The sequence below is a fragment of the Squalius cephalus genome, assembly GCF_949319135.1.
Source record: "Squalius cephalus genome assembly, chromosome: 19".
NCBI lineage: Eukaryota > Metazoa > Chordata > Actinopteri > Cypriniformes > Leuciscidae > Squalius > Squalius cephalus.
Window position 1 is genome coordinate 20,816,219 of NC_137140.1, and position 576,647 is coordinate 21,392,865.

Below are 576,647 nucleotides of genomic sequence, written 5' to 3' on the forward strand. Positions count from 1 at the left end.
CAAGGGTATTCTTCTCATACCTCATTGCTCAGGTAAAGATTTGTTGCAGGCTATATGCATAGACCTTTCAGATGTAATCACTTTAATTTAGCCAAAAATGGCTAATGGGGCTAGTCATCGGCTGGCAGTGGGCACTGATGTTTCAGCATTCATTTTCAGTGGAGCGATACATTGTTTTTGTTTTCGTTTTTTCCAGGTGATCTGACAGCCGCACTGTAATATACTGGGCTGGTTCATGTTATCAGAAATCTGACTGGCCGTCAATTTCCCAGCTAATTTATCCCATCTGTTATTCATATGCAGCTGCAGGGGGACTGTGAGGAAGAATGGACGAACAAAATCAATCTGCAGACCCTATCTGCTACACATTTTCACAGATATGATGACAGCAAGTACTGTCATCGCATTTCACAGTGTGCAAATCCAGGGAGGGTCTGTTTGGCTGACATATCAGTTCAAAAGTGACACATCTGTGCCCATGTAATGAAATCTCTTATGTCTGACTGAAATGTAAAGCCCTTGAATGGATCAGATTAACATTGATAGCCATACATTTTGACACAAGGTCTCTAGTATTTCCAATCAGGAGTGTCATTTTAGGTTTTCTGTGCACATTTAGTACATAACCATATTTCAGATCATTTTTAAAATTATGTTCTTGTAATTAAGTTGACGCTTTTCTCTGACCCTCTCCAGTATTGTCCTATTTTTTGCCTCTTGGGCAGGATTCGTCCTACATTCTGCACACAACATCTGTTGTTGTATCCATACTTTGACGTGACCATTTTATCGGGCACACATGGATCGGCATGGCTTTTTCCTCGGAACAACTCGTTTCAAAGTTACTCAGGCCTTCATTAGTCCCTCAATGTCCGTATCATGTGTATACACTACAGGAAATGCTGCCCTTGAGAACCTTCACAAGATCCACTTCAGGCTATTTTTCTCCTTTTCTCAGTTTAGGCGACAGTAAGAACTCCTTTTTTCTCTGTGCCACCACAGCAAAAGAAGTTAACCACCAGGGAATAGCAAGCAGAATTAAAATCTAAAGCAGGAGGAGGGAGTAAGAAGCTTAAAAATCTCCCATAATCCCTTTCCTCTGCTCAGTATTTCAAGGTAATTTTAACATAGTCATTTATCAGATCCTAGGAAGGCAGTTGTCAGATGTTACAGTAGTTTTGTTTTGTTTCAGAATGATGTTGCAGCTTCGAATGATCCAGAGGATACATGTCGAACAGAAGGTGCCCTTTGCCCCAATATGTTGTTGTTAAAGCATGCAGCCCGCAGCCACATGCTTCCGCTCCCCCGGGGGGGTTTCCCATCTTTGTTCACATAAGAATCCTGAATGGAGCTCAAAATAAATACGTTTAAAGGACCACACATACTTTACTATTTGCTTAGACATCAAAATGACAGATTAATGTCAAAAATCTGCCAGCAAATGTCAGCAAATGTTCAGCAAAATAGCCAAATGAGATGAAAGCCAACGTTTTATTCAGAACCGCCTGCACTTGAAATAATCGCTGTTGATTCAGTTTTTTCCCAGCTGTACATTCATCACTGGACTTTAAGGGAAGCAAAGATGTAAAATTAATCCAAACAGGTGTTGAAAATCACAGACAATTATTTTGTCAATGGCTTATTTAGTGATCTCCATTCCTTTGTGGGCCCTTTCAAAATGGAGAGAATCTCATTTCAGAGCCATCAAGAAGAACAGTGGCTTTATTCCCAGTTGATACTGTTACTTGTTAATTGCTGCAAGATTTCTCGCCTAAGAGTTGTTTTTGAGTTGTTAGGAGTCATTGTGTTTGTTGTTTGTGTGATGGCGCTTTGGGAATGACCCTGTTGTGGAGGGAGAGACAAAGAGGCCGTATAATCGCGTGTCAGAATGCTTCATAAACCGCTTAGTTGCGAGACGATGCGTTTAAATATAGATGCAACCAAATGAGGAAAGAAAGGAAAAGATAATGCTGTGTGAATAAGATCTGTATATATTAATTTGGGTTTCTATTGCATTTAAACTTTTTCAACCTCCATATCAGCATCTCCCGCAAGCGGTTTTCTTTGGAAAGTTTGGTACTGCATTTTTTTTTTCATGGCAGGAAAGTAAATATGTAAATACTTTAACACTTTCTCAAGTTTTTGGAGTGTTAAAATTGACTATGCCTAAATTTGCAACACATAAACTGCATCAGTTACATACTTAAAGCGATATGAGAAGTAGGTCACTGACTTTTTCCCCCCCAGAATCAAACAAGCTCTTTTTTTTATGACCTTGCAGAGATTGAGTGCATGCCAAATGCATGTCACAAACTACAGTGAACTCACAAAAGTGAAAGTTTTATAGTGTTTTTCCTCCCTTAAGGAGATGAAGATGGAAACAAAATTCATGAATTTATGTGTGCCATTTATAGCTGTCTGGTTAATATATAGTAAAAAAAAAAAAATGTAAAATGTTTTTTTTAAATATTTATTTATATAACATTTTTAATATTTGATGTTTTTGAATTATTAGTATTATTATTATATATATATATATATATATATATATATATATATATATATATATATATATATATATATATATATATATATATATATATATATAATTGATGTAAAGTTCACATTAAATAAAAAATATGAACAGACATCTTTTCACACAAAATATATTGCTAAAACAAAAGTAATATTTTGTTATGGTGTTGAGCAGCAAAAATATTGGCAACAGCAGTAGAAATCTGCTGCTATTATTCAGACCAGGCCAGCAGAAAAAAAAGTCTTTATTGTTGAGCCCTATTTGATTTGAAGATTCTCTTTTAATCAGTTCAGCCCATCCTCTGAAGGCCTGCTGGTGTATTTGAACTCTGTGCCTGCCAACATCTCCAAATGTGGTCACAGAGAACTGAATTAAGTGTCTCCGCTCCCTTTTGACATTGCGCACATCATCGCCAGTGTCACTGTGTGTCATTAAGTGTCTTGTGTGATTTTTGCAATAGCTTCTGTTGGCTCAGATTCCTCATCCTTTTCCTGAGCGCCCTTCAGTTCAATCAGCACTGCAGCAAGCCAGGCAGCGGCATCATTACCAACACTGGACAAGGAATCAAAAACAACCATTGCACTCGCCTGCTCCCTTCCACTGAGAACCAACACAAAACATACAATTAACCAATTTGTAAGCCACTATCAGAAAATTGTGCCTGTGATATCGGAATGTTTAATTGCGACAATTAAGCAAATTCATTACATTCTGAAGTCAATTTGTTGTTATAGTAACACAGCATTGTGGAATGATATGAAGACTAGTCATTCATGTTATATTAAAGGAAGAAAAGAAGCATAATAATTACTTCAATCGTAAAACTAGAGCAGATTAAATATTTTTTTTGGTCAATTAATTGACAGTCTGCTTGGTCTTTAATGACATATCCTAAGATATCCATATTTCTGGGGTTAATTGAAGGCTTCTTAATATAACAGAATAAAACATGGATAAGTAGAGAAATAGAGGCGCTAAAATCACCAGATACCTAATTAGATGGCTGCGGCTTTAAGAAGAGTTTCTCTACGCCAAGTCACACATCATCTCCTACACAAGACTGCCGAGGAGTGTGGCGTGCCATCGTGGACTGCTATGTCCCATCTCATGAATATGCTAATTTGTTCAGAGGCCACCCCTCTGAGTTAACATACCCCACTTTACATTTAACTTTCACAGCCTGTCAATGTCATCCACACTGACTAGTTTGACCCATGCTGACGGATCCGCGAAAATGACTAAAAACGCTGTATTCTGCTGCCAGGCCATTAGATGGCGATGAATCACTATAGACTGAACACGTAATATGCATGTGCATGACGTCATCCTCTTCAGAGATTAGCGTTTTTGAACCGTTTTCAAGAACTTTCACTTTGAAACCCATTTTCAAAAGTTTGCGTTTTCAGGCACCCAAAACGCCGTTGTTGCGTAAATGGACGGCCAAAACGCATAAAAAGTTTTACGTTTTTAATTGAAAACGGTGTCGTGTAAACAGCCCCTAAATCTGCATTTCTTTTAAGCAAAAATCTTTAAAAAACTAAGAATATACACAACCATTTAAAAGTTTAGGGTAAATATTTTGTTTTTAAATACTTAAAAAAATGTTTAAAAAATGTTTTATTCCACAACAGTATAAGGTGATGGTAAATGTGTTTTCATTGTTACTAAAATGTTCTATACCTTCTGTTAATCAAAGAATCCTAAGAAAAATGATTTGGTTAAACAAAAAAGCAGCATATTTAAAAAAAAAGGTCAAAGACATTAAAGCACTATATTTGCTATTTCCCAATGCTTCTGAAGCCACATGATAGCTTTGAGGAACAGGATGAAATTTATATTGTAAAATTATAGAACATTGTCATTATTCAGTAATTATCTTCACCTATCTTCACCAAATATTTAATTCAAGAAACACTGTGATATGTATCATCATTATACACAGCATTATTTATTTTCTGATGCACAGAGATTATTCTCATGCCACAAGTTCTTCCAATTCCTTTCCACTCTGTCTTTTGCTGTCTCAATCTTTCCAGCTCATTCTGCTCTCTCCATACCGTTTGGAAAGACAACCTTGTTTGCTGAAATGATAGACCTCCAGGGCCTCAATTCTGATTTAAGCTTTTTTTTTATATAGATGATGATGTTTTCATTTCCTCTTTCATTGCTCCACCCTTCCATATGATGTGGTAAAACTCCAGGGTGAGCCCGACATTAATCGAAGATGTGCTGTAATGTAATGTGTTTTTGGAATCAACACAATGATGATCACTCTTCCTGTCCAGCTTGGAAGGAAAGTCCCAGTGGCATCTCTACTTCATTGAAAATCAATCACAAGGGCATGCGGGGCCAAGCATACAGATGAAGGTTGTAAACTTTAGCCCAGATAACATGCAGACATTACGGCAACACAAGGATCTTATGGAAGCCCAGCACGGCTGATCGCTGAAAGTAACACTTTTCTCCTCAGAGAGTTTTTATGTTCATAAAAGTCTTACATCTGCCTTTTTATGCCTTACTTTATGAGAGTAGAATAATGTAGTGGCACACACTGATGTAAGGTCAAGAAAAAAGGCATCAATCTGAATAAATATGCAGGTAACATTGCATAGCATTGGTGTGTTTTTTTTCACTTCACATTGCTAAAAGCTTCACAACCTCTTTGTGTTTTTATGAATATTGTTAATTCATGAGCTATCGTGTGCCTTCCAACCGGACTCACGGGGCCGGTTACTTACATTTGGAAATTGGAAAATGAATTAGAATGCTGAAAACTGAATGTTTCTCGCCCTCAAACTTTTCCCTGTAAAAATAGTAATGAAAGATTGACATTGGCACCTTAACATTAATTTGGCTGGCATGCCAGCACACTGAATTAGCATATTGTAGTTTATTTTGTGGAAATTTCCTTAATGCTTTACTGTTAGGTGCAATATTAAAATGCATTTGTAATGCTTAATCTTTAATGTACTCGGAAATTTGCCCATGTTTCTGACCTAACAGAAACAGCCATTTGAAATTAGGCATTATTTTCTCCTTTGAGAATCTTCTGTAGGAAAATAACCATGACGAAAAATAAAATTATGTCTGAATTGTTCCTTTAAGTCTTTCTGTGCCTCATATTTATGGTGCTCATGTACCACAAAGCACCTTTAGACGTACACATATTTGTTACAATTTTATGTTTATTTTTGTTGCTGCGGTACGGTAGGAAATTATAGGATAGTAGTCTCTTTTCAAGCATTTCTCTAAGAAATCCTGGCTAGGCTCCTAGTTACCAAGCGTTTCAGACTCGATCTTATGAAACTAAAAATATCCACAGCTCAAAGCGCAATGTGGGAGTAAGTTATAAAGCTTTAAAATCACATGCACTCAGAGTGTGGAGTCAGGCTAATTATTGGCAGCAACTCTCATTGCAGTTTTTACGACAGTTCCAAATGTGAAGTCTCGTATGATGCCCCCTGGTCTCATTTTCTACTACTGAACAGTATAACTGTTAATACTTCATTTCCAGTGGTTAGGTCTTAGTGCACTTCAGGGGGGCGGGCAGACTGCTAACATAAATGCTCATCTATTCACTAAAATTACTGTTGTCATCTTGATGTCGTAATAGTGCTGAAAAAAATAATAATAGTACAATAGGAATATGAAAAAGCTTCATGATGATACTGATGGGGCTTTGCTTTGACTGTTTTTTGTGACGTATCACACTTTCACAAGCACCTGTAAGAGCGTTGCGCGAAAGGGGTGTTTGCAAAATATGCTGTATTTTTGTAATTTCGCTAGATGCCACTAGTGTCGCACAAAATGTCCACTATTTGTCTGTATTTCTGATATATAACAACTGCTAAATGTTTAAGTAAAACAAGAAAATGTAAACAACATACAGTATGAATCTTCAGAGAGGAACAGCCTACATCTTTTTCTTTGGAACAAATATTTGTCCTCCGACAAAAGATCTCAGAAGCATTTGGTCTCTATAATGAGGGTTTAACCAGTGTCAGACACAGAGACCCAGTTTATGCGGTACGTGACAGCTCTGAGTCTCTGGAGAAGGCCATGTGAAAGGCACTACAGCTGTGTGCATCTGGGAAAGATGGGGGGCCGACAGGAACAGCTGGCTTGTGCTCATGAAACCTCCACAATGGGAGCCAAAGCTGCCTATACATTTAATATGGCCCTTTGCCTGCTTTCCAAGCTGCCATCAGAGTACCACCGCCACTCAGCTCTTCAGGACACTGTGTTCGGAGACATATGTACAGTTTGATGTTGTAGGCTGATCACATACATGCTATTGATTGCCGTCTGCCATCACATAAGGCCTATGAGCAGCTGGGGTGTGTTACTGTAGCTTAAGCCTTTGCACACTGGCTCCTTTTCCACTTTGTTGAATGCTATTCCTTGACATTCCCAACCTCCTTTAAATACCCCGCTCTCCCACAGAGCCTGACTCCCTATTGCTATGCTGGGGAGCGAGTTCAGTCAGGCTTTTCAAAGGTTCAGTCTACCCTTGGCATTTGAGATTGAATAAACTATAGCTTATCCATCTAAAACAGCGGGTCACTATCTCCCAGGAGCATGACACAGAGTGCTAGAAGAGAAGCAGATAGTTAATCTTTCACCTTCTCTGGAAAAGAATGGAAGCCCATAACCTGATGTACCTACACGATAGCTTCCCCCTATGCGCCATATGTCGTCTATAAGTGTGCTTTCTTCTGAGGGTGGAAGAAACATTGCCAAGGAGAATCATGTCAACAGAATGGAAGAGAAGATTTCCCAGAAGGCTGATAGGATGACATCCCTTGCCCCACTTTTTTTTCTTTGAGTAACAATTGTGTAAAGTATGAGGTATGCAAGTAATTCTCAGGATCCTGGTCTCAACACCCTGATCCAGTTTGCAGTTTAATTTTCGGCTGTGGCTGAGCTCATCTCGACTTCAGTGCCATTATGGTCGATGGATATGGCAGCGGATGGGGGGTTGTGGGTGGATTGATTCTTGACTAATTCACAAGACTGTTTTATCAGTTCAGACACCCTTAACCCCATGTGCATTCCCACCCAAAGGACTGCATTGATGTTTTATTTCATAAAGAATGAAACTAGAGCGCAAAGTGCATTCTGTAGGCAGTGGAAGGTATGACAAGAAGATTTTTTTTCTAAAATAGACCGATTTAGAACATTATTACAGTGCTTGCGAGGAGAGTTTTCTATTGATATTCCTCTTCTATTACAGCAATGTATTGATATTCCTCAAACATAATGACTTGAGATTTGTTCTGAAGTATCATCTGTAGTTAATTTAGCTCCATTTAAGCTTTGTTTTGTAGATAATTTCAGTCTTTGGTGTTATGCCTTACTAGAATATCGACATGTTCTTATAATGATGGACAGACAGTGACAAAATATTGCACCTGCATGAATTACGCAGTGTGTCACAAAATAATTCACCAAAAGCATACATAACAGCTGTGCTATTATATAGTTGTATATTTGTAAGTTTTATACTTTGAAAATCACCCTTTGTTTGCCATTCAAACAGCAATGATGCTATCACAGTTTTTGCAAACCCCTTTTGAAGCAGAAGTACAATTTAGCAAGAGTATTTATTACAGTAATAATATGAAGAGTTCAGATGCAAAAGCCTCAAAGTGCCATCTGGAATTTTCTTCTACAATGATAATTTATCAAGCTTGTATAGTTAAATTCAGTAATTTCACTTAAATGGTAATGAAAATTACCTATTAATTGTCATTTAAGTGAAATTACTGAACTTAAATATATGAGCTTGATAAAAATGATCATTCTAGAAGAAAATTTCAGATGGTACTTAGAGGCTTTTGCATCTGAACTCTTCATATATTTACTTAAGTCCAAACTGAATTAAATGTTTTCAGAAACTTAACTGCATGTTAGTCAAAATTAAAATAAAATGTATTATAGTTTAAATTTATATTGAGTTCAATTACCTGAACTTTAGAGTGCTTTTTTGATCCACTTGATGACTTTTATATAATTTCATACTTCTATTGTCTTTTTTAAATAGGGTTAAAATATACTGCCAGATATACTGACACGCATTTATGGTAAACTATGATTAATAAAATTATACTTTTAAGTACGGTGGCCGAGAAGTGCAAAACAAACCACAATTCTAAAAACAAAACAACAAATTTATAAACGCAATGGAAAGACTAAAAACAAATTAACAAGTTAGAAAGTTTTCCATTGCGTTTATAAATTTGTTGTTTTGTTTTCGGAATTGTGGTTTGTTTTGCACTTCTCAGCCACCGTATTTAAGACTTCAAGTGCACATTCAATTCAGTTAAGCGCACTTCTTTTTCAAAAAGGCGCTTACTTTCATTTGGTCTTCTTTCCATTATACTGAAATAAGACAAAGTAAAACTTAAGTTATCTTTACTGTGGCTCTCAAATTAAATGTGACACCTTTGATGGAGATAATGTTTGGTTGTTAAGCACTTCAGAACCAATAATGTTTGTTGTTATTGATGTTCAACTGGAAATATATTTAATTTCGGTCCATTCATCATGCAAGTTATTATTTGGCTTCAGAGAACTTAAAATATAGCATGTGATTTTTGGAGCTTTTCTACAACCCATGGCCACAATGAACTATCAAAAAAAAAAAAAAATACATGTAAGGTAAAAAAACAAACAAACATTTTAATAAGTAGCTCAGATCTAGCAATTGGCTAAAACAAAAGATGTCACGAAATAAAAGCACTCTTATCAGTTTTATTTTTTCTTTGCTGTTGCTTTATGGCTGTACCAGCACATTGCAGAACATTGATCTGGATGAGATTCATTGTCAGAGTCAGCTATGAAACATTCATCAGTCCAGAGCCAAATTCCAATTCATATGTCACATGAACATATATTGACCCAGATTACCCCTGAGTAACACCAACATGATAACACCCATAATTCCGCATTATTGATCATCCATCGATCTCAGGTAATGCTACCATTAGCCCCTTTCAATTAGACATTTAGTGATTAATTTCAATAATGAAAGCAGCAGACTGTGCATTGATGTAAAGCATATTGACTGTTCTTGCTCTCTCAGGACAGTGAATCTCAGTGTCCTCCTATTATATTACATTTATTCATTCCAGCTTCTGCTTTATATTATTCACATCGCCTGGGTTTGGATCCTTACAAGTGCTGCACATTCTACCCATTAAAAGACGCTTTATCTCAGAGAGATAATGTAGAGGCTTGTGAGTCACACACTCGCAACAAAGAGAGAGACCCTGAGTTCATTCTCTTATCTCGCAGGTGCTCCTCATCCAGCCAGCAGCACTGCACTGTGTGTAAAAAAAAAGTCTCTAAAGACCAACTAAGATTCAGATAATGACTCACAAGTAGTTTTGGCATGTGTTGTTTGCTTCATTATTCATGATGTCAAGTCAAGTCAAGTCAAGACAGATTGTATCAAAGCAGCTTCACAGTGATAACATGAAAATAATACAACAAAGTTTGTTTCTAGAACAAAATTGCATCATTGTCCACCTGAAATAAGGCAGATCAATAATATTGCTGAATATTAAATGTCCCCAACTAAAAAAGCCAAAAGCCAAGGCAACAGTGACAAGGAACCAAAACTCCATCAGGTGACAAGTTAGATTGGATTAGAACATTCACAATATTTATCCAGTTCCATCTGGTTGGAGGTCGGAGTCATCATGCCAGTATGGAGACGGGTTTGTTGAGGTGTCCATGAGGCCTTCACAGAGCTGATGAGGCTGGCACTTCAGGGATTGCGTTGTGGTCGTGTCCAGACGGTTCACCGTCTGATCAGGATACGGCCCGGATCCAGCTGACTTCAGTAAACCTCGGAATAAACGAAAAAAGACTAACATTAGCGCAGATGCCATTCTTCTCTTGTTGTAACGAGTTCATCGTGTGTTATAGGAAGTCTCCCCGGTTCTGGTTGACCTAATCTATGCAGCCTAATAATCATTTAACTGATATTAATAATATAAATGTATAATGTTTTATGTGAATGGCAGGTAAAAGAGATGCTTTTTTTAGTCTAGATTTAAACTGACAGAGTGTGTCTGCTTCCTGGGCAATGTTAGGGAGACTGTTCCAATGTTTAGGTGCTAAATAGGAAAATGATCTACCGCCAGCAGTCGATTTTGATATTCTAGGTATTATCAACTGGCCAGAATTTTGAGATCGCAATAGACGTGAAGGACTATAATGCGTTAAGAGCTCGCTCAAGTACTGGGGAGCTAAACCATTTAGTGCTTTGTAAGTAGTCAGCAATATTTAAAAATGTATGCGATGTTTAATGTGGGAGCCAGTGCAGTTTTGACAGAACAGGGCTAATATGGTCATACTTCCTGGTTCTAGTGAGAACTCGAGCTGCTGCGTTTTGGACCAACTGGAATTTTTTTATTAAGCGTGCAGGACAACCAGCCAGTAGAGCATTACAATAATTTAGCCTTGAGGTCATGAACGCATGAACTAACTGTTCCGCATTTTTCATGTCGTAATTTAGATATGTTTTTAAGATGGAAGAATGCAGTTTTACAGATGCTACAGTAGAAACGTGACTTTCAAAATGAAAGATTGGTATCAAAGAGCACACCCAGGTTCCTAACCGACGACAAAGTACCTTGACACAGCACCCATCAATTGTTAGACAGTATTCTAGGTTATTAAGTGAGGAAGTTTTTTGTCCAATAATTAGAATCTTTTTTTTCAGTTAGGTAGAAGGAAATTACTAGTCATCCAAATTTTTATATCAGCTATGCATTCCATTAATTTTGTGAATTAGTGCATTTCGTTGGGCGCAAAGTAATATAGAGCTGAGTATCATCAGCATAACAGTGAAAAATAATGCCATGCTTTCTAATGATATCTCCCAAGGTCCTAGTACTGAGCCTTGTGGTACGCCATACTGAACTTTTGATCGATATGACATTTCTTTGTTTACTGCTACAAACTGATAACGGTCAGATAAGTATGATTTGAACCATGCTAGTGCAATTCCACTAATGCCAACATCATTTTCGAGTCAATGTTGTGGTCGATGGTATCAAATGCAGCACTAAGATCCAGTAACACTAATAGAGAGATCATTTGTAACTCTAATGAGAGCGGTCTCAGTACTATGGTATGGTCTAAATCACATGGACTGAAAATCCTCACAGATACCATTTCTTGCTAAAAAGGAACATAGTTGTGAGGATACTGCCTTTTCTAGTAATTTTGACAGAAAAGGCAGATTCAAGATCGGCCTATAATTGACTAATTTTCTAGGATCAAGTTGCGTTTTTTTAATAAGAGGTTTAACAACAGCCAGCTTAAAAGTTGTCGGTACATATCCTAGTGACAAAGATGAATTAATGATATTAAGAATTAACTGATCTACCTCATGGTCTCATGACCTCATGATCTACTGAGGCCTGAACTCGTGAACTTCTCTGAGCTCTTTAAAAGTGATAAACCTGAGTGGAATATTTATATTGTTTTATACAGAAATATATAAAATATGACACAACTAAGTGTCTAAGATCTGTCCTTAAAGTCACAGTTTTAAAATAGCAGTTTTATGCATTCTTCTTTGAGGCCGTTTTTACGCTGACAAAACGATCTCTTCAAAATTCAATTTTCTTTCAGGAAAATGGACTATAACATGGATGATTCATCTTGCGCTCACAAAATTATTGTCCAGTAACATTCTCTCTAGAAATAGAAAGTCCCTCCCCCTAAAACAACTTACTTCTGACTACCAGTAACAAGTAACAAATCATGCTCATGGCTTAAAAGGGCTTTATATCTCTAACTTCCTGTTTTAATGGGAAATGTCAACACAGGTAGGAAATCTGAATTCACTATACTGGATCGTTTTGTTGAGCTACCTGCCTTGCCTTAAAAATTAATATTTATGTACATTTTAATAACTCTCACCATCAAGCAATAATATTTATCATCTGGCAGATTAAAGATGTATTTTGATTGTTTTTGCTAGCTTGGAAAATATAGGAAATGCTAGTTGCTCAAAGAGCAATGGGTTTTGTTATGTTCCTCTGCTGAATTCCCTCCAGATCTTCTACTCTCTCCCACTCAAAACAGCCCCCGATACATATTGCTGCCTTAAAAAAAAAAAGACCCTCGGGCCAAGAATGGCAGTTCCTTGAAGAATGAACTCATCTGAACAGCAAGGCAAATACATAAATCAAACGTTAAAAAAATACAGACAAAGTCTACAGGCACTGCAGAAACCGTCTTCGCTGTTTCTAATTTCATTGCCAAATGTGTTTTATGCAGAATACAAATCTTGTGATTTGACTTTTTTGCCATAACTTGACAGCTGTTGGAATTTTTTTTTTAACATATATAGAATCTCTTCCAAACATCTGTTCTTTGGTATTTAGAATGCAGTAAGAGTTTTGACAGACTTGTCTGAGAGAGAAACATGGCTGTGAAAAACTTTAAATCTAACCACACCTGTCCACACACTGTGTGTATATTTGGGAAATTACATCTGTTAAATCTCTATATGAAAGCAGTCAGCAACTGTGCCACTTAGCATTGGTTATTTACCCGTTGACGTCCCCTGAAGTGTTACCTGTACGTTGTTTATTCATGCGATGACAGCGAATTCACGAGGGGAAGTCTGAGTGCTGGTTTACCAGAACAGCAAAAGCTTTAGGCTACATCCTTATCCCATCTCTCAATCCCCTCGCAGCCGCACACAATAACTTATAACTGTAAACGTCCCGGTGAAAATGTGTTCCTGCCGTCCCGGCTCACCATGATATGTGGCAAGACATCGGTTTTTACAGCTCACCTCTGCTCCTGCATCTTAATGAGTTGGCTTCACTGTCAACGGCCAGGCCAAGATTCTCGTGTCAACTCGTCCGAGTCCTGCGAAGTACCTCTCTGCTCTTTAATTTAATCTTCCACCCACTCTCCTCCCCCTCTGGCTTTCTTCAGTTGCGAGCGAGCCAAGGGTGTGTTTAAGTGTTAATTTGTCAACGGCGCTGGGGTGGCGTCAGGTTGGCTGTGTTGGCATTGGTGCGACGGGCACACAGCAGGAACAGATGGAGTTCAGATGTGGCTTCTTAATCGTGCACATAAATGCTGCCATTGTCACTGTCTGAGGACAACTCTTCAAGTTGCATTTGCCTAATTCTGATCACACATTTACAGTAGCTTTTTGCATTGATTTCTTTTTCAATAAGTTTACCTAATTTCTTTCTTTTGGAAATTAATACAAATATTATAATAAAAATATATATTATTTAATTAAATTATATAATTAAATTATAATATATATATATAGACCAATTAAAAAAAAAAAAAGTAAAAACTTTTTATTTCTAAGTTACATATCTATTACACATACATCTGTTACATATTACACATTACACATACATACATACATACATACATACATATATACATATATACATATATATACACACACACAGTGTAGTTCGCAATGTCTATTTGCACGCTGTTGTTGTTTCGTTCAAACATTATGGACCATGGCAAGCAGACTTTGTATAAAAAAGGAGAACTAAAACGAGAATCAATATCAGCGCGGTGTTTTCGAGATGCCTAAAGCTCCCATAGACAGTATATAAACGAGCGCTCCTACATGTAACGTTACTTTATTAAACAGGTGAGCACATTTACATAAAACTAATCAATGTTATATAGTTCAACAATGATAAAACGTTAGAATATGGTCTGTATGTTATTCTAATGTTGATCTAGCTTACTGCTAGTCTCATACAGACAAACTAACACATAAATGTCAACACATTCAAATGCAGTTTAGTGTGCTAGTGTAATGTTAGACCAAGTGAAACAGCGCTGCGTTACCTCACAAGTTTAATTCGTCTAATAAACTGACCTGTGAGTACCGTATTTTCCGGACTATAAGTCGCACTTTTTTTCATAGTTTGGCTGGTCCTGCGACTTATAATCAGGTGCGACTTATATATCAAAATTAATTCAGACTGAGATGAACCAAGAGAAAACATTACCGTCTACAGCCGCGAGAGGGCGCTCTAGTTGACGGAGTTGTTCAGAAGCGACACCAAGGGATGAAGAAAATGATTTGGAATGAGATCGCGGGAGCTTGGTGAACTTGTTTACTGGTAAATTTCTTGTTGGACTCGCTGGCTTATGTTAATTTAGCCTATTCAGCCTCCCAGGTATATGTTCTTTATGCTATTGTGTAGCTGAATAACTGTTAATGTGTTGCGTTAACACACCGGACACCTATTCAGCCTGTTGTTCTGTGTGCTACTGTGTAGTTGAATAACTTGCCTATATTGATTAAATGTCTGTTCTTGGTCTTGGATTTTGTGAAATTAATTTCTAAATAAATGCGACTTATAGTCCAGTGCGACTTATATATGTTTTTTTCCTCTTCATGACGCATTTTTTGACTGATGCAACTTATACTCCGGAGCGACTTATAGTCCGAAAAATACGGTAGTAATTCTGCGTGTAGTTCGGTAGAATGAAATGTCCATATTCCTTTTATATCCGCGGGACTCGCGTCGCGTGTGGAGCTGATAGCTGTCTCTTAGCAATCCCGAACTGCTTCATATCACAGTCATGATAAAAGCATCGATGTATTCAGTCATCCATAAACATTATTAGATCGGTCGGCTTGACGTTGACGACAAGATCCATAATTCTTAGCAAATGTTGCGTCATCAAACTACGCCTTTGTTATTGTAAGGTTAGCGACCCCTAGCGGCGAAAAAAATTCCATAGTGTACGTTTAAATCAAAGAAATATACGCATCTAATGTTGTTTTTGAATGGAAAAAAGGGTAGGCTACATTGTATTAAATTGTTGCGCTTGAGAATTCTTGTGTGTCTAAGGTTAAAGGCAATGGACTCTTGTTAACTGTTTTAATTATTTGGTAACACTCATTTTCAAACACCAATTTTTATTTTTTATTTTTTTAAATACACTTAATCAAATATTCAAATAGTTTCATAGGAACTATTTGTTTGTATATAAAAATATGTATTCATGTTTGGGAAAAACAGGCATAATGACCGTTACAAAATAATAATTTTTAATAATATGAATACATATTTATAAAAATACATTTATTCAATAAATGTATTGTTGCTATTTTATAAAAATGTATATTAAGAGGGATTTAGGGACAGGAACACCCCTTGCCGTAATAAAACAAGTGTAATGTATGCTTTATTGAAGCACCACCATATTCCCTCTCATCTCCAGTCTGCTCTGCCTCTGAGGCTCTGATTGTCAGAATTCCAGAAAATACTCATTGAAGTGAGAGAAGCTTCTCTTTGTCATATAGGGCTCCATATCCGCAATAAAAATGACCAGACCTTGATCAGTTCACACAACGCCTCCATCTACCTCCTTTGATACTGTACACAAGCCCGCAGTGATTTTCCTGCATAGTTTTTAGTTACTTGTACACTTGATTGTTTTCATTGTAACTGCCCTTTTGGGGTTGTAACACCAGCTTTGAACGCTTTAACTTCTCTATTTGAGCCTAATATGGATGTCTAGATCTAGGTTGATATTATAATCAAAATAAATTTGACATCGAAGAGCTTAAGATTTCATCCTCAGGGAGATTCATTGTGATATGCTACAATATATGGATGCCTAATTGCAATGCCCGCCTCAGCACCACACATCCTCCCATGAACACAATAATGCATGATAAATGTACTCCGAGTGCAGATGTGCTGTTTGTGAGCATGTGCCTTGTTTTTCTTCCCTGTGTATTTCTATAGCAACTCGTATTGGGGTGATAATAGTCGAACCTTGAATCTGGAACACCTGGCTTTGAGTTATTTATTGAATCAGCATCTTCTGATCAGCCCACTAGACCTTCATGTTCCCTCTCTCCTCTTCCTCCTCTGAAGGGTCTCATTATTAAACTCTTTGAACCAGCTCTGTAACAAAAGCAGTCATTGCAGAGGCAAAAGCAGAAGGGATATTTTTGCTTGTGCTTTTACCCACTTTGATACATGTAGCTTACTGAAAGACAATCCTACAGCCAATATGGACTTGTAACTACAGTATGTTCAAAAAGACAGCATGACTGCCATTTAACTACTTCATGAGTCATTTTGTAGCCTGGCAAGCTGCACCGTCAAAGTTGTTTCGTCAAAAGCTTACTATATATGTGTGTTTTCTTTGAAATTTTAAGTTGTGCACCTCTCAGTTGTTTTACTTGAATTTGAATGATTTACATACATTTTTGAGGTTTTGTTGGTACTAATATCTTACTCAACACATAGGTAAATGTAGATATTCGATTCATTGCGATTCAAATTCACAAACTCTTCATTTTAAATTCTTTCTCTGCTAATGCTGTAAATTATACATGCTGTTTGGCTGAAGGTGGCTTGTTGCTGAAGAACTTTTCCTCTGACTGGTTTATAACCTGTGAACACAAAACCTTGAACAGCATATCAAGTTTGATCACCCAATTACTGAAACTTTAGTTTAGAACTTTAGAAAACCTTAATTTTGCTTTCAGTGTTTCGGTAAAAATTCATTTCGATGTATTGTTTCAGGAATTGAGCTTCATTAGCTGTGTCCCGAAATCACCCCCATACCCTCAAATAGGTAATTATTTGAGAGCACAGCCATTTGGAGTGGTGTCTGAAACCATAGTAGATGTTATTGAGTGCGCTCACTCAGTCCCACAAAGTGGACTATATAAGTGGAGTAATGTAGGGAATAGTGAATGAGGGTATAGGGGCGATTTTGCCACAGCCATTGCTTGCACTGTATGTTTTTATTCACTAAAAAAGTTCATGCAAGCCATTTATTTGCGAATCGGACTACACTGTTCAAGTTGTTTGTTTCGTGTGCAATGTGTGAAGAAGTGTATGTTCTATTACACACTTTTTTTTTTACTGGTCTGAACAAAAATTGCTTTCTAGTGGGAAACTAGTAGCAGAAAACAGTAACTACTGTATAGCTGACAGTCAGCAGCATACGAGCAAACTAATGCTGAATTAATACAAAACAGCATAAAAGAGAACACTCAAGTGAATACATGGGCGAGCTGATATGCTTGACTTGAAATGCTAGGGACAAGGAAACTTGTTTAAAAGGGGGATAGATGTGTCTGGTGATTCAGTGCAGCTAGCAGATCCTTTTAAAGGGCACCTATTATGATTCTTTTCACAAGATGTAAAATAAGTCTCTGATGTCCCCAGAGTATGTATGTGAGGTTTTAGCTCAAAATACTCAACAGATAATTTTTTACAGCATGTTTAAATTGTAATTTTTTGGGGCTCAGAAAAACGCGCTGTTTTAGTGTGTGCCCTTTAAATGCAAATTAACTGCTGCTGCACGGCACAGGGGGCGGAGCCTCACAAGCTCGCGCTCAGAGTCAGGACAATCTCATCTGATAATATCAGAACAGAAACTCTCAGTTCCGGTGTTCATTTCGATTCTGATTCGGACAATAATGCCCACAGAGCCAGAGAATATATGCTGTATGGACATAGAACAGGTATAGTTTAGTTTAATTATGGTTATAACTTATTTGTCATCTGCTTTTATCCACTAATACAAGCCTGCTGTAGCAAAACCCGTCTGAATGATGATCTAAATATACTGACGAGTTCAGTGAAGTTTATTGTACATCACACAAAAGATGAGCGTTAGTTTTACTCCGGAGAATCTCTGTAAGAGCTGAATAAACATAGTATAAGAAGTGCGCATTAAAGTCTTATCCATAAACTCTCTCTCTCTCTCTCTCTCTCTCCCTTTCATTATCAACAACATACACAGCGAAGTACACAAAACACTCGTTACAACTAACAGTAAACAAATATACACACCTTTTCAGTGGGTGCTAAATAAACTGGTAAAATCTTATATCCGTAAAATGACTTGAAGAGCTGTCATAAAGAGCACGCTCGCACTTTCATTTCTTCCGTGTCCAGTCACGTTAGGCCTGTTGCTCCGGAGAGTGTAAGCTTGATCACAAACACTACAGATCCATCCTTGAGTAACAACGGGAGTAAATGAAGACTGCTATGTTCATTCTTACATCCATCAACAACACACCTCAATCGCTTAGGAGACATTCTTGTCTACAGCTGCTCAAGCGTCGAACAATGGCAGACTCTGTGTCCAGCTCACTCAGGGCGGGTCTAAGCTCAAACTGAAGTGTCACTCAACAGTCGTGGGAGGGGCCTGCTCAATTCTACGTCACATTGCGCCGAATCTGAGAACAGCTCATTCTGAGACAGTGCTTATGATTTATTGAGATTGTAAAAAAAAACACTGGGTGGATTTTTATCATTCTTTTGCTCACACACTGCCAACACACATTTATGTTCAAACACCATGTAAAAGTGAATTTTGCATAATAGGTGCCCTTTAAGGCACATTTAATTGTGCTAGCTGGATTATTTCGGAACAATTTTTGCGACATGCGATGGGGTTGCATGCTGGGTCTTCTGTGTAATCCATCGTTTAGCAGCGTGTTGGCAATTAAAACTAGGAGCAGTGGCATTACTGACCATTTTGAGAAACTAGATCACTTCTAAATTTAACCGAGTCTCAGAGGTCAATTTGCATTAATGTGTAGGGATGCATGGGCGAAAACTGTAAACTCCTTTTAGCTTGCTCAGATTTGAAGGCAGGGATCTCTGAGGTGGAAATAACTGAGGCAGGACATCGGAAAGACCAAGCATGTCTGTCTGGATGTGTGTGGAAGTGTGTAATACATTGAGGGAGGGCACATTCAGCAGACAGCAATGCAGATATGTTTGACTGTGTCTCATTCCGCTCTCTAGTTCCCTATATGATGTCAATTCAGTATACAGTGAACATAAATTTGGAGACTATTAAGGGCCTTGATCCATTAAACACTGGGACAATGATAATTGCAATTGGGCTGTTACACATTAAAACATAGCTGGTATTTATTTTTTCATTTTAGCTGTTAAAAAAAGTACAGCACCGTTATGCAATATGTGCTTGACCTACATTTGTATTTTTATATTTTTTTTTACATGCATAGCTTTCATATTTGTTTAATAAGCTGCAGGACATGCATAAATGAACAAATAAAAATTACGATGAGGTAGAGGTCAGCACGGGCTTTAAACTTAAGCCCGAACCCAGCCCGTACCCGAAATCTTTTAACCCGACCTATATTTTAAGTCCAAGCCCGACCCGAACCCGAGGTCCATTTCTCACAGTAAATACCTTTCTTTTTTTTTGCTTTTTTTTTATATATGCTGTATTTTATGATTGCTTGTAACTATAATAATAAAAAAAAAAATAGGCTACATGTACAAACATCGTTTCACCAAGGCACAGCAGCCCCCTCATCAGTCGCACACAAGAAAAAAAAGAGAAAACGCACGGACTTACTAATTACGAAACTTTGATGTGGTTGAACAGGTGAAACAGTCACAAATTCCTCTGGAACTCAAACATTAAACTTCAAAACAAAGTTGCAAAACTATATCCTTCTCAGTACGAGTTATGAAGGAAGAGAACAGCATTGAGAGTTGATTGTTTCAGCACCATCTTCTGATTGTGGTGTTGTGACTGAAATAGCGTGCACTGGAGCACATGCGCAAAACAGTTTTGTAAAATGATATATGATAAAATAAAAATGATTCATATATCATTTTACAAAACTTTTTTGCGCATGTGCTCCCGTGCACGCTATTTCGGTCACAACACCGCAATCAGAGGAGGACGGCTGAAACTGCGCACGTAGCCTACTTTCTCTCTCGCGTGCTCATATAATTACGATCACAACACAACAAGCAGCCAAGCACACGGCACGCAAACTATATGTATAGCCTATATAGTTTTTCTAAGTTGCAAACCCGAACCCGACCCGAACCCAAGGCTATTCATTAAACATTAACCCGAACCCGGGTAGCAGACCTCTACGATGAGGGTCTTTTTAATCTTGTTATAACAACTGATGAAATCATGCACACTAGTGACAACAAAATAAAATCAGACAGAATAAAAATACTGTCTATACATTTACACTTGTACTCTTATTATTTGAAAGTCTTCAGAAATCATGACATCTCTGGTAAGTTATTTATTTATTTTTAATTTTATGATATTTTGGGATCAGTGCACTGGAATGATTTTGCAAATGGGACAGTCCTAAAAAATGGACAAGTTCACTATTAAACTAGAGAGTAGACTGACACAGGCCCCTTATTTTCGCAAATATTCATGATAGTGGCTGGCTCAGTGTAACTTTTATTGCCTTAATCTTTACTCTTTTTTTTTTTTTGCAAAAGTGTGGTGTCACTAAACAGCATGATTTGACTAAAATGTTCTGTTGAGATTGAGAAGTATGTAATATTTTTCCTCTTTTTATCAGCATAGCGTTGTAAATGCTCTGATTTGTCTGAAATACACTGATTTGTCACACATTTATTTGATTAAAAACTAAAAACTAAAAAAACTAAAAACTAATAAATGTAAAATTAAAATATTACACAGAGGTACTGTTTTCTATTTTGATATATTTTGAAATGTAATTAACTCCTGTGTTGGTAAGAAAATAATCTTGTCATTTAATAAAAGCATTATGGTCTTAGCCTTATTTTCTTCACAGGGTGCCAGAAACAGCATTCAAATTTGCTCATTACAACTGAAACCACAAGATCTGCTGGGAGTTTACAACAATCCAGTGCAGGGAGTGACCTTGTGAGGAAGGACCCGAGTACAGTACTAAATTTAGAATCAGATAAGAGTTCAAAGCAAGACTAATGGCACCAAAACTCTCAGAACACATTGTGGAGCTATGCTAGACGAGAGAAACCTGAGAGGGTATAAATACACAAGAGCGAATGATTAAACAACGTTACACATGACATTGGCGTATCTTGCGGTAGGAAGGCAACAAGACATGTCTGAATTCAGTGCTTGTCATCTGGTCTGTTTTGAATGTAATGTGTGCTTCCTGTGATATCCCACAATCCTGTGCATGCTTGATTGGTGGAATGAATTAACAGTGTCTGAAGAAAGGAGAAAATGTATTTAGAAATGTCAACAGAAAAAAAATCCACTTATGACTCCACTTCAGATGTTTGGAGCATTGTAGCCACTAAATATCCACTTGGTAATTAACACCCACTTGAAATTGTTCTAGATCATTAGACATGATGTTATCGTGCCTAGGAAAGCTTGTCTAGAAGCTGTCTGGTTAAGCATTGACTGACTGAGCAGAAAGGTATCTGGCTTAGGTTTTGGACACAGCCCTGGGCTAAAAAACAAGAAGTTCAAAATAAAGGGCCGACATAAGAAACTCTGGAATGTTACTCTCTCACTTATTGACAGTATGTGTGTTTTAACCTTTCTAGAATTGAGACATCCAATTCATTTTATTGAATTTTGTTTTGGCTGAATCAAAATGCAGGTCTATCAAAATGTGTGTTCATTTCATCATTCAGAAACGTTAGTGTAAAATAGTTAGTTACTTTATAATTATTAACTTGTGTAGCTATCTTTCAGTGTAACTTTGTTACTGTAGTGACTATTTGAAATTGAGTAGGTTGTGGTTAGCTTGTTTTTTGGTTCATACCGTGATCCATGGCCTTCAAGAGGTTTGTTGGATTTTGAGTTTATCCAATGATTGGATCAAGGATTTCATTTGTGACTATGGAAGTTTATTTCTGGCATATCACTGGCATTAGAAAATATGAAAATAAATAAATAATTGATTGGGTAATTCATTATTATTCCAAACATTTTATAGTATACCTCTACCTTTTATAAGTATTAACAATTAAATTAAAACGGTTAAAATATTTTGTTAAAATTCAAGGTTTATTAAAAATTAGATGCTTTAATAAACACAGAATTTTACCAGACTTATAGAGTCATTCAAATATAGCTAAAACATCTTCCCTTTAATGCTGCAATTTCTACAGTGTTGCTGAAAGCCAGTTTTCTCCAGAGTGATCACTTATACTGACCGAACAGTACAGTACATTGGAGACTGTGAAATAAATTGGTTTACATCCTTTTCATCCTGATATCAGCCTTTCAAATCCTTACAGAATCGCATAATGCCAATCCCCTTGACAGAGCATGTGCTTCTCTAATTTCTTTATTTCATTGCTGTCTCACTGGCACATTATAAAAGTGTTCATGATATTAATTTCAAAGCATGCAATCATGATTACCTGACCAGAGAGTATTAGCAGCATCTAAAAACTGGCCTTTTGGCTTTAAGCTATTGGAAACAATGTTTCATAGATTCAACCCATGCTTATGTGATCTTTACACACTGGAATAGCTAGTTATTGCTGCAGAGCAGTCCAGAAGGAAAGCTTTAGAGCTGTTATGTAATTCGATATATACATACAGTACACGCGCACATAGACTGGTAAGATTTTGAAAGAAGTTTCTCGTGCTCAGCAAGACTGCATTTATTTGATTAAAAACTAAAAACTAAAAAAACTAATAAATGTAAAATTATATTATTGCACAGAGGTGCTGTTTTCTATTTTGATATATTTTGAAATGTAATTAACTCCTGTGTTGGTACATCTACAGATGTCAAGTGTAATGCCACATCAACTGAAGTTTAATTCAAAATGCTGTGGTGTTTTGCAGTTGTTGTCAGAGCAATGCGATGTGTCATTCCTAGAATTGTTGGATCAACAAATTAAAGTGCAGCAGAGCATTTACTAGCATGATTTTGAATACATTAATACAAATTATGAGGTGAAACAGCTCAATGCATTTGGGAAAATTAAAATGCCGAGATGAAACAATACACAGACTAATGTTTATGAGAATCACAGTGCATGAAGTCAAGAAAGTCGAGTACGTGCTCCATGTGAGGATCTTTATACCCTCCGGTAACATCTGTACTGGACTTGCTATGGAAGCTGTGTAGTGTTTTTCCATCTGATATTTGAAATCATTTGGGTACATTGCAAGTGAATATACCCCCACATATATCTCTCAAATAAAACATCCATACAGTGTTACAAAGGTGGTCAGCATAGACTGGCCATCAATAATAGACAAATGGACAATTTTGGAAGAAATAAAAACATCTAACTGAGGTCCATTCGGCGCTGTTGTTGGATAGTAGCAGAAACATCTCAGTTCAGCATGTGCAACAGGCAGGGAGTCTTTTTTTTTTTTTTTTTTTTTAGTTTTTCTCCCTTTGCCATCTCTAGTTCATGAATAATCATTGAGAAATGAACTCTTCAGGGTTTTTCAAATGTCTTGCCCTTTTCTCAGACGAGTACAGCACCCAGAGGTAACTGTGCAGATCCTTTGAGTGTGGCTATACTGTCTTTACTCACCTTTTTCTCAAGGATGGTCTTTGCTCCTCCCATTCCTCCCCCCCTCTCTTCCTCACCTCTTCTTTCTACCCTACACAAATCATTGCTTTTTCAGAGGTTCTATAAAATATTTACAATGTGTGGGCAGGCCTCTTTCTTTGGGAATTTGGCGAGGGAAAATAATTTTGAAGGCAATGTCGTAAGAGGAGAAAGAAAGAATGAAAGAAAGAGGCAAAAAAGAAAAGGGAAGATAAGAGCCATGGAAGCCTTTCTAGCATTGTGTTTGGAATTTCAATGGCTCACTTTGGAACAACTCCTGAATATAAATAAATAAGCAGATACGCTGATAAAGATTGCGATCCGTGGTTGTTGTATCTCCATGCTCTCTTCTTAAAGCCTCAGATCTAATCGATTCTCACTCTCTTCGGCTCTAAGGACACACTTCTTTTGTTTTCATTCTTCCATCTATCACACCAGCTTCTTTCCTTCCACTTGAGTTTTTACAGTTACAGTATCATCGAGAATGAGAATATAATTTAATTACAGACCACTATCTGTCAGTAAAATGATTCAATGTAGAGGTGTTTCTTCAGCTATAGGCACTGTTGGCCACACTTATCATGCTTTCATTAGCATGGAGTGGAAATGAATTGATGGAAATTACATTTTAAATATCTTTGTAGAATAAAATGGAAGACTCCTTTGTCTAACACACTACAATTTTTAAAGCTTGCATTTTATGTATATTAAATACACAATTAAATAATATTTTCACATTGTCACTTGTAACATGTAAGCAGGGACGAGGCAGAGAGGGAATACAGATGCAACCACAAGTTTTAATAGACAAACATAAACGCAAAATAATCCAGGAACAAAGGTAAAATCCACAGAGAAGGCAGGAGACTGGAGAACAATGACAGGAATACACAAACAGCAGTAGAAACACTAGACAAGACTTTTCAGGAAATGAATGTGAAAACCAGGCTTATATGGGGTGAGCTAAACAAGGTAATGACATACAGGTGGATGTGATCATGGCTGATTAGTCTGGACAAAGGATTATGGGGAATGGAGTCTGTGGATGTGTGGTGATTGTCCGGGTTGGAGTGTCCTCTGATAGTAATTCCGGGCACTCTCACTGGTGATCGTTACATCACTACAGCTTGATTGTAAATGACACACAATAAAATATTAGTATGATTTAGCTTCATAAAAGGGTACACAAACTCTGCGGGAAAGATTTATGGGCAAAATTGTTGGTTGTGGTGGAAATTATGAGGGATTTTTGAAAAAAAATTTGAAATAATTTTCAACAAAAATATTGAAACGATTTCATGATAGTTTAAAATATGTAATAATTGGTGTTTTTATGATGTATTTTCATATTTTAAGATTGGATGTCTGGGTCTAGGACAATGGATAAGCAATATAATCTGTATAAAAAGTTTAAGACATTTGAATATATCCTCCTTATAACAAATAGTTGAAATCTGTTAGTTTTAATAAAAAGCAACACCTGGGATATGTATCAGAAATATCTTAGTAACGTGTCCACATGGGTGTTCTGGGATGGCTCTAGCCACCCCTAAAATTTGATTAGAAAACTTAGGTTCTCCCCAAATTGATCCCATCTCCCAAATCAGAGGCTGGGCGTTCATACCTAAACCAGATACAGTCTTTTTGGTTTAATTAGAGTGGAAAGCATGTTGTCATTTTTTTCTAAAGCCAACAAATAGCAGTTAATATGCAGCTGGTTGCCATCTGGCTTTAACTTAGCTCCCTTTCTAGTTCATTTAGCACATAACCTTTTCTAAGACAAGCACATTATAAATCAGAGAAGCCACCCTTGAATGCCCCACGTGTAGCCTCAGTAAAATATCTGGACATGCCATTGGTCTTTTCTTTTCATTTATTTGATGAGTAGGTCTTGTTTTAATTTTTATAACCATATCTGTTTTTTTCTAAAGGTGGGAGGGACGATGTACAACACTGGTCGCCATGTATCTCTCCGATTGGACAAAGAGCACCTGGTGAACATCTCGGGTGGACCAATGACGTACAGCAATCGTCTGGAGGAGATCAGGTTGCACTTTGGCAGTGAGGACGGACAGGGCTCTGAGCATCTCCTCAACGGCCAGGCTTTCTCTGGGGAGGTGAGCTTCTGAATCCTGTTAGTCTTGCGTCATGAGTGGGATACAGATCATCTGTAAAGCGCCAGTAGCTGCTAGTATTTGGCAGTCTATTGATCTTTTAAGGTCACAATCTAAGAGCAATGTGTAAAGACAGCAGGCCTCGTAGGTCAACAGCGGGTGTACGCTGAAAGCAAAACTCGATGGCGTAGGTTTTTATGCATCGACAAATAGTTACAAAGTGCCTCAGAGCACGCATTTCATGAAATGTTTAACATGGTTTGCATCAGATTATGATACAGTAATGTTTGCACCCTGCTGAACAATATATCTTAACATACTAAAAAAACAAAATCTATATTTTTGGCAGAAATAGTCCTAACTGTATTGCTGATGACTAACTGTTCTCATTCTCCAATATAAGTAGTCTCCCACTAACAGAGCAATAACAAGGGAAAAAAGCATCTCAATTACACTCGCTGTGTACATTTGACATGCACTGCACTGCGGCCTCCATCATTTGATAAAGTCACCAGTCAGTGAAGTCCTGACATTTCCCTTTGATGGTAATAAGACCAACGATTTGTGTGGCAACAAACTAAGTGTGAGCTTGACAGGCAAATCCTCAGTAATTAATGATTATAATTGCTGCTTCTGCAAACCGCTGATCAATGCTCCAAACCGACACGTTTGTTGACACGTTTCCTGCCTAGAGTTTTCGCTGCAAAGTACGTCACCCGGACCGTTGGTCTGATTGGTTGAAGGACTATCCAATTGCGTACTGAGTCATTTGAACTATGCCCGTTGATCACGCCTCTTGTGCAGTAGAAAATACAGAGCAGACTCCCCAGACTAATGTTCAATCTTAAAAGATTGAGCTTGGTCTGGTGATAGCCAGACTAAATAGATGGCCTTTTCCCAAACTATATCCTACGTGAAAGACTGAATCAATGCAGAACTTTAAATGATCTGGAATAGTGACAGTAAAGGCATTAATATGATCTCGCTTCAGTTCATAATTCCAAAGTACAGCCCGATTGGGCCTTAAGCCACTGCAGTAGACTAATTATTACGATGAAAACTTAAGTTTTATTATGAACAATATTAGTTACTTTTGTGTGGCGTTGGGTTTTCCCCATGAAACAGTTATTATTCAAAAATATTAATTCTGCTTGTAATAGCGAGTGAAAGCATGTTGCATCTGAGGTTTTTCTTAAATAGACCTTTTGAAAATAAAATGAATACATTTTTCCTCAATATAGTTTTAATCGCATAAAGCCAAATGGCATTGTATTGGTTATGAATAAAGTAAACCGATTTGCAAATAACAGGCATCATCCTTGAAAATCTAGATTTTTTGGCTTGTAAGCGCCGCTAGCAGTTGTACACGACAAAGCCGCAGGAATCTCGTGAACAAGCTTGGCTCGCTTGCGTATACCATACAGAAGACTGGAGAGGGTTGACTAAAGGGGCGTTTCAGGGCCGCCTACAAATTCGAAACAAATATTAAAGCATAAACACATTTTTTAACCCATGAACCAAAAATTCGAAAAAACCTCAAGTCTCGTTTTTCCGGTTTCAAGTAGAAAATCTAATTAACAGAAGGTACACAGACCCTGTTTGTTGCCACAATTAAAATTTAAATGAAATTGAACAAGCATTCTCAATGTGTAGCTAGGTTTGTTGCTGTTGTGTACAAAAATACCAGGTGACTAAAAATTCTCAAGAAAATGACATTTATGAAAGAGCCTTCGGGAACACTCTTCTTCATGCTCAGGAATAGCTCGGTTTAAAAACCTGTCTGAGATTGTAAATTAAACCAAATGAGCCCATGTCTGTTCTTGAAAAGAGAATGGAGAAGAAGAATCTTACAACTTAAAATGACAAACATTCATTTTGCATTCAAATGCAGCCAAGATTTTAACCTTTATTTGGATGTCTGTCTCTGTAACATTCAACACGTCTGCCTTCCTCTTCTCTCATTTGTTCTCTAGTAATAAAATATTATGTTTGACTGATGCTCACAGCACCCACAAGGAAGTTGATTTACTGCAGATGCATTGCAACACCTTTGAGTTAATACATGCCTCATTCTCCCAGATCTGATATGGCCAGTCTTACTCACAAGCTGAAAATGAAACACCATTGATGAAATGAGTGTTAAAATATTCAAGGTGTTTCTCAGAAACTTCGCTTAAAAAAAAAACCTGCACAGGTTGTTTCCCTCCATTCTTTATTTCCCCTTGGAAAAAACAAAACAACTTGTTTTGTACTGCATTTTAGAAACTATTAGTTGCATGCAAACAACTGGAAAGCTGTCCACAAAGATTTAATATTTGTCTGTTTCCATTTCACATGCTTCAGTGACTATCAATAAACCTCAGCATTTTAGCCGTCATTTCTAGATTAAAGCGATAGTTCACCCAAAGATTTAAATTCTGTCGTCATTTACTCACTCTCATGTTGTTCGATACAATGAAAGCCAATGAAGTCCAATATGGTTTTGGACCCCACTTACTTTCAGGTTAGTAAATGATGAAAGAAAAAAAAATAAATAAATAAATAAAACTGGGTGAACTTTCCAAATACATCACAATTGCATAAAATAACATTATGCAGTAATACATTTTATTACCACATAGTATTATATTCTAGGCTGAATCCTGGCATAATCTACATTTAATAAGACATGCATGTAAAGCTATGCAGATATAATGTTCTTTCTAAATTAACGTCTCGGATGTTTTTAAAGTTTGCAGATATATAAACAGTCTATTTAATGTTCATGCATTACATTTTTCTGTGTTTCTTTGAACTAATAAATAAACACCATATTTGGTGATTTGCAGAATTGTCTAATAGCCCACACTTCTGTTTTAGATCCCCTTCTCACCCTTTCATTAATTTCTAATTATCAATGGTTGCAAAATAACAAATTACCATCACTGTTCAGTGCTTAGATGCCACCGTATATTTGCTCATTAAAATCCCATTTTCATATGTCCTAAATATAGCAAAGTGCCATCTAAAAAGTGCCGCATAAAATTGGAAACCATCAAACTTCAACCAAAACTAATTTCTCTTTATTGCATAACAGCCCTCTCTGTCCCATCCTACTAAAAAAACATGCTAAAACACTGCATAGCTACCGGTAAAGTTAGCTGAGCTGCAGTCGGTCGGGTTTCACTGGCTACATGCTCCTTCACAGGACATCTTAATGTAGTTAAATAAGGACTGTTCTCCGTCCTCCCAGGCTTTCCGTTTATTTGCTTTGAGCACATCCACTATTGGATGGCGGTTCCAGACGACTGCTTTTCATTTGCCCTGTTAGCGCTGTCCACCCCTCTTTTTGCTATCGACTTGCTGTCTTCATATTTTGCCGATGGTAGGCCTAAGCCAGCTATCAGACAATAAAGAGCTTGTCAGGGGGCCCACCAGAGGCATAAGCCGTCTCCCATCGAAGCAGAGACAGCTCTCCTCTCTCGCTCTGACAGATCCGTCTGTGTGCAAAGATGCACTGAACATTCCTGCTAATGTTCGACACCTCTCCACCATCTGCAGATTTCATAGAACCAACAGATGCAGTGAGATGAGCACCTCAGCTTTTCACACATATAATGCAACTTCTTAGAAACGCTATAATGTCAGCTGACTGTGTATAAATGTTTGGCATTCAATCGCTTCAGACTAGCCTTTAAACTCTCTCTGCTTAAAGAGTTTAGGGAAAGAACTGGCTACCCTCCCCTAAAAAATCTAATCAAATTAACATTCATTCTGTAATCGCGTTCCTCCACACTTGATTAAGTTTATAGACGATCTGTCACTCCCTGGCTCCCCCTTTTGCATATTTCATAATTACTATCAGCCACAGTTTTTAATTTATTTCTTTAATAAACACACAGCAGGCTAAACAGGGCTTGGTAAAGAATTGATCACTTCTGACTAAAAAGATGTACGAAGTTGTTCCCAGAAACGGTCCTAAATTGTTAACAGTGTTCTGTAGTTAAATACGAACTTGGAGGGGACCCTTTTTTTCCATTAGAAAAAGTTATTTTACAATAATTGGTCTTTGCTCAAGGTAATCTCTACATTTGTTGGCTCTGCTAAGTTTTAAAGCTCTTTCACAGGGACAGTGTGCGTTCAAGCGATTCACCGGTGGAAGATTAGCCGTGCTTCACAATGAATTCGAATTTAAATTTGACAGACATGTTCAAACAAAGACCGAAGCAGCTGTTTACCTGTGATTGTGATTCAGAGCCATTTGTGTCAAAAACTTTTGGACTCTCAGCTCATTCAAACTGTCACATATTTATTGGGGGTGAAAATAGGCTGTACGATTAAATCCACACTATGAAAACTGGATTACCATCCAAAGAATTATCAATCAGTAATTATTCCTAATTATGCTTTAATATTTCATAAAAATACTAGGGATGCACCGATACCATTTTTTCCAGAATTGATCCGAATCGATACCAAATATTCTGAGTATCGACCGATACCGATCCGATACCAGCGCAGTTTTTTTTTTTAATCAAGTATAATTTCTATAACTCTGTGTTGAACTGATAATCACTATTTTGTGTGTTAAACACAATCTACTTAATACAGACAACTTCATTATAAAGAAAAACAACAACAACAAAAAAAAAAGATCATAATCTGACATAAATGCTATTATAAACTAGATTAGTGGATAATTCAGCAGTAAAATTTAGTCAATAAGTGTAACACTAAATCTGGTAAAACATTACACATTGCTCTTTTGTATCGTTGTAAAATACATTCATGAAAAACAAGATAACAAAAATCAAAAATATGAATTATTTTATATATAGCCTACTATCAAATTGAGACATTTTTTAAATGTATAGCAGAGCTGTTTAATGAGGTAGCAACATATGATAGATAGGACAGAACAAGAAAGGCTATTAATAATCTTTCATTGCGTCCCTGTATTACGATATGAAAGGCTCCAATACAGTGCGGCACAAAGCACTTATGCGGATCCTGAGCGTAGAATGATGCGCTTGAAGCAACATGAGTCACAGCGCGCAGCGCGTCGAGTCCGCATTGAAAAGTTTAAAGCACAAAGAAAATACATATTAATGCGTAGTGTATTATACAGTATCTATCTATGCAATTGTCTATTCAGCATTTTCTTTTAACAGTTTTAAATTTCAGTTACTGTGCACGTGAAGAACAAATAGTGCTCTGACTTTACTCCAGTATTGTGATCCTAACAGACACCCAGTAGAAAGTAACATGACAGTAGGCTACATGTAACAAGTTTCCTTTTGCTATGTATTGATGCTGACACACTTTTGTCCTTCATAGTGAGCAAATAGAGAAGTAGGGAGGCATTTCTTTCAATGAACAAAGTCAAAACCTTATAATTGCCCATTTTGTCTTTTTTTAATTATACAGGTGCAGCTTATACATTACAACCATGAACTGTACACAAACTACACAGAAGCTGCTAAGAGTCCGAATGGCTTGGTGATAGTGTCTATATTTATGAAGGTGAGTTATGATCATACATTTAACACTCAAAGTGAAAGCACAGAATTCAAGTATTTTAAACTTGAATATTTTCACTGCATTATCTCAGCTGATCTCCATACTACTGGTACTTTCAGTACTTTTTTTTCCCCAGCAAAAATAAATAAATCCAAATCACTATATTTGCTTTGTTCTTGCTGTTATACTCAATTTATTCTGTTTTTATAAGCATCCTTAAAATACATACAATTATTTTAACTTTTTTATTTTTTTATTATTACACGTTTTTACACGTTTCCCACAGGCTGCATTTATTTGATCAAAGATATGGTAAAAAAAAGTAATATTGTGAAATATTACTACAATTTATAATAACTGCTTTTTATTTTAATATATTTTAAAATGCCATTTATTCCTGTGATCAAAGCTGAATTTTCAGCATCATAACTCCAGTCTTCAACATTTCTTCATCTTAAAAATTTGTCAGAACATTTGTGCTGCTTAATATTTTTGTGGAAACCGTGATGCTTTTCTTATGGATTCTTTGATGTATAGAAAGTTCAAAAGAACAGCATTTATTTCTCAATCTGTTGCTCAATTTGAGTCAGCACATTCAATTAATTGATGGATGGTTGGGCGGTTGAAGGAATGAATAGGGGAAGAGAATCAATTAGCCATGCAATTAGACAACAGGCAAACTAAGTGTGCATCTCCCAGTCATTCTGGAAGGACAGGGTTGTGAAATAACTTTCCCGTGCTCTATTAGAGGACTGTGGGGAGACCATTATCTAATGTTTTCCCTCAGGACAAGAATTCAAGCTAAGATAATTAACCCATCCAGTGTCACTCTCAGGCTTAAGGCCTGTTCACACCGGGACGAATTTCGCGCGCGATATTCGCCGACGTTTAACACCTCGTGACTAAACAAAGGGCGCCAATGTGAGTGTGCACACCGGCACGAAAAACGCCACGCGTAAAAGCGTAATTTTTTTTAAAAACGCCTCGGGTTCGTTTTTTTGGTTTGACGCGCCGCGTCAAAAACTATCCGACCAATGAGATTGGCGCTTTTGTTCACGTGTTCTGAAGTTATAGTAAAACACAACTTGGTGGCGCTCAAACACAAAACGGTCTTGCCGAGCACACATACGTAACGGCGAAGAAGATATACACCAAGTAGCGTCTACACTGCCAGGAAGAAATGAGACGAGGAAGATGCAAGGCAAGATGATTGTAGAGCTGCTGGTCTCGTTGGTGTCAGAACATAAAGAACTATATGACAAACGCGACAGCGATTACAAAAATCTTGATAAAAGAGAACTGTTATGGAGTGGTTTCTGTTTTACATTAAGCGCCATCTAATGTCAGGGAATGAATTTGCATGTTCACTCGGCTCATCGTCAGCAAAAATCGCTTATGTGAACACAAAAAACGCGTTGAAAACGCTGGCGAATAACGCACGCCGATATTCGTCCCAGTGTGTAGGGCCTTTAGTCTGCTCTGCCCTGGACGTGATCCGGGTCCACTCACCTCTTCTGTCTGGTGCCTATGCTCACTGACTCACTCTATAGGAATACTACACCATCTCTGCATCAAACCAATATGGGCATTCTCTATATACTAATCAGAAACCGTAAGATATATGTGAATTAATTATATTTTATGAGTACATACAATTATGCATTAGTGTTGGGATCACTCACTATATGCCAAAACTGAACATACAAAAAAAAGAAGAAATGTGTAGGCCTACTGTCCTGTCAAATATAGATATGACAAATTTGACTTTGATTAAGAATGAATTGAGAACACATTCAAACTAACTATCAGCTCTATCTATTGAAGTAAACAGTGTTGTCAAAATAACCATATTTTTGCATATCAAACATGTTTGTTATGCTGGTGTTAGTAGCTAATAACACTTATGTTAAATGAGGGAAATTATTTGAAATCCTCAAATACATTCTTCACAATTTGGATGACGATTGCTGATGGTGTTAACAAAAAGTAAAGAGACAGCAGTGAAACTTTATTAAAGAGGAAATTTTTTCTCATGCTGTCAGGACATAATATACTTTTAAAGAGATTTCATTTAAAGATATGTATATTTTTGTTTATCCTTTTAATTATAAATTCATTTTTATGATTTTTTTTTTTTTTTTGGAAATGATAGTGTTTTAAAATTTTGTATTATCTGTCATATTAAAGTGTTAGTTTAAATATTTGTGGTAATATACTATAGCATTTCTAAAGTTATTGTTACTCAGTAAAACCCTGATAAATGTATATGGGATATGAACCATATATGAAGCCAGCAGAAACGTTACGTGATTATTATCAATTGGTAAAAATAATAATAATAATTGTATACTAACATTGGTATTTTGGCAGAAAATATGGTTCCTATAGTATTTTTGGTAAGGATATATTTCTAGATTTGACTCATAATACAAGAGCTGTTGAATAGTGTTCAGATATACTATACTGCAGTCATTGTCCTCCGCTTATAGTGATCTGACTGAGAACATTGAGACTTCACTCCTATTTTCTCTGTGACGCGAGTCATTCCCAAAGCTATTTTCTGAGGTACCCCATGCTGTGTTCCCTGTTCTGTCATCACACCTCCAGGAGGGACTCCCATATGAGTCTTAATAGTTTGAAGCAAAGAATCCCAAGAAAATGCACCATTTGGAGGGACAGACACAAAATGGAGGAGGCTGAAGAGAGGCCAGCCATTTTGCTTGTGGTATAAACAGCTATTTGTATGGATAGTGAATTTGTTAGCAAATGCAGTATTCTTAGCAAGGCAAAAACATTAATCGTGAGGGATAGCAAAAGCTGTTCTTTTTTTTTTCTTCCTCCAGACGCTGTGCAACCCTAATTATTTCTCGGAAGAGATAATGGCTAGCTGCAGCCCCAGGTTATATCACAGAAAGTCTAGAAATGATGCGCCAAAGATGTTTAAACCTCAATCTTCGCTGTTCACTCAATGAGGAGGTCAAAAGAGAAGCAATTTGTGTTGTAGTCACGAGGCACATTTCTTGTAATCATTCAGATTGAAAGCATTTCAAATTAGCAACTGAAGTGGAGTCAAAGAAAAGCATGGTAACCATGTTTCTTGTTGGCTCCGTTAATGCTCTTAGTTTTTGAAGAACTCATCTGTAGTTTTATTGCAAACACGTCAGTTTGTCATAAATGATTCTATCAGGTGCCATTTAATTACAGAACCCTGTTGGGTTCATCCTGATGCATTTGAATGCAGTAAAAAACTGTTTCAGCACCTTAATGGATCGAGTAAATTTCAAGAGATGTGTGCTAACACCTCAGACTTTTACATTATAAACTGAACGACTGGAAGATTCACTCCCCCTGAGATCTTTGTTTAGAAATATTTGTCATGTTGTCTGCACTTTGGAAATAAAGTTGTCACTAATGCTGTTTCTCTTTACTTTCCCCCTCTCTTGTCCATCACTCTGTCCTTCTCATCTGTTTTCACTGTTCTGCCCTTCCCCTCTTGACATTTGTTCCATTTCAGATATCAGAAACGTCAAATTCATTTCTGAATCGGATGTTGAACAGAGACACCATTACAAGAATAACATATAAGAGTAAGTGGGAAAAATTATTTTGTTGACCATTAACACTACTGTAAATCCAATTTGGTTTTCAAATTCGATCAATGGTACTGACATTTTGCAAGTGATGAAATCAGATTTGTTTGTTCAGGCAGTGTAGTCAATATCAGGTGTATCTTTATCAGTTGCTGGAGTTATGATGTAAGCATCACCATGAGATCTGAGAGTAGATGTCAGTGGGGAAACCTGGAGATTTTGCTTCTGCTTATGTTTATCATGACATCTTGCAGCGGTGCTGACGCATGAGACAGTAAACAACAAAGGCATGTTACGCATTCATGCATACTGTGTCCAACACTGCTGACTCATTTGCTATTCGCTACATAGAGAATATGAAAGAACGAGTTCATTTTAATGTATTCAGCCACAATTTTGTGCAGGGATGCTACATTCATGTCACATCCGTACTTGAAAATTAGATCTGACCATTCAGACTTATACCAATTATAATCCGATTTTAAACCATACAATGCCAATCAAAAGTTTAGAGTTGAAAGAAGCCTCTTATGCTCACCAGACTGTATTTATTTAATCAGAAATACAGAAAACAGTAATATTATGAAATATTAATGCAATTTAAAATAGCTTTCTATTTTAATGTTTTTTAAAGTTTTATTTATTCCTGTGATGGCAAAGCTGAATTTTCAGTATCATTACTCCAGTGTTCAGTGTCACATGATCCTTCAGAAATCATTCTAATATGCTGATTTGCTGCTCAAGAAACATTTATTGGTATGAAAAAAACGTTTTATTATTTTTTTGGAAACCTTGATAAATGTAAGGATTCTTTGAATACAAAGTAAAAAAAAATAAAAAATATTTGAAAGAGAAATCTTTTAAAACAATACAAGTCTTTACTCTGTTACTTTCGATTAATTTAATGCATCCTTGCTGAATAAAAGTATTAATAATAAAAAAAAAACTTGCCACAAACTTTTGAGCAGTAGTGTATTTGTAAACATCTCTTTTTTTGCAATTCAGACTGCAAAAAAATACTCATTTGAGTCAGATCCACCAAAAAAAAACAAAAAAACCTTATGCTGCCCGTCTGAACAAATTTTATTATAAACATAAAATTATATAAACTTGTGAAGTTTACTTAAATAGGGTTTTTATAATAAATTAAAATTATATCAATAAATAATGAATTAAAAAGACATATCCGTCATATGTGATGCACGCAAACACAGCAGTTGAGCTTCTGTAAACTAAAAAACCCTCACTCCCACCTCTGTAATAAACAGAGATGTCAAACCTGTCCAAATTGGTACATGAAATCACAGACGTCGAGTGATCAGAATTGTAATTCAAACGTCGTTTAAATAACTAGTCCCATCTGAACAGGGCTAAAGATACATAATTCCTCATTACTCGTTTGTTGAAATTTGAATCGCAAATGAACAAATCCCAGAAATTCCTTTAGAAAAAACATAAAAATCACGTTGCCTGGTGAAGCATCACGTTATATTTTCACGTTAGAAAATATAAGATGTGTTCTTAGTTTTATGCTGTTCAGCTGTAGCGCGTTCTGAAAGAAAGTGCAAACGGAGAGAAACTCTTCTGATAGGCTGTTTTGTGATTTGATTGTGTTGTGGACAAACAAATAGCTTGTACCTGGAAATTTAGTCATGAGATTCTTTGCCTATTGTTCTAGAAATTGTGATTCATGCTAAAACCTAATGCTAATCATTGATTGACAGCAGCAGTTTAAAGGCACAAGACAAATGTATTCAGCCTCGAAAACTCAGACCACTTTCTAGTTTGGGAATAGTTCATGGCCGACACTGACATGCAGTGTAGTGGAAATGTTCCGTGGCATTATCCTTTAACTCACCAGAGGGACTTTTGAAAAAAGGCCTTCATAATTGAATTAATAGAGATGGGGAAAGAGCGGATGAATAGATAAAATGTTCTGACCCCTGGTGGTTGGTGCGTGTCTCCCAGGCCGCAGCGGCGCATGAACTCAGGGAGGACTCGACAGCAATGCCAGGGGGAGGGCAGAGGAGCGTGGGCTTTGACAGCTGTCAGAGCTCCCCACTGTCTCTCTTGCCTCCCGCTCCGTTCCCCGTTGAATCTTTGAAAACGCACTACTACCAGCCCTCGCTGTGGAGCTAGCACATGTATTTTTCAAACGTATCCCCCTCCTCCACAGCCAAAAGGAATTATTTATGCCACCAAAGCTATCAAAGTTCTGCGCAATGACGCTGGCGGAATTGCAAACATGTAGGGAGATAAGAGATAGAGTGGTAATCAATGGAATGGAGGGAGAATAACGAATGATTTCCTCTATCTGACGTGAGTCGGAACCTATTACTCGTCTGTTGTCAGTGGAAGGTGGGTTCAATATTGCTGTTCCTCATAAATTCAGTGCTGCATTATCTCATGTAGGCCCACTATTGTGAAGTCAAAATAACATGCGCTGTCACCATTCATACAACAAATCAAAGGCAAAGCATAAATACTAAAACGAATTGTTGACAAGCAAAGATTAAGACTTTTTGGTTACCATTGTTGCTTTATGCTTTGCTTTTGTTGTTTGGACAATTTCAAGACATTCTTTTGTTACTTAATATATTGAATTTTAGACTTGGCTGGAAAGTGCACCATTTATATAATTAAAATGACAAATTCATGTTTATGAAATGGCTCTCTAGATGAGTTTTAATCGATAAGATACTTTAGCATGTGTTCCTCCTTTAGCATGTGTTCCTCCTTTGTGTGCGAGTAGATGATGCATACCTTCTCTCGGGGCTAAACATCGAGGAGGTCTATCCAGAGACAGCAAGTTTTATCACTTACGAAGGGTCTATGACAATCCCACCGTGCTACGAGACTGCAACATGGATACTGATGAACAAGCCAATTTACGTCACAAAGATGCAGGTAAATCAACATACACTGTCAAAAAAACAAACAAAAAAAGAGACATTAAAATCGTGTTTGTTAAACTTGAAGGAAAAAATGTAAGAATTTGACTGAATTTCTTTTGCTGCCATACTGTAAAAATTACCTATTTAGATCAAGTCATTCTAAGAATTTGTATGAAGTATTTCAGTTTTAATCAGTTCCGTTCTATGCAAATAGTTCCCAGTATTTTCATGGTTGTTCAATATGCCTAATCTAAATAATATCTAATGTTTTCCATGAGAAATCAGTGTTTTCTTAAAGGGGTCATATAATGCCATTTTTGTACAAGCTAATATGATTCTTTAGGGTCTAAATTAAAAGTCTGTAATATACTTTAATTAAAAATTCTCATTAGTATTGTAAGAAAACTCATTTTACCTGGTCAAAAACAGCTCTGTTTTCAGCACGCCGTTTAAGTGCATGTGTCTTAAAATGATAATGAGCTTTGCTCACCCTGCAAAATAACACAATAACCATAACGCGTTGTTCATTATAAACGTGGGATTATGTATTAAGAATGTCGTACATAGAAAACATGCCGTAATGTACCCTGAGTGTAAACAGCCGCATTCATCGTGAAGCGTGCAAGCAATTTGCAAAGATTAATATAAATATTAATATAAAGGTTAATAAAACATTACACTCACTTCAGTTATTCTGGAGGTGCAGCAGGAACACGAATAGTTGGTACCGATCCTTTTTTCAGGAGCAGCTTCTTAGCAAAACCAGCTTTATAATGTTACTGACCCTCGTTTGTAAAGCAGTCTGGTGTGTGAAATGATTCACGCAAACATGAAAGCATTGACGTTGATCGTGGGGAATATTCCCTTCGAAAACAAAACTCAGCCACTGCGTCTTCAGCGGTTCGGATTTAGGAACATCAAAAGACTGCTGTGTTCCTTATTGCACCCAAGAACAGAACACCACAATCGCTTAGACCAGCGTATCAACAATGACGCGCGGACTATGATGACAGACAGCTCGCTCACGAGCGAGGGCGGGTCTGTGTTGAAACGCTGCTGTCAATCAACAATCGTGGGAGGGGCGTCGATTTTGTGACGTCACAAAATCGAACGGCTTGATTTGAGATGGGGGGAAAACATATAAGCATATAAAAAAACACGATGGATTTTTATCATTTATGATGGTTGTGTACAGGCACTGCCAACACACATTTCAGTACAATCAACTTGTAAAAGTGCATGTACCATTATATGACCCCTTTAAACTCAGCTTAAAACGCCACACAGACCTCAAGACTTGGAACACAACAAAAGTAACAACTACCTGATCATTTTAAGTAAAGGAACAAACTCATCTTGACATCACAAAAGAACAACAGTGTAAATAAAACTGGCAAACAGTCACACAATGCAACATTAATTATTCATGTACAAATGGATGCTGGGAAGAGGGCGAATGAGACCTAACAAGAAAACCATTTTTTCACTGTAAAGCTTATTTAAATAAAAAAAAAGCATTAATTCATGTCATCCATGGCTCTGCTTTATGGTCTTGACTTAAAGCAACAACAAAAAAAGCAGATTATTATAATAGAAAAGCTGCAACAAGATGCATTAGCTGAGTCACTAAAAGTCCTCAGAACTTCAAAATAGCAAGTAAACAAAAATAGAATCAAGTAAATCTTATTTACTTGATCTATGAATCAATTTTTTTAAGGATTCAGCAAACGCCATGCTTCCTAAAGGCAGAATGTGTCACTTTTGACACTGCAGATACACTGTTTTGATGATATGTAATATAATCTGTTCTTGAATGACACTCTCACGTAGCTCCCTAGTTGCTTTTTGATGCGGGTCTGTTGGGATCGGATTGACTGTGATAATTGCGTGACCTGCTATCAGTGAGTCGAAATAAAATGTCTGCTCTGTCTGTGTCATCCTTACAGATGCACTCCATGCGACTGCTAAGTCAGAACCAGCCCTCGCAGATATTCCTCAGCATGAGTGACAATGTGCGCCCAGTACAGCCTCTGAACAACCGCTGTATCCGCACCAACATTAACTTCAGCATGCAGGGCAAGGACTGCCCCAACAACAGGGCACAAAAGCTGCAGTACCGAGGTCAGTGTCTCTGTGCTTCTCTCTGTGATCTCTCAACCCGCTTTGAATTAGACACTAAACTAAAAGCGTTTCTACAGATTACATCACTTCTCCAAAACAACACTGACTACAAAGCAGAGTAACATTGTTGGTCATAATGAACAAGTTCACTAAAGTTATAAGGTAAAAGTTACAGTTTAATTTCCAGGTCACTATTGAAAAGGTGCATCAAAAATAAGTGACTTTTCCTTTATTCTCCTCAGTTTTTACCTCACTTTAAACATTTGTGACATTTTGAAGTGTTTTGTAAAGGCAGTAGCTATGTTTGTTTATTCAAAAGATTTAATTGCAACACCTTCATTACAGTGTTAATTTGTTGACGAATAATGTGTGTCATTTTCCCTGATGAAAATGAGACAATTAACTAAATAAAAATAAAAAATAAAACATTTTGAATGACAAAATCCATTGACATTTTCATTTAAAAATATATATATATATTTTTGGGGAATAGATCCAGTCAGAACTGATGTCCTGCGTAGTAGATGAGCACATTTGAATTGTAACAGCCTTATCAACCCGCCAGGACATAAGATAGCATACACTTGCTGCATGTCTCATAAAACATTCAAAAATGTAAACGCCTGGGAGAAAGAGAAGAGCAGACATTGGAATGAAACTGAAAAAGTGTGACGAGGCGAAAGAGAGCCCAATTCAATCCGGTTTTCTGTATGTCCAGAAAGCCGCCTCTCAGATGTCAACGTACAAGTAATTGTTCTCTCTTTTACGTCTTTCCGTGCTTGAAAAACTTGAGAGTAAAAATGTCCATTTCGGCAAGTATTCATGTAAACACAGTCGATTATGTCTTAAGTGAATGTAAACAGTTGGGAGAATATTGGATGTGTATCAGTGTATTGGATCTGTGCATTCAGCCTTAAAGTTACAGCAATCTAACAAACCTGCTGCTGTCCGTCATGTTAATCAAACAGAAAAAGAAATAGAGAAAATCCCTCAATGCTCTTGACTGAATAACTTTAATAGCTTCAATAAGGATTAATCTATATTCTTGAAATATGAAATGCTTGAAAGAATTCATTTTGCAAGTTGTTCTAAAGAATGCATATATCATTAATTAAAAAGACCATGTTCATGTTTCTTTATGAGAAGTGGTTTTATTAAATTTAAGATTAAAAAAGACATGTTATGTCACAGCAGTTAAATCTGTGTCTATTGCATGTTTAAACCTTAATACCATTAATATTAACAGTCTAATAGATGTTTCTCCAGGATTATATGATGAGATTGGAAATTTTAGAGAAATGCTTAATTGATGCATTACAATTTAACTTAAAGCCATTAGATTTTAGTCTTAAGATGCTGACTAAAACTAAAACAATTCAGATGACTAAAATGTGACTAAAGCTAAAAGGCATTTTAGTCAAAAAAAGACTGACAAACTAAATCAAATTTAGCTGTCAAAATGAACACTACTTCATAAAGCCGTTAGTAGGCAGTAGGCAACCAGATAGCTCAAACAGGTTTAATAATAAGCTAATGTGTGATTCAGGTATGTTTTGTTTTACTCCAAAATATGAGCACATGCACATAAACAAGCATTCTGAAGATATTAGATGAGTGAAATGAATCATTCAGTAGCTTACGAGCAAATATTTACCCTCAAAACAACCGTATAATTACCCATTTCCTTATGTGTCATGTATACAGAAAATGTGTGTTATATATAAAATAAACCTGCCGGTTGCTCTGTCCTCCTGTTGAAAGTGTTCAGATAATTACTGGTAATCTCCTCTTGACCATGCATCATTTATTGACTTAGCTTGTTTAAGAGGTTTAGGAGTCTCAGTAAAGCATAAGTCTGCTCGGAGAGGCATCTTAAGATGTCTGTGTGCTTCTACCAGAATGCCTTAGATATGTTTGCATATTGTTTCAGCACTAAAGCATCATTAACAAGAAAAAGAAAAAGTCTCTTTATTGAGCCTGCTCTCATCTCAAAATTTCACTATGGAGAATTCTCTTGTACTGTTGATACAGCAGTGAACTGATAAATCAGAGTCGTGCGGCACTTATTTGAGAGGTTGAATTTACCACCCCGGCGGGTAAATGAGCAATACAAAAAAAGGTTCCTTCCATTTATTACATTTGAGTTGTTAAAAGATGTAAATATCTTGGAGGAGCATTTAATTAGTGTTGGTTAGGCATCTGAGGTCATGTATCTTAACCAGGAAGACATTTTATTTTGTAGCTCGCACAGTGAAGTGTCTGCAGGCTAATTGAATGTTAAATTTTAGCTTAAGGTGGTGATATTCAGAGTGCAAGAGAAAATTGTCATTCTGGGAAACCACACAATGTTATGGAGTCTTACAGAACAGAAGCTAGAACTAGAAAAATAGCAAGACATTTTGTATGTTGTTTAGTACTGCACAACATATTTACCTATATTCCACAAGACAAAATAACTGAATTTAAACTAACAAAATTTCACATACCTTTAGTTATTAATATTAATCAGTGACTATTTGCAGGACTGTGACAGTTGTGCCTGGATGTTATATTGACTTCAAAAGATATACAGTATCGAAAATATTTTTCAAACACGATGTAAGACGAGATGACACTATTTAAAACTGTTGCATAAAAAATAGGATACAGAGGGTAAAGTGAGATATGCTTTGTATTAAGCGCTTCAAACTAACTCATAATAAAATGCACACATCTTGCCCTGTCAGAGCAATTGAGATGTTTTCCTGGCGCATAACTTGCATCTTACGCTTATATCCTTATTTGTGAATGCCACAAAGAATTTATATTCTGCATTAAGGCTAGTGCTGACAGCAAGCGAGTCTCCGGTAAACTTACCAGACTTCAGTGAACGAACGCATAATAATTATCACTAAAATATACATTTTGCTAAAACATTTATTGTTGGTTATTAAGTATAGTCCAACAGTATGTTGTAAATATATTGGTTTAAAATTCTAACTGTAAGGGGACTATGTAATGGACAATGTTCAGGTTAGTGAATGTGTTCTTACCAGTTAACATTATTTAGTGATTTTAATTTGATTAAAAAGCAATTGTTAAGCCTTTTTTGTTGGGCTGAATTATATTGGAAAAAACAGCGATATTTAGTTTTTCTGCAATATACATGAAAAGATTTCACCAGATGAATTGAATAACTCTATTTGGAAAGAATTAACCATTCTAGAATGATTTGGGTGATTTTGTAGGGGAGTGACTCAGCATAGAAAATTATCAAATTACAAGTATATAGTTAAATACAATGGAACAAAAACAGTGTTTTGTTTTTCAGGTAAGTCTATTATTATGTAAAATAACACTGCAAAGTCTGCACTGTATAAATGAAATATAATTAATCGTTGATAAAGCTACAAAAGTGATTGTCTTTTTCTTTTGTTAGACACACGGCAGCAGGTTTATAGGCTGCTGTCACTTTAAGACTTAATGCACAGATCTATGTATCTATTAGCAGATCTGGGTTTTTTTAACATTCACTTAAGATAGTGTTTACAATAATACTTGTCGAGAAGGGCATTGTGACAATTTTGCATGTACATCTGTTCAAGCACAAAAATGTTCAGAAAGAGTACTGAATTCAGTGTTTGCATTCTGTCTGTGCAGAAAGCACAAGCGTCTTCTTGCGCTTGAATGCTTTAAACTCACTTGAATGTTTAAACTGACAGGACTTGCCTCTATATTGGTTAAACTTTACAAATAATCAGCGAATCACCTACGTTTCGAACCGTTGCATCTGGTCCGTATGGATCACTGATCAACTACGATCCCGGATGCGCTCATCGTGATGTCGATGCTGAAACGATACATAGTTTTTTCAATTAATTTAAAGCATAGTCTAAATAAATATATTTACACTGTATTTGTTTTGAGAGCCCTTAAGGTTTCTTTGCATGCTCAAAACGTATTGAGTTGTTCCTCTGAGTGGCTACATGATATATTGTTAAATATTAATTCTTTCCCCGCCAGCAGTGTTTTTCAAAGTTGCCAGCCACTGGCAGAATTTCTCATTTTCACAAAGTTTTCATGGCCCTCATAATATTTTGTTGTATGCATATCTAAATATAAATGCAACTTATAAAAATAACAGACCCTCTTGCTTTTAAACAACAACAATAATAATAAAAAAAAGGATGCTGCATGCATCCTTTTTTATCAACACTTGAATGTGGGTAAGTTCCATAAAATAAGCAACATTTATAGCAAAAAGCTGAGAAAAACACGTTTTTGTCAGACAAGATCTAGATCGAATTCAGAATTATGATCAAAACAGATGAAGTAGATTGAGTCCATCAACTCCCCTAAAGCTTGCACAGTCCTAGCTCGTCCTGGGCCGACATTTCATTCAGTAACATTAAGCAGTTTTGATTTATATGATGTTTAATGTTGATGATTGCGCTATTTTACATATACATCTACGTACATGTCGATCGTTTAACATATAACAGTGAAAACACAGAAAGCCAGAAATTTCTGGCAATGACAGGGAAGAGTGGTCTCGCAAATGACAGGAATTTCCAACAATGGTGAGAAAAGAGTTAATAATGTTTTATTTGTAAAATGTCTTTCGCAAACCAAGAGTGTCGTGGATTAGGTCCAGAAAAGGCCATTTCACACAATACAGGGCACTTTATATGGGCTATTTGAAAAAAATATGTGATCTTATGATGACTTAAAAATGAAGGGTGGAGAATATCATAATTATTATTTTCCCCCATACAGTGAATGAATGGCTACTGAAATAGAGCCAGCATGCGGACCAGCCCAAGAACACTAACTACGTGGAGGAGAATGAAGAGAAATGCTCATGGATAAGTACAGAATGAAGACTGACAAGTGTCCTGCCAGATAAAGTCATGGCATTGTAAAGAAAAAAAAAAAAAAAACCCAGCAAGAAGAGACTTTGCACTGTTGGCAAAGCGATCCAATTTCATACATCCAATCAAAGCTAGTGACATACAGTTATAACTACACAAATGTTTTGATACCTTTTTTTGGGAAAAGCACTATATATAAAAAAAAATAACATTTATTTCATAGGCTCTTCACAAATGGAACTGAATGTTTTTAGCCTTTGTACATATGGACAACTTGCTACCAATCTTGGAAAAAGGGACATTGAACCACCCTACCAATACAAAAACATCCTTGAAACAACTGCATTCTCAATCTTTATTCTCGCTCACGCTGTGGAGAAGGAGGGAGAGGCAGCCTTGCAAGTGTATTGTCAAGACAAAAAACATCATAAAGAAGACTGTGGGGTGATGTTGTCTGTGGAAAAAAAAAAAGTGTCTTGGCCTTGTAAATATAATTATTCATGCTGAAAATGAATATGTAAAGATACAAATAAACATTCAAAAAAAGTAATATCAGAGGGAAAATAAATGGGGGAAAAAAGTTGAATATTTTACGCTTGGCGCACTTTCTGGAGCAGAGCTGATGCCTTTTTTTCTGTTTCATTGTTTACAATGGTCATACACTGTGTTTGAGTAATGTTATTGGCCCAATAAATGTGTTTGGAAAGTTCATTTCTGTGAATATTTTTCAATGTCTTCACTTTGGTAATTTCTTTTCTTTTACATAAGCATTTGATAACTTTTCAAAAAAAGTTTACATTTAATCAGTGTTTGGTGTGGAGCTGTTTAGAAGTGATTCGTTTTATTTTTGACTGGAATCAGCTGATTTAAAATACCATTTCTGAATCCCATTTTTGTCTGCGAGATGATTTCTAATGAATGTTTAATGAGGCTGATGCCGGTTCGAGGAACACTGCAGTGTTGATTTGCTGTGGACTTCGCTGCCGTCAGCGAGTGAAAGCCACATTGATCCTCCCCACACCACCTTTTAGTTTAATTATATCTCAATCAATGAAGCATACCTCTTGTTTTAACCCTGGTGTGAAGAAAAACACAGCCTGTGATTCTAGTATTTTATCTTGGTACCTCACAGATGGCTAATAAAAAGATAACGAGAGACAGAAAGTTCCAACAGCAAGCACTCATGGTTATTGTGGCCATTTTTCTATCAGGCCTGCAGAGGAAGAAACAGAATTGAACCTTTTGATAGATAAATACTCCCTGTGTTTTACTCCTGACAAATAATCACCCCCGGCCTCAAACGCCTCCCATAGAGTAAATCTCAGTGGAGCACACTCACTTTTCCTCTCTGTGATACCTGCTCCTGCTAAGGACTATAAATATCCCAAAACTGAAAAGGAGGCACTCAGACGTTCAAAGGATATTAATGATATTACATTAATAAAGCAATGAAAAGGTCTCTGGCTCTCAGGGAATTTAAGTGCAGCAGCTGCAGCATGAAATGATGTAATACTTTTATTAAAAGTCCACGGAGACAAAGATGTCCAGATGTTCGAATGCGTAATAAATGTGCTCAGTGCTATGGTCAGACGGCATTTCCTCAACAAACATCTATTCCGAGTCTCGACCCATAACAATCATTTTGAATGTCAATAACGGTCATCTTAAGAAACTTTAGACCTTGCGTAATTTGACAGCCTACAAGAAACCAGTTTGAACGGGGGGGGGAGTTTGTCCCGGTTTAGCCGTGGTAGGTTGAATCACACAAAACCTGTCAATAGCACATCCAAGTCACAAAAATCATGAACAAATATTTTTAATAAATAAATTACATTTTAAATTTAATATAGCTTCAATTTTGGATCATTAAAATGATGTTGACTTTGCCTCCCAATTCGTATTACTTTAATGTGAAACAATTCTAATGCAAAATTCTAAAAATTGTAATGCAAAACATTTATATGATAAAATAATACATTAGCATTTTGTACTGGCTTTTTATGTATATAATTATATGAAAATCCTTCCATTATTATTGCAATATAGTACAATTATATTACAGTAATGAGAATCTAATGTAAATGTAGGCCTAATAATTACCAATGGGATTCACAATAATAATAATAAAATAATAATGCCGTAATGAGAGTGTGTGTGGGAACATTGTCACATTTCAAAACAGGCTTAATTAACTTCATGCAAATGTAATTTATTTTTTTATCTTTTTTTAGTTTTTGAGTTAAATGTGACCTGAACGTGTTTATGAGATTTTCACCCAGTAAGTAGGCCTATGTTTTTCTTCTGTAATTCAGTCGTGATTTTCTTCCTCTATGTGACTCTTGGTGTTTTGTGTGCTCCCTTTCCTTTCCTTTCTTTTTGTTTTTATCTCATCCTAAAAGACATCCAGATTCTCATTGTGATTCCCACAGCCTGCAGGTGACTGGTAAACTCTTTGAAATGTGTCAGTCTTTGAGAGAATGTGCTCTCTCTCATGGTTGCCATTCAGCTTCACCTGAAGACAAACGTTGCTAGTCATCCCTGCTTTGTAATCCAATGAAAACAAGTTTTAGGGTCAAGAAAGTCACAGTCATTCCCCCTCATAAATATGTAAAAGTGTTGCCTGACAATTTCATTTTGGTACTATCCACCTTATTCCTGACGACCTTACTGCGTTTTGAATTATGGGTGGCACTTCTGGTTTGGGGAGCTTCCATTCAAAAGGGGCTGAAATGAATCATTTCAAATCATAAGGTTGCCCTACAAATAAAGCTGATCCGTCAGTTTGACTGGATGAGCTGTCAATTTTCCTTTATGATTTACTTTCAGACATCATGAGAATAACGTTATACTTGATATTTAAACGTGACATGTTATAACAAGAATATCTATGGCAAGAGCTCTTTTCAGTCGCTGCTTTCTTTTCCTCGTGATTATTTTCTTTTTTCCCTTTGCAAGCCGCTGTAAAAGTATGAAAAAGGACAACATATACTGCACATTTGTGGTCTGTTCTTCCGAATTTAATTTACGATACAGTATATACCATTAATAATTCACTGGAATGCACAAAGAATCTCTCGTTATTCTCCTTAAATCCTCACGTCTCTTTCCAGGTTTGTTTTCACAGGTAAATGCAATTAATAATCTGTCAAAATGACAGAAATCACTTTGAAATAGTATCACGTAATGCTGAAGTTAATGAACATTTTTGATTAAGGCAACATAAGTTACATAATACAGATATATATTACTACAGTGATATTTAACCCGTCCATTATTGCTATAGAAAGACTCGCGCTTTTGGGGTTATTTGATCTGTTTAGAAATACCTTGTTGATGCTTTTACACATTTAAATTTATTTTTAATGTTCGATGGTTGAAGGGTGAGTAGATTAAAGGGGTGGTTCAGAATTGTGGACATCGGACCTCATTTACAAGTTAGCCTGTGTGTTATTTATCAGTGGAGACAGTTTTCAAAAATTTTCACCCAGTCCTCCCAGTTGCATAATTTGCCGGTGCTAGGCTAGCGCGGGTCAACGGTATCTGTTAGCCTGCCATTAAACACAGTTTTACCCACTCCACAGTACACCAAAAGCAAATAAATTATAACGCCAGACTATCGATGTAAATGTCTGTTGAGAGAATAATGTTAGAAATCAAACTACTCTTGCATCTCAATGATCGCATTACATTTACAGGAACTAGTTTCTCAGCAGCGGCGGAATTTTACTTTGCTCCGGTTAGTAGTTGTCACATTCACCGTCTGTCTTCATCATCTGAGTGTGCACTACACTTCCCATCATCCTCCTTGGCACACCTGCACTCATTCAGCCATCATCATCATCACCTGCTCTCCCTCGTTAACTAGCCATATATATTCAGCACTCTCCCTTCACTCCTCGTCTGGTCTTGTTGATACATGTCTCACAGACTCACTCTCGCTACTCACCTGAGAACCTTACCTTTATCCGAAACCTGGCTGCTATCATCCGTCTTCAGTCTTCCACCTTGGAGTTTGCAGCTGCCATCTACAAACAGAGACATTGTTATTCTTTAAGTTAAGTTGCTATCTGATTATCTGCTAATTATATACTCACCCATTCTCTCTCTCCGGATCCGTACTTCTGCAAATAAAGTTATATTTCACTTACCATCCTGTCTGTATCGTCTGTGATCCCTGACAGTAGTACTGCGCCGAAAAGTAAACACAGAACATGAAGCGCACTACAGTCGGGACGTCTAGCTAGCTATATGTAGCTATACATTTTCTGCACTGGCACCACCGGTCTCCCGATGTTCTGTCCCGGTTCTCTACGGCATCTCCAGCTGCTGTTGTCTCTACAGACAGACATTCTTTCTATTTCTGCCCTTTTAGCATCCATCTCGATTAGTTATTCGTCTGTGTATTCCGGTTCATACATGTAAGTTACGGTTCGTTGAATAACACACATTCCTCGCCTGCATCGTCTCCAAAGTCCAAAACATTGCCATGGCTTTCAAACGTGGCCTTAGTCCTAGGTCAGGGTATATTCTGGCAAACCGTTTGCCAATCACGTCTAGCAATCGGCAAAGCAAACTGTGGTAATGTTACACGCCATTTACCAACAAGCGATGGGTAATTCGCAAAGCACAATGTTATTTTCTGTTTTCCCAGCACGATACCATAGAACGGCATAAAGTAAGAGGTTTGAGAAGTAAGAGGCGGGGCACCAGTTAAAAAAATTCAAAGTTAAAGTTCACGCAAACAGGTATTAATAGACAAGGTTTAGTCAAATATTGATTGTTTATAGCTGAATTAGTTATATATACAATTATACACAACCTATTTTATTGGTTTATAGCCTACAGCAATCTTATTGGTGTAGATGGTTGAGGCATGAGCATAGCCTACGCGTGTACATGTCTGGTACGAGTTTATGAATGATCTATGACGCTGTTTGGCCGTAGGCCTACTACAGAAATATTAAGTGATAACCATGACGATTTCAGTAACAATCAATTGGATAATGTTTTGATGAACTTACGAATCAAGTTAGATGAAGTTACTGTCAAAATGTATTCGTAATAGAGCTCAATTCACATCGTTTTCGTTTCAAAGCTTTACAATAAGTCATATTGTAAGCTTTATTGAGCAGTTTTATGGCTAGACGATATCATGAAATATGTTGCTGATAAATGATACACTGTTTGAGAGTTAGCCTAGTTGTACTATTAAATTAATTTACCTGATATATCAGTGCCACTTTTAGTGGGCAATGAGCATGACTGCATGAAATTACTGGCATGTCAAAGTCTGATATAGACAATATTTTTCCGCATGCTATGCATAGCTCCGTAATTTTACTTCATTCCCAGCAAACACATTTACATTGTGGCAACGTCTGTAGCACGTTGCATTTCTGCTATGGCAACGTCGCTGTCTACGTGCTCGCAACATTGTAACAACGTAGAATTGTAAGACGCGACAGGGCTGTAGCAACGTTGTTGCGTGACATTCAGCCACTGAGAGACGACGTTCTGACAATATTTTTATATGCTGCTATATCCCCCATTTAGCATTTTGTTAGATAATTATATACTTTTTATCGTTTATTGTTTATCTATATTATTATTTAATGGGGCTATCAACACCTGCAAGTGGACACTTTGAAGAGTAAAAATGACAGAAGGTTTCGTTAATTCAACTTTATTAAAACTGCATATGGTAATCAAATTGCACTTCCAAAAGTAATACATTTGTTAAAAAAAAAAAAAAAAAAAGTAAACGAATATACAAATTTATTTTAAGTATAATAAATAAAACATAAAAAGCAAAAGCAGATCAGGGCCGGGTTTCCCGATAAAGATGTATCTTAGCTCTTAAGAGCGCTTTCTACGTGCAAGGTTACGAACGCTCGCAGCAATTCCACAAGCGTTTCCCAAAAATGCACTTAACATGAACGCGCGAGAACGCGCTCTACGTGCTACTTAAGAGTCACTGTCCATTCGCGAAGTGCTGAAATATAACCTTATATGGAATCGTATTCTGAACGTTTAACCTAATAATTGTCATCTGTTGTGGATTAGCAATCAAGACAAGTCTATATAAAGCACCTACAGGCGGAGGCACTGACAAAATGGCTGAAGAAAAAAAATAAAAAAAAAATAAAAAAGGTTACCTTTCAAAAAGATTAAATTAATGTCCTTTTAGAGGAGATAGAGCGAAACAAAGATGTAATTTTTAACAGATTTAAAGGATTTCTTTTATTTCTTTTTTTGTTCATTCATTTAATTTTGATTAAAATGATTAGATTAAATTATTTCTATTTTTTGTTTTGTTTTCTGACCTTTTTAATTATTTAATTTATACATTAATTTAACCAACAACAAAAAAAGAGTAATAAAGTGTACAATAAAGTACAATCAAAACCTTATATTATAATCACATTGCATTTGAATAAAGTTAAAGGTGTAATCTGCCGGTTGTCCTGCAGGTGTCCTCATAAATCTGTCTTCTTCTTACGATGCACTTGGGGATGTACGATTACTCCAGAGCACTCGTAGTTCTACAAAAATTTTCAAGTGCTACTTAAGTTACGATGCTTTTGGGAAACAGACCATAATATTAAGATCAGTCGTACGATCATTTTTACGATCAACTTAGGCTTACGATGCTTTTGGGAAACACAGCCCTGAACATTTAATGAACAAAACCGGGTCTGTATGGCAGACAGTAGCCGAAAGCCGGACGAGAGGAGCAAAGAAACGAATGAGACTAAATAGCGGAAAAATCAAATGAAAAACTAAACAGTGCAAGCGAGGCTACATTAATCACATTAGAAATTAAAGTTGTAGGTTGTGCTTGATAGCTGAGTCCAGAGTAGTCGATTGTCGAGTTCACTCGCATAGGTTTAGTACGTACGATCATGCGCCCGAACTCGACAATCGACTACTCTGGACTTCAGCCGAAAACAGGATGTAAATACAGGTATGAGCGCTGGCTGAATTAACATCATTTTTATTCATATCTTGCACATCTACTGCAGTCAGATTCACCCGTGTTCACTCTGAAGGAATCACTCACATGACCTGTGCACTTGTAATGACACATCAAGGATGTTAAGAGGCTAAAAGCAGGTTTAAAACTTGCCCCATTGAAGTCAACAGGGTGCACATTTTAAAAAGAGGATAACACGGTGTAGGCAACACCGATTTTTGTCGTTGTTCTCTGTACTGACAGCACTCCAAATGTACACAAAAATGAGCTCAATGTTAAAATTGACCGGAGTTCTCCTTTAAGATATTACATAAGAATGGGGTTGTCATGCTCATGCCAATATCTTATATCGTTGGATTCTTTATTGGATTATAGGCTATATTCTATGTTCCAAATATAATTGTGTTCTACTAATTCAGCTATAAACAATCAATATTTGACTAAACCTTGTCTATTAATACCTGTTTGCGTGAACTTTAACTTTGAATTTTTTTAACTGGTGCCCCGCCTCTTACTTCTCAAACCTCTTACTTTATGCCGTTCTATGGTATCGTGCTGGGAAAACAGAAAATAACATTGTGCTTTGCGAATTACCCATCGCTTGTCGGTAAATGGCGTGTAACGTTACCACAGTTTGCTTTGCCGATTGCTAGACGTGATTGGCAAACGGTTTGCCAGAATATACCCTGACCGTCCTATGTCTTGTTGATTTCTTCATGAAATATACTCTGCTTCTGCTGTAGTGATGAGTGTCAGCGGCAGGGAAATACACTTGCGTGATTGTCATGTTGACCGGCTCTCTCGGTTGCCTAGGTAACTTAATATCACTTCGCCGCTGTTGTAGACTGTGCTAATACAGGGAACAAACTATTGCAATGCGATGAAAGGGTAGTTCGATTTTTAACATTATTCTCTCAACAGACATTTACATCGGTAGTCTGGCGTTATAATTTATTTGCTTTTGGTGTACTGTGGAGTGGGTAAAACTGTGTTTAATGGCAGGCTAACAGATACCGTTGACTCGCGTTAGCCTAGCACCGGCGAACTATGCAACTGGGAGGACTGGGTGAAAATCTTTGAAAACTGTCTCCACTGATAAATAACACACAGGCTAACTTGTAAATGAGGTCCGATGTCCAAAATTCTGAACCACCCCTTTAATGTCATCTCATTGTGACACTTTTTTTAAAGTATTGCATTCATAGAGCGAGCCTTTTCACTGATTGTTTACAGCTTAATGGAAGTTACACCCATAATTCGTGCAAAGCGTCATGGGGCGTAGGAATAAGGTGGATACTAGCATTAGAGTAACTTTTGGCTCTAAAGAGCTTCATGGGCATTTCTTTGCCTCTCTTGCTAATGGTCAAGAAAGTTCAAACAGATTGTTTTCGTGGCCCCTGCCCTTTATTCAGTTGTTAAATCTCTTTTTATCTAACAGTGGCGATCTGTAAGGGAATTTTCCCAGGAAGGCAGATATCTCTTCCTGATATCTTTAAAAAAGTTTTGATTATTAACATTGTGGTGTAACCTTTCCAGTCACCAACCCAACATATCAAGAATTTGTCTACAGCAGGGGTCGGCAACCTATGGCACATTGGCACGCAGAGGGATAATCAACTGCCATGTGACAACAGCTATAGATGTGTACTTCATTTAAATAAAGTCCCTCGAACTTGCATACGGACGTACATTTTGAGGCAAGCCTGTTTTATTGAGATAGGTGCTAAAAATACTATAAAAGTGTGAGAATTCAGATTCAACCAATCGTTCGCAAAACTAGAGGTGCACGCTTCTGTGATTATCCCTCCACATCCCATATGGTTGCCGACCGCTGGTTTACAGCCTATGATCAACATAAACAAGAAAACACCTTTTGTCATAATTTTAGTAACTGTATCCTCTGCTTGTTCTTTATCTTTAAAACTTATGTATGCATATTATAACATTGGTTGTTGTTTTTATTATTATTTTTCCACCTTCTGCATTAAAGGGTTAGTTTACCCAAAAATAACAATTCTGTTATTAATTACTACAATCTGAGAGAATTCGGTCCCTCCATAGACAGCTACGCAACTAGCATTTTGACACTTCAATAAGTTCATAAAGAGATCATAAAACTAACCCATATGAATAGAATTTTCTGAAGAAACAATTGCTTTACAAGATGAACAGATTGAATTTAGGCTTTTATTCATCAGTTGTGGTTAACAGAAACTCAAGCATGTTCACTCGATGTCAGAGAATCAATGAGATTCATTCTCGTGTTACGCAGCATGTTTGAGCTTCCGCAAGAGCCAATGAGGTTTGTTCTCGTGTTACGCAACACGTTTGAGCTTCTGCAATGAGCTTTGTTATTGCCCACCAAGCAGGTTCGGTTGAGCTTCTGTTTATGTTCGCTGATCGATGTTTATATTTGAATAAAAGCCTAAATGTAATCTGTTCATCATGTAAAGTGATCATGTCTCTTCAAAAAATCTGGACTAAACCGCTCTATTCATATGGATCAGTTTTACAATCTCTTTATGAACTTATTGAAGTGTCAACGTGTCAGTTGCGTAGCCGTATTTGGAGGGACAGAAAGCTCTCAGATTTCATCAGTAAGATCTTCATTTGTGCTCTGAAGATGAATGAAAGTCTTACGGGTTTGGAATGACATAAGGGTGAGTAATTAATAACAGAAATTTTATTTTTGGGTGAACTATCCCTTTTAGCCACAAGCAGGCTTGATGACACACTAATGTGATACTGAAAGCTAATTGGTTTGATAGGTTACACCTAACAATGATTTTTTTTTTTTTTTTTGGTCATTGCATCTAGGACTGGAACGACGCATTGACGTAATCGATTGTTTTTTGAGCGTGACAACCCCCTTCTATAACCGAACTGACACCTGTGCATTTTCAGGACTTACAACCACATGCTCGACAAACCCGCGCTGAATGAAAGGAACCGCACTGGACTAGTTGTCTGCCACAGTACCACATCATATAATGTGAGAGCCACACTGAACTGTATAATCATGACGGGTTTAGTTTACTCACAGAGATGGAGAAATGATTTGTGTTCATCCGCAGACCCACCAAAGCTGCAGTGGCTATGAGCTGAGTGGCTCAAACGTACTGTCTGCACTCGGTTACTAATCATTTAAATTCCTTGTTGGTTGTTTAAAATATCTGATGGATGAACTGACACCTCGATTGGACTTGTTTATTTAATAACACGCTGTCAATTGTGATAAAACTTCCCGATGTTATGGACATGGCCATTTTTGATACTGTCGCTGAAAAGTCCTGAATATGTCCCATACTAGCCATTATCATGACATCTGCTCTAGAGTTTTGTTTTTGTTAAACGTAAAAGGGGATTAGGGAGGAACAAAACATGCGTAATCGACGTAATCAATTCGCATCATTCTAATATCTATTCTGATTGGTCAATTTACTAATCAGAGGAGCCTTCATGCAGTGATTAATTCCTCGGCTACTGTGCATAAAAGAAAAAAAATACATCTTTATGCATGAACCGGCCACTGCTTTAAAACCAATCTACAGGGGTTTCACAGTTGAACTAAAATATGCATGGTGATGTTATACTGTGTTATTAGTGTGGTCTGTCTCTGTTGTCCTATTCTTATTCTCCCTTCTTTTTTATTAGCCAACAGATGGAATGCTCCTGCCTGCCAGTATATGTTGAAGAAACCTTTCACAAGAGCATGGCTGCAAATTGTTCTCTCCAGTCCGCTGGGATTTTATTTTCACAGCCCAGCAGACCTCACAATGTATGCTCTCCTGTTTATCTCCTCAACGTATAGAAAAAACAAGATGCCCGTCGGGCTGCATTTCAGAGTTTCTCCTCTCATTTTGGCTTCCTCTGACACTCTCCCCCCTCTCTCCACCCACTTACATCCCTCTGTTTTGTGCGTCTCATTATTTTACCCAGACTGCACCACTCTAGCCAAATCAGTCCACACAAAATGTGATTATTTGGAGATGTACTCCTCTTTAGGCTGATTATAGTTACAAACTTAATTCCCAAGCATTACATATGAGTGCTTTGTCCATGATCTGGAGATCATTGCTCATTGGAGTCCTCGTCGAAGCCGCAATGTCTCTCCAAGAGTGACACAAATCACTTGGAAAGATGCAGCATTAGTCATGAGTTTGAGAAAATGAGATGTAGCTAAATGTAAAGGAGGTCAGTGGTGAGAGAATCATCAGAGTTTCACATCTATGCCAGAATGTACTGTGCCAGTGCCCCTTGAAACATCAAATACTCAGCCTCTAACAAGTTGGCAACCTGGATTAATGAGCGAGGTGCAGATGCTATTATTCTCTACCTCTCTGACCATTTCAGCGCACACAGGCTGAATGATAATATTTTATCCCTCTCTCTTTAAATCCAATTAGCTGAAAGAAAGTGCTTTGTGGCACCACAGTGCATCAATTATTCATTCCAGTTTTTACACCAGATCCATGCGGGTTCCTGCACATATTAAACAGGGGGAAAGTCGCAGCCCTGCCAGATGTGCTGATTCTGGTCATATTCATCTGGAGCCTCTCTAAAGAAACGCAGCCCCAACACGTCAGCTCACCACACGCAGACATTAACATCTACTTCCCAGGAAACGCTGGATCCATAATGCTTACTGGCAACATAGAGCACACATCAGAACCATACTACAGAGTTTGTTGACAAGAGAGTGTGATCTGAATCAAGAGAGGTTATGCAGTCTATTTCACCTCTAGTTCAAATTTGCTACTTCAAATGTTCAAAAAGGGCTGTGCTGGTCAGTGCTGGGTCATTCCTGACATGCAGCACTTTCTGAACTCTGTAACGGTTACAAAATGAATATACTTGCCTGTTACCGTAATTTAAAGGGTAAGTTTGGAGATTTTCAACCAGCTTTGTATTTTTACAATGTTGATAGTATTAGTGTACTTTTCTCCATGTTACCTGGGCTGGGTTTCCCGAAACCTTCTTAAGGCGAGACACGGCAGGCAAAAACATCATTTTTTTATGCAGTGGTCAGTTTTGAGATTTTGGGTTAGTTTACTCCTTCAATATGTGTTCTTTCAAGCTGCTATAAAGAAAACGTTGAAAATATACATTAAGATGTTTATTTTATTACATTTTGTTTACTTGCGGCAGTGAGTTTCTCCCGAATTTACCAGGAAGTTTGCATTCAAACGCGACACGCCGAGCTCCGTCTGTTTACTGAAGTCTGTCATGACCGGTATCATTGTGAAGCTCTGAGTCTCCCGCACAACGCTATGTAACCCAAATATGGGCATTTCCTTTCTATCAGTAACCAATCGTGAATGTCCAAAGGGGGATTTAAAGTTAATGACGATTTCTCATTTAGAGCTATTTAAATCTTTAACTGCCGTTTCCTCAAAATGATTTTTTTGCGTTTTTTTTTGTCATTCTCCAGTAGAAACATCTCAGCCTATGTAGCACCTATGTACACCAAACTTTCCAGTTATACACTTAGCAGTATTCTGAAGATATTTTCAGAGGGATTTGTTAATAAATCATTCCTGGCCTGATTTATGACATTTTAATCAAAAAAATATGTCGAAAATCAATTTTTTATGGCTATGGACAGTATATTTTGATTTCCTAGGTAATGAAAGCATATATCCTGAAATCCCTTTTGTGTAAACAAAATGAAAAAAGAATTTTACACCTGGCTTTATCATATGTTCAGATCTATCTACCGAAAATATATGCAAAATCGTGCATATTTAATTAGATAATGCCTAATTTGCATAATTAAACATACAAATTTCTAAAACTTGTAATACATTTTTTTTATATACTTGTGTAAGTAATCAACTGAGGAAGTTTCATGGTGATATCTATTATTTTAAAATTTTACCCTATTCACCTGTAGTGTCTCGCCTTAACGCCACGTCGTTCTTAAGTTACACCTTAAGCTGTACCTTATCGTTAATATGTGTTTCCCAAAACGTTCTTAGTTAAGTATACCTTCTGTAAGTCATTCGTTCGGAAGGTTGGTCTGGACCACTCTTACCTTTACCTTATCACTGTTGCAGGTCTATATGAAAATAATTCTGAAGTTTTAATACAGACAGACAGTGTTCATTTAGGCTAATTCAAGTGTTTTCATGCAAAGAATAAAACTGTCAATCACACTGATTGTTGTTAGAATTTTAATTATATTATTATTATTATTATTATTATATATTATATTATTAATTTAATAAAAGAGCGCTTTTAAAGGCCAGTGAAAGCATAGGCTACTGTCAGTTAAGTTCTATTCAGACGCTAATTGTTTCTCATGGGCTCGTCCGGTATTTTAAACATTTACAGCGGTAAGTCTGTGATTTTAGTGCCGTCCGAATCCATAATATCAGTGTTTTTTCCCACCCAACCCGCTTAAAAATCCCTGTCCAAATTAGTACCTACTGTTTTTTGACAAACAGGTTGTGTGGTAATTTAATTGCCGTCTGAATCCACATCTCTGAGTTTACAAGAAGAGATTAAAAATTCACTGTTTAAATCCTTTTTGATCACTGCCGAGCACCATACGTAAGATGTACACTTTTATTACTGAAATGCTGGAAAGTATTTCCAAGAACAATATTTCATCGCAGCTCCACCTCAGCAAACAAAACTGGGAAAGAGATGAAAGCACGTACATTTTTTTAAATGGTTATTGTGGCAGCAATATATGTTACAATTTTAAAATATGTAGGCTAGGCTATTATAGTTTGTATTATTTTTTATAATATCCAATAGCCTAATAAATGTAATTTCCACTATTTCTGAAGTGCTTCTTTTATAAAGAACACCACTTTCTAGCATAAAGCAGTGAAACAGCCCCTGCATGAGAGAATAATTGATTCTCGAGTCATCGATATCAACCAATTCAGCACCATCGCCACGGACAGCACCGGGTAACGTCGCACGTAAGAAGGTATATCTTAAGCAGCTTTCTAAGGTATAGTTCGGGGAACACGCCTAGTAATGGTATACCTTTAGTTAAGTTATACCTTACGAGTCTTCGTAGCGCGCTAAGAGACAACGTTATCGGGAAACCCAGCCCTGTACCTTAGGGGTACGCCATATCATACCGTCCACGATTACACCGGTATACATTTTACATAATAAAAAAAAAGTATCATATCGCAATATCAATGATATAGTGACGCAATGACGCATGACGCATTTAAGTTTTCTAGCGCGCACAACAACACCTGTCAGAGTAAGAGCAGGATGTCAGCCTCCGAATACGATTTAGTACCTAAAAAAGGGAGCCACTTCAATAGTATGGAAGTGGTTTGATTACAAGAGGTCAGACCTCCAACAAAGCACAATATTTTGCAAAATATGCAAGAAAACTGTTACCGCTAAAGGTGGAAACACAACATGTACCTATGAAGGTACACGAGGAAGAGATTCTAGCACAGGGATCGAATTTCGGCACGAGATTGTGGGTATTACGCATAATTTATCTCAAACGGTTTGGCCGTAGCGAGGAAACGAATGTATGGCGAGAAAAGAGAAACAGGAAGTGTGTTATAAATTCAGCATACATTAACTGATCTTGATGAAACTTCCGCAGTGTGTTCATTGTAAGAGGCCGATCACATGGATGTAACTATTGTGAGTCAAAGTTATAGCGCCACCAACTGGCAGCAGGAAGTTTGTCATTTTCAAAATGCTTTGAAATCACCCTCTTATTTTTACTCGATTTGCTTCAAACTTTATGTGTATAATGTAGACACACGGCAGATGTAGACCTGGGAAAGGATTATTGATATCTTAGATACTTTAGCATGTAGATTGTATGAGTAGCCTAAATGAATCCACACAGATTATAAAATCAAATCAATCATTTTAAAACTTTCACAAACCGCGTAAGTGTTCAGCGGTGTAGCGTCCTTCTCTCTCTCTCAAAATGGGTTGCACAAGGCAAGTGTCAAGCGCGCTGCAGGCGCTGATACTAGACTCTCGCGTTTCAGGAGTCGGGACATGACGAAATTGTCCCACAACGCTGTGGATCGAGTAGCCCATGGTGGCGGTGGGATTATGGTATGTGCAGGCGTTTGTTGTTGACAATGAACACAGGTGCATTTTATTGATGGCATTTTGAATGCACAGAGATACCATGACGAGATCCTGAGGCCCATTGTTGTGTCATTCTTCCACGACCATCACCTCATGTTGCAGCATGATAATGCACGGCCCCATGTTGCAAGGATCTGTACACAATTCCTGGAAGCTGAAAACATCCCAGTTCTTTCATGGCCAGCATACTCACCGGACATGTCATCCATTGAGCATGTTTGGGATGCTCTGGATCGGCGTATACGACAGCGTGTTCCAGGTCCTGCCAATATCCAGCAACTTCGCACAGCCATTGAAGAGGAGTGGATCAACATTACACAGGCCACAATCAACAACCTGATCAACTCTATGCGAAGGAGATGTGTTGCACTGCATGAGGCAAATGGTGGTCACACCAGATACTGACTGGTTTTCTGACCCCAACCAGCCTATTTATTGTGGCCAGCCTAAGGCACATCTGTGCAATAATCATGCTGTCTAATCAGCATCTTGATATGCCACACCTCTGAGGTGGATGGATTATCTTGGCCAAGGAGAAGTGCTCACTAACACAGATTTAGACAGATTTGTGAATAATATTTGAGAGAAATAGGCCTTTTGTGTACATAGAAAAAGTCTTAGATCTTTGAGTTCAGCTCATGAAAAATTGGGGCAAAAACAAAAGTGTTGCGTTTATAATTTTGTTCAGTGTATTTCTCAGATAAAGTCCGCCAGATGAAGCAAACAATGGCAAGAAAGTAAACAGGAAGGTAAAGGGCAAAATTTGGTTTAAGTTGTTCAGTCAGACAAAACATTTGCAAGAGAATGCAAAGTTTGAGGAATACAAAAGCTTTCGGATTAAAGAAGTCATGAATTGAGAAATCAAATTTTCCTTGATCTTTTGGCATGTAAGAGGTCATTGTAATTAAAACATCCTGTAAGTTTCAGAACTCAAAACTTCCACGTTAGTCCAAAAACAGCTTTTATTGAAACCAAGCTCTGAAAACGACTCTTCGAATTGACACATTACGACGTATTAGAACAATGAAAGACCATCTCTGCAAAATCAAATCAATGCCCACTTCTACAGCATTGTGTCTTTGGCCTCGCCCACTGGTGCGTTAGTCAGAAAAGAAGAGAGATACAGGATCACTGGACTAAAAATAACATTACCTTGCAAAGGATCCTATTGCTAAGATAGGCCTAGTGGTTATTTATTTTTCAACTATGTGTATGTCTCAGTAGAGCATTATTCTTTGGTAAAAGTCATATTTTTTTGCGCAGGATTTGCAAACAGACTTTTACTGTAAGATATGGACCCGACAGTAATGCCACAACATGTAAGTAACTGTGTTACTTCTAATGCCTAATTTGTGATCAGTGATTACTGATATGTAATGATTTGTGTACAGTCAGACGTTCTTTGTCTCAAACCCGTTTATTGCCGTTTATCAGGGGTTAAAGTGATAAAAAAAATCCTGAGCCTGAAATTTTTGTGTGGGGGGGGGCTTCATTGGCACCATTTATTTTCAAGCATGTTAATGGCATATGAATGAAATTTCAAAATTTGAAACATTTATTAGGCTTAAAAAAATATAACAACTTTTAATTTAAGTGAACTTAAAACAATCCTCACTTAAACCCATAATAAATGTCATATTTACCTGTACCTTACCTGTCTAACCGATGTGAATTATATCGAAATTGAATACGTTTATAAAACAGTCCGCACTGCATAAATTATTAATGAAAAATAGATTAATCCTTAAGCGTTGAGCAGTTAGTAATTTTCTCTGTTCCCACTGTTCTTTGGTTAACTTTACTAACAGAGAGAATTGCTGTCACTTTAATACCCGCCGCTGCTGACAGGATCTCACGCATCTCATTCTCTACTCTTTACTTCCATTTAAGATTGTATTTAACTCATCTGACTGTTCTTGTGAAGATACTCAACAAAACTGACATTTTGGCATAAATGTGTGTGTTATGGTTCGTTCAAGCGCGAAAGAGAACTCGATGGCGCGCTGTCGACTGCGATACTGGCGAGCGTCTTTCTGTGTGTGTGTGTTTCAGGAAGACATTCACTGACAGCGCGTTCTCTTTTGTCTTCTCGCGCATTGATAGTTTAAAACATTTGCGTGAAGGAGAGCATGATCATATAACCCAAAGGATGACATAAAGAACGGTGCGATAAATATTTTAACACATTAAAGCTGGACAAAAATTAATCACATGCGTTTACGTTGACAGCACTAACGTTAGGCTACTTGTCATACATTGCTGACAGAAAATGCTGCGGTTTAAAGTGGACTCGTTTTCATGGTAGGCCTACACAGAATGTTTTTTTTTTTTGTAAGCTACACAGAATGTTTAATTAAATATTAAAATTAAATATTTAGCAAAGTCTGAAGTTACCAAGCAGCAGTGTATGTTAACGTTAGCTCAGTTATCAACAGGTGTAGACAGAAAATATGATTATCCTGACCTGAGCTAATTTACTGAATCAACCAACTCACATCTCCTTTCTTTCTTTTCATCCATGATGACATTAAGTCATCTGTTGTTGTTTCTGCCGTTTCATCGCTGCCTGTGCCGCAACCGCTACTTGCTCATTAGAACATTCAGTGAGCTATTTTACTCAGGCTTGGTCCTGCTCCTCCGTGGCAATGACGGCGTGCGGTTAAACATCATAACAAACGAATTTGAGTGGGGGTGGGGGGGACAACGGGATTTTGGAAAGTGTCCCCATAGGAAATTACGCCCGTGGGTAGGACATCATCCCCAAGCTTCATGAACTAGCGCTCCTTTCACAGACAACGCTAACGTGACGTATAAATCTCAATCACACTGTGTTGCCAGGCCCCGTCCTGCTCTGCTTCTGATAGGCTTGTAACGTTAGTAAGAGCTGCGTTCCTTTTATATGATTGGTAGGTGAAATCAATTGACTCGAAAATATTAAACCGCATGCAAGTTCCAAATTTTTTTATTTTATTTTTTCTTCCTCACGGCCGCACGCCGGAGATCCGGCACGGTGCCGGAATACTTTAAGCCCTGCGTTTATGCATCAATAAATCAAACCAGTGACTAAATGGTCAACTTCACATTGTTTCTCTTAGTAGCATGAAAAATATTCTGTTGTTTAAACTCTGATTAAATTAAATAGCCTACAGAAAGCAATTAAAGAGCCCTCTCTTTATAATCGCTGGAACTGTCATTCACACAACACTAGTTTAATAGTGACTGAATTCTGGACTCTTGCCAAAACTCCCATTATACTGAATGACGCCATCTACACTGCACAATGTGTAGTATTTTACATATGCTCTTATTTACATTGTGTTTGCACTGTTAGCTATAAATCATTCGAGATAGCGCAGAAATCGAGTTGCAATGATGAGGTCACTCTATTCATGCGCTCAACAGACATGATGTTATCAGCTACAGTGCCCATCGCTGCAATCATTTTACTGAGGCCATCCTTAAAAATATTCTTGTTTGCCGTAACCCGACCGACCCAGTCAATTTAGGTCCGACCCAATTTATTTATTTATTTTCCTTTTAGTCCGACCGACTTGCCGATTGTAAACTTGCGTTAAGACCGACCGATTTTTTTTTTACTCTTCAAACAACGAATACAAATGCAATAAAATGATATTAATTATATTTTATTGTGAATAAATAGGCCTACATAGGCTACAAACGTAGGCTACGCTCTTTCTTTTAAATAAAAACCCGTGGCGTCATCTATGATTATAAGGGCTGTGTAGGCTGTAGGCCTATGCGAAATGAAAGCGAAATCGCGACACTCAGATCCACGAAAAATATGTTTTAGTAGGCTAATTCTATGAATTACACTGCGCAAACCAAAAGTAGGCTATTATACCCACCGGATGAAGAGGGATCGGCTCTCCACAGAACATAATTTATAGCCTATTCATTTTATTTTATTTTCCGTGTTCGCATTTATGAGGAAGAAACAATGTTACGGACGTGACCGCTGGGAAAGCGGCAATTAAAACTTCACAGAGATCTCAAACAGGCATTTAAAACACCAAATATTAAGAATGGGCATATCAAGCTAAATAAAATTCGATGATTGATCGAAAATTGTATCTCTCCCCCCACATGCTCACCGGCAACGCTCCGACAGTAAATTTCTCTGTAGGCTACTGTCTAATAGGCCTGTGTTAGCCCACAGTCATTAAAAAACGATTTAATTTCATATTCATGTTTAAATAAAATAATATTTATTTTTTAAATTTCATGTTGATTATATGAAAAGTGAATAGCATGAATAAGATAAGATGATCCCGAAAATATCGGAAGACAAATGGAGTGTGGGCAGACATGATTTTAACCACTTCATTAAGTTTGTTTTTGTAGAAAGTCTGTCTTTAAAGTGAATTTCGTTTTGTATTAATTGTATCTTAATTTTGATCAATGTTTCATCAACCAATTTCCTGTATTTAATAAATAAGAGGTAGGCTAAATAAGGCAATATAATCAGGACACGGAGTCGCCGGCGCGTGAACTGGAGCTGGTCTCTTAAATGAACCGAAACTCAGCGTATAAGCTACTTGCCTCACAGACCTGAGACATATATATAGGCCTATATATAAAAAAGCATGAAATGTACACTTTTAAACAAAACAATTCAAAACGAAAGAAAACAGACTTCTCTCTGCTTATGTAGGCTAATGAAATGTGCATTTCTCTCTGGCGCGTTCATAGGCTACTGCGAAGATCGCGTCAGCATCGTCAACTTCATCTTTGACGCAGAAAACACTTGTTTATTAATAAACAATTGAAATGTCTCCTTGATATATTTGACATACTAATAATCATCACTTTTCCCAATTCTGACAGCTTAGGCGCGTTATTGGCAGCGCTCCCGTTACATGAATAGGCCTATAATATTACCGCTATAATATTATTCTTTGGTGTTCAGTTTATACAGGTTTTCTAATTGTTATTTTATATATATATCTTGTATTTTATATATATATATATATATATATATATATATATATATATATATATATATATATATATATATATCTTGGCACGAAATTCTGGAAAACTGTCAGTGAAGTCCCGATGCAAATTTGACCAAAATTGTACATTTTTTTTTTACATCGAATCTCGAAAAAAAAAATATAGACCGACCAACCGACCTTTTTTTTTTTTTTTTTGCTGTTACGGCAAACCAAAATATTTTTAAGGATGGCCTGACTTTGAATCTCGGATCTTTGAATCTCGTTCATCAAAATGAGCGAATCTTTTATCAAGTCATTTCGTTCATTTCAGCAGAATCTAATTAATGTTACATGTTAATAGCCAAATTCCCTAACACATCAACTTACGTGACATTGATCACATTTAGAGCTAAAAAAAAAACAAAAAAAAAAAACAATGCAAAACCAAGGCCAAATTATGAGAAACCGAAATGATGTTGGTACTGAATACAGAATTGATTATTTAATCTCCCGAGTCTTTGGGTTCGAGTCATTCGTTCATCACGTGACAGCCCCATAGGCTGAAGCTATGCATTCTGTACTGGATACAGAAATTATTAGTTTACATCTCGAGTCTTCGGGTTTGAGTCGTTAGTTCTTTTGTCACGTTAAGTATGTTGTTGTTATAGGTATCTTTGCTTTATAAAAGTGATTTTTTCCCCATCACACAGATACATTAGGGCTGGGCGATATATCGCATGAGATTGTTATGCGCATCTCGTCAGTAAAGCCGGTTCCTTGATTAGTAGTAAATCGCCATCACCTGCTTTCAGATGGAGCGGCATTTACAACACAGTGCCGTAGTTAACTGACAAGCTGAGCCATATCGCATTAATTATCGCAGGCGATACGTCCTCGATAATTAATGTGATATGGCTCAGCTTGTCAGTTAACTACGGCACTGTGTTGTAAATGCCGCTCCATCTGAAAGCAGGTGATGGCGATTTACTACTAATCAAGGAACCGGCTTTACTGACGAGATGCGCATAACAATCTCATGCGATATATCGCCCAGCCCTAAGATACATGGTGTGGTAACACACGGTTACCACATTCAATGTTATGGAAAAGAACCATCATGACAGAAATTTTTCAATGTATAAATTCTAAGAAATAAAACAGCTAGAATTTGAGACCAGAAATGCATCATGTTAACTGTAAGAGTTAAAAACTGACTATGTGCTTGTTTGTAAGGAAGTTCGGGAATTATTAACTAATTTCTGTATCCAATACAGCTGTTGTCACGTGACAAAAGAACAAACGACTCAAGAGTCATACCTCGAACACATGGGTGGTGAAATAATCATTTTTCTTTTGGGTACAGACAGCATGGCCTCTATGGGGCTGTCACAGGATGAACGAATGACTCAGACCCAAACCCGAAGACTCGAAAGGTGAACTAATAATTTTTGTTTCCTGTATAAAATCTATAGGATGTTGCGCATGCGCAGTCAACACAAAATTATCAATGTTCCCAAGTCATATTAAAGATTCATTCATAATCGACCCATCACTGGTTCAAATCAGACGGCTAAAATCAGGGTAGAAAATGGTCTTTTATTTCTAAATTATGACCATTTTTGATTAATCATACCAACATTATAAGTGCACCTCAGGAAACATAATTAAATAAAAGATCAAATAAAAACAAGTGCAGTTCATGATCCCTTTAAATGCAAAAGCACTGAAATATATATTTTTCTGTCCTATGTCCCTTTAGGGGCTCCGTACAAACGATTATCAGGATGGAAAATGTAATTGAAAACTGGGGGCTAAAACTATACACTGAATCATTTTGATAAGAGAAAATTGAATAAAATGAAGAAAATTAAAAATATAAATGCAGCTTTACATTCATTCATAATCAGGAGACAAGGCAGATCGTCCACTGAAACTAAAGTTAATTATAATATGCAGACATGCATTATTGTGATAAATTAAAACTAAGTAATATGATTTCTTTAAAAACAGATGTAATGTTCTATCTGATAAATTAAGACAAATGATATGAAATATGTGAAATGAAAATGTACTGTACAATGGAATGAGTGAAAATCTGTAAATTACACGTATTGTATGAAATATAAAATGTATGTTTGCAGAAGTACAGTATAAAAGCCACAGGAATATCACAGACCACAGATGGACTGGCAGCATGACAGTTATAAAGTGAATTCCACAGCACTCAAAAAGAAAGTGTCTTCAGAATCCACTAGCATCGCTTTTAAGATGAATGTGCCCCCAGGAAATGGGCAACCTTTGCCCAGACAGACAAATGAAAAAGTTCTAATGCAGAGGGAGGGTGGTGGAAACATGTCACTTTTGCCTAATTAGGTTTTCACTCCTGCCAACTGCCCCACTTCTAGTCTCACTGGGAAGTTCATAGTAGACTACAAGGTAAGAGCTCAGATCCCTCACCTGGATTTCACACTACAGGAAAATTTGTATTTACAATTTAGGTGGTCACCACATTGATGTCTCTAATCTTAGCAGCACAACATGCATATGACTAAATGAATCTGGGATAAAAGTGAAGAGTCTCTGAGCAATCGATATATTTTTTTCCACATACAGAAAGACATTTGTTTTCCTGTAGTAAACTAATCAAAAGCTATTTTGTCATTTTCCAGGTCTGGAACAGTCTATTCTGTGATTCACACACTGCAGATTGAAATGTCATTGTGCCCATGAACATGAGGATTAACCTCCATCTGACGGTGCACTATATTGTGTGTGTGTGTGTGTGTGTGTGTGTGTGTGTGGCTGTGTGTGTCCAGGTAGAAATCTTTAGATTAAAAAGAACAAACCATAAATAAACATGACATGAGTAAGATTGCTACATGCACATTTCTGAGCATGATACTGCTTTTATACAAGTTCAGTACAGTTGAGTATATAATATTTTCTTACATTATTTGGCCAGTTAATTCTTTTTTTTTCACGCACTCTGTTGCATTGGGTCCCGCGGGAGAGCAGGTCTCTACATCCATCGACAGAACAGCATTTTCTCGACATGTTTCCGTGTTGTTGTTGCCCAGCAACAATGTTGTCTGGGGTTGGGCAAAAGGAGGGACGGTGGGCAGTGTTCAAAATGCTTTTGTTCTTTATATATATATTTTTTTATTTACTCATATTGTTTAATGTTTTCAACTAAAAGAAAACCTTAAGATATAACGTAAGCTTGTATTGCCTAATCGTAAGCATGTTCAGAAATGGTGACAAAAACTTAAATTTAGACTTTCTTGTTAAACGTCATTTAAATATATGAATATTCTATTTTTATGAGCCCAAATATTCGAATACAATATTTTCGAAAATACGTTTTTAAAAGCTTATCTTATATGTGATATAAATAAAAAGTGCTCACAAATGGCTGTTGAGATAGTATTCTCCAACGATACAAGTAGCGTCCTGGACCTAGAAACAGTATTCCTTGCGCCACGACTTGACTTAAGCAGATAGCAGCTTCAATTGGCCAAAAGCCGCCAACTGAATTTACATAAGAAGAGGTCGTCTGACTGACATGCAAAGTGATCAATAACAGTTGGTTTTGTTCAATGTCATGTTTAGGGATGGGAAAATGTCGCTACATTAACAGACCGGCATACAACCACACGTCATTCATTCAAGATTGGCAAAAAAAGTTAAAACAAAGAGCAGTGCAACAATCTACATTAAAACACTTAAGAAATTAGTTGTAGATGTCTGTAAAATGTATTTTCAGAATTTTAATTCATCTTAAACAAATAATCATTTTTGTGCACTTCCATTTCAATCAGATGCTCCCAGTATAAGTACATCTGTTTGGAGCACGTCTCTTCACTTTTTAGTGCCTATAAGCAATTCCGGCTATCAGAATATAATTATTATTTGGCCAGCTACAATGTCAGAGTGGCTTTATTTTCCCACATATGCTGCAGATATTTCATTTTCAGTGAGGTACTTCACCTGTATCTACAATCTTCCAGTATAGATTTGAAAGAACATACAACAAATTCTTTTCTCAGGAATATGCAAACATCTCTTATGTTCAGTGTGTGGGTGTTCGTGGCCATGACTAGCTAAACAGTGACCTCCTGGTCACAATGGTCAGCCTCTTCTGTCACACTGACTATTTACTTAACTATACACAAGCCTAAGTAATGTACAAACAAGTATACATTTGGAAGTTACAATTAGAATATTACAGGTAACAGTTTACACTAATATTCCATTTGATAACAATATTAAACTACACCAGTTAACATGTCCTAAAGCATTTATTAATCTTGGTTAAAGGGTTAATTCACCCAAAAATGAAGATTGTCATCATTTACCCTCATGCCCTCAAGTCCACAAAACTACCACTGACAGTCCACAAAAACTACCAGTTTGACGCTTCAATAAGTTCATAAAGAGATTGTAAAACTAATCCAGATGTTTTGAGCAGTTTAGTCCAATTTATCTGAAGATATATATTTGCTTTATATGATAAACAGATTTAATTAAGGCTTTTGTTCACATATAAACATTGACCTGCTTGACAAAACTCATTGGTTCTTGCGGAAGCTCAAATGTGCTGCGTAACACAAGAATGAATCTCATTGGATGTCGCACATCAAGCAAGCATGATTGAGCGTCCGTTTACCACAACTGATGTGTGTGTTGCGTTCACGCCATGTCGTAATTACCATGAAAAAAGCTCCATGTGCTTTTGAATCACTCTTGGTGTGCTTTGATGTCATACACCAATCGGTCTGCACAACGGTGCTTCAAATCCAACACACCATAAATTTGCAGTGGTCAGGTGGTACATCGGCCACGTGGTACAGCTCTCAGAAAATTACGAGTTTACATGTTGGAATTAGGGGTGGGCGATATCTCGATATTTAAAATATATCGAGATATTATTTAAACACGATATTGATTTTGACATATCGTATATATCGATATATTGTTTATATTTATAAAAATGTCGTTATTTCAAATGTAGGCGCGTTGCTCGTGGCAAGCGCGCTCATAATGAAAGAGACGCCGGCGCGACCACAACATTGCCCAACATCAAATGGCAAACGTAATGCAAGCGGAACGAAACTGCTCGTTATTATGTGGTTGAAGGACCGTTTATCAGTTTGGACCAAAGCAGCGCGAGCCAATCGTGATCATGCGACACTGTTACTACACAGCGCTAATAAGAGATCCAGTAAAGAAAGCATTTGAATTCGCCACAGAAGTAATAACATCGCTGCTAGATCTAGTGAGAAACATTCACATTTCTCCGTTATTAACAGATCAAACAGCGCTGACGTGGAAACCAGGAGAAACATTGTGCCATGAATGAACTATAGTGTCCACAGATCAGCAACATTCACCATGGATTTACTGTAGTAACACTTACTGCAACCATGGAGGTTTGGCAGGAATAGTAGGCTATAATGCCTTCAAGTAACATTACGTCGGTTTTATTTTGACATTATGAATACAATTGCCTCAAATGTTAATCTGAACTAAAATAAACCTTTATTTATAACTACTACATTATTACATTAATTTTTTTCCAAGGAGCTGTTTTGTTTTATATGCTCCTAGAGTCAATTATAGCTCCAGAATTGCTCAAAGTAAAAAAATATCATACTTGATGATGTTAGTTTTAATTATAAAAAAAAAAGAATAAAGAAAATATATTATTTAAAAATGTTGCAGAAGCACTTGTTCCTATGTGAACTGCCTACCTCTTTGCACTTCAATAAAAAAGACTTTGTGGTATTTGGCATATTTGTTTTTGCAGTAGTTTTTGGGGGGTTCTTTTTCCTGTAAAGATAGAGATATATATCGTATATCGAGATATAGCAAAATATATCGAGATATTTTTTTTGCTCCATATCGCCCAGCCCTAGTTGGAATTACAAGTTCTGCAAGCACGTGAATGCTTTTAACAGTACAGTTTTACAGTTTTTACAGAATTTTTATCGTAATTATGACATGCAGTGAATGCAATTTATGTGAATAAAAGCCTAAATTAAATCTGTTCATCATATAAAGTGATCGTGTCTCTTCAGAAAATTTGGACTAAACCGCTCGATTCATATGGATTTGTTTTAGAATCTCTATTTGAAGTGTCAAAGTGGTAGTTGCATAGACTGTCAATGGAGGGACTGAAATCTCTCAGATTTCGTTAAAATACTGTCATTTGTGTTCCGAAGAAGAACGAAAGTCTTACGGGTTTGAAATGATATGAAAGCAAGTAAATGGTGACAATTTTTATTTTTGGATGAACCCTTTAAATGTTAATTTTCAACATTGACTAATTCATCATTAATCAAAAGTTGTATCTGTTCATATTATTTAAATGGACCTCAGCTGACATGAGCTAACAATGAACAATTGTATTTATTAACTAATGTTAACCATGATTAATAAATAATTCATTAACATTATCAATGTAGCAGTACAATTGTTTAACTAATGAGATCTTTTTGTAAAACTACCATAGGCACCAAATCAAAATAACTTTGAAATCGGCTGAGCTTATTTTAAACGCGGTATAAAATATGAACTTTGTAATAACACATGGGCTGCCTAACATTGTGGCTTACTGAGCTGTGTATTTATTTATGCTGCTTACAGTTGTTCTTTACGCACTTCCTCTTAGTCCTGGCCCCCCCGCCAAGAACTTTTGTTCACACTTTAAAAATGCAGAAATGTAAATGCTTATTTATGACCTTGATTTAAAAAAAAAAAAAAGTACTATACTACTATACTGTACAATAATAAACAAATAAGATTCACATCTAGCGACAGTGGCTCTCTTGCAGATGGTTGCTTAGTAACAGCAGAGTAACAAGAGCAAAAGCGAGAGGTACACGCACAAGCCTTGAGACAAGAAATGTTAATTTACATATCTATCTGTTTTTTTTAAACAGACAAATAAATGCACTGCCTTCTGTACACCAGATCTTTCCATAACCATCTGTGTCCAGATACATTATTAGAATTTGTGTGAACAAAACACGTTTATTCTTATATATCTCTAGCAATAATTTTTTTAGGTCAGGTCGACTCATATTGGGTTGTAACCCAGAGACTTTGAAATCCAATGCAGAGTACATTTCTTTGCTTCATTTAATTAATAGTGTGCTCACAATTCATCAGACAAGACAATATTTCAAACAGTGAACGTTACTCATTATGTATCCATTATAAACTGAATGATCATGTCTTAAAGGTCCCATATTGTAACACCTTTCTGAAGTTTTATTTTAGGTTTTGATGTCCTTAAGAATATATATTTGCGGTACGAGTACCAAAAACCATATAAAACACCTGTAATGATGGACATTGCTGAGGGAAATGATATCCGGCCTTATATGTTCGTGACGGACCTGAATCGGCGACGACAGGAGACAAACAACCACCTCCTTACTTTCAGCGTTATTGTAAGAGTATTATAATTACCATTACATAAATGCTGCACGCAGATTTAACATGAACACTAATTTAAACTGTCTGTACACAAACTCAGACTTTTTTGTCAAATTTGATGTAAATCTCCAAAATATGTATGTTAACAGCTAGTAGTTATACACTGATTTTAGTTTCCTGACGGTGGGCAGTGCTCGGGGTGGTGACTGAAGGCGGTGACTGAGTAGTTCTGACAACACATTTATACTAAAGTCACAACGGCTTGTGAAAAGGCACAGCTACTTTATGCAGGCTGTGTGCATTTGTCTCTGGATTGATTGTTTTGAAACTTATATGGTCGTTACATAGCCCCTAGACCTCTCTTATCATGAAAAAAGCCAGGAAATTTCAGTTTTGACAATATGGGACCTTTAATTATTGTGAGAGCAACACTTCACGGAGCAAAACTTCATCCAGGAGTGAGGTGTTATTCAAAGCAAAGGGCAAGCTTTGACACCATACCTGATCTACTAATGAGGCCACAAGCACTGGTTTGAGAATAATACCTTAATCCAAGTGTTTGGAACAGACGCTTTAAGCCAGAGCCCTCTGCTTTTTGAACAAATCTCAGATTGACCTGATGCAGGAATTAAACAATTATAATTCCAGAAAATTCCCTCTGACCCTGCCCCGTCATTACAGTAATTTTACATGGATGAATCATCTAATCAAATAGGAGTATTTAAACTTTAAACGATGTATCGTCAATTATTTAATCACAGTCAGTGAGGTTTGATTTGTGCCTGAACACGCACAGCCACACACTGCGAGAGAGGTCAGAGCACAACGCCAGTCATACTACAGTGCACCTTGAGGAAACGAGGTTAAGCCTGGTGTTCAAGGGCACAATGACATTAAAGCTATCGAAGTAGGCAGCAGGACGGACTGTAAATCTGGACACTGAAGACATCGTTTAAGTTAGTGATGCGTTTCTCTTATTGCACTCCAATAAGCACAAATCCATGTAATAACAGTGCAATCATATATATTATTTCTTTTAACGGGAATAATTCATCCATCCAAATTTGTTTTATTATTTACTTACCCTCATGATGTTTTAAACATCTTCACATATGTCTTTTCTATAAAATAACAATTCATAGTAACCATATAGGCTCAAAATAAATAAAAAAGTCCATGACTCATATACTGTATTCCAAGTCTTCTGAAGTCATACGATAGCAGAAGTTATTCACTGATTATCTTTACTTTTAAGATGCTATTATAGTGAATTGTAGCAGTTTTGGAGTCTGAAAGCCTGTGGACACTTTATGGAAAATATCTGTGGGTAGAACTTTATTTTAGTCTTGTTTCACATGTACATACTATAGTACTTAAGATTAATTACAACTAATGGGAAATAACTAGGTACTTAACCTGAACCAGGGCCCCAGACTGCAACCAATGGTTGCATTTTGCGACCTTTTTTCCTGCCAGTCACAGTGTGTAAATTTTAGAGGTCGCACTTGTGCCACTACCACATTGGCCAGCTGATAAGAGCTGCCATTTCTGTTGCATATGAGAAACATCAAACGGCAAATGAAACGAAAGTGGAATGAAACCGCGCTATTTGTTTGAGCTGTGCGGACCGTTTTTCATCCAACATTAACATGGATTTAATGTAGCAACACTAACTGTAACCATGGTATTGTGGTTACATATAGTCGAATGGAGTTTTACATTATACATCTCAGGATTAGCACTTTCAAAGGGCTTTCAATTGCTTCACACTTTTTCCAGCACTTCAAAGCTCTAAATACTATCCAATTTTAATGTTATTTTTAATGATGATTTGTAAAACTAAAAGTTTAAAGATGTAGGAAAACTAACACTGTGGCAAACAAGCACTTTTATTTAAAAAGACTTGAAATTACCACAATAACCAGTAGATGAAAGCAGAGGAGCACTTATTGACTTACAAGGTGATTATAGTTTTGCATTTTTAAATTAGTTTATTTTAATATCATTTTCAAATTTCCTATGCATTTCAGTTTCATTTGAGTTAGTTTAAGTTTAGTTCTATTTAGGTTTTATATATTTAGTTTCAGTTTTAGTAATTATAGTTTAGCAGAGTTAACAGAACACGTCCAGTGTAGACCAAAAAGACATTTCACTTCAGAAAAGTTTAATGTTTGCACAGTTTATCGGGAGTTATGTGCCTTGCCATTTCGTCTTTGGATCATTCAACACAGGAAACAACACGAGGGAGAATAAATTAAATAACAGCACGAAACAACATGAGGATGAATAAATGACAATAAATAATGATAATTTTAATCCTAGGGTTTGAACTATTCGTGTGTGTGTGTGTGTGTGTGTGTGTGTGTGTGTGTGTGTGTGTGTGTGTGTGTGTGTGTGTGTGTGTGTGTGATGAGCTCAGGTTCTGCAGTCCATTTCTATCCTGCAATGCAATTGGACCTGTGAAAACTCATTTCAAGGTGAGTGTACTCCCACTGCAGCACAGAAAAGAAAACCTTATTCTTTGTCTAAATAAAAGTTGTTTTTTTTTTCGTTTTTTTTTTCGTTTTTTTTTTCTGCCAAGTAAACAGAATAAGCCTGTCTCTGAGTAGGGTTAGTTCGACTCCTCCATTAAAGGTCAATTCTGATCCAAGAGCGGTCCGCATTAACAGCTTTCATTTCAACACAAATCCAGTCAAGCTAACCATGCAGAACATTGTGCTTGAGCTCACAGAGACTCTGCTCTTATTGTGACTAATGTGCCTCAAAAAAGAAACAAATAAAGATGCATTTGCATAAATGCCATTTTGGCCTGTAGTGGGATGCTCTTTGTCCTGTTATTCTAATTCTCTAAAATGATACAGGTTTGCAAAGACCAAACTCACCTGGATAATCTGGCCCAGGTTTAATCCACATGCATTATCCCCTTGCAGCCCATTAGAATATTGATGCTGACCAAAATCCAGGTAAAGTACCACTTCACGAGATTGAGCCAGAGGAATCAAGCTGAAACTAATAAATGGGGATATGATTGAGGAGAGAGGAACGGTCAATTTGAGGAAGGAGTTTGAGGTTTGCCATCAATGTCACAGTTGTTTAGGTCCTACTTCAGCCTACAACAGCACTTGTCTTCATCTCAGGTGATGACAGGAAAGGAATGACGTGAAATGGCACAGGGGAAACGATGTACACATAACAACTGCACTGAGAGTGCCACTGTACCAACTGCCTTTCTATTCATTTGCAAAAAAAAAAAAAAAAAAAAAAAAATACAATTCTTTTCATCACTATACATAAATGATAAAAAAAAGATTATATTAGATATAATGTGTGTGCATGTGCCCGCGCACAGACGTCTAATGAAAGGTGGTGACTGCCCTGGGGGCCCACTAAATCCAGTAGTTGTGATAGGCCTATATATCCCCCTGCTCTTGTGAATCATTATAGAATTACATAATTACAGCATCAGCTTGTGAGAGTTTAATGAAAACCACAAAAACATGCACTTTAATTAAATAAGTCTTCCAAATATATATATATATATATATATATATTTTTTTTTTTTAAATATTTATATATCATAAAAATGATTTAGTCTGATGGTTATTTATTAATTAAGCCCAATTAACCACAAACATCCAACGCAAGTCCCCACCCCACCCCCAGCTAGTGAACAGAACCAATCAGAGTTGAGGCTGCTCCGAGAAAAGTTAGAAAGTAAAAGTTACTGTGGAAGTGAGTCTGACCGAAAATGTCAGGAAAAAAAATCTGGGTACCAGTAACCATGAAAAGAAGGAAAGGGAGGCCAGGAGACTTAATCAGTTTATCAAAACATTCTTAAACAAGACAGGTTAGTGCAGTGTAGAGATGTCAATGTGATGAGATGCCGTGCCCTGATTATTTTGCTGTCCGATTTACTTTCACAGGAATAGGACGCCTAAGCTGCCGCCCAAACGATTACGCACTCAAAGCCCCCATCTTTTTGCGTTATTATGTAGTTTGTATAACATGCAGAAAAATGGATATGGGTGTCACAAGGATTGTTGCTTATGTGATATGTTTAAGATAACAATACTGGTAAGGAAATTCGAATATTTTTCACTGCTCTTGATAGATATATTTATTAGCTTTAATTTAATAAAATATTATGCAGTGGCATATTAATATTCACCAACAATTAAGACAATGAGAAATGTAAGTGTTTTATTTTACATTTGACTGCATTCTTTTTAATTTCTGAATGTTTACCTCAGCCGTAAGACACCAGACTGACTGGAAAGACATTTTCCCTGGTTTTACAGACAAGGCTTAAGATAGTCCCAGACTAAAATGTATGTTTCACAGATCTGTTATGTTTGGACTTTTAGGCCCGGTTTCACAGACAGGGCTTAGATTAAACCAAGATTAGACCTTAGTTCAATTAGAGCATTTAAGTTGCTTTTATAAACGGGTCTTAGAAAAAATCATTACTGGTGTGCATCTTGAGACAAAACAAACATGCATTTTAGCCTGGAACTAGGCCTAAGCCTTGTCTGTGAAAACAGGGGTTAGTTTGTTTATTTTCAGTCACGTGTCTCCTTTGTTCTAGTTTCCCGCCACTCTTTAGTCACAATGGTTACTGCTGATGATTATTCATTCTGTTCAGCTGTGTGTGATTACTTATCCTTGTTTCCATGTGTATTTAAGTTTAAGTGTTTTAAAGTATTTTCAGTGTTTATCTATCTAGTCACATTTACACATGGCGGTTGTGTTCGTTTTCTTGCCTTGTTTTCAATTACCTTCTGAGTGGATTATTAAAGACTTTAAACCTGATTTTCATCGTCATCGTCTGTTTCCTGCAACCATTTGTGACAGCATGTTTGAGGTGTTTTGAAAGCAACATATCTTAAAATATGTCAGTGCCATAGTTTTGTCTCAAGATGCACACCAGTAATGTTTATAAAAGCTGTCTTAATTGAACTAATGGCTCATCCTGGCTTAATCTAAGTCCTGTCTGTGAAACTAGGCCTTTATATTATATTGATGGTAGGTCTACTTAAAAAATAAATAAATAAATAAATAAAGTTTTTTTTATTTTATTAATCTCTTGTCTTTTGTTGTTATTCTATTAGTTTGTTTTGAATGATTGCTTAATCACTTAATGCCATTTTGATAATATTTATAATAACTTATAACTTTAATAACTTTGTATATAAAACAGGCAAAAGAAATGTTGTCCAATAAAAACCTTTATTTGCAATGATTTATTTGTTTATCTGTTTTGTTATTTTGTAAGAAATCCCTATTAGGTTACATGGCACCAGATGTGGGCCTCTATGCCCATATCTTACACCGTATATGATAAGAGTGGAGGGCGGTGGGGGCCCACAATGTTTTTTCAGGGGCCCAGAATTCCCTAGATATGGCCCTGTGTGGTTGTAATATGTATACATATACACATACACATACACATACTGTACACACACACACACACACACACACACATACATATACATATACATATATATATATATATATATATATATATATATATATGTGTATGAAGAGATTGGTTCCAAACCGCGATAAATCCATTTTGATTAATTTGAGTAAAAAATGTGTTTTCTTTACCAAGAGAGTGATCCCAAGATGAAAACCACTATTTTTTTCTGTTTCAAACTTTCACATAGCATCTTTAGGTTATAATAACATAAAAAAAAAAATCAAAGCCAGATTTTGATTTTCAAAGATTTATTATAAAAAAAACTGATTCTTTTTTCCCCAAAATGCAATAAATTCATGACACTTTTTTTTCTAAATGCAATTAATCCATTAAATCAATATAAAAGTTATTTTTCATATTTCAACAGTTGAAAATACACAATAAAGTAAGTTGATCCACATATGATAGCCTCTGAACTTGGTCAATACTAATCTTATATACAGGCACTGGCCTAAAAATACATTCAATCAGCCATCCCTAGGAAATACCTCCTGAACTTTTTTGACGGCGATCAGGTGTAAAATGGCTTGGTCCTGATCGGTTTTCATTAACTTTGAGTAAAACAATTGAAAGTTTTTCAAATGATTCCCTAGGGTCAATGTGTCAGCATGACAGAAGTTTGATGCTGTCGTGTGAGAACAAGCAACAGCCGGCATTTTTCCTCCTCTCGAGTGCCTCATCTTCTTAATCGCGCGTAAATGATTAGATTGGAAAGAAAGGGAGAAAACATGACAAAATAACACGGCGGATATTGCATTTTATGTAAAATTAAAAATGTACTTTTCAATACCGATCAGATACAATACTGATTTTTGCGGGAATTTTTTTTTTTTAAATGGCGTTTAGGAACCATACTCTTCATACACACACACACACATTATATCTAATTATATCTAATATTTTTCATTTATATACATGTATACACTCACCTAAAGGATTATTAGGAACACCTGTTCAATTTCTCATTAATGCAATTATCTAATCAACCAATCACATGGCAGTTGCTTCAATGCATTTAGGGGTGTGGTCCTGGTCAAGACAATCTCCTGAACTCCAAACTGAATGTCAGAATGGGAAAGAAAGGTGATTTAAGCAATTTTGAGCGTGGCATGGTTGTTGGTGCCAGACGGGCCGGTCTGAGTATTTCACAATCTGCTCAGTTACTGGGATTTTCACGCACAGCCATTTCTAGGGTTTACAAAGAATGGTGTGAAAAGGGAAAAACATCCAGAATGCGGCAGTCCTGTGGGCGAAAATGCCTTGTTGATGCTAGAGGTCAGAGGAGAATGGGCCGACTGATTCAAGCTGATAGAAGAGCAACTTTGACTGAAATAACCACTCGTTACAACCGAGGTATGCAGCAAAGCATTTGTGAAGCCACAACACGCACAACCTTGAGGCGGATGGGCTACAACAGCAGAAGACCCCACTGGGTACCACTCATCTCCACTACAAATAGGAAAAAGAGGCTACAATTTGCACAAGCTCACCAAAATTGGACAGTTGAAGACTGGAAAAATGTTGCCTGGTCTGATGAGTCTCGATTTCTGTTGAGACATTCAGATGGTAGAGTCAGAATTTGGCGTAAACAGAATGAGAACATGGATCCATCATGCCTTGTTACCACTGTGCAGGCTGGTGGTGGTGGTGTAATGGTGTGGGGGATGTTTTCTTGGCACACTTTAGGCCCCTTAGTGCCAATTGGGCATCGTTTAAATGCCACGGCCTACCTGAGCATTGTTTCTGACCATGTCCATCCCTTTATGACCACCATGTACCCATCCTCTGATGGCTACTTCCAGCAGGATAATGCACCATGTCACAAAGCTCGAATCATTTCAAATTGGTTTCTTGAACATGACAATGAGTTCACTGTACTAAAATGGCCCCCACAGTCACCAGATCTCAACCCAATAGAGCATCTTTGGGATGTGGTGGAACGGGAGCTTCGTGCCCTGGATGTGCATCCCACAAATCTCCATCAACTGCAAGATGCTATCCTATCAATATGGGCCAACATTTCTAAAGAATGCTTTCAGCACCTTGTTGAATCAATGCCACGTAGAATTAAGGCAGTTCTGAAGGCGAAAGGGGGTCAAACACAGTATTAGTATGGTGTTCTTAATCCTTTAGGTGAGTGTATATATTACACCATAAACTGAAGCTTTCTTATAAAGTAATTAAAAAAACTCAAAACCATATGAAACCAATATGAATTCAAAGAGTACATTTCTAACTTTGCACGTTTTAAACTAGACTTTTAAAGATTTTTCTATCGTAGATATTCATATACATCATTGACCCATATGCCATTTTCTGAAAAGTATAACTAACTTCTGCTGACAAAGTAAAAAATGCAAACTTCATAAAAATGCGGAGAACATGACAACCTACTATCTGCAACACCTCACTTTTCCCTAATATTATTTGGCCTTTAAAGTCTATAGTCAGCAAAAAAAAAAAAGAGAAGTTCCTGAGGATACAAACATCTTTCTTTCAACTATGCTGTGAAATGATACATATTAATTAACTGTTGAGTAAAGGCCCGTTGCTGGCCCATTTTTCAAAGGCCAGACATTTTCCTCAGGTATCTGATAAATATTCAGGCCTTTGTTATACAGCAGAGTGTAGGTCATTCATATTAGGTTGGTCAGAGCTTCAAGTATGGCCACTGGGGCTGGTTACTAAAGCCGCCAAGACTAGTCTTACAAGTTAGTCAACTTTTTTTCTCTCTTTAAGACTGTCCATAACTTTTTTTTTTTTTTGAGTCATTAACAAACAAAAAAAAACATAGATTGGTCTAATTTGATACAGAAAAGTGAGACTGACTGCCCCTTAACTAACTGCTAGTGGGCCATACAAGATATTAAGACACTGTCAACATGTAACATAATGTCTGTGTTTATACAACTGGCTAGTTGTGATATTATAATAGGCTCTCAAATGCTGCAACCAATTACGTGGCAAAACTGAAAACCTGCAAACGTTCCCCTTGAAAACCTTACTCTTTCTGTCAGCCTGTCAAATACTACCAGAAAAATGCCAACCAGTCTACTGCCACATTTACCTGTGTCTAACTTCACGGGCAAGGTTTACTAATTGTTGTTAACAAAAATGCCTTGATCTCCTTTAGACATATTAGCACAAACTCCTTGAGTGTCTCTGTGGACCGCGGCCGCCCTTATAAACGAGAGTCCCAACTAATTGATGCACTAACAAAGCAACTCACTCCCTCTTTATTTTCCCCTATCTGTTGTTCATTGTTGCATACTCAATGTGATGTTTACATGTCTAGGGAGATCCAATTAAAAAGTAGCCAGGGGTAGCAAGGGCAATGCACAAAACATACCAGAGCCACAAATATCTCACATGCAGTGCTGCTTGCACATCTTACCTTCTTAAGTTTCAGATCAAATATGCTTCAAATTTTATTTCAAAGGGCCTCAACAGTATCAGTAAATATAGACAGTATGGATTTCTCCCCTTGGACAAGACAGCCAGTGCAACCTATGGAATGGAGCATGGTCAATCAACTCTAATGTAACATGCTATGTCTCTAACTACTCTACATTAAACTAAAAGCTACCCTGCCTTCTGGGCTTAGACTGCTCTGGGGTGCATTTACTGTACAAATCTGCTGCTTAACCACGTAGTGATGGATCATTAGAAAAAAATAACTAATAATCATGACTGTTTTCAAAAACCGTAGTAATAAGGTAACACCTCCGTTGTTTGAACCACATTAGTTCAACATTATAGGACTGTCGTTAATGATGTCACACTTACTCTTTGCTAATCAATAGTAATGTTCGATTCTTAAATCGTTCTTTTAAGCCGGTAACCGGTCAAGCCTGTTCACAGAATCAAACTTTAGTTCTGGGTTGATGGCGCAAGACGCACATCTGAAGTACCACCTGCAGGCAGAGTTGAAAGTCAGCTTTTCGGTCATATCCAATTCAAAAAGAACGGAACAAGAAAAAGTTTGAACTGGTTCAAACAATCAAGTTATGCGAGTAAACGAACACTACATGATTTTAGCCTGGATTTTCACAGACAGTTTTGTGGAAATCACGGACAAATGCCTGAAATCAGAGGTAAATCAGTGCTCATTCAAGTGAGTGAAGACGCGATCTGACAGAAGTGCCCATGTGTTGCCGATGCCTATGAGATATTTAGCATGCGACTCATCAGCAAGCATGGCTTTCACAAGAAATCATTCTCTCACAGACAACTTGGATCGCAAGCTTCTTGCAGGCTACCATTTTTAACAGGAATAAATCTAGTCTCACACGAAACCTCGTCTCACGTGTGATTTTATGTTATTTTCTGTATCACTTCTCGTGTGTTTGGTTATGAAACGTTTGTCAGCGATTCTTACTATTAAAATGAAGTGTAACGTGTGACCCCATGTCACCAATCCATAGTGTAATGTGCAGACATCAGCAACTAAGGCTATGTTCACACTGTCAGTAGGGTGATCTTCCCAGAATTTCATATCACCATCGTATAACAAACAATGCACGATCTAAATCGCAATCTTCTCCATTTTGAGATGTACTAGCGAGAATATCCAGACTGGAACAAGCCTACTGATTGTTTAATGCAATTCTTTGTGTTAAACAATCAGTTGTCAAAATAGTAATTAAACCCTGAGTTAAACTTTAAAACACTGCTTGTCTTCACTGCATGAATTAAATACACATTGATTCTACAAAAGTTATTCAGTCAAGAGCAGTGAGTGATTTTGTCTTTCTTTTGTTTAACATTGACACAGACAGCAGCAGGTCTCTGCATTAGCCTTAAGACTGAATGCATGGGTCTAATATAATGAAACACATTTAAATTCTTTTCCAACTTCTATCTACTTAAGACATAACAGACTGATTTTATGTAAATACTCACCAAGACGGACATATTTTTGTGTATATTTTGACAGTTTAGGCGAGCACCTGAAACCTCAAGTATACTTTGCTCATCCGTGTTCCACTCTGTCTCAGTGCACAGAGAAAGCGCGTGTTGATCAGTCTCTTTCGCAGTTTAATGAGCTTTTTAATAACTCTTTTTAAATTTTTTTTTTTTTTTTTTTTTAGGCCATATCGCCCAGCCCTACTTTGTTTACTAAGAAAACCCAAGTTAAGATTAATTGATTGGTTTGAGTGTGGTTTTTGAGGCGGCGAAAATCTTAATGGACGTTTCACTCATTTCCTCCACTTCTGCAGTTATTTTTCTCTGTTTGCATTCACTAATTTTCCAAAGTCATCTTGAATGTTGAAATTTTAATACAACTGAAAAATTTGTGAGAACATCACATAAGCTGACTTCATAAATTGATGTTGATTTTCCTAAAATGTTTTAGTCACCATTATGGTGATTAGTGATCCCTTTGGTTGGGCACTTGGAACTTAATTTATACTATTGTAATTCTCTTCCCATTGATGCAGCGATTGCAACAAGAAATCAGTTATTCGGTTTCAAAGGAAGAGAAGTAATATATGTATGTGTATGCATGCATGTACAGTGAGGAAAATAAGTATTTGAACACCCTGCTATTTTGCAAGTTCTCCCACTTAGAAATCATGGAGGGGTCTGAAATTGTCATCGTAGGTGCATGTCCACTGTGAGAGACATAATCTAAAAAAAAAAAATCCAGAAATCACAATGTATGATTTTTTTAACTATTTATTTGTATGATACAGCTGCAAATAAGTATTTGAACACCTGAGAAAATCAATGTTAATATTTGGTACAGTAGCCTTTGTTTGCAATTACAGAGGTCAAACGTTTCCTGTAGTTTTTCACCAGGTTTGCACACACTGCAGGAGGGATTTTGGCCCACTCCTCCACACAGATCTTCTCTAGATCAGTCAGGTTTCTGGGCTGTCACTGAGAAACACGGAGTTTGAGCTCCCTCCAAAGATTCTCTATTGGGTTTAGGTCTGGAGACTGGCTAGGCCACGCCAGAATCTTGATATGCTTAAATATAATTAAATATAATTAGCCTATGTTTTATCCCCAACTTTAAATGCTTTAATTTAGCCTATTTTGTAACAGCGCCACAGTTTAGCGCACGAACACTCGTAGGCTGCACTGCTGCTTCGCGCTCAGTAAGGAATATAGTAATCTCTATGTGTCTGTCTGTCCGTTTGCATTTTGATTATTTCGAGAACCGTTCATCCAGTCGACTTCACAAGGGAGTGCAGTGTCGCATTTGGTGCAATATAGACAGACACGCGAGACGCGACACGTTCAGAATTAATAGTAAACTACAGAACAGCGCGAGCGGGAAGCGGCGCACCTCACGCGAGCAGGGCTTATATTCTCCGAGAACACTGCACTAGTGATATAAAACGCACACAGTCTGTTAACTTAAGCAATACTTTTAAGGTAGTCTAATATTTTTCTGACTAACAAATTACTGACACAGTAAAGGGTAGATTTAAATAAAGAAAAACGAAATTTAAATAAAGAAAAACGAAATTTAAATAAAGAAAAACGAAATTTAAATAAAGAAAAAACGAAATTTAAATAAAGAAAAACGAAATTTAAATAAAGAAAAACGAAATTAAGTTAGCCTAAATTAAAAACGAGATTAATTTAGATTTATAATAACGGGTAAAAAGTCTAATACATTTTGTTTCTATTATTCTATTTTCCACAATGTCAAAGCAACAGCAGCAATACAAGCTCAGACATGCACTGCGGTCCATACAAACTCCGCTGTTCTGCGCTCTAGCCAGAGGAACACTCAGTCGGTTCTATTTCTAGCATGCACGCGTTTTCCGCGTGGCTCGAGCCGCGCCTGAGACGCATGTCTCACGCAGGCAGTGTGCAAACTCCAACCTGTTAACATGGGAGCCAAAATAAAAACAGACACGCCACGCAGCTGAGACTCCCACGCCAGCAGCCAGTGTGTCGCCGGCCTTATTCAAGCGCGAATGAGAACCGTTTCGCGGGGGATCCCAGGTGTCAATAAAAAAAATAAAAAAATAAAAAAAACGTTTATTCGTTGTTGTTTTATAAATGCTCTATGACAATTGTTTAGTAAATGTTCAATCAAAATGCAAAACATTGCGTCTTTTTTTTTTTTTTTTTTTAGTCGACTAATCGTTGCACAGGATCTTGAGATCTTGCATGGAGCCTCAGTCCGAGGGAGATTGACAGTCATGTTTAGCTTCTTCCATTTTCTAATGATTGCTCCAACAGTGGACCTTTTTTCACCAAGCTGCTTGGCAATTTCCCCGTAGCCCTTTCCAGCCTTGTGGAGGTGTACAATTTTGTCTCTAGTGTCTTTGGACAGCTCTTTGGTCTTGGCCATGTTAGTAGTTGGATTCTTACTGATTGTATGGGGTGGACAGGTGTCTTTATGCAGCTAACGACCTCAAACAGGTGCATCTAATTTAGGATAATAAATGGAGTGGAGGTGGACATTTTAAAGGCAGACTAACAGGTCTTTGAGGGTCAGAATTCTAGCTGATAGACAGGTGTTCAAATAGGCCTACTTATTTGCAGCTGTATCATACAAATAAATAGTTAAAAAATCATATATTGTGATTTCTGGATTTTTTTTTTTTAGATTATGTCTCTCACTGTGGACATGCACCTACGATGACAATTTCAGACCCCTCCATGATTTCTAAGTGGGAGAACTTGCAAAATAGCAGGGTGTTCAAATACTTATTTTGAATTAAGGACCTATTAGCCTCCACCATCTTGAGTTTCATGACAGAACTTTGTATTTGTGCCTGACCTGTTTAACTTAAGTAGTGGGCAACTGATTAGAGGTCTGCAAGCCCCGCGGGTCTCGACGGGACCCAACACGCTGAGTCCATTTGGGCCAGGGCCAGGGCCAGGGCCTTTTTTTTTTTTTTTTTACTCAGGTTCATTTAGCTTCTCTCCTTTCATTGTGCCCATAATATTTCCTGCAGAGCGCAGGCTACTGTATGAAATATTATATGGATAATATTATAGCTATTATACATCGCCTGCGCGGTTACACAAGTAATGCGACAACCGTGCAATGCATTAGCATACAGGTGACAGTTGACCATGCAGAGCATTAGGGAGAAGTTGGAGTGTGGGGATTTACTATAAAAGTGCCCAATGCCTCGGGAAAAGCTGCATTTCGGAAGAGTTTTGATTTGATTACCACAACAAACAATGAGCTTGAAGTCATGTTTGAGGCCTATAATAAAAGTTCACCTCTTAATAACGTGCGTGCGTGTGTTTTTGCATGTCTGCAGTAGACGTAAAAATGGTATATGTATATAAGGCATGTAAATCAGGCCAAAAATATGTAAATAAAATCATGAAACAACATTAGAATTATTCCCCATATATATATACAGTGTTTCCCCTACCATTATATAAGGGGGGCGCCCCGCCCTCCCAACGGCCGCCCCGCCCCCCTTGAAGGTCAAGTAAATTTGATTTGATTTTCTTTATAGTGCCAGATTACAATTTGTTATTTTATTAAACAAACTAAATAGCCCTCAAGTAATATGTTATTTATCTTATTTCCACGATGGCATGTCTTTTCTGTCTGTGTTTGCGTGTTTACAATTATCCCAATGAGTGCGCACGCGTGCACACTCACACACAAACAAACAACACTTGCGTCACATACAGATGAGCACTAGCGGACAGAGAGCAGAGCCCAGCAACGGCTCAGGACCTTGTTCAAAATCCTGCTGCGCCACAGAGCGCCATCTACATAGTTTTACATTAAATGTACATTTATTTGTCTCAAATCGTCATTAATGTATACTGACTTCACCCTGTGCTGCAATATAGGCTACATTTAGTTTTACATTCATTTACAGAAATCAGCTACTTGAATGAAAATTGCTAATGTTATCGGATATTCTCGGATATTCAGGTGATATTCTCAATTCATTCAGTTAACAGACAATCTGAGGTAAAGTGAATTCAGACTGCAGACTTAGCAACAATTGTATTTAATTGTACAGTACAATCATAACATAGTACAGGCATTATCTTAATTTCATAATGTCCTTAAACATAACAATATTGCTGGCCATAAACTGGCCATAAACTGATAGCCTAAAGTGTGCGTCCGGTGTGCGATACCTCGAGCTGTCCTAGACGTGGCGAGGCGCTGCGCGTCCGGTGTGCGACCCCCTTAAGTGCTGCGCATCCTGCCCCTGACAAGCATCAAAAGTCCAGTCATCACCGGATGACAGGTTTTGACCCAGCTTGGCTGTCAGAGGGGAAATACTCCCCTTTGGCTGTACAAGACTGATCTTGGTAAGTAACTAAATACATACATAAATAAATGTGACAACAGGGTTCTCATCTAACACATGACGTACCAATTACGTACGGCCTAACTTATTCATAATATATTGTGGTAATTACATGACGGGTAACTGAAACCTGTAATTTCATTAACAATAAAATTTATATTAATGAATTACATGCCGCTTACTATTTACATATGTGTGTTTAAAATGTTTTTAGTCAGGACATTGTAAATCTGATGATTAAATAAGACAAGAGATAGCCTATTTAATACTCTATGCAGGCCGCTCTGTGTTGTACGGGAATGTCCTGCGTACGTGATGACGTTCAGAACAGCGCGTGTTCACAGCAGTGCTGCGTCTGACAGGATTATTCTCTCCAATAAATGCATCATAGAAAAAAAAACTTCACACAAAAAAAAGCCCATTTAAAATTTGTTTATCATATAAATGTATTAACTAACAATGAATGAGCAATATATTTGTTAGTATTTATAAATCTTTTTTAGTTGTTAGTTAAAAAATAAAACTATTTAAGGTCTGGTCCATTAATATTAACAAATACTTCTATAAATTTAACAAAGGTTATTTGCAAAAGTCAATTTTAAAAAGATTTAAATATGTTTATTTTATTTTTTTAAAGAGATATCTTGTTAACATTATTTTACTTTTACAAAGCATTACCCTCCCAGGCAACCAATTTATGTGACATAGATAGATAGATAGATAGATAGATAGATAGATAGATAGATAGATAGATAGATAGATAGATAGATAGATAGATAGATAGATAGACTCCTTTAAGTGTTTGTGTCAATTTTCCCCAACCAACCAACCAACCAACCAAACCCCCCAATGTGGGGGGTCTCTCTCTCTCTCTCTCTATATATATATATATATATATATATATATATAGAGAGAGAGAGAGAGAGAGAGAGAGAGAGAGAGAGAGAGAGAGAGAGAGAGAGAGAGAGTTTTTGTGAGCACTTGTCATTTCCATCAGCTTACAAGTCAACTCTGTCAGCACATAAAACTTGACAGTTGACAACTGGCAGATAGATAACAAAATTGAATATTGTGCTTGGCAGTTTCACATTGTGACCTTATGCTGATAACAGGTTAAATTGCACGTATTTTCCATGTATAAAGAACGTATTTAAAATAATAGGCTACTAAAGAAATTATTTAAATATAAGCCTAGCAATGAATGCCCAGAATATACAGATTTCCTTCAAGTATTTTTATTTTCATGAATTTCTTAATTTTAAACCTAAAGGGGGCTTCTGTGTTTTGTTCCTTCACTCAAGAATCGTGGTTTTAGATTATAAAACCATGGTATTTTGGCGCCTTTTAACTTTTAACATTTACATCATCAATTTCATGGTATGGATCTTCAAAAGAATGCCACAGTAGGCTACTGCATGTACAAGCATGTCCAAGCATGGTAATGCCATGGTACACAACGTTTTTGTGTATTGTTTTTTGTTGAAAAAAAGAACTTACCTCCTGTACTAGGTGTTCGCGTGCTGCACGTGTAGGCCATCTTGGTCGCAAACGACGGGATATCATTGCAGGTTTGGATTCCATTAGTAGCTATAAAGATTCCGTTTCATTCAGTGCTCGTTTTGTTACACGAATCCTGATCTTGTTGGCGGTTTAAACCGCTCCAAACAATGAGAGCTCTCTGAATTCTTCAAAATGAATGGCAAATACAAAAACGAGTCAAGTCAGACCGTTTTGATATGACGTTATGAACGGATCTGATTCAAAAGAGTGATTCAATCACCAGCAGCCATTCGACGTTATTCACCGATAAATTAATAATTATAATTGATTTCAAATCATTAACAATGATGAACTAACAATAAGAATCTATTTAAACTTAACTGTTTCTGTACATTACTGATAATATATGAAGATAAGATAAGATAAGCATGTCACGTGGGCGCAAATGTAATCACGTGCTCACAAGGATTTTACATGTTTTGGTTAGGTAATCTTTGCCTCACAGACATTAAACTAAGAGACAAAAAAAAAACAAGTTTCACATCAGTGAGTTAGTGATTTATCTGTCTGTCCAATGCTATATGGCTTTCCGGCTCATTCTCAATGCACACTAAGCATTCAACTGCTTTAAGCCATGATGTGCTTTGATGTAGAAGTCCACTTTAATAATATAACAGACCTGACTGGGTATTGAACATGTTTTATTCATTTCCTTTTTTTTATTATTTTTTTTATTATAAGGGCATTTCATGCCAGTTATGCAAGTGACATCACAGAGACATTTTTTCTGGACTGCTGTATTTCCTTGTTACTAGTAAGAGCAGTGCAGTGTACAATGATGTACTGTATGCAGTGATGAACCTCCATGAGAGGAATGTGCTAGTAAGAGATCTTATATTGCACTTACACCACCTAAGACTCACAAGTCGACAATGCCCTCGCTGAATGTGATTACATGCTAAATAAATAGATTACTACTAGACAGACTACTTCATACATGTTCAAACTAAAATTAAGGAATATTTGAGATGTTGCAAAGTAATTATGGAAGGAAACAAATAAATACAATTATGGTTTGGTGTGATATGACACAGGCCTAATGTTTATTCTGCAGCTTTGTGAATTAGAAGTCAAAAACAAACATTTTATGGAGCTCTGGATTTTTTGAAAATGCTTCAAACAAATTATTTATTTTTTTGGATGACCATTTCAACCATTTATAAAATAAAAAAAATAAAAAATTATTACCTAATTTACTGCATTGATTTGTTCTCCAACAGCTCCCATATAGTCCTCTGGGACAAAAGTATGACTACTGTAGAAAAATTATTCCTTTATTGAATGTTTTAGTGCTCCTGGGATATGTTTTGGAAGGAATTTTCTTTAACCTTTGTAGAAGAAAAACCTTTGGATTTTACAAAGGGAATTATTCAATCCATTCTGAGTCTTACAAAGTGTGTTTGTACACGTATGTGAGAGGAAGAGGGAGAGAAGAGGAGAGGAGAGGGAGAGAAGGATGGGCGGTCAACCAAAATAAATGGTATAAAATATACAGGAGAAAATGAAGCACCCTCTTTCATTTCCTTCCTGTTGTCTTTGGGGAGAAGGGGAAATAGGCTGCCTCAGTTTCATCTCAGGGTGGCCGGGTTGGCCTGTCAGGTCATCATCATCATGACAAATGCAGGGGAGAAACCAAACAGACAGAGTTAGATCAGTCCACTTTAAGGAAGGCAGGGACACAAGTTGGAACAGACTGTCCACCCATCAGGTTCATGATAGCTTTCTCTGCTGCCATTACTCTCTGTAAGCAGCCTTTCAATCCCACAATCCCTCATCTCATCCATGTTATTTAATGCTGCTGTCCTCATGGGCTGATTTCTTTGTGATTTCAACTACATACATTCTCTTACAGTACATGACATATTTTACCAGTGACGTACAGCAGCAGCAGGGGCAATTTCATGACACTCTTTTTTTTTTTTTTCTATTAAAGTTTTTTTAATTTATTTTTTATGTACCGGTGATGTTCAGTAGCCGGGTCAATTTCGTGAGACACATTTTTATAAAAATCTATTAATTTATTTAACCATTCATAAAACAATGACTTTAATAGACCTCCTCTATGTATGGTAAACATTTCAATTCTGTATTTAAATTAATTTAGAGATTTTTTTTCTTATTTTTTTAGACTTGACTTTGTTCCAGTTTTGATGATGTACAGCAGTGTCGATTTCGTAACACTTATTTTTAACATCTAATAATTTATTAAGCAATGACTTTAATAAACCTCTTCTATTGTAAACATTTAATTTATGTATTTAAATTCATTTATATATTTTTTATTATTTTTAAACTTAAAATTTCCAGCTTTTGATGATCATGATGTACAGTAGCAGAGCCAATTTCATGACTCTTTTTTTTTTTTAAGCAAAATCTATTCATTTATTTAAACATTCACAAAAACAGTGACTTGAATAGACCTCTATGGTAAACATTTCATTTCTGTATTTAAATTCATTTTGATATTTTTTTTTTATCAAATGTCACCTCTTTTAACATAGACATTTATGTCTTTACGAAAGGAGGTTGTGATATTTATTTTAATAGTTGGTTGTTGTTTTTGTATTTAATTTTGTATATGCGAACAGATCATCAAGAACATCATTCCAACAAACGCCTCTCCAATCCAGGCAGTTAATCACTTACGGATTACATTCTGACATTAACCCAGGTCAAAACAAAGCTGTTAAATTATATATATTAAGTGCCCTTTGCACGCTACAATCCGAGATGCCTATACTAGGAGGAAAACAACTGCGCAATCATGTAACAAAGTCAGTCAGCAACCAAGAATTTATTTTATTTTTTTTGCCTTTTTTGTGCATGTGTTTGAATGTGGTCTGGCTATGGCAAGCCGTTTTAACATTTAATCCTTAAAGGAGTCATAACCTAGTATTACCTTGGATACCCACGCTCTATTATAGTCTTTCAGGCCCTTCTAAAAAAGAAAAGTGGAAAAAAAATAACTCCTCTGACCCTTATTTCTGAAGGCATTATTGTCTCGCGAGATCTGATGCGATATTTTGGCTGTCGTGGACGATCATTTTAATAATGCAAATAAGGGGCGCGTTGATTGGTGGCAGGAAGGAGGGGGGTTGACACCGCAGGTAACTTCAGCATATCATTCCAAAATGACATCATGGCGCAAGTTGTGAATGAACCCGACCTGGCCGCGACCTACGGAATTCAACCGCATATGTATGAGCCAGACTCTGAACCTGAGCTGGAAAGGGAAGATGTAGAGTCGATGGAAGGACGTCTACATCAAGATGTCTCTGAATGGTAAAGACAATCATTTTGACTGAGACATATATTATACCTTTTATTTAATGTAGATTACATTAACGGAGATGTAGTCTACTTTTTTTATCAGCTTACAGTGGTTATTGAGATCAACGTTTGCTATCGTGGTGTTTTTGCAGCATGCAGCATAGGTCTGCGGTGTCCATATATGGTATATCCTGCCCCGACTTGACGTCAAGACGTCAAGAAATTAAAATCTCGTATTTGAGTGCGCGTGCACGTGGGCTGGTTTACGAACCCAGGGGTAAACAAACGCTTCACTTTTAAATATCGGCTTCCCGGCCAGTGTATAATCGTTAGGCAATCATAACATACATTGATTCTCGTGGAAAAGTGAAAATTACAGGTCATGACTCCTTTAAAACCTACTAGGATCTTTTTTTCTCATGCTACCAGTACTTATTTTTTAGATACTAGTATATATTCCGTTAATTAGTGCTTATTCTTTAGGTACTAGTGCCTATTCTTTAGATACTAGTACTTTTTTAACATTAAATCATTAAATACTAGTTCTTATTTTTTTAGAGACTGGTACTCATTCATTACTATACCTATTAAATATACATTAGAACTTATTAATCAGATTCTAGAGCGTATTAAATTGGTACTAGTACTTATTCATTAGATACTAGTACCTATTAAGATACTAGGTGTTATTCAGTAGATACTACCTATTAAATAGATACTAGTTCTTATTCATAGATATTAGTACCTATTAAATAGATAGGTGTTATTCATTAGATACTAGTACATTTCGATAGTGACTAGTAACTATTCTTTTGTTACTAGTAACACATTTTAAATTTTTGCCATTGATTTCTATGGGGATCTGTCATTCAGATATCAACTATTCAGTTCTTACTAGTATGTATTCCAATTGTGACTAGTACGTATGTATTAGATACTAGTAGTTATTAATTAGGTACTTGTACTTATTTTTATAGTACCTATTACTAGTTACTAGTACTTGTTAAGTAGATACTAGTACTTAGTCATTAGATACTAGTACCTATTAAATAGACACTAGTACTTATTCATTAGCTACTAGTACTTATTAAATAGATACTAGTTCCTATTAAATAGATACTAGTACTTATTAATTAGCTACTAGTACTTCAATAGATACTAGTACCTATTTATTAGATACTAGTATTTATTCTAAATGTTACTAGTAATATTTTTTATTTTACTACTAAGATTTTTAAATGAACTCTACAGTGGTCATTCTGACTAGTCATAACATAAGACGAGTAAAAAAAACAGTTGTGACTAGCAAGATAAGAAATGTTACTAGTTACAATTAAAAAAGATACTAGTGTCTAATAAATAAGTACCTAACGAATAACTACTAGTATCTGTTTGGTACTAGTATCGAATGAAAAGTTATTGTATACAATAAATAAGAACTAGCATCTAATGAATACTTAGTAGTAATATTTAAAAAGATAGTCAATATTGGAATAATTACTAGTCGTAAATTATTAGATGATATCAAAACAGAATAACTACTATAGTATCTATTAATTTCCAGATATCTTCAACCTCATAAGGAACTAGTAAGAAAATATGAAGAGATATCTTCTTTTAACAGATCATTACATAAACATGAGTATACTCTCAACCATCCAATCAGAGTTCATATGGTAATACAGGCTAAACTAAGGCTACAGAAGATTGATTTTTCGTAAGTAACTGGCTTTGTTGGTTTATCTAGCTAATTGCTAGCATGAACACAAGGAAAGATATATGTTTAATATGACATTTATTGTTTTGAATGTACAGTAGGCTATAATAAAGACTTAACTGCCAATAATAAAATTCAAACAACAGTTAAGTAGATCCAAAAACTGGTTCATACCCACCAGCCAAACAACCACAATACCCAGAGATTGGGATTTTTGGTGAGCATTCATAATTTCTTACAATCAAAAATTTGGAATATTAATCTGCGTCTGAGAATGAGAGTCATGTCAAAATAAGTGTATATATGCACTATTACATATGCCTATTCATTGTATTTTTTTTACTCTAATACCATTAAAAAGGTTAATTTTGTATTGTATTGTTATATTGTATATTACATTGTATATATATATTGTAACAATATTATATTGTTATTATAAAAACGGCCTTCTGCAATTCAGTCCGTTTACTGTGTCATCTCTCTTTGATATGTTGTTGGTTCATTAATATTCAACATATTATTTGCATACTGGTTATTTAAAAAGTAGTATCTAGGTAAGGATATCACTAGTTCTATTTTTTCTTAACAAGTTAGGTATAATTAAATACTAGTCGCAATTGGAATAAGAACTAGTATCTAATAAATGAGAACTAGTATCTAATAAATAAGCACTTGTATCTTTAAAAAGGTACCTAAAGAATAAGCACAATAACGAATAGGCACTAGTACCTAAAAAAGAAGCACTAGTAGCTAATGAATAAGTACTAGTACTTAATGGAATAGATACAAGTATCTAAAAAAATAAGTACTAGTAGCATGAAAATAGATTCTAGTAGGTTTTAAGGATTAAATGTTAAAACAGCTTGCCATAGTCAGGCTGGGTGAAGGGGCGCTCTGCAGGACAGTCTGGGTCTCTGCTACTGCAGCTGCTGCGGTGTGTGTGGACAGATGCAGAGAATGACCTCAGCTAACACACTTCCTCCAGCGCTCCTCAGCATTGTGTGTGTGTGTGTGTGTGTATGTCAGAACAGTGTCTCACTATTGAACCTGGCAGTTAACACAGAAGGAAAACAGGAAAAGGTTTTGAGCAGTGCAGCAGGAGTTTATGAACACAAACAAACACACAAAGATGCTTTACAACTGGAGAAACAATTACTTTCAAGCACAGTGTGTGGCTCGTCCCCAGTGTGAGATGTCTTGTTTCATGTTCTAAAGATTTCTGTTGGTCAGATACAAAGCTGAACATAATGACATGGTTGGTCTTGGTTTGACATATACTGCATGAGGTTTTCTCTCTCTCTCTCTCTCTCTCTCTCTCTCTCTCTCTCTCTCTCTCTCTCTCTCTCTCTCTCTCTCTCTCTCTCTCTCTCTCTCTCTCTCTCTCTCTCTCTCTCTCTCTCTCTCTCTCTCTCTCTCTCTCTCTCTCTCTCTCTCTCTCTCTCTCTCTCTCTCTCTCTCTCTCTCTCTCTCTCTCTCTCTCTCACACACACACACCCACCCACCCACCCTGCACAGTCAGTTATTTGTAAAAGGCAGCAGGATGTTAGCAAAAGTGGAGAGGATCAATCACAGAATGATTATTTTCTGCTAAGGGGGCTCTCTGCAAAAAACCCCTCTCAACAAAAATATAACACACTCAAAATCACAAAGTGTCATCATTCTCCCAATTCTTCCCTGAATGACCTTTTTCTGTTAAGCTCTTCACGTTTTGCATAAGATCTGCTGACTTCTGAAATACCTATTTTTAAAAAACTGATATTCTATAAATCGCAACCTGTCTACATTCTGGCTCATCTATTTTTCAGCAATTAGTTCTTGTTTACTGGCATTTAAAGGAAACGGTGGCACCTTCAGGATTCTCCTCTACTGCTTTATGACAGACTATAGTGACGTTCCAATTCACAGTGTCCTACTGTACATACCTACTGAGCAGTGAATATCTGTAGAATGGCATCAACGACTGCATGTTTTTAAAATAAGTCTGAAAAAGGGTCTAAATATAAATACACACAAGTATACAGTATATCTCATTCTCGACTGTTATGTAGTAACACTTCATGTAGTACTTTTTAATTTTTGTTTTTCTAATTTATAATGAGTTATTATTTGTTGTATTTTTGTTGTTTTCACAATCAAGTATTCAGATTAAAATTCTGAAAACAACACAGCATTGAGAAAATTAGAGAAAAAAATGTTTGGCATGTTGCCATGACTTCATTCAAATTTCTCACCTTGAATAATTGCAATCTCCACTGTGAAAAAAAACCCATAATTATCAGAACACTACCTCATATACAGTGTCATTTTGCCCATGTCTATTTGTGTTCTGACGAATAACCAATGATTAGACATAATAATTGGGTGGAGCTGTATGAGTCAGCAATACTGCATTCTTGATTCTGAAAAAAATATGCATTTATTTATTCTCCTCATGAATAAATATTTGCATTTCTTAGATTAATTAATGGTTACCATTCCAATATTTCAGAGAAAATATATATTTATATAAAATAAATAGACAAAGAAATAAATAAAGGAACCTGCATGAATTTCTTATATGCTGCTTTTTAGGGCTGAAAAGTCTTGCTTGCCATTTTCTCTTTCTTTCTTTCTTTCTTTTTAATATGCAAAAGTGCAGCGTGAACATTGTGCTACACTCCGTGTTCCGACTGCATTAAAAAAGTCACACAGGTTTTTGAATGATATGAAGGTGAGCAAAATATCCAGCCTTTTCATTTTAAAAAGGAACTATTCCTTTAAAGGGGTCATTCACCACTGGCAAAATGGACTTTCAATTAAACTTGGCTGCCTATGTGGTAGAAAGGTGAAAAAAAAAAGAAATTGGTGCCTGACTAGAGAAAACAGAGAATAAGGGCTGTTGTCTTCCCTATTGCCAAAGAGGTATAGGAAAACTTCAACACCCATTATGCACTGGGCATGTTGCCATCCAAGGCCAATTTCAAGGGCTGTTTACACGTTTTCAACAAACTGTGTATGCGCTTTGGCCGTTCATTTACACGACAACAGCGTTTTGGGTGCCTGAAAACGCAAACTTTTAAAAATGGGTTTCAAAGTGCAAGTGTAAACAACACAAACGCCAATCTCTGTCTGAAAATGATGACATGCACGCGTATTTCGTAATCAATCTATTGTGATTCATAGACAGGCCTGGCAGCAGAATACAGCATTTTTAGTCGTTTTCGCGAATCCGTGTGAATGGGGACCGTTTTGAAAATGGTGTCGTCTGAACGTGGAAAACTCAAAGGAAAACCTTCTCTGTTTTAAGCATGTGATGCGATCTGGGAAAACCCATCACATGGTGAAATTCTACCTATTACAGATACTGATACCATATTAAAGCTGGTTTCAAGCCCTTTCCAAATCTGTTTTTATTTCTTTCATCGTTTGTCGGTAACAAAATTTATGGTTATCTGAAGTCAGTTGATCGCAATGATTTTCAGGAATGGAATTTTGAGAAAAACAGGTTTAATTAGCTGACTGTCCAACCTGATCTCACGGGAAAATGTACAAATTCTACGAGGTGGCTAATTCGTACGAATTCATACGACCTTTTTGCAAAATCGTACATATTTTACGAATTGCCCAATTCGTATGAATTCATACGAATGACCTATCCCTGACCCCGCCCCTAAACCTACCCATCACGTGGGTTTAGACAAATCGTACAAATTCGTACGAGTGAGGTCGTACGAATTTGTACGAATTAGCCACCTTTTTATCATTCGTACGAATTTGTACGAATTGGTCGTGAGATAGTGTTGAACTGTCACATCCTGCTAGCAGGATGACTGGCGCGCTTTTTTAATTGTCTTTTTTTCATATCACATATTTTAGTAATCATCATAGATTAGGTATCATTCAAAAGTTTACGAACTCAACATTTATCGTGAAAACCGTTTTGAAATTGGGCGATTGAGAGGGGAACAAGATCTTTTAAGCGAGCAGCTACTTCAGACTCCGTTGTTCTCTTGTGCTCCGCTCCGCATCTCACGATAACTTTGGATAAAAAATTACAAATAAAAAAAACTTGCGTGCCATTGTAGTTTACACAGGACTGGCGAGAAATGCGCATTGATATACCTTTATTCTAGATGTTATATGGTTTATTTTGATAGGTGAACTTCCTTTGTAGTGTTGAGAAGGAGAGCTGTGGGCGATTTTCATTTCTCCGCCGTGCGTGTTCTTAAAGAGAAAGGCACAATCTTTTCAGCTTGCCACTATAAATCGCTATTTTTCTGAAATAAACTAGTGAATTCTGCCAAGATATATTCAGAGATGATAGACAAGATGTTATAGAATATTAATTTAATGAAAACCCAATTCTGACAACAACAAAAAAGTGACATTCAACCTATTTTTAGTCCTTAGGCTACTGAAAACGTACCAGCGCGACATCTGACGGTTTTTCCAGATTGCATCACATATCGTTGTCGTGTAAACGTACCCTAAGTCTGAATAGGCTTGAACAGAGTCAAATGCTGCCTTGCTTGTGTAGGAATTGTAAATAGAATTGGTATTTAATTGTTCCCAGGTGCAAGAATTTGAATAGTAAACATTTAGCGGGAGTGGTTTCCAATGAAGAATCCAGCGCGTTGTAGGGACCCAGACACCAACATAGTATTGGGCCAGACCCGGCCCACATCTGGGCCGTGTGGAAACCACGTGTACCAGATGTGGGCTGACACTATGTTGTGGTCTGGGGAGCAGCTAAAGGCTGCAATGAACTGCAAATACGGAGAGAACAGCGACGGAAAAGCTGAAAAACACCTTGTTTGACACCTTTGTGTCATCCGGAGGAGTTTTGCTGACAAATAAATGGGAATCCGGTAACACGGAGACAGGGTAAACATTGCTAATTTACATATACTACCAAAATTGTAACAATACAAAGCAGGTTGAAAATTGGCCAAGTTGCACTTTAACAAATATTTAGTTGGATGTTATGCATATAACGAATAATAAGGATCAAATATTTCCCAAGTCTACCCTGTTGCTGGAAGGCAAAATAAATAAATAATGTGACCATGATTGCCATAGCCATCTGTTTATTGTGAAGGGCCTGGCTGGCATAATCAGCCTCACAGTGGGAAGTGTGCCCACTTCCCACAAGACACTTCCAAGTGTCTGGTGCAGTGCAGTTACCACGACCAGCCCCCTTAACATTTCATCAGCAGTCATATCTGTTACTGCAATCAGCTCTAGGTTAACACACCTTTGCTGTTCTATATGCTCTCCGAACATTAAAAGAGAAAAGGTGGGGAAGGGAAGATTGTATCACATTCACAGCTTCATGTTCCTGGACTGAGCGAAAGTTCACAGCTGTTATGATTAGTATCAACCTCAACTCAGAGCACCGCCAACGTAATGGGCTACCCTCCAGCCCAATCATTTGAAGAGCAGATAAAGAAGTTGTGCCGTGTTGAACATGCCAGCTCTACTCTCTCACCTCTCCAACGAGTTAAAACATGCTCTTAAAACATGATTTGATATATTTACATCTGCCTTTGCCATCAGCTGTTAAAATTTAAATTAAAGTGATGTGCATATTACATGCATCATCAGGCCTCCCATGACCATGGCATGAACTCCCAATAAAGCCAGCGAGTTAGATCTACTGTTGAAGATTAGGGGAGGCTCAAGTTTTGAAAGCATGCAGCTGCAGCTTTATAGTTTTACTTTTATGCCATCCATGAAAATGATAAATGCTGTACACTTAGGCTACTATTTACAGGTGTTAAAGAGCTACTCACCCTCATGATGTTCCAAACCCATGAGACTTTGATATTTTAAAGATATTTTGAATTAAAACAGAGAGGTTTCTGTCCCTCCATTGCAAGTCCAGGTAACAAAAATGTCATAAAGGCATCATAAAATGAATCTATATTCCAAGTTCTGTCTAGAGATATGATTGCTTTATATGATGAACAGATTTCCTTTGGGCTTTTACTCACATATAAACACATAAATCAAGCGCATCACTTATGGCAAACACGGAAGCTTGCGCATGACACACTAGAACAATATATATATATATATATATATATATATATATATATACTGTGTGATAGTTCTAATAGAGTTCTAATATATATACTGTGTATATATGTGTATATATATATATATATATATATATATATATATATATATATATATATATATATATATATATATATAGTGAGGAAAATAAGTATTTGAACACCCTGCTATTTTGCTAGTTCTCCCACTTAGAAATCATGGAGGGGTCTGAAATTGTCATCGTAGGTGCATGTCCACTGTGAGAGACATAATCTAAAAAAAAAAATCCAGAAATCACAATGTATGATTTTTTAACTATTTATTTGTATGATACAGCTGCAAATAAGTATTTGAACACCTGTCTATCAGCTAAAATTCTGACCCTCAAAGACCTGTTAGTCTGCCTTTAAAATGTCCACCTCCACTCCATTTATTATCCTAAATTAGATGCACCTGTTTGAGGTTGTTAGCTGCATAAAGACACCTGTCCACCCCATACAATCAGTAAGAATCCAACTACTAACATGGCCAAGACCAAAGAGCTGTCCAAAGACACTAGAGACAAAATTGTACACCTCCACAAGGCTGGAAAGGGCTACGGGGAAATTGCCAAGCAGCTTGGTGAAAAAAGGTCCACTGTTGGAGCAATCATTAGAAAATGGAAGAAGCTAAACATGACTGTCAATCTCCCTCGGACTGGGGCTTCATGCAAGATCTCACCTCGTGGGGTCTCAATGATCCTAAGAAAGGTGAGAAATCAGCCCAGAACTACACGGGAGGAGCTGGTCAATGACCTGAAAAGAGCTGGGACAACCGTTTCCAAGGTTACTGTTGGTAATACACTAAGACGTCATGGTTTGAAATCATGCATGGCACGGAAGGTTCCCCTGCTTAAACCAGCACATGTCAAGGCCCGTCTTAAGTTTGCCAATGACCATTTGGATGATCCAGAGGAATCATGGGAGAAAGTCATGTGGTCATATGAGACCAAAATAGAACTTTTTGGTCATAATTCCACTAAACGTGTTTGGAGGAAGAAGAATGATGAGTACCATCCCAAGAACACCATCCCTACTGTGAAGCATGGGGGTGGTAGCATCATGCTTTGGGGGTGTTTTTCTGCACATGGGACAGGGCGACTGCACTGTATTAAGGAGAGGATGACCGGGGCCATGTATTGCGAGATTTTGGGGAACAACCTCCTTCCCTCAGTTAGAGCATTGAAGATGGGTCGAGGCTGGGTCTTCCAACATGACAATGACCCGAAGCACACAGCCAGGATAACCAAGGAGTGGCTCTGTAAGAAGCATATCAAGGTTCTGGCGTGGCCTAGCCAGTCTCCAGACCTAAACCCAATAGAGAATCTTTGGAGGGAGCTCAAACTCCGTGTTTCTCAGCGACAGCCCAGAAACCTGTCTGATCTAGAGAAGATCTGTGTGGAGGAGTGGGCCAAAATCCCTCCTGCAGTGTGTGCAAACCTGGTGAAAAACTACAGGAAACGTTTGACCTCTGTAATTGCAAACAAAGGCTACTGTACCAAATATTAACATTGATTTTCTCAGGTGTTCAAATACTTATTTGCAGCTGTATCATACAAATAAATAGTTAAAAAATCATACATTGTGATTTCTGGATTTTCTTTTTTAGATTATGTCTCTCACAGTGGACATGCACCTACGATGACAATTTCAGACCCCTCCATGATTTCTAAGTGGGAGAACTTGCAAAATAGCAGGGTGTTCAAATACTTATTTTCCTCACTGTATATACTGTGTGTATATTTTATCTCTATTGTATGTTAGCATAACATTTAACTAGATATTTGTTAAAGGAAAAGTTCCGGCCGAGAAATGAAAATTCTGTCATCATTTACTCATCCTCATGTTGATCCAAATCTGTATGACTTTCTTTTGTTTGCACAAAACACAAAAGATGTTTTAAAGAACTGGTTTTGCACAAAGAAACATAAAATGAAAGTCTCTCTCTCTCTCTCACACACACACTTTTTCTGGAGAGCAGAGCCTGTGATTGCAGAGTATCAGTTCTAATAGAGTCACACATAATAAGGACGAGAAATGTGACCCAGCTGCAGCCAAATTGAAGTGGCAATGCACATTTTAAAAGACAATGGTCTAGTATTATTTGCTTTTGCTTTGTTTTGCATCCAGTGCATTGAGTTTGTCGAAAAGAGGTCTCGAAACAATATGTGTCAGGGTTCTGCCCTGACAGCCTTGTCTGTGTTGTCGTGGTTTCATGTTTCTATGTTTGTCTTGTGTTTGAGCACTCTGTCTTTGTCTGTGTTTGCCATGTGCTCCTCATGTCCCGCCTCCTTGTTTCCTGTTACCATGCCCCCTCTTGTTTAGTCAACTTACTAGCTGTGTCCCAATGTGAAGGCTGCATCCTCCGAAGGCCGTATTCGAAGGCTGGTTGCGTCATCGCGACGCGACAAAGGCTACCCTGATTCGAAGGCCCTGTCCCAAATGGCGCACTTCATGCGGACTTTCGGTCTCGTGGACTTGAACTGCGCGTGCTCACTGAGTCTACGAGTCCGTAGGCCGTCCCATTCAGCATTTTACCGCTCTGAAGTGTGCTCAGCAGCGCCCCCCTTTGTACCCTTGAAGCGGTCTTCCACGAAGCCCGCATAGAAGCAGGCTTCACGCACTTTTACTACCCAGGAATCCTTGCGAAAGGCCAATCAGACAACAGATGGGAGGAGATTTCGCTCAAGAAAATATTACGGTTTTTATGACCTAGATGTACATTTTACCAGTTGTAACCTACAGTTTACAAACATTATGGTCATCGAGCAGTGGTTGATGTCTCAAACATAATAATAGCGCGTTGAATAATACGATCGCATTATGATTTATTAAATAAATAGAACCGAATGTCAGGGCTTTACTGAGTCATATATTTACACAATATGAATATTGAAACCTGTAAATTCATCTGAAACTCATGCACATTTTCATTATGTGTTAAAATTGTAATCTTAGTTCAAATGGAACATTATGTATTATTATGTACAACTGTACACATAATTTAAATAAGCATGATGTATTGTCTAATGCCCATCTAGATGGCATGCATAATATCAAAATACAGAACTGTAAAATTAGGCTGTGTAGTTGACATGGAGATAAGATGTCGGAGCGCAAAAATGTGATTTCTCCTGTCCAACAACAACCAGACCGTTATTTCCGGCGTGACGATCGAGTCTGTCCCAAAATACCTCTCAATGCGCCCTCGTGGACTTGCGCCAAGGGCCCTATAGGTCTGCACTACATGACGTCACCAAAGTGTGGACTCTGAGGAAGTCCACAAGTCCGGAGTGTGCCATTTGGGGCAGGGCCGAAAGCGACGCCAAATGCGCCCTTCGTTTCCCCGTGAAAGGAAGGATACTATGGCCCTGTCCCAAATGGAACCCTAAGCACTCGCGGTCTTCCTCTGAGTCCGCACTTTTGTGACATAATGCCGCTTTGACTGTCGGGAAGAAGTCTGCTGTGGAGCCTGCATCAGCGAGGGCTCGGCAAAAGTGCGCATCAAGGGCGCAAATCGACCACATGGGGGCGCTCGCAAGCACCCTTCTGAGATCTAAAAATGACAAATGGGACACACTGCGGTCTCACGGACTTAATGGACACGCGCACGCGGCAGCCATTGTAAGTCCACAAGACCGAAAGTGCACATGAAGTGTGCTGTGCCATTTGGGACAGGGCCATAAATGGACACTTAGTGGCCTATGCTACCCTATTCTACCCAATAAGTCATTGTGCGCCGTTGACGACAGCATTTATTTATTTTTAAAGGTGGCCGAGACTAGAGATCGGTGGTGGACAGCAAATTCTAATTTAAATGTAAGTATTATGTTTTCATTTACTCAAATAGCTAGCGAAACCAGAGTTAAAGTTTATTATAAACTTCATCTTAACTCCTTCGTCATCATTGCGTGGCTTCATTTGTCAGGTAGTTTGAGGCAAAACTTGTGCTAATATTAGTTTAACAACCTATTTGTAATATTTGCACTAGTCTATCTCACTTGTGTATTATAAGAAATATCACTCACCCTATAAAGCCCACAACAATAAGAGAAGCAGTTGATAAGGGAATGGGGTTTCACTTTTATGTGTTTTTGTAGTGTTGTCATGACAGCTATGTGGTTTTAACCAAATTTGAGTATATAGAAATATGATTTCTTAAGTATTTTGTATGCATGTCTTGATGTGTCATATTTTGCAGTGTTAACAATGCACTTAAGATTGCACCCATGTGTTAAGCTTTTTTAGAGCAATTCAGGAGAAAAAAAATACAAAGTAGGAAATTTAATACACACGTCTTTGCTGAAATGTATTGTGCTGTTGTTGTTAACAAGCCATGGTTCATTTGCTCTGCCTTAGGATTTCAAGTGTCCTGGGACAGGTGAGGGTGTGAGTGGAAACTCACTGCTGCAACTTGGCCCTGGTTTGTCCTCATGGATGAGGTGTTGGGACAGAGGCATTGCACCAACCACCCTGTCCTCATTGCCTCAATCCCTGAGGACACACCAGGGCCGAGTTCAGCAGTGGGTGCCCACGGTGAGGAGGAGCCAGCACCAGCACCAGCACGAAGGCAGAGGCGAGGAGAGCACAGGAGGAGAGTAGGGAGAGGATGGACAGGCTGTTTTCTCTTCTTGAGAGAATGATTGAAAATATATATATTTTTTCTACATATTCTTGTTTAACTTTTTTCACTTTTATTTTTTAAAAAGGAAAGAAAAAATCTGTACATTATTTTTATGCAACTTTAAATGTGTAAATAAAAGAGAATGAATTGTTCTGGACATTGTTTATTTTTTTGACAGTCTAATTTCTACTCTACTCTACTTTTTTTTTTTTTCAAATAAAATTCATTTGTTCCACAGGCTACATTAAAGTACTTTTTCCAACTATTAACAACATACGTTAAACATGTCAAAATCAACAAACATTTAAAATAAGAAAAAAATGATGTAGACTTTTATTGAGCAGGGAGACCCTGGAGCTGCTGGACCGGGATGGGCTGCCCCTGGTAAGGCCTCTCTGCTGGTGGGACATCATCTGGGATGCTCTCCAGAGTGTTTGAGTGCATATTTACACTATCCACTAAGTTGTCTACCAACAGGTTTGCAGGGCTGACTCAATCGACGGCTCCCATGTCACTGAGGTTTTTTTTTTCTTTTTCAAAAAGAGTAATTTCTGAAAAAAGTACTTTTAATAACAAGTTTTTAGTATCAAGAGTAAAACTAGAGGTATATATTTTGCAGGGGAAAAAACTCCTTGTCAGGGTTTTTATTATAGTTTTGTATTTATATTATGCTACTACTGCATTTTACTTCTGAATATTTTCAAGGTTGTTACATTATATACTTTTGTGTAGTTTAATGTAAAATCATATGTGAGGGAAAAAAGGTACTTCAGTAGGTTACTTCACATTTGTAAGTGAATATATTTAACGAAATATGCAGTTCCGAAAATTAAAGTAACAAAATGTAGGCCTATTGTCACAATATTAACAAATTGTTGCTAACTACAGCTCCGTCGCATATCAAAGGGCGCATCTGAAGCGCTCGGACCGGTCTAGCCTATGGAGGATTGTTCTTGTCGCCTGGCAACTGTGACAGCTGCCAATGATGAGCGTGAGAAATACTGGACTTTTTATATTCAATTGGGTTTTATATTCAAACAGGGCTAAACCGAAAATACATGATCCGGCAGCGCCGGGGCTGAAACATCCTCAACATGTCCTCCAGTAAAATATAAAACATAAAAATGACAATAGCCAATTCTGGCTCCATAGCTGTTCACTCAGTTAGGCTATATCAAATGAATTATCAGGATGGCAGCTGTCCTCTCGCACTGTTGCTTGGCGCCAGGAGCGGTGATCAGAAACACCTGGTTGCGCAATTAGGAAATCCTATGAAGGCTACATGGTGCGTCCTTCGAGGGAGGCATAGGCTGCATCCTTGAAGTCTTCAGTCCTTCGAAGGATGCAGCCTTCACATTGGGACACAGCTCTTGTCCTCATTTCACTAATTGTGCTCACCTGATCCTCATGTGCTCTGGTCCCTTTATATTGTGCCTCTTTCCTTCATGTCTTTGCTGGTTTGTTTTGTGTATGTACTTTGTGCTCTTGAAATTATCCTAGTTTTTATACTGATTTTTTAATACTATTCCCAGTATCAGATTATCCTTGTTGCTATTTTGTTTTGCTTAGCTTTAACTCTTGTGCTTTATAATCTCGTTTGAGTTTGTTTTAGAATTTTATTTTTAGATATTTTCTTAAGTTCTTATTTTCCCTGGCAAGTGGTAATCTTGCTTCTCTTTAGCAACTCCAGTTTTTTTTATCTTAGATGTTAGTTTTTTTTTTACTTTTTTGCATTAGTTTGCTTTTTATATATTCTCTACTTTTTGTTTCTCTAGTCATTGATCTTATCAGTTATCTTTAGTGTTGCTTTATCTTGTCTGTCTTGTCTTGTATGTTCTTCTGTGTGTGTTCCTGCCCTGTATCCTGAGTTCCCTGGCCACTGATTGTTAACTGCCTAGCAGCCTGACTGGTGCAGCTATCTAACCCCTGTGTCAAGCTTCTGGTTCTGTGAGCCTCTACCTGGTGGCAAGACTGGTGCTACATCTGAGATCTACATCAAGCTACATGTTCCTGACTGGTCTTTCCTTCAGAGCTGCCTCTATTGCACTCACGTCACCACCATCTTACTGACGGTCTCAGTGTTCCTCCTGCCTGTCGCCGTGCCCTACTGTTTAAACTGTGGTTCACGCTTCATTCTCCCTGCTGTCTCAAGTCTTCAGTCTTGTTAATGAAAACCCTTGTCTGCTCATTTGCGTCTGGGTCCTATCTCTTGCAGAACTGTGACAATATTTTAAAAGCATTTTGTTCCTGAAAGGCTATTCCTGGAAAAGCAAAGCTATCCTACAGAGTCTGAATGTTGTAACTGTTTAAGATATGAAGGCTGAGGGGTTATGATCTAATTTGTTGCCATCATATAAATTATCGTAGCTTTGTGACTTCTAATGAACAATCAATGTGCAGAAAGGGCAGTCGATACGTTATTGGATTTGTATGTGGTGCTTTTAATACCCTTTGGATGTTTGTTTGTTTTTTTAGAATCTGCATCTGTTTTGTTTTTTTTTTGTTTGTTTTTTTGTTTTTCTGACAATTACATTATTTCTCATGACTGCATTTTTGTATCTCACAACTGCAAATGTAGGCCTATATATGATGAGACTCATTCTCACAATTTGTATGTACAATTATTTTATTCAATACAATTCGAGGAAGCATGCTTTTGTGATGTTCCTTCTTGAGCTTATTGACTACACTATATGATAAAGTAAATAATTCCTAAGAATTATGAACCATTGACAAAATAGAATGATTTCTGAAGGATCATGTAACACTGAAGATTGGAGTAGTGACTGATACAAATTCAGCTTTGCATCACAGAAATAAATTATATTTTAAAGTTTAAATTATATATGAACGTTTTTTCTGTATTTTTTGATTAAATATATTAAGCATAAGACACTTCTTTCAAAATCATATCAAAATAGTAATTTTCCAAACATTTGTAAACAAGTTGTAGAATGTCAAAAGTGTAACATCAAAATAAAGTGTAACCCTCATAATTGTGCCTTTGTATCCCAAAGTTGTGTTTTTCTCATGACTTATACTTCATATCTCTCAATTGCTATTATTTTTGACAATTTACAATATTTCTCATAATTGTGACTTTGTATTTCACAACTGCATTTTTCCTCATAATCGCGATTTTTATATCTCACAATTGTTACTAGTTTTGACAAATGCAACTTCAATATCACAATATTTAATTTTTCACAGCTGTTATGTAAAATTATTTTATTCAATAATACCACTTTTTGTTGTGTTCCTTCTTGAGCATATAACTTAGATCACAATTTAGATTGGCGTCCAATTCTCACTATTATCTAACTATTAACTACAACTTCCTTAAACTCCTAATTACTGCTTATTAATAGTTAGTAAGGTAGTTGTTAAATTTATTAAGGATGCAGAATATGGTCCTGCAGAATAAGGCACTAATATGTGCTTTAGAAGTACTAATAAACAGCCAATATCCTAGTAATATGCATGTGTAGGAAACTCAGAATCGAAGACCATGGGAGACTTGGTTCTTTCTTCAGCAGGATTCTTTATTGAGAACACGAGCTGTCGTAGCTGCAGTCATCAAGTCTAACTAACGTAACTTTACATGGTATCTTATAGGCATTCAGTGGGCAGTCCTTAAAGGTGCTGACAGTCCTTAAAAGTCTTGACCTTACACACTGCCTTAGAGATGACCACTAAATCTAATCATCTAAAGACAATAGAGGCAATTACCCCCAACTGGAGATAATGGTACCCCCAAATTGTATAACCAACACATGGTCACAAGAACTAAGACTATGTAAACATTCACACATAGTTCAACTCTCAGTAGGAAGATCAAAGACTAACAAAACCCCTTCAATGGAAACTATATTGAATCTAATCAGTAAATGGATACCATCATGTTCACCTTGAATGCCCAATACAGTGTAGTTCACCTTAGTTTTTCATGTGATGTTATGTAAGGAAGTAGGATCAGCAGATCTTAAACATATTCTTAAATTTGTAATCCTACACATGCTAATAAGCAACTATAGTTAATAGACAGAATTGGACCCTAAAAGTATTACCGAAAAAATGTAATCGTTCAGCATCGCATTAAACGTACGCTGTTTTTCAGATTCAATACAGGCTTGTCAGTGCATCAACTTGCATTTTCTTCTAACACATCAGTCTCATCAAACATTTTGCCTTTACACAAAGGTGCTCACTCACTGTGATTGAACCGAAGTCATTACATTACCGCGAAGCATTTGGAAAACGCAGACCTCTGCATGGAGCCCAAGAGCCCGTCAATTCAGTTGTATATGCTTATTTTTCTATCTCAGTCAGCAGTTTACTGAATAAAGCTGCACCCAACTGTCAGAGTAAAGGACAGTTAAGAGAACCTCTCAACACAAACTACAATGATAGATATCTTCTTTTTTCATTTGCTGTTTTTCCCCCCTGGATCAGTCAGGAGGTTTCACCAGCTGAGTTCTATGTCAGCTGTGTTTATCCTTTTCTGTACTGGTCACCGACCAGCTTTAATGTTTCTCTAAAAGGAAACCATCTCTATCATCCTGGGACCCAGGAACAGACTTTTGTCCACTATAGTGGACATTATATATATTTTAGTGAATTTCTCTGACACCATACAGGAAACTACACTGCGACCAAAATGGTCGCATATGCGACCTTTTGAAATGCCATTGCGACCCTAATTTTTAATGGGTCGCAAATGTAGCACTGATTATTTTTGTACCTATGTTTTAGGCAATATGCTATGATTTACTATGAGCATTTATTAAAACAGAAATGTGTATTTTAAGAATACGTTTTATAACGTGCTCTGAGCATTCTACACATCAAGTTGGCTTCAGCCCCGCGACCGTTACTTAGATTAAAAAGTACCGTTGTATCAGTGCTGCGCGAGCTAGCTCTCTCTCACACACACACGGACGCGCGCACACAGAGAGAGAAGATAATTGTAAAATGAAAATTGACAGGCTATAGTTTAAATTTTGTTCTTTTTTTTTCTGTCAAAATGTCAGAAATAATTTTGTATTATCCATCCGTGTTTTTAAAATTCGTTACATGACGGACGTTTTACTGTTAACACAGCCCTCATTATATGTCGGATTCGTCTAACTTATACTTGATATTATTTTTAGAACAAGTGATTCGTTATGCTATTATTGGACTCCTGTCTATTCATTGTCAACTGTTTTCTATAAATATGTTTGTATTGGCTAACATTTATTCAGCTAATGCGTGTCCTGTTTAAAATGTGCAATGTTCAAAGGCAAAGACAGCACGTCACAAATAGAAGCCCTTTTCCCTGTGGTATTTAGTATCATATTTGGATATTGCAATAATAAATTAAGTAGCTTATCTTAATTGTACATAATGTTCCCGTTTTTTTTTTTTTTTTTACTGTTTTCTAGGGGTTTCTTAATTTTTGACAAGTTGACCAGCACACATTATATGCAATGCAATATAATGCATGTGTGTCGTATGTGTGACATATTTTGCACACAGGTGAAGGTGCCCAATATCAGTCATTTCTAAAGTAAAAAAAAAAAAATGTTTTGGAAAATATCTCTTTATTTGATTATCAGTAAATTTGTTTTCTATACAGAGATATCGACATCGGTAAATATCGGTATCGGCCATAACAGCAATATTAATATCGGTTATCGGTATCGGCCACAATTTTCACATCGGTGCATCACTACTTAAGAGTTCAGGAGTCTGCCCATCTGTACCAACCATAGCATGGAAATATGATAATATATTGTAATTATAATTTAAATCAGGCATTTTGGGAGACACAACAAGTGAATATGGAAATAAATGATACATCAATAGATATTATTATTAAAATGTTGCTAATTATTACTCCAATTATTAAACTTCTTTTTTCATTAAATGTTGCTCCAAGAACACATTAATGTGCACATTAGATACAGTGTATAGATACATTGCATTGAATGGGAATATTAATTTATGGCCATTTTACCCACATATTGCATAAAGTAAAATGGTGTATCAATTCATTCCGTTATATCTTTCATAACATAGTTGAGAATCATCTTTATACAAATTTTAGTTAAAATAAATTCTGAAACCCCAAAATGTATTGGTGATTGAAAAATAAATCCCATTGTTTTTGCCTATACATATAATTTCATGTCATTTTATTTTTTAAACAACTGAGTCCTGGTGTCCACTACAGAGGACATAGCATTAGATATTCAAAAAATATTTTTTTTCTGGGTCTCAGAAGGATATGACAATGTGAAAGGGTGGCATTTACCTGCATGTGGTGTGTATAGTTAGATCTGGAGTAGACTGACAGATCCACACTCCTCATCACCACTCCTTTTCATCTTCCTTGTCAGGTCGCCATTTCTCAAAAGGGACTAGTATTTTGAAACCGCTCCCTGTCAACTTAGATGCGAAAAGGAGAAAAGAAATGAAAACACTCATCTATCTTGCTTTCTGTCAGCCTGCCCAGACAACACTGGCCAAACAATGTGTAAAAAGCCGCCAAATTCCTGGTTTCTGTGCAATGTGTGTGCAGCAGCCGCGGGTACTTGCCCGGATGTGTTTTGAATAAGTCTGAGGAGATGAAAGATCCCAGCAGGAGCTTTGAGCACCACAGCCGCCTTCCCAATTAATGCATCAGCAGCCAGCACTTTTGTCCACATTTCCTATCAGCACGTCAATACATTCTTAGCTGTCTTGAAAAAGGACATTTGTGGCTTCCTCAAAGTCTCCAATAACACTGTATGGACAAGTGAAAGCATATTGTCATTGATATGTTTGATTGTTAAACAATAGGTTCCTCTTGAATGTCTCCATTCATCATTTTTTTTAAAGCACAGAACATTCAGTCAATGAGCAGACCATCATAAAACAGTGATTAATCTTTACATACTCGGCTGAATGAGATGAAAAGATGGACTATAACCGAAATGATGAGGCAAAGCAGATGCTATTCCATAAAAAAGGACAGACCGGCCCTCAAAAATGCCAATTTAGGTGAAATTTTATGTCTTTTTAAGGCTTAAACTATATACCTTAAAGACCTGTTCGTTCTTTTGCAATGAAAGCACATTTGGTCTCTTCTCCAAAATGTATGGCATCAATTTATGATCTGAAAAACTCAAAGCCAGAGGTATTCTCAGTGTACATAAGGTTTGGTACACAGTGAAGGAAAAAAAAGATTGCTTCTGAGTCTATAAGATATTATACCAGCACAAAATATAACTGGCAAGACACTTCCATTGTGGTGACCATGGTAACAACTGATCTGTAGTACATCACTGATGCTGCTAACAGGTACACATCATCAAGGGCTGAATGACACCGGTAATGACTGGTCACAGTGTCTCTTATGACAGAAAGGTGAGATGATCCAACAGTTCTTCCTGCTGGTGTTGTGAAAACCAGCTATTTGTGTTCCAGAAGTCTCTGTTTAGACAGTGATGTAGTTAATGGAATTTCATCTTTATCTATATCTGCTGATTGTTTAACAGGGCAGGTAAAAGCAAATTTTGTGTTCCCACTGTCTCATTCAAACATAAATCAGCAAAGTATGTCAGATAATTTACTGCCTGAGGATCCTCTGATTATCTTAAGGCACACATGGCCACTGTTTAACCCGAGGAGGTCTATAACACCTGGAGAGAGCTGTCCATTAAAGGTATAGTGGAGGATTTTCCCGAATTTTAAAAAAGAACCGCCCTCTCCACTTTTTGAAAAAATGCACATGCGTAACACTCTACCTGCTCCCGAGAGGGAACGCCTATTAAACGTGTGCACGAGCTAATCATAGCTTACATTAACTTTTACTAGCAGTGATTTTAAATGGATTTCTCCAAATAGCATGCCAAACTTTACCTGTCAAGTAGAAACTTCGCGACTGAGGCATCAGTGGGAAGCCCAACCTGTGTTTTGAGCGCACGCCATCGTGTGAATCGTGTGCACGAGCACGTACGACGGCCTTACGTAAACATATCACCAGAATGATTGACACCCGGAAAAAGAAAATCCTCCGCTATACCTTTAAGCATTCTCATTCATCTCAATAGCAGGTGATATGGACAGAATTTGTGCCACAGTTATGCGATTCTAAGATTTTGAGAATGCAAAAGGGCTTTTTATGGAGAAATGTTAATCTCACAAAGAATATAGTATTTTGTAAAGTATAAAGTAAATACATATTCATGAGATGAAAATTAAAGCTTTGCCAGAGAAGTGACATGTTAAGCATTTATAGAATAATGTTATATTACATTTTTGTGTATCATCGTGTGGTGTGGTAACTTTTTCGTCAAAGACTGGATTTGAAAGCACGTACATTTACATTTACAGAACATCATAAGATTTTCAACAGCAAACAAGGATCAGAGAGTGAACTGTAGATAGATACATACAGTATAATGACTGGGAACATGTCACAGGTTAGCGCTGAGATGATCCAGACACTTATTTAAGGCTGACTGACAAACACACACAAACACAAGCACACGCACACAAAACAGTTGAGACCTCTATTGTTATATACTGAGCTCTGCCCTAAACTCTATTCCACTGAAGGGGGTGGATTGGAATCCACTGCTGCTTCAATGTATATGTAATGAGTGAATATAATCAAGGTATTAATCAATATTTCTCCTTCTAAATATCAAATGAGTTGAATGACTTTTAGTAGTTTTTACTTTGTTATAGAAGTTAGTGTGATTACTGAAATGTTCTTTTCATGTATTCTTTAATGTCTGTATTTGATATCTGAATGCAGTAACAGTGCTTGCTTATTTAGCCCAACTTCCAGAACTGAAATAGGGACTTGTTTTGTGTTTGAGAAAGGTCTTCAACGTGTTAAAACATATAGGGGTCATTGAAGCCAATAGTTTAAGGGACCATTTCTTTGTTCAAGCCTTACTTTCCAGTTAGACTAAAGTGTAGCTCTCCTTGAGAGAAAGAATGCATTATCTTGATGTTTTGAGAAGACTCCTGTTTAGTGTTTATAGTTATAGCCTGGCCAAATCCAACCTTGGAAAAGCTGTGTGTCGGTGTGTGTGTGTGTTAGTCTTCTTGGTTACAGGTTAAGGAACCACTGGCATTATTGGAGATTGACTGAGTTGTTGTTCTGGACATGCTGGCGCCTGGAAGGTCACGACGTGCCTAACTTCAGGGTCCGAATGTCAGCTGCCTAATCGATGGAGATATGCTTCAGTCTATCTGTATATGTGTGGAAAATTACTATGTTTATCTATTTCTTAGCCAATCAGAAACTGCAACCTGAAGCAAGGATGTAGCTTAGACCTTGGTGTAGGGTATAACTGCTGTGATCTTTGTAACTGTAAGGGGGGCGGCCTACAAACTCCTGTGTGAGTCTTGAAGCATCAGTAAAACTTTTCTTCAATTTATTATAATTCTGACTTCTTTCAAACATCTGGTCCTTGACTCCTAAACTGTTACCCCCTAACACCACCAAGCTTAAACGTAACCAGAAACTGTTAATTAAAACATCATTAGCATGTTTATATTAGAAGAAGTTGTTTTTGGACTTGTATTCTTTATGTGAAAAGTATATACTCTCAGTATTTATATTTATATAAGCCTTGGGTACTTTGAATATAAACTACAGTTACACTATGGATACTGTACAAGAATTAAACATTCATGAGGGCAAATGCATAAAGGCTTTAAAGCTTATACCTCTATGAATTATGGATCAAGCTATCAGTCTTGGGACCCCTGGGGCTCCAATAAGGTCCTGCAGTGGGTCTGTGGACAGATATATAAAACATGATTTCAAAAATATAAACCTATTCTATTTAATTTTTTAAAAGTATCTCTCAGTGTGTGATACATTGTGTACTGTTAAGCATTGTAGAAGTTGTTTGGGGTCTGTAAAGTTTGTCAGTATAAACACTCCTTACACACAGAGTATGCGTGATCGCAAATTCAAAAGTGAAAGTGAAAAGCGAGCAGGAATTCAAAAGAGATTTCAATACACTGCATATTGATAGAGGCTGCCTGCTAATTAAAGGGCCTATACACAGAGTATGCATGATTGTGAAAGGTTTGGGTTGCTAAATGACTGTACTGATGGTCATAAAGTGTATAGGTGGAGATTTATATATTTTTTTATATATTTTTAATTTGACGAAGATGAGCTTTCTTGCTGCTAATATTAACATTCTGAGAGGCAGAGTTTGAATATAAATTGCAGCAGTGTATAAGTCAAATCATAGACAAGAATGATTATCAATGCATGAATCAAACTTTAAACAGACAATTGAGACGGTTTATATGTGGCAAGATACATTTGCATTAACTACTTTCCCACACTTGACTACAGCATCTCACGGGAGATGGATCACGTGTGCTCCTGTGTCTTTACTTCTGTTGGTAGTCACAGAATTTTATCACAACTCATTTGCATAAAGTGTTCTCAACTGCGTTGCATCACTGAACATGCCCACAATGCAATGCCAAAAGTTGATATTTCTCATGTCGCTGGAAATTACTAACTCTCATTGAAAATGAATGACTTCTATTCTATTTGTCACTGCAAATCCCTGAACGCCCCTTAAGGCCCCAATTTACTTCAGCCAAAATCGACAGGCAAAGTCGAAGAACTGCTGTGACATCATTTCAAATAAAATCAGGCCAAAACTAAGTTTGAGTTGGTTTTGGGAGTTCGAAACAGCTTGCCAAAGTGAACTCTCCGGAAAAGTTTGCTACAGCTGGTAAACACCTTTGTACTATCATTAGTCCGTGGTGATTACGTTATAGGTAGGTGTGTGTGGAGGCTCCATCTTCTTTCATGTGGGAATCTTTTCTGGTTCATTTCTCCGGTTCAGCCCGTCAAGGTCTGACGTCCGCAAGTGAAAACATGAACACACTGGAGAGCTGGTTTATAGTATAAAATTAAGTTGTACTTATGAAAAACAGTGTGAGCGTCTTATTTCATTATGTTTAATATTGTAAAGCTGCTTGATTTTAAGCAATCTGTTGTATAAAGTGCTATATAAATAAACATGACTCAACTTTTGCCGAATTGCAGAACTGCAAACATATCCACGTTGCTATGATCAGATTCTTTTCTTATTGTTTATTGAACAATGTTTGCAGTTTTTTAAATGTTGTTGTGTTTATTTTGTTATTGAGAGGAAAGCTTCATCAGCAGTGTTGGCGCCGTCGGATGTTCGCTAACAGTATATCACTGCTCGTGTATTTCGAACTTCCTTTTACCCCTAAGTAAAGAACGAAAAAGAACTTCGCTGTTAGTATATGGGGGCCTTTAAAACTAGTTAAGCAAAAGATTTGTTCTCACACAGAGCGACTTATGCATGTACACTTCTCAACTTGTGTCACACTGTATTATCATGGCCGTGATTTGGCCGTCTGAGACAAATTTTGTGAATCCTAAAAGATTAGGATTATCTAAGCCAATCCTAAACCAAAATCTACATATTCACTGACAGACAATTAATGACCATTGCGAACAAATTTAACCTCAGATGAAAATTCTGTCAGTATCAGAAGTTTTGAGGTGCAGTTTGTGGCTTCTCCTACGACAACCGTCAAATCAAAAACCAATAGGAGTGTAGAACCTGATGACGCAATTAGTGAGACAACAATAAACCACTGCCACACACACACACATCTTCGTTTTTTCCCAGTTTTCTTTTTTAAGCCATGATCAGAATTTCTAGCCACCATTTCTATCCCGTATGTAAATACAACTCACGATGACCTAACATGTCACGGATTGATGATGTACAACTCCGGACGAGTCTTCTTGCACACGTCCGGTTTTAACGCGTCTTGACTGCCGTATGTTAATGACAACTGAGATCCTACAGTGTGACATGGCTTACAGTGGGGATCCTGTTCATACAGTCTGACAAACAACAGTCGTAAAGGACTGTTATGAATCATACAGTGTGCAACCGGCTTTAGTAACTACTACAGAAAAACTCGCCATCATGCATTAAACGATTACGGATCACACGCTACCAGACTTTCAACATGCAGAAACATGTGCTTCGCTGCTAGCAGATGCAAACAATATGTATCAGGGATGGAAATTAGCACCCGCCACCAGCCAAATGCGGGTGATTTTGTGTTGTGGCGGGTAAACTCGCTTCACCTACCGGCCACCGTGGCGGGTAAATAAATATAGCATACTGTTTCACACAGACGGTGGACACTTTTAGAGGAGGCACACCTTCAAAAAAAATGTGGCGTTACATCGCAGGCGTTAAGAGGTCTGCAGAGAAAACATCTTTGCATTGACTTAACATTGAAATCACTCGCACCTGACGCGCTATTCGCGTCCGGTGTGAACGCACCAATGCGATGGTGGAGCGTTTTTAAGATTTCCACTCTGGAGGGTGGTTTCACTTTTTTGCGTTTTTAAGCCCCAAAAACGCCGTCGCCGTCTAAACGAAAGGCACATCTGATAAAATATTTTGACGTTTTCACCCGCGAGCATTCTCGTGTAAACAGGGCCTAATAGTTTCATTGTTGGGACTAAAAACCTAAAACTGGAAGCCATAAAAGACCACGAATCATCCAAATGCCACATCCAGGTAAAAAAGAGAAATATATATAAGAGAGGAAGAGTGTATAAGAGAGAAAGAGAAAATGTCAGTATTTCATTGAGACTTGAGATTAAATAAACTGCTTAAGTATTGTAGATCTTGTAGTATTAATTTTCACATGCAGTTACATATTGTTGGTTAAAAACAAGAAAGTGGCTGGTAAAAACATTGAGTGGCTGGTAGATTTTGAAATCCACCAGCTACAGTGGCCGGTGGACAAAAAAGTTAATTTCCATCCCTGATATGTATTCTAAAGTCATTTCAAAATATCAGACATGTCTGATATTCTCCAACTAGATAGAATCATAATCTGAAGCTAGCCTGTGCCCAAAAATTGGTGCAAAAGTCGTGTAGGGTATTCCAGCTTTCAGATGTTTATGAAACTCTGTCCACTTTGATCTGAACCAGACTGCAAAACCAGAGCATAAAATGTGTTTATATTCTGTTTTACATCCATAACCTTGATAGCAACAAATACAAATCGCAAGAGAAATGCCATACAGATTCTTGCCAATCAACTAGAATGAATGTTTCTAATAGCCCATAAATTGGAAATGATAAATAATAAATGCTGTGAAGAAATCTGATTCATCAATGCGAGGACTCAGCTGATCAACATTCTCATTATCAAGTAATTGGTTTCTCTATTAAGCCATGTGACCTTTTGGTCCTTTCATAAAACAAAGTGTGGATGTAATCCTTCAAAAGCTCTGAGCAAGAATCTACATTCAACTTTTACAAACTGGCTTGGAAAAGAAGAGTTTAACCTTTGTATCACGCCATCAGACTGTACGCCTTAAACGATCCCTTCATTCCAGGATGTCGGCTGTCATTTTGTAATAGTTTTAAAGGGTAAAATTAGCAACTGAATTCCAGAAGGACAACAGCAACATTATCCTCTTTAATAGGAGAGCACCAAGTCTCACTAAGATAATTACATCATTATCTGTCTATCAATCACCATTTGGTGTTGGGAAAATTACATAAATCCCAAAGCTCAGGAAATATGAAGTACATCACCTTCCCTGAATTATTTACCAGCTTGAGCATTTGAATAACACTGAAGCTTGGTGCATGATGAAAAAGCCAGCCTCACTTCATCATGTTCACGGTTCCTATATATGAACTTCTCTGAAGAAAGACATGCACTGTATGAGGCTCTTGATAAAAAGGATCCATTTATTTTCTTTCTTTTTTTTTTCAATGCTCACCTTTCTCACCTTCACAGCGAATAAAAAAAAAAGGATTTACAGAGTGCAGTAAGCTTTTTTATGTGTGTGTGTGTGTGTGTGTGGTTTTAATGGGAATGGAGGTGGAGTACACAGGCTTTCCTCATATTTTGAGTGTTTTACTGTAGCATATTTATCTCAAAGTTAATTTACATTAAATATTCAAACATAAAAAAATAAAAAATGAAATTTTAAAGAGAAAAGGCCCCATTGCAATAAGCAGATTTACTGACCTCAGTGTCTAAGTTCTGTTCATACGATTAATGAAAAAAGTTGTTATTGCGCACACAGAAAAGAGGGTTTTTTGTACTATGAACTTTATTAGGACATGCTATTAATCTTCAAACATGTTTAAAAACATATATTAAAATTGAATTTGAAATAGTTTATAAGTTTAGTGAAAAGCACAGATTTAAGGGATGTAAAATGTACTGGTTTTCAACTGACATGAGATATTTTATATAATATTTCACATTATGTTTTTTTCCTGTATTTCTGATCAAATAAATGCAGCTTTGGTGATATATATTGAGTACATATATATATGTATATACCTATACTGTATATAGAAAACTAACTTCTGTATATATTGTATAATTGCATATTTAATCATTTTTAGATGGCTCACTGAAAGTTGAGCTTTTAAAAACTATGAATAGTTATAATATAATATAATATAATATAATATAATATAATATAATATAATATAATATAATATAATATAATATAATATAATTATTGGTTTATGGGTATTGGTCATAATTTTAATATCAGTGCATTCAAACAGATTCTCAGGCAATATATGTATTTTTCCTTCAACACTAGTTCCCTTTAGTTTGAGACAAATTGAAGATGAAAACAGAAGTAGCATGTAACCTTGGACAGCAAGCTCAGTAAAAGGAGAAATAGTGTGTAAAATCACCAGATTCATTTCCTGTCATAACTTTTCATTCCCAAAGATGCATCATCATCATTCTAGGTCATATCCTGTGCAGCTCAGAGACAACTATCGTCATTCAGACAGGAACTGACCAGCAGGTTAAGGACAGCAGCTGGGAGAAGATATTACTGACACGAATTCGGATTGATCCCGAGACCTATCAGGGACAAGCGATACTCATACTCATGACACACACTGTGGGAAAGTGCACCAACACGTACAAACTTTTTTGGCCGTAAAAGGTCAAGTACAGCTATTGACCAAAGAATCTCAAGCACTAAGCCTTGTGAAGCCTTCAGCGGATTGAGGGGAGTGTGACAGACCTGTGAATTGAGAGACACGATGAATGACACCCTTTGTCTTACCTTCATCTTTTCATCTCACCGCTGGGATCCTGTGAGAATAAAGTGTGTCTTTTGCCGTCGACGGTGGCTGTCAAGCACCTCAATTCTGAGAATCAGTCAGCTGCAGGGAAAAAGGAAATAAAGACAACAATGGATCACGAGAAAAAAACTGAAAAGTGCCTATCACTTCGGGAAGAACCGACAGCTTCCCACTGGTCGTTTTTGTGGAACAAGATCTCCTAGCACGTGAAAGAGATACTCCAAGTGCCGGTGTTGTGCAAAGCCATTTAAATAACAAACAGAGGAGTATTGGCCCTGCCTTGGCTCATTGACCAAATCTCAATATGTGCCATGCACATGAATTCATATTTGTGTGCCTCCTCTTGTCAGAGTGTTTTCAACCTTATATCAAAGACTATTCCCAATTTGTTTCTGCAGATCGAGCAATCTGGCACGGCACTGATTGGAATGTTAATAAAAACGCCCCAGAGGGTGACTTTGTGTAATGAATACTGAGCGGCAGCAGGCAGGACACCGGCTAGGTGTCTAGCACACATTGACACGCGCTCGTACACACACAGACAGCCTCAGGAGACTCCTCCGGGACGCAGTCCATCAAACCACCTTACAGACTCCAGAAGGTGCATGCTTCAAATAAATAAGTAAACATCCCGGATACATCATAAAACACACACACTGACAAGCAGGAAGAACGTCAGACTCGCTCAGCTCCACACAAATAGCCCAATTAGCGATCGCATCAGGTCGCTACGGGAGAGGGATCATGAGGAGGGCGAGAGGTGGGCATTGATTATGGGTCCCTGCAGGACTGAGGCCTGGGATCTGAAGTAAATTGAGCCCTGGCCTGATTCCACGTAGCAGCCTCAAACTCTCAAGCACCCGAGGGAGATCAGAGCCTCCCACAGCGAAACTTGGATTGTGAGGAGAAAGGGAGCGGAAAACAGAGATAATGATCCAATTTCTTAAGGACCATCAAAGGAATTCTCTATCTGGTTTTTCCATGGCCTTTGTAATGTGGACACACTTTGAGGATACTGAATGTGCTTAAGCTGTAGATGAATAGAAAATTCTTTCCAAATTTGTCTGTTACACATTAATCGGCCGTTCACATAGAACTCATTCTTGCATATATAGCCTATAAAAAAACGAGATACAGCTTGAATTATAAAAATAGCACCTCCTCTTACATGTGGCCCAAAAATGACATTTTATACCTCCCTCTCCCAAGCTTCTTCTGATTGGCTTACTGAGTCATACACATTAAGAAATTTTATTAGAGAAATAAGAGTCATCTGAATGGTGTTACACACATGAGACGAAGGCCGAATTCATAATAGTTTTCTATAAACAAATAAATAATAATAATTACATACAGTATGGTGTGGGTCATCCTCAATGTATTTTGCCATGTTGAAATGACGTGACCTGCAGTGTATCACTAAACTATCACTTGGCTGCCATCTCTGTAGATACACTATGCAGTGTTAATTAGTGATGTGACGTGCGAAATTTAGACAATGGAACACACTTGTCATCATGCTTTAGAGACATTGGGTGAATCATTACCTGTACGGCCAATCAGAAAAGGTCTAAAGAAAGACTTAAATAAGAAATGAGCATAAACATCAGTACAGTCACAGATGTTCATCTAGTGCATGTTTACCTGGAAAAGCTATTGAAAAGCAGAGCAGTGAAGGACAAACATGCCACTAAAAGCAGCAAAATGCAACAGCCAAAGGAAAAAAAATGAGATGTTTTTGAAACAAAAACATCAGATGTTTACCACCTATTACCTACATAAGGAAACAGAAGTTTTTGCACATGTAATTTGTGGTCAGGTTATAGCAAGTATACAATCTTCTTTTACATGGTACAAGACCAGAAGAGGTGTGCAATTTGGGTGAAGATTGTGTTCCACCATCGTGGGAGTGTAGAGGTTTTGTGAAGGAGATTCCACACCGTGCTGTGATGTTGCCACCAGGTATCACACTTTTTGACTGACTGAAGGGAATAAGGAGAATCATACATTTTGTAGAGTGTTTAGGTAAGAGCGTGTAGAACGGTAGGTGGTTCTACATGCTACCTTCTGAGCCTAAAATATAATGCTGACAACCAAGAGGGCTGTGACATGGCTTCTCTTAGGCTGATTGAAGACGTGCTGCTGCATTCTGGATCACCTGTAAAGGCTTGATAGTGCTAGCTGGAACGTAAGCTAGTAAAGCATTGCAGTAGTACATAAATCATGCATGTGACTGGATAAGAAAATTTTAAAAGATTTGCACCAAATCAAACTTTGTAGAGCAAATTCATCACTCACTGTATCATCTATATAGTTTCCTAAAACGAGATTTGCAAACCTCTAGTGGTTCATTAGGATGAAAAAGCTAATAATGCTAATAAAGCTTTTTATGAAAAGCTAATAATGAATTAAATCATAAAAATGTAAATTAAAATAAATCTAAATAAAACACTTACTAAAAAAAGATGAAATATTTTGTTTCCCTGCATGACATGTAACCATTAACTAACATCAGAGCTGTGAACATGAAAATGTGTTGTTAAATGATGAAATATATTAAATTAAAATCTCAGAGTACTTAAAGTAAATATTTTAAATCAAAGGCGTTTGGCTGACAAAAAGTTTGGGAATCTCTGATCTATCCAAATAAGGCAACATGAACAGGTTGTGTGACAAACAAAACAATGCAAACAACAACAACCCAGACTACATTAAATATGGGCTCACTTTCACGGAGGGTAAACTTGAGCAGTGAATTACTGGTTGCCGAAAACAAGAAACCATAAAAATTCAAGCAGCATCCAACACTCAAACAACACAGACAAGTCTATATCATGATAATACCTTGAGGTTTGCTATTGGATCACTATGTGATGTTTAATATAAAAGAGTTGAGAAACACCAGTGTGGAATCACCGGTCTATTTAGTGTACAGTCAGTGTGAAGCAATTCTGCCCTCATGTGGCAATCAAAAACTCAGCCAACCAGCTGGAAAAAAAACAATAACAAAATTTCACAGTGAGAGAAGATAACACTATACATATGTGCAATCTAAAAAAAAGCTGGTAGAAGAGGGAAAGGTAGAAAACAAAATCCTGCAATAACAATGCAATGTTTTCTCTCAGAAGTTAAAAAGCTTCTAACTCTGTTTTATTTGACGGTTTTGCATCTCTTTTCACAGAAGAGCTGGATCTTAACACTTGAATCACTTGCGTCTGATTTGCAAATGAACAAAAGAAAGGCAGAAGCAGAGCCAAATAATGATTTATTTTAGAAGCAGGAAACATTGATTGAACGCTGGTGGCAAAGAAACCAATACCACAGTGGCTGGCCTACTCATGCTCTGAAATAGATTGTTAGAATCTTTGACATTCTATCTTGTTGTTTTAGTGAGTGGCTCTGAGTGGATCGTGATTCACCAAGCACCAAGGCGCAACGCATTGAAAATGCAATGGAAGGATAATATCAGACGCTTTGCCTTGTTGGCATATCACTTGCCTGAGGAAATGTGTTATTATGCCACTGTCGTCGGTGGGCCAGCACACTACAGGTGGCATTATTGTGGCACAACTCACGAAATTGGAAGTGCCCTCACTCTGCCGAGAATATGAAACTGTAATTGGAACAAAACAGACTCACAAAACCATAAACAGCACTGCCTGTGGCACTCCATCTTGTGTGGCGGCCGATAAGAAGGTGCATTTGTCCAAGAGATGAGCTGAGTTGAGAATATCCAGGGAAAGACAGTGACGAACAGCCCTGCTTTGCTTTCCACTCTATTGACTGTGAGTGAAGGTGGTCGACGTTAACCTACCGCCACTCCCAATCCTTATTAATCTCCAACAAGAAGCAGGAAGAATCCTGTGTGCACCAGAAATGAGAAACTGCTACTCTGCTGAACAGAAATGCTATACGGGTCTAATCTATCATGTGGAGTAGTCATGACTCGTATATGCACATTGCACATCCAGTAGCTGAAGATAAACAGACCCTTTGCACTTACAGATATTCGTGTTGATGCAAATGGAACATATGCAGAGAGAAACTGCATAACATTTCCTCCAAAACATTTAGGTTAGATGAGTTACATTGTACTTTGTAAGTTGTAATATCCTATAACTGCCTTTTGGAAATGAAAGTCCCATTTAACCGTTCACAAGCCAGTGAAGATGTTAGCACTGCAGACTCTAGGTCATAAAAGCTATTATAGTCTGCATTCAGAGTACACGAAAATTGGATTTCATACTATTCAGCAAAACAATCACTCCAAGGTGATCCCTTTTCAAGCTGCCATAATTCTGCTCATATAATTCCCTTCGGCACAAGCACACACCTACTAGCCATAGTTTGTTATGCCATCCCTTAAACTGTAGAGGAAATACTGCCTTCAGGGACAGGGATGAAGCATGCAGCTCATCTCTTAAGCACATTTAACGGCTCGTTACCCCACCGCTCGTTTCAGGCAACACGACACTCCTTGGTCAGGTGCCATTCTCTAATGTGCTGGAAATGAGCCATGAGCCTCAACAGTCCTTAGACAGTGAGTATGGCGTGCTCAAGGGGCCATTTTGTCCGTTCCGAAAGGCGCGCAGTAGTGCCTTATACAGGAAAAGAGCCAAAACTTATACGGTTGCATTTGCAATTAACAACGCCCTGTTTAGTACTGCTAAAACATGTAAAGATAACATAAAGGGAATTAATTGTACATTAAACATGGGGCTTCAAATGTGGCAAATGAAATACTAATTTTTTTCTGAAATAAACATTTTTGAGAATTTACTGCATTTCCGATTTACATTGAAAAGGCTTCTGCCAGCCAAGGTTATTTGCCATTAGGATTAAAAAAAAAAACTCAAAGAGCGTTCCAGGAAAAGTGAAACCTCTAGTGTAGAGGTACAGAAAGGTTTGGACCACAGGTACTTGAGGAAAACTAGCTCTGATGGAGGTGAAGAAAAATGGTTTGGGTACATTAAGAAACATTTAATAGCAACGATTTACAGTAAAAAAAAGACAAATATAACTTTGAAAATCTGGAAAATTCAGGCTTGAAATTTATAAAATATCTGACCTGTAATAAATACCTCAATGAAGCCAACATTGCACTGAGTCAATATAACACAATTCTTTTGACTCATATGTACAAGGCAGAAGAACCTATACAGCAGAATCAAGGGGCTGCTGGTCATCATGTGACGTCATCATAAGAAACAACCGTTTAGAAAGCTCTGGACCAACTCTGCGGGTTGTAGATGTCACACCCTCTCCGCGATGAATGAGTACATCTGACAGCAGACCAACTTTTTCATGCTCCGATTTGCACCGTGCATATGCCTAAAGTAACAAATATACATAAAAACTCAATCTCAAACATAAAATGATTTACACAAAAATGTGCCATTTGTTAATTTGTTTGCCGATAATGGGTTGCCTCTATGTTGTTAAGACACTTCAGAATTAAAAACAGATTTAACCTGAGCAAGGAGCCGAGGAGACGGGTAGGCACTGAGTATAGCACTGGCCATATCAGGGCTGACACGGTTCAACTGCTGTATTTGTCTCTTCCAAACTTGCAGAAGGCCGTTCCCTGTGCGGTCCACCTTCTGACCCCCTGCCCACTCACTCTCCAAACAAAATGTGAACCCAGTCTTCTCTCGCTCCCGCCTGGGAAGAATAAACATAATCAAAAGTAAGAAATAAACAGCAGTAGCTAAAGATACAGCTGGTTGGAAAGCAATACATTTGGAAACAGTGTCTTCCCACTCACTTGAACGGAGCCTCGGCTACTGCTTTGGTTGACATGGTAATATAATCAGTGAAGTCTTTCCAGGTAGAGAGGAACCGAACCTGCACACCAGTTTGCAGCTGCAAGTCTACCAAAGTCTGATAGACAGGTGAGAGAAGAAAGAGTGATTTGAAGCAGAGGACCTCAAATACAGCCATGAATTTATTTTGCCTGCCAAAGAGGTGGTTCAGCTTACCTCCTCAACCTGCACTCGCGAGACCTCTGGAAGCTGATTGATATCGCCTTTCTTTCTTCGCTTTTTCTGCCCTCCCTGAAGTCCCACATTCTTTTCCTCGCCTAGAACTGCCTCACGGAATTTCTTCTGACATTTTGAACTCTGGGATCTGCAAAAGAGCATTGTTAACGCTAAATTAAGCAATTATAAACGTCATTAGTTTGTCAAAATAAATCATAACATGCATGTACTAATGTAAATTTTAGTTTTATGATTTGTTTGTCTTTAAAGTCATTACTGGTTAACTCTTGGGTAAAACGCACCATAAACATCTTAAAAAAAATGTTTCAGGTTAAATACAACTGACACTCTCAGTACGTCACTCACCTGAAGTACTTCTCTATGTCAATCACGACCAGACTGAGGGTTCTGCCTGGGTTCCTGCTCATAAGTCCTTGGATCCAGGTGGTCAGAGATATGCCGCTCTCGGTCAATACACTGTTGCTTTGCCTCTACGTTAAAAACAGAAAAGCACCACAAAGGACAGAGAGTGTTTACCATTAATTTCCTAGACTCTGGGGGCCTGCCATAATCTACTCTGTGCTGCCACAGTTTCACAATGAACTAAAAATATTTTAAAACTTCTCTTAATAACATAAAAGGTATCTAACAGTGTTTTGCTCCAAATGAACTAAAGCTGTCAAACAAACTAAAATCAAAAGCGCAATATGGCTTTGTGCCCTAATCAAATCGCAAAAGACAGTGATTTAATTAAAAAAAGTATATAGTCCGTTTGCGCTGTGTTTCAAAGCAAAGTACACACTTGATCCAGTGTTTTCTGCTTCTCAGTACTGTTCAGTTCACAAGGAATGACCCTGTCCCAAATGGCACCCTAAACACCCAGTCATTGTCCGCACTTTGTTGACGTAACACCGATTTGACTGTCGAGTAGAAGTCTGCCGCGGAGCTTGCTTCAGTGCGGGCTTGGCAAAAGTGAGCATTGAGGGCGGATATCGACCACAAAGGGATATCTAATGCTCGCAAGCATGTTTCAAAGTTGCAATGACGTTGCTGCATGGTTCAGAAACCTCTCGGATTTTATCAAAAATTTGTGTTCCGAAGATCAACGAAGGTCTTACGGGTTTGGAATGACATGAGGGTGAGTAATTAATGACAGAAATTTCCTTTTTGGGTGAACTAAGCAGAATTTTTTGCCATCCAGTGGTCTAAAAGAGAAAGTCAAATGCGCCTTTTACCCCGGTTCGCCTTTAGCCCCGTTGTACCCTACTATTTTAGTACTATTTAACAGTGCATTCGTTTTACAATACTATTACTGTCATAGGAATAATAATATAAAATTATTAGTATTATTACATTCTAATTGTAATTGGCTTCCTAAAACACAGGTGTGAATGTAATGTAGACTGAGACACTATATCACAACTAAAAAGAGGGTTAAGTCTCATTTAAAGTTCAGGTACAAGTCAATTCACAGACTTTATTCTCATGTTCAGTTTGCACACCGAACATGAGTCGGAGCTCTTAATTTTTAACTCTCCACATTGTGCACCAGATTGATGAATTTAACTTTAAAATGTACACAATTTTCTTCTGGTGGGACTCGTCACCGGACCCAAGAGGAAATGAGATTCACCCCCCAGTCTCACAAAATCCTGTGGGAAAAACTATGCTGTCAAAATTCTGGGACATGCATTTCTCAAAGATTAAGAAACTGGACAATTTAAAGACCTTATGGATAATTTTTACATAATTGAGAGATGATCCCGTAATTGTATTCATTACTCTTAATTGCTCTGAATCTTCTCGAAAAGGTCATAACTGCTGGTTTTTCTGCTGCCCTTTCGGCACAAAGCTCTTTTAATTTCATCTTTAGTTGCCACATCATACAAAAACGGCAAATCCAGCACATCAAAAAATTATTCTATTATGGTTAATTAAGTAATCATAAAGGTCCAATAGGAAATCACACCATGCCATTACCGTGCCGCCGAGCATAATGTGCCTACCTTGCAGTAGTTGTTAATCATGGTCACAAAGTCATCCACTGGAACGTGAATTACAGTATGTGAGTCTGGAATGGACATAATCTCACCAGTCTGCAAACAAAACAAATGAACTATAAAACCAAGTGTAAAATTATTTAGATCAGTGGTCCTCAACCTTTTTGACTCCAATGCCCTTTGTTTGAGACACTCAAAATGCTTCCCGTCTAAGCTAATATATAACTGGGTTTCTGGCACTTCTAATGTGATAAAAACAAAATCTCAAAAATATGACGTCAGTTTAATGCTGTTTAATTAAGATTACAATATGTTAATAAAACTTTTTATATACATTTAAATAACTTTAGAACTTATTGGTGCTCCCCTAGAAGTTTGCCACGGTCCCCTAGTGGGATCCGGCCCCCAGGTTGAGAACCAATGGTTTAGCTGTTCCTAATTTCTGCCCAGATTTGAGATGCCACATAGATGTTTAAGAATCTTCTTTATCTACAAACGTTAGATAAACATCTTATAATGCTATATTCATGTATTTGAAATGTTAAATGTCAGAGATTCAGTATCTGTATGTATGACATTCAACAGGAAATCCTTGGGTGACATATTGCAGATAAGTGATTATTTGGCAATTACATCATCTAAACAAAAATGTTTGCATTTAATTGTTAATACTCATTTCCCTTATTTTTACATTTCAGCCCTGTTTACACCTGGTATTAAGATGAGTTTTGGTCGATCGGATCACATGTAGACGTTTACACCTGGTGTTTTAATCCGTCTCTTTTGTCCACTTTCAACCACTTCTGTCCTGATTTATTTTGAGGGGAGGGTCTATGGCAGGGGTCTCCAACACGTCACTTGCGAGCTACCAGTGCCTGATTGGGGGTAGCTCACCAAGGGGCCGTTCACATATCACGTCTTTTGCGCACTCGAGTACGTTATTTCATTTTTACCAGGCGCAGCGAGATGAAAAAATCTCAACTTTTCAGAATGCCGCAAGCGGCTAAAACTGTAAATATTTTAGCTACTAAAACTGTAAATGTTTTAGCTACTAAAACTTCTTTGTCGTCGTGGAAAGCGCAGTGCATGGTTGCATAGCAACGACAGACGCTACGGGAAATTGGACCGAATTTTACTATTAATAATAAAAGATAAGCTAATGTGCATTGTAAATGTCAGTAATTTATCTTTTTTGACTCATTCTTTTTATAAAAATTATTAAAAAAATTGTCAAAACTTTATTTGAACTTGTACATGTTAGATCATAACATGTTGCAAGACACTCCTTTAAAATCAGGCCATCATTTTTAATGTTATTATTTTAATGTTTATGTAAACAAAAAGAGCATATTGATGCTAATTTTATTTGTTAATTGCTGGTTTTCGACATAAAACTTGGTGAATTGATTTCATTGTGTAGTATTAGTACTTTTTGAACAGGATTCTGTGATAACCGTGATCATTTTGGTCACTATAATCATGAAATGGAATTTTCATGCCATTTCATCTCTAGTTATGATAAACTAAAATCAAATATATTTGTGTTTTTACAGTATAATATGCAAAGTACAATTTTCTATAAAAAAATGTCTCTCTGATTCTGTTCTTTTCTCTGACATTTAAGAGTGACATAGGCCTACAAAAACTATTTTAGGTCTAAAACAGTTTGGATAGTTGTTAATATGAGAGTTATGAGACATTAATTAAGAGATTTAAGTATTGTATTACATGAGTAGCTCTCGGCCACTTTCATTTTTAAAAAGTAGCTCTCAAATGAAAACAGGTTGGAGAACCCTGGTCTATGGGCAGGTAAATGTATGGACTTTTTCAGATCTTGTGGACAAAATAAGCTCACGCAATTTACATGTGAACGTAAACGGGAAAACAGAAAAACACACGGAGATCATCAGCTTTCGTTTCTGCTCTAATAGTTGCAAGACCAGCCGAACGCTGCAAGTGCGTGTTAGAAATCAGGAATGGTGAGAGAATATTGTGATTGGTACGTTTTTCATCTTCAAACCAAATAATCTTCCCATAATGTTCAAGCATTCAGCCAGTAGGTGGAGAGTAGGTGGTCTTTTGGGGCTGTTCGAACACATTCGACCACATTACCACACACTACAAAAGCAATCCGGTCAAATGTGTTTTCAACTACCTCTGGATGTGGTCAAAAGTGGACAAGCTCAAAGCGTTTTTAGACCCCGTTTACACCTGTATTTAGCGCCGTCCACTTGTGATCTGCTGATCGACCAAAACGCATCTTAATACCAGGTGTAAACAGGGCCTTAGTTTACCTTTGCCATTTTATGACACTAACACTGTTAAATGCCATCTTTAAAAAATGTAATACCTGATGAAGTTGCCTGATGCCTGAAACATTTGCTAATAAATATTTTTTGATACTTTATTTTTTGCAAGTATTGATATATTGTGCGGAATTTCCTTGTTTTTTTTTTATAATTTTTTTTATTTTTTGGTCTTCTCTTCTATGCACCTATCTATTACCTGCAGGTGTGCAGTGGTAATTGTTAATTGATTAATTTTAATATTCAGCCATAACAGGAAAATAATTGATTTATTATAATTTTCAGCACTGTCTGCACCTCAAAGCCAATGACAAGGAATATGGGTAAAAGTTGCATTTGTATGTAAGAGGGGCTGTCGTGCCTGTGGGCAGGGTGAGCGTCTAGCCCAGGTGACACTACGAGGAAGAGACTGCTTCTCTATGGCACAGTTGCAGCCCATTGCGTGCAGGGAAGTCAGGAGAGCACCGCCACCTTCCAGCTGCAGCAGGCCTATGGGGGAGAGACAGCTAATCAATACTAATCCATTCAGAAAATGCAGCTTAATACCTCATGCCAATGCTTTTTAACAACCCGGGTAAAGTACCAAAGCGCACCTAACACTGAAAGAAACTGTGACAGCAGAGATGAGCACTGCCACCTACCTGGGTCGACCGTCACCACCATGTGTTTGATGCACTCCTCTGGCCTCAGGGCTTTCACAGCATCAGTCAGAGCTTTCTTCTCCATTCTCAATCTCTCCTTCTCTTCCTGCTGATGCTCTCGCGTTGCTCGTTTCCTCAGGGCTTCCTGTCTGGCAGCCTCCACTTCTGCTGGGGTTTTCTTGCGTTTGGCCAGGTAAGTGCCATTCTCTTCTTCAGGTGAAGGTTCTTTTCTGAGGTATGGTGCAGTGTTGTTTGAGCTACACTGCCTTGTTATATTTCTACAGATCTTGTTATGTTCAACTGGCTGGGCCTCGGGGTTGATATGATGTGCTGGAACATCTAAGAGGTGTGAATATCCATTAGGAGTCACATTGAAAGCTCGAGTCTCCTCTGCAGCTGTGGCTACTGTACCCAGACCACGTTGTTTCTGTTTCAGTCTCACAGCTAAGGGAATGATGGCCTCCTCCTCCTCGCTCTCACTACTGACCATCAACACGTCACTTCTAGCAGCTCCAGTAGAGGCGTGGACCTCTAGAGCTGAAATTGGATCAGCAACAGAAGCCATTTCTGAGTCTGAACTGTCTAAAACCACCAAGTTGGCCTGTCTGGATGTTGACTGTGAGAAATCGAACACAGGCAGCTCTTCTGAATCACTGGAGTCGCTGTCGCTTAGAAGGAATCCAGGTCTACTGATGCAGGTCATGCTGAGCTGTAATCCAAAGATCTGCAGTCTGAAGGAAAGTTCAAATTAAAACACATGCAAGTCTCACCAACACAGATTTTCTGATATAGTTTAGATCTGTACTTGCCCTGCTGATATGTCTACTAGGGGTGTAACGATACACGTATTCGTATTGAACCTTTCGGTATGAGGCTTTTGGTTCAGTATGCATTACAAACCGAAAGGTTCTTTGGACCATTTTTCCTGCTGACCAAAATTTCGTTATTTCAAATGTAGGCACGCGACAAGCGCGCTCTGCAGGCGCGACCACAACATTGCCTAACATCAAATGACAAACATAATGAAAGCGGAACGAAACTGCGCTACCCGTTATTTTGTGCTTCATGGACCGTTTATCAGTTTGGACCAATGCAGCGCGAGCCGATCTTGATCAATCGACACTGTTACCCCTAATTTCCACCAACTGCGGAACTGCTGCGGAGTCAATAGGTTTCCATTAAAGTCAATGTGTGTATTTTCACTGACTGCAGCCCTCCGGAGCAGAAACGGAGCTTCTATTTTTACTAGGGCTGGGTAAAAATACCGATTCATCAATGCATTGCAATTATTTGTTTCTCAATTCAATATCGATTCATCAAATCCTATGAATCGACTCAGCCCGCCGGCCAGTGGCGGCGCTGTGGGCAACACACTAGTGAGAGCGTTCAGCGTTGTACAAGCAAGCGGCAACCTCCCCGTTTCTTACAGCAGAAAAAAAACATGTTTACAGCATGGATCTCTATGTGGCTTTGGTCTATACAGCTAATTTTGCCCTTCATAACAACTGTGAGGAGGGTGAATTTTTTTATAACTCATCCGTTTAGTTGATTAATAACAGAGACATTCTCTGTTAATATTTAAAGTTCTGCATAATTAAGGGTGTAGCCACTTGAGTGACAGATGGATTCCCGCTGATGTCAATGCTAGCCGTTTGTCTGCTGTTACTAGCCGTCACTTCACCTCAGCAAATTTTAGCTGCTGAACTTGCCATCTCTGCAGTGTTTTGTGCTTTTTTTCCGGGATTATTTCATACAATTTAATACACCCATTAATGTTACTTCGCCCACGGCTTAGGATTCCGTCGTTGTCGTCGAGTATCGTTCGAGAGAACAACCAGCGCTGTATTTCAGTTGTTTTCCTCTGTGAACATGCACTAATGGATGTCTGACAATTTCGTTTTTTCCTTTTTGGAGTTTTCAGATTTAAAAACGTCAATAAAGGCTTGTTCGTTCTGCTCTCACGGAACAGATGGATTATAATATTCTTATGTAGATTATATAATATTATAATATTCTTAAATCATGCAGGCGTCGGTGCTTTCTCCGTCCATGCTATAAATGCACATCCATGAATGAGCACGGATTTTCTAGCGCATTTACTTGAACTTCACAGGCAATATATCTATGGTTTAACCCATTTGAGAGGCGGCCAAAATCAGAATTTAAAATGGACTGAATAAGCTCTCTACGAACTTGACGAGCGATGCCGCGCTGACATGTATGCACATAAATCACCACACACACTCTCTCAGAGTAATATTAAGTTACTGTATAACATTAATACATTTTCAACTAACGTTAGCAGAATAGTACAGAATCACGATACACAGTCTCACTTGTAGCCATGTTTTTTAAACTATCAGGGCAAAAATAGGAACTTTTAATTGGCAGTGTTATTTATTGTGTTGACAAAATAGCACTTTGTAATGTTATAATATATGATTGCACTTTTTTTATGAGTATGCACATTTTGTGCGTCTGTTAACATTTATTTTATAACTTGAATGTATAGGAAGAAATAAATATACTTTCTACTACTTACAGTTACATGCACTTTAGAGGTGTTAATAAAGCACCTGTTTGTTACAGTTGTGTTTTATATTCAACACATGTACAATATTGTACTGTTTGTTCTGCTAAATAAACCATGACAGGAAACATACTGGGGTCAATTTGTTCTTAAACATTGGTAATACTGCACACATTATTTAAAAATATACTCAGGTACTTAATTACTTGTGTATTTACTTATTATTGAATCGATATCGAAGCTAATAAATCAATATTGAATCGAATCGAAATCGAATCGAATCGAAATCGAATCGAATTGTGAAATTCCTAACAATACCCAGCCCTAATTTTTACCAGATGCCGGAGAGCTCCGCAGCAATTTAGCACTTATATCGCGTGATCATACGTGAATTCGCGAGATCTTGTGGATCCTCGTGACTTAAGCTGTCAGTCACGGCCGCAGCCGTTCCACAACAAATCCAGACCTGGTGGGTATTGAAGGACGGCGGAGCATGGAGCCGACACGCAGCGGAGCCGTTCCGCAGCCGTTCCGCAGTTGATGGAAATCCGGGGCTAAGCCCCGTTCACACTGCCAGCGGCACGCAGTGACAAAGCGACACGATCCCATTCATTTTAATGGAGCACTGGCGACTTCCGGCAACACGAGCGACAGTGACCATTGGCGACAGAATGTGGGCGTCTCAAGCGATGCGAGACACGTGACAAAAGTTTAGAAATTTTATGCAAATGAGAAGCGATTTTCGCGAGCGACAACCAATAGGAAAGAAGACTTTCAGTGGAACTCAGCTCACGTCACCGTCTCGAGGGCAGGCAAGACAGAAGAGTTCTAGGGCGATTTCACTGTTTTATATGATTTGACTGTAACCACATACATGGATATAATAAAATGATGCATGGAAAAGAAACTGTCGACAGTCTCAGTGAGTTTAATTCACACATTTAGTTCGAGTGTTGTAATTTTATGATGCAAGTTTTGCACTGCTGCTGTTCATTTTACAGTTTCCCCTGCATTATGTTGACTATTAGGGACAAGAAAATTGATTATTTGTCAAATTCGAATGACGTTTTAGTAATTTATGACAGTATGAGTTAATTTGTTGATTGATCGATCATTAATCTAGTAGGCTAAATGATTTAATAAAAACACTCTCCCAACAGCATACTGTTTCTTTTGAGCCTAATTCCTAGTCAAATTAAAATGATATAGTTTTATATCACTTGTAATGGTATTTTGTGGCCAGACGTGCAGTCTACCAATAACATTAGAGCGACAGCACTACGAACGCCCACAAGCAACTTCACAGTACAGAGATAGCGACATGGCGCTGTGAAAGGGGCTTTACTACACAGTGTTACGAGATCCAGTAAAGAAAGCTTCTGAATTCGCCACTGAAGTAAAAACATCGCTGCGAGATCTAGCGAGAAACATTCACATTTCTCCGATATTAACGGATCAAACAGCGCTGACGTGGAAACCAGGAGAAACATTGGGTCTCATTCATGAAACACGAGCAGAACAAATTTGTGTGTAAATCGTGTGTAAAGTGGTTCTGGCGTAAATTTTCGGATTCATTAAAATGTTCGTATTTTCCAAATGTTAGTTGGTACGAAAGAAATCTACACCTGCTCCCAGCCACGTGTAAATAGTGCGTTTAACATCCGAACGTTTTGCTCATTAATAAGGCTACATTTTAATTCACCTTAATCGGGTACATATTTACACAGCATTTTGAAAAATATAGTAATTACATAGCCTACGGTTTTTCTTTATACTTTTATTATGAGAGCCAGTAATAGCATCTGCAAACAGAACACAAGTCAGCAAGTCACAAGTGTTGCAGTAAAGCTTCATGTCGAACCATTTTCTTTTCACTTCTGGGACTGTTCGATTAACAGATGAAACTCCATTAACTGCATCTGTAATATGCTGCCAAGCTTCCTATTTTTTAGGACCTGATACGCCACTGGGTACGCTTGAAAATAAAATGTGGCGTTTTGAATGAACTTCTGATAATAAAAGTTCCATTTCTGCATCTGAGAAATTTCTCTTTTTCATTCGCTTTTGAGAAGACATGTTGAAATCCTTCGTTTGGTGTCATAATATGATGCCCATATATAGTTGTCAGTCGGATTTAATGGGCGGGATTTATGGTAATTGAGAATGAGCGTGCACGCGCGTCCCATTTACGACTGATTGGAATTCATTAACACACACAAACATTTCACTATCACTTCTGACGTTTACGAAGTATTTGTGAATCAGTTTTGTAAATGTAAATCTGAAATAAAATAAACCTTTGTTTATAACTACTACAATATTACATTCATTTTTTTTCAAGGAGCTGTTTTTGTTTTGTATGCTCCTAAGAAGAGTCAAGTATAGCTCAATCATTGCTCATAGTAAAAAATGATCATATTAGGTTTTATTAGGTTTAATAAAAAAATAAATAATAAAAAAAATTTGGCTGTATCGAAAACGTTTCGAACCGTGACACCAGTGTATCGTATGGAATCGAACTGTGAATTTTGTGAACGTTACACCCCTACACAAAATAATATAAATAATAAATAAGTATGTGTGTGTAGTTTTATATTTATTTTATTTGTATTATTACAACATAAAACTATATAAAATATATTTTCTTTTTAGCAACATATTTCATTTGTAACCTTTTTTATTTCACAAATTGTTTATATTACTCAGTCAATAACCTTCAAGTCTTCATATTATATATATATATATATATATATATACACATATATATATATATATATATATATATATATATATTTATTTATATATATATATATATTAATATTTTTATTTTTATATGCAGCTGTAATTTATCTCCAAAACGGATTCACAAATGTACAGACAAAAATGATATATACTGTGAACTGTTCACCAATTTTAACCCATTCTCAAACCACAATCATTCTGAAAGTTTTTGCAACCAAATCTAATCTGTCAGCAAGCTTGGCAACTTGTGATATTTAAACCGGAAGAATTCACAACCATGTTTATTATATCACAGACAATCGAAAAGAAGAGTTGCTACAGACGTTAATAGCCTTCTACCACTGTAAAATCATACTATTAAATTGGGATTTCATTCAAACGGTGTCAGAATATGGCGTTTCGTTTTATCTCGTTACATAGATGGATTGGATAATATCAAGCTAACGCGTTACTACAGTTTAAACATTGTAAAAACAAACACTGTAGTAACTACGGTGTTTTAGTAAGAAAATATGGTTACTTTACCAAACAAATGACATTAATATTTTGTTAAAACAGGGCCCTCCAAAGTGCGGATTTCGCAATATTCAGTCAAAACCAAGAACAGAACTTACGCGTGTGACTCCAGACAACTATATTATTATACATTCGCATACACGAACAGAAAGACTGCAGCAAGTTTCCAACCTAATATAGCAGACCACAAAAATATCAATATACAAATGCTCAAGTAACTCAGCATCCTCTCATACCCTTCTAGTGTAGCAGTAAATATGCACTATTTACAAACTTTACATTTTACTCTCTACTCACGCCAGCCAAACTCTCCAGTTCGCAGCTTCGCGGGTTCTTCTGAAGGATCACGGGAGCGCGCCCGCTGCGTCACACTCACGTCATTCAAGATGGCGGCGCTCGCGTCCTTGATGCTACAGTCCAGAGCCTGTAAGTAGAATGACAATTATTCGTGTTTTTTTTTCTTTTTTTTTTTCGAATTATATCACGTATAATGTAAGTCATGTTTGAATAATAGCTGCTGATGTGGAATAATGTAGCACTTTATATTTTAGCGTTTTGTAATGACTGTGCGAGTTGGTACTAGCATAAGCCACCATTTCCTAACAGCACAGTGAGCATGTCTGAAATGTTGACAGCAGCTTCAACAGATTATAAACTGACTGATCTTACGTCTTATGTTATGTTCATGGCAATTCAGAGCGTTAAGGATTAGGTTGATTTAATGCTGAGAACACAACAAATTCATGGTTATGACGTGAAGAAAAGTTTCAACATCCATGTTGCAGGTTGATTTTTTTTATGTGTCTTTGCAGACATTCTGTTCAGTCAAACACCCACAGTTGTACTGACGAGATTTGCTTCAAAGAAATCAGGAGGAAGCAGCAAAAACCTAGGAGGGAAGAGTGCTGGCCGCAGATACGGTTTCAAGAAACAAGATGGTACTTTTTGACTATTGAACTTGAAATGATATTAGAAACACAGCGATTTTGTGTGCAGTCTTTACTGTAGCTAGGTTTTGTATAAATGTCTTTTTCTGTCCTCCATTATCTTGCATAATTGCACATGTTTTGTCTTTCCTTTTTTAAGGGAACTTTGTACATGCAGGCAACATCCTCGCAACACAACGCAAGGGTCTAATGCGCTGGCAACCTGGAGCTCATGTAAAATATCTTCCTATGAATAGCTGTTATATAGCTATAGCTGTCTGATCATGCGAAGTTATCATGTGTAACTTGATTTGTTGTAATTTTATACAATTTATTAATGTCAGTTTCTGTTGACCAAAACAAATGTTTGATATTTTTGTACTTTTTTTATATTTCATTATTTTGTGCATCACAATTGTTTTACTTTTAACATTTTGCTCAAGTACCTAAAATGTACAAGCATACAATGACAGGGCAAAAGCAGCATATAGCATATTTTATGATGGAAGTCGCTTTGATTCATTTTTGAAAATTATTGTTTTTACATTTATTGTTTTGTTTTTATTAGTTTTATTATAATGTGTTTGTTTTTTTAACATTTCTTGATACGGTAGGTTCCAAAAGTCTAAGATCACAAGTAAAACTTTTTAGCTTTTTTTCTAATTAAATAAAAAGCACAATTTGTTCATTACAAATTATATTATCAGTGTGAACAATTTGATAATGATGTAATTTTACATCATAATGCTGCTTTGTTTTAAAATTTCTTAAAATTCTAAAACTTTATTACCATACAATTATGTAAAATTGGAAATAGCCTTCATTTCCCTTATCTGAAATTATTCTCTCATTGTCTGTCCTCACAGGTTGGTATTGGAACCAACAAAACAATTTATGCCCTAGAGGACGGTATTGTCAGATTCACCAAGGAGGTGTACATTCCTCTACCACGAAGTGCCGAAGCCAGGGATGTGATCCCAAAACTTCCCAAGGGTGCCGTTCTGTACAAAACCTTTATCAATGTCATTCCTACAAAACAGGAGAATAAATTTACTCTTGTGGACATGGTATAAAAAAGACTTTCTTCAGCTTCAGTTTGGTCGGGATTTTTTTTTTTACTGGTAATCCACCCTGGAATATTTTGATACTCTCCACTCAAATGTGTCTGAAAATTAACATGGATAATATTTAATTTATTTTTATTTGTACAGTCACTGTATGTTCTACTCTAATAAACATGTTTACTTAACACCATGTGACTTTATTATGTTCAATACCCTGCACTTTATATCATAAAATACAAATTAATGTATATTACAATCTAGAAATATTTGTTCTCTTTAATAAAATCAGCATTTGTGGAAAGCTACTGGAAACAATGTTAAATGTTATTGTGAACATAAATGTTACATGAACATATGAACATATTTCTGAGTGAAGAAAGATATTGTACAATGAAATGAGAAGAAAGTAGGACTGGACTTTTATCCAACGTGAATTGATTGAATCATGGTTGGAAAAAAGGGTTTGAAATTCAAGAATGAAAAACAAGGAATAAGTTATTACATTTTGATAAAAGATTCAGATTTTTACTTGGAATGATGTGCACAGATAAATTGTTCACAGTAAGACTAGGGTGATGTACTGTGAAAGTAAATACGGCCTGTTTCACATTCAAGTAGATTTTAAAAACACAGAGGACTGTATTAAACTAGATGGGATGGCTCAGTCTTTCAGCAGATCAATATAAAGCTACAAGCACTTGTGGCCTTTAAGATCTGATTTAATGGAGCATTAAACACTGCAAACACTGTCCAGTTACTGAGGTGTTTTAATCTGCTTTATTGACTCTATCCATTCATGTTTCCTAAAATTCTGCACAGCTTTTGCCTTTAAGGATTTAGACTGTCTCTCTCCTCTATAAGACAGACAAGGATATCTTTGTAGCATTTCCCTTTGGGCTCAGGGTGTTGTTCAGGTGTATTAGCAGGATTAGGGGAAGTGAAGGCTGAGAGTATCCTCAGGTTGGTTGAAGCCAAGGAGAAATAAGAAGGATTTTGGTACAGGGTAGGAATAAGCGGCAAATGAGTTTTTCAACTGTGTTGTTACACCATGTAGCTTCACTCTCAAACATCAAGTAGTATGAGAGGATTAAACATGGAGTGTGCTGACACTTTCCAAGGACAACCACTCGAGCAGGTGCCACTTCATAAGCTTCAAGTTCAAAATTCTTTTTATGATGCAGATGTACAAAATGTTCAAGGAACCTTCATTGTTTGGGAACTCATTTCTGTACACTGAAGAATAATAAAGAGGCTCAATGCTAATGAAAAACGATGGGGAATTGATTCAGAAAGCAATCAGAGATTGTGAGCAATGCTCAGCATAATAATCTATCTGGCAGATAATTGTTATTCAGCCCTGAACAACAGCCTGCCACAAATATTTCAGCAGGGTCGAGACACAAATTTTGTGTCAAAGTTTAGGATAAACAGTATAATCACATACATCATGAATCATTTTAAAATTCAACTCACAACTTAACATTTAACATCACTAAATCGTTGTCGATATAGAATTTGTAGGAGATGGAAAACGTGGTTCATTCTGACTGCATCTGAAGGTTTTAATGTCATATTTACATAACAATATTCCCTCTTTTCATTGGCATGCTTATCAGGATAAAGCTGTTTAATTGGGATTCATCACCATTTTGTTTCCTAACACGGAGCCCTCTGGTAAATTTGATTAAAAAAAACCCTTCCTGAACACCACCTTCAATGCAAAGGTCAACCCAATGAGTCCACAGTGATGCTAAAACAGCTGCAAACAACATCAGATACAAAGACAACATTGTAAATTACAATATGATGAGATAGTTCACCCCAAAATCAAAATGATGTGATCTTCCCCTCCCCTTTTTCCATATAAAGAAAGTTAAAGGGATCTAAAGTTGTTTGGCCCCTAGCAATTTTAAAACATCTTCTTTTGTGTTCCCCAAATGAAAGAAAGTCATACAGGCTTGGAACGTCATGAGTTTGGCAATTCTCAATGTAATGTAACATCTAGATCCGGTAAGGTTTGTGGAAAGGTCATTGGAATCCAATCTGATTTTCAATGGCCTTTTTGCTGAAAACTATTAGGTGCTGTTCCATTGTTCACCCCTGAAAGCTACGACCCGGTATTCAGCCGAGGGAGCCTTGCTACGTCTGTCTGCTTCGCTTTGAAAAGAATGACTGTCAACCCCTGCTCTATGTACTCAGTTGCTTAGCAACCGCTGGTGCGTCTCTGAGAAGAGCCCACTTTTTCCTGTTTTCTGCATTTCCTCGCTCTTGTTTTCCGTACAGTTAAACTGGAGTGGAGAATGACGTATGTCCTGAAGGAGAAAAATAAACAGTTGCCCGAAGGTTAGACTGTATTTTCAAGGGTTTTGGGAAGAACTTAAGCAAAATTGCAGACGTTCAATTCCAATGGCAAACAGCATCACTGATGCCTTGTAAAATTCAGGATGAATTTTTATCCTTTAATTTGATTAAATACTTTAATTTTATATATATATATATCTTTGACCTTTATATCTTTGATCTTTATATATATATATATATATATATATATATATATATATATATATATATATATATATATATATATATATATATATATATATATTAATTAGTGTAATAAAGGAGGTGGTGACGCATTTAACCTGGATGAGCGGTTTTAACTGCCTATTCATCAGGCGGGATTATACAGCATGTTAATGAGAACACTGTCCAGTCTTCCTTTTCTGTTTTGTTGCTGTGAGACAAACCAAAAGTCATGCGAATGTTAAAGGGGGGTGGGGTGGGGGTGAAACTATGTGTTGAAACGCACAATGCTAATAAGTCACCAAGCACTAAAAGGACAAGTACAAGAGAAATACAAAAGGAGGTCAGAGAGAGAGAGAGAGAGAGAGAGAGAGAGAGAGAGAGAGAGAGAGAGAGAGAGAGAGAGAGAGAGAGAGAGACTAAAAGGCAGAAGGAAAATTAAAGCAGGGTCTTCGTGGACGGACAGAGTCAGGGCATGAAATGGACCCTCTTGCAGTCTCTCTCATGTATGATTCATTATTACTCACATTTATTATGCTCTACCTGGGGAAGAGATAAAATGGCAAATATTGTGCACCTGACTCTCATTTGGATTCTCTGTGCTTTTACAAGCTGCTTCAGTGGTGAGATGTTTTATCTGCCTTGCTCAGTAATGGATATTATTCTTGCTAATTGTTTGCATTCATAGAGCATTACATTACGTGACTTGTGTTCGCTAGTTGTGGATGCATCTAAAATGAACACAATTTGTCTTTGGAATATTTCATGCTTTCCACTAGAACATTATTGTCCAAAGAGGGCAAAAATTGACCGTGATGGTTTGCGCTGTTACTGGATGCCCATATTTACGTCAGCATGGCTAGAAGCAAGAGGCATCTGTCAAAGAGACGAGAGAGGAGACCTTGCTACAGTGGACAGTGTGAATGTTCAGACCTTCATACAAAATTCATTTCAACTGTAAGATATTTTATATGGTTTTGCAGGCCTGATTTTTCCAACAGAAATATTTAAAAGGGAATCTATAGTACAGTATAGATATATTATTTAGAGATTATAGTCTCAAACATAGAGCATTGCAACTTTTTTAATGGCTGATCCTGTATTTGCTTTTACTCTGTGTAAATTCCAGAGAAGCTCCAGTTGGGGTCTGGTTGAGAAATGGAATGGAACAAGGTCGGTTTGATGATTTAGACACTGAAGACAGTGAGATGAAGGAATGCACCACAATGGCTCTGGACAATGGACAATGGACGTATGAACAATGTGATAAGGGAAATTTCATTATCTGTGAGAAAAAGATATCAGGTAAGCAAGCTAATAAACTGTTTTAACCCACTGATACACATCACATTATCCAAATCATCGTCATAAAGTCTGGGCCAATAATCATCTACACCTTCCCACAACAGTTTTGCACAATCACAGCAACAGTAAAATTTTCATTAGAAAAAAAATTGGTAACACTTTTAAGATCCAGTTCTCGCTATTAACTAGTTGCTTATTAGAATGCATATTATTAAGATATTGGCTGTTTATTTGGTATTTATAAAACACAAATGCATTATTCTGCATGACCATATTTTACATGCTTAATCTACCTATACCTACCTTACTAACTATTAATAAGCCGTAATTAGGAGTTTATTGAGGCAAAAGTTGTAGTTAGTTAGTGAGAGTTGGACCCTAGTCTAAAGTGTGATCAAAAAAGTGTTTTGTTCTTAAAAACCTTAAAGTCACTAAAAACCTGTGGTTTAGCGTATTTATAATTACTGAAAACAGCATGATATGGCTGAAGATAACAGATTATTTTTGGAAATAAAATACTTTTAGTATTACAGTATAGTTTGCTTTTAGTTTAAAGTCAGCATGAAACAGAAGTAGCGGTAGTCTTTTCTTGTGACGTATAGGCTAATTCACACTGCACAGACAAACGCGAACAAAAGCATTTGTTGGATCAGTGTTTCCCGTCGGCATCTGTTGTCGTTGGTTGGGGTTTGTTTTCACCCGACTGAACATAAAATTCTAAATCCAACGGCCAACTTGTTTTTGGTCTTTGTCTGTGAGGTGTGAATTGGCCTTATATCAGAGTGAAATATTTTCTCAAACAAGAAGAAATGTAGGCTGGGACTTTATTTTTTCCATTGGGAATTGATTGGATCGTTGGTTCATTGTGTTTGCTATTGATGTGATCTCATGTGAGTGAAAGGTTGTCCCGCATTTGTATCAGTAAACCATCATCATCAGAAAAGAGATGAGATGTCATTGCAACAGCTAGGGAGGGGAAGTCATTTTGATTAAAGAGGACAAAAAAATAAATAATGATGTGCATGGATAAATCATTTATAATAACACTACAATATTCCATACAAAAGCAAGAATTGTCAATTTTGATTTCATGGGTGACAAAGCACATGACAATTTCAGCAGCATTTGTTTACAGAGTTATTTACAGCTCACATTCAGTTAATCAAAGCCATGCTGCAAAACCTTTGTCAGAACTCATAACTGACAGCATTGTCATCCATTTTCTCTTTAAAGTGTCTTTGCCATCGCTGGGGAGCTACGTGACAGGTGTGCCACTAATGTCAGGAATATACACAGTGTCCCAGATACAACTGCTACCCTCTCCACCAGACCCAGGACCACACATGGTTGAGGTAAAAAAAACAATTAGCTTATTAAATTGTTAATCAAGGACAGTTTAAGCCAATAAATTATGAAGTCAACATTTTTATGCTAATAAAAAAATAAGACTGTTAAAGTTAAAGGTGACTTTTTTGCTCACCAAGGCTGCATTTATTTGACTAAAGATACAGTATAAATAGTAATATTGTTTAAAATTGTTTTTCTATTTTAATATATTTTAAAAATACAGAAAGAAAAAGTTTTATTTGAAATCTTTTGGAACAGTATAAACGTATTTACTGTCATTTTGATCAATTTAATGCAACCTTGCTGAATAAAAGTGATAATGGGTTTCTTAAAAAAGAACTTACAGCAAACTTTTTGACGTTAGTGTAAATGTACAACTGTTCAGTTTTAAAGGGGCTATAATTCAGAAACCCTTGTTATAAGCGACATCTGTGGCCGTTAAAGGGGGGGTGAAATGTTAATCTTGAGTACCTATAGAGTAGTATTGCATCCTTCATATCTCCAAAAAGTCTTTAGTTTTATTAGTTTCTTTATAAAGATAGGCTGTACCGAGTCTTTCCGAAAAAACCCGAGCGTCTGGAGGCGGGCCGTGTGGGCGAAGCCAGAGCCATAGAGAGAATCCGTCGATCTGGGCTTTGTTTATAAAACATTCATCGTCGAAATGCAGGGAACAAACAGTCTACACAACTACACAACAATCTGCATCCACTGTTCCTAACGCTGGGTTCTTTGGGAAGCTTTCCCTCACATCCAAAAACACACTTTGGAGACACTATGCAGCGCTGCCGATGATTTCCTGTTGAAGCGCGTTGATGTGCGCGGTCTCGCTCTCCTCTGGTCGACGTGTGCGCGGCCGCGCTTTTCCGGGAGAAATGCTCATATAAGGAGTTCCACTTTGGTCTACGTCATTAGATCCACGGTCGAAAAAAAACCAGCCGAAACTTGTACCAACCCGGAAGTAAGATTTTCGGCACAGAAATTCTCCGTTATTCGTCCAAAATATTTTTTAAAAACTTTGGCCATGTTATGCATGAGAATCCATCTCTTTAACACTGTAAACAACTCTGAATACATGAAACACCATTGTACCCCCCCTTTAAGTGTCGTTAAACGTCCCGAGTCCTTCACATAAAAATCTGTCTACAGGCTTTTATTGAAAATAGGAAGTCGGGAAAGGTCTCATTTTATTTAATAAGTTTCATTACACGCTGTTCACACATTGGCAATAAAAATTAAAGGCACACTGGCAAAACCAGCAATGCAGGTTTGAGAGGTGGCGCCCCGCCGAATCACGACTTGCTTTACGGCACGACGTCACATACATCAACAACATATGAAGCAGCCTCTATAGAGCTGGTAAGTCCCGCCCCTTCCGCAAAACCCCGCTGGACCTCAAAGTTGAAAAACCGTCAATGCAAGTGAATGGGAGAAAATAATTATTTTCTGGTCCCGTTTGAATTGTGCCATGAATGTGAACATATGTTGTCTGTGAATTTTTTATATAACTTTTCGTGTAAAGAATGATACAATTTAGCGGGTAGAAGTTTGATACGGTTAGACTTTGTGTGAGAGCACTTTGTGGACTACAACTCTCGACGCGTTTGAAACGTCAACACCACTCGCACACGGACTAGCTCACGGATCCCGCTAAACATGGCTGTGTCTTTGGTGCACTTCACCGCCTTCTTTCAGGGAGAGGACAAAATCGTTGAAGTTGGTGAAAACCACGGGTAAGTCAACTTTATGGGGTGATGTCACATTGGCGACATGTAGTCTTTCTCGTTATGTCTTTTCCACAACTGCTAGCCGAAGAATCATACCATATACTGTCAAACTCGTAACATGAAAAGTTATATAAAAAATTCACAGACAACATATGTTCACATTCATGGCACAATTCAAACGGGACCAGAAAATAATTATTTTCTCCCATTCACTTGCATTGACGGTTTTTCAACTTTGAGGTCCAGCGGGGTTTTACGGAAGGGGCGGGACTTACCAGCTCTATGGAGGACACTAGCACGCATTTCAGATGTGAATCATGGCAGAGAAAACTAAGAAAGCGCGGTCGGAAGAGTCAAGGAAAAGAAAACGAGAAACGTATTTACGACAGTAACGTTAAATACAAGTACAAAAACAGAAACTGCATAGTATGCCTTTAATACATGAAAATTCATATTTATAGTCCCTTTAATGTTTTAGGTCACGTAAAATGAATTTCCAAAAAAACAACAACAACAACAACAACCCAAATGATCATTTTATGAACCACACACGTTCATTTTAACATTTGGAAGTTAATACACACCTATTTTGAAATGAAAGGTCTGTGTGCACAGATTATGTTGTTCCCAGGTCTTTGGTTCACCCATGAGGGTCGAGTGGTATCTTTGGATTTGGTGATTCAGCCAAGTGATCAGCTGACCTTTGCTAGAGTGCAAATCTTACGACCGTTCTGCAGCCCGAATCATCACCTTGTACCACCAGGTGAGCAAACTAAGCACTAATGAGAAACACTTTGTTACCAGTTTGTAAAATTATCAGTTCAAAGAGGTACATTTTATGAAACATCTTCTCTCCCAGGCTGTAGTTCTCTCATGAACCCTTTCAGCTGCTGTTCACTGATGCCCATGTGTAACACCACTGGTGGCTGTGTCAGTGGGCAGTACTGGTGTCACCTGCTGGAGATCTGTCTGCCCGTCACCAGCCCGTGCAGTCCTTACCAATCTTTTACCGGGGGACATGTATTCCCTCTGCCCCCCCGATACCCTGCGACGCCACCGTTCTTCCACTTGATGGCAGACATGTCACTGGCACTGCCAGCAAGCACTGACCTCACACACATCAGTGTAGGTGGCAATTTTGAGTTGTTCATCATTTAAAAAAATTATATATTTTTTTAATTATTTTTAATAATAATAATGGTTCCGAAAAGAACATTTTTCCATTACACTGTACTGAACAGCTGGCCTAGCAACAAGACGAGCACTGCAACAATATTATAGTAATATTAGGCTGAAGTCCTTTGAGGTCATATTCACTATCGAACATGCTAGATTCTGTATGAAATTCTTGTTACCGGATACGCCATGAAGGGTTTCCCAAACGGTGGCTCATGAGTTGATAAAAAGCTAAAACATTAAATCAAATGTAAAATATAAAACAGGGGGTGCACAATTCATTGAAATACAACTGAAATTGCAAAATATTTAGTACAATTGTCAAATCAAAGGCTTCAATTCAATTCAATTTGTTTATAGTCTCACTAAATAAGTATATAGTCTGTTACGTATTTCAGAGTGAAGAGCAACACTGTGTTCATTTACACGCGAGTATCTCATGATCCAGTGATTTCAGCATCCTAATGCAGCGAACTCCACTTCTGCATATGCTGTGAGTTCCTAAATCACAAGTGTTAATCAGAGAACCGTGAACAATTTTAATCTCAGGGGGTAGTAAATATTTTACTTCTAAGGGGTTCGGCTCAAGTTTCAATATTTTAGGAAATATCTGTCCGCTAAATGCCGCAGTTAACCAATCAGAATCAAGAATTACAGGGAACCGAAGTAATGCAAATATTGTGCAAAACAATTCATTGTAATTAATCAAAGATACCTATTTTGTTGTATTTGTGCAGGTTATAGTACAAGACAAACATATCACTGTCTATCCTGATGACATTCTGGCATTGCAACACACTAGAAGAGCAGGTGAATTTCTACATTGTGTTGCCGGTACCAGCTCGGCCTGGCGCCAGAGTTACCTCTCCATGCATGGGCCTGAGTGGGGGGGCTGGTTAGAGGGGACTCTTTCTGCCCAACTGGGACAGGGCCAATGGCTAGACGGACTGGTCTGTGACCTACGGGTGATTTATGAGGACACAATGCCGCACTATGGAGTTTCACCAATACCCAACACCTCACAGAGCAACAATCCAATCAAAGCAGAGAGTCCTGTCACAGGGTTGCAAGTTTTGCATCCAAAGCTTGACAAGGACAACCAAATGCATGTTGCAGTCCATATCCCAACTCTCCTTGTCATCCAGATCATGTCAGGTGGAAATGCAACCAGTTCCTGGTCGGACCCTGTGTCTAAGAATGGAGTTCCTTTTGAATCCTCTTGCCCTGCTGCGATGCCCGAGATTGAAGGAGGATGTGTTAGGGCTACTCTTGACACGTGGTTCTCTCATGTGTATGTGGAGCTTTCTAGTCAAGGGGAGCATACACTAAACATCATGGCTTCAAACAGCTTGAACTCCCAGACTCTGAGTGTGAGAATTGTGTCTCATATTCCTGTCACTGGGCTGAGCATCCAGCCTCAGGGCTTCAGCAGAGTTCTAGTGGACATACCACAGGTAGCAATTTCTTATGTGTGTCATTGTGAAAAGTTTGCCAGTAACCTTTTTAGAATTTGATGTGCTAATGGTATTTACATAGTATTTGAAGAAAAGTTTTTTAGAATGTCATAACTAAACTTTAAATGATTTAGGGGGCTTACCTTTTCCTTTTCTTTTTACCCCCTACAGTTGTTTACAGCTTCAGTAGTCACTGGCACATCAGTGAAGTATACTTGGGTTATTGATGACCTGGTTCAGTTTACACACATAGGAGAGTCTTACAGTGTGTTTTTAAAAAAAACAGCAGAATACACACTAAAGGTAAACATGTTAATATTACAGAAATATTAAACCCTTTTGTGAAACTGTGCCTAAAGCAACAATGATTTAGTTTTCAGATCCTTTAAGTAAGTTGTTCTAGTTTAGCTAGTTTCACAAAATAAATACAAAAATAAACAAAGGATTCTTCAAATCAAAATGTTTTACAAAATGTGTTAATATTACAATTAACTGCATGCAGAACTGAAAAATGTGTAAACAAATGCAAAATTATTTGTCAAATTATCTACATTGACATTGGCTTGTCTTTATTGTTTGCCTATTTGGTAAATGTCTCTTGAATTACAAGGGGTTCATGCTTACTGCACTCCATTTTAGGTATTGTAATTGCATAATCCATATTTATCTTTGTTTCAAGTGGAAATAGTTCTAATAGGATGCACAGCCTTTGATGTCAACAACAAATGCATTTTATTATTTGCATCCAGCAATGTTGTTTTCCTGCAGTCAATGACTGAAACTGTGACCCATTTTGAAGTCACGGCCCACCAATTGATAGTCATTGCTTTAGGTTTTGTTATGAATGAATTCATTTTTCTAATTTCTTCAAATCTTTCCTGCTTTCTCTGCTCTAGGTAATGGCAAATAACCCTGTGAGCTCTCAGTTAATTGAGGTGAAGCTCACAGCCGATGTAATGACCCCGTTAGCTGACCTAGCAGTAATTTCCCTGCCAGAGGCCATTGCTGTAAACACCTCAACTGTCTACACAATTCAAGTTAAAGCTGACATCTCTATAGGCGTTACAATCAGGTTAATGCCTCTGAATTATAATTGAGTTAGAATTATGAAATTAAGTTTGACCTCTTCTGAATGTATAATGCTATTATGAAATGATTTATCTCTCCAGATGGGATTTTGGTGATAATACAGCATCTGTCAGTCACACAGTTTCTGCTCCTTTAGAGATGGATGACAGCTATCTTCACCTAAGTGCCAAACATGTCTATATGCAAGACTCTATCAATCATACATTTTCTTTTCCAGGTACTGTAAATATTTTTAATTGAGCATTGTGCAAGTGCACTTTTAAGTGGTTATGCCTTGGGGGAAAAATATTACATTCTAAATTTCAGGATAAACAATTTTTCTTTTTAGGTGACTACACAATGAAAATAAAGGCTTACAACAAATATGACCGAATTGAAGAGACTGTAACCATTAAAATAAGGACTCCAATATCAAGACTGCTGGTGTCATCATCTCCTACTGTCTGTCAAGTCAACCACACCATCCTCTTTGAGGTCTCACTATGGCCCTCTTCATACGGAATACTTTATTTATGGAATTTTGCAGATGACTCTGATAAAGAGAAGCAATATTCCAGTAAAGTCAGGCATGTTTTTAAAAGGCCCGGCACATACAACGTCACCATCAGTGCCAACAACTCCTTGACAGCCTTGACTAACTATACAGCAGTGGAGGTAGTTGAGGCTGTATCGGATCTCCAGTTAAATTACAATGGCTCCATTGAACTGAACTGCACCTTTGAAATCAGTGGCAGAGTGTCTGCAGGCACTCATCTAAAATGGACCTTTGAATTTGGAGATGGTTCGGTACTAAAAGATCTCACTGGAAGCTCAGCCTCTCACATTTACAAGTCTCCTGGAAATTACACCGTTGAGGTTTCTGCTTATAATCATGCAAGTAAAGAACACCGGTTAGTCAATGTGGAAGTCTATCGTTTGCTAATTAGTAAAATTATCCCAACAGGCTGCATTTTGAGTCAAGCAGAGACTGGTTTTGAGGCGTTAGTCAAAGGCTTCGTTCCTTTTTTGACTTTTCACTGGGATTTTGGAGATGACACACCATTGTCTGTTGTTAAAGGAGCCACAACTATCACTCATACTTTTCTGACTTCAGGGACTTACACGGTTGGTGTAAATGCTCATAGCCTTGTGGATTCGATCCATTATGAAACCAGCATATGTGTTGAGGACCAAATAACAGATGTTTCTCTGCATTCAGCCAAGAGTGCTGTAGCGGTGAGTGAAGAAATATGCTTTGATGTTTTTGTGCTTCCAAAAGTACCAGGCTATCTGTTTTGGTGGTATAGCAACATTTCTAGTGATATGGTTCCAGTCAAAGGCCAATCGCACCATTGCTTTGTTCTTCAAGAGGAGGGTTTGTATGAAATTTCAGTGCAGATACAAAACAAAGTCAGCAACAGAACAGCAAAAGCGACCATTTTAGCTCAAAGGCCTGTATCTAATCTATTAATAAAATATGAAGGCAACCATGATCCAATGACTGTGAATCAGTCCTATTACTTTTGGGCTGAGCTTCCTGGTAAAACAGCTTCTTTTCAGTGGAATTTTGGAGATGGCTACAATAAAGAGGGCCAAAATCAGTCACACATTTTTGGTTTTCCTGGGCGGTTTCGTGTGACGGCCACCGCATCTAATGCAATAAGTTCATGTTTGGTATCCATAGAGATTGAGGTGCAGGCACCTCTGTCATCCTTAATGGTTAATACCAATCAGCCAATTGTGGAGGCTGGAAAAGAAACACTGATAATAGCTCAGACTGATGTTCATGAAAATGTTGTGTTTTACTGGACTGTAGATTCTTCATCACCTCCAAAGCCTGGAACGTCCACGTTTATGTATGTGTTTCCTAAAGCAGGGGTGTTTCGGATTAAAGTTGCTGCACAAAATCTTGTCAGTCAATTAGAAACCATAACGCACATTGAGGTTGTAGAGAGAATACATGGAGTTCGAATTCATTGTCAGGAACTGCGGTCTACAAGATATGTCCTGACAAATCAGACTGTACTGTTGACGGCATCAGTGGCACATGGTTCTAACTTGACATATGAGTGGACTGCAAACCAAAGTTGGATTAACAGAACTGCAAGTAATAGCAAACAGTTTCCACTTGTTGCAAACAGCCCTGGTGATATACACATCATCCTGGTGGTATCCAATGCTCTTGGATCAATAGATAGCGAACTTTCACTGAGAGCTGTAGAGCGAGTGTCTGGGTTGAGTATTTCATCACCAATGAATGCTGTAGCTAAAGGAAAGCCAGTGAGGATATCTGTGAGTGTAGCATCTGGAACGGACCTTCACTACTCATGGTTCTTAGACTCTGGGCGCAGTCCTGTAATATCAGATGTGCCTTTTGTTTTGCATGTTTTTAAAGTTATCGGTTTGGTCAAGATCAGAGTATCAGTCTCGAATGTGTTCGGGTCTGATAATGCAACCAAGCAACTAATAATTCAGGAAGACATCTCTAAAGTGGATATTCAGATAAATGGACAATTCAGACCATTTTTTGTAACTTCAAATAGCCATCTGTTATTCCATGGCTCTGCAGGAACAGGTAATGTCCTGCACTGGGAATGGGTTTTAACGTTTCACAGCAACACTGTTACTGTTCTTGCTGACAATCAAACCGTTAGCTATTCTTTCGCGGAAGTTGCAGATCACCGGATCTCACTTAACGCTTCAAACGACATTAGCTGGCAAAACGTTTCATACCCTCTTGTGGTTCAGGACGCCATCCAGGGACTTTTACTTACGGCAAGCAGTGATGTTGTTTGTGAGGACGACATGGTTATTTTCTCACCCTCTATCTCCCAAGGAAGTGAAGTTTCATTTTCTTTGGAGTTTGTTAATGCAAGTTATTCCGTGGATATTCGGCAGAATTTTACAACCTCTTCTCTTTCAGTTGGAGACCATCTGGTGAGAACAAAAGCAAAAAATAATGTCAGTTACCAAACTGCAACAGTGATTGTGAGAGTCGTGGAAAGAATTAAAGGTCTGCATTTGATCGGATGTTGCTCTGCTGTCCTAGAGGCATCCAAAAACATCAGTTTTCAAGCATCCAGTGACTCACGAGCCAATTACCACTGGACTTTCCTATTAAATGGAGTCCAGTCCTCTCGGGAATTCGGGCAAACTGTTCACTTCACACCTTTTACTAATGGATCCCTGTCTGTTACAGTGAAAGCTGATAATGGTTTCTGCTCACAGTCCCTGACCAGTACAGCAACAATACAGAAGTATGTGAAGGAAGTGAAGATTTTTACCTCCCATAATGGAGCTTTTATTGATTATCCGATCACTTTTGTAGCCATGACAGATGGAGGCAGCAACCTTAAATTCATCTGGGATTTCAGTGATGCCAGTGATGGAGCCTTGGTTACAGAATCCAATAGACAAGTCCACAAATTTAATGCTACTGGTGAGTTTGTGGTGAAATTAACAGCTTTCAACAACATAAGTGAGGTCTCCACTAAAAAGTCAATTAAAGTACAAGAGCTGGAGTGTTCCCAGCCAGTAATCTACATTGTAAAAGAACAATATAAAATATTAAAATCCAGACGGAGTTTCTTTGAAGCACGAGTTGACTTTAACGGTTGCTTAACATACAAAGCATCATATTTCTGGGAGATCTTCAGGGGACAAGTTTGCTCGGGAATAGACAAGGTGCCCTTAAATGATTCAGTGGATGTTACAACACCACTTCTTTCTCTGCCAAAGCACACTCTAAAAGTGGGAAACTACTGTCTGGCATTTACCGCTAGACTTCAGGGAACTCCTCTAAAGCAGAACAGGTCCATAAAGCTTACCGTGGTCCACAGTCAACTGGTGCCCGTGATTGAAGGTGGTTCTCACAGGCTCTGGTCAACTCAATATGATCTGATACTGGATGCAATGGAGTCTTTTGATCCAGATTCAGAGGAGAATAATATTGAGTTGTTTCAGTTCCAGTGGAGTTACACTATAGAGGTACAGTAAATTACAAATGCAGTAAATTCTTCATTTACTGCTGGTGAGCACTCGATTGATAATGTATTCTCTGCTTCCAGAACACAACAGCATTGTCTTCAGCCGTTTCCACCCTTCATTATCAAATTCCAGGAAATGGTAGTATGCTGCTTCTTCCTAGAAGTGCACTTCTGCCAGACAGAGTGTACCACTTTACTCTCAACCTTTACAAAAGTGGAAGACAACCTGTCTCTATATCACAGTCGGTGAATGTTCACTTATTTTACTTCACATTGCTTTGAGCATTTCACTAGGAATATATTTGTCATTAATATTCTGTCATCATTTACTCACCCACATGTCGTGCCAAACCAGCCATCACCAGCACTTTTCATCATTTTCAAAAAAAATCCACAGAGCTTCTGCTTTTAGACAAAAAAAAAAAAAAGTTTTATTCTAGTAATTATCTTTTTATCATCACTTGAATGTGGGTAAGTTTTTGCAACATTTTGAACAAAAAAGCTAAGAAAATTGCTGATCACTCAGCCATCATTCTAATCACACCAACAAAACACGATGAAGTCTGCTGGCATCTGTCGGTGCGGTGTGAATTGGCCTAAAAAGTACAAAAAATACATTAATTTTTCCATATTAATTGAGCGGTTTAATCCTAGTCTTCTGAAGAGACAAGATTGCTTTATATGACAGACCGATTTAATTTAGGCTTTTATTCATGTAGCCTATAAAAAATTATCAACACACTTACATAGAGCACATCAAATATGGTAAACATCAAATCTTTAAAGGAAGCCTGCTCGATTAATATGGATTCATTTTACAATGTCTTTGAACTTTTTGATGCATCAACATTTCAGTTGTGTGGACTTTTAGTGAATGGACAAAAATGATGGGAAAAACTATCTTTATTTGCATTTTGAAGATTAATGAAAGTCTTAATGGTGGAATGACATGAGGGTGAGTAAATGATAATAGAATTTTCATTTTTGGGTGAACTATCTCTTTAAGCTATTCAAGGAGCTTTTTGGCCATTTAAAAAACAATATGTCACCCATTAATTAAAAATATGTCAACACAGAACAGAAAACTATGTTTGTCAAATGTAAATTTTTTATTTTTATTCTTTTAAGGTTAAAGTGTACAATGCCGCGTTGCTGCCAGTGACTGTAAAGTGTGTCTCCTGTAATTCACTGTTGTCATTCCACATGAGTCACAGGCGCCATGTTGCCTTGACTGGCCATTGTTCTTCATGTCAAGACACTGTACAGGTATTCAATTCCCAAAGTACCATAGAATAACTTCATATGCCTTCATAAGTCTTAAACACAAATTAGTAATGTTTTAAAACACTTTAACTACAGTACAGGTGGACTGCAGAGAATCAGAGAGGTGAAGCTTTAACACTGAATGAGGTCACTACCTCGAAAGGAAGTCTCTGGAGAGAAATAGTCATTAAACCAGGGGTGCTAATGGAGGGCCAAGAATACACCTTTACTGTCAACGTGTCTGAGCCAGCCTCTGGGCTTTGGGGGTTGGCAAGCATCACCTTAGTCCCCAACCATCCTCCCTATGGGGGTATTTGCACTCTGTCACCAGATGACTCGCTTCATTTCCTGGAAACTATGGTCTCTTACAGTTGCTCAGGTAGTGTCATTTCTCTTTTGCTCTTATTTCTCACCCAAGTAATGGCTCTGCGGATTGCCAAATTCTTTGCTATTTTATTCTCAATGGCAGGGTGGATGGCTGAAGACGGTGACTCAGCTCAGCTGATATTTTCACTGCAGGTGTCACAGTGTGAAGATTTTGGACCATTATGTCCCTTGATTACCCTTTACAGAGGCACTCAGAGTACGTTCGGCTCCCTGGTGCCACTGGGTAGTCCGAATACAGTGGAAAACATATCTGTTGTTCACATGCTGGTGCTCGTAGAGGACAGTATGGGGGCTTCAGTTATTGCAGCGAGGAAGTTAGTCAGACATTGGCAATTATACACTCACCTAAAGGATTATTAGGAACACCATACTAATACTGTGTTTGACCCCCTTTCGCCTTCAGAACTGCCTTAATTCTACGTGGCATTGATTCAACAAGGTGCTGAAAGCATTCTTTAGAAATGTTGGCCCATATTGATAGGATAGCATCTTGCAGTTGATGGAGATTTGTGGGATGCACATCCAGGGCACGAAGCTCCCGTTCCACCACATCCCAAAGATGCTCTATTGGGTTGAGATCTGGTGACTGTGGGGGCCATTTTAGTACAGTGAACTCACTGTCATGTTCAAGAAACCAATTTGAAATGATTCGAGCTTTGTGACATGGTGCATTATCCTGCTGGAAGTAGCCATCAGAGGATGGGTACATGGTGGTCATAAAGGGATGGACATGGTCAGAAACAATGCTCAGGTAGGCCGTGGCATTTAAACGATGCCCAATTGGCACTAAGGGGCCTAAACTGTGCCAAGAAAACATCCCCCACACCATTACACCACCACCACCAGCCTGCACAGTGGTAACAATGCATGATGGATCCATGTTCTCATTCTGTTTACGCCAAATTCTGACTCTACCATCTGAATGTCTCAACAGAAATCGAGACTCATCAGACCAGGCAACATTTTTCCAGTCTTCAACTGTCCAATTTTGGTGAGCTTGTGCAAATTGTAGCCTCTTTTTCCTATTTGTAGTGGAGATGAGTGGTACCCGATGGGGTCTTCTGCTGTTGTAGCCCATCCGCCTCAAGGTTGTGCGTGTTGTGGCTTCACAAATGCTTTGCTGCATACCTCGGTTGTAACGAGTGTTATTTCAGTCAAAGTTGCTCTTCTATCAGCTTGAATCAGTCGGCCCCTTCTCCTCTGACCTCTAGCATCAACAAGGCATTTTCGCCCACAGGACTGCCGCATACTGGATGTTTTTCCCTTTTCACACCATACTTTGTAAACCCTAGGAATGGTTGTGCGTGAAAATCCCAGTAACTGAGCAGATTGTGAAATACTCAGACCGGCCCGTCTGGCACCAACAACCATGCCACGCTCAAAATTGCTTAAATCACCTTTCTTTCCCATTCTGACATTCAGTTTGGAGTTCAGGAGATTGTCTTGACCAGGACCACACCCCTAAATGCATTGAAGCAACTGCCATGTGATTGGTTGATTAGATAATTGAATTAATGAGAAATTGAACAGCTGTTCCTAATAATCCTTTAGGTGAGTGAATATTCAGATAAAATTTGACAACACATCACAGCACCAAAATAATACTGGATATCTTCTGCAGGAACTTGACAGTACTGCTGTGTGACCACTGCACAACGGAGTGGTTGAGGAATAAGAGTCAATCAGAGTTTTGGGCCTTGCTTCAACAAGGAAACCCTCAAGACATTATCCAATATTCTATTGCCCTGACCAGCCAACTCAACCAGGTAACTGAGATGGCCCTGCCAAACCAGCTGTCTGCATGTTTATTAAAAGGTGCACTCAGTGTTTTCCTAATTAAAAACCAGATGGATAAAATGGATAAATCATGCACACTTACATGAAATGAAGATCAGCAACATGTTAAAGTCGACCTGAAATCAAAATTGACCCTATTTACAATTTTACCTGCCCTCTATTCAATATTAACGTTTCACTTGGAAATACGTCACAACACTAGAGAAAAGTCGTTTGCAACTTCCGGTTCACATGGACTTTAAGAGTACTCAGTTTATCTTGTTAATACACCTTTTATTGGACACTTTTGCTCTCGTGGAAAAAAAAAATTATGTCTGGCCGCAGATGGCACATTTGTTGTGTGCCATTCATCACATAACTATCACCTTTTAAATTCCAAATTAGTTATTAATGAATTGATGCTGTTATTTGTGGTAGCAAAGCTGATGCATAAATTGAACTTAGAATGAATGTAATTAATTAAAATAAAATTCAGATAAACTAATATAACTATTACTGTTTTATAAAAGTTTGAAGGTTTTACTGACTTTACAGAGAGTCAAACGGATACAAATTGAAATGTAACGTGTCACAATGTCTCAGTTACTGATAATATTAGCTTTGTGTGTTGTTGCATCCACACCACTAGATGTCAGTCCAACACAACTGCCATAAAAATGACTGAGTGCACCTTCAGTTTCTGTGATGGTGTGTTAGGCTATTAGACATGTGTTTTTAAATCAAAATCATCCACTTCCACAGCTAGCATCCGTAAGTGCTCAAGAGTTGGAGGACAAGATTCAGATCCGTGGAAATGTGATTCAGGCTCTGGCGTCTCTGCCGGTCTCCTCATTACAGGATGCGGCTCTGATCAGCTCAGCTTTGGCCCAGTCTACAGTAAGGCTTTCAACTATTAAAGCTTATGGAACATATAGCATTAATCATAGCTTGACACAAAGCATGTCAGCAACTTTTTGTAGGTCCAACACCGTGACACATGTGGCAAAGGCTCATCACTGAATTGCCTGCTGTGCGTAATGAGGAGAGCTGGGAATACAGAAAGTATTCATGCTGTCTAAGAACAAAGCCTTGTCACAGGTGATGTTACAAATGCAAATGATTTACTAGAAAATGTACTTTCCTGTCTGCAGGTGTTTCCCTCTGAATGGCAGTGCAACGGCTGTCATGCAAAGGTTCTGAAGGTCACGGGGAAGATGATCAAAATGATAAGAGAACAAACAGGACAGGGTGACATCAACCCCACAGACACTGGCAGGAACATTCTGGCTGTTTTAAGTAAAGCAGAATTTATATTCAGCGTGATAATAGAGGTTCCCTCTGAAGTTGTAAATGAACCTTGGCTTAACCATTCTTACATTTTCCCTGCAGGCAGCACACTGACTGCTGATCAGAGGCAGAGGAGCAATTCAGGCCTCAAGCATGTGGATACATCAGAGACAGCTGTATCAGCACTGGAGCAGATTTTAGAGCTCATGCGCTCATTAATGTTGTCGCGGATGAGTGGGGAAGAAGCTCTTTCCCTCGCCGTTCCAAAGATCAGTGTGGTGGGCGTACGGGGTGATCCTACTAAAGACCTTCTGTGCACAGATCCTCTAAGCCACTGCCAGTTTCACATCCCATCAGCACTGAGCTCTCAACTAAAGGAGGAAAAGCAAGAGGTCCTGCAAATCCTTCTGCAAATGGAGGGTGAAGAAAACCCATTCATTCCAGCTGCAGAACCTCCTATTACGACCTCGCTTGCAGCCATGGAGTTCGCTACGCCACAGGGGAAGCCCATTTCGATCGCCAACCTGACACTAGACACTGCGATACAATTTACTTTACACAAAAAAGTACAAGAGACAGAAGATGAGAGGTTACTATGGAAAAATTTTACTCTGCCGCCTAAGGGAAGTGTAAATTTCACAGTCAAAGCAATGGACACAGATCCTCAGACTGGACTCTATGTTGCCCTAAACTTCAGTCTCATCCCAGGTAGTGTACGCCAGCCAATGCATCTTATAAGACTTCAATATAATATAATATAATATTAGGATGCAAAAGTCTGAGACTTAAAAAAGGAAATAATACTTAATACTTTTATTCAGCAAGGATGCATTGATAAAAACTGACAGTAAGTAGGCTACATTTATAATGTTACAAAGGATTTTTATTTCTAATTAATACTGTTCTTTTGAACATTATATTCATCAAAGTATTCTGAAAAATCATGGTTTAAAACAAAATATTTAGCAGCAGCACAACTGGTTTCAACATTGATAATAATAAGAGATTTTAGCACTAAAACAGAATATTAAAATGATTTCTAGAGGATCATGCTTTTTACTATAATTTTGATCAAGGAAATGCAGCCTTAGTGAGTATAAGAGACTTCTTTCAAAAACAAAAGTTTTTGAACTGTAGTGTATATTATATTATATTGCATTGTCTTTAATTTATTTTATGAAATTAATGTAATGGCTAACAGGTCTCAGTGTTAGCAAATGAGGAAGAAAAATAACCTCAAGTAAAACGCAAAAGAGGTATATAATATGTTTGCAATATAAAAATGTTTTAGCAGTATAGAATCTAGAAAGCCTGTGCTTTGTATTGTCGAGCAGGAGCTGGTGAGAAAGTCTCTGGACTAGTATGGATCTATGTAGATGACCAACCAGTTCATCCACTGTCTGAACAAACTCATTCCCAAGAGCTCACCCTCTCTCTCTCAACTGAAAGCCCATCACTGGAGCACACCATCTTCCTTACACCACTGTAAGTTCTTCCTGTTCCTTAAGTTGTTTTTTTTTTCATTGAAAATAGGGAATAGGATTATTGTGTTAGTGTGAACGAAAGTAAATGTGTCTGTAAATTTTACAGCTTGAATGGCTCTGCCAAAGACCTGTTTGTGAGGCTGAACAGTAGCACCAGCAGTGTGGACGTGTCAGTCTCAGTGTGTGTGTTCAGCATGCTGTGCCGGTTCTTCAGTGTTGATGAGAAGCGCTGGAGCAGTGATGGCTTGAGTCCTCTGAACGGCAGCAGCCCCCACACTGCTCACTGCCTCACCCATCACCTCACGATGTTTGGAGCCAGCCTCTTCATCCACCCCGAGGCACTTTTATTGCTGCCACCTGTATGCCATTTCTACTTAAAGATAAAACGTCATTTCACCATTAAGCGTGGGGTCAGTAAGATAAAAATAAAAAAAAGAAGAAGAAATGATTACTTTTATTCAGCAAGGATACATTCAATAAATCAAAAGTGGCAAGACTTGTAACTTTATTTTGATGGTCCCTTTTGAACATTCTGTTGACTATAAGTAACTTTGCAACTAAATGTCAACTAACTCTCATTAGAGTACTGGTAGACTGTCTGCTTAATATCTGATAACACTTTATTGTGATGATCCTCCAACAGACATTCTACTGACTATAAGTAAATTTGCAACTACATGTCAACTTATTCTAACCCTAACCCTACCAGTCTACTAATACCCTACTAACACTCTAATGAGAGTTAGTAGACATGTAGGTGCAACGTAACTTATAGTCAACAGAATGTGTTAAACGGGCTATCAAAATAAAGTGGAAACGACTTTTACATTGTTACAAAAAAAATTATATTTCAAATAAATGCTTTCTATTTTATCAAAAAATTCCACAGCAGAACTGTTTTCAGCATTGATAATAATAAGAAATGTTTCAAATCATATTTTTTTTATCATATTATTTTATTGTCTTTGATCAAATAAATGCAGACTGCTTTCAAAAACATAAGAAAATCTTACAGACTCCAAACTTTTTAACCGCAGTCCATATAATATAGTTATTTTAAATGAATTTGTTTACTGAAATTATTGTAATTGTCAGTGGGTGTCAGTGTTAGCAATAGAAGTGTGCAGAAAAATAGCCTTAAGCAAAACACTAAAAAGTAAATTTTACAGTATATTAAAATAGAAAAATAAGTTATTTTAAATTGTAACGTTTCACAATTTTGTTTTTACTGTATTTTTCCATCCAATAAATGCAGACTTTCAAAAACATTAAATAGTCTTACCGACCCCAAACTTTTAAAGAATTATTAATTTATGTAAAAACTGTAACATCACACATCAGTGATGAACATTATTGGTGTCACCAGTCAGAAGAGCCGGTGAGAAACGTTGTGGCGGGAATAGTTTGTGGAGTCTTGCTGTTAATTCATCTACTGGTTGGTCTTATCGCTCACAAACTGGATCACCTGGAAAGTCTGCGTCTGTGTTGGGTTCCTCTGTGTGGTCAGAAAGGTCGCTACCAGTACCGGGTTCTTGTCAAAACAGGCTGGAAAAGAGGGTCTGGTCAGTAGAACCTTTAATTTACTTGTCTTATTGACCTCATAAAAGTCATCAAACAAGATTTTACCAAATGATAAAATATCTGAATTCATCAGGTACCACTGCACATGTTGGCATTAGCCTGTATGGTCTGAATAAAAGTGGCTCACGTCACCTTCAAAGTGAAGGAGCTTTCCAGAGGAACAGCTTGGATGACTTCCAGATTGAAACGGATGCCAATCTCGGAGAGATCTGGAAAATACGCATCTGGCATGACAACACAGGTCGGTGGTTGTGAACAGCTTCTTTCTTTCTTCTTAAAATACTCACAAACAACTGCTGTGTTTTCCAGGTCTAGACCCATCCTGGTACTTACAACATGTGATAGTCTGGGACATACAGACAGACAACATGTTCTTCTTCCTGGTAGAAGACTGGCTATCTGTGGAGAATGAGAAGAACTCTGGAAGGGTGGAGAAAGTTATTTTAGCATCTTGTAAGTATACACATGCAGCAAAGCATATTTCATATTTGCATTTCATAACCTTTGATCTTTTTAGGTCCTCAGGAGCTGCAGGAGTTTAGGAGGATCCTACATTCCCAGTTACTTTTTGGCTTTCGAGAGCACCATCTGTGGATTTCATTATGGGAACGGCCGGCCCACAGCCGCTTTAGCCGAGCCCAGAGGGTCACCTGCTGCGCCCTCTTATTACATCTCTATCTGGCAGCTGGGGCAGTGTGGTATGGAGCAGTGGGCAGAAAGGGCAGCAGGTAATAGACTTGACCTTCAAAGGGCATGGATAACAGATTGAGCTCGTATAGCTTACACTGTAGGTGTAGGTATTACATCTTGTAAAACAAAGCAATTTCTGTTTTTCTCTAAGCTACAGTCTTTGTTATTGATTTTGATGTCAAAGGAGAATAATATTCATCACCAAACTCAGACAAATTAATACATTTTCTCTCATTCCTCTCAAAACAAATGGGTTATTCGCTTTTGTTACTGTTACGACTGCAGCGTTCCAGTTTCTACCCAGATGGTGATGAATGGAGAGACCATTTTGGTTGGAATGACAGTTGCAGCTTTGACCTTCCCCCTCCAAACCATTCTCAGATTTCTGTTCCAAAAAACCCAGAGCAAGGTATATATGCCAGTCTACATAATCCCTTGTGAAATCATACTGTTCTGACTTTTAATCTACACTACCACGCAAAAGATTTTTGAAATATCTTTTGAAATAAGTGCTCACCAAGGACTTGAGTCCAAGGACAAGTGCATTTATGTGTTCAAAAATGTAGTAAAAACATGAAATAATATTACAGTTTATTAACAAAAACTGTTTTCTATTTGAATATATTTTAAAAATGAAATTTATTCCTGTGATGGCAAAGCTGAATTTTCAGCATCATTACTCCAGTCTTCAGTGTCACATGATCCTTCAGAAATCATTCAAGAAACATTTATTATCATTATCGCAGTTAAAAGCTGTTAAAAGCTTTTTTCATATATGAATAGAAATCTTTTTTAGCATTAGAACTGTTTTTACTATCAGTTTTGATCAATTCAATGCATCCTTGCAGAATGAAAGTATTCATTTCTTTTAAAAAGAAATGTCTTACTGACCTCAAACTTTTGAACTGTATACATTTGTGATGATTCTCACTCATTGTGAAATTGGTGATGGATTGTGTTGTAGGTGACACTGGATGTATCTCTGCCTCCCTCTCCTGTGTGTCATACCGTGGAGATGGATGTTTTCCTCAGTCACCCAGATCTCTCCTGCTCATCTTTTCTGTCATTGCCAACAGGCCCTGACTCTTCCATATATGATGGACTGTCTCCTTTCACTGTGAGAGAAAATCAATCCCCATGATTAAAAGATATCAGAGAGTCATCAAGCAAATTTCCTAAATGAATTAATTTGCAGCATATTCTCTTTGTATCTCCTTGTTTTTTTCCCTTTAAGAACTCACTTCAGAACAAGAAACTAGATTCAGAGTTTTGGAATACTCCCGATCCTGGGAATGACCGGTACCAAGTCTATTCTACATGAATTCTACATGCAGTATTACATTCCTTTAAAAAGTTAACATAAACATAGTGTTATTTTAAACATTTCACAGAGTGGATCAGTGGACATCATGTGACAGTATCTTTGGCCTGCCTGAACTGACAGGAACTACTCACCTTTTTAAGAGAAAAAAAGCCTTTCTACATCTACATTTGTCGACTCCAACATCTGACCACGACATTTTAGAACCAACCAAGTCTTCAGGTTTGAAGAAACAACATCACTCTCTTGAAAATGTCTCACGAAAAAATCCGGGTCTGTCAAACTTCAAAAGACCAAAAAAAAAAAGGAGAAGAAGAAAAACATACATAAAATTTGTGCACAAGTCTTCAAGAAAGAAAGAAAGAAAGACATATAGATTTGAAACAACATGAGAATGAGTAAATGATCACAGAAGTGTATAATTCTAAGGTGATTTATTCCATTATTTTAGAGGAAGATCTTATGACTATATCTGCAGACCTGGATCCCACAAACACGCTTTCCTCAGGGCCAGAAGCATCTGACAGTGGTCATTTGACACCCAACGAGACCACCCTGTCTGACATGTGAGTTCTGCACTGATCGTTTCTCACATTTACCAGGATACATGGTCACATACACATGTATTTCTGTCTTTTTGTCTTCCAGCCAGGACAGCTTGTGTAGTGAGTGGTCTGATCTGAATATGGATACGCCCACATATGAACCCGTCTTTCACAAGTCCTCCTCCTCACTCTCAGTGCTCAGTGAGGCCAGCACATTTCTCCCTAGCCTCCCACCCGACTCTATAAGCACCGTCTCCAACACACGCATTGGTGAGCCCACACCATACACAGTTATGTTTTTTTTTAACATCAAGAAGTCTTGTATGCTCACCAAGGCTCCATTTATTTGATTATTCTCAAAAATACAGTCAAAACAGTAATATTGTAAAATGTTATTACAATTTAAAATAACTGTTTTCTATTTTAATACATTTTAACATGTACTTTATGTCTCTAAAAAATGGTTTAGAAACAATTTTCAGAAACTTTTTTGTAACATTATAAATGTATTTACTGTCACTTTTGATCAATTTAAATGCATCCTTGCTTGATTTATACATCAAATATACACAAAAAATGTTTACGCCTCTATTCAAGATTTACGCATTTCAATTAATAGTAAATTTCCATCCATTTGAATTGAATAATCCTTACATGAATTAAGAATTTTAAAATAGTAAATAAGAAAAAAGCTTAAAATATGTTGGATAAATCTTAAACATGAAATTTAAATATTTTCTTTTTGTTTTTTACATTGATGAATATGAAACACATAAACTAAATGGTCCATTCCCTTGTTCCATTAAGATTTATACAAAATGTTTGATTAAGCTCTAGTTTTTTTTTACTCATTTAAAATTCTTAATTCATAATATGAATGATATGTAGGGAATATTCAATTCAATTAGATGGAATTTTACTATTAATTGAAATTGGTAAATCTTGAAAAATGGCTTAGTACATTGTTTTGTCTGTGTGTGAACCTATGGGCTGTTCTACAGGTGTTGTTCGTGGAGTACCTGGCTTGAATCTTCCATCGTGGGCTCTGCGTGTGCTTCACCTTCTGGTGGCTGTTCTGTTGGGAACATGCCTGGCTCTGGCGGGACTGTATGGGAGCATGTTTTCCAGCACTGTGGTTCTCATGTGGCTGGTTTCTGCCCTGTCAGCTTTCCTCACTTCTGCCTTGCTGTTGGAACCATTTGCAGTCAGCTATAAATCTATTTTGCACAGTGAAAAACTGAAAGATGTGCATTTCTATCAAAATATTCTTTATTTTTTAATCAAAACATCCTTACTTAGTTCATGACGTCAGGTGGTTTTCTGCAGATATGTATTCAGGCACTATATCTGGCTGCTGTGGTGAGACCAGTAGACCCAGAGGTGGAGGAGCGTTTGGCTCAGGAGACAGAAGTCAGAAGGACAGAAGAGCATCTGGAGGATAAGGTTCATCCTCCCTGTGGATACGGCTTGCTGCAGGCTAAAGAGGAAGCATGGAAGCTGAGAAAGCTTAGAGCCTTAATGAGGGTGAGCTCAGACAGATAGATGCACTCAGCACTCATTTAGTCCTCTGAGACCTATAACAGCTGGATTTCTCCTGTATTCTGACCCTAATGCATATTAATATTTATTGGTCTGTTGTTTTATGTTTTATGTTGATAATCAGAGCTGCTTAGTCTATAAGTTCTTCCTGTTGGTGGTTCTGATGGTGAACTACCAGGAACATGTGCAGGAGGCTAACAGCAGACTGCTTCAATCAGCTATAAAACACACGCTGATCTCAGCTTCACCAGGGCAGCCGAGTCTCACTGCATTATCAGGGTGAGCCAGACTATATATATTCACCCGTAATCCTCATGTCCAGTTGAAACTGACCTGTTTTCTTTTTGAAGTGCCAGAGACCCCAGTGATTTGTGTGTATAAATAGATTTATAGTGTTATGGTTTTAGGGAAGAGGAGAGGCTTGAGTCTAATTGAAAGCAGTATTCATTCTACAAACACACAATCAAAGATAATCCAAATGGGGAAAGCAGATGAAAATAATCCACAGAAAGATAAGAATCCAACTGGGGAACAGGAAATACAACAGTTTTATATCCTGGCCTTACCAGAGGATATAAAAGATTGTACATATACTGTCTTTTTTAAAGTCTTTTTAAATTGAAGTTAAAGTCTTTTTAAAATCGACCCAACTCTGTAAACAAATGACATGGTTGCAGTTTAATTGATTCCTTAATTATTTTTTATTTGTTATTTTTTTGGCCCTTGTGTGTGTGTGTGTGTGTTTTATTGTACGTAGGAACTTTTTGTGTTATCTTATCATTTATGTTAGTGATGACCTGCCAGGGGACTACGGATGAAAATTAGCCAGAGGCGGACAGAGTACACAGCTTCATTACTTGAGTAAAAGTACAGATACCCCTTGCTAAATTTTACTCAAGTACAAGTAAAAGTACTACAGTCAGATGTCTACTTAAGTAAAAGTACTGAAGTACTTGTTTTTAAAAGTACTTGAGTATCAAGAGTACAAGAGTACATTTTCTAAATATTGCATTACTACTGCCACAGTGCTTACATTGGTAAACACAGCAAACACTTGAAGCGAAAACTATCATTGGGCCCTGTTTTAACGATCTGAAACGCAAGTATCAAGCATGAAACGCAAGTAACTTTGTGGGCAGGTCTTGGGCGCTGTTGCTATTTTCCCGGCGGGATAAATGACTCTTGCGCCCGACGCAAATCTAAAATGGGTTGGTCTGAAGTAGCTTCATTATTCATAGGTGTGGTTTGGGCGTAACGTGAAATAAACCAATCAGAGCGTCATCTCACATTCCCTTTAAGAGCAGGCGCGCTTGTTCCATGGCGGATTGCTATTATAAAGGCGGATTTGCCAGACGCACACCAGGAGCGGTTCACAGCCGAGGAGACCGACGTTCTCGTCAGGGCCGTAAAAGACAGAGAAGTGACATTGGGGATGGAGAAACACACCCAAATAAGCTTCGGTTAAACAGGCGTATAATAATTTGGGCAAATGTGTAAGCTATATGCTTTTATAATAATCTATCTATCTATCTATTGTAATAATGTATGATTTGCAAAAATGAAAACTGCTGCTGTGTGTAGATGAGAGAATCAAAGTGTATGTGCGTTGTGCACATGCTACATTGATTATGGCCAAGCATGCGCCCTTAAAATAGCATCTGAATAACTTGCGCAACGCGCCACTGACTTTAGACTAGGTTTCTCCTGGTCAGTGGCGGAATTGTTTTCTAAACCTGCAAAATAGCACCAGGGAACGTTTGCGCCGGAACACGCCTCCTCTTTTCGCTGAACCGCCCCCGAGAAGCGAAAGTATATTTTCTAGTTTACCGACGTGTGTCTGTGGAGGGAAAAGTCCGCTGTGCGCGGGTGAGAAATAGGAATGATACATACGTCGGTGTACAAAGTCAATTGCACTGAGTGCAAGATAGGGCCCATTAACTTGTTCAGAAAATGTAAATAGTCTGGCGAGGTGGGGCCACGGGTTGGCACATTCCCGGGATGGACCTGCTGCCTCTTCATCCCTTCTTTCGTCTCTTATCTAAATCTGACCATGGAGTTGACTTTGGAGGAAAGCTGAAGGTGATTGCTGATAGGCTGTCCCAATCAGTGGCGTCTGCGCAATCCAATCACGTTTGAGAGGGAAACAACAAAATGAGGATTTCTGAGATTTTTCTTTTTTCCTTTTTTTTTTTTTTTAGAAGAAGTAACGGGTACTCACGGTTATGGATAGAAATGTAGTGGAGTAAAGAGTACAATATTTGCCTCTCAAATGTACTTGAGTAAAGTCATGAGTACTCCCCAAAAATGATACTCGAGTAAAGTACAGGTCCCTCAAAATTGTACTTAAGTACTGTACTCAAGTAAATGTACTCCGTTACTGTCCGGCTCTGAAATTAGCCTTTGGCTAAATCCGATACAATGCATGAAATGGAAACATTTATGCAAAAAATTGTACATGGTCCCTTTTCAAATAAATAAATAAATAAAATAAACTTAATTAAAGACAACGACCAACAAAAGACAGCTTAAAAACAGGGGTATATACACAACATAACAAGAGATTAAAGGTCCCGTTCTTCGTGATCCCAAGATATTTTATTTAACAGAAGTCGACTACAGTGAACGGCTCGTTTGGACTACATCCCTCTACTTCCTTCTTTAATGACGTCACTAGAACAGTTTTTTGACTAACCTCCGCCCACAGGAATGCTCCCTCAACTCTACTGGCTACTTGCGCACTTCTTATAACTTACTGTGTTTACTCAGCTCTTACAGTGATTTTCTGATGTAAAACTGACGCTTCATCTTTTGTGTGATGTACAATAAACTTTATTAAACTCATTAGTGTTTGATCATCATTCAGACAGCAGACTTGTAGGCTATTAATAAATAATGGATACATACAAGCAGATGACAAATACGTTATAATAACCGTAATTAAACTACTAAACTATACCTGTTTCATCTCTATACAGCACTCTGACTCTGCAGGCATTATTGTCCGACTCGAAATGAACGCCGTTACTGAGAGTTTCTGATATTATCATCATTCCGTGAGATGTTATTGTCCTGAGAGACTGTGCGCGAACTCATGAAGCTCCGCCCCCTGGGTCGTCCAGCAAGCAGCTTATTTGCATTTAAAGGGCACACACTAAAACAGCGCGTTTTTCTGAGCCCCAAAAAATGACAATTTAAACATGCTGTAAAAAATGATCTGTTGGGTATTTTGAGCTGAAACTTCACATACACACTCTGGGGACATCAGAGACTTATTTTACATCTTGTGAAAAGGGGCATAATACGGGACCTTTAACATGGCACAGGTGAGACTTACTTTGAAAACAAATAAGGGAAACTAAGGCTGCATCTGAAAACTTAGGCAGCTGACTTGTTGCCTCACTGCCTTATAGGCAATGACTCTGCAGACAGGAAAGTTTGCACAAAGGCACCTCACGAAACTGATTTCAGATAGACTTCTGAGGCAGCGTTACAGTTTAATGATCTACAGCAAAATAGGGCGAGCTTTGGTGAGAACTAAACAAATATTTAATTACTACAGTAGTCATTTCTTGCTAGAAATTACATCAGAAGTGGAAAACGCTGGTAAAAAAACATACATTTACACACAAATTGACCAGCAACTGCAACTTTCAGATGCCATCTTTCTTTTTCTAGCTGAACTGTCACAGAATGGAAAGCACAGGATTGTGGTATATCAAAGGCAGCTAAGGATACACAGCGAAGGATACATATATGCTACCTTCAAAAATTGATCAGATGAAGGTATCTCAGGAGACAGGAAGTGAAGCTAACATTGGATTCGGACGTGCCTTGATTGCCTTCCTACCCTGAATTGCGTCCTCTGAAGGCAGCATTTTTAAGTTTTCGGATGCAGCCTAAGGAAACCAAGGAGGAAAGGAACAAGGGCAGGAAATAAAAACCAGAAACAGCAAGACAACAATATCAAAATAAAAGTCCTTGAACACACACACACACAAAATAGAATATATATTATATATACACAGTGTGTGTGTGTGTATCTGTGTTGTAGTTTGTCATGAATCAGTGAAAGTATTTTTATTTCAAGATATATTACTTTCTCAGATGGATGAATGCAGAACAGTGGATAGATGAGAGATTGATTTCACACCTACATGAAAACCCTTCTCTTTCTCTAACTGGCCCTGCAAGACTGCAGAAAATTCATTTTCAAGATGGTAAAGACTCTACTTACTTCTATATATATATATATGTATGCATCCTTTTGAGAGTTTGTAAAAAATAAATAGATAAATAAAAAAAACCTAACTTTTGTAGAATTTTATTTTTATTTTTTTATTTTTTACACAGTCTGCAGTCAAAACATCAGAGATCATTTCCACTCTGGTCGACTTCCTTTGATTCTGAATGCTCATGTTTCATCACACACAAACCCTGGACACCAGAGCTCCGCAGCACACAGCAACAACACTCCAGCACTTTCATCGGGGTGAGAGATAGTACAACACAGAGAAAGACTATCAGTGTGTAAATAAGCCTGAACAGCTGTATGGGAGAATATAATAACATTATCATGCATTTGATTCCCGTAAATGATCACAATCTCCTCTTTCAAGGCCAAGGACTAAGAGTGCATCATGTGCATTCAGTCAGACAGAGGAAGTAATGCTTGGGAACAGCAGTGAATCCACACATCAGATCATGTCAGACCTACAGACAGCAAACTGGATGACAACACGGTATGATGTCACTATAGCATAAAATATATTTATTATCTCTACATGTCCAGTCGTGCACTAAGGATTTTTCTGCACACATACTGTAAGTATGGAATTTTTATGCTAACATTAGAATCAGATACTCATCATGCTCATCAGCTCTATGTTTTTTGAGGAACTGTCTTATGTTTTCTGTGACAGGACACAGGCAGTATTGATCGAGTTCACTCAGTATCATAAACAGACGGGCATCTTGGCACCAGTTTCTGTTCTCCTGGATCAAACACACACAGGCAGAATCCTGGCTTTCATCTCTATCCAGCCTTTTCACATCTCTCCATTATCTGGTCCAGACTTACACGTCACATTGACGGTACTGGCTCTCCTTCAAGACTTATTTACAATAGAAACAAATCTTGCAGTTTGAACGGAATCAAGGATTTGTGGTCTTCTCTCTAGATTGTGCTTTTGCTGTTTGGCCTGTGCTTTGTGAGTGCTGAAGTATGGGCCTTGATCATGAAGCCAAGTCAATACCTGAGGCAAGCCTGGTGCTGGTTTCAGCCATTGTTAGCTCTTCTGACACTAGCAGCAGCTGTTCTTCGTCTGTGTTTCCTCTACACGACTGAAGCCTGTGTCTCCAGACATCGCTCCCGGCCCACATTCTTTGCTGACTTTCACAGTGCTGCCATACTGGCCAGGAAATCCAATCAGCTCTCAGCAATCTTATTAACCATCCTGGTTCTAAAGGTAGGCTATTGGTCCTAAAACAAAGGAATTATTTGTCAACATTTTTTCTGGAACTACACTGAACAAAATTATAAACGCAACACTTTTGTTTTCTCCCCCATTTTTCATGAGCTGAACTCAAAGATCTAAGACTTTTTCTATGTACACAAAAGGCCAATTTCTCTCAAATATTGTTCACAAATCTGTCTAAATCTGTGTTAGTGAGCACTTCTCCTTTGCTGAGATAACCAGTCAGTATCTGGTGTGACCACCATTTGCCTCACGCAGTGCAACACATCTCCTTTGCATAGAGTTGATCAGGTTGTTGATTGTGGCCTGTGGAATGTTGGTCCGCTCCTCTTCAATGGCTGTGCGAAGTTGCTGGATATTGGCAGGACCTGGAACACGCTGTCGTATACGCCGATCCAGAGCATCCCAAACATGCTCAATGGGTGACAGTTTGTGCAGAAATTCTTTGGTTATGCAAACCGATTGTTGCAGCAGCTGTCCGGGTGGCTGGTCTCAGACGATCTTGGAGGTGAAGATGCTGGATGTGGAGGTCCTGGGCTGGTGTGGTAACACATGGTCTGCGGTTGTGAGGCCGGTTGGATGTACTGCCAAATTCTCTGAAACGCCTTTGGAGACGGCTTATGGCAGAGAAATGAACATTCAATTTACGGCCAACAGCTCTGGTGGATATTCCTGCAGTCAGCATGCCAATTGGACGCTCCCTCAAAACTTGCGACATCTGTGGCATTGAGCTGTGTGATAAAACTGCACATTTTAGAGTGGCCTTTTATTGTGGCCAGCCTAAGGCACACCTGTGCAATAATCATGCTGTCTAATCAGTCACTTGATATGCCACACCTGTGAGGTGGATGGATTATCTCGGCAAAGGAGAAGTGCTCACTAAAACAGATTTGGACAGATTTGTGAACAATTTTAAGAGATATAAACCTTTTGTGTACATAGAAAAAGTCTTAGATCTTTGAGTTCAGCTGTGGGGGCAAAAACAAAAGTGTTGGGTTTATCATTTTGTTCAGTGTAGATTTGCATTTCCTGAAGGAAATATCAAAACATGCTGCAAAATGGCAGTAAAATCTATTCACTGAATGCATATTATTCATTTATCCATGCATGGGTTTTTTAAATTTTTTATTTTTTATTTTATTCTATATTCAAAATGTCCTAACGGGATCTTCTGGTGAAACGACAGACATTTACAATTGAGTTTTTTATATTCAACCCCAAGCTCATATTAAGATATGTCTCCATCCAATCAACAACCAATGCATGGAACTAAGGGTTACTTACACTTTATTTCCATAACTAGTAATGAACTTTGCAACTACACGTCACCTAACTTTCATTAATTTGCAGCTACATGTCAACTAACTCATTAGATTATTAGTAGACTTAGGGTAAGGATTAGTAGAATAAATTAGTATGTACTTTCAAGGTTACTTATAGTCAGTCTGTTGAGGAACCATCAAAATAAAGTGTTATAAAAAATTCTACTAAGAATATATATTATTCTAGCAGTCAACGAGTACTCTGACTGGTAGTTGACATAGTTGCAAAGTTTTTTTTATAGTTAGCAGAATGTCTAAAGTGGACTATCAAAATAAACCAAGTCCTTGCCCTACTTTTTTCCATAATACATTTTACTCAGATAATTGTCACAATATGGAAGTATACAGTCTATATCAATGGGAGATTTTCAAACTTTAATCTTGAATATCTTGTAACATTTATAAATACAAATATATTTTAGCACACCTACTACGACCTAAGAAATGACCAACAAAGCATGAGTTTGAATGGCGTCTGTAATTTTCGAGTTTAATTAATTGCAGTAATGGGACACTTTGGGTCTTAAAGTGCCTTATATTGTACTAAGTCAAGCTTTATAATCAGTTTCTCTTGGTCAGTCAAGGTGTCGAACAGGTATTGAGTGGTGTGTTTTTACAGATGGTGGGGATCCTGCGGTTTGTTAGGCGATGGATGGTGATAGGACGAGTTATTCGACAGGTTTTCCCTCAGATTTGTGGCGTGGTGTTTCTGCTGCTCCTCCTGTTGCTTCTGTTCTCTCACACAGGCATCATGGTACAATGTTTTTTTTTTTCATTTGACTTTCCATTGTATTTTTGCTCTTAATAATTTTTGCACCTGAAAACGAAGCCCACATCTTTCTCTTTCAGCTCTTCTCGGGTACAGTGGAGGGCTTTAGGACCTTAGGGCAGGCGAGTTCCTCTCTGCTCTGTTTGTTAAAGGGGCACATGGGGTTACGTCGACTTTGTGAGCATCATCCGGTGGTGGGACCCCTCTATTGCCTGTCTGCCATAGGCATTGGATTCTGGGTGCTGGGGCGCCTATGTGCAGCTGTATTGATTCGAACCTACCGAATGGTACAGACAGACATTTACCGACCATCCATGGAGCCGCAGGACTATGAGATGGTACAGTTTCTCATTAAACGACTCAAGCTCTGGATGGGGCTCAGCAAGACCAAAGAGGTACAAATACCATGTCCGACTATTATAAAAATGATTGAATCATTCATCAACTTTAAAAAGTATAACAAATTTCACGTTGACTTAAAATAGAATAAAAAACAGTATAAATAGAAAAGTTACTTTAAACTGTAATAATATTTAACATTATTAATGTTTGTATTTTTTATCAAATAAATGCAGCCTTGCTGAGCATAAGATACTTATGGAAGCTTGTTTTCGCCACAGAATAAAAAATAAAAAAGGTAATGGCGACTTTTTATCCCACAATTCTGACATTTTTTCTCAGATGATATAAAGTTGCAATTGCGAGGTATAAATTCAGACATGCATGATACAAAGTTGCGTGTTAAAAAGTCAGAATTGTGAGATATAAACTTGCAATTCCGAGGAAAAAAGTCAGTCTATTTTTCCTTAGAATTGGACTTTATAACTCGCAATTGTGAGTTTATATCTCACAGTTAAAAAAAATTATTCTGTGGTGGAAACAAGCTTCCATAGATGCTTCTTTCATAACATAAAAATAAAAATTCCATTATTCCATTTTATTTCCTTTGTAGTTTAGACACAAAGTCAAATTTGAGGGAATGGTTCCTCCACCCTCCAGATCCTCCCAGGGCTCTGAAGCCTCCAACTGCTCCGTCCCGCTCAGTCCCATCGGGCCCCGCCAGGCATCCTCTGCCTCCTCTTTGGCCTCCGATTCATCTGTCATTTCAGACAGTTTTGACTTTCACCATTATGTGGACCGCCTGGTGCCATGTGTTGACAGCCTTCTGGCAGGTTTCGACCGCGTCAACCAGCTGACCGAAGAAGTGTATAGCTTTGAGCTCCAACTTCAGCAGATCCAGAGCATAATCTACCAGAGAAGAAAGCAGGCTCAGCAGGTGACCTTTGAGGGACGTGATCCAAACCCTAAGCCGCCAGCACTCCCTCGAAATCCATCTACCTCTGTTTTGGAATGTGACCACACTCCAGGTTCTGTCCAAGGTGTCATTAATACCCTTCCACAACGCCGTGCTACACACTCAGAGTCCTCCATGATGGGGTCTGCTGCTCAGTCAGGTAACAGAATACTTTCTGCACTGGATGGAGGGATGAACAGTCCAAAAAACCTTAGGAAATTGGGCGTCCCAAGACGCAGAGTCTGGAATTCAGTCACCTGCCATTCTGCTGACACTGCTCAGAGGTTGCCTGCATCTCACAGCACTGTGGCCTTGCCTGCGAGACCCCGGAGTGAAGACGGAGACCGAGAGCGTGTATGTGACGGTCTGCCGATTAAGAGACAGGCATGGCACACTGAATAAGTGGCTCAATTGTCATGGCTTTAATTTTGCTTTACTATCTACTACTATTATTTACTTTCATTTTTATCTTTTGACACAGTGAATGCACAGTGTGTTAGTCACAGTCGCTCTTGACTGGTGCTTTTCATCTTAAAGTATTTGTTTCCCTTTGGTTTCACCATGTTCAGGCTCTGTGGAACACGTATCTTGTTGTATATTGAAGAATCTGTTTTATTTTTGTCAATCAAATAACATGGCCATCTTAAAACTGTGGCTTAAACATCAGGATATTTGTGTTTCATTCAAAGAATTTAGTTGAAATTATTAGCAAGATGAATGCATTTTGTGGCATGTTTGAGAAAATAAAACAGACTCTTATAGCGCCTTAAATGATTTGCTGAATATGTAAACTTTAATGAATCAAACCTAATTGCATCATTAATTTTTAATCTATTTTAATTAAACCTTCAATATTTTTTTTACAGAAATTCAGTCTAATAACACTGCAAAATATTATATTCTTAAACAGTTGCAATGCCTAAAACCCTTAAAAGGAGATAAAGATATCCCTTATGCAAAGAAAATATATTTTCTTACATATGAACAATCAATATATTTAATTATTTAACTTATATTGAAAATATACAGAATAATATTTTGTGTTAATATATTACAATATACTGTAATGTATAATACAAAAGGAGTTGACATTTTCATACATTGAAAAATATGTGATGTGACAGTATGTACTTTTATATCCTAATGTATGTCATTTTGTATTCAATAATACACTTCATATAATATAAAGATTTGATAAAATGTGGTACTGTGTGTGTATAAATATATTTGAATGTACTATATAAAGTATATTCACATTTATATGGGATATGTATGTGCAATGTACACGATTATGAGGAAAATATAATATAATATAATATAATTCAGTAAACACTTTTTATCTTATATAACATCACATATCACATGTATAAATGTATTATGTAATATATCACATTATATTTTCCAGTATTTTCTCGTATATTTTTGTTTATAAGGGATAATTGAAAGGAGGTTGAGAAATGGATGTAAGGTAATTTAGAAAGGGATAATTTACGCAAAAATGGCAATCCCGTCATTCACTCACTTTCCTGTTCCAAACCTGAATGATTTTCCCTATTTATTTTTCTATGAAAATGTATTTTGAAGAATGTTGGGAACCAAACAGTTTTGGTTACAATTGAACAACCCTAATGCAACCACTAGATGGCACTAACATCAAGCTAATATAATGAGGAATGTAAACAGTCTGAAATCAGGACTTGGAAGGCAAAGCCTATAAGATCAGCAGCCAGTTGCAACAAACTGCTAAAGCTAAGAAAACTCTAGTGCTAATACCCGTACAATTATTACGAAAGGGTTTTCTCAGCTTAAGGGGTTTATGATGCTAATATGTTCTCACATCAACTTTGAAGCAGAAGAACTTGCCGTGTGCCTTCATTGAAACCTGCAGTACTATTTTTGAATTCAAATAGGCTACTATAGTTTATCCCAACAGATTTCAAAAGTGTCACGGTCGTCTAGGAAACGTCTGTTTTAATGTTTCCTGATCATGCATGCAGCTCAATAGTATCTGGTTTACTTGTATTATAAATCAGCCCTGATGACAGAGATCTTCATGGCGAATGTGAACGCACATTAAATGCGTCTCTAGCGACCCAACGACAGACGCACTGAGCAGATTTAAGAAAGAGCATCAAGAAGAGAACACTCCATACAAAGTCCCTTTTCTCTCTTTCCCTTTCGTGTTATATAAGAGGCATAACCCAGCGCATGCAGGCATGACGTAACCTGACAGTCCGCAGTCTGCCCTTCCTCATGTAAACAGCCTTTGCATCCCTAAAGGCTTGACCCAGTCCCAGGCCCTCCTGCCTCCCGCAGCCTGTCTGCCTCTCAACATACAGTACCTAGAAGTTCCCCCTCATCACAGCCCCCCATTGCGTCCAAACTACTCATTGTCCGGAATATTCCCATTCAGCCATTCATAAACAATCTGAGGGTCAGGAAGTGCTCTTACAGTTGAGACAGGGCTGGTTTTATATGTTTTTTAAGTTTATACGTTTTATTCAAATTAGACTTGTATTTCTATTCGAGAATGCCGAAAAACATTCTTTTTAGCAATCTAGGTGGCCTCTTTCTTATTTTCATCAAATCTCCCACTGAAAGCCCAACTCTAGAACACATTTTACTCTCTGAATGTGGCACACATGTGCTTGTTAAAATAAATCAGTATTTTTGACCAATAAAAATACAAACAAAGAAATGAATAAAGAAAAAGAAAGCAATAAAGCTCACTAAATTTAGTTTTTTGCTCAAGATATATTAGCATAATGCTTTAAAAATAAAAGTTATTTTCCTTCTAAAGTAACTTGTTTTAAGGATGGCCAATTTACTGGAAAACATGACAAAATGACTGATAAAGTGAGGATTTTTTTGCAGAGTAGAGGTAAGTAGAAGATAGAAGGATTTGGAGGCCCTATTTCCCTCTTTCTTTCACTCTCCCTCTGTGCATGTCCTTACTTGACCCTCGTGAGTGAAGCTGAGGAAATGTGGGGGGAGAGAGAGGGAGGTTCTTACATAATGGGTTTATACGTGTGCAGTTATAAACACGTGTGTGTGTGTGTGTGTGTGTGTGTGTGGAGGGGCGGGGGGGGGGATGGGGTGAGAGGGAGAGAGACAGACAGACAGGATGGGGATGTGTCACAGTCAGTTTCTGTGTTACAAGCAAGGCAGTGTAAAAGCAGAGGGTCACGATCAGAGATCATGTCTAATTTTAATTGCTAATAGGACATAGAATGTGATCAGTTGTGGGAAGCTTTTTTACTTCTTATAAACTTGAAATCTATTAAAATTTTATACAATATAAATAAATAAAAATACTGACTGCACCTTTAAATAATTAAACTTTGAAAGATCTAATTTGCTATAAATATGCATAAATAGCAGTGTGATATGGCTGTACATCAGCACGGCTCTGTAGGTTAACACAGCATACTGATACAGACATATTGCACTGCTACTCCTGTGATATTGCTCATTTATACAACAGTTCGACAGCACAAGGGAGTGGTAAATAAATAAGAAAAAACAACGTAATGTGTCTTTAAAAACCCTCTTTTGTGCAGAACAACTTCCTAATCCGCCATGGATTCAAATCTCAAGTTGACAGTTAAACAGTTGAGCCCAAGCCTTCGTAACCCATTCTAAAATGTCAAAATTCACAAGTAGGCTAATATCACGATCCTTTCTCAATACTAAGTATGGCATATTATTTATATCAAATATTATTTAACATATTATGTATATAAAATAATATGTTTTGAACAACAATATTTAAATTAACAATAGCCAAAAGACAATTGGTAATAAACAATGACGTCATTGCGGTGTGGGTGGTCGTGCGCGTTGGGTGCGCAAAACACCATTTCGCTTGGCTCCGCATCCGAAGATGCACGACTTCGAGCCGAATCTGGCCGAGCATGTACGTCTCACCGCACCGGCACCCAGTTTGTGCGTCTTAAATTAGTTGCTTACATTTACAAAATGAGCCTATAGCAGACATAAGCCATTTTAATAAAAATAAAGGTCCATGTTTTATAAAATGTCCACGAAAGTTAATTAAATGTTTAGTGAAATTAGAAAATATGTAAGACATCGTTAATTTAGTTGTATAGCCTACATGCATGTTTTTATATCCACATATTTTGTTCTAACGTCACAAGTAATAATCTCAGGGTTTACTGGATTTTACGATTCTTTTTGTACTGTGGTATTGGTGGTGATGTACTAAAATAAACATTGTCACGTGTGGACCTTTCTTCTTCTCACCGTTGATTCCTGATGGTTAAGAGGACAATTACATGAGTCGCCCCCTGTCGTTTCACAGAATAGTACAACGGCGAGCGCGTCGAGTATAAACGCCTCGTCCGTTAAAGCTACACTGTGTAATTTTTTAAGTTGATTCTTAGCAAAAAAACATTTTGTGCTTTCAAAATGATATGTGCTCAATGTGTAATTACTTCTACCAACTAATCAAGTATTCTCATAAGCGTAGAATCTGCCATTCAGAATACATACGAGCGAGTCGCTTGAATGGCGGCAGCCATGTTGCACCTCCATCTTGAAAATACATTAGAGGGGGAGATTACTTGTGACTGCCAGATTTGAAATAATACGGCCACCGTAGGAGTTAAAACGCCCTCGGAATGGGAGGGGCTAGAAAGTAATATTCAGTTGGTAGTCATAAACAATAGGCTATATGTCGAACGTCGCATGACGAAACCGGAAACCTGGTCTCATCGCATCCGCTTGTCATAGAAAGTGTTAACAGCCGTATGAACTGACGCCAATATCTATGGAATTTTAAGGTAATCAGCTAACCTACCTATCTCACTTTGTTATTGGCGTTTTATTCTATTTAAATATCTAAACGTTAGTGTGAAGATTTTTTTTTTTTTTTACTTTTAAATATCGATCTTCACATGCGAGGGACATTGGTTATGATCATCTTTGCTCGCTCCTTTTAAGTTATCTTGAGTAAAACAGTAAAAAAATGCAAGAAGCACATACAAAAGACCTGAACCGGAAGCGATGCGTTCTGTTTTCCGGTTTCGTAATGCGACGTTCGACATATACCCTATTTCACGCTAGATGGGAGAAAATCCTACACAGTGTAGCTTTAAGGAGGTGCGCGCGCAGTCTGCGGAGACTCGAAAGTATAAACAAGGCTTAAGGCCATACAACGGTTCTTTCTGGTTCTCGAATCTGATTGGCCCTGAACACTATTTGACCAAAAAATATCACAGCTGTCTTATAAAGACCTCAGGGAACTGTCAACTTGTGTAAGTTAAACATGACGGTACGCAAGTCGATGAGATGAATCAATGTAACTCCACAACAACTAGCCTAACGTTACATACATGAATCCACTAACCGTTAGAAACGTCCAGGTGCAGTCTAAAAGATGCAACCTCTTCCTGAGTCTCTCCATAAGGCTGCACTCTACTACTTATTTCTGAAATTTGACTGAAATTCGCGTGTTTTGTTATTGCAGGAGGATCCGAAGCTCGTGTAAAGGATCGGCCGTCTGAACGGAGGCGGGGAGCAGAAGAAGCTAATTTGCATTTAAAGGGACACACAAACAGCGCGTTTTTGCTCACACCAAATCATAAATGATCTGGGGGGTATTTTGATCTGAAATTTCTGAAATCTGAGACCGTAAATTTGTATTACATCTTGTGAAAAGGGGCATAATATGTCACCTTTAAAGCTACTTCAAAAAACAATTTTATTTATTTTTTTGTTTTACTGAGATCACATTTAAATATGAAGATGTGCATGTGAATAGTATGTACCAGCTTATTTATCAAATGATTGCTGGAATGAGAAAAGTGTGATTAAGGCTTCACTCTTAATTACAGCATTAATGTCTTTGATAACATTTATCTAATAGATTTTCCTCTTTTTAAAAACACCTCAGCACTGTATTGGGTCCCATTTTCTATTGTGTCTTTAACTACAATGTACTAACATTTCAATTAATAATTTGATTCAATACTCTTATTGTGTACATGAATGTTTTTACATTATACTTAAATATATATATATAAAATACCGGCTTATTGATTTCTGTAATTACATCTATAATTACACTGTTGACCTTTTCCTTACACCTTAACCCACCCTTACACCTAACCATACCACCAAACCTGTCCTTAACCCTACCCGTATCCCACCTCAATAACAACAAAAGTGTTTTGATACTTTTTTTTCTTCTTTTTATGTAAGGTCATAGTAGAGGCAGAGGCCTGTTAGGTCAGACATAACAACACTGGCTTAACCAATAGCACAAACTTAAGGATTGTTTACCTGATTGTCTGAAAATGTCAGATGAGGAAAGTGATTAAAACTTGTTTGGAAAGTTTAATATTTTTGCAATTCTATGGTGCATGTAAATGTAACTTTCAAAAGAGAGAGAGAGAAAGAAAGAAAGAAAGAAAGAAAGAAAGAAAGAAAGAAAGAAAGAAAGGGGAGAGCACTCTGTTTTATTGCTTGAAGACTTATTAGAGATCTCAAGAATGTTTCTGACTTAAGCAAAAATTTTCTTTCAATCTCCATTTAGTCTCATTCCTAGGAGAAGCAATTGATGTATTTTTTTTTCTTATGGGATATTTGACTGCTGCTGAGTGGAAAAATCCTGCGGAAGCGGAATACGAGGAAGAGTTAGAAAAACATAAGAGCAACAAAGAGATGGGATGAGAGGGGCGGATCCTCAATGTACAGAGTCAGCTGGTGATTGGCTGGGAAGAAAGCTGCCTTTGTGAGGTCACTGCCTCCACAACAGCTTCCACCCACAATGGGACTCAAGCTGTGTGTCCAGTCAGCCAGGACTTTTCTCAGTGAGTAACAAGTATTAGGCTACTAGTGTTTCAGCCAGCAGCATCCTGTTAAGTTCTTTATTTACAAGTTTTCATGAGCAAGAAAGAAAAACTTAAAGGGATAGTTCACCCAAAAATGAAACTTCTGTCACCGTGTCACCTCATGTTGTTCTAAACCTGCATGATTTCTTCTGTGGAACATTAAGAGAGAAATCTCTTAGTGTTTTTTGTCCATACAATGGACAAATTATCTTCTTCCATGTTCCACAGTCCACAGAGGAAAGAAAGTCAACCAGGTTTGAAACTACATGACAGTGAGCAAATGATGACAGAAGTTTAATTTACAGATAAACTATCTCTTTAACTGAATCAATCTGAATGACTGTTGATCTGAATATTGTCCTGTCCACATATTGCTGCTTAAGTATAATGTGATCATAGAGTTAGTTCATAAATGATGCTTAAAGGAGAAGTTCACTTTTAAAATGAAAATTCTGTCATCATATACTCACCCTCATGTTGTTTCAAAGCTGTATGAATTTCTTTCTTCTGCTGAACAGAAAGGAATATATTTAGAAGAATATCAGTAACCAGAGAGTTTTTGGGTCCCAATGACTTCCATAGTAGGAAAAAAATATACTATGGAAGTCATTGGGACCCAAAAACTCTCTGGTTACTGATATTCTTCTAAATATCTTCCTTTCTGTTCAGCATATGAAAGAAATTCATACAGCTTTGAAACAACATGAGGGTGAGTATATAATGACAGAATTTTCATTTTAAAAGTGAACTTCTCCTTTAAATGGTCCTCTTGTTTAACAAAACAGAAATGATAACATATGATATCAGAAGCAAATGGTAACAGAATAAAAAAAAAAAAAAAATGTGTGAACTATCTCTTTAAAGGGGACCTATTATGCCCCTTTTTACAAGATGTAAAATAAGTCTCTGATGTACCCATAGTGTGTATGTGAAGTTTTAGCTCAAACTATGCCACAGATAATTTTTTTTTTAATCATGTTAAAATTGCCACTCTTTGGGGGTGAGCAAAAATGTGTGTCCCTTTAAATGCAAATGAGCTGGTGCTCTTGGCCTCTTTCAAGAAGAGGCCAGAGCTTCAAGAGCTCATGAGCTTGTGTCAGAACAATCTCAGTCACTGAAAATGTAGCGTGTTCAGTTCGAACCGGAGTCGGACAATAATGCCTACAGAGCCAGAGAATATATGCTGCATAGAACAGGTATAGTTTAGTTGAATTACGGTTATAACTTATGTTCTCATTTTGCTTTTATCGACTATTATTAATACAAGCCTGTTGTAGCAGACCCCGACATAATGATGGCCTAAACTTTACTGATGAGTTTATTGTACTTCACGTTCACAGAAAAGATGAAGGTTCCATTTCACTCAAGAAAATCACTGTAAAATCTGAATAAAACACAGTAAAAGAAGTGCGCATTAAAGTCTTATCTATAAACTCTCTCTCCCTTGCATTATCATCAACATACACAGCGAATTGCACAAAAACACTTGTTACAACTAACAGTAAACTAATATATACAGACCGTATGCCTTTTCGGGGGGTGCTTAATAAACTGGTAGACTTTATATCTGTAAACTCCTATGAACTGTAATAAAGTGCGCGCTCTCCCTTTCATTACTGACGTGACTAGTATCGCTTCGGAGACTGCAAGCTGAATCACGAACAGTTGGTACAGATCCTTCCTCAAGTAACAACTATTTAATGAAACCTGTATTTTGTATTGTCCCTTTGTATTGACCCTCGTTCACAAAGCAGTCTGGTGTAAAATGATTCGCACAGACATAAACGAATTTAGGTATATGGTGGCGCATTCCCTATAAATAAAACGAATCCACTGCGTCTTCAGCGGCTCTGATGTCGGGAGTACATGGCGACTGTTATGTTCACTCTTACATCCAACAACAAAACACACAGTTGCTTACGAAACATTCTTGTCGCTACAGCTGCTCTGGCCTAGAGAAAATGGCGGACAGTGTACAACTCACTCAAGACAGGTCTATGCTAATACGACAGAGTCCGTCAGCGTCACTTTGTACAGAATCTGCAAACGGCTTGTTCTTAGACATTGCTTATGATTTATGGGGATTAAAAAAAGATTTGGTGGGTTTTTATCATTATAGGGTGGTTGTGTACACACACATGCATGTAAAAAAAAAAAAAAAAAAGTGAATTTGCATAATAGTTCCCTTTTAAAGGTCCCGTTTTTCGTGTGTTTTTGAAGCTTTGATTGTGCTTACAGTGTGCAATATTTCGCGTGTAAAAAAACACAGTATTTTTCACACAATTTACTTATCTGTATACCGCTGTTTTCACTGTCCTAAGAACGGGCTGATGACTTCCTTGTTCTATGAAGTCCCTCCTTCAGAAATACGTAACGAGTTCTGATTGTGCCAGCGGTTCCTGTGTTGTGATTCGACAGCAGCTTAGCGCATGTTGCCCGGAAAGGTCACGCCTCTTACCATAACGTGGAGATGTATGCGCATAAATTGTAACCATTGATCTCTAAGTACAGCGTCCCTGGGAAGGCCAAACAAAGGTGATTTGACTCCGGGATGAAAATAACAGCGTCTTGACGACATGACGACAAACACACTCTACAAACGCAACTCTTCCGCTTCTCCGTGGGAGCTCAACAAGACCACGCCCCCTTTTTTTGTGTATTCCTGTGGGTGGAGGTTAGTCAAAAAACTGTTCTAGCGACGTCATTAAAGAAGGAAGTAGAGGGATGTAGTCCAATCCGGCCGTTCACTAGTTGTAGGCGACTTCTGTTAAATAAAATATCTCGCTTGGCATTGAACTTTGAGCTTTATAATTTTACAGATATTATTTATACTCTAACAACAACATTACACACTAACTAAAGTTTGAAACATGGGATCACGAAGAACGGGACCTTTAAAAACCCTTCGGTCTAAGTTAAGAGAACCTGAGAATGAGAAAGAAAGATTTCGCCAAGCTGAACATCAAAGCTAAAAAGTACAGACAGTGTTAGGAAAACACTAAATGAGAAACATATTTCAAGACTCTTCTTACAGTACAAACGAGTCAGGACAAAAAGAAAGCTTTATCATGTAGAAAAGTGCACTCAATTCAAGTACGAGCAAAGAAAGAAAGCTTCGCACAAAGAGTGCCCAACAAAACAAAACTTGTTTGTAAAACTGAATAAGTGAGACACACTGACTCACACAACAATGTATTTGATTGTTAATCTGACATCAGTCAGTACAGTTCATAATTCCACTCTCATAGTGATCTGTCATTACTATCCTTCTATACAGTGAGTTGTCAAGACTGTTAAACAGAGAGCATAATATGAAAGAAGTGAGCAGACTTTAAATGAGTCTATGTAAAAATCGGCATCCGCAGAGACTCGCTATGGCTACTGGCTCTCTGACAACCCCAGTCACAAGCCATAACAGTTGCCAAGCCTTTGTGCTGAGGACAAATAATCAGAATTCCCCTTCAACCAAGGGCAGTTACACTCCCTTCGGTCTTGGCACGCGGTGGACATCACAAACCCGGTCCTCGGAGGGATGAGCTGTCATGAAGTGCTTTAGGAGTGTTCCAGCTTTTGCTGAGTGATATCAAAATAACCAATAAGTCAGACTAAATTCTTGTAAATCGAAAGCCCTGCACCTGCGACCTTGGACCAACTCCAGTACGGCCAGAACAGGAAATACAGGAGCTACTGTATAGGATAATAGCAAAAACAGACCAGGGAGTCCGGGATGTAAATTGAGTCACATATTTATTACATAAATATATAGTAAAATAGACCAGCGACAATTACCATAAAAATATCTTCCTTTAAAATCCTGACCATAAACAAAGAGTTTGAAAATCACACATTGACATTGACAAACACGCTGATTGTCTGGACCTGTCGAAAACAGCCCACCACAAGAAAACCTGACATCACACCACCCAAAAATCTAGGACTGACAGGTGCAGGGGGAAGGTGGGGTGGTGAATGTGTGGTCGGTGTGAGAGGAGATCACAGTAGATATTCAGAGGTTTTGTGTGTATTTGTGTTGAGATATTCTGAGTTACACATGTCCATTTGGCCCAGAACTTGCATAAGCTTTCCTGCACCTCCATGCTAGGTGGGAATGAATCATAAAGACTTCCTGAACCTGGTCCAATGAGCTGAAGGTTGAAACATGCTGTGCTAAGACTCTCAGAACTTTATCCGCTGAAATCTGTATTGAGTGCTACTTCACATTTGATACATTTCCTGTACTCCCTTACGTCTTTAGCTGCTTGATAATCCCAATAACCGCTCAAGCAATGTGACTAGATTCCTCAAGGCCCTGTACAATTACAAGAAAGTGTTGCCCGATAACGCTGCATAGGTTAAACAGACTCCCAGCTCTCTCAGCCAATCATCTGCTACCTGGCCTCTGATTGGTCAGGACGCCTGAGTGACTGAGGACTCTACTGTTGTGATGTTTCCCAGTAGAGTTTTTGATCACAGTGAAGCTAGGAAATTCGTGAGTCCTAGAATTATTCGCAATAGCCTTGCTGAAGTTACTTTTCCCCCCAAAATCGTTATTTTTCCAGAACCACAAACGCACCATTTGCACAATGTTTCTGTTAACAGTAAACAGTACAATACAAAAGATCTGCATAAACACAGATTTAAATTTGGATTAATTTTTGCAGAAATGACACCTGGTTTGTAGCTTACCAGCAGGCCCACATATAATTATTTATTAAATAATTTGGCTGTTTTCCCCCCACAGAAAATTAGCAAATTCCACCTGGGCCTACATATAAGGTACATTATTCAAGAGCAGCTGAACATATGGAAACTGTGGCATGTGGCCAGTGGACCACTGAGACGGAAAACTAGCAAAAGCAATACAAACATGACAGCAATAACAGACATGCACATGTATGTTAGAGCCCAAGGGGAGTGTTAGTTGGAATAGAGAAAAAGAAAAGACATGGACCCTTTTGTTTGCACCTGGATCACAAACTAATTTAGCAGAATGTCCAAATGTCCAGAAACACGGCAGAGAGCCTTTTATCAGTAAATCTCATTTATGCGTGCATATTTGAAAATATCCAGTGTGCAAGGAGGGTTATGTCCTGTAAGAACCAGCAGTGGAGAACCTCCACTGAAGTTCAGGAGGAAATGGGGAGGGTCGACTAAAGCACCCTTTGAGGCCTTATAAGCAAACCTGATCAAGCCCGCACTCAAACCACTCAATTTAAAATCTTGCATAAGCATACACATATCCGTTTTATTGCATAATCATTCTTGTGAGGTCATTAAAACGAACTTCCTTATGTTTGACAAGATACATTCCTTGCAGTCATGCATAACCTATTTAACTATCTCCAAGAAATGACTCAACAAACCATGTTCTCAAAGTAAAAAAACAAACAAACAAAAAAACACCCAAACTGCAAAACTCCAGTGCAAAATGTACTTAGAAAGACATTTGGTTTTATGGGTAAAGATATCTGAGAAATCAAGAAGCATATCACTTCAGCCTTCCCTAACCACTTGAAACAATACGCTGGGCCCTGGGGAAAGGTCTGATTGCAGGTCTGATCTGTGTGCACTCAATAAATGGCCATTTTGACACTTGATATTGTCTCTGGAGCCCTCAAGTGAGCTAAATTCACCGCCAAAAGGTTCTCGGAGGCAAATAAAATAAAGAAACAAATAAAAAATAAAATCTTGCATAACTCTGTAGACAGTATGTTTTTTGATTCAGGCCTCAAAGGTGCAAAAAGGCAGGAGAACAGAAAGTCAGAGCAGCAAAGCATGAAGCCTCATAATCAAACAACAAGCCTAAAAAATGTATGAGATTTTGTCTACACCAATCAATACCTACGCTAGCTTATGGCAAAGTCAAGTTATAGTTGACTTCGGGAGAGACTATGTAGAGAAAAAGAAAGAAAATGTAATAGGATAGCAGTAATGGGGATGGATAGGACTTGTTTTCAGAAATGTGATCCAATTTTGACCACGCTGTACCCAAACTTAACACGTCAGAATTTCATTTTCTGCATGGGGCCAATCAAACTTCACTGCGGTGCTTCTGAAAGCAGCTTGTTAATAAAATATATTATAAATGGCTAACAATTTCCTTCAGTGCTGCTGCTGATTGACTTATTTCAGCTTTACATTGTTAAAGCTTATAATAAGGACAGGGAGAACTGAGAGCTCATTCAGATTGATTGCAGTAGTTGGTGCCTGGGCCGCTGAATGTGGAGAGACTTACTCATAAAAGTTAATAATGGAATAGTCCTGAAGTTGACAGGAAAGTGTTAGTGGTTACGTACTCACAAGGTCTGAAATTATATAACATAATATTGTTTTAAAGCTCATTCATGTGCTTGATTGCGGTTTTTGATTTTTTTTCTGTATTCTATATACATCTTTAGAAAAGACTAATCACACAGACTACTAGACTGCCTACTTGTAGCCAGGGAATTCTTAGTAATGTTGCAATATTATTTTAACAGCACCATCCAGTCTAATAGTGACTAAAGCGAAGTTGTCCTATAAAGCATTCAGTTCTGTCATGAACTAGAGTGGTTTATGTCTCATCAGGCACAGAGAAGCTGAATGAAATGAACATGTGGAAGCTTTGGCAGCTGGTCAGTGGAGAGCAGGAAACAGCACTAACATGACAGCAAAACAGATGTGTGTGTAGGTCTGTTAATGCCGATTGAACTGCGAGAAAGTGAACCCTTCTGTATAAGACCTCAGCTGTTGGACACATTTTATTTTATGTAAGCCTACAAGTCTTGAAAGAAAACCTGAGCATGACTGAACCAAAAGCACCTATTGTGAAACCTGACAAGCGTTGCATAAGAATCCCGAGATACCTTTCTTTGCATAATATTAGCATCACAAATGTTTTTGAGTCATTGGCTAAATACATTTGTGTGCAACTAGTGTGCAAACATTCCTTTCTGTCTCTGCATATAGTTTTCTCTAATGGCTTGACAGAATCTTCTCTGTACACAATACCAGCAGCCTATTTAATCTGACTAAACAGAAAATGTTCAAACTAAACTGTCATACTCTGAGGCAAAAGGAAACTTGGATGACATCGCTACCATTTTAGACTTGAAAAACTACTTGAAACAACCACAACCCAGAGAAAGATCTGAATGAAATAACTCCATGGGAACTTGTTCATAATTGCCATAATGAAATGTACCAGGCACATTTTATAATGTTCTATAAACAGTTTTTTAAACTGCCAATATATCTCTCCAAATACATTAGAATAAATTTCCAGTTAGAGTATAATTACATCCTCGCACTCCTTCAGTATGCCAAAAATACCCAATAAAATCAAAAATTCTGAAAAACTAATGAATCGGTTGTACATGTGTGAGCAAGAGTTAGAGAGCAAAAAAATTATAATAGTGGAATAGTTAGCAACAGGGAAATCATTAGTGATTCTATTTAAAGATGGACCTAAAAACAAATTATTGACCTCATTTCCCCGATTGCAATTCTCCACTTCTCCACCTGACACCATATGCTTAGCGTGAACTGAAGTTCTTCAAAGAAATATTAGTTGTAAATATTTGCTTCTATACCACATCAAAAGAGCCTTAAAGCGTGTCCAAGGGATCAGCCAGCAATTCTAGCCACATGGTCACTACAAAAAGCAAACACACACACACACACACACACACACACACACACACACACACACACACACACTCACTCACCCCCACCAGCAGACACATATTCACAGCACAAAAGCATGCACACAGAAAACACACAATGCATAAGTTCAATCCAACATTGCAGTGTCAGGAGCAAAAAATTATGGTTATTATGTCATTAAACAATTATTTTCCATGTAGTCTTTCATGCATGTGATGAGAGATGTTTTCCCCCGAAAGTGCTGTGAAGTTTCACTCCATTAATGTATTGTGTACCTGTAATTTGCTTACATACTTTAAAGGTGCACTTTTATGATTATAAAAACACTTTAAAAATATATATTGAATGTGAGTCACCTCACAGTCTGCCATATTGAGATCACATGACCAGCTACAGTAAATGCTAACCCACCGGTTATCATTCTTAAATACTAGCATGATTTCATCCAAAAAGGACATTAGCGCAACAGAAATAATAATAAAAAAATGACTCAGTGCACCTTTAAGTCAGACAGGGTTGACTGGGTCTGGTTCCACTGCATGCTTGTGTATCAAAACTATGAAATATGAAGGCTCACTGCTTTTTTTACATTTTTTTTTATAGATAAGCAGACATGTATTCTCACCAGGTTTTCATGACCACCTTTGAAGCAGCCCCAAGATAGAGTGCAGGAGAAATGTGTGTGTATGTGGCAGAGATGAACAATAAAGAGAAGACAACAGGACAAGAACACTGAAAGCACACCTTCAACTCAGAGAGCAAAGAATGATGAGCTAACAAAAGGCATGGCTGGATTTTGTCAACATTTATTTAAAAAAAAAGTTTGTTATATTCCTTTTTTTTTTGTGTCTTTTTTATTTCATTGATACCTGAGAGAATCCTTCAATAGCTTTCCTTTCCAGTCTCATTTAAAACAGCTGTGGTGTGGACATCATCCCCGCTCTCTGCTCACACTCTCATGGCTGGGTGCATTTCGGAAATAAGCACTTGAACAAACATATGGTCACAATCTAATCAAATCAAGATACTCACATTCAACTTCAAAAGAAACACAGCAAAACTGAGGGCTTTGACATCACAGTGCTGAGGGCGGCCAATCAAACTCAAATATTCAAATATTTGATGGAGTTTCGCATAAAGCTGAAGTGTGTGATTTCTGCGCCACTACTAGTTTTTTTAACTGCAGGTTTCCAAAACACTCCCCTCTTCTGCTATTGGCTGTGTAAAACTTATAGCCCCGCCTCAAACTCACACTATTGGTTGAGCTGTTGCCAGGCTGGTGAAATATTTGAATAGACCTTCAGAGACAGTGGATGTGTCAAATTCAAAGGCTACATCCTTCGAAGGCCATATTCGAAGGCCGATTGCGTCACCACAGTGCGAAAAAGGCTGTCCCAATTCAAAGAGAAACTGCCGGATTACACTTTTTTAAGTATTGGGTTATGTAAAAAGTAAATGTAAAAAATAAAATAAAAAATAATATATAGATATAATATCATATATATTCCTATATAGATATATGATATAATATATATTCAAATGTTGACATATCTTAGATATAAGATGCGTTTTTTTATATAGTTTATCCTCTTTATTATGTACATAAATGGACCAAGGTGAACATATTTAGACAGGTTTTGAACCCTATTTTGTTTTTAGGCAGTTGAATATAACTTTTCAAAAAGTCCAGTAACATTACTGCCGCTCCTCAACGGCATCTGTCACAGTTGCTAGGCGACAAGAACAGTCCTCTGTTCAATTAAACAACGCTCAGCGACCTTAGAAGAATGCAGCCTTTGAATTGGAACAGCCAGTGTTTATTCTTTTCGGTGAAATCAGCCGACAAAAATGCATACTTATTTCTGTGTTAAGTATTTTCTATAAATGATAGAAAATAAGAAAATGACACTTCAGCTTTAAGACAGTCATTTTCATTTTGAACGTATGAAATGGCGTTTTGCTTTCTAACAGGTAGTACCAATCCACCGAACCATGAGAGCATTTGACGCAAACACATACATGGAAACACAAATGCAGTCTCTCGACAGTGGATGACATCATCGGAGATCAGCGGAAAGTTGAACTAGCGCCCTCATATATGTTGGTGAGGTTTGACAAAGCAGGTCTCAGGCAGCAGTTATGGTCTTCCTAGACAAACCGAATGAGGCTCATGCTGTTGCGGTGGGTGGGAGTGTTTAGAAAGAGACATGTTCTCTAATCAGGGCTCACTGACACACCCATCATGCCATCAGAGGGTTAAGCATTGCATAGACATTCTTACTTCTGGACGTTTTTCATCTTTCTTTGAAGACAACACAAAATTTGGTTTAAAAAAAGGGGCGAAAATAAAACTACACCACCACCAAAGTGAAACAAAACCAGTATCTACTATTCTCCTCTGAGGAATCTGATTGGCAGTGGCGCGGTCAGTTAAGTGCTTCTAGGTACCAGAACATACCCATCTTACGTCTCTACCGGAAATCTGACCTAGCGAACGTACGTCTAGCTATCCTGTCAGAAAGAGCGGTTTGAGTGCGGGGCAGAGGGTTGCGGAGGCACAGGGTTAGATTGTTAATTTTATGGGGCACTTCTTCTTCATACTTGTATTGAACATGCACATTTGCGAGTGCACAAAAGCACACATACAGATGTGTAAAGCATTTACAAAGCTATGCAAGCAGTTTTCCTTTACAAAAACGGTTGGATCAGCCGGTGTTCTGGCCTCGACATCCAGTATGTGGCGGTTGCATATGGTTAACACATAGTGATTTAATCTTTCAATATCTTTTTGTTTTGTATTTACATCCTTGGTTATGGCCAAAAAACTTGTAAAAGTACAAAAAAGAAAAATTAAACAAAACAAAACACAAGTATTGCACCTTGAAGGGCGGGCAATATACGCTCAGTAAGCTGTATGTGTAACATCATTTTGACAGCACTGTCCACTCTTGCTGGTGACCTGAAGTGAGGTTCTAGTTCCCGGGCTCGGTTCCAGCCCAGTCCTGTCAGCTACATTCAATACCATGAAGCACTCTCTGCAGTCGCAGATACACACGTCTCCCTTTCCAGCCTTTCAGCCACACCGCATCCCATCCCATTCACTCCCATTCCGGCCCGTCGCATCAGCGCAGGCGACGCCAATGCATGCAACTGGTGCAAATCTGAAACAGATGGGCTTTCGAGGCCGAAGGAGGGGGCCGTGTGCTTCCGTGATCACATGAACGCTCAAGCGCACATACACTCCATCGTACAGTTCAACACGTGCACTGGACGCACTTTGACACAAGTGCCACGCAGATAAGCTCTCCTCCCAAGTTCATTTAAACTTTGTGTTTGTGTGAGGTATGAGTAGATTGTGTTTCAGTTTTTTTTTTTTTTTTTCAGTTTCTGTTGCATTTCTCATGTTTTTTTTTCTAAGTCTTCTTTCATAAAAAAAAAACAAAACAAAATATAAAAAGAAAATATTCCTGTTTCTTGTTGTAAATTCCTCTTGATAAAAAGACGAAGGACAGATACACAGACAAACAGAGCAGTCGACTTATCATTACAAACTATAGTGAGGTGAAAAAAAGAGGTGAAATTCTCTAGTTTACACTGCACGCATGGTCAAAAAGTGACTAGGGCTGTTGTTTTTCTCTCTTACGTAAAGCAGTTAAGAATCGAAAACAACACACACATTTCAGTTCAAAAACAAAAAGAAAGAAACGAACAGCTCAAGCTCCGAGATTTGAACTCTTTGTTCTGGAGTCATCTTTTTATTTGTTTTCTGGGTTTGTAATTATTTTCTTATATCTTTTTTTTCTACCTTTCTCAAATAAAATTAGAAGGTAAAGCAGCATCAAATCCCTGCGCTCACTCAACCAACCAATCGGAACTGCTGCGGCATCACTCGTATTCCAAGAATTCCATTCCGGCCCTTTACGGAATGCTGACAGTTCCTCTTGTTCTGATTGGCTGCCTTCCTTCGCAACCTCCTTAAAGAGCGACTCCTCATTCTGGCCCTTTCTTTCTGCTGCTCCCCGTTCACATTCATTCGGTGCTGCCATTCTTTGCATGACTTTGGCCACTCCTTTGTCTCACAAAGGAAAGGCCTGTTTCTGTTGGGTGTTTGTCTCATGCCACTTCTGGCTTTGAGAATGTGGGGACAATGGTCTGTTCGTGAATGTGTAAGTGCTCCGTCAGTCGTTACTGAGAAAGAACGAGACCGGGACATTGCTAGACTTAATACTGACTCTGAGGGTGTGCTTAGGAGCACATGGAGGTGTGGCCTCTGTTTGACAGAGAGGTTGAGGGTGTGTCCTTGGAAAACATGCAACTGAGCTGGAGGAGCGGGAGGGCTGGACCCATCATGCCTTAGTGCAAAAACGTAAAAGGTGTCAGGGGTTGAATCGTCTCTGAAGATTTGGCTCTTTCAAAGCTAAGTGCTCTCATTCAACTGCTAGCTTTGCCGCATCCCCTGCCCCACGCTGAAGAAACCAGCTGTCCCCTCGCTCCATTTTGCAAATTACTGCTTGGTATTGAAAAGGAAACAGCGATAGACCCATTTGGTTGAAGCCTGGCCACCTCGGGTCCTTCATCTGTAGTTCTTTCCATGGCTCCTTTTCGTAGTCATCGGTGTGTACGGTTTAGTTCGCCGACTGCTGAAAACTAGCTTCCGTTGTGACGGAAATCAAAGTGACACTTGGTCCCAACATGAAAAAAAAAAAAAAAAAAAAAGAAGCCCATTCAGATTATTTTTTTAACGAGGCTACGATGAGGAATGGCAGGCCCTCCTGTCTACAGTGGTATTTCAACATAACTGAGAAGAAACTGTTTATTTCCTGGCTGTCAGTGTGTGAGAGTACGAGTGTGTGTAGGTGTGTGTAAGTGTGTGTGTGTGGCTGAGGGTAGCTGCCCTGTGTCCAGAGGTGAGGTAGAAACCTGTCAGCACAGAGGCAGTCATGGAGCCACAGCCAGCCGAAGGTGTGCCCACATTTGAGGTAAAATTAAAACAACACAAGGAAAAAAACATCGACAACAGCCAGTCCGCCACGGGCCGTCAGGAGTGTGCGCGAGTGTTTGCACAGACCGGGCAACAGTAGCATCTGAGCGGAACACAGATGGGTTGGACTGAACTCTCAAAGCCCTGCATGGGAGTCCAGAACTACAGCACTGCAGTGCATACAGTAAAATGAGGCATTCGAGTTTTGAGGTGTGTATTTTAGTACGTTTGTGTGTGTATGTGTGCTGGGTCTGGGAGTATGGTAATACTGTCTCCCTCCCGACACCTGTAAAACACAAATCAGCGTGGATCGGAGGTGTAGGGGTGCCTGGATTTCCATCTCTGTGTGACTTTCATGGGACAAAGAGAGGCAAAAGGAGCCCACAAATAAGCCCAGAAAATGGCAAGAACAAAAAAAGTCAGTTCTTGAAAAGTCAGTGAGAGGCACCCCTGAATGAGCACTCAAATGGCGACAGAGAGCATTTGAACGGCCCGTGTCCTACAGAGAAGGGAGGGGGCATATTCTCAAAGGTCCCAAATCATTTTGAGTAGCTTTATTTAAATATAGCACCTGATTTGGTTTAAAAATGTCCTCCCGCTCCATACACAGGCTCAATATCGAAGAGAATCATGAGGTCTATTAGAGAAGCTCCACATTAGCCCAGAGCTTGGTGCAGCTACGGCGTGTGAACATAAGATACCGGCGGTTAATCTCACAAAAATGCTGAGATTTCGATGACTGAAATCAACTGACCACTTCACGACCTGGTGGAGGAATCTACATGCCAGCTGCCATCCAGTCTTAGCAGAGGGCACCTCCAGTGGTGGCGTGACAGTTGTGCAGTCTCTACGTGTACAGATGCATACAAGCTCACTGAAGAATTTGAGTCGCATAGGTACTGCATCTCATAACACACTTATAAGAGTGTGTGTGTGTGTGTGTGTTTGTGTGTATAGATATATATTCTGTCTAAGGTGTTGATAAACCAGTATAAGACATCATGCTGAGACAGAAGGGCCACGCATGGGGAGTTTAGGGGATGAGGGAGGGCTGAGTTTTCTGCCGAAAAGCCAAAAAACCCAAAAAGTTGTTGAATTAACCCCCTCCCCACATGACAGCCTTTCTGAAGATGACCCCTGCCAATGCAGCTGCTGCTGGTGAGTTTGGTGCATGGAGGGGGGTGAGACAGGGAGAGAAACACGGGTTATGAAACGTTCCTGATTCTCATGCCGCGGCTTGCCGGGACGTCACACGTCCTGATCCTCGAAGACCTCCAGGAAAAGTGGGGGGAAGAGTTCAGTGGGGCATTCCACCTTCATGTGCAGGAAGCGGCTGGCGTGGCAGGCTCCGATCATGCGCAGGTCCGTCACCTTCATCAGCAGCTTGGGCCAGAAATGAGGAATGTTGTGCTTGCGATAGTTGATGTAGTGTTCGAACGCTAGGAGGTACATCTCCTGGCACTTCTCGATCTTCTCCACACAGGTCAGGCCTGTTCGATCTGAAGAGACGCAAGGACAATACTCAGTATATGACCAATTTAGCATTGTATCAAAATATTTTATTTAAAAAAAAAAACATCTAGTTAGGTTTCATATACTTTTGAATAGTTCTACCACCACAATATTTACCAAATACCATGTTCCAAAAACTAAAACTATTAAAACTATGCTTTCGGTAACTGAAATTAAGCATAAATAAAAAAACATCTAAATATTAGGTATAAGAAACTTAAAAAAAAAAAAGAAAGAAAGAAAGAAAGAGAACTAAGACACTAAAATAAATAATAAATAAAACAAAAAGCTAATTCAAAAATATTAATAAAATATTACAACAGTATACAAATAGTACTACAATAACACTGCTTACTAGTCAACGTTCTTAAGCATCAAATTCAAAATCCAGATTTTGATTTTAAGTATCTTAAATTAGCAACACTAAATTTTTATGAGGGAATATTACAATATTCCCATGAAGTACTGTGACTGACAAAAAATATAAAAAATGATTGATATTTATTGGTTAGAATAAAATTACTATACTATTATATATATACACATACACACACACACACACACACACACACACACACACACACACACACACATATATATATATATATATATATATATATATATATATATATATATATATATATGACTGATGAATATTGATTTTGCCAAATATATTTGAAAATTATTTTAAATTTATTGCAAAATAAAATGAAAGGCTGACACCAAATTGTAAAAAAAAAAAAAAAAGTTTTTCTATGGAGAAAATGAATGAGGTTTTTACTTCCAGAACCCGCCTGTTACAGGTTTGATGAATTCTCTTGAACATGCTTTATCTAAAGGAGAACTGTTAGGGCTCGATCCTTAGCTTTGATCCCTGAGTTCTATTTCGAGTTTCGAGCATGTTCCCATAGAAGACAGCAAGGTAGCTCACTAGCTTCAGAAACAGAGACTAACGTTGATCTCAAATCCGTTTGGTTGCTTCTTGCTGCTGATCCAGTTTTGAGATTTCTCTCACAAAGAATAATTTAATAATAATATGAGCAGGATTACTGTAATGAAGGTGTCCTCTCTCACCTGAGCTCATGAGCAGGACGGCCTGCAGCAGGGCCACCTCTGTGTCATCCAGGGTGAACTGAGCCAGACTCTTGCCCAAGTCGAAGATGGCGTCAGACACAACGCCCAGCCCTCCATTCTTAAGCTGCTCTCGTTTGACAGCCATCTCCCCGCTCAGGGTCAAGGTCTCGCTTTCAGGGTCGTATCGAACTGCAGCTCGTAGGGACATAATCTCCATACAGCAGCCCTTCAGCAGGATGATCTGATCCTCACAAGGCAGCTACAGAAATTAGAAATCATATGATAATACATAATTACATAACCTAATGGTAACCTAAAACTTGCTGTGGCATTGTCCACAGACCTTGAAAAACACTTATTGAATGAATTTCAAATATTGGTATTGAGTCTGTAAATTGATTTAAAAATGAAATCTTGAATTTATTTTCAGTTCACATGAATTTAGATTTTTTTTAAGGGTGGAAAACCCCCAAAATATATGCCAGTATAGGTTTCAGTATTGAGACACGAGAAAATATTTTAATTAATTATAAATAATGAAAATAATGAAAAACTATACTTGACAACAAAAAATGATGGTGTATTTTAAAGTGGGTGATAAGTAACCTTACTGAGCTTCAAATTCAATTTATTTTATCTTATTTCATATATTTTATTGAGTTTAATAATAAATATTGTGTGTATAATCTTGCAATGATTGAGCTTTTTCAGTTTTTTTCTTTGCTGACTTATTGTATTTGCACAGCACAGAATGAAGTAGTTATAAATATCAAATAGATATATATTTTTTTATTATAGCGTTAAACAGATTTACTTAAATGCATACGTTAATGTGTTAACTTTGACAACTCGCATCTCTCACCCTTAACCAACAAATGATCGATAAAAAATTAGACACTAGAGATCAGCTTTCTGCAGAAAAAGCAGCCAATTATAATTCCTTTGTTGCACACCCTACCGAAGTTAGTGAAAGATAATAATAATAATAAGTGAATCGGCTACTGACATGATGCTTTCCGAGTGAACCACAGACAAGCATAGTAGGCTTTGTCTTCGGTTGTGCGCCTAAACGGTCAAATACATGTTCTTCACAAGTAACATTTACACTGATATATAAAACATTTCACATCCTTTACAAAAGCAACAAGGTTGTGAGTCAGTGTTATTTTACAGTCCGTCTAGGTGTGTATTGTCTGGAAGATATTGTCTCAAAGTCTGGAAAATACAGGAGGCATAACGCTCAAAGTAGAAAATAGACTGAGAGAGGTAGTGGATGACAGGAAATTTATTGTGTAGACAATAATAAATATTCTGCCATAAGGGTGCTGTGTAGTCTACTATGCAAGAATGTTCACACTTGCGGTTAAAGGAGAGATGGTGAATGTTAAATATGGAGAGAATGCTACATAGCTATGATGACTGATGTAATGTGGCAATATAACACACACACACACACACACACACACACACACACACATACACGCACAATTGTACAATTCATCCTAACATGATAGATAGCAAATACATTAAAAAAAATCCACCAATACTGACACATTCCCGATATATATGTTATTGTTTTATCAGCTGAATAATTTGGCAACAGTTACAAATAACCAGAGATGTCCAAAGCCGATCTCAACGGTCAGTATCGGGGCTGATTAAGCATTGGTAACGGCTATCTTAAACTCAATCCCTAATTTTACGTCAGTTGTCGCACAGGTGTCGTGCAGTAGCGGTATGTAACTTCAAATGGATGTGCCAACCGCCAATAAAAGGACAAGAAGTTAAAAAGTGCACGCCTGACGCATGAGAGGTGTGTTCTAGCGAATCACACACGCGTTCCAGCTTTCGTGTTTAGCACGTTTGATGCACACTTTTGTAACGAATCACTCGAAAGTAATTAATTTATTGTTTATTTTTATCTGCCGTCAGACTATCTGAGACATAACGGATTGCTATGGGTCGTGTCTGACAGACTGGCATTCTGACACCGTGAGCTTCATGCTTTCTACACTTATCTCCACTTTTTTTGCAAGTATTCTGCTTATTGTACATATAAAATTCACTGAATAACTTTAGTAACTTTAATAAAAATCTCTTTATATTAATTCATACACTGAAGACTATGCAGTGTTTTATTTTTACATTTGATTTATTCAATTTCTGTATAGTAGGCTTTTATTTTAAAAAGGCTGTTATTTTGTTTGTATCTTTTTTCTATTGTATTTTTCCTATTGTTTGTCATTCTCACTAAGATCAACTATTGATTGTTGATAGTGAAACTGCTCTGAAAGAACAGATTAAGGGGTTGGGTGTCATTTTTTATTTATTTTTATGACGCACTGACAGGGTCACCTTAAAAGTTTTGCTTAGGGCCCCCAGAAGTCTAGGACCGGCACTGACAAAAACACTTCAAACAGTTGTAAAATAAAAACAAAAACAAAACCTAACAGCACTCTCACCTCTGAAAACATGGGCAGTTTTTTGGCAAAGTCAACAACACGTGTGATGGCTGGGGTGATGATCTTGGTAAACTCGCTGAAGGCCTCCAAATCCACTTTGTCACCATCTGATGTGGGGACCACCGGAGACTGTCCGATGTCCTCCGGCTGCAGACACAGACAGATTCACAGAGGGTTCACTTTTTCCATTGAAGAATAAATGAATGAATATACAGATAGACAGTATGAGATGCATGTGCAGGCTCTGGCTTTGCAGTCATGTAGCCTGATAGCCTTGGAAAACCACAGCGTTTAGTATCCTCAGGGTGGATTAGAGGTCAGCCATGTAAAAACTCTGGACAGAACAGCCAAGTAGCCCTGGCATCTGGATCAACATTCTATGTATGCAGTGAGAGGTGTTTTACATGAGTCAGAATAGAGGTAATTATAAGTACTCAAGAGACAGAGCTGCAATTACAGCATTACATGTTGGCAGTTGTAGATATATTTTTTGAATGCGAGACACAGCTATGATTCATGGACTGCATTCAATACCACTGACATGTAAGAATAACAAGTGAATAGATTCTCAGGAATGAAATAAGTGATAGAGAAAGCAAAAAAGGGGTTAAAAAGGGAAGTTATCAAAATAAACAGTATATAATTGTAATTGTATATAATATAACATGTTAGAAATATATATATTTATTTCAAAAACAATATACATATAATACTTTTATTCGCATGGTTGCATTAAATTCATCAAAAGTGACAGTAAAGACATTCATAGTGTAACATTTTTTTTATTTTAATAAAAAATAATAATAATAATTCAAGGAAAAAAATTGTATCATGGTTTCCACAAAAATATTAAGTAGCACAACTATTCTCAACAACATTGATAATAATAATGATAAATGTTTGTTAAGCCCCAAATCAGCATATTAGAATGAATTCTAAAAGATTATGTGAAACTGAAGACTGGAAAAATAATGCTGAAAACTCAGCTTTGCACAGGAACTAATAAAATAGAAAAGAGTTCATATAATTACTGTTTTACTGTATTTCTGATTACAGTCTCTGTATTACAGCCTTGCTAATATATAGTAATTATCCAAATGTTAAAAAAGACCTAATTAATATTCATGCCATTTTGAGATGCACATAAAAACCTGAACACAAAAATGTAAAAACATGTCCGTGTGGTGGACGCCACCCCTTGCGGCACAACAGCGACAGTCCTAAAGACCTCAAACTGTGCAATCACATTGATTTCTTTGGTTCTGATGAAGCAAACAGACCGAAATAAACAAAGACACTGAAATCAAAGACTGCAGAAAAAAAGCGCAGTGCTGGCCTACACACAAACACTATTTTGTTTCATTGTGAGGTTGTAAGAGCAAAAAAGTCTCAGGACACTACAGCTGTGACAGACAAGCTGTTTGAATAATTACTCGTATTAATATTACAGTTTATTAGCGCTAAAGCTGCTAGGAAGCCTTCATGTGACATACAGATCAGAAACTACAGCACAGACCACACAGAGAGGCTAAGTCTAGAAAGTAAATAAATGCAAAAGAATCTGTTCAGTGATTCAGAATGTGCCTCTGAGGTACTTCTGCTGCCGCTTAAGATTTGTGTGTTTGTGTTTACGCTGTCTCAGATGGACGGGACTGTTTTAACTGTGCCACACTGGTGTATTTGTTTAAGTTTTAACAAGCATGAGCCAAAGTTTGTGTATGTCTCTTCTTCCAGGAGGTGGGGGTAGTGCAGGCCCTGGATACGTCCCAAACGCTTGTAAGACCCCAGTGTAAACTATCCCCTCTGCTGGTCCACCCTGGCCTTCTCACTGCTGAGAACTTGGCACTGCGCTTTCTCACTACAGAGATCTTAAGACAGCCCAGTTGGACTACCGACAGGACGGAGTGAGTGTTCCCATGGAGAAAGAGAGCGCAGTTTATCGGGGTCATTCGGGGTCTCGGCCTTGCACTGTTATTGGAGGCATTTCTTGGTAGTAAAGGTTATCCAGGCTCAATTCTTTATGAGCCGTTTTACAGGAGTTCTCAGCCGGCCCGGGGAAGTGGTTTCTCTGTCCCCTGTGGATGATCGTAACAGGGTCTAGTACAAGCCGAATGTTTAGATTGGTGTGCGCCAGGGCTTTGATAGCGCTCTTAACAGCTGGGTGTTCGTTGGGCTGAGAAAACCTACTTTGGTTCTATGATGGAGAGTCTCCAAATCACTCCTTCTCCTAGTAAGACATGTTAAGATACCATGTTTAAGCGAGCCTAAACATTTAAAGAATGTTTGAAGAACTGTTTTTGTCCATACAATTAAAGTCAATGGCGTCCAAAACATTGTCATGGACACAAAAAACAGAGAGAGAGAAAAAAGTCATAAAGCTTTGGAATGACATGAGCTGAGTAAATTACTCTCTTTTCATTCTCTTTAAGATCGACTTGTCTTTCAGGACAGATAACCCACTAGATGTTTGGTAGGCAGCCCATTACACTTTGAGAAATATTCTGTGTCTCTCACCTAAACTCTTCCTTTCCATTTTCTCTTCCTTTATCCTGCCACCTTTCACAGTAGGTAGTATATTGTCTGAGAGAATGAGCGATAAATACCATCTAAACTCTTTCCTTCCTCTTTCCTTCCTTCTTCATAAACGGAGGCGCTTTTACAAAGGCCCTTCATGGTTACATTCCAGTTATACATGTCAGTTGTTTTAGCGCTCGCTGTCGCCTGTTCACAGCTGATATTTGCAGACTGGTATTGTCACTCATTAAATTGATTAGCAAGCAGTGTAAACAAATGCAAATCTGCATTGACAGATAAGGACAGATAAGAGATTTGCATGTTCTGGTGTGATTTGGTCAAAGGTTTAATAGACACAGGCGAATCGTTGTCATTTAGGAATGAGATCGTGTGGGTGTGTTTGAATTGAGATTGCGGTCTTTTAACGATTAACGGTGCAGCTCTAATTTTAGTTACAGTTTAAGTTAACAATGACAACCCTGTTATACAAACAAAACTGAGCTGACACACAAGGAGCTTGCTTACCAGGAACTTGCGTTTCTGTTTCCAGTGAGAGCCCTGTGCATTGGTGTGGCGGTGAGCTTCTGTCACCATACGGATCAGTTCCCACTCTGAGCTGGTGGGTTCTGGACGATTCTGCAGGGTCTTGACCATCTCCTCCTTCTTCCGCTTCTCACGGTTCTCCTCAATCAAGCGTCGTTTCGCAACCCGTTTGGAGTCGTCCAGAACCACTACACCAAATAGAAAAACTGGTTAATTCTCCCACTCTCATGATGCATAAAACACTGTACCATGCATACACTGTGCAATTAAGTTATGGTTCTCTTAATTTGTTTGGTCGAGTTGCTTTTCCAGTAAATCTTTCATTTTAAGGATGTACAGTCACTTTTCCTGGAAAACAAAAATGATTTTGCAGTGCAGAATGGCGGTGACAGAACGAGTAAGAGCATCAGGGAGGGATCAAAGTAGAAACAAGAAACATCCATAAAACATTATAGAGTAGAAAGAGAGAGGGAGTGACAGAGGAAGAAGAAATGTGGTCTGGGCTGAACATGTGCTGTACATATGTGAGATGTAAAGACATACGTAAGGGGAACCCCAGACTGAGCATTTCAGTTTGCATTGGATTAATGTACCTTCGCTGTCAGCATGCATTTGTGTATGGAAGGAGTCGGGCTCCTAGATTCAATACAGTGTGTCCAAATGACTGATGCAGAAGTTCAAATGCTTCTGGTTTGAATTATTTTCCTTATTTAACTTTTTTTTTCATTACAAATTCTATAGAATTTGAATAACTTAGAAAAACTAAGAGATAGAAGAAAACTGCTAATGATCAGTGAAAAGACTGTGTTCAGTGAGTGTTTGCAATCATAGTGATCCTGATGCAAAGCCATGTACTGACTCGTGTTTTTTATTTTATTTGTCTGTATGTGTCTTTTGCATGTTCGATGATTTTGTATGTTATTTGCATGAGTGTGTGAGGTCACTCACGATCCATGGCCATGCCCACGGCGATGCATTTCTTGAAGCGGCACAGCTGGCACTGGTTGCGGGTGATTTTGTCGATAATGCAGCAGCCATCGTATTTACAGGAGTAAGAGGGGTGGAGGTTCTTCTGGATTGTGCGCCTGAAGAATCCCTGGGAGTGAGTTGGATAAAGAGATTATTCAGAGGCGGGGAGTCAGACATTTGTGCGTTATCTGTCACATATGGTGCAGGTGGATACAAAGAGGCTTTTTGTTTCGTTTTGCTGAAAAAATATCTAAATATCCTTTTGAGAAGCAAAAATGTGTATGAGAATAAAACATGTTTTCATAGAATATATGAATTTAGTTGAAAATATGAAAGAGAACATATGTATCTTGTTTTAAGAAGCCTAATGGTTGCATAGATGAATGCTTAAAATAAACTATTTGCCAATGATATCTTACCAACTCTTATATCTTAACGAATAACTGCACAGAGCACGTGCAAGTTGCTGAAATCCCTAATCTGATAGATGTTTAGCTAATGTCTTTTTTTGCAGTAAGGGAATATACAAGCTCTAAGAGCTCTTCAAATCAGACTGTTTAGACAGGAGTCACAAAGACTTGTACAGCACAGTTGTCACTCACAATTCTCTCCCTTCACATACAGAGAGACAGTAGTGGATAAGATGGTTGACAGGGTTTTTTTTAGGCTAGACAGGTTTGATAGTGATAGGAGTCTAAGTTTCACAAATGACGACAGGGTGTATTGTTGAAAAGATGGGACCAGCTCCACACCATGACTCTACGTGAAGTGACAGTCTAGTCTGAATAAATATATGTAGGGCTGAGGTGTCTGTTAACAGATGTCACTGTGCACAAGTGTTCGCAGAGAAGTCCTACCTTACAGCCCTCACAGGTGATGCAGCGGTAGTGGTAGCCTGTAGCTTTGTCTCCACACACCACGCATGGCTCATCCTTCTCCAGATAGCTGGGGATGTACCCTGCCATACAAAATAAAGAAATAAATATATAAAAACAACTCTTAACTGCTAACTGATATCAACTACCAACAAACAAGCACAAACACCAGCACATCAACACCACAAAGCCCATACTGAGAAACCAGAAGTCAGAAACATTTATCTCAATATATACACATACATACATTATACATACATACATAAATAGGTTATGACATGTTTGTATATTGCTTTAACTCATCAAAATAAGCTATTTTTAACCTTTTGTATAAGTCATACAAGAATCAACAAATTTTTAAGTCGATTTAAAGTAATTAGTTGAAACGACTTAAACATTCAAGTTGATTGTACTTAATTTAAGCAAGCAAAACTATAGTAATCAGTGAAGTAATTTTTTTTTTTTTTTTTTTTTTTACAGTGTAGTAATCTTAGTCCAACCAATGGTGTAGTTTGGGGGTGGGAACTGGAAACTGTTAGGAAAATATTTCAAATTCAGATTTCGTATGTAGCTGCGTTACTGAAGAAATGACACACTTCAGCCTTATCTGAGTATCTATTTAAGGCCTAGTCTAGTTAACATGATTGATGAAAGGCCTGAAGAGCCCTGAGTGTCACTTGACAGCAATAAATATCCGCCAGTGTTTCTGGCAGGAAAAACAATCTCTTGCCTTATGCTTAGTCAACTGCCAGAGCCTCTCAGCAAATTTGTGAAGGCTTTCATGAATATGAAACAGGTTATTATTTGAGAAACATGCTATAGCTTATAGTAAAGGGGAAAAGTCAACTGGCCACTATTCACTAAATACAAAGCTGAAAAATATACACTACCATTCAAAAGTTTGGGGTTGTTAAGAATTTTGAAAGAAGACTCTTTTGCTCACCAAGGCTGCATTTATTTGATCTAAAATACAGTAAAACAATAATATTGTGAAATATTATTACAGTTGAAAAGAACTGCTACAGTGAGGAAAATAAGTATTTGAACACCCTGCTATTTTGCAAGTTCTCCCACTTGGAAATCATGGAGGGGTCTGAAATTGTCATCGTAGGTGCATGTCCACTGTGAGAGACATAATCTAAAAAAAAAAATCCAGAAATCACAATATATGATTTTTTAACTATTTATTTGTATGATACAGCTGCAAATAAGTATTTGAACACCTGTCTATCAGCTAGAATTCTGACCCTCAAAGACCTGTTAGTCTGCCTTTAAAATGTCCACCTCCACTCCATTTATTATCCTAAATTAGATGCACCTGTTTGAGGTCGTTAGCTGCATAAAGACACCTGTCTACCCCATACAATCAGTAAGAATCCAACTACTAACATGGCCAAGACCAAAGAGCTGTCCAAAGACACTAGAGACAAAATTGTACACCTCCACAAGGCTGGAAAGGGCTACGGGGAAATTGCCAAGCAGCTTGGTGAAAAAAGGTCCACTGTTGGAGCAATCATTAGAAAATGGAAGAAGCTAAACATGACTGTCAATCTCCCTCGGACTGGGGCTCCATGCAAGATCTCACCTCGTGGGGTCTCAATGATCCTAAGAAAGGTGAGAAATCAGCCCAGAACTACACAGGAGGAGCTGGTCAATGACCTGAAAAGAGCTGGGACCACCGTTTCCAAGGTTACTGTTGGTAATACACTAAGACGTCATGGTTTGAAATCATGCCTGGCACGGAAGGTTCCCCTGCTTAAACCAGCACATGTCAAGGCCCGTCTTAAGTTTGCCAATGACCATTTGGATGATCCAGAGGAGTCATGGGAGAAAGTCATGTGGTCAGATGAGACCAAAATAGAACTTTTTGGTCATAATTCCACTAAACGTGTTTGGAGGAAGAAGAATGATGAGTACCATCCCAAGAACACCATCCCTACTGTGAAGCATGGGGGTGGTAGCATCATGCTTTGGGGGTGTTTTTCTGCACATGGGACAGGGCGACTGCACTGTATTAAGGAGAGGATGACCGGGGCCATGTATTGCGAGATTTTGGGGAACAACCTCCTTCCCTCACTTAGAGCATTGAAGATGGGTCGAGGCTGGGTCTTCCAACATGACAATGACCCGAAGCACACAGCCAGGATAACCAAGGAGTGGCTCTGTAAGAAGCATATCAAGGTTCTGGCGTGGCCTAGCCAGTCTCCAGACCTAAACCCAATAGAGAATCTTTGGAGGGAGCTCAAATTCCGTGTTTCTCAGCGACAGCCCAGAAACCTGTCTGATCTAGAGAAGATCTGTGTGGAGGAGTGGGCCAAAATCCCTCCTGCAGTGTGTGCAAACCTGGTGAAAAACTACAGGAAACGTTTGACCTCTGTAATTGCAAACAAAGGCTACTGTACCAAATATTAACATTGATTTTCTCAGGTGTTCAAATACTTATTTGCAGCTGTATCATACAAATAAATAGTTAAAAAATCATACATTGTGATTTCTGGATTTTCTTTTTTAGATTATGTCTCTCACAGTGGACATGCACCTACGATGACAATTTCAGACCCCTCCATGATTTCTAAGGGGGAGAACTTGCAAAATAGCAGGGTGTTCAAATACTTATTTTCCTCACTGTATCTACTTATGCTCTAGAAATCATTCCAAAATGTTGATTTGGTGCTCAAGTATCATTTCTTATTATGATCAATTTTGAAATCAGCTGTGTTGCGTAATATTTTTGTAGAAACCGTGATACTTTTTTCAGAATTCTTTGGGATTTTGAAACATTATAATTGTCTTTACAGTAACTTTTGATAAATTAAAAGCATCTTTGCTGAATAAAAGTATTGATAAAAAACAACTGACACCAAACTTCTGAACAGGAGTGTATAAACAGCTGAAAGAAGATGCAAAATAATAATAAAAATAACTAATATCACATGTATTATCAACAATTTTTTCCAGGTTTTTACAAAGCTGAAGAGCTTTTTTCCCCAGATACACCATTCTTAAAACTAAAATAGGTGAAAAGAGAATGAAAAATTTTAACTTCTTTCATTAACATTTACAAACATCACCAGCAGGTGGTGCAAAGATGGGGGTAAATAAAAATGCAGACTCATGTAAAATGTAAAAAAAAAAAAGTTTTTTTTTTTAGACTTCTTTTTTAAAAATGTATTCTTTGCACAAAATAAAACACCAGATCATTTTGGAATTGTAAATATGATCACACTGCTCTAGCGTCTTTCTTCCTAAGCACACGTGACAGCATCAGCATTAGAAAACTACAAGGTTAGAGATTGAAGAGGATGTTGGGATAAATCTGGCTTGCTTTATTTTGCTACCGTGGGCATGAGGTGAATAGGGCAGGACCAACTTTATTGAACTTCCTTAACTGAACAGTTACTCCATACACAAACCAATACAAAGCCAATCCTTGCACAGCCCATTAGCCTGGGATTAGGATTGCTTTAACATGAGTTATAATGTCCTGAAGGAGTATCACCAGAACATCACATAACAACAAGTCTATTGAGCTGAACTGATGCTGGAGTTGATGCAAGGAGGATCACGGGGCAACTGAAAACCCTTCTCTCCCTCAGGGTTTCTTGAGTGTTTCTCAGAAATGTGGAGTCAGTGATGTATTCTGGGAGGAATGAGGAGGGGAAAAGATACTGCTGCAGCTCTAGGCAAGAGCATCAGTGTCTTATGTGAGACATCTTACCAGACATGCTCTTCACCGAACACTGGCTGTTCTTTCTCTTCCTTTTCGGGCCATCGAGCCACCTGGAAAAAAAGAGAGAGAGAGAGAGGGTTGGTATTAGTACATGCCACAAAGTTGGCATATGGGAAGTCTTTGCTCTGATTTGATGGCTGCAATTCCCTGTGGTACCACTTTATATTTTTAACTAGCACACTTTCAGCTCCAAGTGCTCCAACAACATGACAACCCTGTCATTTTGATTTGAGAGTGTGGATCAAAATAAAAGAAGTCTGCAGATACAGGCAACCGTCAGAGCTATGGTGCACGTGTTCCTGACGACTATATGACGAGACCAAGCACACTCCTATTCTCTCTTCCCAGAAATTTTCCTTTGTGTGTTATTTAAACATATCTACTAAAAATGATAAAACCTCAAAACACAAAATAATAATAAAAACAAAACAGTAATGTAGTATACAACAACAAAGCAACCGGAAGCTGACGATTCACAATTAAATGTTCTTATATAAAGAGTTTTTTTCCCTAATATTACAAAGTTAAAGGTGAAGCCTGCTACAGTAGCCATGGCCCAAACTCTCGCTATAGGTTGAGCTGGAAAGAGATTAGCTGCTTGTATGAATGATCCATACTCCCAGACTCCTTCTGATGTTACATCAGCCATGCAGTAAGTCCATATCTGACCTATTGACCATGTCTGGCCAAAGGGTCCTTAAAATGTGTTATACAATATAAACTTATAGAATCCTTCTGATAAATCAGACAGACAGTAGTCCATGTTTGACCCACTGAACATATTTCTGGCCAATTAGTCCTTTAACAGTAACTTTGCATACATACTCATGTATACATACTCATTGACTGCTTCTGATGTTATATCAGGCATACAAGTAGTCCATATATGAGTTACTAAACATATTTCAGGCTAAAGAGGACTCGACCTTGAACTTTCTATACATATTGCCTCCTTTTGATGTTAAATCAGCCATACAGAAGTCCATATTTGACCTACTGAATATATTTCTGGCCAAAGAGTCCCCAATATTGAACTTCCTATACATTCTCATTGAGTTCTGGTGAGAGTCCTCGATCATGAACTTTCTATAAATTCTCAATGACTCCTTCTTATGTTACATCAGCCAAGCAGTAGGCCATATCTGACCTATTGAACATATTTTTGGCCAAAGTGTCCTCTAACATTAACTTTCAATACATACTCATTGACTCCTTTTGATGTTTGATCCTTCATTGATATGAAGATTCTGAGCGGACAATTCTCAGTGTTTTGATGCTCCCTGGGAGGCTCAATGTCTACACTTCTGGGGAAGATAAACCCATGAATGGAATACTAATATTAGTCAATGGACAATACGCTGGGTACACAGAGAATGTATTTTTACATGAAAAAATCTTACAGACTTCACATTTAAATCATTACAAACATTTTCACAAAAAAAAAAAAAAAAAAAAAAAAGCCTAGTGATAAAGCGCCAAGAAAGTAATTTTCAATGAGAGTTGCCTGTATGAGTCTCTTTGTTCTGTTGAACACAAAAAAATATATTATAAAGAATGCTGGTAATCAAACAGTTGACGGTAGCCACTGGCTTCCATAGTAGGGAAACAAAATACTATGTAAGTCAATGGCTACCATCAACTGTCTGGTTACCAACATTCTTTAAAATATCTTCCTATGTGTTCAACAGAACAAAGAAACTCATAAAAGTTTGGAACAACTTGAGGGCGAGTAAGTGATGACCAAATTTTCATTTTTGAGTGAACTATACCTTTTATTTAAAAAATAACAATCTTACAATACTACCAATAATGAAACAAAACAAAACTAAAACTAAAACTAAACGAGACCAGTTTTGCCACACCAACAAGAACATTAGGTGACCCAGCAGTAGGAACACACATTACGACTAAAGAGGCATGTACACTGACAGCACTAAAATGACTGAACATCATTAATTATCAATGAGAGCTGGCGATTTCCAGAGTCATGAGAGACTGAGACAGTCGCTGATGTAACAAAACAGAGCAGGGCAAATGAGCAGTGACGCAATGCGGCGACTACCAATGAGAATGAAGACAGTGATCTGCATGATACAGCTGGACATCATGGCTTAACAATAGACGCTCCACGACCTCCAGCGACATATAAGTGTAAACGCCACAGTTTCCCGGTACATCGAGTCCGTCTGTGATTAAAGGGATGGAGTGGCTCAGCTCTACGCTGGGAGAAAGAGAGCAGTTATGTAACCAAGTGCCCAAATAATGCAGGCAAATCTGTTAGAATTCGGTGCTAGTCTCTCAACACCCTTTCAACGCCTTTGCCTCTGCTAACGCTAATGCTAGCCTCTATAAATAAACATCAAAAAGAGTTTGATTTCTACAGGGAGAGTAGTTTTAAAACTCCACATGATACTAATATGAGTTTATACGCACGATCACAAGCTTGATTTAGAGGGGGAAAAGCACCTTTAATGCACAAATCCGTCAAAGGCTTGACATATGAATTTAAACATTAAAAGCTGTAGGGGTTAAAATCTTTCCCCTTACATAAAAGCTTATATTACCCTTACAAAAATACAGTGGTGGGACAGTATCAGATAATACAGTAATAATATAGAATTTTGATCTATAGCCTACTATACTAGTAAACGAGCAACACGTTCATGTACTATGGTATTTATTTACGTGGTATTGTTTGTAAGGCAGGGGTTTTCACAGATTTTGGCACCACCGACCCCGAAATATGATCATCCTTCTGTGAGTGTAGTGTACAGTTAGTGTACTGTAAGATGTATAAACCTGAATAAAAACTAAAAAAAACAACAACACAGTAACTCAATCTCACGATTACAGACCAGTCTTTAGAAAACAGAAAACGTTAATGTTAAATTTTGTTTAATTGAATTATATTTATTTATAAATTAATATTATAATAATTTGTATTTGTATGCATATTCAGTTGTTTTTTTAAACGTTTTTCTCTGAACTTCTTCAGAGGTTGAACTTGCACTTCTAGCACCCCCTTAAATTCCCCTGGGGACTCCCGTACCCCAGTTCTAAGGCACTTTAAGAATCCCATTGAAACTTTGTGTTAGTGTCTCGAGTTTGCCCTTTTCTCATTTGATAGAATCTTCTAGCAATTACCAAGAGAACACAAAACAAGGTTCATGTGATGTGCTCCCTCAAGCCATCGTAATGTCACACACACAAACTCAAAGAAGGCGATCTTTGTTCAAAGCCATGGGGGAAAGATTAAAAAGGGTTCAAAGTCTAATACTGGCTAGTGTGTTTTCCCCCCCGCCACAATGCTTTTGTCATTTGCTGTATTGATTCTGCAGCTGTGGAACGTCATTTATGAATGTCATTTAATATATCTGACTGAGGTTCTGTCAGGACACTGAAGCCTTTAGACTTTGTCTCTCTCGTTCTCTCGCTCGCTCTCAGGATGACAGAAATGTCACTATAAAGCCGCGTTGTCTTCATCACAATCGCTCTGATTTGCTGTCGTGGATGGTTTTACCAATTCAACTGTCAATCATCTGCTGTCCCCGTGGGAACTTGCTCTTCACAAAGAAGACACAAACGTGCAAACACAAGCATTGCAGATTTCACATTTCAGACATTTCAGAGTCTTTTTTGACATGCCCCAGGTAATCAATAACTGAATATAAATTCCACCGTGGCAAATGCAATGGCAAAGATCCTGTGAGAAGATAAACAGATGGGCTGACAGAGACATAGAGAAAGATGATGCAGGAAGGGCTTTTTCCATTTTGACACACAATATGAAAAGAAACCTCAGAGGATGCTGCCGAGTCAGAAATGGATGGGAGGGGTAAATCAAATAAAAAATAAATAACAGCTAAGTTGGCACTTGCTCTCCGCAGAAACATCAATTATTCCAGATCCAAATGGAAGAGCTACACAACTTTCCCATTAAAGGGACAGATGACAACCGCTGTAACATCTGAGAGGACAGGCAGCAGTTTGCACAGTAATATCATAATATCAACCAGGAATGAGTGACTATAGTTTTGCGCACAAAGTGACGACCAGCCGGCTCATAATCGGTCTGAACTGATGCTATTAAAATGGTTTCTCATTAAATACTCGGCTGCAGCGGCATACATGATTCAGAAGTATCAGAAATTGGCACGATGCATCACAGAAGACCCCTGAAAAGAAGTTAGAGCAACATTCTCCACACAGAAGAACCTGAGGGTCCTGAAGTAGATTCCCTAGATCAGGAACAGATCGTTAAGGGTTTCCTACACTTTCTACCAATGAATTATCATGTGTTTTTCACAAATTTTCCAGTCACTCATACTATATTAGTAATATTAATACTACTAAAATACTACTATTACTACTAGTCTATAATAATAATAATAATGATATTAAAAGAATACTAATAATATATTACTACTACTACTACTACTACTAAAGTACTACTAATAGTGAAACCAGTAATGCTAATATTACCAAAATAAATTATATTCATATTATATACTATATAGTAATAATAATAATGATAAAATGATACTATTATTATTAGTCATAATACTAATGATAACACTATAACCAGTATAGCTAATAGGATTTAGAATGCATTTACTGAGATTGCACTTGTTGATGAAACATTTTAGATCTTAGCAATACTTGAAAAAAGCATTCAAAATAGAAATGTTATTAAATAAGATATACTTAATTTCCATAATTTTTCCAGATCTAGATATCACAGCTTTCTAAATTCCTTTTCCATGACCGTGGGAACCTTGTTAACACGTTACGAGAGCAGCATAGCTTGTGGAGCGATACAGGTAGGAGAAGAGTCTCACCTGATAACGCAGTGGGATTGGAGGATGTGCATGGTGAAGACGAAACGCTCCGCTGTTCTTCAGAATTATAACTCTTCACCACATCAACGGAGCGAGACGTATAAACACAACACAGTCTGACTGGATTCTTTTAGATGCCTCTCTTGCATAAGTGCACTCTCTCACTCTCGCAGTCGTTTGGCAACCCTCCCTTTGCCTGCTGTCTCTCCAACACTGAATTTTCACTGACTGTTCTTTATGAATATTTCTAAGAATCCTTCGTGAGTGATTGTCTCTCCCACTCTTAATCCCTCCCGCGGTCTGTGATTGGGTGTTGTGATCCCTCTCGCGAGCGGTAATCCGGGGTTAGGAGCGAGAGACTGTGAGATTGGGCAAGCGACGTGATAAAGCAGGAGAGATGGAGCCTGAGATATGCCAGTGCCCATAAACATGCCAACTGGTTCTGTCACAACCAGTTATTTTCAACTTTATTTACTCTGAACATCTGTGGCGTATTTATATCCAGCGAGGTTTCATTCATCCTCTACGATGAGGAAAACACAGTGCAAGCAGTGACAGTGGCTTAATTCAGGAGAATAATATAAATAAATAAAATGACGGAAGGAGTCTAGGGGAAAATGAACCATCACACTGCACTACCCAATACCCAGAAGTGAAATGTAAGTCTGAGCGCTCAAAACTCAACACTAAATTTAGAAGCACAGTGGTATACCCACTTTTCAAAACTTTGGGGTCAGTAAGTTGTTTTAAATATTAGAGAAATACTACTTTAAAGAAATCTCTTATGGTCATCTAGGCTGCATTTATCTGATCAAAAATTTAAAAAGTAAAAAAAGTATTGTAAGACTGTAAAATATTAATACCAATTTAAAATAACTGGTTTCTATTCCAATATATTTGAAACTGTAATTTATTCCTGTGATGGCAAAGCTGAATTTTCAGCGTCATTACTCCAGTCTTGAGTGTCACATGATCTTATTATTATCAATGCAAAACAGCTGTGGTCCTTAATTAATAAAAAAAAAAAAAAATTACTTGTTTCAGAATTCTTTAATGAATAGAAAAAGTTGTACTGACCTCAAACTTTTGGTATTGTACATGTGTTTGTAAAGACACTTCGAAGAAACATTTCAAAGCCATGTCAGATCAAATAAATCCAAATTATGTTCAATTGTGGAATTAATTATTCCCAGAGCTGAAGTGCTGAAATCGAGGCATTGCTTTTTAAGAATGGTTAGCGGCGTGCGGCGTGATTTGAGTGGCAGGAAGCTGAGAGTCTTAGGATCTGTCAGGTCGCTCTGTCAGAAGTGTTGGAGTCACTCCACCTTGCATTTCCTTCCTTCTCATTGTGTGTTTGCGTTTCTCTCTCTCTCTCTCTCTCTCTCTCTCTCTCTCTCTCTCTCTCCTTTGTGCCAGCTTTATGAGAGTTTATTTTAGACCCTGTCTAAATGTGATCTGGCAGCTCCCAGCTAATATCAGAACAAAAGCCACGTGCACTGTCGCAAAGAAGAAAAGAAGCTGAAGGGATACCGCTAAGAGTATGTAAATGTGCATTCACACTTTTTTTTTTATTTGTCTGGGGGTAGTGAGTAGAAGAGATAAACAGTCCGCCAGCCTGAAGCTCATGTGACTCTAGCTGGAGGGATGGTGGCGCTGTTGTCTAAAGCGGTTCCTTCAATGTGTTCAGGTTAGCATTTGTATTTGTGCCACACTGCACTTGAATCTCTCAGTAGATGGGAACTACAGGGTTATTAATATGAAGTTTAATAATAAAATAATAAATAATAATAATGATATAATAATAATATGAAGTTTAATAATAAAAAAAATAAAATAGGAGAAGACATCCATATAGTGGACTTAAACGGGAAAAATTTAAAAGTATATAAATGTTTTTTTTTTTTTGAAAATGTCAGATTGTTTAGCTAGATAAGACCCTTATTCCTCGGCTGGGATTGTGTAGAGCCCTTTGAAGCTGCATTGAAACTGCAATTTGGTCCGTTGAAGTCCACTATATGGAGAAAAATCCTGGAATGTTTTCCTAAAAAACCTTAATTTCTTTTCGACTGAAGAAAGAAAGACACGAACATCTTGCATGACGTGGGGGTGAGAAAATTATCGGGAAATTAACATTTTGTAAGTCCCCCTGTAGTCAATAATTTTATCCCTTAAAACTCATCTTTGATCACCAAAATTGCATATTTAAATGTTTTTCCCTTTGAAAAATAAAATAAAATAGCTTGAATGTAACTCTACACCCTTGCTTCATTTAGTATATGAATAAATACTATGAATATGCAAATTAGCCCCACCTCAACTCACTCACACCAGCTCTGAGATCCACTCGGTCAACTTTACTGTAGTAAACGCTGCACAATGGCAAGAGGAAGTACTGGTTTAATTCATCCATATATGTTTGAACCAGAAACAGATTCAGAAGAAGAGGAAGAGTGAATTATACAGGCGCATATACAAGTCGATTTATCAGAATCGATTACGTCGGACACATAATTAATATGATTAGCCTTTTGCTTGACTATGTTATCAAACAGCTAATGATGTGTTGCTAATGTTACACAAACCATGTTCCCGTTCACCATCTAATCACCAGACAGCTGCCTTCTAACAATCAGCATTCTTAGAAACACGTTGAACATCATAGAACGTCAGAAAAGCATAGGCTATAGCTCATCATAACATCGTAATATACATTTACATAATTCACCCGCTATATTGCTAAATGCACATGATTTTTCATATCAGCAGAAAAATATACCGGGATAACCCACCTTCTCTTGCGACTCTCAGCAATTTCAAACCGCATTTTTGAGACTGTCTTTGGTTCACTGCAGTTTTAAAGAGAAAATACTCAGCAATGGTGCTGACTTATGAATTTGCACATGGTTTGTCTTAAAGCATATTAAAAACACCACATAGACATATAAACAACATTAAAAACTTGATTTTGAAACTTTAAGGCCTGTTCACACTAAGTACGATAAGTATAAGCTTAACGATAAAGATACAGTTTTAAAAATCATAGCCTATATCAAATATAAAAGAATGGAGCCCACACCACAACTAGAACAATTGTCACAGATAAACAATATCGTTGGAATCACTTTCAGAATGAATTTTTCCTGCTGATGAATGATAAAAACATTGACAGCCAATCAGAATCCATCCTGCTTTAAAGAGCTCGAGCATTTAAAGTGGCAGAAGTCAAAACTGCAGTGCGCGCTTAGATTAAACAGAACGATTATTTTGCAAGTCACTGATTACTATAACCAAACTAATTTCCCCATTTAAAAAATTTAGCAATACAAGGTAATACAATATAAAAGAAAAATAATGTCAGAGCATTTAGTCCGAAGTAGATGTGGGCCAAAATCTTATTTCACTTAATTTTATTTAATTATTTTACCTTTGTAATTAAAAATAAGAACAAAGATGCACATTACAAATAATAAGACAAATACAACGTTAGCTAAAATGTAAGCAGTTTATTTCACTTGTATCTTGAGTAGGTGTATTTAACAGTAGCAAGCTTTCAAGTAAGAAATTGAACAAAATTAATGTTAAAATAAAACACTACATAGATTTATGAATTAGTTATACATTGATTCTTATTAAAGCTACTGGAGTTATTCAGTCAAGAGCAGGAATCGATTTTCTCCTTGTCTCTTGCCGTTTTATTTTACATTAATGACACAAGCGGCAGAAGGTTTTTTTAGGCTGTGGTCACTTTAAGACCGAATGCATGGATCCAGGGCCTAAAATTAACACTCACAAAGCGCTAAATGCGAGTAAAAATGACTCTGGTTTGATCATCAGCCTTTCTGTTGTGTTTGTTTTGTGTCTTAGGCTGCTTTCACACTGGGCTCGTTTGCTGCGGTCCGAGCCCGAGCGCAGTTGTTCCTGGCGCCCCCTCCCGCGTTGGTCTGGTTTCACAACTCAACTTGATTCTATCGAACGCTGGTGCGTTTGCGTGCATCTTACGTCATCGCAAACGTGCATGATAGAAAACAGAACGCCAGTCGATATATTGTTTTTTTATTAATTTGGTGCTATTATGCACAGCTGAGTGAACAACACGTTTACTGTGTGTGTGTGTGTGTGTGTGTGTGTGTGTGTGTGTGTGTGTGTGTGTGTGTGTGTGTGTGTGTGTGAGTGACGCATAAGGTGGTTTTCTGCTGCTTGCAAACGAACTCTTTTGAGGAGACAGTGGATTTCCATTAATTTGTTGTCCTGATTCCACACGCTATGTGCGAATACACTGCAGGCTCACTCTCACTCGCATCCAAGGTAAATCATCAACACTATCATCCCTTACATGCGTTTTATTTAACTAAATACATAATAATCAGCTAAAAACTCATGGACAGGTCACTTTTCCTCCTGAACAAGTGCGCACCCGAGTCCGTGTTGCTTTCACATTAACGCGATCCGCGGCACAGTTCGAGTGCAACCGAACTCAGACCACCTCCTCCAGGTAGTCTTGGGTTCGGTACCCCAGTGCGCACCCGGGTCTGCATGACAGCGTTCACATTAGCGATTTTTCATGCGGACCGTGCCCTGTTCCGAACTAAACTGCCAGTGTGAAAGCACCCTTAGTTGTCAGTTTCTCTCACTCTGCCATCACAGCTGCAACTCATTCTACACACCTGTCTCCCATTTGCATTAATTTTCTTATACTTATGCTTCTCTCTTTCTTTGCTTCTCTTTCAGTGTGTCTTGGTTACCGTCCGTTTCACTACTGTCCAAAAAACTCTTGTTCTAGTTGTGCCTAGCTTACATGCCTTGTCTGTTTCACGAGTTCACACTTACATACAATAAGAGGGGGTAAAGTTTAATGCATATTTGGCGTGCTGTCCAGGGGGAGGGCTCCGAGCTCGGAGTTCGGCCCGAACCCAGAGTACTCCTCTTCTTCTTGCATCTCCTCTTCTGCTCTTGTTTTGGACTATTGCATTGGCTCTACCCCCGGGGCTGTGGATCTGCCTCTGGTTTTGACCCCTGCCTGCACCTTGGATTTCACCTCTGTCCCGCCCTTTGCTTGGTGGCTCAGCTGCCATTTATATTTATATTAGAGGTGGGCATAGATAATTTTTTTTAATCTAGATTAATCTAGATTAATTTTGAAATTAATCTAGATTAATCTAGATTAAAATGGCTCATTTGAATTCTGCCGAAGGCATTCAGAATATGTGTGCTACCCAAATAATGACTATAAAAGTAAGTCTTTGAGAACGGGTTTCTCAAGCCAGGTGGCGCATTAGACCAGGGGCTCATCTCCTGTTTCCAAAATGCATCACAAACTGCTTGAGAAAGCTGTTCTACTCATAGACTGTAAAGGTTACTACTGTACTGTTACCGTACGTAGGCAACATTAGGTAGGCCTATGTTATTATCAACTACTAAAGGCTATCAATTAGGGATGGGCGATATGGCCTAAAATCCATATTGTGATATACATTGCAGCCTCTTGCGATAACGATATTATAATAAAACCATTTCAGAACAGGTTACACAGACCCTGCTAAACAACTGCTAAATGTATTCTTTTTTTTTTTTTCTTTTTTTTTGAAAGGGTGTATGTAGTTTTGAGAACATAGCCTATATTGTGCAAAACTGTAAGTATACAACATAATTTTGCAGATAAATAAAATTTAAGTACACTAGCTGCAGAGACTTAAGTAGGTCTAATGTTTATTATGGCTTGGAGCTTATGAAACCCCAAATTTAAAATTAGAATATTGTCTAACTGATGTCTTTTCAGTTAAAAAGAAACACAACAACGATTCTTAAAATCGGGCGCTTTTAATAAAAAGAGATTATGTGCTACACCACTCACTAAGATATATTGGGAATAATATGCGCGCGCTGGTATTCAGTGATATGTTTCGTTTTGAATTTGAGGTGGTAGAACGGATTAGTCGTGTGTTAACTTACCGAACTGTTACCCCACACAGTCTACATCGGACGGCTTAAATCCGAACCAAGTCCAAATAAGGGTTGCACCGATCTTTTTCACCAGCTTTCACTTTCAGCCGTGTTTACTTAAGATGACGACGAATATGATGCGTTGCAGCCGGGTGTACCTCGCGGCCGTGGGTAGATTGCGTCATCATAGCTTGTGTAGCTTGAGCCAGCTCCCAACGCTCCCAACCCAACTTGGAGAATAGATTAACGGCGATATTTTTTTTATCGCGCGATAAGAGTCTCGCGTTAATTTATTTATATTTGTGTTTTGTTTTTCTTTTTCTTTACTTTTTGGACAATAAATTGAGTGATCTGCTAATCTGCTCTTGGGTCCCTTTTTATCCTAGCACCCATAACAAAAAATTGCCTTTGGCGAGTAAATGAAATGGTGTCAATAACCAGTTGGCTGGTAACATCTTTATGAATTATAACAATGCAATGTTATGAGAACATGAACATTAACAAATGTGAACAACCGGGCCAGTGCTGCATCGTCATGAGAATTAAATCCTTGTCAATTTAAATATTTAAGCACAAAAAGATGTGAAAGGAAACTCAATTTGTTGCTTGCGCGCTGTGTGGGAACAGGGAAGTTTAAACATCCAAAGCACACACCCAGAAGGCCGAGCCTCAGACAGCGTCCGAATACTAAATTGAGCTATTTCATGTTGTCTTGTAGACTGGGTAAACCCAGCCCGATCTGCCGGCGATTTGATTTCGCCCTGCAGCTCAGGCTGGAAACCTGTAACCTGTGTAACCTGGAGAACCCTCTTCTATCCTGCTTCCGTTACAAATTTGCGGGGATCAATCACAAACTGGCTTACCCACCTGGTGCGCTTTTGGCGGATTTAATCCAATCCAATTCCTTTTAACCTCTTGACGATGCTCAATGGCTTCTTTAGTTTAGCAAACAAATCGCTCGAGTGGGTGTAAAAACCACTCACTTTCATGTTTTTTTTTGCACAACCTGCAAAAATCGCTCGATGCTGATAAATGCTACAAACCAACACGTTTGTTGACACGTTTCCTGCCTGGAGTTTTCACTGCAAAGTACGTCCAATAAGTACGTCCAAAAAGACTATCCAATTGCATACACTACAGAGTCATTTGAACTATGCCCGTTGATCACGCCTCTTGTGCAGTAGAAAATACAGAGCAGACTCCCCAGACTAATGTTCAGTCTTAAAAGATTGAGCTTGGTCTGGTGATAGCCAGACTAGTTGTCTTGCACTTGAATGGTAGCCTGACGTCGTCATACTCAGATTCTAGTCAGAATGTGAGTCTGATACTGGTCCATTGAGCTTTGATTATGGGGCGTGTTTCAACCGAACCAGGAAAGAAAATGCCTCTGCACTCAATTGGATAGACCTACAACCAATCAGAGCAACGGAGTAAGTTTTCATTCATGTTTCCGATCGACAAACGCCTTGATCGCGGTTCTCTTTTCCTCTTTTAAAATTAATGCGCTGTCGATATCTTCTATAACAGACGCGATGGCGGAATTTACACATGATGTTTCATAAACAAAGTTCGGCAGGAGCACGTTCACATAATCAATCCAATCAACTTGTCATCAAACACAATGTCTATCAGCATGAGAGGAAGCATATTATTCACTCTGTCAACTCACCTAACATCCCTTGACAGTTTTCAGCATCCCTCCACTCACTCTCGGCTTGTCCTTTCTACAGCCAGGAATACGGGGGGAGTACTTTGGGTTCGGGCCGAATACCGAGCCCGAACCCTCTCCTCAGACAGCACGCCAAATATGCATTTATTCTATCTGAATTATTTGTCATAGATATACAAACTAGATGTGTATATCTATGATTATTTGTAAGCGTGAACTCGTGAAATCTCAATTCTCCAGCGGCAGTCATTTGAATTCAACCCAAGCGCTCGATGACATGGATGATTACGTTACCGTTGCTCATCTGTCCATCATCGCATAAAGCCCGCCCCTGACAATTTGATTGGTCCGAACAATTTTTGTTCGGGCATAATAGCTCCTCAACGAATCGAGTCCAGACCGAACTTCCCCACCTAAAAATTTTGTGGGCGGGCTAAGTTCGGCTGGCATCCAGGCTACTTGAATGGACAAATTCCCACAAAATTATGTCAGAAAATGCCCATCTCAGCAAGTACCCTAGTCGACTTAGTCTTAAGTGAAGGTAAACAGTTGAAAAAGGTATGTATCAGTATATTAGATCAGTGCATTATGACTTAAAGTTACAGCATCCTAATAATCCTACTGGTGTCTGCATTTATAATGTTAATCCAACAACAAAGGACGAAAAAAATAAATAAAAATAATTCACACTGCTTTTGACCGAATAACATTTGTAATTTTAATAAGGATTAATCTATGTTTAATTTGCACAGTGAACACTATGCAGTGTTCTTTTACATTTCATTTCTTTATTACATTTCTGTACCTGAAAACTATTGTTAGACCTTCTTGAAAAGCACCGTTTATTTCATTTGTATCTTTATTCTATTGTATTTATTTGTGCTATTGCTTGTAATTAGATTATTTGGTCGTATTTTATTTTGGATTGTTTACTTGTCTTTAATAATGATTTTAATTCATATGGGTTAGACTAGTAGTTTTAGCTGTGGTATCAAAATTGGAATAGAGAATTGTAATTTTTGGTTTCATGGCCGGTAAAAAAATATTTATGGCTGGTAAATTTTCTTAAGTCACTGGCAAAAAGTTAGTTTTAGGCCCTGCACGGATCTAATACACAGACACACATCTGATTTTCTCCCAAATTTTTACATTCACTAAAGACATAACTGACTGTGTTTATGTAAACCTTGTATGTATTTGAAAGCTAAAGATCAATAAGATACAAAAGAGAACTTATTTTAGTAGTCACACGCTGTTTGACAGGCTTTTAGTGTGCGCGCGTTTCGGTTGTACGCACTCAGAAAAGCTTTTGTCAGAACAGCTTGCGAATAAAAAGCTTAACTGGCAATTTGAAATGTTCTGGTGATTTCTCAATTTCTAAAAACTAAGACTAAAATATATTTTCAAAAAATATGCTGAATGCTGAAAAAAATCTGTCAATTGAGTTTATGCAAATCTAGGAGCTTTTAAAAGTAAACAATGAAGAAGAACATGATGTCAGCCAGAATAGAGTAAAACAATATACAAGCATTCAGTTCTTCTGACCACTGTGGCACACTGACTGAAACAGGCATGTGGAGTTTGTATAAACACAAAAGAGCAATGAGAACGTGCCTGGTTCTTCTCCATACATCTCAAATTTAAAATCATCCCAGACGGCTGTGAAACGCCCTGATACACTTAATTTAACACTAACTAAACAATATGGATGAAGATAGTTCAGAATAAAACTTGGCTGTAATAGTGACAACAAACATCAAATATAACCTAAATAAAGTGATTCTGTTTGGAACATACTCTAATTAGTAATATGAGTTTACATGATATCAAGTTAAGACATTGACATTGGCTCAACCAATGGCGTGAGCTTGGGGAGGAGCTAGAGGAGTGTTTGAAGCCAGTTCTCACTCATTTCTTTTGCGATTTGCTGCTAATGATGCAGAAATTACACAATTAACATTTAAAATATAGAGTAAACAAGAAAAGAAACAGCTGAACCACTACGAACATAAGGTGATTGGGAGGCTGTTAGCAGACGTGGCAAGGAAGCAGGAGAGCAAGTAATGAAAGTTGGAGAAATCAGCTCTATTAAGATGAACAGAGCCATGTGAATGCTGTGCTCCGTGATCAGCTAATCTACTTACAGATGGCCTCGGTGTGATTAAACTGAAGGGCCCTCGTTTAATCGCTTATTGAGTGAACATACTGGGAATCTGACCCCACATTCCTGGGGTCCTGCATATTATATGCGCACACACACGCACACACACACACACACACACACACACACACACACACGCACACACACACACACACACACACACACACACACACGCACACACGCACACACACACACGCACACACACACACACGCACACACACACACGTGTAAACACAGGTCTGCAGCTAACGTCCTGTTGGAGTAATGATGTATGGCCTTGTAAAGAAGCTCCTGTGTTCCTGACGATGCTTCTGTGTAATTAAATGCGAGAACTAATGATTGCGTTGAAAACGCTTGAGGAGGCTGGAACTTTTTCACCTGCTCTCAAGCCTCATAGATTTAATGATGATTAATCTTGAATAACATTTATAGGATAATTAGAGGATAATTCATTAAGCTGGATGTAAACAGATAAAAAGTAAACTTAAATTATCAATTTAGCTTTTAATAACACTAAAATTGTACAGTTACTATTTTTTTATGTTTTTGAAAGAAGCATCTTAAGCTAATCAAGCCTGCATTTATTTGATCAAAAATATAGAAAAACTGTAATATTGTAAAATATTATTACAATTTAAAATAATGGTTTTCTACTTTAATATACTTTAAAATATTATTTATTTCTGTGACACAAAGCTGAATTTTCATCAGAAATGACTCCAGTCTTCAGTGTCAAATTATATATATATATATGAAATGAAAAATATTTATTTCGAACTATTAAAAAAAAGAAAAACACAAATATACAAACGAGTAAAAATATCAGTGTTATTTTGGTTATAGCATTTATTAATTAGCCTTTATGTTTGTATTTTCAATTTTCATTTTTAGTTACAGTAATTTAGTTGTTTCTGTCATTTTTTTTGTTCATTTTTAGTTTTAGTAAGTTTAGTACTTCAATGCAACATTTCTAAATTGCGTTTTAAGTTTTTTCAATTTTAAGATTTAGATTTATATCTAATTCATATTAGTTTGGTGGTACTATAACAGAAAAAGCTGAAGCTACACAGATTAGTCAACCTCCCTAATCATCAACCTCTCTAATTAGCCAATTAGTTGACCATTGTGACACAGTAACAACACACCTCTCCTCAACAAATCATTAGGTATCTGTGGTCAGCGAACTGGAAAAGCAACAAGAGATCTGCTAAATATAGAAATCGCCCAAGGACAGATTACACATTAGACATCCACACACATACACTGAGAAGGAAGACTTGATGTGTTTTGCTAACTGGCAGAAACATTGCTGTTGGCTCTAAAGCTAACACTTTTTTAGAACGTGAGGGGGCAGTCTGTGCCGTCCTGCTGAACCAAAAGCCTACACGGCAGCGTGTGTGTGTGTGTGTGTGTGTGTGTGTGTGTGTGTGTGTGTGTGTGTGTGAATGTTTGCGTGTAAGGTTTGAGTGTGTGCTGACTTTGGACAGTAACGGGCATTCTCTAAGGCTTTAGTTAACTTTCCTGCCAGCTCCAGGCCTTATATAAAATGTGTGTGCAGAGTAGATGTTGAGGTAAAGGCTATTCTCTTAGTGCCTGCCTTTAGACTCAAAAGCACAACGTAGAGCCAGCACCAAAATCACTGTGAGATGTACACACACAAATGGAGCCAGTTACCAAGAAACCTGAATTATGTAGAAGAGTGTGTGCATTGACCAGAAAATTTTAGTTTCCTGAAGCGTCAATACGTGAAACAAAATTCGATAACCACACACAAGAGAAGCAAGGAGCATGGGTAACTTTACAGCCCAGACATACAGACTCGTATGCCGGGTTCAGTATGCCGATTTTGGCACAAATCTGTTTGACGCAGGGTGTCGTGGTGAATCGTAAACGACAATGGGCGTCGGGAAGCAAGAATCAATCGTTTTATCTCATTTTGCGTGTCAGTGGCAGACAAACAACGCCACGTCTGCAACGCTTCACAAAGTCAGTCGCTAGCTCCGCCTTCTCGATGCAACTTCTCGATGTTTACATGCAACCAAATAATCCGTTAGTAATCAGATTGATGCCTCAATCGGACTGAAAAGCCTTCATGTAAACACCTTAATAAATCCGATTGAGCTTGATCCGAATGAAATTTCGATCCGATTGAAAGGGGTGGTTTATTCCTTTTCTAATCCGATCGAGAGAACATGTAAACACTTGATCGGATTGAAAAACGAAACTGAAAGGACTGCGCATGTGCAATGACATTGAAATAGCGTAATGGCGTATGACACGCTGAACGAGCTGTTCGTCCTGTTGAATAAAGTTTCATTTAAAATGAGTGTCCCATCTTTCTAAAATTCTCCTTTCACTCAGTGTCTGTGAAGTGGAGCAGGACAACGTCCCACCAGTCCTTGTTTCAGACTCATCCACAGACGACTGGTTTTGGGTGCGGGGAGGAGCATTTTTACTAGTGGTCGACCGATATATCGCCAAGGCCGATAAGTTTTTGTGATTGGCCGATGTGTTGGAAGCGGGACTTTTATTTTGACGGGCGGCACTGAGAACACCAACGCCAGAAGAGAACGGCAGAGCCTGATCACACAGCGCTCTCACATTCTCCGTCTTCATTAGTTTACGATCTCTGTCAGTCATATCTAATACTTTGTTAGACAGAACTGGTAAACAAAAAGTAAATGGTATGCGAAAAAGTAAATTGTTGCTTTTATATTATTTGTTACAGAAAAGGCAAACAATTAGGCTAAAATACTTATTCATTTACTGTCAACATTCAGCAAATGCGCATCTACATCATTTAAACAAATCTCTGAATATCTAATAAACATTTAATTTCACAAACCTTGCAGATTTAATGGAATCCAGCTGTGATATCTTGTGAAGTGTGCATTGTAGCCTGATAAACGTGTTACTGCGAGTGACGGTCGTGAGTGCGAAGTGAGTGAATGCAAACAGAAGATTAGCTTCACAGGAGACGCGATCGAAAAACTTTAAATCCTTCATTTTAAAATATGCTGTGCTATATCCAGTTGCCCACTGTGTCATATTCATATCGTTTTCACTGTGTGCTGTATGTAATATTAGCATTACCTTGTCTTTATTTGAAAAAATATGATTACCAGTGCGCATATTACCAGATTACTGAGTGCAATGTTACAGTGTTTACTTCCTTTTTATTCACATATTCATATATTTTTAAACAATTACTTTGTGAAAAATACTGTAATAGGATTGCAGATTCAAGAAGTTGCCATCTAAAGTATAAGCATGCTTATTTTAAAGATCTGTTTTCTAATTTATTTAAAATTGATAAAATATTGATTAAAATAAATATAAAGTATATAATAAAAATATCGGCTTTATATCGGCCATCGGCCATCCTGCTCTCTAAGACATCGGCATCGGCCATCAAAAAACCAATATCGGTTGACCACTAATTTTTACTATGCGATAAATTATGATCAGAAATGGATAAATATTAAGTCTGCTGTTTAAAACAAATAAAGAACCAATGTAGGAGAATAGTTATTATGCGCAAACAGCACGAAACTCTGTATATCTGTGCAGACGTCAAAAAATCTATTCCGATTTGAAGCTTGTGACATATAAACGCGCACATTAATCCAATCACATGTTTGTAAACACTACGTTCGGATTCATCAATCGGAATGAATTCAGTCCGACTGAAAAAAAAGTTTTGCATGTAAACATAGCCAGTGACTATCGTAACAAACAAAAATATTGTATAGTCTGAACCTGGCATTATGACAAACATCATAGCTTGATTAATAACTCTGCAATCTGTAATGAGATCAGTTCTTAAGAGGCTCACCGTTTCTCTTCTCCCTCTGATTGGTTTGGGTCTTGCTCCTTGGGCATGTGTTCCATTCACCTTATTTCCATCCAGCGGCCAATCATGTGAGACTGAGGCGGGCCCCACCCTCGAATGCACGCCTGTCATTCGCGGGTTGTGATGAGTCAGACAGTCATCGGACGGCTTTGGAGCGAAGCTCGCAAACCAAGCCCGCCTCACTCTCCTGCCCAGATGCCCAGTGATAATGCAGCAATATATAAGGAGGTCTGCGAAAAAAAGACAGAATCAAAGTTAATCAATCCAGAGCACCGTAAAAACAAACTTAAAGGGGGGGTGAAATGCTATTTCATGCATACTGAGTTTTTTACACTGTTAAAGAGTTGGATTCCCATGCTAAACATGGACAAAGTTTCAAAAATTAAATTGTACGTTTGAAGGAGTATTTCTGTGCCAAAAATTGTCCTTCCGGTTTGTCACAAGTTTCGGAAAGTTTTTTTCGAGTATGGGTATGTGTGACGTCAGATGTAACGGAATTTCCTTATATGGGTCCTAAGGGCACTTCTCCGGTAAGATCGCGGGCGCGCGCGCACTCGTAGACCAGAGCAAGAGAGCGAAAACAGTTCGCCATCAAAGCGCCCTGCCCGGCTTTTGGGAAGCCAATGTCACCAAAGAAGTGTGTTTTTGGTTGCCAGGGCAAGACAACCCTGCACAGATTCCCAAAGAACCTGGCGTTAAGGCACCAGTGGATGGAGTTTGTTTTCCTGAGCATAAACGGAGTTGTGTAGACTGTTTGTTCCCTGCATTTCGACGATGATTGTTTTATAAACAAAGCCCAGATCGACGGATTTGCAGATCGTCTAATGCTTAAGGATCGAGCAGTCACAATGATAAAGGTTCGGTGAGTAAAACTGCTTCTATTGTCTCTGTGTTGTTACTAGCTCGGCGCGTTAGCACAGCTTTAGCTTCGCCCACAGGGCCCGCCTCCAGCCGCTCGTTTTTTTCCGGAAAGACTCGGTACAGCCTATCTTTCTTTTATAAATATAATAAAACTAAAGACTTTTTGGAGATATGAAGGATGCAATACTACTCTATAGGTACTCAAGATTAACAGGAGATTGAGTGAAAATGAGCATTTCACCCCCCCTTTAAGGAGATCTGTGAACAAGAATGGACAAATTATATTTCAATGATTTTACGTTCCACACACACAAAAAAGTGTTTGCTCGTAAAAGTTTTGCATTCCCCTGAGAAACTTTTGGTTTGCTCACAAAACGTTAATGTTTTATTGTGAGCGAAGGCAACATTTCTCAAGGTAAAGCAAGTGTTTTCTAAGCAAACCAAAGGTTTCTCAGGGGCAAGCAAAAAGAAAGTTCTTGTGGAAAGCAAAACTTTTGCATGATAACGCAAAACCACTGAAAGCTTCTCTGGGGAACTCACATGGAAAACACTGAAATATAATTGTTCCTACTCATATCGTTTCCATCCCCATGTATCCTTAGGGTATCCTCATGTATCCTCCCATGTGACATGCTTCCCATGAGCTTTCAACCGTATAACCGGCTCACTGGAGAAAAAACAAGCACTCTTTCCAGGAAACAACTCCGATTAGGTAAGCCTAAAGCCCAAAACCCAGGAGGTCACGTGCAACACTAGGCTGCTGCTCTTTCACTTCTTTGGCAGACACAATGTGTCTCAAAACCTGTGTAAATCGCAAGGCCTCGACTAATCTGGATTAGGAGGAGGGATACTGAGAAAATGATCCACAGGCCACGAGATTGTGATGAGCTTTTCAAAGTGTGGTACGCAGGCTCCCTCTAGTGGTACGCAGAGGAATCACTGAATTTCGCACATACGATCAAACCGGTGTGATCAGTCTTGGCTGGTCCCTGGAGTGTACGATCACACCGATGTGAGTAGAACGGTCAGTGCATCACGTGATCAACTGCTAAATTCAAAATGTACTTTCGCAGTTGACTGCTGCCGCTGAGCCAGAGACGGACGCGCTCAGCGCTGTCATATATCACTATTCAGTGTTTTCAACCACATAATGTTTATTTTAGGTTTCAGACATTTAAATTCATACAAGTACTAAAAAAAAAACAATACATTTAGAGTTTGTAAAATACACACTGCTGTCTATGGAAGCGGCAATAATAATCCTTTCCATTATAATTAGACGACACGTTTTAATCAAATCAGATACACATTGTGTAAGTAACTTTAAAGTTTACTCTATTCTTCTCCCAGTTCCCTGGCCACTTACTTTCATGTATTTCGGGAGAAGTGGAGGAATTCACGTGTTGTAAATCCAACAGATCCGATTTTCTGAACTGCGTCTGCGGCACAAACCAACATGGCGGCGCCCATTGCGCATATACTGTAGCTCAACTAATGAGATCGTTATAAAGGTGTTTAAACATTTTAAAAAAAACACTTCCACTTGCACATATTTGACAATCGGAATATCAGATATTTCATGCTATAGCTAACAAATTTTAATCAAATTAAATAATTGACAGTATTTTGAATAAAAAAGGAAATAAAAGCAGATTCAGCGCTATTGTGGCTGCGGTGTGTCACGTGACAAGCAATGACGCGTCACCATGGAAACAATAAAGTGATTCTAAATAACGGTCGCCTTGAAAAACTCATGAATACACAGCCTGTGTTATTTTTTTATTTATTAATTATACAGTACTTTTTTAACTTAATATTTTAAGCACAGAACAGTTTTTATTTAACTTTTAAGTACAATACATTTTCATAATATAATCTTTAAGTAGGCTACAGTTTTTATTTCACTTTTAGGTGCAATACATTTTAATTTAATCATTATTTAAGTTTTTTATGTACCTGTATGTAAGCAGGACAGTGCAGTGTTAATATTCAAACTGTGTTTTTACAATGTTTAAAGTGGCTGGCAATAATACATATTCTTATTAGAAATAAAACTGCCTAATTTTTTAGCTGTGCATAACTCTAGCTGAATAGTTAAGCCTACTATGCTACTGTATTTTCATATTGGTTATTATGGTGGTACTTGGACAGCCACATATTTCCTGAGGTGGTACTTGGTGTAAAACATTTGAGAACCACTTTTAACTGGTCAGTTGACCGGAAAATGAAAAAAAGTCAGTCTTTAAAGTCTTGCAGTCTTTAACCTGTGTATTTATGCTTAATTGTGAATGCAAACACTACTTTACTCAAATAGCCACTCAAATCTAAACAACCGATTAGACGAAGGATGCCTACGTGCACGAGCAAATTAGGGATTTAGTCAGTACCCAGATTTAGTCTCTGTTTTGTTGTTGTCACAGGTCAATATGGTCAGACTACAAGTCATAGCAGAAACACTGTCCAAAAAAGCCACTGATCCAAGTTGCTTCGAAAAGTAAAAAGTACTTCAAATCTAATTTACAATAGCACTATAAACAGCAATACCAAGAGTGTTAACCTTTGTTTGCTGCTGCAAACTCAGCAGCAAAGCCTTTCCAGCCCAAAAAGTGTTTTGCCCTTTAACAAAGCACTTTACAAGCTTAATTTACCCATTGTGTGCCTTATAAAAAGAAAACTGAACATTTAGCCCACTTTTTGAAAATAAAGACATTCAGCATTCAGTCTAAAATGATTTTTTGCCCATATCGCCCAGCCCAAAGTCTTTCTACAAGTAAAGTTGTCTGGCCTCCTCTACAAAATCTTCAGTGAAAACCGATATATCGAGGCAAATTCACAAAGAGTTCTGCTGACAGATGTGCATGTGTAACTGTATATCAATGTTTCTTTGGTATCTATTATGCTCACAGTTACTAAGCGAACTCCCCAAACACAAACCGACGTGGTACATGCCGTTCAGGCCCTCTGAATCGCTCTATGAATGGGTGGCTCTGGACCAGAGAGGGGAAATAGATCGTTTTCTTGTGTGTGAAAAGAAAAGGATCTGGTGGCTTAAGCTCAAAGCTTGAGAAAGCATGATCACAGAGCCGAGAGGTGCGGGACTCCATGATACTGATACGGTGCTGATACGCTTACATACCGCCGCATCCGACTAGCCTATATTCTGACTGCAGAAGTGCTTGGCGATTCAAGCGCATGGCTAGTGTGTGATGCAACCCTTTGACAATGAAGCCAAGAGGACATTTGTTCTGCATTAGTTAATGCTCAGCTGGCCTATTATCTTTCATCAAGCTAGCCTGTTCGCATATTCACCAGCCTAACACCGTTTCCTAACCAGACGCGATGCGATAAGATTCCAGCGACAAATAATTTGTCCATCCACACTAGACGCGACGCGACGGCGAGATGCGTCAAAATCAATTAAAACCCACAGCAAATCAGAACAGCGTGTGGGTGGAGTCTCGCGGCAAGTGCACAGCACCAGAGAGTAATCTTGACGGCACTCACAAGAAAATGGATAAGTAGGCTACATAATCAAATTCACAAATATTACACTATTTAAACATTATTAAAAATACATAGGCTACTGAGTTACTAAAACAATCTTTGTCAAAGAATACACTTGTTTGTTCACAGATTGAACATTCTTGTTTCCATTTGTTTAATTTCAAGATCTGAGGTGAATTATCCATTGTTGCTTTTACAGCTACAAAGCTGGGAGCACTAAATGATATTCAAAGTCACTCTGCATGCTTTGAACATTAAATACAGCACATAAACAGTACCTGAGATTATCATTGCCACACTTTGTGTTTGTTGTTTCAGCCGCGACGTCGCAGAAAAATAGAAACCGTTTCTAAAATAAAATTGTCGCGTGTCGCCGTCACGGCTGGTTAGGACAAAAACTCTGATTAACATGGAAAATATACATTTTATCGCGCATCGCGTCGCGTGTAGTTAGGACACGGTGTAACGGGCCTTTTCATCAGCCCGTCCAGATGATGTGTGTGTTCACCTCTATTGTGCATAGAGCTAAATGTGTGTGTAAATGTTTCTAAGCTGCTTATTACCAAAACAACGGTGACGCTCAGTGGGATTTCTCCAACTAATCACAAAAAATTTGTCTCCAATGGTTAACACAAAGGATTCAAGAGGATTATGAGTTATGAGAGAGAAGCTGCTCATACGGTACTTTTAATGATGACTCGTGATTGGTGGATGGCTCTTGAAGGGATTAGTTCAATCAAAATTAAAAAGTTTTTTTCTTTTTTCTTTTTTACCCTCATTTCATTTCAAACCTATATTACTTTTTTTTCATGTGTGGAGCAGACAATTAGATGTTTTGAAGAATGTTCAAGCTGCTCTCTTCTATACAATAAAAATGAATGGGGACTGTGGCTGTCAAGCTCTAAAAAGGCATAAAAACATTAAAGTAGTCCTTAATGCACTATTTTCTAGTCTTCAAAAGACATACAATCACTTTGTGTGAGGAACAAAGCAAAATTTAAGTTTTTATTCAACTTGCTTTGAATGGTGAGTTATTTGAGCAAAGTAAAAATAAAAACAAAACAAAAAAACAGTAATTTGTTTGGAAATTTGTATGCAGGTGGTGGGAGAAAAACATTCTGGATTTATACTGCAATAAAATACCCAACTAGCCCCTGTAAATGTTGAAAATACCTTGCATCCCCATAAGAAACAATTATCATCCAAATATAGGGCTTTTGAAAAAGAGTAGCTTGGACATTGTGTTAATGTCCTTTTAGTCAAATGGTTATTCAAGATACACGATTAAATGATATTTGAATCTTAGGTCAACTATATTGCCCTTCAAGTCCCACATTTCATCTTCATCACAAGGCTAAAACGTACACACAGACATTCTCGTCTCTGCTGTAGGAGGTCCACCTCTCCCTCCTGTTCAGTCAAGGTCAAAGTCATAAAGCCCCATACAATCAAACATACGGGATCTATAAATGTAGCTTTACAAGCCAGAGTTCCTGTTAAACATGCAACTAGCTGAGAACAGAGGTGGGAGGGACACCAGGATAAACAGAAAGAGAGGAAGAACACAGCAGATTAAGTTTAATTCAGCATAGGGCCATAAACAGGGAAAAAAGGAGAGGTGGTGTTTGTTAATGATGACTGTTTGTTTTAGTGTGTGTGTGTGTGTGAGTGTGTGTGTGTGTGTGTGTGTCGTAAAAAGTGCAAAGGAAGCCAAAAATGCACAGAGGCCACATAAATTTTAAAGTGGAGCATTGCAGGTATCTTTGACACTGCACCTGTGTACGTAAGACAAATGTGTGCAAGAGTGTATATGTTGTGTGTGTGAAGGAGCAATGCTTGACATATATGTTGACACAGTGCATACATTGGATATAAAAACTGCAGCAGGTGCAGCTGAGTAAGGTTTTCGGACTCATTTTTCTTGCTGTAAGTTAGTCGCTGTGTTCTGCATTCTCAAACGCTGCACTAAAACTTTTTAATTGGCAAGAAGAAAGTGGACTCCGTTTCTCCCTGTTCCTCTGTTTTCCTACTTTCTTCTTGCCCTTAATTGAATGCTTTAAAATGCTGGTTTCAAAGCAGCATGAAAAAGAATAATTAGTTAGTATGTTGCAGACTGAAACGATCTCTACTAATTATCCAATCTCTATCTCTTCTTACCCTGAAGAGGTCAAATATTTTTACAACATACAAATGCACAATTAAATTGCACAATAAGTGGAAAAAAAAAAAAAGAAAAAAAAAAAAAGGTTTGTTAAAAGATAGGCATTCTTATCTGTTGGGGTTTGACAGGTTGTTCAGTGTACTTATGAACAGCTAGTGACAGAGCACTGATGATCCAGGAGATAAAGATTGCGGACTGTGATCTGATATGATCTCAGTGAAGGCCATGGGTTGCAAATGCCATTACACTATTCAGAGTTCACCATAATGAATGTTTCACTAAGAAGACAACGCAAGAAGAAATCCTTATATACCAAATCAACTCACCGTCTTCGAAAAATAACATTTTCTGTCAGAGGGATTGAAAAATTCTACTTTGGTTGATTGCAAATCTCAGCCTAACTAAAAGATCTAATGCTCCGATCAATAGCACAGTCGTGTGAAGATAAAAATGAGGCAACACAATCCTTGTGACTGTTGCAAAGGTATTGAGACCGATAAAGATAAACTTACACTTTTATTTCACTGAGGTCAATTATTTCACTGAGGTAAAAAAAAAAAAAAAACTCACCAAAGCCCCTTTTTGCTTTCATTTGGTGCTTGGTGAGTGTTAATTTTGGACCCTGTCTCACTCACCCTCCCTTCCCAGCGTTTGCTGTATACATTAGGTGGAGTGGGCTGATAAAGTTTCCTGATGGATGGCTGGTTAAACTGCCTCCGTAAGTCACCACACGCCTGATTACTGACTCAGGGTAGTTGACCTTTTTGTAGTTGTTTCTGTTACGTGTCAGGTTTACAAAGAGCAGATGAGAAATGGTTTAGAAATGGACAAAAAGAGAGGATGAAAGAAAAGAGAAAAGTGGTCAACTAGTATTGATCTTTCAGTGGGCAAGGTGGATATATTAAATGAAACAGACGAAATTGAAATACACACCAAATTGTAAAAAAATTACATATAAAAATTATAATAAAATGTTTTAATATATATTATTGCTTTCTTAAGGATAATGTAACACTGAAGACCATAGTAATAGCAGCAGAAAAGGGAGCATTATAGAGAAAAAAAAAGAAAAAATTAACAAATAATTTTATACTATATATTTTTTTTTAGGATTGTACATTGTTTACGTATAATATGGGTGAATTTTAAGTGTATACAAATAATAATAATGATATATATATACAGTGGGGAGAACATGTATTTGATACACTGCCAATTTTGCAGGTTTTCCCCACTTACAAAGCATGTAGAAGTCTGTAATTTTTATCATAGGTACTCTTCAACTGGGAGTGATGGAATCTAAAACAAAAATCCAGAAAATCACATTGTATGATTTTTAAGTAATTAATTTGCATTTTATTGCATGACATAAGTATTTGATACATCAGAAAAGCAGAACTTAATATTTGGTACAGAAACCTTTGTTTGCAATTACAGAGATCATACGTTTTCTGTAGTTTTTGACCAGGTTTGCACACACTGCAGCAGGGATTTTGGCCCACTCCTCCATACAGACCTTCTCCAGATCCAGGTTTCGGGGCTGTCGCTGGGCAATACAGACTTTCAGCTCCCTTCAAAGATTCTCTATTGGGTTCAGGTCTGGAGACTGGCTATAGGCCACTCCAGGACCTTGAGATGCTTCTTACAGAGCCACTCCTTAGTTGCCCTGGCTGTGTGTTTCGGGTCGTTCCCCATCTTCAATGCACTTACTGAGGGAAGGAGGTTGTTGGCCAAGATCTCGTGATACATGGCCCCATCTATCCTCCCCTCAATACGGTGCAGTCGTCCTGTTAATCCATGACGGCGTAGTGTGTTTCTAATGGTTTTCTTTGAGACTGGTCCCAGCTCTCTTCAGGTCATTGACCAGGTCCTGCCGTGTAGTTCTGGGCTGATCCCTCACCTTCTTCATGATAACTGATGCCCCACGAGGTGAGATCTTGCATGGTGCCCCAGACCGAGGGAGATTGACCATCATCTTGAACTTCTTCCATTTTCTAATAATTGTGCCAACAGTTGTTGCCTTCTCACCAAGCTGCTTGCCTATTGTCCTGTAGCCCATCCCAGCCTTGTGCAGGTCTACAATTTTATCCCTGATGTCCTTACACAGCTCTCTGGTCTTGGCCATTGTGGAGAGGTTGGAGTCTGTTTGATTGAGTGTGTGGACAGGTGTCTTTTATACAGGTAACAAGTTCAAACAGGTGCAGTTAATACAGGTAATGAGTGGAGAGCAGGAGGGCATCTTAAAGAAAAACTAACAGGTCTGTGAGAGCCGAAATTCTTACTGGTTGGTAGGTGATCAAATACTTATGTCATGCAATAAAATGCAAATTAATTATTTAAAAATCATACAATGTGATTTTCTGGATTTTTGATTTAGATTCCTTCTCTCACATTTGAAGTGTACCTATGATAAAAATTACAGACCGCTACATGCTTTGTAAGTAGGAAAACCTGCAAAATCGGCAGTGTATCAAATACTTGTTCTCCCCACAGTATATATAATTTATTTATATTTATATTATGACATTACATTAATACTTAAAACAACAATGACAATAATCTCAAAAAGTCAAACATGATCTTGCAGTCTAAATTGCTCATCTCAACCTGTAGAATATGTCATGATGGACGGGGGGGGGGGGAGTCATTAATCACCTCAGACTTTTATTGCATTTGAGTAATCACCATCTTATCTGAGGAGAAATTTTGCTTGTGTCTGTTTAGCATCTTCTCCAGTTCAAGAATAAGGAAAATTAATGGGGTGGATCTGCTCAAATACAAGATTGAGAGTTCGCAGCGAGACTATGGTTATCTTAAGGCCAGTCTGCCAATGAAAAAGCTGGATTCAGAGTACAGACTGGTCTGACAAAGTCACTTCCCTAAGGCACAAACGGATGTTTAGGGGGAAACAAAAAGGGGAAAGGAAGGGCATTGTGGGAAACTGAACACCCACCACCACCCCCCAACACACACAAACACTCCCCTTCAAAGAGCACATGGCCTCCTCCCTCATTCCACTCCACCAAGCCTTTGGCAAAGACTGGTCAAGATGCTGCCAAGAATGTGATTGTATTTGAAAAACAAATTAGAGGCTTTTCCCCTCTATCTCGCCATTTCTAAAGTGGATCAGTCAAAAAACAAAACTTTGACATTCACAAAAGGTGGTTAAAAGGAAGATTCACAGAGTTGCACTCTCTGTGGATTTGCCGGCTTTTGTGCATGGCTAAATCATGCTCTATTAATCTTTCACAAGGCCAGTCAGTCAGGCATAACAAAACCCTGAGATTTACTTTAAGACAGATGCTTCAGCATTTACTTTTCATTACAGCACACCAAAAGGAATTGCTTGAGTCTAGCAACTTATCAAGTGATCTCACTGCAGTCAGATGCGTGCTCAATGTCAGGGAGGAGGCTGTGAACTTCCCCTCAGACCGTGGCAGATGGCGCACTGCTCTTTCTCTGACGCAACATAAAGCTCTGCATCTAATGACATACTTTTTTAGGGCTGTCAAAGTTAAACACGTGCGATTAATTCAATGTTTAAAAACGTATTCAATTTGACACAATAACTGCTTCATTCTGTTTGATTTCTAAAACATTGGAACATTCAGAGCTGATTACAAGCGATTGGAGCCACATCAAGTGTCTCACACATACAATGTCATTAGTGGATCAATTGTTGATCGGTAAATGGGAAAAAGATGTTTATCAAAAGTAAATCCATTTGCAGTTAATATGGTGAAATTTAAAGAATTGTGATATAGGACATTATTTACTCACCCTCAAGTTTTTTCCAAACCTGTATGTCATACACAAAAGGTGAATTTCTGAATTTCAAATACTCCGAAAAACCACCATAAAAGTGATTATCAATTATTATTGCATACATTAGGGCCAGATTTTTTGCGTTTCAGACGCTAAATTTATGGGAGGAGAGTATTTAAATGAATCATGCAAGGTTTGCATTAATCAATTTACTGGTATTTGCATCATTATTAACCGCCCCAAAAAAGCATGCCTTAACCCATTTTACGCCTATTTTAATAGATCCCAACGCACCTGATTATCATCGGCTCTGCATGTTTGTGACCCTACACGAATGTGCGCTGCTCTTGATAGATTGCACTGGTCATTATGGAAATTATCTGACTGCGTCTGTGTTCTTTAATGTGCACATTCTCAGTAAATCACCCGCAGAAATGCTCACTCCCATCTGTGCTTTTATTGGATTGCTGTCTCACACTTATTTGCCCAGCTTAGTAAATCCGGCCCCATGTCATTATTCATTGAAAATCTTGACAACTATCTTTGGCATGTTCAATATTAGTAATATCCGAAACATAAATTTGAATCATCCAATGAATTGGTTGATCCAGTTCACAAAACTGATCTGAATGATTCATTCACAAAATCAAGTTCTCAGGGAATCAATGATCTGGTCACAGCAGTTTGGGTAAATTACTTAAAAAATCTCTAATGTATAACCTTAAAAAAACTTGGAATATAGCACATAAATCATTTGGATTATTCTATGGTGATTTTATGCTTTAAATAGATAAATAAAATAATGACATGAAGGGGAGTACATTTTTGGGTAAACTATCCATTTAGATTAAATGAAGAGACTCAATCTTCATACAGTACATGCAAGTTTAATAACAAAGTGTTAGGTTTATTTCATTATGGAAATATTAAAGATTTGCCTTTCCTTTTTATTTTTTCTGTGCATTTACTGTAGATAACAAAATGCTATCGTTTTGTGTAAGTGGGATGAGTGATGAGTATCACACAAATTGACTTATCTAATAATTACACATAGATCTGTTCATTTTAGTGCATTACTATAAACAATTATGACACTGTGATATTTGAACCAACTGACAGCCCTGCTAAGTATACACATAATTAGCATGCCTTTAAGAGAGACCTAGAGAGAGAAATGGATCACAGCCAGATATCAGAGAGGTGGGTGAGGTCAAAGGTCAGCACTGTGTTTGGACAGGAGCCCAGTTATAGATCTACCTTTCCTCTACACAAACCTTACCTGTTTGTGTGTAGTGTGTGCACGTCACGATGGTCTGTGCCCAGGGCAGCGGTACAAAACTGAGATATCACATGATAAAACTGCCGTCCGTAGAGCGTGAGATATCAGAACAAACTAGCACACTTCCGAGCAAACACAGCAGACGAGGTTTGGCACTCAATCAGGTAAACAGGTACAGTATTTTTATGAATGGAGTGGAAGTCAGGTCGAATAGAAACAAAGGGAATTCCGATGCGTGTGTGTGTGTGTGTGTGTGTGTGTGTGTGTGTGTATTGGCAGAGGCTGGGACAACCCTGTGGCTCAGTGACACCCGGTAGGTTATGCTGGGAATTAAAGCAGATTGAGAGGTGTGGTATTTTGGCCCTGGGATCTGTACACACTCTCTGCTAGTACATTCACCGCTCTCGGTCATCTCAGCTGCATGCATTGCCTTCACTCCTCTATCACCAGCACTCTATTTCTTTCCCTCACAGTTACTCAGAATCTGGACACATCCACAATAGCAGAGCAGGAAAAACCAGACATGAAAGCAGGTCTTACTGACTTCAAAACTCCTGAGGGCTGTTTTTGTAAAGGAACCATTCACCCCAAAGTTTTGTCAGCACTCACTCATACCCATGTTGTTTCAACCTCTTATTACTTTCTTTCCACCATAAAAAAAAAGACAATGTTTAATGTTTGAGGAGCTCTTTTCTGTAGAATGATGTACACTGCCCATCTGATACATAAAAGTAAATGTATCATAAAAGTTACTCATACAACTCATTTGGATTCAGAAGACCTGAAATGTGGTGCACAATTACTTTGTGTGAGGAAAATACTTTAAATCTTTCCCTCTGGTGTAGTTCGCGATTCTCACCTGAAGTTAAGTTTTTCAAATTTTCTGTGGCAGTTTTTTTTGCTTCATTTAACAACATTTGAGAGCTACAGTAGAGGGGAAGATTTACACTGAATATCAAATATATTAGCATACAAGTAAACAAAGTCTGGCTTAGTAGTATAAAGTAGCATCAAGTATGGATTAAATATAATAATGGTATGCATGTTTGTCCTTTTTTCTTTTTGGCGCTTGGCAATATAAATCATCCACTTTGTGGAAAAGAACAGTTTGGACATTCTTCATAATGGAACAAAGAAAGTTGCTTTCTTTGGGAAAAAAGCATATGGGTTTGTAACAACAGGGTTCCACACTTTTTAATCAATTAATTTCCATTAATTTTCATGACCTTACCAGTCATTTAAGATTTCTGACATAATTATGATTCACATTAGCTAATGAATTAGATAACATTCTGACCAATTTGTGCTCCAATTTGAGAACTTTATGGAAACAAACTTTTAGTTTTAATCTACATGAGCAATATCTAGACAATTACATATTTTAGAGCAGAGCAACACAAATTTTTTTTTTTTAAACGTATCTTCCCTATAGAAATTTCATTACTTTTAAGCTTTTATTAAAAGCATAGATCACCCATGAATAAAATTCTGTCATCCTTTACTCAACCTCATGTCTCTCCAACAGAAGAAAGAATGTCACTCAGGTTTGAAACAACATCAGGGAAAAAAATGATGACAGTTATTTCTGAGTGAGCCCTTTAAAGTTCCCTGTCTTTAAAATTCCCTGATATTTCCAAGTTTTCCCATGACTCCACTTTCAATATGCACGTAAAAATGACATCACATACGGCAACATCAGACACACTTTCGAGTTGCATTAAGTTTTGCAAGATGTAACTGGGTTAAAGGGGATCTGAGGAATTCCTCGCCTGTCGCTTTGAAAGAAAACTGATGTGTTTATTGCCGGCAGCGGCATTTGTGTCCTGTAAGTTCTCATAAAATACAGAACAACATGTCCAGTTGTTTCTATGCACACACACACACACACACTCACTCCGTAAAGCCAAGCATCAGCACAGCACAAATAAAACACACCAGCTGCCAGCCAAATGCATAAACACTAAGGCAAATAAAACCAGTGAAATAAATAAGGCCACAGTTATAAAGAGAAAAAAATAGTACCATAAACGTTTGTACTGTAAAAAAAAAACAAAAAAAAACACACACACTGTAGATCAGCCTGCAGATAAATGCTTCATTCGGCCCCATCCAGTGGGTTGCAGGCGACCCGCCCCTTAAAGCAGCCACACGCTACTCTCCTCCTGCATCACGCCCCAAATCACCTCGCTCTCCCCACCTACACCAACCCACCTGTCACCTCCACCCATCACCTCCTCATCGCAGTCACCTCCGTAATGAGCTATAAATGTCGGGCGTTGCAGCACACGGAGGGCCGAGGGAGCTCGCACACACCCCTGAGACTAAAGGTGCTGGCGGCTGGGCCGGGTGGGTTAGCGGGGGCCCTATCCCGGATGTTGTGCAGCCTTGAAAGTCGAGAAGGTGGCGGCGCTCACCAGGATGATGGCGCCTGTGGGAGAGGGGTGATTTTTTTGGCCCGGTGCCGGGACCTATCCTCCCACGCCTGTGTGGTCCTGGATTTTATTAGCACCCCTAGTATACATACATATTGTAACTTCAAAATCCATAATACACATATGTAGGAGCTGTGTGGAAATTCCCGCAACGCTGCTTTAACCATGCACATGCTCAACGCATTCCACATCTCCAGGCAATAACCTCTCAGCCAAACAAAAATCAGGGCACAGTCACACATGTTGTAGTACAAGTTCACCATTTGAGTTCATCTTGTTTATGAAAAGAGAAAAAAGGTGGAAGAATTCAATGGATTAAACTTCTAGGAGGCTTAAATGTCAAAGATGCCGGAGTTAGACGGCAAGTATGCCTATGAAACACAAATTCACAATTCCTCAGAGCAAACTAGTCCCAGTCCGAAAAGGGCTAAAGAATGACGCAACAGGCTCAGGTATGTGAAGCAGATAATGCAGTGAAATAAAGAGGCAAATACATGCAGGAGGGAGGCCAGGAGAAGGAGGGTTTGTGGCAAATTGCCCCAAGGTATAAAATGAAACAGTTACGTAATCATTTTTTTCCTTTTTTCCTCACGTTTCCTGCATTCACTTCAAGTCCTTTCACAGAGCCAAGGACTTCATTCAGGAGAGAAGGAGTGAGATGAAAAACTAGGTGTCCAACAGCTTTTAGCAGTAAATTTATCATTTTCCCTGTATACCTCCAAGTCTATGTGCAGAGTGTCTGTATATGTCTGTGTATCTTAATCGGGTTGTTTGTGCATATATGTTTGCTTTTTGGAAATGTGTAGCTATGCGGCCTCTGTCTGTATTTAATAAATGTGCATGTATAAGTCTCTGAGGATCACTCTGTCTATTTATTTTTAGGTAAACACTGTGCTTCCTTTGCTTGTGGATTGTGGGTAATGGGGTTCTACCTCCTTCTTTCTCAGACTCAGGGCTTGCTGCATATATTATACATCGCATCCTTACCAAACCCACAGCGCTGTAGGTGTGGCCCCTGAGGGCCCCATTGAACACCACAACCTAAAGTACAAATGACCCCTTTTTTATACGGTAATACTGCGTTTCTTACTCTTTTATGGTGCGGTGGCATACAGAGGAAATGGACTTCAATTCCCAGAGCACTTGCGGTGAGACTGCTCGCACATGCTCCGTACATTTGGCAGCCTGGGCTTCGCGTGTAGTCGTAATGAGAAGAGCCGGCCCCCGGCACTTCATCAACAGGACAGCAGTTCAACTTGGCCCACTAACAGAGCATGAGACGGGTCAATCCCTCCTTCACACTGATGCCTCGGGAGAGTCAGGAAACATTATGGAGCATAAACATTGATCATAACCGCACGCGGGGGAGGACCGGAGAAATGAGGGAGAGAGAAAACCAGAGGAAAAGGATGAAAGGAGGATGAGGCTTCCTCTTTAGTCCTTTCTTTCCTTAACAGCTGAATCGGTCGGCCCGTATCTTTGCAAACAACATGTGGCACCAAACTACTCTCTCCTGGTTCATTCAAAAGAACCGCTCAAAACTTTTGTTCTTAAACCAAACTCATTAAATGGGAAGAATATCAGTGAATAATCACTGTTTAAATCTGTTTCTCACCCATAATACTGTATACAACACTTTTATGGTGCTTTTGGTGCTTTATTATTAAGACCTTTTCACATTTCTGGGGATCTCAGAAGTGGAAATAGTCATAGTTGGGTAAAACTTCTATAGTGGTGAACGGTAGACAACAACAAATATCATTTTTGTATTCCCCGTTTGCTCCAATATCAAAAGAAAAAAATCCATGACAGCATTTCCATGACTTTCTCTCAAAAGAGGGAAAATTGAGAAAATTGAATATTGAGAGATTGATTATAGCAGTCAGAAGAGAGAATGATGTGAAATGTGTCATCCCTCCCCTCTGCCGTTTTATTAGAAACACCCTGGCAGCAGTGTTAATTTGTGTTTTGTAATTTACTGCCAAGGTAATATAACACAAAGTATAGCGTTATAAAAGTATATTCATAAAAAAAAAAGGAAATATTATATTAACTATAAAATATAAAATTATAAAATATTATAAAATATTAAAAAACTATAAAATATTAACTTTACTAGATTTGCGATGCTGATAACTAAGGAAACTTGCCATCACTGTCTGAGAAAAGGGTCCATTGGATCTGCCACTGGTAATAAGTGACATTACTAATCTACAGTAGTGATTCTCAACTCCAGACCAGGAGACCCACAGCATTTACATTCTGAATGTATCCATTGAACCACTGATCTACAGAGCAGGAGACTGAGTGATAGATGTGATCTGTCCATGAACCTGATCAATACTGTCTGTGTGGCCACTGGCTGATCAGCGTGTGACAAAACAGGAACAGCCTCTCATTAGGAGCTACAATGTAGATGTCAGCTGACAACATCACACATCAGCCTTCACTAGTTAATTCTGAAGCCATTCTAAAACACGACAAAAGAATAAATATGACCTACCTCTTGGTTTTTGTTTGCTTTTTGTTGATCAACATTTTGAATGTCATGTCATGTACTTTTATGCTATGAACAATTTCATATTTTTTGCAAAAAAATAATTTGCATAATTTTGCATAATTTCAAAAAAATCTAGAAGTGGCTCATACTGTCTAGTTCTTTGTAAACTTTAAGGAGCTCTCCACTTCATGTCTTGTATGTTTTTTGTTTTTGTTTTTTGTTGCCAGAGGGAGATGAGTGTCGGCATTTTATCAATGTTGTCTCTTCTGAACTTCTTGGGTGGACCCTCAAACCTGGAATCTTCCTCAGAAGGGGATAGTCCACAGTGTGCCATCAAAGGATGTTTCTTAGCCTTGGTGGGCTCATCTCGTCTGAAGGGAATGACCATTGACACCTTAGGATTGTGAGATGAGGATGCCACCGGAGGTCTCACTGGGCAGCTCTGGTGTCCACCACAGTGCTGAGGATCGATGACTCATGCCAATGTGTCTAATCTCCTTTAATTTTTTTCCCGGATGGACCCTCACAAGCATCCATGGTGCATTCAAGGGGCTTCATTACAGGACATTTCTTCCTAATTTCTTGTCAAAGCAAGATAACCAAAGAAATGTCCAACTATATGGAACATTTCTGACTAGCCTGGCAAGCCAGACCTACATCAAGATGTTAGGTCTGGCAACTCACCATAGACACGGCTCAATCCGAGGGGCGGGATAAACGGCTGTCTTTCAAATTCCCTCTGCACGCAATAGGACAGCGCTTCAACCAACCAGAGCGTTTTCCCAACAGCAGAGCTTACGTTAGTTGATAGATTCAACTTTTGAATCTGGCCAGCAAAACTACGAACACATCTTCCTTTTTTAAGAATGACTTAAGTGCCGTTCTTTGCTCTTTTCTCAAAGAAAAACTCCAAGTCCTCCAGAGTCGCGGCCAAATCCGATTTGAAAGACTGTTCGCCAGAAGCAGCAACTCTTCTTTGTTTTCAAGTAACGTAGCAGGGAATCGTCGCAACTCTGTCGTTATTATGTTAAGCCCGCCCCGCGTACTCTATACACGATGTGATTGGCCTAACCCAATTTAGGTTTTTACAGCTCCGAATGTCAACGGAGAGTTGCTAGACTGCCCTGGCTGCAAAATACATTTTGCTGCCGCTAGGGTGCGTCTAGATTTCTAGGCTAATTTCTGACTGCAATGAGACTGAATTGAATAATCAATCAATGGTGTACTGGTCAATATGAAAAAATTAAATAAAATCACAAACTTAAAAAAAATTATTTTGCTTTTTAAATGAATGAAACAAATTCAAACAAATAAAGCAAATTCACTCAAATAAATGTTGTTTGGTTGGGAGATATTTATGGACTAAAGTGATGATGATTATGATTTTTTTTTGTCTTTTTTGCTTTGAATGCCAAAACCACCAGATTTGAATTATATTAATAATCTAATTTAGAAAAATGTATTTAAATTTCAACTTTATTTGACTGATGTCCTATTGGGTGGGCAAGTGGCCCTTGGTGTCACTAGTGGTTCTTCATCAGAATGTGTCCACTCCATCATGGCCATATGGAATTTGAGAGAGTCGTTGAGAGAACAGATAACCCTCTAGGAAAAAAAAAATCTACTACACTAACAGCAGAGGCAGAATATACACACACACACACACACACACACACACACACACACACACACACACACACACACATGGCTGGCAGTTGCTGGCTGCTATAAGCACAAACTACACATGATCTTTACAGGAGAGGAGAGGTAGAGGAGAAACGACTGAAGTGAGGTACTGTATGAGTCTGGCAGATAATGACACAGAAGGTGATGATAACTAATGCAGATAGCGTTCAATTTCTCAACTCTTTCTCCCCTGTGAAACAGATATAATTGGATTTACTGTAGAAATCAGATTAAAGACCCAGGTATCCACATTCCGCTCCATCTCGCACACAGTTGAGCGTGCAAACCAGTGGACCTTTCCAAGCACTCAAATCACTGGCACATGCGCTATTGTCCATGTGGACAGTATACTTTCACCTTAAAGGGGTCCAATTATTCATTTTTACATTTTCAACTTTCTTTAATGTGTAATGCTGCTGTTGTTTGAGCATGAAAAAGGTCTGTAAAGTTACAAAGCAGAAAGTCCCTCTCCAAAGGTTATTCTCTATTTCAGTAAGCACTGTTTCTGAACTCCCTGAAACTAGTGTTAATTTAGTCAGCTATTTTTTATTTTAGTCTTAGTCCTGTGTCAAATGTACGTTTTAGTTTTTATCCTATTTAGTCAACCTTGTCCTGTTTTTGTTTAGTCAAGTTTTAGTCGACTAAATGTCTGGGCATTTTAGTCTAGCTTTAGTCAATGGAATCTTAGTCACATTTTCGCCATTCTGCATAGTGGTTAAACTGGTAACAAAAATTATTTTGCTCCAAATCATAATAGGGTTTGTAACTAAATATAAATAAATATATATGTTTATATGTAAATATGCATAGGTTTGTGTGCCCTCTGCAATGTTGTGACCCAAAGAGTGTGCAAGGGCGAGATCACATGCACAAAACAGTTTTGAATATATATTATATTTATATATTTCGTATACATGTAATTTATTCAAAACTGCTTTGCGCATGTGCTCTTGCGCACTCTTTCTGCAACATACCGCAGACGGCAAGCAAAACACGACATGGAAGATGAGCGGGATCTCTTGGGTTGGGGGAAAAACAACAGAGGAATTTCCCATTACTGTCAACACTGTGCAAATTTTGTTTTGAAGTTTGAGTTCCAGAGCAATTTATGTGAATGTTACACCTGTTCAACCAGCAAAGTTTCAGAATTAGTACGTACTTTATCTCTTTTGCTCTGGTGTGCTGACTGCTGAGAGGGCTGCTGTGTCTTGATGAAACGGTTTTTGTTTACATGTATTTGTTTACTGATCGCTGCATGCAATCCTAAAATACAGCATATTGCAAAAAGGTGTATTTTCTGTGAGAAACAGACTTCAGGTTCGGTTCAGGTCTGGGCTTAAAATGTAACTGTACCGGTCGGGTCGGGTTAAATGATCTTGGGTATGGGCCGGGTTCGGGCTTCAGTTGCTTGGTTCACGTGTGTGTTCAAAAGTCTCTCTGTATATTCGTTTCTTCCCATTATATGTAACTTAGCTTGTTAAGTGTTTACATTGTAAGTTATGAGGCCTGGAAGAAGAGGACAGGAAAGAAAGTCACGTGACACACTGCAACACGTAGGGTTTACCATTTGTATTAGTACATTAGGTTAGGGGCAAGTGCCACCCCTTGTACTTTTGGTTTTGTATAAAGAGTGTAGTTTAGTTAGGGCGTCACGGACGCTGACACTGTTCATTTCTTCTTCTTCCTTTTTTTTTTTTAGCTAGATTCAGAGGGCATTTAAAAGTTAGACTTTGTTTGGTTTTGTTATTTTATTTTTCTTCGGCGCCACCCGCGTCCTTTCTTCCTCTACTTTGGTTGTATGGTTTGTCATGTATAATACTGTAAATACTGTACATTTATATATTCTATCTTTTTTTTTTTTTTTGCTTCACTATTATCTAATTTACTTTTATTGCCTTTGCACTCAATTAATGTATCCGGCGTCCGGAATCCAAAATACCCATCCCAAGACGGAGATATATACCCCAAATATATTATACATAGGCTACATATATATATATTTATAAAATTTGTGCTGGTGACAAAGGGACCTTGTTTTCCATATAGTGGATTGTGCTGGTCCACATTTGGTGGGTCAAGATCCAAAAATGGGTTATGGGTCAATTCTGATGGGAAAAACAAAGCTAAATGCAAATTAAGCAATGCAACTTGTTACTGGAAACTCTTTCGCCGAGTTAGGGTAGTGTAAAAACAAACAAACAAAATTATACAATAAATTCACACACACATTCTAACATCCAACAAGGAATGCTGTAGAGATGTACTGCACTTGAGCAAATGGTTTTCAGTTTCCAGACATCAAATACATTCTCTTTTTTTCTTCTGTGGAGAGTGCTGCAGTGTGTTCCGGGCATGATTAAAACACCGCTGGCAAAAGTCGTGTCTAAAGATGACGAGCATGAAACCGACACTTTGGGTTGCGGGAGAAAGACGCCACTGTTCTGTGCATTAGAGGTGGAGAAAGTGAGAGAAAGAGAGCGAGAGGGAAACAGGTTACAGTGTTACACAGCTACAGTGGCACTCGTGCTCTGACATACATACTGATTCAATAACACTCAGGTTTCCTCACAGAGCTGTCGTCTGTAATCTCCTGTAACGCTATACAGTAGATGATCTTTGAACGCGAGATTGTTTTACTGAATTCGGCTCAATGAACTTTATAAGCATCAACTTTAAACATAACTAACAAATTAACGAATGAAAAAAAATTGGAATAATTTATTAGTCAGGATTCATTCATGCTACATCATGATTCACTTCCTTCCGTCAAACTCTATTAAATAAGTGCATTTACTTTTTCACACCTTACTGCAGCAGCTTACAGTCACAGCTCAGATGCCACAGGATTAGGAAAGTGGAAAAGAGTGGAACAAAGAAGATTTGAGATAAAGAAAGAGACTGGAAGGTATAGAGGAAAGAGGTGCTGGAAGATTGCATTACTTCAAGGGCTTTGTGCTACAAAAAAGCCTCAATTAACCAACATCGAAATAACCACCTGTGGCACCACACCTGCGAGTGAGAGCAGTGATGATATCTCACGCTTAAATGCTCTGTGGTGAGAGCAAACTTGACGTTCACACGGCAGAGGCAGTTGTCGATAAAATCTGTTAACACTGCAAAAAAAGCCTTATATCTAAACAAGATAATTTTTGGAAAAGCAAAATTGCATAAGATACTAAGACTGGTTTAAATCTGGGGTAGGGAAAGAAATTGTATACGAGTCAAAAAGGGGTAATTAAATGTAACAAATCATGTACAAATGTTTGATCTGTAATTGGAAAATTTAACATTTTATCAAACTTTGATAAGTGCCTTATCATTTAAAGGAGTCATGAACTGCATTTTTTATTAATATTATTTTATAATGTTCTCTGATGTCTACTTATAATGTTATCAAGGTTTTTACATCATAAACATCCTAGTTAAGAAGTAATAAGCTATTTTTTTATCTAGTTTTTGACTCCCTTTCGAACACTCATTAAAGGGGTCATATAATGCCATTTTTGTACAAGCTAATATGATTCTTTAGGGTCTAAATTAAAAGTTTGTAATATACTTTAATTAAAAATTCTCATTAGTATTGTAAGAAAACACTAATTTTACCTGGTCAAAAACAGCTCTGTTTTCAGCACGCCGTTTCAGTGCATGTGTCTTTAAATGATAATGAGCTTTGCTCACCCCGCCCCTCTGTTCTGTGGGTACACCGTATCTAACACAATAACCACGTGTTATTCGTTATAAACGTGTGATTATGAATTATATTGAGAACGTCGTACATAGAAAACATGCAGTAATGTACCATGAGTGTAAACCTTAGACGCATTCATTGTGAAGCCTGCAGCAAGGTTAGCAAATTTCGCAAAGATTAATATAAATACTAATATAAAGGTTAATAAAACATTACACTCACATCTTCTGGAGGTTCAGCAGTAACACGTTGGTACCGATCCGTTTTTTCTCGTTTGTAAAGCTGTCTGGTGTGAAATGATTCGCGTAAACATGAAAGCATGGATGATCGTGGGGAATCCCCGTGAGGGAATCCCCGCGTCAATCCTTTGGGCATATCGCTTCAAAAACAAAACTCAGCCACTGCATCTTCAACGGCTCAGATTTAGGAACATCCAAATGACTGCTGTGTTCCTTATTACAACTAAGAACAGAACACCACAATCGCTTAGACGCCATTCTACTCCAGCATATCAACAATGGCGGACTACTATGACGACGGCTGTCACAGCTTGCTCAGGGCGGGTCTTGTGTTGAAACACGGCTGTCAATCACAATCGCGGGAGGGGCGTACGATCTTATGACGTCACAATATCGAACGGCTTGATTTCATAGATGGTCAAACATATATGGAGATTAAAACAAAACCACTGGATGGATTTTAATCACGATAGGATGGTTGTGTACAGGCACTGCCAACAGACATTTCAGTGCAATCAACTTGTAAAAGTGCATGTACCATTATATGACCCCTTTAAAGCTTTGAAAGTAAACGGCCACTTCTTTGATTGGGTAATTTCAAATAATTGAATAATTTGATAAAAAGTTTATAATGTAAATTACATCACCATTATGAGAATCAAAATAATCATTCCAATTCAATTTCAGCATAATTATAAAACATGCAGGAGACGTTCTGAATACTTTTTGCTTAGTTTATTATACTTACTTTATGGAATGCAGTTTATTTCTTGATAATAAAAAAAAAAAAAATACATTTTACTCAGAGTTTGACATTGTCTCTTATAACAACAATATTTTATTTAGAGTAGACCCATGAAAATGCAGATCCTGTTAATCGTGAAAAACACTTTTTAAAACTGTTGTTATATTATTACCCCTTGGCAGATTTTGACTCTAGTATTTAGATTATAGATTTTTGACTAAATTTGATACTGTATACACTACCAATCAAACTTTGGGGTCAGTAAGATTTTTTTTTTAAAAGAAATCAATACTTTTATTTGCATTAAATTGATCAAATGACTAATGTTAAAAAATATATATTTCAATACTTTCTATTCATCAAAGAAACCTTGAGAAAATGCATCACGAATTCCACAAAATACTGAGGAGCACAACTTTTTCAACATTTAATAAATGTTTCTTGAGCACCAAAATCAGCTCATTAGAATGATTTCTGAAGGATCATGTGACAATGAATACTGGAGTAATGATGCTGAAAATTCAGCTTTGCCATCACAGAAATACATTTAAAATATATTAACAGAAAACGGTTTCTTCAAATTGTAATAATATTTCACAATATCAGCCTGTTTACAGTATTATTGATCAAATAAACAGTTTTGGAGAACTTAAAAGACTTTCAAAAACAAAGAAAATCGTACTAACCCTAAACGTTTGAATGCTAGTGTATATTCTCTGAAAACAGTCTGAAAAAAAGTCTGAATATCTCACATAACAATGCTTCTCCAGTAAATTTGACTGAAATTTGTGCAGGAAAAGTGCTGGAGATGTAGAAAGATAAATCTACTAAAATCAACCTTCTTTATTGTGTAAATATTCAAGGTTAAACCAAATCAGTTCCCAAAAAAAACGTTGTCTTTTCAGGTCCAATATTACAGCTGAGAGGGAAAGAGAGAAAGAGAGAGGGAGTAAGTAGAGTAAGAGATTGAAATATTGGAAGAGAAACAAAAAATGTTAAAGAATGGAGGGTAAAAGGAGGGCCTGTGCACCTGAGACACACGGCGAGGGACGCTGAGGGAGTCTGATTAAGTGGAGCGGCTGAATGGCTTCCATTCTTCCTCAGCACTCTCTATGACTCTGGTTTCACAGGAGGAATGCTGCTTATAGAGTCAGAAAGGCGCACACACACACAGCAAAAAGGCAGTGGCTCTCTGTCAAGAGCGTATCATTCATGGGAGTTAGCCCTCTCGCAGACAAACAGTCACGGCTGGGAGATTCCGTGAGGCCTTTGGGCCTCGTTCCATCGTGCTTTAGTAAACGTCATGCTGCCATGCCGCCTTCTCTCAACACGCCATCATTTGAACAGATGAGGTAAATATTGTGCCTCCTCCACCTAAATCACTCCAGCAGCGACCAGCGATCACCCCCCAATCCCCACATGACCGGCGCAGTACGTCAGCCCCACCTATAGGGGCCCAAATACAAGCAAACCACCTATACATTAAATCATTTCACTAAGGGGAAGAGCAGCAGATTAAAGCTTTGTCAAACCATCAACGTCTCCCTTAAGCCCAATTTATCAAACTCACGCCGTAGCTACGTCGTAGGCAGTGTGTAGTGCACGTACCCTTCGGCGTACCCTGACGTGCACCTCTCCAAAAATGTAACAACGCATCAAATCTACGTGGACGCAAGCGCTGTGATTGGTCTGCTAGAACCCCTCCCTCGGGTTTCACATGCTCCCTCTGCATGTGTAATTGCGCGTCAACGCGGACAACGACGCAGAAGTATAAATGAAAACCAACGCGTAGTCTAAAGCGTAGAGGCTCCGGCGTAGGTCCGACGCAGAAGTATAAATCAGCCTTCAGACTACCTTCATGTCATGTCAGTACTTGGTCAAGCTAGGGTCTGAAGAGATCATCTTGTTCAGATACACTTTTACAGGGTGATCATGGGTGAGCAATAGAACAGATAAACAATCTACATATTGCCAGACTAAAAAAAAAAAAAAATGCCACAATTTTGCCATCTGAGATAAATATTGAGGATATCTTTTCTTTTTATAAGACAATAATTATGTGATACTTACTGAAACTTCAAAACCTTCCGACAAAACATGGCTTTTTTTTAAGTTTTTTTATTCATAATTATTGACAAAATTATTTCTGTGGCCCCAAAGAGGATCTCTGGAAAGAATTTTTTATTTTTATTTCACAGTTTTACAGTCAAATTTAGCATAAGGATATAGGAAACAGGGAATAGATTGTTTACTGATTATATCACTAAAATATTTTTTTTTTTATTAAATTATATAAAAAAAAACTAACCAATAAAGACATTACTATAATTATATTAATAATAATGTTGTACCATAATTTTTTTTACTAATAATATTTTACAGAATAACAGTAAACAAACTATTATTATTATTATTATTTTATTCAAAATCCCTATCCCTACAACATACACTCCTAAATCCCCAGATTTCCTTAATGAGGCAAAACATTGCCAACATTAGCATTTCTTGGAATTCAGCCTTGTTAATATTACACAGGCTTATTTTGCAAGACTGCCACAATTCTTGGCTTTTACCCAATTTGGGTCATATCAAATAATCTGACTAGAAACAATCGTAAAGGGGAGGTGGGAGGGGGGGAATGAAAGCAGGATTAAAGGGAGAGTTCAACCAAAAATGAAAAATCTGTGGTTCACTCACACTCATTCTGATTTGTGATTTGTTTTTGTTAATCTTCAGTTGAAATGTTAGTTTCCTTTTCTGTGATGAGATGAGAGAGGTGAGGAGCTGACACAGTATGTGTCATAATCCCTCACGTTGATTAAAAAGAGAACATTTTCCATCTCTTCCTCAAACGTTCCTTCTCTCACCTCTGCTACACACCAGCTGTTTAGACTAATGAGCATTTCATCAATGAATGAATTATTGCTCATAACACAATTAATGGGTAATTTTATTTGAATTTAGAAATAAACCGCAGCTGTTCTCTTTTTACTCAGAAGCTCAGGACAGAGATGTTTTTCTTTGAATATGAGAAGGAACAAAGAACGTCAGAGACAAGGTTTAGAAGACAAATTTATAATGTGGAAGCAGATTTATAATGTGGAAGCAGACCGAACTGGGGCTTCTTGAGGAAATATTATTGCAAAAAAAGTGCAATTTACACACTGAACGTGTATATTTATATTTCAGGGATGCAAGAAAGTAGAAAGATTAACAAAAACAATATTGAGCATTTAATTCAGTAAGCACAACCTCTTCCTTGGATCTTCTATTATTTCCACAAACAATTTTTTGTAAAAAAAAAATTAATATTTGTTTGCATAAAAGCTCAAGGATAAACTAAGAAGTCTTTTTACATCCATTAATGATTATTCAGAAGAGAATATGAAGAAGTACCAAAGACTTACAGTATGCATGTGCACACAGTCCTACACAACTCATTGTAGGAAATAGTGACGTACAGATGTTTTTTTACATCTAAAGGTAATCTGTGGATTTACCCATCAGTCAGAACATTCCACTATGTTGTTTTCAACAGTGATTGATGTTAACCTGCAGAATGATCATCGGTGACCACTTTCTATAGTAACAGTCATTTACAACATGAATTAACCAACGAATACTTAAATCTTGATAAAATACACATCAATAGAAACATAAAAAACCCAATATGTTTTAACACATGACCACTGTTCTATCATTTATATCTATTAGCGCCTGTAATCCGTCCTGGTCTGTCCCCCAAACTGAGGGTGCAGGTGAACATGTTAAAATCAGCCCATAAACAGGAACTGATGGCTTTGGACCGTCTCATGTCAAAGCAACTCTTCGCATGTTGTGTTTATAATGCGCCATTAGAATAGCCCATGAATGCTAATGGTGGTGACCTTGACATGACAACCAGATAAACAGGTTAAACAGGTGCTAATAAATTATGCATTAATGAACATACCTCAACAGAGCAAAGGCACACATTTTACTCTCACAAAACTACACTGAGCTTTAATCAGTTTAGGACCAGATTTACTAACAGCTTGCGCCTCCGCAAACCCTCTTTTGGCGTTAAAAAACTACAGTCTGGATTTACTAAAGACACGTAGTGAAAAATTAGCGCTGAAAAGGTGTGGACAGGGATATTTTTTGCGGCTGACCTTATTACAAATGCATTTGTAGGAGTTTCCCTTTCAGGCGCAAAATGTATGGGAGGAGAGTAAATGAATCACACAAGGTGATTTACTAAGGTTTGAGCTAGTAAATTTACTGGTATTTGCACCATTATTTACCGCCCCAAAAAAGCTTGACATAAACCAGGCGCTAATTTGTGCTGCTCTTGGTAGATTGCATTGGTCATTATGGAAATGATCCGGCTAGGTCTGTGTTCTTTAATTTCCGTGTAGTCAGTAGATCACCCGCAGAACTTTCCACTCCCATTGGGCCTTTTTTGGGATTGTGCTCACACGCTAATTTCCCCTGTTTAGTAAATCTGACCCTACTTCTGTGTTCAGTATAACTTTAGCAAGTTTAATTTACTATTAATTCATTATTGAAATAATTATAATAATGTTTAAAGAAAATTAAAAAATAAAAACATTGTGATAGGTATGAAGATACAGATATGATTAAAACCTTACTTTGTGTGTCTTTATTATTATCTTTAAACACTCAAACATTAATTACATTTAGTTAATGTTTTAAATGTCCTTTTGTGGAAATAAATTAAACACACTTCAACTTTAGCTTCAAGCCTTTAGAATTTAGAAGCTATTTTGTCTAGATACTTAAAAAAAAAAAAAAATTAACATTAAAAACTAAAATCAGCCAATACTGGCTGAAATGTGTACAAAAGTCAACCCATATTGATTTTAAATGTTTTACTTATAATTCATTAAGAATTTTTTTTTTTTTAATGAAATTGTAATACTGCCCATAACAAGAAAAAAAAAAAAAAAAAAAACATTGCAAGTATTGATCAAAAAAAAAAAAAAAAAAAAAAAAAAATCAAAGAAAGAGCTCCCTTTAAAGTCAATATGAAATTTCCAAGTGAAAAAGGAAAGTTAGGTGAAAAAGAATATTAAATGAAAAAAAGGTGCAAAGTGAAACTTTATGCATATAATTGCAATTTGAAAAAGTGATCATTAATAAAATACTATTCCATACATTTGGGAAATACATTTGAAAACATTTGATAAATCATTCAGAGTCAGACCAGGAACATGCATTAAGAAAGTAAGTAGTTGATTTCCATTTCATGTTGACTAAGTAAAAAAACATGCTACAAGAGGGAGTCGATACACAGACCTTGTGTGTGTATAAGTATGTGTTCATGGGGTCTGTACTGCTTCAGCGCAGCAATAAAAGGATCATACGCATTGAATAAAACATCTGTGCTCCACAGCGGGGCACTAACTTCCCCGTGAGCAGCCTCGGCTTTGATGCCCCACGCTGCTACATGCATCTTACAATTTGTGGTGGTTACACTTGCCTTTTCATGTCTCACCACATCCTGCTTTTTATCTCAGCTCCTGCCTGCTCTAACAGGTATCTTCATGATGCTAAACGCTGACACATTACTGGGGAAATGTGATAAACTGGCAGTACAAAACTACAATCTCAGTGATTGTCAGAAAGTAACATCCATCAACAATAAGTCATCTGTAATCCTGAAGTTTCATTCAGGGCTAGGCTACATCTGCAAACAAAACCCCACTCGTGTTCGCATTAAACTAAACTAACAAAGGATTTGTTTGGGGATGGTCCCTCTCATTCCAGGGGTGGGGGTCAGATCATCGCAGGGGTGTGCCAACAAAACAGTGCAGATCTGCCAAGGCATGGACTCTACAAGACCCCTGAAGGTGTCCTGTGGTATCTGGCACAAAGACGTTTGCAGCAGATCCCTCAAGTCCTGTAGGTTGCGAGATGGAGCCGCCGTGGATCGAAACTTGTTGGTCCAGCACATCCCACAGATGCTCAATTGGATTGAGATCTGGGGAATTTGGAGGCCAGGACAACACCTCATACTCTTCATAATGTTCCTCAAACCATTCCTGAACTAAGTGTGCAGTGTGGCAGGGTGCATTATCCTGCTTAAAGAGGCCACTTCCACTAGCGGACACCATTGTCATGAAGGGGTGTACCTAGTCTGCAATAATGTTTGGGTTGGTGGCACAGGTCAAATTTAAGTTCACGTGAATGGCCGGACTGAGGGTTTCCTAGCAGAACATTGCCCAGTGTATCACACTCCCTCCACTGGCTTGTCGTCGTCCTACAGTGCATTCCAGTGCCCACCAGTGCCCAGGTAAACGCTGCACACATACACGGCTGTCCATATGAAGTAAAAGAAAAAGGGACTCATCGGACCAGGCGACCTTTTTCCACTGCTCCAAAGTCCAGTTCCGACGCTTGCGTGCCCATTGTAGGTGCTTTTGACGGTGGACAGGGGTCATCATAGGCACTCTATTTGATCTGTGGCTTTGCAGTCCCATAAGCAGCATCTCTTGTGACACATTCCTCCCATGACTATCATTAAAATTTTGTGTGACCTGTGCACAGTAGAGCTTCTGTTGGATCAGAACAGACGGGACAACCTTCAGTGCCAACCTCTCACCACTGCTGACAGGGAGCGACCCACAAGCCTTACCATTTCAGAGATGCTCTGACCCAGTCGCCTTGCCATAACAATTTGGCCCTTGTCAAATTCGCTCATCTTTATTTCTGCCCATTTCTCCTGCATCCAACATATTGAGAACTGATTGTTTGGCTACCATCTAATCTACCTAGACCTTAATGTGGCCTTATTAGGAGATGATCAACGACATTCACATGTCACTGGTCATAATGTTTTGGCTCATCAGTCTATATAGAGATGCCTTTCAGAAGATTTGAGTCAGTACGATTTTTCAAATGTTTTTTAAAGAAATCTCAGTAACACTTAGCTAACACGAACTAACAATGAACAATAATTCTACAGCATTTATTAGTCAGTGTTAATTTCAACATTTACAACATTTTCTAATTTTCAAAACTAAAAGTTGTGTTTGTTTGAATAATATTTTTATTACTAACCTTGACAAAGATCATTACATGTTGTGAAATATATTGCTCACTGTTAATAAATGTTAAATAATACAATTACTAATGTTAACAAATGAGACCTTATTGTAAAGTGTTACCGAAATCTCTTATGGTCACCAAGGCTACATTTATTTGATAGAAAACAATAAAAACAGAAATATTAGAAAATAATATTACAATTTAAAATATCTTTTTCAATTTTAATATCTTCTAAGATGTAATTTATTCCTGTGATGGCAAAGCTGAATTTTCAGCTTCATTACTCTAGTCTCCATTGTCACATGATCCTTCACAAATCATTCTAACATGCTTATTTTGTGTTAAAAAAAAAACAAAAAAAAACGTATTATTATCTATGCTGAAAACGGTTGTTCTGCTTAATAATTTTGTGGAAATCGCAAATAACTTTTTCAGGATTCTTTGATGAATAAAACAATTCAAAAGAACAGCATTTATCTGAAAAAAAAAAAAAATTGACAACAACGAAAAAGTCTTTATTGCAACTTTTGATACATTTAATGCATCATTTAATTGATGAATGAAAGTATTTATTTCTTTAAAAAAAAAAACAACATACTGACCCATTTTGGCTTGACTGCTCGGCCCAAACTAGCATTCAATTCCACATCCCTCCCACACATAGAAAACTGTTTCAGAATCATGTTTACACCAATTAAACAAACTCAAATTCAGGTCCACAACAAAAACATAGTGTAAAAAAAAAAAAAAAGCATCATACTCTGTGGTAACTCTGAAAACCTGCGCTCTGAAAGCTGGATTTAATTGCTTGTGTAAACAAAATAAATTACTATAATAAAACAATAAACTTGCCAACATAAAGATAAACACCACATAATTAGCACAAGGCCTGAGAAATCCTGAATTTATTTACTATTGTATCTTGCCACAAAGCACACATTACTAGGCAATACACTGGTAACTGCAATAAATAATAGCATCACTCAGAATTAATCTTTTTTTTTTTCATTAAGTAATCATTATGTATAATTGCCATATGGCACATTTCAGTACTCCACAGAGACTTACGAAAATGAAAAGTAATAAAACTATTATCATCATCTCTCCCTGTGGTACAGAGATGGTATAGATCTCCATCCAGAGAGAATGCATTAATGAACACAGTGTTTTCTATACTATTCAGTTTTTCTTTAATTAGAACTGGATTTTCACTTCACAGGACAACCTTTGCAGCTGGATATTGTTAACATGTTTGCTAGTTTCTTGATTAATCATAGAATCATTAAACATCTAATGTCATTGATTATTTTGTAAACAGAGTGTCTTCTTTGTTAGGGATTAATTTCACTAAACATGCACTGCGTAATAGTTCTGGGAAACTGCAGCTGTTCTTACTGTGAGCAATAATATCTGTAGTGTAGTTACAGAGACATTAAGAGAAAGAGTTCACAAAAAATGAATCAATGAAATCAATAGTCATGTCATTCCAAACCCATGACTTTCTGTCTTCCATGGATCATAAAATATAAAGTGGGATAGTTCACCCAAAAATTTAAATTCAAAAGAAGTTTGTTCTTGGCAACCAACATTCTTCAAAATATCCTCTTTTGTGTTACAAGGTTCAGAACGATGTGAGGGTGAGTAGTGTTATGACAGAATGTTCATTTTTAAACTCTTTTATTTAATATCTGTTAGTTAATCTACTGAAGGGCTGTGTTTAGAATCCACATAAGAAACAAGTCTAATCATGTCTGATGTGGTGGTGATGATGCAGACAAAATTTTCAAGGCTTCCTTAAATTATTTGACCAGTCATTCAGACAACTTAAACTGTATAGTTTTACACATCCCTACATCCTAGATCTTTTATGGTCCTTTGGAGCTTCAAGCCTGGTTTATACTCGACGCGTCCGCACGAAATGACGTTATTGCGGTGTGGGCGGTCGTGCGTGTTGGGTTCGCAAGACCCAATTTCGCCTGGCGGTGTGCGCAACATTTTTTGTAACAACGCGTGCGGCGCCGCATCCGAAGATGAACGACTTCGAGCCGAATCTGGCCGAGCTCGAACTTCTCACCACACCGGCACCCAGTTTGCACGTCTAAATGAGTTGCTTACATTTAAAAAATGAGCATACAAAAGCATAAAAAGTATTTTTAATGAACATAAAGGTCCATGTTTAATAAAAATGTTCACGAAACTTAATGAAATGTTTAGTGAAATTAGAAAATATGTAAGAGATCGTTAATTTAGTTATGTTGTATACACATTCTCATATCCATATATTTTGTTTTATTGTCACAGTAATAATCTCAGGGTTTACTGGGTTTTACACGATTCTTTTTGTAGTGTGGTATTGGTGGTGGTGTACTAAAATAAACATTGTCACGTGTGTAAAGCTTTCTTCTTCTCACTGCTGATTCTTGATGGTTTAGAGGACAATTACTCGAGTCGCCCCCTGTCGTTTCAAAGAATAGTACAACGGCGAGCGCGTCAAGTATAAACGCCTCGTCCGTTTGGGGAGGTGCGCGCGCAGTCTGCGGAGACTCGCGCTGTGGAGCCAGGCGAAAGTATAAACAAGGCTTTAGTTTACAGCCTTCGATCACTGTATGGAAAACAACAGCGTCAAACTTCTCATTTTGTGTTCCACAGAAGAAAGAGTTATATGGGTTGGTACAAATGAGGGTGAATAATTGATCACTTTTTTCACTTTTGGGTGAAGCTTGGGGTCGGTAAGATTCTCACCAAGGCTGCATTTACATATGCCTCTGCTTATATCGCTTGTTTCTGCCTCTTCTTCACATGTGTTTTGATCAACGATGATCAAAACATAGATGGAGTAGATCGAGTCCATCAACACCCCTAAAGCTTGCACAGCATAACTCTTCCTGGGTCGACATTTCATTCGGTAACGTTAGGCAGTTTTGATTTATATGCTGTTTAATGTTGATGATCGCGTTATTTTACATATGCCTCTGCTTATATCGCTTGTTTCTGCCTCTTCTTCACATGTGTTTTGATCAGGATATTCAGTACTCTTTCACAAGATGCCCAATAGCACCCCCTACCGTATAACAGTGAAAACACGGAAAGCCGGAAATTTCAGTCAATGGTGGAGAATCGTTGTCTCTTAAATGACAGAAAATTCCGTCAATGTTGGGGAAAGAGTTCATATGTTTGTGGAAAACACAATTTCTTTCAAAAGAAAATCAGACCCCAAAATTTTGAGTGGTAGTGCATATTACTAGAAGAACCTGATAAAAATCTTGCGTTTGGCTCATTTGGCATGATTTTAGTGAATCAAATGATCTGTGCTGTCCTCTTAACCTTCAGTAACACAGATTACAATTCAGTCAACCTTATGCATACAAACTCCCTAAGCTTCTGTAATGGTGATTGAGGCAGTGAAACTCTATAGATGTATGGAGAGCACTTTAACAGACATCAAACACACACACACACACACACACACACAAACAAAACCACCTGTTTCAGCTGCATGAGGTCTCCACATATGACCCTGCTTCATGTCTCCATGCGAGGGCTAATCACATTGTGCCATATATGTAATTATGTACCTCATTAAGCAAATCCCAAGAGTCATTAGGGATTAACTAATATCCATACGGTTTGCCTCGCAGTTACACGCATATCTGCGTTATTAATTTAGCCCCCTATACCCATCTCCACTCCAGGCATGGCCTCCCAGAGGTGAGGTCAGCGACCTTATGAGAGGAACACAGAGGCATATTTTCACTTAATTGGGTATTGTGGATTTAATTAAATCGCATTGAGAGGGAAATTTCAAGGTGGCACTGAGCCTGCGGACTCAACCTGAACAAGACGGCCGCTCACGCTTCGTGCTCTGCCAAGGATGTGCTTATCACTCTCCCTCTATCTATAGCTTCTTTATCTTCTTTATAGCCTTATACCATCCTTAAAGCACTCTCACTCGCCTTCTTTGTTTATCTTCGTCTCAGCCGCACACACACACACACACATACACACACACAATGCTGATGTGCAATGCAGTATGTGTATATACTGAAAGAGTGCCTATATGATGAGACTAGATGGCAAAAACGACAGGTAAAATAAAAGCCAAGTTAACATACCACAGTCATGCCCTGTGCCTAAGCCCTACATACACATATAAATGGAAGTGCAATTAGAAGAACTGCAAATCTAATTAATCCATGATATATTGATTATTAAAAATAAATAAATCAAATATCAATGTGCTAAGAAAAGCTACCAAATGAAAATAATAAAACCGTACTTTTTTGTGGCAGATGAGAGACTTGATTAGTTTTTATAGAATTCTTTCTAATTGCTGCTGTGTACACATGTATATAAAATTACATTTTTTTTTATAAAAATAAATGTTTTTATTTGCAAGTTATTTAATTATAATATTTAAAATGATATAATTTTTTTTTTAATTATTTTTTTAAAAAACTGTAATTAAACATGCTTTCCTTTTTTACAGAATTTATTTTATAAGTCATACATATATTTAGCAATAAATATTTATTTTATGTTTTTGAAAGAAGTCTCCTATACTCACCCAAGCTGCATTTATTTGATCAATGATAATAAGAAAAAATAAATTATTATTATTATGTTGAAAAAGATTGTGCTGCTTAATATTTTAGTGGAAACCATGATCCATTTTTTTCAGAATTCTCTGATGAATGAGAGTTTAAAAGAACAGCATTTATTTGAATCAGAAATCTTTTTTAATATTATAAATGTTTGTGCAGTGAGTTTTAATCCATTTAATACACTTGTGCTTAAAGCTGCAGTCCGTAGTTTTTCCTCTTTGTCGCCATCTCTGTTCGAAATCAGCAATTGCAGTTATTCACGGAATTATCAACTTTACGTGGGTTGTGCCTCGGCACGGCACAGCGCGGATGAATCCAATATTTTGAGGAGAATGTGCAGCTGTCAGTCACTGTGCGGTGTGGATACTGACATTCGGAATCACAGATTCTACTTTTTGGAAGTATGACCAACATAAGAATTTTCACTGGAAAATGTCATCTGAAAGAGTAAAGTAACATCCACTTTTGTTCTGAACAACTAAAAAAAACATTGCTAAAAAAACATTGCAGTAGTACTTTGTTCTCAAATTATAAATGTTAACATCATCAGCATTGCGTGACTACATTTAATGCCCTTCCGATATTTGTCCTTGTTTTCGCATGGGCCTGGTTGCAGTCTCTTTTTTTCTCCCAAGTTCGAAGTCTTTCGTATTTTACAACGGGTGAATCTCCAGTTGTCACTCCACCACCAACATCCTCACACGCAATGTAGCCTACGAGCCGAGACACCTTCTTTATGTGTACAGATGTGACAAATGATGCAAAGACATGCTCGAATTTCCCGCGGAAATCCACCAGTATCTCTGGAATAAAAAACATTAATACAAGCTTACCATTTTGAATCGAGTTAAGGCAAGCAAATAGTTTTCAACACTGGCTGGTTATGTACTTGCTCAAAAAATTATTTTGGATATTTTTTAACCCAAAAAAAGCTACAGACTGCAGCTTTAAGTTTCTCTGAAGAGTGGATCTTTAAAAATATTTGAACAATGCTGGGGTAAAAGTGGATCTTTTTTTAGAAAGAAGATCATTTAGTCAAATATTGGGAGAATTAGCTGTTAGGCGATTTAGCAATTAGCTTGATCATGACTGGGAGGGGGTTGGAATATGGCGAGACTGCAAAAAGGGCAGAGTAAACTCTAAAATATGTCCAACACACAGAAGAATCGTTTCAGAAGGAAACGAGGATAGTGTGATAAGCGGTGATTTATAGCGGTTTAAAGTGGCGGGTCTGCGCTCTGAGGTAGTGCAGTATGGGAAAACCCTAAAACGTTTGAACACCCTGAGGATTGAACCCTTAGAAGAAGGGTATCAATGGAATTATATAGGAGCTAAAATCACGTGCATTCTGATTTTGACAATGAAGCTGTTCAATATTTGAGGAGGAGATTGTTCTTAACTTAAAGAAAAGAGTTAAATTAAAGAAAAAAGAAAAACCAAAGAAATTAATCTGAGATAAACTATTACGAAAAAAAAAAAGAAATTGATCTGAGTTAAACTACAAAAAAAAAGAAAAAAAGAAAGACAACTGAAAATATAAGAGTTAACTTTGTTTTTAACTTTGTTTTTTCTTTCCCTCAAGTTCCTCTAGACACACACACACACACACACACAGAGACAGAGAGATATAAATAGAAAGCCTGTTGCTTCTCTAGTAAACACAGAGAATGGTAAAATAACCAAAAGTAATTGTATAGCAAAACAATATCTTCGGGTATTTGAAGTCAGAGTATCTGACTAAGTCAGAGTAGCGAGTAGAATGAAATTATACAAGTTATGAAAATGCAGAATTACTCTGAGGCATTCTGGACTTTCTCTCAGAGTCTTTCTCTCATTCAAAGTCAAAGTAGATTCTGCTATTTGAGCCTGTGTCATACTGTAAGTAATAACAAGCTATTTACAGTAAAGCACAGTGTCTCAGTTGGAAATTATAGGCACAGATTTGAAAAGAAATGATACATGCAATTGGGAGTTAAATGTTTCAAGAAATATTAATATACCTTAAATGATAGAAGTGACCATTTTTATTTGTTTATCCCATGACCAGTAACTTCTTTGTCTCATCTTTGTCTTCACCATGTACAGGGCTGATGGTTCTGGTTATTGATGTAACAGAACATTACACTTAATGGACAGTTGTAATAACTAAATTCACTGAGTATAAACTCAGCATTGCTATGTTGATTTTTTTAACAATGTCTAATGGATTTTGTTGATTAATTATCACTGTCATTAATTTGTCTCCATGTTTACACTATTAGGCATTCCAAATGGCTCTGATGGCTCTTGAATGCACTTTCCTGAACTCCAGAAAATACCTGTTAAAAAGGTCCAAATGGGAAGGAGCGGTTACCAGTGTGCATGAGGTAATTTCTCAAAGACGGGTAAGATCCTCTTTTGGCCAAGTGGAGGGCAACCTAAGGGCGTTTTCACACCTGAAAGTCCGCACCAAGGTCCGAACCAAAGTTCATGTTTTGATATATTGTATGCATTCGGTTAGTTTTGGTTTGGTTTCACATTGCAATTATACGAACGCACTAAAGAACTTTACATGACGTACTTGCGTCCTGTCGTCATCATCTATGTGGGCTGCATCTTGACATTGATTGGTTTGTAAATGGACGTGCGTCTGACGTCAGCGTGTTGTCAATTCGGCAGGTAACTTTGACCAGAATTAATGAACAGACGCATTTCGTTGCCACTATACTTTTATTATTACGGCATTACTCCCTGCAGCACCAACTGTACTGGAGGCTTGTTCAAATTCGCCAAATGAACGTCCTTGTTGTGCGAACATTTTAGAGTCGCTGGCAGGATGCAGGAAAAATATGTGTGTGTGCGTGTGCGTGCGTGTGTGTGTGTGTGTGCGAAGCAGCGGGAAGAAACGCTGTGGGCAGGACTGACAGATCTGATTCTGCACATAAATATTCTTCTTCAGTTGTTTAGGCTACGCAGGAACCACCGGAACTTCCTGTAAATGGTCTGAAAGTCCGAACCATACAGAAAATGCTTTCACACTAGAAACGCACCAAACCTTTGTTCAGTTTGATCCGGACTGAGACTACCTCTTTTCGTCTGACCAAATTTCGTTTGTTTGGTCTGGACCGTGGTCCGGGGGAGGTTTCACACCTGTAATTTTGATTCGGACCAAACTGAAAAGTCCGAAAATCCGGACCAAACAAGGTAGGTGTGAAAGGGCCCTAAGGGAGGGGGACACCACCACTGGGCACCAACCCTGAAGGGAGGTGTGTTTATGTGAGATGGGTATGGTTGAGTGGATGTTTGTTAGGCCAACAGCATCATTGAGGGTTACAGCAGTCTGCCCAAAAATGTGAGCAGACATTTTTCCATGCCTCCAGGCTCTCCATGCCTGTTCACCAGAAACCGCATTCCTTGGATGACTTGTATTTCATTGTGACAAGTGTCATAACTTGATGTAACTATAACAGGGAACACCCTGAGGAAAGGAGATTATTCAGAGGAAAGGAGAATTCAAGAACTAGCTGAGACCATGAGGGTGATTGTCATTAATTCTGTGGAGACCATAACAAAGCTTATTAATTTATTTTAGAAACATGATGTTGGTTGCCTTATGGACAAAATTGCCTAAAAGTTTTAGATCCTGAATCCGTGATGGCTGTGTGATATTGAATTAATATGTCTAGCATAGTTTTCACTTTTGCAGATCATTAGACATGGCAGTGAATAATTCCAAGACATGGTGGAGTCTAAAGATGAAGATCACTTTTGCTAATCCAAAAGAAGTCTGGATAACAGGGGATAAATGAATTCACCATTTAAACTAAAGCTAACTTTAGAAATGCTCCTTTGATGACAAATGGATAGAACCGAGAATGGGCATACGGAGTGAAATAGGAGATTTTATACACTACTTACAAAACAACCTCACAAACAATGAACAACCGCTTACTGATTTACAACCCCAAGGGATAGGATCATTTAAAATCAACGTTTGTTTTAGTTTGTTGTTTTGGCCAGTAACTGGAGGAGTTAAGTACTTAACGAGTTCAGGCACTGGTCGAAGAAATTATTCGTTTTTCTTTTCTTAGATAATTGGGGTTCATTTTATAAATGCTTACACATAGACGTTAAATGACACATACAGTAGTACGCGGGAACATAACATGGGTTGGGGTTATTTGTTTTGTTTTGTTATGTTATGTTTTGTTCTCGTTTCTATTCTTCTGTCCTTTATGTCTATTTTTTGGTCTGCTATTTCTCCTCACTGTCAATTTCAATAGGGTCGCAACCTGGGAATAATGGTGTGGAACCGACTGTCGTAGTTCCAGTGTAGGGACTGAAGACTAAAAATTTACTGTTTAATGTTATTTTAATTGATACTTCAGTTGGTATGTTCTTTACAAGGAAAGGAATGTTTCAACTGATGCAAATGTACCACAAATGTATACACTGAGAAATAGTTTCTTAAAGGGAATATGTGTAGCTTTTTAGGTATTTTATTATCTAAAATCAATATTTTTATTAATAAATATGCCCTCAATGGTGTACAAATACCTATGCCAATGATCAGACTAATCCTCGTAAACGAAGAATTTATTATCTTTATATACATGGGACGGGTAGGTCCACGGAGGCTTCCATGTAGTTCCGCCATCTTGAAAAACTATAATAGCAGAGAGGGACAAAAAGTACTAAGCCAACGCGTTTCCACAACGCGTTTTCGTTTAGAACCAGCGTCACGTGACTGAAGCCAGCAGAAGCGGAGGAGCAGAGCAGTGAGAGGCGCTTGTCACTGCACCGGCAAGTTTAAAAGGATGCACTGCACGGTTATTTATACACCGTTCATTCATACATATGCTGAGTCACAGGATGAGTCCTCGTCGTCGAAAAAGTCCAAAATAGACCGTAAAAGGAAACGTGACCGGAGATTACAAAAACTAGGGTTAATGTCGGGATAGCTAATGCAGGAGAAAGCTTTCAAAAGAGACGCTGAAGTTGCCTGCTTTCTTCTCGACAGGTAAGTCAATGTTACGGTCTTAATTACAAGCTTTTTTTTCATTGCTTGGTTGTGTACTTTATTATATAGACAGTAGAACATTTATAGTTAAAAGTTAAACAGGCTCTTTGATGAATAGCAGCTATTGAGTAAAGTAACGTTAGAGAAGGCTCTGATGATGATGATGATATCTAACAATGCACGTACTTCAAAAAATATAAAAAAGTAAAGAAGGCATTACTACTAATTACCATAGTTAATGTTTTTCACAGTCAGTAATTCATACTGTAACATTCTTTTTTTTCGTTGTTTCAAGTTTCAGTTTGTTTTAAATAACAAACCTGTTCACCCAAAGAAAAACTCGAAGTGCTATTATAAGACATCCTGTCATAGCTTTTTGGTACATAACGGCTACCGTAGATGCAACACGCATTTGAAAAAGTGAGGCGCTGGAGAGCATTATTCGTTTGAATGCAAAATACAATTTCACCACTAGATGGGAGAAATTCCTACTTAATGTCCCTTTAAGGCGAGATACTACAGGTGAATAGGGTAAAATTTTTAACTAGCAGATATCACCATGAAACTTTCCCAGTTGATTACATTCATTAAGATGAGAAAAAAATGTATTACAAGTTTTCTGTAATTTAATGTTTAAATATGCAAATGATGCATTATCTAATTAAATATGCACTCATTTGCATATATTTAAAAAAAACTGAGTATTGTAAAATCTGAGTATTGGATAAAGCCAGGTTCAAAATTATTTTTTCATTGTGTTCACATATTAGATGGGAAAAATCTACTTATCTATGATATCTACTTTTGTTATTCTGTAAATCAGAATATACTGTCAATAGCCTAAAAAAAAAAAAAAATCCCCATGTTTTTTTTTTAATAAAATGTTATATAAATCAGGCTAGGAATAATATATTTACAAATCCCTCTGAAAATGTCTTCATAATATTACTAGGTACAAGACTGGAAAGTTTGGTGTATATAGGTGCTACTGAAGTGGAGATTTCGGACTTGGAGTATGAGAAAAAAGTCATTTTGAGAAAACAGGCTTTAAAGATTTATATCAGCCAATGAGATTGCGCATTTAGAGTTACATCCTTTTACCCTTTTACTTTCACGATTGGTTGCTGATAAAAAGGAAATGACCATATTTGGATCCAACGGCATTGTACAGGAGAGAGAGAGCTTTCTAGCGGTATATGTGATGACAGGGTGCAGGCAGCGATCGCGGAGCAGTGGGATGATTTAGAACGCCAACTTTTGTTGAATTTATGAGAAATCTACGGACGCAAACAGAAAAATTGTAGTAAAATAAAGAACTAAATGTATATTTCAGACTTTTTTTCACCACAAGTCTGAAAGAAGACAATGTTCAATGTTCAATGTTATTGAAGACAAATAACCCAAAATCTCAAAATTGACCAGTGAAACAAAAAACAATATTTTTGCCTGCCGTGTCTCGCCTTAATATGGAAAGTGGATTGTACCATGTGTAAGCATGAGGTATACGTTCCATTTTTAAACATAAGCAACATGTTTTTCTACCTTACAAGGAAGTTGTAAGTCCCAGAGTGGTGTATATAAGCTCAATCTTACTGTACCAACTCAGAGAAACATAAAGGCATGACGGGGTGAGAGGAAGGAGAAACATAGAGACATGAGGGTATAGAGAAATGGGGAACAGAGAAATCTGGAATGAAGACCTCCTCACCTATAGCCTTATTATGCTATGCCTGTTTCTCTCTGTCTGACACATGTATAAAATAATAAATAGAAATCTCTTGGCAAAAGTAACTGGTGTAGCTACTGTGATTCAACCATAACTGGGGAAAGCATGATTTTCAAATCTACACAAGTGCTGTGAGAAAAGGCTATAAATCTCCACCTCCAACATCCTCAAACGAAACATAGCCTACTAGCCGAGACACCTTCTTTATGTGTACAGATGTGACATAATGACGCAAAGACATGCTCGAATTTCCCGAGGAAATCCACCAGAACCACTGGAATTAAAAACATTATTACAAGCTTACCGTATTGAATCTGGCTGGTTATGTACTTGCTAAAAAAAATTATTTTGGATAATTTTTAACCCAAAAAAGTTACGGAATGCAGCTTTAATAAAAGCATTAAATTATTGTTAAAGAAGTAATAAAGCATTTAAAACTTAAAAAAAATCTTACTCATGCTTTTAATATAATCTTAATTTATTATTAATATTTAAATTAAATATACTTATATTAGTATAATATTATAAAATATTAGCATGTTATAATTATATTTTCTTTGAACATTTATTTTAAAATATTTTATTTTAGAATTTAATTTAACTGTACAAAATTAACATGTTAAACTGACAGCCATTTGACACCAATATTAAAGAACAAGAAGAAACTCTCTCTACATCTCAAAGAGTGTCAATCGTTCATGTGGCTCTGCTCACATTTCGATGATTAACCAGCTGTTGTACTTTTTCCCATTTCCTTCATAAAAAAAGAAAATAGCATTATGAAATCTAGTATAGATACCACCTTCTGAGCCACAGAGTCAACCCCATTAAATCAATTTCCCCTAATCTGAGTAAAGCTGGCCCGGAGCAGGAAATACTTACTACAGCACAGGCCCGGGAGAAAGAACCATTGTGCTGTGATGCAAAGCCTGCGCTGAAGAGGATCTGATTAGCAAAGTGCTGCTCCTTTGGGAGCTCCGCCAGCTTCGCTCTGCCGTGTTCTGCCCAGACAAACACCACTCCATCTGGCAGCAGACACACTGCTCGCGGGCCACACCAGGGGAAGAGACCAGGGCAGCAGCACCTTACTGCAAGACTGAGGAGCCAGAATATATAGCCACTCTCACTTACACAAGAAAGCACACAGGTGTGCCAGTGAGAGTGCATGGGCAAAAAGTGAAACACCACTGGTAAATAGTTAAATAGATCACTGGTAATAACACTTTACAATGGGGTTCCATTTGTTTACATACTGTAGGGTAACGATAATAGTTAACATGAACTAACAATGAAAAATACTTCTAAAGTACCTAATAATCTAAGTTATTACACGGCTCTGTGGAATACTTGATTCTGATTGGTCAATTGAGCCATCCAGCGGTATGTTATTCCCCGATAACTACCGGTAAGAACTGATAACACAGGCTCGTCTAGGTAACTAAAGTTGGCGCTTTACGCTTGCTAGAAAAGTTTTTTCCTTGTAGAAGTTTTGCGTTTGATGAGCTAATAAAATATTAAAACTCAAATCAATATATTTTGTTTGCAGTTATTTAATTATGTCATCCGATACCACGCACTGGCTCTCTCGTTTCATACAAATGCAGCAGCTGCTTAATCTCAAATTAACCCCCTGGGGTCGGCGGTCGCACCGGCGACACCAGCTCGCTTTTTTTTTTTTTATCAGTGCAAAAGAGACTCAAAATACTCTGTTGATTTTGATCTTAGATAAGTGTTGTACATCATTCAATCCTGTTAAGTGTCTATTTTTTGTGTATACTCACAATAAAAACAAAGTGTTGTGCTTTTCGCCAAATAAAGAAAAATAAACATGATGCGAGTTCTGCCTTCTCTCTGTCAGTGAAGTCCATTCTGAAACGCGTCCGAAAATGAACTACCTCAGCGAATACTCAGTCACACAGGCACAAGAGATATGTCTTTATAAAGCTTCTTTTAAATGAAGTAATTTATATAAAAAACAAATATTCTCTGTTTATGTAATCTGTATGAAAAGAGAGAGATGTCAGTCGTTCTCATTATCGTTCTCGCAGCTCATTATCTGCTAATGTGAACACGGCCACGGAGAGCGCGTGCTATTCAAACGCAAATGATCTGAGGCAATCCATGCAAACATGTCAACGCCCACGTCAGCTCGACAAAATACATCAAGTTTAAACAGATTAATGTACTTTACGTCGTCTTGCTTCGCTGTGAGGAATAATCCTGGGAAATTTACCTCAGAAGTGCTGGTTTAGTTTCATTTCGAGGAGCAACGGATCCAGCTGAGGATTGTGAATAGTAAGTTCTTTATTCTTAAGTGCTTTGTTATAATCGCGATATGGAATAGTGTCTGTAAATCGCAAAAAGACTGTTTAAATATGAATCGCGTGTCTGTGTGTGAATGAATGAACGGCACAGCTGTATTAAACAACAGCGCGCATCTGTGCCGTTCATTCACACTTGCACTTACATTAGTAAACATGTTATTTTTACATGAACACATCTACTAGTTTAGCTTTGACCAACCTATATTGCTATACTGAGATGAGTAAAAATCGACTGAAATATGCTGAAATAAAATGTCTTTGTATAAGCAACGTATTAAACTGCAAATTAACATGTATATGCTAATATATCATAAAAAACGATATGTTACAGACAAAATATGAATGTTTAGACAAGATTTCGTTGATTAGTTTTGGATAGATTATGAAGTTTTTACTGTAAAAAAGACTACTGCCACATCAAATAAGCTTTTGTTCACCAATTTCTGCATATGTTAAATATATAGTATGGGATGTTTTGTCAAAAATAAAGTAGGTATATTGAATTATCAACTAAGATGTTATTATAGTGTTTGTTGCAATATTCAAACTAATGAATCCTTAACTTTGAAATACATATGATAAAATGTATACTTTTTACAAAGAAAGATTACACTTGAAATATTGTTACAATTGTAATTGTTGTAATTGTAACCTTTTTAATAAAATAGCAAAAAAAATATTTACAAGGTAAATCTAAACAAAACAAAATCTAAATTGGTCAATATAAGCCTTCTCATTAAATAATTTTATTGTGTTTTATTAGTGACAAATTTGGGGAGAGGATACATATTCCAAAACTTTCTGAAAATACAGTATGAGAATTAACTGCACAATTACTAGAAATGTTTACCTTGGATATTATACAATTTGCATGCATACAAAATCTGTGGAAAAAGACAACAAATTTTCAAGATGTTTCCAAGATGTTTCCTGTTGTAGCCCATCCGCCTCAAGGTCGTGCGTGTTGTGGCTTCACAAATGCTTTGCTGCATACCTCGGTTGTAACGAGTGGTTATTTCAGTCAAAGTTGCTCTTCTATCAGCTTGAATCAGTCGGCCCATTCTCCTCTGACCTCTAGCATCAACAAGGCATTTTCGCCCACAGGACTGCTGCATACTGGATGTTTTTCCCTTTTCACACCATTCTTTGTAAACCCTAGAAATGGTTGTGCGTGAAAATCCCAGTAACTGAGCAGATTGTGAAATACTCAGACCAGCCCGTCTGGCACCAACAACCATGCCACGGTCAAAATTGCTTAAATCACCTTTCTTTCCCATTCTGACATTCAGTTTGGAGTTCAGGAGATTGTCTTGACCAGGACCACACCCCTAAATGCATTGAAGCAACTACCATGTGATTGGTTGATTAGATAATTGCATTAATGAGAAATTGAACAGGTGTTCCTAATAATCCTTTAGGTGAGTGTATATATACAGTGGGGAGAACAAGTATTTGATATACAGGTTTTCCCCCTTATAAAGCATGTAGAATGTAAATTAATTATTTAAAAATCATACAATGTGATTTTCTGGATTTTTGTTTAAGATTCCGTCTCTCACAGTTGAAGAGTACCTATGATAAAAATTACAGACCTCTTCATGCTTGTAAGTAGGAAAACCTGCAAAATCGGCAGTGTATCAAATACTTGTTCTCCCCACTATATATAGAATATGTTTATAAGCAACTGAAAAAAGCACAAATGTCAGGGCATGTCAAAACATCTCAAGGACCCAAAAAACACCTTAGACCCCAGAGGGTTAATATCTCTTATCCCCATAATTATTTATGTGGTGAAATACCATGTAATAAGTGGAATGACTGTAAAGTATACCTTAATGTCTATCTAGTTTGAATTTGCCACTTGCTAGCTTCTCCGCAGAAACTTTGTGTTTAGAGAGCTAATAAAATATTTAGTCTCAGATCAATATTTCATGTCTAATATTTAACTTATGTGGCAAGCAGCCGTGTAATAAGCGGGAGAATGTACATCCAGCCAGTTGTTATCGCAGAATAAAACCCAACAGGGTGATCAGGGTTTTTTCTGCGATAATGTACATTATCCCTTAATAATGTTAATCTCAGCATTTACTAATACATTATTAAAATCCAAAGATGTATCTGTTCATATTTAATGGACATGAGCTAACATGAACTAACAATGAACAATTGTATTTTTATTAATTAACATTAACAAAGATTAATAAATACTGTAATAAATATATTGTTCATTTTTAGTTCCTGATAGTTCATGCATAATGCATAAAGTTAGTTAATAGTTAATGAACCTTATTGTAAAGTGTTACCACTTAAATATATTTATGATATAAAATAAAAAAATATTTATTATACTGGAAAACAAGAAAAAATACTGAAGAAAATTGTGTTTTGCAGTGTGAGCAAGACAACTGTAAAGGTGTGACAATAACCATTTAAAAAAAAACAAGATGTCGCTCTCTTACACCCCTCAAAGTCAATGGAAGTTGATACGTAAGCAATAAAAAGGAGTTATCAGCACAGTATCCGTTACACACTGGTAATTGGAGCAGCACACACCTTCTTGTTTCTAATTTCAGTGCACATATACACATTTAATGCACTACTAGTTAAAAAAAAAGCGTTCATTGAAAAAAATGTGCACACCCCCTAAACACTCCCATTAAAACTTTCACATGTGCACAGAGGGGAAGTCCCCTCTTTCCTGCGGCATAGTCGTTTCATATCCTGCTTTGTTGCCACAGCAACAGAAGGTTCACTTTAGTTTTAGCTTTTGATCTTTGACCGAGATAGCGTGTAGCACCAGAACATTTCTGAGAAACCCCAACTGTCCAAAGGCAAGTACTGAGTCAGAGACCTTTTCCTCTTTCAAAAGAACATGGTCTCGGATACCTAGGACAGTTCAAAACGTCCCTTGTCTATTAACCCTGTAAAGCCAGACATATGAAATAATTGTTTCATAAAAATAGAGCAGCTTGTTGAAACTTAAGACAAAATATGAAAACTAAAAAAACTAAAAAAAAATAAAAATAATTATATATATATTACATTATTCATTTATTCAATTGCCCAAACTTTTTTATTCATGGCAAAAAAGATGAAATTCTGACAGCTGATATTCTGATATGATATTTAATTGCTTAGTTTTATGATCAAAGCTTTGTAGTTTTAACGGTGTGACAATGCAATGCAATACAATGATGATTTGAGTGATGTACAAATAAACATTCCTCAAAAGCCTGATTTGATACTTATATTTTAACATATTTTGTTAATTTACTTCAGTCCAATAAATGTTTATCTTGAAATATATCAATTTATTCATTAAAGGTACTCTAAGCGATGTTGGGTGACGTCACTTCTTGTTGACGTTCAAAGTATTGTCAAACACAACGGAGGCTAGCTCGACCCTCCCTCCTCCTCATCCCGTCCCGAACAGTCATGAACCATTTAGAAAAACCAAACTGGATTTACCCACCTGTCCAGCAAAAACAGAGCCACCTGAATTTCAGATTGGAAGCCTGCGGAGTTCTCAACAACTTTTGAACGCTTTTCTGAAGTAAATTCAGGACTTCGCGCGTTCCTTCTCCTTTTCCCTATTCTTTGTTTATTTATTTATTTTATTTTATTTTTTGGTGATTTTTGCCTTTTATTGGGACAGGACAGTAGAGAGTTGACAGGAAGTGAGGCGGGAGAGAGACGGGGGATGGGATCGGGAAAGGTCCACGAGCCGGGACTCGAACTCGGGCCGCCCAAGCGCAACGGCGCTACATGTCGGCGCGCTGACCACGAGGCCATCGGCGCCGACTTCCTTGTTTATTTTTCATCGGAACGTCGTCTCTTTGGTCTAGTGTCGGCCATATCAAAATTCTCAAGAATATACATTTTTAGTTTGTTTTTCTTGCCGTTTGTGGAGCCTGGGCTGTCTACAGAGACCGCGTTTTTTTACAGTGTGTTCAGGGGACAGGCAGCTAGCGGATAGTGAGGAGATGTTTGCTGTATGTGAAAAAAAAATTTTTGGCCTAAAAAACGTGCGACATCGCTTAGAGCACCTTTAATTTAGTAAGCTATTTTTTTTTTAAAATGTAATTAAAAATTTTATCATTTAAAAATATTAGATCGTATTAGACGAAAATATGCTTCAGTTTTCATTAACTAAAACTAGACTAAAATGCCAAGACATAGGCCTGGATTAGGCTTTAGTAAAATTAGGACATTTAAGTAGCTTTTTCATATATATATATATATATATATTTTTTTTTTAACTACATTTTAGTCTCGTCTTTTTTTTGCGATATTCCATTGCTATAGGCTGAGTTATTAATTAATGACATTGGTGTCGTCTCATCTTAGTCATGGAAAAAAGTCATCAACGAATATTTTTCTTTTTTTTAAAAAAAGTATTAACGATCAATCAGAGGTCCGAAGGCATGTAAAAGATTATGTGTAACCGCATTTGCTCTTCTGATCCTGAGATCAGAGATTGCTTGCTCAACATTTAAATAGTCTGGTTCAGTGTTTGCTAAAGACTAGTCCTGCAGGAGGTTATCAGAGATCATTTGAAACCCTCCACCTCCCCCAGCTCCACCTGCCCAGATCTGCTATGATATTTATGTATGTCTATTCATGCAGTAGCAGCTTATATGCTCACAGCAGGGTGGCAGTGAATCTATTGGCAGTAGCATCAATAATCAACAGCAGCATAGCAGATCGAGTCTGCCAAGACCAAATAAATTAACACTGCCATATTTATTAACATACTAAAACTATTTTGAAAGTTGTCATGATTTAAAATACCTGCACACTGTGCACAGACACTACATATACCTTATATAATATACAGTAAATAGACACGTATACGAGGCAGGATCGCACAGGTCTCATCAAGTCTTCTTCAACCAACTCAAAACTATGTGACCTAAAAATTCTTGTCACTCCACTTGCATCACAACACCATCTATAAGGTCTAGACACTATTAAACAACCACTCATCTAGTTATACTATACGCCACACATTCCATGGTTAAATCCATTTATGTTTTGTTTAATTAAGCAAGAAGATGATATTACCTTGGGATATGATCCAGCTTAGCAAACAGTAAGAATTAACATTTCAACTCAGGAAGGAACTTATAACTCAGGAAGGAATTCAGGGTCCATAGCTCCCGAGACCTGTCTGGTAACATGTTTGTGGGGTTGAACAACTCTTATGGCAATGTTTACATTAAATGAGCATTTGCAAAACTAATAGCACATGAAGCAGAGTGAAATGAAAGCATTTGTTGAGTGAGAATCTAGCCACCGCTGTTCTTAAGGCCATGTAAGGAAATGGAGGCAGGGTAAGACACCACTGACTGGCTTAATTGTCTTCCTGCTGTTGGTATTTCATCTGGGTTAAAGTTGAAAGCTATCATGAACTGGTTGGAATTTCAGCTTTGCTCTTATCCGACGACCCTAATCCCTCCCTACAGGAACTGCATCCGTACGGTTGGGGTGAGGTGGAAACACCTGTACAGGTGACACTGATAATGGTCATAATCAGCAAAAGGCATTTGAGAAAGAAATGGGAGAGAGTAGGACAGGGACCAATGGCCAAACAGTGGTGGAAAATGTCAAATGAGATAATACAGTTTATACTACATTAGATAGTGAGTAAAAAAAGTCAACAATGAAAATATATTTACAAGGTGGCTAATCCAAACAAGTTAGTGTATATTAGGGGTTGCACAGACTAGTCAACTTTAATGCTCTGCCATGACACTTTAAGCTTGACGCCGACTAGTCCCTGATCGTGGCCTATAGATGGCGCAACAGGATAAGAAATCTTTGAAGTCCACTTTTACGCTCTGTTTCCAACAGTTAAAATGACAAAATAAACAGGTTAACAGGTTATATCTTTTGTTTTTAACTTTGTAAAATTTTATAATACGCATCATACTTATAATATTAGCTATCCGGTTACTATAAATTATATTTAAACTGATTGTTTATTTTTTTTAAATGTATTAGTTCAATATCTAGTAAAAACACATAATTCAATACAATTAGCCTGAACATTTTGGTCATACTACCAACCCCTTGGGGATAGGATGCTATCATGGAGTATCCGTATGAGAGATTCATAATCAAACTAATTAGCTGATTAAACAACATAGTAATGAGGCAGAGGCAGGAGGCTCTGTGTGCTAATCCGCCTCCTTATCTTTCCTAACATCACCACTAACAGAGAGGATGTAGCAAAACAAACACACTTGCATTTTCCTTTTAAATAATGCAAATGTTTGTCTCACTACACATCTGGCACAATTAACAACACTTAACAACATTAAAAATGTCAATTCAATCCACCATATCCTCTTGAACTATAATGTATCAAAATGTAAATAGGCCGATTAGAATATTGTCACATGTAATTGTGATGTTATTCAACATTGCTGGCACTGTGCTACTACATGAATTTAACAAAAATTTGGTAAAGCCTCTTGGATTATTTTTAACAGATGTCACAAACTACAAAATGAACCTCTCAGGGGGGAAAACAGTAAGTCATTCTGCTTCAAAACGTAGAACACGCCAAATTATTCCCATCTGTGGATTAATATCTTCTGATGTTCAGCCATTCGTATTAGTCTTCTTTATGCGTTTGGGTGGAAATACCCAAGTTGTGTTTGCGAGAGGTCGATATTTCTCAGTATTTTGAATAAGAGCTCAACATTTATGGTGACTAGCTTTACCATGTCAGGCTTCATCAGTTATTTAGCTCTAAATAGAAGCGGAATATCTGGATATTTACAATGTGCATTTAAATGTGTCAATCTGGGAATATAAAAGGAAAAATGTCACAACATCATCATAGCTCAACAATAAAGATGACACAGGGATGGATTAAGAGTTTCGGCCAGTTGACAGATGTGTGGTGTTCAATAAATCTTACATTTGTTGACCTTATATACATGGTTTTATACCTTGCGTACTTAAAAATGTACTTATCTGTGATGTACTGCAGTGCACATAATCAAAGTAACGTTGTTAGATGGCTGACATAGATTTGAGAGCAATGTGACTTCATCAGTAATGTTTTGCATCATATCTCCTCACTGTCCAACAAGCATGTTTGTAATTTTATATCTTATATTTATATAAATCTACATTACAGCTATATAATTTCCAATTACAGACAAGAAAATGGGCCAATCACGATACCTGTTGCCGATTGTTGTTTTTTTTCTTTTCTGCATTTTAATCATGATCCCAAAAAAACTGCTACACAAGCACGTAAATGTAACATGAGTAGTTGTTTTTTATTTCAAGATTTAGAGCAAAAACAACATGGTCTGACTTGAGCTTTGTGAAATTATGCTACATAAAACATACCTGCACGTAACAGCAGATAGACTGAATGAAATGTAAATTCACTCTCTGTCAGTAGGTGGCGCTTATGTAATAACAGCAATATAGCCTTTTTTTTTTTTTGTTACAGCGGTACAGAAAGGAGTGCTGTGCTTATAAACACTACTTTAATAGGCAATATACGGAGGTAAGAGGAAAAGGAAATGCCATTGAAACATTTCTGAAAACAGTCAGTTCCCTTCAGAGATACATTCATATAAACCCCCGACCCCAATAAAGGGCTATAGACTAACATTTGAGAGCATTAGCACCGGTGCCACTAAGTTCTGGTGGGAACCAGCATATGATCTGGTAGCTAAGGGGTGGAGGGATTTTTAATCATAAATCATAAAATTACTATTTAGTTATTATTATATTCATATTGTTTTGCATTAATAAGTACAGTAACTAATAACACTACTTTTACTTCTTGGAAATGCACAGATGACAGTAAAGCACTGCGTTTGAGTTGAGATGCAGATAAAATTAACTTATTAACAACAACAACAACAAATGTATAGGGAGAAATGTTTTTTTGTTAGTTTTTTTTTGGTCATCGTTAAAAAAAAAAAAAGATTAAATCCATGCTGAATGTTGGTGATATGTGAACTTAAAAGCCTTCTCTATCTTGTTTGTTCATGGCACAATGCTTCTCCTGGTTTCCACATCATTCATGAATTTGAATGCTTCTCACTAGATCTTGCAACAATGTTAATACTGCGGTGAATTCAAACACCTTCTCTCTGGATCTCCAAGCACTGTGTGGTAACAGTGTTACGCGTTTTACAGTGTTTGCCATTTTATGTTTTTCATATGCAATACAGTCTTTTACGGAGCAATAGAAATTAGCAGGTCTTACCAGTGCGATCGGCAAGAAAAAAGGTAGCAAAAATGCGACCATTTGGAGACCTGCCATTGAATATTGAATATTTTTCTTCCAAATGTTGAGTATAGCGAACAGTGAGCTTGCTGTGCCTGTATAGTATTTTCTCTGCTGGCACATCTGTGCTCTCCTCTTTTCATCCATCTTCAGTGTGTCAAGTCTCTGGTCTGTGTTAACGCCATGTTTACAGACTTCGTAATATTTGACATTTTAGGAAATTGTTGCAATGAAGTTTGTGCAGAACAGAGATAAAGCCTAAATAAAAAAATAATAAAAAAAATAAACAGCCAGTCGTGTGTTTGGAGCAAAAACCAGCCGATTACGATTTATATCCAGTCGACCGTGCATCTCTAATAAAAATACATTGCTAAATCTATTTTATCTTTTTATTTTTCTGCGGTAGGGCACCTGAAAATGAAAGAACTGAGCAAACGCTGACCTGTACAATTGAGCCCTGATTCCTGAAGAATTATATTGTTTTGCAGATATTGTTTTCATGATTCATACTTCTACGTTGGAAATTCAAAATGACCATAGAAATCCTTACAAATACAGAGCACCTCAAGCTGTTAAAAGAGCAGGTTTTTTGAATTTGTGGAAAACATAGGCAGCAACAGTTTAATTAACAAGATTGAGCAGATGAACACAAAAAACAGACTGTCGTGAACCTCCCTGTCTGTGTGCGTCCCATGCTGTGAGCTCCCCAGGAAGTCTCCACATCCATGTCTAATCCACTTTTAAACTAAACAGAGAGGAAGTTCCTCTCTCTCTCTCTCTCTCTCTCTCTATCTCTCTCTCTCTCTCATATGAATCACATTGTACACGCTCACCCAAAGGGCAAAAACCACACTTTCAAGCAGGCAACTGCTTTCATGTGTATGAAAAATAATGTATGTTCCCCTTAGAGGTGGACTAGTGACTTTCCTTTTCATAATGAAGCTTATTAGACACCTGGAGAGGGGCACAAGAGCTATTCACACTGAAACTACCCTGGGTGGTAACATTTGAGCCTTTTAAATTAACCATATGACATTTAAAATATGGATCTGGGGATTTATAATGACAAGGCCAGTTAAAATTTAGAGCAAGCAATTCATATCAGCACAACAACGTGGATAGCAAACCAGCGTGAAATCTCGGCTTTCCATGACACAAATAGCTCAGGGCTGACAGAGTTGCCATGATCATGAGCAAACAGGCAGACCTACATTTTAGAAATCTGGTTTTACATTTGAAAACAAACTTGTGTCACCCATGGAAAGCCACATGCAACATTCAGCGACCATATGGAGAGTACTTTCTCGATCTGGCAAGCTCTAATTTGATTGGCTGACTTTATGCAAGATCTATACGTTTTTTTCCACATGGAAACAAAATCATGTTTACAATGAAGAGACTGATACAGCAAACTTTGGTAACACTTTAGTTTAGGTCCAATTCTCACTATTAAAAAGTTGCTTATTTGCATGCATATTACTAGGATATTGGCTGTTTATTAGTACTTATAAAGCACATATTAATGCCCTTATTCTGCATGGCCATATTCTACATCCCTTACCCAACACCTAAACTGAACAACTACATTACTAACTATTAATAAGCAGTAATTAGGAGTTTACTGGGGCAAAAGTTGTAGCTAATAGTAAGTTAATAGTGAGAATTGGACCCAAATCTATAGTGTGAACATAATTATTTTATTTCAAATAACAAAAATGTTAAATTGTAGTTAACTATAATAACCATTAGGAGATCAAATCTTTGAAAGTTGAAAGTATGAGGTGCATGAGCAGAGCTGTATATTACACATGATTACATCTGTCATAATGATCTACTTATTAGTTTTGGACAGGCAAAAATCGTATTACATTTTCTACTATTTTCTCCAGTGTTTTCCGTTCAGATACTCTCACCCCTAAACATCACTTAAAGGGACACTATGCAAGTCTGAGTGTTTTTTCTCTACGAGCTCCCCCTAGTGTCTGGTAGTATAATGCTTTCAAACACTCTGTCGTAAAAACGAACTGTTGTCCCTCCCCCCTCGCCACGAGCAACCCAGCTGATCAGCTGTCAACCTAGCTGAGCAGAGGAACCGGCTATTTCAAAACCAGTTATGTCTACCGAGGCAAGTAAAGCAATACTTTCTTTCCAACTGATGGCGATTTTTTTATTTATTGTGTTGTCATGCATACTAGTATTTTTACCGGGAACGAACGATATGAACGAGGCGAACTACTGCTTTCGTGTTTGTTTGTTTGTTTGTTTTTGGGAGAATGGGCATGAGCATAAAAAAAATATATATATATCGGAGGCTAATATTTGTCTAAAGTTATATTAGCAAGGTCTATAAGTTCATCTGGTAGAATGATGGTTTACCTTTGCTTGTCTAAGAAAACATCAGAACGTTTTTTCTAGCTCGATCATGATATGTGCAACATTTTGCGCGTCTGATATTGCCTACTATCAGACGCGTTGACTTAGTGACATAATAAAAGTGTAAGTTACACAACTAAAACCGACAGAGGAACGGCCAAACAACTACAGAAATCAAACGTGTTCGCTATGACAATGCTAACATCAAAGTTATAGTATCTAGCGTACTAGTAAGCCCCTAACAGACAGCGATCATAATAAAAACCTTTACAGACAATAGCAAACATCCTGAGGTCGCAATTACTTGAAATTTAAATATTAAACACAGTTTATTCCAAAGATACTTAACTTACAAGTGCAACAGCAGGTCAGCATCCGTTTTGCAGGCTTCTGTTTCTCTCAGTTCTCACCATTCTGAAAAAGCCGGTCCGATATATTTACTCGAGTCTGACTTCTTGCTCGGTCAGTCTCCCGTTTCCTCTTTCGTTGGTCCTCCGACAAAGATTTCCTAGCTTTCTGCTTCTTTTTTACAGGCTCAGCCTCAGCCATAACTCAATCTATCGTTGCTCTTTGCTTATAGCTAGCCCGCCGGTGCTTGAATAGGGGCGTGTACGTGTGCAGTGCCGTCAAGCAATTCGTTACATCGCGAGACCTGATATCACGCGATACTTCCTGACACCGACCCGCGTCCCAAAGTTGCAAGTGAGTTTTTTCCGCTCTCGGGCACCAGGGGGGTGCGAAACCACCACCATTCAACCCGAAATAAGTAATATAACCATTCCACTGACTCCGAAGCTGTTCAGTTAAGGTTAAAAAGTTACCTAGAGCACCTTTAAAACTAAACAAATTGTGGGTGGTCATTTTATATGTTACTCAGATGGTCACAAGTGAGCATTTTTTTTATTTTATTTTATTTTTTTAAGTTGCACCGAGGATATATACCTTTTGTTGTTTAGTCAAAGATCCGGCTACATGAGACTAGCCTGTCCTAAAACTCTCAAATAAACATTTGTTAATGCTACAATGTAGGAGGGAAGTGTCAAGCAACGGGACACTTACTTTCCCCCTTGCTCTATTTACCTAATGTCCCAAATTAACAGGCTGTAGGAAAACCTGAGCAGCTTTGCAGTGAAGGAAAGCAAAAGAAACCGAGGTATGGGGGTGAGATTCAGTCTATGTGTTCTGTACAGACGGTCTATGGATCATTTTTTTCTTCCAGGAAACCATTCATTGATGCAGGAGTGGCATATTGCAGAGGTTAGAAAAATCAATGATGTGTGTAGAAGGTCTGTGCACACAAATCTGTGTCAAAAGCCAGAAACACTCTTGCACGTGTATGCTCTTGCACTCTTGCACTGCAGCTTACTTTGGAGAAATGAGGGCCCCAGGACAGTACGTACTGTACTTTTCTTTCTGAACGCCTTGTATTTTTTTACATTTTACCTACTGTATCGGGGGATGGTACAAAAGTTTAGCCTGCCACTACAGGGTAAGGGTTCTTGAACAAGCCAGTGATTCTTTACTAAATTATGCAATTAATTATAATTTGATAATCTGATATCTGGTCAAAATTCAGTTACTACATTTGATTATTTTGGATATACAATTATTTTCATACTTCTTAATTATTTAATTTTTTTATTACTAAGCTCAAGACAAAAAAACAAATTTGGTGGATTATATGGACATATATATATATATATATATATATATATATATATATATATATATATATATAAGGCTTTGGTGGACACACAGAACTTACTGATTTACTGACACTCTGACTCCGCTTTGTTTTCACTGTGTCCAAACTAGGCAATTTGTGAGATCTATATCCAATCTTAAGACCACTCTCATTTTGAAAGGAGGCAACTCAAAGAAAGAGACGGGGAGTCACGGAAAAGCAATATCCCACACAGATCTCACTGCTTACTTCACTTCCCCTCAGCGTGCTTGAAGTTCATCAGGCCTCGGTGGCGTCGCAGCAGGTGCAATTTATGAGGTGTTAAGAACGTTAGACTGTAACTGAAAAAAAATAAAAAAAATACTGTAAACTCTAGCTCCCCCAATTCCCCTCTAACCCCAAAGCGTGAAGCCCTATAACACAGGTACAGGGCCTCTTACTCATTGAGAGTCCGCCAAAGAAAATGCATATCACATTTGGCTCTGGTTTCTTTTCTGCAACACCAATTTCAGAATTTCAAACAAAATAGAAAGAGAACACCACCACAGCTGTTCAGAAACATGTGTCATGTTTTGGATACTGATGCCCCAAACAGACTTTTCTAACTAGTTTAACCAGCAAGTTCCCTGTTCAACCAGTGTCACCACTTCTGGGAAAGAGTTAGGGTTAGCCCACCTGCCAGACTATTAATACCAAAACAGCATAAACCAACAAGGTAAATCATTCTGGCCTAAGCTAGTGTTTTATGTAAGGAAAGTTCTGGGAACTTCACGGCTACCCATTAATTTTGCATCTGTATGCTACCCTGTTTTTCTAAATGTGTGCCTTGTTTTCGACAGTGATTTTTCAATTTAACCAAAACAGTTTGTTTGGTTTTACCCTAAAAACTGGGGCATGTAGCATGAACCAGCGTATGTGAGCAGTCAACAAACCCATTAGTGTAGACTGGTTTGTTAGTAGCCTGTAAAATCAAACTTAGTATATATGATTTATATATGCCTAACTTGCATACACACAAGTTAGGCATATATAAATCATATATACTAAGTTTGATCAGTAATATTCTGTATGTTTTTGAAAGACATCTCTTATGTTCACCAAGGCTCAATTTATTTGATCAAAACTGGAGTAAAATTGTACTCGTGTAATATATATATATATATATATATATATATATATATATATATATATATATATATATATATATATATAAATATATATTACAATTTAAAATAACTATTTTATAGAGATGCATTAATATATCAGCCACCATATCGGTATCGGACGATATATGTTCATAAGAAAATTTAGCAGATATATTAAAGCAGATAAATAATGGATTATTTCCTTCAGCTGAGACCCTTCAGAAGCATGATGGTTGTTTGAATTGTTTGAAATATGATTGGAATCACTTTAGAAAAAGGAAAATTCCATGTGCAACATGTGCTGCGCAAGTCTGTCATATAGGCTACATTAAATTATAATGAGAACATTATAATTGTGTGCTTGGGACATGGCTTTTAATGGTGAGAATTTTTTTTTTTTTCTTTTGTAATCAGGCTCTCAAAAATTATATAAAAATTTAGATTTAGGTTTATCAGCCAATATACCGATTATCAGCTTTCAAATATAAAGAATTATCAGTTATCAGTATCAGACAAAATGTCCATATCGGTGCATCCCTAAGATTTTAAAATGTAATGGCAAAGCTGATTGTAATGGCAGCCATTACTGCAGTCTTCAGTTTCATATACTTCAGAAATCATTCTAATATGCTGATTTGGTGCTCAAGAAACATTCATTATTATTATCAATGTTGAAAATAGTTGTGCTGCTTAACAATTTTGTGGAAACTGATATATTTTGTTACGGTGCTCTCTCCAACATCTGTGCAACAGCAAACAGCTGGTATTATCTAGTCAACTTTTTCTTTTTTTCCTAAAGCCCTGGGACTAGTGCCAGGATTACACTGCAATTATACTTCATCTACAGCAGCTGCCTGTGGGACAGTAGAGAGCGAGCAAGAAAGAGGAGTTCTGTTTTCATTTGTGACATAGCTAAGCTTCAGTAGAGGACGATCTAGCTGCAAACAGGTGTAGAAAACACCTCCTATTCTAAATGATACCGTAGCTGTTTTTCAACATGAGAACCCAGCACATTTCAACATGAGAACCCAGCACAGGACATCTGTCATACTGGGATAACCTGCTGAAAAATGCATATCACATACTCTACATGAATACAAATCAAAGTTGGCAAGTGGGCTCAAAGGGTGTTGAATTCAATTTGGAGGTATTATAAACTCTTGTTGCTGGGAAGGGGCACATTTTTCAGCCAGATGTACAGTAGGCTGGAATTCAGAGAATGCGCGTCTCCTATTTCCTTCTTAAGAATGGCTAGACTAGATGCCATTTATACCAAGGCATTTTGAACACCAAGCCTCCACTCCCACAACTGTCATAAAAAAAATTATCACAAGAATACATTTTTCCCGAAGCCATCGCATTGACCCTATTTGGTAGCCAAGTTGAGCCAAGGAAGTCTCACAGAAGTAGACTATATGTTACTCAGGGACACAATCTGCATGAAACATTTTGTGTCATTCTGAATCAGAAGCACATTTCGAGATTAATGTGTGATTTATGTTTCCTGTAATGGCAGATTTTCAACAGCCATTACCCATTGATCCTTCAGAAATCATTTTATTAAACGGATTTAGTGATAATTTTCTTTTTTTTATAATTTTCACAATTGAAATGGTTGTGCTGCTTAATTTTTTCTTGATGAATATTGTGTAGTTTTTGTAGACTTTGCACTATTTTGATGAATAGAAAAGTTAAAGAGGCTTATTTGATTTTTTTTACATTATAAATGTCTTTACTGTCACGTAATGTACAACTTAATGTATCCTTGCTGAATTAAGGTATTACTTTCTTTCAAAAAAATCTCCTTCCAAAAAACTGACCCCAAACTTTTGAAAGGTAGTGTACATTAAAAATATTAAGACATAAATAACTGTTTAGGTAATAAAATATAACCTATTTATAATAGTGTGCATGTATTTAACAATATATATATATATGTGAACAATATAACTTTCATATGAGTTTTAGCAAAGTAACAGATATGAAGGTAAATGGAATGAATTTTGTTTTATCAAAAACAACAAAACCCAAAGCAATCAAAAGTGGCCCATAGCAACTCAAGTCTCTTTTTGATGGAGCGTGTCACATAGTGCATATTCAGCTACTGAACAAGAGGGAAGGCCACAGAACCTACCAGTGTCCTGTTGTGCTTTGTTTCTGGTTAATAATTTCCCCAAGCCTGGGACCACTGGAACTGTAGGCTGTCGTCCTGCAAGAAATCAAAAGAGGTTTGTTGAGAGGGGTTCAAATGCAGTATATGGAAACCAAACAGGAAAGGCCACACAGCAGAAAGCCTAACAAAGAAAAGCAACCGCCCTAGGCTTCTCTTCTTCTTCCCCACTACTTCGTCTTGATGGAAAGCTAATCTCCCTCATCCCTATACCATCCCCACAGCGAATAGGCTGTTTACAGGAAAAAACTGTTAGCTAAGCACTGCTGCACCCATTTCTAAAAATGGGTTGGTACATCTTCTTCTACTGTCATCTTGTTGAATTCCAGTGGCTGCAACAGGTATTAACATGTACATTCCTGAAATGTCTCAAATCAGCGGAGCATTGTCATCACAAAATAATAAGGCAATGGTAAGAACCTGAAGTTAAAAAATTGCTCTCAAAAACACACATTCCTTTTTTCTTTTTTTCTTTTTTTGTGACTAGCACTGCTAGGCGGCAGGTCTAAACCTCTGGGGTTAATCTTGTTATCTAATCTGATTTCAACAAGACCGTTTTGAGGGGAGGGGGTGATGTCGTAATGTTTCAATTTAAAACAGGATGGATGAACTCGGATGTCACGCGGACTAAAGACAAAAAGGGAAAATCTGGGCTTGGGGAGTATGTAAATAGCATTGGAGGCGCAGGACTTGAAGACAGGTTTTTGACATGCCAAATTTGTGCCTGATTAGCTCAGGTCAGAGATCAGACCATCTGTTTGCTCAAAGGAGTTACTGCAAACTCCCACACTTGAAGAGCAAGTGCAGTATGACTGAAAACACTTTACAACTAATACAGTAATATTTTTACTTTACTAAAAACATACTTTAAAAGCAGCTTAGCAGATAGCAGAAGTAGGCTACTGAAAAGCTCCAGGCCTAGTTATTACAAACTTGCACTTATTACACACAGCACTTAGCTCAATAAATAAGCAAACAAACAAACACATGCGCACACACATATATACATACACACAAATGTGTATTTTTAGATGTTACAATAAGTTTACCATAATGGTTCAGCTATTTTTTTAGCAGTTTCTTTACAATTCTTCACATTCTTCATTCAAGTTCTTCACATTCTTTGTACCTGTTATTATTATTACTTAAAATAAATAAATAATAACACTGTTTGATCTATTTAAATAGAATATATAATCTAAATGTACATAAACACTTTACTTAAGTAAGTGCATATTAATAGTAATAAATATACTTTTGAACAGAACACTAAATAAGCAATAAAAGTTTAAGCTAAATAGCATTTATAAAATAGTAAATATATTTAATACATTTTTATTATTGTAGCATTATGATTTCTAGCTAACTAACAGATATGGACACCGAATTACTTCCTTTAGGTAATGTAATGAACTGAACTTGCATAACATTATTTGAAAGCCTAGAATAAAACTGAAACCAGTCAAAAATGTTGAGTGTTTGTCCAAAATAAAAATGTGTTTCCCCCGAAAGCGGCCCATTGTAACTTATGACTAATTTTATATAATTATAAGCATTGCCTATAAAATATAAATGTAAATAAAAAATATAAATTACATATTAATAGTAATAAATATACTAACTCTTAAATATACAAATTATTACAACATAGTGTACATTTCCATTTTTTGTATATGACATCATGGCCAATCCACTGCATTGCCCATGCAGTCCCAATAAGTCTTACAATTATTAAAATTTAGCTATATTAAGAGAAAAGAAGTGAGAGAAGTGTGGTACTTTGTCTATTCAGCAGTGTAGTCTAGATGCCAGATTCAGAGAAAGTTTAGCTTCCTTTGGGAAGACTAGGAGGGAAAACGCAGGGGCTCTTTCTTTAAAAAGCTTTGTCTCAAATTGCCAATAGAAACCTTGTTTTAATTACAGCCCTGGCATGGATGCTCACTAGATATAGATAACAGATCTAAAGCCACCAAGTTGAAAGCCAACAGTATGAGCTCTCTGATCGCTGAAATAAATCCTCATGCTGTCTCCATCAGGGAGTACGGTGTATATTTATCTGATATCCAAATTCATCCTATCCTGCCATGTCCAGGTACGAGATATGAGACAGTCCACTGTGCCTTCATGTTTGTTTGTTTTTTGTAGTTTTATGTGGGCAGTTCACATTGGAAGGAAGGAAGGAAGGAAGGAAGGAAGGAAGGAAGGAAGGAAGGAAGGAAGGAAGGAAGGAAGGAAGGAAGGAAGGAAGGAAGGAAGGAAGGAAGGAAGGAAGGAAGGAAGGAAGGAAGGAAGGAAGGAAGGAAGGAAGGAAGGAAGGAAGGATGGATGGATGGATGGATGGATGGATGGATGGATGGATGGATGGATGGATGGATGGATGGATGGATGGATGGATGGATGGAAAATTCAGTCAATGGATGGATGGAAAATTCAGTCAATGGATGGATGGATTATGGAAAATTCAGTCAATGGCTGGGAAAAAGTTAATTGAGAGACTACATGGAAAATATTGAAATTTTCTAAATTCATGTCATGCTACTGAGCGATTTAAGTGAACTGCTAAAAAAAAAAAAACTAGAAGGCAATTAAAAATAAACTTGGGACAAAGTGGCTAAGAGAAATTGCAAAAATGGCTCAAAAAAGTTATAAATATAAAACAATATATATTTCCAATGAAAAATATAATTTGTGACCTTTCCATAATGTGTCTATATATATATATTTCTACATTTTTGCTGAAAATAAAACACCAATGGTGAAATTTCATAATGTCTATGTCTACTGTAAATGTGCATGTTTAAAGATTTCTCATACTGTGTTTAATTACATAGGCAGGCTGTTCTATTTTGGGCCTGTTGTTCTCTACATGTCCTGCCTTGCTTTCTGCCTGTACATGTTTTCTTCAGAACTTACAAGAATCCAAAAGTCTGATTTCTTTCATTTTGGGGACAATGAACAGCTATAAATATCAACAACACATAAAGCAAAGCGATGTTACAGATTTGCATGAAGCAGTTCTAAATTTTGAATCACACACATAAAACAAAAGCAGCACAACTACAATGAGTAGACACTATCTGATGTTCTCTGCAGTTGATTATATGAACCATACTAACCTCACACACAACGAATGTGCTGAGCTTCATAATGAATGTGCACAGCAACATCAAACGTTTCCTAAATCCTGGCTGCAGATCCTCTACCACACTCAGCAGCTTTCACATAAACACACTGAGACAAGCAGCAAACATTCCCAACTGGCAGCCAATCAGAGGCTTGTGTTTGAATGAAGCCTGCTTTTACAGTGAGGAGCTGTAAAGTGCTCTATATAAAACACAGTCTGTCTGTCCCTCTCCAAGTGATTTAGCTGCTTTTTATTTTGATTTGCGCTTGTGATTACATGCCGCTACACCTCCACGTGTAACAAGCCTTGCGCACACGCCCCTATGAACTTTATCACACATATGCCACATAAAAAAATAAAACAAACATGAAAGCACACATGGTGTAATTATTTGTGTAATTATTTACATCTAATCAGAGGCAGGTTCTGGGTTTGCTCAAATCAGACACCAAATCTCTTTCCCAGAAAGCTTAAAGTGGTCAAAGAAGATAAAATGACTTTTAATATGACTTTTGGTCATTGTACTATAAAAGCATCCTTTAAGTTTTAGAACTCAAAATTTCTTGTTAGTCCAAAAACTGCTTTTATTGAAACCAACCAAGCTGTCAAAATGACTTGACAAATGACAAGAAATGACAAATTTTGTCTCAGTACGACAGTGTGTGACAAAAGACTGCCTCTGCAGAAGTCCGTTAGAATAAAATCAATGTTTACAATTTATTATGTCAGGTAAATGTAGCAGGTCAATTTCATAATCAGTTCAAAGATGATAGATACAAAACATCAAATGATCTGTAATAAAGAGAGAAGATTCAATACCTTGACATTATTAAATACATGACGCAAAGTGTTTTGCTTACACTTCGCATCACGGGCTGATCTGGGTTACAGAATCGTCCTGATCCTCTAGTTGCATTTCATTATATAGACAGAAACTTCTTTCACATGGAAACATCTGTTAACAATGGGAATTTACATTCAGAGTTGACACCTTTTGGGAGTAGGAGACCATTTGCCTAGAGACCCACCCTCCTCTGTGTGCCAGCTATCTATAAACTCTTAAAAACCTTATTACCTTTTGTTTTACGTCTTTGGGAATTAGACCTTTGTACCAGTCACACTGAGACATTTCAAATGATACCAAACATGTGTAATACTGTATAATTATTCACATTAAACCATAAAGATTCTTGGGTGAATTTTGGTGATCTCAGCATGAGGGATGGGGGAAGAGGGGTAGGATTGCTTAGGTGAGACTTGCGTCTCGAATGATGGTGCTAGTTTCACAAGAGAGAGTTCAAATGTTAATTTCCAGAAAGGTCCCTGTCCTCTCAGGGAGTGGTCGTTCCTCAACCACTTCTTCCAGTTTCTCCAGCTTACAGTGGTGCTGAGCCAAAGACGGATGTGCTCAGCACTTGTCATATATCACAACTATTCAGTGTTTTTAACCACATAATGTTTATTTTAGGTTTCAGACATTTAAATACACATAATTTATAGCAAAACAATACATTTATAGTTTGTAAAATACACAATGGTGTTTATGGAAGCAGCAATAACAATCCATTCAAATATATTTGCCGACGTGTTTTATTCATATCAGATACACAGTGTAAGTAACTATAAAGTTTACTCTATTCTTCTCCCAGTTCACCGGCAACTTACTTTCATGTATTTCGGGAGAAACTGATGAACAGACAGGAATCTCTGAACTGCGGCCCAAACAAACATGGCGGCGCTCATTTCACGTTACAGATCGAGATCATTTATAAAGGTTTTTAAATGACAAAAACTCACTTACACGTATTTGAGAATCGGAATAGACGATAGTTGATGACATGGTGAGCAATTTGTTAATATTTAGAAATAAAAGCGCTACATCTGTCATACAGCGCTATTTTGGCTGTGGTGAATCATGTGCCAAGCATGACACGTCACCATGGAAACATGGGGGGGGGGGGATCGTGATGTCTATCAGCCATCGCAATGGACGATGGCATTGTCTATCGGCCCAACCTTAATTCATAGACACTAGTCCATATATAGATTTGATTAAGTGTACAGCCCTACTTTCAATTCATTCATCCAAATGTTGCCAAATTCTGTGACATTCCCCGTTATACAGTACAGTACATTTTTATGATTGGATTCCGCAATTCCGTCTGCGTTTTCTGCATGGCGGAAATGAAAGGGCCCTACAGACGGAAGACCATTGGACGTCGTCTCCTCTCTCATGAACCACAAGTCTGTGGGAACAAGAGTTCAAGCATGAGTTTAACCTTTAGAACATAGTGTTCAGTCATCTGTCAGTGAGCTGTGAGAACGAAGGCATGTCAGAAATGATGACATGAAGAGTAGGGAAAACCGAACCCTGAGATGGGGGGGGGGGACTTTGAAAGCTTGTTTTGGTCCTACAAGTGACTGTTTGAAGCTCTCATGTTCATTTCATCATAAGAAACTAAAAATCACATACAAAATAAGACAGAACAAAGCAAAGAGTGTTAGTCTGTTCTCTAATGAGCTGATCTTGTGCATGTATTGCACAAGTATTGTTTGATTAATAATGCGCTTTGAGGATCATCCCAGAGTTTTGATCTAAACTGTGTGGGCTGCTTCTCTGCGGGAGACGCGTCAGAACCCGATCCAACTGGAACATAACGAATGTGCTACCTCCAGTGAGAGGTGTAAGATAAAGAGCGAAAAAGCAAAAGCAAGAGAGATAGAGAGCAACAAGCTTCTCTTGTTCTGGTTCAGGACCTTGTACTTTCCTCTTTGGGTCGATCCCAAACTCTCACAGCCAGGGGCCTTAAGCTCTTCAGATCATTCAAACACAAACAAGGACGCTCCTCAGGGACACCAGCAGACGGCACACATCCTTTAGACGGCTCTTTTAAATATCCGTGGTTTGTTTGGTCTGGAGGATGGATGCGAAAAAGTGCATGGTGGGAGCGAAATAAGGGCCTGAGCATGTTGGCAAAAGAGAAGCTGTAAGGGAGCTGTACTTTTATGAGGTCATTTCGAATAGAATTTATCATACTGCGTATGCGTTCATAGCATTACACTGAGGACAGTTTAATGATTAATACTGCTAGTATAAGAGGTTGTTATCTGGAGGGTTTACAGCGGTCTGAAGTCATGGCATTACCAGGGGAAAGGGAAGGACACGTATGGGTCCATCTCCCCTGCTGTATTTTGCCCTGTGATATTTCCATCCGCCCACTCCCCTCTCCGCCTATGGTACATTCCACATCATAATGACCTTCCACCCTGACACCAGCAGCCACTAAGCCCTCCATGCTGCCTCTGTCTAAAGGACAAATATACACACATGCAAATAAACACGCAAATAACACCTTCGTAATCCACTACACAAACAGTCACAAATGCAGGGGCAAAAGTAATGCGACATCTCTAGAAAGTGATGTGCATGTGTAGATATACACACACTAGGATTGTCGCGATACCAACATGTAGTTGATCATGAAAATTAACAATTATAAAGTAAAATATTAATACAGCAATACAGTTCAAATCCAAAAATATTTTATACTAACAAATGATGCAATATTTAAATACGCAACAAAAACTTTTAATATGAACATAAATATTAACAAATTAAATCATTTAAATATAAATATTAACAAATGACAGTAATTAATAAGTTAGTTAAATAAAGTAAAAAAATACTATTAATACGCCAGCAAAGCAGTTATTAATATATAAACAACCTAAATAAATAAACATTTACATATTACTATATCAACTAATTAAATTAAACAATATATATTTTAATACCACAACAAAAATATTAATATAAATACTGTATTCATTATTTAAATTATTCAAAAAGAAATATTAACAAATATTTTAAAAAATCATTAAATATATGCGTGTGTGTGTGTGCGCGAGTGCTTATTTTTCACTGCATGTCTATTAGATACAATGCATTCGACCAAATCAACAAAAAAATTTACCAAATTAAAGTGCATTTGACATCCCTAATGCACAAACATGAAATAACAAATGAATCATGAGCTATTTATCCCATAGAAGCTCAAGTTTAGTCATTGTAAAGTCCCTTTGTGTGGCTTGCATATGCAATTTCATGTGTGTATAAAAACTCGGTCATGGTGTCATTACAAGGGCATGGCTCAGGCCCAAGTCAAAGAGCTGATTCAGCCGAGGAACAAATGCATAATGAGCAGCAATCAAAGAGGAGGCAAGAGAATGCGCAGAGTATGAGCAAAATAGCATAACAGACAGAGATAGTGCATGTTTGTGTGAAGGAAGAGACAAGGCCATGTTGAGTAGCAAGCCACAGCTGGGCAGCTCTAGCCCGCGAGTAGGTTAGCTCAGGGTTAGGGGCTAGGCGGGGGGGAGGACAATGCAGCCAGGCTTGTCAAAAGTCTAATTTATGGCCGGTCGTCCAGCGAGCAGCAATGTGGCTTACAGTTCTCTCGCACGGGGGATGGGAGAGAGACTGAGACGGACAGGCCGTTTATGTGTAAATGTGACGATTGTGCTCATAACGGAGAGAAGAGAGAGTGAGAGACTGAGAGGAAGAGAGAATTTGGGGGTTGTGTGGTTGGACCAGTTTTGAGTGTCTCTGCTGTGCTGGCACGAGATAAAAACTACTTGTATGTAACTACAGCTAGAATTTTTTTTTTTTTTTTTTTAAATACACAAAGGCAAAGCAATGAAGAGCATAAATAAAATCTCACCCGCTGTTTGGAAGTACCCTTCCCCCAGCCCTTCATCAAGGTCATTACTAAAGAGTTATTGACAGGAAAACTGACTGGCTGATTGGAATAGTAAATCCTTGTTTAGCTTTTCCAAATGAATGTACAAGAAACAGACAAAGCTGCTAATTAATCCAGTTAGAATGTCTGCTTTAAATACACCTTTGTGTGTAGAGACGAAGTGTGCTTAAATCTGAGCTGTGGTCAAAAATAAGACTAGTCTTGCTGTGATAGTCAGTGTCCAGCCACACACCTATTACATCACTTGCCCACTGAGACACCCCAATCGAGTTAGAGAACAAACTGGTTAGTGACTGAAAGAACAAGATTGTGAGTACAAGTGGCTGAAATGGCTCATGACCATAGGTAATTGGTAAAATGACTGTTTTTCATTACAATATGCTAATTTTAAGCTCCACTGAAATCAACTACAAGTTTTTGTGGCACATGGGGTTGTTGCCAATACACATGCTCAGGTTTCATGTCAGTTTGGATGCTGTGGGACGCTGCATCAGATTCTAGGAAATGAGGCAGCTCAACATTTGTAACGACATTGGGACTGTACCAAATCTTAGTGAGCTGCCTCGCTGCCTAGTGCCTATAAGAGCAGCTGCCCTCTACACCAGCATCGTAACTTAAACAGAGCCTCCTAAGTGTCCAATTTGGAAAGTTCGTCATAGTCTCAACTCAAATAGCACTTTGCACTACTTACACAGAACTTATCATTCTGCAATTGCCTTCCGTGGGAAGGATACATACAATGCGATCTCACAATTCTATGCAAACAAGTCTCTTTGAAGGCGGCAGAATTAAAGTACCAAACTTTTGGATCAACCTTTGCTTTGGGAGTGCACCTATGATGATGTCTCCAGAGGTTTTGGATCAGACCCTTATTGTCTTAGCTCTTTCTCCTAAAGGGCCACTTTCCTGCAGAGTTTAGCACAAAGACACCAGCCTGGAATTCTCTAGCATCCTCAAGATTAGCTGGTTCATGTGTGTTTACTTAGGGTTGGAGCTAAACTCGGTTTCTGGAGTAGGATTAGACATCCCGGTCTTATGCCCGGTACACATTGTATGATTTTGGGCTGTCCCCGACGAAAGATGACCAATCTTGACGATTTCTGTGGTTTTGGCTCCTAACGGTGGTCCTACGTCATACAGTGAGAGAGGTTCAAAGATGGCCTTTGTCACAGTCTTGCGACCAAAGATAGCCTGCAGTTATTATCTGACTGTGTCAGAAATGTAGCATGATCATCTCAGTTTGTTTGTGCTAAGACCTACATCTATTGACTAGCCAATAAAAATGAAACTTAAAATGGCGTATTGATCAACATGACATGGCACGAAAACTACTTGCAAAAATTGGCATGCCAAGTTGGCCTCTTTTCCCTAGCCATGACAGCATCCACATTCTCCTCTTTTGCTTCCTCAACTTTTTTCAGCGCACATAAAAACCACAAAGTGCGATTCATCTTGCTCTAGCGCATGCTGATGACGTTTTATTCTTCTATACTAACTTGCGTCATAGCCTACGATTCAATAGGTGTCATTATCTTACAGTCAACATACATGTTATGGGTGGCACGGTACATGAAAAACATCCGAACGGTTCGGTACGCTTGTCTCGGTTCGGAGCGTGTGTGCGTCACATGGTTCGACGCATGCGCAAATGTAGCCTCATGCCCGTATGTGACCTCAGACAGTGTGTTTCCTTTTCGCGCGAAATAAGAGGTGTGTGGACATACATATAGACAGTAAAAGTGGAGTATGGAGTGCTGCAGGTCCCGTCACATGTAGAAATGGCAAGTGGGAGAGATAAGGCACTGTTTTCTTTTCATGGCCGGAGTTGGAGGATGCGCCAGCGTCGTATAAGTCCGGTGTGTGGGAACATTTTGGATTTCATGTTACCTATGATGACAACGGAAATAAAACAATAGATAGACCTGCGACTGTTTGCAAGCATTGTGTAAAATGCATTCAATATGCTAATGGAAACAATTCTAATATGTCAGTTAATCTGAGAAGACATCACGTCAATGTGTCGGTAGACAGCGTAAGCAGGAGAGAGCCAGTTAGGAAACAACTTCTACTGTCCATAGCATTTAAGCGACCTCTCAGTGATAAGTCGGACAGGGCAATAGCCATAACTAAAGCATTGGGGATGTTTATAGCAAAAGATATGCAACCGTACAGCATGATTGGGTGTGAAGGATTTGGTCAGCTGATGAAAGTACTCGTACCTCGCTGTCCAAGGCAAGTAGGTCTCACCTCTTGGCAGAAAATGTGGACAAACTGATATTCTTGCAGAAGAATATGAAAATGAAGTGAACAGAGGATTGTTGTTTTTAAACAGTGCAGTGTGTTTGATTTTTATGCAACATTTTATATTGATAGCCAGCATTTTTGTTTTTAATATTTAAATATATACAGTGGCACTTTAAGTTTAGATAAAAACTCCAGTCATATGTTTCCAAATACTGTACAATACTGCACTGAAGAAAAATGTAACCTCACTCTCAGGGAATAGAAGCATTGTTGATACTGTTTTTGTGTTGAGCTGGTTGAACTTATGCTTCACTATATGATTATGGTCTTTGCTATTGTTATAGCCTCATTATAGGCAATTATGTTTAACGTATTTTGACTTATTTAAAAGACAGAGCTTTAGGAGTTCCTCTCTTTTTCTTTTAAAAGATAAACATTTTGTAAGTGCCACACTGAAGTTGGCAGTTTGATAAATGCTTTGTGTGCTAAAAAGGCACACAAGTTCCTGTAGAGATAGCAATACACATTCTCCTTTTTTTGCTAAATAAATGAAAAGCATGTCATCAATGTCTTCTCTCTTGCTGTATCAAAATCTCACCTAGCTTTCCTCAGAGATGGTCCCAATAATGTGCTTAAAGTCAAGTCAAATTCAGTTTGTACATGATTTAACATTTTTTTAATACTGTATCCTAAATTGTGGATAATTAAGCTATATATCATATGCTGAAGTAAATTTCTGGAGTGTTAAGGATTAAAAGAAAAAAATAACAACAAGAACCGTACAGAACCGAAAACCGTGACCCTAAAACCGTGATTCGAACCTAACCGTGGGTTTTGTGAACCGTGCCACCCCAATACATGTCGTACCCAAGTTTGTTAGATTCATGTCGTACAGTGTGATTTGTAATGATCTTATAGGATTGCCGAAATCGCACAGCTGTAGCAGACATTACTTGGTCAAAAGAAAGGAACACAGGGACAGAAAGTTTTGATGACTGACAGCTGCATTATCTACTCAGGTTGCCATGCTATTTTTTTAATGAGGCTAGTCACTACCAGGGGACGCTTTAAGTCTGTCCTCCCTGTCCAAACATTTTAACCTATGTCAACAGGGATGCTACAGTCCCTCAAGCGACCAGTCTTCCTCGCACCCCTCACTCAAGCCGCTGCGTCAAGCCCAATCATCTTCCTACCACAGTGATGAGGACAAGCAATGCTGCAAACAACCCAACTCACATCAGAGAACGTGACAACACCAGCGATTTCCTCAGTAGATGTCCCTGGCCCTGTATCATCTCCTTGATAGCTGTTCCAGCCTGCCTTGTGTCGAAAGAAAATGAAAAAAACACTCACATCCATGTCACCCTGAGTGCATTAGCTCTGCTTCACTAGGCCACCCTATTAGATGGTACGCTTTCATGACTCGCCTCTGGGAAGCATCACAGCACCCAATAAAAATCCATGCTCATTCACACATCCATACCAACTAACAAGGTCAACCAAGGTCATGTGACCATCACCATATGAACTGGAACTTCAAAATCCGCTATCCAGTACACACATAAGGAAGAAAAGGAAAAGATGATCGACAAAGGAAGGAAGGTGAGTTGGGACAGACAAACCGAACTCTATAGAGGGATTACTTTGACGGACCAAGGCAGTCGATGAAAGGGGCCAGCAGAGTGAGCACAAAAAATGGAAAAGATAAGCCTAGTATAGAATTAACAGTGCCAATTCCAGTTTCTTGGGGGCATGAAGTTACTGACATGATTCTGCCTCTGCCTCATTACAGATGACTTTTTTGTTTCTTTTTTCTTTTTTTAACATTGGTTTAACTTCATACAGGATTCAAGTTGATAAGTAGTGGTATTAGAAAACTAAAAGCCACAAAAGACACTGTAAACATTGATTTCATAGTCAATCCTTAGGGTTCAACAAAACAAACGAACACTCTTTTGCACATGCACAAGTTGTGACTAGTTGAGCGTTCAATAGAACTCCCCTTGGATCGACAGAGTATCAATTGACTGTTTCATGGAAAAGAAAGACATATACGCACAGCACTATAGCATACTTGTTGCTGTGAGTGCAAGTGTATAGGTTCAGTGCTGACTGGCATTCAGATCCCATGGCTTGTATTCCAGGGTTGGAGTGTGATAGCCAAAAAAAAAAAGTTTAAAGGGTTCACAGAAAATTTCAATTCTATCATTATTCACTCACTCTCATGGCAAACTTAAACCTTAAAACATTTTGATAAAAAAATACAGTAAAAACAGTAATATTGTGAAATATTATTACAATTTCAAATATAAATATTTCTATTATAATATATTGTAAAATGTAGGGATGAACCGAAAGTGCATTCGGAAATGGAATTTCCGTTTTTTGGCCGAAAGAGAAAAATAAGAAAAATATGAGCCGAAAATATATGCTGCCTGCCCCCCAGTGTTCAGCGCTCCGGTATCACTCTCGCACTAGCCGTTATCACTGCGTCGTGTATGTGATGCTCCGCTCAATATTTTGTTCAGATATCAAAGTTCGCTCAAATAATATAATATAGCCCTACTGTGCTGCAACATGGTGTGGAATAGCCATGCTGGGCAACACTGGAAAAATGACGTAACCCTCTCGCGTTCACTGATCCGCTTCCCCGCTACGCTTTTTGTATTACCTGTATGTCTGATCGTATTATTTTATGTCATCATAATTAATGAACTGCAAGGAACGTGAAATGTTATGCTATATTATCCCGTTACAACATACAGCTATTTGTCAAATGATTTGTTTGGTTAATGTTGTGCAGTTTTACGTTTTTATGGTTAATGCCGTGTTGTTTAACGTGTTCAAACCAATATCTAAAAGTAAATTTGAACGAACATTTGCAAGTAATGACTAAATATATTTTTTTAACATCATATCCGATTGTATTTAATTGTACTGCCATAATCTCGGTCACCACACGTGATAAAAAGCCTTACCAAAGTACAAAGAGCAATATAACTTTGTTTATAAGTGCTATTATTGACAGTTGCATGTCTTACCTGTCTCAATACACTCGCGAGAGAGTCTCTGTCAAGTCCAAGATTGACGCGCAGCTCTCTCCATCTCGAAATCGCCTGCCGATATTTATCCGGGTTTTATTCCTCCGTTTGTCACACAGTCCGCGACTCCGCGTGTATCCGAATATGGACGCTTTCGTTTTGTTGGCACTTCAATACTCGCCAAAGAGTTCGTGATCCATAACAGCTATAACCATACAGTCTATGGCTATAATGCTTTAACCACCACTTCCGCATTTGACCATGCGATATTCCGGTGTGGTGGGTCATATTTTTTATTTATTCTTTTTTTATTCTTTGTCAGACGTCTTTATTGTTTATTGTGATAAGAAAAAAAACCTCAATAAAGTTGTTGTAAAAAAAAAAAAAAAAAAAATCCGGTGTGGTGGAATATCCTATCACATGGTCCACACCGGAAAAAAGGATAGAGCGGACATTGCGCCACTGAGGCGCGACATTTCTTTTCCGGGACGGCCAGTTATTTAAAATCGGAATTTCTCTGAAATAAAAAATCTTTGGAGACTTTTGAGATATTGTAAGTACACAACTGGAGGAAATATATCACACTGTGCAAGTTATTTTCTGAAATTTTATTACAAAATTCCTACATATTGGAGCTTTAAGGTTCAAAGTTAATCTTTAAAAACACTAATAATTTAAAAACAGTTAAATGTAATCTTTAGCTAATCTCTAACTGAATATCAATTTTTCATACTGTACATCATAATGTTGTGATGCATCACTGGTAGCATTTAAAACGACTTTAGTTTTTAGCATTTTTTTTTTAGACTAAATAGGGTATCATTTTAATATAGACCATAGGAAAGATTTTAAATATTAATGCATCCCTTCTTAATTTTCTGTCGTTTCATCACAAAAAGCTATCATTTCAGAAAACTCGGAATATAGTGCACAAGTCATCTTGGACTACTCTTATGAGGCTTCTTTTTTTCTTTTTTATTTGCCTCTGTGGGGTTTGACAGTCAATGGTCAGAATAATATGTTGGTGGGAAACAGAAGCTTGAAGATTCCCCTTTGTGTTCTAAACAGAATTTTGAATTCTGAGTGAAATATTCCTTTAAGACACTGTACTGGCCTTTAGACAGATCACACTGAACTTCTGAATGAAGACCATTAATCCATCCAGTTTGACATTTTAGATGCTTCTTTATTTAACTCTTGTTCTTGGGATGTGTTCAGTGATGTGGCACAAATCTTCCATTTGCAATGTTTATTGGAGCTGAACTGCTGACAGCATCCTTGCTGGCATGTAAGATGTTCTCCTCTTCACAAAAAATGTGTTACTATCTTGCAACATGTCTGCGAAAATTGTTCATTTAGACTCATATAAAACCAGGTGGCACCAGATTTTCTTCCAAGCCAAAGTGCTCACCTAAATACCTCACAGAATGCATTCCATTCTATATGCAGACAGAAACACAACAAAGTGAGCAGAAAGAGAGGATGACGAATAAGTACTGAGAGAAAAAGCACACATTTATTCCCGTCACACCATATTCCTTTCAAAACGTACAGTCCAAACCAAACCCATAAACCCGTCATGACACCCAACTGGCTAAACTGTGGCCCACCAAGAGCTTGTTTTAAACACACTGACAATACATCCTGACTCTACTGACAGGCTCCTTGGACCTCCGTAAATGTATCTGTAAGAGTGTGTACGTCTATGTGAGTGTGACAGTACATCACACTATACTTGTTACATGCCTGTTTCTCCGCAGCTCCATGTGACAACTCCGTCACATGCCGTAAAGCAGCACACAGTGAGAATGTGCGAAAGACACCTAGAGCGTGAGTGACAGAGAAAGAGGGTGACAAAAATAAGAGAAGCGCACACTAACCAAGCTGTGATACCAAAACCAAATAAAACTAAAAACAGCTCTGTTCTCACCTCATTAACATTCGCTGACTAGAATGCAGAAGGTCCTTCAGGTCTCGCTCAGCCTATAGAAAGAAACGCTGTGTTCTGCAAAGCTGTCACTTTCAAAGATGTATTTTCTCTCTGTGTGTTCTCCAAAGGCTCAGTTCCACAAATGGCCGATTTGCAACATGATAAATGTCCCCATTAAGGTGGCACATTATAATAGCATGTATCCTTCCTAAGGTACGAGTTGAGGAGCATTAGTTTTACAATATTACTCAAGTACTATACTAACTAAATAAGTAGTTATGGATGCACAAATATATTAATATTCTAGACAATTACACAATAAGCTTTTAAGTATTCTCATGTTATGGCTCAGTAAAATGGCCAATATTGCAGTTCTATTGTATGTTGTCTAAAGGAATACTAAAGAAATGACAAAAAAAAGTAATTTTAAATGAAGATCATTATAGATCATTATAATGTACATTTTGACAAAAAATAGATATTCATTTTGAGATTGCCTAAAGACAGGCATGTGATCAGCTAGAGACAAAAAAGAAGGAAAACCTTATTTTATTTTATTCTATTTTATTTTACTGAACAAAAGTAAAATTACAATACTAACATTTATTATTGTCTTAATTACTTTGCTTTAAAACGTTAAACCATTGTGTTTTGTTTTGTTAAACCATTGTTAAACCACAGGGAGACCTTAACGCTTCTTTTTTGTAACCAACAGATTTGTAAACAATTCTCATTACAAATTTGGGAAGATGTTGCTTTCACAATTGCAAATTATAAGCGACTCAAACACACACACACACACACACACACAGCACTTGCAGAGTAGCATTTTCAAATGAATCTAAACAGCTGTGCTTTACTCAGACTATATATATTTATATCTACATCACAACTGTTGCAATTTGATGATAACACTAAGAAATCTCACATTCTCACAACCATGCATTGTCAAAATTCATTAAAAATTTGGTAAAAACTGGTAAAGCAGTTTCAACACCGACTTTTACTCACATTTTGCATATTTGGCTATTGCGCGATTTCAGTCATCAGACAGTAACCAATCATACTTCTAACACATCACCTCCAAGACTGATCCGTCCCCTAGAACAGTATGGAGAGAGTGAGTGTGTGAATGACACAAAAAAACAGAGATAAGGGCTTAAATCATGTTGATGACATTAACACACCCACATGTGTGTATACACAGATCTGGCTTCAGTCATGTGTGTACACTGTGTACTATATGTTCAAGTAAAGACATTGTGATGCCAGGCTCTGCCCGCATCGCTCAAGCTGTTTGCTGCCCCAGTAACACCGAGTGGCGGTCTGTGTGCCATCACACATCAGTAAGGAGCCTTTGTCCACAGCAGAATCAACACCAGTGAGTGTACAAGAAAAAAAAACAAAAAACAGTGAGGGTCTGTACGGAACAGAGTCACAAAACGGTCTTTGTTTTTATGCAAGAGGTTAAAGGGATAGTTCACCCAAAAATGAAAATTCTGTCAGTAATTACTCACCCTCATGTTGTTCCAACCCCGTAAGACCTTCGTTCATCTTCGGAACACAAATTAAGATATTTTTGATTAAATCTGAGAGCTGGATCACTCCTCCATAGGCTTCTAAGGCATTATAACTTGCTGGCCCAGAAAATGTATTAAAGACATCGTTAATATAGTCCAAGTGACTCCAGTGGCTCAATCTTAAGTTTATAAAGCGACGAGAATACTTTTTGTGCGCAGAAACAAACAAAAATAACGACTTTATTCCACTTTTCATTTCCTTGAGTCTTTTCACGTAGTATAACTGCGCAGCGCTTCTGTGTTGTACGTCACACGCAATCACACACGACCAGCGTCGGCCAATAGTGAGCCTACGTGTGACGTACAACACAGATGCGCTGCGCAGTTATACTACGTGAAAAGACCCGAGGCCCAGAGAGAAGGAAATTAATAGTGGAATAAAGTCGTTATTTTTGTTTGTTTTTGCGCACAAAAAGTATTCTCGTCGCTTTATAAACTTAAGATTGAGCCACTGGAGTCACTTGGACTATATTAACGATGTCTTTAATACATTTTCTGGGCCAGCAAGTTAGAATGCCTTAGAAGCCTATGGAGGAGTGATCCAGCTCTCAGATTTAATCAAAAATATCTTAATTTGTGTTCCGAAGATGAACGAAGGTCTTACGGGGTTGGAACAACATGAGGGTGAGTAATTACTGACAGAATTTTCATTTTTGGGTGAACTAACACTTTAAAACCACTTCAGTGAGATGTGTGACAAAAAAAAGTGGGTGGGAGGGAGCAAAGAAAAGCTAACATATGAGTTATGAGGGCCATAAGACTGTAAAAGTGTTGCTTTACAGATCCCCTGAGCCAATAACTAGCTGGATCTCTCTGAACTCACCAGGGGGAACGGAGCAAGTCCTAAATGTTGACCATGTTGGACTTCACACATTGCCTGTGGCTGTGGGTCAATGACATGACATAAAAATGTAAAATGCAATTGATACATTTATGCAAAGACTTCTATAGAAATCTTCTATGATGATCATATGAATTCAAATTCATTTTAAAGTGCCCCTTTATGCTATTATGCTATTTTAAAGGGTCCTACTTTTGTTTTGAAGGTCTCCTATAATAGGTTTACATGCATCCAAAGGTAAAAAAAAATACAATTTTCTCATAATATACATTGCACATCACCTCATTTTTCAAAGAGTCTGAAAAAGGCTTGTTCGATCATTCAGTCTCTTTATACCCCTCTTTTCCGCGGGCATATACTCTGCTCTGATTGGTCAGATGGCCAGTCTGTTGTGATTGGTCTACCACTTACAGCGTGTTTGAAATGAAATCTGAATTTCAGCTACAGAGGATTTTCAGAGCTTGATACACAGTGATACAAACGATGGTGTTGTTTTTTCTGAATCAATTCCAGCCTAAATTATCATCCTTTTAAAGTGAGAGAGGGTCAAAGCAGATGTTGTTCATGGGCAGCCAATAAATACTGTAGGCTGGAATTATACAAATGTGTTAAATAGGTTTGTAACAGGAAGTGAGACTGGAATTGTTGACAACTCGTTTCAGCAGTTCAGAATCGATTATTTCGTTTAGGAGACAATAACTTTATTTGTTGTGTACTTTGAAATTTAGATAAATTTATTATAATATTTAAATATATTAATCAATAATGGTTTGAGCTTATCTGTGTAATCAACCTGAACAAAGAAGTTGCAAGCAATCAGGCTGTTATTATTTAAGATTATTATTTGTAAGAACCTTAACAGTTAAGAGATCGTATTAAAGTTTATTTTATTTACAGGAAAAATAAATGACAGTATAAATGACTTACAATATTCAGAAGACTGAATGTGTGTGCTAATTCTTTATTATATAATATAATTTAGTGATTTTAACCTGTCATTCTGCTTTTTTATTATGTCAAAGTTTTGTGTATAACATTTATGTTTTAAACCTTTTTGGCACACGATGTAGATACAATCATAACTACTCTTACACAATCATAGATACAATAAATAAAATAATTGTTTTGAAAGTACAATACAATATATATTTCTACACAAAAATTCTCATTAAAAGAACATTTTTATCTATTTGATACTATCTTAGAAATACAAATTTACAAAACTTGTTTAGAGCTTATACATTTTTTGGGAATGCATATCAAAGTCAAGGTACAAACAACATGCAGAAAGAAGAGGAGAAAAAACAGGAAATGATAAACACGCTTTACGTTGAAAATATATTTAGTAATGTGGTTACACCGTCATCCATTTAAAAAAAAAAAAAAGATTAACATTTCTCTCAAAAAAAATGGAGAAGTTGTCCAAAAACCCTATCAAATCAGCATGAATATAAAGAGTACTTTTCTAAGAACCTGGTGTATGTTTTTGAAACTAGATTTATCTTGCAATAAGGTCGGTATTCAAGATTCCCTCTCTTGCCCTAGCCGTTAACCTCAACAGAAGGGGGAAATCTCCTTACTGGGGCAGGTAGGGCCACGATAACCCAGCAGGCACCTTTTCACTTCCCCTCTTCATTAACCTCAACCTAGAGGCCTACCAGCCCAGTCTGACCGACTTAAACTGAACTCCCTTGGGTCCAGCATACATTGTGAGAGAGAAAAAAAGAGGTGGAGACTGGAATTGAGGGCTAAAAAAAAAAGGCCAAAGAGAGAGATCAAAAGTTCAGAACATGGCAAAGGATTTTGGTAATGACATGGGATAGCATCAGTGAGAATTACCTGACCCGTCCCCGACTGAACCAGAACGGTCGCCATCTTGAGCAAAAGATACCTCCTATAGAATGGTGTCTAAATGTCACAAACAAAAGCCAGCTTGTCTGGCAGTAAAGCAAGACAGAATGAGTACAGTAAAAGGCTTTCAACTTAATAAAAGAGTCTTATCAAATCACAGACAACCGAGACTAAATGTGCCGTGTGCACATTTAACAGTTACTCGCCAGTTGGCTGTTACCATGATAAGGAACTTCAACATAATAAATGGGCTGAATAGAAAGAAAGGAAGTCTGACCACCCTTTCGCAAGTGTAATGCTGTCCCAGGTGACCTACCAAGCAAGTTTGCCACACCAGAAAAGCCATATGGAGCTGGATGTGTAATGCCAACGTCAAAATGTATTAGTTTACAAATCATCAACACTAGTAAAAGTGATTGAGGTCATTACATAGCATAGTGCAAGGAACCACACGAAAATTAATCTTTATTAATCGATAATGTAATTTGTTTGAAAAGGAATAAAGCTGTTGGTGATTTACTGCAACTAATGTTCTTTTTTTTTCAGCAAGAAACTGCAGTGAATTGTATGGGGGGGGGGGGGGGGGGATTTAGGTAAAGGCAAGTTTTCCCAATGAGCCTATGTTGATATTAACATGATGTGACACCAATCAAGCACATCAATATGACAAGGTATTACCTAAACAAACTTTGAGGCCCTTATGTCCTGCAAAGTCAAGATAACGTCCAAAGCAAGAAATACTATAATAATCAGAGAAAGCCTTTGTTGTTTGAAGCGCTATCAGTCATAAGTTCTGCCATGTGGAGTCTCATTGCTGTATACATCACATCTCATTAAAGGCCTCCCTCAGGCTCTCTACTGTGTGGTCACTATTAAGTTCTGTATCGCCCAGGCACCGTGACTGCATCTGTCAATTCTTTGTTATGAACTGAGTAGTTACAGCTATGTAGGACTGCATTGTTCTTCTGGCCCTGAAATCTGTTGTACAAGCACATTACCAAGCCCCTTCAAGTTCTGCTTTTAATGTCTCTAGTGTCGCTTTTGGCTTTTCAGTGTTCACGAAACAGCTATTGAGATTCAGTAGCAGTTGCTTAGAATCAAATCTTTCCACTGTATATCTTGGTATTTGGTCAATGCAAATGAGCTCACCAACTGGCATTCATCCTTTTGACTCTCTTAGTTTGTAAATCGAATGGGATTTGTTTTTAATCTTGAGTGTTAAATTAAATCATAGTATTCATAGCAAGTAACATCAGCAACCTGATTTTATTTGACCATTAAATTTACCAGTCAATGGGAAGAGACGTTAAAGAGGCACTTAAGGATACCAGAGCTCAAGTGTTCTTCAAAAGGAGAAAAAAAATACATTACCGAATGCCATTTAAAAGTCTGAAATAAAAATTTGCAGGATGCACAGAGCCCCTGTAGGATGGGCTATCGAATGACCCACATACAACCTACCAAGCATAAAAAGTGTGCTGGTAAGTAAAAAATAGCAGTGACCAATTTATGGTGATAGTAATTCATCACATCAAAGCAATTCCATCTGAAATGCATTTGGGCTGGAGGGGGAAACTGATGCAATGGTTCACGGGGTGCTGAGAGAGCAGAAAGCCAGGTCAAAATATAAAAACAGCTCTGTCTGAAATCACTGTGATTTACAATAAAATGCATAAATACAAAGTCCTAAAATTTACACTGGGTCACTGACCAAACTGCAATGAGAAGTTCATGTGACAAAGCACTGAAACATATCACCAGAGGAAAATAATAAAATCCGTCGAATTCATGTGTCGCGTTCCTGTTAGACTAAAGTAGTTAAGTATCTGCATAATGTATGGCATAATGCTATGAATGCTTATGCATTGGTAAAATTGGTGCTTATGTGTCTTGTCTGACTGATGCCCAGTCTTCAATGGAGTCTGGAGACCTTCTTTCTACCCTCAATATGTACACACGAATCCAATCTGGCCCTTGGGCAAAGGTTCAATCAAATACTTCTTAAACTTACGTGGAGAATTTACTTGAGGCCATAAAAGCCATGTGCAACTCACAGACAACATGTTTCCCTGTGGGTATAGCACATATGTGAGCCTCCCTCTCTGCCTACTTTTCTTGCAATGTTGCTTGCTCATTTCTACATTTCTGCCATTTTTTGCCAGGAGAAAACTTTAATATTAAAAATTTAACTTAGCTAACACTTGGTCCCAGCTACAAAGCTGTATGCTGCACTAGGCTATTCTCCGATTTGACCATTTCAAACTAAACAAGTTAACGAAAAGCTACATAGCCTGCATGGCTATGGGAATTCTCCACTCTCAGCCTTGTACTAAAATGAACCAAAAAAAAAAAAGACAGCTTACTTGGATTAAGGCGCATTGCCTTGATGGCCAGAAGATACGTCACATCGGTTTACTCCTTTAATACGGAGACGCCGTTAAGCGCTGCATATTTCAAAGAGTGCCTGAATAAACAAAGCAATTCAATACATTCAAACCAAAATAGTCTGTGCCATTAGTCCAAGCAGCCTCACAAAGGCTAGTGCTGAAGGACAGAGCGAGAGAAAAAGATGAGAAAGAGGCAGATAATCAGATGGGGGAAAAGGTCATGGAGAGGTAGAGGATTAAAAGTGAAGAAGAGGCCACAGGGAAGAGGAGGAAAAGCTGGATCCAGAAAAGCAGCCCTCCACACATGACATCTGTATAACAAATTTTTCCACTTGGGTTTGCCTTTTCTCCAGCCGCTCTTCTATGCTTGAAGGTAGAGAGACAGTAAATGTGTGTTTGTGTCTGGATGTGGGAGGAAAGGACATATGAAGCCCAGAAGCGAGAGTAACCCCGCACCTTGGGTCTGCGCCAAATAGCCTCTGTCATATTCCTTTCATATATCTTTCATATATTGTGCCTGGTTGAGGACAATGTACTTCATGTGGAGGTACAATAAGAAAAAAATATTGCATAAATGTAAGTTGCTAAAACTACCAGAGAGAGCATGGGCTTAATGGTTTGAACAACTGTCGTAGTCTTTATTTATTGTTTTATTATTTATTTATTGACTTGTTAGCAACTTTATGTAAAAAAAACTTTAAATTTATGAAATAAACACTGTAATTTGCAGATTCACTGTAATTGATGTTCCATAACAAAATGTAAAATTTAGGCTTGCAAGATAGTTTGCAAAATAAATATTAATTTAAGTGTTTTGCTCTGCACTGTAAAAAATTATCATAATTTGGTAATAGACGGGAAAAATGCTATTGTACAAACCAGTTAATTGGTTAACAGTAAGTTCCCTTACTATATACGGTGAAAAACTGTAATAAATATAATGGGACATTTTTAATAAAATACTGTTAAATTTAGAGTTTTTGTAAGAGAAAAAGAACAAGTCATCTTTACAGTGAAAAAAACTCATGTAAATTGACATCCCCAGAATGCCACTTCACATTTGATGGTTTTCATTATGTAGATTAGTGTTTTATGTTACATCTTATGTTGTTAAATGAATGTTTATCACATTATACAGTATAAGCATCATGTTTGTTATTATGATAGTGTTTTGTATTTGTGTGTAAGACACTGTATTAGCATTCACTTCAGCTTCTACATATGGTTTTCTCATTACAACCATTTTTTAAAACAATGTGGTGTTTGTCAGTATATTATAAATGTACAAAACAGATTATAATACTTCAGTAGGTTAGTAACATTATGGGCCCTATTTTAACCATCTGAAACGCAAGTATCAAACGCAAAACGCAAGTAACTTTGTGGGCGGGTCTTGGGCGCTGTTGCTATTATACCGGCGGGATAATGACTCTTGCGCCCGACGCAAATCTAAAATGGGTTGGTCTGAAGTAGCTTCATTATTCATAGGTGTGGTTTGGGTGTAACGTGCAATAAACCAATCAGAGCGTCATCTCACATTCCCTTTAAGAGCAGGCGCGCTTGTTCCATGGTGGATTGCTATTATAACGGCGGATTTGCCAGACGCGCGCCAGGAGCGGTTCACAGCCGAGGAGACCGACGTTCTCGTCAGGGCCGTAAAAGACAGAGAAGTGACATTGGGGATGGGAGAAACCCACCCAAATTAGCTTCGGTTAAACAGGCGTATAAAAATTTGGGTAAATGTGTAAGCTAGATTTATGCCTATTTTTTCACATCTTGATGGACACAACAATGATTTCCCTCGTGTGTTAATATTTTTCCTTGTAATAATGTAGCCTATGATTTGCAAAAATGTAAACTGCTGCTTCTGTGTAGATGAGAGAATCAAAGTGTATGCACGTTGTGCACACGCTACATTATGGCCAAGCATGCGCCCTCAAAATAGCATTTGAATAACATGCGCAACGTGCCACTGACTTTAGACTAGGTTTTTCCTGGTCAGTGGCGGAAATGTTTTCTAAACCTGCAAAATAGCACCAGGGAACGTTTGCGCCGGAACACGCCTCCTCTTTTCGCTGAACCGCCCCCGGGAGCGCAAATTCATTCCCTAATTTACCGACGTGTGTCTGTGGAGGGAAAAGTCCGCTGTGCGCAGGTGCAAAATAGGAATGATACATGCGTCGGTGTACAAAGTCAATTGCGCTGGGTGCAAGATATCATTAATGAAATATACTGTACATTTTTGCTGTCAATTTCATTTAAATTTGTAAAATCAAAAAAAGTTTGTACCATACTTTGTACAGTAAAGTTCCGGTAACCACTGTTGCAATTTCTTTTTACCATAAATGTCACCTTTTTTAAAGTGTATGATTTAGTGAAGATGCTCATGAGTTTTGGAGGTCGCTGATCCGCACTATCCTGGCTCTCCACCTTACAGACGGGGTCTACGTCCACATGTGGGGTGACGACCTGAAAGCAGTGGGGCCCAGGGAACAAAGACAAGCTGATTTAACATTTTTGAGTTTAAGCCAACATTCCTACGGGGAGAGAGAGAGTAATGAGCAAAAAAAAATAAAAAATTAAACAGAAGAAAAGAGATAAAAGAAAAAGAGGGAGGAATAAGACAGCGTATGCATGTAGGTATGTATGAATATATGTATCAAAGATAGACAAAAGGTGGGTCTGGATTTAATGTAGAGCAACACTGATGCTGGAAATCAGAGTAAAGTATGTAAAAGGAGTCACAATCTCTCGCAGAGTAAGAATGACTAAAAGAAAGTATTAAAACAAGACTAACTGAATTACAAAGCAGTTAAATGCATCTTAGAATAAGAAGAACGTGTTGTAGAGAAGAATGTGCAGGGCAGGGTTGTTCAGACAAACAATTAGTTAATTATTATAGAAATTATTATTTCTTATTGTTCTCAATGTTGAGAATGGTTGTGCTGCTTAAAGGGATACTTCACCTCTGGAAAGATGAATGTGTATTTAAAATAGGTCATTTATGTAGAAGAAATGTGAAGAAATTTTTGAATTTGGAGCTTTCTAGACTGAGAAAAGCCAGAAAATGTATTTTTGGCTTATGTGGATGAAAGACAACAACTCCCAGAATGCACTTGCTTCGCTGCCCTAGGAGGCCACTCCCAAGCCACGCCTACCGGTAAGAGAGCGTAGTTGAAAACAACAAGGCTAGGCTACTATTGAGTCTCCGTGACGAGTCTGCCTGGGATTTCGAGATCGCCCAAAATGTCCGGGATTTGGCTTTCGCGTTCTACAGTCGCCATTCATCATGTTTACTGTGGCGAGCAGGACGAGGCTGACGGCCGCGGGAGAACGGCGCGAGGCCGGTGGCATCATTACTGAGACGCGCCGGTCTCATATCTCTCACGGAGGAGCGGGAATTTTCTTAGCAATGGTAAAACGCACATCAACCGATCACTTGTTTAGCGTTCATGTTTAAACACTACATTCAGATTCACCAATCGGAATGAATTCAGTTAGATTGAAACAAAAGGTGTGCATGTATATACAATGAATGGCGACTGCAGAAATCAAATCTGCAAATCCCGAATCCCGGACATTTTGAACGATCTCGCCCGCCGGACAAGTCCGGGAAAAAGAGGATGGTAACCCATTCAGCTTTATCCTACTACTCAGCTTTCTCCACAGAACAAGAGCCTGCTAGCTTAGCTTAGCTACGGCTGACACTGTGTGTACATTCTGTGAGTGAGATCCCACCTCCTATGGGCGGGTTGAAAACATGCGGAACAGCCCCTACTACTGGCTGTAGTCTTTAGCCTCTGGCCAGAAAATCCTCCGATGACGCAATATGACGATTTTTGCGTCATCGGAGGATTTTTTCCAGACAAAAAATACATAAATCTCTTGTCTCAGGGGGATATGAGGGTGGAAAGCACGGTAATTCGAAAATACTACAGGTTTTCTAATAATACAAAGCTTAATGCTAAATCCTGAAGTATCCCTTTAATATTTTTGTGGAAATTATCACTGCTACTTTTGTTTAATTTAATGCGTTCATTTAATGACAACTGGAGCATCTCTATTTTACGCTGTACAGTTTTGTATAAGGATTCTACCACAAGTGATTCATAAAGAGGTTCTTGAAGTTGCTCTCAGTGCTCTCATTCAAAAAGAATTAAGGATAATATGCTACTGAGAACATGCTCAGAAAACCATTTACGTCTTTCTCTCTTTGCATGGGTAGGTCGTACTCATGGATATGCTTCAGCAGCCCTGTATCAGGCTCTTACAAGAGCTTAGAAGAAACTGAATACTAGTCTAACAAGAACGTAATAGTTCCCATGCTCTGAGTAGCTCTCTTGGCTGACAGTTTGACATGAGTTTGCATATTCAGCATGGCGGGGAACACTCCACAATCCTAACCTTGCAGAAATGTTCTGGGCCTGTAAACCTGACATTCGAGTATAGAAATAACCTACTCTGTGAGGTGCACACTGCACAAGGTCTCAGCCTTCTCTTTCCAACATATTCAATAAAAGAGCAGAACTGCATTAGCGACACAGACCAAATACGCTTCATGCAAGTCTGATCAGATCCACCCTTCAACGCCAGCGGCTTATTAAAATGTATGTCTTAAATTTACATGCGGACCATATATTTACATACATACATTTGTGCACACACACACCCAGAAGAGGCCTGAAGGATATAAGACGGATGTATTTGTTTTAAAAGGCTATTACATTGGAGACAGGGATAGCTGCAGGTTGTAATGGGTGTGCCGAAAGGTACACAATGATACAACAAAAAATCTAACCCCTAACCCTACCCAACACCCTAACAGGCAGCTTTCGTGACAGATTGTCCGTTAACATGCTAACATACAATGTTCACAAAAAAGACCTTTCGGCAAGCCCCTACCTTTTCATTGTTCGTCTTGGACCCCGTTCTTTGCTATGAAAACAATAAAAACTGTGAGATTGTGAAATATTATTACATTTTAAAATAATTGAAAAAGTAATTTAGTCCTGTGATGGCAAAGCTTTAAATAATTGGATGCATTAGTGAAATTTCAATCAATACATTTCAGTCTAGAAACTCAAACTGAACAATCCCAACCCTCTACGGACACACTGAAGCTCAAATCGCCTTTGGCTACAAAAGTTTTGTTTTACTCGCCAGACTTTTTACATGGAATAAAAGAACAATGCAAATGAAAAAAAATCTATATAATATAAAATATACATTTCAAACATTATTAAAGACAAGTAAATGGTCTGAAATAAAATAACAAATAATCAAATTAAAATAAACACAATAGAACAAAGATACAAATTAAATAAACTGTGCTTTTCAGGTTTTTCAGGTAGATCTAATAGTAGTTAGATAAGATAGCTTAGGTAGATTAGGTATAGAGATTGAATAAAGTAAAATAACACTGGATAAATTAAATATAGATGAATTCTTATTAAAGTTACAAAAGTTATTCAGTCAAGAGCATTGAGTGATTTTTTGCGAGTGTGAGAGAAAGCGAGAGAGGGCGCTCTCAGCCAAGCGTCAGACAGTGTGTAAAGCTCAGCAGGCCATGAAATTATTTGCGCTAAACTTATTTTTGCCTCTAACTCAATCACAGGTGAGTGAAATCGTACAATTTACTAGCAATTGGCGGTAACACTTTACAATAAGGTTTAAAATTGGGTTGCATATTTACCGCATTGTAGAGGGTTGAATTAATTTCTTTATAAACTGAACAGTTTGTTTGTTCTAGATATATGGCATTATGGATATTTTCAACGCTATCTCACAACCAATTCGTACCAATTCGTATAAGTGAGTAAAATGTGGCTGATTCGTACAAATTCATACGACCTCAATCGTATGAATTTGTACGATTATAAACCCCAGTAACAGTTAGGTTTAGGGGCGGGGTCAGGGGTAGGTCATTCGTACGAATTCATACGAATTGGCCAACGCGTAAAATATGTATGATTCAGCAAAAATTTTACAAATTAGTACGAGTGAGGTCATATGAATTTGAACGAATTAGCCACCTTGTAAAATTCGGATATTTTACATATTAAAACATTTTAATATAAATATTTAACGCATTTATGCTGTAAACAATTATCCACTGCTTGCTTGCATTCTTCTGACAGTGTGAATATATCCAGTTGATCAAATTACAATATTAATCTTTAATGACAGTTAAAACTCTTTGGCAATGCTTTTGGTAGAACTCTTGTGAGATGAGGCTTTGTGGTACAGAATAGCTGGTGTGTGTGTGTGTAACTGTACTACTTGATTACCAAAGTCAGTGAAAATGAATGTATTTATAGGACCCAAGGTTTATTGAAAAAGAGTACGGTGAGTAGAAAGAGGATAGTATAGGATGATGATAAAAGCAAAAGATTAGAGAACATGAGATGAGAGAACAGGTGTCAGAGGTGAGGGGATGTGGTCATGACGAATTACAGAGGGATGAAAGGAAGTGGGGCAAAGCCCTTAAATCAGCAGAAATATGCATAAGTCCCTGCTGTAGATTTGAATGTGTAAGTGGCACACTTTACATTATCAGAACATACACAAGTCACTTCTTGGTTATTTAGTGACAGTACTGGTATTCTAGTAACATTTGAAAGCGAAAAAAGCAGAATTGAAAATAAGAAGGGAGGACAGAAAAGAAGATAAAGATGACATCCTTAGATCTAAACTACAGTATAGAGTTATTAAACGAATGTCCACAGGTTTAATAAGCTCAATCGACAGCTTTTGTAGCAAAATGTCCGATAGAAAATAAAATATTTTCAATTCATTCCTCAGTTTTAAAAAAAGGTCCTTTAGAGCAAGAGTTCAGGCAAGAGTAAATAAATGTATGCATCTGTCTGCTCTTCTTCCTCCTTAGCCCTTTTTCTTTATTATAAAAAAAACACGTCTTTCATAACAATGGAGGAAAGGAGTTAATCGCATTCTAATTGCCTTTGAGACAGCAAAATCAACACTATAAGCGCATGATGAATGAGTGAGGTCAAAGTCTTTACGTTCACTATGTGTGGCTACACCAAAATATACATCCAGACCTCAGACTTCACACATATGGTGGAGGAACGCCAAACTATTCCTGATTTAAGTCAGTGAAGTGCATTTAAGGAAAACAGACTATACATTGTGACTGGTAGGGCTGTTTGGCCAAGAAAAGTAATTGTAGAGTTAATCTCTTTCTTCATTTTGACAAATTCATGGAAACTGTTTTTAAATCAAGCAAAAGGACATATTCATGGAAGAGTTAGTCTGTGTGCCTAATGGCCATTTATATGGCTAGATATACAGATCAGATGTTTGGTCTGTAAATGAGAGAAAAACCGCAGTCTCAGATAAAACAATGATTGGCCATTTATAATAAATGTGGTCAGTCTTTGACTGAGATACATATACATACATATAAATACATATACATATACATACATATACATACACATATATATACATATACATATACATATACATATACATATATACATATACAGTCGTGCTCAGAATTAATCATACCCCTGGTAAATATGATCAAAAATGGCTGTAAAAAATAAATCTGCATCGTTTATCCTTTTGATCTTTCATTCAAAAAATTGGCAAAATCCTAACCTTTCATTTAAGTAAAAGAATTGAAAGTGGGGGGGGGGGGGAAATCACATTATAAAATAAATGTTTTTCTCCAAAAAACGTTGGCCACAATTATTCATACCCTTTTATTAAATACCTTTTTGCAATCTCCTTATGCCAAGATAACAGATCTGAGTCTTCTTCTATAATGGCTGATGAGTTTGGGGAACAACTGACAAGAGATCAGAGACAATTCCTCCATACAGAATCTCTCCAGATCCTTCAGATTCCCAGATCCATGTTGGTGCTTCAGTTCACTCTCATCAGGTCAGGGGACTGGGACAGTCATGGCAGATGCTTGATTTTGTGCTCCCTAACACATTTTTGTGTTGATTTTGATGTTTGTTTTGGATCGTTGTCCTGATGGAAGATCCAACCACGGCCCATTATAAGACTTCTAGCAGAAGGCGTCAGGTTTTGATTTTTTATCTGTTGATATTTGATAGAATCCACGATGCCATGTATCTGAACAAGAAGTCCAGGACCTCCAGCAGAAAAATAGGCCCACAACATTAAAGATCCAACGGTATATTAAATTGTACACATGGGGTACTTTTTATCCTTGTGTGCACCAAACCCATCTAGCGTGTTTGCTGCCAAAAAGCTATTTTTTTAGTTTCATCTGACCACAGAACCCTGTGCCGTTTGAAGTTCTAGTCGTGTCTGACCACTGAACATGCTGGAGTTTGTTGTCTGTGATTATTGGAGAGTCTTTGGCCACTCAAACTTTCATCCTCACCGTCCATTAAGACAATATAGACACATGTCCTCTTCCTGGCAGATTCGTAACATCTTTAGTTGATTATAACTTCTTAATTATTATTGCCCTGATGGTCAAAATGGGGATTTTCAATTCTTTAGCTATTTTCTTACAGCCACTCTCTATTTTGTGATGCTCAACAATCTTTTGCTGCACATCAGAACTATATTCTTTGGTTTTACTCATTGTGATTGATGATTCAGGGGATTTGGCCTTTGTGTTTCCTCATATTTAAACTCATGTGAAACAAGAAGTCATAGCTGGACAATTTCCTGTTCCTAGTCACCCTGGTTTGCTAAAAAAGGTAAATATTAATGGGAATATACTTCAGAGATATTTTATTCATAAAAAAATCTAGGGGTATGAATAATTGTGGCTAACGTGTTTTGGAGAAAAACATTTATTTTATAATGTTTTTATAAAACATTATAAAAACATTATAATGTTTTTATTATACATTAAAACATTATACATTATGTATAATGTATACATAATGTATATTATACATATACCCCCCCCCCCACTTTCAATTATTTTACTTCAATGAAAGGTTAGATTTTTGCCAATATTTTTAATGAAAGATCAAAAGGATAAACGATGCAGATGTATTTTTTACAGCCATTTTTCATCATATTTACCAGAGACAGACAGACAGACAGACAGACAGACAGACAGACAGACAGACATACATACATACATACATACATACATACAGACATACAGACATACAGACATACAGACATACAGACATACATACATACATACATACATACATACATACATACATACATACATACATACATACATACATACATACATACATACATACATACATACATACATACATACAGACATACATACATACATACATACATACATACATACATACATACCAGACAGACAGACATACCACATACATATATACATATATATTAATGCTATGTACATGGTATGAAGCCAAATCTGGGGAAATAGTATCAAGTGGATACTACTTAAATGGTTACTAACCTGTTAAAATGTAATTTTAAAGCACATTAAAAAATAAATAAAATGTTTGTGTTCATGTTAGTTCACAGTGCATTTACTAATGTTTATAAATACAACTTTTGATCTTAAAAATTTACAAATAAATATGAGATAAACATTATCTAAGGTTAATAAATGTTGTATTATTCATTGTTAATTCATGTTAGCTAATGTAGTTAACTAATGTTAACTAATGAAAGTGTTAGCAAATATCAATATATATAAAAGTTTGAGTCTTTTGTTGACCAAGAATGCATTTTTGGCTTAATAATAAAGCAAAAACAATTCTAGCAAAATAGTTTTACAGGTTAAAATAACTGTTTTCTATAGTAATATTTTTATTCCCGATGACAATGCTGGATTTTTAAGCAGCCATTTTTCAGTCTTCAGTTTCACATGATGCTTCAGAAATCATTTTAATATGCTTGTTTGGTGCTCAAAAACATTCTTATTATTATCAATTATTAACATGTTTCTGTAAACCGGGAAACATTTTTTCAGAACTCTTTGATGAAAGCTCAAAAGAACAGCATTTATTTGAAACAGAAATATTTTGTAGCATTATCAATGTCTTTACTATTACATTATTAATTTGCTTGCTAAATAAAAGTCTTAAAGTCCCCCTGCAGTCAATAATTTAACACCCTTAAAACTCATCTTTTATTTACATATTTAAATGTTTTTTCCTGTGAAAATAATTGTTTCATTTGCTTTATTAAGTATACGCATAACCATGATGAATATGCAAATTAGACCCCCACCCCAATCACAACGAACCCAGACTAACTGATTCACTTGTACTAAGCGCATATATAAATATATATAGTATTACTATTTAGCACATATAGTTAACTGTGTTAAAAAACACACAGAGCATAATAGGAATGATAGAACAATCCCCGCACTTTGACAGGATTAATTACATATCTGTGACAGTAGGAACTAGGAAGTAGGGACGGTTTCAAACCTTGGTTTTGGTACACTGCCATTTTAAGGGGAAAATACTCAGCAATGGTATTGTTGACTCACAAATTTGCACATGGTTTGTCTTAAAGTTTATTTAAAACACAACACAGACATATAAACAACATTAAAAACTTGATTTTCACTAAAGGGGGGTCTTCAAAAAAAACTTTTGAACGGTATTATGTGTATATAATGAGATATCATTTCAATACTTCAACCTTGATGTATTCAAATTTCAAACTGCTGACTGGTAGCGAGTAAACACCTGAAAAAGATCTGTTGAATAATAACAGGTTGCTCTTGATCAATGTCTGGCAGTGTTCCAGTATGGTGTAGATTTCACCACTGTATCAAACTGCACAACAAACACACACCTCTATGCAAACTCAATCCACCGCTGTCATTAACGCTCAAGAAATGCCAAAGCTCCGCCCCTTTTCCTCATATGCACACTGAGTCCAAAAGCAACGGTCCTATGGTCTTTCTAAATAGCAAATTATACAGAAGATCATTTAGCTACTAAAACAGAACATAAACATTGTTTGCCTGTAAATGCATTAAAATTATGAGTAGGCTGACAAGCAACAGCTTCCCCAACAATGAACATGATGCTTTGAATGCGGCCGGCAAAAAAGCTAGAGAGGGAGAAAGCACTGTCTCACTCTTTATTAAATCAAATTTCTACTGCCTGCGGTGGTGTTTTATTGAATTCTATTGAATCAAAATCAAGAGAGCAATGCGATGAGATGAATGCAGAGATATGGCTTATTGAATGTGCACAATTTCATCAGGAAAGTTATAACAGAAACAATTTTTTTAAAGTTCCTATGGCGAGTCATATCATAGCCTAATGGGTAGTGCACAAGCTCCAATGCTGCCTGGAAGCTGTCTTTTTCTTCCATTCTGCCCATCTCCATTAACCCAGAGTGTAATGCTTGCACACATGCAGTCTTTCAGCTGCAGTCTGGCAATATTGGACAGATAGAAATTAATATGATTTTCAAAATGTCACATTGTACTCATTATAGAAATTACCGGTTGATGAGAAATAAATAATTTAAACAGATTATGGAGCTGTTCTTATATTTCAATATGCTGCCTGAATTCAGTCTTTCATTCATTCTAATTCTCATCATTGGACATAACACAGTCACAATGGAAGAACCCTGTAAGGAGTTAAATGAGAGTGCAAGGCCATTTAAACTGCTAATGGATGCTCATTCTGTTCTGCAAGGACAAGCCTTTTTAATCAATATTGCATCCTGGTAGGGGTGGGCGATATACCGGGAGACACACTTAACCAGTAGAAATTTGTATAGATTTTGGACTGTTGTCTCTATCACAGTTACTCGCTCACTGACTTTGTCGTGCTGCACTGTCATAAGTTACTCATAACAGCTTATTTCATTATCACAAAACAAGTGATTTTAAACCGTTGAAGCAAAATAAACTAATTTCAGTAAATGTGCACGCTCTCTGAGAGTTCAATACTCAAGACAGCGCACGTGTGTGTGCGTGCTGTAAATTTAATTTATTCTGAATAAATATTCTCATCTGTGTTCTATCAGCTCTGATATTTTTAAATCCGCACATTGTCATATCTGCACCTTTAAAGAGCATCCCCCCCCCCCCAATCTTATTAAATGTATGTCTCATCTTTCATTTTAAATTTTTTAATTTGATCAATAAATTAAATTAGAACAGCCTAATAAGATAGTATTAGGGCTGTTGTTACCCTAGGTAGGGCTGATCAAATTAAATCATTTACACTGAAAATTTACAACTGCATTAAATAATGTTATGAGATTGTTTTAAATATTTCTGAATATACAAATAAGAAATGTTGGAAAGAATGATACTTTTAAACATGAAAGTAAACCGCCAATAGGAGGCGGCAAGCGACCGTCTTAATGAGCGAGTCATTGAGTCATTCATTCAAATGATTCGTTCAAACAACTGATTCATTCAAGAATGAGACAGATGTTTATGAATGGGTCATTGAATCTTTGACTCAGCCAATTCGTTCAAAACGCTGAATCATTCAGTAATGAAACACGGTTAAGTGTTGCTGTGAGATGCGTCACGGTTCTGCTGTGATCTTTGTTTGGAACTATTTTCGCGGCTGAAACAGAACAAAAACAGTCAATATTGTGTCTAAAATGTAAGTGACTTAATTTGAACTGTTTATTGAACGGTTGTATGAAAGCAATGTCACATTTTCAGTCGTGATGGTATTCAGGAAAACGGCACTCGTCCTGTGAGGTTGCTAAACTGTATCATATGTTAAAAATATTAAAATTCCACATTTTGAATTTTATTGGCAGTATGTTGTTAACTGAGTTTCTTTGTGTGTGCTGCGCTCATTTGTTTAGATTTAATTAAAAAAAAAAAAACTTATAATTAAAGGAGTCATAACCTAGTATTACCTTGGATACCTACTGCTGTATTATAGTCTTTCAGGCCCTTCTAAAAAAGAAAAGTGGAAAAAAAAATAAACACAGAGCTCCTCAGACCCTTATTTCTGAAGGCATTATTGTCTCGCGAGATCTGATGCGATATTTTGGCTGTCGTGGACGGTCATTTTAATAATGCAAATGAGGGGTGCGTTGATTGGTGGCAGGAAGGAGGGGGGTTGACAACGCAGGTAACGCTTTAGCATATCATTCCAAAATGACATCATGGCGCAAGTTATGAATGAACCCGACCAGGGGTGCGTTTCCCGAAAGCATCGTTGGCCAACTATGGTCGCAAGTTCCGTCGTTACCAATAGAGTTCAATGGACATTGCGATGAACTTGCGACCATAGTTGGCCAACGATGCTTTCGGGAAACGCACCCCTGGCCGCGACCGGCAATATACAATAGCCGAATTCATGATGATCTCAGTCATTTGTTGTTTGCAAAGTAACGTTAGCAGCCATTCCCCATGTTTACCTCGAAGCTAATACTCCCGCTAGCATACAATAGCCGCATTAGCAGTTAGCTGCTGTTTGTTACACACAGTAGAGCAATAAAAACTCAGTCTTACCGTTTCAATTTCAGGCAAGTCTCTGATGGTTGGAATTGCACCTTTTTCCAAACAGAGCTTCGAGGCCAACTTCGCCTGATATTGCCCCAAATTTGTGTATGATTCCTGTGTGAACTGTTTAGCACAGACTCCTAACGATAAGCCAGTTGAAAGGGTTGTTGGGACAGCGTCATTAAAAATGAATTTCATCCACTGGTCCCTGATAGTTTGGTCCGTTTTTGGTAGAGAAAACACATTTACATGTTGTTTGTGGCAGTCAACCACAGAGCAACTCAGGTGTGTACTCGTTTCTCCATCTTTCTCGACTGAACTGAATATGAGGGGGAGAGGGGCGGGCTTTCCGCGACATAGGTTTGCGGTGTCCATATATGGTATATCCTGCCCCGTCATGACGTCAAGACGGGGCTGAAATCAAAATCTCGTATTTGAGTGCGCGTGCACGCGCGCTGGTTTATTTACCCTGAGGTAAACAAACGCTTCACTTTTAAATATTGGCTTCCCGGCCAGTGTATAATCGTTAGGCAATCATAACATACATTGATTCTCGTGGAAAAGTGAAAATTGCAGGTTATGACTCCTTTAAACTTGTCATTATAAAAACATTAATTTTATTACTATAAATATTTTTGAAATGTAAATAAATATTAAAATATTATTGTATTTTTATATAATAATGTAAAAAGAAAAAAACAGAGAGATTCCCTACATGAATTGCTCTAAATTCCATAGCCAGACTTCACATTACCAGGATCACCAAGAACCACACCGCTTAGGTAAATATCATGCTGTAACTGTAAGTGTACCACACCACCCAATAGACTTCACCAGTGCTGTCCAACCACAGGCAAATGAGTGTTTGAGTATATCCTGTCAGCAGTGCCCACCACGCTCGCTGGTGTCAAATATCTTTGCAGCATCTGATATCTGTGCTTTGTTGGCACAAATGTGTGACAACGTGCATGATCTGAGATTCAAGCTATATTCCAAGCAAATCAAATGGTTAAATATCTTTCATGACATATAGAACAACAATAATCACTGCTGTGTGGCAGTAAACAAATTTAAGATCATTATCAAGACAACTGATAGACCCAACGGGCCAAATGAGGAGGAACTTAATTACTCATTGTGCATTATCATCATACGATAATGGAACATGAGAGGATTAACCGAGAATTTCAATTAAAGTCATTTTCTCTTACCAACAACTGGTCTTTCTGTGCCTTTCCGTGCAGCCTGAAGCAAAGCTCGGGATGCTCCCGGAGGTGTCACAGTATATATGAACAACTTCCTTTTCACATGGAAAAAAAAACAAAAAAAAAAACATCCCCAGCGGAACAGAACAGAATGCCAGGAGGACTCCACAGGAGCTCCTGCCATGACAACATCATCACCACGGCAGCTGCTCTGCTCCACGTCCAACCCTTCCAGAGCAAGACAGCAAAGAAGGAATGTTTACACACAGCGGAATGAAACTACAGATATACTCAACAGGGTGTTGGTTGCACTCTAGAATTCACTGATTCTAAAACACACAAGACACACAATATTGATAGTGAATGATCTTTTGAACATACAACTGCAAATAATAATAATCATCATCACCGTCATAAAATTTCATAATCATTGTCCAAGCAATCACACTCAAATGTCTCTGAAAAACAAATGTTTCATTTTGTACAACAGAGTCAAAAACAGTGCTGAACAGCGATAATGAAACATATTATATTGTAAAATGACCAAAAATCAGCGATGTATAATTTTGTTTTTCACACTGCACCGCTACTCGTTGGCAAAAGTACAGATAGCTTGTTTCTAGAACAGCTCCAATGTTTTGGAAAGTTCTTACAGTTACTGCTTTTAATTACTCACTCCCTAACTTATCTCACAAACAGAGTCATGGACTTTTTACACTGTCATAATCGTCTTTTTCAACAACAACAACAACAAAAGTGTTGTCAAACTTAAACAGAACGAAAGTATAAAAAACTTCAGTACATTGTAGAGCTGCACGATTCTGGATAAATTTGAATCACATTTTATTGTTTCAAATAGACAGGGCTCCAGACTAACTTTTTTTATTAGGAGCGCTGTAGCCCCTGACTTAAAATTTTAGGAGCGCAAGCAGAAAATTTAGGGCCTTCACATTTTCCCCCTAAATAACTATTACAGACAAATGCTTTGATAATAAATAGACTTAACGTGCAGAAATTATGGTGCAGTTTTATTTTAAGATCACAGGGCTCCAGACTAACATCTGAGGGCAGCGGCACTAAGTTCTACTGAAAGTGTTTGGTGGTAGCACTGTGGGAGGACAAAGCACTGAGCTTAATTTGAGGTGTATAGATGAAGTTAACTTTAATTATTATCATTCATAATGTCTTAATATTAATTCAAAAGCAAAATGAGTGACAAAATAGATATTAGGGAGTGAAAATAGCCAATAAGCGCCCTCAGCAGCTATGTGTACAATGGTAATTTAATTTTATGGTAATTTTAAATAAGTGTGAGTTTTCCTACTTCTTGAAAATTTCAGTTTTATAAATAGAGACAATCTTTAAAGGATGAACAAAAATGTTTTGGTCAACACATTAAAAATAACATTTAAATATGATATAGTTTTGAAGTGCTGGAAATAGATGTACGCTACTTTTATAACCACAGTATACCATAGTTATAGTTATGCCTGGTTCAGATTACACAATTTTTTTGTATGTTACGATAGTCACTGTGTCAGATTCCACGATTTTGACTCCTAAAAATCTTGTCATGTCGTGGACAAGAAACATGTCAGACTACACGTTGCTTTACGATCAGTCATCGCGAGCCGTCTCACACACACATTCACTCGCACATATATGTACACACGCACTCACTCACACTCACTCACTCACTCACTCACTCACTCACTCACTCACTCACTCACGCACGCACGCACGCACGCCGCACGCACACACGCACACACACACACACACTCATTCACTCTTGACGGAACCCGTCATGGAGGACTGTTAAAAAATTAGACATGCTAGTCTTTTTGTCGTGATGTCGTAAAGCATCGCAGACGCGACGTCGGTTGTCGCCCACTATGACACACTATACGAGATGAAATTTACTGGTCGCACATGTGCGACTGGATGTAAAATTCAGTCGCACACTCTCAAATTTTGGTCGCAGTCTGGAGCCCTGATAGAGATTCTGAACAGACAAGTTAATAAAATAACATGTAAATTAGTAGAGGTTCTGACCAAATATTAATTGCTGCAGTCTATTTAAAAATGTTTAATTAATCAGAATTAATTGGTTTGAATGAATGAGTCAATGACTCACTCATAAATACTTCACTTGTTTCATTGCTGGATGAATCAGTGTTTTTGAACGAATCTCTTGAATGAATGATTCAATGACAAATACATTTTTTAACAGTCACTTGTCGCCATCAGGTGGCGTAACAATGTATTCAATACAATCGTTATTTGATCGCTACCGGAGACATCAGTGTTCATTTCCGAACTATAAACTTCTATCCCAGTACTTTTCTGTGATCATTTGAATTATTGTAAGACAGAAATAACAATACTGGGTGGTTGAAAAGACTATTTGTGAAGCCGTTTCGTACCTATACATGACGACTGCTCTCTCTGGCTCAGATTAGAATGTTCCGATGTGATTTGGTCAAAGGTTTAACAGACACAGGCGAATCAGTCATTTAGGAATGAGAACGCGTGGGTGTTAGAATCGAGATCGCCGTCTTTTAAGGATTAATCTGCAGATCTAGTATAGTGCATCAAAAAACATCATATGAAACCACATTATTTTTTTAAAATATATATTTTAAACAGAACAATCACTATGGTTAAGCAGCAAGTCTGCTAAGGTCTAAAATACCGATATGAAAACAGATCAAGAGCCACACCATCATGATTCATCACACCTCAGTTCCTCTCTCAGTAAACCAAACCGTGTTAATTCCTATGCTGACACATTAAACCACAATGAAAAATAAATATTGAGAATGAACCATGGAGCATGACGTATTCTTGGTGTGCTGTCCAATAATAACCCATTGCTATTGCAGGTATTATAGCAGTTCCTCAACAATTACCTAATGCATTTCAAGAAACCACAGAACAGGGTGATATACAGCCAGGATAAATCACTGATTCAACTCAGCCTACAAACATATTAAAATTAGAGACATGTCAATTCTCACAGCTACAGGCACTTTCTCTTATTTCCATCTACTGCCATTAAATAGTGACATCAAATTATCTTGAATATGACTATCATTTCCTAATTAAACTGACTGATGTCTTCTTGTCCTGGCCCACCTCCCCTTTGTCCCACAGTGCTCATGTTCCTGCTCCAGGCCTCCTCACACGGCAACTAATGAGCCCTCTAAATCAGCAAATGGACTCTCAGAAAGGAGCTCTCATTAAAATCTGAAAGAAAAAAATTAAATGAAAGTGGCACAAAATGCTACGCATATGTGAGGCTTTCAACATTTAATTGAGGACATTTTAAATGTCAGAAAGTTCTACGCTTGGCCTTTGTGCTGATATGAAATAGTTTTAAAGTGAGTACTTAAATGCCCATTATGTAAAATTAAGTTCTCACATTGTGTCAAGAATTCAAGTGATGCTGAATGGTGGAAATATGAAGGTGCTTCGCAGCGGACAGAAACGCAGCCAAGATCCCACTGTTCCAGGACAGAGCAGTTGATCACAATCCATGAAAGTAGTGTGTAGTGTTTGGCAACTCCACTGCTGACTTAAGCGATTCAAAGAACACACGTTTCTGCTCAGCTTCCCAAGTTCTGATAAACGAGGTAATTTTAAGAAATAAAACAGCTATGGAGATTAAGGCTGGGCCTGGGCGATATAGCTAATGAAATTATATATCAATATTTTTCAGCCTTTTGCCAACATTCAGTATACACTACCATTTTCAAGGCTTAGGGGATCAAAATTAACAGGAAAGACAAAAAATATTAAGCAGCACATCTGTTTTTAACATTGATAATAATAATAAGAAGAAATTTTCTTGAGCATCAAATCAGCATGTTAGAATGATTTCTAATAGGATCATGTGATACTGATGACTGGAGAGTAATGATTCTGAAATTTCAACTTTGCCACAGAAATAAATTACATTACCATAGAAAACACTTACTGTATTGTATTTGTGAACTGTAATAATATTTCACAATATTACAATTATTAATGTATTTTTGATTAAATTTAATGCAACCTTGTTTAAGCATAAGAGAAAATCTGACCAAAAATCTTGTCAATCCTGAACTTTTGCATGGTAGAATATTGACATTTCTATCTTTGATATAATTGTTTATTATTATTTAACCAAACAGCAAATATTTAGTTAAAATACAGTTAATATCTAGTCAAAATTATCAAGTAGGTTTCCAGTTTTTACTAAAGCAAAATCATTTTTATTTATATGCACCAATATAATGCATATATAATAGCAATACACAGCAATTTTACCTTTATATATATTATTTTTTTACAAAAACATTCAATAAAACACAATTTGAACACTTGCGAGTAATAACGCAAACAAGTTATTGTAAAAGTTCTAAGTTTTAAATCAAAGCACTGAAACTTCCAGTTTGAACCAATTAACAGAAATGAGACTAATCTACAAACCCGAATGTCCTTTTGACTGCTTAAATAAACTGTCAATTAAATGTGTCTTAACTCATAGACAGAGAGTAACTCATACTCACAATATCATTATATCAAAGCAAAACCATCACTAATTTTTGAAATATCATCCACCCCTGGTGTTTACATTCATAAATTACACTTATCCTTTACAAAACCTGTGCAAATTCTTTATGTGACAATCCCTATGCTTATTCCACAGTTTGAGAGAGCACAGCCCACTTTCCTTAGCAAGCCCAGACTGAAGAGATGGCCAGAGGGAGCTTGTGTGAGCTCAGGCTGTGATGTTTCTGAGGACAGCTGCAGGGCTTCTGTCTGATGTTGGACAGAGAACAATCTGTACTAAGTGAAAGCGACTCCTCACTTGGTTGAGTACTAACCGAAATATGATTTGGTGCACTATCAAGCCCCCACCTAGACTAAACCTCTGTGGGAAATGAAGTGACATGGCCATTTGGATACCTAAGGAACATTAACAGCAGGAAAGGAGACTTGTGGACATTCATTACATGAAGGACATTTGTGTTTAAAAATACACATGCTACTGATATCACGGCTATGTATGCTGAAAAAAATTAAAAAGTGCAAGCAACAACTTGAAAACAATTAAACCGATAAGGTGGTGTCCCATTAGCTGACCCAACACAACTCAAATTTGTACCTAAGCTTCTCAATATTTTGGAACTTTTTCAATCTTTCACACTTAAAGAACGGAAGAGACTCAACGACTGTCAGACATTTCTCTACAATTCCCTGTTAGGAATTGACAATTAGGACACAATTAATGTGTGTATTTCTCCCTTCAGGACTTGAAGAAATATTTATGCACTGCTTCAGTGGAAAATTCAATCAACAAATACTAAATTCTGCCTCTGCTTGCTTATTTTATTAGTAATTTAAGATAACGGGGCTTTGAGTTAGCTCAGCAAAATTTCGTACTAGGTGAAATCCCATCATTTAAGTAAGGAATCTACACGTTTGGAAGTTTTTCGTTAGGGCAGAAAAGTTCCCCATGCAAATTCCGCTCGTGTTCAAGTTGGCGCTGTGCTTTATACATCTCTACTACACTACTGTCAATGGACTTTCTTTCTTTCTTTTTTTTTTGCTGAAAAATTGCAATTGCTAACCTTAAGAATCGTCTTGTGGGACACCATAATTCAAAAGACACATAGGCTAGAGAGAAAAAAATACACCTAATACAAGTAAAATCAAACCAACATTTTTACGCTTACTAAAGAATCCCACAGAAAACTGAAACAGAACTTTCTGAGGTGTTGTTTCATCCCATCAATAATATCAGAATCACAGCAATGCGATCATTCTCCATCTGAGCTCCATTAGATGGGATCACAAGGTCATTGACCCCTATAAGAAGTGCTTTCCCAAGTTTCTTACCTTTGCCTGAAAGCTCCTGTCTTCCAGAGATTCAAAATCCCAGACAGACATCTACACCAGAATGAAGAAGACGCATCTTGACAGCTTAAGCTAGTCTGATTTCAAAAGAGGCCGGATGAATCATACACATCCGATGGGAGAACTGGTTCTCGCAACAGGGAAAAGAGATAGCCTACTGCAAATTAGCACTCAGAGGGCTACGTTCACAAGACAGTGAGGCAAGTCATTGGGTCAAAGTTGACCAATCACAGGCTTCATGTGATCAGCTTATACCTCTAAAAAGATTAAGGACATAATCTGGCTAAGTGAGGTTACACCTAAAGCCATGCCTAGTCAAAAGAGCTGCAGTAAATAAAGAACAGACAGGGCCATGTTCAAATCATGTCTGCACTTATGAATGCCCAATATTACAAATGCAATTCGATATGAAAGGCTGAATTATTTTATACACATTTGCCCACAAAATTTCACCATATTTCGCTAATGTGACCGCATCTTAACTTGACGGCAAAGGTGAAAATGAGCATGGACACTGAAATGTCTATTAATATTCACCTTCCCCTTCTTTGAGAAGGACATGAAAAAAATGGATGGAGAGGCATTTGCACTATGCTTAAGAGGTTTTATTACCATTTTGACACCACTGTAAAACTTTCAGATCAGAACGACGGGAGGTTTGACTTATGTTTGAATTGCATTTACAGTTAATGGTGCATACACTGGGCCAGTCAGGTACAAATGAGCTCAGATTTGCCACATAAAATCTACAAATACATCATCTGTGTATTCAGATTATTTTTCATTTCTAGCCGCTGTTTAAAGCGGTGGTTCTGAAAACAGGCCACACGCTATTCACTTTAAAAATAAAAATAAAAATCAAGCAAAAGGAAAAAATGTGTATAAGCCTATACACATATTCTGAGCCACAGAAATGTGGTAAAAAGGACCCAATGAAATCAGTTTTATTTTTTCACACATTTCGTGTTTTCCGTTTACATTTTTCTAGATTAGGTTTTAAAGGTTAAATAAAATTTTATATTTTTTAAATGCAGTCACAACTACTGTTATACACTAAGTTGGACTACAGGAGTAATAAATAGGGGCTTTCGCACCTGAGGAACCTTTTCATAGTTCCTAGAACTAAAGGTGTAAGTACCCGCTTTTTTGGGTTCGCACCGGAGGAACTGGGAATGATTTTAGTTCTAGGAACGCCTTTTGGGGGAACTAAATTAGCTCCTACTTCAGAGCAGGGTCTAACCCAGCACAATAGGAACAACCAGTGACGTAAGTGTACACTGATTGGCCAAACGCACAAGGAATACCAGCACCTGGCAATTTTTTTAAAAGTTGTGAATACACACAGATTATAGCCTACATATTTACTCCACAAACTAACTCTACGAACATGGAAAACAGTGATAGAACCTTTATGCTAACGCAACTTTGAGGGGACCGATTGAAACATGATGTATTTCTGCTTAGCTAGCAATATTGGACATAAACCACATGGCAAACGCTACTTTCTTTGTATAACATTTATATCTAATAACGCATTAGATAGGACTGGTAAACAGGTCATAAATTAATGAAGATGGAGAACGGAAGCGATGTGTGCCGTACTCAGCACCGCCAAAATAAATGTCCGCTACGGCGTCAAAATAAAAGTAACAACAAGAAGTGCGGCTTACGTCACTTCAGAGTTCCTGCTGGTGGTGCGAATGCAACCAGGAAAATGGCCCTAGGGGAACGTTTAGTTCTCGGGCAAACACTTTGGCTAGTTTAGCTAAGTTCCTAGAACTACCTGGTGTGAAAGCCCCTAATGTTATCACCTATACCACTATATATGTGGGTTTAAAAGCCTGAATGAAACCCCAAAAAAAATGGCTTAAAATGAATGCATCTTCCTGTGAGCCAGTGCATTTTTGACATGCGTTTCCCTGCAAAATTTATGGGAATAGACATTGTCCCTTGTACATTTCCAGCAGATTTCATCAGTTCCCATTAAGAAAGGTTACAATTTCAGAAGACCAAATCTGATGGCATTTAAACCTGCTGATGTTCTTGTCTGGCAAGGCAGAAAAGGTCATCCCTGGCGACCGATTAAGACAGAGGCTGGATGACAGACGCCACATGCACGGATGAGAGACGAATAACATTAAGCAAGACCACCCGTACGACAAAGAGCGACGCTGAAACAGAAGACCCGAGCTGAAACGATATCTTGTGAACTTTCACTTTTTGATCTTGTCACTGAATATCAAGTGTTACTGTATATCTCTGAGAGCACATACTGTGACGTGGTGTCAATGTACAATGAATCGATAAAGGTGTATAGAGAATGACGGTAAAGATCTGCAGCTTGTTAAGGAAGGTCATTTGCATCTCAATGGTCCTATAGCAGACAGTCTGAAAGAACGACGGGAGCACGGGGGGACGAAGCGCATCTTTGCATTTAGTTCTTAGTTACCTACTGTATGTGGCAAGGTGAAGGGGGGAGCTCTCAATTACTATCAGTTGAGAAGGGACGGCTGTGTATCAAGTTAAACTATGTAGGTCACTTGAATGCGTCCTGGATCCCCCCACACTGACACAAGACACCTTTATTGGAACCCCATCTATGTGTTTTTTTTTCTTTACCGCAAAGCGCTACAGTGAAGTTTCCATTAAAAAAGCAAAAGGCTCTAACACATTAGTCAGTTGACGTCTGGCACAAGTTCTCCTACACCCTATCCAATAACCTTAGCATATGAATAATGAAGTTCCTTCTGTGTTGAAGCCACATAAGCTATATGGATGAGAGTTTTACTGAAGACAGCAGCAATTGTACAATCCAAAATCTGATTTGCCAAAGGGGTTCAGTCGACTCTGAAGGAAATCAAGGAGTTGAGGAGATCCTAAAAGATGCATATATTTCAATAATTAGGACCAGCAAGCAAAACGACTACTAATTTATGAAATTGTTACTGCATAACAAGTCTTCTGCTTCAACCTCAGAGTCCTCCCCTAGGTAGTAGATCAGTTTTGCCACAACGTCTGCTACAAATCATGAAAGACGCACAGGGTTAGTGTTAGGTAATGACACAGATTTTCCTAGTTGATTCAATTCAATTCAGTTTTAATGTTTATTTTTCTTAAACATTACATTAAAGACAATTAGACAGGACAAACTGGTATCTCTACTTTATGAAGTATTCATTAAAAGAACTGGTTCATAAGAGTCAACCGTTTCAGGAATTTGGCTACGCTGGTCTCCCAGCATGCTTTTGATTCACTAAAAAGAACCGGTTCATAATAATCATTTGTGCAATAATCGGACTGCACTGGTCAAATTGTATGTTTTCTTTTTCTCAAAGAAATCAAGAAAGATTTTTGTTGTAAACTCACATCAGTGTTATTTTTGTATTATCATTACAGTATTTATTAATATTACAAATGAGCTTTTATAATAATTTTATTATGTCTTAAATCATTTTATTTTGTAGTTTATATTAGTTTGGGAAGGTGGTTCAATTTCTATTTAGCTTTTTTTTTTTTTTTAAGTTTTAGTCATTTTAGGGTTTTTTTAAACCAAAAAAATGATTTTTAATAGTTTTAGTTGACAATATTAACTCACATGAACAAAAAAGAAAATAATTTGTGCTGTGATTCAGAATTATGATTAAGCCGTGATACAGCGGTGAAGAAAACAGTGAAATCACTAAACAATTCAGACTGTATAGCACGTCACACATCCGCTGAAACAGTGTCTTACTCGCCTGCCCACATTGCCCCGGCCACTGGTGTATGGACATTCATCCGATTCCCATGTTAATCCCAACTAAGCCTTCTTCACTGTGTCCAGCGAGGGATAAATAAAATGCATCAGATATTGGCCAAAAAAACAAAAAAAAACAGGCTTAACTGTGGAAATAAAGCCATCCGAGCCATTTCTCTAACCTGAGCCCTGACTCACACAGCCACCTCCAGAGGAACGGCTTAAAGCCAATGCTGCATTATATGAAGAGGCAACAGGAGAGGGTTTACATACAGCCTATTCTCTGTGTGATACTGTGTGGTCTTAAGAGTAAGGAATAGCCAGTGAAAGCAGAATACCCTGTCTATGGAAAAATCAGCTTTCCTAAAGAGATTTTTTGCCTTTATTGAGAGCAAAGCACCAGTAATTTGCTAGCAAGGCAGTAAAACTTCTACTTTCCCTCTACCAGAACAAAAGAGAGCAAAAGAGTGAAAACTGTTTTAGAGTGCTGAAGAGCACTCTCTTTAATGCTGTTGTAGTGGCAGAACAGACATTTGGACACCTATGAATGAAAAACAGCAGTGATGTGATAAAGCCATTCCATGTAGGCTAAATGGGAGGATTTTTTTCTACAGTATTTCTGCAGAAACACACTGGTTAGCTAGCCTGGCAAGCCAGACCTACATCAAGATGTTAGGTCTGGCAACTCTCCATAGACACGGCTCAATCCGAGGGGTGGGATAAACGGCTGTCTTTCAAATTCCCTCTGCACGCAATAGGACAGCGCTTCAACCAACCAGTATGAGGCGCCGTCTAGGGCTTAAATCAAACTTCATTCACGCACACATATATGAAACGCTTGCATACACATACACTAAGTAGTCACACATACATGTATACTGCTGAATGCTCAAACTAATACATATGAAATGCACAACGTCACACCTAAAGTCGCTCACGCACACACATGCAAACTCTACACACACGAGACGCGCGGAAACTCTCCGCGCACATACTCATCTGAGACGCGAACACACACACACACACACACACAAACAAACTCAGATGAGTATGTGCGCGGAGAGTTCCGCGCGTCTCGTGTGTGTAGAGTTTGCGTGTGTGTGCGTGAGCGACTACTTAGTATATGTGTATGCAAGCGTTTCATATATGCGTGAATGAAGTTTGATTTAAGCCCTAGACGGCGCCTCATTAACCAGAGCGTTTTCCCAACAGCGGAGCTAACGTTAGTTGATAGATTCAACTTTTGCCATATCTGGCCGGCAAAAAACTACGAACACATCTTCCTTTTTTAAGAATGACTTAGGTGCCGTTCTTTGCTCTTTTCTCAAAGAAAACTCCAAGTCATAGACTGTAAAAAATATAACTTAACTCCAAGTCCTCCAGAGTCGCGGCCAAAGCCGATTCGAAAGACTGTTCTCCAGCAGCCGCCATTCTTTGTTTTCAAGTAGCAGGGAGAACCATCGCAAATCTGTCGTCATTATGTTAAGCCCGCCCCGACTACTCTATACACGATGTGATTGGCCTGACCCAATTTAGGTTCTTGCAGCTCGAAAGTCAATAGAGAGTTGCTAGACTACCCTGGCTGCAAAATACATTTTCCTGCTGCTAGGGTACGTCTAGATTTCTAGGCTACTGGTTAGCCCCACTTACTCTGAAATCTCAAAAAATAAATAAAAAATCCTGCTTCGCATAATTGAATATTAAACATCTACACAATATTTTATCAATGAAGTTGTGTTTACACTGGCACGCGCATGCCCAGTGTTGGTGAATGGTCACGTGATTCGCGTTTTCAGTCGTTTAAATGTGGACGGAGATCAATTCTAATACGCAGCTAAAACGCTGGTGTGGACGGAGATCGTATTCGTTTTAATTCTCTGTTTCTAAACTAAAACGCAGTAGTGTGGACGGGGCCTAAATGTATTTACTATAGGGTTATGGTTAGGGTTAGAGCTGCACGATTCTGGATAAATTGAGAAATCACGTTTTTGTTTTTTGCTTTTGAAATGGAGATCATGATTTTCCCACGATTCTGAAAAAACAAGTCCTAATAAAATAACATGTAAATTACAAGAAGTTCTGACAAAAAAATGAATTGCTGCAGTCTAAAACGTTTCATTAATTAGAATGAATTGTTTTTTTTTAAATTGTTTGCTTGAATGATTCAATGACTCACTCTTGAAAGACTTCACTTGTTTCAATGAAAGAATCAGCATTTTTGAACGAATCTAGAATTAATGATTCAATGACAAATAAATTTTTAGCAGTCACTTGCACAATTTATGGTAATTACAATAGTAACTGCATCTAACGTGTAACAAGGTCAGACAAGAAAGAAAGAAAGAAAGAAAGAAAGAAAGAAAGAAAGAAAGAAAGAAAGAAAGAAAGAAAGAAAGAAAGAAAGAAAGAAAGAAAGAAAGAAAGAAAGAAAGAAAGAAAGAAAGAAAGAAAGAAAGAAAGAATTTTGTCAATTCCCAAATTGACAACATCTACATTTTCTCTTGTTCGAGAAGCCGTTTCACTAGGATATATCGCAACTTCAGTTTCATGTCAACTTTAAAGCAAAACTTACTGAAATTCCTGCACCCAAATTTTTTTCATTTAAAATTCAAATGAACAAGCAAGAGATGAGACTACAGACAGACTCTCAATACATTTTGATGTCAAATAAAAGCTGAAATAAAAGAATTGTAATAGCAGTGAAAACGGCTTTAAAACTACCCGATGATAAAAAGAAGCTCTCTTTCCCTCTGACAGATTTACACAGACTGTCAATAATATGCAGAATCACAAGCTGCACACAAATGTGCATAAATATGTGCTCTATTTGGAAGCTGACACAGATGGACATCCTGTAATGTATTATTGACAAATGAGCACAAAAACTGGCAGCCACTTTATGACTGTTGTGGAAAATGTGTCTGCTGGACTGGAGCACCACATGTAAAATCCCACGGCTAACTATAACTGGTGGGTTCCAACACAAATATAGGTCACACAGAGAAAAAACAATGCAAAAGCATTTAATAAAAAGCAACTGGCCATATAACAGTGCATAGTTAGGACAGAAAAATAAATAGACTTATCAGAGGAATTATTATCAAAATGTTTCACATGTATTTTGTTGTTGAAGTCAAAGGTCAATCAAACAACTCAAATTTATCTGCCGTTTGGTAGAAGCTAGCCAAAATAGCCAGACAACACAAAAAAAGTACAAAGAAAAAAAAAGTACAAGAAAATATGACCTCAAATTACATTAAATAAATGGGTGGTATAATGCCCCTTTTTACAAGATGTAAAATAAGTCTCTGATGTACCCAGAGTGTGTGTGTGTGTGTGTGTGTGTGTGTGTGTGTGTGTGTGTGTGTGTGTGTGTGTGTGTGTGTGTGTGTGTGTGTGTGTGTGTGTGTGTGTGTGAAGTTTTAGCTCAAAATACCCACAGATCATTTTGTACAGCATGTTAAAGTTGTCCCCTTTTGAGGGTCAGTAAAAACGCGTCGTTTCGTGTCTGTCCCTTTAAATGCAAATGAACTGCTGCACAGGGGGTGGAGCTTCAAGTGTGAAGCTTGGAGAACACTAAAATGTCAGAAACTGTTATGCCTTTTATGTTTAAGTCGGACAATGATGGAGAGACTCCAGAAGAAGTGACAACATGTAGAGCAACAGGACGTTTCTGAATAGATAGTTGATGAATTTATGTAGCTTATGTGGAGTTAAATATCTTCATGTCATTGATTAGCATATTCTGTCATAATAATCTATAAATCGCTCGTGTGGGAACTGTTGTAAGATGCCTACAGAGTGACATGATATTGCATTTGTGTTGCGTAATGTATTCCATGTGAATACACGGATGTGACGCTTGAGCTTGAACTCACAAATGTCCTCGACTACAACAACTCTTCCTCTTCTCAACATGGACTGTGTGTTCCCGGGGGCGGGGTTTATGTAAATTTTAGGGTTAGTGATGTCACTAACTCGGGAGGAAGCTTGTGTAGTCCCTAAAAACGATTTCTTTAAAAGCAAATATCTCCCTTTGCTTTGAACTTTGAGCATTGTAACTTTGCAGATGTTGTTTATGCTCAAACAGCAACATTACACACTAACTAAAAACAGAAAAGTGAAATCATAATCAACCACCCCTTTAAATAACCCATTGCACTTGCAACATTAATAAATGTAGTTTGTGTCAACCACATTTGAATTACTGGTTGCTTTTGAAGATTTTTAACACATCTTAATATTCAGCTTTGAAAAGTAATATCAGTGAACACTGAGTGATGACGTTGAATCAGAATACTGAATTTGGCTGAAATATTGGTGGATCAAAGCGAAGAACTGTTTGCCGAAGAACAACTGTTTATTTTATCACCTGAACAGCATTCCCAAGTTCAAATACACAAACTGAATTACCCAAATTTTGTTTTCAGTTTCGGTTTTCAGCTAAATAAAAACTTTAATTTTGGTTTTAGAGTTACAGTAAACAATTATTTTCAGTCCATCACTATTTAACATGTAACATGTAACAGTTAACAGTTCGGACGTATGCACGAACAGCTGGGGACAGCACGGACGCGGACTACTTGTATTTACATTACTGAAAGTGTATGCTGGGATCCACTCGGCAGACGTGTTCCACGTGAAGATTGGTGTGTACAGTTCCACACATGAGCAGAAGATCGGCGTGTACAGTCCCACACACGCGCAGAAGATCGGCGTGTACAGTCCCACACACGCGCAGAAGATCGCCGTGTACAGTCCCACACACGCGCAGAAGATCGCCGTGTACAGTCCCACACACGCGCAGTAGATCGCCGTGTACAGTCCCACACACGCGCAGAAGATCGCCGTGTACAGTCCCACACACGCGCAGTAGATCGCCGTGTACTAGAGCCCGACCGATATATCGGCAGGCCGATATTATCGGCCGATATTAGGCATTTTCAAAACTATCGGTATCGGCATTTATAACGGCCGATAAATGAATATTTCAAAAATAAAATAAAAACGGACGAAACACCCTTCAACCATGTTATGAGTGTTGGCGTTGTATAGTTTGTCCACCAGAGGGCACTCTACACCGTCCCTGTTGGCAACACTCGTGTATAACGCGCCACACATTCTGCAACCTGCTGATCCAGCCCGAGTCGGGCAGAGAGAACCGCGAGTGAGATCATCGGTGAAGTGTGTTCATGGTGAGTTGGTAACGACTCACGAGACATACATTGCTTGAATAACAATTAAAAGAACATCCCTATCAGTTCTCTTAACTCAAATAAGGATGACAAAATTCGTGACTCATGTCCAGTTTTGCTGCGGTTAAATAAGCCGAGAGTGAAGCGGAACAACGCGACGTAGGCTATATTCACATAAAATGTTAACACTGCAGTTCACAAAAGTTCATAATGTGCATGTGCTTTAATGCTTTGTCGGTTAAACATTTAATTTTAAATGCTGATGCGCTGTTCTAACGTGTGCGTTTCTCAGCGCGTACATGTGAAGCTCACATGCACTAAAAGCCTTTCTACCAGCGCCTGGATACTGGACTAAGTTATCTTTCGAGTATTATTGTGCTAATACTGTTAAATACACACAAGATTTACATAAACAAAGTCGGTTGTCTAAAGTCAAGGCAAAATTGAGAGAAAATCTGCTTGTCAAATGCGTGTACATTAGACGTGTCGTGCTCAGCTCTTAAAGAGACAGTAGCAATTGTAAACACATTGCCGCTTGTCCTTAAAGGGATAGTTCACCCAATAATAAAAATGATCTCATTATTTACAGGCACTCTAATGTTGTTCCAACTGTATTAATTTCCTTCTAATATTTTTCTAATATTAATAGTTTGAAGAATGTGGGTAACCAAACAGTAGCTGGTCCCCATTGACTTCCAAAGGAGAAAAATATACTATGGAAGTCACTGGGGTACATCAACTGTTTGGTTACCCACATTCATCCAAATAACTTATTTTCAACAGAAGAAAAAAACAACTTGAGAGAGTAAATTATGACAATTTGAATTTGTTGTCAATTTGAATGTGAAATTGTTGTTTTTGTTCAAAGGACTAAACGTTTAGTCTTAAAAAAAAATCTTAAGTTTGTATTTTTATACATTTTATTTATCAGAACTTTAATATATTTTGATGTTCCTCTGTTCTGTTGTGACAATAAAAGAAACAAGTTTCTTTTTAAAATGCATTATCATATTATTTTAGTTAAAACTCATAAATAACTACAAATAACTAATGTTAGGGAAATTTGTTAATGTTTTGTTGCGCGTTTCTGAAAAAAAAAAAAAAAATCGTCCGATATATCGGAATATCGGATTTTAAAACCAACAAATATTTGTACCGGTATCGGCCTTCAAAATCCTTTATCGGTCGGGCTCTAGTACCCATCAAAAGTTTGTACACACCAATTGTAAAGTGTGTCCAAACTTACTGTACTATAATACACATAAATAATATTGCTACTGTATTATAATATACACATAAATAATATCGGCCGATATATCGGTATCTGGCTTTTTTTTTATCGGTATCGGCGCCCAAAAATCCATATCGGTCGGGCTCTACCGTGTACAGTCCCACACACGCGCAGTAGATCGCCGTGTACAGTCCCACACACGCGCAGAAGATCGGCGTGTACAGTCCCACACACGCGCAGAAGATCGGCGTGTACACTTTCACACACTTTCACAATTTCCCTTCGTGAAATATTGCACATATGGCTGTCTTTATATTGTTTAAACAACGGATTGTAGAGGTGCGGGTAGCAACGGACTTCTTCACACAGCCTCTCTTTAAATTCGACGTCCATGTTGTTTTTCCAGCGCATGCGCAGTTGGTGCTTTTGTAGCATAGTGAACGTGTGTACTTGTCTGCGTGGGCACAAAAAATGGGAGGCACGCGGATGCCCGCAAATAGCCTCCACGTACACCCTGATGACGACTTTTACGCCACGCGGACCCTAGTGCATGTGGAAAGTATAACACGGCCTTAAGAATTAGTGCACCCAAGATGAAGATCATGTGCATTGGCTACTCTCAATCAAACATTCTAATATCCATTGGCCAACAACGCATTGACAAATCAGACACCCATGTTTGTAGTTTTGTTTCTAGTGGGAGGAGTCGATCATTGGGGTTTTTTTAATCCTTCACAGCTGTTTGATTCCCTGACGAAGGCCAGTGTGCTGAAACGCGTTGGAGTCATTTTAAAAGTCTTTTTTGACTATGCCATAAAATAAAGGCATTTTTAACATCCCAGGAGAGTGCCTTGGAGTTTTTCTTTGGTTTAAAACGCATTGACAAAGTTGAACGATTTACTTTTTGGGCAGTATGATCACGAGTGAAGGAGATGCTGAACACAACGTCAGCCAACCAACGAAGAAGTATACCGCCGCACCTTGAGTCGAGCGCTAAGTGGACCTGGTTGCTGAACGACGGTTCCAATTTGCTGGACATCTGCTCCGTCTCCCACAAACCTGAATTCCAAAAGCGGCGATGATGTGGACGCCTGGACAAGACCAGAATAGGATGCCAAAACAGAAGCCTGGCCGTCCGAAAAAGACTTGGCGTGTTCATCAAAGACCTGGACACTGGGAATATCATTGGACAAAGCCGAAGTCGTCGCGCTTACGCTGGTGGTCGCTTGTTGCCCAATGGAGGAACTAAATCTAAATCAACCAGACCTTCTAATCACAACACAACTCCTTTTCTCTTAGTAATGTTCACCTTTTTGTTAAATTTATAATCATTTTATTTCTGATTGATTAAACAGCCTCAAGACAAAATAAAAAAGCAATAGAAAAAGCTTTCACGCACAGAGAAAAAAAAATGTGGAGATTGATCTGCTAGGGTGAAAGCCAAAATGGGGCCCAGTCTGCATGCCAAGTCAAACAGCTCTCCCATCTCTACTCGGTATAGCAGCCAGAGAGCGAGGCAGCTAACATTTGACACCTTTTTCATTTTCAGATAAAGTATTGCTTCTCAAAGGCATGACCTATTTTTCCCCTTTGCTTTTACCACTAGTTTAAGTCAGATGAGCAAGGCTCTGGCTTTCAGGCAGACATACCAAGCTGCAGATGTTTGCTCTAGAAAAGTGTAAGGGAATTATGACAGCTATAAATGGATGGCTCGTACCTTCTATGCTATCAGGTAATTATGGCATGACTATATGCTGCTTTTTACATTATAATGTAGCCTGATTTCATCTGATGTGATACTGCAGCCACAATTTTGGCTTACGGTGTCTTTTGATGTCAACTTCTGAAATCGTTCATGGTCTGATGGTCACAAGGAGGCAATGACCTAAAGCTCCGGGCCGTTATTAAAGACATGCCTTGCATCAACAACATTCATGATATAGTCCACGGCTCCACTTATGTTATTAAACACAGGTTTGAGATTAAACTGGGTCAAGGATGGCCGATCTGCAGGTGACGTTACACCACATACCTCAGCCAGATGGACACGGCCATACCTACTGCACATTTAGAAACACATACCTAATGCACATACTTTTTTTAGAAACACACTAAGATATAAATTAAGACCGTAACCTGCCATGAGATCGTGTGGACAGACATCAATCAAATAAAATAATATTCTTGGTTAGTATTTAGACTGTACTTAGTACCAAGATGATTTATAAACAAAACTGGACAATCTTTGCAACATGTAGGCTACAGCTAACTAGAATACATAAAAGGCACAATATTTTTGAATTCAGACACTTTAACATTAATGTTCAAAATGATTTATTGGCACAGTAAAAAACTACATTGCCAAAGCATACAGTATTGTAAGCAATATTGGCTAAAATAAATAACTATATAAATAGGTTGTATAATGGTTGCATAATCTGACTGTGTAGATATTGCATAAGTGCACCATTTGAACTGCACCAATTGAAAAAGATGGCCAAACGTAGCGCCATTCAAACCTAAAAGTACAATGTGAAAAGAGACCTATTAGGGAAGAGAGAAGCGTGGAATTATACTCAGTTCAAGCCAAGCAACAGATTCAAGTGTGGAAACAGCTTGAATAAAAATGTTTATGGCGGTGGTGTCTTACGGGTGGGTCAGCTCACAGAACTACTTGGCTGCTCTCTACACAGCTGCTTCAGGTTTCACTGGTTCAGGGTCATTCAGCGAGGGGTCTCCACGCCATGCCATCTCCCTCCTCTACTTCCCATGAATCACAGCCTACTATAACACAACCACTGGCCTTGTCCAAATCAATGCCATACCAGTGTTCAGGCTTCTTTAACTCAATCTCTAAATACTCACCACTCTCTATTTACTCTAGAACAATCGAATTTGAACTTGAACTTGAATAACTTTACTAAAAATAATTTAGAATGATCGCATAATAAATATTGAATTAAGCACTAAATATTAAATATAGACTTTATCATGAACAACAGAGACTTAATATTGTTTTATATACACAGGGTTTTGGGTCAGTAAGATTTTTTAAACACTTTTATTCAGCAAGGATGCATTAAAAACTTTCCCCCTCCTTAAAAGCCCAAACTTAACATCAATGCATGCAACATGACTGTCGTAAAATACAGTCTACTGCGGGATGTGCTTAAAATTGAATATTTACTTGATATTAAAAATAGTAATGAAATGAGCAGCTTTGGTGAACACAAGATATTTCTTTAAAAATATTTAAAAACTCTTTTGAATGTTAATGTAGCATATTGTTGTAGTATAGCACAGGCAGTTGCTAACATATTTGGTTATTTGGATGCAAAATACACACCTGAACTAGCCAGTCCCGTTGAAGATGACTAAAGTTAGAAAATGAAGACTGCGTGACATTAACTCCACACAAGAGTGGTGGTGAATGTGATGACAGCTCACTTTGTCCCACAAAACAGTGGGCAGGGAACTCTCCTTAACGAAATCCTGATCCAGAAAAACTCGTTCCCTACAGTATCTGTTGAAGTTAATGAAGCTTGACCATCGGCAGCTTTCCAGAGATGAAACATAGGCCTACTGAATGTTGCAAAGTGAGGTTATAACCTACAGCATCAATATTACACCCAGCAATACACCTTTCTATAGAATTCATACCAAGAGCCAGCACAAGAGATGCACACAAAACAGTCTCTACATTTTTAGCAAAAACAATTTTTATTTTTGAAAAAAACAGACAGACAGACAGAGGAATAGTCAGAAATGACAGACAGAAAGACAGACAGACAAACCAGAAAAGGCAGATAGACAGAAAAGAAAGAAATACTAGTCAGAAAAGACAGACAGACTAGTCAAAACAGGCAGATAGACAGACAGGTGAACAGAAGAGTTGAGGTTTTCACGAATATTCAATCTGCAATAATTATTCAAAAAATAAAAATACTACTCACAGTTATAACTAGCCTAAATGCATTGGGTTGCGCTGTGTAGTGTTTAAACAAGATTGTATTTAATCACAGAATGTCGTCTTCTGCTTCTAGGAGCTGCAAAGTTTGGAATTACTTTGAACAAAATGAAATTAAAAATTAATCAACATGTTGTGTGCAAACATTAGCCACTTTTCCACAAACGGGCCAGTAGCCTATGAGCAAGGGCTACAGTAACAATGTGCCGGGTGGGGCCAATAGCCTCGAACCTCAAGCACCAAGCCCAAAATCAGGTTGTATTTCCTCTCTCAGGTCAGTAGCCCTGCAACACTACCCTAAACACGCCTCCATAGAACGACGTCACATAACTCTACCGTTTAATTAAAATGGTATTTAACATTTCACATAAAAAGAAAACAGTTGCACTTTTTGTTAGTGGCCATATATGCCTAACAAAAAATATTCTATTAAAGTGTGTCCACCAAAGCGTTTTAGCCAGCTAAACAAAAAAAGCCAGGTGCTCTTCTGAAAACGCCCAGCTGGGGGGCGTTTGAGAGCGCTTCGCAGAAGACACTTTGGTTGTTATCAGCAATATTAACGTCTCCATTTTTGTTCAAGTAGGATGGTTGGTCGGTGTAGTATTTGTCCCACCCCTCCTCCACTATAATTGGACGGCTGGGTAAAAAGGGCCAGTGACAAGCGCAGTGGTTTACCCTAAGTTAAATGGCTTTCAACTCTCAGTGACACAAAAAAAAAAAAAAAAAATAGACAAGCACCCATACAAACTTCTATTCGAAGCACAAGAAGTCTATTTGAAGCTGCTTTCTCAAGCCTCTCGTCTCCACTGCGGACAGCAAGCCAAATACGTTTAACCGAAGTAGTTTAATTAATCTGGGTAAGCAAACTCGTGAAATATTATTATGGTACAGTGTTATCAGTTTGGCTAAAAGAACACAAAATATATAATGTACACTTGTTGTGTATATTGCCTAATTATAACCTTGTTCAGAAATAGAGACAAAAACTTAATGATTAAAAAATAGCATCTCTCTCGTTAACCGATTAAATCATTTCTCATTAAATAAACGAATAATTGAATATTCATTTTTTATGAGCCCAAATATTCAAATACAATAAGTTTAAATAAAATATCCATATGTTTGCTTGGTCAAACCAAAGAGGAAACCATAGGGGAAAAAGCAACAGGTGTTCAAGGGAGATCGTAATCTGGACAAGTTGACAAATGATAGTGAACTCAAGGCAATAGCAACAGCAGCAGAAACAACCAAAAGAGCAGTTGTAATGTTGATTTTCCTGTTCCCTTTATGCAGGCTCCATGAATCCTCTGTCGGTGTATGTAATCTGAAGATGTGATCTCCTTCTCTACCAGTCTTCGTTATGAAATGAAATCTCACCTCAGTACTCAACCCTTGTTCCTTTTCTCACAGAATATCACACATATTCTGCAGGTGCAGTAAGCTGCCAAGATCAATCCTCAGCCCGCTGCTGGAGCCTGCATCCAGTTAGTTTTACATCAGGCCTGGCTAGAATAAGTTGCTCCAAACCGTAGAAAAAGTATACTGCAACATAGGAGTGTGCGATATCATCTACAATAATATCGTAATTGTTTTAATGATGTGAAATCTGACATTATCGAGTAGGGGAGAGCGGGGCACAAAGTAACGCTTTTTGACTTTCTCAGTTTGTGTAAATCTACTTATGGTTCAGAGTATTTAATTTTCCCACATTAATTTCCCACATGTCTAGTACAATTATGTGTTTTTGTTTTATTAATACAGTATACTTTTTTCTTGATATACCCCGAAAGAATGGAAGTGAAATGTGACAACATGCCCCATAGGTGGGGTACATTGTAACATGTGTGGGGCACATTGTAACATAACATATGACAGCTTAAAATGTTATCTGATCTAATAAAAAAAATATACAAAACAAAATAAAAATATTTTCTAAATAAAATACAATTAAAAACTTTTTCATATAAAATAATGGCAATTTTTAATAATTAAATATAAACTCATTTTTGAGTTTTGACTACGAACCCATGAAAACACAGCTATACAACATAGTTCAAAACAAATAAATAATTAGTAATTTCTGAACATTGACTTTATTCACCTTTTTCTCACGTTTTCTCAATAAAATTAATAAAAGTATAGAATATAATAGCATATTTCTAATAGGGGCACATTGTAACGCAGTGTTACAACATGCCCTCGCCTGCACAACTGGGATTTAAACCCTGCTAGTGTCTTCTGCTAGTTAGCGAAGCATTAAATAACTATCTCAACTGTTAAATAACATCTTGGAGATTAAAATAATATCAGATTTGTCTTATTTTAAATAAACACAAAAAATAGAGTTGAAAAATTAACTTAAGTAAGAAATGTACTTTTGCTATGGTTTAATAAATGTCTATGGATATCTTCCAAAAAAAAAATTTTTGGCGGAATTTATTTTTCTATATAGTGTTGATATGGCAACTAGTAAATACACAAAGTTTCGTCATCCAAGCATGTGCGGAAGTATTTAAAACAAGCGTGTTACAACTAGCCCTGCGTTAGGTTGTGCCCCGCGCTCCCCTATGTCCCTCACTTTGCAAACACCAAACAAAAACTCGGCAAGAGAGTTAACCCTTTTCGGTTTAGGTTAGACTACTGAACGTGCGCAGCATTTAGAGTGCACGCTCTCAACTGCGTGATTTACTCTATTTAAATGCAGCAACAAACACCCCTGTATTAATTGTCTGTTAAGGCTATTTATCATATGATATAGATAAGCAGTCACACAAAGAGTGCCATTTTCCCCCCAAAATATCAGCACAATTGCAAATGCGATATTGATTTTATTTTAATAGTTTAATAAACAATATTAAGTGACTTACATTTTAGACACAATATTGCCATTTCTCAAAACATATTTTATGATCTGCAGGGGGGAAAAGGGTCATATAGATTTAAAACAGAGAATTTACATTTTGGGGTGAACTTAAAGGAAATGTCATTCTGCCATGTTGAAGATTAATTTCAAGAGATAATCCACTGGAAAACACCACTTTTTCACCACCATTATATGACACATCTATCTGTGAAAACTCATTCACAAACCTCTCTTGAGATAAAAAAAAAAAAAATCTTTGAAGGGGTCATAGACTGGATTATTTTATTATTTTATAATGTTTCCTGGGGTGCGCTTATAATGTTAGTATGATTTTAACATCAAAAATTGTCATAATTAATAAATAAAAGGCATTTTTCCTAGCCTGATTTTAGCCTCTGATTTAAACACTCTGTTTTTAAGGGGCGTGTCTGTTGTGAGACTGTAAACGCCCACTGCTGTGATTGGCTGACATGTTTGCAAATAAAATAGCTAGTATTACATGTGGAACTCTCTCTAAAACTTTTACTACGTTTTTACAGCTATCGAGATTAAGGAATCGTGAAAAGTATTGATCATAATGATCTATTCCCATCACATGAAAGGTTGCAGTGATGAGCATTGAGCAGATGACAGACAGTCTGTTGATCGCGTATGAAAAGATCTTATCATTTCAACGCAATTTCGGCACTCTCACGAATGCTTTCACCAGAGGTGTAAAGTCCAAAAAGTCCTGCCATATATTTATTCCACCCATGAACTCAGCCAGCTGATTTCACTAATTAGTTCTATCCCCTGGCTGAAAAACGGTGCTAATTAGCAAATCCAGGTGATTGGAACAAAATACTGAGGAGGACTTTTACTTTCTGAACCTGGACTTTACAACTCTGGCTTTCACCAAATAACAATGCAAAGACGATGTAAATACAGTAAAAGCTTTGTTGTACTGTACATTGTAACAGTGTCATGATTTTGTGATGATTGGTTTCAACGAGTTTTGGCAAGTGTCCAGATAAACTTGCGCTGTTTGATTGACAGCTTGGGCAACTGGAAAAAGGGAGCGTTCTTTGATTGTTTTCTTTATACAATTTAATCACAGTTTAAATAAGATTATTTTCATCCTACTAAGAGAAACAATCTGAAGTTGATTGTTTAGTCACTGGCTTGATTTACTGATGCATAAAAAGTATTGAACAATATTTTGAGAGATGATCTGTCTGAACTTGAATAATTACATCATAAATCACTGATCACAGATCAGGCATTAGAATAAACATGACTACTTACATGTTTGTGATCAGGCATTAGAATAAACATGACTACTTACATGTTTGTGGCGTTGCTGGCAGATCCATATCATAAAAGTCTGTTTGCAAAGCCTGCGCCGAAATTTACCAAATAATCCAGTGAAATACACTGAATACAAACAAATAATGCACTGCTGAGACATTCACATTGTTGTGAAAAAAACTCCACTATCCTAGCATTAGAATTGTTTGGAAGTTAATGGTATTATTGATCCTGTATCGATCTTTTCTCGTTCACTAGCGTTCCAGTGGGCGTGGCCAAAGCTGAAGTGTGACGTCACAAGTCTCCACTTTTTAGATCCTGTCGTTTGCTGGCCTTGGTTTCAATAAAATCTGTTTTTGGAATAACATGAAAGTTTTGAAACTTACAGGGTATTTTTATAGTATACCGAACTCTTAACTGTCAAAGGATCAAGGAACATTTGAATTCTCTCAGTCTATGGCTACTTTGAGAGATGTCAAAAATGTGACCATAAACAAGAGTTGCATCCAACTGTGACAATGTGCTGTAAATTAAAGGAAGACATATTGGCTTGCAGCAAGAGAGCTGTCAGTTTTCATACAGCTGAACCACACACACACACAATAATAAAAAATAAAAATAAACTACAATCATCATTCATATTTTTCTGTAAACACTTACAAGCTATACAAGCAGCAAACAGCATGGGCTGACATGCAAGTTCACAATAGCCCAAAAAAATATCACAGGCTGGTTTTTCAGGATTAAAATAAATGACAGCAGCTACTTTCTGGGTTTTTATATGGAGGCATTTAGTGGTACAAATAGGCATCTGGTGTAACTGATGGCCTAAATATCAAAGGCATAATAAAAGGTAAATGATCATGAGGTGTGGCACAGCATCGCTGCCAAACCCTCAGCTCCTGGAAACGGTTCAGATGAATTTCTCAAGCATGAAAGTTTATATAAGAAAAGACCTCCTAAAAAGTAGAATGCCTTCCTCACATTAACAGTTTCATAGTAAAATCCGATTCAAGATCATTTCAATGACCCAGACCTCCCAGAAAAAATGATGCCAAGGTCATCTGCAAAAATGCCTCACTTTTATAACACATTACAATACAAAATAACATAATAGAAGCACAAAAAGATGCAGATCTGCAATTCACGTAGTGCAAACAAAACATTGCCTAACTTTACTTTCAATATTGAGGACGGTGGCACTCCCATAACTCCCAGGATTTTGATTTTCTGCCAACTTACTTGTCATCCATTTTAGTCTATCTATAGAAGTTATACATTACCTAAGATGACTCAAAATGGAAGTGGTGATGAATGCATTTTTCTGCTGTTGAATCATGCCTTTTATCAATACATCTGACTTGCGTTTTCAGAAGAATTCTCTTTTGTCCACAAATCTGACTCGTTGTGCACCTCCCATTGACAGAATAGTTCAACACGTATCTCATACCATTCCAAGACTACAATTAAGCAGATCTGCAGGAATGAGGAATGACTTACAGTTCCATCGTGCTGAAGTCAATGGGTTTTCTGAATAGGCTTTTGGTTAAATGCCTGAAAAAAGGTCTGTGGTTACACAAGCTCAATATATTTTCACGTTTTATTCGATGACATAAAATACATCAGTGCTCCCCCACTTAGGATTTTTAGGCTTTTATGTGTCTTGAAAAAGGTGGTTGATAACAAACGGCTAAATGAGACTACAGAGGTTGTCAGGGACATTAAATGTCATCACATCAAACTGGAAAACTCATCTACTCACCAGTCTACTTTTATAGTCGTGTTGTGTTTATACTCACTCTCTTGCAAACTATTCTAAATCATACTTTTCAACTTGAAGATTGAGAGAAGCCATGTGACCACGGTGAAGTATATTTATATCCTACTTTTATCTGTTTACTTTAGGCGATTGCATTTAGGCTTCAAAATGCAAATATTAACTCTATGAACAAACTTTGTAAAAATCATAAACCTTTCTTGATCACAGAGCTTAATTTCTGCAATAATCCAAAACTCAATGGAAATATCCTGTTGGCTTTTTGTCGAGGGAACCAGGGTGATGCCAACTTACAAGTTGGCCAACAAAATTACATCAATCCTGCAGCACTCTATAAGACATAATAATGATATAATAAGACATAATAATGATATAATAAAAATTGTTACTTTTTATACTACAGAGGAGCACAGAAATGTTTGTTGTTCTCACACCTAACATACTAAATCTAAAAAACCATGCTATCTACACACAGTGGGAGGAATTAAGCTACACTGTAAAAAGTGAACAGTTGGATCAACTTAAAAAAATTACTTCAATTGGTAACACCAAAAGAAATTAAGTTCTCAACTTAAATTATCACGTTTTTCATGATAAAACATGATAATTTAAGTTGAGAAAACTTAATGTCTTTAGGTGTTACCAATTGAAGTAATTTTTTAAGTTGAGAAAACTATTCACTTTTTACAGTGTAGAGGTAACCATTTTTTTCTGTACTGTGGAGGTACAATCTATTAACACATTCAGCTCTCAACAGCTACAAAAGGTCTAGCACCTGTTACACACTTTGTTGTTAACAAACAGATAAAAGATTCATAGATACATCAAATCTACAATTCCCAACATCCAATGTTATTCTATATAGTTTAATTCCATGCTGGGCTGAGAGTACCTCCAGTCAGTGAATTGAACGTATTCTTTGCACCATTTACAACGCAAAAAATAAACCAGCACATTTCCGAGCCAAAAGAGCAACAGGGAGGAAGCCACTAAGACCAGATTAAAAGGCTGTCTGAGATTTAGGGCTGTTAATTAGTGTGAAGTGTGGCTTTTTTAAAAAACGCCTCTCGAGACTCTGTTCTTATAAAGGCTAGTATATACTTTCGTCTTGCTCGCATGCCGCCCTTTGCGGTCGTGTATGTGTGAGGCGAGGGGACGATTTTTGTAATAAGGCCAGATCTCAGCTGAAGTCTCTCACTGACATGGAAACCACATGAACAAACCAATAACAGAAACTAAAGACAAAAAAGATCAAATACAGTCGGGAGTTGGCCTGAAAGAAAAGGACAGTGAAAGACAGAGATAGCTTTTTGTGTATAACAAACTGACGGAGTGTGTGCGCGTGTATCTGTGTGCATGCAGGTCCATGATGATTGTGTGGGCAACGTTATCTCAAAGGGGCCAGAACAGCGGTGGGTGACGTTCACGGGTGATTATACAGAGTGGCGATAAATTCATGTTTCATAGGACAGTGGTTGTGCTTATCAGAACTGAAGCCGAACTGCCCTCCACAAACGTTTTAGACCAAAGTCAAAGTTCAGTTTTGGCATTTGCCACCATGCATCTGCTGAGAAGACAGTCAAAGAAAGAGGTTAGCACAGTTAGCGCAGCCATGAATTATGTAGCAGCTGACACACAGCAAAGCCAAGGCTATGTTACAGCTAAAAACATGTAATTATCTTTAAAAAGAAAAAGCAGGAAGTTGTACAGGACCCCTTTTAATGCTCCAACACATAAAAGGAATGCTGTGCTAAACATAATTATGGTCATTTGAGATGATTTCTCTGTGTGTGGAAACCCTATTTATACAGACCAGGCATGTGATAAGCTTACAAGAAAAAAATAAGGATTATTATTATGATTTTTATTAAAAATGTATATTTTGTTAAATTGAGTATTTGATCATAATAATATATTATATTATAATAAAATATATGTTATAATAGTATTAATTTGTAATAAAAACAATAATTTATAATAAAAGTATTAAAAGTGTTAATTTGTATTTGTTCTTATAAATTATTATTAATAACAATAACAATAATAATAATAATAATAAAGAAATATCTTTATTATTATTTTACAGAAAAACAGTATAATTGCAATACTAATATTTACGGTTGTCCTCATTTCTTTGCTTTCAAACGTTAAACCACTGAGCTTTCATTTTGGTGGAAAACTACAGGGAGACGCTTCGCTTTGTTGACAACAACAGATCTATAAACAATTTTCATTAGATGCTTGGTGCACGTTGCGTTCCCAAAGTGACTCAAACACACAGTGCTTGCAGACTAGTATTTACTGTGAATTGAAACTGTAAATGAAACTTTACTCTGTATCATGCAGAGCGTTATGTATATATGATCGCACTAAGCCATCTCACATTCTCACAACGACGCATTTGCACAATTAATTTAAAGAAAAGTTACCGGGAAACTGGTAACGCGGTTTCAGCGCATATTCTTACTCGAATTTGCCACTTTGAACCCAACATGCTATGGGTGACCCGTAGATGGCGCTGTCAGGAGCAATCAGTGAATGACATAAATGTATTAGAAAACATAACATTTAGTAATTGTTTAAGGCCATTTTGCAATTCTGAATATGGAAAAATCACATCCCTGATAGACATATAGTCTCCTTTTGAATATTTAGATTTAAACGCTAGCTTTTAGGGTATGTTTACTAGGGTATGGTTAAAGGGGTGGTTTACTGCTTTTTTTCTTTGCATGATTGTGTTTATGGGGTGCAATATAACATGTCTTCGGGTTGTTGTTTTTTTTTTAAAGCCTTATTTTTCATAAATTTCACCTTTATTGTAAGCCGTTTTCTCCTCTGTCATTTGAACGACCGGTTGACTTCCTGATTCTATGAAACCACTCCCTCAGAAACAGGCAATGGGCTCAGATTGGTTAGTTGGGCCGGTGTATTGTAATTGGCTAAACTGCGTAGTGCACGTTGTGCGGAAACTTCACGCCCATTACCTTTACGGGCGAAAGTTGCATGTGCTCCGGTCAAATGTAAATAATGGTGTCAATACTGCCGTATCAGTTTGAGCCAGAATCAGACCTAGAAAGCAGCAATAAAGAGAGTCAAGCAGAACCTCTGCAAACACGGCTCTTACAAAACGTTTCTGAATGGTACATTTTTCTATTATTATTCTATTCTACTATTATTAGATACTCTAATAGAATTTCGATACTCTGTTACTTGAAAATGCTACTGCTGCTTGTTAGCTTTTGAGATACGATTTTCTCCTGATTAAACATTTAATATACATGACTGAGTAATACCGTTTTTTTAAAGTTATTGTTTTATCGATTACATATAATTTTTTGAACTTTATACACGTTTGTCTTATACACACAAAATAGCATCGAACTAACTGGCTACTATAAACAAACAGCGTTGGTTTACGTTCTTGATCAAATCGAAAAATTACGTCATAAAGTATACATGGAAAATACATTTACAAAATTAGTACATAATTACAAATTCAGGTACAAAATGTTTGTACGCGTTTGTCATAGACACACGAACTAAGTGGCTACTAAAGCCAGCGCTGGCATTTGTTTACGTCCTTGATAAAACTAAAACATTACGTCTGAAATTAAATACATTTAAAATTATTAAGTCTTACTTACAGGTTGTGGCCCAACAACTGCTGCCTCTGGTTTTAAAGTTGGAACTGCTTCATGTTTTAGTAACAGTTTCTTGTTGAATCCGGCATTGAATTCGTGGAGATTCTGGAAGCTGTCTTCCGTAAAATGCGCAGCACAGAGAGCTAAATTACGATTGTAATTTTCAGGAACATAATCAAACATAAATTTTAGCCATTGTTGACGAACTACAGCGTCCGTAGGAAGCCCGAACACAGAAGACCTGACAGCTGGGTGAAAATAACACAATTTCGACGGCATAGCTACAGCTCTCCACTATAACTCTTCCTCTTCGACAAAGCCGCAGAAATATGACCATGCCCCCTTTTTTGCATATTCCGGAGGGAGGGTTGATGTGGGTTAGTTACGTATAAAACCCGGGAAGTATCTCGTTGTAGTCCCATTCGAGTCGTTTTTGTAGGCATTAAACTTCCTGATTTTTAAAAGAAGATATCTCTGCTTACGTTGAACTTTCAGCGCAGCAACTTTGCAGATACTGTTCATACACCAGCAGCAACAGTACACACTATTTAAAATGAAAAAAGTGAAATCGCAATCAACCACCCCTTTAAAAACGTAGGCTATGCGTTGTTTTGGCCGTCTATTTACACGAAAATGGCGTTTTGGGGGCCTGAAAATGGGATTCAAGGTGCAAGGTTTTGAAAACTATGCCTTTACCATCTCCATGTAAACAACAAAAACGTGAATTTGTGAAAACGGTGATAACATGCATGTTTTTGCATGTTCACGCATGCGTATTACGTGTTCGCTGTTTCAGCAGTCTCTGTCCGCTTGTTTGGCCCGCACCAGGGTTCAGATGGCAACGTTCACACTTATTCAAATGAACCGCACTAACAGAGCAATCGCACCAGGGTTTGCTTTAATTTGCTTTTTGAATGTCCAAGTCCTGACTCAATTTTATTAAATTGAAAAGAGAGGCAAGGAAAAAGAATGTCATGGGTTTAGAATAAAATGAGGGTGAATAAACACAGAATTTTAATTTCTGGGTGAATCATTCCTTTAAAGGTCCCGTTCTTCGTGATCCCATGTTTCAAACTTTAGTTAATGTGTAATGTTGTTGTTAGAGTATAACAGGGGTCACAAGTTTTGAAGACAGGCAAGAGTGACATCCCGGGGGGGGGGGTTTGGTTGGATGGGTCGCGGGAATGGGGGTGTTTCATTAATAATATTATTCTTAGTGTTTTTATTCAATTTCCACATGTACACGTGCGTGTGTGTGTGAGAGAGAGAGATTGAGAGAGAGTGAGATTGAGAGAGAGTAAGATTGAGATATTATAACTGGTGTTGTTTATTGTAAGTGTTTGTTGCCTTTTTGGAATTGTTGCCTTCCACCTGCACTCTCTTCCTCTGTCTCCTCTCCTACCCTTTTCGCCACCTTCTCTGGGACAGCATCCTCTAACCTGGCCTTTTTAGGGGACTCTCCTCTCAGGGCGAATGAGAGGATGCTTAATTGCTTTTTACCTGACATATTTGAAAGACAGATGCAATGATTAATGCATCCATGGCCAGGATATAATTATAAAATATGACATGATTTTAAAAGTGACCTATAACATTGACTATGCAATACACTTTAATTTATTTAGTGCTAATAAAATTTAAGCCTATTTGGAGAGAGAGATGTTTATAATGTGACAATATGTCAGTCATCGTGTGATAATGAAAATATGACTAGGCCTAGACTACTTGTTCTGAGCAGGTGTTGTCAGTGAACAGGCTGTAAAACTGTTGGCTAAGTTAGACACTCACGAAAAACTGACGCTAATTATCTGGGAAACATTCTCTAACAGCAGTCAAGTTGTCTGTTTGTGTCAAACAAGTTGTGAATTTGTTGTAACATTACAACAGGAGATCATGACTAACTCTGTGCTCAAAGTGATGCTCGGAGCTCCAGTGGTTTCCTCTGTGGGGTGAACGAAACTTTGACGTTTGACGCACTTTGAGAATCACGTGAACAATTCCAGAATATGCTTTTTTTTCATTGGTTGTTGGGTTAAATCTAACCCAGATACAATAGTGCTATTTTCTGATTGGCTATTGTGTAGCCACTTTCTTTTTTTTGATTGGCTGATAAATGACAGGCTCGACTAAGAATATGGGAGGGAGCAAACTGGCTTGATTCTTGCTGGTTTCATAGTGAGAGTGGCGCGGCCAGAGAAGTTTTGGGCGCTGCGGAATATTAAATATATTATAAATAGTTTTTCCGCGTGAGAAATACAATGTGACCGGGAGTGCGTGACAAAAGACCGAAATGAGTGACTGTCACGCTCAATGCGTGACACTTGAGAGCCCTGGTATAAATAATATCTGTAAAATTATAAAGCTCAAAGTTCAATGCCAAGCGAGATATTTTATTTAACAGAAGTCGCCTACATTGAACGGCCAGTTTGGACTACATCCCTCTACTTCCTTCTTTAATGACGTCGCTAGAACAGTTTTTTGACTAACCTCCGCCCACAGGAATACACAAAAAAATGGGGCGTGGTCTTGTTGTGCTCCCACGGAGAAGCGGAAGAGTTGCGTTTGTAGAGTGTGTTTGTCGCCATGTCGTCGAGACGCTGTTATTTTCATCCCGGAGTCAAATCACCTTAGTTTGGCCTTCCCAGGGACGCTGTACTTAGAGACATGTTTACAATAACACTGAGCGCATACATCTCCACGTTATGGTAAGAGGCGTGACCTTTCCGGGCAACGTGCGCTAAGCTGCTGTCGAATCACAACACAGGAACCGCTGGCACAATCAGAACTCGTTACGTATTTCTGAAGGAGGGTCTTCATAGAACAAGGAAGTCATCAGCCCGTTCTTAGGACAGTGAAAACAGTGTGAGTAAATTGTGTGAAAAATACTGTGTTTTTTTACACGCGAAACATGAACACGTTATATTGCACACTGTAAACACAATCAAAGCTTCAAAAACACACGAAAAACGGGACCTTTAAAGTGATAAAAGAACATCATATTTTGAGGTTATATCATGTTACCACACTATATTATAATTTAAATGATTCTATATATAAAGAGGCTGGGTATTGTCTTTAAAAGCAGATGTCATTTACAGTAAACTGCTGCAATCTAAGGTACAACATTTTGCATCTTTTTACAAAAATAATAAAATCCTGAGCGATAACGTTGGTTGATGTTTTACAAAATGGACTTATCAGCTTTCTAGTGTGTGTGTTTTAGATAAAAATGCATGGCACATACAGCACGCTGTGATAAACTATAGGTCACAGCCTTAACACGTGCATTCTGCTACTTACACTAGAAATTATTTTACACCAGAGTGAACAAACACAAATGACGGTGCTATGGTTTTCAGCTTTGTATACTTCAATGCGCAAATGCCTTACATAATCAAATCAAAGCCAACTGAAAAAAACTGTGAAAATCAGCCAACTGAGGTGTAAAACTGAATGAGGTTGGGTGTGATGTGGCAGCAATAAACAAATCAAATAATCGGGACATCTGAAATATGACACAAAGGATTGAAAACCCTTCAAGAATTTCCAAGTGCCTGGTGGGTTTATAGAAGTGGCCACAACCTAACCATTCTCATACTTCAAACCCATCATTGTTAGACTGTCAAACCTCAAAACCATTTAAAGTACCCAGCATGCTTTTTGAGTGTCTGCTTTAGCATCATATTGACTGGGATTTCAACTTCAGCTGCAAAGCCTTAACTCAATGTCACTGCTCAGTGTTGACCTATATAGCAAGGGGCAATGGTATGGCGGGCTGCAAGGAGAGGGGCCAGGGGAGTTCACTTCCTCCCCATTAAAAACTCATCAGGGCCCGACACAACAAGCCAAGCTACCGTTGGACAATGATTGCAACTCATCCTTGACTGGCTTTATAGCTCAAATCTAGCAAGATGTGCTCACATATATCACATACATATTTGTCGACAGTATCCATCAGGTAATTCAGCATTTAGATGAACTTCTCTTTAGAAACATTACAGAATATCAAAACAGGTGGTTACTCACTCACACATGCTTAAAAGTCCTTAAAAGTCCACTTGAAAGTAAATTGCATGTTCCCTGACAATTCAAGAAGCAATTAGGCTACTTAGTTATTAAAAACAGGTCACATTGGTATGAATCACTTTGAACGTAATTAAATTTCACTTTAAAGAATGTGCTTAAGTTAATTGCATTAATCAAAATATCTTAAAGCAATTCCACATATGTAAAATGGGAAATTGTCTATAATAATTAAATCAAGTCTTGTATACCTGTAATATATTGTCTTGTAAAAATAAAAATAAAAGACTACCACTTTCACATGCATATTATATGTTTCACTTGTAAAATAACTATCGAAGCTCATTCTATTTAAATGAAAAAATAATTAAGGTAGCCTGAAGCTGCATATTGCATAATCAGTTTACTCTGTAAACAGTTCACACAAACTTTTCAAACAGTGAGCAGACTAATGAAATGTTCATCTCTTAACCAACTGACCTGTTGGTACTGTACCTTCTGGCAACGTTATCCGGTGAATAGATTGGAAAAGAGCACCTGAAGTGAACCCATCAGCCCAACACATGCAAGCTTCAGTATGTGTGTGTGTGTAGCAGGCACATACTGTACTGTACCAGTAGAAACGGGGCAACAATATGTCTGTTAGTACAGTATGTGCCTGAAACTAGGCCCTACATACAGCAAGACACTCCTCGCCGGCAACCTGTACAATGTCAGCCGTTTGAATGCAAAAGACCGCGTGCACTAAAGCCTGTGGTGTCTTACAGTGAGGAGCCATGGGAATGAATCATTTAGCTTTAGGACCGCTGACCTGTCAAACCATGCAGCTAGCGTACACTGGAATTAGCTTGCTAGGGCAGAGGAACGCGAAGGAATGTTACATAGGCGCGAGAGCAGTAAATAAACACGCACAGCGCGCGACTCACCGTGTGAATGTTTGGCGGGTTTCAGGGAGATCGTGGGGTTCCTGCGAGTCGGCGTCGCAGATAAGTGAAAACGTCCTGCTTCGTGTATCCAGTGCAAGTGTGGAGACACTAGTGCACACAGTGAACCGATACCACCGCAGCGTGTCTTCAAACTAATGTGTCCTCTTCCTAAAGTCCTCGGTTTGCTCTTTAGGACGTGCACTAAGCTCTTGGTGGTGGGTTTTCCCCTTAGTTTGAAGGGGGGAGAAAAGTCCTCTGCCTTGCCCGTGCTGCCACGACAGGGATTTGAAATGAAGAGAAATACTACGATCGCTCCTCCCTCCTCCCCAGTCCCACTCATGTACAGTACCACAGGGAGCGTATAAAACAATTTAATAAAACGATCTACCGCTCTCTACAGGACTAACACTGTAAAATACTTAGATGACTGCACTCTTTCAAACTGTTGTCATGTGAGGCGAATGACAGCGCGGGAGGCACCCGTCAACATCCCGCCGCATCATTGAAGAGCCTCACCGCTGCCCTTCTGACTTAAAGGTGCACGCAGACTTTTTGCTAATTAAAAGGTTTTAAACAGAAATGAACAGCAGTTTTGAGAAATTTAAAGTAATGTACATTCACATGAGAGTTTACACTCATCAGTCTGCTAGAAAAAGCTGTTTTATTTTATATGCAGTGGCAGTCACCCCCTCAGGACATCACATGATCATATGCATGATCTGTAAAGCCGCAGTTTCCTCCTGATCTCTAACCGTTTCTCCTCCTAATCTCTTCCATATCGCTTTAAAATATAGCATTCTGTGCACAATTCAAATGGGCCCGATACGTTTTCGTTACGTGTAAGTTTTGAATGCTTATATCTTCTAAATGTGAATTCTGTCATTGTTTTGGAGCACACTACCTTAAAGGCTAACACATTCATACTAAAAGCCAAAAAACTTCCATTTTGATTTCATGGGGACTTTAATAATATTTTTACTTTATATAGCACTTAGTCAATGCTTAAAGTCACCATGAAATCAAAAATGGACTATTCCTTTTTTCTTTTTTTTTAAGGAAAACTGCAGTTTTTTTAAAAGAGTCTATCCCTGCACGCCACTATTTTATTTTTATTTTTTTAAATCATGAAGCCTAGTATTAGTCCAGGATAAAGGTATAGATCAGTGGGTGTGCAATTCACTGGTCCAAACTAGTGTGTTTAATTTTAAGATAATAAATTAAAATAACATAATAACAAATGCAGTTTGCAACATCAAGCAGCAGCATAACGGACTGTTTTGTACAGTTAAAATAAATGGAAGCGGCTGACACAGTTAAAAGTTAAAAATGACCTTTACATTAAAAATAATCTGTAAGGTGGATAAAATATAAAAATTAAACATCCAAAGAAGCAGTTCCTGATGGCTTAATGAAACAAACAAGCCACAATAATGTGCAGGTCTTGACACAGACTGAAGGAAAATGTTATGGCATCAACTGCCAAGTACGAACACACACTCTCTTCCGCATCACAGCCACTGCAGGGCAGGGGACGCAAGTAAACAGGTGAAATGGAACAAAAGGTAAACAAGCAATATAATGTTTCGATATAATGCAGTACCAGTTAGTGAACAAACTTCATGCATCCAAGGTGACAGGTGTCATTATAGAGTGTAAAACTTCTGGTGCTATTGTGATGAATAAGACTAATCTAACCTTCAAATGGATTGTTCACCCAAAAATTAAAATTGTCATCATCTAACCCTCATGTCATTCCTTAAATCCCATAGTGAGTTGTGACAAGATACATGCTTTCAAATCTGTACATGCTGCCTATGGATAAATATGCTGAATTCCTTTAATTGAATTGCATTCTTATAGGTACATCTTATAGGTACAGTATATGACTGATTAAATCTAAAACAGAATGAGTCATTTGAGCATAAGTGAAGGACAACTAGATTAATTAAACATGAATATTCATAAGCTGGGAATAACCTCTGAATCAAACAAACCCTGAGCAAACAGCACATCTTCAGGAATGCAACAGCCATTAATCTAGAAAACAGTGAATTAAATGACATATGAATTAAAGACTCATCTTTGCTCAGTGAGGGTGTGCATAAATAACAAAGGGACCTGTAATTTTAAATTTGGATGTTGATATTTTATTGAACAGTTAAAAAAAAAAGTATTTTTTGCCCTAAAAAGAACAAGGGAACAGGGGAACAGGGCAGCACATTCAGCCAAAAGGAGATGACTCAAAAGACAAAGACTCAAAGTTAACAATACAAGTCTATCTCATCTGCTAACAATCTCAAGTATCATCACTTACCTGTTTATGCATTGTTTTCCAACCATATCTGCAAATAAACTAGCCTAGAAATCTAGACGCACCCTAGCGGCAGCAAAATGTATTTTGCAGCCAGGGTAGTCTAGCAACTCTCCATTTACTTTTGAGCTGCAAAAACCTAAATTGGGTCAGGCCAATCACATCGTGTATAGAGTAGGCGGGGCGGGCTTAACATAATGACAACAGATTTGCGATGGTTCTCCCTGCTACTTGAAAACAAAGAATGGCGGCTGCTGGAGAACAGTCTTTCGAATCGGCTTTGGCCGCGACTCTGGAGGACTTGGAGTTAAGTTATATTTTTTTCAGTCTATGACTTGGAGTTAAGTTTTTCTTTGAGAAAAGACCAAAGAACGGCATTCTTAAAAAAGGAAGATGTGTTCGTATTTTTTTGCCGGCCAGATATGGCAAAAGTTGAATCTATCAACTAACGTTAGCTCTGCTGTTGGAAAAAGGCGCCGTCTAGAACTTAAATCAAACTTCATTCACGCACACATATAAACGCTTGCATACACATATACTAAGTAGTACTAACACACGAGACGCACGGAACTCTCCGCGCACATACTCATCTGAGTTTGTGTGTGTGTGTGTGTGTGTTCGCGTCTCAGATGATTATGTGCGCGGAGAGTTCCGCGTGTCTCGTGTGTAGAGTTTGCGTGTGTGTGCATGAGCGACTTTAGGTGTGACGTTGTGCATTTCATATGTATTAGTTTGAGCATTCAGCAGTATACATGTATGTGTGACTACTTAGTGTATGTGTATGCAAGCGTTTCATATATGTGTGCGTGAATGAAGTTTGATTTAAGCCAGGGTTCACCAATCTCGGTCCTGGAGGGCCGCTGTCCTGCAGAGTTTAGCTCCAACCCCAATTAAACACACCTGAACCAGCTAATCAAGGTCTCACTAGGCATAAACTTTCAAACAGGTGTGTTGGAGCTGGTTGGAGCTAAACTCTGCAGGACAGCGGCCCTCCAGGACCAAGATTGGTGAACCCTGATTTAAGCCCAAGACGGCACCTCATACTGGTTGGTTGAAGCGCTGTCCTATTGCGTGCAGAGAAAGACAGCCGTTTATCCCACCCCTCGGATTGAGCCGTGTCTATGGAGAGTTGCCAGACTTAACATCTTGATGTAGGTTTGGCTTGACAGGCTACAAATAAACCTGTTTGAGTTACCTCAGTTCTGGTCATAGAGTCCAAGCCTGAGTGAGACAGAAGGTTAGACCAACAAGATGAGCACAGCAGGATTTTCCAATCATTCCCCCAAAGATCTTTTCCTCCCCCTTTCACGAGATGACCATCCCCTGGAATACTACGTGGAGGAGTTCTGCCACCTGATGTCCTGGAGCTACGGCACCTGTCCATCTGTTTTTACTACTGTCAGTGGGAGCTACCACCTGCACGGTACTCCTCCCTCGTCTTTCCTCGCTCCTCATGCCCGCCACAAACCCAGAACCAGTGCCAATGCCCACCAAGGACCACAAGCCCGAGTCCACCACAACCCAGAGCCTGCCGAGTCTGTCCAGGTGTGTGAGCTGGCCTTAATGTCCGTCCTGGAGCTCGAGCCAGAACCAGCGTTCGTCCCGGAGTCCGAACCTGCTCTTGCAACGAGCATGAACTGCAAGCTGGAGCCCGCTGCAGACCCAGAGCCAAAGCCTGCCATGTGTGAAGTGGAGTATGCCTCTTTCAGGGCCTGTTTTGTGCGTACGTAACGGTTATAAATGAGGCTCCAGGTGTGGCCTGTATTGAAGTTCATCCCTGAGGGAGTGCTGGTGGAGTCTGACATCGTCGAGCAGAGTTCCACTCTTCCTCATGTCCCTGAAGTTTGTACCACATGGGAACTCCTTGATGATCCCCTCTTACATTCAAGCCTTGTCACCACTGCTGGTCCCGTCCAGTCCCAAGCTGGCTACCCAGTCATCAGCTCCACCTTGGTGTGTGGATCTTTCTGTCTCCAAACCCCAAACTCCACCTCGGCCCTCCAACCCATCAGCTCCACCTTGGCTCAACACTCCCTCAGCCCCACGTGATCCGTCATCCCTCAGGCTCCGTCAGGCCACCTCGTCCCTCCGGATCCAACTTGGTCAGGAGCTATTGTGGGTTTTTTTTTTTTTTTTACATTTTCAACTTTTTTTATTGTGATTTTTTTAATCATGTTGCTGTTTGAGCATGAAAAACGTCTGCAAAGTTACAAAGCATACAATCCTTAGTTAGAGTTAGAGTTAGAGTTATTCCCTATAAGTAAGCATGAACTCCCTGAAACACCTCAATTGTAGTCTTGAGTTTTCTTCAGGGAATGTACAGTACACGTCTCAATATCCCTCATTTAAATAATTTCTGTCCAAGGCATACGGGTGATTCTATAATTGCAGGTACATTTGGTGTCAAGTAATTTTTTTTCTGCTTTTTTCAAATGGTTATATTTTTAATTATTTTAATTATTTAAAAAACTTTTATAGGACATAACAATATAATATTTTCTGTGTCTTATATAGCTGAAAATATTGATTTCTTGTTGTCAGAATTATTCAGTGTATTTTTTTTTTCATCATGTATCATTGTGTAATCAAAATATTTGATTTTACTTTTCTTTTGGTAATATTTTATTAATAAGAGTCCTAAACAGTCATTTTCCTAATTCTACAACATTAAATTGTTCAAAAATAACTTATCTTATAAAAATGTGTGTCCATAAATATTGCATCAATTTTGTTACCGTACCATACTTTGACTTCAAATTAGTAGAATTATCTCCCACAAATATGTAGGATACAGGAAATTATGTCACTTTTCCTCACTGATAAGATCTGAAGCACTGAAAGGTAAGTTGTGAAGGTGTGCTCACTCTGAGTAAATATTTTAATCTACAAAAATTCTTACACCAAGTTATTTTGTAAACCGTCAAAACTGTTACCACAATATCAAAAGGAAAACAGAATTTATCACTGATCACACTGTGGATTGTTTAAAAGTCTTTTAATCATGATTTCATAAGTGCCGTGCTCGTAGCATTTATGCTAGGAAGTGGAGTGTTTGAAATGTTCAATTCTGTTACTGTAAAACTCTGTTACTCTGTTACCATTGCCTAATTTGTCGGTAATAAAGCTGGCAAACAATACTAAAAAGAAATCTGTTTTTTTTTTTTTTTTTAAATGTATCTCCAATTGTAGAATCAATCATACGAAAAGAAAAAAGAAAAAAAAGGGTGAAGCCGGATTGAGTTGCGCTAATAATGTTGAAACTCGTGGTTATGACATTTCTGACCCAAGCTTGAAGTGGTTTACCAATCAGACCACACTGGTCCAGCCGACCAATCAGAGCACATTACGCTTTTCGAAGGAGAGGTATCATAGTGACTGGAACTAAACCGAGCGTCACTGACAGACAAAGAGAAATGTTGCAACAATGTTAAATATGTTTAAAAATGTTTTTTGAACATTCAAGCATGAAAACATATTCTAGTAGACCTCAAAAACAAAATCAAGACTTTGAAAAAGGGCATAATATGGCCTCTTTAAAGTTCGTGAGGATTTAAACAAAGTTCTCTTAGATATCCAAGTTAATAGTGCTTGAAATCCCAGTGTATCAAATAAATATATACATTTGTGCTTGAGATGTTATTGAGACTGGGCCTACCACATCTAATGATTCAAGCAGCTAAGAACATCTCATCCAAAATGCTGCTCTTCCACACACCCGTGAGGACAACATATACGAAATCCCTCTGATCTCAGTGGGGTGCTAAAACATAGATAACATATAAAGTTACCAATGATAGGAAGTTGAGTGTCAACATATGATGAAGGATTGTCAATGCATATTTTGTGCAGTGTTCTTGAAGACCCACCGCAAACGCAAAGCGTCATGCACAGTGTTATGTTTCTGTCATCAGATCGTCATCATAATTGATGTTCAAAATATTTTGAACACACTGCAGGAATAGTGTCCAGAACAGATCTTTAATAAGTCTAATGAGTGCCTAGTTTTTCTGTGATGTGTATGAACCTTCAGGCTGAATCCTTTTAAGGTCTGGCTCTCTAATAGACTACAATTTTGCCTTGAGGCAAGTATGAAAAATGCATCAGTTTTTAGTTTTTATTTGGTTTGTTTTTACTGAATAGTTTGTCATTTAGATTTTAAATCAGTTGAAAAACAAAGAAAAATATCAATGCATAAAATAGTTTGGGTTGAGGTGGTGAAAGAATGCAATGATTGCAGTGTAATTTATAAAATTATACTAATTTAGGGAAATTCATGCTGGTCTAAACTTTCTTTTCAGGGTACAGGCAACTTGAAACTGCCCCAGAGGGTCAAATAAAGGTATGATGGAATCAATGTTGCAAAGAACTCTTTCTTTCTCATCAAATCCTGGTCTCCCACAGTATGATCCTGCATAAAACTCTTTAATGGCGCATGTTAATACTTAACACAAATGCCTACATCTTGTAAAGTACAATCCAATTACTGCCTCAAAACCAACTCTGAGACTAGTAAAACTGCTTTCAAACAGATTAGAAACCAAAACCGGTAAACTTAGAAATCCAGGCTCTTTTGGTTAAGGGGGAAACTTTAAGATTCTACGATAACTTCTTGTGGGATTTGAAAGCCAATTATGATATGTAAACAGCAGTAAGATTTTAAATAAAGAGATTTTGGTAAATGTGACTGAATTTACAAAATTTCTGCAGGGTTCATTCTTTGTCTTATAAATTTCAGTGTCAAACTCTTGTGAAAATAAGGCTGTCAATGGGAAGGAATACCAGTTTTTTTACCAGTACCAGAATCTTGATCATTTTTCCGCAGCGAGAGTCCCTCGGGGTTCGTACTTTGAATCCTGGGTGGAGTAAGAAAGGAAGTTGATTTAGTACAACAGTGCAGAATGTTCTTATGTTCCTGTCTTTCTTTAAGCCAGCAAGCTAGAAACAAGCCATGTGCTTGTACATGATCCCAATGTTTACAGCACACAGGCTAATTTGTGAGTAATATATTCCCAAAGATTTTTATGTTTATTAATTAAAAGATGTCCCATGGACTGACAAAGCCACCGTTGTCATAGTGCTGGTACTAATATAATGCCTACAGAGCAACTGAAGATGGAATCAAAGAAGGTAAACGGATGCTTTGATAGGCTGTTTATGTCACTAAAGTACATCCCTGCACAAAACACTAAGCAAAAAGTAGCTTGCCTCCTGTGTTTATGGTGCTACAGCTAATTATATACCTCGTGTTCCTGTAACCTGTCCACTTTGCATTCATTCAGAAGTAAGTAAATAAATAAGAGTTAATCTAGCAAATGGAGAAAGGAAAGCCCAGTAAGCATGCATTATGGCAGAAATCTGATAAAACCCTAGTGCTTTGGCTTTTGCTCTTGAATAATTGCAGGACTTCACTGAAGCTGGATCCATTTATGGCATTAATATGTAAATCTGCTATTGAGAGAAATCTTTTTAGATATAGAAAGACGTGTTCTCCTCATAATCATTCTTTCAGCAGTGAGCCTCAAATCTATATCTCTCTAAAGCAAAAAGATCATTTTAAATTGATTGAAATGCCTCATTCTGCCACTGTGAGTGGAGGGGTAAATAATCTATTCCAGACTGAATGATAATACAATATTTGCAGGAATAGTCGTCATGGAAAACTTGGGTTAAGGTCAAGTTGAAGGCCACTTAACCCTTGACTGACTAAGGTTTTAAGATCAGTACCTTTCCTCTCTTGTTTGCTATGTAAGCATCCAGAACTTTAGGCTACAACCAGTTTAAGTACATACTGTGTGCATAGAACTTTCTTACTCACTTGGCCCATGACTGTGTTCTGCTTATGATGTACACTACTGTTCAAAAGTTTCAATAATGTCAGTAAGACTTTTTTTTAACCCTTAAATGCATGAATGTTTCACCAATCATTATTACATATTCGGGTCTTTAGCGACACGGATCTATATCTAACACGGATGGATCTCTACCTGTTGCGATAATAAAAAAAACTCTCCTGACATTAGAGTAACAATTACAGAAGAATAAAATAAAGCATATTTTGTTACCTTTTGGAGTTTCTATGGGTTCAGTTTGAGCAGATGTTTTATACAATCATCAGCTCATTTCCCAGTACTTTCAGCATCTGGCTCATATTCACAATCTCAAACATATTCTCAAAACTGTCCTTTTTAACTTAATATTAATCTAAATGTATTGATCGCTGACTGCTCCTTCACCAGATCCACCATCAAAGGACTAATATTTGATTGTGTTCAGTACTTGTAAATAGCTGAGACATTTCAAGTTTTACTGATGATTATTTTGTTTTATGCCTGCGGTAATTATGAGTGAAACATCACTTCATCATTGTGTATCAGACATTGCCACCTTATGGAATAAAGGTGAATTGCACTTATTCCTATACACTTTTTACAAAAAATTAATGGGGAAACAGCCATTCTTTTATAATTTTATTATTTCTTTATTGTTATATTGTTTATAATGAATTGATTGAGGAATACTAAGAAGGTTGATGTCTAACTTTAAAAAATGAATGAGGAGGAGGGTAGTGAATGACTCACTGAATGGTCTCACTAGTGGTCACTGAATATTTTACTGTATATTTTTTAACAATTAAATGCAGCCTTGGTAAGTATAAGAGACTTTCAAAAACAACCCCAAAGTTTTGAACAGTAGTGTATATTAAAAGCAGAATTTTAAATAGTTTAAGATGTGCTGCATTGTACTGATTGTACTTTATTTTATTTTATTTTATTAATATATATTTTTTTGTAATGTTTCTTTTTGTTCATTTCAATAAATGTTTTTAACTTTGTTTTTTTCCTGATTTTAAAATAGTTTTTACTTGTCTCCTAAAACACTTTGAATGAGATAAATATAATATTATATATGAGATAAATATAATATATAGTTATATATACAAATAATATTATAATAATGAATATAAATAAACTTGCTTTGCCTTGCCTGATAAGTGGCTAATATAACCTAATTTTCTGGTGGACTGGTGCACCCCTCAACTCTGAGAAGTTCAATTGTAACTGGCAAATTTGATCCAGCTCTTGCCAAGACTGACCTTTGACCTTAGTGTTTTTGTCACCATGAACAAACCATGTGATAGGAAATGCTCCATGAACACCAATTATAATGGTTTAAACCACAAACACTCATCTCTTTGCCCTCACTTATCTTGAGATAAAAGAGGGGGTGAGCATGTATATATTAAAGGGATATTATGATATATACATATATATATATTTATTTATTTATATATTATTCTTCTGTTGCAGTATTCTCCTGTGCTCCTGTTTACATATATATATATATATATATTTATATATATACACACACACACACACACACACACACACACACAGACACATACAGAGAGAAACCAAACAGCTAAACAATGAAAAGGTGAATCAAATAAATCAAGCAATGAGTATCCATGAAAACATACTGAGAAAACATAGAAACAAAAAAGGAAACATAGGAAACTATAAGGGCCTGTTTACACCTGGTCACCATTAGTCTCACTACTTTTAATGAAGATGACAGTGTTGAGCATCTGTGACTTACTTTCGGTTTCATTTGCGGCAGATGACAGATTTTTCCTTTTTTTAGTAACAAATAATTTAAGGCATGTGCCATAAGGCAGCAGCACAAGATGGTGACACTGTCAGATTACATTACCAAGGTTTAAATTAATACCATTGACTCATAACGTGCGGTGAAATCTTGTCATGGGTAGGCTGTGACCTATCAATGTGGCATATGTTAATATTCATTCAGTTAATGTAGCAACCCAAGTTCATATCAGGCATCATCACATCGCTGCCTGCATACAGCAAAGTCAGTCATATGTGAGGCTAATGCACAATCAAATCTAATAATCAAATTAATGGACACATCTATCTTATGACTTACAGTATACAACAAACAAATGTTTTGTGCGGGACACAGTAAGGCCGTGTGTCCACCAAAGCGTTATTAGCCAGCTGAAAACGCTAGGCGCTCTGCTAAAAACGCTCAGCTGTGGGCGCTTTCGAGCGTTTTGGCAGCGCAGCGTTTTTTCAGTTGAGACGGTTGAGACCGAGACACTTTGCTTGTTATGATACGGAATATCCGCGAAAGTCAGTATCTCATTTCACACATATTTTGTTTCTGTGTTGATTCTATATTAAAATGTCAATACAATGTAATGTATTTTATCTGGCTCTTGATTTTGTTCCGTTATTATGCTTGTTGTTGTCATCTGTTGACGTTGTACAAGCAGAATCATGTGGCGGACGCGGTTGGTCGGTGTGGTATTAGTCCCGCCCCTCTTCCACTGTGATTGGACGGTTGGGTAAAAAGTGACAGTGATGAGCGCTGCGTTTTACCAAAAGTTGAACATTCTTCAACTCTCGGCGACCAGTAAAAAACGCCGAACGCTCAGCGCTTCAGCGTGAAAAAGACGCTCAGCGCCTCGTTACGCTCATGGCGTTTTAAAAACGCGGCGCTCCCATTGAAAACAATTGAAAAAACACGCCAGCCGCGAGTAAAAACGCTTTGGTGGACACACGGCCTAACGGTGCGTTTCCACTACAGCGGCAAAAGTCCGCTCAGTGCCGCTGGCAACGCTATAACGCCTCCGCTTTGGGGTGTGTCATTGCGAGTGTGTTTAATCGAAGTTTTTTTCAACACACGGACAGTATAATCACCAGAAATGCACGCGATTACATTTACAAATAGACAAGCTTTGTTTCCAAATGCATCAAGCAAAGATCCTTTCAATTTTATAAACTTTTATAAACCCAGCCAATATAATCACAATGAACACATCCAAAATAAAATCTTTAACATATATAACAACTGCAAAGCGTCTAATTTGTTAACAAAATGATTTACGCACTAAATCCAGCATAAACTCCAGCACAATTTGCATATTTTTAAACTCTCAAAACAGACGTCACATCCCGAACCTCACAGCAATTGGCTGCCGACCGCGTTTTTCGCTTGATATTTGCATAAAGTCAAAAACTGCCCAACCTTTTTGACGCTCTCGGTCGCTCTCAACGCTTTCTCCGGTCCGCTGGCAATCCCAAAATGCACTGCGCGAGCGTGAAGCTCAACTTCCATAGGAATGAATTGAAAACGCTCGCTTCGCTTCGCTCCGCTCGCAACGCGCCAGTGGAGCGAAGCGAGCGTTTTCAATTCATTCCTATGGAAGTTGAGCTTCACGCTCGCGCAGTGCATTTTGGGATTGCCAGCGGACTGACGAAAAACGCGGTCGGCAGCCAATTGCTGTGAGGTTCGTGATGTGACATCTGTTTTGAGAGTTTAAAATTATGCAAATTTTGCTGGAGTTTATGCTGGATTTAGTGCGTAAATCATTTTGTTTACAAATTAGACGCTTTGCAGTTGTTATATATATGTTAAAGATTTTATTTTGGATGTGTTCATTGTGATTATATTGGCTGGGTTTATAAAAGTTTATAATTTGCATATTTTTAAACTCTCAAAACAGACGTCACATCCCGAACCTCACAGCAATTGGCTGCCGACCGCGTTTTTCGCTTGATATTTGCATAAAGTCAAAAACTGCCCAACCTTTTTGACGCTCTCGGTCGCTCTCAACGCTTTCACCGGTCCGCTGGCAATCCCAAAATGCACTGCGCGAGCGTGAAGCTCAACTTCCATAGGAATGAATTGAAAACGCTCGCTCCGCTCCGCTCGCAACGCGCCAGTGGAAACGCACCGTAAGAGAGGGAGGCGGCGCGGTGTCAGCGAACCGACAAGCAGCCTAGTCACTATTGTAGTTTGTATTAATGCCATGGTTCAACAAATAATGTAAAGGTTAAATAATAATTCACTTAGACTTTATAAGAAGCAATTGCGACTTTATTTCACACAATTCTGACTTTATATCTTGCAATTCTGACTTTATAACATGCAATTGCGACTTTATTTCACGCAATTCTGACTTTATATCTCGCAATTCTGACTTTATAACACGCAATTGCGACTTTATTTTACGCAATTCTGAGAAATAATGACAGAATTGCGAGATAAAAAGTCACAATTATCTTTTAAAATGTTTTATTCTGTGGCGGAAACAAGCTTCCATACCTCCTGGCCTCTTCCTCCCATCCATCCATCCTCCCTGACGCGTAGCTACCGTTACGGTAGGGCCGACCCAGCTATCGGTAGGCGCCGGCGGTGCCGCGGTAGCCTACCTGAGAAAACGTTTTGGAAAAGACGGGCTATGGACCCAACCAACTCTTTAGGAGGGGAGGGGAGAACTCCCTCACATGGTACAACCTATGCAGAGGCTGCGCGCTGCGGTGTCAGAATGCGGAACGTCCGAACGTGTGTAGCCTAATGTAGCCTAACTAACGTGACAAATGTGAAAAAAAACAAAAACAAATCCTCGACCGGCCCAAAAGTGAAGCGGCCCACCGGGAATTCTCCCGATTACCCAACCCGGGCCTGTTGACAGCCAACGCTAGGCGCCGCTAGATCGGGAAGCGCGGATTGAGTGAGAGCGAGTGGATCACGTGACATGAAGCAAGACAGCATGAGAACTGACTGCGCATGCGCAAACCTTAGTAAACTACGTTCTATGCAGAGCCATAGAGAGAAAGATTTGCGACACTCTTTGATGTCGCCGCTATATGGCTGTCACGTGGTTCATGTAAGCCCCAATAGTTCCAAAACATACGCTGGCTGTCATGTTCTTCTATGGGACAGACAGCAGCGATTGCATTATTGAACGGTAAATATAAAATAAAACACACACCCAAGTACTTTTTCAGCTGTTATTGCATTATTGCATTTTGTTAATGTCAGTTTTGCATTTGGAGATAAGTTTTAGGCTATATTTTTGGAGGGAAAAGCTTAGTGTTCATGTTCGCATGGGTAGTAGCACTGGCTTTAGCGGCTCTAACTTAACTTTTCCATATCATTCATCTGATGATGGACGTCTCATGATATTTATTTTAGCACAACTGGGCTGTATTAGGCTATTGATTCCCGTGATTTTGCTTATAAATTTTGATTCAGCCATTAGCCTACCTTCGTGATCACGCAAAGAGGTCTGCCGTGGCGGTCCGTTCAGAGTTCGCTTAAATATTTTTTATTAAACAATGACAGACAGCAAAAATGTGTGCTTGTGTGGGTGTGTGTGAACAAGAAAAACAAAAACCAGGGGCAGGTGATCCATGAAACAGACAGGACTGGTGATCCCATAACAATCCTAGAGGTCCAGCATTGTTCTCACAAGCCGCTTCACTCAAGACAATAAAACATAATGAAAAGTTAGTATATCCCAAAAAATTAAATTAAATAAAAGTTGCTATAAAGGTGGTAGTGATTCATTACCGAACTCTTACTGTCACAGCTGACGAAGTCGCACTAGCTAGCAGGCAGTGCTTGAAAATTGGTTGAAACAACCAACATAAAATATAAATAATTACGCTGTGCATATACAAATGAAGACCAGTATAAGCATCGCAAAGGGCCTCTGATACAATATAGACAGTTGACAAATCAAAAGAGGTCGATATTTTAGCAACTTAACTCTAGAACAACTCGACGCGCAGCAATGTAAGTGAATGGTGTCCAACGCCAAAATGACAGTGTTTGGAACTATTCCGATCTTCAAATCCCGGAAGTAGGCGGTTAAAAGCGCCGCCATTATTTACAACGGAGGTCTATGGGAGTGTCGCAACTCTTTCTCTCTATGGCTCTGGTTCTATGGACCAAAGAGGCACTGTTAACCTCTGCCTTAAAGGGACACTTCACCCATTTGCATTAAGCTTTGCATTGTTAGAAACCCAGTCATACTATTGAATGGTCATGCAACATTTTTTCATTTTCCCCCGAGACGAGAGAAATCTGTATTTACCTCTTTACACTTCCTCCTACAATGACGCAAAAATCGTCATTTTGCGTCATTGTAGGAGGAAGTGTAAGAGGGGGGGATTTCTGTTAAGACTACAAGCACTAGATCCACCCTTTCAAACCCGCCCATAGGGGGTTGGACCTAATGCGCTAACAGACCTATCACAGATCAGTGCGAGTGCGTTTGATTTCAACGGCAGAAACCTGCAGAAAACAGGGACGAAGAAAGCTGAGTAGTAGGGGTTCCCATACTCTATTTCCCGGACATGTCCGGCCGCCGAGATCGACAAAAATGTCCGGGATTCAGCTTTTGCTTTCTGCGGTCGCCATCCATTGTTTACATGCTCACCTTTTGTTTCAATCTAACTGAATTCACCCCGATTGGTGAATCTGAATGTAATGTTTACATGAATGCTAAACAAGTGATCGGTTGATTTGCGTTTTAACATTGCTAAGAAAATACCCGCACCTCCGTGAGAGATAGCCCATGAGACCGGTGCATCTCACAGGCGCGCTCATCAGTAATCACAGTAATACAGGGAGCAGGACGAGGCTAGCGCCGCGGGAGAAAGACGCGAGGCCGGTGGCGTGATCGGTTGAAAGACGCGAGGCCGGTGGCGTGATCGGTTGATGTGTGTTTTACCATTGCTAAGAAAATACCTGCTCCTCCGTGCGAGATACGAGAACAGTGCCTCACAGGTGTCGGTCGTCAGTAATCACGCCACCGGCCTCGCGCCGTTATCCCGCGCCCCTTAGCCTCGTCCTGCTCGCCACAGTAAACATGATGAATGGCGACTTTAGAACGCAAAAGCCGAATCCCGGACATTTTGGGCAAACTCGTCACGGAGACTCACTCGTAGCCTAGCCTTGCCTTGATGTTTTTGTTTTCAACTGCGCTGTCTTACCGGTAGGCGTGGCTTGGGAGTGGCCTTGTAGGGCAGCGAAGCAAGTGCATTCTGGGAGTTGTTGTCTTTCATCCACATAAGCCAAAAATAAATTTTCTGGCTTTTCTCAGTCTAGAAAGCTCCAAATTCAAAAATAATTTCACATTTCTTCTACATAAATGACCCACTTTCAATACACATTCATGTCTCCACGGGTGAAATGACCCTTTAATCTCTGTATGAACACTTATCCACTTTTTCATGAGAAATATTGCCCATTCGTTTTTTCCAAAAATGTTAGAAACTAATTTTGTTTATGCGTGCCTCTCTGAGATTTTTTATCATTACCATATCGATGAAAACCTGATTGTTATTAATGTTAATGGCAACAATATTGGAACAACATTGATCTATAGTTATCTTTATGATTGATTAAGCATTGCTATTTGGTTTACCGGGCGATCGCTTAATGTGTTGAAAAGTCATTGATTTATAGTTGACCGGGAAACAACGCTACAGTCTCTCCACAGAAATAAAGAACTGGTAATCGGTTACCTTAATATCACAGAATTCTGTGTACAACAATATTTGGAAAAACTACAATTTGAAAAGACTAAATATAACGTTATGTATATTAACTGAAAGGTAAACTTCTAAGAACGTGAGGCTGAAACGCGGGCTAGTGAGAGATTTCTGTTTGTCATGATGATGTCTAAAGTCCCCGCCAAAGGATGTAGTCCCTTTTAGCAACTTGTTAGCAACCACCGTTTTTAAGACACAATACAGTTTAAAAAATCACAAGCAGGTTATAACTGGTGTGTTTTATGTCATAGATCAAAACGTGAAAATATTTAGAGGCTTTGTTAACCTTATTTCAGGCGATTTAGCAAAAACCCATTCAAAAAACCCATAGACTTTAGGGCGAGGGAACCGGAAGTGCTAAAATGCTAACTCACTTCCGCGTTTTGGCCTACAAAGTGACGTCATAACTTCGGCACTCTATGGCCATGGCCTTGAATTTCCTGCATGAAACAATGGTTTTAGGAGCAAACAATGGCAAAATGAGTATATTATATGTGTATTCCTGAAAATTTTTGTTACAAAAAATAATATTTGGAATAAAATAAATGCAATTAATAATGTGGTGAATTAATAAAGTTCTTGGAATTAATAAATGTAATGTCAACATTTCCTTTGGTGAGGCACTGCCTACCCTGACCGCACGTCCCTGCATTGACTCCATTCAGTAAATATACTCATCTGCTCATCTGATTTCAATCTCTCCTCAGCTGTATTGTTAGCGATGCATTCCTGGACACTGTCCCAAATACACATCTCATTCAACTCTCCATTTCCACTAATGGGATAACAGCCTGTGAGCGTCAAATTCATTTTTATCTATGCTAATTTTATGACTCTTGAAGACCATAAAAGTTCCACAGGTTTGGCCAGAAACATGTGATTCACAGTCCGGAGGCTGATTTTATTACATCTATGAACTTATCAGACAAGATGAACCTTAATTAAGTCTAAAATTGCTCAAATTCAAAAACAGCGGGTCAGCTGATACAACCAGAGGGTGTTTTATGTAGTCATAAGACTCAACAAAATTATGAGCATGACATTCCAGCAGAGCTTGTTGCCCTCTTCTGGAGCTTGTTGAATAATATGCAAGCAATTTGAATAATTTTTTGGCAAATGAATGATACAACTGTCAATCTGTAATATTTTTAAATGAGATATGAATAAAGACACTGGCTTTAATCCAAGATTATGCTCATTAAAAAAGTTCCTGCCCTAGTCTCTTTAAGGACACAGGGCTTTGCTTGAATTTCTAAAGAATCTGTCCATGGCTAAATTCAAACAAAACCACGAGGACAGTTAAATGTTACTGTTTTAAGTGAGTGAATGATGCATTCCAGCATGAAAATCATGTGGTCCTTTGGGCAGTTGCATGATTTTCTCCTGCAAGCAAACATGCTTTGATTTGTCATACAGCATCTGTGAAGGTTTCAGTAGTTTAGTAGGCCTAGTCCTCAGATGGCCTACATGGAATCTGCATATTCAGAATCGCAACATCCATCAATCAGAAATCTGTACTCATCATCTGCCCTTTTCATGTTCAGCTTGATTTAGCACATTTCACCATGTTTAAAGGCAGTCCTCAGAATTCCATAGATTTCCCCCAAAAAATTAACATTGAAAATGTGATAAAAATCTAGTCTTCAGTCACATTTCCGAGCAGGCAAAATGACAAAAGTGAAGAGAACAATTAGTGCAATTGTCAGGGCTGGCATTGTGAGTTTTTATCCTGCAATGTTTTTTTTTGTTTTTTTATTAATTGTATCAATTTAATTTAATTTTGCAATATTACATTTAATTTTGCAATTGCGACTTTTTGCCTCGTAATTGCGATTTTGTAAGTACAATTGTCTCATAATTTTTACTTTATATTTCACAATGTAACTGTATCTTATACATACAACTTTCTCATAATTTTAATTTCAATTGATTTATATCTCACAGATGTGACATCACATATCACAATGTGACTGTTATGGTTTGTGTTTGTGTTTGTTTTTGATCTGGGGTGCGTTTCTCAAAAGCATTGTTAGCCAACTATGTTTGCAAGTTCCGTCGTTACCAGCATAGTTCAACGAGTCAGTGTTTCCCGAAACCATCTTTCTAACGAACATTCGCAAACAGTATCGCAAAGTTGTGTAGTAGGAACAACAGCTCGCGACCTGTGGTTAGAAGCATAGTTTCTATAGTTTGCAGGGCCGGCCCGAGGCATACGCGAACTAAGCGGCTGCTTGGGGCCCCCACCAGACAAACTAAAAGACGTAAATGACATTTGTATGTATTCTAAATAAAAGACACAGGTTGTACTGAATGTCAGCTTGCTTATTTTGCTCAATATAAGGATTTATTAAGTCCACATGTCATGCAAACTAGAAACTATGCTTCTAACCACAGGTCGAGAGCTGTCGTTCCAACTACACAACTTTGCGATGCTGTTTGCGAATGTTCGTTAGAACGATGGTTTCGGGAAACACCAACTCGTGGAACTATGCTGGTAACGACGGAACTTGTGAACATAGTTGGCTAACGATGCTTTTGGGAAACGCACCCCTGTTCATGTCTGTTTCTAGGTTGGTTTTCAGTCTGTTAATTGGTTCAGTTCTCTCCCTGTTTGTCACTATGCTTTCTAATTGATTATTAGTTCTGTTCAGTTGTGTCTTGTTAATTAGCTCCTCAGTTGCTGTCTAAGCCCTGTATTTCTATCAGTTCCTTGTCAGTTCTGTGTTGCATCAAGTTTGTTGTTCTGTTCATGTTCCTGAGATTCTGTTTTGTGAAGTTGAGTTTGTTTCTTTTTTGAAAAAAATAAAACTTTTTGAGGGTGAGCAAAAAATGCCTTGTTTTGTGTCTGTCTCTTTAAATGCAAATGCATACTTTTATGCTCAAACACCATGTAAAAGTTTTGCATAATAGGTCCCCTTTAAGCTTGACGCTGACTAGTTGCTGATAGTGGCCTATAGATGGCACAATAGGATAAGAAATCTTTAAAGTCCACTTTTAAGCTCCCTTTCCAACAGTTAAAATGACGAATAAATGCATACTCTGAGAGCGCTCTACAAGATATGTTTTATTATCTGGATGCTTAAAATTGATCGGATGAAAGTATGTTTTGAACTGCTTATTGTACATGCAAGTCAATCGCCGTTCTTAACTAGTGTGCTGCTACATTGTAGTGCACACACACACATACACACACACAGACAGTAGCTCACACATCACGTGCAGAAACATTCAGTAGTGCAGAAATGTATTGTCAACACTGTTCTGTGATTATCAATAAAATAGCTTAGAAACTGAAAAGTTTTTGCATATATTTCTTAGTAACTAAAACCCACAGTAGAGAGACGCTGCCAGGTAGAGTTAATTCACACGCAATCACTCTCTCACTAATGGATTCATATAAATGTAATCTTTACTGTGCTACTTTATCTGTATCTGATTTAAGAACGAGCAGAAATCTGTGAGAAATATAATGACCCAAAGACAAAAGAACTGATAAAAAATAAGCTGTTATGTAGGAGCAATAGCCTTGTGGGCAGCATGGAAGCTTGTTTCCACCACAAAATAAAACATTTGAAAAGATAATTGCGATTTTTTATCTCACAGTTTTACATCTCGCAATTCTGACTTTATTTCTCAGAATTGCCAGATATAAACTCACATTTGAGTGTTATAAAGTCAGATTTGCAAGATATAAACTCACAATTGCGTGTTATAAAGTCAATATTGTGAGAGATTGCTCAATTCTGACTTTTTTTCGCAATTGCAAGTTTATATCTGGCAATTCTGACTTTTTTCTCGCATTTGCAAGTTTATATAATTGTGAGATATAAACTCGCAATTGCTCTTTATAAAGTCAAATTCTGAGGAAAACAGAATTTATATATTCCATAAGTTTATATCTCACAATTCTGACTTTATAACACACAATTGCTACTTTATATCATGCAATTTTGAGATAAAAGGTCAGAATTGTGAGATGTAAACTAAATACTCGCTATTACCTTTTAAATTTTTTATTCTGTCGGCTTCCATACCGATTAGTCGACGTCGTCTCGACTTTAATCACATAAATGTCGACTGAAGTCTGAAAAATGTTTAACCCCTACTCACAATATGAATATATATCACAAATATGACTTTGTTTCTGCCAATTGTTACTATGTTTCGTAATGTGGCTTTATTTCTTATTGTAAACGTTTTTTTTTTAGGTGGAAATTGGCTTTCATAGGAAATGTGGGTACTGACAAGAGAAAACTATCATCAGCCAAGCTCCTAATCCAGGCTGGTCGTTTCTTCAAGTGCACCCCGTCATTCTTCTGTATTCAGCTAAAAATACACCCTTTCATCCCATTCCAGATTTGGGCTTGCTCTCAGTCTATCTATTCTCAGTGCCAATTTGTGGGCATCCATATGTCACGTCGGTGGGAACCCAGAGTCGTTATGTGGTTAGTGTTGGTCTTGTGGGCAAATGGCACTCTATGTGCCGGGTCTGAGGCTGGGCTGGGTTTTACTTTTCACAGTTTTCAGTGAGAGAATGTGAGAAACAGCATGTGCCCAGAGCAAAAACAAGGTCATCTAACATCATCTTTTTGCATTGGCAAGAAAACATTACTGTTTAGAGCCAGATAAGTGCCAAGGCTTCTTTAAGGTTGATTCATACGGTTGCAGCCCATGGTTTTGCTAACTGGCTTTATCTATGTATGTTATCAGCATGTTCATGCTCTCGTTCTTATCTGGGCATGACCCTGCATCTGTGTGCATTTATCAGGGTGCACATGTTTGCACATACAGGCAGAAAAAGTTCTGAAAAAGGTTTTAAAGTTCAGATGTGTTGTAGCTCTACATGTCACTGTCAAATATCCCACAGTCCTCAGACACCCTCACTAATTTACTAGCATTCCTTCCAAGAATAATTTACTCTGTGTGCACAAACTGTCACATAACATTGGCTAGACATGAGCTAAGTTCAGTGCTGCTGGAGTTGCAGCTAGAAAACCACATTAAAATGTAACAAGCTAGTACGCCTCAAAGAGGATTTGGATATACTCAACACTGCTGCGAAGGGTACTAAATATACCTCTATGTGACACAAGGGCCATAAATACTCCTGAGGAATAGTTATAGCACCAGCCCAGGAAAGATTGAAAAAGGTCCATGAGAGGACATGTTGCTGTTAGCTCTTGCATAGCCTTGTAAAACATTTAAATGTCCTTACTGGGCAGCTCTCCAAATTGTATAAAGGCCAAGACTGATTTACTTTTAGTCTTTCCAAGCCAATTGATCAATGAAACAAGTGACTGAAGAGAGCAGAGGGCAATGGGAGAAAGGAGAGAAAACAATAGGTCTCCCTGCAAAAACAAAGAACACTAAAAACATTAAAATAATGCCTTAGAAAAAGGGATGGGGATATATGACATATTGTAGAACGTTGTTGTGTGTGTATTTAAGCAATATGACATGAGCAAGAGTGACAGTGTAGATGATTGAAAATGTGAAACTGTTTTTTATTGAGTATAGCTTCCATTTTACAAATATTGTCACTTTGTCAATTGCTGTTCCGCCAAAGGAAATAGTTTCAGACAAAACCATGGCAAAACGAATTGTTGCACATCCCTGACCAATACACAATATTCCTGAATGAATCCGTGTTTTTGAACAAATCAGTTAAAACAATGAATTGATGAATCTCTCATAAAGACAGTTACTTGTCTTATATTTCTTTTTCATCATTAAGGCCAACAGAAGATGGTTTATCCTTGTTAAGCCTGCACATATGAAATAATACAGTGGACGAAATTATATGATCAATAAATTATAACAACAAATGTTTTTACATTGCTTTAGGTCATCAAAATAAGTTAAGCAATTTTCAACTTTTCTATATTAAAGTTATAAAAGATTCAACTAATCTTTTAGTCAGTTTAATGTAATTTAAGTTTAAATGACTTATATAGCCAAGTTCATTGTATTTAAAAATGTAAGGCAGCAACTTATTTTAATATTTTTACAGTGAAGTCGTTTTTTTTTTTTTTTTTTATGGATTCCACACATACCAGATGTGGGCCAGATCTGGGCCAACACTATATTGCTGTCTGGATATTCTTATAGCTTAATGTAATTATTTTAGCTTGTAATGTCAATTAGTGAGATCTTTATAACAGTATAGCAGACTATTTAATGTAAAATGCATATAAAAATAAGCTGTCACAGTATATCTCCCAATAATGTCTTAGTAAGATTATATTTAAATGCTTAGTTTTGTGATCAAAGCTGTGTAGTTTTTGTGGGGGCAAAATGTGGTGCAATACAATGATGATTGACAGAAGTAATAAAACGTTCCTAAAGCCTGATTTTTCTCAAAATGATCTATGGATAATCAAGTAAACCTTGAAAAAGTTTATTCAGTCCATTTAATGTTTATATTGAAATATGACGAAAAATAAAACATTTATTCTTGCATTTATTTTATAAAAAATGAATTTTTACAGCAAAAAGACCTGTCCCTGAAGGTGGACATTTTAACAATTGTACTAAAAGGCCTTTTACATGCTAAAATAGTAAACTGTCAATCAGACGACAGAAGGCATGCAGAAGATTGTGTGCAACAACTTTATCAGGAAAGTTTTGATCACATTGATAATTCAGAGGTCTTAGAAAGTTGCATATCAAATATAGCCTAATACGGTAGGCTTTATAGGGTTAAAATGTAAACTTATTGATGAGTCATGATTTCTGTGTGAAAACACTCACAGGTTTAACTCACAAATGCATTTACACACTGTTAGTGAATGAGAACCATTATGTTGATCCTCTATAAGGAACTTCCTGTACTGTAAGTGCTGTGAGGTCTTGGCAGAAAAGCCAGGCGCCTACAGATGTCCTTAATATGCACTGAGAAACTGGAGCCAGACCTGTGTTTGGAGATGCTCTTACCAGGAGGTAATGGCTTTAAGTAAGACTATACTTTAGGATAATAAGGTTTTTCTCAGTTCCTAAGAAGGACACGTTTCCTGAAAGCTATACACATTATAGCACAATAAATGAAATATGAAAAATTCGAATTTAATACAAACCTAAATATGTTAAGACTAAATCCAAAACAAGGTGGACTGGACTGTTTTTCAAACTTTCAAAAATGACTCACAAAAATGTTCACATTGTACCTGTGGTATCTTGTTAATTATTTTTATTTTTTATTTACACAGCCCTTAGTTTCTCTCTATAGTATATTGAACTTCTACATGACTGCGGTTCGTAAATAAAAAGCATTGGTTAATAGCTAGTTGCCATGCCATACTCCATTTATCTGATTTCTGACTTGTGACAGTAGCCTGAATCATAATCATACCGCTTGGAGACACTTAATATTCAACAATATTATTGATTTGACTGCACTGACACTATTGGATGAGAACTGAACTGAGCTGGACGATGACATCACTGTTTCCTGCAGAACAGCTTTATAGATGAAATTAACTAATTTAATAATTGATGATCTTTACAAAGGAACTGAATCAACACTGAACTGACTTCAGCTGAACAATGACACTATTTTCTTTTAGAGCTGCTGTACAGCAGAATATAGTTACTTGTTATTTTTTATAAAAAGTAAGTTTTTTTTGTTTTTGTTTTTACATTTTTACCAAAAAAAAGGACATACAGTATTCAGATACTTCTTTGGTGGAATTTTTTACTTGAAAAGTGTGTTTGTGTTTTTCTTTCATACAAATGGGACTTTACATATTTATATATATTTCAAGAATATTCATTAAGTGTTCAAATATGTTTAGAAAGTGACGTCTCTGCCAGGTTTGTACAATAAATGATTTTTCCAACCTCTTTTTTTGTAGCTCAGCCCCCCCACTGTCCTTCACTGCAATTGTCTTTCTGAACTTCTCTTTTAAAACAAATCATGAGGACCAGAGGAAAAATGCATTACCATAATGCATCAATAGCACTTTCCTCAAAGGCTCATTTATTTCTCGTCTCATTATACGCTTTGGGCTTCTCTGAAAATCGTAACTGAGCCATGCCTTTCTTACAGTAGGTTGTCATTTGGAGGTTATCCCAGTCATCCCTCCGACACCCATTGAGCCCTGGGACAGAGTGGGCAGTGTGATGCCAGGCGGTCGTGGGGCATCTGAGGGGTAACGGCCCTGCAGTGACACCTGAGACGTCAGTCCTCAGCCGCACACACTGGCTCTCCTCCAGCTGGATGTCCCTCCATTCTCCTAAAACAAATCAATCCACGGGCCCACTACAGATAGCAGAGCGCTCCATTACGCACACTTTACAGCTCATAGATCAGGGTTTGAATTACTGCTCTAAAAACGGCACATATGCTTCAGAGTTGGTACTTTTTCTGTTATGACACTGAATTCTATTGTCTTTTTAAGTGTCTCAGTACTGCAGGAGAAATATTCATTTTTTTAATTACACAACTCTCTGAAATGGTCAAATGTGTTGTGAGATTATTTCTATAATGATTGTTAAAATGTATGTTTTGCCTATGTTTTTTCTTATTTATTAAATTAATATTTAATATCCTTTTTTTAGCATTAAGTGTACGCTTGTGAAAAAGAAACACACTTTAAAAAGTGTACTTATTGAAAATACTTTAAATGAATATACTTGAATGTAATTTATATATGAAATGTATATATACATTTTTTTTTATTTTAATGTGTTTTTAATGTTTTAATTATTAATATGACAAAAGATTATAAAAGCATGATGATTTAAAATGTGCTTTTAATTTGACATTAAAGTGCAATTTAGAAAAGTCTAATTGAGTGTGCTAAGAAACATAGGCTGCGTCCAAAATCGCATACTCTCATTAGTAGGTACTTATTTTGAATAAGTACTTTGCTACCACTATAAAAGTTTGTTCTCTAAGAATGTGTGCAGTAGTATGAATGTAATCTGGACGTACTACATTGATACAGTCATTGTCATGTGAGCTACCAGCGTCAGTTATGTTGCTTCACTGCCACTCAAAAATCCTCTCTCATGGCCTCATGGGATTGTAAAGTGTCCATCATATGCACTTCAGAATGTGCATGAAGAAGTAAGTCATTCGTGTACTGTTTGTGAGTACTGTGAATTCGGACATAATATTTTTGTCACATACTGTTTTTCACCTAGTAGGGAATGCAATTTCATATGTAGCCTTTGTCATGAAAGTGTACACTTAAGTGGCCTTTTATTTCATCAATATTATATTATCTGCAAGCAGAGTTATTTTTAAATATCATTCACTCATTCAGTACAGTTAAGCACATTTCATTTCACAAAGGTATGTGACAAAACAGATCTTTTAAAAGGAACCACATTCATTGCCTGATTAGAAATCTTTTAGCTTTGTATGTCATCTTAACAATGCAAATATGACAATTATTGTAATTTAAATGATGTCACTGTCACGGTTGCTGTGAAGCACACGACGTAGGAATTATAAAAACAACAGTCTTTAATATCACTCTTAGGAAATAACAGGAGAATCAGTTAGCAGCACAACCACTTGATTCAAAGACGACACAGAAGAATGAACACATGGAACACTGGGCTTAAATAACAAGGAGAACTAATTAGATGATTAACAGAACAGGTAAACGTAATCATGAATCAGACACACTGCGAAACTGGGTCAGATGACAAGCACAGGGAAAATAGAACCCAAAGTAATGAAATCTGAATCAAAACAGAGCATACATGTTACAGTCACACATCATATTATATAAACAAAGCTATAAATATAATCAAATAAAATGTTCTCATTCTTTGTTTGCTTGTAGGCTAACCATTAGCATACCACTAGCCAATTATACTGCTAGCTTAGCATATTATTAAATGATTAGGCTTTTAGACTAGTATACTGTACAACCTCTGCAAATTACACATCACACAAATACTGTTTGCCTGAAATGATCTAAAGATTATATGTTTATTTTCAAATCAGTATTATTTAACAATTATTTCTGCAAAATGATTTCTGAAGGATCACGTGACACTGAAGACTGGAGTAATGAAAATTAAAATGAAAATACAGCTTTGCCATCACAGGAATAAATTACATTTTAAAATATATGACAATAGAAAACAGGTAAAGCAGTGCATTTCAAATTAATGCAAAACATAAACATTACAAAAAAAATCTTACCAAACCCCAAAGTAGTGTAGTCATAAAAAAAAGGTTTATCAAAAGAACAAGACATAATGTCATTTGTTTTTAGACCGGCATTACGAACAGCTATGTCTTGGGGTCCTATTTGCAATAATGACTGGTTGACTGTGAGTATTCTCTTTTATATTCATCCATCTATGGACGCTGAAATCATTCTAGACAGGTTGTGTGAAAATATGTCTTCAAATACCCTCTCAGAATCACTTCAGTAAATAAAGCTATTTCATTTGCTTTTCAAAAGCAGGACCTACCCATGACATTCAGTACACAACATGTTTACTTTCCAAAATATATCCGTATCAGAACAAAGAGCTTCAGTACTGCTGTCTACCTAAAAAGCATTCCGATCAAGACATCATTACTATAAATAATCACTATCGCTGTTCCTTCCTCAAACTCTTATCATATCTTCATTCACACAGCTGCCATATCCATATGGAAAAACACACACAAAAAAAACACTGCTTTGATCTGAAATGTATGTGTTGGGCACTACACACGTGGATATGTTTCAGAACGAGGCCATCGTTTGGTTTCAAGCACAATGACTCAATCCCTCATTTCCTCCCATGAGTGATGTTTCACAGCTTCACTTCTGACCCATTTTTCAACCTATTTCACAACAACTCTGTTTGTCACTCACTGCTCTCTCCTCCTCCTCCTCCCCTCTCTCTGTTTCTATATCAGAATTCAATAAACAAACCGATGCTCTTGAAAGCTCATTCACGAAAGACGTGACTTTCAAAACTTCTCGCTGTCTGTTTTCAAATCATTCACTCCTTTCATATTGTGTTCTTTAGGTAGATAACTTGTGGTCATCTTCGTGAGGGATTTGCATTTCAGTCCTATTTTTCTGATCTATTTTTCTCCTTCAAAGGCACGGTACTTTGATGTAGCTCAAATCTCATTACTACAGGATCACTCGACTGCAGACGGGCGATTTCCAGTGCTCTGCGGTACGTTATACGAGGTGATAAAGTGTGAAATCCCTGGTGAGCTTGTGCTGAATGAACAGAGAAGAGAAGACAAGAAGAGAGAGATAGAGAGAAGTGAAGGGTTTAGGCTTAGTGCCAGGCTGTGACGCATCCTCTGTCCAGGGTGTTGGGTTTACAGTGTTTAGCGGTAATTAGCATGCCGCAGCATGGCATGGCATTACCTCCTGCCATCCCCTAGCTAGCTAAGCCCTTAACAAACAGAACCTTGTACGATAAACAAAGTATCTTGTCTAGCCATGTGTGAAGATGGCGACACACAACTACTGACAAACATCTTTGGCTAAGAGCTGGACTGAGACGACACTGTGGGAACGCTTCAGGGAGCAAGCTAATGTAATTAAGGAACACCGGAGGCCATCTGAAGCCTGTCACTAGAGCTTCCACAAATGGATAAACTCTGGGCTTCCTTGCCAGAGAAAGTCCATGGGTTTAATACAGGCCGTTGGCGAACGGAGTTCCTAATCCAGAGCGGTCACATAAGGGAAATGTCGCTGTAGCGACTTTTTAAATGTTTATTTGGTGACATTCTCACCGTAGTTCCGTCGAACCCTCAGGAGTCTTTGGATATTATCATGTGTTTGAATGACACAAAGCATATTTTTTTATTCTAGTAGGCCTATACACATTACCACATCTCTGAGCCACTAACCACATTAATATAAAACACGTAGAAAAGAGATAAATGTACAACCATCATTTAATCTATAAAGCACCCAAAAAGTTGTCCATTTGACATGTTACATTCGAAGTGCAAGAAACAGAGCAAAACTGAAACTGTAAAATGCTAAACATCTTTGCAAAACGCACATTATTTTGCAAACAATATTTACTCCTGTTATTTATGGATGCAGGAACTGAATCCTTTGAAATCCTTTTTTAAGAGTATTTTACTTTATGGGGCGGTTTCCCGGACAGGGTTTAAATTAAGCCAGGAGTAGGCCTTAATATAGAATAGTTGATCGTGTCTTTAAAAATGGCTTTCTGTAACACCGATTAAGTACGGATTAGTTACACCTGGACTATGGAGTCCTGAACTAAAATAAACCAGATTAATTTAAAACCAACTGTGCTAATCTGAATTAGCATGATAGAGGTTGCCTATAAAACATGGAATGAACCAAGAAAAGCTTAAAATTGCATGGAACTGAGAAGCAAATCCAAGGAAACAATGGAATCAGAAAAAGACTGCAATCAAAAAAAAAAAAATTACTAAACAAGAGAAAATTATTTTTAAGCAAGCTAAATAAACTGCACACACCAGCTATGGAATAAAATAAAAGAAATACTGGAAGTCTGTTTGTAATATACATACATATATACATATATATATTACATATATTATATGTGTGTGTGTGTGTGTGTGTGTGTGTGTGTGTGTGTGTGTGTGTGTGTGTGTGTGTGTGTGTGTGTGTGTGTGTGTGTGTGTGTATCCAAGTAATACACGTGTCCACTTTGAAACACAATGTTAATCTGAAGTTAAACCTGCCTCCGGTAGGTTTAATTTAAGCCTCGATTTAGTCCTGGAGTAACTCTAGTCTTCCTCCAGGAAATCAGCTTATTAAACTCTGGACTAAACCAAATCTAGGACTATTTAAAGCCTTGACCGAGAAATCAGATTTCTGTTAATCTGGTTTAAAGGGCAATTTTAGTCTAGGATTAGGCTTAATCTCTGTTCGGGAAATCGCCCCTAAAAGTTTAGCCATTGGTAAAGTAGTGGAGGATGCAGTGCCAGAGTTTTGTGATGCAGGATAAAAATCAACAGTGACATTTTCTTTAAAAGTCCGTTCCCTTAACACAGAGCTTCTTATTGGGTATTAATCACAGAGAAAAATTCCTTAGTGTGTGTGCATATGATTTGTGTTAAAACAAGCCCAATACATCCACACAATCCCTCTTTGAGCTGACCTGCAGTCCTGGAAATAAAGCAAAACTTACATAGTCCTTCAAGTAAAGATAACAACATCTTAAGTATGGAGGGTCTCTGTGCAGTGTTCATGCAGTATGTGTTTGTATTAAAGCATGTGACAGTACGGTTTGTAAATGCATCACCTTAAGTAAAAGCCTCTCCCTCCATTCTCATGTTTATGTCTGTGTGTGCGATGAAAGATGTATGCTTCTATACGAGTGTGTTGTGCAGATCTCAGGACGTTTGAGAAGCTCCTTATTGGCAGTACAAAATGGAAAAGGCTTCACCTCTCATTTCAGACTTTCTCTGACACATTTACCTTGTTCTCTAACCCATACTTAAAGAAAACAAACGTTTACTCTATACCACATTATCCTCACCAAGAGTGTTGGGCTTTTAACAGCCTATTGAGACCTAAAATAAGGTGAGGGTCATCTGCTGGCTTTTCCAGATGACTCAACGTCTCAACATCTTCACTTGGTACGTACAGCAGTACTAACGGGAGGAAATATCCTTCCCTCTCGCACTATGTCTCAAGCTGTTAGAAATTGTTAGATATGCTCTGTGTCTAAACTTTGTACTGTCATTCATCTTTACTTTTCCAATGTTTTTGGGAACATTAACAATTTCTTCTCCTTAAGTATGTACTAAATAAAACGTTTTTGAATAAATAAAACTCCATACATTGGTCACAATACACTGCTAAAAAAAATCACTTCAATAAATCAACTATGTTGAAATATTATTATTGCCTCATTTTATAAAAAAAAAACTAATTTTTCTTTGTTTAATGTATATTTTTAAAAATAAATAATAATAATTATTATTATTATTTATTATTGTACAGTACATGCATCCTGACAGGATAAGTCTCATTACAGTCACATGTTTGGACTTCGCATTGGTTTACTGAGGAACAAAAAAGAACAATCCCATTAGACCTCAGAAGAATTCACTTTATTATTTACTGTAGTAAAATTAGCCAAATAAGATTGCTTGTCACCATTATGTTCAGTTTGTTTTATCATGGACTTTTAGTTTGCATTCACTAGTTTCTGCCTCCCTTTGTTCATTTTCCCGCCACCCCTTTGAGTCATTATGAGTTCATGTGTTTCAGCAGTAAATTGTTAATAACCTTGTTTGTGTTTACTACTTAAAGCTGCAGTCTGCAAGATTTTTTTGATCATATTCACTGAAACTGACACTATGCTCCGACAGTACAACATAAACCTGCCGGTTTTAGAAAAAAACCCACGCTTCTACCTCCACCTGGAGCCTGTTATTTGTTTTGCAAAAATCCACCGCTCCCAGTTCTTCTGGTCCAATCAGCGCAGGACTGTGTGAGATCTGACTGTCAATCACAGTTCGTGCACACGCCACAGATCTCTCCTCCCCCACGCACGTTACAATATCACATGCACACGCCTGAAGTTCGCAGGTGTGTTGGATTGTACGAAGCGTGATGGCGGAGAGAAAATCTACTAACAAGCTTCCAATTTCTCGGTTATTGCTGTCTATGGGTAGATTAGCCAGGGCAGCCTACCTCCGAGTCCATGGTGTTGATCGATGCTGAAGAGACGGACGCGTTCACAGAAAATCTGGTGCACACGCACTGACGAGCACGAACTCGATGGGAGGGTGCTCGCTGGCAGTGGGGGAGGGGCATGAGAGTTGTAAACATTAAAAATTGAGGCTAAATCCACTCAATCTGCCAGACTTGCCGACTGCAGCTTTAAGTTTCTCCTTCACTGTCATTCGGTGTCCGGTCATGTTTATACCTATGTGTGTGCATTTGTCACGGTTCATGAATCGGCTGTCTCATTTCTGATGTGTGTGTGTGTGTCTGTGTGGGTGTGGTTACTCATTGTGTTAATTATTGTCGCCAGCTGTGTTCAATCCCCGTTCCCTTTATATGTGCAGTAATTCCCATCTCATGTTGTCAGATCGTTGTGGCTTCCCCGGTGTCGTGTCCTGTTCCCTGTGTACTGCTCTCATCTCCTCGTGTGGATTACTGTCTTCGTGGACCCGCTTCGTCGTGTTTCACGCTGTCTGGATTGTTTATTGTTCCTGGTTCCTGAGCACGCCTTCACCGCACACCATCACCGGGTTGCCCACTGAAGTCCCTGCGTCATCTCGCCATCAGAGTGTTTGTTTCCCCGACCTGTGTATCTCTGACCATCTTCATTAAACATTCTTTTACTTGCAATTGTATCCGTCTCTGTTTCACTACAGAACGATCTGACCAATCATGGATACAGCAAGTGCGACCAGTTTGAATGACTTCATCACACATAGCGTCACAAGAATGGATCAACAAGGAGAGGAGATCGCCAACACAGGTCGCGCGGTTCAAGCACTCGTGACGCAGGTGTCCGAGCTCACCCAACAGCTACAACTTCTTCGAGCTCCCACTGCGCCGCCCACACCGCCCGTTCAGCCCCCCCCGCCTCCGCAAGAGAATCAGCCAGAACCTCGTCTGCCCACGCCTGAGAAGTATTCAGGTGAGCCTGAGTATTGTAGGGCTTTTCTCACAGCATGTTCCCTGCACTTTGCATTGCAGCCACGGACCTTTTGCACTGAACAGTCTAAAGTGGCGTTCGTGTTGACACTACTGTCGGGGAAGGCGGCTCTCTGGGGAACGGCGGTGTGGGAGAACCAAAACACCTGCTGCGCCTCGTTCCAGGCACTCTCCACAGAGATGAGAAGAGTCTTTGATCGAGCGGTAGCGGGTAAGGAGGCGGCCAGATTACTCGCTGATCTACGTCAAGGTAATGGCTCGGTGTCGGATTATTCCATCCAGTTCCGCACCCTGGCCGCAGAGTGCCAATGGAACGAGGAGGCGCAGTGGGACATGTTCCTGCATGGGTTGGCTGACCGCGTTCAAAAAGAGATTTACATTCTGGACCTTCCCAAGACCCTGGATGGCCTGGTGGAGCTTGCTCTGAGGGTCGATGCTCGTCTAAATCGTGTGACCGCTCAGGTACATCAGAGTCGACTCCAGTACCACACTGAGGATCCACGGGCCAACGGTGGGAGCGCGGTCAGCCCAGTTTCAGATCATGAACCCATGCAGGTGGGGAGAGCTCGGCTTTCCCGGGAGGAGAGGGAGAGGCGGAGATCCCAAGGACTCTGTCTTTACTGTGGCAAGTCTGGCCACTTTCTCTTTTCCTGTCCGGTAAAAGAGCAAGCCCGGTAGTAAGTATGAGGCTACTATCGGGTGGGATCTCCGCCGAGAAGACCTCATCACCATCATCAACCCTCCTCCCGGTAAGACTGAAGTGGGCAACCTCCACGCACCGCACTCAAGCACTGCTGGATTCGGGAGCAGAGGGTAATTTTATGGACTTTGGACTTGCACTCAGACTCCAGATTCCCATCACTTCTCTCACTCACAAGATTTCCGTCAACGCACTCAATGGACAAGAACTTCCAGGAATCTCCCACTCTACTGAACCCCTCACACTTATCACTTCTGGCAATCACACTGAAATCATTTCCTTTTTACTCATGGACTCACCACTAGCACCAGTGGTTTTAGGGCACCCGTGGCTCACTCAACATAACCCCCGTATCGACTGGCACAATAATTCCATTTCCACTTGGAGTAACCGTTGTCATGAGTCATGTTTGTTGTCTGCCTGTTCGTCTGTGTCTGGTTCTGTGTTTCAGAGTGAGGCAGCGGATTTGTCTAACGTGCCCGCGGAGTATCTCGACCTGAAGGAGGTGTTCAGTAAGTCTCGTGCTGCTTCTCTTCCTCCGCATCGTTCCTATGACTGTGCGATAGATCTACTGCCAGGTAAATCTCCGCCTAAGGGCAAACTTTACTCTCTTTCTGTTCCCGAGAGGGAGGCCATGGAGAAATATATTTCTGATTCTCTAGCCTCTGGGTTCATCCAGCCTTCCTCTTCTCCTGCGGGGGCGGGGTTCTTTTTCGTTGGGAAGAAGGATGGCTCTCTGCGACCTTGTATTGATTACCGAGAGCTGAACAACATCACGGTAAAGAATTCTTATCCTTTGCCGTTGATGTCTTCAGCTTTCGAGAGGTTGCAGGGAGCATCCATTTTCACGAAACAGGACTTACGTAATGCATATCATTTGGTTCGCATCAGGAAGGGGGATGAATGGAAAACCGCTTTTAATACCCCCAGGGGGCACTTTGAATATTTGGTTATGCCTTTTGGGCTTTCCAACTCCCCAGCGGTTTTCCAAGCACTCGTTAATGACGTGTTGAGAGACATGGTCGATCAGTTCATATATGTTTACCTGGATGACATATTGATTTTTTCTTCGTCTCTCCAGGAACACGTTCAACACGTCAGACGAGTGCTCCAGAGACTGTTAGAGAATGGGCTTTTTGTCAAGGCGGAGAAATGCGTGTTTCATGCACAGTCTGTTCCTTTTCTAGGGTACATCATCTCTTCTGAGGGAGTGCGCATGGATCCTGACAAGGTTAAGGCTGTGGTAGATTGGCCAAGTCCAGATTCCCGTAAGGCCCTACAGCGGTTTCTGGGGTTCGCCAATTTTTATCGGCGTTTCATTCGCAATTTCAGCCAACTAGTCGCACCTCTGACTGCCTTGACCTCCCCCCGAACGACGTTCAGGTGGTCGAACACTGCCGAGGCAGTGTTCGTCAACCTCAAAAGTCGCTTCGTTTCGGCTCCTATTCTTGTCACCCCTGATCCCACACGTCAGTTCGTGGTGGAGGTCGACGCGTCAGAGGTGGGAGTAGGAGCAGTGCTTTCACAACGCGCTTCCTCAGACGACAAGATGCATCCCTGCGCGTTTTTTTCTCATCGACTATCGTCTGCTGAACGTAATTATGACATTGGTAACAGAGAATTGTTGGCAGTCAAGTTAGCATTGGAGGAGTGGCGTCATTGGTTAGAGGGTTCAGGGGTACCCTTTATCGTTTGGACCGATCACAAGAACCTTGAATATATTAGATCTGCTAAAAGACTCAACTCCAGGCAGGCTCGGTGGGCACTTTTTTTCGGACGTTTTGACTTTGTTCTATCGTACCGCCCGGGTTCCAAAAACATCAAACCCGACTCTTTATCTCGTATTTTTGATCCATCCGAACGCCCGGTGACTCCCGAGTGCATTTTACCTGAGAAAGTAGTTATCTCCACACTCGTATGGGAGGTCGAGTCGAAGGTCAAGACGGCCTTAGAAGGGGTAACGCCTCCGCCCGGTTGCCCACCGAATCGTTTGTTTGTTCCGGAGGGGTTACGGTCCGACGTTATTCGATGGGGTCATTGCTCCAACGTGGCTTGTCATCCAGGAGTGACTCGCACCAGTTATTTAGTTAAGCAACGATTCTGGTGGCCGTTAATGGCTCGCGACATTCATGATTTTGTTTTGGCTTGTTCCGTATGTGCCACTGGTAAGACATCTAATCGACCTCCGGATGGGTTACTTCGGCCGCTGTCTGTCCCTTCGAGACCCTGGTCCCACATCGCGCTAGATTTTGTCACCGCCCTCCCGCCCTCCAAGGGCATGACGGTTGTTTTAACCGTAGTGGACCGGTTCTCGAAGGCGGCACATTTCATTCCCTTGCCCAAATTACCTTCAGCCAAGGAGACAGCGGTCACGGTCATTGATCATGTCTTTCGGTTACATGGCCTCCCGACGGACGTGGTCTCTGACAGGGGTTCCCAATTTGTGTCCAAATTTTGGCAGGAATTCTGTAAATTATTGGGGGCCACGGTCAGTCTGTCTTCGGGTTATCATCCCCAGACCAATGGTCAGTCTGAGCGAGCCAACCAGGATCTTGAGAGAATGTTGCGATGTTTGGTAGCCAAGAATCCTTCGTCCTGGAGCCAACAACTTTCTATGGTGGAGTACGCCCATAACTCGTTACCAGTGTCATCTACGGGCCTCTCTCCATTTAAGTGTAGTTTAGGTTACCAGCCACCAATTTTTCCGAGTCTGGAATCCGAAGTCGCGGTCCCCTCTGCTCACGCTTTCGTCCAGAGGTGTCGCCGCACTTGGACTAGAGCCCGTGAGACTCTACTCCAAGCGGGGGGGGCGCATGAAGGCCAAGGCCGATCGCCACCGGTCAAAGCCTCCCGTATACGTCGTGGGTCAAAAAGTGTGGCTTTCTACCAGAAATATTCCACTCCGTTCCGTTTCTAACAAGTTAGCTCCCAAATTTATCGGCCCGTTTCCTGTCACCAAGATTATTAGTCCGGTGACAGTCCGACTCAAACTCCCTCCAGCGTACAGGAGAATTCACCCCGCCTTTCATGTGTCTAAAGTCAAGCCCGTGTTTTATTCTCACATTAATCCGCCAGCCCCGGTTCCCCCCCCCCGCCGCGACTCGTAGATGGGGAACTTACTTATTCGGTACGTCGTATTCTGGACTCGAGACGGAGGGGACGCGGATTTCAGTACTTGGTGGACTGGGAGGGTTACGGTCCGGAGGAGAGAAGTTGGGTACCTGCTAGAGACATCCTGGATCACTCCCTTATCGATGATTACAATCGACAAGTAAGGTTGGCTGGGGACGCCAGGAGGCGTCCCTAGGGGAGGGGGTACTGTCACGGTTCATGAATCGGCTGTCTCATTTCTGATGTGTGTGTGTGTGTCTGTGTGGGTGTGGTTACTCATTGTGTTAATTATTGTCGCCAGCTGTGTTCAATCCCCGTTCCCTTTATATGTGCAGTAATTCCCATCTCATGTTGTCAGATCGTTGTGGCTTCCCCGGTGTCGTGTCCTGTTCCCTGTGTACTGCTCTCATCTCCTCGTGTGGATTACTGTCTTCGTGGACCCGCTTCGTCGTGTTTCACGCTGTCTGGATTGTTTATTGTTCCTGGTTCCTGAGCACGCCTTCACCGCACACCATCACCGGGTTGCCCACTGAAGTCCCTGCGTCATCTCGCCATCAGAGTGTTTGTTTCCCCGACCTGTGTATCTCTGACCATCTTCATTAAACATTCTTTTACTTGCAATTGTATCCGTCTCTGTTTCACTACAGCATTTCTGCTACCCATTTGGATTATAAGTAAACTTTGTGTGGAAACCTTAATCTTCTGTGTCTTTGTCTGCCTGCCTGCACACACCTGTAACATTGCTTACCCTTGGACAACACATTATATACACTGCACATAAAAAAACAATATCATATCACTGAATCAATGTACAATCAATAAAATGTACAATTACAGAATTAGAAATGGCGTTACACAAGGAATAAGAATTCCTACATTATTATTGACAGCAAAACTCTGATTTGTTGGTGGTATGAGATTATTGAGAGTATTAGATTATTTATTTCCTGTATTGAGGTTGTCTGTCCATATAATACTAAGCTGCAGCTCAATGACATCATAGAGGTCCGGAATTCTGACACACTAAAACTGCTTTGCAGGATAAATTAGAATTGTGGTGTGAAGAAAGTAGTAAATGTGGTGGGTGTTTTGAATGGTTCTCTCAGCTTTCAGTATTGACATCTTTAATTCTTCGAAATCATCATCATCATCATCATCATCATCATCTTCCGCTTATCCGGGGCCGGGTCGGGGGGCAGCAGTCTAAGCAGAGATGCCCAGACTTCCCTCTCCCCAGACACTTCCTCCAGCTCTTCCTGGGGGACACCGAGGCGTTCCCAGGCCAGCCGGGAGACATAATCCCTCCAGCGTGTTAGGTCTTCCTAATCCCTCCAGCATTCAGGTCTTCCTCGGGGTCTCCTCCCGGTGGGACATGCCCGGAACACCTTCCCGGGAAGATGTCCAGGAGGCATCCGGAACAGATGCCCGAGCCACCTCACCTGGCCCCTCTCGATATGGAGGAGCAGCGGCTCTACTCTGAGCTCCTCCCGAGTGACCGAGCTCCTCACCCTATCTCTAAGGGAGCGCCCAACCAGCCTGCGGAGAAAGCTCATTTCGGCCGGGATCTTGTCATTCCAGTCATGACCCACAGCTCATGACCATAGGTGAGAGTAGGAACATAGATTGACCCAGTAAATCGAGAGCTTCGCCTTGCAGCTCAGCTCTTTCTTCACCACGACAGACCGGTACATCGACCGCATTACTGCAGAAGCTGCACCGATCCGTCTGTAAATCTCCCGTTCCATCCTTCCCTCACTCGTAAACAAGACCCCCAGATACTTGAACTCCTCCACTTGAGGCAGGAACTCTCCACCAACCTGAAGTGGGCAAGCCACCCTTTTCCGACCTTTATTCTTCGAAATATGGCTCCTAAAATAGTTGATCTCCAAATGCAACGTAACAGGGAGGAGAGTAAAGATGGAAAGCTCCTAAAGCTTAGTTCCATATAAATTCACGTATAATTTGTTGTTTTGTCGTTAGTGAAAATCAATATTGACCTTGTATTTGAAAAAGGATCCTCATATACTGTAAGAAACAATACTAAAATTCAGAGTCGACTATTTTTGACTGTCAAAATGCCGGCGGACACAACAGTGAGTTGTTCAAAATCTTTCTTTTTAGTAAACTCTGTGTACACAAACAATGTTCTCAATGCTCAAGTTCATGTGTAGAGCCCCTGGTGATACTTCGAGCAAAGTTTCATGTTGCGTCGAATCGAGCCTTCTTAGTGTTTTTGATGCTATCATAGTCGTGCCCCAAGCACTCCCATTCAAAAGGCCGAAAACGATAATACGGTCAAACTTAAAAGTGCCGTTTCCATTCTAATTATGCTTTTAAACGAAAGTTTGCCTCGGGTAGATTAACAAAAAGACCCTAGGTTGCATTTTAGCGAGAGTTACCTTTTAAGAATGATGCTCCATAAAGAGCAGAATCTCACGGTGAGTCCTATGTGTTTTCTCAAAGAGCTTCACTGTGCCAGAGCCTTTCAGCAGACACCCAACATTTCTTCAAGCTTGGGATGAATGGCCCAAGACGGAGTATCCTTGAAAGACCATCCTCATCTCACAATCGTAAGGTAGGTTTGATTTTCCTGTATTTGGAAAAGCAGTAGTTGGGTGGTTCACCAATGTGTTACATCCATGTCATCATGGATTAATTCTCTATACATCTAGTATTAACTTGATTACAATTGGTCGAAGGCATCCAGTGGTCCGTTTTAATGAATTATTAGCTAATGATTTGCAACAATATCATTATGTTATGACTTTTCATGTTGAGACACAAAACTTAACTCATTAAGTTAAATGTTGTTATGGTTATGCGTTTTGACATCCACACTAACGTTTGAGGTCTGTGGGCCAGTTGCATTGTGAATGTAGTGTCAGAGAATGTGTTTAGAGGATGGATAAATTGGGCTGCAAACAGATATCAGTGCACCAGAATATGAACTGCTGACAGCTGTTACACTGTCTACACCAGAAGCGGTCATTGTCACGTCAGGAAGCAACAGCTGTCTAGGCTGTTGCAAATCCATTTGTCCTTCATAACAGAAGTAGCTCAAGCACTATGTCAGGGACTGCCGTGGATTTGTCGTTTCGTGTCACACCGCACTGCATCCAGTGTAAAAAGCATAACTGATTATAATGGTTCTACTGGGTTTTTTTGTTGTTGTTGTTGCATTAGGTGAATACAGTTTTTTGAGTCACTGTTTAACTTACTGGATAGTTAGATGCCAGAGAAATCTAATAAGACCACTACAGTGTTAGATCCATGTTCAGATTCTGGTTGACTGATATTTGTGTTAAAACAGATGAGTGGAACCATAAATACACGGCTTTAACCCATTTTGGTATAACACCTTATTTTACACACTATTAATTAATACTAAATGTTGATAGGGAATTATTCCACGATGACACTTTTAATTGATAGCAACATGACTAATCTACTATTCAGGGGTGTGTTTCCCGAAAGCATCGTTAGCCAACTATGGTCACCAGTTGCATCGTTATCAGCATAGTTCAATGAGTCAGTGTTTCCAAAAACCATTGTTCCAATGAACATTTGCAAACAGCATCGCAAAGTTGTGTGGTTGGAGCGACAGCTCTCCAGCTGATTAGAAGCATAGTTTCTTGTTTTATGACGTGGACTTAATAAATCCTTATCTTGAGTAGAATAAGCTGACATTCAGTAAAATCTATATCTTTTATTTAGAATTTATACAAATGTCTGTCATGATAGTCCACTGAGGCGAGTTGTAGTTGAGAACCCATGCGCAATTTATTTAAAAATCCTCAAAGTGACAAAAACAATCCAAAACAGGCTTGAGTAGATATAAATGTGACAAGACTTGGCATGAACATAAATACACTCACCAACAGTCGGTTACACCATCAAAGCTAGACAAGAGACAACATGATCATCATCATGAGATAACATGAGGACTATTTATACACAAGGATTAATCACATAGCAAGGAACACCTGGAAGCAATCAAATAATGAGCCAATGACAAACAGAACAAAGTGTCACATGACAAGAAAAAAGGTGTTCGACATCGGCTGGATGTAACCGATCGGCATCAATGAAGTGGGATCCAAGTTTTTTTAATCAGTTTTATTTTGATAAACATGACACAATATAACATTGCGACAACATGAAAAGAGGTTTTACAGTTATAAAAACAGATTTGTGAGCATTAGTGGACCTGAAGGTTTGAGAATAAACACAAAACACATGTGATTGCTGTCAGAGCTTGTGCAGCCGCTCTGGAGAAGCTACGCAGAATGAACCAGCCGGCTGCTCTTTCATGGCATACATCAGTCACGTGGCATCAGAGCGGTCTCAAGTCGGACAAAATTTCTAACCGGCATGCACTGCTTCAAGTCAGCGCAGTTGGCGCAGCGCAAGTCGAACAAGCCTTATAACACAACACATGAAACTAGGAAAGCACATGACAAGATCACATGAGGGCAAGGAAGTCATATGACAAGAACCAGGAACAAAACTTCAAAATAAAAGACATGAAACATGAACATGACCATAAACCATTAGTTATAAACATAACTAGTTTCCGGCAAACGGCCGTACGCATCGATTTATGGCGAAAGACTATGACGAACACGGTTGACCAGCCCTGTTTGTTTGAACCACGAGAGCCGTCAAAGCTAACGCTACTCCTACATCCTACATTGTCAAGAGTTACTCTTTTGGCATAAGTCGACTTGCGTACGGCCGTCTGCCAGAAGCTAGTTATTTTTGTAAGAAGTTGCCCTTGGATTGAACCCGGGTCTCTGGTGCTCTAAGCTAACTCCCCAATACTTAAACCCAATAGCAGAAGATCAAAAGAGCCAGGAGACTTGAGTCTTCAAAAAATAAAAGTAATCTCTAATGGAGAAACAAAAGATACAAAATACAGTAACAGTGAAAACAAAAACATATGTTACATTTGACACTGAAGCTTCAAAGCGTGCATCGAGTACTCAGCGCAATTTCTCATGAAGCTCCGTGCCAGAGCGCGTGTTGTTTTCAGAGAAACACATGATCAACGAAAAACGAAGCCTCACTTTTTAGTCACGTGAATGCTTTACTTAGCGTGTCGGAATGTTTGAACCCAGACCACTACTCTAAAGGTTTTTGGAAGTTTAAGTCCATTTACTAACATTTTTTTAAAATATATAAATAAGCCTATAGCCTATGCAACATGATCATATATTCTGACACATAAACAGCATAGAAACCATAAAATAATTAGACCAACATTTACTTGCATCAAGCAACTCTGTTGGTATTTTTATAATTAGTATTAATATAATTGTTACATTTATTTTATTGCCACACTTTAATGTGTGAATTATATTATCAGAAAACTGAACATTTAGCGTTGTCAGGCTTTTATTTGTGCTTAAAGGTATAGCGGAGGATTTTCTTTTTCCGGGTGGATCATCAAGACTATTGGTCCTCCTAAATGTCAATCATTCTGGTGATATGTTTACGTAAGGCCGTCGTACGTGCTCGTGCACACGATTCACACTGATGCCTCAGTCGCGAAGTTTCTACTTGACAGGTAAAGTTTGGCATGCTATTTGGAGAAATCCATTTAAAATCACTGCTAGTAAAAGTTAATGTAAGCTATGATTAGCTCGTGCATACGTTCAATAGGCGTTCCATCTCGGGAGCAGGTAGAGTGTTGCGCATGTGCATTTTTTCAAAAAGTGGAGAGGGTGGTTATTTTCTAAAATTCGGGAAAATACTCTGCTATACCTTTAATGGATAAAACAACGGCGTTGCGCACTCAGCTGCTAATAAACATGGCTGCTATAAATTTGACCTGCCACAAGATGGCACTGTTTTCGACACTCTTTATGCTTCGAATCTTTTCCCAAAACATTCAGGGGAAAGCCTCAGTGCTTCATGAGGCTTCATTTGCCCATCCCTACAAAAACAGACACGAGGGCCCAAAATATTCAACAAGAGATAGGCCTACACTTAACTCAAAGACAGGCAGCAGGATGAATGGCTCAAGACTGAACAGAGTGGCAAGGAACAAACAGACTTATAAAGGGTCAAACACAGGTGTGGGAAATCAGGATTACTGAGCAGGATTTGGAACATGGTTAGGGGCAGGGGCGCCTCCTTCAGGAGTGGAGAGACAAGAATTCATGATACAAGCGCCATCCACAGTTCTGGAGGAAGCATGGCATGGAGAGCTCAAGGAAAGCTATCCCTACTGAAAATAGCTCTCTGGAGACAAGACCATTACAATTTTAGTCTATAAAGTTTTAAATATAAATATTTTTCTTACACGAACGCATTGCTTCACTTCAGAAGGCCTCTTTGTTTTGTAATTTATCTTAAAAGCTGTGGTCACAGCATGGGGGGGGGGTGGTGGAAGAGAAATGTCTTTCAAATTTTTTATCCACAGATGAAAAAAGGGTAACACTTTATTTTACAGTGCCCTTGTTACACATTACATGTAGTACTAACTAAAAATTAAGCATAATTACATGCAACTAACCCTAAACCAATCCCCAATCCTAACCTTAACCTCATAGTAAGTACATGTAGTTAATTATTATTACACAGTACTTAAATGCCTAATAACACTGTAACACAGGCACCTTTAAATAAAGTGTAACCGGAAAAAAAATATGTACCGCATATAATCAGTGTTAGATCCAGGAGATCAATGTCATAAAAGTGCATTAAAAATCATTTTATTTCTTCTTATATTGACTAGTAGTTGCTCACCCCACATTTCTAAATGGCATCCTAACGCTGCTCACTCTCACCCAAACGAACAGAGAGAAGGAAAAGAGTAAAAAGAATAAGAGAAATTAAGGAATCTTGAATGAAAAAGAAAAGAGAAGAAAAAGGACAGAGCTGAGAAAGGGAATGAGAAATGAAGACTGAAACGAGGACTAGGGAATTATAGAGGGAATAAAGCAAGCTGGAGAGGGGAAAAAATAGATCTAGAGGAAGAAGGAAAAAGAGAATCAGAAATTAAGAAATAGAAAGTGAGTGTAAGGGGAAAAGGAAAGAAAAAGTCAAACTTGAGAAGAAGAAACAGAAAGGGAGGGAGGTAGAGAGAGGAAAAGGAAGAGGGCACGTGTCGATGTTGCTCATGTCTGCAGATGAGCACAGACACCCGAGGGAGGCTAGAGATTCAAGGAAATGTCACACATGAAAAAGAGAGGTAGAGCGAGAGAGGAGCGCGTGGGAGATTAATCTTGCCTCCTGTTGAGCATCCTGTCTTGCTAATGTCAAAATAACCACTGTATTCACAAAACAGCAATTACTGTAATAATACTAAAACAGCTATGTTGATATGCTGACAGCTGACAAACAGCTGTATACAAAAAGCATGGATGGAAAAAGAAACATCATAAATACTTGCAGGTCTTGCTGGACGCTCCACGAAATTCGCCTTGTGTGATGAGATGTTTGTGGAAGACACTAAAGAGCATATGTTTCATGCTTTCCATCATCAGAAGCTGAAAGAGGCTGTGGTTGTCAACCCAAAGCGAAATATGCATTTACTGTATTAAGAATGAGACATTTTTATTATACTGTATATTTGAGTCAAATGTACACCTGAGCAACAGACAGTGTCACATTACTTGCAAATTTGTCAATCCAAAGAACATATTGAGGCTTGAGAATTACAGATGTGTTCAGTGCATTGGCATGGTATTTTAATTAAATATATACACACCCACCCACCCACCCACACACACACACACACACACACACACACACACACACACACACACACAGAGGACCTAAGGGTACGTGCAGGAACAAGTAGGAAGATCAATAGGGAAGGAGTGATAATGAGGTCTTAGTCAGAGTATATTACAGGGGATGGACTGAGCTATAGAAAAACACACTGTCTTAATTATGTATTTCAAAGAAGCCTTTGTAATGTGAATTTACAAGCAAGTCTCCTTTAGGCAATGTGGTGCAAGGGAAAAAATAAAGGAAATCCACAAACAAGCACACTCTGACTCTGTGCTATACTTTAAGTTAGCTACATTTATACTTTTCACAGACACTTTTATACAAAGCAAATTGCACTGCATTCAAGGTCCACAACCAGTTCATGTATTCCCTGTAATGAAAATTAATAGGAACAGCTCCCATATCTCAACTCAAATCTGTATAGTGTAAAGCATAAATAAAATAATTAAAATAATAGGCAACACTTGACAATAAGGTTCCATTTGTTAACATTGGTTAAGTACATTGGTTAACATTAACTGACAATGAAATATAATTCTAAAGCATTTATAAATCTTAGTTAATGTTAATTTCAACATTTATTAATATAAATTAAATATATTATAATATATTAAAATCATATAAATGTATAATATTATTTAATGGACGAGAGCCACCATGAACTAACAATGGACAGTTGTAATTTTATAAATATCAAAGATGAATAGAGTAACAAATGTATGTTTTATTGTTAGTTAATTCTAGTTAATGTATTTACTAACATTAACCAATGGAACCTTATTGTAAAATACTAAATATAATTAAGTAAATGTAAGTGTCAGGTATGCTCTCCATCTGCCCATCTTCACCAGTTCAGTCATCTAGTCAGGAACTACATTTCCCAGCATCCCTCCTGTCCTCACTCAGCCATCACCCACACCTGTTCCCCATCAATCAGAACTCCAAGGCTGCATCCGAAATCGCATACTTCTCTACTATATAGTAGGGGAAAAACAGTATGTAACAAAAGAAGTATGTCCAAATTCACAGTACTCATAAAAGAGTAGGCAAAACATACCTGGAAAGGGTTGCCAACTTATGGAAAGGAAAATAAGGGACAATCGTGGTTCTTTATAGGAAAATAAGGGACAGAATAAGGGACACTCAAAATATTTGTACTGTACCACACAGTGCATATCATTCAGAATCTGCAGTTATGTGTATAAAACATATATAAAAGGTTCTCAGACAAACATATTTGGGTCATTTCGTGGAAAAATAACCAAATTTCAGAAACTTTCCTGGCTCAAATTTTTGGTTTTGTTAAAAAATATATTCTGAAGAAAGACAAACGTAAATGAAGAAGAAAGCCAAAATATTAGGCTACATGTGATGGATGTATATTTACTGAGTAATTTACAGTTTTGTAAAAATGGGTCAATTTTCACCTGAGATTTGGAGTCAGATTACAGGGGGGTTAAAAGGATTTTAGAACTGCATCATTATTTTCTCTTACACAGAGATTGTTAGGTCTATTAGCTAAATCGGTTTACTTTAGCCATCTTTGTTTCACTATAGCTATGCTAACGGTGACATTTAAAAAATGGGAAAAAGCACTACTTTTGTTTTTTGCCCAAAGTTTGCATGCCTGCAACTCATATTAAAAATATCTTAATATCCTTTTAGATTCTAATTCTTAACACACTTTTCTTATGGTTTCTTAATTTTTAAGGCCAATTTTTTATTTTTATATTTATGGTTAAATATATAGGGCCCTATCTTGCACCCAGCGCAATTGACTTTGTACACCGACGTATGTATCATTCCTATTTTGCACCCGCGCACAGCGGACTTTTCCCTCCACAGACTCACATCGGTAAATTAGGAAATGAACTTGCGCTCCCGGGGGCGGTTCAGCGCAAAGAGGAGGCGTGTTCCGGCGCAAACGTTCCCTGGTGCTATTTTGCAGGTTTAGAAAACAATTCCGCCACTGACCAGGAAAAACCTAGTTTAAAGTCAGTGGCGTGTTGCGCATGTTATTCATATGCTATTTTAAGGGCGCATGCTTGGCCTTAATCAATGTAGCGTGTGCACAACAAGCATGCACTTTGCTTATCTCATCTACACAGAGACGCAGCAGTTCTCATTTTTAGAAAACCATACATTATTACAAGGAAAAATATTAACACACGAGGGAAATCATTGTTGTGTCCATGAAGATGTGAAAAAATAGGCATAAATCTACCTTACACATTTACCCAAATTTGTATACGCCTCTTTAACCGAAGCTAATTTGGGTGGGTTTCTCCCATCCCCAATGTCACTTCTCTGTGTTTTACGGCCCTGACGAGAACGTCGGTCTCCTCGGCTGTGAACCGCTCCTGGCGTGCGTCTGGCAAATCCGCCGTTATAATAGCAATCCACCATGGAACAAGCACACCTGCTCTTAAAGGGAATGTGAGATGACGCTCTGATTGGTTTATTGCACGTTACACCCAAACCACACCTATGAATAATGAAGCTACTTCAGACCAACCCATTTTAGATTTGCGTCGGGCTCAAGAGTCATTTATCCCGCCGGTATAATAGCAACAGCGCCCAAGACCCGCCCACAAAGTTAATTGCGTTTCGCGCTTGATACTTGCGTTTCAGATCGTTAAAATAGGGCCCACAGTGTTAATGTGGCTCCATGAGTAAATTAGTACACATTTTCAATGGTCGCACATTTTCTGAAGAACAAATAATGTTGAAACTGTTTGTAATGACAAACTGCTATGGCTTTCTATGGGACGCATTGATGCCTTAAATATGGGACGATTCCGTATTATACTGAACTGTTGGCAACCCTTTACCTGGATGACCTACTACTTCCAGCGAGATTCTGTAGTGTGCATACGATGGACACAACCATGAAGCCACGGGAGAGGATTTGTGAATGGCAGTGAAGCAACGCAACTGACGCTGATAGATCACATGATAATGACAGGCTGCATGGCGAATGTAGTAGCCTATCCGTCCGGATATCATTCATACTACACATTCATACTATATAGTATATAGAACATACTTTTTTTTAGCAGTCGTGATGTAATTACTTATTCAAAATAAGTACCTACTCAAAAGAGAGAATGCATTTTTCGGACGCAGCCTAAGTCACTCACTGTCTGGTCTCGAATGTGGAAACAGACTCCTTACCTGCTCAACTTTCCTTAGTGGTTCTGCTCTTAAGCATTGTGTATCTCTTTCTTACGTTTATTCTCCTGTGTCTCCTTCATCTTCGTTCCTGAAACCTGTTGATAAACCTGTTGATACATGTGTACTCACCGTGTTCATCAAGAGGTGTGCGTTTCATCCACTTCCTCATCATTATCAGTTACAACCTACAACGGAAATAAACATTATAAAATAAATGCCATTTACTCACCTGAATTGTACCATTCTCCCATCTGTTCAATAAACAACTATTTGGATTGGTTGTATTTGTCTGAGTCTGGTTTATCAGTACGAGCATTTAAATTTTATTGTTGATTGAAGTTTTACTTAAAGGGATACTTCACCGATTAGCATTAAGCTTTGTATCAGAAACCCGGTAGTATCTTCGAATGACGGTGCTTCCCTCCCTCATGTCCCCCTGAGACTAGAGATTTCTGTATTGTGTGTCTGGAAAAAAACCTCAGATGACACAAAAATCGTCATTTTGCGTCATCGGAGGCTTTTTTGGCCAGAGGGTAGAGACTACAGCCAGTAGTAGGAGCTAGTTCCACATGTTTTCAACCCGCCCATATGGGGGTGGGATCTCACGATAAAACGGCATCTTTTAAGTTTCGAGGCAACTAGTAGCCTTGTATCATTTCTTCCAATACTGCCCTCTGTAACCAGTAGGCGTGGCTTGGGACTGGGAGTGGCCTAGTAGGACAGCGAAGCAAGTGCATTCTGGGAGTTGTTGTATTTCATCCACATGAGCCAAAAATAAATTTTCTGGCTTTTCTCAGTCTAGAAGGCACCAACTTCTAAATTAATTTCACATTTCTACTACATAAATGACCCAATTTAAATACACATTCATCTTTCCAGCTGTGAAATATCCCTTTAACCAGCAATGTTTAAAACCCTGGTTTTTTGACAGGTGAGTACATGGTCCTTCATTGTTTAGGATGCATTATGATGTACTACAAATGTGATATGGTCACATAAGTGAAAGCAAAAGCAATATGATAATAAATTAATATAATAAACAATAAAAATAAAAAAACAACATTCTTCTGCAAATGAAGTGTTCTTATATTACTATATATATCTAATTATAATAGGGCTTTTCACACACTTGTAATTTAGAAGCGGGTTTAGTTCCAGTGTTAACCCTGCATTGCGGTGACAAACTTGTACAGCGTGAAACGAAGCGTTGTTAGAATGTTAAAGCTATGCTTAGCAACAGACAACCAATCGCGTACATATTTGCGTGCTTTGCACAGTCACAGTTTGTACAGGAAACACTGCACATTGTATACAAACAGTAAATTCAGCGTTTGAGAGGAAAAATGTCAAAGGCTGACAGAAAATGCGACAATTTGAGTGAAGAAGAGACCGTTTCATTCTTACCTTTATTGTCCGAAGTGTCCAAACTCGATAGTAGCCTTCAGTCGCCAATTCTAGAGCTTTTATGTAAACAGGCGTGCTGCGTTCATCCAATCATCAATGACACTGACCAAATATGCAAATAAGAATGAATTGTTAACCCCGGGTAAATTATGAGCAGTGTGAAACGTGAAGGAAGACAATTCAGTTAACCATTTCAAGTGTGAAAAGCCCTAATGTAGCAAAGTGTAGGTTATGGTCACCAAGCAATGCTTTAACTCTCTGAACATGTATTTAGTTTCCAATAGGAAACTAGAGTTGCAAGGATCTATTTGTTTTATGTATAACATTTTCAAGTATGGGGGTGATGAATGGAGTGAGGACTATTCATTTATTAATAATAAAAATCAAACAAAAACTAGCCAGAGGGAGAAAACGAGACCGACTTGACTTGACTAACACACAACTTCAGCTTATAACATTTAAAATAGCAAAACAATTGCATAAAATAAGTCTTATGATTGTTATATGATGTACTCGTCTTGTAATAAGGGCTCACAAACTGGTCTTTTTTATGATGGTGAGACATAAAAGACGCTGATGTCACATGGAAAACAAGATGAAAGTCAAGAAAGACATGAAAGTTTTTCACAAAATCGAAGTTCTCACGATTTGTACTTTGATACAGATATCAAAGAGTTTAAAACACTCCATGTGCCTCTTCACGGGCACACTGGTATACTGTGTGGGTTTGCATCATTCTCTGCTTGGCTGTAACCGTACTGCCATCACTAACCACAATGTGATAAGATGGGCTAGTGATTGCTTCTGTTCTGCTGTTCTCAGCAGACAGAGAGAGTTTATGGCCGATACCTGTCAGAGAATGCTTGATGATTCCTGGAACGGCTGTTGTGTGGTGGAAATTAAGATTAAATCATGTTATGACAGTTCAGCATTGTTGCTTTAGATAATGGGGACCGTCCTTCACTTTCAGTTCTAGCTGGCTTTGATTCTTTGCTCAAACAAAGAATCAATTTGTGTTGTGAGAGCTGTGATTGCTTTTGGAATAAACAGGTGTGAGTGAATCAATATCATTATAGGACCTTGTGAGAGTCCATTTCTTCAGAAATTCGGAGGTGGGGGGGGGGGGGGGAGAGGAGAGGAGAGGAGAGCTGAAGTGAAACAAAACAAAAGCTGAGAAGAAATTATCATGAGAGGATACAGAAAGCAGAAGAAGAGGCAGGAGCAGATGAGATATTAAATGAAACTAAACAACAACAAAAACAAAAACAAAGAGGGAAAGAAGCATGAGAGATAACATGAGACAACAAGAGATAGAGGAGAGGAGATGAGGAAAGATGGGGAAACAAAAGAAAACAACAAAACAAGAAGAGAGACAAGATGGCACAAAATAAGGAGACATGGGAAATGAGCTGAGAAAAGACACGAGATGAGAAGAGATGAGATGAGAAGAGATAAAAAAGAGATATGAGTTGTGATGAGAGGATACAGAAAGCTGAGAAAAAGGCATAAGCAGATGAGAAGAGACAAAACAAAACAAAAAACAAAAAAATGAAACAAAAGCTGAGAAGAGATGAGATGAGACAAAAAAGAGATGAGAGCAGTGTTATTTTAATATTATTTTTATACTATTATATTTTTACATATTTTCATTTAGCTATTGTTTTTAATTTTCCATTTTTAATTGTAGTCAGTAGTTGTCACGATCCACACTAGGAAACACAGGGAGAAGATCTAATAGCAGTAAGTATTTTAATGGGGTATTCTGTAATCGTAATCCAGTCCAAGCAGGGGTCAAAACCAAGGTAGCAATCAAACATAAACAGGAACAAAACAACGGGCAATAACAGAACTCAGAAGTGGCGTGATAATTACAAGGACTCCGTGACACCTACTAAAACAGACAGGGTTATATACACAGGAAAATGACAATGCTAATGGGGAAATGGCTGAGTGCAATGATAAGTGACAAGGGACAGCTGAGTGCAATGAAGAAACAAGGATCGTGGGGAATGTAGTTCAGAATGTGACAGACACCGTGGGGAAGGAGGACATCTAGTGGTGACCCAGGGAACTCAAACCAGACACTGTGACAGTAGTTGAAAGCAGCACTAATTAGTATTTAATTCCATGGTAATAAAACAGTTTTATTAAAAAATATATATTGTTAAAAGTATAGCCTATTTGTTTTAAAATAATATATATTATATACATGTGTGTATATATACACTGTAAAAAGTGGTCAGTTGAACTAACTTTTAAAAAAGTGAGGAACACTTTTTTATGTGAACATTAGAGATGCGCGGATGGGCTATTATTTCATCCGCAACCGCGTCACAAAACTCATCATCCGTCCGCCATCCATCCGCACCAACGTTTTTGACCAATTTTCAAAACCGCACCGACCGCCATCCGCTGATTGGTGTATACATATATTTTTCATTTGATTGGTTCAACCGCCCGCCACCCGCCCGAATTTAATTAAAATATTATTTTTCGTCACGGCATCCGCCCAATCCGCGGTTTATCCGCGGAGTCCGTGGCTGTAACCGCCAACCGCGCATCTCTAGTGAACATAACTTAATTTGATTAAAAAAATTTACAGTCTATGAGTTGACAGCATTGTTAACTTATTTGTGTATGTGTGTGTGTGTGTGCACATTGTGATGCTTGAGTGAATCAAATCATGTGTTTATTGTGTGCCATTACTCAGTCCGTTCCATTGTATGTCTGGGCCACACACCTATCCACTCTCGAGGTCACGCCTTCCAAAAGGGGGAGTACTGTCAGGATCACCATTCACCAGCCACCATACCTCTTTCCTTTACACACTACATTTCCCATAATCCTTCCTGGACATCACCTGCACACCCTTCTTAATCATCACATCTTAATCTGTCTGCCATCATGCTCACCAACTCTCCATAAAAGCCAGCACCACAGAGGGTGTCTGGTCTCGTCCTTGCTACTTTGGACTGCTTGTATTGCTAATTGCTACTTGCCTGCATCTATCGTCTTCCTGTGCTCCATTCATCTTTGTTCCTGCTTCCCTGGATACCTGTCTCCTCCATTATCGTCTGTTTAGCTCATGAGTCTGTATTCTGTGACTATATATATATTAACTCTGGAAATGCGTCTTCAAATTCTGTAAATATGGTCCATATAGGACCTCGAGACAAGAAGAGAAAAGAGATGAGACGTAGTCTTGTAGAGTTCCAGGATTGCTGTACATTCTTTAAGCCGTGTGTATATGTATGGTGCAGATTTATGATACCCACACTGATGTGAATGTTGTTCTAGATGAAACATTCACCAATGCAAACACATTGAGGAGAATTGTCAAATTTGTGGACAAAATCCCACCACTGCTGAGAATCCACACACGTTCAGAGAGTGAGAGAGTGTGTCTCCGCACAATGAGCCTCATGAGCCTCGCAAAAGGCCAGTATCACCCACACAAGCGTTTCCTCTGAGACTCAGAATAAACACACCACACATTCTGAGTCCTATGCTTGCCTCCTTCTGAAACGAGGTCATCCACGTGGCATCTCTTCAGCTCAACAGATCAAAGACCTTCTGCTTTATCTTTGGAACTTCCTTTCTCTTTTTTGTTATGTGTTTCTTTTCTCCCCTTTTCTCCTCTCACCTGCAATTCAAAGGTCTAAGTAATTTAAACGTATAAAGGACATCAAAAAGCAGTGAAATTCATTGGTCCATTTGCAGGCAAACATGCTTGTCTGAAATGATTATGCAAATTCAATTTCATTATCTGCCAAGTGCTCTTTCCACCTCGTTGTTTTCTATCTTCAGTGACTCAAAAAGCTACCATGAATAAACAGTCACAGTCAAAAGAAAAAAGAAAAAAAGGGAAGAGTTTATTGAAAATCTCACTGAACTAAGGAAGAAATTATACAAAAGCTCAGTGTAAATATCCCTTTAGTAGTGTGAGTACAACGGTGTATCACTTCTGTCCTCAGATTTTGCCAGATATGTTCACTGTTACTAGAGATTGAATGTTAGTGATGCAACATTGTTCTGCTACTACTTAAGTGTTAATTAAATGCAACTGGAAAAATGAATTAATCCCAATTAACCAATGTGCAGTACGGTACTGAAACCTCTAAACATGAATCAATATATCAAAGAACATGGAGACAGTCAGGGGTGTTTTTTTCCTGATTTAGTTCATCATCTTTATATAGTTCAGCAACATTGTTTTTTTTTTGTTTTTTTTTAAGAAATTTGTTTTGTCAACTGCTAACACACTATTCATGAACAATTCACAATTTTCTCAACTATAAAACAACCTCGTAACCACACCAAATTTTACAAACCTCAAACTTCCATGTCAAATTCAAATATTTTAGTCAAAAACACATTCTCTTTCGTCAGAATCAAAATTTGGCCCCAGATAACACACAAAACCTAAAAAATACTGTAATAAAAAACTCTCATGGAATTCAGGAATTATTATGCAGCACAATGTCTATTACAGGATAGGCCTACAACATAAATGAAAGAGTGCAGATACAGTAAAATTCAACAATGAGCTTTAAGAAATGTTTTATTTTCATTACACTACTGTAAATTGATGTTAGATGATAAGCATTAGAAAAGTTCAAATACCAAAGAACTGAATATGAACTTTATGCAACACAATACAGTATACTGTATCCACAAACGAGTTACTAGGAGTGCTACTTGGGTATTGAGAGGTGTGTTCCTCTGGTGCTCTTCAGTTTGGAGATCCAAAAATGTTTCCCAAATAAACAACAGTTCTGAGGCACTCAAAAGGAATATAGGTTTAAAAAGCCTTTATTTAAACTTGGCTATCCATTAAAAAACATGCCAACATGTTTCAGCTTCTGTGGCCTTCTTCAGGGCAAATTCAAAATGGCAGTCTGTAGACTGCATGCTATATATCTGCATGTGGTCACATGACCTAGAAGCACAGGTGCTCATCTGCACATATCACCTGACTGCAAGCAATTACAAGAAGTTACTTTACATAAGTCACATATTCACTTCAGGATAGTTTAAAATATCAATAGATACATGTAGCAAGAGGTTACTTTATATAAGACAAGTTACAGAAAAAAAAAAATTACATTGTGAAAAAGATTTCATTTCATTTCATGCTCTAAATATGTGCAGTCTCAGATATTGAATAATTTTACACTTTCTATATTCTACAGACTGCTTTTTTTTTTCAAATTTTGAATTTGCCCTGAAGAAGGCCACAGAGGCCGAAACATGTTGGCATGTTTTTTAATGGATAGCCAAGTTTAAATAAAGGCTTTTTAAACCTATATTCCTTTTGAGTGCCTCAGAACTATTGTTTATTTGGGAAAAAATTTAATAAAAAATCTGCATCCTCTGCACCTTTGGTCAAATTGCTTTACAATAGACAGTCCTATAGCAGTTTCTTGGTCTTCTGACAAGACTTTCTCTACCTCCCTTAGGAAGTCATTTCTCAGTTCTGCAAATATGCAGTACTTGTAAAAAAAAAAAAAATAGTTTAATGTTTACTCATGGATAAATGTATGCTATTTGAGCTCACATTGTGATGCTTGAGTGAATCAAATCATGTGTTTATGTTTTACGAATGAGAACATGGCTAAACCTGTGTAAAATGAGGGCATATTGTGTAGAGTTTTACAAAAATCATTGTGGCAAACAGGACGGGTAATGAGCATCACCTGCGCTCCACTCCGGCCTCCAGTGTCTCACAGAGGAGCTCCGGATTCATAAAAGGATGAGCGAGAGAGAACCGGGCCTGGACTACCATGTTTTATTTGTGTGTGCGGCAGTCGTCCATGAGGGACAACATTTCTTTCTTTTTGTGTTTTATTAATTTTATATGATTCATTCGCGTATCACGTACTCCACAAAAATATTAAGCAGCAGCTCAATTGTTTTCAACATTGATAATAACAAGAAATGTTTCTTGAGCACCAAATCACCATATTAGAATGATTTCTGAAGGATCATGTGACACTGAAGACTAAAGTAATGATGCTGAAAATTCAGCTTTGCCATCATAGGAATAAATCAACATATATTATTATAGAAAACAGTTATTTTAAATTGTATTAATATTTCACAATTGTAGATGCAGCTGTATTCTCTTAGCCATAAGACACTTCTTACCCACCCCCAACTTTTGAAGACTATTGTGATGAATATGACAAAAGAATGGAAAAAGTGAAGCTTTAATGAGAAAAACTCAATGGAACACATTAACTGTGACACTATGTGCATTCATTTTGGTCTTACAAGTTGTTGGGGGTTTTTTTACACAGAAGAACTAATGCAACACAATGCAGAGCAAAGGATGCACAAGAGGTGTGTAAATTATGTTTTATCGTTTTAGTGATGCCGTCATAGCATTCTAGCTGGGTCATAGTTAGATCATCTGTTTATTATTGGCAAGCTTTTACAAATGCTTTTACATACTTGGATATATGGGCAAATGCTTTACATAGTTGGATATATTTGGGAAATGTGCTGTTGAGATTAATTACAACTTAGTAACATTCTACTTATTTTGAGGAAACCCAGCCCTAATGATTAACAGAGCTTCAAAAAATGACCAGAAGTTTAATCTGTACACTATTAATATTAACAATGAACTTAGAATCAGAACAATTGATTGGTGCTTCAATGTGTATAACTGGACCCTCAGCAACTGCCTTTATTACATCCATAGGCCAAGACAAAGCTCCAACCTCACAGCTCCTCCACACAGCTCAGTCTCTGGCTTCAGCCGGCCTGCTAAATGTATGTTATTATATGCCGTCCTGAAAAAACAGAGCTGCAGAGAAAAGGAGGAAAACACTGCTATCAGAGGTATGTGAAGCAGACGTGAGAGCTAATTTCTCATGTACAGTGCCAAACAAAATGTCTTTGTGTTTGAAAACCTTTCCTCTTAGCTCCTGCCGAGTCTGCTCCTTTTTAGTTTACACTGACCAAAGCCGAACCTCGCAACACCTTCATGCAGACATGACAGAAGATCTTTTGAAGATGATACCATAGCTGTCTATGTAAATCATTGCTGGATTTTTGCCCTGTATGGATGTTCATGGAGTTTTAAATTATTAATAACAAATGGAGGTGTGTTTGTGTCTGCCCATGGCAGTATGCCATCAGAAGCTGAGAGAGAGAGGGCAGGCGGGTGGATGTCTGTGCCAGGGATGTGCTGGTTATCATGTTGGGCAGAGAATGGATTTCTGTCCTTAAAGGGGGGGGTGAAATGCTCATTTTCACTCAATCTCCTGTTAATCTTGAGTACCTATAGAGTAATATTGCATCCTTCATATCTCCAAAAAGTATTTTGTTTTATTAAATTTTTAACATAAAGATAGGCTGTACCGAGTCTTTCCGGAAAAAAACGAGCGGCTGGGGGCGGGCCGTGTGGGCGAAGCTTAGCTGTGCTAACGCGCCAAGCTAGTGACAACACACAGAGACATTTGTTCAACAAACAGTTTTACTCACCGTCCGGTTCCAACGCACGACCGCGAACCTTTATCATTGTGACTGCTCGATCCTTAAGCATTAGACGATCTGCAAATCCGTCGATATGGGCTTTGTTTATAAAACAATCATCGTCGAAATGCAGGGAACAACAGTCTTTACACAACTCCGTTTATGCTCAGGAAAACAAACTCCATCCACGGGTTCCTTAACGCTGGGTTCTTTGGGAATCTGTGCAGGGTTGTCTTGCCCTGGCAACCAAAAACACACTTCTTTGGTGACATTGACTTCCCAAAAGCCGGGCAGGGTGCTTTGATGGCGAACTGCTTTCACTCTCTTGCTCTGGTCTACGAGTGCGCGCGCGGCCGCGATCTTACCGGAGAAGTGCCCTTAGGACCCATATAAGGAAATTCCGCCCCATCTTATGTAAGACAGAGCCATACTCGAAAAAAACTTTCCGAAACTTGTGACAAACCGGAAGGAGTATTTTTGAAACAAAAATACTCCTTCAAACGTACAACTTAGTTTTTGGAACTTTGTCCATGTTTAGCATGGGAATCCAACTCTTTACCAGTGTAAAAAACTCAGTATGCATGAAATATAGCATTTCACCCCCCCTTTAATCAAGATCGAAAGTAGTCAGTGTGATTTTGAAGAGGGTGATTTAGAGTGTTTTCAAGTCATTTCACACACACACACACACACACACACACACACACACACACACACACACACACACACACACACACACACACACACACACACACACACACACACACACACACACACACACACACACACACACTCACACACACTTTGATTGGATTGCATGTAGATTAAAGATTTTTCTTTCCATCTCTATTACTTGCTTTTTTACTTAAAAGTAAAATAAAGGTTAGATATGTTAGATAAAGATTTAAATAAGAAATAAAATCACATTGTGAGATATAAAGTTGCAAATAAGACATAAAAAGTCACAATTACAAGAAATAAAGACCCAATTGCAAGATAATAAGTTACAATGTCAGATATACAGTGTAAAAGTTTGGGGGTCAGCATTTTATATATATATATATATATATATATATATATATATATATATATATATATATATATATATATATATATATATATATATATATATGATTCAAAATTGAAGCATATTTATTAAACAAAGAAAACTCAGATAATCCAACACGAGTAACTTCAACGAAACTGCGTGCTTAGCTCAAACAATACCGGACAAAAACCTGAAGGAAATGAAGAACTTAAATTGATAATGAACCAAACTACAAGCAGGTAATTAATCAATAACCATAGAATCAAACAAATGAAACAAAGGAAAGAGAAAAACAATGATGAGCATTCCTTGAAAATTAAATCAAAACACATCAAAGTAAGAAAACTGTGACAATAATAATGATAACTGTTTCTTGGGCACCAAATATTAGAATGATTTCTACAGGATCATGTGACAATGAAGACTGGAGTAATGATGCTGAAAATTCAGATTTGCCACCACGGGGAAAACTTCCAAATATATTAAAACAGAAAACAGCCACATTCACAATATTACTGATTTTACAGTTGTTGTTTTTTTTGTTTTTTTTTTAATCAAAAAAACGGTAGCCTCGCTGAGCATAAGAGATTTTAACATTATCATTTAACATTAAATCAAAAAAAAAATCTTGCCTGTCACACTTCTAAGAAACAAAATATTTTTTGCAGCTTAGTTTCAATAAAAGGTGTTTTTGGACTTGAGGGAACACTCAAAAAAATAATCTGTTGAACGAACTTAATTAAATTAAGGAAAGGTTTTCCACGAAATTGAATTACATTTTTCCAACAAAATCGAAATAGTTTGAAATAATTTGTCGTAATCTTGTTGTATGAATTTAAAATAATTTAGTCATTCCTGCTAGATAAAGTTTTGTCAGGTTAACTACATTTAGTTTTTGTCCTGCCTTAAATAACCAACATTATAATTTTAGTTAATTTGACTCTATGGTTACTTCTAATGATAGACACTGCTAGTGTTCAATTGAATTATTACTTGTGCAGGTCTGTGAGCGAGGTTTACACAGTGTATACTGAGTACCCGCAGCCTGAACACAAGGTTTAATGCACATATAGCATAATACTGAGCCCACAGCCTAAACACAGTCGCCACTCTTCTGCATAGTGGTAACCACAAAATTCAAAAACATTACAGAAAGTCCTCTAAGTTTATAACATAACTGAACATTAAACACTAACATTAACTAACAACATCTTTCCATTTACTGAAAAACACATAAAATAACACTTTTTCCCAAACTTAATGCAGTCCCTTGCAAAGCATGCTGGGAACTACAGATCCACTGCCCAGTTAGATGTCAACAACAATGATTCATGTAGTTTTCACACAAATGAATTAGGTTGATTGAACACAATTAAATTAAGTTGTGACAATATTAAACAATCGTGTTACTTTTGCTTATTGTAATTAATTATTTTAACAAGAGGCAAACATTCTTTTTTTGAGTGACATCCGGTTAAGACGAACGAAAAATATTCATGTTGACTCAATTAAAAAAAATTTGGTAAACCAAATTTTTGAAAAATTACATTGATTACATTTAATGAAATTAAGCTGGAATCATTTCTATGAAGGGTTGTGTTGTATATGCTCATTTTAATTAATGAAATTGAACAAAGAGCTAAAATCATTTTTTTGAGTGAAGGCTGGCGTATAAAAATGTATTCCTCAACAACAATAATGCAATAATAATGTTTAATAATAATTGGTCTGGACGAGGAAGCTGAATGAGCTAATGTGGTATATAATCAGGAAAGATCACTGAGTGTCTATCACTCAAACTCAAAAGTAGCTTGAGAAGAGGAGATTGAAGAGAAGATTGTTTCAAGATGGTGCAAATCCTTTTGCCATTTCTGCACTATTCCCTCCTGCTCTTCACTAAGCCTCTTTTCCACTGTTACTCAAAGCCATCTCCATAATTAAAGACATCCGACTTCAAGACAATCCCCCTGACATTTCATATCATCACAGAAGAATGTCAGAAAGTTGCTGTTTCTTCATCTAAGCTTCACTATGCACTTCAGCATTCAATATTATTGCCAAGAGTTAGGTGATAAACTGAGATATATTGAGATATACAAACCTGCAGACAACAGGTTTAAGGGATAGTTCACCCAAAAAAGAAAATTCTGTCATTATTTACTCACCCTCAAGTTGTTCCAAACCTGTATGAATGTCTTTCTTCTGCAGAACACAAAAGAAGATATTTTGAAGAATGTCAGTAACCAAACAGTTGATCTGTTTGACAAATTAGATATTGACTTCTATAGTATTTTTTTCCCCATACAATGGAAGTCAGTGGGACCCTGGGCCTGTTTGGTTACTAGGGGTGTAACGGTTCTCTGTAAAAAATCGAACTGGACCATTCTCCACCCATAGTTCGGCATGCACTTGCACCGTGGTTCATCTTACATTTGATGACGCAGCTATGATTTGTTGAAAATAACAATGCGTAAAACAGACAATGTATGTTTATGTAGATCGGATGCACATTCGGGCTTTCCAAACAGGTTACAACAGTGATTATGAAAAAAGCGTGAACAAAACAGTCACTATTTGTAAACTGTTCAATGCCAGTGCCGTATGCTCAATATAACCAGTCATTTGTGCCGCCATCCTCTGGGTGTTGATAGCGTGAGAGCACAGGTGAGACCTGAACAGCACACATCGCTATCTGTGTTTAAACTAAACTTATTTAAGTTTAACATTTCGCTTGAATGGACAAATTCACACAAAAATTACGTCAACATCCCAGTGTATGCCGAGTATCCCAGCAAACATACCCCCGGTTTCACAGACAAGGCTCAAATGCATGTTTGAGCTGTTTTAACTGAGAGCAGCAACCATTGTTTTGTCTCAAGATGCCCACCAGTAGTGTTTATTTCTAAGGCACATTTATAAAAGCCACATAAATGCCTTAATTGAACTAAGGCCTGATCTTAGCCCTGTCTGTGAAACCAGGCCATATTCGGTTGCATCTTAAGTGAATGTAAACAGTCGAGAAAGACAACACATATGTATCAGTATCAGTGTACTGAATCCATGCATTATTTCTTAAAGTGACAGCAGCCTAATATTCTATGTTTTTAATGTTAATTAAACAACAAAAGACAAGGATATCACTCACTGCTCTAGATTAAATAGCTTTTGTAACTCTAATAATGATTCATCTTTAATTTATACAGTCAAATATGCAATGTTATTTCACATTTGATACCTTATTCAATTTATGAACCTGGAAACTAATGTTAGACCTACTGTACCTGAAACAAACTGAAAAGCACTGTTTATTTTATTTGAATCTTTGCTCTACTGTATTTATTTGTGCTTTTGCTTGTAGTTAGATTATTTGTTCTTATTTTCTTTATTTTTATTTGACAGTAGTCCTTTTTTCCTGAACATGGCATATACCGAATCGTACCGAAACCGTGACCCTAAAACCATGATACAAACCGAACCGTGAGTAATTTGAAGCATTACACACTTATTGGTTACCCATATTCTTCAAAATATCTTCCTTTGTGTTCAGCAGAAGAAAGAAATTCATACAGATTTGGAACAACTTAAAGGTGTGTAAATGATGACAGAACGTTTTATTTTTGGGTGAATTATCCCTTTAGGACTTTAATGAAGATTTAAAAAAATACTGCTTACCACATTGTTGATGAGAAAAAATAAAGAGAAACTTGTTACAGTTAAAGGAGAACTCCGGTCAATTTTAACATTGAGCTCATTTTTTTGTAAATTTGGAGTGCTGTCAGTACAGAGAACAACGACAAAAATCGGTGTTGCCTACACCGTGTTATCCTCTTTTTAAAATTTGCACCCTGTTGACTTAAATGGGGCAAGTTTTAAACCTGCTTTTAGCCTCTTAACATCCTTGATGTGTCATTACAAGTGCACAGCCATGTGAGTGATTCCTTCGGAGTGAACGCGGGTGAATCTGACTGCAGTAGATGTGAAAGATATTAATAAAAATGATGTTATTTCAGCCAGCGCACATACCTGTATTTACATCCTGTTTTCGGGTGAAAAGTCCACAGTAGTCGATTGTCGAGTTCGGGCGCATGATCGTACGTACTAAACCTATGCGCGTGAACTCGACAATCGACTACTGTGGGCTTCAACCGAAAACAGGATGTAAATACAGGTATGTGCGCTGGCTGAATAAACATAATTTTTATTTATTTATGTTTTAAACATCACATCTACTGCAGTCAGATTCACCCGCGTTCACTCTGAAGGAATCACTCACATGGCTGTGCACTTGTAATGACACATCAAGGATGTTAAGAGGCTAAAAGCAGGTTTAAAACTTGCCCCATTGAAGTCAACAGGGTGCAAATTTTAAAAAGAGGATAACACGGTGTAGGCAACACCGATTTTTGTCGTTGTTCTCTGTACTGACAGCACTCCAAATTTACAAAAAAATGAGCTCAATGTTAAAATTGACCGGAGTTCTCCTTTAAAATGACAGGACTAGACTGCAAGAAAGCCAGATAAAATATATATGTGTTTGTGCATGTGAAGTGAGCATATTAAATATTAATTTGGTTTAATGAGAGAGCAGTGAGAGAGTCACAAGAAATAAAGACAGAACAAATCAGTGTCAGACATGTCTTGACATGTCACAATGCTTGTGATGATTAACTAACTGGTACAGAGGAACAGATAAGAGAGCAAACCATATTTATCCATATTTATTAAAATCTATAAAAATAATAATAATATATCCAAGATGGTGGAAGAAGTGAGAGAAATGCTGATTATTAGTATACATATAATTATTTCCATTTGGAAAATTATTGATAAAACTAGTCTAAAATCATATTAATCAATCAAAGAAATAAATATCATATACAAAACACATCTTTACTGAGTTAAGGCTGTTCTTTGCCTGCTCAAAATTCTGGATACAGAATACAGCATAAAGCCAGACTAAATTATGCCTGCTCTGACCCAACTCAGCCCCTAGTAAAACAATATGCAGTTAAAATTGTTGTGTAAATGCATTTATGCCACCATTGAGCAGCATTAAACAGTGTAAAGACACCTAATTGCCACTTCAGAGGCGCTTCTGTGCCACTTTTGCAGTGCCATATTTTTAAATTATTATTATAAATTTATATAAATTTACATATTTATAAATTTGCTATATTTTACCTAAATAATGATTTTAAAAAACCTATTGCATTAATTACAATAATTTATTTACTATTGCGCTATGTTTTTTTGCTCTGTGTAAATGATTTACAGACAACGTTACCTCATCAAAACACTTCCAATTGCCCATTAAATGGCATGTTTGATTAGCCAACAGCAAATCTTGCACCTCCACCTAATTGACACCTGCACTGCCCTCCACCCAGAAATATGTACCAAAAACATGGCAACAAGACATGAAGAAAATGTCACTGAGGTGTCTTCTGCCTGCCATCAGGGATCATTTCGACCACCTTTCAGCATGGCTCAAACGGCAAAATCTATGACTTGGGGATGTTTTGCTTCAGACTGAACAAAGAACTGAGTTAAGCTATTTTGAGCTGCATCCATCATCTTTCTTTTTATTTCATTTCAATTGTGTGAGCCGACAGCATAAACTGACATTTTTGTGTTGATTGTAATTTTCAACATGTTAAATTGAACAAGTTCATGACTGTTGCACAAAAATGAACATATTGCGTGTCTAAACCAATTAAGGCAGGAACCTTACTCATTTTGCAGCACTGATTATGTTTGGGAAAAGTTCCATGCGTGTCAGATCATGACATATACAGAGGAATGTGAACAAGTTACCATATGGAGAAAAGAGAGTAAAGGCAAGAACTACGCCAGCTCTCACAGTCCAAACTATTACAAAACATTCATTCAAATAGAGTCATTTCAAAACTTTAAATAAAATAGTGTTTTTTCCCTCAGACTGGCACTGCACAAATGGCTGCTTGCAACAAAGACTCTTTTGTATCTACTGGTTTGCTTAACTGTCTATCTATACAAAGAAAATGATGCAAACTTTTTAAATGAGGATTAATGTGTCACTTACTTTAGTACTTCTGCAAATACTTCATCTACATATATCAAATGAACAACCCTTGTGAAAAAGTACACTTTACCAAGATATAGAATAAATGTCAAGTGAATTCGGGCAATTAATTGCATGTTAATCACAATTAAATGACAATCTATTATCATTTTAATTTATATTAAATGCAATTAACTGAACTTTAGAGTGTATTTTTGACTAACTTAACGTATTTATATGTAATTTCATAATTACGTCTATGGTTAAAGTGTACTGCTGAATGTATTGTCAAGCATTTATCGTATACTAAAATATACTTTCATGTAATTTCTGTAAAAACGTATTTATTTACTGTAAATATATTTGCAATTACACATTTGTAATAATGTTGCAATTGGGTACATTTAAAACGTATTATTTATCATTAACTTTAAATAATAAATAATATTGAATAATCAAAAATGTACTTCTATAAAGCATGCCACAAAAATATTAAATAATGATTTAAAATGTACTTTAAAGAAAAACATTTCATTTTCCAGTAAACAAAATGATGTTCAAAGAATGCTTTACTTACATTCCCAATAAGTTATGAAAACGTTTTGTCCATCTTTTTATTTTTCAAACACTCCGGGAATGTTACTTCTGAATGTTCTCTGAACTTTCTGAGACAAGTAGTAACATTTATAAAACATTAGGCAAACATCCAGCTAAACATTTCAGGTAAAAACATTCCATGAATGATGTTTAAATAATGTTTTGTGCTAAAATTTTGAGAACATTATTAAAGACCAGATAACTTTAAACAAACATTCTGGATAAACGTTTGTCCATAACTTTGGCATAGTGTCTGCCCAGATCCGGCCAACATGTAGAAATCCACACGTACCAGATGTGGGCCGGATCTGGGCCGACACTATGTTGCTGTCTGGGTTGCCACAACGTTAGTCAAAGTTCTAAAACTGGTTTAGCATTATTACAAAGTGCACCTTTAAAAAAAAAATGTGTACTTAAATCTGCAAGTACAGTGTTTAGATTTGAAGTACACTACAAGTACACATTCATTATACCAAGTGCTCTAAGAAGCACTTTTTTCTTTTTTTTCTGTCTTTCATGGTTGTTGTTGTGACCACAGTGAGAAAAAAAAGGCAGACTGTGCGTCACCAACTTAATTGTATGCCAGATTGTTTTGATATACATCTCAAGACTTTGGTCACAATTAACACAGTTGACTGGCCGGTCATTCATGTCACGTTGTAAGATTCCCATTGACATGTAAAATTGAAATAGTACAGTGCAAACCCAGAGGCTAAAAGTCAGAGGTTAAGATTCTCTGTGAAGGTGAAATCACATCACAGTGTACACCCAACTATTCCATTCAGTCCACTAGAGTGGCGATAAACAACAGGACGTCATGTTCCTCCTGTAGGGGATTTCAGAGCGCTGCCTTATCAAGTGACAGCAGGTAACCCAATTTTGCAGTGCACGTTGTGTGTAACTCGACACATGCTTTTGGCCGGGCACAGTGCCCACAGTCACAGGGCATAATCTCATTACAGCCGCACATGTGTGACAACAATATTCTAATTTAAGGGCCAAGTGTACATAAACAAATGATCATTGACTGTTTCACGGTTTCTTAATAGGAGGCCGACAACTTCAACATGGACAAAGAGGGAAACTGATCATTTGGAATGCAATTATGGTCTATGTCATGAGTTAATTAAAAGTGATTAACAGCTGGTCTTTTTGATTTGCTGCATATTTTGTGTATTTCTTCCTTAGTCTTTCTTATTGGTCTTAATGAAGAACAGATGTTGTTGTGGAACAACATTTCAATAGTTTAGTAATTCCTCAAACCCGATTCAATAAGAACATTTGGCATCTCTAATATCCAGTAATCAAGAAATCTGATTCCAGCCAATTACTGAGAGTTTAAAAAAGATTATTTAAGTAAATTGAGTGATTAGAAAAAAGAAGGAACAAATCCCACTTTCACATTGGTGAGATTAGGGAAATGAAATATGATTATTGCTTGAATATCTTCTGCAATACTATATCAACAGAGCGTGTTGAAAACAATGTGAACAAATGAGCATTTAAACAAAAACAAATAAAGGAATACAGAAAATAATACCAGAAAGATTCCTCAAGATTAGGCTGATTTTTCCCATGCTTGTGTGACACCCCTGGCTCTTTGAGTCAAGCTTCATACACATTAATTCAATGTCAACTCATTAGTAATCCTAAGAATTCATATGTTAGTGATTCTAGCACACATACATTTCAACATGTTTGCATAGACACGGAAATGTACATTACTAACATACTGACAGCGCCAAAAACATAAGCATTTTAAAGGTCCCATTGCATGGATTATTTTATTATTTTAGAATGTTTCCTGGGGTTCCCTTATAATGTTAGTATGTTTTTTAGATCAAAAGTTGTTATAATTTAGAAATAAAAGGCATATTTCCTAGCCTGATTTTAGCCTCTGATTTGAACGCTCTGTTTGAAGGGGCGTGTCTGTGTGAGACTTCAGTGTAAACGCCCTCTGCTGTGATTGGCTGACATGCTTGCATATGAAATATCTAGCATTACATGTGGAACTCTCTCGAAAACTTTTACTATTACTGCTATTATACGTTTTTACTATTACAGCTATCGGGATTAACGAATCGTGAGAAGTTTTTTAAGTATTTAGATCTATTCCCATCACATAAAAGGTTGCAGTGATGAGCATTGAGCAGATGACAGCCTGTTGATCGCGTGAATAAAGATCTTATCATTGCAACGCAGTTTCTGCACTCTCACTAATGATTTCACCAATGCAAACATGAGGTAAGTACAGAGCTTTGTTGTGCAGTGTAACAGCATCATTGGTGTCCAGATAAACTCGCACTGTGTGATTGACAGTTTGGGCGATTGGAAAGGGATTGTTCTTTGATCGCTTTCTGTATATATATTAATCACAGTTTAAGTAAGATTATTTTCATCCTACTAAGAGAAACGATGTGAAGTTGATCGTTTAGTCACTGACTTGATTTACTGATGCATAAACAGTATTGAACGACTTTGAGAGAAAGATTATCTGTCTGAACTTGAACAATTACACATCAGAAATTCACATAACCCACTGGTTCTTCAGAGGCTCGGATGAAGGAACTAAAAAAATACTTTTGTGTTCATTTGTACATCCAAACACTGAGCAACTGCCATGCTTTGCTCGTTTGCAAGCCATGATGTCTCTCGAGGAAAAACCAATATCGCGCTCACGCAGCTCATTTTCTCATGGGCGGGCCAAATTCTTTTTGCGGGCAAAGAAGAGAAAGGGGAGGTAACCTTTCCCCTTATGGCGACATAAGGGGAAGATTTCTAGATTCGCTCGTCTGAGCTTTCATTTTCTCAAAAATACCCAGGGCTTGGTTTACACCCATCAAAACGTCTAGCCACTGGGGGACCATAGGCAGGCTAGGGAAACTCATATTAAGGTTAAAAAAAGCCTCATAAAGTGAAATTTTCATGCAATGGGACCTTTAAGAGCACACAACTTTAGAGATGTACAAATGTTTGTGAATACAGAATAGACTGTTTCTATTGAGTGTGCATTAATTACAATGAAAATAACTGAATGTCCAATAGCATCACATTTATTTAATGCATTTATCTATTTTTACAGGTACCGGGTTCATTCATTCTGTTAAGTGATATTATCTTAGCAGATATTATACAACCGTTCAAATGTATAGGGTCAATAAGATTTTCTAAAGTTTTTGAAAGAAGTCTCTTATGTTCACCAAGGCAGCATTTATCTGATCAAAAATATTGATATTACAATTTAAATTCTGTTTTAATATATTTCAAAATGCAATTTATTCACGTGATCAAATCTGAATTTTCAGCATCATCACTCCAGTCTTCAGTGCCACATGATCCTTCAGAAATCATTCTAATATGATGATTTGGGCTCAAGAAACATGTCTTATCAATGTTGAAAACATGAAACCTTTTTTACAGGATACTTCGATGAATAGAAAGTTGAAAAGAACAGCATTTATTTGAAATATAATTTTTTTGTAACAATGTAAAGGTCTTTACTGTCACTTTTGATGAATTTAATGCATACTTGCTTAATAAAAATATGTTTGTTTCTTAAAAAGAAGATGTAATGAGCCAAACTATATAACTATCTATATAGTAAAAAAAAGATGGTTTTTTTTGCTTAAAGACGTGTATGTGTGAAGACATTCACATTTCTGTTCATATAGTACAGTACATCACATACAAAAAGATGGTATAAAAAAGGGCAGCTTTTGAGGCTAACAATTGGGCTAATAAAAAGTCCAACTGGGTGAAACTTTATATAACCACACTGTGTATGAACGCAACCATATGTAGCCATAAAACAAACTAAAAACCATATTTGTTCTTCTGTGTGAGTGTAGCCATAGAATTTCCAGAACTGTACCTGGAAAGTGTATAGTGCACATTCTCTGCTGCAGGACTATTTTAGGTTACAACAGCAATGAAGTTGGACAGATTCCCCAAAATATTATATATGTATGATCAAGCGGTGACTGAATGCATTCGGGGGAGTCTGCAGACCAGACTTTATCAGAGACTATCATTTGCAGCGCATTTGCTAAGTCTAACGAATGGTGTTTTGGTACAAGTTTAAGCTGATAAAATGAAATTTGTGTGTTTTTCCTGGAATGAGCCGTGTGTCGGAGGCAAGAGGTCAGTTTGGGGTTACATTAATGGATGTGCTTGTGTGTTCAGTACCATCTCCACTTTCATCAGCAGTGCAGAACTTTACATAAACAGCACCTTAATTGTACACCAAATCTAGACTGACTTCAGAGTCACATTTTCCTCATCAGAACACTTACTGGTAAAACAAATGTTTCTATTTGTAATTTTATAGGTTCTGGTGTATTGAAACTTCAACTGTCATGTATTTAAATATATTTGTACACATTTGTAATGATGAAGTTGTAATTATAACCTTTAAATCAATGAATAACACACTACACTGTAAAAAGTGAACAGTTGGATCAACTTAAAACAATTACTTCAATTGGTAACACCTAAAGAAATTAAGTTTTCTCAACTTAAATGATCAGATTTCACGATAAAACGTGATAATTTAAGTTGAGAAAACTAAATTTCTTTAGGTGTTACCAATTGAAGTAATTTTTTTTAAGTTGATCCAACTATTCACTTTTTACAGTGTACAGTTCAAATTATAATCAAGTACTTTACATGTGGTTTAGTCTACCCATCAAAATAAGGGGTAGATTTTTATTTAAAGCGTGACAAAAATAAACAGTAGAACATTTAAAAGTCATTAAAAAGTGTCCTCTCTTCAAGTACACTTAAGTAGCCTTTTATTTCATCAATTCATGGAGTTGAGTAAGAGTGCTTAGACCCTCCTCACGAAACAAATTTGACTGCAGCGAATCAGTAAGACATATAGCTGGAGTCTGCAGGGAGATAAAGAGGTCTGCGGTCAGGCCAAACCCTCACCGGACCAGGGCAATGAAAGCACCCCAATACTGCTACTGAAGAACGGAGGAAGAGAAAAAAGCAAAAAGAAGTGATGGGGGGTTGGAGGTATATTTACTGAAATCTACTTGGCTCCAGCTTCATAATAATTCAACTCAACAAAGATGAATGCAAAGCAATATCCAACAGAAGAAAATGGCTGCCAAGAGAAAAGGAGACTTAAGACCAAATATATGCACTAGAGAAAGACAAAGGGACTCAATAAATAAGCTGGATGAAAATATAAAAGACAGATAGAGAAAGAGAGATTATTTGTTTATCTTTTGGCAAAGAAGTCGTGCAGATAGATGTGGGATTCCAGAGGGACTCGTCTAGGCCGAGATGAGAATTCGTGGTTAAACACTTCGTGGAGATGTTCTGTTTGTTATCAAAACCAGAACAAACATGCTGTTGAAACCTAATATGTGATAGTTTGAGGTCTTTCTGGTTGTCATGTCAGATTTGAGTTTGGATGTGTTTCAAGTCCAAGACCAGACCCAAAATTTCCCTTAGTTACTCAACGCCATCATCGATCACAACCTGTACAAAAACTGTACCATAAACACATGCCACTGACACTCCACATAACGGTAATCCAGCACCGTCCTAAATGTTGCTTGAATTGTCTCCAGGATCAAGGTTGTGATATCCCCGAGCTTAGAGCGCATTCGCTCAAATCAAAGACAGCCAGTGTTCGGTGCTTTGTTTTGCCCTTTTTCATTCTCTCTCCCTCTCGCTCATCCCGTTAAATGAAGAACATATGTACCCCCCACCCCATCCATCCTGGAATAAAACTCTCTCTACTTGCATTCATTACTTCCTCTTTTTCATCTGTCTCTCAGTCCATTCCCTCCCCATGCTTTCTGGTCTGTTCTATTCATTTGCGTTTCATTCAGCTTTGATGCTACAGTAAAATCCAGAAAGAGGTAAAGAATGAAGGAAAAAAAAGAGAAACATATGATCATGACAACACATTAATTCTGCATCTTTAGTTTATCTAAGTTACTTATTCAATTAACATAATTTATTCAATTTTTAATTGCTATTTTACAGTTTACTCTATTACTATTTGACTATTTAGCACTACTGATTTCATGTCATTACTGATATTGTCATGTTAATTTTGATTGTTTCATTGCTTTATTGTGATTTTACATCAAACTATTTCTCATTATACACAGCTATGCCTTTGTCAGTTTAAATGGATGGTTTTGACATGCCAATAATTCAGACTAAACTGAAATAGAAATTGAAAGAGAGAATGAGAGGTAGAGATCAGATAGCAGTGTTTTCATTAGCTGCTCTGGAACAGTAACACTTTGGCTGAATAAGAGTACATCAGATGTCAAAGACTCCTATAAAGAGATGAGCTGCACCATTAGCCAGAATACAACTAGCTTAGTATTCCTGGAACTGAAATAAAATACAACACATTACTTTTATTATATGTAGCTTCAACAATAACTCCATTTATTTTTTTATTTTTTTTACACATACATGAATTCTTCAATTGGAGGGACTTTTGTCTTGAAATCTTGAAAAACACTAATGAATCTTGAAATAACATTAATTTCCCTGAAGTAGTAACAGTAAAATGATGCACTTCTTTCAGGATTTTACATCCTTTCTATCTTATTTATGTGTACATTTTTAGTTAAGCAAATACGCAATCTTTTGAAACTATACAGCAAAAATATTTGAACTGAAACAAAATAAAATACGAGAATTTATCATGTGGGCCGGATTGCTGCCATCTGGTAAGAAATAAGAAATAACATGACTTCATGTCATGTCAAAAACAATTTCCTCTGGCTCATTAAATTTGCAAAAAGCCAGGCGTAACTTTTTTTATGACCACTTAGACGCATTAAATGAAATCCTTTTTTTTTTTTTTTTTTTTAGACGAGAAAATAACTTTAAAAGGGTTAAATGCAAAACAGAGAAAAACCTTGTTAAAATATTTATATTAATATTTATAATATGTATATATAAACATTCTCTTTATTCTCCATTAAAATCCTTATGGGACAGAAAAGTTTTCATAATTGAAGATTCAACCATATTAAAGGTTATTTCTGACTTATTAGTACAACTATATGTTGGAATAATAATACATTTAATATGCCAGAAATATGTAAGCAATAAAACAAAAACACTCTTCTAACACCATTCTTTCAAATTGTTGTGGCAGTGATCACCCCCTGCACAGTTACTAAATGAAGAAAGCATATGATGCTTCACTGTTCTCATAGCAACCTGTGCACAGTAAAGAAAGCTGGGGTAAGGTCAAAGCATGTGTCAGGCTGTCAGCTCTTCATCTTTCCTCTTCCCCTCAGGTCACACTGTGACACCTCTGATCCGACGGCAGAAAAACACTCAGAGGTGTATATAAAGCAAGTCTCTGTGGGTTTCTCTTAGAAAAGCACCTGGATATGTTTGCTTTAAAGCTTATTAGTTCAGGAACTAGCAGGGGTCCTGGATGGCCAGGGGCCATTTCAGAGCCACAATGTATAAAACACTGGGAAGTTGACCAGATAACACAATACACTAATTTGTAAAGTTTAATAAAATTATTGCTGTACACCACATTTATCAGTAAAATAACATATTTCTGAATCAAAATAAAATAAAATAACAGTTTCATACGCACACTCACACTGACACAGCTGCTGTGGCCTGTATAGCGGCTGGACCAATCAGACACACAATTATTCATTATATTTAATGACTGATCCAGCAAACTCCCTCTACCAACAAACTGTGTTTGAGTTCTGTGAACTACCCCCAAACTGCAACTAACACCCAGACAGAACAGGCCACTGGTCGTGGTCACCATAGCAGAAAAGCCATTTACGACCAAAAGGAATGTGGAAAGAGTTAACTCGTACTCTATGTCCCTATTGAAACGCACATAAAAAAGGACTCTTTCCATTAATTCATAGGCAAACCTTCTATGAATGAACATGCATATCTCCAGGACATTATGTGTATGATTATCGGTATCGGCCCGATACTGAGCTCATGTAGGCTACTTGTACTCGTACTTGTACATGTACTCTATCCTACGTGTCCTCAGAGTGAGCCCGTACATGTGTGTGTCAATTTTGGTGAAAATTTCTCAATTCGCTTCGGAGTTGAAAAAACACGTAAAAAATGACTGACACCTGACTTTGATTGGATTTTACTACCCCTTACTATCAATATTTTGTCATTTGGGCATTAGCGTATTAACAACCTATGTTTCCAAACTTCTGACGGTGGTTTTGTCTCGATCGGTTTTTGAAGATATTGGCAAATGTTTTTCAAGTACTAAATCACAATGCTACACAAACTGTAAGGCATGTGCATGTTTGGTATTGTTGAACTCTGTAAGGATTCAGGAGTCTACGGAGATGACTCTCGTGAAAATCAGTCAACCACACCCAGAGTTATAGGTATTTGAAAATTTAATTTTACCACTAGGTGGCGCTGGTTCGAAACTTCTCAGGCTCCTTCAGGGCATCATACTGATGACCCATACCAAATTTCGTAACAATATGATCATGCTTTCATAAAATACAGCATTTTGTTACAAAATTCAAAATGACCGACGCCTAAAATGGTCGATATGGAAAAATGGGATATCAGTCGACTCGGCATGACGCCCTGAATCTAACGAGACCACTTTTATTATTTTTTCATGATCAAGCATTTTTTTATGATCTTTCAGAAGTTATAGGCAAAAATAGCCATTTTATATTTTTAAATAGCCACGCAGCATGTAGCCTCAGGTCATGCTTGTGATAACATGTACCAAGTTTGGTCTGAATACGATAAAGCGTTGCGGAGATACAGCCTTACGTCTGTTTTTGCAAGCGCTACGCAAAATTAGTTTGCGCGGTATTCGAGAACGGTTTGACGAATTTACATGAATTCAATAACTTTTTGTCGGCATGGTCTGGAGATGATCTGGTTACATTTTCGTGAAAATCGGAGCAACGGCCTAGGAGGAGTTAGAAAAAGTAGGTTTTTTGGATAATTCAAAATGGCGGACAATTTATCATGACGGAAAATGACGTCATAGGGTGCAATCGAATCGTCATGAGCTCAGGAATCAGAGGAAAAATTCCGTTGATAGGCCTTACAGTTCATAAGTTATTAGCATAAATATGAGTGAAATCCATAAAAATGCATAAAAATGCTCCGATACTAGGCAGCGTGTGTACAGTGTTTGTGTCCAGACAAAGAAACACTGACAACAGAGAGTATAATGGAGATAAAAAAGACGGCTGTCTGTGAAGTAAATGTATCTAATTTGTGGAATATTAAACGAAATGGCTTAAATAGCTGTGGTGCAAGATAAGAGAAAAACACACAGTGGATTGAGCACGCAGCGGCACAGACGAGCGAGCTGGTCGAGTGCATTCCTTTTTCACAGACGTCAGTGGAAAGTTTGTAGTTCAGTTGGATGTCAATGGCAAAGAAAGTAAAACGAGGCATGTAGCTTATTAACGTTAACTGACGAGAGAGAGAGAAAGAGAGAGAGAGAGAGAGAGAGAGAGAGAGCGCACTTCTGTTGAACACTCTTGATTCAGCACACGTGTCATTTGGATTAAAACTTAATCGTGTATGTAAGTAAAACATGAACTGTTGATTTATGTATAATGAATGCTTCCCTACATTATTACAGGATGTTTGCAGGTCAAGAAGTTCCATGAACGAAACATCCTAAGTGCGCCCCGAAAACCAGCATCTCAGACAGCGTGAATAGGCTACTGAATTTAATTCTCTTTCACGTCTTGCGCTTGTATCGACGAATTCATACAAAATTATGTAAAAACGCCCATCTTGGCGAGTGTCCTAGTAAACAAAGTCAGATATATCTCAAGTGAACTTAGACAGTATATCAAAATGGGATCTATGCATTCAGTCTTAAAGTCCCCGTGAACCGGAAGTTGCAAACGACTTTTCTCCAGTGTTATGACGTATTTCCCAGTGAAAAGGAATATTGAACAGAGGGCAGGGTTTTACTCTAGCGCTCCTCCTCTCCATCTCTGCTCATAGCAGACTAACGGTTTGAGGGGAGTGGTTAAGCGTTGCCCAAACCAATTCCTCAAACCTACGTCATCAGAGAAGGTCCTCCAATGCAGAGGGGAGGGGCATTTTCAGATTTTGATTAAAGATTACCATGGTAAAAAAATTTTTTTTTAAATATTTTCTTGCACGGATTAATTGTTCACCACAAGACTAATATGCGCTAACAAAGTAAATAGGGTCAATTTTGATTTCATGGGGACTTTAAAGGTGCCCTAGAATGTGAAATTGAATTTATCTTGGCATAGTTAAATAACAAGAGTTCAGTACATGGACATGGCATACAGTGAGTCTCAAACACCACAGTTTTCTCTTTCTTATTTAAATCTCGTTTTTGAAAAACACCCCTGAAAAACAGGCAAATCTCCACATAACACCGACTGTGACGCAACAGTTGGGATCATTAATATGTACGCCTCCAAAAATTTGCATATGCCAGCCCATGTTCAATGGCAGGCGGAACTGCGCAGCCGAATCATCAGAAGTTCTGCAGGTGAAGAAACCGTTTATATACGGTCTATGGAAGAAACAAGCAGGAGGAGGATCATAGGGAAAATGGCAGATCTATCTATAATCGGATACCGCTACAGTTTAATTCGAAGTTGTTAGTTTGCTCTGCCCATTTCACCACGGACTGTTTTTCTAACCTCGAACAATATCAAGCAGCCAGGCTTCTCTCGGCGTCTCAAACGGACGAAGGGGGCAATTTCAACTAACGTTATATTCCCGCAAGCGGTAAGTAGTGATTTTATTAACGATAATTTACACTGCGTTATCCAGCGCGACATTGTTTTTTCCTCGAGAGACATCGTGGCTTGCAAACGAGCGAACGAAGCATGGCAGTTGCTCAGTGTTTGGATGTACAAATGAACACAAAAATATTTTTTTAGCTCCTTCATCCGAGCCTCTGGAGAACCAGTGGGTTATGTGAATTTCTGATGTGTAATTGTTCAAGTTCAGACAGATAATCTTTCTCTCAAAGTTGTTCAACACTGTTTATGCATCAGTAAATCGCGTTGCAGTGATAAGATCTTCATTCACGCTATCAACAGGCTGTCATCTGCTCAATGGTCTCATCACTGCAACCTTTTATGTGATGGGAATAGATCTAAATACTTAAAAAACTTCTCATGATTTGTTAATCCCGATAGCTGTAATAGTAAAAACGTATAAAAGCTGTAATAGTAAAAGTTTTCCAGATAGCTCTACATGTAATGCCAGATATTTCATATGCAAGCATGTCAGCCAATCACAGCAGTGGGCAACAACACTGAAGTCTCTCAGCAGACACGCCCCTTCAAACAGACTGTTCAAATCAAAGGATGAAATCAGGCTAGGAAATATGCCTTTTATTTCTAAATTATAACAAATTTTGATCTAAAAAACATACTAACATTATAAGGGCACTCCAGGAAACATTATAAAATAATAAAATAATCCATTCTAGGGCACCTTTAAAGGGGCAGCAGTCTAATAAACATGCTGCTGTTTTAGGGCCCTGTTTTAACAATCTAAGCACATGGTCTAAAGCGCAGGGCGCAAGTGCAACTTAGGGCGTGTCCGAATCCACTTTTGCTAGTTTAACGACAGGAAAAATGGTCGGTGCATGGTCTAAAAGGGTTGTCCCTATTCTCCTATTGAGTAATGGGTGTGTTTTGGGATTTATGTGCGTTAAACCAATCAAAGTCTCATCTCCCATTCCCTTTAAATGCCAGTTGCGCTCGAATCATGGCAGATTCACTATTTACATGACGGAATTTGATAGTGGAAAGACCGAAGCCTTCTCCAGAGCGCAAACAGAACTGCTCGTGCGCAAGGTAAAAGTGTGCAAGCAGACCATCAACGGGACAAGCCGGATTCCACCATATCTTTATGTACACAATAATAATCTTTTACATTGTAATCCTTTTATTTTAAATATTTGGCATGTTTGTGTGCTGCCATGTGTGTTTAATAAACAGACTGTATGCGCGTGCGTTGTGGACTATAGGCGCACATTACTAACGAGTTCTTTAAATAATAACAAAAAAAAATATTGCCCATTGACTTTAGACCAGGTTTCAGTTGGTCAATGGCACATTCTATTTCTGTTGCCTCAAAATAGCAAAGTGCCAAACAATGCAAAAAGAACAATGCACCAGAACACACCTCATTTTCAGACCAGCACGTCCATGGCCGCACAAATGGGCGCAAATGCATTTGCTATTTAAACAACGTAGCGCAGTACGTGAAATCGATGACTGCGTCGGGCTGAAACTAGCAAAAAACACTTGTATCGCGCTTGGCGCTGCATTGTGCCAGGTATAAGATAGGGCCCTTAATGTTAATCAAACAAATTAACATTAAATCCCAAACCCAATCCTAAACACTGAGCCCTGCAGGAACTGATCTAAATATGTGCTGTGCAATTAAATAATAGATTAAATATGATAGAGCAATAGAATGAACAGTGAAAGTAGCAGAAACTACAAGGCTTAATTAAAGCATGAAAATATATATTTTATGAACAAATTAAGCCAACTAATATGATTTATATGCTTTTGGGTTCTCTAGCCAATACATTTAAAAATTACAAATGCAGGTTGAAAATACAGGTATCAGTATCGGTATCGGCGAGTACCAAAAATGAATGTATCGGTATTGGACTCGTTCTGGGAAAAGTGGTATCGGTGCATCCCTAATTATTAGGCCACTGTCTTGTATAGTGTCTTTTGTATTGTATACTGTTTTATGCATGCTTTATGATAGAACCACTAGTTAATATAACCTCATCTATACCATGCTTCCTATCAAAATAATTTAATGCCTGCATATCCGGACACTCATTTAACGGCTAAGGCATTGTAAGTATCTTACAATTAACTAACTAAACAGAGGTTTAGTATAAGTGGTAGACCCCTTGTTAACAAAGTGTTTTAAACTAAGAAACTGAGGGTTCTGTCCAGATGGTTAAATTACTCTTTTCCATAGCTTAATTCCCTGTTTCTGGTTTCATTCATATTCACTTTCCATTTTACCCATGTATGCGTGATTGTGTGTATGTGTTTGTTTAGATTAATTATGTGTTTGTGATTTAGTTAAAACTTTTGTGCACATTTCACACAAGTTTTGATTCTGGTCCCTGCTTGTAAATCAATGTCCCTTTAACAATGAGATTGCTAAGAATGCTAATGCTAAGAAAGAGTTATTTTTCTGTGGCCACGAAAAATATCCTTTCTAAGAAATGATAGATAGATCAGTACTGAGTGATTACCAGACGAACAGATTAATTGATTGATTTATTCAGCTACATCAAGGTAATTCTATTAACTGATCCCAATATATGTATAATTATTAGTTAGGATTAATTATTCATAATTCCCTTTTAAGCTAATTTGCTACAGGCCCAATTAACTAACTTGTACCCACATTCACTACACTCTGGTTCACATGGTTTTTGCTGTTAAAAACGCGAGATGCGATCTGGAACGAAAAACAAAAACTTGAGTGCCGTGTTTTTAGAATGCCATGTCATGCACAAGACGCTGCAAAAGACATGAGCGCAATGGTTAAAGATGTCCAACTAGCGAGTGTGTACATTGAAAAACAATGGAAAAGTAGTGGAAAGGAAAAATGTGTTCTGTGTGAATGGCTCCTAAAAAATAAAGGTTCCAAAAGGGGAGATTCGCAACAATGCCATAGAAGAACCATTTTTGGTTCCCCAAAGAACCTTTCAGTAATAATTTTTTTCTTAGTGTGAAGAACATTTTAATAATCTAAAGATACTTTTTCCACTATAAGGTAGCGTTTGTGCAATGGAAAGGTTCTGTGGATGTTAATGATTCTTCATGAAACCATTGATGCCAATAAAGTACCTTTAGTGTATAGTGAATGCCACTATATGTGCACTATGTAGGGAATAGGATGCAATTCTGGACACAGGTCATATTGATCACTTCCATTATAATCAACAGAGCTCATGCAGCCAACTAAGCCACTTTATTTTGCCCATCCAACATAATAAAAAAAGTTTTTCATTTACAAATTAAATTGCATCACAAAACGGAAAACAGACAACATGATAACAGAATCCGATGCTGTTTTCAACAGGTGAATGCAAACACACAGGTAAGTAGATGTCCGATGCAGACACAAATCAGTACTTAGCTCAAATGTAACAGTTTTTCACTTTGCAAATGAACCAGTAGTGCAGGGTAGGAATACAATGAAGGCAGATGAGGATAATATTAGTTGATATGGGCTGTGAGGTAAGGAGTCAGGTAAGTTCATGCACTGGGTAGTGAATGATGAGACCAGACAGTGAAATTAATGAAAGGGTGAGTATTTATCAGAGTCCGTAATGAGTGTGGCCAGGTTCACAATCAGACCAATAATGCACTACAGTTTTTCATCCTAATGCTTGCAAAGAGAGGAGAATGTTAGGCCAAGAGCACAACCTTGAGCTGCAAGACTCACTTTTACCTGAGGTTACCTAAGTGCATTCTGGTCTATGTGTGACATTCAGAAGAACACAAGAAATTCAATCAAATGAGAAACAGTAGGAGTGGGGTTGGGGAGGGTCTTCGTCCCATCAGTGGCTTGCCACCCCGAGTTCATTTCATTAATGAACACAGGCAGAGACCAAAAAGAGCACATTCAAGACTTTGATGGAAGGATTAATGTTTGGAGATGAAGGGAGAAAGAGAGAGAGGACAGGATAGAAGGAGCAAGGGAGGGAGAGAGAGAGAGAGAGAGAGAGGGAGATAGCACAGTGCCAGCAGCACATTCGGGCAGATTACTGAGGTATATGCGGCTCACACAAATTCATAAAGCTAATATCAAAGCAACAGCTGCAGGAGATTCTCTCAGGCTAAGGGGAGAGAACATGTCAGGACAGAAGCTAAAAGCAAAAAGATAAATTAAATCGTTTTAATGGCAACTGGAAGAGAATATCAACGTGTGTGTGTGTGTGTGTGTGTGTGTGTGTGTGTGTGTGTGTGTGTGTGTGTGTGTGTGTGTGTGTGTGTGGTCAGGAAAGGTTGATATACACATCTGCCATGTCCACCTCACTCACATTCTAAAATAACAATTTCCAGAGAAGCTCTTGGTGCTGTCTTAAGGGGCTAATATTTTATACAGTAGCTATCTAAAAACTCCAAATGAGTTCTGGGCCTCCCCTTTAGATTACTTTTCAAAAACATGTTAAAAAATGCAAAAGCCTTCAAAGAACCACATGAAGTGAGCACCAAAGTGACTTTTTCCCTTTCAATCTAATTTGAAAATCACTGTGATGATGGAGCAAAAGCTCAGGATAATTAAAACTAAACTAAAACTAAAACTAAAAAATACTTGCTCTTGTCAACCTCCATTTCCTGTTATTTCGGAACATCCCATAAGACTCTGCATTCATTTTAAATATTTTAAATATATAATTGCATTATGGCAAGCCATTTTAACATTTAATCCTTAAAACCTACTAGTATCTATTTTCATGCTACTAGTACTTATTTTTTAGATACTAGTATCTATTCCATTAAGTACTTATTCATTAGGTATTAGTGCCTATTCTTTAGATACTAGTACCTTTTTAAAAGATACTAGTAGTTATTCATTAGATACTAGTTCTTATTTTTTAGAGACTGGTACTCATTCATTAGTACCTATTAATAGACACTAGTACTTATTAATTAGATTCTAGTGCCTATTAAATTGGTACTAGTAGGCTACTTATTTATTAGATACAAGTACTTATTCATTAGTTACTAGTCCTTATTATTAGATACTAGTACTTATTCATTAGATACTAGTACCTATTAAATAGATACTAGTTCTTATTCATTAGATACTAGTACTTATTTTGATAGTGACTAGTAACTATTCTTTTGTTACTAGTAACACATTTCAATTTTTTGCCATTGATTTCTATGGGGATCTGTCATTCAGATATCAACTATTCAGTTCTAACTAGTATGTATTCCAATTGTGACTAGTACGTATGTATTAGATACTATTATCCATTAGGTAATAGTACTTATTTTTTAGATACTAGTACCTATTACTAGATACTAGTACTTGTTCAATAGATACCAGTACTTCGTCATTAGATATTAGTACCTATTCAATAGATACTAGTACCTTATTAGATACTAGTATTTATTCCAAATGTTACTAGTAATATTTTTTATTTTACTAGTAAGATTTTTAAATGAACTCTACAGTGGTCGTTCTGAGTCATAACATAAGACGAGTAAAAAAACAGTTGTGACTAGCAAGATAAGAAATGTTACAATTAAAAAAGATACTAGTGTCTAATAAATAAGTAGGCCTACTAGTACCTAACGAATAACTACTAGTATCTGTTAAATAGGTACTAGTATCGAATGAAAAGTAATTGTATACAATAAATAAGAACTAGCATCTAATGAATACTTATTAGTAATATTTAAAAAGATACTAGTCAATATTGGAATCTTTTTCTTTCGGCTGCTCCCATTAGGGGTCGCCACAGCGGATCATCCGTCTCCATACCACCCTGTTCTACATCTGCCTCTTTTACACCAACTACCTGCATGTCTTCCCTCACCACATCCATGAACCTCCTCCTTGGTCTTCCTCTTTTCCTCCTTCCTGGTGGCTCCATCCTCAGCATTCTCCTACCAATATAATTCATGTCCCTCCTCTGCACATGTCCAAACCATCTCAATCTCGCCTCCCTCTCACCTTGTCACCAAAACGTCCAACATGTGCTGTCCCTCTAACTAGTCAATATTGGAATAATTGTCATAAATTGTTAGATGATATCACAACAGAAGAGCTACTAGTATCTATTAATTTGCAGATATATTCAACCTCATAAGGAACTAGTAAGAAAATATGAAGAGATATCTTCTTTTAACAGATCATTACATAAACATGAGTATACTCTCAACCATCCAATCAGAGTTCATATGGTAATACAGGCTAAACTAAGGCTACATAAAATAGATTTTTTGTAACTGGCTTTGTTGGTTTATCTAGCTAATTGGTTAGCATGAACACAAGGAAAGATATATGTTTAATATGAAATTTATTGTTTTGAATGTACAGTAGGCTATAATAAAGACTTAAAGGGGTCGTATAATGGTACATGCACTTTTACAAGTTGATTGTACTGAAATGTGTGTTGGCAGTGCCTGTACACAACCATCATAAAATGATAAAAATCCATCCAGTGTTTTTTTTTTTATCTCCTTATATGTTTGACCCTCTCTGAAATCAAGCCGTTCGATTTTGTGACGTCACAAAATCGTCGCCCCTCCCACGATTGTGATTGACAGCCGCATTTCAACACAGACCCGCCCTCGCTCGTGAGCGAGCTGTCTGTCATCATAGTGCATTGATATGCTGGAGAAGAATGGCGTCTAAGCGATTGTGGCGTTCTGTTCTTGGGTGTAATAAGGAACACAGCAGTCATTTTGATGTTTTGATGGAATATTCCCAAAGCATTGACGCGGGGATTCCCTCGCGGGGATTCCCCACGATCAACATCCATGCTTTCATGTTTGCGCGAATCATTTCACACCAGACAGCTTTACAAAGAGGGTCAGTATAAAGCTGGTTTTGCTAAGAAGCTGTTCCTGAAAATAGGATCGGTACCAACTATTCGTGTTCCTGCTGCACCTCCATAAGAAGAAGTGAGTGTAACGTTTTATTAACCTTTATATTAATATTTATATTAATCTTTGCAAATCGCTTGATGCGGCTGTTTACACTCAGGGTACATTACGGCATGTTTTCTATGTACGAAGTTCTCAATATAATTAATAATCCCACGTTTATAATGAACAACACGTTATGGTTATTTTTTTTTTTTTTTTTTTTACGCGTTATGGTTATTGTGTTAGCACAGAACCGAGGGGCGGGGTGAGCAAAGCTCATTATCATTTAAAGACACATGCACTTAAACAGCGTGCTGAAAACAGAGCTGTTTTTGACCAGGTAAAATTAGTGTTTTCTTACAATACTAATGAGAATTTTTAATTAAAGTATATTACAAACTTTTAATTTATACCCTAAAGAATCATATTAGCTTGTACAAAAATGGCATTATATGACCCCTTTAACTGCCAATAATAAAATTCAAACAGCAGTTAAGTAGATCCAAAAACTGGTTCATACCCACCAGCCAAACAACCACAATACCCAGAGATTGGGATTTTTGGTGAGCATTCATAATTCCTTACAATCATAAATTCGGGAATATTAATCTGCGTCTGAGAATGACAGTCATGTCAAAATAAGAGTATACAGTATATGCACTATATTACATATGCCTATTCATTATATATTTTTTTACTCTAATACCATTAAAAAGGTAGGCTATTATTATATTGTTATAATAAAAACGGCCTTCTGCAATTCAGTCCGTTTCCTGTGTCATCTCTCTTGTTGTTGGTTCATTAATATTCAACATATTTGCATACTGATTATTTAAATAGTACTAGTATCTATAAAGGTAAGCATAAATTTGATCTATAATGTTACTAGTATCTAAAAAATAAGCACTATTTTTTCACTATTTTTTCTTTACAAGTTAGGTATAATTAAATAGACACTATTGGAATAAGTACTAGTATCTAATAAATAAGAACTAGTATCTAAAGAATAAGCACTAGTATCTAACTAATAGGCACTAGTACCTAAAAAGAAGCACTAATAGCTACTGAGTAAGTACTAGTACTTAATGGAATAGATACTAGTATCTAAAAAATAAGTACTAGTAGCATGAAAATAGATGCTAGTAAGTTTTAAGGATTAAATGTTAAAACGGCTTGCCATAGTGCATTGCAAAACTTGTTTGAGATTTGAACATTTAAAGGCATTTAAAGGGTTACTCACCCTAATGAAGTATTTTGAAGTCAATGTTCACTAAAACTTTGGTTACCAACATTCTTCAGAATATCTTATTTTAGGTTACAAAAAGTCAAACAGGTTTGGAACACCATGAGTAAATGCTGACAAAATTGGGTGAAATATGCCTAAAAGTTCAAGACTGCATGAAACAGAAGTTGCGATAGCCTTCTGTTCCCTATTGTGACGTATTTCTGAGTAAAAATGGCTTCTGAAACAAGAAAAAATGTAGGGCAGGACTTGATTTTGCCCATTAGGAGTCAGTTGGATCGTTGGATCGTTGTGATTTGTTATTGCTGTGATGTCATGTGAGTGACAGGTTGTCCCGCCCTCCTGCCAGTAAACACGTCATCAGAGAAGTTGTTATTTTGACTGAAGATCACTAGGGCACATTAATTAAAAAAAATAACGATGTGCACAGATAAATAATTTATAATAAATACTGCAATATTCCATAAAAAATAGGAAATGCCAGTTTTGATTTCATGGTGACTCCGTATCTTTCTATACCTAATGCTCATATCATCCACTAAAAGATGCCATGAAAACAACACTTAAACTTTCATGATTTTTTTTTTTAAAGTATGGCATGGTGTAAGCATGGTATATCTCCTTTAAACCATAAATCTCTTATTAGATAGTTCAGAGCTCATTTTTCAATAAGCTTCCTGAGCATGCCCAGTAACTTCTGTCACTGTCAAATATAGAGGACTGAGGGAGGAAAAGAGGGAGTGGGGTAGCCATAATTTAAAGCATTAAATATGAATCATGGGTGATATTATGGGGACCAGTGTGGCTCTAGGCCAGACCCTCCCTCCTCCACCTAAAAGGACATGACCCTAAAAGGTGCCGTGTCCTCAGGATGTAAGACGATAAATAAAAAAATAAAAAAGAGAGTGATAGAAGGAAAACAAGAAAGGGGTGGAGAAGAGGTGGTATTGAATACAGTACATATCTGTAATATTTCATCCAATGCATATTTGATGAGAACATGATATGTACATGTTATATATAATATGCACAGTAGGAACTACACATTTCCATGCATTCAAAAACACACTCATATGTACTTACAATCATAACATTTCTAGAAAGGTAATGGTCTGAAGACAGCGTAACAGTCTAGGCTCTTCTGCTCCACTTATCTACACAGCCTTTGAGGTCGCTACACTGCTGATAACCCTTCTGAAAATGCAATGGAACATCAGACATCACCAGAATTGCAAATTAAATAGCTGATTTTCATACTGCAGATTAAGATGCCTGTTGATGTGGGCTAAGATAGATCTTTGATAAAAATGACTGCATTCATGAGATACGTTGACACACCATGCTTGTAAGGTTCTGGAAGAGGGGTACTTAACAACAGCCCGTGTGAGATGAAATCAGATAAAATACTAATGAACAAAATCAAAATGTAAATTATGTTTTTTTGTTTTTCTTTCATGTATAGAGACTATAATTAAGCTATTAATAGGGTAAGTTCCCTAATGCTGTGACCCTTTGCTGCTTTCAGAACATTGCTATTTGTTTGAGTGGCCTGAATGTAAAATTATGGCTTATACAATGGCGTGAATATAGAGCTGGTAAGTCCCGCCCCTTCCGCTAACCCCACTGGACCTCTAGGTTGAAAAATCGTCAATGCAAGTGAATGTGAGAAAATAATTATTTTCTGGTCCCGTTTGAATTTTGCCATGAATGTGAACATATGTTGTCTGTGAAAATTTAATATAATTTTTCGTGTGAAGAATGCTACAATTTAGCGGGTAGAAGTTTGATACGGTTAGACTTTGTGTGAGAGCACTTTGTGGACTACAACTCTTCGCTGCTTTCGACGGGAATCTGAAGAAAGAACAGCCCATTTGGTTTGAATGGTGACATTTGGGTACAAAACACACAGGCATCTCGATCTGTCTCCATAGATTCTCGCAGCATTAGCACCGTGATTTGACAAGCGGAGGGAAAATGTGTTATGGGGTGAGTCACATAGGCGACATGTAGTCTTTCTCGTTATGTCTTTTCCACAACTGCTAGCCAAAGAATCATACAATATACTGTCAAACTCGTAACATGAACAATTATATAAAAAATTCACAGACAACATATGTTCACATTCATGGCACAATTCAAACGGGATCAGAAAATAATTATTTTCTCACATTCACTTGCATTGACGATTTTTCAACCTAGAGGTCCACTTGGGGTTTTACGGATGGGCGGGACTTACCAGCTCTATAGGGTGGGACTGTCACGGAGCCACCAGATCAGCACGCTCCGCCCACTCGTTCACTCTCCCCGGAATTGTAATTGTAATTCACCGCACCTGCAATTCATCATCAACACACACTATAAAGAGACACTTCTCCTTCACTTCCCTGTCTGGTCTTGTCCTTATGTGAACATACAGACTCTACTTGCATACTTACCGATTCCTACCTACCTCGAAGATTTCTCACCTGAACGTTGTCTCTGATCATCTGTTTCCCGTCTTCTGTCATCTGTCTCCTGCCATCAGCCCGCCAAATCCTCTACCATCACCTGCAAACAAGATATCAAGATATCAAGAAACCGCCTCGGATTTGTCAGTTCACGATTAGTTGTTACTAATACGCCAAGCCAATAATTCTGTCAGCGCTTGCGCTCTCCAGTTTCGCACTCTAGCTGCCGCTAGTGGCTGGAATGAGATTGCACTTCTCACCGCCTTTCGTCAGGGACTCAATGAGTTTCTCAATGTCTCACCGCCTGTTCTCCCCTGAATCCTGCTGCATATCCTCTGCCCTCGACACCATCAGTCGCCCTTCCAGCACCTTAACCCATACAGGTAGACTCCTATCACCTTACACATGTGGAGCGTCAGCAAAGAATCCTAAATCAACTGTGTTTGTACTTTGAGAGAGAAGGTCATGTTATCACTGCCTGTCCAGTTCGACCACCACGCCCGGTGGTGAGTACTATTCAACTTCCACCTCAAACTCTTTGTCCCGTACAACTGTGCATGTCCTAACCCCCCGCATTTGTGTCTCAGCGCAAGCTCTCGACTCTGGTTCTGCAGGGAACTTCATCTCCACCCAACTTCTCCAAAAACTGAATGTCCACAAGTAATGCTGCTCTCAGGATTTGAGAATTCACACCATTCAAGGAAAGCTGCTGGGTCATGGTCGAATCTGACACTTCTCTCCCACACTGACGCTCCGCATCGGATGCCTGATGCCGGCTTGAGGCTGTCTGCTTCTCTCTGTATTGTGACAGGGACTACCTGTTTGTACAGTTTAATGGTACAGTAATTACACACGTAATCTTTAAAATTCATGACTTAATCATGTATTTACTATGTCAAAAAATGTTTAGATTAACCTGAAGCTAAAAAAAAAAAAACAGGCAAACGGAGGCTATAAATGGATTTCAAGGTGCTCTCTTCAGACATGTGGCTGTCAGTATGATTTGTTTTTTTTTTGTTTTGTTTTTTTTCTTGGCCTGCATGTCACCTCTGTGATTTCTACTGCAATCTTAAATGATGACTGTGCTAAGAGCCTTGAGGTGAACTGAAAACCATGCATGAAACTGCGCATCCAAGTGTCACCTGTCAATCCCACCTCTCATTCACACACCTTTCTCAGAGCCCTGATGAGACAAAGACGAGACAGACAGCATGGAGTGCCTTTGAATTTGTCTAAAAGAGTGCATAACACACCCTAAAATATCATCCCCCATTGACTTAAGGACCCTTTAACATCAAGAATGAAACCTATTATGGTAAATATAACAATTAGTTCTGGTGTCCACATGAATGGATGATAAAGTTTTTATTATAAGCTTGCACTGCAGAATCGTTGTGAAAAACTAACAATATAGTGTTGTTTTCATTGTGGTGTGGACTTCACTATTCTCATAGAATTAGAATGATTATTATAACTTCATGGTTATTTTATCAGTTCATGCATTCTCTGAAAATCAAACTCTTGAACTTGGTGTTGGCTCTATGCTCAAAACTGCTGCTGATGATTTTTTGCCTCCTAACGACTTGCACTAAAGGAAGGACTCAACTATGGATCAGAATACGAAGTTGGTCATGGACAAAAGTAACAAATTATCAACAAACCAGAACACCAGAGCAACCACAGAGCAACATGCTAAAAGCCACTCAAAACAACTTAGCTACCATATAACACCAACATAGAAGTGACTTTTGCAAATACTACTGATACTTTCTTTGGAAAGTGTAAAAATGTTGTTTTCTGTTCAGCAAAAGACACTTTATACTGGACATTGGATACATAAGAAATGCCTGCAATTGTTTCCTTACCAGTGACAGTAATCAGAACTGAAACTCAGAATTTGCTAAACATACTATGAATTGCCAAGAGAGTAATCACACTAATTTTCAAGCCATTGAAAGGATCTTTCCAAATCCAGTGTGAATATTGAGGTCACTGAAGACTAATAAAGCCCGGAGACCTCTTGTGAGAATCTTTCATCATTTTGATTAATCATTCATGTTAAGTGTTTAGAGAGAATCTCTTTCTTTGTGCTGTGGCTTTCCGTAATGCTGCCTTATGTCCCCAAGGCCCATACAACACCCTTCATAATACCAAAACACACACTAACCCTCACACATATCACTTACCCCGAGTGCAGACCTCACTTCCTCATGAATACTGCTCTTAGACTCAGCATTCTTTTCAATAATGAACTGTTCATCAATAATACTCTTAGTCTAGTCATAGTGTAACATGCTCAGTTGGGATAGCAATGAAAAAATGATCAAGGTTTTCAAAAAGCACAAAAACTTGTTTGATATTTATGTAGCCTAGCTGTTTACTGATGAAGGATGTATGAACCCATACGTCTCCAATGATTGGACTTCAGTCCAATTGGAAGTGGGCACTTCCAATTCATTCTCTATGGGATCATGCTTGGGGGGTTGAGATATTGGCAGCGGTGCAGGGCAAGAGAGTGTAAAAATAAATGGCAGGACTTTTTGCAAATGAGAGGTGAGAATGCCAAACAACAGTCAATCACTGTGAGGAAGGCAAGCCAAGTTTGTGACGTCTGTCAGCATTTCAAAATCTGGTGCTGATAGTGCTGGAGTTTCTGGTGGATCGAAATCTAATCAAAACCTAAACTGAAACGAAACAGTTTAAGGATTTGGAAAATGTAAAAGTAACATTGAAATGTAAAATGAATCAGAAATGTAATATTCTGCAATATTTGATGTAATTTATTAAAGGTTTGATAAAATGGAAATAGTGACAGATCTTTTCTTCTTTATTGTGACGTTCAAAACGAAAAAACCATGTAGGTAGTGGACTTGGTTCTATCAGTCAGGTGATTGAATGGAGGCAGATCTGAATGTGAGTTTGCAAAGGGCAAGGTTTAAGCAGACTACTTGATTGGCCATTGCATACGTCTGTATTCCCCCCTCAAAAAAGGTGGCTCCAGACACTCTAATCATCATGGCCGCCATGCCAGTGTCAAGTTCACGTCGTGGCCGCTTTGCCAGAGTCTCCAGCCGGCATGGCCGCCACACCAGAGCCAAGTAACGTCCTGGCCGCCACATCAGAGTCAGGGGGTCACGTTTGGTTTTGGGTTTTGTTATCACTTTCATGTTGCATCTCTTTTATTTTGTAAATTGGCTGAGTCTAGGTTCCTGGTTTTGTCATGTGATTCCATTACCCTCATGTGATCATGTCATGTGCTTTCCTTGTTTCATGTGTTATGTTCTCATTGGTTCTTTGTTTGATTATTCACAGGTGTTCATTGTTAGTCATTAGTCTCTAAGTGTATATATAGCCCTCATGTTTCCATTGTCTCTTGTCTAGTTTTGTTCGTCTAACCCGCTGTTTGGTGAGTTTGTTAAGTTATACTCATGCTCGTCAAGTCTGTTCATGTTTGTATTTAAATAAAACTGCATTTGGGTTCACCTGCAACTCGCTTTCAGTGGACTTTCGTTACATTTACAGTAGGGATGGGGAAATGAAGCCTCATGAATCACTGAGGCTTTCCCCTGACTGTTCCGGGAAAAGATTCAAAGCTTCGAGAGTGTCGAGAACAGCGCCATCTGGTGCTTATTAGCCTGTGTTAGAGGCTCTGGCAGATGAAGCAACTACAACACACTCCATAGTTTCAATGTTATGTGTACAAATAAAAGCCTTACATGTTTGTGTTTTATTTGTTCATTAAATAAATTCATTTTCTCTCCTCACAAACCCATCAACCAGATTGAACCAACAATGACTCATTAAAGCTACACTGTGTGATTTTTACCCCCATCTAGCGGTGAAATTGTATATGACTACCCAGTGAAAATTAGTTTCTGTTCCTCTCAATTCCGAGGGCGTTTAAACTCCTACGGTGGCCGTATTATTCCAAGATTAACATGGCTTCCAGTTATCACTTCGTCCATGACAATAATAAACAATACGTCTAAAATGAATAAAACTACAGGACAGATGTCAGGACGTAAACGTCACCCTTGGAATCGGCTATCCCAGCATAATCAGATTAGGCTAACGTTACAATGTGTACAAAGTAAAAGCAATTAAAAATAACAAAAATTTACAGTGTCCTTTTTTTTATATAGCTTAAAAAATTGCGCCTTTAAAACTATTCATCGCCTGTGATCCGTCGCAGCACAGATTTATGTTACAAGGTAAACAATACTTTTTCACCATTGATGCGAGGATGAAGTTATACTAGAGGTCGTTCTGGCGTTATGCACAACCATGCTATGGTTAGACAAGCAACTATAAAACTTCGAATTTACACAAATTAATTACAACAGGCTGAATTACCTGTCGAGAAGAAAGCAGGCAACCTCGGCGTCCGTTTTAAAATCTTTTCTCCTCATGAGCTCTTTCCATCTGGGAAAAGTTACTCCAATATTGACTATGGTCTTGCTGATTTGTCTGTCGCGTTGACGTTTTAATTCTCTCTTTCAAATGTGAGTACGCACGCACACACACACCACACTATCTTTCAAATCTGCCGGCACTCGCGAGCTCGCGAGTAATCTCCCCCTCGCATTCGTCACGGTGTCACTGAGTGAAAAACGCAAAAGGCGAAGCTTGAATTTACAGGCATGTCCCTCTTTGGCTAATGTAGTTTCAAGATGGAGGGGCAACATGGCGACCGGCATTCGAACCCCTCACCCGTATGTACTTTCAATGGCAGATTATAAACTTAAGAGAATACTTTATTACTTGAAAGAAGTAAATATATATTAATGAGCACATATATTTTTGAAAGAACTAAGTGTTTTTTGCTAAGAATCAACTAAAAAAGTTACACAGTGTAGCTTTAAATAAGATCTGGGGTTCGAGCCTTCAGACACCCAAAGCGAAACGCGCACGTGATTGGACAGAAAGTGAGGCTTCGTTTGTCGTCGATCACGTGACTCTAGTAAACCAATACACACCCCGATATGGGGCTTCACTAGAAACTGTGTCGCATGTGTGATACGCACATCGAAACTTCAGTGTCATACGTAACATCACTAATTTATGGTGTGATTGCCTTGATGAAGGTGCAGGAGATGAACTGTTGGGTTCATTTTTGAGGTTGTGTATTCTGTAACATCCAGTCCACTGAAAGCGAGTTTGACGAACCCATGTGCAGCTATATTCAAGAAAATCCAAGGTGAACAAAAAACAAAACAATGACTGAAGTAAACTTGACAGAACAAATGTGATTATAAACGTGAACTAGACTTGACAACGCTGTACTCATTGACAGCGGGTAACAATATCAATAATATATCAAAATATCAAATACACAATGAACCAATGAGAAAACAGAACTGAGAAACACATGACCAAAACAACCAATTAGAAATTGACATATGAGACTAGGGAAGCACATGACCGGATCACATGACAAACAAGAACCATGACGTTAGGTGTGTTCGACATCGGCTGCGGCTGGATGTAACCGATCGGCGAGAGTAGCCGCGTGCAGGCGGGGAGGAGCTGCAAACGGAGACGTGAAGTCGGACACTTTCTGGTTCCTGTAGTGACTGCTCACGTGGTGTTCGCATACTTTACCACAGCTGAAGTGAAATAAATGCAATATTTGCCAAATAATACACAGATGTTTCTGAAACATTTTCATTCAATACTTTATGTACTGTTTCATACAACGTCTGTTTGAACAAGAATAAAGTTCAACATTAAGCTACTATCAATGACTACGTTTACATGCAGCCAATAACCCGTTCAAAACCGGAATATTAGCAATAACCCTGTCGCGCACGGCCATGTAAACACCTGGCAAAAACCCGAATATGCTCATATCTCGGTTTTTAAAAACCCAAATATGATCCCTGGGGTACCCCTTTTCTAACCCGAATATTTGGTCATGTAAATGCCTATCGGCATATCCCCATCAAAAGGAACACTGACTACGTTTACAAGCTGTCAATATCCGGGTTATGGTCGGGTTAAGGTCACTATTTTGGTTTCTGAAACATTCGGAATAACCCGTTTACATGCGTGAGCAGAGAGAGTTACTCCTGTATACATGGAATTTGTAATCAATTGGCAATATCCCGACGTACACGGAGACGCACGGTTAGCGTCTGGACGTACGGACAACCTTAAGACGCAATATGCGTCATTTCCGATTCTTCTTCCTGTATCCAAAGACAACAACAACAGCAGCAGCACACGGATAATGAATAGTTCGGGGCAGATAGCGATCGCGTTTGTTTGCGCTTTCCTCCTCGCTCCAAAAGTGTGGTGCTGTGCTGCGTCTCGCCATGTTTACCTCTACTTCTTGTTTACTTCCGGTATACTGCACGCGGGTATCTGTATGCGCCGTCTCTACTCAAAAGACCAAGATTCCTTGCAAATAGAACATGCGCAGAACACAAATCAATGTTCCTTTTGATGGGGATATGCCGATACGCGTTTACATTCGCGTTTATTCGGGTTAGAAAAGGGGTACCCCAGGGATCATATCCGGGTTTTTAAAAACCGGGATATGAGCATATTCGGGTTTCTGCCTGTGTTTACATGGCCGTGTGCGACCGGGTTATTGCTAATATCCCGGTTTTGAATGGGTTATTGGCTGCATGTAAACGTAGTCATTGATTTGTGTTCTGCGCATGTTCTATTCGCAAGGAATCTTGGTCTTTTGAGTAGAGACGGCGCATACAAAAACCCATGTGCATTATACCGGAAGTAAACAAGAAGTAGAGGTAAACATGGCGAGACGCAGCACAATGTAGTGGGGCTAAGTAATGTTTATTTACTTTAAACTACTCTTGACTACGCCACTCCAATTTTACTTTGGTAGGAGATCCCCAAATCACTTAAAGGTTTCCCCGCACGGCTATTCAATTCAATGAATAAACTCAAAGGCAGAACTACTATAAACAAAACCTTTTTTATTTAAATACATAAGTTCTGGTCTCATTTGGTTTCACTCAAAACAGGCGACTGATGTTACAAAAGTAGTAGTAACTAGAGGGTGTGACATAACACTTAAAAAGAAACACATCAATCTAAAAATACACATCAACCCCAAAATGAAAGGCAATGTCCTATACACCACAATAATACACAAACTCAACCACACACCATTCCACACCATCCCTCATATAAGTGGAAGTGAATATGTCCCCTCTTGGTTACTCCAAGCTAGACGGCCTAACGGCGAAACACAAAATAAACCATGTAAATACAACACAAATCGACTAATGCTGGGCCAACCAAACAATAAACAGAAAATACAAAACTAAATGGGTAATATTTCACAAAACCAAAAAAATATTAAATAAACCAACGAAAATAAAAGGTAGGGAAAACAGTGATCAACAGCACGAGACTCTTTATTGTGTGCCACAGGTGTCTGAACCGCTATTTCAACATCCACTGCTCATCCGACTCAACATGTGAGGGCTTCTAAAGTACACTTCTGTGCAATATTTCATATCAAACATTCAGCAACTACTGCTCTTCCAACTCATTAACATGTGAAGGCTTTTAAAGTACACTTCTGTGCAATAGTTCGTACCAAACATTCAGCAGCTACTGCTCTTCCAGCCCAAATTAATTAGCAGTAGGAGTTTTCAGCACACATCTACAATCAACAGAACTAACCACCACCAGCACGCCAAACAATTCAGGCACTACAAGCCTTCAAAGGAAGTGCTGTATTTAAAGGCCCAGCGTACCTTTTACAAATATGCCCAGCAGCGCCCCCTGTTGACTTGGCTACAACAGCACCACACTTTTGGAGCGAGGAGGAAAGCGCAAACAAAGGCAATCGCTATCTGCCCCGAACTATTCATTATCCGTGTGCTGCTGCTGTTGTTGTTGTCTTTGGATACAGGAAGAAGAATCGGAAATGACGCATATTGCGTCTTAAGGTTTTCCATACGTCCAGACGCTAACCGTGCATCGCCGTTTACATCGGGATATTGCCAATTGATTACAAATTCCATGTATACAGGAGTAACTCTCTCTGCTCACGCATGTAAACGGGTTATTCCGAATGTTTCAGAAACTCAAATAGTGACCTTAACCCGACCATAACCCGAATATTGACAGCATGTAAACGTAGTCACTGAAGTGGAGTCTATGTTTTTAATCAGTTTGTAGTAAATTAATTTGACAAACATGACACAATATAACATCGCAACGACATGAAAAGAGTGTTTACTGTTATAAAAAACTGATTTGTAAGCTTTAGAGGAACTAAAGGTGTTCGAATAAACACGAAGCACACGTGATCGTTGTCATGCGGTGAATCCGGCCAATCGTGGAACAGCTGTGTCGTCATCAGCCCTCGTACAGCCCAGTGCAGCCGCTCTTGAGAAGCTGCGCTGGCTGAGTTCTCCGGCTACTCTCGAATCGCTCTCGCGGTACTTTGATGGCATATGTCACAATCACGTGGCGTCGGCGCTGTATCAAGTCAGACAAAATTTCTAACCGGCATGCACTGCTTCAAGTCAGCCGCCGATCGGTCTGCGCAGAGCTGCATGAAGTCGAACAAGCCTAATGGCTGCGTTCCAGTCCACTTTTAGATACGCACTTGTGAACTTCCCTAAGCACATCCCCTCGGGGGAATCCCTGCTGCCATTTTGAAGTGCATTCCACTTCGTGAAGTGGACGAGGGAAGTTTAAATGGACAGACCCTCGATTTTTACAGAGTTTACTTCATATGTACACTTCAGGCAGCTCCATACACCACAATGCAACACGATTGTGACATCAACGCATATTGCGTTTAATTTACCCCACCACAAACAAATCTATGGTATATATATTTTTTTTTTATTTAAACAACTCAAACACACCTATATACATATAGAATGCTGCATTAAACAATTTCATAAAATGTATAAAAAAAATGAATAAATCAACCCCATAGTGGATTCTATGTGATCAAGGGTTTAGCACGTTCCAATTCAGCCTATTGCAAAGCTTCCGCCAGTAGTGGACACTCATGCAACGTAAGCAATGATGTACATCCGAGTGAACGAGACGGAGGGAAGTAAGAGAGTGAAGGGCATGATAATTTTGGACTGGAATGCAGCCAATACCTCATGCGATTCTTGAATGTATCAAGTAACAAGAAAGTAACAATATGATAGAAGAAATATTAAAATGGAAAGAATGGAATTCAGTAATTCAATTTTAAGATTTTAATAAAATGGTCAAGTGAAATAAATAGTAAAGCTTTCTTAGATTTTATTAGGGAGACAGTGCTGATAAATAGAATATAAAACTCTGTTCCACACTCTGGAGCAGAAGGTGGCGGTAATGTACCTATTACACAAGCTACAAGCTACCTATTACACAAGCTACAAGCTTGCAAGCTACTGTTAAAAAAAACAAGAAGAAGAACCATGACTATGAATACTACAAAATAAAAGACTTGAAAACAAATGTAATCCAAAGCCAAATGTGACAACGTCACCAGAGAGTCTGTTATTTCCAACATAGGCACATTGACTTTACCTACATTTTTGCAAGACTCCAAAGTTTATTCAATTGATACGTTTAATAAACTTTTTTCTCACTTGGTTCCTTGCACAAAACTATGATATAACCTCAAACAACTCTTAAATCATAGTAACCATACATAGATTGTAAACTAGTAAGAACATCTCAAAGACTTGTAGAAGCAAGCTAAAATGGCATTTTTGCTTCAGCATTGTTGCTTCAATGGCATTGTTGCCGTTTCTATGTTAAAATGTTGTTAACAATATTAGGTGGTATGTAATTTTCAAAAGTGATGGAGCATTAGCATCATACATTGTCAATTCATTTCTGAACTGCCATGATACGTACAACAAAAAAATAATAAAACGTTGCCAGATTCACACATTCATCAGTTTTGGATAAAATTGAAAACACTTTTAGTGCCACTTGCTGGACATTTCACTTCGAATGTGTCGCAAAATGAGCAAGAAGCAACATAATATAATTTTGCAGAAATACCGCCACAGGCGCATTTTTCCAATGAGCCTGGGTTGATAGTTTGTTGAGTGATTGATTATACTGGTCAACATGACAATCAGGCTCATACAAATAATACAAATAAATAAAAAGATAAAGATAAAAGCAATGAGCAGATTTGGGAGCTTCTGTTTCACTAACAAATTGTCGTCAAATGAATGGTTTAACCTAACAATGCCAAGCCCAGCATTACGTTACAATCTCTCTCTCTCTCTGAAAAACTGGTTCGCTTAGTACCACCAATTTGTCGATTTACCTTTAGTGTACAACATTACGATCTGACAGCACCCTTTAAAAAATGCTCACAAGCTTTTAAAATCCAAAACCTAAGTCTGCCAGCCGTCCCTCTTAAATACAAGGGCACTGCCATGTCAGTGTGGACTCCTCCATGCAAATGGCACCACTTAAATGAGGAGAGGGCAGTTAATGAGTCTGGAGATGAGGAACAATTTTGCTTGAACAGCTAATCGATGCAGGCCTTTGTGAGCATTACTTTTTAGCACTCACTGAAAAGCACTTCTCTCTTGAGGTAGGTGCCCTCCGAAGAAAATGAGGAAAGAGCCCCCTGAAGTCTGACACACACATACGCACCTCCCGTCCACAGCCCTTAATATGAGCTATCTATCCTCCTCTGTTCCCTATGAAATATGCCTGCAAATGACCACTAATGGGACTGCAAATGCAAGCTCGGCTCTGACTGTCAGGGTGATGCATGCAGGAAGAACAGACGGACGACCCCTCCTGTGACATGTGGCTGGTGCTTTGTGCTGGTGGAGTTTTTTTTGCAGGTATTAGATACCTTTGTGCAAAGTCCTTAGCCAAGCTCCAGTAATAGCACATATATCATACAGTTTCCCTGCCACCATATTTGTGGAAGCTACGTTTCAACTTTGAAGCTTAAAGCTTTATAAAGTTGTTAAACGACACTTAGAAAAAATAGACAAATACTTATGTTATTTAGGAAGGCAATATCTTTTTAAATATATAAGAATATCAGAAGATGCAGTAATGACACTACTGTACAAAAGTTTGGGGTCAGTAAGATTTGTTTTTGAAAGAAAATAATACTTTTATTCAGCAAGGACTCATTCGATTGATCAAAAGTGAGAAAAACTTTTACATTAAAAATACATTTTTACAAATAAATGCTGTTATTTCGAACTGTGTATTCATGATCAAACAGTCCTCAAAAAATGTAATCTAGTTTTACTTATTTTTCTATAAAAAATAAAAAATATTAAGCAGCACAACTGTTTTCAACATAAATAATAAGCACCAAATCAGCATATTAGACTGATTTCTGTATCATGTGAAACTGAAGATGGCTGCTTAAAATTCAGCTTTGCCATCAGGAATGAATTACACTTTAAAATATATTAAAATCGACAATAGTTATTTAAAAGTGTCATAATATTTCCCAAAAGTACTGTTTTACTAGGTGGAGCAGCTTTCATTGGCCAAGGACCACACAGAGGTTGTCTGACTGACATGTAAAGCAACCAATCCCAGTTAGTTTTGTTCAGCATCATGTTTAGGGGTGTGAAAATGTAACGTCCTACAATAATAGACCAGCGTGTAAAACTCTTGGACGTATTTTTAAAAGTCTTTGTCCACAAATTTCACATACTTTTGAAAATCCAGCATCTTCCGTATAAGCGCTCATTATCACAGTTGTAAACACAACGGCTTTCATCTTCCATGAGAGGGTTTGTTACCAGGCGGACCGTTAAAGAATATGATGCACGTCTCCCGGAAATCCTGTAGAATTCAACCAGATGACGACTTCGAAACTCCTGAAATGTTTCCTATTTTGCGCGCCATATGCATCAGACACTCAGGCAATGGTCCATGGGTGTGACAGAGGCTGAGACTAGAAATAAACAGGATAATTAAAATGAATATTTGCTACAAAACAAGACGTGAATGCATACGCATATAGATGGTGAATTGTTCTTTACCATTATTTGAACACATCAATTCACCCAAATTGGACTACGAGGTGTTGCATATGAACTCTGAATCAGTCCATTCATTTCAAATAGCAATTTACTGATTGGTTGAACAAACTGACTTATATGAGAGTTCAATAAGAGTGTGTGTTGATTATTACCTCAACAAAAACAGCGATGTAGCCTTGCTTTATTCGAAAAGTAGCTTGTTATTGGAAAAACATATTTTGATGATAGCTAAACTGAAGGTACTGTGTAAATTACTTGAAAGCTTTAAACTGCCTATCACTTTGCAATAGAACAAATGGTGCGATAATTCAAGGACTAGGAAGTTGTGACGTGAACTCATTCTATGTTGTAAACAATAATCAACCGTTGTAGTGCATCATTAGGTCTTTTACAATTTTGTAACAGCAACAAATTGACAACAAATTGTACAAATTGAGAGAGCCTTGCTACACTGAAATATATGGTCACCTACAGTACAAGCGGAGACAGTGTATTTCTCCTGCTTAATGAGATGTGACGGACAGCCTGTCTGTTAAATTATTGCACATACAGACACATAATGGATTGCACTGCCATCAGCTGATCTGAGGAGGTTCAGTTCTTATCAGAGAGGGGGAAGGTTCATGTAACAGAGCATGCTCTGCATGTATGTATGATCTGCCAGTCCAGAGCAAACACTGTCACTGTCCCTTAGCTCTGTATAAAGGGAGCCATCTGGAACCGTTTTTGGAGCAACTGTCACGTGACTCTAACATGCCAATCCTCACATTGGCAGACACCATAACTGAGCTGAGAGTAAAGGTGAGCTTGAGGTCTCGCCTTTAGTCGAAACTTAGGATTTACATAGTTGGTATGGAGTTCTCTTGAATTGAAGGCTTAGTGGCTTTAAAATAGATCTTCACCAAATAACTGCAAAAAGCAGGAAAGACTGTAAAACGAGATAAAAACAAGAGTGGAGTTGTAGTGACAGCTCACTCCGTTGGCTTAGAGTCATCAGAGGCTACTGGGTAATTCTGGTTAAGCATGAAATCAGACATGCAGTGGTGCAAAAGAAATTGAGTAAAAACACATTGTATAATTGTGCCGCACAAAGCATGATGTGCTCTTTCCCTTGAGATGGCCCATATAACATCTCTATAATAGATTCATTCATCCTGTGTGTCTCCGCGTCCCACATAAATCACCTTTTTGTATGCCACCCTGGAAATGAAATAATGAAATTCTCTAATGTGCAGATGTAAAGGCATGAAGGGCATTAGAAGAACCATGTTGTTAACCCCAATAAAAAGCCCTGTGACCACCAGGTTTCCACTTGGCAGAGACAGCTTCATGTGCTCCCAGAATTTTACAAATCACCTCTTGATTTTAATGTGCAACTCGCCAAAGTCCCACAGGCCACATTCACCTTTACTTCAGTGTTGCAAAGACAGTTTAAAAGCCCAATACAATTCAAACATCAATATAAATATACTCAAGATAAATGCAAAAATGTATAAAATTGGATTAGGATCAGGATGAGTCGTTTAATTTGCATCCTTTGTTTTTTTAAGGTGCAAGTACTTTATAACAAATTAGCAATGTTTCCACAAGAAGTAAAATATTTTATATTAGTGTTTCTCAACTTCAGTCCTAGGGACCCACCTACCAGAATGTTTAGTTCTGTCATGACGACTCTCTGAGTGTTTGGTGCATTGATATGTTTGGTCTTGGCGGAATAGATCTGTTACGCTGCTGCTGCTGCTGTTGGTTATTGTTTCTGCTGCTGCTGCAGATCAAGTACGGATACAGCAGGAACCAATCAGCTGCGCCCTATAGAGAATGATGTGATTGCAAGAAGGTTGAGTTAAGGACCTATTAGCCTGCGCCATTTTCATGACAGAAATTAAAACACCTGATTCAACTCATCTGTTTCTTAGTGTGTTGAACATCTAAAAACATTCTGGGGTCGTGAGGACTGGCATTGAGAAACACTGCTTTATATCACACAACTGTATATAGACAAATGACAAAAATGATTTATCTAAAGTGTTAGTGAAACCCTAAAGGCTTTTCTGTACCTGATTAAGTAAAACAAAACGGGAATCTTTATAGGTTGCTACTGACCTATAAAGCCCTAAATGGTTTAGCTCCAGTGTATTTAACAGATCTTCTATCGCCCTACAATCCATCGCGCTCTTTAAGATCACTAAATTCGAGGCTTCTGGTCATTCCTAGGATATCTAAGTCCACTAAAGGAGGGAGGGCGTTTTAACACTTAGCTCCTAAACTCTGGAATAGTCTTCCTGATATTGTTCGAGGTTCAGACTCGCTGTCCCAGTTTAAAACTAGATTAAAGACGCATCTCTTTAGCCAAGCATTCACATAATACTTACCTTACAGTTAAATCGGATCAAATGCATTAATATTATGAACAGCAGCTATGCTAATTATTTCCCATCTGCTTTTCTGTTGTTATCTCGGGACGCTAGTAAATAGTTCGTCAGCTCCAGTTTGTATCCAGCCTCTCATGGAGACTTCAGATGCCCCAACACCCGTGAAGAGACAACTCGACAACTCGACACCTGTGAAGAGACAACTCGACGCCCGTGAAGAGATGACTCAATGCCAGCGATGTTATGCCCTAAATTAATACATGATTAACTAACTTTATTTTTCTATGTACATTTATGAAATGCACTTTCTGTAAAGCTGCTTTGAAACAATGAGTATTGTGAAAAACGCTATACAAATAAATTTGAATTGAATTGAACTGAATCAATTAGACCTACTGGCAGAGGTGAAACACACAAGACATGCCGCAATATTGGAAAACTTGTGTATGTCATTGTGCTTGTCTCATTCCTACACTAAAAACACTGAAAATCAATCTGATTGCAAGGGTAGCTAATGTGATCTCTTAAGGAGAGTTCTAGAGCCTTCCCTGAGAGTGATTATCAAGAGAGCATTGAATCAACATGTGTTTTAATTGCCTGTCTACACATGTGTGAATGAGGAGACTGAGTTCACTAGGTCTACATTTTTCAAAAGACAGAGATCAAGCAGTGGAAATTACCTTGTGAATCAATATGACAAAACGATCTCTCTTAATTATCTGCCTTTGGCCCAAGATGCTGGAATAGGCTCCAGCCTCCCTGCAACCATGACAAATGGATTGTAGAATGGATGAATCACTCTTAATGCTCTGCCTAATGTTGAAATACAATAAAACCATTCATGTTTACTGCTTGAAAATTGTACAGGTAAAGGAAAACATGCATGTGATAATAGATATTAAATGTAAAACTTAAATTTACTTACTGTGTAAAAAACATATTGTGAACTTAAACACAACAGAACTTCACCACTGAGAAAGAGAGGCATTAAAGAGGCAGTGCCAATCTTAGTACTTAATCTTAGAAAACTGAACCACTCAAAAACAAGTGAGGGACACAACGCTGTCATATTCCTAAATTGAGAATAAAAATATTATATAACATTGTAATATAATATTTACTTTTGAAAATAAATACATAATTAGTTATTATAATATAAATTGATAACATATTAAAAATCATTATTTTATATTTAATACTCATATACAGTATGAGCACCGTTTTCAACAAAAAAAAAAAAAAATGCATTTTGGCCGTACGTTTACACGACAACAGCGTTTTGGGGCCCTGAATAACGGGTTTCAAAGTTTTTGAAAACGATACCATTATTGTCTCAGTGTAAACTACAAAAACTTGAATTTGTGAAAACGGTGAAGTCTATAGGCGCGTAGTGTTTGTTGCCAACTACTGGCCTGGCAGTGTAATACAGAGTTTTTAGTTTTTTTCGCAGATCTGTGTGAACGGGATCATTTTGACAATGTTGTCGTCTCTGAACACGAAAAAACGCAAAGAAAAACCTTTCCATTTTTTGTACATCACTGTTTTGTAAACATACCCCCATTGAATAAATTACCAAAAATAAATGTAATGCATTCACAGCACGGCTGCTACATAGACAAGCATACACAGTGTGTATCTGTAGTGGAAGTGTGCATAATCTGCTCTAATGGGCAGTGACATTATTTATGACAAAGTGATTTTAAGAAGCCTGATGATAAGTGTATGATTAACCATTTGAGATGCTAATCCCTTATGCTTAGAACGCTAATTGGTTCCTAATGTGTACTTAATCGGAGCTCTAGTAATTGACTTATTTTTGCAGGGACATAAGCTGTAATCCTGCAATCGTTTTTGTGAAAGCACATCTTTGTTTCAAAAGAGATTCACTATTAAATCATTTTTGAATGTTCATATATGACATGATTAATGTCTCATAATATAAAGTTATTAAAAGTAACCTTAAAGTCTGTACCAGTGACAACACCTAATATCCTTCAGATATTAAACAAATCCATCTTTGTCATGTGTTTTTGATTTTTTTTTTTACCTGACAGCTTTCACTGTGGTTAGCCTGAGGTAAAATGTGGTCAGTTCAGAGCTGCGAATTAATGTAATTTGTGTGAAAACAGGTGTGCTTACACACAGTTAAAGAAGTTATGATGACAACAGTGTTAAAACAAGCTATATGAGAATGAAAGCAATAAAATGTTGTACAAAGCTGTGAAAATTAATTTATAAGCTATATATGTCATGGACATCGAAAGATTTACCGCCTGGTTTCACGCAGTAGTGGAATACAGTTGTCTTGTCAGTGCTAAATATGGTTATGTAGGCTACACACCCAATTCAGTTATTTTCTATAGTGACAGCTTCATTTTGTAACAGAACTGATGCCATTACTGCATTTTTTCGATAAACTGTGCTGTGTGAATGGAATCTAGATCACTAGGTTACATAATACAATGTCACTCTGTACTCATGTGTGTTGCGTGTTTTCATGTGGGGTTTCGGTAACTCACATAGACGGCGATATAAACTGCGGTTTATTTAAAGGTTTTAGATTTAGATTTAATGATCGCTGTACAGACCCAGCTAACATGGGTAACATTCTGGCAAGGTTCTCTCAAAGTTTCTCTCAAACCTTCTTCCAGTAATAATAGTCGAATATTCGTTCTAAGTTATGTGGTATTTGTTATCAAAACAATAGAAAAAAAAAAAAAAAACCTTTACAACTTACTACTTGTTTCAGATGGTTTAGAGTTTTCTCTAACATTCACATAACTAAGAAAGAAAAAAATGGACATTTTGAACATTATGAGAACATTCAGAAATACATTGTCATAACTTTATGGGTATGTTAGCAAAACGTTCTTAGAAACATAGCTGCGGAGCAGTTCCCATCAGACCAGAGGTGCAAACCTACAACGGTGCTAAGGTGGTCACATTAGCACAATATTGTCAATAGCGTAACAATGTATTTAGCACAGCACAAACAGAAGTCACTTGCAAAATAAGCATCTAATTATCGGTCGACAGTGAATTCAGGTGATCAATGAACGTGAGCAAATTTGCATGGGTAACTTTATCGTTCTCACACGAAACTCCCCATAACACTGTTTAATAGATTTCGTCCGGAAATTTCCCAAGGCACCTTTATGGACGCCGTCATCATTAATATTTAGCCTACTTTATGCACTCTTACAGCTGATAAGTTACAGGTTACAGCTGATATTCACATCTATGTCAAAATTAGGAAAGATACTTGACACGTTAGTGAAACTTAGACAAAATTTAGCAGGCAAAAAGGTATGTTGTCAACAGCGTAGCGATGTATAAAGCACAGCTCACCAAAGACTTTATATATAGAAAGACAGTGCACTCGTATATACTATGAACGGGAGAAAGTGCAATGCGCAAAATGGCGGAATAAGTCCCGCCTTCTAAATAAAAGAGCCAATCGCCGATTGGTAAAGTCATCGCGTCACTGCAGCTGCCGCTAGAAGTTGCTATAGAAAGAGCCACTGTTCTGACATGCACTTAGGAATGTACAAGCTTTATTAACGCATTTTGAACATAAGAAACTTGTCAAATTTTATTTCTGATTTCAAATATGAAATTTAATCGAAAGCGTAAATCGTAAATGACATCAATTGCGGACAGTCTTTCTTGCAGCATGGTGGACCGCAGATATGATTTTTATCAGCTGCAGGCGCGAGACATGAATAGCCTATAGAAAAATGAAATGGGAAAAATGAAATAAAAATACAACTGCCAGTAGGTGGCGGCAAATCTTTGTCTTAATGAGTGAGTCAATCATTCAGTCAAACAACCTGTTCAAAACGGCTAATTCATTTAAGGACAGTTGACTGCAAGTAACTGTGTCTGAAAGCTTGTTGCCTTGTTGCCCTACACAATCCTCACATAGTACTCATTTGTTGGGTTATTTAAAAATGTGGAAATGTAACCCATTTTTCAGTTTCAGGGGAAAAAAAAGCACTTGTACACAAGCATAAACAGCTATAAGACACCACAGGGCATCTATATTTCACATCCTGAGCTTTGAAAGCTGATTTTTTTAATAAACATGTGCTTCCTTTCAAAGTGAGCTCCCTTAAATCACTGAGATCACGTTTCTGTCAGAAAAGGAGCAACTTCAAATACCAACGCATTGCAGAGGAAAGTGAGGAATATTTTAAAACCCATGGGGTTCCCTGTGTTCCCAGTGCACAGATTTAAGCCATGTTCCCATCCAGCTGACTGAACTGATGGGTAGAACCTGACAGAGAGAGAGAGAGAGAGAGAGAGTCAAGGACATGAGGATTTGAGGACATAAAGAAAGACAGAATGAGAGCTGTGGGTGGCAAAAGATAAAGCAGCCTTTGTGTATTTTCAAATGAAAGATCACAGAGTCTTGCATTATCCTTGATACTGATTCAAATGTTAAATAGTAAACCAACCAATGACAAAATATCCCTGTAAACAGCAATTAATTTTACTCTCTAAAATACAGCATTACATCTGCTAAATATCTAGGCTAAAATGTAATGAATATAAAGAGCCTTTATCCTCTAGGCAAATCCTATTTTTAGGTGGCAAATGCCACTTTGGATTAGCGTCAATTTGTAGTATATACTGCCCCCTACTGAATGAAACAGACACTACACACTACAAAGCAGAAGTGTAATCAAGAAGAACAGGAGTCTTCAAACATTAGCCCAAGGACCCCTTGGTGAAGATGGAGAAGGGACCCCTGTTACATATTGTAGGCTATAGAACTCAGTGCTGCATTTTATAGCTTAGCCTATTATAACATACATACAGTACTATTGTCACATTCACCGTCTGTCATCGTCCTGTCTGCACTACAGTTCCCAGAATCCTCCTTGTTTCCACACCTGAACTCACTCCCTTCATTACCCGCCTGTTCGTCATCATCATCATCTGCATCACCTGTCTTGTGTTCATCTGTCTGTGTATTTAAGTTCCTTCTGTTCACTCATCACTTGTCGGTCAATGTTTAATGTTAGATTATCCTTGTTCTGAGCGCACGCTCCCTTTTGTTTGTATTTGTTTAAATTTGAGAATTAAAACCTTGGAATTCATCATCTTCCTTTTACTAGGTTTGTAATTTACATAGGCCTACATACATTGATGTCCATTAAGGTTTTTTTTTTTTTTAAGGAAAGCCATACCGTAGGCATTAACATTTTTAAATTTGGGACAGAAGATAAAAAAAAAAAAATAATAATAATAATTGGCAGACTGCCTTTTGAAGAACACTATGCATAAAATATGACAGTGGCCTTCAAAGTCACATTATCAAAGACAGCACAGGATAAGATGATTATATTATCAATGAGACTACATTCAAGGACTTATTGTTTGTGAAAGCTGCCAAGAGAACAATATCCAGTTTTGTTTCCTAACAATCATAGTCAGATCCAGAAAAACGGAAGGCCATTAACAATCTTAAATATTGAATCATTTAGTCGGCAAGGCCACATTAAATGCACTAAGTCTTTTTATTGCAGGAGCTGCACTGACACCTAGTGGTCAACTCAGGTACTCGAAACGAAAACGAAATGATAAAAGGGAGAACAAAATGACATTTCCTTTCAAATTCAAATTTATTTTTAATGACATTACACAAACGGATAATTAAAAGCATTTCAGTTGGACAGCTCATATTTTAACATCTAGCTACCACACTAAGAAATGTTTGTAAAAATAGTGCCCAATGTACTGAACGTTTCATATGAGGTTTTACCCATATTTAGATTTTTTTTGGTAGCATAATTTCGACTAAAGTTGCAACTACGTCAACTAACTCTCACTGGAGTATTAGTATACCGTCTGCTTAATATCTGCTAACTCGTGTGATGCTCCTCCAACAGACATTCTACTAACTATGAGTAACTTTCCAACTTCTAGTAAACTTATTCTACTAACCCAAATCCTAACACCAACCTAATAGTCTACTAAGACTCTAAAGAGAGTTAGTTGACATGTAGTTGGAAGTATGTTGGAACATGTAGTTACTAGTTAGATTATATAAAGTGTAACCTTTTTTACAGTGCCATACAAATCAAACCCTTAGTTTAATATGTAAAGACTATGACTTGTAATTACACATACACCTGGTCTCAGTATCCAAGTTGACATGATCCAACATAAAATCAACAACTGCTGCATACTCCATCTTCACTACCGTTCAGTTTTGATAGTATCCTAAAAAAAATGATGATAGTGAAAATACGCAGGTAAAACAGTAAATGTGAGTGAAGAAGTAAGGAAACACCTCACGTTTGGAATGGATCTGCTCACTGAGGGGAGAGACATGTTGACAGGCTGGAGCTAGTAATGGAGAACTGAAACTGACACATGAGGCCTCACTCTCGCCCATTCAGATGGACTCTCACCCAGTCAAAGTTTCAAAAGTTGCTGGCTTTCGGTAACAGCCCAGAGAGCACAGCCCTGGCTCACGTTGCACGCTGAAATACTGCCGTGATGCTTTCTTGATAGTGTCGCTGTCTTCAATTAATTGTTTTTTATTTGTTAAACTAGAGGAAATCACCTTAGAAATGTCCGTTTTCTAATTGGGTAAAGGGACAATTCACCCATTTACTTACCACAGCTGTTCTGTAGACACAAAAAAAGATATTTTGAATTATTATTTTTTCATACAAGAAAAGCCAATGAGGTCCAACGTTGTTGAAACCTCATCGACTTTCATTGTATGGGCAAAATATCTTCTTTTGTTTTGCATAAGAAAGAAACTCAGCTTTGGAATGACATGAGGGTGAATAAATGATGAAATAATTTCTATTTTTGCGTGATCTATCCATTTAAATGTCTGTTTTATTCATCTGACACATTGTAAAATGTCAGGTAGAGTTCACTAACTGATGAATAGACTTTATCAGTCACAAGATAAGATTTTTTCCTGCTGTTAAACCTGGCACAGCATCGCGTCGTGCAGTTACTGTAGTAAATTGCTATGGGAGTTGCTTTGCAATCACAATCACTGTGTGAACGTAAACAGGAGAAACTGTTGGGTACAGATGGCAAAACTGTACTAAAACTGACTTTGTCAGAGAGGCACCTAAAAATTTTTTTTAAAAAAGCATTGTACACAATACAGGAAAGAAAGGCTCTGATATCACTCAGCATGAACAGTGACATTAGCATCCGGCCAGCTAACCACGGTACGCAACACTTCAGATTGCCATGCCACAACAGACCAACTTCACAAGAGTTCCTGTTGTTACAGTTCCCAAATCATTATAGCTTGCAGTATTTACTCTAACAATCATAAAGGTAAAATAGCTGTGTAAACGTACTAATGCAGTATGTGATGAAATCACATTTCAGGGAACATCCCTTTAGCTATATTGATGCAGCCAGTCAAATGAGTCTCAAACCATCTGCAAATAATGAGAACTGAAGCCCAGTTGATGAACAAATGACCTCTAATCATCCATCACAATGTTAATCTGCAATTGTATTAAGCAAATAAACAAGAATGCAAAAGGTACAGTCAGCAAATCAAGTATGAAGTAATCAACTCTGCAGTAAGGCTGATTGCAAATGACTTAACATTAATGTGAGAGGGCAAATAATACAGTTTCTATCATTGTAATAATAGTAAGTATTATTGCAAATACTGATCATGTCAACATTAAGCAAGCATCTGTCACGAAATGTGTAACGAATATGACTTACAAACAAAAGCAAACTGATAAGAACAAATATGGGATTCAAGGTCAACTGATTTGCTAGATAAGGTGTTGCTCCACGTATGCAGGATTACTGTTAACACAATTGTTCTGACTGTAATCCATAACATCGAAGAGAGGCAGCAATAAAACAAAAATCACAGAGAGCATGACTGAGACACCATTACAACAAATTGCTACTAAACATGACAAATTATGAAATGCTGTATGAGACTATAAAGGCAAGCAATGTCATTTTCAAAGTAACCTTTTCAGAATCTTGCTCAGTGAGTACCAGGAATACATCTGTGAGGTTAGTCACAGACCATACATCATTCCAATTTAACATTTTGTTACAAAAAAAAAAAGACAATTATGAATTATTAGAAATGATGTCATGCAAAATGCATATCAAAGTCCATACTTTTGTTTGCAAAATGCAGTATGTAGTTTATCAAATTAGAAATCTGGTCTTTTAAACCATTATCTGTATTGTGGCAGATGGGTTTGCTTAAATTGTTAATCAATATGCAATAAAAAAGCAAATTTTCTGTTTCAGTGTAGCCACTGCATTTTGCCTTTGTGAAACAGCATAATGATAACATGGTAAAAGAGAACATGGTTGGCCATAAACAATGATAAGCACTTAAACATCGTATTCACATTTTTTGTTGATGCTTCACAGAAATATTCTGTATTTTAGTAAACTGCATTAACATTTAAGTTATCCTGACTCACTGTACATAAGAGTCCAACAAGACAGATTATGATCCAAAGGTCAACTGCAGTTTCTCTCTTGGCGAAAAAAGGATCCAATCCAATATTCCCTGTACCGGTGCTCCCCATCCAGAGCTCTTAGAGGTTTTTAATTCCCATGCATCCAGCTAACTCATTTTATTACTCAATATTAAGTGCATGTTATAAAAGAGTGAAAGGTTTTAGGGCTCTGGTTACACACTAGATATATCACTGCAACAACATCTGTTTAAAACATGTTAATCATACTGTATTTAAAATTCAACTAGTTTTGTTTTAAATCTAAAAACATGTTTTAAGGTTTGAAATAAAGGGCTGTCAGAAGTTTTCTCAGGACAGGGTGACAATGTCCAACTATGGGATTGAAGCCAGTCTTTTTGCACTTGGGCTAAAAATAGCCTTTTACTCTTTCTTCAGAAACAGAGTACCTTTCTTCTCTTTCCCCAGTGCTAAACATTGGGACATGCTGACTCAGGCCTCCAAAACAGTTAAGAAGACATGATGAACCAGATTATTTTGACCCATCAGATTCATTGCATCAACGCAGCATTTCTGCCAAAGTGACAAAGCTAACATGTGGCTCCACATCAACACTGTCCGTTTCAACAAAGTAGAACGGAGGTCCAAACATCTCCAGAGACCCTCATCTGCTGAATTCTGCTGGTGGTTCTACAAATATGTTTGTATCTAACAAATGTCATAGAAAAAAACATCACTAAAAGTGACCGCAAAGCAGCAGAGCATCCGAAGAAGCCCTAAATTTCTCCCTTTTTTTATTTCCACAGAGTAAGTCATGAAGCGCCCTGTGTGTCAACACATCCTCTTGTGTTGAAGATCAAAACCTCATCAGTACTTATTAATTCCGAAGAGACGGACCCCGTGGAACTGAGGAAGTTTGGGGACAAGCACGGTGAGCAGGGAAATGGTGTTGATGATGAAGTGGACCCTGTCATACTTTGTATAGAAACTGGTCAGGAAATACCTGTAGAGGGGAAGGACAAGGACAAGATCAAGTCAGACGTCAGACAGCAACATGAGATGCACAGATGCAGAGGTTATAGAAGTTGCTCAAGCAAGCAAGCACAGCACTGCATCTAATGGGAAGACAGGATGTGGTTTCTTCATGCTTTAACAATGTTACAAAAAGAAGATTTAAAATCAAAATCAAAACAGACATATTTACCTTATCAATGAATAGTAGTATTCTAAACAATAGTGCACGTTACCCTAAAGATAAAAATAGTTTGTCTATAATATAAGTAAGGGATAATGTAGAGCGAGGCGGTTGTTAGAGCGAATATAACCCCGACAGGCTGATCAGGACCTGAGTTCAGAGATCAGAGTTTATTGATTTAAAAACGATTGTATTGCTTCCGCTAAAGTCGGAAAATAGTCCGTTCCGTCTCTACGGTTAGAATCCTGCGTCCATAGCAACGCTCTGTTTTTCATGGCAACGGTGTGTTATACTTGGCAGCGGTCTGTTATCAAGAAATAACAGACCGCATTCTACATTAGAATTCAACCAAGCCATGTACTAATATAATATAATATAATATAATATAATATAATATAATATAATATAATATAATATAATATAATATAATATAATATAATTGATAGAGTTGTCAAAATGCATTAAAACAAGTCAAATAGCTTTAATTAGTATTAATCTTTATTCAATTTATAATTTATGCAGTGAAGACTGCACAGTGTTTGATTTGACCTGTTAGACACTGTTTTCAAGGTTACTTGGGTCAAAAACAATGAAAACAATAACTTTTTTTGTGCATTTTAGCAGGGCAGGTAAAAACCAGTAGATAAAAACCGTAGCTTTTAGACAAGGCTAAATGTGACATTTATTACAATGGGTTAATGTGAAGGTTTTTTAAGTTTACGTAGATTTAAAATTGTTATATATTTGTAAAGCCTATTAATGTTCAATTTGATAGCTTTCAATGATGCTGTTATATTGAAGGGCTATAATTAATAGCTAAAATTGAGGGGAAAAAATAATTTAATAGAGACATCAGTATCAGTACTGGTATCAGTGATACTGGCCTTCATTCATAGAGCTTAGTAAAAAGATGCCATTACACAAATATTTATTTTTATGTTGTTTCTAGATTATTTTGGAGATTCAATGTGAAAGTATTACAAAATAAATATATATTAAAAACTTTAATGTTGGGTGTGATTAATCGCATTTTAATTACAGAAAAATTTGTGATTAATAAACATTTATTGATTAACAGCACTAAATTAATAATATAATATAATAAAAATAATAACTGAAATAAGCTGAAGTAACTAAAACTAAACTTAAAATAAATTGAGGCTAAATAGAAATATTTAAAAAGCTACTATTAATTTGAAAAGCCAATTAAAAATATCAATAAATACTCTAAAAATATATATATATAAAATACTAAAATAACACTGCTACTATGTAACATCCACTTTTCTCCATTCAATTCCCACGGGGTATAATCGACCCTGCTGAAAACAAGATCTTAAAGCTAGTTTGCTGATCTTAGCTGCTCTCTCAGACTGGTGAAGCTGGACTGTTGACTGCTTTTAGAGGAGTTTTAAGTACTTTTCTGCTGGTCAGACAGGAAGACTAACCTAAACAGCTAAGCCAGGCTAGCAACCACCTTATCCCTCACTGTAGCCGACAGATACACCCTTGCAACAGGAGAGAAGAAAACAGTAGAGCAAATGACCTGACTGACTGACTAAATATTTCTAAATCCGGCTCTCCTTGCCAGCAGACACCACAGGAAGTCAGCATCGCTGCCTCTTGCTCATGGCAATGCAGTGCAAGCTGTGAAAGCCTTCACAGTGCGTGTGCAGAACAAATTGGCGTGACGAACAGAATGAAGCTCCTAACAGCACTGAGTGAAAGCAAACACTCTTACAGTATAATAGGGGTGATGGTGAGAAACTTTCGAGAGGCGGTGAACTGGACCCCGTAGTCCATCTGTTCCCAGTGGGTCAGTAGCCGGGCCTTGCCTTGGTCCGGAGTCTCAAACGGCGTTCCTTTAACCGTGTGTAGGAAGATATACATGCACTACAACAGAAAGACAGTCACAGAACATCATGACCTTTGGTACAATTCTTCAAAGCTCTATTAGCAGATGTTGTGCAACTCTTAGGACAACAGCAAGAGCTGATCTGTTTTGGGAGCAGGATGACTAAGAAAGGCGATACAGGATGGCTCTGTAAGTCCGCCATTGGCTGAAATTACAGAACCTGGAGTCAGCAACTTAACGGGCCAAAATTCAGCAAGAAAAAAAAAAGTTGGCATTTCAGAGATCCTGCAGCTGGGGACTGTCACAAAACTAATGATTATTTCAAACCTCTGCTTCTTAAGAAAGCATCTGTGCTACATTTACACTATGGAACTAATGTAATGGTTCTCAATTGCTGGTTTGTGACCCAAAATAGTTTGCAGGTCAGTTATGGGTCACAGAGAGCAGGAGATTACAATACTACTAACTATAGAAGTGTAGCTAACGCCGGTTCGCACCAAGAATGATAAGAATAAAGATAACTATAGCAATAACTAAATTGGTGCCCACATCAACACATGATAAGGTTCTATTTATGATTTAGTTAGGTCATCTGCCACTTTAAATGCTTGAGCTCTTTAAAGTTGGATTGATTCTAAGTGGCTGTCAATGATTATTCAGGAAATCATTAGGTTATTGTTATAGCTGTGGTGTGGATTTCCCTATTCTCATAGAATTGGAGCTATTATTAAACTTTATAGTTGTGGCGAACAGTATAAACAGGCATTTAGGATAGCACAACAGAATGTGAAATCAGTTTGTAAATAGGAGGGGGAAATGCTTTCCATATCTTTTATTGGAAATACACAGAACAAATTCAAATGTCATTTTGACACTTGTCAATGTCGGCATCTGTAATTTGACAGGTTGCTTCCTTAAGACAACGTAGACTATATTAAATACTAAATAAAAGTATATAAAACAATATATAAAATAGGTTCACTATTTTAGTGAGGATGAACACAGTTTGAGCACAATTTGTTCGTGCAATTAATTGTGTGCCAAAAGCATGAATCTATGAAAATGTTCTCTTCAGTCAATATGTCATGTGAATAATTTTGCATATTGTTGAGCCTATGAAGTTGCCTATGAAGTCATGCATGGAAAGGGTATATTAAAGACATTTCAGTATTATGTTGTCAATTTTGGTAGTGTTGGATCACCACTTGACTTAGCAAATCAATCACTGACCTAAAATCGTATTGCGGTGCTCTACGTAACACCAGCAGATGAACTTTCTAACATGAGACTGTGCACATGTCATTCTTACCATGTTGTGGATGAGGTTGGTGAGGGTCCAGACCACAGGCACGCTGACGAAGGGTATGCTGAGCAATATGATGTGTAGGAGGCCGATGCCAAGCACATATGAAAGCCATATACCCCTGCTGTTCATCACTCGCGTGTTTGGATTCACCTCACTGTGCGCCGTGCCCACATTCATCCTCGCGCAGAAGAGGGACACTCACAACTATTGCGCACTTACTGTCACAGACAAGAAGGAAATGTAAATGCACATGTGTGTTTAGAATTACATTTGGTTCACTGACATTTAGATGCATAAACTACAAGAAGTCACAAAACAAAATGTAAAAATCACCATCAATATGCAGAGTGTGGAAAAGCAACTTCTGATACTGTTCAATATTGTTGTTATTTAAAATAAAAGTAGGAAGCACTGTTCACTTACAGTAGAATATTGCGCAAGAGTCTTCACGAATCACGAACTTCACAATAAGTCCTTACGAAAATAATAACAGCGCTATTTTCCTCGTTTCGTAAACGTTATGAGGATATCTTCCTTTCTGGAGCCTTTGTGCAATGTAGCCTTGCTGTTTCGCGCACACGAAACTTGACACGTCTGTTTATTTCATTATGTTTGCTTTGAAGCACTTTGTTCCTGTGCAAACAGATGGTGACAACACAGCAAGACTTCATCGTTTCACGTCATAATTTTACTGAATTTACCTTTAGTAAGATGGAAATGTATTCATCGTTATAGCCGCCGATTGGATTGGTGTGCGTCACGTGGAGGATGTTGCCCAATCAGCATTGGATGCGTTGATAATTTGCTGAAAAGGCGCACGCCCCCTAACGTCATAGAAAGTGCCAGTGAGGAGAGATTAGGCGATTATGCAAAAATACAGAGATTTATGGGTATAGTAGTTTATTTAAACGAAATATTATACATAATGTAGTAGTCACAAATGGCTGTTTTGTAATAACAAGTTCAAATGTGACAGGATTTAGCAATGGATAGGCTACATTGTATCCCGTTATGAAAGTTTCAATGCGTTCATTGTTTTAAAGGGGCAGATCACCATAAAGTGAAAAACTGTGCAATCATTTACTCTCCCTCGTGTTGTTGTCAAAACTGTATGACTTATTTTTATTCTTGTGGAACAAAAAAACAGTCACTAATTACTTTTAATGTTTTTAAATTCAGTGAGAGAGAAAGGAGACAAATGCTGTGTCAGTCCCTAATTCTTCCTAACTTTTCTTTCTGTGTTCAGCAGAAGAAAGAATAACAAATTGGATTGGATTAACATAAAGATGATTAAATGGTGACAGGATTTTCATTTTGCTGAACTATATGGCAAGCCATTTTAGCTTTTAATGTTCCCAGCATTACTCGTCGTAATTGCATTTTTACTATTTCAATTAGAGAATAATAATAAATGAAGGACTGCAAATGTTAGGATATATGCTCTCCTGTCAACAGACCCTTAGAAAATGCACAAAATTAATGACATTCATAGTCATAGTCATAGTCATACAGAATCATCAGTGTTGGGCATTTTACTTAAAAAAATTGATTAGTTATAGTCACTAGGTACTTCTCACAAATAGTAACTGAGTTTGTAACTGAGTTACATCATTATACAAGTAACTAATTACCAGGGAAAGTAACTATTGTGTTACTTAAAAATAAATAAATAAATAAATAAATACTGTATGTCAAATAACTTGGATGCCCCCAATATTAAATATATTAAATGAATGAAATGGACACTAAATAGAATAAATTATTATTATAAAACATTGTACACTAATCTACACTATTTTAATATTGCTGTGGGACAATGTGAGAGACGTTCCCTGCAGGTTATTTTTAGATTTTATTTTTATTTCCATGTAAACTAATTAAACATGATATCATGATGATACCAATAGGATACAGAGATTATTCTAATGCTGTGTAATTTATTTATAAACAAACTATATAATGCTCGGACACACGCACTGTCGCTCGCGGACATACTCGGGGGCCCTATCATACACCCGGCGCAATGCAGCGCCAGGCGTGACGCAAGTGTTTTTTTGCTAGTTTCAGCCCGACGCAGTTAGCATTTTCACGTCCTGCGCTACGTTGTTTAAATAGCAAATGCATGGTCTGAAAATGAGGTGTGTTCAGGCGCATTGTTGTCGCGTTGCTATATTAAGGCAACTGAAATAGACTGCGCCATTTATCAACTGAAACCTGGTTTAAAGTCAATGGTGCAGTATTTTTTTGTTATTTAAAGAGCTTGTTAGTAATGCACGCCTATAGGCGAGTCCACAACGCACGTACACTCTGCTTATTACACACACAGGGACGCGCAGCAGCACACAAACTAGACAAATATTAAAAATAAAAGGATTACAATGTAAAATATTAATACTGTGTACATAAAGATATGGTGGAATTCGGCTTGTCCCGTAGATGGTCTGCTTGCTCGCTCTAAACCTTGTGCACGAGCAGATCTGTTTCCTCTCTGGAGATGCGTTCAGTCTTTCCGGTTGCAAATTCCGCCCTTGTAAATAGCGAATCCGCCATGGCGCGAGCGCAACTCGCTTTTAAAGGTAATGGGAAATTACACTCTGATTGTTTTTTTGCTCATTATACCCAAAACACACCCATTACTCATTAAGAGAATATAGGGACAACCCTTTTACACCATGCGTCGCACGCGCTGACCATTTTCTCTAGCAAAAGTGGATTCCGACACGCCCTAAGTGCACTTTTACTGAAGCTAGCTAGCTTGTTAGCTTGAGAATACTTAGCCTCAAAGCTGTAGATATAACTCGAAACATCCAAATTAACGCCCTTCTCCTTCTTATTATTAAGACTGTGTGACAGATGTCAACCCCATAATTCGATTGACAGTCATAATCTGAGGAAGATCTTGCAAGCAGCGAGTGTAAAAACCATGCTGACGGCGCTGAATGAAACGGTAGGCCCTGAAACGGCTCTGAGCCTAAGAGCTGAGACTAAATCCAGAAGTGACCATGCATAGAGTCCATTGCTAGTAAAAAATGCAATTGCAGAGCTCTACAATTGAATTAGAGACCTCTCTAATCATAATTGTTACTAGCAAGAACTGAATTGAAGAGCTCTCTAATTTAATTATTACCAGTAAAAATGCCATTACGATGAGTAACACTGTCTGGAACATTAAAAGCTAAAACAGCTTGCCATAAAACTATCCCTTAATTACATCATCCTGTGTTCTTGAACTATTTCAGATTAAAACAAACATATGTGAGAAAAGTTATGGGATATCTAAAACGTCTCATGTTTTACATTCAGAGATAAGCTTGTTATGTCTTTTTTCACTGTGTACTAAAACATTTAATATCATGGGTGTTTCCTAATCTTCTAGCACATGATTTATGTATTTAAACTAATAGATTTGTTCTTCTGAACTCTTTCCTTTTTGTTATATTAAGTTGACATTGAAAATGCCTCTGAAATCTGCTTTTATAGTTTTTTTGTTTGTTTATTTATTTATTCATTCACTTATTTATATATTTATTTAGCTCTATTTAAAATGTCCTTCATGTAAAGAGTCTGCCCCTTGTCCAGGAAAATCATACTATTAAATTTCACCCCCCAAAAAAACATGAATGATCAATAATTACCCAAACAAAGAGTGAAATTCTCTCTCTCTCTCTCTCTCTCTCTCTCTCTCTCTCTATATATATATATATATATATATATATATATATATATATATATATAGTGAGCGTATAAAAAGTTCACAAGGTAAAAAGTGTCCATGGTTAAGGACTGGTTTATGGTCAAGCTAGTGCACTACTTTAAAGACAATGTTTTCCTAAAGCTTTACCATACCTCAACCCAATATCAGTCACCTAAAACAAGAGAGAGATGAAATGTTTTCACTTTGAAAAACAGAGGATGTTCTACAGTCAAACTAAAACCTACTTTATTGACTTAAATTGCTATATTGGAAGAATTACTTCCAGGTATAGTCATGTAGTCAGCTCATTATTGCTATAGTCCTGCACATCTCAGTATGTCCTTTCCATCCTACACATTGCATAATGTGAAGCTAATGCTCCAAAACAAACGCTATTAGGCCACTAATAGGTTTTAAGGCTACTAATAGGCTTCTAAGCTAGATTATTTAGTCTCTGGGCTAAAGATGTTCCTTTACTGTGAAATGTAGCTCTACACAAACTCTGTCATTTTGCCCTGTAGGAAATGAAACGTGAGCCATGTGTCTGAATGACGTGGGAGCGTCTTCACTGATGATTAAACCGCAACAAACGCAAACAACTTCAAAGCGCTGTGGTCTTCCCGCTCTTGCTCTTAACTCTTGCAATGCTCTTGGCGGGGAGCTACTACATTTTAAAAGCTGTTAAATTATATCTTGGAGCACAGAACAAGCTACTCTGATATTCTTTAACAATGCAACCCTTAGGCCCGAAGATTTATGTTTCCCAACGTGATGTGATTCCTTCAGCTGTTGGAAGCAGGCTACTTTCAAGACAAGATTACGTTTAGTCTCCTAGAATTGCAGCAGCATTGTGTCTTTCTGTCCCCTGAGGGCCAAAACTTGTGACATTAATTAACCTTTAAATGATGACTTTATGCAGAGTAAATCACTGGCTGCAGATGAGATCAAATTGCCATTATAACAGAGACTAAACTGTGGTCTTATTAAATTACTAATTTTTTTACTTATTCTTTTAACAGATGTTACATTGAGGTTTTTGATGAGTCTATGACCATGAAAATCATAAAATGTTATAGAGGCATGAAGTTCTTTCATTTTAAGAGCTTCCATAATTACAACTGTTCGTCTTACAGAGGACAACAGCTAATGGAATTCATACTAGATTATACAAGATGAAAGTTTTGCTGACGGTTCATGCATGTTCTTACAAACGTACGCATATTTGCCCCAGAGGTTTTTAACTAGAATTTGGAACATTCTCCAGCAGCATGCCTCAAATATTTCAAGCCAATCCCAACCGATTCCAGCTTTAAAAATACATGTTAGCATACGGATTCCACTTTTCCATAAATAAATAACAAGATTTGATGGGTTTAAGGAGCACAGCAGTCTCAAATTATTGTAATGTAATTCTGACACCACCAATGCTAAATAAACCTCTAATGCTAATAAAATCATACAAGTTGGTTAATTTGTCTCCAGTCTGAACATAAGAATTTGAACAGTTAAAGATAAAAGTGTGACAGTACCGAGAGTAACCAGAAGATGTCAGTAACACATTGTTGATGGTTTTGAAATGCTTGAAAAAATATCGTATACTCGCAATTTATACTCTTTTTATTTTTATTTTTGTATTTTTTACCGAAATTTACAGAGTCATGTGACCAGAACCTTGCCTCTGTCACATTTAGTTAGCTCAATGACAATTAATATTCAGAAAATACTGTCAATCTAACTATAATGACACTAGGCCTATCGGAGAAACAAAAACTGAATTGAGCTGAATAATGGCACTGTCTTCTGTAGAGCTGCTTTATTGCTGTAATTGAAGTAGTTTTATAATTGATGAACCATGCAAGGTTTTTTTTTTTTTACTGTGAAGCTATTTTGAAATAATCTGTATTATAAAGAAATGAAGCCTAAAGACGTCTTCGCACTATACTTTTCTCAGTTACTAACAAATATATGAACCTTGTATATTTTGTATTAATTTAAGTGTTAAACCTTTTTTTTGAGTTGGTCTGTTGAAAAAAAGATTAATCTGTAGTTAATAACTGTCATCATGGACTTTAACTTTGAAATTCTGTCACAATTTACTCACCCTAATGTCGTTTGAAACGCGTTTCCTCTATAAACTAACAAGAGGAGATGAAAACCTTCTGACTTTCTCTCAAAACTATTGTATGGCTTCAGAAGAAGGAATATAGCACACAAATCATATGGACTTTTTGGTGCTTTTATTGTGCTTTTTGGTATATGAGGGTGAGTAAATGATGACGAAATCTTAATAACTGTTAAAAAATAGAGTGTTAAAGGGATAGTTCACCCAAAAATGAAAATTCTGTCTATTTACTCACTCTGATGTCGTTCCAAACCTATAAGACTTTTGTTCATCTTCAAAACACACATAGGCCTACATTTTTAATGTAATGTAATTTTTGTCCCTCTTTTGAAAGTCCATTCCACCAAAACCTTGATGCTTCAAAAAGTCCTTTAAGACATGAAAGTAATCCATATGAATTGAGCAGTTTAGCAGTCTTCTGAAGAGACACAATTGTTATACGATGAATAGATTTAATTCACACACACAAAAAATGATCAGCGCACATACACATACTGACTATGGTAAACACGGAAGTCAGCTCTACTTGCTTGACATGTGAGAACAAACCTTAGAATTTTCATTTTCAACCCTTGAAAATGAAACCGTGTTAAGAATCTTTCCATTCTGCGTTTCATTTGAATCCTGTGAAAACTTGACATTACTTTTTAGACTGACACAGACAAACCTTCTATCCCCAAATGTCAAATTTAACACATACAGTATGTGACATTATTTCCACAACCCTTTAAAAAAAATCCATTCATTCAAAACTCCAATATCTTAGTCTGGGGCCTGGGGTTAGGACTGTTGCACTCTTAAAATAAATATGGTCTATGCTTCTCATGTCTGATTTGATATTTGCTTTAGAATGTGTGCCAGACAACGTTCTTTGCAAGGATAACAGTACCCGTTATTATTTCGTATGCAATATGCCCTGGTAATGTATTCATTTTCGAGCTTCAGTAACTCCAAGTCAAAAATAATTTCAAGCCTGAGATAGGAGGAAGAGAGGGCTTGTGACCCAAGCCGGTCTAATGATAGCCACACTGGAAAAAGCTAAAGTACTGACACTCCATTATTGTCCTATAGAGGAAGCTGAGGATTAGAACACCAAAGAATTTCAATAAAAGAGGTGTCTGTTGTGGGGCCGAGGCTCCTGGGGGGCTGCGGAGCTTTAGGCATTGTCCTGGAGGGTGATTGAGAGCGAGAGGAGGGGAGCGGAGAAGCATTGTGCAGGGACGGAGCCTTTCTAAAGGTGGTTATTAGGAGAGAAATGGCGTGGGGGTGGCTGTTGACTCTTCATCTTGTGTGAACAAAGTATCTGGCATATAGCTCTCTCTCGCGCGGCTTTCGCTTTACGACGGCCATGAATACTCTCTGCGGGCTCGCCCAGACCTGCACGAAGCCTTTTGTCCGGCTTAAGTGCGGTTTAATTAAGCGAGCTCTGTGTCCTGAGAGAAGAGAGGCGCTCTAAAGCGCTCGGGTCCTGCAGAGATGCTGGGGATGATGTGTAGTATCAGGGCTATTGAAGGAGAAAGTGTTTGCTGCTCTAATGAAAAAGGTTTGTTTGTGGGGGGGGGGGGGGGGGGGGGGGGATGAGCGGAGAGGGGTGGAGGAGTGTCTGGGCTTTGTCCCCAGCTTACAAAGTAGGGACAAAAGCAGTGATATTATACAAATGCACTCATTTCCAGGACATGATGCAGGGACGGGGGCCCGGAGACGGGTCGGACTGCTCCATCTCAGCCCCGTTGGCACCTTACAAAATGATTTTTTCCCCCTACCACAAAGATACGCATTCTAGTTAAATCCCGAGAGCAGGGGCTTCTGGGTACCGCAAATTTGGGGGTTGCGGGCTTAAGCGGATTTTCTCTGCAACTGTAAGAACAAGCTAATTCCTCAGACCTCCTTTATCTCTAACATGGTAATAACAAACAATGAAATTCTGAAGAGAAAGGGGCAAAGGAAGAGGAGGGAGGAGAGACGCAGACACAAAAGAAGGAGAGATGGAGGGAATGAAAGAGAGGAGAGACGTGTGTGAGGAGAGGGTGGGCTTGGGCGTGTTAAGAAACTTTCTCGCTCTAGTGTTATGTGTGAACACTCCGCTAATCCAGGTTTTATTGCTTGCCTGTGTCCGGCCACACTGTCCGGATTGAGTGTGTGTGTGTGTGTGTGTGCGAGGGATAGTGGGGGTCTGCACATGTCCCTCTTTGAGGAAAGCCTGAGAAAGAGCCGGACCTGGTTACGGCCGTTTTCGGGTCGCCTTAGAAACCTGCACCACAGGGATCCTCTGTGTATGTCTCTGCATTCCCTGCGAATGCAGCAAGCAAACACATACGGATTAATGCTAATGTTAAAGGTGCTGTCACATTAGCAAATTTTCGGTGATATTTCGTGGGCAAAAAAAGGTCTGTTGTCTACTGTGGTGATGTATGAAGCAGAACTCACAGCGAACTCACTTTCAAACCGAGCATCTTTCTGCTGGTCAACGCAGCGATTCCATGTGACCAACTTGAACCAGTTGCAAAATTTGTGCAGGGAGATATTTCGCTCTTAAGTGAAATTCCCAAATTGTATAGATTCCTACTGAAATGTCTGGATTCCACCTGTGAAAATTCGCAGTGAATGTGACCGCACCTTAATGGTGTAACGTACATGTTGCTCCTGTTTTAACTCACTGGCTTATGTCATTTGCAATAGCTTTAATCTTCTGTCCACTCACAGGAAGCCAAAAGGGTGTCTTTCCCAGATTATAAGGGCTACTTTGTGGGTGTGTAGGGTGATGTATTATCCTGGCCCTAATAAAAAGCAGGAGTGTCCACAAACATGACTTAATGAGGGAGGATGAGAGACTCCTGACCCAGAGGTCAAAGCTCCGGGCGAGTCTCTTTATTCCCATTGATCTGCTAGTGCATTTCATTTCCATGCTCTAGGGCCCACTTCAGTAAATTCATTAAGTGCGATTGATACGAGAATCAAGACTTCCTCTGAAACACAATGGCCATGCTTGGAGGGAACGGCCTTGTTTGTGCTGAAGCTATGTCAAGCATCTCTGGCTTTTGTCCTGGTTTTGCACCATCGCGGTGCACTCTGGGGTTTGAGTCCTTGAGATTCCTAGTCGTAAGTTCATTTCCAGCCAGTCCGTTGTGTCGTGGCCTTACGGCCTTGACCTGAGAAACGTGGTTTCAGTGTTGTTGAGATGCCGACCGCAGACCGTTCCTCGCCTCCGCTCGTAAATTACGATCCTGGCAAGCAGGTCCACGTCTGTCACTCTTCAAGAATGCAGAATTAAACCGCTGATCTAGGCACAATACAGCTGATGGAAAGCAGATCTTTATTCCCGATGTCAGGAACACAGAACATGCTAAACGCCTATGGAACCTGCAATCTAACCAACAGGTTCATATCTGATCAGATCAAGGATGCATCAGGTTAGAAACACTGAAAAATAGTTTGTGAGGAACATTTAAGGTATCAGAATAACCTGTCATGCCTCGAAACATAGTTGCAGTGCAGCTCTGACCCTTTTGATGTGGGAGAATGAAGGCAAAGAACAGAGGCAATGGAAATATGACCTCCAGACCTCGGTCAGAGCTGTCAGTGTCTCTCTTCGGCTCCTGCGCACAGTCCATGTCCCTGCTGTGAGTGAGACAGATAGATGATAAGCAGAGAGACAGGCTTCAGTCCTTGATCGCCGGATTGGAGGAGAGAGTTTTATCTGACAACATCCAAGCAAGAGAATACTGGGCAATAACACAAGTTAGACATTCCTGGAAAAGAGGTGGGCACTTATGTGAAAAACGTTTTTATTTTGAATTGGAATTTGAAGTGAATTGGCCAGAACCTACAGGAAATTGAACTGGAATTCGATTTGGAATGAAAGGATGAGGAATTTGCTGAATTGTAAATCAAAGAAGTTAAACATGGTCTTCTTCCACCAAAAGTTAATCAATGAATGAATCAATGAATGAATCAATGATGAATGAATCTATCTATCTATCTGTCTGTCTGTCTATCTATCTATCTATCTATCTATCTATCTGTCTGTCTGTCTGTCTGTCTGTCTGTCTGTCTGTCTGTCTGTCTGTCTGTCTGTCTGTCTGTCTGTCTGTCTGTCTGTCTCTGTCTAGCACTGTAAGGCTTATAAACCTTCAAACCTCAAAGCTTTTTTTTTACTTTTTTCAAAACTTCCAAGGAATCAATTTTCAAGCCAACAATCAAGTTTTATTTTATTTTGTAGTTTATTCCAATTTCTTTGATTTTAAATCAAATTATTCTTTAATTATTCTTCCTTAAATTCAAATTCTGGTATTCAAATTGTGTCACTCTATTCAAACTGTTGTTATTTTTTAGGTCTGACACCAAAAAAAAGATGAAAGAAGAAAAATACTCAATGCATTTTAGTTCAACAAGGCTGTTTTAAATGGAAAACCGCAAATGCTTACTGACACAAAACTCATTTATATGATTTTTCCCCCCAGGTCTCCAGTATTTATACCTGAAACTATTGTCAGTTCACCTCTGTCCTGGCATTTTAGGTCAATCTGAGACAGAGGCTATATTAGAATGCATTGTCATCTTTTAGTGCTGTGTCTCTTTCTCAGCGTCGTCTGCCCTCAGCCCATTCCGAATGACAATAGTGTTTATGTAAAATGTGCTGCCTTTGGGCCACTGGGGCACAGAACACTGCATGCCTGGCCCTGCCACACCACCTTTTACGGCTTTTTATTGTGTTCCTTTTGTGTCCCATCATCACAAGGGGAGGACGCGGCCATCAAAATTCTCCAAGACAAAATTCTTCTCTACGTGTGTGAATGTATGTGCTCACACACACATTCGGAACAATTAGTTCGGGGTACGGGCGTGCTTAAATACAGAGACGATGTTCCCTGAAGCAGTCACCGGGCGAGCGGCAGGCCCGAGTCTGGCACAGCTAGGTTTCCTTGATGTTAATACAGACAATATAGATCTTAATAAGACAAATCTACCTCTCCGAAACTCAGTCCTGACACCCTTTCATTCTTATTCCCTCCCTGTCTCCTTTCTCTCTCTCTTTCTCCCTCTGTTTCTTTCTTTCTTTGCTACATTACCAGGGGGTGGTGCATGATTGACAGATGGGCAGGAATAATAATTTTTTTTTTTTTGCATAACCTAAGGCCATGCTCTGTGATTGGCTTGCCAGCTGACATCTCCAAACCTCTCTTGTCGTTTTTTTCCCCTCTCTCTCTCTGTCTCTCTCGCTCTCTCTCTCTCACTCTCTCTCTAATATTGGCCCTGATGATCCTAAGGGGGAAAAAAGTGGGGAGAGAAAAAGATATGTACCTTAGGGAAGAACCTCAGTGAGAGGGAGGGAATCAGAGGACGAGTAGGAGCGTGTGTACGAGTGTGTGAAAGAGACACTTACTCTCCTAACTACTACTGGGAGACACACACTTTCCTCACCCAACTCAAAGAAGCAGCAAACCCTGGAGAATTTTTTTTTGAAACCCCAAAATTTCTAATTAATCTCTCAAGCATCCATCTTTTCCTTAAGACTTGCCTGCTGGGACTTTTCCGCCCCTCTCTAGGAATTCTATGTACTGATCAATAGACAATTTCCATCCACACAAGACATACCTCATGGATTTGTACCTGGTTGGATATCTCATGTGCATGTGGTTGTCCAGCTCTCGGGTGCTTGGAGGCTATCCCATCTGGTGGTGAGTAGCAACGATCCCCACTTTCTGCATCACTTTCTCCAGTAGCACTGAGGGAGAATGCTGGTCAGTGATCATTTTTCAGAGGGCAGTAAATACAGAACACTTTCAGTTGACTGCGTGGAAAAAAGCTTCTCGGCTCAGTCCAAAGAATCTTAACCTCAGCCACTGGAGGGACGGAAATGCTAGCCTGTCTTTTTCCTCACTGCCGTGTTTCGCTCGGCTCCATTTGCGTTGAATGTTGAAAATAGGCTGTTTTTGAAGCTCGGAGTGTTGTGAAATAGATGCAGCGTGTTTGTCAGAGATAAGGTTAGGTTAAGGTGTCAGCCAGCAGGCTTCTGGATGGGGATATTGTTGTCTTCGCTAATAGCCTCAGCACTCCAGCCGTGTTAGGAGTGTTAATTGGGGAATTAGTGTGGATGTCCCTTGGCTTGGGTCTCAATAAATTCATTGGGGTTTAACCCTAAGTATCATTACACTATAAACATGAAGCGGCTTTGAACATTTATTTTTCTCTAAAATCAATTTGCCGTGTATTATAATCATATTTGCGATTTTGGTGTTACAAACCTGTTCAAATAAACTTTCCATTAAAAACCTTATTTTCCAGTGTAATCCATAAAACGTATAGCAAAATGAAGCATACTGAAATAAAAGATATACGGTTGCTTTTCAGTTTATTCATTTGAAATCAAATTGCATTAAAAATTTGGATTAAAGTGAAATCCTTTCATTTACCTATTATAACCAAAATTCTTCATTCATTTTTCTTGATATGTTGAGTTCAGTCGATTCAGAACAAATTAAATAATTAACTTTAACCCTGCAGAATGTTATAAAAGATATATAAAATATTCATATTCATATATTTTCAAAATGTATGTATTTCCATTTGTTCAAATGATATTATTCCAACTTGACATTATGCTAGTACTGTTAAAGTACTTATGTTCAGTAGATTTCGCTACATTCAGCAGGGATCATATTTACCTCCGAATGGTGCTGATATGTCATAGTTCCACTAATTACCCCATCCTCAAAATGCCACTGACCTCACAGGGTTCTCTTGTAACATGAGTCTTTTTGCAAAAATATTTGTGTAGGCGTACGACAAAAGCCCCCCTGGCTTATGATACAATACTTGTCAGAACTAATGTGCTTTAGTAGTCCCAGTTAGCATGTGGTCCCCGCTGCACTCTCGTTCCAAACCACCAGCATCTTCTGGTTTCGTTTATGGAGCGAGGGTTGCCAAACATGCAGTCGCACTCACATGCTTACACACACAAAGGCCACAAGGCTGAAGCATTATTATTTGCGTGGCTTTACTCATATACTGGTATTTAGAGCCACCAGACGAAACTGACAAAGAGCAAAGGAGTCTCGAGTCAGTGACCCGCAGCTGTTTCTTCTAACCGGCGGTGTAATATTCACCCACTGACAATGCATAACCTCTTTGATTTAGGTAAAATTAAAGTGGAGGGGAGAGAAAGTGAGAGCGTGAGAAAGAAAGTGATGCATGGCTGCAGGTAAATGGGTAGATGTGTCATCTTTTCTTGTCTTCTACCTGAAGGAGTCTGAATGGCATCAGCGAACCTGTGGTCCTAAAAAAAAGCACAGAAATGGATTAACAGAAAATATATATGTAGCAGGTGAAATATCAATACCAAGAGATTAAATAAACTAAAATGTGCGCATACTTTCAAAACAAGTGATTTAATATGCCCATTTAACCAATGTTTTGTGATAAAATAAAGTGTCTATTCATGTCTACGTTCAAAATCTGTGTTTTGGTCACATGTGATTTTATATGATGCAGCCATACATTTGTATAACAGTTATTCCCTGACAAATTTAGTTTTACTTAGTTTCATTTAAAAATAATAATTAATATGATAGTATAGCAATGTACAGTAAATAAACCTGATTTAAATTAAAAAAAATCAAATATTTTAAAGACTATAATAAAAAAATAAATATGATAGTGTGTTTTCGTTTGTTTTAAAGGAGTCAATCAAACGTATTTGTGTCTCATAGTGAGAATTTATTCCATCCTGGTAGATCCTCTCCTTTTAATCCCTTCACATTTGAATGGACTTTAAATCTATGATGAACAGTGTTGCAATAATCAGGCCAGTTTCTAGCCTAATCTGTTTCAGCAGCTTACCAGGCCGCTAATATCTGACTTTATCCTCTCAAGATGAACTAATTAAGCTCAGTCTTAAGCAGGGAGAGCTATTGAAAGCGATCAGCCTGTCTAGCTTTGTTCAATTTCACATGCATTACAGATGATGAGCAAGCTGAGACACAATCAGCAGTCACTCCAAATACCAGACAGAAAGGAACAAGGTATTTGTGGCTTCTTCCCACAACAGCACCGCAAAAAGCCACCATCCGTTCAGATCCAGCTGGCTGTTTGCACCACCGTTCATCTGTTATCAATCAAAACTTCAGCTTGGTTACAGAAGAGACCTGACCTCAGATGATCAAGTCACGGTTTGACCTGGAAACACTTTTCAGTAGCTCTTATTATCTGAAGTACCTGTCAAAACAGCGGAAGTGAACTGTGCAAAACCATAATATTAGAGATGTTAGTCATTTAAAAATGTCTTCAAATTAATAACATTAATTAATGAAATTATAAATCAATATTTCCTTAGAAATCAGTATAATTTAGCATGGCATTCTGTGCACAATCTAACTTTTTACTATAAAAAATAGATCTACTTATAAAGTTGCAAAATAGCTGAGCAAAACTACATATAATATGGTTTTAAGCTGCTCTTTTTGTTATTGCGACAAAGCCTATATGCGGATTTTAGGACATAGGCTTTCGTTCTTAGTTCTCAAAAAGAAAGAGCCCTTTCAGTCGGAAACATACACAAACACTTGACATAAAACTCTAATTCTGAATTAATTAAAATTCGGAAAACTATTTTTTTTGAGAGAATAGGCATGAAGGAGACAGCATCGGGAGGCCAGTAAGCATTCTGACCTGCTCCGGTCTCCTGCTGGCTTCAATGGGACTTGACTCATCTCTGCGAGAGAGGAATGTCATTATACACCCTTCATACCAAACCCCCCACCACCCCTGCATGTCAGCCGGTGTCACTGCTTTAATGATACCGCAGGAAAATCCACCAGCTGCAATTCAGTGTGAAAAGATAATGGGGGCCACTTAGGAAAAGGAAGGTGAAACAGATAGCCCAGTATTACTTTTCAAATGTATTGGTTCAATATCAGTAGCAAATCCAATAGCAATAGTATTGTGCCACAGCAATCTCGTATACAGTCTTTGAAGAAAAGGTTCTATAACTTAAAGGCTTGTGTCAGGTGCTTCTTATATAGAACAATGGGGTTCCTATTAAGGGATATTTTTTTGGAATTCATTTTAATTAGTTCATTTTGTTTTAATTAATTTGTTATTTTGATTAATTTTATGAATTAAACATACTTTATCAATTATTAAGTAAATAAACCATGCGTAATTGAAAAAATGAAGTTATGTGAATACATAACTTCATTTTTTCAATTACGCATGGTTTATTTACTTAATAATTTTAAGGCAACGGGTTTACTCATTTTTTTAAGTTAAGTCAACTGATCACTTTTTACAGTGTAGGGGGGAAAAGAAATAAGCTTTTAAACATGAAAGGATTATGCAATCATTTGGTATAATGGGTTCTTTAAATTTGAGTCAAGAGCCACAGGGTTCTACATTGAACCCCACTAATACTTTTTTCTAGAAGTGGAGGTTCATTTTTTAGGCACATGGAAAAAAAAAATTTCAAAAATAATTACAAAAATGACACATTTGATTAAATTAGAAATTTTGAAGTAGAAAGACTGAAAAAGTTTTTTTTTTTCCAAAACAATAATTTCTATATTGTAGAAAAGTGACAAACACAAATAAAATGAAACAAATGATAAAAGCCATGTAAATTCCATTTAAATCACAGTTTTTGTGGCCCCCACCTATTGTGAAATCTCATTGGTCCAAAATTCTGCCCCACCAAGCAGTTTTTGATTACTTTTTCATTACCTGATATTTCGGCATGTTGCAGTTTCGACAATTTGCAATTTGCTTGTTAGGGCACAGAGAGAGGTTTAATATGACTGACAGCCATGCACAGAGGTGCCTTATTATCTGGATTAAGAAGAGAAACGCACAGTTACTCTCATTCAGGGTTCGATGATGAATGGGTACGGACTACACCTGTGTTCTCTAGATCATCCAAACCACCTGAGGTTATCTCTGGAGTCATCCTATCACACACACACACACATTTTAAATAGTGACAGTGGACGAGACAGATAAAGATTGGCTGGTGTGTGTCTGTGTGAGAGAGAAAAAAAGTAGTGAGAGGTATAGTTCACCAAAAATAAAAAATAAAAATCTGTCATCATTTACTCACCCTCATGTAGTTCCAAATGACTTTCTTCCATGGAACAGAAAGGGAGGATTTCTGAAGTCTGAATCATTCAGGCTAGCCTTGTTAACTGAATCAACAGATTCACTGAAAAGATCCAATTGAAGAATGATTCGTTCACTAAGCGAGATTGCAATTATCTCAGAATTCGGTATAGTTTTAGAAGAAAATATGGTTTAAAAAATTATATTTTAACAATAAAAGTGCATTAGACATACTATCTGCCCAGTCTGTAGCTACCACATTTTGACATTTGGCTAATGTCTGGTCAGGCTTCCGAATGGAATTGGAAAAACCATCTTGGCTCTAGTGAAAACCAAACTTCTACGTTCATCTCAGTTCACTCAGAAGGGCTTTAGGGAGTTGTGTAATACATCACAACTTTAATCAAAAGTGTCAGCTCGCTTACGTAGGGAGTGTTGGTGGAGTCAGAGTTGTTAGCGCTTTCTAGCTCCCTGACAGCTCCGCTAGTTGAACAGTGACAGGCGGCAGCTCCCGGAGACAGAGCCCCGAAGCCATACGTCACAGTAGTTTCCGCAGCACAAGGCCAGCAGTCTCAGAACTGAGGTTTAGGGCAGAGTTAATGACAACAGAAGTTATCACACTGTCCTTCACTTCGAGCACTGCACCAATAGTGGTACAAAAATGTCAACTGGTAGTATTTTGCTATGTGGTAACTGGTTCAGTCTGGTCATTAACAACAAACCAGCTTCAAGCAGATGTAACCAGCTTCAGGAAGTCTAGCTGGTTTTTGGGTGCCTGTTGAGAAGCCAATGACCAGCTTGGACAAGTTAGAAACCAACTATGTTTCATAACAGGAGCTTAAGATGGATTTCAGGGGTATTTACAGCATGATGTTTTATTAAACGCCTAAACCATTCCTCTTAAAACTGTACTTTGGCAGCAAAGTGAAAATGGAAAACTGTTCAGCAATCTAGTCCTAAATAACCAAGGCTAAACTAATAAATTGATGTAATTAGTAAACAGCATTGGGGAAAGTTACTTTTAAAAGTAATGCGTCATAATATTGCGTTACTCCCTAAAAAAGTGACTAATTGGAGAATAATGAGTTTAGTTACTTTTGCGTTACTTTTTCTCACCATGAGTGGGGCTTGCTTGTTTGTTTTTATAATAAAAAAAAGAAAAAAAGTTATATTTCTGGCAAATGTAAAGGCCCTTTCACACCAAAGGTGAAATGAATAAGCTCCAGGCTGAAGAAAATGCTAATTCACGCTTGTACAGTAGAGGGCGCAACTCAAACAAACCTTTCAGCTGTGCTGCCATTCTAGATTGAAGAAGAATAGGACACAGGAGAAGAAAGTTAAACACTTACTTGCGCAATAAAAACAAAAAAATTAAACAAATCTGATGTTTATCTAAAGTCATTTTTGCTTATTATGGTTGAATTGGATAATACAAGGTCAGCAGCAAAGAAATTGGTTAATTAATAAAGTCAGATTAAATACATAACGTATATTTGTGTTATTTAACGTATTTAACATATTTAATTATTGCAGGTTTGCTTAATATTTCTGAGTTTGCCTCTCACAGTTTTTATTCTTTTGATGGATACTGAATCTGTTTTTGTGCAAGTGAGATGAGTAAATGCATGCTCACATTTAGGGCCCTATTTTAACAATCTAAGCGCATGGTCTAAAGCGCACGGTGCAAGTGCACTTAGGGTATGTCCGAATGCACTTTTGCTAGTTTAACGACGGGAAAAATGGTCAGCGCGCCCGATGTATGGTCTAAAAGGGTTGTCCCTATTTTCTAAATGAGTAATTGGAGTGTTTTGGGCATAACGTGCAATAAACCAATTTTAAAGAGTCTCATCTCCCATTCCCTTTAAAAGCCAGTTGCGCTCGCGCCATGGCGGATCCTGAAATACTGAACGCCTATCTAGAGTGGAAATTAATGGACCATCTACGGGACAAAGTGTACGCATGTTGTGGACCCGCCTATAGGCGCATATTACTGACGAGCTCTAAAAAAATATTGCGCCATTGACTTTAGACCAGGTTTTAGTTGGTTAAAGTTGGTCAGTTGCCTCAAAATAGCAACGCACCAACAATGTGCCTGAACACACCTCGTTTTCAGACCAGAAGCCCATGGGCGCACAAATGGCCGCAAATGCATTTGCTATTGAAATGAAAATGATAACTGCGTCGGGCTGAAACTAGCAAAAATCACTTGCGTCGCGCCTGGCGCTGCATTGCACCATGTGTATGAAGGGCCCTTAGTCTAGAACTACAATGACCATCATGTTTACACAGCACACACAACACCTCTGCACTTACTCACAATTTCTCTCAACATGGAGAGGCGTCATTCAATAAAAGGGAAAACAAAGTAACTTGAATTACTTATTTGAAAAAGTAACTCCGATATTTTATGCATTACTTGAAAAAAGTAATCTGATTACATGACTCGTGTTTGTAATGCGTTACACCCAAGACTGATAGTAAAATATTGTACCATGTACATGTGCAGTACATATATACTGTACAACTCTCAAACAAACAACTCTCAAAACTACATTTTTTCATGTAAATCAGTTTTAGTTCTGACCAGTCTTTGAGTTGGGAAGCCATGTCCCTGTGATATCACACTGGTCCAAATCTATCCTGTTAGTTGTACATTAAACATCAAATATTTTCTGATTGGCTGTATTGATTGTATTACAGTTTTTCATTCTGTAGACAGGAGAATTGTTTGCCAAGCTTTGCATTAAGCTTGGTTAAGGGGTAAGACAAGCAAACACTGAATTAGACCACCCCGATCCCTTTAGCCACACTTCTTCTCTCCTACATCCTGCCCACCAAAGACATATCAGTCAAACCCAATGTCAGCAAACCTGAACATATAAACTCAGCAAAAAATAAGAAATAACTTCCCTTTTTCGGTATACTGTATTTTATCAATAATATGTCAAATCCAAATAAGCTTTACATATCTTTAATGGAAAAGGTTTAAATAATGTTTTTCATGCTTGAACCATAAACAATTAAATGTATGGCAGGCAATTTCGGACAGGCTAGTAATAGCGAGCTAGCTTTGAAAGCATAAGATCCCACCCTCCCTTTAAAGCTTCTCCAAAGCAATGCCTCCTTCAAAACACATGAACGCACACAGCAGATTCTGCAAAGCGTCAGGAGGGGAGAGACAACATTAAATTACCTCATGTCTCAAAGCACATAACATCACAATAATAATGAACATAAACAACTTACAGGGCTCCAGTTGTACCACCTAACAGCTGCAGATTCACTTCGGCGTTGATAGTGTTGACATGGCAACGCATAAATCCGAGTCTGAGGATGTGAACAGCTCAGGGTATAACGTCATGGGTTGCCATCTCGTAATTACGTTACGACTAATGTTAACGCAGCATAAGCTCGATGTTTTGGTTCAGGAGGAACCATTGTCTACAACTCTGCGTAGCCTTACTGAACACGCCGATGAAGTGTGATGTCAGCACGAACAGGGTGTACGGAGGTATGGAAATACATGTTGCATGCAATATGCAATGAATGAATGCAATGATTGGTAAACTGCAAACTGATACAGTACATGTTTTAATATTCAAACCACTTCCATTATTGATTGCTATCAGGATGTGAAGAGAGTTTCAACCAGTATATCAAAGTGTTTATAAAATAAATTGCCTACCCTACCTTTAATGCACACGCACCTATGGAACAGTCCTTAAGACACTAACAGTTTACAGGTGGTAGACAATTAAAGTCACAGTTCCAATAACTCAGAGAGACCTTTCTACTGACTCTGAAAAACACCAGGAGAAAGATGCCCAGGGTCCCTGCTGATCTGTGTGAACATGCCATAGACCTGCTGCAGGGAGGCATGAGTACTGCAGATGTGGCCAGAGTAAAAAACTACAATGTCCGTAATGTAAGACGCTTAAGACAGAGCTACAGTGAGACAGGAAGAACAGCTGATCCTCCTTGCAGTGCTAAACCACGTCTAAACACATGTCCCCCCCAGATGTGTTTGAGAACTTGCTAGTGCCTTGATGGAAGAGTGGAGTAACATCTCACAGCAAGAACTGGAAAATCTGATAAGATGCACTGTAGTACTTAAAGCAGCTGGTGGACACATCAGACATTGACTGCTACTTTTGATACTGACTCAGTTCAGGGACTCATTATTCCATTTCTGCTCGTCAAATGTCTGAAATTTGTTTAGTGTATGCCTTAGTTGTTTAATATGTTTATGTTCATACAAAATTTGCTGGAAAAAAAAAGCATTTGAAAGTCAGGAGGACGTTTACAAGTATACAAGGCAGAGAACGTTCTCTGGTTGCCCAAGTTTCCTGATTGGTTAAAAACGTGTAGGCCACTCTCATGACAACTTATCCTACAAGTAATAGCCTATTCAATAGGCTACAGGATGACAAGCATTATAAGCTTCAATAACATTAATGAAAAACATATCTAAGCAGTTAGCAAGTAAAGTCTTAGCCAAAGAGAATCTAAACATATCTTTCATCCTCAGTAAAGCTATTATAGCTTTACTATCTGGAAGCTGCTGTGACTTATGTGTCCACAGTCCTACAGGTGGATATCATGGTTTTTATTTTTGAATGTTGTTCACATGCTTGTAACTTCTACCTGTTGTCCTCTCAGTATACTTCTCAAGTTAGCTAGCTAGCATTTGCAGCTTTCAGTTGATTTTGCTCACAAAGTGTGCTGAAAAACATTTCTCCAAATTCACTGAAATAAACAACATAAAATAACATCTGTTATTTCAATTGTTAGTATTAGGCAATGGTGCAGGCACTTCCTACGAAAGATTCACAGAAACAGACACCCAACAATGCATTAATCAATGACACATTTGCAGCAGTGCGTTGTTGTGTTCTAGTGCAACGCCGCTCACTAGCAAGGATACATGGGGTGTCATTAAGAACAGAACAGAAAAGAGATTGAAAACAGGTTTGAACATTTTTCAAGGGTGATATTTTTTTAATCTGAAAAGCCCAGAACAGTTGAAATGCCAATCAAAATTGTGGCGGGAAAAAACCCAAACTGTTGTGTTGATGGAGCTTGTGTTCCTGTTCTGACAGAATGAATGAGGAAAAGCCCCATCCTCAGGCTAACTCTCTCTCTCTCTATTTCCCTCTCTCTCAAGGCTTTTTTAAGTTAGTGGAAAATTATATCAGGTCATAATAAGGCAACTGATCAAAATTAAAGCAGCATATAATTAAACTGAAATAGATACAACTAGGAATATTTGATAAAATTCCAAATATGATTCTGAAAATTAAAGTGATACTTTCCATAAATACTGTAATGTTCCACAAGTCACTGAAATGGAGAATATACTGTATGGCCCACTGTATTGCGCAATGGGAAATTGTAAATTAATCAATTGTGGACTATATTACTGACAGTTAAATTGGAGGTGTTTGTAAAATTACACAAATATTCCGTCATTCAAAAGAGGAATTGATTATGACAGGGTGATTCTCTCTCTAATCCTTCTCCTCCCCATTTCTCTCTCTCCGAGCCTCTCTTCGGTCATCCAGCCTAAGGCACACATGCTTTCCATACATTTGACACAAAAAGGTATGTGTTATTTTCCAAAAATCTCTTATCTTCCTGTCTTAAAATGTCAAGTATGAGTTGAGGAAGGGCAGAGATTCATACATAATAATACAGAGGATCTTTAAACATGCTGTTGATCTAGACCGACGTTTGGGATTTAACTAAGCCATGACTTTAATCTCCTGTTGAGAAGTCAAAGTAGTGATAGAGCTCATGCTGCTCTGACAGGCAGTGATGCTTTATGGGAGTGATCACTAAAGTGATGTACATCTAAGGTGTGATGAGACATGAGAGTGTCCTAACTTAATTGTTAAAGCTTTATATTTGAATGAGCAGCCTAAATGTGAAGATCTCTCATTTAAACACACCTCAGTGTATCTCCAAGCAGCTCTCAAAAGGAGCAGAAGCTGGCCAGGAATGTGTGGTGAATGTTCCCTGACCTGTCTGAGGCCTGAGGTAGCAGGCCAAAGCTGTGGCCTTGTAATGAACTCAAACACAGCTTTAACAAGGCATCAACCTCAAGAGCTCAAGGGGTCGGATGTCACAAACTCACAAGTTCAAAGAGTTTCTTATTTCTTCTGCCTCTGGACAAAAACAGAACACTCAGCAGTGTGGTCATGGACAGGTGCCTCATCTCCCACTTTTTTGGAGAAGCTGGTGAAGAGCTGAAAAACATTTGGAGAATGACATGAAAATATGTTTTGTCTAGTACGGAGCCCTATATGACGTGGAGAAAAAATATGTATATCATGACCACGAAATAAGAATTCCTTCCCACGACTTACTAACATGTCAGCAAATTTGACTAATTCATTACCTCGTTTTAAGTAAATTGTGCGCAGGATATAATAATTCGTTCCTTCGTTTTACTAAATCGTGACCACTTTGCAATAATTTGTTTTTGCATCGTTTTAGTCATGGGAACAAATTCTTAATTCGTGGCCACAATTTTACTAAAACAAGTGAACGAATTAGTAAATCATGGGCACGATTTACTAAAACAAGAGAACGAATTCTTAATTTGTGGCCACGATATCTATAATTTGTTTCCTGCATGTCATGTGGGGGGCTTCATAGGATAGTTTATCTAAAAAATAAAAAAAATTCTGTTATGAAAATTCATCATTTACTCACCCTTATAATGAATCAAACCTGCATGATTTACTTTCTTCTGTGGAACAGAAAAGGGATTTTTTTTTTTGTTGTTTTTTTGTGCTGGTCGCTCTTTTCCATGCAACTACAATGGATGAGAACTGAAGTTTCAAAAGGACACAACTGCACAATGAAAAAAATATAAAAGTTGCTCATATAATTCATGTACTATTTAATTCTTTAGAAAACTTAGCACATGAATCATATTCGTAAATTTTATACAAGGAACACACTGTTACTGTCAGTGATTTCCCAATCAAATCAGTCTGATTCACAAACTATTCATTAAGACTAGTTTTATAAACTGGTTCAACTGATTCAATCCAAAAGAAAGGTTTATTCATTAATCAGTGGCTGGTTGCATAAATAGTCTTAAAAGTTAGTCATCTCATTTTTTTTTCTTTGAGAGTGCTCATAACTTTTTTAAAGTCACCATGAAATCAAAACTGACACTTCCTTTTTTTATGGAATATTGCAGTATTTATTATAAATAATTTATCCATGCACATCATTACTATTTTTTTTTTTTAATTCATATGCCCTCATAATTTATATGCCCTCATCATCTTTAATCAAGATAACTTCCTCTCCCTCTTACAAAGACATCTCTTCTCTGATGATGTGTTTGCTGGCATGAAAACAGGACAAGCTGTAACTCACATGAGATCACATCAATAGCAAACCACAACTATCCAATCAGTTCCTGATGGACAAAATCAAGTCCCACCCTGGATTTTTTTCTTGTTCGAAAAGCTGTTTCACTCGCATATACGTCACAATAGGGAAGAAAAGACAATCGCAACTTTTTCATGCCGACTTTAAGTCAGTTACATAAAAAAGAAGACAAAAAAAACAACTGATTATCCCTTGACTAACTGCTAGTTGGTCAGACTAGTTTTAAAGACAGTCTTAGATAGTGGCTTTGTTTTGCACCTGGCCACGGGTATCATTACTTCACTCAAAAAACAATGCCAAGGACAGCAAGGGCTTTTTTCAGTAATTAATGACTTAAATTTCAGTTTGTTCCTCACACAAAACTGTTGTACGGCTTCTAAAGACTTCACTGTAAAAATGATATGATCAATAAGTTATGACAACATATGTTTTTACATTGCTTTAATTCATCAAAATAAGGCTATTTTCAACTTTTTTTATAAGCTGTACAAGATTCAACAAAAAAAAATGTAAAAGTCATTTTAATATAACTTAAGTTGAAATGACAAACATCCAAGTTGATTGTACTTGGCTTTTATTGTGTTTTTTTGGTCATTTTGGAACTTGACAACTCGCGTCCTCATTCACTTTTTTTATATTGAACAGAGATTTCCAAAAGACTTAAAGGGATAGTTCAGCCAAAATAAAAAATTCTGTCATTTATTCACGCTCAAGTCATTCCAGACCTGAATGACCTGTTAATTTTGAAAAAACACAAATTCTGTCCCTCTATTGAAAGTCCATTCCACCAAAACGTTGACGCTTTAAAACGTTTAAGTAATCATAAAAGAAATACATTTGAATTGAGAGGTTTAATCCAAGTCTTCTGGAGATATGGTAGCTTTTTACAGTATGATGAACAGATTGAATTTTATTCTCATATAAACTCTGGTCAACTCATATGCGTAGAGCACATCAAATATGGTACCCGGAAGCTCAAATGGCTCGATGCGTGAGAACCAGTAAGATACGTTCTCGCATGTCATACAAGTACATTTGTGCTTCCATTTACCTGATGTGCTCTATGTATGCGCACTGGTCAATGCATTGTAGAAAAAAATCAGTAGAAAAACATAAACAGTACTGGTCATTTTCTGCTGGACATTATCCGTAAGTTTCTGGACATTTCCTTTAACTCTAAAATACAACACAATGCAATGCATAATTCAAAATATGGGAAAAACACTTGTGAAAAATCAATGTCTGACGATTTTGAAGTTGGAGGAGAAAATGAGATGGAGTTTTTAACCGGAACACGCGTGACCTTTCAACGTTATTACGTAATGCGTTGCGCATCGCAGTGCTAGTGCAAGACGAGCATTTGTGGTTAAAAAGTGTTTTTTTTTTTTTTTTTTTTTTTTTTTAAATGGCCGATCATTTCGCTAGATAAGACCCTTATTCCTCGGCTGGGATCGCGTAGAGCCCTTTGAAGCTGCATTGAAACTGCAATTTGGACCGTTGTATCCTGGTTGTACCCCATTGAAGTCCACTATATGGAGAAAAATCCTAGTATGTTTTCCTCAAAAGCCTTAATTTATTTTCGCCTGAAGAAAGAAAGACATGAACATCTTGGATGACGTGGGGGTACATTTTAATTCTGAAGTGAACTAATCCTTTAACGAAGTACAATGGGTCTTACTTTTATGCTTTATTGTCTTTATATGTGCATAAAAGCCTAAATTAAAATGTAAAAACAATTTCATTTATTATCATGACAACCCCAGTCTTAATTAAATATGACTTTCATAACACTGACTTAATGTTTGGGTGGGAATCCCTTTAATCTTTAGCCAATGACAGCCAATGACAAAAGAACATTTCTCTGTTTTGTGTAAAAGAGGAATTCCCTCACTTCATAATCCTTGTAGCTGTGATTTGCAATGGCTCATTAATGCTTGCGTCATTTTTTTTCATCTTGCGCTGCAGTCACCACCCACCCAGCAGCACGGAAAGTGAGCGAGAACACCTGAAGGCTAGAGGAGGCCCTAAACCTGCTCAGACAAGCACCTGCTAGACTCTAAAGCTTCACTGTGTCTCCTTGCAGTAGCAGATTCCAGCAGACAAATTAGCAACTCATATCAACCCAATGTTTGTATTCCCCACTCGGTTGTGTCGCCGCACCCTTCTTTCCTCAAAACGGTTTTGGTGTGTATTTAAGCATTTGCAATCCCTCCACACTGACGCGTTCCTCTTCTCATCCACTTCAGAGTCAATGGTGCACATCCCAAACAAACAAACCACAGATCACTAAGAACGTGAAGCATGCAATGTAAGCACGCTCGGGTCTGTATCAAAGCATGCGGTTTAGTAATTAACTAAACCAAACACATCCACATCTAATTAGGAGTCTACCTGATACACTGTAGACGGCCGAGAAAGACTGATCCCCCATTCAGCACAACACGCACACACACACACCAACACACTAATCATCCACATGGGTGAGAGATTAATGGACAGTTACACTGCAAGCAAATGTGTAATTATGCCACTTACTCACTCAGCAAACATAGCAGAAAACAGGCTCTGCTTCCAGTAAGTTCCTACTGTATGTAAGGGGTTGGGGTTTCTGTCAGACACTTACAAAATAATAATCTAAACTGATAGGAATAATACATGGTGGAGTAAATGAATGACATACTATAAAAATGCCATACTGTAACCATAGCTTCTCGGATGGAAAACAGTGGAGCTTACAAACACAGTATAAATACAGGCAAAGAAAAACGTACTAGATTCACTGCTCTTCCTTTAAGTGAAAGTTCACCTACAAAACGAAAATTCTGTCATCATTTACTCACACTCATGTCATTCCAATCCAGTATGACTATCTTTCTTAAATGAAACATGATTTTTTTTTTTTTTTTTAAGTCTCATTGTTGTTGTTTTTGTCAATTCAATGAAAGTCATTGGGGTCCAAATGTTGTTTTGGACCCTTTTGACTTTCATTGTGTGGACAAAAACATATTTTGTGTCCCAGTAAAGAGTTTAAGGTTTAGAATAACATGAGGGTGAGTAAATGATGAAAGCTTTCTTTTTGGGGTAAATTATCCCTTTAAGACAGTGATTCTCAGCTAGGGATTTGGGGCCCATTGGGGGGCCTCATTTGATTATGGATAAAAATTATTTAATTACATACAAAATCAATCAGATTAAACTCCTAAAAACACACGAAATATAGAAGAACTGTATTTAATATATATTAAATATATTTAAATAAATTTCAAGAAAAAATGTCAGGTCAGGTCTTTTTTCCCCTCTCAATAACTATTGTATTTACTGACTCTATGTTTATACTGAATTTGAATTATTCTTGAATCTTCTTTAATTCATTTAATATATCAACATTCCAAGCAGTGCTGTCATAACTACAGCAGAAATACTGGCGGAAATATCTTAGACTATGTGGAGCCTTTGATTATTGAGTTGGACGATGGACAAAAAAAATGCTTTATGGGATGTGTTTGACAATTTTACCATAGATTACGGTAGTATTAAATATTATATAACAGAGAGACATGTAATGTTTACCTGTGCAGCAGTTTAAACACTTCCACTTTCACCTACGGACACAAACATCAGCGTTATGACGTCAACTCCATGACAAAGTTGACAGTGCAGTGACGCACCCATGTGATGCATCAAAGGCAGCGAGACAACGCAAGTTATCTTAACATAAGACTCTCGGCACCTCTGATACAAAGACTCACCTCTCACACCTTCTCTGATTCCTGGCAGCCCGTTAACATCTCCCAGCTCTGTGTTCACGGTTTCACACAACATCAAACAAGAGGGAATGTACGACTGGAGCGAGGGAGGAGAGCAAAAGAGAAGCCGAGAAGCCTCTGAGGGGGATTTTTCTCTTCTGACTTCAATGCTGGGGCTTTTGTGTGTGAGGGGTGCAGCAGTACACTCATCTGTCAGAGAGATTGGTGCTGTGATAGGGTTGCACCCCGCGGGGGGCCTGAGGTCATCGTGAGCGGCTGATCTCTAATAGGTGTGATCCTCCACTGGCCTGAAGGGGGAACCAGGTAAACCTTTGGCCCACAAGACAGCGTCTATGCCAGCTCTCAGGAAGCATATCTCATCATAAAAGCATTGAGTACTGTCTTTGGGCACTCAAAGCAGCTGCTTAAATTCACAGGGTCTGAAAAAAATTACAGAAATAATATTTGGCAGTGAAGAGTTCTTTTATTGGGACCCTTTTTGTACAATACACATCATACAAATTCATAACATAGTGATGTTTTCCTGTGAGATGAGGTTGAATTCACCCTATTTTTAAATCCATGTTATAACATTACTGTGAAAAATGATTCTGTGCATATGTTTCGTTAATTTATTTATTTTACCTCACAATTCTTAATCGAAATGTCAAACCCGACCTTCCAGTGAAACAGACTTCTTCAATCATTTTGACGACATAAACCTGCCAGTTTTTTACAATCAACTGCAAATTCAGACCTGCTTCCATCCAACCAAAGACCAATGCATAGAGCCCTATATTTTTTCTTTTTCGTTTATCTGTGTCACTAAGATGTACGTCACAATATGAAAAAAAAAAAAAAAAGATTGCTACTTCCGTTTAATTATGACTTTAATCATGAGGGGCCTCAAACGACATGCTGTTTTATACATCTGTGGCCACAGCATTATGATAATGATGTCTCTGTTCAAATTTTGATTTACTCAATCAGATTAAACCATTCTTCTGCATAGTAATATAGTTCATTATCCAAACTGTAGACTTATTACAGTTGGCAGGTACTTGGCGCATTAAAGAATGGCATTGGCTCATCCGATCAGAATTTATAGTCTGAACTTTTGTATTATACATTTTTAAATGATCTTTACAGAATGTGACATTAACAGATACGGAGTCATTGGGTTCAGAGGTTCATGCAGATATGTTTTATAGCATTGTCTGTGAGAAAATGAGGATTGAACAGCTAATAGATTCCTCTGCTGTACAACTGAATCTTTTCCAGGCACTGGCAGGATTTACAACACTGAATATTTGACTTATTACAGCTCCAGTCAGAGCGTGTGTTCTGCATATGTTATGGAACAGACAGATCACACACACACACAAAATGTAAAAATATGTGATAATCAGCAACAGTGCTAAAGGAGAGTAAGGGTTACACCTATTATTAAAGTATGCAGTTTCGCTCTATTTTGATGGTCCTTTTAACACATTCTGTTGACTAAAAGTAATTTTTAACCTACATGTCTACTAACTCTCATTAGAGTGTTAGTAGAGTATAAGTAGACTGGAAGGATTAGAATTAGTTGACATGTAGTTGCATAAGTTACTTATAGTCAGTAGAATGTCTGTTGGAGGATCATCGCAGTTATCAGATATTAAGCATACAGCCTACTAATGCTCTAATGAGAGTTAGCTGACATGTAGTTGCAAAGTTCCCATCAAAATAAAGTTTTACCAAGTATGCTTGTCAAAACAGGGAGGTAATCACAATTGTGTGGTTTCATTTTTATTTTAGACAGAGAAAGACGGCAATAAAATAAATTTTCAAAGTGAAAGTACAATTGTATCTGGAATAACTAATAGATTGAGGCTGTTTCTATGAAGTGTTCGTGCAACCGTTGAGCTACTCACTGTTTGGAGCAGAGGGAAATCTCTAAGGAATCTGCTGTCAGCTCAGCTACTGCACACAACCACACACATGAATACACTAACAACAGCCAAATATCAAATGACACAGACACACACACACACACACACACAAAGGATTTGGGTTAAAAAACTGGATCGGCAAAGACATAAATATTCTACGCTTTCACTATTTTCCACAAACAGAAAAAAATCCACCTCTTGCAGTGGATATAACTGATCATCTATGAGATGGAATAATAACTGTAATAACTGGCTAGATCACGACTTTCCAACACTAACATTCAATCTACTAAACTAACATGCAAACTATACAAACCATAATAACGGTGACAAAAAATACACATTAAGTAAAAGATTAGATTACGCAATCGCTCTGAACAACTTTCCTCCAGTATAAGAATTAGATTTGTGTCCAGATGTGGGTCTAATCTTCACACTTGCATTTCAGGTCCCTGGCCCTTGGGCAGCAGTACTCATCCATAGGATCACAACCCATCCTGTGTGGCTCCATACCTGGCTTGGTGCCAAAACAGCTGCGCTTCTGCCGCAATTACATTGAGATCATGCCCAGTGTAGCGGAGGGAGTCAAACTGGGAATCCAGGAATGTCAGCACCAGTTCCGTGGCCGCAGGTGGAACTGCACCACTATCAAGGACAATCTAGCCATATTTGGACCAGTACTTGATAAAGGTATGGATTAACAGCACACATCAGTCTAGTTAGTATTTAAATTGCCATAATAAAATGTTCTACATTCCACAGCTGCTTTAGGTGTATTTGCTTTGAGGTCAACCATATGCTAGAAGTTGCAACAGGCTAGTAGTAAATCATGGTTTAGTGGCAAGTGAACTATTTAAAAATCATGATGATAATTTAATTTTCTATTTTAATTAAAAATATGAAGAGACAATACTGCAAGACATTATTGGGCTTAATTATTATTTTTTAAAATAATGTAATCATCGTAATTCAAGGAGGTCACACTTTAGTTTAGGGTCCAATTCTCACTATTAACTAACTATTAAGTATGACTTTTGCTTATTACTGCTTATTAATAGTTAGTAATAGTTGTTCAGTTCAGGTATTAGGTAGGATAAAGGGATGTAGAATATGATCGTGCAGAATAAGGCATTGATATGTGCTTTATAAGTACTAATAAACAGCCAATATTCTAGTAATATACATGCTAATAAGCAACTAGTTAATAGTGATAATTGGAGAAGTGTTACCATAGGATTACTCAGCTTTAGTTGAAAGATCTGAACGTTTTGTAACGTTTCGTAAACTGAATTGCTTTAGCGGATTAATTAATTGCTCAACTGTACAATTTCTAACTACACAGACAATAAAACAAAATCATAGAGGAACATGCTAGTAGTCAGAATATGTAACAAACTGTATTCATAACACGCTTCATATAAGTCAATGTCCTAAAATAGTCTCCAAGACACGTAAATTAAATGACAAAAGAATCAGTAGCTTAGCTAATATTGCTACTGGTTAAAAGTCATGATATGCTAGCTAAGGTTTTCACTGGTTATTTTTCCCTTATATGTTTTGAGAAAATCAAATTAATAAATGTTTATGCATTTTTCTAAATGTTTAATACCAAATATAAAGTTTAGTCTGTCGTGTAATTAAATAAATGTAATTTCCTTCAACCAAATTTATTTGCCACTTATACAACGGACGAACATGAATAATTAAAAATTAAAAAAAACTTTTTATGTGTTCTGGCCGTTCATTTACACCGTAAATGGTATTTTGGGTGCCTGAAAACGCAAACTTTTGAAAACGGGTTTTCAAACTGTAAGTTTTTGAAAACGGTCTTCGTGAAAACAACAAAAACACGAATCTCTGAAGACGATGACATCATGCATCATGTATTACGTGTTCAGTCTAGAGCGTTCCATCACCATCTATGGCCTGGCAGCAGAATACAGTGTTTTTAGTCCTTTTCGCGGATCCGTGTGAATGGGGATCGTTTTGAAAATGGTGTCATCTGTACGCGGAAAACTCAAAAGAAAAACTTCTCCGTTTTAAGCATATCGTTGTCGTGTAAACGTACCCTTAAAAAACATTTTCATAAAAAGACAAAAACTAAACATAAACCTGCATACAAATGAACACTTCCTTCAATATGTTCCACCCAAACTTGCTGTTTCAATAGAAAAATGTCAACACAGAAAATAAATCTGCTCAAGCGATTTCACAGCTCTTTAAGATAAAAGTGTAGAATGTGTAATATTTTCAATTTCCATGCACATCTTGCTATAAACATTTAATTGACATTACATATGTGGGGTTTTCCCAGAATATTTCTGATACTCTAGATGTGAACGGTTCTGAAAAATTGAGGTGAAGGGGACAAGAGTAACTTAAATCATTTCCTAAATGAGAACATCGATTCCCAGTCGTGATGGCTAAATGGATCTCTCCCACTCAAAATCACATACATTCTGGACGGTTAAGATGCTAAAGCAGTTATCCGAAGTGCAGGACCTGAGCAGGAACAGGCAGTAAGTGAAGGAGAGACAGAGAGAGAGAAAAAGAGAAGGGAGGCCAAATGAGATTACAAGCAATAGAAAAGGGCTAGAGGGTTCACTTCGACCCCTACTGTGCATGAAGGCCAGTATGAGCCATCCCTGTGTGCCTCTTACCGCCCGGCTCCCACGGACGCCCCATTCACACGCCCTTTTGACTGTGTCATGAAAGCAGGCTGAAAGGGAATCTCCCATCCTTCCCCATCATGGAGGAAGAGAGAGGTGGAAGGCAGGGGGAACTCAAGAGGGGGATAAGGAGAGGATGAAGGAGATGGACAGTATGAGGTGAAGATAAGGAAGTAGGGTCTCTGTCTGCATCCGGATTGGCCCGATGGGTCCTAACTGGATTTTTGAAATGCTTTGGAATATTTTGGCATAGTGGCTGGTATGAGATGTATGTGTGTTTTGTGTATGTGTGTCACAGGAGGTGGGGGGGTTGCTCCTTTTTGGGAATGCCAGCCCCTGCTCTGGGCAGCGCTGAACTGGGCTATGGGGTGCGGGGTGCTGGGCCCTTTTGTGTGGGTAATACGGTGTGACAACACAGAGACAAAGGCGGATTCATGGACCCAGCAGGTAGCGGGAGCTGCGCTCTTCTTGGCCCTTGGCCAGGGCTCCTGGGGCCCAGAGCTCACAGTTCTCTGTTGTGGTGAACCCAGCTGGGCCTGCCAGAACCAACTGGGCCTCCTTCTGGCAGCAAACCCAGAGAGGTGCGCGCCCAAACACAACCTTTATTAAAAAGGACTGTTTGTCTATGTGTGCGGACATGAACTTCCTGCAAGAATAAAACAAGAATACCAGGGGTGAGATGAGTCTGCAAATTCATGAGAAACAGCTAGACATCAACGGACGTCCATAATGTCTTAAAGACCCTGTGAAATTGCTTGATGAACACAGTTTTCTGTCCTGTGTTCATGCATTTCCTGTAGGAACAGGAAGTTTGTGTGGGACAAATTCAAAGGGATTGGCCTCAATAGTTAGTTACGTCACAGTCATGAACCATAATATGCTACTTGCTAATTAGGGACATTCTCATTCTAGAGGGAGAGATCTGATTGGACAAAAATCTGTGTAGTGCAGGATGAGTCATCAATATTTTTCTGGAAGAGAAAGACTATACATTTGAAATCTGCTAAATACTGATTTTGTTCATTTTCAGGAGCATTCTAGCAAATAGAGTACAGTAGTGTTGTGTCCGAAATCACATACTGAGTAAGAGGAACGAACTTTGAAACTGTTTAAAAAATAAATTTTCTATATTCACATCTCCTTTCCCGTGGCCTCATGGGATAGTAAAGTGTCCATTGGATGTGCACTTCAGAATCTCAGAAGTAGTAGGGTATCTGGGTACTTTTCTCAAACTGTTTTATGAATACTTTTTCGGCTACTATATAGTATACGAATATTCTATAATATACTTGGGTATACGATATCAAAGCTAGCAAACACTGACAAGAAATCAGAAAACTAAGCTGCCGCACTACTGTCTACATAGGCGCCTTCCTTCTAAGACAGCGTCCTAACCATCATAGAACGTAATAAGTGATTAAAATGAAACTCTATATCACTACAACTTGCAGCTTGAATCGCAATCATGCATTTATCTTTTCTCTGAGCTCATGGCAGTGTATTATGGATTTAAAGGAATAGGTCACTCAAAAATGAACATTCTGTCATCATCAACTCACCCTCACGTCATTCGAAACCTGTATTACTTTTTTTCTACTGTGAAACAAGGTATTTTGAAAAAAGTCCACACAATTACAGTCAGTGGTGTTCAATCTTGTTTTAAGCCTCACTGACTTCTACAAACAGTTGAAAGCACAAAATACATCCAAGATTGTCCTCAGTATGACTGCTGGACAGACTTACAGAATGAATGTACTAAAACTATAACACGCATTACCATGACAACTATCATCTAAACATAACATAGTGAGCAGGCACTCTGTTTTGGTCACAAATTCACATTATCCACATTACAGCATATTCCATGTGTGTGGGCGCTCCTTTAGATAATCTTACACCATTATAGGCCTTACTGATCCCTGACAAACTTGGTCTGAGAACCACTGTTATTAGAGGCACTTAAATGTTTGGGGTGATGAAGTTGTATTGGGTTTGGTTGAGTTGCAGTTTTTCCTGTGGAGACCAAGAGAACTGGTGAGCCACAGCAAGTGTGCTGCGATTGTGAAACGATGGTGTCTGGTTACATAATAAGCTGTTACATTCAAAGGGGGCGTAACTCCATCTCTCAGCACATGCCTTCAGAAACCAAACACGGAGACTTATTGCTGGCTTTCACACACGTGGCCGCGGGGCTCGGACTGGTGGGAGATTGGGGGGGCGGGGGGCTCCTGAAACATTATCCAGAGAGAAACCAGCACACCTTTGAGATGACACAACGTCAGCGCAACCTCGGGCTGCATTAGCCACAAGTGACATGATCAACAATCGTCCCGGTGCTGTCAGAGACGTTTACAGCGCACCACTCAAACACCTCGTCAATATATTCCAGAGCTCATCAAAGAAAATGATCCATGCCCTGAAGACACAGCACAGATAGATGAGAGACTTTTGGGAGGGCACCAGTTAAAGAAGCAGGGATCTCCTTCAAACCTTTTACAAGAGCCTCAGGATAGACTATAGCTCAGTTCCAAAAGGGAGTGAGCTGTCTCGCTGTCTAACTACACGACTTCTAGGGCAGCATCCTAACCGTTGTGGAACCTCATAAATGACTGATTTGGAATGCTCTTGATATGCAGCAACTCCATGTGCCATCAGAATTTCTACTTTATTGTCCTTGAAAGACAATTTGTCCTGTAGAGAGCAGTACCCATTGATGATCATGAGTACTCGAGTTCTCGAACGTGACAGCGATGATAAATCATAAAATCGATGATTGGCTTGACTTAAAAAAAAACAGACTTTTTCTGATTGGTTATTGCGGCATTTTGGGCGGTACCTCCGGTCTGATTGGTTAGTGTTAGGATAGCATGCCGTCCAGAGTCCAGACCGTATAGAACTAAAGTGAAACTATGGCGTTGAAAGCACGCAATGATGCTCGTAATCACTTTGATAATAAAAATACAGTAAAGTGCAAGATGTGCAGCGCCAATCAGAACACTATTGTAATAGAATACTGTAAATTCTTTGTGCTCTAGTTGCCCGTTTCAGTAATAACCTCGCTCAAAATAACATCTCTATGGTCCACTGAATAAAGAAAAAGTCAAAGCTTTGGAATAACATCAGGGGAAAAAAACAATGACAGAATTTTCATTTTTGGTGAACTATCCCTTTAAAAGGCAACATAATTAAGTTGCCTACATTTCAGAACAGTCTTTGCAGGAGTAGGCAGCTCACTAGGTTTTGGACCAAGACATATAAGTTTTCCAGGTTCTTCTGACAGACAGTCATAGGAACATAAAGAAATGTTTACACAAATGTCATCAAAGAAAATCACTTTCTTCTCTTTCTTCTTTCTTCTCTCAAGCCACAAGAGAATCTGCATTTGTTCATGCGATTGCCTCAGCTGGAGTGGCGTTTGCAGTGACCCGTTCGTGCGCAGAGGGGACCTCCACAATGTGCGGCTGTGACTCCCATCATAAAGGCCCGCCGGGAGAGGGATGGAAGTGGGGTGGTTGCAGTGAAGATGCTGAGTTTGGGGTTCTGGTATCTCGAGAGTTTGCCGACGCTCGAGAGAACCGACCAGATGCCCGGAGTGCCATGAACAGGCACAACAATGAGGCAGGACGGATGGTAAGAGACACGTGATCTTTCTAATTCGTTTAAAAAAATAATGTTGATTTTATATTAATAATTCCATATGTACACTATACTGTTAATTTAAAACATATATATATATATATATATTATTACATTTAATCAGCAACAATGCATTAAACTGATCAAATGTTACATTGAAGACATTTCTGTTACAAAATGCTGGGTTTGTTTTGCAGGATGTTTTTTTTTTTTTATGTTTTCATAAAAAAACTGGAAAGAAATGTATTAAATGTATAAATTTACCTGTTTTCCACATTGATAATAATAAGAGATGTTTCTTGAGCACTAAATCTGCATATTAGAATGATTTCTGAAGGATCACGTTACACTGAAGACTGGAATAATGATGCTGGAAATTCCGCTCTGCCATATCAAGAATAAATTACATTTGAAAATATATTCAAATTAGTGCTGTCAATCAACTAAAAAATAAATAATCACATTTTTCTGTATTTAAACATGATAAATCATACCTAACATACGATTTTGTAATACAGTTTTAGAGTTTTATAATTTCACAATGAATCTCTAAATTACTGTAGAAGAAACTATATTATAATATTGATGAATTATATTGTGGTTAATGGCATCTTTTTACTACTATGAATCATTGATATCAATACTGCTACTGGTGTCATTATTCAATGGATTTTCCCCCTCCATTTTGGCCATTAATTACAGCCATTCATCATTAAAGTATAATTGAAAGCCATCATTTTTAACATTGAATAGGCTTTAAAAAAATGTAAAAAATCTTCACATAAACCCATAATAATACATGTCACTTTTAGCTGTGCATTTGATATAGCAGGGCTCAACGCTAAGGGTTTTCCTACTGGCCCAGCCAGGGGTGCGTTTCCCGAAAGCATCGTTGGCCAACTATGGTCGCAAGTTCCGTCGTTACCAATAGAGTTCAATGGACATTGCAATGAACTTGCGACCATAGTTGGCTAACGATGCTTTCGGGAAACGCACCCCAGGCTGGTTCAGATTTTCTGATGCAGCTTTCTGTGTGCACGTGTTGTTTACGTCTTGCACTTGAATAAATGAGAGCATGATCATATACTGTAAAAATGGCTGCTGTGTTAAGTGAAAATAATAAATAGTAAATGCAGCCTTGGTGAGTATAGAGACTTCTTTCAATAACATTAAAAACTGACCCCAAACTTTTGAACAGTAGTCAGGATTGCAAGCGTCATGGATGTCATGTTGAAAACAGCATTGAGAAATACATCACATGACCAAAAGTATGTTGTCTTCTAATTAATGACTTTGACCCCAATTTATTCCAAGATGGCGTTCAGGTGTCCACATACTTATAGCCATATTGTGTATTTCTTTACTTAGGTAACCTTATATCTCCCTCTGCTTAGTACCACTGGATATCATCATTACCCTTTTGAAATTCAATATCGTGTCTGCTGTTAATATGCCGAAGGGTGACATATGTAATGTGAAAAGAGATAAGCTGAGAATACACACCATATTTGTGAAATCACTTTAGGTGAAGTGTGTAATTTGTGCGCCACTCCAAACAGAAATGCTAAATAATGACTGCTTTCAAATACTCCATTTGTCATTGCTTGGACAAACAGCTAGTTCCGCCCCCAAACTCACATGATTGGCTGAGCAAAATGTTGTTTTTGTGTCAGTCAGGCCATTGAAACTGATTGTGATTCCGGTAGTACGTACCACAGAAATTACACACTTCACCTCTAAGCCATCAGGTTCATGATAACCAAACAAAGAACAAAGCTGTACTTGTGCCACTCCTGGGTGGGTCTTACCCCGCGGTTCACAAAGGTGTTAATGCACCGCTGATCTGTCAAATATCTCCTGATCCCTTTTCCGAGAGACTTTCAACTTTAAAACTGGTATTTTCTTGAGAAATTACCGGGTAATTACCTCTTTTATCCTTTCATGCCTCTCATAACTTGCATCTGTACTGAATCCGTGACAGAGGTGTAAACTCAGTTGGTGGTTTGAAGAAGGCAGGGAGGGAAGAATAACACTGGGATTCAGGGTTTAGCCCGTCACTGCTGCTGTCATGACTCAGAATTGGAGTCTTTCGCGTTAAAGGTGCTTAAGGGGCAGTCGGAGACCACACTGCAACAGGCCGGCGCTTTGATCAGCGAGGGACCACAGGAGCAGGCACTGAGACAGTCAGCCCTGTCAGGACCCTCGCATACTCCATTGTTTCCACGCAGCCTGAGGGACCCGCTCAGGGCCCAAAGAGTTCGGGACATGATGTCAGCGGCCCCAACTAGACCCCCAGGGACCTGCAAACACCTGCCTTCCGCCGCAGCTGGGGAATTCTGCAGCTAAATATAGCGAGCAAATTAAGGCAAACAAACCAAAACAAAGACGTATAGTGCCGATGGCATACTCCATTAAGCGGGACTTCAGAGGAGAATTAGACGAGAACTGCAAGGACCTGTCTGCACGCTCCGCACCTGAACAACACCTGTGGCCTGAGAGCATCCAGAAGAACTTGCAGTCCAGGTTGTTGGAGACTTATGTGGATTCTGATCTAAAAATCTGCTTTAGAAAGGGCAGGGTGATAATACGGGCAATAATCAAACAATATCACATGATGAAGATTGCTGTTCAGCTGTAGTCCAGAAGTTAAATACAGATCAGAGTGATGACATTTAGTTTGATATGCACTATGACTGCAATTGTGATACTGCTTTTATTCAACAATTCTTAAACAAGAAGCAACATTTCAGACTAAATGTGGTTAGGAACCTTTGCGATGACAGACTTGGTTGCTGCAGTGAGTGAACTTTCCAATAGCATGTTTTAAACATGATTGGTAAATGGCTAAAGAAAGGCATCTGTCAGAAAAGGGAAGAAAAGCAATTGGCAAATGCATTTAAAAATGATTTATTCACTTTTTGTTTTATTGGTAACACTTTACAATAAATTGAATTTGTTAACATCAGTTAATCTATTAATTACATGAACTAACAATAGGCCAACATTTGTTACTGTATTTGCTGATCTTTGTTAACGTTAAATATTAAAATACAGCTGTTTCATTGTTTATTCATGTTACTTTACAAGTAATGTTAACAAATTATTTTATTTATTGTGATTATTATATGCCGCTTCAGATTTGGTTTCTGTGCCGCTTTTTCTGTGTAAAGATGCCTAAATACATTTGATATTAATAATGTATTAGTAAATGTTGAAATTAACGTTAAAGATAAATAAATGCTGTAGAAGTGCAGTTAATTATTAGTTCATATTAACTAATGTAGTTAACTAATGTTTAATGAACTACTGTTTTATTTAACTGCAATTTAACATGTGAATTAAATCGTTTTTTAAATGTTTAAGTAGTTCAAACTGTTTTATAAATAATTGAATGGTATTTAACTATAAAATATTTTATTAAAGTTTATTAAATTGTCTTTTAATTATTTGATTTGTTTATAATAAAGTGATTTTTATTAGGGCTGTCAAACGATTAATCGCGATTAATCGCATCCAAAATAAAAGTTTGTTTTTACATAATATACGTGTGTGTATGGTGTATAATTATTTTCTATATATAAATACACACACATGCATGTATATACTGTGTATATATATTTATATTATATATAATTTATATTATATATAAATAACAAATTTTTCTTAAATATATACATGCATGTGTGTGTATATATAGAAAATAATTATACACCATACACACACAAATATTATGTAAAAACAAACTTTTATTTTGGATGCGATTAATCGCAATTAATCGTTTGACAGCCCAAATTTTTATTTGTGTTATTAAATGAATCATTTAATATTCCTCCATTTTATTTTTAAGTGGCACAACCGCAATCATTTTAAATGGTCCTTGATAGATAACTCAAACTAATACCAAATTTCCAATGTTTTCTCTTTTCCAGACCATCCTGGAAAACATGCACCTTCGCTGTAAGTGCCATGGACTGTCAGGCAGCTGTGAAGTGAAGACCTGCTGGTGGGCGCAGCCTGACTTCCGGCTGTTGGGGGACTACCTGAAAGACAAGTACGACAGTGCCTCCGAGATGGTGGTGGAGAAACACCGGGAGTCCAGAGGCTGGGTGGAAACACTACGCGCCAAATACGCCTTCTTCAAACACCCCACCGAGCGAGACCTGGTGTACTACGAGGGATCTCCCAACTTCTGCGAGCCAAACCCAGAGACGGGTTCGTTTGGTACCCGTGACCGCGTCTGCAACGTGTCGTCGCACGGCATTGAGGGCTGCGACTTGCTGTGCTGCGGCCGTGGCCATAACACACGGACAGAAAAGCGCAAGGAGAAATGCCACTGCATCTTCCACTGGTGCTGCTACGTCAGCTGCCAGGAGTGTGTGAGGGTCTACGACGTGCACACGTGTAAATAAGAGCAGCAGGTGGAGGAAGAAAGGGACTAGTGGACATTAAAGGACGGAAAGCAAGAGAAGGAGAGGGAGAGACTGAGAACACACACATGATAGTGGCACTTCTGTGGTAGAACTCTTTACTAATGTGCCCTTTTTGATCTACACACCCCAAAAGATGCCCAACGTGAGCATCATGGTTACTACTGCCATTCCTCTCACTCTTTTTTTTTTTAGTGGCACGCATTACTTCTGCAAAAGAACGAAATGCCTTGTTATCATTCAGTCTTCTTTATCTGTAACACCATCTCTCTGATCATCGCGCCCTACTGCCCAGGGGCTGAAACGGGATATGTTCACCTACAACCAATGACACTAGGCACGCATGAAAGAACAAGAGGATGGGAGGGAGGGAGGACGACGAGAAACTACTGAACGCTGGGTCTCGAAATGCGCCCTGCTATACTACTGAATCCAATGCATCGCTCATGTTTTCCCTCGTGGTCTCTAAGGTTTCCTCATCCAAGGACATATTGAACACTACTACCACATTCCCTATAATTATATATGTTCAAAACGTGGAACATATTGCTGTTTGCTACATAAAAACCTCCTGTTAATTTGCTTTATACAGCAGTTTGGAGGGATGCAATCGATAAATTAGCGTAGAATGCTGTGGGCGGTGCAAATGGGAAAAGGCATTGTGGGTCCCTTTAAAATTTCAGTAGGATATTTTGCAGAACATGTACATGCAAAGCCATCGGTATCTCTTCTGGATGAGTGCATGACAGCTGGTGAAATGCATGACAGCAGAATGCGACGACACGCACTGGGCTCACGTGCACCCGACCAGTAAAATTTGCACTTACAAAACTACTAATGAGTATACTAATTCTAGAGATTATGACGATTATTTTTAACATATTCATTTTGATAAAGCTCCTCGTATATGACTGTGAAGGCACCGTTTCAATACTTCCCTGATGAGAAGTTTGCTTAGAGGAAGGAGAACAAGTGAACAGGAGGAGGACAGTTAAGGAAAGAAATAAGAGGGTGAATAAAGGAGGGAAGTGGCAACCCTATCTCATGAGATTTTACGATTTGGCGATTTCGTATGAATTGGTACAATGTGAATTTGATCAAATTTTGGGAAAAAAGCAAGAATGAAGGTCCATCCATAAACCTAACCGGGGCGCAAGAGGATCCTACGAAAATGTACGAAGATCGTACAAGTTTTATACGAAATAGCCACCAATTGGCCAAAACATAAAATAGCTGTGAATCGCCATGAGAGCGTGTTGGAAGTGGAGGACTGCTGTGTGCGGGTTAAATGGAGGAAAGACTGGCTTCACAAAGCTGAAACAGACTTCAGGAGGTTTCCATACGACATGTTCTGACAGTCCCATACGCTTCCTGTTAATTAAGTTCAACTACGCAATGCTACTTCACATCCACACCAATCCTTGAGGAGCCCTCTCTCACCGGTCACATCTACGCTCCCTTTTCCATTTCTCCTTCCGCTATATCCAAAGTTTTGTACAAAGCCTTTAAAAGTTCATAATTCCCTTTTTATTTTATAATCTGAAAATGTTATGTTTTTATAAATATTATTTATTACACAATGTATATATCTGTATGACTGAACTAAGATTATATATTTGAAGAACAAAACAGTCTCATGATTTTGCTTTTTAATGCAAGATTGACTCTAGCACAATTGATATATTGTGCTATATGTAGCCTCCTTTAATATGCAATGCGGATAACGACACAACCAATGATTGTCTCCGTAGTGGCATAAAAATAAAATACTGTGCAACACTGGCACGCAGCTAAATAAAGGGTTCAATCTACCAGATCACAATCATCTGACCTCCATGTCTGCATCTACTCTGTCATTCCAGCGCTGACATCATCCTGTAGGTTTGCAGGCGGACCTCTGGTGTCTCCACTCCAGTAGCTAAACAAAATGACAGAGTAAAGCATGACACAATGCACAATACAAATATTGACTGAAATAAAACATTTTACCTGTTCATGATTATTATTCGGTAGGTTCCTGGTGCTGTATGCACAGAACAATGTGAGATTCACATTGTGAGGTTATTAACCTGGCCTCTGGTGCTGTTCGGTCATTTTTTTATTTATTTTTTACTTCATCATAACGGTACGAAACTTGATAAAAGTTTGACACTTGCTATGTGAACACAAAAAAAAAATATCATGGACATGATTCAAAAAGGGTCAAAGGTCCAAAAAAATTAAATAATAATAGTCATACTTGTACTGTTCGCGCTCAAAAACGACTTTGGAAATGAATTTCTTCTAGTGGAAATGTTTTGGTACTGCGCCCAACCAACCTCAAAATTAGAACACAACTTATTTAGATTTATGGCTTTGATTTTCTCGCAGTTTTAGAGTAAAAAATGTTAGAGTAAAACATAAAAATATATATATTTCATATAAAATGTTAAATAGTATTTTTATGCATTTTTCTTAATAATAAACTTAAGTTTGGTCTCTTTTTAAAGACGACACTTGGCAGATTATTGTTGAAGTGAAAAAAAAAGTTAAGTCCAAAGCATTCAAGATTTACGACAGTTTAAATCGGAAATTTTATTTTTATGCTCAAAAAGTGATTAACAGGTAAAAAAAAAGGATCATAATAACCATTTCATTAATATAATTTAGTACCATAAAATCCCCTAAAAATACAAAATATTAAATAAAAAAGATTATTGAACTAAAATATAGTACATTAATTTCATTGAAATTATATATATATATATATATATATATATATATATATATACGTATATATATATATATATATATATATATCAGTCATTTTTGACACCACCAGTGAGTTAAAAACAGTTATAAATGCCAAACACTGACTGTGAGAAGGTAGCAAATGTGATACTTTTCTTCAAAAAAAGCTAATTACAAAACAACAATAATGGGAGTCATTTATTGCAATCTTAAAACCATATTTTAATTAGAGAATCATTGAAGAACTCAAGAAATTGAATCATTTAGTTCCTTAAAGAGACATGCCATGAAAACATAATATAGCATGTTAAACTCCAAATGTTCGGCAATAAGGATATCTACTACAAGTACTAGTGTGTAGACATGCAGTCCAAGATCAAAAGTGTACAAAACTCATTTAAATTTAAAGAGCAAGTCCTTTTGGTGTGGTTCAATTCTTACTTTCACAGATCAACAGTAAAATCATAATGGGGTCATAATGTTCTTCTTAATTGCTCTGTGAGCAAAAGAAGAGGAGAATTCAAGGCCAATGTGAAGTATCTCGGCACTGTTGGCAGACTGGCAGACGGGAGGTAGGTCACAGGTTTCCGTCCTGTACACAATTTGTACACAATTTTTAAGGCTGAAACGAGGGGTATTTCATCTCTGAGATTATGACTTTTCCTATGTTCCTGACATGGAATGTCCAGAGTGACTTAAGAAGGACGAATAGTTCCCTTTCTTAAAAAAACAACTGCTCTTCTTGTCTGAAAACAATAAAAGCAATAAACAAACTACAATAATATACTGGCATGCAAAGGCACAGGAGTGAGAATTTCAATATAGTTATTGGAAGGCACTGACTGTTTCTAAGATAATAAGTCCATCCATGACAAAGGGAAAAGTGAGCAGAGGTTTGGTCAGAGAATTGCTAAATTTACACGTCCGAGTATGGACAATTTTAGGAGTAAGGCATCAATACACATATCATAAATATGATACATTTTATATATATATACATAAAAACCCTATGGGTCTTCATATACATGCATGTGCTATTTCAGAATTCCTGTACAAATATGAGACCCTATGCACTATGGAATCGAGGAGCTAGTGTTGAACAGGGGGCAGTGCCGTGTAGTACACTATACTTAAGGAAAGTGAGGGATAGAGAGATATGGTGCTCTCTCTCTCCATCTCTCAAGTGCACCCAGTGTTTCCCTGACTCCTTTAACTGCTTCTGAAAGATATGGTACAAAAACACAAACAGGAAATCTTATGAAAAAGTGCACATATATTATTAATGGATAAAAGCTAAAACAAAGACAATATGAAATAAAAAATGCCTGTTTACCCGATTTCCTTAATAAGCATATCTGGTCTCATTCTGGATGATTCATCAATGTATATTATTTTATTTATCATTTAAAAAAATAAAAAACAAAATCGCAATGATAATAAAACATACAATACCATTCACAAGTTTGGGGTCGGTTCTTTTTTTTAAAGAAGTCTCTTATGCTCTTATGCTTATTGATAAAAAAATACAGTAATACTGTGAAATATTGTATTAATTTAAAAAAATTGTTTGCTATTTTAATATATTTAAAAATGTAATTTATTCCTGTGATCAAAGCTGAATTTTCAGCATCATTACTTCAGTCTTCAGTGTCACATGATCCTTCAGAAATCATTCTAATATGCTGATTTGGTGCTCAAAAACATTTATTATTATCAATGTTGAAAACAGTTGTGCTGCTTAATATTTGTTTGTGGAAATTTAGATTTTTTTTTTCAAGATACTTTGATGAACAAAGTTCAAAAGAACAACATTTACTTGAAATGTAACTCGTTTGTTACTTTATAAATGTTAAGCTTGGTGTGTTACTCCTACCAAAATAGCTTTGGGTATGTCTTCTGCACTCCGAGGCTATATTGCCCTCAACCTGGAGAACAACATGAACAACATGTTAATGAAAAGAAAATCAGCATGATAAAGGAGGAAAAATCCATTTGAAGCAAACTAAGAAATGGACTTACGATCCTTCTTCTTTTAGCAGTGCCAAGAACTTCTTAACTCTGTATTCCAGAGGCATCTAAAAAATAAAACAGAAAAATACCCATGGGGGGGGGGGGGGTGGGGGGGGGTGAAAAATAGAGATTAAAAGTGAAATCACAACTGAAAAAGATTATTTTTTTTGTTACACCACTGTACGTTCCATGCAAGCCCACTTTTCTGGAAAGTTGTGAGCTGTTTAAAAGACAAAAACCTTGTCAGCTATGTAAAGCCTGGAGGGTTCGGAGGGACCCTGAATTCGTCAGTGAGGAGTCGTGAAGGGGCGGCAGTAAATGGATGTCGGGAAGGGGAAGTAACAAGACTAGTGATAAATCTAGCAGGTTGGCGTACCTGTTCACCCAGGACAGTGAGACAACCTAGTGCTGATGCCCTCGCATGCTTATTTTGTTTGGTGATGTTTAGTGATATTTATTAACAAGACGGAACATAAAGATATATGAATAATAAGTTGATAAAATAAAATAAACAAAATATCCCAGATAAATTTAATTGTACTGTGCCATTAAATTCCTTACGCTCAAGAGATGAATACAAAATTAATTAAGGAGCTGCATTCTCTGACATGTTTATGAACTCAATCGCACTGTTAACTTTCCTTTATAGACTAGAATGTGATTTAAGGACAAAGGAAAGCTCTGAGGAGGGAGAAGGCACCGAGGAGGAAAATTAATGAAGGTGTATGCAATAACTTAGCTTTTCAATTGCCTGGGGCTGTTGAAGAAGTGAAAATTACTGAAAGAATAGAGGGAATGGGAGGAAAATGCAGTGCGGCTGTTTGCAGCATGTCCCGGCAGACTCTGTCTCATTCCTCTCTGAGGGGAAGCACTCACGCTGCCACATTACTGCATACCACACCAATTACACAGCATCCAGCCCAAACACCACTGCAACTCCAATTACGCCACCACAAAAACAATACAAAACTATCAAACACAACTCGAATTCTCATTAAACAAGACTAGCACTAATCTAGAACTAATGGTCCTAACTAAATGTACCCAAAAATGTTTTTTTTTTAGAGTCAACATTGGCATAATAGAGCTCAACAGTGACTGGACAGTTTTTCAGTGGCCTTGGTTCCAGACGTTTTTCTCCCATTATTTTCTCCACAGGGATTTCAAAAATGTCTTCAATAAAGAGTTCTAACCAACCTGGTCTGAGATGAAGCACAACATCTCAAACATTGAAGTAAAAAAAGTGAAATATTATTACAATTTACAACTGTTTTCTACTTTATATTTATATACTAATATATTTTAAAATGTAATTTATTCATGTGATGGCAAAGCTGAATTTTCAGCATCATTACTCCAGTCTTCAGTGTCACATTATGTCTCATTCTAATACTGATTTAGTGCTTTTGATTATTATCAATGTTGAAAACAGTTGCTTAAAAGGGTGGTATAATGCCCTTTTCACAAGATGTAAAATAAATCTCTGATGTCCCCAGAGTGTGTATGTGAAGTTTTAGCTCAAAATACCCCACAGATATTTTTATATAGCAGGTAAAAATTGTCACATTTTGAGGGTGAGCAAAAACGGTTTTGTGTCTGTCCCTTTAAATGTAAAGGAGCTGCTGCTCCCGGCACAGGGTGCGGAGCTACAACAGTTTGTGTCCTTTTACCTCACACAGACTTGCACTGAAAATTTCAATGTTTATGTTCAAACCAGAGTCAGACAATAATGGAGAGACTCAAGAAGAAGTGACAACATGTAGAATGCAACAAGACATTTCTGAATGGTTAGTTGATGATTTTATGTAGCTTATGTGTAGTTATCTTCTAGTCATTGATTAGCATATTCTGTCATGATAATCTATACATCGCGTTCCCGGGGGCGGGGTTTATGTACATTTTAGGGTTGTGATGTCACTAATGTTGTGTAGTCCTTACCAGCCGTTTGTTGTAGTCCTTAAAAAACGTTTTCTTTAAAAGCAAATATATTCCTTTGCTTTGAACTTTGAGCTTCGCAACTTTACAGATGTTGTTTATGCATAAACAGCAACATGACACACAAACTAAAGTTAGAAAAGTGAAATCATAATCAACCACCCGTTTAATATTTTTTGTGGATCTTTTTTTTTTTCAGGATTCTTTGATGAAAAAAAGTTCAGAAGAACAGTATTTATTTGTATTTGTATCAATTTAATGCATTCTTGCTGAATAATTCAGTATTAAAAAAAATAATCTTACTGACCCCAAACTTTTGAATGGTAATATATACAGTGAGGAAAATAAGTATTTGAACACCCTGCTATTTTGCAAGTTCTCCCACTTGGAAATCATGGAGGGGTCTGAAATTGTCATCGTAGGTGCATGTCCACAGTGAGAGACATAATCTAAAAAAGAAAATCCAGAAATCACAATGTATGATTTTTTTAACTATTTATTTGTATGATACAGCTGCAAATAAGTATTTGAACACCTGTCTATCAGCTAGAATTCTGACCCTCAAAGACCTGTTAGTCTGCCTTTAAAATGTCCACCTCCACTCCATTTATTATCCTAAATTAGATGCACCTGTTTGAGGTCGTTAGCTGCATAAAGACACCTGTCCACCCCATACAATCAGTAAGAATCCAACTACTAACATGGCCAAGACCAAAGAGCTGTCCAAAGACACTAGAGACAAAATTGTACACCTCCACAAGGCTGGAAAGGGCTACGGGGAAATTGCCAAGCAGCTTGGTGAAAAAAGGTCCACTGTTGGAGCAATCATTAGAAAATGGAAGAAGCTAAACATGACTGTCAATCTCCCTCGGACTGGGGCTCCATGCAAGATCTCACCTCGTGGGGTCTCAATGATCCTAAGAAAGGTGAGAAATCAGCCCAGAACTACACGGGAGGAGCTGGTCAATGACCTGAAAAGAGCTGGGACCACCGTTTCCAAGGTTACTGTTGGTAATACACTAAGACGTCATGGTTTGAAATCATGCATGGCACGGAAGGTTCCCCTGCTTAAACCAGCACATGTCAAGGCCCGTCTTAAGTTTGCCAATGACCATTTGGATGATCCAGAGGAGTCATGGGAGAAAGTCATGTGGTCAGATGAGACCAAAATAGAACTTTTTGGTCATAATTCCACTAAACGTGTTTGGAGGAAGAAGAATGATGAGTACCATCCCAAGAACACCTTCCCTACTGTGAAGCATGGGGGTGGTAGCATCATGCTTTGGGGGTGTTTTTCTGCACATGGGACAGGGCGACTGCACTGTATTAAGGAGAGGATGACCGGGGCCATGTATTGCGAGATTTTGGGGAACAACCTCCTTCCCTCAGTTAGAGCATTGAAGATGGGTCGAGGCTGGGTCTTCCAACATGACAATGACCCGAAGCACACAGCCAGGATAACCAAGGAGTGGCTCTGTAAGAAGCATATCAAGGTTCTGGCGTGGCCTAGCCAGTCTCCAGACCTAAACCCAATAGAGAATCTTTGGAGGGAGCTCAAACTCCGTGTTTCTCAGCGACAGCCCAGAAACCTGACTGATCTAGAGAAGATCTGTGTGGAGGAGTGGGCCAAAATCCCTCCTGCAGTGTGTGCAAACCTGGTGAAAAACTACAGGAAACGTTTGACCTCTGTAATTGCAAACAAAGGCTACTGTACCAAATATTAACATTGATTTTCTCAGGTGTTCAAATACTTATTTGCAGCTGTATCATACAAATAAATAGTTAAAAAAATCATACATTGTGATTTCTAGATTTTTTTTTTTAGATTATGTCTCTCACAGTGGACATGCACCTACGATGACAATTTCAGACCCCTCCATGATTTCTAAGTGGGAGAACTTGAAAAATAGCAGGGTGTTCAAATACTTATTTTCCTCACTGTATATAAAATAAAACATTTTATTTTATATATATTTTAAACTAGTGACTTATAGTGATCAGTTATAAGTATGTATTTATGTATAAATAACGTATTTTGAAAAGTATTTCTTCACTGTGAACTTTTAAATTAAACATTTTGTTAATATTTCTTTTAATGTATTTTAGATATTTTTTATTAGTAGATTTTTAATGTGATACCATTAAGCAGCTAACATTATTGCACAATTTTTGCGAGCAGTCTGTTTTGGCAGGGAAAGTGAAACTCTTCAATCAACTCCAGAAGCACTGCAGGCCACATACACCAAATTACATGCAGATGAGGAATATGGAGTTCTGTTTACTTGTGTGTGTCAAGAAGGAAGGCGCATCTGGAGGGGCTTGTTTTCATTATGATGCCATAAAGTAATTGAATTTGACAGTGACTCAAACCGCAGATGATTTCACAGGAAAGCTGTGACTCAGGGAGTCGTCTAGACAACCCGCAGGGTGAAAAGGTCTTTCTGCGTCTCACCTGCAGTGACATCTCTATAAGCATCTGCAGCTTCTTAATGCCCAGCCACATCATTTGTCCTTTCACCTGTTTTGCAATAGTTGCTCGCTCTTCTTCCTGGAAGCCCCCAAGAAGCTGAACGACAGAGGGGAAAAAAGTCAGTTAAGGATCCAGAGACAATCAATCAAAAAATATGGTCATATTATAATGTACATGAGAACACAAGAAGTGGTATTGTTGTTGGCCATACAATAAAAGTCAATGGGGTCCAAAACAACATTGAACCCACACTGACTTTCACTGTATTGGCAAAAAAACACGGCAGCATTTTTCAAAATGTATTATATTGTGTTCCACAGAAGAAAGAAAGTCATACAGGTTTTGAACAACATGAGAGGAGGTAAATTATGACAGAACTGTCATTTTTGGGTGAACTACCCTTTTCAGATGGTCTGCTTTATGATAAATGTTAATGAGCCCCCAGAAACCCGTTCTATTACGGTAAGTAGATTGTTTTCTTCAAGATTGTTTAGCTTTTTTTTTTTTTTGCCCCTCAAACTTGTTTATAGTGTTAGTTTCCTATTTGATACATCAGGGTTTTATGGCCCATATAGTATGATATAGTGAGAATATGACGCTCACACTTGAGGAAGAAAAAAACCCAATCAATTTTACTCAAACTGAGCCAAAATATGCAATTTGGTGCAGTTGCTGTTATTTATAAGGCTAAAAAGTAAGATAAAAGACACGTGTACCACGACTTAAATGTGGACATTTTTAGAATTATACTAAAAGGCCTTTTACGTTACTAACTACCAATCAATAAGACAACAGAAGGCATGAAGGAGATTGTGTAGAGCAGGTTTTTCAGCAATATTTTGATCATGTTGATAATTTAGAGACCTTAATTCACATATGAAATATGATATAGTAGGCTATATAGGGTACTTTTGGGCCATTGTACATCTATCTCTTTTAGTCTCTGAAAGCCTCACCTCCAGGGCCTCCATGAGATGTTCTCCTCTAGATATATTAGGGATGTGGATTGTAGTGCTGAAAGAGTCCAACATGCCCATCTCCTGCAGAACATCCTTTCTGCTAGTTGTGCCAAGAATCAGCAACTTCCGACCCTGCAGTATAAATACAAGCAATGAGTTTTATGGTACTTTTTAAAACACTAAAGGTCAGAAGAGCATTTTGCGACGTGCTAGTACAATTATGCTATGGTGCCTATGTACGTGGAGTAAAGAGGTGGGCCATTCCCAGAGGCCCCAGCGAGCAGAGGGGATTATGGGTCGCTCCCCTGTGGTGCCCAGTATATGCTAGTGCATGCAGATGAGGTGCCACACAGGCAGCGGGCCTGCCAGGTCCCGGCTCTCTCACAAACCCTTTCTATCGACTCACCCAAGACTCGACTCCCTGCTGAGTGCTGCTCTATGCAGTCCTGATCTGGAGGAAAAGACCCTCAGCTATTCACAACACCTTACAAACACAACACAACACCTATTCCTGCCTGACATACACACTCACTGCCACCAGGCAGGCCAACACAACAATAGGCCCACTATGAAAAACACTGCTGCAGCAAAAAAAAAAAAAATGATTTGCATAAATATTTCAAATGTAGCTAAATTATAAAAACACGATTTATAGTTACTGGTTCAAAAAAAATAAAAATAAACACTGCTCAGAGAAGTGACAGGACACCTCTTCTCAGCAAGATTTTGTAGTACAAAGGGTGCGGGACAAGTTACGCAAGAAAAGTTTAACTAGTGGTTCTTTTCAGTAAAATAAAAATTGGGGGAAGCACAGACTCAAAAAGTGGAGGACACTCAAATATTGTACACCTTAGTTTATACTATATACACTATGGTAAAAATGTTTGGGGTTCTTAAGATTATTTAATGTTTTTGATTGAAGTCTCTTCTGCTCAAGCTGCATTTATTTGATACAAAATACAGTATAAACAGTAATATTGCAAAATATTTCAATTTAAAATAACTTTTTCTATTTTAATATATTTTAAAATGCTATTTATTCCTGTGATGCCAAAGCAGAATGTTCAACAGTCATTATTTCAGTTTTCAGTGTCACATGATCCTTCAGAAATCATTATAATTACACTTAGTAGGATCACAGTTGAAAACGGTTGTGCTGCTTAATATTTTTGTAGAATCTGAATTTTTTTCCACAAATCTTTGATGAATAGAAAGTTCAAAAGAACAGCATTTATTTTAAATTGATTTTTTTCAATTCTTTATTGATCACTTTAATGTACCTTGCTAAATAAAAGTATTAATTCCTTTCAAAAACATTTTAAAAATATCTTACTAATCCCAATTTTTTTAACACTGGTGTGTTATAAATCGTTTTTACATTTCTATGATTTTTGACATGCTGTATTGTTTTTATTATGTATTTATTATAAATAAATGAACTGGCCTCCTGCTTTTAGCAAATGAACCTAAAAGATTTTACTGTACACTACCTAAAATGCTGAGTCAAACACATATAATTTCAAATCATTTGTAAAATGAGACAATAGAAACACTTTACCACATATTAATTCATTGTTATGAGTTGACTACAGAGTCAATAATTTGATTTTGGTAACTGTAAATAATTTTATTTATGTAGAACCACTTGGAATCCTTCACGGACCACAGTCTGAGAACCACTGGTTTAGAATTATACTTGGGTTAGAGGTTTTAAAAGCCTCTAACATTATGGGTGAAATAATACATTTTAGCGGACTAAAATAACTGATATGTTTATGCATAAACGACCAATGTAGTGAGTGGCACCGGAGCAATCAGAGGAGCTCTTTTCTTGTGAAAAGGAGGTGCTGCCCCCTATCTGTGGCTGTCAGTATTATGGGCGACATTCTCACCCGAGGAGGAGGTTTCTTCAATAATACCAGCAGAGCCTGCAGCACGAGGTTAGAGAACCGTGGCCCAATGGGAACAAAATCTGTGGAGTGTATAAACATGACGAGAAGATAGTGTTGGGTAAGTTTGGTATGTAGACCAACCATTACATTGTACATTGTGATCATTTCAACTTATTATCAGTTTTGACAGGAAGTTCATCATCCACGGTGTGATGGACTCACCCAGCAGTCGTTCTATATCGTCCACAACCACACAGCTCAGCTGGGACTTGTAAGCGTCCTCGAATATCTAGAGAGATGAAAACCAGAAACCCACTATTAAAGGCCAATGGCTGCAAAATCAAATCCATAACATCCCCAATGACAACTGCTTTCAACACGCACAGATCTCTTCCCGTCTTAATCGAGCGACGAGGTTGTTACCTTCTTAATGGCCTGACATTTGGCGATCTCTGAAAAGCCGATCATTTTGTCAGGAGAGCAGATCTTGATGAAGGGGAACTGGGAGTCCTCTGCGATCTTGGCCGCCAGTGCGGTCTTACCACTGTGAGGAGGCCCTGCGGGAGCGGAGAGCATTCACACTCTCAGTCATATCAGATTGCAGCATTATGGTGCATGTTTGCTTGTGTGAACCAGAGAACAAGAGCATGGAGGAATGCTATCCTCTCAGCGTTTCTGTACATGTGTGCAGTGTATGTGTGCAACTGTAAGCTGTCAAGCTACAAGTTTCTTATAATGTAAGGTCACCTGCAGTCAGATACCCTGTTGAACAGGTAGCTACACTAAAAGCTCCTAATAAAAAGCAGCTAATTACATTTAAGCTACGGGGTTCATTTTAAATATACCTATTAGATGACATTGACATTAAAATGGTTTTAATTCTGCCATCATCTACACACTCTCTCTTAGGGCTGAACGATTAATCAAAATTGCGATACGGATTAGTGTGATTTTCAAACCACAAAGACTGCTCATGCTAATTGATCTGGGGTTTTCAGGTTCACAGTAAATGATGCTTCACACAAACTCCATCTATTTTTTATTTATTAATAAAAATTTAATAATTATTATGATTATTTTATAATTACATTAAAATATCACACATTGTGCAGCCCTAAAAAAGCACATCAAACCTGGAGCTGTTAAAAAATATATATAATTTAAATGATGCAGCCCTACTCTCCTCCAAAAACAAAGTCATCTCAGAAAAAAGGTGTCAGCAAACCAAAACAAGCAACGTGACTGACACGGCACTCAATGTTTTGAACTACAAAACATTATGATATTAATTCTGATTGAATATTTGAATTGATTGACAGCCATAATTGTTTTATTAAAAATAATATTTTGTGTACTTCTACAAGAAAACATTTTTAAGGGAGCGAGAATTTACTTTTTTTACACACTAAAAAAAAGGAAATGCAACACTCTACTAAACAAAATGAGTTCAGTTAGTAAAGTCACTATTTTAATTAGTTAACCCCTAACATTGTATTTGTGTATATCTATGTATGTGCATGTTAGGTTTGTGTGTAAGACTTGCCCTCTAAGAGCACAGTTACTAGCGGTGTGCGTTCACTGTTCTTGGTCTGTTGCACCAGTAACTCTCCATCTCCCAATATGTCAGACACATCATTGCTCCATTTCACAATACCATTCATGACGTAACTGGCGTAATCCTCCTGATTAGAGCCAAATGCCTTTACAGAAAACAAAAACAGAGAAATGCAATGATAAGTTAATTTATTCACTGCTGAAATGATCTGATACTGTATGAACAACATTTAAGACTCTCAGGTGGTCCATTTACACAGTGCAGAATGCACAGAATAATTCATTTAACATCACTTTACATGCCGTATGCAAATGACAGCCACCTCCTTTCTAAGTGGGTGGCTTTTGGCCAAAATAACTTGCAACGTGGACCAGACTTCATGGCGATAGTGAAGTTTAGGTACACAAGATCTAATCAGGGGAATTCGAGTCAGCATATCATTATACAAACTGAATACACAATAATGTGGAGTGGACTTACAGGCTTGATGTCATTATTCAGAGAAGCCCAGAAGTCACTCCTGCTGACCTGCAGAGTGAGAGCCTTTTCTGTGTCCACCTCTACCTGAGTAGTGGCCTACAGGAGCAAAAACACACAGATTGAACCTCAAACTCATCCACTTAATCAAAACGAAAGGTCTTGAAGCAAGAGAAAGAGAGACCTATTACACCTGTGTCAACACCATCAAATATGGGAGTGTGTGAGCTGTGCTGCTACACACACACACTTTGTCTAGCTTTATAAAGATATCCATAGAGTTCTCAACTGCTTCTAAAATTGTAATCTTGTTCGAGAAGCCGTTTCACTCGGATATACGTCACAATAGTGAAGAAAAGACTATTGCAACTTCCGTTTCATGTCGACTTTAAGAATTGATTTAGTTTAAATCAGCCATAATTAGTTGTAGGGGTCAATGAGATGATGAGATCAGACCTTGATGTGACGGTTCATGGCAGTCGACTGGGCAGCCCGAACAAGCCCTTCCAGCTCTGCTCCGCTATAGTTCTTGGTCTCGAAAGCCAGCTCTTTTACGTCAACGTCTTTGGCAAGCATGTTTGACTGCCTCATCTTTGCTGTGTGGATATGCAGGATCTGAACACGGCCCGTCTCGTCAGGCAGGCCTGGAGAAGGACTATAAGTCAACTAGTTGTTCAGCCAACCTTGAATATGTGATCCATGATGGCTACTGTAGTTCTCACCAATCTCCATTTTGACCTCCAGTCTTCCTGGCCTCAAGAGGGCTTCATCAATCAGGTCAGGCCTGTTGGTCATCCCTTAAATAAAGTATGATTTAATGATGAACACAAAGCCAAATCAATAAACACATATTAATATGTAACAAAAAAAATGATGCATGGTCATTCTTTATGCTGGTCGATCTCAAAGGAAGTTCTCACCAATAACCAAGAGGTTGTTGAGCTGCTCTACACCATCAATCTTGGACAGTAGCTGGTTGACTACAGTGTCATGGACCCCAGTGCTGCCTGCCATGCTGCCACGTTGTTTACAGATGGCATCAATTTCATCAAATATGATGATGTGCAGGCCACTGTTGGCCCCCAACTTCAAAAGCCAAGCAAAACAAGAGACAGAAATATGATATAATATAATAAATATAACAATGTAATATAAAAAATGTTTGAATAGCCTCAAAATTCCAATTTCGTTTTAATGTGGTCTTAAAAAATACTGTGTACAGTTCTCTTAAGCTCTCTGATTAAATGCCAAGCTGGTGAATGGCCTGTGACTGTATAAACTTCGTGACAATGGACTACAATTAAGATTTATCTCCTTCATCTCAGAGGCTGTCAGAGGCTAGGCCGTAACATTTAGCACAGATGGGAGGCCAGTATGAGTGTGCGTGGCCTCCCGTGAGTCGGGGTGAGGGGTTAGAGATAGCCGAATGCTCTCATTAAGAGGTGACGAGTGAGCTCTTCAATGTCATGTAGTCACACAGTCTACCAGCACAACATCACACTCAACAACGGCCAGAACCAGCAGTTCTCTGCCAACACTTCATGACACATCACCCTTGGAAAAAAAAAAACTATGATAATGTTTCTAAGCAAACACAAGGCCATTTACAGTAATTCAGTAAGTATATTTCAGCAATTTGGAGTTATTTGTAGAGCTGCTGGATGGCCCAAAACTGGGAACAGCATCCAATGAGCAAACCCGTGTTTGCCTGCCATGATTTTTTTGACTGTTGACAGAGCACCCTTTCTTTAAAGTGTCAAATATCAGTGGGTTCCATCACAGAGCCAGATGAATGTAAGGTTGTGCAAAACTGTCTGTATGGCCTTTCTAAGCGAACAGTGATTTGTGAAGTGCGTGAAAGAACAAAGGTTTTTCCTAAGTGTGTAATGTTTAATAATTAGCATGAAATGCCATGTATTGGTTTTAACTTCAATCTTTTTTGACTAACAATTCTATTCATGAAAAATTTAAATCCGGTTTTAAAGCTTGCCATAGTACTGAACTGGCTCTCCTAAGAGTTTTGAATGACATCATGCTAGCTACTGACTGCAATCTATGGTTCCGCTCAGATTTAACTAGGACATTGGCCTTGGACATTGGACTCCTCTGAAATTCATTTAAAATCTGGTGTTCCTCAGGGCTCAATTCTCGGCCCTGTATTATTTTCTCTTTATATGGTTCCACTGGGATCTATTTTAAACAGGTATGAAGTGTTCTTTCATCTTTATGCTGACGACACCCAAATTTATCTGACTTTAAAGCGTGAGAATAAGCATGCCCTAAAGCCTATTTTAGATTGGGTGAATTAAAATCTTGGCTTATGAGTAATTTTTTAAGTCTTAATGAGAGTAAGACTGAAATTATCCTGTTTGGCTAGAATGAACACAGAGTACATGACTTTGATCTTGATTCCCTGCCATCATACAGTACCACATCTGTTAGGAATCTGGGTGTATTGTTTAACAACAACCTTAAATTTGTTAAGCAGATAAGTGCTATGGTCAAATCTTGTTTTTATCATCTTCGTCTTTTAACTAAGGTCAAGCCATTCTTGTCTTTAAAGAAGTTATGTAGTTATGCATGTGTTTGTAACATATCGGTTAGATTATTGCAACTCGTTTACCATCGGTGTCCCCCAGTCATCCATCTTACGTTTACAGTTAGCTCATGGTACAATGGCTTCTCAAGGGGAGCATTAAATGCGAACACATTAATCTTGATTTCATTTCATTGGCTACCTGTTAAATATGGAATTGATTTTAAAGTTTTATTATTTGCATTTAAATCCATTCAGAACCAGGCACCACAGTACCTATCTGACTGCACCCGTACACACAGTCGAGATCACTTCGATCGGGTGATTCCGAATTACTTTGTTTTCCCAGGAGTAAACTCAAAAATAGAGGTGATCGTGCTGTTGCTGTTGTTAGACCGAAGTTATGGAATAGTCTCCCGGCTTACATTAGAACTGCCCCAACTATTTAAATTTTTTAAACTACTCTTAAAACATATTTATTCTCACTGGCGTTTAATATTCCCTGATTCTCTGTTTTATGAGTTTTTATCTAGAACAGTAGCCATTTTTTAATTTTTATTTTTTACAGCTGATGATTACTGTTTACTGTTTGTGTGTGATATTGCTGTGTTTTTTTTTATACTCTGTGCAGCATTTTGGTCAACCTCAGTTGTTTTTAAATGTGCTATATAAATAAACTCTGTGTTGTGTTGTATTGTATTGTATTTTGTCTCCATCTCTTCCTGGTTTCTTACTCTCTTCTGTTCCTCCTCGGCATCAGCAAACAGTTTTCTGATGTTGGCCTCGGACTCGCCCACATATTTGTTCAGAATCTCTGGCCCGTTGACCACCTTCGGCTCTCTAGCATTCAGCATCTTTCCAATCTGACGTGCCATCAGGGTTTTACCACAGCCGGGCGGCCCAAACAACAAGATTCCCTTCACGTGCTTGCAGCCTGTGGAAAGAGAAAGGGGTTGTGGGATGTAAAGTCAATATATATAAAGCTTAACACAACAAATGTTTCAAGTGGTTTCCAAAAATTCAACTGAAAATGCAGCTTTTAATGACTTCTGCAGTCTCAAAATTATTCAACCCCTTCATAGCAAGCATCTTTAGTACTTAGTAGAACACCTTTTTGCAGTTATGACCTGCTGCAAACAAGATGTATAACCAGACACCAGCTTCTGAATCTTGAATCTTAACCCATTCCTCATGAGCAATGGCATCCAGTTCAGTAATATTCTTGGGTTTGTGTGCTGCAACCGCCTTCTTCAAATCCCACCAGAGAATTTCTATGGGGATTTTCTAAGTCAGGTGACTGTGATGGCCACTGTAGACTGTAGAATCTTCCAGGACTTCTTCTGCAACCAAGCCCTGTTGGAAGGTCCAATGACGCTTCAGCTTCTTCACTGACAGCATGATGTTTTCTCCTAAGACTTCCTGATATACTTCAATGAATCCATTTTGCCTTACACACGCTACAGGTTTCCAGTGCCAGAGGATGCAAAGCAGCCCCAGAGCACCACTGAGCCCCACCATCAGAGGCGGCTTGTCAATAGAGGGCGCTGGGGCGCCGCCCCATCAAAATTCCAGAAATATACATGTACAAAAATTATATAAAAATACAAAAAATAAAATAGTTTACTCATACGATGTGCCGGCTGGTAGTAAAAAGAGCCTCAGCTTTTAAGAAAAACTGGCTTTAATCGGTTAACTATTTTCTATGTTTTTCAATATGTTTCATGCGGTTTCAAGAGCGAGGGACGCCGGACAAATGGATGTCTATCTGAGTCCTTAAATTTTCGGGTAGCATGTGACCTGAAGCTGGTCTCTAATTGGTTTCTTCAAGATTCTCCTCCAGACGCAGGTCGTTGCGTCCCTGGCGAATCAGAATTGGATATATGTTATTTTATCCAATCTGATTGGTTCTCGTCACCTGTCATTCAACTTTACGCTCTTGGCCACTACTGCGAGTGCGCGGGCGACACCGTCACTCCGACTCCGTCAAAACCTTGCTAGGCTGACCACTTTGGTAGAAATAATGGCAGCAGTTAATCCAAATTCTGTAATTTATTTACAAAAAAAAAAACTTTCACAAGGCTTTCACTGGAAGAAAAAAAAAAAAGGATAAAGGATCTCGGACCGGACCATCCAGATTTACAAATCCAGTAGCAGGCCAGTGACAGAGGACGAAGCTAACGCTACACCCGGAGCTTCACCCGCGCTTGTTATGAGAAATGGAGGTGGCTGGCTGGATGTGATGTTAGCAGTGCCCTGTTTTGTTTTGTCACTGAAGTTTTGTGGACAACAATGGGGGTAAGAGACCTCAAACATCTATCTGAAAAATATACCTATTCCAGCTGTTTATGGAGAATATCTCGAAGAAGTCTTTTCCGAAACTGTGACTCTCCTAAAAGTTCTCATTACCACACACATGACCATGGCTGAAGCTGAGAGCTGCTTTTCAACCTTGAAAAGAATAAAAACTTTTCTCAGAAACACCAAGACCCAGGAGAGGCTGAATGCACTGGCATTGCTGTCCATGGAAAAGAGACTTGTTACTGAGATGACTGACTTTAATCAGAGAGTCATTGAGAAATTTGCTGGCCAGAAAGAAAGGAGAGCAAAATTTATGTTCAAGTAGGAAACATGCTTTTTGGTACTGCTTTGTATTTATTTTTGCCCCCCCCAAAAAATAATTATAACCAGCCACCACTGCCCACCATGCTTGACTAGGCAGTGTTCTTTTCAGCATATGCTTCATTCTTCTTCCTCCAGACATACTGCTGATCCATAGATCAAATTCCCAAAACTACTGTGGCATATTTATATGATTTTAAGCAAATTGGAGCCAACTTTTCTTGTGCTTTTGGGTCAGTAGTACTGTGCTCTTGGAGTTCTAGCATGTGTTTAGTACGCGCCTTACTGTGCAAGCTGAAACCTCAGTGCCAGTTTTGTCAATGTGGCCACTTTATGAGATACACCTTGCTAGTCCTGGGTTGGACCACCTTTTGCCTTCAGAACTTCCATAATTCTTCGTGGCAATGATTCAACAAGGTGCTGGAAACATTCCTCAGAGATTCTGGTCCATATTGTCATAGCTTCACTTAGTTGCTGCAGATTTGTTGGCTGCTTATGCAAGATGTGAATCTCCTGTTCCACCACTTTCTAAAGGTGCTCTACTGGATTGAAATCTGGTGAATGTGGAAGCCATTTTAATAGAGTCAAATAATTTTCATGTTTAGGAAACCAGTTTGAGTTTATGATCTGAGCTTTGAGACATGGTGCATTATTATGCTGGAAGTAACCATCAAAGGAATGGACATGGTCAGCAACAATACTCAGATAGGCTGTGGCGTAATTGGTACTAATGGGCCCAAAGAGTGCCAAGAAAATATCCCCCACACCATTACACCACTAGTAGCAGCCTGAACCGTTGATACAAGGAAGGATGGATCCATGCTTTCATGTTGTTTATGCCAGATTCTGACCCTGCCATCTTCTACAGCAGAAATCCAGCCTCATCAGACCAGGCAACAATTGTAACCTAAGTTTTCTGTTCTTAGCTGACAGGAGCGGCACCCAGTGTGATCTTCTGCTGCTGTAGCCCATCTGCTTCAATGTTCAACGGTTATTCAAGTTATTGTCGCCTTTCTATCAGCTCAAACCAGTCTATATTATATGGTTATAAGATTATGCCATAAAGCTCACACAAGAAGTATGGCCAAGTGTCCAATACAATGGTTTTCAGAGTAGCACAAGGGTCTTTTTGATGAGCAATGGCATTTCTGAGACAAGAGCCCTGTTTTTGGTTAACAACATCTGTTGGCTGCCATTTGAAAAGAGCGGGAATTCTGGAGATAACCAGCAGGCCTGAGATGGGAATCAGTATGGCCATTTACACCTGTTGACAGACTCAGGTTGAGGGAGGGCAGACGTCCAGACTTTCCACAGAGGAGAAGAACGAGGCCACGGCTGGGCAGACTGAAATGACCTTTAAGTGGTGGGAGTTTTGGGAGAAACTGGGTGTACTGGTGTAAACTCCCACCCAAGCGCTATAAGACAATAACATACTCAGACACACACCCGCACCTTCCTTCAGCACCTGGGCTCCAAAACGAAGCCCAATTAAGTGCTCACCTTTGCGCTATCAAGACCCGCCATCTCATTAGAGCAGCCAGCTGCCCGAGCCAGAGGCCAACTCCTGCAGCCATCACACCACAAAGGTCATCTCTCGCTCTCTCTCGCACACACACACTGAACTCTGTGTGTCCGCATACATGATCAAGTCATCTGACAGCTTACAGGAATATGCTCTTCATAACTGTTCATTTTCGCAGTTTGGCAAGTGAAGAATAGAATAAAGTTATTAACAAAACCGTGTTAACATTTATGGATAAACTAAGTGGCACCACATGTACGCACAAAAAACACAGACTCCAGGTGGCCTTGGAAAACATGGACATACAAAGTATGACAATGATAATCTCAAATACTGATTATGTGCTTTATTTAATGTTAAAATAATTGAATGTGAGTTTAAATATCATTTGTGTGACGTTTATGGCCATACTGATGGATAGTTCACCTCAGATCTTGAAAATAAATGAAAGAAAACAAACAAGAATGTTCAAACTGTGAAGTCAGTGTGAACAAACAACTGTGTTCTATGACAAAGATCGTTTCAATCACTCAGTATGTTTTTAATAATGTTAAATTGGTGTAATATTTATAAATTTGATTATTTACTTATATCCATTTTGTTGTGAATGCAGTGTGCTTGCAGAGACCACACACACACACACACGCTCTTCTTATTAGCTGTGATTTTGGATTGATTTTGTCGCGGCTCGTAGTCACGTCGCTTCTGCTGTGGACAGACAAATTGCTTGGCACTGGAATCTTATCGCATCAAGTCTGGTTAGGACACGATCTTAAGCTAATTTTTTACTATGGACATCGCTTTCTTATTCAGGATTCATCAACATGAGCACCTGTTGAAAATCAATCTGAAATTCTGTGTGAGAACATTTCTTTGCACACCAATAAGAACACTTATCAAAAGAGTCCCAGTGTCTAAAAGCTGAGAACGGAACGCAGACAGCAGCTTCAACTGCAAATGATTATAATACTTTCGCTGCAGGAATCAATCTGATGGGAATTTGTCTGCTGGATAGCATCTTTAACAATTGTTGATCTGTTTAGAGGGTGAATATAAATCATTAAAATACAATCAGTTTGCAGTCTGACAATATAATTCAAACTAGGCTTTTGACTGCTAGCCAACAGCAAAAGAGAAGACAACATAACGATGTTCTTTCAGGGTTGAATGTAACTGAGCAATTCTCTCATTTATGGTTAGGATGAGGTGCTGGGAGGGTCTGAGAGCAGTCGGTCAAATCTTTTAGCCACTCTCTTATTTAGTTTGGCTTGGTCCTCTCTCTCTCTCTCGAACTGGAGTCGCAACATTCCGTGATTCATGTCGCCTACAACATGCTGTGCCTCTACTGGCCACTTAAACAGAGAGCAATGTGGTTGAAGAAGGAAAAAAAAGATATATGTCCTTCCAAGACAAAGACAGGGGCGTCATGCACTAGTGTAGCTTCGCAGTTTTTTGTTTCAAAGCAAAAGAGAGAGAAAATCTAAGACTCACCCATCTGCTCCACTATGTCTGGAGGAAAGACTCGCGAGGCGAAGGCCCGACGGAAGATGTCCGAGAACTCCCTGTCCAGGCCTCCGATCCCCATGCGCTCAAAGTTCCAGTCGGGGTTGATGATGGACTGCCGAGACCCTCTGGCCTTTGATTTTCCTGGGGAAGAATTATCAAAATCAGGTTGCTGAGGAGCACTAAAGAAACTAAGGAAAACATAATATTTATATTTAATCTACCAAGGTCATACCCCATGTAAAATTAACTGATGTATAAAACATTTGAGCAGAGGTGACAAAGTGAGGAAGCTGAGGTGAAACCACATGTGTTCTGACTGCCATCTAGTGGTACGGTTTAGTTGTTACATTATTTGAAATCTGAACATTTTACTGCTTATTGAGTCATTGGACAACACAGGCCACAGAACTGAAATAAAGTTATTTAAGTTAATTATTTTGAATTAATCTGTTGAGTAATGTTTAGGTTCAATTTAAACATTTTCCCTTGCTTATAACTCAATCTAGCTCAAAACGTGAGATAAAAAATGTGTGCGGAATAAATATGAAGTGCTGTCTGCTTGTGTATGTTAGAGCCACAATGGTGGTGTGTGTTTGCAGGTTAAACACTAACCAGTCAAATTGAGAGATGAGCTCTCGGCTTTCTCAAAAATCACCTGACTGTTGCCGTGCAACAGACCAATCTCAATCTAAAAAAGAAACATGGAGATAAACAATATTTAATTTGCCATTACTCTCTTAACACATGATTAGATAAGACTTGAAAGCAAGTAGTAAAAAGGTACCTTCTGTTTTTTGCTAGAGCTTTGCTCGCCCCTGAGGATGCTGGGATCCATTGCCTCGATATCTTTTATGACCAGTCCGAAGAGCCTGTCACAAAAGCTGAAGGCAAACTGCCAGGAAGACGACACAGGCTTTATGTGACAGTACATCCACAATACACAAAAAGTTCTCAGACCTCATTGAGTGTGGGTCTGACATTCATTTCATTAGCTCTTTAACTGTCTCACCTGCTGGCCGACGCTAAAGGCCTGTGCGTTGAAAAACTGGATAAATTCAATGGCCATTTTATCAGAGTCGTAAGGGTTGCTGTCAACGGTCTTCTTCTGGAGGAAGTCAATCTCTAGCGTCATGGTTCCCACATACTGTCTTGACGGGTCAAAGTTGTAGATACTCGCTGCAACAGAGAGAAGTCACAGTTTTTGACTATGTTTACATGCACCCTCATAATGCAATTATAATGGCAACATTGCGATTAAACTTTAACTCATGTAAACAAGTGCTGTCAAATCGATTAATCACATCTCACACCTCTGAGTTGGCCAATTATGTGACACTGAAGACTGGTGTAATGGCTGCAGAAAATTCTGTTTTGCCATCACAGGAATAAATTACATTTTCAAATGTATTAAAATAGAACACTGCCATTTTAAATTGTAATAATATTTCACAATATTACTGTTTTTAGAGAGGTTTTTCTAAAAATCTTTCAAAAACATAAAATATTACTTCTGAACAGTATTGTACTGTACAGAAATTTTTGGAGAAACTTACTTAACCTATATTTCCATATTTCTAGGAGTGATTAACATATTAATTTACACTGAGTCTCCAAATTAAGCAAAACTGCTTGACAATGACACTTCTTTTCAACAAGAAAACAATATTTTTTTTAATTAAATTCTTGATTAACTGGACTAAATATTTCTTAAAATAAGTAATTATTCTTCACTATCTAGCGGTAACACTTTACCTAAAGCCTTTATATATATATATATATATATATATATATATATATATATATAAAACATGCGTTATATAAAAGTATTTTTAATGCATTAATTATGCCTTGTAATGTACCTTATAATGCATTGTATGATCTCATGAATAATTGAAACCACAGTTATAATACATTATATTGATAGATCAAATATATATATTCATTGTTACACCTTTAAAAAGTATAATGTATTAAAACACTTGGCAAACAAACCAATTTCAGATGTAACAAGGAATCTGCAAATATTTGAATGCCTTTTAACTTTGGTTACAATTATTTATAAAAATACATAATTCCTTATAATGGGTTATAACTGAGTTGTTGCACTATTAGTGAGGAGAATCAAATTCAGTGTTGTTTGTAAAGGATTTTTTTTTTTTGTCAGAAGATTAGTAGTATAAAACTGTACACGTACCTTCCACATCCTGGTTTAGAGAGAGTCCAGCCCATTTTCTCTATAACACAGAGAGCATATTGAAACTCATCAATATTATGTTGCATTTAGCCTACATGTATAATTCATCAGTTTTAGCATATTACAGGCCAAACAATTATTATTGGTATTATAAAGAATTTCCTACTAAAAAGCTACACAAACGCATTTGTACAACTTTCTCTTGATAGACGGTCCTACTCTATAGCACATTTTTAATTTAACATGTAGTTTAAGTAGAATAAAGTTTCTCTAGTTTTGTTTCTTTTCCTGGTCTCTTGTTCATTAAACATCACATCCTGACATAAAATAAGACCACTGTGAGAAAGATACTGGAGTACCTGAGAAGTCCTGCTGCTGTCAAGTTAACAGACGAAGGAGAAGCAGGCAAAAACAATGCAAGATATTAAGAAATAAGCATGCTGACAATAACAGTACACTTCTGTACATCTGCATACTAATGCATTTCACAAAGGTGCATAACGCATATCAGCTTTTGTTCTACATGTCTACAAGAGCAGTAAAGACACATAAAGGCATATGGGACCTTAGAGAAGCCTATGGGGAATGATGACACAAACGTGTACCTGGGGTAGACTGAAGGCAATGGTTCCCGGGACAACGCTCGGGTGAGTTCGAACCGTGAACACAAATTTCTGAGTGGGTGTGGTTTTAACGGTCAAATGCCTAGAAAGATTTAGAACAGCTGATCTGACACACACGTTCCGATAGTATGTGTTTAAATACACGATCACATCTTACATTTCTGATTCATTACACATTAAATACTCACTGCCCAGATTTGAAGTCTTTCTCACTTGCAACCACACAGTTGGTGAGAGACAGTTCATCTGTCGGGCATCTCGCTGCTTGCATTGTCTGTACAGGAAAGAAGAAAAAAACAAAAGAACAGGAGTAATTGACATTTCAGCCTCCATATACACCACCAGTCAGAAACTCAAGCATACTTCCTGATCGTTTATAATAATTACTAATAATTGCCTAGATCAGGGGTCTTTAACATGTTTCAGGCCTATGCAGAGATGGACCCGTGTTATATTGTGTTGCATTTCAATACTGGACTATAAAACAATACTTTAAGTATCATGTTAATGTATTGACATACTTAAATACTTGTGCATTACAATTTAAATGTACTAATGTGCTTGCTAATTTTAATGGCAGACTAAATGTTTTAGATGAACTTTTGCTTTGGTTGAAGTTAACGTATTGTATTTTAGTAATATTTAAGTTAAAAATAATAATAATCACCAACTGTAAGATGTTTTTAAATGTTTCTCTTCTTCTTCTGCATTTATTTAATCCAAAATACAGTAAAAATGTATTTGAATACATTTTTAAATGTCATTTATTCATGTGATGGCAAAGCTGTATTTTCAGCATCATTATTAGTATATATATAGTATTTTCAGCGTCCTTCAGAAATCATGGTAAATGATTGTAAATGAAAAGCGTAATTTTTTTCAGGATTCTTTGAAAGTTTGAAAGAACAGCATTTATCTTATATAGAAAGCGTTTGTAACATTATACACTACCATTCAAACATTTGGGGTCAGTAAGATTTTTTTTTTTTTAAAAGAAATTAATACTTTTGTTCAGCAAGGATGCATTAAATTGATTAAAACTGACAATAAAGACATTTATAACGTTACAAAAGCTTTCTATTTCAGATAAATGCTGTTCTTTTGAAATATATTCAAATTTAAATTGTAATAATATTTCACAATATTACTGTTTTTACTCTATTTTGTGTGTGTGTGTGTGTGTGTGTGTGTGTGTGTGTGTGTGTGTAGCCTACATATACACACACACACTCAAACAATTATATTGTTTTTTTCTTTAAAACTAATTTCAAGAATGTAAGCAAGAACTTTTGATAAAAAGAGAACAAAGAAACTTTGACATTTACTTCCAGTAGCAGCTTTAGTGAAAAAAGCTCACTGATATCCTTGAAGTGAGCCAGAAATAACCTTCAACATTCTCCAGACCTGCACTGTCAGACAATTGCTGTGTGACATAATTATAACGCTAAATACTAGTAATAGAATCATTACTAGTACTAATCCTGGTCCCAAAAAAAAGAAGCAAAATGGAGATAATTTGATGAAAGCTAACTGAAAACCAAGCATTACTATTTCTAAACTGTGTTAAAGACCATTAAATTAGCCAAAGCAAAAAGTGTCCCTTATCCTTTTCAATGTAGGCTAAATATACAGCCTAGATGTCGCCCCCATTACCTTTTCTGCACCCTGATATTCGATTATTATAACACTTATTAAGAATATCCATCTTTAACCAGCTGTAGCTCGCTCTAAAGAAATAACATACAGTAATGCTGTGTGATCTTATAGGATTACCCAAGGGCTACATTAAACCCTAGTGTGGTATTACCAATAGCATGAGATGAATTCCAGACCTTCTGAATCCCACATAATCTGCTCAAATATACAGCCTGTAAGCATAACCCTGGGTAACGCATAATGCACTGTGACTCAGTGTTTGGGCCTGTTTTTACTATTTCTATGGTACATTAGCAACTGACACAAGCAGCACATTCAGTGGAGTCCAAAGGGCTGAGACCACATTGAAAAGCTGGGGGTTTTATTTTAATTTAAACCAGGAAATTTGTGGAAATCAAATATTGAGAATATTCTAATTTGTATGTTTTAATATTCAAATCTAATTTGAGAATATCTTTTTCAAACTATATATACATACATATATCAGCATAACAAAAATGATTCAAGTGGAATAAAAAAAAAGATTATGTCTAAAATTATAATAATATTAACACATATTATAGCAAACACTATCTATATGTATAATACCATTTTTTGTGATATTTGAAAACTGTATTAAATACTTTGAATTTAAGCTTTTATTTTTAGTTTACGTTTAGTAGTTTACATTTTTGTTGTATGTTTTGTATTCGTTTTTTTGTTTAGAAAATTATATTTATTCTATTTTTTTTATTTTTTTATTGTAGTTTATTTTAGTTTTAGTCATTTTAGTAATTATTTTATTTCAGTTGGTTAAGGTAACATTTCAGTTTTTCATCTAACATTTATATTTTACTTTTATATTTAATTTCAATTAACGAAAACGATAATAACACTGCAGACCTCTGTACGTTCAAGGCTATACATATATACAAAATGTGTCAAAATAAAGCCTATGCAATGTTTTATTTATTCTATATATTTTATTGATTTAGGTAGTTGAATAATCATGAACCAATATCCTTGATGTCTGTCAAAAACAGAATTTATTTATCATAATATTAACTCTCATTCACTCTTTGTTTCAGTCATCTGTAATGACAGCAGCCACAGTTATATCAACACGCACTTCGCCATAGTCACTCTTCAAACTGGTTTAAAGAAAGCACAGATGTCGTGAGAAACTTTAAATGCCCCGTAAATGTCGTGTTCAAAACATTGCATGAAGTTTTGTTTCACTGAAAAGTCATGAGATGTGGAACTCGTCTTCCGGTACTGCGTGAGTGTGAATGACGTGTGCAAATGCAACACGTATGAATGGAGCTCAGCTTTGAGTTTGCTGCTGAGAACGCTCACGAAATTATGGGTTATTTATGTGCGACTCTAAATCAACTTAAATCATAAAGAAATACTCACCCGGCCAGCCATTTTTGCGTTTATCAGGTGATCAAGAGGAATTCCGAAAAAGTAACACAACTAGACGCTGCCCCCAGCGACCGCTCTCAGCAATGACACCAACGTCAAACCGGAAGCGAAAACCCACCAAAATAAAAGCACGAATTTTTATCACGATATATTGTAATTAGAATAGCATTTAATTACACCAAACTTTATATAAACAATTATAGATCATTTTTAATTAATTTGGTGATCATTATAACCTAATTGTACATTTGTATGAACTCTAGCCCTCTCATGTTTGCTCTGGCATTGGTCTTTGTACAGAATAAACTAACTGAGCATCTTCTTACGGGATTAATCTGAGAGCGAAATAAAAGTGTTTGTCGCATCAGAATACTGAGTGCTTTTACAGCACTTCAAATTGCAATTATCAATGCACATTGTCCATTAGATGGCGCTAGAGGAATATTGATCCTAACCATGAATTTCTAGGGCCTCTAAATTATCAACAAGATCAGACATATTCTTCCTCATGCCTTCTGTTTGACAGATCATACAAATAAAAAGTCCACCTTTAGAGGTCGTGGTACACGAGTCTATTTGCTGTGACATCTTTAACAATATAACTTATTTTGTCATTAATATTTCAAGATGATCATTTACTGGACTGAAGCAACTTCAGTTTACTTTATTTTCCATTTTTAGAAAAATCATGTTAAAATGTAAATGATACAACAGTCTTTTGAGGAACATTTATTTGTAAATCTCTCTATCATCATTGTATTGCATTGCATTATATATTTATTTTAGATTTGTTTATATAATTTCTCTAATGGTTTAAAAACATAATATATATATATATATATATATATATATATATATATATATATATATATATATATATATATATATATTATTCCATATACCGGGCTATGCAGGGTTAAAATAGATATCCTTTGTTGTTCTCCAAAGTTGAACTTGGGGGTTAAACAGACCCCCTTGCCTACTCACAATAAAAACTATATCACATATGTTTTACATCAAAAACAAGTTTAATGTTTATTTACACCAACTCCCACTCCCACATACAAACAGAGTCACACAAAACAAGAGGTGTGGCACTTGAGTATGTTTTTAGTACAATACAAATATTCTTTAATGCATTTTTAATACATTTAACAGTACGACTTTTTCACCTGGGGGAGCATTCCACATTCAGAGAGTGTGAATACACAGCGAAACATGTCTTTTTCCGAGAAGTCAGCAAATTATTTGCATGACTTACTAGTCAATGTTTAATATCTGCAGCAGATAATGACACTCTTAAAAAGGTTGTTCACCCAAAGATTACATTTCTGTCATAATTTACTCACCTTCAAGTTGGGCAGAATGCTTATTTCCATTTAGAATGACATCTTTTTTGTGTTGCACAAAAGACAAAGTAATACCGGTTTGGAAGGACATGGGGGTGAGTAAATAAAAAAATAAAAAAATGGAAAGGCCTATGTTCATTTAAATGTACCACAGCATTTTTGTTAATAGACACAAGCTGAATTGTACACAATTAATGTTTCCATTCAAACTAAAAACTAGCCATTCAGGACTCATCTTGTTCAAAGCATGTGATATTTTGTACTGACCTACCAATCAGATCATGTGACATTTTATCATGTGATACCAACCCACCTGCTCTGCTCAATTGGAATTTCAGTAGTTCAACATTCTTGAAAGAAGTGCTAAATATTACAAGCACGCATAGACTCACACACACACACACTCATTTATGAAACTCATTCCATATACATTCCATGTTACGATCCAAAACAACTGAACATTTGAACAAAATAGACACATTGAGATTTAAGTAAACAAGTGCCAAAGCGGCTTTTTTGTTGTACAAAGTCAAGCCGTACAGCACTGATTTAGCCATTTTCTTTGTTTAAAATTCCAATAGAATATTTCTGATCATAAAAAGGTTGTTTGAGGGAGATCAAAACACTTCAGCACAAAGTCATAGGTCTATAGTTTAAAAGACTATTTACAATCTGCAGTTCTTTTAGGCTATGGCATAGTCCTGTAACAGTTTTACAGAGTCTTGGCGACAACGCCAGCAGCCTGTATAACACGGTAGCGTTCTCGGAGGTTGCGCCGTCGAACATGCTCATTGGTGATTTCCAGTACGTTTGCTACAGGAAACCAGCCTTTCTGTCCATCAGATAAACGGATCCCCTCATACCATCCTATGGAAGGCAAGAAGAGACAAGATGAATAAACAAAAAACAAAGTCGGAACACATTTAAACATGTCAGATGCGCTTCTAATGAATGGAAGGTACAGTGGGACCAGGCCCACATTAAGAACACATAGGGCTAACGCAAACCCAAGGGCCTCCTTCATAGTAGCCTATCTTGGTGCCACAATGTTTTCTACCTCAGAAATAATTAGTATTTTTTGTTAAAAATCATATCTTTAACATACACACAAAGAGATACAATGTATTGTATCTCTATATAAAATAAAAAAATATTCCAGGCTACAACACATTAAGAGCATAAATGCATTAAAGGGATAGTTCACCCAAAAATGAAAATTAGCCCATGATTTACTCAACCTCAAGTCATCCTAGGTGTATATGACATTCTTCTTTCAGAATGCCAAGTTGCACTTAGACTTAAATTCACTGCCATTATAAAGCTTGGAAGAGCCTGGACATTTTTGTATTCTTGTATTTTTGGACAGATTGTATTCGTCTGAAAGAAGAATGTCATATATACGTAGGATAACATGAGGGATATTTTTGGGTAAACTATCCCTTTAACACCAGATATGGTCAAAGCAAACAGGTTTCAAACAGAAACAACTTTTACACATATGTTTGCCTTAAGGTGTTTACTTTAAATAGTTTCAAGGTCTTCTTTCTGTCCTTAGAAGAGGAGAATCATCAGGGCTGGAATGGGGCTATAATTCAGCCCATTCAGACATTTGTTTCCCCATTAAAGTTTTGCTGGGGTAAGGGCCTTTAAATTGGAATAAATAATTAAATTAATGAATAAAAAAAGTACAGAAACAAATAATAGATATTTTTGAATATACTGCATAATTAATATACTATAATAATATACTGCCTAGCCCTATTGTTAATCCGGCCCTGAGTGTGACACACCTTCGTTGGTTTTGCGCACAACGTTGATGATCTCTGTGGGCTCCAGATTTAATTCATCAGCTTGGTTTGCCACATACTGCTGCAAACACTGCACCTGAGGGCAATCTGACACACAAAAACAGCCATGTGATTAGAAAGAAACTGATCTGAAGAGAGAAGTGAACATGATTACCAGGAAAATCAAAGGCAAGCACTAACATGCCATGTTGTTCACATGAGTATAATCCTGAGCTGAAATAAGCACCCACTCTTACCCCAGTCTTCATATATGACTTCTTCTTGATCATTGATGGTGCCATCGGGATTTGGGAATGCTGCCAACCACCTGTGCAGGTCAGATCTGATTGAAGATTGAAGAGAAAAAAAGAAATGACCTATACAGCTTTAAAATCAGCATACATCCTTATATAACCCTGAAAACAATCTGAAATATTGCTACTATATTATATATCCGCTATATGAACTATATTGGGGCACCTGACCAGAACACTGTAATGACATTAGAATGACGCAAAGACATTCCCCCCTTTACAGCTGTAACAGTTTTTACAATCTTGTAACAATCTTCTGGGAAGGCTTTCCATAAGATTTCAGAGTGTTTCTGTGGGAATTTTTGTCCGTTTATCCAGTAGAGCATTTGTGAGGTCAGGTACTGATGTTGGATGAGAAGGCCTGGCTCGCAACCTCCGTTCCAGTTCATCCCAGATGTGTTCGATGGGGTTGAGGTCAGGACTCTGTGTGGGTCCGTCAATTTCTTCCACACCAGATTCATCCGACCATGTCTTTACAGATCTTCTTTTGTGCACTAGGGCACAGTCACACTGGAGTAGAAAAGGGACTTCCCCAAACTGTTCCCACAAAGTTGGAAGCATAGCATTGTCCAAAATGTCTTGGTAAGCTGAAGCATTAAGATTTCCTTTCACTAATAGTAAGAAGACTAGCCCAACTCCTGAAAAACAGCCCCACACCATTATCCCTCCTCCACTAAACTCTAAACAGTTGGCCCAATGCAGTCAGTAAGGTTCTCCTGGCATCCGCCAAACCCAGACTCGCCCAACACAGAACAGGTTTCCACTGCTCCAGAGTCCAGTGGCACCGTGCTTTACACCACTGCATCTGACGCTTGGCATTGTACTTGGTAATGAGAGGCTTGCATGCTGCTGCCCAGCCATGGAAACCCATTCCATGAAGCTCCCGCCGCACAATGTTTGTGCTGATATTAATGGCAGTGGAAGTTTCGAAACTCTTCAGCTATGGAATCAGCAGTTGATTGTTGAATATCTAGCAGGGATTACATTTCTGACTTATTGAAAAGGTGGCATCCTATCACCAATACCATTCTTGGATTTACTGAGCTCTTCAGAATGACCATTTTTTCCACAGATGTTTGTAAATGCAGACTGCATGGATAGGTGCTTGATTTTATACACTTGTGGCAATGGGTCTAATTGAAACATTGAATAATTGAATAACTATTATAACTTAATTTAATAATTAAGAGGTGTGGTGATAATACTATTGCCCATATAGTGTATATATAGTGAGAGAAAGAGAGAAGAAAATAATTCATATTGAATGGATGGTATTTTATGCCTTCTTGATACGCACATTTTATACGATTTTTTGTAAGAAATTAATACCTTAATTCACCAAGAACATTAAATTGAGCAAAAGTGACAGTAAAGACATTTTTAATTTTACAAACGATTTCTATTCTAATAGAAAATGTTCTATTCATCAAAGAATCCTGACATTTTTTAAACAGCACAGCTGTTTTTAACATTGACTATAATAATAAAAAATGTTGCTTGAGCAACAAATCAGCATATTAGAATGATTTCTGAAGGATCATGTGACACTGAAGACTGGAGTAATGAGGCTGAAAATTCAGCTTTGAACATATTCAAATATATTAAATTAAATCATTTTAAAGTTATTTTATATTACTGTTTTACTGTCTTTTTGATCAAATAAATGTAGCCTTGGTAAGCATGTGTTCACTACCCCAACAGTAGTGTGCTGTGCAAAATACCAACAGAAAATGAGCAAATGGATTCAAAACATAACAGAGCAATGAACATAAATCACGGATGAGTAAAATGAATAGCATATGGTTTATTTATAATTTCACGCACTGTGTGGGAGCTTTCATAACTCTCTCCATCATGCGTCCCTGGTGATTCTCCAGCAGGGTCAGACAGAAGCAGTGCTCCAGGCTGGGGACAGCTGTGTCCTCCCCAAAAGGCTGCACCTGGACCAGGGAGCGATGCGCATGATCAAGGACTACATACCGCTCAGAACTGCAGCACAGAGAAAGAGAGGTAGAAATAAATGAGTTAAGTATGATTCAGAACATCCATAGTAAATGCAAACAGGTGTGTTACTTTTTGTAAAGGATAATGGGTTAATGATTAATGGACTGTAATTATCATGCAGTGTTTTGTAATCCTCAAAAAAAACAAAAAAAAAACAGAGTAAAGCCATAACACAGACAGGTTTTTCAGCTTTCTACCTTTTCTTGCTTGCAATGACAAGCAGGTCGTTGAAGAGAAAGAGGTAGACCGGGCTGAATTTTGGGCGGAGGTTCAAGAAAGTTCCTCCTCTGTTTATTTCCTGCACCTCTCCTCGTTTCTCCAAGTAACGTGTTTGAGATATAATTGGCACTGCCTGAATAAATGATTCAAAGATGACAATATTTAAACAAATAAATATATAGACAAATAAAAATTCTATATAGAAAATATTTTTCTAAATGAGGATTTTAAAACATTTAAAAAAAAATGTTATGGGTTGATTAAAAGTGTGAGATGATCATGTGACATTCTCAAATCATGCTGGATTACATCAGGCCTTGCAATTCAAACATTCGTGTTAATTCAACTTTTCACTCCATTTGTTAAGATGAGAATATAATTTGGCAATAAAGGCATTTTCACTAGTGGTCTCAATTTCATAACTGCAATTGTTATCATTAATATATAACATTAATCAATATACCTCACCTTTAATTTGTCAAACTCCAGAATACCATTAATCTGAATTAATTCCTCCATCTGCTTCATTTTTCCAACTTGAGTATTACATTCTTCAATGATCTGTGAGGATGTGCGTGACAAGTTATTTAAGATAACATCTGACAACATAAAAAATAAAAAAAAATAAAAAAAACAATACGCAGCCATAACAAAACATTCTTTCCATGCAGACGAAGGAATCTGTTTAACATTACCGACATATTAAACATGACCTATTTTGGTTATTTCATGAAAATGGAAGAAAATAAACGAGAGACTCAATGTTCTTTATTTCTCTAATGCTAGAAAATGCTAGAAAATCCAGCTTGTTAGTTATCTTTGACAAAATATGGCAGGCTTATATAATCTGAAACATCATTTCTAGTGACCTGACCCGCATTTAACCTTGTGTTCCACTCTCTCCCCCTCATTCTCGCTCTCTTTTCCTTTTTATCTTCCTCTCTAATAGGCTATATTGGGAACAATGAGGTCTAGTTTGATCATGGAACAATGTGCTAAAGTGACTTTATAATGAAAGGAAAAAACAGGGTCCATCATTTACTGAGATCTTGGGATGTTTACCTTAGACACAGAGTCATGAGCTTTTGATGCAGTTTGTTCCTTATCCGCCCCAACGGCCGTTCTCCTCAGGATGTTCTGATGAAAAAAAGGCATTTTTAAAAATCTAGATTGCGTTCATTTTACCTCAGTCACTTTAAGATAATTCTGCTTGATTATAATGATTGCGTTGGAGAAACACATGGAGAAAAAAAAAAAAAAAAAAAAAACCATGTTTTTATGTTTTAAAAGAAGTCTCTTATGCTCATCAATGCTCTATTTGGTCAAAAACATGGTTAAAAAATTGGAAATATTATTGCAATTTAAAATAATTATTTTCTATTTTAATATATTTGAAATGTAATTTATTCCTGTGATGGCAAAGCTGAATTTTCAGCATCATTACACCAGTCTTCAGTCAATATTCTGATTTGCTGCTCAAGAAACATTTATTATTACTATCTAATCTATATTTTTGTGGAAACTGTAATACATTTTTTTCTGGATTTATTGATGAATAGAAAGTTCAAAAGAAACAGCATTCATTTGAAACAGCTGATTTAAAATCTTTTGTAACATTAAAAAAGCCTCTACTTTGTTGAAGAAGAATTCCAACATTCCTTATGGCCCTGTTTACACCTTGTATTAAGATGAGTTTTGGTCGATCGGATCACATGTAGACGAGGGAGACATACTCGTTTACACCTGGTGTTTTAATCCGTCTCTTTTGTCCACTTTCAACCACTTCCGTCCTGATTTTTTTGGGGGAGGGTCTATTGGCAGGTAAATGTATGCGTTTTTTTTCAGATCTTTCGATCTAATGGACAAAATAAGCTCGCGCAATGTACATATGAACGCGCACAGAGACGACGGAAACACACGGAGATCATCAGCTTTCATTAAATGCTCCGAGAGCCGCAAGACCAGCCAAATGCTGTGAGTGCGTGTTAGAAATCAGGGATGGTGAGAGAACATTGGGCTTGGTACATTTTTCATCTTCAAACCAAACTTGAGTCTTCAGCCAACAAAGTTTAAATCCAATCTGGCTAGTGCGCAGTAGGTGGTCTTCTTGCGGCTGTTTGAATGCATTGGACACTACAAATCCGGGTGAAAACGTTTTAACGGCATTTAAATTTGAAGGAAGCAAAGGGACCCGTCCATAGACCCTCCCCTCGAAGTAATCAGGATAGAAGCGGTCAAAAGTGGACAAACGAGATGGATTAAAATGCCAGGTGTAAACGTGTCTCCCTCGTCCACTTGTGATTCGACCGACCAAAACGCATCTTAATACCAGGTGGAAATAGGGCCTTCGACTACCACTGGATGTGGTCAAAAGTGGACAAGCTCAAAACCTTTTAGACCCTGTTTACACCTGTATTTAGCGTCGTTCACTTGTGATCCAATCGACCAAATTGCATCTTAATACCAGATGTAAACAGGGCCTATGTGAATTATTCACCCACCTCGATGAGCATTTTAATGCGTGTGATTCGCTGGAAGGGCAGCAACAGGAAGGACATGAAGGGCAGTCGTTGACACTTGGGCGACTCCTGCAGTCGGGTGATAACGGTCGCAAACTGAGTGTTAGTTTGCCTGTGATAGATATTAGGCAAAAGAATAAGTAAGTGTTTTAAACATTTAAATGGATATGAACAAATGAAACAGTTTGAAATGCCCTTGCTTATGTGTGTTGACGTATGAGTTTCTTACATTAGATTACTGTAGGTCTTTTCCTGATAAATCTGATTTCGAACATAGTCAATATATGCAGGGAAATGATGCTGGGAATGATAGTGGATGATATCACAGATGTCAGAAATGATAATGTTCTCATCTAGACGTTCCTCCAGGTCCTTCAGAAACCTGCGAAAAAAATGTCAATAGACAATTGGTATTTCCGAATGGATGTTTGTGACTGCTGTACGGTATCTTGTTTTACAGGCTAACACTGGAGCATTAGACTATTAATTGATGATGTATTATGTATCCTGAGAGTTCATATTTAACCGTTTTCTACTTGGATTCATTTAATTAATATCAAACCTTGCTGCCTCAGCAAATTCTGATGGGTTACACCTGGCAAATGCATATCGCAAATATAGTCTTTGGGGTTCATGTAAACAAACAAAACTAATTTGTGGGGATCAGGCTGTGCTGTTTCAGCAAATCTAAACTGTAAATGTCTTCATTTCACACACACAGACACTCACCTCTCGCTGACCTCTTGGATGCGCAGGATGTTTGAGAAGAGGGTTTTTTTGTCCATGATAATGAGAGTGTCATTCAAGTCACTTGACTCCATAAAATGCTCCGTTAACACACGCAGAGAGCGCAAATATGACATTTCTGATGTAATCACCTCAAACATGCTCTGCACACAGAAAATGGAAACATATAGTTGTTATTTAAATGCAATTTAGTCTTTCTCAACAAAATGTGAAATCTTGATAGCTCAGTTTTTTTACATTCAATCTTATTATCTACTTTATTGTTATTCTTTATTATTATCATCCTCTTTATTCTTTATTACACTTATAATTTGGGCACACTGTCTCATTCTGGTCACATTTAATCTTAAAATCAAAAGAAACAAATATTTTGCATCAAGGCAATAAAGCATGTTAGGACTATCAATAACTCCGGCATCTTCCAGAAGTTCCTTTCCCATCATTTCCATCCTGTCTTTCTTCTCTTTTCCATTCAAATCACATTTTCCATATTTCCAAACACAATTCTTCCATAATCCTACTTCTTCCATAATCATCATAACTCAGCACTTGCTCTTCCCAGAAGTGCGTGTTCTTCTCTGAGTTTTATAGCACATTCATTGAGGATTTCTGCTCACCTCTTGATACTTGCACTCCTCTGGGCTTAGGGTTTCCAGGACACCACTGTCTTGTACCGCTGCCTGGTCTCGCCATAAATTGCTCTGCTTTTGAATTGGAGTGTTAGTGGATCTGGAACCTTTCTCTCCTTTTTCTGGGCTGACTGTGAGTTGCGTGTCCATCTGGAAGTCTATGCTGGTCTTACTGATGTTGCGACATACTGTCCTCCTGATCTCCTTGTGTATAAATGTTTCTGTGTAAAACTGATACAGCTCTGCAAGGGTCACAAAATATGGCATTAAATTGTAGGTGAAGACATAATTTATTCTTTCTTTTAATGGACTGACTGTACAATTTCTCAATAGTGTTTTTTATTGTAAACATGCATGAGGTCTGTCTTTCAACATTTTCAATTTAAATTGATGATGTATTAAATACCCTCAGAAATCCCATCTTCCAAGTCAAGAGACTGTTTGCGACGTGGGATGACTCGTGGAGGCCTGGACCTGGAAGACAGAGATTGAGTTACACACAAAGTAAAGACAAATATGACAGCTGTGTTACTACAATATTAAAGCTTAAGAGAGCAGAAACTGTTTGAGGGATGAAAGGTAAAGAAAATACTTCTCATTGGATCCACATTTTTCCCCATCAGCCCCTTCACTGTCATTCTCATCTGTTGAAGAAACAATTAAGTACCATAAAACAAACACTAAATGCACTTCATAAAAGGATGCAAACACCGTCTTTACAACTGTATTATGAAACATTTCTGAGTGAAACAGGATATTCAAAGAGAAAAAAAATGTAACAGGACTTGATTTTATCGATCAGGATTGAAAAGTGGGTGTTGAAAGAATTTGTTCTGAAGAAGAAAGTCAGTCATACAGGCATGGGAACAAAAACTAAAAGATAAACTTTTAAAATTGTTTTAGTAAACAGAGATAAAGTTGAAATTAAATCAAATATAAATATTAAATTAAAAAAGCTTAAAAACCTAAATATTAAAATAATAATAATACTAACAAATGCCACAAGCATTTGAAAATATATTAAAAAAGCTAATTCAAAATACTAAGAAATACTATATAATATATACTAATAGTACATAATACTAAAACAAGACTGTCTGGAACAACATGACCATTTTAAATGTATCCCTTGAAGAATGTCTATTTTAGGGTCTATTTTGATTTCATGCCGACTTTCAATGTTTTTCTGTACCTATAGACTTGAGAGAATAACTGCTGAGGCGTCTTCCGTTCTCATAGGTCTTGGCTGGTGGTGGTGGTGGAGTTCTTTGTAGTCGAGGACTGCCAGGTGGGCTGCATTTGTTAAAGGGCTGCAGAGGCTGAACAATGCGAGGCAGACACCTGTTTTCTAAAGGCATTCTGGGAGGAACGGCTGGAGGGGAGTCCTTGCTTGTTGCAGTGTCCGGCCCCTTTTGAGGTCTAGGTGGAGTGACCACCTCCAGGCTAATGTCATAAATGGACTCCTCCGGCACCTCCAAAGACTGGGCTTTGGAGACGTTTGGAGGAGTCTGGGGAAATGGGACAACAGAGGTGATCAATGTCGGAGGTCCAGGGTCTGATTTCCTCCTCAGCTGCTGCTCTATTAGGCTACGAGCCTCCAGAAACTTGCCTTTTTTAATTTGCGGTGCCTCGTCCTTGTTCTCACCTTTAGGTAATGGCTCACTTAAAGACTCTGCTTCCTTATCTGACCTTATTTCTTCGTTCTCGTCCTCTCCTGCTCTTTCATTCTGATCCTCCGTGTCACTGAATTCGATCTCTTCATCCTCACCCTCGTCCTCATCTTGCTCACTTATTGGCACCCACACAAGCTTCATGCCAGGCCTCTGCAGGTGACACATACAGCCGCAGTTCTTCTCACACAAGGACTCTGGAACGGGGCTAGAATCCCGATCTGCTCGCAGCTTGCCGCCTTCTTTTCCATCAGGAGCTAGAAGAAGACATTGATTATGGTCAGGGTTAGGCTTTCCTGCAAATTCCAACATGAAGTTGGGTCAAAAACATGATGCTACTTTGTTCAATCGCACATTCTGATTTTGCCGAGTTAGACGCGTTCCTGGGTCAACATATTTTGTTGATCCTGGAACATTCCTGTCGGAAAATTCAATCCTAACCATATCCCTGAACCTAACCCTACCCTAAAATCTGAGGGAAATTATATATAAATAACACTGATGTAGAAGCACCTAAACCTGGTTTGTAAGCCTAAACTTGACATAAACTGTAAACTTGTCCCTCAAATCTGATTGGTTGATTGGAATGTTGATCCAAGAACATGAAATCAGGTTCTGCTGTCCAATCAATTAATTGTTTTCAACAATATATTAAAAATGCAATTCATACATACAGTGACTTAAAAACAACTTTTCTATGATGAGTGTGTCTTTAATTTCAGTACTAAAAATCATTCTGAAATATTTCACAAATGTCAGGATGATATAACTGTCTTGATATCATAATCGAGAAGGGTAAGCTCTACCAGGACATTTCATTGTAATTGTTAAAGTAAAATACTGTTGAATGTACCGTTTTTAGAAGTAATAAAGGCTAATCAAATTATAATTTACAGTGAAAAGCTGTAAACTGACATTCCCACAAAAGTTTTTGTTATCAGTTATGCACATTTGGGTTTTATGTTACATCTTCTGTTGTTTAATTAATGTTAATTGCATTATTTTAGTGTCATGTCATGTGTGTTACCATGATGGTGTTTCTGTGTTTGCGTGAATGACTGTGCAATAGTATAATTTAGCTTGTGGAAAGGCTACTTGTGATGAACTTCTGTATGATTCTTCATGTGGCAGTATATGTAAAAACCTACAAAATAGATTTTAGTAGCAAAGTGGATTTACCGCTTTAAATTGCAATTTTCTTGTTTGTAAATTACAGTTTTATACTGTAAAATTCACAGGTTGTTCTGTAAATATGTTTAAATTTGTACTGCATTTTTCACAGAACTATTCTGGCAACCACTTCTTTTTTTTTACTGTGATATACAGTACTGTGCAAAAGTCTTAGGCACGTTAGTATTTTTTATATTGCATATAAAAATCTCACTGAATTATTACAATTAATGGCAAAAGGAATGTTAGGAAATGTAAACTGATATTTCCTACTTACACACTACAGCAATAGAAAAAATAACTGTCTTAAAAAACCTTTTTTTGGTGAAAATACTAACGTACCTAAGACTTTTGCACAGTACTGTATATCCTCTGAAGCAGGTTAGTTCAGGTCATAAAATGCTTTGTGGTGCGACACGGCAAAAAAAAGACCTTAGTCAGGGTAGTGCCAAAATGAATTTTTTTGACAGGAATTAATTCGAGGCTGTGAGGGATAGAATACAGAGCGTTCAATGGATTTTACTGCTGTTTAACAACATACCAATTGCTCAGCTGACGAAACGTCTTTCGAAAAAAAAACAAAAAAACTTTCAATAGACTCCATAAAACAGTTTTAGAAGTTGTGAGCTGTGAAAATTGTGTGGTCTAGGACCTTTATACAGTGCGTGCCATTGTAAAGACTGTACGTCTTATCCCTCACAGCCCCATTTTCATCTACTTTAAATTCAATATGGCGTCTAACCTGACTAAGGTCTATTTATGAATTAAGCCAAGATACTACAGGCAAAAAGCAATGGTCAATTTTGTGATATTGCTTCCAAAACACCTCTTCTTTTAGTCTACTGGAAAGAAAACATCCAAAACACACATTTAAGTGTTTATTACACAATAGTTGTCTGTAAATTTTGATAACAATATATATCTTTAAAGGCAGTATTCTCAAAGTGATTTTTTTTTCTCATGCACTGAGCCAGAAATGTCCACTTCACTAGCACTTACATACACCAAACTTTACAGTTTTATACAGTCCATATTCCAAATGTTTTTATAGGTTTTTGTTAAAAACAGATAGCCTATCCAAAATCCCTTCAGTAAATAATAATAAATAAACTTTAACTCTGGTATATCAACAAAAATGAAACAAGGATATTTGAAACTGGCTTTATCCAATGTTCAGATTTCTATATGATTTAATCAATGCCTCATTTACATATTTAAACATTTTGTATGTTTAAATATGAACAATTTGAAATAAAAATGTAATGTCTTAATGTTCTATGATTATTAACTGGAGAAGTATGGTGATATCCATTAGTTAATAAAGTACATTCGACCATATTCTGATCTACAAGCCTTAGTAGCAGAACCATGACTGTACGTCACTGGAATCCTCTAAATGTCAGGTTGTTCCAGAAAGGCTTCATATCCTCCAGGGCTTTAAAAAACTTTGATTACCACCTCTTTTTGGTCCCTTCTTCTGCTTTGATTCTTCCACCTCGGCCTTTGAGCCTGCCGTTATCAGTGCCGTCAACTTCTGCATGGAACCTTTGCGCTGTGTCTGTCCCTCCTCCCCTTCCTTAGCCCGCAGCTCTTCAATCGCCTCAAATACATTTTGCTTGAACTTCCCAAATGCTCGTTTTAGCCCTTCTGCCATTTCACAACACCGGTGCCTGACCAGCTAGAAACTCTCTCTCTTGGAAACTGAACTAGTTGAACGTGTGTGTCAGGTTAAGGGTGGGAATGTGTTTTATTACCCCAATTATCACATAAAGGCCACTTTGCATGTTAATTCTAAGCCTCCAAGTCACACTAGCTCAGTTAACATAATTGTCACTGTAAAAGAGTTTTATGAACAATACATTACATTTTCAGATGATGTACAACAGGAATGTTAAGGAAGTAAAACCAAAAGAAGGTCATTTTCCCTATATGGCTCTTAAACTTTGGAATAGCCTTCCTGGGAGTGTTCAGTGCACATTCTCTCAGTATTAAATCTAAAACAAAAGGCCTTAAGTGAGGCTGACATCTATCATCTCACTAACAAAATGTAATAACGTATTAATATCTATATATGAATACGTTATGTCAAATATATATGCAATCCTGATCATATTTATTTTTTAAAAATTAGTTTTTTAAAAAATGTTTACATACACAAGACTGCATTTATTTGATAAAAAATACAGTTAAAATATATATACAATAAAGATAAATAAAACAGTAAAAATAAATATTATTGTGAAATATTATTATCATTTAAAGTAACTATTTTCTATTTTAATATATTTAAAAAGTCCTTTGTTTCCTGTAATGACAGGCTGAATTTTCAGCATTACTCCAGTCTTCAGTGTCACATGATCCTTCAGAAATCATTCTAATATGCTGATTTGCTGCTCAAGAAACATTTATTATTAGTAGTATTATTATTATTATTATTATTATTATAATCAGTTTTGCAATTATAATTTTTTTTTCCCATTTTTGTGGAAACGGTGAAATTATTTTTAAGATAGAATATTTTTTGTAACAATGTAAAAGTCTTTGCTGTTCCTTTTTTAAAAATCAGTTTAATGAGCTTAATGAGTTTCGCGTCAGATGCCAGACTTATCATTCTTTTGTTTTGGTTTTAAGTGCATCAAGTTCCAAAAGAAAAGTAAATTCCAGAAATCAGGGTTTCCACCAAAAATAACTATATATAAACACCATTAGGGTAGTATTCAAATTACTTAAACCATGATGCAAGATTTTAGTCATACTGTTCATCCCTAATATGTATTGTGAAAAATATACTATACAAATACAGGCTTGACTTCAAAGTGTTTGCATACAGTTGCATCAGGAATGTCACAAACATTTTCTTCAATAATTTTCAATCAATTATATATATACACTTCTGTTCAAAAATGTGGGCCGTAAGATTTTTTTTAACGAAATTAATACTTTTATTTAGCAAGGATACATTCAACTTTAATCAAATAAATGCAGCCTTGGTGATCATAAGCAAAAGACATTTACAAATCTTATCGACCCCAAACTTATAAACGGTAATGTAGATTTAATGTACTTGTTTCCAAAGGGGGGTTCTTTTATCCCCTACACCCCATCTGTCTGTGTGTTCAGCAGACAACACACACACTATAATCCCACTGTCTGACCAAACAACAACCAAGACAATTACCTCCGATGTGCCTGAACCATGGTTCGGTGAATTAAAAAACGAAACAAAATCCAAGTACATTAAAGTTCAAGTTTTAATTAGAAACTGAAACTGACTTAAGCACTACTGTATGTAACACAAATAACTTGCATTTCTGAATGCGTCACACACACACAAAGCTATGTTGTAAAAACAAAACTAGCAATTTACATTCCAATCTTTCCAAGATTACCAGCAACACTAACATAGAGCGGCAGAGTTTATCCTCACGACACCCACTCAGATGAAGATCAGATTAAAGCTGATTAAAATATGAGTTTAGTAGCTGCTGCCGCTAATTTAACCCTGCAAACGCTACTTGTTCTGCATGTTTGCCCTTGTCTTTATTTCTTTATCTTGTTTTTATGCCTTAAGGTCCGTTCACATCAAGGACGACAACTATAACGCTAAATATATAGTTCTAAAAATCGTTCTAAATGTAAAAGAATAGCAGAGTCCACACCACAACAATAAAGGTAACGGCACAGATAAACGATATAAACGATTTTGTCAAGCTGATGAATAATAAAAACAATGACAGTCAATCAGAATCCACCAAACTATGAAGAGCTCAAGCATTTAAAGCATTTCACAGCAAACAAACACACAGAAGGTTCCAATGACTATAGATGTAAATACTTTTAGGATGCTTGAATGTTGTACCAGTTACAAAACTGCTCTATTTGTGTGGTAAAGTGGTGACCGATATGGTTTTTTTTTGGTGCTGATGCTGATGCCAATATTTTAGAGAGAAGGGTGGCCGATGGCCGATACAAAGCAGATGTATATAATATCAGACCATTTAATGTAATCATAGTAAAAATAATACAAGGATTGCAAATATATTTATTTATTTTACATAATATTTACTAAAATAATAGGAATTGAATTATTAGAAAATCTATCAATTTTAGGGATGCACGATATATATCAGCATCGACTGATAGATGTTCATTTTTAATGTTATCGGTATTGGTTCAATAAGAAAATGTGGCTGATATATTAAAGCCGATAAATAATGGATTATTTCCTTCAGCTGAGACCCTTCAGAAGCACACTGTTTGGTTTGCCATAATGGCAAGTCAGTCATATAAGCTACAGTACATAAAATTATACTGAGAACATTACAATTGTGTGCTTGGGACATGGATTTTAATGGTGAGACTTTTGATTTTGTAATCACCAAAATATATATCTCGGTTGTTGGCTTTCAAATATAAAGAATTATTGGTATCGGCCAAAATGTACACATGAACTCTACACACGGTACACAAGGCGTGACAGTGGGAACTTGGATATTGCGCAGTATTGTGAAGTTGCTTGCTCGTGCATGTCTAGTGACAGCCATCCAATTCACACGGCTTGGATCATTCACACAGAAATCATGCAAAGAGTATGTGTTCTTGTAGGATACAATGCGCTGTATTCGCCAAAGTTTGTGGAAATGTTTAACAGGTATTTAAAGACTTGTTTAAATGCAGATTACTTTAAAGGATAATTAAAAAATGTCAACAATCGGTCGACCAGTAACTTTGTGACTGAATTTTGAGAAAGAAAATTCCTAGAAAACAAGCATAGATATTCCACAGACGTAGGTAAAAAAGCTTCTGAAAACGAAAGTAAATCCACTGTACCTGATCGGCCTCCATCGACAGCACTCGATGTTCCTTCTTGTCTCTCTTGGCTGTCCACCTCGTCTTTCTGTCCACTGTTTTGCCTCGTCTTTGGAGGCAGAGGAGGTGCACTGTCAGCGCTGGAGAGGGACGAACTTCTCGTTTTGTGCCTGGGCTTAATTGCAGGAGGTCTTTGTTGTCTCCATTCTATGCTGGTGCTCTTTGCTGTATCTCCAGCTGGAATCTTAGACTCTGGCTGGTTGAATTTGCTGACTATGTTTTTGACATTCCCAGAGCTCTGTGAGGCTGCTCCTTCCACAGATGAGGTGTCTGGGGTATTATTGGAGCGCTTGGTGGGAACCGGGGGTCTTTGTTTAACCTCAGGTTTCGTAGGCAGATGTGGAGACTCTTGAGTAGACATCTTAACTGGTTTTGATGTTTTAAACCAAAGCAACCTGGCCAATATGAGGCCAGGCAGCAGGGTCACCCAGGGCCTTCAATCCTCAACCTGTGGTAACAAACAATAAAGGCTTTACATATGATGCATCTTTTTCCATCAGTTGACCAATCCCAGATTTCATTAAAGATATTACAATTCTGTCTGATACTGATGAACTTATATTTATTTTTAAGTTATGGTCTATAAATGGGGATGATGAAAGTCTTGATGAAACAGACGTAGCAACAGATCTTTTCTTCAATATTGTGGCGTACTGTACATCAGAGTGTAACAGGTTGTGGAAAAAATATGCCATAGGTTGCGCATTGAATTTGAAACATGAACTTGCAGGGGCGGGGTTTAAGCAGGTGAAATGATTGGAAAAGTCCTGCATACATCACCGGAAGAAATGGTGATTTTTCCTGTAAAGATCCAGATATGACAATTTGATTAAACATTACGAGGTAAAAAAAAAAAAAAAAATGGAGTGAATTTTCATCTCATGCCGACTTTAAAATGTCCAAATAAATTAAAAAACACTTAAAAACAAAAGTAGTCATTTTAAATGGTGCACGTTAATTAATTTGGACATCACTTATTGTAATATACAGAACACTAATATACACTGTTATTAAATTATATGTGTTTTTAAAGATTAAACATAAACATTAGATGATGGCAAAGGTAATCTGGTAACACTTTACAATAAGGTTTGTTAGTTAACATTAGCTAACTACATTAGTTAGCATGAACTAATAATGAACTGCACTTATACAGCATTTATTAATCTTCTTTGTTAATGTTAATTTCAACATTTACTAATACTTTATTAAAATCTTGTTAACATTAGTTAATGCACTGTGAATTAACACAAACAATGAACAGCTGTATTTTTATTAACTAACGTTATCAAAGATGAACAAATACAGTAACAAATGGATTGCTCATGGTTAGTTCATGTTAGTTAATACATTAACTAATGAACCTTATTGTAAAGTGTTACCGGTAATCTAAAATGTATAAATCATGCACAAATCCAAAATTGCCAATATGATAAATTAAAGAAGAATCTGTAATATCAGCAAATAACTGATATGATAACAACATATCATCCAACCCTAGTTTTTATTCTTTCAGTTTCATATCCCTAGGTTGTAATTGCAACCTTATTAGAAGACAAAGTCCTTTGAACTATAAAAACATTTGATGTGATGATTAACATCTAGTAACTCATTTAATAAAATAAATAACACAATGATCTTTGTACTGGAATTACCTCACACAGTACAGGTTCAATTGCATTGGACTTTGCTCTTACAGGCAACAGTCAGACTTTTGAATAAAATATGAGATGAACTTCCAATCAGACTGGTTCTTCTGTGAAACAGCATTAGACATATACTGGAAATGTGCTTGCATGTCATATTTACAGTAAGAACCGTGTACTCTGACGCCATCAGATTCCAAAAGACTACGCATGTCTTAGAAATGCATGATGGGATTAAAACCACACAATTAGTGGTTTATCGTTTTATGGTTATTTCCCCCTTATGTAAAACTACACTAAACCATTTTAATAACTTAATTAGCTTAACTTTCTTGGCTTGGAATAATAACCCATTCTGAGGATATTTTAAGGGAAAGGGTGTGTCAAAACGACTTTCCGTATCAACAATTCAGGTTGAACGTTGGCGTCAATGACTTCTCTAGACTCGCACCCCTCAGACAAACTCAGCAGGTCTGTCAGGTTCTTAGTGTGCTCGAATTTGATATCCTGCACATACAAAGCTCAACATTGCGCAATGCTGAAAAGAAACACTTTCCCATGGGGTGAAATAGGAAGGGTGAATTGGTTACCATTAAAAGGGTGATAATGTTTCTTAATTTTTACATCCTTCTGATATTTTAAACTACAGTAAACATCCCCTCAAACAACAGGACAAGTATTCCCTGATGGTCATTTTTTTCCAAAAATGTGTACAAGACACTTCCCCTCCAGTCTATAAACAATCTTTGGATCGGAATCCTCCTTTCCTTTCCTGTTGTGAACCTTGGCTTTGCTTCCAAATTCCTTAGAAACACTGGGATGTTGTGATATACATCAGAAATATTTAAATTTTAAAAATATTTAACACACACAAACACACACACACGTAGGCTATTAGCAACTGCCTGTATATAAAAACAATAGAAGAATAGAAAAAAGATTGGAAAAAATATGGAACAAATAGGCTAATGAAATATTAAACATTACAATCCAAAAGTCAATACTCCTACTATGTTGTTCACATGACTAATAATGATCTAACAAGAACAAGCAACATGATGTAACCACTGAACCTGTCATTCATTTAGTAGACTATCATTTTTTATCTGACTATGGTAAGATGATGCAGTAGCCTACATATAGCCAACTATATTCACAGTTGAGGAGTTAAAATTACAATTCATAACTGTCTTACACAGACTACTCACCAAATGTGTCTCACTTTCTTATATAATCCATTAAGAATAGCGAATTGCTGAAATGTGTCCAGAGTAAATTTCCTCATAAAAACAAAAACATTTGAGTCGCGTGGGGTAACTCTCACAGTCCACATGAACACATAATAGTTTCACAGACATCCATGTTAATACATTTCTTTAAAATGACAGCAACATATCGTCACATTCCTGTGCGAACTTCATATCCGTACGGATTTGATCAGACGTTACTTTCGTCTTTCCTCTTTTGTTGTCCTCACCGGTAAATCCACGCGCATCTCCGGCTCTTTGTTTTCCTGCTCGTGAGCATGTGTGTAGAACAGCCGGACAGGGACAGTGTGATTAGTGCATACCCCTCCTCCCATCCCAATCCATCCCATCTCATTCCTGCCTGCACAGCACGCCCTCCGTTCCTTTGGCTGCCACCCAGTGGAGCTCTCTCTCTCTCTCTCTCTCTCTCTCTCTCTCTCTCTCTCTCTCTCTCTCTCTCTCTCTCTCTCTCTCTCTCTGTGTGTGTGTTTCAGGAATACCCTGAACGTTATGGGGACAAAGATGGCAATATCTGAAATCCTTGTCCTTGTGGGTACATTTTTTTTTAAAAAAATGCAGTTTGCTGTGATGGATGAGTTTAGGGGTAGGGTAGGGGATAGAATACAGTTTGCACATATAAAAATCATGAAAACCAAACAGTTAGGAAATGGCCGTTTTCCCATGAGCAAAACGGTTTAATAAACAAACAAAATAATAAACAGGGTATACATAGCTGTAGTAGTGTATACTAGCTGTGAGAACATAATTGCTATAAAATATTGCTCATAAAGATACTATTTAGTGACTTTTTTTAACGACAGGCTTTAAAATTAGTATAACATGGACATTCTCCGACAGTCTTTTATTTTGAAAAACAGGTGGGTGCGTTTGCAAATCCTGAATGTTTTGTTTTTGCAAATAATGTACGCCAAAATGTATTTTGTTTTGTTCCAGTCTAATCACAAATTTGACTGATGTGTTCTTCTGAACTAGACGAATGAGGGGAATTTAAAAAATGTAATTTATATAATGGAAAGAAAGGATAGCCACATTTAAGTCAAATATGTAAAAAAAAATAAGGACATATATACTTTTTGTCAAAATATACACCACAGAAAGGACTATTTTATTAATTCTACAGTGATAAACCTGAAATTAAGGTTCGTGAAAGCAAAAAAAAAAAAAAGCAAAAAAAATAATTGTACACCAATATTTTACATTTTCATTTTTTTAATAAAATAATTATCTGCTTCCATGATTTAACATTTATCACCACATATAAACAATTAACAAACAAATAAATATAAAACAATCATACACATTTTTTTACATCTTAAAAATTATAATTCATGAATCAAGGATTCGATTCAGTTAAAGAGTCGACTCTCAGCAGCAGTGTTTACTGTGAGCAGATCAGCGGCTTGGCTTTTCCCTCTGATAAGGTGATCACTTGTTTTTGTCTCCGTAGACGTGCTACTTATCGCGCCGTTTTGTTGACGGAACGAACATATCCGCGTTTTCTGCAATTAGATGATCGTATTTAAAAGAGAAATAGACAGTATCTCTGTAGCTAACGAGCTGTTGTAGCAGATCAGCTGACCAGCTAAACTCAGATATTCAGAATATATATTCTGCAAGCTAGAATATTTACAACTGACTACCAACACGATACAGAATGCATATTTACCACACTTTGATATTCGAGGTTCTAACAGCTGGTTTTACTGGCATTGCGCTGCTACATGTCAGGTTGTGTTGTTAGCCTGCTCCTGTAGTGTTTGTTAACACAGATATGCTGCTCTGCACCGAGCTTGCAGATGATAATATGGATAATGCAATGAGCCTGCTATAAGCATTTTAGATCGTATGTTAATGGACAAAAGAGCATTAGAATTGCATGTTGTGATTTTAAGTATGCAGGTTATGTAAAAACATTTGTAAGCGGCTTGCATAGGTCTAAATGTTTTTTCCCCTCTAATGTTACCCACACGTACACTCTGCAAATAGATCTTCACAATATTAGACAATAAACGAATGTCAAATGTCAGGAAATAACCCACATCTCTATTATATGATTTGTATTATTCTACTACATGGGTAATTTACCTCTCACTGAGTGTTAAATGGGTATGTATAAAATGTGTCAATCCCATAATCTATGTGTCTGTATTTTTGCCTTCACTACAGTAAGCACAAACACCCACACACCAATTAGACACCTAGTCACCTGAGAGTGAAGTGACTATCCTTAGCACCACATCTAGCTATTGCCTCCCACAGGACAGACCACTGAGACTCTGTGGCCCCTCTCCCTGGTCAACCTCAGAGGGCCTTGCAACAAGATGCTGTTTTTTTTTATTGCTGTGTATGTAAACACAAGGCGTGTTACAATCTTTCTTTGTTAACCTCACCCACACAGGGCTGAACGAACTCACTGACACTGAAGAGTTCTACGTAGCATCCACCTGGACGGACTTTCTGGTTTTCGACCCTTTGCAGGTGGGTGGAAATTATCTGTCTTTTGTGTTATTGTGGTATTAAGGAATATTTGAAAGCGAAAAGAAGCTGCCAAGAATGTTGCACACACTTACAGAATTCAATACAACTTTAGACAAGACACAAACTTGTTTTTAATGCATGTGTGCTGTTTAGATATTTCCTGACAACCATTTACTGAAAATGTGACTTTCAGTGCAAAATATCATATTATTTTCACCGTCATATCTTTCTCCTCCTTAGCAATTCTGCTTGTTTTAGATCAGGGCCTTTCAAACTGGGCTCTGTGGACCCCCAGGGGGCAGCAAAGGATTTCTAGGGGGTCCATGGAAGGTTTAGAGGTTTAGAGAAAAATGTAATAAATAAATAAATAAAAATAAATAAATATTTAAATTTGAATAATATAAAAACATTTATCAAAATAATTAAACATAAATAAATGTAATTAAATAAAAATGTGATTATAATTAGTAAATAAATTAGTAAATAAATAACCAAATATTTTTCATATATATATATATATATATATATATATATATATATACACATTTGTATTATTATTAATCGCAAATATTCTTAATATATCGATTAAATCGCATCTGACAAAAGATTATTTATATAATATATGTGTGTGTGTGTGTGTATATATTATTATATTTATGTATGTGTGTGTGTACATATATATATATATATATATATATAATATATATACATATATATTATATATTATATATATATATATATGAATATATATATATATATATGAATATATATATATATATATATATATATATATATATATATATATATATATATATATATATATATATATATATATACTCACACATATATTATATATACACAACCTTTTATATTAGATGTGATTAATCGCAATGAATCGAATTGACAGCCCTTAGATTTGACAGCCCGAAGGCTTTTCGTCAGACTTCACAGCTGCAGTGTGTTTAATTGGAGAGCTCAGGTGGAGAGAGATGCTGTTGGGCTCAGGGAGATACCAGTGTGTGTCGAGGCCCTGCTGGGCTGCTGAAACCACAGAGAATACTGAGCTCTGAGTCTGCATGCACTTTATCACTCTAATAAAAATAGTCCATTACCGCTATGCTCTTTTAGTTGGTTTTGTTTAAGGCTGTGTGTTTGGACTAGATATTCTCTGCTGTTATATTTTAGTTTTTCTGTATTTCTTTCTACATGTCCCTCCTCTTCCTCCTGGTCTCTTCAGGATAGCGGATCAGGTCTTGAAACATGAGCTCTGTGGCAGTGTTGACTCAGGAGAGTTTTGCGGAGCACCGCAGTGGCTTGAAGGACTTTGAGAACACGGGTATGACGACTGTAGCAAAATTAGGGGTGAAACAAATTTTTTTTTTGTACCACAATTAATCTCATGTGTAATGGCAGGAAATATAAAGAGGGCTGCAACGACTAATCGATAAAACTGTTAATAATCAATAATGAAAAAATTAATTTCTTCTTCTTCTTCATCTTATTCTTATTATTAATGTTAATGTTGAAAACAGTCGTGCTGCTAATTTTTTTTGTTTGGAAATGGTTATACCTTTTTTCAAGATTCTTTGATGAATAGAAAGTTCAATGAACAGCATTTATTTTCATTTATTAAATGTATTTATTACATTTGATAAAGCATTTAATAAATAAAAATAATTTGTAATTTGTAACATTTTAAATGTCTTCACAGTCACTTTTGATCAATTTAATGAACCCTTGTTGAATAAAATTATTACTTTCTCTTTCTTTTTAAATCTTACCACAAATGTTTGACAAATGTCAAAATTGATAATAATAATAATAATAATAATAATAATGATAAATGTTTCTTGAGCAGCAAATCAGCATATCAGAATGATTTCTGAAGGATCATGTGACACTGAAGACTGGAGTAATGATGCTGAACATTTATCCTTGTCATCACAGGAATACATTTAATACATTTTTAAATGTATTAAAATAGAAAACAGTTATTTTACATTGTAATAATATTTCACAGTATTACTGTTTTTACTGTATTTTTGTATCTGAGACTTTAAATTGTAATGTTTTCAAACTTTTTACAGGTACAGTAGGCTTGGTCTAGGGTTAGTCACATGTAATTATGCATTATTTACTGTTATTACTACAGTAAGTACATGTAACGTAACAAGTACGCTGTAAAATAAAGTGTTGCCTTCTTTTCTTATTGTCTGTTATTAGGTAGAGTGCCAGAGGATGAAGCATATATACCCACCTATCTGGAGGCCTTTCCACCTTTGCCAGACAAGGGCAGTCCAGGTGAGAAGACGGGTGAGCCGGCAGGAGCCTGGAGCAAAATCCGACCCATCAAAGCCTCTGTCATCACTCAGGTAACTGTTATTACTCCACAGATGTTTGTGAATAAGCTGCTAGAGATCTGAAAAAATGTTCTTCTTGTCAAGCCACCATGTCTTTTTCCCCTTTCACACTCTTTGCACTTTCAGGTGTTCCATGTCCCTCTGGAGGAGCGGCGGTATAAAGACAACAGTCAGTTTGGTGAGGGTGAGGAGGCGAAAGTGTGCCTGGATATCATGCAGAAGACAGGGGCACATATCGAACTCTCGCTTGCCAAGGACCAAGGCCTCTCCATCATGGTCACTGGAAAATTGGACTCGGTCATGAAAGCGAGGAAGGAGATTGTGGCCCGACTGCAGACTCAGGTGCTTTTTTGATTCTTGCTCTTCTTATAGACCTTATGCGCCAGAGAAAAGAGCACGCAGCCATCTTTAGAATTTTGTCTTTGAACTTCTGTTTTTGCGGTAGCTCTGAATATTTCTATGGCATCGCTGTCAAAGTAGCCTGGAAAAGTAGCCTTTGAGTAATGAAAATCGTCGAACTTGAGGGGCGGCACCAAGCATGCATTTCAAAATCTCACAGCACTCAATTGGATAACACTACGACCAATCACAACAATACACGGGGTGACGTATCCAGATCCACATACGCTTAGCTACCAGCGGAGCTAACTGGTAGATTAGACTCTTGCCGAATCCGGTCGGCAAAACAGCAAAAACGTCCTTCTTGCAAAGGAACGATTCGAGCGCCGTCTTCTGTTCCTCTTTTAGATAAAAAGCCAAGTCTAACTCGTTCATTGTACCGGCCAAAGCCGTTTCAAACAACTGGTGTTCATCCATAGCCATCTTGCAATGTTTACTAATGACTTCGATGTCGCAGCGCTGTCGTCATCTGTTTAGCTCTGGCCCGCCTATATCAGATACACCGATGTGATTGGTGCAGCTCGGATACAAGGGCATATTTAATGAGCATCATTACTCAATGCCAGAGCAAATTCAAATTGTGCTCTTGCGAGAACTCTGGATTTCCAGGGTACTGTCAAAGAGTAATTAGCTAGTAAATTGGATGAACTTATTGTAGAGTTAGCGAAAGGTATCATGAGCATTGTAATGTTTGCAGCGGATGTTATGATAAATGTCAGTAGACACAATGCTATATTCCTGCAAAACTAGAAGCAGTACTGCAGGACTGCAGTTCTAGGATCGCATTTCTAGGACCCTAGTTTTTTGTGACACCGCCACCTAACCAATTCAAGTCAAGTCAAGTCATCTTCATTTATATAGCGCTTTTAACAATGTAGATTGTTTCAAAGTAGCTTTACAGAGACAAACGTATAATTTAAGGTAACAGAGATTGTTTTGGCTTTATAGCGGTTCTTTAATAAAGTTATTTTCCAGCTAAAGTTAGTTTTGATTGATTCGCTTCCGTCGCAACAATCATTTGTTATTAAATTAGGGACTGCTAAGACGACACCATTCCCTCTACACAGACTTTAAACGCGAACCTGTGAGAAACGCTGATGGCGGTCACATGCGTATTAAGAATTGGTTCTATAGTTATGTGCGTTTGAATATATGTGCGCAGGTTTGGAATTCTCTACAAACCAAGCCTAAACAAAGTACTGCTGTTTCCTTATTATTTTTGATACAGAATAATTTTATTTTATTTTATCAATTCGGGGTAGATACACGAATTGAGTTTCCCGACGAAGCTTTATCTGTAGAGTGGTAAAGGGATCCTCCATAGGGAGAGACTAGTTGGCACTTCAGCACTGCGTTGTCATCGGGTCCAGGCGCAGGTCCTTCATCAGATCTGGATACGGCCTGGATCCGGCAGGCTGCGGGAAAACCTCGGGATAAACAAAAGACACTAAAATTAGCGTAGATGCCATTCTTCTTATGATGTAACGTAAACATCAGGATTTATGGAAAGTGTTCCCGATTCCAGCTGACCTAATCTATGCAGCCTAACACTGAATTATAGAAGTCTATAATGTATTATGTGAATTGTACTACTGTACCTGATTCAAACTTCAAGCAAACAGATGCAAAGGCTATATAACCATGGAAAATGATTATTTTTTTAAATCTATTATCTTTCCAGCTTAGTTTTAACGTAAGAGCCGGCGTGACCATTTTAAACTTTGTGAGGCTTTTGATGTCTGTGCAAAAACAGTTCATTGTGCTGCTAGATGTTGCAAACTGGTATTTGTTTTCAAATTATTGAAATGTGTCAGCATACTAATAAACACACTAGTTTGTAGCGTGATTATTTTAGCGTTTACTGCTCTTTACTGTTAAGTGTGTCACACTTCAGACGTAAAGCGCCACTCTGCACTGCGGCTAATGAATTGAAGTCTGATTTTGATTTGATTTATTTTTATTTTCACAATTTTACATACAAACTGAAAAGCAATTTGCCAATAAAAATAAACACTTCTCGCACACAGAAGATAGTCTTTCTTTCCAAGAAAACTGAATTTAAAACCAGAAAATAGGGGCTCATATATTGAAACAAATTAGGTTAAATATTTCAAGAAGGTTACCAACAGGTATGTTTTGGGTTAGGGTTTGGTTGCTTTGTTTAATTGCGGAGTATTTTCTCCTTAAAACTGTTATGAAAAAAGTTTGTGAAAAACGAAGGCATTAGCATATCATTAACAGCGAACTAGCAGGGGAGTCTCGAGAGATGCCAGGTTATCCTGGTATATTTTTTGTTGTTATTAAAAATCGTGTAGATAGCAGTATAGCTGGTGTATGATGTATACAATATTATGATCAACTATATACCTTTCTCTATTGATGTTCTGAGTTGTTTAAAGCGTTTCTGATGAATGTTAAAAGGCAGCTGTTTGATTCTGAGATGACGAACAGGAACATGGTTTTTGTAACATTAGCAACACATTATTAGCTGTTTGATAACATAGTCAAGAAAAAGGCTAATCTTATTAATTACTGTTATGTGTCCGACGTTGTAAAGAGCGATACTATTGTGCAGCGTTTACCTCAGTAAGTTGGCCGAGTGAATCTGTGAGCTGGTGTGAGTGGAGGCGGGACTAATTTGCATATTCATGAATCAGCATACCAAATGAACCAAGGGTGTAGAGTTACATTCAAGCTATTTTAAGGCATGAAGTTGTTTTTTTTTCACAGGCAAAAAACGTTTAAATATGTTGTTTTGGTGATCAAAGATGAGTTTTAAGGGATACAATTATTGACTACTTGGGTACTTTAAATGTATCCAATTAAACAGCTAAATCATTTATCAAACATTTTTAAAACTATGGTCCTAGAAATCATTCATCAATCTGTAAGATCTTACCATCATGCTGTGGAAATACAAAGCGGAAGACACAACAACGAGTGCAGCGCTGAAAGGGGGCGGGGCTACATAAAGTCTATTTAATTTATTTTGCTGTTTGGTTTTCATTTATGGGTGAACTAACCCTTTAACGCTAAACTTCTCAGGCCTCAGCGACTGTGCTTATTCCGAAAGAACATCATCGATTTGTGATCGGGAAGAATGGGGAGAAGATGCAGGAGCTGGAGCTGAAAACAGCCACCAAGATCGCCATCCCTCGCTCTGACGATCCCAACGCCAACATCCGCATAACCGGCACCAAGGAGGGCATTGAGAAAGCCCGGCATGAAATCCAGCTCATCTCTGCAGAGCAGGTAACCATTAAAGGTAGATCAGATGAGGTTTTACATATTATTCCATCAGCTTTATCATGTCCTCACTGTCTGCTTCAGGATAAGCGTGCCGTGGAACGTCTGTCTTTTGAGAAAGCTTTTCATCCATTCATCGCCGGTGCATATAATCGACTTGTTCATGAGCTGAGTCAAGAGACTGGTGCTCGTATTAGCATCCCGCCACCCAGCGTACCCAAAGATGAGATTGTAATTACCGGCGAGAAGGAAGCGGTCGCCATGGCGATTGCACGCATCCGGGCCACTTATGAAGAGAAGGTGATTTAATTACGCTACCGTTCAAGAGTTTGGGGTCTTCTCTGTCCTTGTCCAATGCTGTCCTTTCTGTTCATCAAAGAATCCTTAAAAAGAAATGTAGCACTCTTTCCATAAAAATACTAAGCAGCACAACTATATTCAACATTAATATTAATATGAAAGCAGCATTTCAGCATATTAGAATGATTTCTGAAGGATCATGTGACACTGAAGACTGGAATAATTCAGCTTTGCCATCACAGGAATAAAATACACTTTAAATGTATTCAAATAGAAGAGTTATTTTAAATTGTAATAATATTTTTTTTTAAATTACTGCTTTTACAAAGATTTTTAAGCACAAGAGGCTAATTTCAAAAACATTTTAAAGTCTTACCAACCCCAAATGGTATTGTATTGTAATTACATTATTTTGTGTACACGCGTGCAAATACGCTACTGGTGACGTTTCCTGACCTCCTACTTAATATTTACAAGCAGAAACGAAAAACGACCACAATCTCAGTGGAGGTGAAGAAGTCACAACATAAGTACATAGTAGGCCCTAAAGGCAACACCCTGCAGGAGATCCTGGAGAACACGGGGGTGTCTGTGGAGATGCCTCCTCTGGACTCCGCATCGGAGACCATCATCCTCAGAGGGGAGCCGGATAAGCTGGGTCCGGCTCTTACGCAGGTGTACGCCAAGGTCAGATGTGTTAAATATAGTAGATTTGAGTAAATCCACAATTATTATATGGTCATATTTTTAATAGAATGCAAAGGCAGCTTTTCACATGGCACTTGTTTGTTCTGCAGGCTAAAAGTGTGATAGTGGTGGAGGTGATTGCTCCGGCCTGGCTCCATCGATTCATCATTGGCAAGAAAGGACAGAACATCGGTCGCATTACACAGCAGCTGCCTAAGGTATTAAAAAGCGAAATGAGAACTCAGTGTTATAAGATACTAGAATAGAATATGGCAAGTGAGAACTGAGAATAGAGTGCTGCGGGGATGACATGTTTTTGTAGGCCAACCCGAAAGTTAGCTGGTTCCCAAACAAAAAATGGCAAAAGGATTTTTTCATTGGCTTTTGGATTCTTGCAGAAAATAAAAGTTTTTAACTCTTACACATTTTGCTGATCAAGATCATATTCACAAAAAAGAACAACATTGATGCCTAAATACAATGAGCAGAAATAAAAAGCTGTTAGGTTACACCACAGTGACACAACAGTCATTATAGCTTCTCACAAAATTTGATAAATAGTTTGCAAGAGCATGAGTTTAAACACAAAGAGACTGCAAAAGTGGAAAAGTGACTAGATTAGTTCAGCGTGATGACATAATATAGTAACCAGCAACCTCTGTAGTCCTATTTAGCCACATGTTAGCAACTGCCTTTTTCAAGCCACATAAAAGTAGGTTTTACTGATGTATATTATTTCATTGAATAAACTATGAAAATATCTTGAACTTGTGTTAACTACAGACCTTATTTCAGGCAATTAAGCAAAAAAACAACAACAGCAACAATGTAGATTTTGGGACGATGGAGCCGGAAGTGCAAAAATGCTAAGTTTTAGGACTCATTCCTACAGCACTGTATTTCTTAATGTCTAAATCCTTGAATAATGAATAATAATATTCTATCACATAAAAATCATTAATATTAAGAATAATCCTAAACAATAGGCCCTACATTATGATTTTGTGACTGTTTGTCATCACTAGGTTCATATAGAGTTTACTGATGGAGAGGAACGTATCAGTCTGGAGGGACCGACGGAGGAGGTAGAACAAGCCCAGGCTCAGATACAGGAGATCATCAACGACCTGGTCAGAGAACACTTGAGTATCTTATTATTATTTATTTTTTGTTGTTGTTAAAATGCAGATAGCAATGTGACTAAAAAAATATATATTAAAGGAGAACTCCGGTCAATTTTAACATTGAGCTTATTTTTTTGTAAATTTGGAGTGCTGTCAATACAGAGAACAACGACAAAAATCGGTGTTGCCTACACCGTGTTATCCTCTTTTTAAAATTTGCACAAGTGCACCAGCCATGTGAGTGATTCCTTTAGAGTGAACGCGGGTGAATCTGACTGCAGTAGATGTGAAAGATATTAATAAAAGTTATGTTATTTCAGCCAGCGCACATACCTGTATTTACATCCTGTTTTCGGCTGAAGTCCACAGTAGTCGATTGTCGAGTTCGGGCGCATGATCGTACGTACTAAACCTATGCGCGTGAACTCGACAATCGACTACTGTGGACTTCAACCGAAAACAGGATGTAAATACAGGTATGAGCGCTGGCTGAAATAACATCACTTTAATTAATATCTTTCACATCTACTGCAGTCAGATTCACCCGCGTTCACTCTGAAGGAATCACTCACATGGCTGGTGCACTTGTAATGACACATCAAGGATGTTAAGAGGCTAAAAGCAGGTTTAAAACTTGCCCCATTGAAGTCAACAGGGTGCAAATTTTAAAAAGAGGATAACACGGTGTAGGCAACACCAATTTTTGTCGTTGTTCTCTGTACTGACAGCACTCCAAATTTACCAAAAAATGAGCTCAATGTTAAAATTGACTGGAGTTCTCCTTTAAAAATGTCAGGGGAATTTTGGTTGCCAAATCATTTCACATATTCTATTAGGTTTTTTTCTTCAGTTTTAGATTGGATTTGTGGAATATAAACGTACTGTTTAGGTAAAGTCCTCAAGTATTTTATTTTCCTTCGTTTAGATGGCGAGAATGGACTATGCAGAGATTAACATTGACCAACGTTTCCATAGACATCTCATTGGCAAAAACGGAGCCAACAGTAAGTTTAGACCAGTATGTTTAATGTGAAACTGCTGTCATGTTTAATATTAAAAAGAAAATAGAGCTCAGGGCATAGCTCGAAAAAATAATATTTGAATAGTCAAATTGTGGTTTTACACATTATTTGATTACAAGCAGCGCACAATGTCAAAATTCAACAGTTGCAAATGTACTTCTCAAATACACAAATATCTAGTTCAGTCATGAAACTCTAGAGGACACAGGCTGATAGGTCCTTTACATGCAATCTGCAAGCATTCATATCATTACCGCAAGGTGCAAGCTTATTTCCTCTGCTGATCCTGCAGCCAATGATATTGCTTGCTCAACATTCAAATAGTCTGGTTCAGTGTTTGTTGTAGGCTAATCCTGCAGTGCGCTGTTTTACTCTAAACCCTCCACCTCCCCCAGCTCCACATTCCCAGGTCTGTTACATGATTTATGTATGTCTACTTATGCAACAGCAGCATATCTTACATGCTCACAGCAGTGTGTCTGTGTATCTACTGGCTGTAGCAGTAGCTGCAAAAATCATAAGCAGCAGCAGTGTAGCAGATCTAGTCTACCAAGACCAAATACATTAACATTATCATATTCATTAACATGCAAAAACTCTTCCCAGAGTTGTCATGAATTAAATATAAATGTTCATGAGTCTTCATGACCACAGAACCTGGGACAAATGATTGACTGTGTTACATACTTGATCTGACCTGTTACCTTTGAGCTATCCATAACACATTTGTTACAGTAAAGTTTTGATCAATCAACGGAGAAAATGAACAAATGAGTAGATAATTGATTTTTTTGGTGCTTTTCCCTAGTAAATCGGATAAAGGAGCAGTATAAGGTATCGGTGAGAATTCCTCAGGACTCTGAGCGCTGTGGGTTGGTTCGTATTGAGGGCGATCCTCAGGGAGTACAACTCGCTCGCAAGGAACTGATGGACATGGCCCAGCGTATGGTGAGACGTACTATATGGTAGAACAAAGGCATTCTATATATGACATTATGAACCCATCTGCATGGATTAAGGTTTGTAATTTTCTAGCATTTTTGACACTGTAGGAAAATGAACGCACAAAAGACCTGATCATAGAGCAGAAGTTTCACCGCACCATCATTGGGCAGAAAGGAGAGAAGATCAGAGAAGTGCGGGACAAGTTCCCTGAGGTGCTTACAGATTCATTTTGTAAAACACAGACAGTCATATTCTGCTACAGGTTTGATAGATGATTTCATACAGATGCCTTTGGTTTCATTTCTGCAGGTCATTATCATCTTTCCAGACCAGCAACAAAAAAGTGACATTGTGCAGCTCCGAGGGCCTAAAAACGAGGTGGAGAAATGTGCAAAGTTTCTGCAGAAACTCATCGCTGAGCTGGTACAAGTGTTATTTCCTCTTGCTTCCTTCCTGCTCCAAAAAAAACATTTGCTTAGGGACTAATATAAGTTCACAAATACAGCAGCTATTATGTGCTCAGGCAGCTGTGGAATTATTATTATATCTGCCTACAGATGGCAAATTAGCTTGTTACTCTGCAATGCTACTGTACTAGTCTGTTTTGAAGGTATATTGACTGTTGTTTACAGTCGAGAACTTAAGTCTTTGAATTTTCTCATGTATGTTTATCATGTCGTTAGGTTGAGAGCAGCTTCTCAATTTCTGTACCCATCCACAAGCAGTTCCACAAAAACATCATTGGCAAAGGAGGTGCCAACATTAAAAAGGTGAATAAACGTTCATTTTATTTAGATTTTAGATATAAATTTTTCAATTAATAATCCTTTAAAGGGATAGTTCACCCAAAACTGAATATTCTGTCATTTAATCATACTCATGTTGTTCCAAAACGGTCTGATTTTCTTTCTTCTGTGGGAAAAATATTTTTAGTAGAACATTATGAAGAATCTTTCAGGACTTTCCATACAATGACAGTTCACAGCAATGTTACTTTAGTATTATTTATTATAATAATTTATATGTATTAAGTATAATATTATATAATTATTTATATATATATATATATATATATATATATATATATATATATATATATATATATATATATATAAATTACATTTTTAGTATTATTTGTTATAATATTTATTGATATTTATATCAGTACATTTTAATTTATTTTAGTAATTAATTTTGATGTGTTTGTCATTTTTTAATTAGTTTTATAATATTTCTTTTATAGCTTTAATTTATTTTTCAATTTAAATTGTATTACTTGTTTTTGTTACTTATATGTAAGTTTATTAACTTATTTATTTCAGTTTCTAATGTTCTATTTTTTTTTTTTAAGTCTAAAATCTATACTCTATATAATATTTATAATTTTTTCCATCTTTTATTTGAAAACTATTTTAATAGTTTTAGTTTTACTTACCAATAATAACACTGGTTCATAGTAAGAAAAATATAAAAAAAAAGCACAGTGAAAGTTTTTTGGGAAATACAACATTCAGAGTGTGAATTAGTAATTACAATTTTTGTTTTTTCTTGAGTGAACTTGATATTTAAACATTGTACTAATGTTTTTTAATGAGTGAGATTATGTTGCTGTGTAAATCTATATAGATACGTGAGGAGACCAACACCAAGATTGATCTCCCAACGGAAAACAGCAACTCTGAGGTGATTGTGATCACAGGCAAGAAGAGCAGCTGTGAAGCCGCACGAGATCGGATCCTCGCCATTCAAAATGAGCTGGTGAGAGAAATGCGAAGCTAGATAATGTGTTAGAGGTGTAATTCCCAGTACTCTTAGTTTTTCATCTCTCTCACATTCTCGCTTAATCTTTCAATTGTCCCAGGCCAACCTGAAGGAGGCTGAAGTTTCCATCCCAGCCAAGCTGCATAACTCTCTGATTGGATCCAAGGGCAGTCTGGTGCGCTCCGTAATGGAAGAGTGTGGGGGTGTTCATATCCACTTCCCTGCAGAGGGCTCAGGGTTGGACAAGGTCACTATCCGAGGTCCTGCAGAGGAGGTGGAGAGAGCCAGGAGACAACTGTTGCAACTGGCAGAAGAGAGGGTGAGTAATGGGATGAAGATGCACAAACAGTAAAGCAATAAAAAAACAGCATTGCAGGAAACGCCGTTATATTTCCAGTCGTTCAATCCATGAGACTTTGTCTTTTGTCCCACCAGCAAGTCAACAACTTCTCAGTGGAGCTTCAAGCCAAGCCAGAATACCACAAGTTCCTGATAGGCAGAGGAGGAGCTAATATCCGACGCGTACGGGATCGAACCGGAGCACGGATCATCTTCCCATCACCAGATGAGCAAGAACAGGAGCACATTACCATCATGGGTAAAGAGGAGGCTGTGTGGCTCGCCCAGAGAGAGCTGGAGACCCTCATCAAAAATCTGGTATGACAGAAGAGAAAGATGTGCATTTGAAATTGTCTTTATATGCACTTCCTTCAGTTCATCTGTGCTTTCTCTCAGGATGATGTGATAGAGGACAGTATGGTCGTGGAGCCCCGGCATCACCGTCACTTCGTCTGTCGAAGAGGGCAGGTGTTGAGAGAGTTGGCGGAGGAGTATGGAGGCGTAGCCGTCAGCTTCCCTCGCACGGGCACTCACAGTGACAGCGTCACTCTCAAAGGACCCAGAGAGTGTGTGGATGCTGCTAAGAAACGCATTCAGGAGATCGTTCGAGATCTGGTGTGTTTCTAATCCAATTTTGGACTGTTTAAATTTAGCTTGCGTTGTTGTTGAAGCGTGAATGGATTCGGATTGTGATTAATACTGGAATTGTTTTCTGCATGTATTGTCAATTACTTTTCTGCCAAGTTTATACACTATTGTTTATACACAACAGTTTATACACTATTGTTTAAAAATTTGAGGTGAGTAAGATTTCTTCAAAATATTTCAGCCTTGGTGAGCATTAGAGACAGAATAGAAAGAAAGAATCTTACTGACCACAAACTTTTGAGTGGTAGTGTATGTAGCCTGCTTCTGAAGGAAATCTCAGGGAAGAAACACTAACACATTTCACTCACTGACTGTCATCTTCTGCTGGTGTGTCGTCAGGAGTCACAGGTGAGTGTGGAGGTGTTGATTCCTCAGCGGTACCACAGAGCCATCATGGGGCCCAAAGGCTGTCGAATACAACAAATTACACGGGAACATGAAGTCCAGATCAAATTTCCAGACAGAGATGAGTCTGCAGGTCTCTTCCTTACTCTCTCAAATTAGTTCAGATACTTTGTCATTCTATTTATTGATGACGACAGTGTTTACGAGCTGTCATTTTTTTTGTTTTATTTCTGGCTTGCAGCTCAGGAACCTGCACCTCAGGAGAATGGAGATACGGACCTCATCCCTCGGAAATGCGATATCATCGCTGTGACGGGTCGGGCCGAAAAGTGCGAGTTGGCGCGTGCCGCTTTACTAGTAAGGAATTCTGGAATTTCAGCTCTCCCTTTTGTCCTTTTGTGGATTTGGTTTTAATCCTCTTTATCCTGCCTTTTCCTTCCTCTTCTTTTTACACTCTAGGCTTTAGTTCCTGTGACGATTGATGTTGAAGTTTCCTATGACCTTCATCGATACATCATAGGACAGAAAGGAATTGGAATAAGGAAAATGATGGAGGAGTATGAGGTAGAGACATATTGAATGGTACTTTATGTACACTACTGTTCAAAAGGTCGGTTTGGAGGTGTGATACATTTGAAAGAAGTTTTTATGCTTGCAAAGCCTGCATTAATTTCATATATATAACTTTATATATTCTTATAATATTATTTTATTATTTATTCCTGTCATTTTCAGTAGCCATTACTCCAGTCTTCAGTGTCACATGATCCTTCAGAAATTATTCTAATATGATGAATTTAGAGATGCACCGGTCGACCAGCCATAAATCGGAGCCGGTGCATCTCTAAAATCTATTTTATTTGTTTTATTTTGGCCGATCTCTGTTTGATCTATATACCTTCAATTTATATGCCTATCTCTATTTACTTGCTCACAAACTGCATTGCAATCATTTCCTAAAATGTGGAAATATAACAAAGTCTATAAACAGGACGTTAACACAGTATAAACCAACCAACCATAACAAAATGCACTGAACAAAATGTAAAAGGGGATAGTTCAGCCTAAAATGAAAGTCCTGTCATCAGTTACAACACCCTCATTTCATTCCAGACATGTATGACTTTATTTTCTTCTGTAGAGCTCAAGCGGAGATGTTTAGAATAATGTCCGAGCTGCACTTTTCCATACAGACACAGTTAACCGCAGGCTATCAAACAGGCTATCTTTTATTTAATTTTTTTAACGAAGAAAGTCAAACTTGTACTGTGCTGTATAGGTGAACATTTGGGTTCCTCAGCCTGAGCAACAGTCAGATGTCATAAAGATCACAGGACAGGTGGACAGTGTGGAGCGGGCCAAACAGGGGCTGCTGGAGAGAGTCCAGGAGCTGAAGGCGGAGCAGGAAGATCGGGTACAACATCTGACATATGATGACAACTTAGGCCCCATCCACACTACTGCGTTTTCATTTAAAAACGGAGACCTTTTGCTATGTTTGCACCTCCCATCCACACTAAAACGGCAAAAACGGAGACCCGAAAACGGAGAAGTTTAGAAACGCTGCCGACCCGTTTTTCGTTTTGAATCTCCGGAGGGCGTTTTAGTCTGAACGGGTCAAAACGGAGGACTTTAGAAACGATGACGCAGAAGCTCACGCTCGGCTCTATGATTGAGTGTCATCAGTCATGGAGTATACACAGGTAATATTCAGTACCAGTAAACTTCACCCGCTGGAACAGTTTCTTACAGTAAGAAACTGCCGCGTGGTAAACACTGTTTTTCTATCTATTTTCACCACGTGAACTAGAGCTTCATTTCTAATGCAGCTTGATACAAAAGAGAATCCCCCAATGACGAATGTAAAAAACAGTGCTAGCACGTGCATGCTAGAAATAGAACCGACGCCTATTTTTCATGCGACACGCAAGTGTGTTGGAAGCGTTTCCAGGCAAAATAGAATAGGAAAAGATGTTTATATGTCATTTTGACACAAATACATATTAATAAATGACATTTTGATGTTTGAAAGCATTTTTTTACAGTCTATGTTTGAAAGTCTCTAGGTTTACACCGGCACGCGCATGCCCGGTGTTGGTGAATGGTCACGTGATCCGCGTTTTCAGTCGTTTTAATGTGGACTGAGATCAATTCTAATACGCAGCTAAAACGCTGGTGTGGACGGAGATCGTATTCGTTTTAATTCTCCGTTTCGAAACGAAAACGCAGTAGTGTGGACGGGGCCTTAGTTTCCATATACAACGTGAGACTTACTTCATGAAATAGAGTATATATTCATTTATTGTTTAATAAATCTGTTTGTAGGCCTTACGGAGCTACAAGGTGATGCTCTCTGTAGAGCCCAAATTTCACCCCAAAATTATTGGCCGCAAAGGGGCCGTCATCTCTCAAATACGCAAAGACTATGATGTCAATGTGCAGTTCCCTGACAAAAGTGATGAGCAACAGGTATGTGTGAGCCAAGAATGCGTCTCAAATGCCTCAGATGCAGATTTTCGAGAGGGCATTTCCTCATTCTTTAACCCAGACTGGTTCTTCCCTTGTTGTTTTAGAATTCCTCAGCTTTTTCTCGTAACTCATACCTTTCATACCTGTCATCCTATTTCTGTCTCTCTTCTTGTCAGTCTTTCTTCACGTGTTTTTGTCTCTCTTCTAGGATGTAATTGTGATCTCGGGTTATGAGAGGAATGCTAATGACGCCAGGGCAGCTATAGAGCAGCTGGTGACAGCGCTGCAGGACATGGTGAGTGAGGACACCCGGCTGGACCGGCGGGTCCACGCACGCATCATCGGAGCCCGGGGCAAGGCCATTCGGAAACTCATGGAGGAGTTCAAAGTAAGAACAGTTTGTGTATTCGCCAATAGAAACAACTAAACTGGAGTCATAATATTAAAAAGTATAATAATAATAATAATAATAATAATACAAAAATGATCAATGCTATTAAAAATATTATAATCCTCAATAAGAATAATTATTATTAACTATTATTGTGATTATTAAACTAATAATACCATCACCAATAAAACATCATAATATTATTATTATTATTATTATTATTATTATTATTATTATTTAAACATATCAATGATAATAATATTATTATTTTAATATTATTAATAATAATTATAATGTATAATAATAAATAATAATTCTAAAAAATAAATAGTATTTATTAGATATAATATTATTAGTAGTAGTATTACTACTGCTACTACTGCCAATACTATTGCTGTTATTATTTTAAAAAAAAACCCATTACAATAATAATAGTAATTATTATTATTATTATTATGTAGTTAAAACATTTGTTTATTTAATAACTGTTTATTTACCAGTGACTGAACTATAACACCTAAACTTTGGTCTATTTATATAAATAATATTTAGCATAATAATAATAATATTTATTATAATAATAACAACAACAACAACAGTAATAATATTTAGCAAAATAATTGTTATTATGATTGTTGTTATTATTAGTAGTATTCTTGTTAACTATTGTTTAAAAATGAATAAATAAATTATTAAATAAAACCTTAAGAATAATATAATTATAGAAAAATAAAATAATTTTATTAAAATGTATAAATATCTAATAATGAATAAATAAATATTGGGTAACACTTTATTTTACAGTGTCATTGTTACATGTAGTTACTATAGTAATAACTATAAATTAAATTATGCATAATTACATGCAACTCACCCTGAACCAAACCCTAATCCTAATCCTAATCCTATAGTAAGTGCATGTAGTTACTTAATATTACTCAGTACTTAAATGTCTAATTACACTGTAACAACGACACCTTAAAATAAAGTGCAACCAAATATTGAAAATGAATAATTCAGCCAAATAATTGATATATATTTGCTTCTTTATTCCAGGTTGATATTCGGTTTCCTCAGCCAGGTTCTGAGGACCCGAACAAGGTTACTGTCACAGGACTGCCAGAGAATGTTGATAATGCCATTGACCATCTGCTTAACCTGGAAGAAGAATATGTGAGTTGGCAATCCACTGCAAATGCTTATTCCATCTCTTTTGTCTTCCCTTCCCTTTACATTCACACTCACTCATCTTTCCTCCTAGATGTTGAGTGTCACAGAGACAGAGACTATGGCAGCTTATATGAAGCCTCCTTCAAAGACAATGGGGACAGGAGGAAATGACGAGGATAACAAAGCCCTGGCTAAAGGCTTCGTTGTGCGGGACGCCCCCTGGAATGCACAAGGGAACAAGGTCATTTCTAAAAGAATAACTTCACCACTGTGTATTACAAAGCTTGATTGCCCTCATAATCATTCCCTTTTCTTCCATGCGACATCCAGGCACCAGACATGAGCAGTGCTGAAGAGTTCCCTACATTTGGATCTGGAATAGCACCGAAACAGGCATCTGCATGGGGACCCAAAAAATGATAAACAAATGGATTTTTGTGACTCCAGATCTCACATCTCTGACACTTAAGAACAAGAACATTCCATATTATTTGCTCTTGTCTTTCTCCTGGTGCGTTTAGTGACTTTACTGGACTTACTTCTGTCCTCTTCCTTCTTTGCCTGAATAGTTCCTTTAGCATTGGTGGATAGCTCTTCAACACTCTTCAACTGCCCACAGGGGGTCACACGTCTGAAACGGAACCTAAAGTAGCAGTTAGCGTCATTATCCACCTATTGTTTAGAGTCTGACAACAAATGGCTAGGCATTGGAGAACGAGGCAGATGTTATTTGTTTTTTTGTTTTATATCTTTGACTTTATTCCAAGAGAACCCCTAGTTCACTGTGTATGAGTTCCTTTTTAAAGTCCTTGATGGTTTTTACTGGTTTTTATCTGTGTGTTTGTGTGTGTGTGTGTGTGTGAGAGAGAGAGAGAGAGAGAGAGAATGCATCTGAATGCACTTGTTCTGCTGAGTTTTCACTCTATGATATAAGAGATGAAGGCTCTTTTTTATATTTTTTCTGTATTTATTAGTGTATTTATATGTTTGTTATTTATCAATTCGTTCAGTGGCTGAATATTCAAACTGATGGGTGTGGATGGTTTTGAAGCATAAAAACGTTTTAGGAATTATTTTGCACTATGCTTGGTTTTGCTTCAGGAAATTATTTGTGTGTGTGTGCGCGTACTAGTCATAGGTTATTTTCACAAGATGTGTGTGTGTGTGATTTCCTTTGAATTCTTCAAATTTTGTCATTCAATTTGCTGTGTGTATATATAAAGTATTTTTCATTTCACTTTTGCTTTAAACTTCTCAGAAGTGTAGGAAATGAAAAGATGTGTGTGATTTCATTTTTTAAATCCCCTGTTGATTGACAGATTATGAAAAAGTAAAAAACTATTAACAAAAATTTGACAACAACACTCTTTTAGTTGGCTGGTTCTCTGTTTGCATATATTTACTTAAAGGTGATATGTGTAATTTTTTTAATGTTAAAATAATTTCACCTCACCATTCATGACTCTGGCGCTATCAAATCATTTCAAAACATTGCTCTGTTTGTTTGAGCATCACATCCAGCCTGAGATAGCAAAGCTGGCTCAACCAGTGGCGTGAGTTTGGGGGCGGGACTTTCTGTTTGATTGACAGAGGGGGAAGTAGTTCATGAAATCTATTTGTCATCATTTTTGTTGCAATTCCATTTGGTGGCGCTAGTGGCGCAGACAATTCACATACAAAAATGTATGTCTTTTGATGATTGACTTTAATGAGGGTCATTCCCTGTTCTGCTCGTCGAGTCTTGTGAGTCCTTGTTTGTGGTGTGAATGTATAGGGTTGCGTGAAGAACCATCTACAACCAGCCGAAGATAGAAACACAATCGGCCTTAAGAAGTTATTGCCATAGGATATTTTTACCTAGATTTGAATACATTGATATGCAACACTGCAATAACATGTTGGTGACAGAACTTTCCTTCTCCAAATAAAATAAAAAAATTAAGTGGAATTGCATTTTTGCTGTTCTTTATATTTCAAAACCTCAAAATTTCACCAAAGTCTTAAGATGTCGGTCTGAGAGCGAGAATATGACATTTGTTATTATATCATTTGTTTTTGACTAAAGAAAAACACAGTATAGATATATCAGTTCAAACATTAAAATCTCAGTAATTCTTCCAGATAATGAAATCTCACAATACCTTACGTCACATTTTACCCCAAAAATAAAACAGAATTATATAAATGATATATGTAATTCAGCAAGGACACATTCATTTGATAATGTTTCTTGAGCATTAGAATGATTTCTGAAGGATCAAGTGACTGAAGGCTGGTGTAATGATGCTGAAAATTTAGCTTTGCCATCACAGGAATAAATTATACTTTAAAAATGTAAAATAGAATACAGTTGTAATAGGGGTAATACTTCACATGATTACTTTTTTTCAGAATTTTTGATCAAATTAATGTGAGCATAAGAGATGAGTATAAGCGACTTATTTTAAAAACATAAAAAAAAATCTTATCTACCACAAACTTTCAAATAGCAGTGGGTATAATACCCCCTTTAATTGTAAAATATGAATTAGGTTGGGCTGTGATGTCCCAACACATTGATTACTGAGAGTTTTCTCAATATGTAGAGTATATATATA

The 576,647-nt window shown here is 37.8% G+C and overlaps 10 protein-coding genes across 19 annotated transcripts in view; 5 read left to right on the plus strand and 5 right to left on the minus strand.

The window, feature by feature from the left end:
- ca10a (carbonic anhydrase Xa) overlaps positions 1–45,661 on the plus strand; it is a 186,198-nt gene extending 140,537 nt beyond the window's left edge. For both annotated transcript variants that reach the window (XM_079850517.1, XM_079850516.1), the window contains 6 exons: positions 25,815–26,000; positions 31,404–31,499; positions 35,011–35,083; positions 37,839–37,993; positions 39,927–40,101; positions 44,857–45,661. In XM_079850517.1, the coding sequence (XP_079706643.1) occupies positions 25,815–26,000; positions 31,404–31,499; positions 35,011–35,083; positions 37,839–37,993; positions 39,927–40,101; positions 44,857–44,879 (708 nt within the window). In that variant the 3' untranslated portion in view covers positions 44,880–45,661. The remainder of the gene's footprint in view (positions 1–25,814; positions 26,001–31,403; positions 31,500–35,010; positions 35,084–37,838; positions 37,994–39,926; positions 40,102–44,856) is intronic.
- Positions 45,662–124,508: 78,847 nt separating this feature from the next.
- Positions 124,509–136,627, minus strand: eme1 (essential meiotic structure-specific endonuclease 1). Of its 2 annotated transcripts, none has more exons than XM_079850957.1 (9): positions 136,569–136,627; positions 130,484–131,214; positions 130,204–130,331; positions 127,543–127,632; positions 125,903–126,027; positions 125,537–125,684; positions 125,323–125,438; positions 125,030–125,219; positions 124,509–124,889 (listed from the first exon to the last, which is right to left on the minus strand). In XM_079850957.1, the coding sequence occupies exons 2-9, from the start codon at positions 131,184–131,186 to the stop codon at positions 124,713–124,715; spliced, it is 1,677 nt and encodes a 558-aa protein (XP_079707083.1). In that variant the 5' UTR covers positions 131,187–131,214; positions 136,569–136,627; the 3' UTR covers positions 124,509–124,712. The 2 variants fall into 2 exon arrangements, with proteins under 2 accessions (XP_079707083.1, XP_079707082.1); XM_079850956.1 differs by having other exon boundaries at positions 136,551–136,624.
- mrpl27 (mitochondrial ribosomal protein L27) lies at positions 136,579–138,446 on the plus strand. The gene is made up of 4 exons (XM_079850958.1): positions 136,579–136,697; positions 137,084–137,209; positions 137,358–137,431; positions 138,064–138,446. The coding sequence occupies exons 1-4, from the start codon at positions 136,658–136,660 to the stop codon at positions 138,268–138,270; spliced, it is 447 nt and encodes a 148-aa protein (XP_079707084.1). The 5' UTR covers positions 136,579–136,657; the 3' UTR covers positions 138,271–138,446.
- A 2,897-nt stretch (positions 138,447–141,343) lies between these two features.
- Positions 141,344–174,454, plus strand: pkd1b (polycystic kidney disease 1b; the record flags this gene model as incomplete). The annotated part of the gene is made up of 42 exons (XM_079850507.1): positions 141,344–141,407; positions 141,564–141,741; positions 141,914–142,089; positions 143,323–143,441; positions 145,776–145,923; positions 146,020–146,285; positions 147,074–147,790; positions 147,962–148,093; positions 148,687–148,862; positions 148,960–149,096; positions 149,208–152,845; positions 152,926–153,090; positions 153,973–154,110; positions 154,204–154,486; positions 154,577–154,808; positions 156,116–156,260; positions 157,033–157,167; positions 157,422–157,566; positions 157,660–158,265; positions 158,892–159,042; positions 159,148–159,400; positions 160,408–160,603; positions 160,696–160,863; positions 160,932–161,075; positions 161,140–161,350; positions 161,598–161,721; positions 162,277–162,429; positions 162,547–162,611; positions 162,704–162,855; positions 163,085–163,199; positions 163,282–163,448; positions 164,180–164,382; positions 164,505–164,702; positions 164,842–164,996; positions 168,822–168,934; positions 169,068–169,206; positions 169,340–169,456; positions 169,637–169,808; positions 169,895–170,182; positions 172,133–172,267; positions 172,363–172,677; positions 173,235–174,454. 42 exons carry the CDS (start codon positions 141,344–141,346, stop codon positions 173,976–173,978), a joined length of 12,078 nt encoding a protein of 4,025 aa, XP_079706633.1. The 3' UTR covers positions 173,979–174,454.
- A 15,212-nt stretch (positions 174,455–189,666) lies between these two features.
- thrab (thyroid hormone receptor alpha b) lies at positions 189,667–355,762 on the minus strand. Of its 3 annotated transcripts, XM_079850512.1 has the most exons (11): positions 355,309–355,762; positions 311,051–311,083; positions 284,355–284,429; positions 225,178–225,425; positions 206,723–206,784; positions 202,987–203,087; positions 202,109–202,256; positions 201,143–201,348; positions 198,104–198,250; positions 195,642–195,900; positions 189,667–194,554 (listed from the first exon to the last, which is right to left on the minus strand). In XM_079850512.1, exons 4-11 carry the CDS (start codon positions 225,231–225,233, stop codon positions 194,304–194,306), a joined length of 1,230 nt encoding a protein of 409 aa, XP_079706638.1. In that variant the 5' UTR covers positions 225,234–225,425; positions 284,355–284,429; positions 311,051–311,083; positions 355,309–355,762; the 3' UTR covers positions 189,667–194,303. The 3 variants fall into 3 exon arrangements, with proteins under 3 accessions (XP_079706638.1, XP_079706637.1, XP_079706639.1); XM_079850511.1 differs by lacking the exon at positions 311,051–311,083; XM_079850513.1 differs by lacking the exons at positions 225,178–225,425; positions 284,355–284,429; positions 311,051–311,083; positions 355,309–355,762 and adding an exon at positions 211,573–211,792.
- Positions 355,763–461,043: 105,281 nt separating this feature from the next.
- On the minus strand, positions 461,044–478,020 carry ormdl3 (ORMDL sphingolipid biosynthesis regulator 3). 3 transcript variants are annotated; one of them, XM_079850519.1, is made up of 4 exons: positions 477,781–478,020; positions 466,373–466,587; positions 464,950–465,101; positions 461,044–463,016 (listed from the first exon to the last, which is right to left on the minus strand). In XM_079850519.1, the coding sequence occupies exons 2-4, from the start codon at positions 466,544–466,546 to the stop codon at positions 462,881–462,883; spliced, it is 462 nt and encodes a 153-aa protein (XP_079706645.1). In that variant the 5' UTR covers positions 466,547–466,587; positions 477,781–478,020; the 3' UTR covers positions 461,044–462,880. The 3 variants fall into 3 exon arrangements, with proteins under 3 accessions (XP_079706645.1, XP_079706646.1, XP_079706644.1); XM_079850520.1 differs by lacking the exon at positions 477,781–478,020 and adding an exon at positions 467,071–467,088; XM_079850518.1 differs by lacking the exon at positions 477,781–478,020 and adding an exon at positions 466,793–467,074.
- On the plus strand, positions 477,503–507,706 carry wnt3 (wingless-type MMTV integration site family, member 3). The gene is made up of 4 exons (XM_079850514.1): positions 477,503–477,863; positions 495,804–496,045; positions 501,389–501,654; positions 505,590–507,706. Exons 1-4 carry the CDS (start codon positions 477,784–477,786, stop codon positions 506,067–506,069), a joined length of 1,068 nt encoding a protein of 355 aa, XP_079706640.1. The 5' UTR covers positions 477,503–477,783; the 3' UTR covers positions 506,070–507,706.
- A 1,291-nt stretch (positions 507,707–508,997) lies between these two features.
- Positions 508,998–534,270, minus strand: nsfb (N-ethylmaleimide-sensitive factor b). Of its 2 annotated transcripts, none has more exons than XM_079851902.1 (22): positions 534,167–534,270; positions 531,304–531,389; positions 531,098–531,197; positions 530,493–530,532; positions 529,308–529,474; positions 529,083–529,190; positions 528,911–528,986; positions 528,284–528,439; positions 523,386–523,585; positions 521,036–521,201; positions 520,838–520,912; positions 520,572–520,759; positions 520,119–520,214; positions 519,627–519,783; positions 518,507–518,640; positions 518,306–518,372; positions 518,084–518,163; positions 516,189–516,323; positions 515,215–515,328; positions 510,837–510,892; positions 510,691–510,742; positions 508,998–510,033 (listed from the first exon to the last, which is right to left on the minus strand). In XM_079851902.1, exons 1-21 carry the CDS (start codon positions 534,176–534,178, stop codon positions 510,727–510,729), a joined length of 2,229 nt encoding a protein of 742 aa, XP_079708028.1. In that variant the 5' UTR covers positions 534,179–534,270; the 3' UTR covers positions 508,998–510,033; positions 510,691–510,726. The 2 variants fall into 2 exon arrangements, with proteins under 2 accessions (XP_079708028.1, XP_079708027.1); XM_079851901.1 differs by having other exon boundaries at positions 509,001–510,036.
- A 1,166-nt stretch (positions 534,271–535,436) lies between these two features.
- arhgef15b (Rho guanine nucleotide exchange factor 15b) lies at positions 535,437–554,812 on the minus strand. 3 transcript variants are annotated; one of them, XR_013819186.1, is made up of 17 exons: positions 554,307–554,703; positions 551,414–551,900; positions 544,936–545,670; positions 544,336–544,387; positions 544,150–544,217; positions 543,732–543,985; positions 543,097–543,257; positions 542,597–542,749; positions 542,350–542,479; positions 540,911–540,985; positions 540,317–540,409; positions 539,827–539,981; positions 539,450–539,614; positions 537,569–537,654; positions 537,315–537,419; positions 537,045–537,168; positions 535,437–536,391 (listed from the first exon to the last, which is right to left on the minus strand). XR_013819186.1 is itself a non-coding variant. In XM_079851275.1 (16 exons), the coding sequence occupies exons 2-16, from the start codon at positions 551,811–551,813 to the stop codon at positions 536,237–536,239; spliced, it is 2,787 nt and encodes a 928-aa protein (XP_079707401.1). In that variant the 5' UTR covers positions 551,814–551,900; positions 554,307–554,812; the 3' UTR covers positions 535,437–536,236. The 3 variants fall into 3 exon arrangements, 2 of the variants coding, with proteins under 2 accessions (XP_079707401.1, XP_079707402.1); XM_079851275.1 differs by lacking the exon at positions 537,045–537,168 and having other exon boundaries at positions 554,307–554,812; XM_079851276.1 differs by lacking the exon at positions 537,045–537,168 and having other exon boundaries at positions 554,576–554,708.
- Positions 554,813–555,696: 884 nt separating this feature from the next.
- hdlbpb (high density lipoprotein binding protein b) lies at positions 555,697–576,002 on the plus strand. The gene is made up of 28 exons (XM_079850510.1): positions 555,697–555,787; positions 556,765–556,844; positions 558,082–558,180; positions 559,068–559,216; positions 559,331–559,546; positions 562,649–562,855; positions 562,934–563,149; positions 563,630–563,836; positions 563,947–564,054; positions 564,862–564,966; positions 565,886–565,964; positions 566,791–566,930; positions 567,035–567,139; positions 567,237–567,350; positions 567,611–567,697; positions 568,554–568,685; positions 568,789–569,007; positions 569,124–569,345; positions 569,424–569,642; positions 570,015–570,153; positions 570,262–570,377; positions 570,480–570,584; positions 571,300–571,434; positions 572,346–572,489; positions 572,698–572,877; positions 573,937–574,053; positions 574,142–574,291; positions 574,381–576,002. Exons 3-28 carry the CDS (start codon positions 558,105–558,107, stop codon positions 574,468–574,470), a joined length of 3,777 nt encoding a protein of 1,258 aa, XP_079706636.1. The 5' UTR covers positions 555,697–555,787; positions 556,765–556,844; positions 558,082–558,104; the 3' UTR covers positions 574,471–576,002.
- The last annotated feature ends 645 nt before the right edge of the window (positions 576,003–576,647 follow it).

Coding starts and splice junctions, on each gene's coding strand:
- eme1 (XM_079850957.1), bottom strand. CDS start 131,186: ATGACCTGCATCAGTAGACCTGGATTCCTTCTAAGCGACAGCGACTCC. Junction 127,633..130,203: donor GACGCTCACCCTGCCCACAG/GCACGACAGCCC, acceptor TTTTGTTTGCAG/ACTGGTGAGATTATGTCCAT. Junction 125,685..125,902: donor GACATAGAGAAGTACTTCAG/GTGAGTGACGTA, acceptor GCTCTTTTGCAG/ATCCCAGAGTTCAAAATGTC.
- nsfb (XM_079851902.1), bottom strand. Junction 531,198..531,303: donor AAAGACTTCAAATCTGGGCA/GTGAGTATTTAA, acceptor AAATCTTTCTAG/GCATTTGACCGTTAAAACCA. Junction 530,533..531,097: donor TTGCCTTCAGTCTACCCCAG/GTACACGTTTGT, acceptor TCTGTGTTATAG/AGAAAATGGGCTGGACTCTC.
- mrpl27 (XM_079850958.1), top strand. CDS start 136,658: ATGGCGGCGCTCGCGTCCTTGATGCTACAGTCCAGAGCCT. Junction 137,210..137,357: donor CGGTTTCAAGAAACAAGATG/GTACTTTTTGAC, acceptor TCCTTTTTTAAG/GGAACTTTGTACATGCAGGC. Junction 137,432..138,063: donor GCTGGCAACCTGGAGCTCAT/GTAAAATATCTT, acceptor CTGTCCTCACAG/GTTGGTATTGGAACCAACAA.
- thrab (XM_079850511.1), bottom strand. CDS start 225,233: ATGGAACACATGCCCAAGGAGCAAGACCCAAACCAATCAGAGGGAGAA. Junction 202,257..202,986: donor TCACCTGTGAGGGCTGTAAG/GTAGGACTTCTC, acceptor ACTCACTCCCAG/GGATTCTTCAGGCGCACAAT. Junction 198,251..201,142: donor AACAGAAACGCAAGTTCCTG/GTAAGCAAGCTC, acceptor CTGTGTCTGCAG/CCGGAGGACATCGGACAGTC.
- hdlbpb (XM_079850510.1), top strand. CDS start 558,105: ATGAGCTCTGTGGCAGTGTTGACTCAGGAGAGTTTTGCGGAGCACCGC. Junction 558,181..559,067: donor GAAGGACTTTGAGAACACGG/GTATGACGACTG, acceptor GTCTGTTATTAG/GTAGAGTGCCAGAGGATGAA. Junction 562,856..562,933: donor AGCTCATCTCTGCAGAGCAG/GTAACCATTAAA, acceptor TGTCTGCTTCAG/GATAAGCGTGCCGTGGAACG.
- arhgef15b (XM_079851275.1), bottom strand. CDS start 551,813: ATGTCTACTCAAGAGTCTCCACATCTGCCTACGAAACCTGAGGTTAAA. Junction 540,410..540,910: donor CTCATGACTCTGTGTCTAAG/GTAAACATCCCA, acceptor ACATCCTCACAG/ATCATTGAAGAATGTAATAC. Junction 539,615..539,826: donor GTCATTGCAAGCAAGAAAAG/GTAGAAAGCTGA, acceptor TCTGTGCTGCAG/TTCTGAGCGGTATGTAGTCC.
- wnt3 (XM_079850514.1), top strand. CDS start 477,784: ATGGATTTGTACCTGGTTGGATATCTCATGTGCATGTGGTTGTCCAGC. Junction 477,864..495,803: donor GGAGGCTATCCCATCTGGTG/GTGAGTAGCAAC, acceptor CTTGCATTTCAG/GTCCCTGGCCCTTGGGCAGC. Junction 496,046..501,388: donor TGGACCAGTACTTGATAAAG/GTATGGATTAAC, acceptor TCTTCTCTCAAG/CCACAAGAGAATCTGCATTT.
- ormdl3 (XM_079850519.1), bottom strand. CDS start 466,546: ATGAATGTGGGCACGGCGCACAGTGAGGTGAATCCAAACACGCGAGTG. Junction 465,102..466,372: donor CCAACCTCATCCACAACATG/GTAAGAATGACA, acceptor TTTCTGTTGTAG/TGCATGTATATCTTCCTACA. Junction 463,017..464,949: donor ACCATCACCCCTATTATACT/GTAAGAGTGTTT, acceptor TCCCCTCTACAG/GTATTTCCTGACCAGTTTCT.